At 48.5% G+C, this 521,727-nt stretch overlaps 10 protein-coding genes, 2 long non-coding RNA genes, 2 other non-coding genes and 8 pseudogenes across 64 annotated transcripts, besides 75 other annotated features; 10 read left to right on the forward strand and 12 right to left on the reverse strand.

The window, feature by feature from the left end:
* On the reverse strand, positions 10,500–11,624 carry ANP32BP1 (acidic nuclear phosphoprotein 32 family member B pseudogene 1; annotated as a pseudogene).
* Positions 18,856–19,012: a silencer, noted in NCBI's record as "fragment chr15:75622279-75622435 (GRCh37/hg19 assembly coordinates)". NCBI's record gives its function as "represses an EF-1alpha promoter that drives an FKBP-Casp9 reporter gene in an ReSE screen in K562 erythroleukemia cells {active_cell/tissue: K562}" and the evidence as "EXISTENCE:reporter gene assay evidence [ECO:0000049][PMID:32094911]".
* Positions 24,815–24,864: an enhancer, noted in NCBI's record as "active region_9847". NCBI's record gives its function as "activates an Ori minimal core promoter by ATAC-STARR-seq in GM12878 lymphoblastoid cells {active_cell/tissue: GM12878}" and the evidence as "EXISTENCE:reporter gene assay evidence [ECO:0000049][PMID:35858748]".
* COMMD4 (COMM domain containing 4) lies at positions 24,981–32,145 on the forward strand. 17 transcript variants are annotated; one of them, NR_104312.2, is made up of 9 exons: positions 24,981–25,010; positions 26,980–27,051; positions 27,273–27,338; positions 27,564–27,603; positions 27,903–28,022; positions 28,182–28,262; positions 28,620–28,796; positions 28,883–29,138; positions 29,747–32,145. NR_104312.2 is itself a non-coding variant. In XM_011521739.3 (8 exons), exons 1-8 carry the CDS (start codon positions 25,056–25,058, stop codon positions 28,921–28,923), a joined length of 690 nt encoding a protein of 229 aa, XP_011520041.1. In that variant the 5' UTR covers positions 24,981–25,055; the 3' UTR covers positions 28,924–29,191. The 17 variants fall into 17 exon arrangements, 15 of the variants coding, with proteins under 15 accessions (XP_011520041.1, XP_005254566.1, NP_001308773.1 ...); NR_104313.2 differs by lacking the exon at positions 29,747–32,145 and having other exon boundaries at positions 27,955–28,022; positions 28,883–29,191; XM_011521739.3 differs by lacking the exon at positions 29,747–32,145 and having other exon boundaries at positions 24,981–25,148; positions 28,883–29,191.
* Positions 25,205–25,374: an enhancer, noted in NCBI's record as "active region_9848". NCBI's record gives its function as "activates an Ori minimal core promoter by ATAC-STARR-seq in GM12878 lymphoblastoid cells {active_cell/tissue: GM12878}" and the evidence as "EXISTENCE:reporter gene assay evidence [ECO:0000049][PMID:35858748]".
* Positions 35,709–35,758: an enhancer, noted in NCBI's record as "active region_9849". NCBI's record gives its function as "activates an Ori minimal core promoter by ATAC-STARR-seq in GM12878 lymphoblastoid cells {active_cell/tissue: GM12878}" and the evidence as "EXISTENCE:reporter gene assay evidence [ECO:0000049][PMID:35858748]".
* NEIL1 (nei like DNA glycosylase 1) lies at positions 35,957–46,033 on the forward strand. 5 transcript variants are annotated; one of them, NM_001352520.2, is made up of 11 exons: positions 35,957–36,391; positions 37,802–37,934; positions 38,241–38,257; positions 41,029–41,148; positions 41,242–41,305; positions 41,520–41,619; positions 42,657–42,784; positions 43,168–43,195; positions 43,349–43,410; positions 43,571–43,736; positions 43,882–46,033. In NM_001352520.2, the coding sequence occupies exons 2-11, from the start codon at positions 37,824–37,826 to the stop codon at positions 43,950–43,952; spliced, it is 867 nt and encodes a 288-aa protein (NP_001339449.1). In that variant the 5' UTR covers positions 35,957–36,391; positions 37,802–37,823; the 3' UTR covers positions 43,953–46,033. The 5 variants fall into 5 exon arrangements, 4 of the variants coding, with proteins under 4 accessions (NP_001339449.1, NP_078884.2, NP_001339448.1 ...); NR_046311.2 differs by lacking the exon at positions 35,957–36,391 and adding exons at positions 36,753–36,917; positions 37,339–37,564 and having other exon boundaries at positions 37,802–38,257; NM_024608.4 differs by having other exon boundaries at positions 37,802–38,257.
* Positions 36,979–37,168: a silencer, noted in NCBI's record as "silent region_6666". NCBI's record gives its function as "represses an Ori minimal core promoter by ATAC-STARR-seq in GM12878 lymphoblastoid cells {active_cell/tissue: GM12878}" and the evidence as "EXISTENCE:reporter gene assay evidence [ECO:0000049][PMID:35858748]".
* Positions 38,711–38,760: an enhancer, noted in NCBI's record as "active region_9850". NCBI's record gives its function as "activates an Ori minimal core promoter by ATAC-STARR-seq in GM12878 lymphoblastoid cells {active_cell/tissue: GM12878}" and the evidence as "EXISTENCE:reporter gene assay evidence [ECO:0000049][PMID:35858748]".
* On the reverse strand, positions 42,529–42,603 carry MIR631 (microRNA 631). The gene has a single exon (NR_030360.1). It is a non-coding gene; the product is annotated as a microRNA 631 (primary transcript).
* On the reverse strand, positions 44,710–57,525 carry MAN2C1 (mannosidase alpha class 2C member 1). Of its 4 annotated transcripts, none has more exons than NM_001256495.2 (26): positions 57,401–57,525; positions 56,991–57,116; positions 56,429–56,552; positions 55,440–55,510; positions 53,406–53,583; positions 52,917–53,106; positions 51,560–51,666; positions 51,261–51,371; positions 50,773–50,865; positions 50,522–50,638; positions 50,204–50,299; positions 49,964–50,109; positions 49,483–49,606; positions 49,008–49,129; positions 48,821–48,906; positions 48,538–48,693; positions 48,246–48,343; positions 47,977–48,071; positions 47,622–47,726; positions 47,380–47,536; positions 47,119–47,262; positions 45,711–45,820; positions 45,524–45,603; positions 45,219–45,298; positions 45,028–45,137; positions 44,710–44,950 (listed from the first exon to the last, which is right to left on the reverse strand). In NM_001256495.2, exons 1-26 carry the CDS (start codon positions 57,499–57,501, stop codon positions 44,824–44,826), a joined length of 3,054 nt encoding a protein of 1,017 aa, NP_001243424.1. In that variant the 5' UTR covers positions 57,502–57,525; the 3' UTR covers positions 44,710–44,823. The 4 variants fall into 4 exon arrangements, with proteins under 4 accessions (NP_001243424.1, NP_006706.2, NP_001243423.1 ...); NM_006715.4 differs by having other exon boundaries at positions 45,219–45,367; NM_001256494.2 differs by having other exon boundaries at positions 45,219–45,367; positions 47,977–48,109; positions 48,246–48,356.
* Positions 45,046–45,340: an enhancer, noted in NCBI's record as "tiled region #1822; HepG2 Activating non-DNase unmatched - State 18:Pol2". NCBI's record gives its function as "activates a minimal TATA promoter and a strong SV40 promoter by Sharpr-MPRA in HepG2 cells {active_cell/tissue: HepG2}" and the evidence as "EXISTENCE:reporter gene assay evidence [ECO:0000049][PMID:27701403]".
* Positions 57,192–57,271: a silencer, noted in NCBI's record as "silent region_6667". NCBI's record gives its function as "represses an Ori minimal core promoter by ATAC-STARR-seq in GM12878 lymphoblastoid cells {active_cell/tissue: GM12878}" and the evidence as "EXISTENCE:reporter gene assay evidence [ECO:0000049][PMID:35858748]".
* Positions 57,298–57,830: an enhancer, noted in NCBI's record as "NANOG-H3K27ac-H3K4me1 hESC enhancer chr15:75660721-75661253 (GRCh37/hg19 assembly coordinates)". NCBI's record gives its function as "activates a minimal SCP1, AML or CMV promoter by ChIP-STARR-seq in primed H9 embryonic stem cells {active_cell/tissue: H9 hESC(primed)}" and the evidence as "EXISTENCE:reporter gene assay evidence [ECO:0000049][PMID:30033119]".
* Positions 57,402–57,721: an enhancer, noted in NCBI's record as "active region_9851". NCBI's record gives its function as "activates an Ori minimal core promoter by ATAC-STARR-seq in GM12878 lymphoblastoid cells {active_cell/tissue: GM12878}" and the evidence as "EXISTENCE:reporter gene assay evidence [ECO:0000049][PMID:35858748]".
* Positions 57,406–57,700: an enhancer, noted in NCBI's record as "tiled region #58; HepG2 Activating DNase unmatched - State 1:Tss, and K562 Activating DNase unmatched - State 1:Tss". NCBI's record gives its function as "activates a minimal TATA promoter and a strong SV40 promoter by Sharpr-MPRA in HepG2 and K562 cells {active_cell/tissue: HepG2 | K562}" and the evidence as "EXISTENCE:reporter gene assay evidence [ECO:0000049][PMID:27701403]".
* Positions 58,297–144,733, reverse strand: SIN3A (SIN3 transcription regulator family member A). Of its 13 annotated transcripts, XM_047432361.1 has the most exons (23): positions 140,341–140,608; positions 135,151–135,313; positions 125,264–125,361; positions 119,105–119,326; positions 111,565–111,741; positions 103,123–103,229; positions 101,681–101,963; positions 100,410–100,661; positions 99,052–99,204; positions 98,754–98,909; positions 95,973–96,062; positions 90,770–90,888; positions 89,648–89,858; positions 88,958–89,074; positions 85,176–85,414; positions 83,598–83,781; positions 81,160–81,733; positions 78,570–78,739; positions 73,182–73,355; positions 70,531–70,623; positions 69,547–69,641; positions 64,583–64,790; positions 58,297–61,127 (listed from the first exon to the last, which is right to left on the reverse strand). In XM_047432361.1, exons 4-23 carry the CDS (start codon positions 119,291–119,293, stop codon positions 60,897–60,899), a joined length of 3,822 nt encoding a protein of 1,273 aa, XP_047288317.1. In that variant the 5' UTR covers positions 119,294–119,326; positions 125,264–125,361; positions 135,151–135,313; positions 140,341–140,608; the 3' UTR covers positions 58,297–60,896. The 13 variants fall into 13 exon arrangements, with proteins under 13 accessions (XP_047288317.1, NP_001424391.1, XP_047288311.1 ...); NM_001437462.1 differs by lacking the exon at positions 135,151–135,313; XM_047432355.1 differs by lacking the exon at positions 125,264–125,361.
* RPL13P4 (ribosomal protein L13 pseudogene 4) lies at positions 77,154–77,794 on the forward strand (annotated as a pseudogene).
* Positions 129,921–130,070: a silencer, noted in NCBI's record as "silent region_6668". NCBI's record gives its function as "represses an Ori minimal core promoter by ATAC-STARR-seq in GM12878 lymphoblastoid cells {active_cell/tissue: GM12878}" and the evidence as "EXISTENCE:reporter gene assay evidence [ECO:0000049][PMID:35858748]".
* Positions 139,026–139,945: an enhancer, noted in NCBI's record as "H3K27ac hESC enhancer chr15:75742449-75743368 (GRCh37/hg19 assembly coordinates)". NCBI's record gives its function as "activates a minimal SCP1, AML or CMV promoter by ChIP-STARR-seq in primed H9 embryonic stem cells {active_cell/tissue: H9 hESC(primed)}" and the evidence as "EXISTENCE:reporter gene assay evidence [ECO:0000049][PMID:30033119]".
* Positions 139,026–140,252: a biological region, named in NCBI's record as "H3K27ac hESC enhancer GRCh37_chr15:75742449-75743368".
* Positions 139,373–139,502: an enhancer, noted in NCBI's record as "active region_9852". NCBI's record gives its function as "activates an Ori minimal core promoter by ATAC-STARR-seq in GM12878 lymphoblastoid cells {active_cell/tissue: GM12878}" and the evidence as "EXISTENCE:reporter gene assay evidence [ECO:0000049][PMID:35858748]".
* Positions 139,753–140,252: a silencer, noted in NCBI's record as "silent region_6669". NCBI's record gives its function as "represses an Ori minimal core promoter by ATAC-STARR-seq in GM12878 lymphoblastoid cells {active_cell/tissue: GM12878}" and the evidence as "EXISTENCE:reporter gene assay evidence [ECO:0000049][PMID:35858748]".
* Positions 140,473–140,572: a silencer, noted in NCBI's record as "silent region_6670". NCBI's record gives its function as "represses an Ori minimal core promoter by ATAC-STARR-seq in GM12878 lymphoblastoid cells {active_cell/tissue: GM12878}" and the evidence as "EXISTENCE:reporter gene assay evidence [ECO:0000049][PMID:35858748]".
* Positions 141,213–141,262: an enhancer, noted in NCBI's record as "active region_9853". NCBI's record gives its function as "activates an Ori minimal core promoter by ATAC-STARR-seq in GM12878 lymphoblastoid cells {active_cell/tissue: GM12878}" and the evidence as "EXISTENCE:reporter gene assay evidence [ECO:0000049][PMID:35858748]".
* Positions 141,492–142,023: an enhancer, noted in NCBI's record as "H3K27ac-H3K4me1 hESC enhancer chr15:75744915-75745446 (GRCh37/hg19 assembly coordinates)". NCBI's record gives its function as "activates a minimal SCP1, AML or CMV promoter by ChIP-STARR-seq in naive H9 embryonic stem cells {active_cell/tissue: H9 hESC(naive)}" and the evidence as "EXISTENCE:reporter gene assay evidence [ECO:0000049][PMID:30033119]".
* Positions 142,024–142,556: an enhancer, noted in NCBI's record as "H3K27ac-H3K4me1 hESC enhancer chr15:75745447-75745979 (GRCh37/hg19 assembly coordinates)". NCBI's record gives its function as "activates a minimal SCP1, AML or CMV promoter by ChIP-STARR-seq in naive H9 embryonic stem cells {active_cell/tissue: H9 hESC(naive)}" and the evidence as "EXISTENCE:reporter gene assay evidence [ECO:0000049][PMID:30033119]".
* Positions 142,053–142,142: an enhancer, noted in NCBI's record as "active region_9854". NCBI's record gives its function as "activates an Ori minimal core promoter by ATAC-STARR-seq in GM12878 lymphoblastoid cells {active_cell/tissue: GM12878}" and the evidence as "EXISTENCE:reporter gene assay evidence [ECO:0000049][PMID:35858748]".
* Positions 142,593–142,812: an enhancer, noted in NCBI's record as "active region_9855". NCBI's record gives its function as "activates an Ori minimal core promoter by ATAC-STARR-seq in GM12878 lymphoblastoid cells {active_cell/tissue: GM12878}" and the evidence as "EXISTENCE:reporter gene assay evidence [ECO:0000049][PMID:35858748]".
* Positions 143,103–143,202: an enhancer, noted in NCBI's record as "active region_9856". NCBI's record gives its function as "activates an Ori minimal core promoter by ATAC-STARR-seq in GM12878 lymphoblastoid cells {active_cell/tissue: GM12878}" and the evidence as "EXISTENCE:reporter gene assay evidence [ECO:0000049][PMID:35858748]".
* Positions 143,293–143,732: a silencer, noted in NCBI's record as "silent region_6671". NCBI's record gives its function as "represses an Ori minimal core promoter by ATAC-STARR-seq in GM12878 lymphoblastoid cells {active_cell/tissue: GM12878}" and the evidence as "EXISTENCE:reporter gene assay evidence [ECO:0000049][PMID:35858748]".
* Positions 143,893–143,962: an enhancer, noted in NCBI's record as "active region_9857". NCBI's record gives its function as "activates an Ori minimal core promoter by ATAC-STARR-seq in GM12878 lymphoblastoid cells {active_cell/tissue: GM12878}" and the evidence as "EXISTENCE:reporter gene assay evidence [ECO:0000049][PMID:35858748]".
* Positions 144,053–144,112: a silencer, noted in NCBI's record as "silent region_6672". NCBI's record gives its function as "represses an Ori minimal core promoter by ATAC-STARR-seq in GM12878 lymphoblastoid cells {active_cell/tissue: GM12878}" and the evidence as "EXISTENCE:reporter gene assay evidence [ECO:0000049][PMID:35858748]".
* Positions 144,843–145,032: an enhancer, noted in NCBI's record as "active region_9858". NCBI's record gives its function as "activates an Ori minimal core promoter by ATAC-STARR-seq in GM12878 lymphoblastoid cells {active_cell/tissue: GM12878}" and the evidence as "EXISTENCE:reporter gene assay evidence [ECO:0000049][PMID:35858748]".
* Positions 149,606–149,900: an enhancer, noted in NCBI's record as "tiled region #2587; HepG2 Activating DNase matched - State 5:Enh". NCBI's record gives its function as "activates a minimal TATA promoter and a strong SV40 promoter by Sharpr-MPRA in HepG2 cells {active_cell/tissue: HepG2}" and the evidence as "EXISTENCE:reporter gene assay evidence [ECO:0000049][PMID:27701403]".
* On the reverse strand, positions 152,169–268,233 carry PTPN9 (protein tyrosine phosphatase non-receptor type 9). Its single transcript, NM_002833.4, has 13 exons — positions 267,632–268,233; positions 216,036–216,179; positions 213,127–213,216; positions 212,039–212,163; positions 206,177–206,282; positions 197,835–197,945; positions 194,593–194,921; positions 179,126–179,219; positions 168,766–168,832; positions 162,607–162,685; positions 159,598–159,748; positions 158,710–158,917; positions 152,169–157,901 (listed from the first exon to the last, which is right to left on the reverse strand). Exons 1-13 carry the CDS (start codon positions 267,692–267,694, stop codon positions 157,687–157,689), a joined length of 1,782 nt encoding a protein of 593 aa, NP_002824.1. The 5' UTR covers positions 267,695–268,233; the 3' UTR covers positions 152,169–157,686.
* LOC105370902 (uncharacterized) lies at positions 159,680–191,957 on the forward strand. 3 transcript variants are annotated; one of them, XR_932482.2, is made up of 4 exons: positions 159,680–159,768; positions 162,746–162,909; positions 187,980–188,121; positions 191,921–191,957. It is a non-coding gene; the product is annotated as an uncharacterized LOC105370902 (long non-coding RNA). The 3 variants fall into 3 exon arrangements; XR_001751804.2 differs by lacking the exon at positions 191,921–191,957 and having other exon boundaries at positions 187,980–188,307; XR_932483.2 differs by lacking the exons at positions 187,980–188,121; positions 191,921–191,957 and adding an exon at positions 168,948–169,265.
* Positions 193,656–194,441: an enhancer, noted in NCBI's record as "NANOG-H3K27ac hESC enhancer chr15:75797079-75797864 (GRCh37/hg19 assembly coordinates)". NCBI's record gives its function as "activates a minimal SCP1, AML or CMV promoter by ChIP-STARR-seq in primed H9 embryonic stem cells {active_cell/tissue: H9 hESC(primed)}" and the evidence as "EXISTENCE:reporter gene assay evidence [ECO:0000049][PMID:30033119]".
* Positions 201,622–202,047, reverse strand: LOC107984720 (small nuclear ribonucleoprotein F-like; annotated as a pseudogene).
* Positions 267,441–267,840: a silencer, noted in NCBI's record as "silent region_6673". NCBI's record gives its function as "represses an Ori minimal core promoter by ATAC-STARR-seq in GM12878 lymphoblastoid cells {active_cell/tissue: GM12878}" and the evidence as "EXISTENCE:reporter gene assay evidence [ECO:0000049][PMID:35858748]".
* Positions 267,800–268,398: an enhancer, noted in NCBI's record as "H3K27ac hESC enhancer chr15:75871223-75871821 (GRCh37/hg19 assembly coordinates)". NCBI's record gives its function as "activates a minimal SCP1, AML or CMV promoter by ChIP-STARR-seq in primed H9 embryonic stem cells {active_cell/tissue: H9 hESC(primed)}" and the evidence as "EXISTENCE:reporter gene assay evidence [ECO:0000049][PMID:30033119]".
* Positions 267,800–268,590: a biological region, named in NCBI's record as "H3K27ac hESC enhancer GRCh37_chr15:75871223-75871821".
* Positions 268,101–268,590: a silencer, noted in NCBI's record as "silent region_6674". NCBI's record gives its function as "represses an Ori minimal core promoter by ATAC-STARR-seq in GM12878 lymphoblastoid cells {active_cell/tissue: GM12878}" and the evidence as "EXISTENCE:reporter gene assay evidence [ECO:0000049][PMID:35858748]".
* Positions 287,004–315,379, reverse strand: SNUPN (snurportin 1). Of its 3 annotated transcripts, none has more exons than NM_001042581.2 (9): positions 314,689–315,379; positions 309,812–309,974; positions 306,326–306,470; positions 298,808–298,912; positions 298,476–298,569; positions 296,134–296,231; positions 294,068–294,145; positions 290,056–290,136; positions 287,004–287,599 (listed from the first exon to the last, which is right to left on the reverse strand). In NM_001042581.2, the coding sequence occupies exons 2-9, from the start codon at positions 309,967–309,969 to the stop codon at positions 287,276–287,278; spliced, it is 1,083 nt and encodes a 360-aa protein (NP_001036046.1). In that variant the 5' UTR covers positions 309,970–309,974; positions 314,689–315,379; the 3' UTR covers positions 287,004–287,275. The 3 variants fall into 3 exon arrangements, with proteins under 3 accessions (NP_001036046.1, NP_001036053.1, NP_005692.1); NM_001042588.2 differs by having other exon boundaries at positions 315,157–315,223; NM_005701.4 differs by lacking the exon at positions 314,689–315,379 and adding an exon at positions 314,584–314,643.
* Positions 314,122–314,171: a silencer, noted in NCBI's record as "silent region_6675". NCBI's record gives its function as "represses an Ori minimal core promoter by ATAC-STARR-seq in GM12878 lymphoblastoid cells {active_cell/tissue: GM12878}" and the evidence as "EXISTENCE:reporter gene assay evidence [ECO:0000049][PMID:35858748]".
* Positions 314,822–315,011: an enhancer, noted in NCBI's record as "active region_9859". NCBI's record gives its function as "activates an Ori minimal core promoter by ATAC-STARR-seq in GM12878 lymphoblastoid cells {active_cell/tissue: GM12878}" and the evidence as "EXISTENCE:reporter gene assay evidence [ECO:0000049][PMID:35858748]".
* Positions 315,380–328,010: 12,631 nt separating the features above from the next.
* IMP3 (IMP U3 small nucleolar ribonucleoprotein 3) lies at positions 328,011–329,142 on the reverse strand. The gene has a single exon (NM_018285.4). The coding sequence runs from the start codon at positions 329,084–329,086 to the stop codon at positions 328,532–328,534; it is 555 nt and encodes a 184-aa protein (NP_060755.1). The 5' UTR covers positions 329,087–329,142; the 3' UTR covers positions 328,011–328,531.
* Positions 328,787–328,846: an enhancer, noted in NCBI's record as "active region_9860". NCBI's record gives its function as "activates an Ori minimal core promoter by ATAC-STARR-seq in GM12878 lymphoblastoid cells {active_cell/tissue: GM12878}" and the evidence as "EXISTENCE:reporter gene assay evidence [ECO:0000049][PMID:35858748]".
* Positions 329,137–329,296: a silencer, noted in NCBI's record as "silent region_6676". NCBI's record gives its function as "represses an Ori minimal core promoter by ATAC-STARR-seq in GM12878 lymphoblastoid cells {active_cell/tissue: GM12878}" and the evidence as "EXISTENCE:reporter gene assay evidence [ECO:0000049][PMID:35858748]".
* Positions 336,449–336,988: a silencer, noted in NCBI's record as "silent region_6677". NCBI's record gives its function as "represses an Ori minimal core promoter by ATAC-STARR-seq in GM12878 lymphoblastoid cells {active_cell/tissue: GM12878}" and the evidence as "EXISTENCE:reporter gene assay evidence [ECO:0000049][PMID:35858748]".
* Positions 336,449–337,305: a biological region, named in NCBI's record as "H3K27ac hESC enhancer GRCh37_chr15:75940037-75940728".
* Positions 336,614–337,305: an enhancer, noted in NCBI's record as "H3K27ac hESC enhancer chr15:75940037-75940728 (GRCh37/hg19 assembly coordinates)". NCBI's record gives its function as "activates a minimal SCP1, AML or CMV promoter by ChIP-STARR-seq in naive H9 embryonic stem cells {active_cell/tissue: H9 hESC(naive)}" and the evidence as "EXISTENCE:reporter gene assay evidence [ECO:0000049][PMID:30033119]".
* SNX33 (sorting nexin 33) lies at positions 336,830–351,219 on the forward strand. Of its 2 annotated transcripts, NM_001318146.1 has the most exons (3): positions 337,925–339,226; positions 339,449–339,491; positions 345,880–347,545. In NM_001318146.1, the coding sequence occupies exons 1-3, from the start codon at positions 338,021–338,023 to the stop codon at positions 346,131–346,133; spliced, it is 1,503 nt and encodes a 500-aa protein (NP_001305075.1). In that variant the 5' UTR covers positions 337,925–338,020; the 3' UTR covers positions 346,134–347,545. The 2 variants fall into 2 exon arrangements, with proteins under 2 accessions (NP_695003.1, NP_001305075.1); NM_153271.2 differs by having other exon boundaries at positions 336,830–339,491; positions 345,880–351,219.
* Positions 340,003–340,939: an enhancer, noted in NCBI's record as "H3K4me1 hESC enhancer chr15:75943426-75944362 (GRCh37/hg19 assembly coordinates)". NCBI's record gives its function as "activates a minimal SCP1, AML or CMV promoter by ChIP-STARR-seq in naive and primed H9 embryonic stem cells {active_cell/tissue: H9 hESC(naive and primed)}" and the evidence as "EXISTENCE:reporter gene assay evidence [ECO:0000049][PMID:30033119]".
* Positions 341,904–342,456: an enhancer, noted in NCBI's record as "H3K27ac-H3K4me1 hESC enhancer chr15:75945327-75945879 (GRCh37/hg19 assembly coordinates)". NCBI's record gives its function as "activates a minimal SCP1, AML or CMV promoter by ChIP-STARR-seq in primed H9 embryonic stem cells {active_cell/tissue: H9 hESC(primed)}" and the evidence as "EXISTENCE:reporter gene assay evidence [ECO:0000049][PMID:30033119]".
* Positions 342,457–343,008: an enhancer, noted in NCBI's record as "H3K27ac-H3K4me1 hESC enhancer chr15:75945880-75946431 (GRCh37/hg19 assembly coordinates)". NCBI's record gives its function as "activates a minimal SCP1, AML or CMV promoter by ChIP-STARR-seq in primed H9 embryonic stem cells {active_cell/tissue: H9 hESC(primed)}" and the evidence as "EXISTENCE:reporter gene assay evidence [ECO:0000049][PMID:30033119]".
* Positions 345,808–346,309: an enhancer, noted in NCBI's record as "H3K4me1 hESC enhancer chr15:75949231-75949732 (GRCh37/hg19 assembly coordinates)". NCBI's record gives its function as "activates a minimal SCP1, AML or CMV promoter by ChIP-STARR-seq in naive H9 embryonic stem cells {active_cell/tissue: H9 hESC(naive)}" and the evidence as "EXISTENCE:reporter gene assay evidence [ECO:0000049][PMID:30033119]".
* Positions 346,310–346,809: an enhancer, noted in NCBI's record as "H3K4me1 hESC enhancer chr15:75949733-75950232 (GRCh37/hg19 assembly coordinates)". NCBI's record gives its function as "activates a minimal SCP1, AML or CMV promoter by ChIP-STARR-seq in naive H9 embryonic stem cells {active_cell/tissue: H9 hESC(naive)}" and the evidence as "EXISTENCE:reporter gene assay evidence [ECO:0000049][PMID:30033119]".
* Positions 348,782–349,355: an enhancer, noted in NCBI's record as "H3K4me1 hESC enhancer chr15:75952205-75952778 (GRCh37/hg19 assembly coordinates)". NCBI's record gives its function as "activates a minimal SCP1, AML or CMV promoter by ChIP-STARR-seq in naive H9 embryonic stem cells {active_cell/tissue: H9 hESC(naive)}" and the evidence as "EXISTENCE:reporter gene assay evidence [ECO:0000049][PMID:30033119]".
* Positions 350,504–351,077: an enhancer, noted in NCBI's record as "H3K27ac hESC enhancer chr15:75953927-75954500 (GRCh37/hg19 assembly coordinates)". NCBI's record gives its function as "activates a minimal SCP1, AML or CMV promoter by ChIP-STARR-seq in naive H9 embryonic stem cells {active_cell/tissue: H9 hESC(naive)}" and the evidence as "EXISTENCE:reporter gene assay evidence [ECO:0000049][PMID:30033119]".
* Positions 363,236–364,023: an enhancer, noted in NCBI's record as "H3K4me1 hESC enhancer chr15:75966659-75967446 (GRCh37/hg19 assembly coordinates)". NCBI's record gives its function as "activates a minimal SCP1, AML or CMV promoter by ChIP-STARR-seq in naive H9 embryonic stem cells {active_cell/tissue: H9 hESC(naive)}" and the evidence as "EXISTENCE:reporter gene assay evidence [ECO:0000049][PMID:30033119]".
* On the reverse strand, positions 363,240–402,384 carry CSPG4 (chondroitin sulfate proteoglycan 4). Of its 2 annotated transcripts, none has more exons than XM_047432196.1 (10): positions 402,299–402,384; positions 381,988–382,151; positions 376,194–379,730; positions 374,137–374,619; positions 373,654–373,830; positions 371,761–371,959; positions 371,525–371,659; positions 371,211–371,377; positions 366,621–366,804; positions 363,240–366,302 (listed from the first exon to the last, which is right to left on the reverse strand). In XM_047432196.1, exons 3-10 carry the CDS (start codon positions 378,918–378,920, stop codon positions 364,468–364,470), a joined length of 5,907 nt encoding a protein of 1,968 aa, XP_047288152.1. In that variant the 5' UTR covers positions 378,921–379,730; positions 381,988–382,151; positions 402,299–402,384; the 3' UTR covers positions 363,240–364,467. The 2 variants fall into 2 exon arrangements, with proteins under 2 accessions (XP_047288152.1, NP_001888.2); NM_001897.5 differs by lacking the exon at positions 402,299–402,384 and adding an exon at positions 401,586–401,766.
* Positions 371,375–372,219: an enhancer, noted in NCBI's record as "H3K4me1 hESC enhancer chr15:75974798-75975642 (GRCh37/hg19 assembly coordinates)". NCBI's record gives its function as "activates a minimal SCP1, AML or CMV promoter by ChIP-STARR-seq in primed H9 embryonic stem cells {active_cell/tissue: H9 hESC(primed)}" and the evidence as "EXISTENCE:reporter gene assay evidence [ECO:0000049][PMID:30033119]".
* Positions 375,099–375,604: an enhancer, noted in NCBI's record as "H3K4me1 hESC enhancer chr15:75978522-75979027 (GRCh37/hg19 assembly coordinates)". NCBI's record gives its function as "activates a minimal SCP1, AML or CMV promoter by ChIP-STARR-seq in naive H9 embryonic stem cells {active_cell/tissue: H9 hESC(naive)}" and the evidence as "EXISTENCE:reporter gene assay evidence [ECO:0000049][PMID:30033119]".
* Positions 375,605–376,109: an enhancer, noted in NCBI's record as "H3K4me1 hESC enhancer chr15:75979028-75979532 (GRCh37/hg19 assembly coordinates)". NCBI's record gives its function as "activates a minimal SCP1, AML or CMV promoter by ChIP-STARR-seq in naive H9 embryonic stem cells {active_cell/tissue: H9 hESC(naive)}" and the evidence as "EXISTENCE:reporter gene assay evidence [ECO:0000049][PMID:30033119]".
* Positions 381,779–382,529: an enhancer, noted in NCBI's record as "H3K4me1 hESC enhancer chr15:75985202-75985952 (GRCh37/hg19 assembly coordinates)". NCBI's record gives its function as "activates a minimal SCP1, AML or CMV promoter by ChIP-STARR-seq in naive H9 embryonic stem cells {active_cell/tissue: H9 hESC(naive)}" and the evidence as "EXISTENCE:reporter gene assay evidence [ECO:0000049][PMID:30033119]".
* Positions 383,246–383,540: a silencer, noted in NCBI's record as "tiled region #4583; K562 Repressive DNase matched - State 5:Enh". NCBI's record gives its function as "represses a minimal TATA promoter and a strong SV40 promoter by Sharpr-MPRA in K562 cells {active_cell/tissue: K562}" and the evidence as "EXISTENCE:reporter gene assay evidence [ECO:0000049][PMID:27701403]".
* Positions 383,246–384,028: a biological region, named in NCBI's record as "Sharpr-MPRA regulatory region 4583".
* Positions 383,279–384,028: an enhancer, noted in NCBI's record as "H3K4me1 hESC enhancer chr15:75986702-75987451 (GRCh37/hg19 assembly coordinates)". NCBI's record gives its function as "activates a minimal SCP1, AML or CMV promoter by ChIP-STARR-seq in naive H9 embryonic stem cells {active_cell/tissue: H9 hESC(naive)}" and the evidence as "EXISTENCE:reporter gene assay evidence [ECO:0000049][PMID:30033119]".
* Positions 383,512–383,661: an enhancer, noted in NCBI's record as "active region_9861". NCBI's record gives its function as "activates an Ori minimal core promoter by ATAC-STARR-seq in GM12878 lymphoblastoid cells {active_cell/tissue: GM12878}" and the evidence as "EXISTENCE:reporter gene assay evidence [ECO:0000049][PMID:35858748]".
* Positions 384,262–384,351: an enhancer, noted in NCBI's record as "active region_9862". NCBI's record gives its function as "activates an Ori minimal core promoter by ATAC-STARR-seq in GM12878 lymphoblastoid cells {active_cell/tissue: GM12878}" and the evidence as "EXISTENCE:reporter gene assay evidence [ECO:0000049][PMID:35858748]".
* Positions 386,278–387,027: an enhancer, noted in NCBI's record as "H3K4me1 hESC enhancer chr15:75989701-75990450 (GRCh37/hg19 assembly coordinates)". NCBI's record gives its function as "activates a minimal SCP1, AML or CMV promoter by ChIP-STARR-seq in naive H9 embryonic stem cells {active_cell/tissue: H9 hESC(naive)}" and the evidence as "EXISTENCE:reporter gene assay evidence [ECO:0000049][PMID:30033119]".
* Positions 387,028–387,775: an enhancer, noted in NCBI's record as "H3K4me1 hESC enhancer chr15:75990451-75991198 (GRCh37/hg19 assembly coordinates)". NCBI's record gives its function as "activates a minimal SCP1, AML or CMV promoter by ChIP-STARR-seq in naive H9 embryonic stem cells {active_cell/tissue: H9 hESC(naive)}" and the evidence as "EXISTENCE:reporter gene assay evidence [ECO:0000049][PMID:30033119]".
* Positions 389,063–389,152: a silencer, noted in NCBI's record as "silent region_6678". NCBI's record gives its function as "represses an Ori minimal core promoter by ATAC-STARR-seq in GM12878 lymphoblastoid cells {active_cell/tissue: GM12878}" and the evidence as "EXISTENCE:reporter gene assay evidence [ECO:0000049][PMID:35858748]".
* Positions 389,283–389,332: a silencer, noted in NCBI's record as "silent region_6679". NCBI's record gives its function as "represses an Ori minimal core promoter by ATAC-STARR-seq in GM12878 lymphoblastoid cells {active_cell/tissue: GM12878}" and the evidence as "EXISTENCE:reporter gene assay evidence [ECO:0000049][PMID:35858748]".
* Positions 389,660–390,159: an enhancer, noted in NCBI's record as "H3K4me1 hESC enhancer chr15:75993083-75993582 (GRCh37/hg19 assembly coordinates)". NCBI's record gives its function as "activates a minimal SCP1, AML or CMV promoter by ChIP-STARR-seq in naive H9 embryonic stem cells {active_cell/tissue: H9 hESC(naive)}" and the evidence as "EXISTENCE:reporter gene assay evidence [ECO:0000049][PMID:30033119]".
* Positions 390,167–391,092: an enhancer, noted in NCBI's record as "H3K27ac-H3K4me1 hESC enhancer chr15:75993590-75994515 (GRCh37/hg19 assembly coordinates)". NCBI's record gives its function as "activates a minimal SCP1, AML or CMV promoter by ChIP-STARR-seq in naive H9 embryonic stem cells {active_cell/tissue: H9 hESC(naive)}" and the evidence as "EXISTENCE:reporter gene assay evidence [ECO:0000049][PMID:30033119]".
* On the forward strand, positions 412,959–416,606 carry CIMAP1C (ciliary microtubule associated protein 1C). Of its 2 annotated transcripts, none has more exons than XM_006720414.4 (4): positions 412,959–413,235; positions 414,026–414,187; positions 414,976–415,089; positions 415,977–416,606. In XM_006720414.4, the coding sequence occupies exons 1-4, from the start codon at positions 413,118–413,120 to the stop codon at positions 416,456–416,458; spliced, it is 876 nt and encodes a 291-aa protein (XP_006720477.1). In that variant the 5' UTR covers positions 412,959–413,117; the 3' UTR covers positions 416,459–416,606. The 2 variants fall into 2 exon arrangements, with proteins under 2 accessions (XP_006720477.1, NP_787077.1); NM_175881.5 differs by having other exon boundaries at positions 414,026–414,136.
* Positions 413,029–413,198: an enhancer, noted in NCBI's record as "active region_9863". NCBI's record gives its function as "activates an Ori minimal core promoter by ATAC-STARR-seq in GM12878 lymphoblastoid cells {active_cell/tissue: GM12878}" and the evidence as "EXISTENCE:reporter gene assay evidence [ECO:0000049][PMID:35858748]".
* Positions 416,238–416,738: an enhancer, noted in NCBI's record as "H3K4me1 hESC enhancer chr15:76019661-76020161 (GRCh37/hg19 assembly coordinates)". NCBI's record gives its function as "activates a minimal SCP1, AML or CMV promoter by ChIP-STARR-seq in naive H9 embryonic stem cells {active_cell/tissue: H9 hESC(naive)}" and the evidence as "EXISTENCE:reporter gene assay evidence [ECO:0000049][PMID:30033119]".
* DNM1P35 (dynamin 1 pseudogene 35) lies at positions 416,588–428,995 on the reverse strand (annotated as a pseudogene). Its single transcript, NR_024595.3, has 5 exons — positions 428,826–428,995; positions 427,854–428,093; positions 427,305–427,510; positions 420,885–421,070; positions 416,588–419,352 (listed from the first exon to the last, which is right to left on the reverse strand). The product of NR_024595.3 is annotated as a dynamin 1 pseudogene 35 (transcript).
* Positions 420,249–421,180: an enhancer, noted in NCBI's record as "H3K4me1 hESC enhancer chr15:76023672-76024603 (GRCh37/hg19 assembly coordinates)". NCBI's record gives its function as "activates a minimal SCP1, AML or CMV promoter by ChIP-STARR-seq in naive H9 embryonic stem cells {active_cell/tissue: H9 hESC(naive)}" and the evidence as "EXISTENCE:reporter gene assay evidence [ECO:0000049][PMID:30033119]".
* Positions 424,873–425,393: an enhancer, noted in NCBI's record as "H3K4me1 hESC enhancer chr15:76028296-76028816 (GRCh37/hg19 assembly coordinates)". NCBI's record gives its function as "activates a minimal SCP1, AML or CMV promoter by ChIP-STARR-seq in naive H9 embryonic stem cells {active_cell/tissue: H9 hESC(naive)}" and the evidence as "EXISTENCE:reporter gene assay evidence [ECO:0000049][PMID:30033119]".
* Positions 427,255–427,514: a silencer, noted in NCBI's record as "silent region_6680". NCBI's record gives its function as "represses an Ori minimal core promoter by ATAC-STARR-seq in GM12878 lymphoblastoid cells {active_cell/tissue: GM12878}" and the evidence as "EXISTENCE:reporter gene assay evidence [ECO:0000049][PMID:35858748]".
* Positions 427,545–427,884: a silencer, noted in NCBI's record as "silent region_6681". NCBI's record gives its function as "represses an Ori minimal core promoter by ATAC-STARR-seq in GM12878 lymphoblastoid cells {active_cell/tissue: GM12878}" and the evidence as "EXISTENCE:reporter gene assay evidence [ECO:0000049][PMID:35858748]".
* Positions 427,955–428,234: an enhancer, noted in NCBI's record as "active region_9864". NCBI's record gives its function as "activates an Ori minimal core promoter by ATAC-STARR-seq in GM12878 lymphoblastoid cells {active_cell/tissue: GM12878}" and the evidence as "EXISTENCE:reporter gene assay evidence [ECO:0000049][PMID:35858748]".
* PPIAP47 (peptidylprolyl isomerase A pseudogene 47) lies at positions 435,645–436,357 on the forward strand (annotated as a pseudogene).
* Positions 440,292–440,853: an enhancer, noted in NCBI's record as "H3K27ac-H3K4me1 hESC enhancer chr15:76043715-76044276 (GRCh37/hg19 assembly coordinates)". NCBI's record gives its function as "activates a minimal SCP1, AML or CMV promoter by ChIP-STARR-seq in primed H9 embryonic stem cells {active_cell/tissue: H9 hESC(primed)}" and the evidence as "EXISTENCE:reporter gene assay evidence [ECO:0000049][PMID:30033119]".
* On the forward strand, positions 447,460–452,239 carry LOC101929408 (uncharacterized). 7 transcript variants are annotated; one of them, XR_932484.3, is made up of 5 exons: positions 447,460–447,545; positions 450,941–451,047; positions 451,260–451,345; positions 451,573–451,667; positions 451,901–452,239. It is a non-coding gene; the product is annotated as an uncharacterized LOC101929408 (long non-coding RNA). The 7 variants fall into 7 exon arrangements; XR_932486.3 differs by having other exon boundaries at positions 451,593–451,667; XR_002957748.2 differs by having other exon boundaries at positions 447,460–447,531.
* MIR4313 (microRNA 4313) lies at positions 451,133–451,233 on the reverse strand. The gene has a single exon (NR_036198.1). It is a non-coding gene; the product is annotated as a microRNA 4313 (primary transcript).
* Positions 454,698–455,197: an enhancer, noted in NCBI's record as "H3K27ac hESC enhancer chr15:76058121-76058620 (GRCh37/hg19 assembly coordinates)". NCBI's record gives its function as "activates a minimal SCP1, AML or CMV promoter by ChIP-STARR-seq in naive H9 embryonic stem cells {active_cell/tissue: H9 hESC(naive)}" and the evidence as "EXISTENCE:reporter gene assay evidence [ECO:0000049][PMID:30033119]".
* GOLGA6EP (golgin A6 family member E, pseudogene) lies at positions 464,471–478,638 on the forward strand (annotated as a pseudogene). Its single transcript, XR_932489.3, has 18 exons — positions 464,471–464,595; positions 466,269–466,388; positions 468,311–468,391; positions 469,251–469,289; positions 469,554–469,604; positions 469,705–469,786; positions 469,883–469,989; positions 471,004–471,090; positions 471,198–471,305; positions 471,498–471,609; positions 471,738–472,267; positions 472,544–472,654; positions 473,917–473,986; positions 474,417–474,508; positions 475,069–475,171; positions 475,254–475,357; positions 475,447–475,600; positions 475,687–478,638. The product of XR_932489.3 is annotated as a golgin A6 family member E, pseudogene (transcript).
* On the forward strand, positions 474,052–474,272 carry RN7SL319P (RNA, 7SL, cytoplasmic 319, pseudogene; annotated as a pseudogene).
* Positions 480,435–481,601, reverse strand: DNM1P49 (dynamin 1 pseudogene 49; annotated as a pseudogene).
* Positions 481,015–481,515: an enhancer, noted in NCBI's record as "H3K4me1 hESC enhancer chr15:76084438-76084938 (GRCh37/hg19 assembly coordinates)". NCBI's record gives its function as "activates a minimal SCP1, AML or CMV promoter by ChIP-STARR-seq in naive H9 embryonic stem cells {active_cell/tissue: H9 hESC(naive)}" and the evidence as "EXISTENCE:reporter gene assay evidence [ECO:0000049][PMID:30033119]".
* Positions 481,516–482,016: an enhancer, noted in NCBI's record as "H3K4me1 hESC enhancer chr15:76084939-76085439 (GRCh37/hg19 assembly coordinates)". NCBI's record gives its function as "activates a minimal SCP1, AML or CMV promoter by ChIP-STARR-seq in naive H9 embryonic stem cells {active_cell/tissue: H9 hESC(naive)}" and the evidence as "EXISTENCE:reporter gene assay evidence [ECO:0000049][PMID:30033119]".
* Positions 512,826–513,120: an enhancer, noted in NCBI's record as "tiled region #8353; HepG2 Activating non-DNase unmatched - State 4:PromP". NCBI's record gives its function as "activates a minimal TATA promoter and a strong SV40 promoter by Sharpr-MPRA in HepG2 cells {active_cell/tissue: HepG2}" and the evidence as "EXISTENCE:reporter gene assay evidence [ECO:0000049][PMID:27701403]".

The following is a 521,727-nucleotide window of genomic DNA, read 5'->3' on the forward strand; positions in this document are numbered from 1 at the left end:
TAACCCAAGTCCCGCACTGAAATTGTTTCATCTCTTTCCTTTCTTCCCCTGGAGTTAATAATTGCTTCAGATTATTATCCCTCATTTGCTTTTTTTTTAACCAATTACCTACCTATTTTTTCAGATGCTCCAACCAATCTATCAAATGCCTAGTGATAATTATCCAAAAACTAAGATACACTGGATACTCTATCAGCCCCATTATTTTCCTGGAGGCTTCCCTCTCTCCCTTGCCCTCCATCCTTCTGCTCCAAACTGGACTCGACTCTCAGCCCATGGCACGGCTGGCATTCTGACATGTCTCTGCACCATCGTGTGAATTTTCTTGCTGCCTCTTCTGTGTGCACCTCCTGTTCCCTGATTTACTCTCTCATTGTGTTGCAGTACATCTTCCAGTGTCTTCCCGAGAAAGAGTGAATGGAAGCCAAACTTTCTGACCCTCACACATTTTAGAATGTCATTGTTCTACCCCAACTCCTGATTACTAGTTTGGCTGGATGTAATGCTCTAATTTAAGTGTAACTTCTCCTCACATTGGGAAACATTGCTCTATTATTTTCTAGTTCCCAGTGTTGTTGGGAAGAAGTCCGTGTCATGCAGAGTCTCGGCTCTTAACTTATGACCTGTCTTTTCTCTCTGGAAGATTTTAGGATTTTCTCTCTATCCTTAGTTTTCTGGAATTTCCTAATGATGTGCCTTGCTGTAGGTCTTTCTTCATTCACCGTGCTAGTCACCTGATAGACTCTTTTGAACTAGAAAATTATGTCCTTCTATTGCGGGAAGCCACCAGCAGGTTCATGTGAGCTGGGTAATCACATTCTTTTCTTCCAAGGACGGAGGTATCAAGGCCCTGGGAACCTTATAAGTGGATGGGGAGAAAGGGGGCCTGAGGTGAATCCAACAAAGCTGCAGCACCCACTGAGCTCATGTCCCAGGGCTAGGCTCTGCCTGAGGACAGGAGACATGGGTGAGACCCACTTCCTGCCCAGTCGCATGGTGGGGCTCAGGACACACATGGTCCAGGAGGCCCCCAGCCCCAGCTACATTGACATGCACCTACCTGTATGCAGCGATCAGTGAGCCACAGGACAACTTAGGGGAAGGGGCAGCTCCAGAGTGCAGGATAGGAGGGAAGTAAATAATCATGGGGTGGGGAGTGGCCTTGTGGGGAAGGGGCAAAGGCAGGGCCGTGTGTGTGTGGTGTATTGGGGGAAATGGGGAGAACATTTTGTCTGCCCCCTTTTCTGACCACTGCACCCCTTTTATCATGAATAGTTTTTCTTCCCATCATGGACTGAGTGTCTCTGTCTCCTCCAAATTCATATGTTGAAGCCCTAACCCTCTGCATGGCTGTATTTGGAGATGAGGCCTCTCAGGAAGTCATAAAGGTTAAATGAGGTCCTAAGGGTGGGGGCCCTGATTCAGTAGGATTAGTGTCCTTATAAGACGAGACACCAGAGAGTGCACTCACTCTCTCTCTGCACAAATACAAAGAAGAGGTCATGTGAGCACACAATATGGCAGCCACCTATGGGCCAAGAGAAGAGGCCTCAGAATGAAACCTACCTTGCTGGCACTTTGGTCTTGGATTTCCCAGCCTCCAGAACTGTGAGAAATAAATGTCTGTGGTTTAAGCCACCCAGTCTGTGGTATTTTGGCATGGCACCCTGAACTGACTAATACATCTCCCCACCCTACTTCAACCACATGACACTAGAGGGCTTGGCAGTTTTGGAGTCCCAGCTACTCAGCCAACCCAGACCAGACCAAGCAGAAACTTTCTTCTGGAATTTTCTGATTAGGAACTAATGGAGGGGAGCCCCATCCTTTCTTGGAGGCAAAGCCAGGAAGACGGAAGCCCCATGGTGCCAACAGCCTGACTCCAACCTTGTGGGGAAAGTTGCTCTGAGAACACAAAACTGATCTGCAGACTGAGGTGGAGACAGAGACAAGGAAAGGAGCCTGCAAATCCTAACAGCACTGGTGATTCTGAGTCCAGGTATTCCTGAGGCCCAACTGTTCCCTGCCCTGCCCGTGGCTAACTTACTGACCAAGGAGCTTCCCTTCTTGCCTAAGCCAACTCGAGTGAATTTTCTGTCACGCACATCCAAAGAGCCCTGGCTGCAATGGCAGGGCATGGCAGGGCTGGGCTGGCTGGAGCAGAGGACGGTGTGGGTGGAATCAGCAGTGACAGGCACACAGGAAGTGCAGGTATCGAGTGGCCTCCATGAGGTCTTCCTCCAGCCCCGACTGTGAGCAAGGCTGGGCTCATACGCTCAGTAGGTCAGAGTGAGGGATTTGGTCAGAGGTGCCATGCTCAGGGCCATCTTTCTATGAGCCAGACTCTATGTCATCAAAAGCTTTGCCATCAGAGATAGTTTTAGTCACATCTTGGGTTCACTTGATCAATTGCTGTTCTCCTGCTTTCAGGATCTCTACACTAGGCTGCCCCATGTGGGTGTTAGGAAGCCATAGGCATCCTGACTAAAAACCCAGACCACAAAAAGTGCTTCTACCAGCCTGCCCAGGGCTCCAGAGGGCAGGACCGATGGGTGGTGGGGTGGGCCACGCCTGGGCAGTCGTGACATGTACACCACTCTTGATCTGTCTTCTGGAACTTTTCACTCCTCCAGTTTGGGTCCCGGTGGGGCACACGTGGGAAAGACCATGAATACCCATGTCTCTGACTAGTTTCCCCATCAGAAGTGGACGTTGCACCAAGCACCCTCCTCCATTAAAACTGGACAGACTAAGGACCACTTTCCCAATGGATGGGTCTTCTTGGTCCATCTCATGCTCCCAACAGAGCTCCCTCCCTGGGATGGGAATGCGCCATGCCAGGAGAGCCCTCTTGACCCAGCCTCCAGCCAAAGCCAGTCCCCCTGCCAAGCAGGCCCTAGAGTTACACTGGAGGGGAACAGGCCTCACCTGGAAATTTCTTGCTGAAAATTGTCAGTTTCCCACACAAGTACAGCCTGGCAGTTTAATTCAAATTAAAACCAGAAGGAGACTGCTGCTTCAGTCTCGACTGCTTGAAAATTACGTTGTGTAGAGCTTTCATTTGCTGGAAATTGTGCAGCCAGACATTGTGCAGATTGACCCAGTAGCTACAGCAGTACACACATAGGGCGCCAAGCAAGGACAAGTGTGCACATGTGTGCACGCACACACACACAGCAGAAAATCTAGAAATAAACTATTTTAATGTCAGCTGTCATGGAAGTTTTGTGTCATTTCCCCAAAAAATACAAATTTTATTTTATGATTTAGTCTTGTTTTTATTTAGAATTACTTAAGGAAAAGGAAACGTGAGTGCAGTGGCTCATACCTGTAATCTCAGCACTTTGGGAGGCTGAGGCAGGAGGATCACTTGAGCCCGGGAGTTCAAGACCAGCCTGGGCAACATGGTGAAACCCGATCGCTATAAAAAATATGAAAATAAGCCAGATGTGGTAGCATGTATCTGTGGTCCCAGCTACCCAGGAGACTGAGGTGGGAGGATCCCTTGGGCCCAGGAGGCAGAGGTTGCAGTGAGCCGAGATCACATCACTGCAGTCTAGCCTGGGTGACAGAGTGAGATCCCATCTCAAAAAGAAAGAAAGAGAAAGAAAGAGAGAAAAAGACAGAGAAAGAGAAGAGAAAAGAAAAAGAAGAGGAAATAAGAGAAGAGAAAAGAAAGAGAAAAGAAAAGAAAAAGAAGAGAAGAGAAAAGAAATAAGAGAAAAGAAACAAGAGAAGAGAAAAGAGGAGAGAAAAGAGGGGAGGGAGGGGAGAGAAGAGGAGGGGAGAGGAGCAATAGGATCCTGATATCTGGTGTGGGGAAACTTAAATGGATACATCTGAGAATTCTGAACCTCCAGTTTCCACTAAATGCTCTGGTCTAAAAGAAGTAGCCCCCTTTCCCTGCTAAGAGAAGGGCAGCTGCCCCTTGCCGGGAGACTGGGCAAAGAGCCTCCAACAAGGCCTCACAGCAGGATGAGGTGTGTCGTCATTGCTGCCCCACATTGACACCAGGCTATGGTCATTCTTCATCATGGCCCAAGGTCACAAGCACAGTCTGCTCTGGGAGAATGATTTTTTTTTGCCAAAAATGCAGGAGCTGCCGAGTGTGTACTGGCAGAATCTAGGAGAGGAGGTGAAGAAGTGGACATAAGGGTGTTGGACCAGGAGGAGACTAAAGGCTGTATACACGAGAATACAGTGACCTGGGAGCACTCTCAGGATTTAATGCTTGGCAAAGACACCTGGGGCTCCAACACAGTGCTGGAGTGGCTCCTTGAAATGTGGACAGAACAGTTGCTGCAGTGAATTAGGTGGAGATTATAGAATTGCATTTGCAAAGCGTCAAAGAAGCCAGAAAGTACAGGGAGGTAGGAATGTTGGAATGGTTCATTATATGCCAGGAGATTCGGAATCCACCACTTGACTATGTGCCCTTGGAGGGCTCACAGGAACTCCCCTCTCTAGGCAAGCAAGGAAGGCACTAGTGAGAAGGGCACCTGAATCTTTGAGAGACTCAGTGGCACTATCCTTGGTAGGCCAGGATCGACAAGAGGAGATGCTGCCATGAGACCAGGCTTCGTGGTGTCAGTGGGAACGGTGGAAGGCGAGAACAGCGGATGCCAGGTGGTGGCCCTTCACCATCATCCACAAGGTGGATGTAATTAACTTAATTGGTAGGAAGGCTAGAGTGACAGCCAGGATGCCTTGACCTCCAGGGAGCTGTTGTATTGGCTACAAACTGATGGCATTCCAGGGGAGAGTTACATAGGCAGTTGACTAGGGTGGTTTTTTCTTTTGTTTTGTTTTTTGAGACAGGATCTTAATCTGTAGCCCAGTCTGGAGTGCAGTGGCACAATCATAGCTCTCTGCAGCCTCAACCTCCTGGGCTCAAGCGATCCTCCCACCTCAGCCTCCCAGGAAGCTGGGATTACAGGCATGCACCACCATGCCTGGCTATTTTTTTTTTTCTAATTTTTAGTGAAGATGAGGTCTTGCTATGTTGCCTAGACTGGTCTCAAACTCCTGAGCGCAAGCAATCCTCCTGCTGTGACCTCCCAAATTGTTGGGATTACACATGTGAGCCCTAGGACATTTCCTGATTTGTGTATTCAGGAAAAAACAAGATCTGGCACGCAGAAGGCTGCAACAAAAAATTGCAATTTCCTACCCAGTTTTCAGACTGAGACAATTGAGACCTATAGCTCATGGATTGTAGGGGAGGCTGGGTATTCTTGGAAAAAGATCCTGCAACAACACCACATGGTATTCATTAATTATTCTCCAAAGGGATCTGGGGTCATTGATGAAAGTAACTGTAGCTGATGAAAAGGGAATACCCAGACTGTTTGAGGGCCATTCATATAGGATTAGAGCTGACCATGCCACCATAAGATCCACAATGCCACCATGTCCCATCCCCAACAAGACTGAGGACATGTGAAGGCTAGGTAATAAATGGATCCCTGGATGAAGAGGCCACAGCCCCATCCGGTTGTCATTTCTCTGTCCCTAAATATGCAATTGATATGAGTATGCTTAGAAGCTAACAGAGCTCTCACTTTACTCCCTGACCTGTGGGTATGAGCCACTATAGTAGGAAGAACATGGGGGAAGTCTCTGCAATTCCCTCTTCCCACTTCCAGGAGCAATGCAGTATTCCAGGTGGAAACACAGAGATTTATCACCTCCCTCAACTGTGACCGCTGCCTTATAATGATAGTATTCTTACATTTCCCCACCTGTCCCTTGTGCCATTCTCATGATCATTTTACTTCCACATGTTATAAACACGACAATATGTTACTACTTTTGCCTCGGTCAATTATTTCTAGACATCACAAAAGGAGAAAATAGGATCTTTTCTATTTATCCATGTATTTATTATGTCAGTGGTCTTCATTCCTTTGTGTAGACTCAAATTTCTACCCAGTGTCATTTTTCTTCTGACCAAAGTACTGCTTTTAACACTTCTCAGAGTGCAGGCCTGCTGGTGATTATCCTGGCTTTTGTTTGTGTGAAAAAGTCTTTATTTTGTCTTCATTAAAATTTTTGAAATTTTTTTGTTGTTTTTTTTTTTTTGTTTTTGTTTGTTTGTTTTTGAGATGAGGCCTCACTATGTTGCCCAGGCTGGTCTCAAACTCCTGGCCTCAGGCAATCCTCCTGCCTCAACCTCTCAAAGTGCTGGGATGATTACAGGCGTGAGCCACCACCACACCTGGCCTCATTGACTTTTTAAAACTCATTTTAATCCCATATCTGCAGAGTTAATTTTTCATCTCTAGTAATTCTTTTTGTTTTATTTTGACACAAGGTCTCACTATGTGCCCAGGCTGGAGTGCAGTGGCACGAAAACAGCTCACTGCAACCTCGACCTCCTGGATTCAGGTGATCCTCCTGCCTCAGCCTCCTGAGTAGCTGGGACTACAGGTGCATGCCACCATGCCTGGCTAATTTTAAAATTATTTATAGAGATAGGTCTCCCTATGTTGCCCAGGCTGGTCTTGAACTCCTGGGCTCAAGCAATCCTTGTGTCTCAGCCTCCCAAAGTTCTGGGATTACAGGTGTGAGCCACCGCACCCAGCCTGTGTTTGTTTGTTTTTTTCCAATATATCTTCCATTTCTCTCTTCTCATAATGTTCAGATTTAGATTTTTCTAGCCTTCTTGAACATATGGAGCATATTTATATGTTTTTTAATGTCCTTATCTGCTAATTACATCATCTCTGTCATTTCTGGGCCTATTTCCATTGATTTATTTCTCTTCTGGTTATAGGCCATATTATGCCTGTTGTTTTTTTGTTTTGTTTTTTTGTTTTTTGTTTTGAGACAGCATCTTACTCTGTCACCCAGGCTGGAGTGCAGTGGTGTGATCTCACCTCACTGCAATCTCCATCTCATGGTTCAAGCAATTCTCATGTCTCAGCCTGCCAAGTAGCTGGGACTACAGTTGCGTACCAACATGCCTGGCTAATTTTTGTATTTTTAGTAGAGACAGGATTTAGCCATATTGGCCAGGCTGGCCTTGAACTCCTGGCCTCATGCAATCTGCCCACCTCGGCCTCCCAAAGTGCTGGGATTACAGGCATGAGCCACTGTGCCTGGCCATTGCCTGGCAATGTTTTATTGACTGGTAGACATTGTTTTTGTGTTGTGACTGCTGGATTTTGTTTTCCTTTAAATAGTGTGGGACTCTGTTCCAGCACTAGTTAAGTTACTTGAAATAAGTTGGATCTATCAAGGTTTACTTTCAAACTTTGTGAGGACAGTTTCAGAGAAGCCTTTACTCCAGTGCTCATTTAGCCCCACTATTAAGGCAATACTTTTCTAAAGCTTCTCTTCCATTTCCTAAGTATTATGAGGTGTTTTCATCCGCACTAGTGAGAATATGAATTCTCTCTAGCCTGTTGTGAGCTCTGGGGATTCTTCTGTCTGCTTTCTGGCAGTTCTTTCCCTGGGTACTTTCTTCTCACATACATCCATATCAGCCCTTTGCCAAAGGCTTGAGGGCATCTTCCATAGCTCTCCAGAGCTCACGCGCTCTCTTCTCCCACCTCCTCCCTGGTACTCTACCTCACAAATTCTACCGGCCTTGAAGACCTTCCCAAGCTCTGATCTCTGTCTCCTCAATCCACCAAGACCACTGGACTTTGGATTCCCCTCCCTGTGTTGGAGCCTGTAAGTGCTTCCGGCAGTAAACCGAGGACACTGTAGGGTTCACCTTCTTTTAGGGATCATAGTTCTGCTCGACCTGTTCTCTGATGTCTGAAAACTATCGTTTTATATATGTTGTTCCATTTTTCTAGTTGTTCAAGGTGGGAGGCAAATCTGGTCCCTGTTAGCAATCGTGGCCACATGTAGAGGTTGCAGGATGTTGTTTACGTCTGTATCTTTTTTTTTTTTTTTTGAGACAGGCTCTCACTCTGTCGCCCCAAGTGGTGCCCTCTTGCCTCACTGCCACCTTCACTTTGTGGCCTCAAGCGATCCTCCCACCCCAGCCTCCCAAGGTGCTGGGATTACAGGTGTGAGCCACTGCACCCGGCCTAAAATTGTATCTTTCTTATTATCAGTGAAGTTAAACATTTTTTCCTGTGTGTCAGCGGCATTTGGGTTTCTTTTTCTTTGAACTTTCATATTTTTTTTTCCATTTTTCTTAGAATTTTTGGTCTTTGTCTTCTCTACTTTTAGAATAGAATGAATATGATATTAATCATACTTCGAATTGTGACCATGATAGAGTACCTGTATTGATGATGGTCTCCCAGCATAAACAACTACAAAGCTGGACAAAGTACATGAAGAAATTGTCTTCAGGCATTGGGCAATAGGCAGTTCCATGTACAATCTGAGAGAAGGGAATCACATGAAGTGACTGCTACATTTTTCTGGTGGGGAAAGTTTCTAAACCCTCAATGACAGCACGAGGAAGCAGAGTCCAAGCCAAGAGGATCAGTCTTGTTTGGTGAAGGAAACAGAGACTGGTGCTCAGGGCTGCTAAAATGTGTGTGGCAGAGTATCAGAAAGGACGGAGTTGCAGAGGAGAAGCCCCAGAAATCTTACAGAGGTTGCTGCAGGTCCTTGGCCAAATCCCAAACAATGAGTGTGCAGATTGAGGCTCTGCAAGGCCCAGCACAGAACAGCCGATGGGGAGCTGAAAGCTAAACAGCGATTTCAGTCACAGACTGCTGGAGATACATCTGAATTCTGGCTCAGCCAGAGTCTCCACTCTTGGAATCTCAGATCTTGATGAATATTCCAGACATTCACAGAGGGCCTAGAAGGCCATGCCTTGGGATTAAGGAAGATTCCCTGGGAATAAGGGCAAAACTGAAAAACAGGTCACCCTAACAAAGCCTAAAATGTACCCTTGACACACATGATCAAGTTAACCCACGAGTAATTTAATTCCCTGCCAAAATAAAACTCAACACTAGAGTAGGATAACATAACCCACATCTCTACAATGAAGGTTCACAACGTCCAACAGCTCAAGAAATACTAGATGTGTGAAAAAAGTGAGAAAATATATCCTAAAATTAAGAGAAACCCAGTCAATATGAACAGACCCACTGTGCATGGTGGCTCACGCCTGTAATCCCAGCACTTTGGGAGGCCAAGGCAAGTAGATCACTTGAGCTCAAGACTTCGAGACCAGCCTGGGCAACATGGCATAACCCCATCTCTACTAAAAATTCAGAAACGAGTTGGGTATGGTGGTGTGCAGGGGCCCATAACCCCCAGGCTGTGGACTGTACCCGTAGGTAACCTGGTAGGAACCAGGCTGCGCAGCAGGAGGTGAGTGGTGGACAGCGAGCATTACTGCCTGAGCTCCACCCGCCGTCAGATCAGCAGGCATTAGATTCTCATAGAAGCGTGAACCCTAATGTGAACTGCACATGCGAGGGATCTAAGTTTCACACTCTTTATGAGAATCTAATGCCTGATGATCTGAAGTGGAACAGTTTCATACCATAACCACCACCCCCAACCCCGTCTGTGGAAAAATTGTCTTCCACGAAACCAGCCAGGACTGCTGGTGGCACGTGCCTGTGGTCCCAGCTACTTGGAAGGCTGAGGTGGAAGGATGGCTTGAGCCTGGGAGGTGGAGGTTGCAGTGAGTTGAGATCATGCCGCTGCACTCCAGCCTGGACAACAGAGTGAGAACTTATCTCAAAGAAACAACAACAAAAAAAGGGCCAGGCATGGTGGCTCACACTTGTACTCCCAGCACTTTGGGAGGCTGAGGCAGGCAGATCACCAGGAATTCAAGACCAGCCAGATGAGGTGGAGGTTGGAGTGAGCCGAGATGGTGCCATTGCACTCCAGCCTGGGCTACAAGAGCAAAATTCTATCACACACACACACAAAAAAAAAGAGAGAAAGCAGACCCATAAATGGCTCACACATTGGAATTAGCAGGCAAGAGCTTTAAAGTAACTACATACATACATTAAAGAATTTAGAGAAATATCAACACCTGTGAAGATGGTGAAAAAAAAATTTAGAGAAATAAGTTTTAGTATAAGTATGTCCTAAATATGCATGGTACATACTTACTAAAAAATAGTTTATTTTTTATCAGAAATCTAAATTCAACTGGGTGTTCTATATCTTATCTGGCATCTCTACCCCAAAGCCAAGCAGGAGAGAATCCACAGTCTTATCTTCCAGCAGGTGACCTAGCCTAGGACAGGGCCTGGCCAGGGGCAATTGTGAATTGGATGGATTAGAGATGCCAGTCATTCAGTGTGTCAAAGGTTTGCCAGACCTGCATACAATCAACATTATTATTATTATTGTTATTTTAATGTTAAGATTTTATTTACAAAGATTTTTGTTGTACAGAAAGTAAAAATGCTGTTACAGTCCCAGTGTAACTGGTAGCCACAGATGGTTGACTCACCAATCACAGCTATCTACGCTACAGCAAGAGTCTCACACAAAAACCTAACAACACTTACAATTTTGTTGGGGTGAAGTCCCTAAGCTCGATGGTAGATTGGTAGATTACCAAGAGGGACTACATGGAGGAAGACGGAATGTCACAGGAACTATTCTTTGGCTCTTTGGGTGGGTGGGTGTCCTGGGGTTTGTATCAGCTACCTTTTTTTTTTTTTTTTTAACAGCTACCAAATCCATGAGCAGTCCAACCGATACTAAACAGTTCTGTTTCTGCAGGTCATCTGGGGTCTTAATCATCTTCTCCTTCATCATCCGTTTCTCTCTTCCTCTTTTTACCTTTCCTGCCTTCTTCCTCCTCCTTCATCCTCATCCTCATCTTCATCTTCTTCAAGTCCAAATTCTTCTTCCTCCTCACTGACTTCATCTTCGTCATCTCCTTCTACATTTTCATCTTCTTCATCAAACTCCTCTTCTTCACCATCTTCATCCTCCTCGTCTTCTTCGTCTTCTTCTTCGCCCTCCTACTCTTCATCCACACCATCCACCTCAGCATCTGAGTCAGGTTCCTCCTGGTCCTCTTGGTCATAGCCATCCATGTAGGTAAGCTGGGGCAGGAGCTTGAAGACACTCTCAGTAGTCATTCATGTTAGTAACCTCACAGTTAAAGAGGTCCAGGCTTTTCAGACATTCTAACTTTTTCAAAGGTTCCAAGGTGCTGATATCTTTCAGTTTATTTCCACTTAAGTTTAGACGTGTGAGATTTGGAAGCTTTTCAGCTAACATGTCCAGACCTCCAAAGATTCTATTTTCACTGAGTTCAAGCTTTTTCAATTTAGGCAGCTTGGGAAGATTTGAAACTGAGATCAAGCCTACATTTATTAAACTAAGGAACTCTAAGTTCACAAATTCAGCTGTTAAGCCCTCAATTTTTCCATCATTTGATTTGCAATTGTCCAAGACAAGTTCTCGAACAGCTGACGGGGTCCAGTTCCTCAGCTCCAGGTGGATCCTCCTCTTCATGTCCATGTTCCCCTCTTCCCCCCTCTTCAAACTTAACTTTCCGCAGCGGGGGCGGATGGGGGAGAGGCATCCTGGCCTGCACAGCGAGGGCCGTCAGAAGGGTTTGTTCGCGGCAGAGGCCGGCGGCGCGGTCCTGGGTGGCGGGCGGCGTGGGGGCAGGCGAGCGGAGCCCCCGGAGCCAAGTTACTCACAGGAGCGTAGAGGACATTATTTTTATTTAATTTTTTTTTTTTTTTTTTTTTTTTTTTTTTTTTTTTGAGACGAGTCTTGCTCTGTCGCCCAGGCTGGAGTGCAGGGGCGCAATCTCGGCTCACTGCAAGCTCCGCCTCCCGGTTCACACCATTCTCCTGCCTCAGCCTCCCGAGTAGCTGGGACTACAGGCGCCCACCACCACGCCCGGCTAATTTTTGTACTTTTAGTAGAGATGGGGTTTCACAGTGTTAGCCAGGATGGTCTCGATCTCCTGACCACGTGATCCGCCCACCTTAGGCCTTCCAAAGTGCTGGGATTACAGGCGTGAGCCACCGTGCCCGGCCTTTTATTTAATATTTTTGTCTAAAGCAACTTTAAAAATTTAAACCTGTTATTTGGAAACATAGATTCAGAGGAAATTTCAAAGATGGTACAGAGAGGTTTCATGTACTCTTCACTCAGTTTCCTCCAAAGGTTCTATTTTGTATAAATGTAGAACAATATCTAACGATGTCATGTGTCTAGGTCTATACCATTTTATCACATATGTAGACTCCTTTAACCACCGCTACAATCAAGATACAGAACTGTTCCACTGAAGGGGTGGCCTGCCCCTTCACACCTGTGGGTATATCTCGTCAGATGGGATGAGAGACTGAGAAAAGAAATAAGACACAGAGACAAAGTATAGGGAAAGAACAGTGGGCCCAGGAGACCCGCGCTCAGCATACCGAGGACCTGCACCGGCACCGGTCTCTGAGTTCCCTCAGTATTTATTGATTACTATTTTTTCACTATCTCAGCAAGAGGAATGCAGTAGGGGAGCAGGGTGACAGTGGGGAGAAGGTCAGCAAGAAAACATGTGAGCAAAGGAATCTGTGTCACAAATAAGTTCAAGGAAAGACACTATGCCTGGATGTGCACGTTGGCCAGATTTATGCGTCTCTCCACCCAAACATCTCAGTGGAGTAAAGAATAACAAAGCAGCATTGCTACCAACATGTCTCGCCTCCCATCACAGGGCGGTTTTTCTCCTATCTCAGAATTGAACAAATCTACAATTGGGTTTTATACCAAAACATTCCATTCCCAGGGGCAGCAGGAGACAGAGGCCTTCCTCTTTTATTAATCCTCCTCAGCGCCGATCCTTCACGGGTGTCAGGCTGGGGGACAGTCAGCTCTTTCCCATCCCACAAGGCCATATTTCAGGCTATCACATGGGGAGAAACCTTGGACGATACCCGGCTTTCCGGGGCAGAGGTCCCTGAGGCTTTCCGCAGTGCATTGTGCCCCTGGTTTATCAAGACTAGAGAATGGCGATGACTTTTACCAAGCATACTGCTTATAAACATTTTGTTAACAAGGCACACCCTGCACAGCCCTAGATCCCTTAAACCTTGATTCCATACAACATATGTTTTTGTGAGCTCAAGGTTGGGGCAAAGTTACAGATTAACAGTATCTCAGGGCAAAGCAATTGTTCAGGGTACAGGTCAAAATGGAGTTTCTTATATCTTCCTTTTCTACATAGACACAATAACAGTCTGATCTCTCTTTTCTCTACATTCCATCACCATGAAAATCCCCCTCCTGCTATTCCTCTGCACTCATTCCTGGCTCTTCCCCTCCACTATTCCTACTCCTGGCAACCACTAATCTGCTTTCTGTCTTTATAATCTTGTCACTTCAAGAATATTACAAAATGCAAAAATTAGCTAGGCATGGTGGCACCAGCTTGTAGTTCCAGCTATGTGGGAGGCTGAGGCAGGAGAATCGCTTGAACCTGGGAGGTAGAGGCTACAGTGATCCTGCCGCTGAAGTCCAGCCTGAGAAACAGGGCGAGACTCTCTCAATGAATGAATGAATGAAGGCCTGGCACGGTGGCTCACACCTATAATCCCAGTGCTTTGGGAGGCCGAGGCAGGTGGAACCATTGAGGCCTGGAGTTTGAGACCAGTCTGGCTAACATGGCAAAACACTGTCTCTACTAAAAATACAAAAATTAGCCAGGCATGATGGTGAGAGCCTGTACTTCCAGCTACTTGGGAGACTGAGGCATGAGAATCGCTTGAACCTGGGAGGCGGAGGCTGCAGTGAGCCCAGATCGTGCCACTGCACTCCAGTCTGGGCCACAGAGTGAGACTTCATCTCAAAAACAAAATAAAACAAAACCAAACAAAGAAAAAAAGAACATTATATAAATGGAATCACACAGTATGTGGCCTTTTGAGACTGGCTTTTTTTTTTTTCTACTCAGCAAATGCCCTTTAAGATCCATCCAAGTTGTGCATGTTCCTTTATGTTTTTTTCTGTTTGAGATGGAGTCTCACTCTGTCACCCAGGTTGGAATGTGGTGGCGTGATCTCAGCTCACTGCAACCTCCGCCTCCTGGGTTCAAGCAATTCTCCTGCCTGAGCCTCCTGAGTAGCTGGGATTATAGGCACCCACCACCATGCCTGGCTTTTTTTTTTTTTTTTTTTGAGATGAAGTTTTGCTCCTGTTACCCAGTACAATGGTGCGATCTCGGCTCACTGCAACCTCTGCCTGCCGAGTTCTAGCAATTCTCCTGCCCCAGCCTCCTGAGCAGCTGGGATTACAGGTGCCTGCCACCACATCCAGCTAATTTTTTTTTGTATTTTTAGTAGAGACAGGGTTACACCATGTTGGCCAGGTTGGTCTTGAACTCCTGACCTTAGGCAATCCACCTGCCTCGGCCTCCCAAAGTGCTGAGTTTACAGGAGTGAGCCATTGTGCCTGGCCCCCTTTTTATTGTTGAATAGCATTTCATAGAATAGATGTAGCAGTTTGCTTAACCATTCACCTATTGGGGAGTATTTGGTTGTTTCCAGTTTGGGACTATTACAAATAAATCTGCCATGAACAATCATGTATGAGTTTTTGTGCAGACATCAGTTTTATTTTCTGGTACAAATGCCCAGAAGCAATTGCTAGGTCATATATTGAGGTATATGTTTAATTAAAGAAGCTGCCAAACTGTTTTCTAGAGTGTCTGTACCATTTTATATTCCCACCAGCGATGTATGAGAGAGTTAGTTTTGTCTGCATCCTCGCCGATATTTGATATTATCACTATGCTTGATTTGAGCTGTTCTAATAGATCTGTAGTGATATCTTACTGTGGTTTTAATTTGCATTTCCCCAGTGGTTAGTGTTGAAGATCTATTCCTGTGCTTTAAGTCAATTCATTTTTAAAACCTAAATAAATGTATTTAAAAAGGAAACTTTTGCTTTGGGAGGCCCAGGCAGGTGAATTGCTTGAGCCCAGGAGTTCGAGACAAGCCTGAGCAACATGGTGAAACTCCATCTTTACAAAAAATAAAAAGTATCCAGAGTGGTGGCATGCGCCTATGGTTTCAGCTACTCAAGAAGTGAGGCAGGAGGATTGCTTGAGCCTGGGAGGTCAAGGCTGCAGTGAGCCATGATTGCATCATTATACTCCAGCCTGGGTGAAAGAGCAAAATTCTGCCTTAAATAAATAAATTAATTAAAGGAAATTTGTGATTAGTGATTCTCAGAGTGTGGACCCTGGGCCAGCAACATCAGCATCACCATCACCTGAGAACTTGTTAGAAATGCAGATTCTCAGGCGCCGTCCCAGACCTCCTGAATCAGAACCTCTGAGGCGTGGGTTCAGCGACCTGTGGTTTAACACGCCCTCCCGGTGAGAATCGGTCTCATTCACTACAGATAGAAGGAAATGGTAAAAATCAATTCATCCGCATATCGCCTAAAATCCTCTTGTGGGCCCCAGGTTGGCACAGCACACTTTTGGGCAGGAGCCCCACTCACAGAGGCCGTGACAAGAATGCTCCTGCCCCTGGGGTTGTGCAGTGACAGCTCACACAGCTCCACGTGGCGGTTCTGAGTTTGGGAAGCGCTGATGTAGTCCTACTGCAGCCCTTCCTGCCCTTCACCGGACTGAGGAAATCCAGGCTCTGAGGAGGGCGAGACTTGCCCAAGGTCACCCAGCAACATGGTCAGTCTCCTTTCCCAGGGCCCTCACAATGCGTGGCCTGTTTAAAGCCTGCCTCTATTCACTGCTGAGTGAAAAATCCAGCTCCAAAACAGAATATGGGGAAGGATACTATCTTGTGCAGCTTATGTTTATAGCTGCAGATACATGGGAAAAAAAGTCTGAAAATACTGTTGAAGCAGTTATTTAGGGAGAGAAGTGGTTTGCTGGTTTTTTGTGTTTTTAGCTTTTCTGTATTTCTTAATTTTTATCACAATAATCATGTTTAGTTACATAATCAAAATGTATTAAATATAATATTAAAAATCAACATGAAGCCTGATCCAGCCACGGCCTATTGTTGGCAGATTCAGGAAGCCTTCCAGATAGAGCAGCCCCGTACCTGCCCCAGGTCACACCCTGGGCCTGGGCACATGCTAGGTCCTCTGTCTGGATACCCTCACCCCATGGTGGCCTCCACATCTGTACCCACCAGCACCTCCTGTGGGCAAGGCCCTTGCCTGCATCCAGCCCTGGGCACCCCCTAGACCAGAGGGCACCTCATGGTCTGAGAGTCTGCCTGTCTCTAAAGAGAGGAAAGCTCCTTGGGACACGTGTTCCACTTGACTATCACCCCTGGCCTGGTACAGAAAGGTGGACGGTGGGTATTTGGTGAATAAATGAATGATTGGAATGAATCCCCAGAATGGTGATTTCCAGAGGCCCTTCTCCAGCTGGCCCAGGTGGAACCATTTCCACTTTTCACAGGAAAGCCAGGTGTGAGGAGTGGGGCAGGTGTGTGTGAGGGGCCAGGTTTTCGAAGGCTGCATGGACATGGTGCTTTGGGGGGTCTGGGGGCGGCAGTGCTGCTGTGGGAGCCTCAGGGAGGGCTCATCCCTGGAATCCCCCAGGGTATCCTAGTGCCCCCAGCTGCTGTGCGGTGTGAGAATTCCTGGCTGGTGGGGACACACAGGGATTTGTTTGGATTGGCCACCTGGTCCAGCCCAAGGAGCTGCACCTCCAGCCCCTTGGGGAAAAACTCACTTTTGATGTGTGACAACAGCTGCAGGCAAGGGGAGGAAGAGGTGTGCTGGGCCTCAGCCTTAGAAGCCAGAAGCCAGTTCATGCCCCTACCTTGGTCTAGGTGGGAAAGGGATGCGGCCTCAGCTAGCTCTAGGGTCCTGGGTTATGGTCAGAACCCTCCCTTATGGACTCAGTGACTTGGGCTGACCCAGCCCCTCCCTGAGCCTCATCAGTGAAACCAGGGCTGGGCCAGGGCCCTCAACACCTCCCAGCTCCAACCTCTGGCTTTGTCCCAGGAGGGCAGGAGATGAGACAGAGGTGACCCGGGCTCTCCTGTTTACCTCAACCTCCTTGTGAAGCCTCCCTCTTTCTGCCTGTGAGGTGGGTGGGGCCGGAAGGAGGGACCACCTGTGGGCCTCTGACATCTCTGCCCAGGTGTGCCTGCAGAGCCTGGTCTATACCCGGTGCTCTGCTACACCCTACAGCCTGGCCATGACCTCCCTGCCTCCAGAGCAGCTCTGGCCCAGGGAAGAAGCTGGTCTCTGCATCGAATGATAGGTAGAAAATGGAAGTGGGGATGATAGCTCTGAAAAGGAGTCAAGGAAGAAGCTGGTCTCTGCATTGAATGATAGGTAGAAAATGGAAGTGGGGACGATAGCTCTGAAAAGGAGTCAAGGAGGAGGTGCCTTCCCAAGGACGTGGAGGATTTTTCCAGAATGGAACTTGACTGGTGCGGGCAAACATCAGGAGGTAGGAAGGGTGGCTCCCTCTGTGGGAGCCGGGGCCACTTGCCTGGGCCAAATGGTGCTAGGCTGTGGGTAGGGGTGGGCAGAGCTGGGGTTCCCAGAGCCTGGGGTCCCTGTCCTTGCAGAGGACTCGAATGCAAAACAAGTGTCCCCTGCCTTCTGGCTGGGGGACATCCTCTGCTTCCAAGCCCAGACATACACCAGCTGCTACAAGCCCCTGGGGCTCTTCAGAGGACCAATGGGCAGCCATACCCACGCTGGGCCAGCCTGCTGGACCCACCTGCACCCTGGTCAGAGCCCATGACTGAGGGGACTCTCTGGGGACAATGGGGGCAGTCTCATGCTGCCCTCTTACAGGTGGATCCATCCCTGGGATCTGGTGTTGGGCTGGGGTGGGCTGAGGCTGTTCTCTGCTGGGGTGCCTGGTGGACAGCAGGTGGAGCAAGTTCTCCTTGACTTTCCTGGACCCCAGGACACAGCTGAACACTGCACTTTACCCTGGATGCCTTCGGATTCTCAGGGGATCCTGGGAAGGAAGAGGGGGCTGCCCCTGCAGGGGGCCAGGGCTCTGGGCCATGCTTGCTCCCCCCAGTAGGCACCTTCTCTCCAGATCAACATCACCTGATTCCTGAAGGCCTGGGCTACTGACCAGAGCCCCAACTCCTTCACCAAGGCCTGTCTTACATCAGACCAGCTAGTATGAGTTTGGAGCCGAAGGGGGCAGAGAGAGAACGCAGGGCTCTGTAAGCGTTCTCGGCTCCCTGCTGCGGTAGGCCCAGTAGAAGGCCCCCTAGAAATCTGCAGCTGCTGTAAGTCACTGGGAGGAAGCTGCAGCAGACGTGTGTTTCCCAGCCTGGTAGATGCAGAGGGGTGTCCGGGCCCCCAGGTGGGAGGCCCAAATGAGGCCTTGGTTGTGGCAGTGCAGGAATTCTAGCCAGCTCTGGGGCCCTGGGCAAGTCATTTAACCTCTCAGAACCCTACTCCTGGTCACCATGGGGCTCTTGTGTGGATGTAAAGAACCCCCCTGGCCACTTATGTCCCATCAGTGGAAGCCTAGCATGGGTGGAGACCCCCGAGACTGAACTCAGTGGTGGGATCCAGCCTTCCCAGCTCTCCTAGATAGAGCCCAGAGCCAGCAGGGTGGGCTTCCTGGAGAAGCAGGTGCTCCTGTGGGCTGGAGAGCATGAGTAGGGGTCCCTTTGGAAAGGTGGAAGAGGCTGCGGTCAGTGGAGGCCATAATGAGGCAGAGCTTGGGCAGAAGGGGCATGATTGGGGGATCTGAGGCCCAACAGAGACTGGACTGAGGACACTATGGCCACCTACAGGACACTGTGCTACTCAGGCAGTGGAAACTTAGCTAGGGCTGGGCCCCCTGGTCCTGAGTGAGGCTTCACCAGTCTTGGAAACTGTGCCCAAGGTGGCTTCATGTAAGAGCGCATCTCAGCACTTTTTTTTTTTTTTTTTTTTCTGAGACAGGGTCTTGCTTTGTCATCTAGGCTGGAATGCAGTGGCAAGATCATAGCTTACTGCAGCCTCAGACTCCTGGGCTCAAGCGATCCTCCCACCTCAGCCTCACAAAGTGCTGGAATTATAGGCCTGAGGTATGCAGCTCGGTTTTAAATCTTAATAAATATCTCCTCCTGGTCTGCTTCCCTGGCTGACACACATGCTGGAATCTTGCGCCTAGACAGACATGTTTCTGGACTTGGTTCCATTTGTTCTGACGGCCTCCTCTCTCTCAATGACCGCACATTACAGTATGTGGCTATTCTTACACATTTCTGTATAGACTTGAGGGTTAGTATATTAACGTCAAAGTTCTACTGGTTTTTCAAGGCTGGATGGAATGTTTGGGTTAATTTAGTTGTGGGCATCTTGACAATATAGGCTTTCCCTCCGGGAACGGTGATTCTGGGACGCAGGTTTTGCACATTCTGGTTTATTGCTTGGCTCGCTGCCACAGAGGGATGGCACTGCTCCACACGCCATGCCCAAGAGATGTCCCACCTTATCTTTCTAAATCAAGCTGAATATTCTCAGTTGACAGGATATCATATCAGTGCTGCGGGGACTCACTTCCCCACAACCCGAGATGAAGTGAGGTGGAGACTATGGAGCAGATCCGTGCTGACTGCATTCACCCTTCCTGACCCGCACTGCTGCTGGCCGCGGCTGTGTCTGAGTCGACAGACAGCATTGATTTGGGGACGGGGTGGGGGGGCGGTGCTGGAGAGATGCCCCTCACCTCCCTTAGCTCCTCCTGTCCAGCCAGTGCTTGGCCACCAAGGCCCCTGACTTCCAGGCCCCAGTCACCACTAACAGGGTGCTGCATGGGAACAAAGTGTAGGCCCAGAGCCTGGAGTTCAGGTCACTCCTCCTTCCAGTCGAAGCCTCTATCCCTCCCAGGTGAGTCCACCCTCATTCCTCCATGGGCCAAATATCCTAAACAAAGGCCTGGACATGGGGTCTTTATCCAAGTGCCCAGAAAACACACACAGAAAGGCTCTGCAGGCCCCCGTGGCCTGTCAGAGGTAAGAGCCTGCCCATCAAAATGCACAGTCCAGGTTCTTGCAGGGAGGTGAGGAGGGGAGGAAGAAAAGGTCTATCTCATTCTTTCAGCAGGAACCTAAACTTGGGAAAGCCAGACGCAGTACATTTCTTAATGATCCTGATACTTTTATAACTGGTTACAGCGGGGTCACATGCACAACTGTTTTCCAACATCTTTCAACGGGACACATAACATCCTGCAGCTTATTTTTTTATTTTGTAAGGCCAGGGGCAGTGGCTCATGCCTGTAATCTCAACACTTTTGGAGGCTGAGGCAGGAAGTCTGCTTGAGGCCAGGAGTTCAGGACCAGCCCAGGCAACATAGCAAGACCCAGGATACAACAGAGAAAGACCCTGGCTCAAAAAATATCTTTTCCAAGTGCAGTGCCATGATCACAGCTCACCATAGCCTCCAACTCCTGGGCTCAAGCGATACTCCCACTTCAGCAGCTGGGACTATCAGAGCGCAGCACCATATCTGGCTGATGTTTTAATTTTTAGTAGAGATGCGGTCTCACTATGTTGCCCAGGCTGGTCTTGAACGCCTGGCCTCAAGAGATATTCCCAATGCGACCTCACAATGCACTGGGGTTGCAGGCATGAGCCACCATGCAGCCCCTGCAAAATCTAACTGTCCTTCAGGTGCTCCTTTTGGACCTCCTAGCTAGACTGCCATTGGCAAATGCCAGTTGATTATCCACCCACATGTATGTTAATGGATTTCCCATGTTTTATTTGTCTAGACCAGGCTTTCTCCACAGCAGCACTGTTGATGTTTAGGGCTGGACAGTTCTCTGTTCTGGAGCTGTTTGCGCCTCGCAGGATGTTTAGCAGCATCCCCAGCCTCCGCCTGCCACATGCCAGCAGCACTCCTCAGTGTGACAGCCAAAGTGATTTCAGATACTGTCAAATATCCCCAGGGCGGCAAAATCACCTCCAGTTGAGAACTGCTGACCTAAAACCCTCTGGAACAATGTTAGATCATGGTAATGATAGCGCATACTGCTCCTGACCTTAATGGGAATACCTCTAGCATCAAAGTATAGTAGTACCTGTATACTACTGTCTGGGCTGTTATTAGTACACTGTATTAGTCCATTCTCACTCCGCTATGAAGAAATACCCAAGACTGAGTAGTTTATAAAGAAAAGATGTTTAAGTTGACTCACAGTTCTGCATGGCTGGGGAGGCCTCAGGAAACTTACAATTATGGCAGAAGATACCTCTTCCCAGGGCAGCAGGAGAGAAGGAGAGCGAATCAAAGGAGAAAGCCTGTTATAAAACCATCAGATCTCGTGATAACTCATTCACCATCACGAGAACAGCATGGGAGAAACCGCCCCCATGATTCAATTATCTCCACCTGGTCCCACCCTTGACACGTGGGGATTATTGCAATTCAAGGTGAGATCTGGATGGGGACACACAGCCAAACCAGATTATATCCTTTATATTAGCATACTGTATCGAAGTATAATTTTCTTTCTTTTTTTTTCTTTGAGATAGAGTCTCGGTCTGGCTCTGGCTGGAGTGCAGTGGCACGACCTCAGCTAACTGCAACCTCCATCTCCTAGGTTCAAGCAATTCTTGTGCCTCAGCTTCCTAAGTAGCTGGAACTACAGGTGTGTGCACCCCCTAGCTAATTTTGATTTTTTTTTTTAGTAGAGACGGAGTTTCACCATGTTGGCCAGGCTGGTGTCAAACTTCTGGCCTCACGTGATCCCGCCACTTTGGCCTTCCGAAGTGCTGAGATTACAGGCATGAGCCACCGCACCCAGCCTGAAGAATAATTTTTACAATGTTAAAAGCATGACTTTCATACAAATAATGAAGGAATATGTATAAGATATTTTCTTTAATTCACAAGGGAGTTAGCAACATGGTGAAGCAAGTTCAAGGAGCTTTTTGAGAGACAGTGTCTGTAATGCTCCAGGAAGGGCATTCTGAAATGTATTCTGAGATAGAGACAAAACTTGTTAATATCCTATAGGGAGGTCAGGCATGGTGGCTCACACCTGTAATCCCAGCACTTTGGGAGGTCAAGGCAGGCGGATGACCTGAGGTCAGGAGTTCAAGACCAGCCTGGCCAACATGTTGAAACCCTGTCTCTACTAAAAATACAAAATTAGCCAGGTGCAGTGGTGGTCACCTGTAGTCCCAGCTACTCAGGAGGCTGAGGCAAGAGAATCGCTTGAACCCTGGAGGCGGAGGTTGTAGTGAGCTGAGATTGTGCCACTGCACTCCAGCCTGGGCGGCAGAATTAAATTCCGTCTCAAAAAAAAAAGGGGGGCCGAGCGCAGTGGCTCACGCCTGTAATCCCAGCACTTTGGGAGGCCGAGGCGGGCGGATCACGAGGTCAGGAGATTGAGACCATCCTGGCCAACACGGTGAAACCCCGTCTCTACTAAAAATATAAAAAAATTAGCCCGGCGTGGTGGCGGGCGCCTGTGGTCCCAGCTGCTCGGGAGGCTAAGGCAGGAGAATGGCGTGAACCCAGGAGGTGGAGGTTGCAGTGAGCCAAGATGGCGCCACTGCACTCCAGCCTGGGTGACAGAGCGAGACTCCATTTCAAAAAAAAAAAAGAAAATCATATTGGGAAATAAAACTGCCATCTTTGGGTGTTATCTTTTCCACTGGACAGAAACCCTAAGTTAACATATATACATATTCTCAAGAATATTCATAACATATTCTGTAGTATATTTCCCTACACTAGTGGTTTTCAAAGCATGGTCTCAAATGTCACCTGGGAATATAGACACGCAATGCTCAGGCCCCACCTCAGTCCTATTGAGTTAGAAACTCTGGTGTGAGGCCCAGCAGCCGGTTTCACAAGCCCTGCAGGTGATGATGATGCACTCTAATGTGTGAGAACCACGGCTCTAAATAGTCAAATCATCTTTTTTTTTTTTTTTTTTTTGAGACGGAGTCTCACACTGTTGCCCAAGCTGACTGAAATGCAGCGGTGCAATCTCGGCTCACTGCAGCCTCCACCTCCCGCGTTCAAGCGATTCTCATGCCTCAGCCTCCTGACTGGCTGGGATTACAGGCACCCACTACCACACCCTGCTAATTTTTTTTGTTTTTTTTCAGTAGAGACAGGTTTTGCCATGTTAGCCAGGCCACCGCTCTCGAACTCCTGACCTCAGGTGATCTGCCTGCCTCGGCCTCCCAAAGTGCTAGGATTACAGGCATGAGCCACCGTGCCCAGCCTTTATTTATTTATTTATTTATTTATTTATTTATTTTTATTTTATTTTATTTTTCTGAGATGGTCTCCTTCTGTTGCTCAGGATGGATGGAGTACAGTGGTGCCATCATGGTTCACTGCAGCCTCCACCTCCCAGGCTCAAGAGATCCTCTGACCTCAGCCTCTTAGGTAGCTGGGACAACACGTGTGCACCAGGACAAGCGGGTAATTTTTTGTAGAGACTGGGGTCTCCCTATGTTGCACAAGCTGGTCTAGAACTCCTGGGCTCAAGCGATCCACCGGCCTTGGCCTACCAAAGTGCTATGATTAAAGGTCTTAACATTCTTAAAAAATTTTTTTGACATGGTTTAGGATAGTCTAGTAACTTAACGTACTGTTGTTTTCAACAGGCTAGTGGTTATGATTTGTAAAAGAACTCTTCAGAAATGAGCTCAATTTTACCATGAATTGGGGACACTTTACATTTCTATTTTATAGTGCAGTTTAATTGTCATGGGCTCTGTCTTTTAAAAACCTGAAAGCCTGCAACAATAAAACCAGCTGCACCTGTTGCATGGGATAGGCATGGAATTGAGGAGAGAGCTCAAACTACAGTCAGCCCTCTGTATCCTGAGGTTCTGGATCCTTGGATTTAACCAACTGTGCATCGAAAATATTTGGAAAAAGTAAAACAATAAAAAAACACAGGTCGGGTGCAGTGGCGGGCGCCTGTAGTCCCAGCTACTCGGGAGGCTGAGGCAGGAGAATGGCGTGAACCCGGGTGGCAGAGCTGGCAGCGAGTGGAGATCGCGCCACTGCACTCCAGCCTGGGCAACAGAGCAAGACTCCGTCTCAAAAAAAAAAATTAAAAAACTTTATAACAGCTATTTACAAAGCATTTACGTTGTATTAGGTATTATAGTAATCTAGAGATGATTTAAAGTATACGGAAGGATGTGCACAGGTTATTTGCAAATACTATGCCATATTATATCAGGGACTTGAGTATCTGTGAATTTTGGTATCTCTGGGGTCCTGGAACCAACATCCTGAGGTTACCAAAGGACGACTGTATTCAATTTTGTCTCTGGTTATTAGTCTATTCTCAAATGTATTTTTCTTGTTGTTTTGTCTTTTTGTTTTTGCCTCTTCAAGTCAATGTCGGAAACTTAGTTGTTCTAGACTACCCATTAGCTCAGAGCTACCAGTAATCAGACTACCACTGCAACCTAAGCAACCGATTTTTCTTCCCCATCAGACTGGCAAAAATTAAGATAAGCATCTATTGATGTTGAAGCTGTAGGGAGTTTTCCTGAGCAAGTAATTATGACAGCCCTTTTTGCTAGGCACCTAGATGATTCATCAAAATGAAATAAAATACCCATGCACTTGAAGAAGTTATCTGGTTTATTTCCTTACCTGGGTGCTGGTTATGTGAGGTGTACAGTTGATGAAAACTTATTAAGCTTTATAATAGGTACAATTTTCTGTATGTGTAGTAGACGTCAATAGTTTTTAAAATGTCTTTTGCCACAGCCCGCAGCTGTGAATAATGCTATTCGCTTAACAGTGGAAAACGTGTCAATGACCTGAAACACCCTGGCTCCCGGGATCCTACCCCCTTAAGTTAAACAAATGAAATAACTTCCACTGTCTTTCCTAATGTCTTAATTCGGTCCTCAGTTAAACTGGCGGTTGGCGCCAGTTTTTTCCAGGGAAGGATTCTGGGAGACGGAGGAGGAGACGCCAGCATTTCGCCCCCTGCACCTCCAGCGGGCTGCGGTCCGCTCCCGGCCTCACTCGAGCAGGCCCCGCCCTCCCAGAGGCAGTTAGTCCAAGTCACGTGATCGTCGACTCAGCTGACCCTGCGGGACCGGAAAAAGAAATTCCCGGGCCCTGGCTTCTTGGCGCGATGGTGAGGCACTAGGGGCGAAGCGAGGCTTGGGCTGCTGGAGCGGGAATGAGGGGGCGCCAAGTGGCTCCGGAAACTGGGGGAGGTTGTACTGGCCTCTCCGCAAACACAGTGTGTGCGGGCGTGAGGGCTGTGAGTCTGGTAGGGAAAAGTCCACCACTCTCCCGCTCCCGAGACGGGGGCGGGGGTACGGGGCGGGTAAGACAGAGCAGGCCGGCCGGCTTAGAGTCCCGGTGCTTCCCTGGCGGAAGGAAGGGCCCCTGCCTCCCGGGGCAGGAACTAGGGCTTGTCTGGAGCTGGGAGTCCTTTCAGGTCTTCCCCATCCCCAAGAGGACCTCCCAAGGATACCCCCTTCCCCAGCCCTGCCGTGGGGCTTGTACAAGAAGGTGCTTAGAATCAGGCTCACTCTTCCACACTGTTAGGAAGCCCCTCCGCTCTTTCCAGAGCCAGAAAGTAGTAGTTTTGGGGTTGAGACTTATCCATCCATCCATCCAATCCATCCATCCGTACGTTCTAAGCGCCTGGTCTATACCATGAAGTGTGCTAGGCACTGGGAGGACTTGAGCTGCCAAGGGAAGGGGAAATCGGAGGCTTGAATTGGAGTCATAGCTAAGGCTCCAGGGGCAGAGACCTAACTGCGCCTTGTGTGTAGTGCTAAGGGGGCTTCCTAAGGATGCCATCAAACTTAAAGGCGGATGGATGGCAGGAGCTGGCTGGCTGAAGTACAGTTTGTGTACCAGGGGTAGGGAGGCAAGGGTGGGAGACGTGTGTCTTCAGACAGGGAACAGCATGTGCAGAGACTTCAGGTTAGAGAGAGTATGGCTCCCCAGGAATGGATGCATTTCCCATAGCTGGGAGAGTATCATCTGCAGGTTAGGGAAAGATGAGGCTGGACAAGTAGAGAACAAATCTTCCTGGCTCTTGGATCACCACAATCAAGATAATGAACGTATCCACTGGCCTCCATAATTTCCTTGTGTGAGGGGCTATTTTAAGAAGTATAATCAAGAAAGGCTGTTCTGGCTGGGTGCGGTGGCTCATGCCTGTAATCCTAGCACTTTGGGAGAGTGAAGAGGGTGGATCACCTGAGGTCAGGAGTTCGAGACCAGCATGGCCATGGCACTCCAGCCTGGGCAACAGAGGGAGACTCTGTCTTATTTTTTTATTTTTTAAAAAAAGAAGGGCTGGTCTGATGTGTCACTTAAAGGATAGCAAGCCACTGGCCAGGCGCCGTGGCTCACGCCTGTAATCCCAGCACTTTGGGAGGCTGAGGGGGACGGATCACTTGAGGTCAGGAGTTCAAGACCAGCCTGGCTAACATAGTGAAACTCTGTCTCTACTAAAAATACAAAATTAGCCGAGTGTGGTGGCACATGCCTGTAATCCCAGCTACTTGGGAGGCTGAGGCAGGAGAATCACTTGAACCTGGGAAGCGGAGGTTGCAGTGAGCCGAGGTCGCGCCATTGCACTCCAGCCTGGGGAACAAGAGTGAAACTGTCTCAAAAAAAAAAAAAAAAGGATAGCAAGCCACACAGAGAGTGCAGCAGGCATGGAGGCGGGAGCAAGGCTGGTGTGCCCCAGCAGCAGCAGGGAAGCTGGAGTGGCTGGAGTTGTGTGGGTATGGGGAAGAGGGGAGAGAGTTCACTCGTCTCTGTGAGGCCCAGGACTTTGTTTTATCCCATGCTGTACCCCCAGCACTTAGAGTGGGAGCTAGCACAGAGAAGGTGCTTAATTGATGTTTGCTGAGCAGATGAATGCCTGGAGTAGACCTCAGAGCAGGGTTTGGTGGCAGGGTGGGTCAGGGAGAGAGTTTACTCAACAGCCTGGTGATAGGGGAGAACAAGAGGCCAGAGGGTATCCATCTATGTCGGGGACCAGGGGTCCCTGGTGGGCAGCAGTGTGGGAGACACACGGATCCTGGCCACACCTCAGGCCTCCCTCCAGCCTGATTACCTGCCTCCCTCCCTTGCAGAGGTTCCGGTTCTGTGGTGATCTGGACTGTCCCGACTGGGTCCTGGCAGAAATCAGCACGCTGGCCAAGATGGTTGAGTGCACAGGGTCTAGTCTGGGTGGAGGAGGGGTGTTGGGGGTGGGGATTGTGGGTGTAGAGGATGGTGAGGTTTCTCTGGGGCTAGGGCCTCAGTGCTCTCAGCCTGTGCTACCATGCTTTGTGACCTTGATCAGTGGCTGGCCTGCTCTGAGCCAGTCCCCAGGAAGGAGGGGTGAGGTTTGCCAGCCTGGCTGATGTAAGGACTTCCCTTCCAGTCCTCTGTGAAGTTGCGGCTGCTCTGCAGCCAGGTACTAAAGGAGCTGCTGGGACAGGGGATTGATGTGAGTACAAGATCCAGCACCCCATTGTCCCATGACCTTATGACCACCACTGCCCTGAAACTCTGCACTAGGCCCAGGGAGACGGGTGAGCCAGCCTCTCAACCTCTCTGGGCACCTCCCTTCCTTCTTTCCAGCCTGTCTGTTCCTTATCGCAGGATCCAGGCTGGGGGTGAGGGGCTGGTGAGCAGGGGCCTGGCACCCCCTGAAGGTCTCCTTTCCCCATAGTATGAGAAGATCCTGAAGCTCACGGCTGACGCCAAGTTTGGTGAGTATCCCGCTGAGTCTATAGGCCCCAGGCAACCCTGGGAACTTGGCCTGGTGCCTGGTACAGAGGGGCCCCCCACCCCTCCCAGCAGCATCCTTAACTTACCTTCCCTAGTGGAGGAGCATGAGGGAAAGAAAGACCGACAGTCCCACCTTCCTGTCCTCTGCCAGCTCCTGGTGGAGCAGTAGCAGTGCCTGTGGCTCCAGGAGGCCTGGGGGCTTTGAGCTAAAGTTAATAGGGCAACAGGGAGGTGGCTGGACCCACAGTGACACCCCCTGCCCCACCCACGGGTCCCTCAGAGTCAGGCGATGTGAAGGCCACAGTGGCAGTGCTGAGTTTCATCCTCTCCAGTGCGGCCAAGCACAGTGTCGATGGCGAATCCTTGTCCAGTGAACTGCAGCAGCTGGGGCTGCCCAAAGGTACGGGTTGTGGGTGGGCAGCTGGGCAGCCTGTGGGCCAAGGGCTGCTAGAGAAGGGGACAGGCCCTGTGACCCTGAGGTGTACCTGCCCTGTCTGGGCCAGGAGCCCAAGCCAGGCCCCGACATGCTACCTCCAGAGCTACTCCATTCTACCCCCAGAGCACGCGGCCAGCCTGTGCCGCTGTTATGAGGAGAAGCAAAGCCCCTTGCAGAAGCACTTGCGGGTCTGCAGCCTACGCAGTAAGTATGAGGCCAGCCAGGGTCCGGGCTCATTCTAGAAGGTGCACGCAGCACACAAAGTGCATGGAGAGTCCAGGGAGACGACTTAACCACGGTCACATGGTTACTAGCAGCCGTAGAGCTGGGACCTGGCCCTGGGTCTCCTGACTCCCCACAAGGTTTCTTGTCACTGAGGTCTGCTGTGGGTGATCAGAACTGATTATCGGGCACCTGCCCTGTTCTGAGCCTGGGTCAGCAGGATGGGAGCTTCTTAGAGGCCACATAGCCTTGAATGGTTGAGAGCTGAGCCAGGGTGTCGGCTGAGGTCTACTTGGCTTGCCTGCTTTGATCCTGAGAGCCACCCACCCCATCTCACAGTGAATAGGTTGGCAGGTGTGGGCTGGCGGGTGGACTACACCCTGAGCTCCAGCCTGCTGCAATCCGTGGAAGAGCCCATGGTGCACCTGCGGCTGGAGGTGGCAGCTGCCCCAGGGACCCCAGCCCAGCCTGTTGCCATGTCCCTCTCAGCAGACAAGTTCCAGGTCCTCCTGGCAGGTGAGGCTCAGCTATTCCTCGACGGGTGAGAGGCTCTCCCAGATCCGCCTGACTGCCTCCCACCTGCCCACCTCTTCCCTCTGCAGAACTGAAGCAGGCCCAGACCCTGATGAGCTCCCTGGGCTGAGGAGAAGGGTGTTCCAGGCCTGTGTGGAGCCGCCCTGCCCGTATGGAGTCACGCCCTCTGAACTGCTCTTCGGGAGGCAGCCCTGGTTCTAGGATGCTGAGGCCCTGGCCCGGACTCTGGCCTCCCAGATCCCCAGCTGCCTCACTTCTCTCTTGAGAACTTGGCTCAGGGCTCCTGAGGACCTTTCCCAGCATTACCTTCCCTTCCCTTGAAAGGCAATTGTTGGCTGTTTTCATAAGCAGGAAAAATAAACAGAAGTATAAAGGAATGTGTGCAGGGGGTTCTGTTTGGGTTCAGATCAAGGGTTTTTGTGAGAGAAACACAAGTGACATACAGGCCTTCTTGGTCCATCACTCATTTTCTTTTCTCAATTGCTGATTGAGGGAGGTCATAGGTAAGGCCAACTGAGGACCAAAATGCATCTGCTTGTCTGGTGAGAAGAAAATCAGGGTTCTAGCTCCCAGATCTGGGATGCTCTTGGCTCTGCTGTCTTTGCCCCCTGGCCATGTCCTCAGGCTAGCAGCACGTTGGTGGCCCCAAAGCCAAATGCCCCTTGTACAGAAAGGAGATTGCCCTTGTTTCACTGCCATCTTCTATTTATTTATTTATTTATTTAGAGACGGAGTTTCGCTCCTCTTGCCCAGGTTTCACTGCCATCTTGTTATTTATTTATTTTGAGATGGTACAGTGGCGTGATCTTGGCTCACCACAACCTCTGCCTCCTGGGTTCAAGCAATTCTTCTGCCTCAGCTGCCCGAGTAGGTGGGATTACAGGCATGCCCCACTACTCCCGGCTAATTTTGTTTTTTTTTTTTTTTTTCAGTAGAGATGAGGTTTCTCCATGTTGGTCAGGCTGGTCTCGAACTCCTGACCTCAGGTGATCCACCCACCTTGCCCTCCCAAAGTGCTGGGATTACAGGCGTAAGCCACTGCGCCCAGCCACTGCCATCATCTTTAGGAAGAGAGAAGTGACCATGCCTGAACCAGTCATTGGCAAGAGGAACGGTGTTATGGACTGAATGTTCATGTTCCTCCAGAATTCATATGCTGAAGCCTCTGTCCACACATGCACACCAGATGAGGGCCATGTGCGCACACGAGGTGGCTGTCTACAAGGCCAGAAAGAGGGCTGTCAACAGGAACTGCGTCTGCTGGCACCTTGATCTTGAACTTCCCAGCCTCCAGAACTGTGAGAAAGAAATCTCTATGGTGTAAGCCACTAGTCTGTGGCATTGTTATAGCAGCTCGAGAAGACTAAGGCAGATGGGCTTCCAGGACTGGCCCAGACCAGCCAGGGCTCCTTGTAGAAAAGGCTGATGCCAGGGTTGGCACATGGAGGGTACAAGGAGGACTCGCCTGGAGTATCTTAAGGAACCTATCGAAGAATAATGGCTTGTTCCACTGGCCAAAGATGGGACAATTTGAACATCAAAAGAGATACTTACTGACTCCACTCCTGACTTCTGCTTCTGAAAAAATGAAGTAGGTGTTTTCCCTATTCCTCCCACTAAGTACAGTTAACAACCCTGGATGTTACATATAAAACAAACAAAAAGACTCCGAGCGATGGAGAGAAGGCACCCTAGCCTGGCTGGGATCCTCAGGACCTGAGGCTCCACAGAGAGAAATTCCTGGAATCTGGACCCCATGGCCCAGTCAGGTTACACAAAACTGATCATCACAGATCTGTAGAACTATACAAAAGTGCTAACATTCATGATTAGGGTCTCAGAAGGTAAGGAGGAAGAGAGTGGAATGGAAAAAGTATTCAAAAAAATAATCACTAAAGGCCAGGTGCAGTGGCCCATGCCTGTAATCCCAGCACTTTGGGAGGTGGGACAATTGCTTTAGACCTTGCAACTGGCCTGAGCAACACAGGGAGACTCAGTTTCTCCAAAAAAATAAAAAATTAGCCGATCATGGTGGTGCGTGCTTATAGTCTCAGCTACTCAGAAGGCTGAGGCAGGAGGATCAATCGCTTGAGCCCAGGGGTTTGAGGCTGCAGTGAGCTGTGATCATACCTCTGCACTCCAGCCTGGATAACAGAGCTGAGACCCTGTCTCAAAAAAAAAAAAAAAAAAAAAAAAAAAATGTATATATACACACATTGGAATATTTTTCAGCCCTTAAAAAGCAGAAGGTTCTGTCATTTGTGACTTGGATGAACCTAGACGACATGATGCTAAGTGAAATAAGCCAGGCACAGAGAGACAAATACCTCGTCACCTCACTTATGCCTGGAGTTGAAAAAAGGGCCTGGGGCAGTGGCTCACGCCTGTAATCCCAGCACTTTGGGAAGCCAAGGTGGGAGGATCACTTAAGCCCAGGAGTTCGAGACCAGGCTGGGCAACATGGCAAACCTGTCTCTACAAAAAGTAAAAAAATTAGCCGGGTGCAGTGGCACATGCCTGTGGTTCCAGCACTTGGGAGGTTGAGGTGGGAGGATTGCTTGAGCCAGGGCGGTCAAGGCTGCAGTGAACCATGATAGTGCCCCTGCACTCCAGCCTGGGTGACAGTGAGACCCTGTCTCAAAAAAAAAAAGTTAAATTCATAGAAGTCGACAGTAGAATGGTGGTTAGCAGAGGCTGGAGGAGAGAGAGGGTGGGTTGTGGGGAAAAGGGGAGACACCGGTCAAAAGGTACAAAGTTCCAGTTAGGAGGAGTACATTCTGGTGATTTATTGCCCAGCGTGGTGACCAGTTAATAATGATGTATACTTCAAAATAGCTAAAAGAGGGTTTTAAATGTTCTCATCACAAAGAAATAAATATTTGAGGTAATGGATATCCTAATTAGCCTGATTTGATCTTTTTTTGTGTTTTTTGTTTTCTTGAGACAGAGTCTCACTCTGTTGCCTAGGCTGGAGTGCAGTGGCGTGATCTTGGCTCACTGCAACCTCCGCCTCCCGAGTTCAAGTGATTCTCCTGCCTCAGCCTCTGTAGTAGCTGGGACTACAGGCATGCACCACCACCCCTGGCTAATTTTTTGTATTTTTTGTAGAGACTGGGTTTCACTATGTTGGCCAGGCTGGTTTTAAACTTCTGACCTCAGGTGATCCGTCTGCCTCGGCCTCCCACAGTGCTGGGATTACAGGCATGAGCCACCGTGCCCAGCCGATTTGATCATTCCACAATATATGCATGTAACAAAACATCACACTGTACTCCATAAATTTATACAATTATTATTTGTCAATTAAAAATAAAACTATAGATAAGTCAAACTGGTATTCTAAAAAATGCTCCACCAGCCACAGTTGGGCAAGAAGAAGCAAAAATGAAAACTGGGAATAAACAAAGTGATAAAAAAATCACAAGGAGACTATCCTTGGCAACATGGCAAAACCCCATCTCTACAAAAAAATACAAAAATTAGGTGTGGTGGTATGCACCATTGTCCCAGCTACTCAGGAGGCTGACGTTGGAGGATCACCTGAGCTCAGGAGTTCGAGGTTGCAGTGAACCATGATCATACCACTGCACTCCAGCCTTGAGTGACAGAGTGAGATCCTGTCTCAAAAAAAATAAAAAAGAGGTTATCCTGTCTTTTTAGTCAGGATAACCAAATAGCCCTGGTCAATGAGGTAAAGCTATACTTGACAGATGGATTCTATCAAATATATTAAGAATGACAATTAGAAAATCACTTTGAGGCTGGACACGGTGGCTCACGCCTGTAATCCCAATACTCTGGGAGGCCAAGGCAGGTGGATCGCTTGAGGTCAGGAGTTTGAGACTAGTCTTGGCAACGTGGTAAAACCCTGTCTCTACTAAAAATACAAAAAATTAGGCATGGTGGCCCCCACCTGTAATCCCAGCTACTGGGAGGTCGAGGCTGCAGTGAGCCGAGATTGCACCATCGTTCTCTAGCCTGGGCAACAGAGTGAGACCTGTCTCAAAAACAACAATAAAAACCTAAAACTTTATTTTCTTTTGAGACAGGATCTCAAAGCGAACTTTCGTATTTTTAGTAAAGACGGGGTTTCACCATGTTGGCCAGGCTGGTCTTGAACTCCTGGCCTCAAGTGATTCACTCCCCCCTCGGCCTCCCATAGTGTTGGGATTTCAGGCATCAGCCACTGCGCCTGGCCAAAAACCCAAAACTTTATATTCATTGAATAGCAACTACCCATTTCCTCCTTCCCGGCAGCTCCTGGCAACCACCATTCTACTTGCTGCTTCTGTGTGTTTAACTGTTTAGGTACCTGATATAAGTGGAACCATGAAGTATTTGTCTTTCTGGGGTTTTTTTGCTTGTTTGTTTTATGAGACAGAGTCTCGCTCTGTTGCCAGGCTGGAGTGCAGTGGCACGATCTCAGCTCACTGCAACCTCTGCCTCCTGGGTGCAAGCAATTCTCCTGCCTCAGCCTCCCAAGTAGCTGGGACTACAGGTGCCCGCCACCACACCTGGATAATTTTTGTATTTTTATTAGAGACGGGGTTTCACCATGTTGGCCAGGATGATCTCGATCTCCTGACCTCGTGATCCACCCGCCTTGGCCTCCCAAAGTGTCGGGATTATAAGCGTGAGCCACTGTGTCCAGCCTAAGTATTTGTCCTTCTGTGACCAACTTATTTAGTGCAATGTCTTCGAGGTTACCCATGTTGTTGCATGTGGCAGTATTTCCTTTTTTTAAAGGCTGAATAATATTCCATCATATACCACATTTTTTTTAGGGGGGCAGGGATGGGGATAAGGTTTCACTCTGTCATCCAGGCTAGAGTGCAGCAGCATGATCACAGTTCACTGTAGCCTCTGACTCCCAGGCTCAAGCAGTCCTCCAACCACAGCCTCTGGAGTAGCTGGGACTACAGATGCATACCACTATGCTAATTCTTTTCTTATATAGAGATGGAATCTCCCTATGTTGACCAGGCTGGTCTTGAACTCGTGGGCTCAAGCAGTCCTCCTGTCTTGGCCTCCCAAAGGGCTGAGATTACATGCATGAGCCACCATGCCCAGCCTATTATATATCACATTTTAAAAAATCCATGTATCGGTTGGTTGTTTCCACATCTTGGGAATAATGCTTCAATGTGTGTTATCTCTTCATTGGGGTGGCAGTTACATGACTATGTGTTTGTCAAATATTGCAGTCTGAAAGGGGTAAATTTTACTATATGTAAATTATACCTTTATTTAAACAAGAGAACAACAAAGAAATTACTCCATAGATTATTTGGTGTTCACAAGGTATGAACCATATGTTTTCTAATGCAGAGGTCTGGCTGCCACAGCCCCTGTCTTGATCAGTTTCAGCTCCCAATAAAGTGGGACAATGAGATATTGGGTGCCTCCTGATATGATGCAATTCAAAGTACAGAGCAGTGGCCAGGCGTAGTGGCTTATCCCTGTAATCCCAGCACTTTGGGAGGCCGAGGCAGGCAGATCACCTGAGGTCAGGAGTTTGAGACCAGCCTGGCCAACATGGTGAAACCCCGTCTCTACTAAAAATACAAAAATCAGCTGGGAGTGGTGGCATATGCCTGTAGTCTCAGCTACTCAGGAGGCTGAGGCAAGAGAATCACTTGAACCTGGGAGGCAGAGGTTGCAGTGAGCCAAGATCGTGCCACTGCACTCCAGTCTGGGTGACAGAGCAAGACTCCATCTCAAATAAAACAAAACAAAACAAAAAACAACGAAGTACAGAGCAGCACCTAGGAAGTATCCCTGAATATTTATATAATCAAGCCTTTAGATCTAATTCCCAGCATGCAGGATGAACCACAGATAGAGGACCAATCTCTGTGACAATATCAGTGACACCCTGAGGATACATTCAGACAAATTGAGAATGTGATGCAGCATCTATCTCAAACAACAACTGGCTGAGACTCTTCAGAAAGGTATCATGAAGATAAAAGAAGGGGATGAAGTGGGTGGGAGAGGGAAGGTGGTTTCATCTAGATTTAAAATTATTAAAAAGATATAATCCAGCCAGGCGCGGTGGCTCACGCCTGTAATCCCAACACTTTGGGACCCCGAGGTCGGGGGATGGCTTGAGCCCAGGAGTTTGAGGCTGGCCCAGGCAACATAGTGAGACCACATCCTTACAAAACATGAATTAGCCAGGCGTGGTGGTGTGTGCCTGTAGTCCCAGCTACTTGGGAGGCTGAGGCTGAGGATCACTTGAGCCCGGGAGGTCGGAGGCTGCAATGACCCATGATTGTAGCCTGGGGGACAGAGTGAGACCCTGTCTATATGTGTATATATATATATATTTGGGACAATTGGGGAAATCTGGATGTGGACTAGCTATTAGATGATATTAAGAAGTTACTGTTGGCTGGGCATGGTGGCTCACTTCTGTAATCCCAGCACTTTGGGAGGCCGAGGCGGGCAGATTACTTGAGGTCAGGAGTTCAAGACCAGCCTGGCCAACAAGGCGAAACCTCATCTCTACTAAAAATATGAAAATTAGCCAGGCATGTGGCACACGCCTGTAATCCCAGTTACTCGGGAGGCTGAGGCAGGAGAATCACTTGAACCCGGGAAGTGGAGGCTGCAGTGAGCCGAGATTTCACCACCGCACTCCAGCCTGGGTGACACAGTGAGACCCTGTCTCAAAAAAAGAAGTTACTGTTAACTAATTTCTAATAACTTAGATATTATTAGATATTGTCAACTAATATCAAGTTGTTAATTCTATTCATTTATTATGGCAGAAGTATTTTAAAGTAAATTAGACAAATCATGACATTTCATACCCAATACTTTAACATGCATCTCTAAAAACCAATTTCTTACAAAGCCACATAATTTTATTACGCCTAATAAGGAGACGTAGCAGGGTAGTGTGAAGGAGGGGAAATCGTGGCGATGGGTTAGGTATACACTTAGAATGAAGTGCAGACTCCACACGGAGGCCCTCCCGAGGCCCAACCGGACCTGACCTGGGTTTGCTTCTCTGTCTTCACCTGCCAGCACTAACCCGCAGCTATACTCCAGCCACACAGGACTTCTTTGAGTTCTTTCAGTGACCAATCTCTTTCTCGCCTCAGGGCCTTTGTACTGGCGGTTCCTTCCGCCGGACACGTCGGGTTTCCTCGTTTTTGCGGACTGGCGCTTTCTGATTTCAGAGACTCTCCGCAACAGAACCATCTCAAGTGGGTCTACCTCCTCGCCTTTTTTTGTTGTTGTTGTTGCTTGGCTGCGCTTCTGACAGGGCAGGCCGTGATGATGTTTGTTTATGAGTTAGGTCTGACTGTTCGTTGGTGCTTAAGATCCCCACCGGGTCCCTAGGGCCTGTGCGTACCGCGCACCTGTGCACGTCCTGCGCGCAGCTGCAGGCGACTCCGCTCTGGCTCGTCGCTGCTGTTTCCTGCTGGGGGTGCCGACCCTGTCCCACGCTAGCTGGGTGACTTCCCCCAACCGCAGAGACAGCGGCGACCCGGGGCCTCAGACCTGCCCCCGCATCTCGCCGGCGCCAGGCAGTGGGAAGTCAGGTTCTTCCGCCACCTCCCAGCCAGGTAACTGCCCCGAAGCCTGCCCCAAAGCCTGGAACCCCCCAAGCTCGGGGACCCCACCCCGAAGAATCGCGACCGCTTCCCTGAGGGACTACACCTCCCAGCGGCTCCCAGCGCGCTCCCGGGCACCGCCCGTTCTGGCGTTAACCCTTTAGTGGCTGCAGTGGCGACGAGCGGAACGGAGTGCGGGTTCCCGGGGAGGGGGCGTGCAGGATCGGGTTGTGGGGGGTGCGCTGTAGGGCTAAGGAGAAGATGAGCTTTGGGGGGCCCTGAGGAGGAGGGGAGTCAGGATTAACCGAGGACAGGGTCGCAGCGGGGGCATGGGGAGGACGGGCCCGAGAGCGCCGCTCCTCCCCAAAACTAGGATTTGGAGCCTCACGTTCTCCCGCAAAACGAGCCCTGTGGGTGCCAGGCCAGGGGCGGCTCCCAGGTGTGGAGGGGGCAAGGTACGGGCGTCTGCCGTCGCTAAGTGCCCCCTTCCACTTAAGGCACACCTTCGCCTCCGATTCCGAACCGCCCGGGGACAGAGGCAAGTGGCAAAGCAGGGAGGGCGGAGGTGAGGAGTCGATACCCCCCACCCCAGGGACCAGGCGCTGCCGCGGGCCCTTTCCCTCCCCCAGGCCCGGGGCAGGAGCTCGGGGAGCCCTTCCTGGTGCCCGCCGTCCTCCTGCGGAGCCATGGGGAGCGGCTCCAGCGCATGGCGGCAGCCCGCCCGCCTCGTCCTGGCCCCTGCCCTGACCCGGGGGCGGCCGCGGGGATGTCCGGTCCGTGGGGCAGGCCCGGTTCTCGCTGCGGCCAAGCGGCCGATTCGGCCGCTCCCGCCGCTCCCCCGCGCCAGGCCGAGCTTCGCTCTTTCCCTCGGTGGTGAGCGGCCAGATCCAGGCGGGTCCTAAGTGTGGGGGGAGGGGGGCGCAGGGAGGGGCGGCCACGCGATCCTAAGACCCTTTCAGATGGTGGGAGAGCCTGGAGAAAGAGACAGCGTGTGCGGAGGGGGTGCTCCCTCAGATGGGGGGTCAGGAAGTCTCCCTCAAGTGTCTGGGACAGAGGGACAGCAGGGGCCAAGGCGGAGATGAGATCCGTGAGTGAGGGGAGCCGGGAAGAAGTAAGGCTGCAGCCGCGGCCCCGCAAGGATTGGGACTTTCGTCTAAACGCGGTGGAAGCCCATGGAAGGAAGCGGTTAGCAGCAAGGCAGAGTCCTGCTCCCTCTGCAGCCCCAGCTCCCAGCGCCCTGGGCTTTCCAGGCACCTGTCCGGGTAGGGGATTGAGGGCCGTGGCCAGGCCCGCACTTTCCTGCCAGCCGCAGCTGGCCACATGCCCATCTGACCCTCCGAGTTCTCCTCTAAAAATGGGGCTGACAGCCGCTACCTCACAAAGTCCACACCGGGCTCAACCCGCTGCCTTCCTCCCCAACAGGACTCTGCCACCCTCCCTCAGGATGCCTGAGGGCCCCGAGCTGCACCTGGCCAGCCAGTTTGTGAATGAGGCCTGCAGGGCGCTGGTGTTCGGCGGCTGCGTGGAGAAGTCCTCTGTCAGCCGCAACCCTGAGGTGCCCTTTGAGAGCAGTGCCTACCGCATCTCAGCTTCAGCCCGCGGCAAGGAGCTGCGCCTGATACTGAGCCCTCTGCCTGGGGCCCAGCCCCAACAGGAGCCACTGGCCCTGGTCTTCCGCTTCGGCATGTCCGGCTCTTTTCAGCTGGTGCCCCGCGAGGAGCTGCCACGCCATGCCCACCTGCGCTTTTACACGGCCCCGCCTGGCCCCCGGCTCGCCCTATGTTTCGTGGACATCCGCCGGTTCGGCCGCTGGGACCTTGGGGGAAAGTGGCAGCCGGGCCGCGGGCCCTGTGTCTTGCAGGAGTACCAGCAGTTCAGGTAGGGCCAGCACCAGGTGTGATGAACATAGTCGCGGGCTCCACACCTGACTCTCTTAGTGCCTTCTTGGCCAACAAGGGGCGAGTCCCTGCCCCTTCTGGGCCTCAGTTCTCTCATCTGCAGATCAAGACAGTATACCTGTCCTGGGTCAGCTCCCTGAGCCAGTGGGCATGGAAACTCAAAACTAATTGGGGGCCGGGTGTGGTGGCTCAAGTCTGTAAATCCCAGCACTTTGGGAAGCCGAGGCGGGCAGATCACGAGGTCAGGAGTTCGAGACCAGCCTGGCCAGTATGGTGAAACCCTGTCTCTACTGAAAATACAAAAATTAGCCGGGCATGGTGGCACATGCCTGTAACCCCAGCTACTTGGGAGGCTGAGGCAGGAAAAGCGCTTGAGCCGGTGAGGCCGGGGTTGCAGTGAGCTGAGACAGCACCATTCCACTCCAGTCTGGGCAACAGAGCACGACTCTGTCTCAAAAAATAATGATAATAATAACTGATGGGGGAGGAGAGAGGAGAGCCAAGAGGAGGATGGGTAGGTACTGCCCTGAGGACATGTGGCCAGTTAGTGTCAGAGAAGCTGGGGCTCCCACCCACAATCCCACACCACCTCTCAGGGCTCCCAGGAGGCTAAGAAGGTGGAGGGGCTTTAATATGGTAAGTGAGGCTGAGCGGAATTGTTTCAAGGGGATGGGGAGGGGACTATCTCATGACATGGCTTCCGCCTTGGGCTTTGTGGTCTCCCACATCCGGCCTGCCCAGTATTCTGTGTCCTGTGGTCTCCTCTGCGCCACTTCCCTGCCTGCAGTAGGGTGTAACAGCCCCACCTGGGATGTGATGCAGGTCACCTCACATGGCACAGTGTTGGCCACTTCCTTTCCTCTGAAGAGGAAACGTGTATGAGTCTCTGCTTCATGCCAGGCCTTGTTCTAGGGGCTCGGGGTACAGCAGTGAACAAGATGAATGTGGTCCCTGCTCCCACAGAACTGATGTTCACATAGGATAGGGGAATGAGAAATGGACCCATGCCTTAGGAAAACCCAACAGGTGAAGGAGGTAGAGGATGACTTGGCCGAGGGTGGGGGTACATTAGCAATGGCCACTCTAGGGAGGTTTGAGCTGAGGCCTGACTGATGAGAAGGAGCCAGCCAGAGGAAGGCATTGGAACTGGCAAGAGTCACAAATGCAGAGGCCTGGAGTAGGGTTGGCAAGTTCTCCCTTTCTGGGGGATGCTGTGCGTCCGTTGACCCTTAGGAGACTTGGATACCTGTGGGATGGGTTGGAGATGTCTCTGGTGCCTTAGAAGAAAGTTGACTCCTGGCCTTCCCCTGTGTGAACTCCAAGCACATCCCCAGGGAAACATCTGTCTTTGGTCCTGGATTCCTCCCACCTCAGCCTTCCTGGGGAGTCACGCCACAAGTTAACTCTGCCAGCTGGCTCTGAAGTTTCTCTCAAACCACGAGCATTTGGGCTGTTTTCTTAGTCCCCCAGCTGGGGCGTGTGGCAATTGGCTTACCTCAGGGATCAGGGCACCTCCCAGGCTACCCTTGTACCTTCACCCCAGAACTCTGTCTTCTGACCCACTCATCACACCCATTAGTCAGTCTTGCCATGACCCTTTTCCGCAAAGAAACAAGATGCACATCCTCTTCACGGTGAGGAGGGGAGACCCATGACCCTTGGAGGTGGGGTGGGGGCTGCTAGGGCCCTCACTGGTACTCCACATATCTCCTGCACAGAGCCAGACAATGTCCAGGATCTTGAGAAGAATGGACCCTACCAATGGCAAACCCACATATGGTCTCTAACCCACCACAAATGCTATACAGGGAGCTCCAGACTGCAAACACACTTGAGGTCCTGTGGCCACACTGTTCTCATGTCCTGAGGAGTCTGAGGTGATAAACACACAACCTCATATACAACCTCATGTTGCTTTTTTTTTTTTTTTTTTTGAGACAGGGTCTCGCTCTGTTGCCTAGGCTAGAGTACAGTGGCGCCATCACAGCTCATTGCAGCCTTAACCTCCAGGGCTCAGGTGATTCTCTCACCTCAACCTCCTGATTAACTGGAACCACAGGAGTGCATCACTAAGCCCCTGGCTACTTCTTAAATTTTTGGTAGAGATGGGGTCTTCCTTGTTGCCCAGGCTGGTCTCCTGGGCTGAAGTGATCCTCCTGCTTCAGCTTCCCAGAATGCTGGGATTACAGGTGTGAGCCACCACACCAGCCTCAAGTTACTTTAGATCAGTATTTTTCACCTTTCACAATGAATTTATTTTTAATTTTGTTTTTATTTTTTGAGATGGAGTCTCGCTCTGTGGCCCAGGCTGGAGTGCAATGCTGCGATCTCAGCTCACTGCAACCTCCACCTCCCAGGTTCCAGAGATTCTGCTGCTTCAGGCCTCCCAAGTAGCTGGGATTACAGGCACCCACCATCATGCCTGGCTAATTTTGAATTTTTAGTAGAGACAGGGTTTCACCATGTTGGCCAGGCTGGTCTCGACCTCCTGACCTCAAGTGATCTGCCCGCCTCGGCCTCCCAAAGTGCTGAGATTACAGGCATGAGCCACTGCACCTGGCCGTCCTTTCACAATGAATTTAAATCCCTTGATGTTCCCATTTAACAGATAGGAAAACGGGGGCAGGGAGAAGAGGAACTGTAACTCCCAGTTTCCTTCCCCTTGCACCCAGAAACAGGTTCTCTGAGCCCCTCTCCCCATCCCATGGAGGGTGGGGATGGGTCTTACGCACCCAGACCGTGTTCCTCCAGGGAGAATGTGCTACGAAACCTAGCGGATAAGGCCTTTGACCGGCCCATCTGCGAGGCCCTCCTGGACCAGAGGTTCTTCAATGGCATTGGCAACTATCTGCGGGCAGAGATCCTGTACCGGTCAGCAAGCAGGCATGGGCATGGGGACTGCGGTGGGCCAGGTGTGCCCACATTCCCCACTGCCTAGCATGGCTTGCCTTGCCCCCACTACAGGCTGAAGATCCCCCCCTTTGAGAAGGCCCGCTCGGTCCTGGAGGCCCTGCAGCAGCACAGGCCGGTAAGCCCAGAGAGGGATGGAGCACACGTGCTGGCACACTGGTGTCCACATGGGCCGGCAAGGAGATGGGTGGGGTCAGGTGTCCCCAGCTTAGCTCAACAACAGGGGTGGGGAGGGGATGAACTGCCCAAAGTCTGACCAAGCTCAGAGAGAAGGTCAGCTGCCTTTACATGGCCCTGCTGACAGACAGGTCCTGCCCCTGCCCCTTCCTCAGAGCCCGGAGCTGACCCTGAGCCAGAAGATAAGGACCAAGCTGCAGAATCCAGACCTGCTGGAGCTATGTCACTCAGTGCCCAAGGAAGTGGTCCAGTTGGGTGAGGCCAAAGATGGCAGCAACCTCTGCTTCAGCAAATGATTGTGTAACCCTGGGGCACTTGTCCCTCTCTGGACCTGATTCACCGATTTGGAAGTTTGTAGCCCTAGCTGATACTCAATGGACTAGGCCTCCTCACTTGTCAATAGTGTTTCCAGGCTGGGCGCAGTGGCTCATGCCTGTAATCCCAGCACTTCGGGAGGCCGAGTGGGGTGGCTCACCTGAGGTCAGGAGTTCGAGACCATCCTGGCCAACATGGTGAAACCCCATCTCTACTAAAAATGCAAAAAATTAGCCAGGTGTGGTGGTGGGCACCTGTAATCTCAGCTACTCGGGAGGATGAGGCAGGAAAATCGCTTAAACCCAGGAGGTGGAGGTTGCAGTTGAGCTGAGATCGTGCCATTGCACTCCAGCCTGGGCAACAAGAGCAAAACTCCATCTCAAAAAAAAAAAAAACAAAAAAACAGTGTTTCCTCCAAGCTGCCCATGAGACAGGCAGGACAAGGATTCTTTTATATATTTATACACACACACACACACACACACACACGCACGTTTATATATATTTTTGGTAGAGATAGGATCTTGCCATGTTGCCTGGACTAGCCTCAAACTGGGCTCAAGTGATCCTCCCACATCTGCCTCTAAGTAGCTAGGACTACAGGCTCACACCACCACACCGGGCTAATTGTTAAAAATTTTTTTTGTAGAGACAGGGTCTCCCTATGTTGCCCAGGCTGGTATTGAACTCCTGGCCCCTAGGGATTCTCCCATCTAAGCTTCCCAAAGTGTCGGGATTACAGGTGTGGCCACTGCACAGGGCCAGGACAAGGATTCTTAATCCCACTCCAGGATGGGAAACCCATGGCCGAGTGGGAAGAAACCAGCTGAGGTCACATCACCAGAGGAGGGAGAGTGTGGCCCCTGACTCAGTCCATCAGCTTGTGTAGCTGAGGTCTGGGCCAGGTCTAACCAGGCTCCCCACTCCTCCCAACCTGAGCCTGCCCTCTGATCTCTGCCTGTTCCTCTGTCCCACAGGGGGCAAAGGCTACGGGTCAGAGAGCGGGGAGGAGGACTTTGCTGCCTTTCGAGCCTGGCTGCGCTGCTATGGCATGCCAGGCATGAGCTCCCTGCAGGACCGGCATGGCCGTACCATCTGGTTCCAGGTTGGGCCCTACTGTTCACACAGGCAGAGACCCCAGGAGGCTGATGGGTGGAAACGTGGGGTCACAATAACTGGGGTGGTGATGCTCAGGGTCTGTCTAGACCCTCCAAGGACCACACTGTTCCTGAGGGTCACACCCCTCCCCTCCCATGCGTCCCAGGGTTGCAGCTAGTGGAAGTAGCCCAAGGCAGGTAGCCCAAGTGAAAGTAGCCAAGGGCAGAGCAGCTTTGCTGATGTGGACTCTAACATGGGGGATGTCCTAGAGGCTTCCTAAGGGAGAAGCTACACTGATCTGGATGGGTGTGTGTGAGTCCTGCCTCTCCAAGGAATACCGCCCCTGTGCCAACCCAGGCTGATTCCTGAATTATCCCCATCCCATTTTAGGGGGATCCTGGACCGTTGGCACCCAAAGGTAAGCTACTCCTAATGTAATAGGCTAAGAGAGCAGAAAGGACTTCACGCCTGCAAGGGCTACAGCACCCTTCTCCACCCTATCCCCCTGCAACCCTGGGAGTCACCCCTGGGCAGGATAGGACCCTCCAACTCCAACACCAGTGTCCTGCAGGGCGCAAGTCCCGCAAAAAGAAATCCAAGGCCACACAGCTGAGTCCTGAGGACAGAGTGGAGGTATGGCTGCCTGCTCCCGCCTCCTCCCCTGCACTCTGCAGCCCTGGCTGCCCCTCCCAGGCAGCTGCCTTACCCTAAGAGGGCGGGGGGAGTGGTGGGCCCTAACCAACCTCTGAACTGCTTTCTGAGCCCCTCAGGGACCCGTGTCTCCTCCATCCAGGACGCTTTGCCTCCAAGCAAGGCCCCTTCCAGGACACGAAGGGCAAAGAGAGACCTTCCTAAGAGGACTGCAACCCAGCGGCCTGAGGGGACCAGCCTCCAGCAGGACCCAGAAGCTCCCACAGTGCCCAAGAAGGGGAGGAGGAAGGGGCGACAGGCAGCCTCTGGTGGGCTTTCCTCATCACTCCCAGAAACTGGCTCTACAGGAGAGGATGGGATGGTGGCCTAGGAGCGCGTGTACAAAGGTGGGAGAAAGGCTGCCATGGCAGCCCCTGGAGTCTTAGCTGACCATCTTGCCTGTTCTTCCCCCAGGCCACTGCAGACCCCGGAAGGTCAAGGCTGACATCCCATCCTTGGAACCAGAGGGGACCTCAGCCTCTTAGCAGGAGGCTCTCCTTGCTTGCACTCACCCTTTCTTATTGTCTTGCCCTGCATCTGGGGGTCTGAATTTTTGGGAGCAGGCAATATCTGAAGGTGCAAACAGGCCCTACGGCTGTTCCCTGCACAACTCTCATGGTTTTAATTGTACCCCATCTTCCACATCTTTAAAGCTCATGTGAAAAATGCTGCATTTTTAATAAACTGATACATTTGAACTTCTTGGCACCTCTTGGTCTGAGATGGCCAGGTAGGAAGGGCCTGCTGTCCGGTCCTGGTGACAGAAGGCCCAGCTCCTCACAAGGCAAACTGAGCCCCCATCCCAGTCCTCAAGGCTCTGACTCTATCAGAGGACAGTTTGCCTCTGCAAGGACAGCCCCTCAGAGGTGGTACAAAGACCCTGGCCCCAGGCAGCCCAGGAGCCAGAGCTCCTCCAGTCCAGATTCTCCAGGGTCCAGGGCTGCCCCCTCATCCTGGCAGGAGCCAGGCAAAACCCACCCTTCGGCCCCTCCCCAGCCCCAGGCCCAGGCCCTTTACCTGCTGGCACAGGGGAGGGGCTTCTCAACTCATGGTCTCTTCACTGGCTTTTGGTGGCTCGAGGTCCCCAGTCTCTCCTGTGGGGGCTGCAACCCAGACCCTGCACGCACAGGTACCTTAGGATCTTGCCCCTACCCACCAAATACCTGGGAAGCCATCCCACCCCAGACTTCCCACCCCCACCCCAAGCGTGAGGATGGGCCCTAAGGGGACTGAGCAGCAGGGTTCCCGATCCAAGGATTTATTCCACAAGAAAAGACTGATCCCTGCTTTAGGCTGGGGAAGCAGAAATTAGGAGTCCCCAGAGCCTTCTACAAACAAAACCCCAGCCCCAGGGACTCAGTGTGGCGGAGGCTGAAGCACGAGCAACAGGGACAGCACTTGGAAGGGAGAAAAGGTGAGCTTCAGGCGGTTGTCCCGAAGGGTCAAGTGGCCAGCAGGGTCTGGTCGCTCCAAGAGATCGCAGCTGGAGAACAGGAGGGGCCATGAAGGCTCTGCGAGGGCGAGACTCGACCCCCGCCCCAATCCCACACCGCCACTCACAGGATGGCCTCCTGAACCGGCAGCGACAAGTGCAGCCAGCAGTCCACGTGGCTGCCGTGGGCCTCATACAGCCTCAGGACCAGCGAGCGGCGCTGGGGGCTGCTCTCCGCCTGCAGAGGAACACGTCTGGTGGGAGGGGCCGAGGGCAGGCCCAGTTCGGAACCCCGTCCCCAGCACGTCCCACCCCTTGCCTGCTTGACGGTCTCCAATACGACCGCGGGTGAAGACACGGAAAACGCACTCCAGGAGGTGGCGGGCGCTGGGCTGGGGGCTGGCAGAGCCAACAGGGGGAAGTTTAGGCTGTAGGCAGCTTGGATAACGCCAGCATCCTGGAAAGAGCCTGGGGTACGACCAGGAAACAATGCTGGTGGAGAATGGGGGCTACCCTCCCCTGTCCCTAGAAGGGGCAGGAAGCCAGGTTGCTGGGGTTTGGGCTCAGGGAAGGGCAGAGAGGTGTCTAGGGCTGCAGGAAGGCCCCACCGTCCCCAGCACTCACCCTTGTGCGGCATCAGTGCATAGGTGAACTCGTGGCGCCCCGTGTCAGCAGTAGCGTCCGGGGCTTTAGGCGCCCGCAAGCTGGGGTGAGGAGGGCGCGTAGGGGCCACGCTGAAGCTGTTGGAGTTGTGGTCGGGAAGACCCATTTCTCCATGCCAGCTCCCAGGCCTGGTGGGTACCCCACTTACAGCGAGAGGCTGAGGATGCTGCCTCGCACTGACGCGCCATACTTGCAGTCGTTGAGCAGGGCCAGCCCAAAGCCGTGTTCTGACAGATCCATCCAGCGATGGGCCCACACCTGGAGGGCAGATCCAAGACCCACTTGGTGGCCCTGTGCCCCTCTTTGTGCTCCCAGACTCCAGAGCTCCTGTCACTAGGCCGAGCACAAGCTCTAGAACCACACAACTGAACTCCAGCTCCCACTGTACGGGGCCCTGGGCATGCCACCCAACCTGCCTAAGCCTCAGTTTCCTTATCTGTGAAACGGGAATAAATAATAGTACTCACCCCATCGAATGATCATGAGTATCAAATTAAATGTAAAACTTTGTTTTTTTCACACAGGATCTCAGTCTGTCACCCAGGCTGGAGTGCAGTGGCTTGATCTCGGCTCACTGCAACCTCCGCCCTCCAGGATTCAAGTGATTCTCCTGCCTCAGCCTCCCAAGTAGCTGGGATAACAGGACATGTGCCACCACGCCCGGCTTTTTTTTTTTTTTTGAGATGGAGTCTCACTCTGTTGCCAGGCTGGAGTGCAGTGGCACAATCTCAGCTCACTGCAACCTCCGCCTAAAGGGTTCAAGCGATTCTCCTGCCTCAGCCTCCCGAGTAGCTGGGATAACAGGACATGTGCCACCACGCCTGGCTAATTTTTCTGTATTTTTAGTAGAGATGGGGGTTCACCATGTTGTCTATGATGGTCTCGATCTCTTGACCTCGTGATCCGCCCACCTCGGCCTTCCAAAGTGCTGGGATTATAGGCCTGAGAACACTGCGCCTGGCCAATTTTTGTATTTTTTTTTTTTTTTTTTTTGAGACAGAGTCTCGCTCTGTCGCCCAGGCTGGAGTGCAGTGGCACGATCTTGGCTCACTGCAAGCTCTGCCTCCCAGATTCACGCCATTCTCCTGCCTCAGCCTCCCAAGTAGCTGGGACTACAGGCGCCCACCACCACACCCGGCTAAATTTTTGTATTTTTAGTAGAGACAGGGTTTCATCGTGTTAGCCAGGATGGTCTCGATCTCTTGACCTCGTGATCCACCCACCTCAGCCTCCCAAACTGCTGGGATTACAGGCGTGAGTCACCACGCCCGGCCCAATTTTTGTATTTTTAGTAGAGATGGCGTTTCACCATGTTGGCCAGGCTGGTCTTGAACTCCTGACCTCAGGTGATCCACCCACCTCGGCCTCCCAAAGTGCTGGAATTACAGGCGTGAGCCACTGTGCCTTGCCAATGTAAAGCATTTAGTGCAATGCCTGGCACACACGTTAGGAAGCAGCAAATGTTGATTATCCTCTTCCTCCCCAGCCTGTTCCACACAAGCAGTCTCCCCAGCCAGGGAGGAGTCCAAGGCCACTCCCACCCTGCCATGTCAGACCTCAAATCGAGCCCAGTCCCAAGAGGTATTGTAGTGGGTAGGTCGCTGCAGGTGCCCAAACTGGATCTCATAGGTGGCCTGGGAACTCCGCACGCGAGCAGGGAACTCCACCTTCAGGAACTTGTGGGCCTCATGCCAGTGTACCTGGGAGTGGGAAGGAGGGTGGGAGTCAGGGAAGGAAGAGACACACCAAGGCCTGGGGCTGGCCCCTCCTTACCAAGCACACTTGGGGAAAACAGCCACCCCCTACCCCCCGACTACCTCGGTGTGGAAGCGGACATAGGGGCAGCCAACGTCCAGCACAACCTCCTGGCTAAGCCGACTGTTGGGGCTGATCTGTAGCAAGAACCAGGCGCTGCCCCGCAGGCCGCCCTCGGTGCCCACTGCCAGGGTCCCTGCCTGGCCCAGCACAGGCTTCCTATGGGACAGGGGTGGACATACTGATCCAGAGCAGCCTGTGTTCCCACCACCTCCACCATCCCCACATGCTGCCCAGCCTATACCGTGTCTCCAGGTGGTAGTCCATGACGTCCCATGCATCCCAGTACAAGGGGACATCATCAAATAGCACAAACTGGTTCCCCACGGCGCCCTCAGCAATGGCCTCCCTGGAAGGACATGGGATTGGTGCTGTACAACCAACTGACCTCGCTGTCTCCAGCTGCTCTTGGTGGGGTAGGGTGGAGTGAGTAGACCCAGTGGACAGGGGACTACTGCCCAGCCTGCCCTGCTCCATGTGTGGGTTCCAGCCCAGAGCCACTGGTGGGCTGCTGTGGGCAGTGTTGTGGCAAGGGGAGAGAGGAAATGGCCTGGGGTCTACTTGCCAGGCACTGGGAAAGGGCAATGAGGATTTGGCACCTGCCAGAGGCCACCAGGACCAAGGACGTCAGGCGACCAGTTGGGTCCAGCTTCACTCGGATGATGCCATTGTCCAGAGTCACGGAGCCATCAGTCTTTGTGGGAGGAGGCCTTGAGGCTGAGTCTGTAGGGGCTTCCCACACCAAAAGTCTTCCCACCCCAACCCCAGCCCCGCCTCACCACTTGCTCCAGACAGGGGAGCTCAGGACCCTCAGTTGTAAGAAAGTATCCCAGCACAGTTCCTGCCCCCCAGGGCATGCAGGACTCACCTCTTGCACTACGAACACAGGCTGCTGGGGCAGCAGGGGCTGCAGTGAGGTGGGGGGAGGAACAGGAGCATAGCCCATGCTGGGCACTGTCACCAGGGCTGGGGGTGAGGCCTGGGCATCAGTGCAGCCTTCCTGACCTTTCAGGAAGCTTGCGCAGGTGGGGATGGGTTGGTGGAAGATGTGCTACTACTCTCCAGTCAGGGGCACCCAGATCCCTCGGGGTATCCCAGGCCTGATCTGTCTGGCCTCCATCCTTCCTGCTGCAGTAGCAACCCTTCCCCTCAGCTCGTACCTAGGCTGTGGGCCCCGCCCGGTTTGGGCAGGGCCATCACTTCGATCCGCTTCCAGGGCAGTGTGTTGACGATGAGGAGGCCCTCAGGACCTGGCTCCCCAGCACACAGGGCTGCGGCTGCAGCGCTGAGCAGTGTATTGCCATGGGAACGGATGTCTGAGGAAAGACTGGCTGGTCATAGGTGGGCAACAGGTCTGGAATGTGCCCATGGGTATCCCACAGGGGACACTCTGGGCTCAGCCCTGGGGTTGGAGAGAGCAGGCAGGACTATTGTGAGCCTAACCTTCATAATGGCACATGGCTTCCTCTGCCACCATCTGGATGCAGCTTCCAGTCACCACATCATGGAACTGGTTCAGAAGAAGGAGCCTGCAGGGGCCAAGGGCAGGGATGGGAAGGCTGGGAGGGGCAGGCACAGAGGTAACTGCAGTGAGCAGTCAGGTGGATGGCAGGGACAGAACTGGGCTGACCTCCAGAGGTGCTGCAGCTGGGCTGCTGGGTATAGGAACTGGGCACTGCGGGCCAGGGCCAGGCTACTGAGCAGCTCCACGTCGTGCAGGATCCGCTCACATTCCCGGTTCCCCTTCTTGATCTGAGCCCAGGATGGGAAGATTAGTCTGGAGCCTGCTTAGCTGTCCCAGGACACCTTCCAAAGCCCTCCCTTGCTCAGAATCCCTGAGGACTCACCAAGGGCCTCGTGGAGAAGGCCTCTGGCGGGTGACCTGCCTTAAATGCCTTCCCTCTTCTCCCCGCAGCCCAAACCCTTCTTTCTTCAGGGGTTTCTGCCTCCTTCAAGCTTTCTTGACCAACCCAGGTCTTGAACTTCTCTCCTCCAAACTTCTCTTCCCCTAGATCTGGCCTGGGCTCTGTCCCCTGCTGCCTTCTCTGACCCTCTGCAGATCAAGGGCACACCCTCCCTGCACAGCCCTGCAACCTCCCCCTGACCTGGGCATGGGTGGTGTATGTGCCATTGTGCAGCTCCAAGAAGAGCTCCCCAACCCACGTGCACAGCTGCTCTGAGTCACTCTCCAGTGCTGAGAAGAGCTGTCTTGGAGAAGATAGCTGCACCCTGAGGAGACCACAAGCCTAGGTCTCCCAGCCTTGGAGACCACATGGCTCACCCTTCTTCCACACCAAAGCAAAGGATCCAGCTCCTACAGAGAGGAGCCACTCCAGAAAGCTCCCCGTTCACAGATGGCCAGCCCTGGACGCCCTAGGAGAGCCTCTCTCTCTGATGGGCTGGAGCCCTTACCAGCTTCAGCTTCTCCCCCACCCACCCCCAGGGTGGAAGTTTGGAGGAACCCGTGGTCTAGGATTGGGACAGGACAAGGTCCAGAGGAGGGGTTGGGCCCAATGTCTGAGGGAAGGCAGGGCTCATGGCAAGGGCCCAGGGTGGGGCTAAAGGAGAGCCAAGGCCTGGCCTGACCTGGGCAGCCCATCCGTATTGCTCAGGCGCTTCAGGCGGTCCAGCATGGTCTGGGTGGGGCCACCACCCCCATCCCCAAAGCCAAAGAGGAAGGCACTGTGGTTGGCCCGCCCCTTGTCCCGGTTGTTGGCCACGGTCTTCAGCACCTAGACAGGTGAGGGCAGGCCAGCATGGATCAGCCTGGAACAAGCCAGCCCTCTCCAGCCTGCCCCTACCCCACCACCCTAGGTGACCCCTCACCTCCTCCACGCTGCCCTGCATCCCATAGGAGTCGCCAGGTGGGAAGTGGACCAGTACACGGGAGCCATCCAGGCCCTCCCAGAAAAATGTATGGTGCTACCAGCAGGGAAACAGAAGCAGGGCAGAGAGGCCAGAGTCAGGGCTGAGGCAGAGCCAGGCCTTCCAGACTTGGTCCTGCCCCTGCCTGCTATGTGACCCTGGCAGAGGCAGAGTGAGGGTTTGGTGGTCTGTCTAGGACCCCACAATAAGGGGGAGAGGCAAATGGGCCAGGCGGGACTGAGGCCCACTCTGACCCTGACCCCCCGGGGGCCTGCTTACTGGGAAGGAGTTCACCAAATTCCAGCTCAATTTCTGGGTGAGAAAGCGCCTGATGCCACAGCCGTGCATGATCTGGGGGAGCTGTGCTGAGTAGCCAAAGGTGTCCGGCAGCCAGAACTGTGGAGAAAGAGGATCCTGGAGTGCAGGAACCAGAGCTCCAGGCGGACTCACCCCAGCCTCAGCCCCTCAGCACTCCAAGTCGAGCGCCAGCCCCACTCGCCCACAGCCTGGTGTAGCAGCTCTCAGCCTACCTCAGAGCACATCTTCCCAAACTCCTGCAGAAAGAAGTTCTGGCCCTGCAAAAACTGCCTCACCATGGCCTCTCCACTGGGCAGGTTCCCATCCTGGCAGTGAAGGAAGTGGGAGGCAGCCCAGGTCAGCGCTGGACGGGGAGCAGGCAGGCGCTCAGGCCAACCCAATCCCTGCAGGAGAAGCCAGGGCTGCTCAAACATGGGAGTTACAGCCAGAACTCAGGAAGGGCCCCTGTCCTTCAGGCCTGACTGTCCATCTGCCTGAGGGGGTGCCCAGGACTAGGCCATGCAACTTGTCACAGCGCTGGAGGCTCTCCTCCCCCTTGAAGTCCCAGGCCTTGAGATCCCAGGGACTAATGAGCCAGCCCTGCCACACAGCGGGGATGAGTGGCCCGTGGAAACTCACCAGCAAAGCCGGGAGGGCGGGGCTACCTGAGGGAAGGCTGTTGTCATACAGTTCAAGGCTGAGGAGTGCCCAGTGCACTTACCATCTCCACCCAGGTGCCCCCCACAGGCACAAACTGCCCACGGCACGCAAACTCCTGGATGCGGGAGTACAGGCCAGGGTAGCGGCTCTTCACCCATTCCAGCTGCTGCGCCTGTGGGCAGGTTGAAGGGAGCTGGGACCAGAGTGACAAGGGCCCCACCCAGGACTGAGCATATGGGACTCAGTGTGTGGCTGAGGGTGAGGAGCAGCCCTGACCCCAGGCCTGGGAAGCCTTCAGGGCCTGTGGAGCTCCAGGGAGGGCCACGTGCTTCCCTCCTCCCTCACAGCTGTCCCTCTGACCTGGGAGCAGGCAAAGATGAACTCAGGGTTCCGCTCCATGAGCTGCAGGGCGGTCACCCAGCTCCGGGCACATTTCCTCACAGTCTCTTTGAAGGGCCAAAGCCAGGCTATACGGGGAGTGAGGTGGAGGACAGAGGGAGCAGCAAGGCTGACCAGGCCTGGGCTGGGACTCCAGAGGGTCACCTAGCCCCCCTCCCATCCCAGGCCCTTCACCCTGGAAAGCCCTGTGGTGTCCCTCCTAAGTGGTCACTTCACTTCACTCCAGCGAGGTGGGAGGAGGGGCTGGGGAAAGGAGGCGGCAGTGCTATGAGGCCAATTATACAGGTCAGGAAATGGAGGCTCCAGGCCCCAGAATAGCCTCAGTCCTCTTGGGGAATTAGACATCCCCTAGAGGATCCTACGAGAAGTAGCAGGGACTACCCTGCCCCTGCACAAACTTGATGTATACCTGGGAACAGAGGCATGGCTCCCAGGATGGAGCCAGCTGTCCTACCAGAGGTGCTACAGCCTCTCCTGACTCCCAGGCTGCAGTTCCTCCCTTACCAGCCCAGAACCTCTCACACCTTACCCTACATCTTGGCACAGCAGAGAAAGCCCTTGTTCTGTGATCCCAAAACTTCGGCTGCATCAGAATCAATACCTTCAGGAGCTTGTTAAAAATGTGGATTTCCCGTAAAACTCAGACACTGCAAACTTGTCCAGGAAGCCTCTCTGGAATCCCCCAACCCAGCTGGAGTAAGTACCTCTCCTGTGCTCTCCAGTGCCTCAGACTCCCCACCATTGTGACACCAACTCTGCCTGCTGAATCTGTCTCTGTAATCCTACCCTCAATATCTAGCATGGGCCCCATGAGGCATCAGATTTTGTTGAAAGAATAAATGAGGCTGGGCACGGTGGGTCATGCCTGTAATCCCAGCACTTTGGGAGGCCAAGGCAGGCGGATCACCTGAGGTCAGGAGTTTGAGACCAGCCTGGCCAACGTGGTGAAACCCCGTCTCTACTAAAAATACAAAAATTAACCAGGCATTGTGGTGGGTGCCTGTAATCCCAGCTACTAAGGAGGCTGAGGCAAGAGAATCGCCTGAACCCGGGAGGCAGAGGTTGCAGTGAGCCGAGATCACACCATTGCACTCCACCCTGGGTGACAAGAGTGAGACTCCGTCTCAAAAAAAAAAAAAGTGAATCCAAAGCAAGCAGAGCCCACAGTCCAGCCCCCCGGCCCCGTTTTACAGACGGGGAAAACGCAGGTCCAAGAGGAGCAAGAACTTGCTGAGCATCACACAGTGCTTCTAGGGCACATCCAGGTCTTCAAGGGCACTCCTGCTTCCCCAGCCAGCCCAACCAGCTGCTGTCCTACCTGTATCAATGTGGCAGTGCCCTGTGGCATGAATGGTGTGTTGGCTTTCACCCCCATGTTGGCCAAAGAACCTGGAGGCCAGGGCCTGGGCCACTGGGAAGGTCTCGGGCTGGGCAGGGTCACACACGTTCACCATCTGATTGGCTGTGTACAGGGCCTGGAAGCTGCGCTGGTTGTCCTTCCCGAGGCCCTGCAGCAGGGTTCTGCCCCTTAATCCCTTTTTCAAGCACAGCTTCCAGACCTAGGCTCCACTGATCTCAGGGCTCTCAGCAGAGCTCCCCTGACCCCCAACCCTTTTTCCCTGCTGGTCCCCCTGCTCAGCACCGTCTCCCTCCTCCCCTTCACATAGGAAAATTCTCTCAACCCTCAAGCAGGTGGAAACCCTCGTCCTACTCTGGATTCCCAGAGTCCCATTTATCTGACCCAAAGAACAACCTTCTTGGAGCAGGGCTCTAGAGGGTAGCAGGGGGTACAGGGGGTGTCAAGTACCTTGGCTATGCCCAGCAGCAGCTCCAGATCCACCAGGAGCATGTGGACATCCCGGTGGAACACAGCTAGCTCAGCCCGGCTCAGCTGGAACATCTTCTCAGGGTCAGGGGCTGCAATCATGCTTCCCTTCCCGGCCCCCAGGAGCCCATTGCAGGCTACTTCCACATAGAGAGTGAGGCTACAAAGATGGGGAGACAGCCTCAGGCTAAGGGACTGGCACAGTACTCCGGGGACTTGGGGAAGGGGCACCCAGGAGGCATCCAGCTGAGCCCAACCTGTCTGCTTCCAGGATCCACTACCCAGAGGATCCCACAGTGTGACAAGAGTGCATGTGGGAGGGTTGTGGTACAAACACCAGATGGATCCCATGTCTTGCTGTCAGAGAGAATAAGTAGCAAAGTTTGGAACCATGTAAAGTACGCTGCTGTTTAGTCTTATATTTCCAAAGTTGTCTTTGCAAAGCACTGCCTTGGTCTTGGAACCCTCTTTGCATATTAAAATCATGTTCGGATCTCCCAGGCTCAAACTTTTAGACCCAAGATCTAAAACCAACACGGCCAACATGGGCGGGCCATTCATTGGAGAACAGGCTGGGCTGTGGTGATGCCATACTTAGGCTTCAGAGAGCAAACACGACTTCCTTAGGGAGGCCTTCCTGACTCCACTTCGCTGCTAAGTCTAGAGCAAATTCCTCAGTGGAGTACCCAGGATTTCCTTCCAGAGCCCTCAGTTTTGTAATTATATGAGTGAATCTGTCTCCCTTTGTTGGCAAGGGCTATTTTATTCACCACCATACTCCCAGTGTCTGAAAGCATCTGAAACAGTGTCAATCTATATAAAATACATTCATAATGTCTAAGAAGTGTTTTTAATGGTGTCATAAAATGTCCATGTTATAACATGGAATGTAAGAAGTCAGGATACAATCTTAACTAGTAAAAACTATACCGGGATGAGCCGGGCACGGTGGCTCATTCCTGTAATCCCAGCACTTTGGGAGACTCAGGCAAGTGGATAGCCTGAGGTCAGCAGTTTGAGACCAGCCTGGCCAACAGAGTCAAACCCCGTCTCTACTAAAAATACAAAAAATTAGCTGGGCATGGTGGTGGGCACCTGTAATCTCAGCTAGTAGGGAGGCTGAGGCAGGAGAATTGCTTGAACCTGGGAGGCGGCGGTCGCAGTGAGCCGAGATCGTGCCATTGCACTCCAGCCTGGGTAACAAAAGCGAAACTCCGTCTCAAAAAAATCCAAAAAAACCCCCCCGAAAAAACAAAAAAAACTATGCCGGAAAGATACACCAAGAACATGAATACTGGGCCAGGTGCGGTGGCTCACGCCTGTAATTCCAGCATTTTGGGAAGCTGAGAGGGGCGGATAACCTGAGGTCAAGAATTTGAGAGTAGCCTGGCCAACACGGTGAAACCCTTTCTCTACCAAAAATAAAAAAAAAATAGCTGGACGTGGTGGCACACACCTGTAATCCCTGCTACTCGGGAAGCTGAGGCATGAGAATCGCTTGAACCTGGGAGGCAGAAGGTACAGTGAGCTGCGATCGTGCTACTGTACTCCAGCATCGGCGACAGAGGGAGACTTCGTCTCAAAAAAAAGAACATGAATGCTGAGATGTTAATAATGTTCATCTCTATTCTAGGGAGTGGAATAACGGTAGTTATTTACTTCTTTGTGCTTTCCTGTATTTACCACAGGCAAACATTGCTATTATTTTTGAGACAAGGTCTCACTCTGTTGCCCAGGCTGCAGTGCAGCGGTGTGATCATGGCTCACTGCAGCCTCATCCTCCTGGGCTCAGGTGATCCTCCCACTCAGCCTCCCAGGGTAGTGTGGGTCACTGCACCCAGCCCATTATTTTTATGGTTAGGAAAAAATCATGCTTTTAAAAGCAAACAATGAGATGTGAGGATGATTGTGCTAGAGCAGAGGCGGGCTTATGAGATCACTCTGGGCCTCAGCTCCTCCTTGCTCACTGGTACTCCCTCCCTGACAGCACTGGTCAACCAGGGCACAGGGACTCACCTTCGGGGGTCTCTTTCCCCCAGCCTGTCAGTCAGGACATAGCTGGTCTTCTCACCCTCTTTGGTTAAACCCTAGTAGGGAGGGGAGTGAGAGAGACAAGGCTTGAGGCTTTTGGACAGTTCAGGTAAAGTGTAAGCCATGGGGAGTCAGGCCCCTCCATCTGGTTCCCAGCTCTGGGTCCTCTCTCCCAAGCAGGGCCAAGATTGGCAAATCAGGGACCCTTGGCAGTAGATGCCCCAACTCCCATGGCAGCCAGCACCATGACCGTCAAATAGCCCCTGTTTACCAGTGGCAAACCCATGGTCTTATGGGAAGGGCCCTGGGAAGGGGTTAGGCAGCCTGAGTGTGGATTCTGGTGGCCTCTGCACCCCTAAATAAATACCGGGAAAGAAACTCCGTGAAGTCAGGGGCAGGTTTGCCTCATTCCCTGCTACACCCTAGTGCTTAAGGGTATGGCCCAGAATGGACACCAGGAGATATTTGCTGAGCCAGTGAAGGGAGGAAGGGATGGTCTCTGCCTTCTTGTAGCCAGGAAGAACAGTCTTAACCCCAGATTGAGAGTCAGTCCAATTTGAAATAGAAGCTGTGTGAACCTGAGTGAGTCAACTACACATCTGTTTCTTAATTTGTAAATGGGTATAAAGACCTACTAGATAGGAGTATAAGGACTAAACCTGATAAGGGTGGAGCATGAATAAGACACTTAACAGTGGTTATAGCTGGGGAATGGGATGGGTGATAAGGAGAGATCCATTACTTTATCTAGAACTGTTTGAAATGTTTTCCTATAAGTTTGTATTATACACAATAAAAACTAAGGACCAATTGCACAGATGCCCAAGTGGCAACTTCCCTAGTCCTGAAATCCTGATACCACCCTGTGGGCAGAGCAACTCAGCTGTGGCTTCTCCAGAGTCCACAGAAGAAGGGCTGTAGTCATTTCAGGGCTGAAATGTGGCCATACCTGGCCCTAGGACAGGGTTCCTCACCTGGACAGGTTCTCCATCACGCCACACCAGACCTTCTCCATCACTTTCCCAGCAAAGGTGAACTTCCTGGCCCACCCATGCCTCTGGGATGGTCAGCTCCACCCGGAACCAGCAGGTCCACCATCTGCAAGAGAGCTGTTGTGATAGGCCTAGAGGTAGAAGTCCTATCCTGATATCCTTCCTTGGATAAAGTGTCGGCAGGGGCTTGAAACTCTCCAAGCATCTGCAGTGTCACAAGGTACTCAGCTTTGAGTCACAAGAAAGGAGCAACAAGGTGAGAAGCAAGATGAGGGAAACAGGCAGAGGCGTCAAAGGTTCGTGATCCCTAGGGTGCCCTTCCTAAGGGATGTCCAGAGGCGGCCACGTGGGAATGAAAACCATCCCCTGAAGACCCAGGGACCAGAGAGCTGTTCCCAGCAGAGGGTGCTGCTCCCAGCAGAGGGTGCTGCTCGATCCCACGTAGTTGTCTACGGCAGAGGGCAGACAACGAAGGTGTGGCTGGGAGCTGGGTTGGGACTTCCCCTAGGCCTGTGGCCCCGCCCACCCGCTGGGCGTTACCTACGTGGGTCCGAAGCTGTCGCCGACCTGCGCGGGGCGGAAGTCCCGCTGGACTGCCTCCTGGTAGGGAAGTCTCTCCGGCGTCAGGAAGCTGGAGAGCACAGCCACAGGGCAGCTGGCCCCAAAAAGCCTGCGTGGGACGGGCCGGTGGGCACATGCTGGAGGCCGCCCCGTTTCCGCCTGGGGGCCAGCTGGCCGGTGGGGCCGCACTTTCCCTGGATCCTCCGCCAAGAGGGCTGCCTGGCCGCTCCGCGGCACAGTCCATTCCCTACCCCCTCCTCCCCGGCCCCTGCCCTGCCCGCGGCGGGCACTTTGTCCCGCGGCCCGGGTGGCTGCAGCTTAGGTTTCTCCCCGGAAGGAAAGCTTGAGGCGCACGGTTGCGGTCGGCCGGCTGCGGGGGACCAGGGGCCACACCTGCCGCGGAGGTTACAGTCGGTAAAGTAGAGCGGCGACACGAACTTCTCCACCCGCTCCAGCGTGGTGCGCCAGTGCTTCAAGGCCGGCGCAGCCGCCATCGCCGGGCTCTCGCTCCTCTTTCCGGAAGGCCCCTGGCGCTACCGTTCCGCTCCACGGCAGGAAACCAAAGGTTCCGGCGTCCAGAGGGCGCCTCCCAGTCCCGGGCAGCTTTTCTTGGAACACCGGCGGCTCTCGGAAGCCCAGCTGCTGTCTGAACTTTGAGCCGAGTTGGAAGCTAGAAACTGTTTTTGAGGCTCTCCTATGTTGTCCGAAATAGTGGGCCGCAGGGAAAATCTCAAAATAAAATGGGAAATTTGACGATTAGAACTCTCGAAAGTCTCAAGACAGAGACTTAGGCCATTCGGCAAGACAGGCGGGAGCCTCAGCTGCTGCAGACCCAGCCTCAGAAGCAGCAACCGGGAGACCTCTGGCTCTAGCTGTCGGTGAACACGGAAAGTGGTGTTTGCTTAACGTGGAGCCAGACTACCCGGAATAGGTGTTTTCATACCGGACGGAGATCAGGGTGTTAGTGAGCAGGGTGGTAGAGCTTTACGCCCAAGTTACTACGACTTACTCGATTACACGCTTTACTGAATGTATATTGCTAACTCTTGCACATCACCAGAAACTCTGGAGTTTGAGGTGGCAGAACAGTCATGGCATTGACGATCCCAATGGAAAAATGTATTTCACCATACAGGACTGTAGAGTCCCGGGAAGCCATAATACCAGAAACAGACCTCCAGTTTCATTCTCATCCCTAGTACTCCACTGACAGCTTTATTTTTTTTCTCCTGGGGTTGCCAAGAGTCTTTGTCTATAAAATCATTAGGAACAAAAAAAAATACACAAGATTAGCCCTGATATTTTAATGGAAATACTGACCAAGTTTACAACATTTCAAATGCAGATCACACGGAAAGGTGACTAAGTACAGAATAACAAATGTGATTTAAAACAAAGATAACCTGCTGCTGCATATAATACAGGTTGGGTTTAGAGCTTGGAGCTCAGATGTCAGACAGCAGGAGGAATAAAAATGCTACTTGTGAAAACCCAGGCTGTAGGTAAAACTTACTCTTTTGTTGGTTGCACTGGTGGGTTGGGACTTTCTCCTGAACTGGCCTTGAAATCCTATCCTGACCTGCAGGCAAGTGCTCTGGACAAAACACTGCAGGGGCAGCAACAGCTGGGGCTGACCCTGATCACACCCCACCAATTTCCCCTATGGTTCCAGGTCAACATGACCTTTCTTGAGGGAACACGGGGATAGGTGAATTATTTGAGAAAACCTCAAGATCTTTCCCCTAAATCAGTACACATGACCACCGCCAAGTCAGACACTGCCCCAGCTTTGCCCTAAAATCTCATCCCACAAAGCTCTTTTTGGCACCCTACACTTTGGCTCACAGTCTCTTCTCCCCAGTACAAAAAAAGCCTAAAATCAGGCCAGGGTGGCTCACACCTGTAATCTCAGCACTTTGCGAGGCCGAGGTGGGAGGACAGCTTGAGGCCAGGAGTTTGAGACCAACCTGGGCAGCATAGCAAGACCCTGTCTCTACAAAAAGTTAAAAAATTAGCTGGGCGTGGTGGCATGCAGCTACTCAGGAGGCCGAGGTGGGAGGACTGCTTGAGCCTGGGAGGTCAAGCCTGCAGTGAGCTATGATCGTGGCACTGCACTCCAGTGTGGGTCATAAAGCGAGACACTGTCTTTAAACAATAAAAGCCTAAAATCAGAGAGGTCTACCATGTGTTTTGAAAATCCAGGAGCCAAAAAATTTTGTTTTTCTTTTTGGTGGTGGTGGTGATTTTTAACTAAAAAGCAAACATAAAACACACAGAACATTGCTGGTTACAACTAAGACTTGCGTAATGGTTGCTGAAGAAAAATCCACCAGAGTACTGGGAGGGGCTCAGTTGGTCTTTGTTCAGAAAGTCCAGGTTAACCACATAGAAAAATCCTAATCATTCATGTTTAAATGTCTGCTAGTTTAAATTTATGTAATTAAAAAAATAGGTATCCCATTTCAAATTCTCTCCCTCCCAACTCCATTTATAAGGTATACCACATGCCTTATGCACACTTTTTTTTCAAACACTGGTTTGGTATTTAAGTTGCTCACCCCCATCCATCACCAATGTGAATAAGAAAAAATATATAGAAATACAAACTACATAGCTTGACAACTTACCCAAATATAAAATATTTTCAGATTATTTGAACAAGGGAAAAAAACACGTACTAAAAGACTTAAGTATTCTAAGATTTTGGAATATTTTGATTTGGGACAAGTAACAAGTATTTTAAGCAAAATCCTGTTTCTACCCTGGATAAGGAACTGAAGTCAAAATCCCTGCTTCACAGTATTTTCTGGTGAGGACAAGGGACGTGGGTTGAGAGTTTATTCCTTAAGTAAGAACCAAGCTTTATTTATTTACAAAAAAAAAAAAAAAAAAGTTGGGGGCAAAGGGGAAGACAAGTTTTACACAAAAGTACTACAATGGTAACTCCCTTTGGTAAAAAGTGTAATAAATGTCTTGTACATCTGTTCATAGGTACTAAATCTGAAGCCACAGTACTATGGTACACAAGAAGCTAGAGCAGTTATGCTAGCACATCAAAGCATATTTCTTTTAATAAAAAATTGACAGTATGTACATTATGTACAAAAAAACAAGTTAAAATTGTGTGTGTGTGTGCGTGTGTGTGTCAGAGAGTAAAGCTGGTGGATGGCACTAAGGTAGACTAGTAAAGAGGCAGATACAAAACAGTTCCACGGGAGCTAAAAAGGACAACTGATTTGAACTCGTTGAGGTTGAGAACCAGAGGAGAGAAAAGGGTAGGCAGCAAGGGAATCGTCAGGAATAAAATCCACAAGATGATCAATCCCAAAGCCAAACTGCAGGTCCCAGATAAAACCTAATGGGTGATCTTAGATGTGCTCGAGTGACCAGAAAAAAAAAATCAAATCCAGCTTTTTTTTCCTTTTGTGGGGAGGGGAGAGGAGCAGTGACCATGATAGTTCCAATCCATCTGAGTATTAAGTCCTTCTCCAGTCTGTTTTGTAAATGCATCTCCATCCAGTCAAAGTGTGAACAGCATCCGGTTCCCTCATTGAAAGTTAGGCCACAGGAGACTCCAGTCTTAGCTCTGCTGGTGTGTGCAAGCAAACTGCATGTCTTTGCTTGCATGGACTTCCTTCCCCTCCAGGGCAGGCTATACCCAAAACCCTTTGGGAAAAGTTCCAGCTTCAGCTTTGTAAGGTATTCATGTTCCTAACAGGTAGCCCACTTGGTGCCAGGCTGCACCAGCCACACACAGGTCAGGTGGCCATGTCCCAGAGAGGCCCAGTGAGGCTTGAAAGGCATCTTCCTTGTTTCTTCAGTGTGTGAGTGCATAGGCCCACACACACATCCCCACACACACCCCAAGTTATCTGCTCTGGCTTTGCAGTTAAGGGGCTTTGAATACTGTGCCGTATTTGACACGATACTTGTTAATGCTCACAAAATGCAGGGTCTCTGTATCACAGGTGGTGGTACAGGGCACCAGGCCCTCCAGCCCCTCACCCATGAGCCACTTGCTGGTCTCTGCTGCCATTTCACGGGGCACATGCTCCTTGGTCCATTTATCTACCCAGGCCTGGAATCTCTGATGTAGACGCTTGCTTACACGCTCATGGGACTGCAAAACAGAAAAAAAAAATTTTATTAAATGAAGCAGAACCAAAAAAGAGCCCTTCAAATACAAAGCCTAATTTTCTTCTAAAGGAGCAAAGGAAAGATGTGGGCTCAAGTCTTAGATACCACTGTTTTTTTCTTAAAAGAAAAAAAAAAGGATTCTCTGTTTAAAGAGAAGTTAAAGAGGTAAGAACATAGAACATGTGAGGGCATGAAAATCCATAAAGCCTCCAAAGAAATGCGAACACAGGCTCTGGGCTGAAAAAGCTCGCTGTTCTCAATTTTAGCATGCGTTAGTATAACCGAGGGAATGTGTTAAAAAATACACATTTCTGACCAGGTGCAGTGACTCATGCCTGTAATCCTAGTACTCTGGGAGGCTGAGGCAGGCAGTTCGCTTGAGCTCAGGAGTTTGAGACCAGCCTGGGCAACATGGCAAAACCCCATCTCTACAAAAATACAAATAATAACTGGGCGTGGTGGCACACACCTGTAGTCCCAGCTACTTGGTAGGCTGAAGTGGGAGGATCGCTTGAGCCAGGAGGTGGAGGCTGCAGTGAGCCAAGATCGCACCACCGCACCCCAGCCTAGATGACAGAGCCAAACCCTGTCTCCAAAAAAAAAAAAAAAAAAAACCCAAAACCCCCAAAACCCACATTTCCTTGGTTTACCAATGTGCATTTTAAACCAGCAATCCAGCTGATTCTAATGTATCCTGGGTAGGACCCAGTGAGCCATTGATCACTTCTATCAGCATGGAGATCCACCTCTAAGCCAGACAGTGCAAAGCAAAGGGCTTAAAACCACTCTCCCTCCACTGTGTTACCCCACCCTGGGAAGCAGAGTCCAGGCTTGGCAGATGTTCTGCAGGGGGTTCTGTTCCCACCAACACATTCAATAAAAATTTATTGGTGTCCACATGCAAGGATACTAGAAGAGATACAAAGACAAAACTGGTGTTGCCCAGTGTCCCAAATAATGTGAATCAGAGACAGGCAGACACACAACACATAGCAAAAAAAATGAGCCAGGTGTGGTGGTGCACGCCCGTAATCCCAGCTACTCGAGAGGCTGAGACAAGAGAATCTCTTGAACCCGGGAAGTGGAGGATGCAGTGAGCTGAAATCATGCCACTGCGCTTCCCTCAGTGCCATGAGAGAAGTAGAGCAGACTCTTGAACAACACAGCTTTGAACAGCGCAGGGCCACTGATAGGCAAGTTTTCTTCCACCTCTGCCAACCCTGAGACAGCAAAAACAACCCCTCCCTTCCTCCTCCCTCTTCAGCCTACTCAACAAGATGAGAATAAGGACCCTTTATGATGAGCCACAACCACTTAATGAAGAGTAAATGTATCTTCTCTTGCTTATGACTTAACATTTTCTTTTCTCTAACTTACTTTATTGTAAGAATATACAGTATAGGCTGGGCACAGTGGCTCACGCCTGTAATCCCAGCACTTTAGGAGGCTGAAATGGGTGGGTTGTTTGAACCCTTGAGTTTGAGACCAGCCCTGGGCAACGTAAGGAGACCCCGTGTCTATTTTCATTAAAAAAAAAAAAAAGAAAGAAAAAAAGAATGCAGTATATATAATACATACAACATACAAAATATGTTGTTTATCAGTAAGCCTTCCAGTCAGTAGTAGACTATCAGTAGTTCCATTTTGGGGGAGTCAAAAATTATACACAGATTTGACTGTGCAGGGGCCAGTGCCCCAAACCCCTTGTCGTTAAAGGGTTAATTATACATTAAACTGTCTGCTCAACATCTCCCATTTGAAAGTTTTGTAGTCCTTTCAAACTTAAAACAGCACTTCATCTGTCTCCCAAACCTCATAACCCTTTCCTATTAACAGGTGAGCCCCTAAAATCTCCACTTAAGCAAAACAAAACAAACCAAAAAACCCCAAAACTAATCAGGCACCATCCTTGATGTCCTTCTTTTGCTTACCCCCACATTTGATCCAACACCATCTCTTGTCAATTAAATATCTAAATAATATCTACATCTGGGCGTGGTGGCTCACGCCTGTAATCCCAGTACTTTGGGAGGCTGAGGAGGGTGGATCACTTGAGGTCAGGTTCGAGACCAGCCTGGCCAACATGGTGAAATCCCATCTCTACTAAAAATACAAAAAATCAGCCAGGCATGGTTTGAGACACAGCGAAACTCTGTCTCAAAAATAAATGCATAAAGTCTACAATGTAATTCTTGCAATTCCACTGCCACCCTAGTAGTACGGGTGGCCCCCACATCTCATTTGGACAAGGGCACCCTTTTGAGTGGTCTCTGCTCTTCCAACTTTATATATACCCATCTCCACTGTCCTCACAGAACTCCAAGCTATCTTTGTCAAATGTCCCAGTGCATCTCAAACAAATTACAAACCATGGCCTATCATTAGACAAAGTGATGTGGCCTCTGCCTACCCTTCTAACTTCATGCAACCTTGAGCCACAATGGTGTTTGTAATTTCTTGAATATGCCAAGTCCTTTCCTCCCAGCCTTGTACTAGCTCTTTTGTCTAGAAAACACCCATCCTCTACTCTTCACCAGGCTAATTCCTTGTCATTATTCAGGCCTCAAGCATCACCTCCTTTGAGAAGCCTCCTCCAGTGAAAGCAAGGCCTGTATGCTAGTTACCCTTGATCACTTCACCTGATTTGTTTCCCTGGTAGTGCATATCATCGCATTACTTCATCTGCTCTACTTCATGGCTGTAGTCCCAGGGCCTGGCATAACACCCTATACGCAGCTGCACCAGGAAGGTTTCACAATTGAGACAGAATGTAAAGACAGGTAGGATTCATACAAGCAAAAGATCAGATACTACTTGAGATGTAAATACTGGGAGTAAATTCACCAAAAAGGTGCCACCGGGTATTTACGTGCTCTTACAGGCTGAACTGTATTCTCCTTAAAATTCTTATGTTGGCCGGGCATGGTGGCTCACGCCTGTAATGCTAGCACTTTGAGAGGCTGTGTCAGGTGAGACTCTGTCTCAAACAAACAAACAAAAAATCATACATTGAAGTCCTAGCCCCCAGTACTTCCGAATGTGACCTCATCTGGAGGCAGACACACACACACAGGTAGGAACACCATATGAAGATGAAGGCAGGGATCTACAAGCCCAGGAATGCCAAAGATTGCCAGCAAAGAACCAGAAGCTAGGAGAGGCCTAGAAGAGATTGTCCCTCACAGTCCTCAAAAGGAACCAACACTGCTGACACTTGACTTTGGACTTCTAGTCTCCACAACTTTTGTCATTTAAGCCACAGTCTGTGGTACTTTGTCACAGCATCCTTAGCAACCAACATACGTACTTCCTCAGTTAAGTCTCAGCTCCAAGAACAGGTTTGCATAAACAAAGAAAAACAATCAGAAGACTCTGGGCCTCCCCTGGTCCTAGCTAGGGTGGGAGATGTGTACAGAAATTTCAGTTACTGGTTCTCACCTGATGAGCCCGGAGCAGGGCGGTCCTCCGATACATATAGTCCTCTGATTTGATCACATACACCATCTTGTAGGAATTCAGCTTGAATCTACACTCCAGCTTATCCAGACTATCCACATTCTCCATGGTCTTCTTGCTGTTTCCTTCCTTCCCTTCCTTTTCCTGCTGCTCTCGACCACGTTGACACTTCCGGATCCGCCGTAGATTCCTATTGCAGAAAAGCCCCGGAGGATGAGAGCTCGTCCAGATGCAGATTCCCGTGACTTCCCCAAAGTGAGTTTTCTTTATTATATGCTTGCATAGTACTCATCCCAATTTGTTAAATACATACACAAATGTTCAGTTGTTTCACTGCAAAAAAAATTTCAACTGCAAAGGTACACAGAATAAAAAGCAGAAATCTTCACCCATCCCCTACTTGACTTAGCAGATGTAGCCAGTTAAGAGTTTTAATGAGAAACTTCTAGGCCTCTGTCTGTAAATTTACACATGTAATTACCAGCTACAGTTCTGCTTTGGGATTTGTTTTTAAGACAAAATAGGATCATACTATATATTTTGTCCTCAACTTTTCACTTACTGTCATGAATATTTTTTCATTTCATGATAGATTTGTCTTATTCTCTTTAACTGCTGCAGAAAAATGTACCCCAATTTACCATTCCTTAACAGTTTCTTTCAACTGAGGTTCCTCATCTGAACCACATAACAAAAATTTATTTGAATGACTATTTTTAAAAATTCCCCCAGATGATATAAACTAGTGCCATTCTACATACACAAGAAAGAAGATAATTCACATGAATGGATGCCCTGAGGGGTGGTAGGCTTGCTAAATCTCAACATCCAGTGAAAAAAGTTATCAGCTAGACAATTATATTGTTTCTCATAACTTGCTATTAAAAACACTGCTTCAGGTTGGCCACTGTGGCTCATGCCTATAATCCCAGCACTTTGGGAGGCAGGTGGATTGCTTGAGCTCAGGAGTTTGAGACTAGCCTGGGCAACATGGCAAAAACCCCTTCTCTACAAAAAAAAAAAAAAAATTAGGCAGGTGTGGTGACGTGTGCCTAGAGTCTCAGCTACTTGGGAGGCTGAGGTGGGAAGATCGTTTGAGCCCAGAAGGCGGAGGTTGCAGAAAGCCAAGATCCCACCACTGTACTATAGCCTGGGACACAGAGCCAGACACTGTCTTAAAAAAAAAAAAAAAAAAAAAAAACCAACCAGCCCAAAATATTGCTTCAGTGAGAATCTTTGTATACAAGTATTTCTGTAGACAGCAGTTCTTTGTCCAAAGGGTCCCAGGACCCTTTCAGGAGATCTGTGAGATCAAAACTATTCTCATAATAATACTAAAACATTATTTCCCTTTTTTGCTGTGTTGACATCTGCACTGGCACCATTAAAGTAATGGTGAACAAAAATGCTGGTGGTGGCGCCAAACTGTATTTGCAATATCGAACAAATTGTTACCAAATTCCAATATCAATTTGTACATCACTGAGCTTTTCATACAGTTGTCAAACTCTGTTGGTTTATCTTGTACCATCAATGAATCCATTTTACTTCCATGATTTTGCACCTTCATGCGACTGCAATTCAAGTCTTTGAACTTCACACTGACCATACAATGACATTAAGTGAAAAAAGCCAGTTTCACTTAAGAATGTTTCTGATGGGCCAGTCACAGTGGCTCATGCTTGTAATCCCAGCACTCTGGGAGGCTGAGGCAGGCAGATCACTTGAGGTCAGGAGTTTGAGACTAGCCTGGCCAACATGGGGAGACCTCATCTCTAATAAAAGTACAAAAATTAGCCGGGAGTGGTGGCGCGCACCTGTAATCCCAGCTATTCGGGAGGGTGAGACAGGAGAATCACTTGAACCTGGCTGGTGGAGGCTGCAGTAAGCCAAGATCGCGCCACTGCACTCCAGCTTGGGCAACAGAGTGAGACTCTGCCTCAAAAAAAAAAAAAGAAAAAAAAAGTTTCTGATGAAGCAGTAACATTTTCTATTAAATCCCAACCCCTCAATTTACATCTTTTTAACATGCTGTGTGATAAAATGGGAACTACACATAAAGCACCTTTGTGTGCTAAAGTACAATGGTATTCTTATAGAAAAGCACTTGAGCAATTGCTTGAGTTGTAAGTGGATCATCATTTTTACCCGAAAGAACAACTGACTAAATATAGTCAATCTCAGCCAAGTATTTGGCAGATGTTTTCTCAAAAATGAACAAGGGAGCCTATCACTTCAAGGAAAACAATGTTGCCAATGGTAAGACTGGAATTTTCAAGCAAAACTATGAATTTTGGTGAACTGGTATCAGCCACCCTGAGCTTGACAGCTTCCCAATACTTAAAGATGTGTTTGATGACCTAGCGATAGCGATATTAAATCAATGTGATTTCTTTTGGAGACACTGTAAAATATATCAACATTTAGTAGGTGTGTATAACTTATTTTCCAAATAGCCAATTGCGTAAAGTTACAAAATCATAGAGGAAAAAAAGATTCATTCATGATACAAAATAAATCAATGGATTTTTACAACTGCATGAAAAGCCCACTGATGTATAAATTGATATTCCAACTAACCTTTAAGAAACTATCACTGGGGCCGGGTGCAGTGGCTCACACCCGTAATCACAGCACTTTGGGAGGCCGAGGTGGGAGGATCACCTGAGGTCAGGAGTTCAAGACCAGCCAGACCAACATGGAGAAATCCCATCTCTACTAAAAATACAGAATCAGCCGGGCGTGGTGGCACATGCCTGTAATCCCAGCTACTCGGGAGGCTGAGGCAGGAGAATCACTTAAACCTGGGAGGCAGGGGTTGCAGTGAGCTGAGATCACACCATTGCACTCCAGCCTGGGCAACAAGAGCGAAATTCCGTCTCAAAAAAGAAAAACAAAAACAAAAACTATCACTGGTAGTTTTGTTGTCATATCAAAGAATATCCAGTTATCTGAAGGATCTGAAAATATTCCTTTTTCCAGCTACACATTTGCGTGAGGCCAGATTTTCTTCACATATTTCAATCAAACAACATACATAATGCAACAGATTGAATATAGAAGCAGACATGAGAATCCAGCTGTTCTTCTGGTAAGCCAGACACTAAACAAATTTATAAAATATAAGCAATGCCACTCTATTCACTAATTTTTGTTTTGAATTAGCTTTTCATTAAAAAATATTATTTAAGAAAATATAATAGGGATATATATATATATATATATATTTTATTTTTGAGGCAGAGTCTCACTCGGTCACCCAGGCTGGAGTGCCGTGGTGCGATCTCCACTCACTGCAACCTCCGCCTTCCGGTTCAAGCAATTCTCCTGCCTCAGCCTCCCGAGTAGCTTGGACTACAGGCGCCTGCCACCATGCCCAGCTAATTTTCTGTATTTTTAGTAGAGACAGGGTTTCACTGTGTTAGCCAGGATGGTCTCGATCTCCTGATCTCGTGATCCACAGCCTCGGCCTCCCAAAGTGCTGGAGTTACAGGCGTGAGCCACTGCGCCCAGCCCAATATTGTTATTTTTCAAATGAATTAAAGATTGAAAACATTTCTTTGTTTTTATTTCTAACTTGGTAAATATTACTAGTATAATCCATATAAACAAAAGCTTTTTGGAGTACTCATGCTCTAAGAGTGTAAGGGGTCTCAAGGCCAATAAGATGAGCCCCTTAGCTGTCAGACAAATCATTAGAAACTGAAATTCTGGAGGGAAGATTCCATACACTTCAACTACCCTGCCACCAGAACGATTATATCAATTTCCTTTTCCTCACAGTACATAAATGTGCCTCCTTCCTCATATCATGGTGAGAGACACATGATGACAGGTTTATTGTAGTATGTTATTAGCATGGAGCCTGTTTTGTTGAGAGGAACCTGACACAGAGCAACTGCTCAAATGTGTTAAATGATTCAATGAATGGAGAACCCGGCAGGGCCCTTTTTGCTGGTATCTCTTTTCCCATGTTCTCATTAGGACTCAATAAGTCTAATAACACTGGGATGATACTTTCTTGGAAACCTAAGACATAAGATTTCAATTCAAAACTTTTAGGAAGGAAGAAAGCCATTCTACCCATTTTATACTTCTTAAACTGTTTTCATATACTTGGAGGATCAGTATCACAATCTGCCTATACACAGAGGGAACATTTTTAAAATTCTGTGCAGAAAAGAGTTAATGTAGCAGGCCTAAGATTGCTATTCTTTGAAAAGCCTGCTTATAAAAGTTGGCCCTTGGCTGGGGGCTGGGATCTTGGATTTTGGGCAATGTTCTACCATTCCTTAACTCATATAAGTGTCTCACTGTACCTAAACTATTTGTACAAACTCTATAGCTTATGCTGAAAATGTGCTTTCTTTCTGAGAGTTTGGGATTTTGGTACATGCTAGGCATACAGTGCCTAGATGACTACATCTCAATAAAAATCCTGGCACAGAGTCTCTAATGAGCTGCCCTGGTAGACAGCATTTTGCATGTGTTGTCACATTCATTGTTGGAAGAATTAAGAGTGTCCTGTGTGACTCCACTGGGAGAGGATTCTAGGAAGCTTGAGCCTGGCTTCCTCCAGCTTTGCCACAGGCACCTTTTCGCTTTGCTGATTCTGCTTTGCATCTTCTCGCTGTACTAAATCAGTCTGACTATATGCAGAGTCCTGTGAGTCCTCTTCCATCGAACCATGGAGACTCTGACACACATTCCCATCCAAAGTACGGAGGTTATTGTTGATTCTCTACAACTCTCACCTCCCAGATGCTTTGACACATGCTCCAGGTAAGCTCATGTTGTGACAGCCATATAAAACCTTGAATTAGCATCCCCAGCAGATAGAACAAATGAATAAAATATGTGAAGGCCAAGAACGTGAAAGTCATTTAACTCTCCATTCCTCAATCATGCACAGTATGGACTGCTGACAGATGACATGGCTCACTCACCTGGGGAGAAATACTGGTTTCTGTGCTAGATGTTCACGAAGCTCAGGCGAGGTAGTATCTGAATTCATGTATCGCTCCACGTAGTCTGACCAGCGCTAAGATGGCAAACACAAAATACAGGTGGAAGGAAATCACAAAAACAGCTCCTAATGCATTGGGCACTCTAGTAAATTCTATGATTACAATGCCCCGAATTCATAAATTTCAAGATCAAAAAAGTCCCTTTCTATAAAGACATGATTGTTAGTAGGTATTGGAACACGGATTAAAAATTCTGTTAGCCAGCAATACTGCTAAGTTTCTGAGGTGCTAAGGTTATGAGAAGTCATAAACAGGTAGAAGCTGGCTCACTGACAAGTTTCATTTCCCCACAGAGCATTTTGTTAAAGAACAAAATTTATAGTGGCAAATGTGTGAAAGTTTCCTTCACATTACAATCTAGATTTCTGACATCGCTTAAAAAAAAAAAAAAAAAAAAAGATCTGCCAACAAGCCAACATTCCCACCAAAACAAGTCATCCCACACGACCCCCCCCAACATCATACATATGGCCTGCATCTCCTGTGTACATTATCTGCCATAACCAACTATGATAATCACACCTGTCTATTCAGGGGTTGAAAACTCTGGACTTTATCAGTCCAATAAAAAGTAAACATGACACAAAGAATCAAGATGACATGAGAAAGACCTCATTTGTTGTTTTTTATACTTTAGGAAAAAACAGGAAAGCTGCCAACCATAAGACTTCCTTAGAGGAGATAGCTTTACTAAGTGCAAGATGAGGTTAACATCTATAACCAGGCAGCCCGTCTCTTCAGCTGAAGACATGGCTGGATTGACTTGTACTTTAAGCATCCAGGTCCTGACCCTTAAACAGGCCTGAGGTGCCTTGGCCTTTTGGCAGACAGGGTCACTGGACAGACTCTCAAGGCACGCCAGCTCTGCTTGGCACCTGGGGTCTGTGATGTACTTGCTCATACCTCTGCTTCCACAGGGTCATCCGAATTCTCCTCTTCTGTGTCCAGAAGCTCAATAGTCAGCTGGACCTGGCCTTGGCTCTGAATAAACATAAGCTGCAAATAAGAAACCTAAGCGTAAACAAAAGACCGTCTCTGTAGCTGTAATCTATCTTCTCAAGGAATGAGAGGTGCAGAGGCAATAAACTTAGTAAACTTTGCTCCAACTGAAGAGATGAGGAAGATACTAGATCTTGGGTGGCCAGTGATAAAGGCAAAAGTCTACACTTACTACAAGTAAAATGAAATATATTAAAGCAAAAGGTACTATTTCATGTTTCAAACTTCTAGAATTCGCTAAAATAATAATCAATGTCAGTAAGAATGTTTTACAAAACAAATATTTTGTCAGAAAGAAATATGGCACATGTAGCCAGAACCACAAAATGTCAATGCTCTGTCCATTGGTAATCCCACTTCTAGGACGTAATAGAGGAGGTAACTATCAGAATCACATGGAGAAGGTCAGAGCCTGGAAGGAAACCTGAGAATTTTTTATTTCAACCTTCTTCATTTTACACAGAGACAAAACTGAAATTCAGAAGAGTTCTGGTTTCTCAAGGCACACCACTAATCAATATACATGCAGAGCCAGAAGCTAGATCTAGCTCAGTGTTCTTTTAAAGCTTTAAAAATTGCTCTCTGCTAGTAAAGCTTACAACCTGACAATAACATAATATATACACACACAAATACAGTTATTTCCAAAATAGATTTCGGGGTGGGGGCAGACCCTGCATTTTCACAATTTATAATTTAAGAATTGCAAAATCTGTCTCCAGTATTCATAACAGGATGTCATTAACCAGTCCCCATAGTGGGTTGGACGTCTAGGATGTTTCCAACTATTTGCTTTTATAATTATCCATTATAATGGTGAAAAATTGGAAACAACCTAAATGTCCACCAATACAGGCATTAATTCTCTAAAAAGTGAATATCAAATAGCCATAAAAAAGACAATAAAGACCCAGAAGTGTTGTTAATTGAGCAAAAATACATTAAAGACCATTTCCGGTCAGATGCAGTGGCTCACACCTGTAATCCCAGCACTTTGGGAGGCTAAGGCGGGCAGATCACTTGAGGCCAGGAGTTTGAGACAAGCCTGCCCAACATGGTGAAACCACATCTCTACTAAAAATACAAAAATTAGACCGGGTGCAGTGGCTCATGCCTGTAATCCCAGCACTTTGGGAGGCCAAGGAGGGCAGATCACCTGAGCTCAGGAGTTCAAGACCAGCCTGACCAACATGGTGAAACCCTGTCTCTACTAAACACACACACCCACACAAGCTGGCCATGGTGGCACGTGTCTGTAATCCCAGCTACTCAGGAGGCCGAGGCAGGAGAACTGCTTGAACCCAGGAGGCGGAGGTTGCAGTGAGCTGAAATAGCACCACTGCACTCCAAGCCTGGACAACCTGGACAACCTGGACAACAAGAGTGAGCCTCCATCTCGGGAAAAAAAAAAAAATTAGCTGGACATAGTGGTACATGACTGTAATCCCAGCTACTAGGGTGGCTGACGTGTGAGAATCACTTGAACTCAGGAGGCAGAGGTTGCAGTGAACCAAGATTGCGCCACTGCACTCCAGCCTGGGCAACAGTGTGTGTCCCTGTCTTAAAAAAAAAAAAAAAAAAGTTAAAGACCATTTTGTCCAGTATAAACTCTTTCAAAATATATACTCAAGCATAGAGAAGTTTAGAATCATAGAGATGTCATCAATGATAATTTCAGGAAAGAATTCTAAGGTGACTTTTTTTGGTTATCTGCATTTTATTTTCATTTTTTTGGGACAGAGTCTTGCTCTGTCACCCAGGCTGGGGTGCAGTGACGCGATCAGGCCTCACTGCAGCCTCGACCTCCCAGGCTCAAGCAATCCTTTTTTTTTTTTTTTGAGACGGAGTCTCGCTCTGTCTCCCAGGCTGGAGTGCAGTGGCGCGATCTCAGCTTACTGCAAGCTCCGCCTCCCGGGTTCACGCCATTCTCCTGACTCAGCCTCCAGAGTAGCTGGGACTACAGACGCCCACCACTACGCCCGGCTAATTTTTTGTATTTTTAGTAGAGACGGGGGCAATCCTTCTACCTCATTCTCCTGAGTAGCTGAGACTACAGGTGCACGCTACCATGCCGGGCTAATTTTTGTATTCTTGTATTTCTTGCAGAGATGGGGTTTTGCCATGTTGCCCAAGCTGGTCTCAAGTGATCCGCCCACCTCGGCCTCCCAGTGTGCTGAGATTACAAGTGTGAGCCATGTGTGCTGGGCCTATGTTTTCTTTTCTATAATGATCATGACCATGGATTTCATGTACCAACATTTTTCTAACAATAATATTTACAAAGCATACTATGAAAAATGTTCAGAGAAAAAGAATACAAAATTGTAAAAATCATATATAACTAGTTTTTTTTTTTTCTTTAAAGGCAGGAAAGAAACAAAGTAGATTGTCCAGGAAGACAATTACTTCCACTTTGTAGTTCTCTGGTGAACTCATTAAAAGGTCCAGGAGTAGAATCACAGGTCAAAGTACCCCGGCTTTAACTTCTGGTTCAGAGAATCCTAACAACTGACATTGTCACCAGCAAGGTCTTCGACTACCTGACCAACTCTCACCTTAAAGCAATTCTCATCTGACATTAGCTGCTCAGCTTTCCGCTGATACGTTGACTCCAGGAGGCTCCTTGAGTTCTGTGTGTTCAGCTGGCCTCCGGTGGCCCCATTATTATTTTCTGCCAGGTAAAGGTCAGTCACCTGCACACAGATCTCATCACTCACGATATGCTGCAGCTGGAAGCAAACAAAGGCAAGCTTTTAGTGAACACAGAAAACATTTCTCCATTATACAGTCAACGTTCCTTTGATGTAGTCATTCAACTCCAAAAAGGTTTTTCTTTTTTTGGGGGGGTGGGGGGGTGCTGGCAATTTTAGAAAATTAATCACACAAACCACTGTATCATTTTCTTGGAGAATAATCAAGCCAGGATTTTCAACCATATCAGTGGTCCATGGTAAAACTTTCCTATCTATTTAAAATAAGAACCATAGAGAACTCAGGATAATCGTACTATTTAAAATTCTAAGCATCTTTAAATAATTTTCTATAGGTCATATCTTTATTGCATTTTAAAATCATTTACAATTGGCTCTCATACATATTCTTTCTCATTTGATCTTCACAACTGCCCTGGGAAGGCAAGCTAGACAGAGAGTTGGGGCCAGTTAGGAGACAAATTTACACAATGCATCAGAAAGGTGGCTCACGCCTGTAATCCCAGCACTTTGGGAGGCCGAGGTGGGCCAATCACCTGAGGTCAGGTGTTCAAAACCAGCCTGGCTAACATGGCGAAACCCCATCTCTACTAAAAATACACAAATAGCCGGGCGTGGTGGCAGGAGCCTGTAATCCCAGCTACTTGGGAGGCTGGGGCAGGAGAATCGCTTGAACCTGGGAGATGGAGGTTGCAGTGAGCCGAGACTGCACCACTGCAAAGCTCACCGTGAGCTGGGGTGAGGAAGGGAGCCTTGGAGAATCATGAATGCAGTATCTATGTCTATATTCCCAGGCCAACTACAAAGCCTGAAACTCATTAAGTATTTAAGAAATAGCTGCTGAATTATTGCCCAGGGGTGCTCAGCTGAAGAAGGAGGGTTGGGACTAAAAGTCAAGGTTCCTGACTCCTAGCCCAATACTTTTCCAAACACATCACCTATTTTTCTGTATCTGATAGAAAGTATAGGGCTTAAGTTGTACATAAAGTTAACTCACTTTCCATACAGGCCAATCATGATTGACTATCAGTAGCTTTTGTGACAATCTTAGGAAACTAATGACTAGAAAGTTGAACGTTTCAGAGTTCCCATTCTCATGTCATGCTATTTCTATTTTGAAATAAAAATCCTTCCAAATGAAACTTTATCATCAAAATGACAGAAGTGAAAAATAGATACAAGAAGAAAGCAAAACGTTAATTTCAATATTGATTTGTCTGTTTAAAAAACTTTAAGATGATCATAACCACCAAGCCATTCTATTTTTAGGAAGACACATTCTTTTTAAGTGTTAGGAACCATGATAACTATTTATTCTTAAGTCCTAAATGACCAGTATGTGTATTAGTAGATAACTGGACACAGTGAAAGGTCAGAACGGTGACTGAGTGTGGCAGAAAGGGCAGTATCTCCAGCAACTACAGATGGATAAATAAATCACAATGAGTCCAGATAAAGGATTCTGATACAACCATTAAAATAATGCTTATGAGTACCTGATATCATGAGGAAGATTAAGATACAGTGTTTTAGGAGAAAAAAGAAAAGGTGGAAAAAAACAGATGGAAAGCATGACTTCAATCATACATACAGATGCTTCCACTTTCTACTTTCTTTTTGAGACAGAGTCTCGCTCTGTCGCCCAGGCTGGAGTGCAGTGGCATCGTGATCTTGGCTCAGTGCAGCCTCAACTTCCTGGGCTCAAGCAACCCTCCCATACCTCAGCCTCTTAAGTAGCTGGGTCTACAGGCATGTGCCACCACGCCCAGCTAACTTTTTTGTATTTTCAGAAGAGACGGGGTTTTGCCATGTTGCCCAGTCTGATCTCAAACTTCTGAGCTCAAGTGATCCACCCGCCTTGGCCTCCCAAACTGCTGGGATTACAGGCGTGAGCCACCGCCTCTACTTTATACTTTCTTGTTGAAGTAGACTGTATTACTGATTCCCCACCCATACTCTCTTTTTGGATATCTGGCCCCTCCTCGAGTCTTCAGAAAAGACAGCACTACAAATCCAGAGACAGCTACGGAACTCCCACCCCCACTGCTAAGCAGATCAGATTCTCTATCTTGCTAATTGGAGATGACAGAGAGGGTGTTCAATAGATTTTTTGAGGAGGAGCATCTGTATGGAAAGGTCTAGTAACACTGGGACCAGGGGTACTGGGAGGGCAAGCCAAAGCCTCAGAGGCTGGAGGAGCCTGGAGCACATGCCGTATGTTCATCTGCAGAGCAAAGCACAAGCATGGAGCAGAAGTCCAGAGTGAAGGCATGCAGGAGAGAAAAATCACCTCCCAGCCCAATCCTTCCATGGTGTGGTCCTATTTTGAGTTCTGTACTTGGATGTCTGTGAGGTTGCCTATTGTATTCTTAATACAAATCCCTCTTAAGCCAGCCTACAATAGGTAAGATAAATGTAATGGCTTCACTTGGCTGGAATGCAGTGGTGCAATCACGGCTCACTGCAGCCTCAACTTCCTGGGTTCAGATGATCCTCCCACCTTAGCCTCCTGAGTAGCTGGGACTACAGGCATGTGCCACCATGCCCAGCTAATTTTTTGTATTTTTAATACAAATAGTGTTTCCCCATGTTGCCCAGGCTGGTCTCCAACTCCTGGACTCAATATATCTGCCCGCCTTGGACTCCCAAAGTGCTGGTATTAGAGGCATGAGCCACCATGACCAGCCTTGACTTTGAAATATATGTTGTACATTCAGTCAGCAGTGGAATCTGAGGGAACACCAAATATGAGGAGAATGAGAGAAGAGATACCTCCAGTTAAAGGAGTTGAGAAGCTTGAAAATGTTTTAAAAAGTCACTGTAGGCTGGGCACAGTGGCTCATGCCCGTAATCGCAGCGCTTTGGGAGGCTGAAGTAGGTGAATTGCTTGAGCCCATAAGTTTGAGGCCAGCCTGGACAACATGGCAAAACTCCATCTCTACAAAAAATACAATAAATTAGCCGGTGTGGTGGCCCCTTTGGTCCCAGCTACTTGGGAGGCTGAGGTAGGAGGTCAAGGCTACAGTGAGCTGATCACACCACTGCACTCCAGCCTGGGCAATAGAGTGAGACCCTGGGTTGGAAAAAAAAAAAAAAAAAAAGTCACTGTTTTGGGGTTTTCTGGATGAAACCTGTTTCCATTAAAAAAAAAAAAAAAAAGCGGGGGGTGGGTGGAGATAGTATTTATTACTGATTCAAAATCATAACCAGATACAGTAAATAATTGTAACTATTGTTTCGAAAACCAACCTCAGAATTATTAAAAGTTAGTTTTATTGGATTTTTTTTTTAAGCTGTGCTGGTGGTATGAAAGACTTCGTTCCTAGCTGAAGCAGCAGCAAGCCTGTAATCAGCAACATAAGCACAGGGTAACTGGAGTCTGTATTTTATATAAATTTCAGGGAAGTTAAGGAAGATTAGTCTGAAAAAGTATGACTATGGGTGACTATGTATCCATCTAATGATTTCTGCCAGTTACCATCCAGACCTCTTATGGGAAGGCCTAACAACTTCTTCAACTTATTGGAAACAACTATCTGACAACTTTCCCCCAGATGTTAAGGTTCATTTATATGAAGGGCTCTTCCTCAATCCTGTGTAGATACTGTGGGAGGAGTACAGAGGCATGCACCCTTCCAAAACCAAGGCAAAAGCATGGGTACTTTGCAAAGAATTCAATATTTTAGCCCAAGAGAACATTAAGCAACAAGCTCTTTCCTTCTACAGTGGCAGTGTGGATTCTAGAATTAGAAATTGCTTTTTACAAGTTTTCACTTAAGTACTTCACCGCCTTTCTGCTGAGCTATTCTATGGAAGAGGGCTGTAGGTAGCCACGGTACCCAGGTGGAACAGCATGATCCTAAAGCCCTACTTCCACAAGGAATCGCAGTGGCCCATGGCCACGTGGTTCAACCAGCCAGCCCAGAAGATCTGCAGATGCAAGCAAAAGTATACCACATTGACCTGCACCCTGCATCTGGACCCATCTGACCCATGGTAAGCTGCCCCACAGTGAGGTACCACACCAAAGTACAAGCTGGCAGGGGCTTCAGCTTAGAAGAGTTAAGGGTGACCAGCATCCACAAGAGGGTGGCATTAGTACACCATGTCCCTGTGGGCCAATGTTCAGCACCTGAAGGAGTTAAGACTCCAAGCTCAACCTCTTCTCCAGGAAGCTCTTAGCCCCCAAGAAGGGAGACAGTTCTGAAAAACTCAAATCAGCCACCCAGCTGACAGGACCAATAATGCCCATATAGTACGTCTATAAGAAGGAGAAAGCTGGAATCATCACTAAGAACTTTAAGGTATTTGCCAGTCTTCACACAGCCCACATCAATTTTCAGCTCTTTGGCATATGGGCAAAAAGGGCCAAGGGAGCCACAGAACAGGATGCTGAAAAGGAAAAATGAAGCCCTGCTGGGGACTTGCAGTCAATCAGCAGTAGAGCTGGGTCTCCAGAAAAAGAAAAAAGCAGTTAACCAACAATCTCTCTGGGAGTTCAGAACTCAAGTCCAAGAAGTAGAAATGTGACTATCTGTTACAAGCTATTTTTTATATCATTGTTGTAAAGAACAACATGTTTACAAGTTCCCAGGGTGCCACAGGAAGAACACACAAAACCAACCAGAAACCTAACTTAGAGGGAACCGCAGATGAGTGAGGTGGGCAGAGTATTATAAAAGATGTTATGTGAACCCTTTCTTATAAAAAGAATTTCAAATATTAAACAATGCAAGTACATAAGAGTTACCAACACCTTGACCAGGCGCAGTGGCTCGTGTCTATAATCCCAGCGCTTTAAGAGGCCAAGACAGGAGGATCACTTGAGACCAGAAGTTCAAGACCAGCCTGGGCAAAACAGTGACACCCTGTCTCTATTTAAGGAAAAAAAAAAAAAACTTACCAACACCTATGGAAGACGCAATGTTCCACACTGTGTGCTTACCCATGGCAGACAAGGTAAGAGATAGACAAGTTGTGCAGGAAGCTGGGGTCAGGACCACTGCACTCTACAGGTGGCCAGCAAGAAAGGATATGGGGTAGGCAGGCTCATACACTGCAACTTTGTTAACATGAGAAATCAGGCATCACATTAACCTCCCCTCCTCTCTTCAGAACCCTACGTTCATAAACACTGTTATATGAAAAAGTTGCCTTTCCTTTTCCTTGCGTGGCCCATCTCTAGGTAAGGATTTCTTCCCTTACTCACCCTAGCCTCCTCCATGCCCTCACCTGTCTGACAATGCTCTGGATCAGTTTGTCCATGGTAAAGGCAATGTAGGCATGAATGGTGAACATCTCTCTCAGTGAATCTTCATACTGTGATGAGTCTATGTTGCCATCCAGCAGGCTCCGCACCATGTCCAGGAAAGCTGGGTAATAATCTTCTACATCAACATCCACTGTGGGAGAGATGGGATTGGTGAGGCCTTACCTTGCTAAGAAAAGACTAGGGATAGAGTACAGGGCAAATCCCACAGCTGGCCTAAATGGCATTTGAAAGTATGAACACTAGGTATTCAAAATATACTCACTCATTCCAATGTAAACAGAGATGAATTCCGACAGGTGACTACAATCACCAGCACTATCAGAGTGACTCTGCAACTTTAACAGTGGCTTCTAATATTCTGACTACCATGCTAGAAAGATACTTCTTTATGGTACTGCTGGGCCACTTTCAGAGAGGAAAATATCCTAGGGAAGCCAGTCCTTCAAAGAGCTGTTGGCTCCCCTGCTGAGAGAGGAACCTACTCTCCCAGCCTGCACAAGAGCATTCCTCACATGGGTCACTTGCTCATAAAGCTATTTCAATGAAGCATAAAGTACAGATGAGGAAAGGCAGACACAGCCATACTCCAGCACTGGGAAACCTCTTGGGAACACAAAAATAGGAGTGCAAATTAAATCCTTTATGAATAATGAAGTAATCTGCATTTGTCAAAGTCCTTTTGTTTAAAAATGGATTCGCTACGTTGTATTTCACAAATTGCATTAAATCATCTGTAGTTGCTGCACATGAATCATTTCAATCACTAGCTAGAATAAATCTCATCAGTTGTTAAAGACATTTGGCAACTAGCAGAGGGCACAAGGAGTATTAAAGAGTGCTGCCTTTAGCTTACTAAAGACCCATTTATATAAAGTTCAAAAATAGACAAATCTAATCTCTAGTGTTAGAAATCAACAAAGTGGAAAAAGGACTGGTTATCAGAGTACTGGTTATGTTTCGTTTCTTGAACATAGGTACGTCTAGTCTGTAAAAATTCACTGAGCTGCACAATTCTGATTTGTATACTTTTCTATATATACATGCCGTACCTTATATGTATTTTTTTGTAGAGATGGGGTCTCACTTATTAACCAGGCTGGTCTCAAACTCCTGGCCTCAAGTGATCCTCCCACATCGGCCTCCCAAAGTGCTGGGATTACAGGTGTAAGCCACTGCACCCGGCCTATACATTGCACTTCAACAAAAAGTTGACTAAAATGAAAAAAGTTACAAAACGAACTATTTGTCACTGACTAATTGGTTACTTGCTAGTTGTGTTTGTGCTGGAGAAAAAAGGCTAGGAGCAAAACCAAGTTGTCTCCATTTATCTGAAGTCTGACGAATTCATTAAAAAACAGGCAAAACAGGACAAATACTGTTTAAAAGAGGCAACTGGCTTGAGTTTCATCACAGACTATCACATTCTTTAGCTCCATAGAATAGGTATAGGCTATAGACTCCAAAATATACCACTGCTATGAAAACTGCTTTTATGCCAGAATAAAGTTTTGAGTCCAAACCACAGATTTGTCCAAACAAGCTGTGGTAAGTGTGAGGGTTGGCATTATCAGACAAGACAACATTATGTAAGCCTCAAACCAGGTTAAGTCAGTGGCCAAGCCAGGAATAGGCCATTTAATTTCTAATTTCTACCCAAGTAGATGGAATCACCACAATGAGATCTAAAATTTATCTCTTTCGAGCTAGGACTAGTCTAGATAAAAGCTTTCAGAATTATTTTTCAGTGTCATTAGCTCCTCAACAGATAGAAAGCTAGGGCCATATCTGGGCTTCCTACATCAGCAACACATAAAAAAAAAAAAAAAGAAGAAGAAGATACACTCCTCAGGTTGGCTATTTCCTTAAGAGCCCAGAAGAAATGCTTCATGAAAAAGCTTTTGGCTCACAGCTCAAGTACCTAATTTATGACGTGAACTGGAAGCAGGCAGCACAAAATTACATAAAGCACATGACAGCGTCCTGAACCCTCACTTACTTTCCTTTTCCTGAGTTCTACATCTTTATCCCTGTCCTGCCTGTTCTCCATGTCTCATATCACCTTTTGAGTTCCAGTCTCCTTTCCATAAACTATTTCTACATATTAAGAATGAGCCATAAACCCCACTGGTTAAACAGAAGTCCTGCTCAAAAATATGAGAAAATTCTGTTTTAAGCACTAGGAATTTATGTTCTGTCATGGATTGAAATTGGCTGTGACAGTTTAGTCTCTATCTGTACTTTGAAACAGATGGCAGTAACCCAGAAATCTGCCATTTGAGAAATTAACTGTGATACCCCCTTCCCAGGTGCGTCCACAGTACCAACCACTGACCAAGTGTCCATGATCTAAGCCCTGCATAGGATACTTTGCACAAAGCAACACCACAAGCAACTAGAGCCTCCATTTTTCAGATAAACAGGTTCAGAGAGTTTAACTACACAGACTCTAATGCCTGTGCTCTATTAATAAAAGAAGCAGTCCCAAGTCTAGGTGGCTCTAAGGTCCTCAACCTCACACATCCTCTGTAAATCAGAGGTCTCGGCACTCACTAGGTTCTTTGAGACGTAGCTGAATGGCAGGGCTGTCACTCTTGTCTCGCTTTATGCCCAGCACTTCCCGTTCCCATTCTCTCTCTCGGTTTTCTTCTTCAATTTGCCGTTCGGCTTGGGAACAAATCCGTAGCAGCCTCAGGCAGAGAATCTGGTGCAGTCGCATAAAAATATACCAGTTGTTGTTGACATAGAAGAGGTTGTATACTTCATCCATTCCTCTTAATTTTTGAGCTGCTGTGTTACTAAACAGTAACTTGGACTTAGGGGGACTGCCCCCAACACCATTGTGCTTCTTAACTGCCCCTGTGGCTTCATCTACATCCATCTCTTCTTCTTCCTCTTCCTCCACATCTGAGAGATCACCTCTTTGGGCAAAGAGCAAATCTGGAATAAAATGATGCATGATTTGTTTTATCTTATATTTGTCCTCCTTCTGAATGCCTGTCTGCCTCTTCACATGGTGGATAATCAGAGCAGCAGCATCTTCCAGTATTTGTTTGTCTTCATACGCAAGTGAGAGGTGTGGGCCAACAGGTACACCAGCATTCTCCTCCGTAGCCTGCTCTTGCCTCTGATGGGACAGAGACACAAAAGTATTCTGTGAGATGTCTACAGCGACAACATGTCTACAAGACCACATCAGCCATACATCCCATTATCAACCACAGTGTCTATATTTTTCTAATCAAAAACTTAGGACCTGGGACTGGGAGCGGTGGCTCACGTCTATAATCCCAGCACTTTGGTAGGCCGAGGAGGGTGATCACTTGAGGTCAGGAGTTTGAGATCAGCCTGGCCAATATGGTGAAACCCCGCCTCTACTAAAAATAACAAAATTAGCTGAACATGGTGGTAGGTGCCTGTAATCCCAGCCCTTGGGATGCTAAGGCAAGAGAATCACTTGAACCCGTGAGGCAAAGGTTGCAGTGAGCCGAGATCGTACTACTGCACTCCAGCCTGGGCAACAGAGTGAGACTCTGTCTCAAAACAAAACTTAGGACCTGACTATAACAATAATTTTTGTCCCTCTTCCAGAAACAAATAGGTAATGACAGAGACGTGGTTTGATGTCAAAATACAGGTACCTTCTACACACTGATGACTTACAGGGAGAGTAGGACAGAATTGGAACCATCTTTCTTTCTTTTTTTTGGCAGGGTCTTGCTCTGTCACCCAGGCTGGAGTGCAGTGGAGCAATCTTGGCTCATTGTAACCTCCGTCTCCCGGGTTCAAGCCATTCTTATGCTTCAGCCTCCTGAGTAGCTGGGATTAAGAAGTGCACCACCATGCCAGGCTAATTTTGTATTTTTAGTAGAGATGAGGTTTCACCATGTCGGCCAGGCTGGTTTCGAACTTCTGGCCTCAAGTTATCTGTCCACCTCAGCCTCCCAAAGTGATGGGATTACAGGCGTGAGCCACTGTGCCCAGTGGGACTATCTTTCAAAATTCTGGATTAGTATCTATATAAAGGATATGATATGAGATCTGTGATTTACTTTACTTCTGGGGTGGGGGTATGGAGGGTGACAAAGTAACATCAGCAAAATATGGAGGATTAAGTTTATTTATTTTATTGATTTTGAGACGGAATCTTGCTCTGTCACCCAGACTGGAGTGCAGTGGCATGTTCTCAGCTCACTGCATCCTCCACCTCCCAGGTTCAAGCCATTCTCCCACCTCATTCTGCCGAGTAGCTGGGACTACAGGTGCACACCACCACGCCTGGCTAATTTTTGTATTTTTAGTAAAGACGGGGTTTCGTCATGTTGGCTGGGCTGGTCTCTAACTCCTGACCTCAGGTGATCTGCCCGCCTCAGCCTCCCAAAGTGCTGGGATTACAGGCATGAGCCACTGTGCCCGGCCTGATTAAGTTCACATAAGAGCTCATTTTACTATTTTTAAAGTTCAGGATCACCCCACTCCAGGAATTCCCAATTGCACTGCATTTATGTTTCTATCCATCTCCTAAAACTGAGCCCACGGAAACCAGGATTTATTGCTTATTCATCTCTGATCCTAGCTCCTAGTACTATTTATAGTCCTGGTAGGCATGCTGAATAAGCAAGGATTACAAAGAGTTTGGTGGTCAATGACAAATTTTGAAGCTGTAAGTAAGGAGAGATGGGACTATATGGATACAAGGTATTATTGTTTGAAGGAAACAGGTAGTCGGAGAAGTGGAAAATGGAGGCAGGAGGTATAAGTTGAAACCAGGACAGTAAACTAGGAAACTAGTCAAACAGCTTAGGTATAAAGGTATAGTTTAGATTTAAAATGGTAGAATGAGGAATAGAAAAGGCTATGACAGCTATCAAGCAAGAATCAACAGGTCTTAGAGAGTCTCACCTGCATTTAACAAAGGTAATTTCCAGAAATCAAAGCTGTGCTAAATATAGACTAGAGTCCTCTCACAGATGCAGAAACCCCCCGCTCACCTCATCATAGATACTCTCAATCTCATTGAGTAAGCTCTTAGACCTCAGGACCTTGGTGTCATTCTGTTTAAAGTTGATCCCCTGGTGGTCCAGAGACTTCAAGTAGTATTTCTCATTTTGTTCTCGCCATACTTTGTTAAAGCCTCTCTGAGCTTCTCGCCATTCTTCCTCTTTCATCTTCAACCTAGTGAAGCGGGAAGGGATGGAAACAACACATGGGAATTCAGAGGGTTTAGAAGAAAGAAATTTGCCAGGCTTACTTTAGTTAAAGAAAGGTGCAAAGCTATATTAGGTCTCTCAAAATTACTGGCAACTTGGGATGCTATCAAACCAGTCTTGAACTCTGTTTCATGAGGGAATTACTCATCCAAGACTTACTTTGAGGAAATGATTTATCTCAAAGTCAAATAATTTACCTAGAATGGTTACTTAAAAACAGCATTCCAGGGAATATCTTTCAGGTATAAGTATTCCTTGAAAAAAAGAGTTCTTGTTTCTTTGCTATAGGACTTTGCAAAACGTTCACAATGCTAATAGAAACACAGAAGTCCAAGACAAGAGAACTTGCACAGTTATGTTCCTCTGGATACAGTCAGGAAAGTTCTGATCAGAACTGATTCTAATAACCCAGAAGAGAACAGACTAAGACAAAAAAAAGCACTAAAACTGAAGAATAACCTGTATCTCAAAAGCCAGAAGTTAAATGCTACAGGCAAGAAGAAGAAACCATCAATCTGTGCCAGCTCTTGAGGGGAAGATGAGGGAGAAGAAACCATCAATCTGTGCCAGCTCTTGAGGGGAAGATGAGGGAGGACAAATCAAATCTGGGTATTTGTGAACTGTGCAGCAAATAAGAATTAATTTTTACCAGATGATACTGAGAGAGAACCAAGCTCCTAACAAAGGATTCACAGTGTGGTCAATAATGACATGGGGCTGGGTGTGGTGTGGCTTGTGCCTGTAATGCCAGCACTTTGGGGAGGCCAAGGCAGGAGGATTGCTTGAGCCCAGGAGTTAGAGGCCAGCCTGGGAAATATAGCAAGACCTCATCTCTATTAAAAAAAATAAAATAAAAATTAGCTGGGTGTGGTGGCACATTCCTGTAGTCCCAGCTATTCGGGAGGCTGAGGTGGGAGGATCACCTGAGCCTGGGAAGTTGAGGCTGCAGTGAGCTGTGTTCACACTACTGCACTCCAGCCTGGGTGAAAGAGTGAGATCTTGTCTCAAAACAAAACAAAACAAAAACAAACAAACCACAAAGATGTTAACAACAGTTAGTCCTGAGTGTGGCAGGAACATGGGTGGTAATTATCTTCTTTTCTTTTCTGTATTTTAAAATACTCCCCCAAACATACACACAGAGCCTTCCACCATGAACTTACAAGATTTGTTCTCTAATGTTGGTTACACAGGACCCCCAAAAGAAGTTCCATTCTGCACCTGAATTCCAACAACCAGGGTTGGGGAGAAAGAGAGGTCTCATGGGACAACCAGGTTGAAAATGAGAGCCTTATTTAATGAGACACTGAACCGGTAGTGAAGTACACTAAAGCACTAAGGGCACATTTGCTCATGTACCTTTTAAGGACAATTGGAACAGCAATGGAGGGATTCTTTCTCAGACCATCAATGATGTCAGCTGCTTTATCAGCATATATCCTCTGGAGTGCTTTTCTATGGATGACTTCTGATGTGCCCCCAAGGGTGTTGTCCAAGCGAAATTTGGCTTGTTCTTCAGCAGACAAGCGGGAAAGCTTCTTCTGTATTGCTTCCAGAACCCGGATTGTTGCCAGATTGGTCTCTAAAACTACATCAAGCTGAAGAGGAAGACAAAGAAGGGTATGCTCAGGACCCAAATCAAAATAGAATAGAGTAGTGTTTAGAAGAATAAGGTAGGGAGTCAAACTCCTTGGATTTGAATCCTGGTTCTGCCCTACTAGCTACATAAGACTGTTTCTTTATCAGCAAAATAGGGATAACAGCACCTATTACTCTCACAACCCTGTGTCTGGATTAAATGATACAATCCACATAAAGTATTTAGCACAATACCTGGCACATAAGAACCACAGGATGAAGTTGGATAAATGGTAGTTATTACCACCACCGTCGCTGCTGCCGCCACCACCACCGTGTGCTTTGCTTAGGACTACTGATTTTAGACCAGAGGAACCAAACAGGAGATGACTTTACTGAAACGTTTCCCTGAACTTTCCTGAATTGCTAAGATCCATTATGAACAAACAATAACAATCAAAACAATCCCAAAAGACCGCTTTGTCTTGAGAGTTTTTTGGTTTAACTTGAAATATTTAAATATATTCAAATACTTAAATATTCAATAGCCTTGTTCCACATCCAGTAATAATAAGAGCAGTGACTATCATAACTTAAGGAGTTCACTGTTGTAGCTGCGGGTAACCATTTAAATTCTTATTGGACTCCTGGCAACCTTTGAGTCTACTTTTTCCCTAGCTTAAAATAAGGTTCTCTAAATGAGAAACAGAAAATGAAGTAAATGAGCAGTCTCAACGGTCTACAACCAACTGTTTGCAGAAGTGTTCCCTAAGTTTTCTTGTTTTGGGAATGTGGTAGTCATTTGGTCAATATTTCTGGCCCCTCTTGCTCTCCAATTATGAACAAAAAATGGACTAAACTTCCTGGCTCCCTTATGATTGGATAGGGCCATGTAACTAGTTTTGACCAATGAGTTGTTATGAGATGAGTAGAAGTAATGTTTATTACTTCTAGGCTGCAGCATTTAAAGGTGTGAGATCATTCCAAGCTCTCTTTTCCTCCTAGTGACTAGCAACATTCATAATGGCAGCAATCCCTTGGCCTGAATCCCCAAGTAATTCTGATATGCCAAATCCCCTGCTAAACATCAATGTACATGTAGAATGATTAGAAATTAAACCCATTGGTTTTACAAGTCACTCAGATGTGGGAGTTGTCTGTACTGAGGCATTACTAACCTATCTTGATTGGTAACGCACATTCCTTCAAACTAGCTCATCCCACCAAATCTTAAACACATGCACACCCCACTTCTTTCATGTTTGCCCTTGTAGTCACAAATGGGAAATGAAGTTGCCTCTCATTTGGAGGCATACCAGCTGAGAGAGGATAGGAACACTCTGTCAAAAACAAATGCCAAGCTCTGCTAAACTCATCAGTTAACCTTACTAAACGTAAGTAACAAAGAAATGCCTTCTTTAGCTTGATAACACTCCCTATGGAAGTTAACATCTGTCTTGATTTAGCTTTCTGCAAATAGGTGCAACTCCTTATAAATGCTGGGGCAAAGATGGCCAACCACCTGCCAGTGGCCAGGCAGCATGTGGTTCTCAATTAAAAACACACCAGAAACTGCTGAACCAAGTGTGAGGCGGGAAAACTGGCAAAGAGCTAAAAGAGTACCAAAACAAACAAACAAACAAACAAAAACCAGCAAGATACCTATCCACACAAGTAAGCACAGCCAGTCAATTTAATGTAACAGATACACTAAATAGGATACGTATCATTTTACATCTTTAGACAAACCAGACTTCCCTTTTTAAAAATGATAATGTAAACCAGACATATAAACACACTGAGGATTGAGCCCACTTTCAGTAGTCCCTCTCCTGATATAGGTGGTATGGGGCCTTCTACCACCTCATTTATTCACTCCACTCTTCCCTTCCTAATTACTTCAAAATAAAGCTCCTGGGACAGGCGCAGTGGCTCACACTTGTAATCCCAGCACTTTGGAAGGCCAAGACGGGTGGGTCACTTGAGGTCAGGAGTTCAAGACCAGCCTGGTCAACATGGTGAAACCCATCTCCACTAAAAATACAAAAAAAATTAGCCGGGTGTAGCGGCATACACCTGTAGTCCCAGATACTTGGGAGGCTGAGGCAGGATAATGGCTTAAACTCGTGAGGCAGAGGTTGCAGTGAGCCGAGATCACACCACTGCACTCCAGCCTGGTTGACAGAGCAATACTCTGTCTTTAAAAAGAAAGGGGTCCCTAATTTAGCCTTCTTTCAAAAGGAGCCAATCAGGCCAGGTATGGTGGCTCATGTGTGTAATCCCAGCACTTTGGGAGGCCAGGGTGGGATGATCGCTTGGACCCAAGAGTTTGAGACCAGCCTGGGTAATGTAGTAAAACACTGTTTCTATAAAAAACAAAAAATTAGCCACAGGGGGTAGGAGGCAAGGGGAGGGAGAGCATTAGGACAAATACCTAATGCATGTGGGGCTTAAAACCTAGATGATGAGTTGATAGGTGCAGCAAACCACCAAAGCACATGTATATCTATGTAACAAACCTGCACGTTCTGCACATGTATCCCAGAATTTAAAGTTTAAAAAAAAAAAAAAAAAATTTACCCAGGCATGGTAGCACATGCCTGTAGTCCCAGCCACTCGGTGGCGGGTAGGGGTGGGGGTCTGAGGTGGGAGGATCACACTTGAGTCTGGAAGGTTGAGGCTGCAATGAACTGTGATTGTGCCACTGCACTGCAGCCTGGGCAATAGAATGAGACCCTGTCTCAAAAAAACAAAACAAAACAAAGCAATCAGCTGGGCGCAGTGGCTCACACCTGTAATCCTAGCACTTTGGGAGGCCGAGACGGGTGGATCACGAGGTCAGGAGATCGAGACCATCCTGGCTAACACGGTGAAACTCCGTCTCTAATAAAAATACAAAAAATTAGCCGGACGTGTTGGCGGGCGCCTGTAGTCCCAGCTACTCGGGAGGCTGAGGCAGGAGAATGGCATGAACCTGGGAGGCAGAGCTTGCAGTGAGCCGAGATTGCGCCACTGCACTCCAGCCTGGGAGACAGAGCGAGACTCCGTCTCAAAAAAACAAAACAAAACAAACAAACAAACAAACAAAAAACAACAAAGCAATCAATACCAGAAACATGAAAGAAAAATGCCAGTTCTCAGAGCTGGTTTGCTAACCATGGCAAGATACTTGCTAAGGGTAACAATACACACAGATCTTAAATAATTTAAAAACAGCTTCAAGAAAGTACTATAAACCTTAGGATACTGATTTTCTTCACCATGCAAAACATAATAATCTTAAAATGCCATGCAAAATCAAAAGAACTATTATTTAGTCATCAATGGACAATTTCAGTTAAAAGGGCTAAAGTGGCCTAGATAAGTCACATTTGCCATAAAGCATGTACTAATATATACATTTGACCAATGCATAAAGCATGGAAAGTACCACAACAAGCACTTACCATAGAAGAATGTGAGCCTTTGGCTCTTCCATCTTAATAACCCTCAGAGACAGGTACTGATAGTCTCACTGAGCATCTCCCATTTCCCCCAACTTCAAATGCCAAACAAGCTTGTACCTCAAAGCGTTCATCTTCACAACGATAAATATGTTCTTCATATTGAGTCTTCTTGGAACTCACAAAGGTAGAGTCCTCAGACCACGAAGGGAAGGAAACCCAGGTATCATTTAAAACCTTTGGGTAGAAGAAGAGAGACTGAAACAAAAGCCTAAAAAAGCTTTCTGGTGATTAAGCATTCTGAATGAAAAGACAAAACTCTAGCAGAGAAATAGGCAACTAATATTACTTCACAAATTTCACCTTTAGCAAGTTTACAAAAAGCTATTAGTAAGAAAAGGGTGCTGAATATAAGCGGAAATATAATTCCAGTGCTTTGGGAGGACGAAGCAGGAAGATCACCTGAGCCCAGGAGGAGTGACCCAATCTTTACAAAACTAAAAACTTTTATTTTTATATTTTTAGCTGGGTGTGAAGGCATGTGTAAGTCCCAGGTACTTGGGAGGATCATTTGAGCCCAGGAGGTTGAGGCACTATGAGCCGTGATCACATCACTGCACTACAGCCTGGGTGACAAAACGAAACCCTGTCTCAAAAACAAACAAAAAAGTAGAAAACATTTTCTTTTTAAAAAGGATTAAAAGGGTTCTTAATTTCATCATTCATATAAATTCTCAATCCTTGGTACCACCACTCCCTTCTGGAAAAAGCTGAGGACCCAGGGCTGATCTTTGCTAGGGAAGGCCTTACCTCTTTACAGAGAGGAGTCCGTCCTGTACACTTGGGCTGCTGGTAACTCTTTGGTAAGGCTCGATAGCTGGAGCCCAATCGTTTACAAGAAGCATAATCTATCTCCATAGCAATGCCCTCTGTGGCTCGCTCCTTTGGATAAGTTTCCAGATGTACAGACTCCTTATAGCCCAGAAAGTTTTTAAACCAATTAAACAACTCAGGGAATTTCCTGAAGAATCAAACCAAAAAGTGACAAGCAATTAGGGGCAGGATGCAGTTATCCTGAGGTATGACTACTACCATCTGGTTTTGGATCAGAAATCTGCTACCAGGGATGAATTATTTCCTGCCTAAGAAGAACTGCTTCTGAGCATTTGGTTTCCCCTTTTTCTAATAAAATACTCTCAGATCAGTTAAAGTGGTGATCAAAGAGTTGTACCGAAACCAGGCAAAATAACAAGCCATTCTTTTGATCAAGAATATTGCTTTAATGTTCACATAATTCTTAGGTTGTCAAATATAGTAAAGATTCCAGACTCGGTGTAGTGGCTCATGCCTGTAATCCCAGCACTTTGGGAGGCCGAGGCAGGTGGATTACCTGAGGTCAGGAGTTCTGGACCAGCCTGGCCAACATGGTAAAACACCGTCTCTACTAAAAAACATAACAAAAATTAGCCGGGCGTGTGGTGACAGGCACCTGTAATCCCAGCTACTTGGGGGGCCGAGGCAGGAGAATCACCTGAACCCAGGAGGCGGAGGTTGCAGTGAGCCAAGATCATGCCATCACACTCCAGCCTGGGGAACAAGAGTGAGACTTCATCTCAAAAAAAAAATAATAATAATAATTTTTAAAAAAATTCCAGAACTCTGGGAGAGATTTTTCTTGATAAACATCCAGCACTGGTTAGAAGATCAGGAGACCACTAGTCTTGGCCATTAGTCGATAAATACTTAATGCCCTCTCTATTTTCTCATCTCTAGAGCTGGACTAGAAGACTTCTCAGGACTCTTCTGGCACTAACATTTGAGTCAACTGATGTATCTCAAGTAAATTAACTTTGCCTATCATATACTCTCACAAATCAAACATTACCTGGTCTCCATATCATGCATCAGGGCTAAGCCCCTCACTTCACTTACCCCAGGAAAGGAGAGACTAGTTGCACAAGCTCAGCACGAGAGATCACCTCCTGGTTAAAAATAACAAGACAGCGTAGGAAATTTTCGTAGGCTTCTGCACTCCGAAGAGCCTTTCGGACCTTATGGAGACAACGGGAAGAAAAACAGTTTTTGTTTTTCTTAAAGTGGGGAACTGAAAAGGGCCTCGCTCTGTCGCCCAGGAGGAGGCGCAGTTGTGTAATCTCAGCTCACTGCAGCCTCCCATCCTCAGCCTCCCAAGTAGCTGGGACTACAGGTGTGAGCCACCATGCCTGGCTAATTTCTAAATTTTTTGCAGAGACGAGGTCATATATTGCCCAGCTGCCCTGCCATTAGTTTTTAAAAACTGGGGAAATTTGTGGCTGGGCGTGGTGGCTCATGCCTATAATCCCAGCACTTTGGGAGGCCAAGGTGGGTGGATCACTGGAGGCCAGGACTTCGAGCCCAGACTGGCCAACATGCTGAAACCCCGTCTCTACTAAAAATACAAAAATTAGCCAGGCATGGTGGCACACGCCTGTAATTCCAGCTACTTGGGTGGCTGAGTGAAACATAAGATTATCACTTGAACCCTGGAGGCAGACGTTGCAGTGAGCTGGGATAATGCCACTGTACTCCAGCCTGGGTGACAGAGCAAGACTCTGTCTCATAAGTAAAAAAATAAAATAAAAACGGGGAAATTTAAACTGATATTTGATGACACTAAGGAATCAACGTTAGTGTTTTTAGATGTGATAATGATTATGTTTGCAATAAGGAGTTTTTTTGTTTTGTTTTGTTTTTTAAACGCAGTCCAGCACTGTTGCCCAGGCTGAAGTGCAGTGGTGCGATCTCAGCTCACTGCAACCTCTGCCTCCTGGGTTCAAGCAATTCTCCTGCCTCAGCCTCCCAAGTAGGTGGGATTACAGGCATGTGCTACTACACCCGGATAATTTTTCTATTTTTAGTAGAGACGAGGTTTCACCGTATTGGCTAGGCTAGTCTCAAACTCCTGACCACAAGTGATCCACCCGCCTTGGCCTCCCAAAGTGCTGGGATTACAGGCGTTTGAGCCACTGTACCCAGCCACAAAAAGGAGTCATTTTTAAAAGAAACTTACTAAAATATGTATGGATGAAATAAGGTATCTGCGATTTGTCTCCAAATAAACTGGGATGGGTGGGAATATATATGAAACAAGTAACTGGCTAGAATTGGGAACCGCTAAAGCTGGATGGTAGGTACGTGAGGAATCATTTTACTATTCTGTTTATGTATGTTCAAAATTTTCCAGCTGGGCGCAGTGGCTCACGCCTGTAGTCCCAGCACTTTGGGAGGCCGAGGTGGGTGGATCACCTGAGATCGGGAGTTTGAGACCAGCCTGGCCAACATAGTGAAACCCCATTCTACTAAAGAAAAAAATACAAAAAAATTAGCTAGGCGTGGTGGTGGGCACCTGTAGTCCCAGTGACTCAGGAGGCTGAGGCAGGAGAATCGCTTGAACCCAGGAGGCAGAGGTTGCAGTGAGCCAAGATCACGCCACTGTACTCCAGCTTGGGCAATAAGAGCGAAACTCCGTCTCAAAAAAAAAATACCATAATAACAATTTAAAAACTGAGATCTCGGAGTATACCTTCTCATATGCTTGATTCTCCACACCATATCAGAGTTACTCAGGTTTTTGTTGCCTCTTTTTCTTTTTTTTTTTTGAGACCGAGTTTCACTATTGTTGTCCTGGCTGGAGTGCAATGGCGCGATCTCAGCTCACTGCAACCTCTGCCTCCCGGGTTCAAGCGATTCTCCTGCCTCGGCCTCCCGAGTAGCTGGGATTATAGGCACCTGCCACAACGCCCAGCTAATGTTTTTTTTGTATTTTTAGTAGAGACGGGGTTTCACCATGTTGGCCAGGCTGGTCTTGAACTCCTGACTTCAGGTGATCCACCCACCTCGGCCTCTCAAAGTGCTGGGATTACAGGCGTGAGCCACTGCGTCCGGCCTGTTGCCTCTCTTAACATGTTTACAGCAAGAATCTTTGCCAAGGCTGTTTTAAACTCTGGTAATCTGGAATAACGCTCTCTTAAGATAGTTCTGTCCTCTGATCTGGTCTTTTTTCTTCCTCTATTTACAATATTGAGCATCTTAATACCAAAAACCCAAAAATGATCAATGGCATAGACAAAGTAAAACTAGTCTAGCTAGATTACCAATCTGGAGTTTCAGTTCCAAAATAAGTATTTAGCACTGTGATCCTTTGGTGAAGACCACAGACTGCCACCAAACCAAGTGGCTTATCAGCAACCCCTGCTCCAGACTTCCGTATGCTTTTCTTAACTATTCATCAGTAGACACTATATAGAATCTAGACTTTTAAAGCTAAAGATAAAAGAACACTGTACCTTTTATACTGTATACCCTATTTACCTTTACTTTTTATTAGCTTTTAAACATACACAAAAGTAGACAGAAGTATAACGAACCTATGTACTCACCCCAACCTCAATGATCTATAGTAAATTTTGTTTCATCTATACTTACTTCTCCTACCACTGCATTTTAAAGCAAATTCCAGACATTTCATCTAGATATAGTATATATGTTTAAGAAAAAGTACTAAGAAAATGCCATTACAGGACTGGGTGCAGTGGCTCACGCTTGTAATCCCAACACTTTGGGAGGCCAAGGCAGGCGGATCACCTGAGGTCAGGAGTTCGAGACAGCCTGGCCAACATAGTGAAACCCTGTCTCTACTAAACATACAAAAATTAGCTGGGTGTGGTGGTGGGCGCCTGTAATCCCAGCTACTCGGGAGGCTGAGGCAGGAGGATTGCGTGAACCCGGGAGGTGGAGGTTACAGTGAGCCCAGATCACACCATTGTACCCCAGCCTCAGCAATGGAGTGAGACTGTCCCAGAAAAAAAATAAAAAAAAAACAAAAAAACAAAAACAAAAACAAAAAACCCATTACTCTTAGAAATTAACTTATTTTCAGAAGACTCCTTAAGGCAAGGCATGGTGGCTCACACCTGTAATCTCAACACTTTGGAAGGCAAATGCTGAGGCCGAAGGAGGAGGATTGCCTGAGCCCAGGAGTCTGAGACCAGCCAGGGCAAAACATTGAGACCCCCTCTCTCCAAAAAAATTTTAAAAATTAGCTGAGTGTGGTGGTCTGTACCTGCAAGTCCCAGCTACTCAGGAGGGTAAGAAGGATCACTTGAGCCCATCTCTTAAATAAAAAAGGCCAGGTGTGGTGGCTCACACCTGTAATCCCAGCACTTTGGGAGGCGAAGGAGGGCTGATCACCCGAGGTCAGGAGTTCAAGACCAGCCTGGCCAACACAGTGAAACCTCATCTCTACTAAAAATATAAACATTAGCCAGGCGTTGTGGCGGGGCCTGTAATCCTAGCTACTCAGGAGGCTGAGGCAGGAGAATCGCTTGAACCCAGGAGATGGAGGTTGCACTGAGCCAAGATCACACCACTTCACTCCAGCCTGGGCAACAAGAGCGAGACTCTGTCTAAAAAAAAAAAAAAACCCAAAAATGTAAAAAAGATTCCTTAATAGCATCTAATATTGAGTCCGTGTCAAGTTCAATTGTCTAATTAATGTCTTAAAAATTGGCTATTGGCCAGGTGTGGTGGCTCACACCTGTAATCCCAGCATTTTGGGAGGCTGAGGTGGATCACCTGAAGCCAGGAGTTCAAGACCAGCCTGGCCAACATGGTGAAACCCTGTCTCTACTAAAAATGAAAAAATTAGCTGGGCACGGTAGTAGGCGCCTGTAGTCCCAGCTGTTTGGGAGGCTAAGGCTGGAGAATCGCTTGAGCCAGGGAGGCGGAGGTTGCAGTGAGCCAAGATTGCGCCATTGCACTCCAAGCTGGGCAACAGAGTGAGGCTCTGTCTCAAAAATAAAAATAAAAATAAAAATAAATCAGCTTTTAAATTCAGAATCCAAAGTCTGCATGTCACATTTGGCTTATATATTTCTTAATTCTTAATTTATAATAGCTTCCCTTCCATACCCTTTTCTTGACATTTATTGGTTGTGATCTAGACTTCCACACTTGTCTAAGAGCACCAACCGCCCAAGCAGACTTTGGTAATGATTCACATCAGAGCTAAGGACTCAACACTCTTGCAGGACTCTCCTGCAAAAAGCTCACATAGGCACAGCAGACAGAAAGGGATCAGGAGATACTAATCACGGAGATGTTAAATCATCTGCCCTTCTGCAAAACCCAAGAGGCAGAAAATAGAGTCAATCACCACAGATCAATCCAGGTTGATTCCTACCAGTGAGAAGCCCAACAGGTGCCAGCTACCCTGATGAAAGTTTCCTGCTAATCATCAAGTTGACTCCGAGGAGCAAATCACACTTAAGTTTATGTGGCCAAACTAAGGCACCACACAACATCATTTATGCCAATAATCTCAACTCTCGTTGCTCATTAGAATCAGCTGGGTAGCTTTGAAAACATGCAAGTAAATTAGAATTCCCCTGAATGCTATGTATGTGTGTACTACAAATAACTATCACAGCAATAAGATTACAAGTCATCGGCCAGGCGCGGTGGCTCACGCCTGTAATCCCAGCACTTTGGGAGGCCGAGGCGGGCGGATCACGAGGTCAGGAGATCGAGACCATCCTGGCTAACACGGTGAAACCCCGTCTCTACTAAAAATACAAAAAATTAGCCGGGCGAGGTGGTGGGCGCCTGTAGTCCTAGCTACTCGGGAGGCTGAGGCAGGAGAATGGCGTGAACCCCAGGAGGCGGAGCCTGCAGTGAGCCGAGATTGCGCCACTGCACTCCAGCCTGGGCGACAGCGAGACTCCGTCTCAAAAAAAAAAAGATTACAAGTCATCTTAAATCCTCAAAAATTGGTACAGGCACTGGTACTGCCTGCCACACAGACCTGGATATCTACAATGGGAGCTCCAAACATCTTTCAAGAGAAACATAATACATTTTCTAAAAATCTGTCTTCTGCCCCAAACTGCTTCATAAAACCAAAGCAAACAATGCTACCATTTTTCTAGCTATGCTAATAGTACTAGCAGACTCAAAGGACTCACAACTGGGAAACTATGTTAAAAAACAGAAAGTCCTAATTAGCCTGACACCTTTAAAACGAAACCTTCCAGGGGGATAAGATGATTTTCTTTTGGCATTAACAGGCACTATCAAATCTAACTCATCCATTACTCACCTTATCAAAAAATAACGATTCTGTTCCACCACCATGTTTGCTGGCATCTGCCATAGAAGAATCCTTCAGATTGAGCAGTTTGGGTTTCTTCTGCAAAAGAAAGATACAAACATGTGAGATTCAACGAGTGGTTTTCTCTGAATTTTATTTTTGTCTGTATTCAATGGTTTCATCACTGAAACCACTGCTGATTAATAATTTGAAACAAATGAGAGAACTCTAACCAACTCACTCCATACCCTCTAAGATTTCAACTCATATTTTCTATTTCAGTTTGCCTATTAAGTTTCTTTCTACAACAGAGGTTCAAAGATCATTCTACCCCCAAAATATTTTCTCCAGAAATGATCATGACATTACTGTGACAAACTTTTAGAATATCCTTACTTTTTCTAGGGGCCCAAAGTAACTTCATGTAGAATCTAATGCCACTGTTTTGTTCTCCTACCAGCTGAGGGAGAAAAGGCTGTTTGTAAAAAGAGCTCACAAATTGACAGAAATCAATCTTTAACCCTGAATAATATTTCAATTAAAAATTTACTTAAAAAGCATAATTTGCTGGGCATGGTGACTCATGCCTGTAATCCCAGCACTTTGGGAGGCCAAGGTGGGCAGATCATGAGGTCAAGAGATTGAGACCATCCTGGCCAACATGGTGAAACCCCGTCTCTACTAAAAATACAAAAAAATTAGCTGGGCGTGGTAGTGTGCGCCTATGGTCCCAGCTACTCAGGAGGCTGAGACAGAAGAATCGCTTGAACCCAGGAGGTGGAGGCTGCAGTGAGCCGAGATCACGCCACTGCACTCCAGCCTGGGCAACAGAGTGAGACTCCATCTCAAAAAAAAAAAAAAAAAAAAAAAAAAAAAGGCACGCCAGCAATATCCACTCAGACTAATTTAATATTGTTCTTCTAAAGGGAACCAACAGGCCATGATATAATCCTGTCAGGCAAGAAGTTACTTTTAAAATCCACCACTTACTCTCTATGAAGAAATGCACAAACTTTGTGAGAAGTAGCACATTTACCTTGGCTATCTCAGAGTATACTTTCTTAAGAGCCGCAGCCTCTGCTTACACTGCCTATGGAGAAAGTAGGCGGAGAATTTTAAGCCCCCACTATATTCTTGCCACCTGTAGGTAATCAAGAGTGGGCGGACGTAAATCCAAGCATGGAGTGTATCTACTGAGCTGATTCTTGCTACCCATATAACTAATTCTCTTTATTGAAATGAAGAAATAGAAACCATTATTATGTTCAACTTGATTTCAAAAGATTTCAAAAGAAGAAACCATGACAAACACTAATGAAAAGGATACTTCAAAAGTGTCAGTAACACCTAGTACGTCAGACCTTGTAGTCAGTCAATCACTATTCATCAGCCACCTCTTACTATTAGAAATTCCCAAACTTTTGTCATTATTTAATTCTGCAGACATATCTGTCTCTTCTATATTACATACTGCTTTGAAATTCACTGAAGAATTAAACATTCAATACATACAACTAGCCCTCTCCCTATCATAGCTGTGTTACATCAAAGAAGGGAGCAAGCTAAGTTTTCTGCAGGCAGACCATCAGTGTTAACTATAACAAAAAACATCATGTAATGGATTACTAAGAGGAGTTTAAGACTTCCCTCTGCTACAGCCCAAAGGTCCTGCCTTGGAGATTAAGATGATACACATAAGATCTGGTAACCCAACAAAGAACTTTGAGCAGGACAGGGTTCTAGACCAGAGATCTCAAAAAACACATGCACTCTACTCACAAGAGGACCTCAGAGACCACTTATTTCTGAAATAATTCTCAAGCTCAAGAATGTTCTTTCTTAACACAAGGCAGATTTAAAGCATCAAAGAAGAAGGGGCCAGGCGCGGTGGCTCACGCCTGTAATTCCAGCACTTTGGGAGGCCGAGGTGGGTGGATCACCTGAGGTCAGGAGTTCAAGACCAGCCTGGCCAACATGGCGAAACCCCATCTCTACTAAAAATGCAAAAATTAGCTGGGCGTGGTGGCACACGCCTGTAGTCCCAGTTACTCAGGAGGCTGCGGCAGGATAATTGCTTGAACCCGGGAGGCAGAGGTTGTAGTGAGCTGAGATCACACCACTGCACTCCAGCCTGGGCGACAGAGCAAGACTCCATCTCAAAAAAAAAAGAAGGGAAAAAAATTTCAAGTATTGGAAATTCTTAGTAGCAACCAAAACATTAAAGAAATGACAGCTCATTGCAAAGGAGAGATAATAAAGAACTCAGAAAAGTACAGTAATCCAAGCAATCAATGTTATTCTAATACTCTTTTGCAAAGCCAGATAAACTCTGCACTGAGTTTCTGTGACACAATACTAACTTCCTCCAAATATCTAGGACCCAACCGTTAACACACTTAAGAACACATGACTGCCGGGCACAGGTAATCCCAGCACTTTGGGAGGCCGAGGCGGGCAGATCATGAGGTCAGGAGATCGAGACCATCCTGGCTAACACGGTGAAACCCCGTCTCCACTAAAAAAAAAAAAAAATCAGCCCGGTATGGTGGCATGCGCCTGTAGTCCCAGCTACTCGGGAGGGCGAGACAGGAGAATCGCTTGAACCCGGGAGGCAGAGGTTGCAGTGAGCCGAGATCGTGCCACTGCACTCCAGCTTGGGCGACAGAGCGAGACTCGGTCTCAAAAAAACAAAAAAAAACAACAACAACAAAACACATGACCACCTCTAGAGTACCTCTCCATTAGAAATACTTGTGAGTGTCAAAATGAGCAGCTGCTGCCCATTCTCACCTTAACTGGAGGGGTGGTTCCTGTAGGATGTCTGCGGATCTGGCAGCCATTCTGGCTGGGCCTCTGCGGCTTGTTGTTCAGTTGGGGCTTCTTGACAGTGCCTCCATGATCATTTCTCACAGAATCAACCTTCTCAGCAGTTGTTTTGCTTAAAAGCTGATTAAGACACATGAATGAGATTAATGCTCTTATCAAAGCAAACAAATATCATCTAGGAAAAGTCCCCTTCTGAGCACAGTTTTCCAACTCATCTAAGATAATAATAGTAAATAGTGTAATTCTTATTAAAAAAACATACCACGGAGCTGTTGGCATCTGGTAGGAATTGTCCAAACTCTGACAACAAATCTTCCTGGTTTTTAAAGAGACGAGCAACCTGGGCATACACCTCCTGCTCTGTCAATGCTGGAGTGTAGTTTCCTCCAGCTTCCTTGGCATTTCTCTGCTCTTTCTGAGGAATTGCAAATGAAAAGAGATCATTTGGGCTACTGTTTTGAGTCACTCATCTTTGCACGCTTTCTGGAATCACTGTTATCTATTTAGGCTGCATGTAAGAAGAAAGTCTATGTTCTTAGCACCCGTTCTGACCACAGACTTTCAAGTTGAGAAAAAAAAAAAGTTGAAGATGGTGGATGACAATTCCTTTCAAAACTAGGGTAGTAAATATTTTTGAGACGGAGTTTCACTCTTGTTGCTCAGGCTGGAGTGCACTTGTCTCGGCCTCCCAAAGTACTGGGATTACAGGCGTGAGACACCATGCCCGGCCTAGGGCAATAAATATTAATGCCCAGGGGACCACTACCAACTGACAAAACCTTAGAAATTTCTCCTCCTCCTACTGTACATTAACTAGACTATATAAATCACCATCTAACTGTCCCAGATAAAACTGAGTTTCATTTCATGGGACAGTGACTAACAATCCTGACTGAGGCCGGGCACGGTGGCTCATGCCTGCAATCCCAGCACTTTGGGAGGCCATGGCGGGTGGATCACCTGAGACCAGCCTGGCCAACATGTTGAAACCCCGTCTCTACTAAAAATACAAGAAATCACTTGAACCCGGGAGGTAGAGGCTGCAGTGAGCCGACACTGCACTATTGCACTCCAGCCTAGGCAAAAAGAGCAAAACTCTGTCTCAAAAAAAAAAAAAAAAATCCTGACTGAATGTTGCAGGGCAATCAAGTCAGGCAAATAAAACTGGCTTTATAGCATGGGGGCGGTGGCTCACGCCTGCAATCCCAGCACTTTGGGAGGCCAAGGTGGGCAGATCACAAGGTCAGGAGTTCGAGACCAGCCTAGCCAACATAGTGAAATCCCATTTCTACTAACAATACAAAAAATTAGCTGGGCGTGGTGGGCGGAGCCTGTAATCCCAGCTACTAGGGAGGCTAAGGCAGGAGTATCACTTGAGCCCGGGAGGCGGAGACTGCAGTGAGCTGAGATCGTGCCACTACACTCCAGCCTGGGTGACAGTGCAAGACTCCGTCTCGAAAAACAAACAAACAAACAAACTGGCTTTAAAAACATGCATGATAGTTTCTAACTGGTTAATTTCCAGTATGAATTAATGGACACAATAATGGTTACTTGTTATTGGACTAGATGCCCTAAGAGGGTGACCTGGTTAAGACAGGCTGAATGGGCACTCCTTACCTGATATGTGTGCAAAATCTCCAGGAATGCTTTGTAGATGTCTGGTTGGCCCTGAAATCTGTTCTTGATCTTATTAACATAGTTGATGGCATGATTAAACTCCACAGGTTGATTGTTCTGCAAGGATGGGGCCGTTCCCAACGAGATTGTCACTGGTGTGTGAGGCTGGACCGGCGGAGAACGTGGGGATGCATACGGTGGAAGTGGGGGAGTCTGCTGACTGGCCGGAGTATGTGCTTGCAGTTGGGAGGGCTAGAAAGAAAAGAAATCTTTATTCTCTTCAGATGCATAGATGAGTTGATACAAGGAAAGTTCAAACTAAAGAGAAACAAGGTGTCAACGTATATCCTTTATTTACTCACTCAGGCCAGGTCATTTTAGTCCAACACAAATCATACTGGGCAGCAGTGGGAGTTGTAGGCGGTTCAAACATGCTGATACAAATATTTCAGTCTCACATTTTCTAAATAAAACCTTAAAACTGGAGCCATCTCCAATTACAGGGAAGAATTTTTCATATGCAATGTTTTAGCTTAGTAGCTCAACAAGTACACATAGAAAAAATCTCATTCTACATAGCCTTTTGATGTCAACAACAAGACAACTGTTGCAGTAGCTCCACATAAAAAAGTCTTCTACGCCAACTCTGTCCTGTAGAACTGAGATGATGGAAATGTCCTTTATTTGCACTGTCTTATACATAGCCACCAGCCACATGAGGTTACTGAGCACTTGAAAGCTAGTGCAAATGAAAAACTGAATTTAATTTAAATAGTCCTATGTGGCTAGTGGCTACTGTGTCAGACAGTGTGGTTCTAGACCAAGAACACCCCATCTTCATCACCATCACTATCACTATTCATTAGATCTTCTACTTAGCTTGATATAATCTAGTTAGTGAAATAACTTTCATAAAATAACCATGTGGGCAGCAGCACAATTTGACCAGGATAAGACGATGGTTTCTATCTGTGCTGTCAACTACTACTACACAAAGTCACCACCTGTTGGGATGTTCATGGTTTTATAAGCAGAAACTGTAAAAAGAAAGACCTTGAAAGTTGTTGCTGTGTTGATTTAAATAGATACCTAAGTAAGTGATGTGTAAATGTGAACCATGTCATAGTGAAGTTTTCATACAGCATTTTTCTATGACGAAATCTTTGTAACTTTGTTTCTCAGTATCTAAGTCTTATATAAAGGGGAAACATCAAAGGAAGGTGCTCTCTAGGGATGCATTCATATTGATGCAATATTTTCCAAGTGCTCACCTTGCTGACTTTGGCAGGTGGGGGCTGAGGAGCTGGCTGGGCAGGAGCTGGGGCTGACTGGGCTGAAGGCTGGGAAGGATGTTGGGGTGGTGGTTGAGGCTGTGGCTGGATGCCATGGGTGGGAATCTGATGAACCTGGCCAGGAGTTGTCACATTCACCATGTCATTGGTTTGCACCTCAATTTTGTAGCCAGGGGGCAAGAAGGTGTTGAATCCCATTATCAGATCGGGGTGGCCTTTGAATAGCTGGGACACACGACTAATCACTCCTGGGGTGTCGATGCTGATAAAAAACAAAAAGAAAAGTGATAAACTGTAAGCTTAACAAACACCCTGTTAAGAAAAAATTTCATGTTTTTTTTTCTTTTGAGACGGAGTCTCACTCTGTTGCCCAGGCTGGACTGCAATGGTGCAATCTTGGGGTCTTGGCTCACTGCAACCTCCACCTCCCGAGTTCAAGTGATTCTCCTGCCTCAGCCTCCCAAGTAGCTGGGATTACAGGCATGCGCCACCATACCCGGCTAATTTTTGTATTTTTAGGACAGGTGGGGTTTCACCATGTTGGCCAGGCTGGTCTCGAACTCCTGACCTCAGGTGATCCGCCCACCTTGGCCTCCCAAAGTGCTGGGATTACAGGCATGAGCCACCTCACTCAAAATTTCACTTTCTACTAGGTTTTCTCTAAACAGGAAAACAGATCATCTACGCATTTTAAAATTAACACACGAACTCTGAAATTCCAAAGCCATTTAGTTTTAGACTCAAAGATACTTGGCCACAATTTGTTTTTTTTTTTTTTGAGACAGAGTCTCATTCTGTTGCCCAGGCTGGAGTGCAGTAGCACAATCTCGGCACACTGCAGCCTCCGCCTCCTGGGTTCAAGCAATTCTCCTGCCTCAGCCTCCCAAGTAGCTGGGATTACAGGCACCCGCCACCATGCCCGGCTAATTTTTGGAATGGTCAAAATTTTTAACAGAATATATGTTCATTGTAATAATTCTACCAAGCAGATACTCAGATGATATATATAAAGCTACATATCCCAAACAAGATTCACTCTTTGATATACCAGTATACATCATTTCAGCACACATCTACATTGTTCAGATGAGTTACACTCTTACAACAGTGAACCATGCCAGAATATAAGGGTATCTAAACCAATTCAGAAACCAAGTAGCCTAAATCACTACCAGTGCTACTTCCCTGATTGAGACAAAACACTGGAAAAAATTTAGTTAAGGAAAATTTACCAATAGGGATAAAAAAGTCTAGTGGCCATAATTTCCATCAATAAAGGTATGCATAAAATAAAGGCATGATTTTGAAAATTCAGCTGCAAAAAGGAGCATCCTTTATCTTCCAGTAAATAAACTATATCCTCTTCCTTCCAAAATCAATATGCCAGATACAAAGCTTGAGTACAATCACACATCTTTTACCTCTGAGATTTAAATTCCTTCATGATGTCAAGGAAATCATTGTAGACCTGAGGCTGACTACCAAACTGCAGCTTCACCTGGTCAAGATAAGATAGCGCATCCTCCACCTGAGGCAGGGATAAATATCAAGGTTATAAAAAGAAAGTAAGCTCATAATTACAAAAAAAAAACAAAAACAAATTATTTATGCCTAAGTATGCTTAATGCAGTAAATGAAGTAAAAATATATTAAATATATACTTAAAAGTTAGTATGGATACCAATAATAAACTCAAGCTTAAAATAATAATCAACTCATAAAATCTGTAGCCTTGCCTTGGAAAATTTTGAACAGAATGATCAGTGAAGAATAATTACAATGATATATCATTTATTAATTCATTTCACAAGTATCTACTAAACTGCAACATACCAGGCCCAATGTGAGTACCAAGGATTCAATGACAAATAATTTGTAGCCCCTCGTCTATAGACATTTGTTTGTATGTAGTCAGGAATCATAACACAGTGGGTAACCCGGTAATCACTCCATGCCTGGAGATGACATGGGAAGGACACGTCTTCTCCACCAAAAAAAGTGAGGCTTCCCCAGGAGGTAATGTATAAACTGAGACCTAAAGATGACTATAAGCTAGCAAAAGTGAAGACCAGTGAAGAAAATCAAAAGCGGCAGCACGGGTAAAATCCTAGACAGGATACGATATGGGATATTTAGAAATCTGAAAACAGTTTAGTTTGGCTGGAGGATCTGTAGTGAAGAGGAAGGAAAAGTAACAAAATGAGACAGAAAAAAAAGCAGGATCTAGATTCTGAAAGGATTTGTAAATCTTGTGAAAAAGCAATTTAGATTTTTATCATCTGCATTTTCGTGTACGCAATTTGACTGCAGTGTTGAGAAAAAATTGGCACAAGAGCAGAAAAGATTGAAAGGAGGTAGGAAGACCAGGTATGCTACAGGAATAACTGGACAACTCATGTGAAAACAGTGGCTTGAATTATAGTACTGGCCCAGAACAACAGAGAGAACTGCATAGATAAAAAAGCTTTTTGGGTAGTAGAAGTGACAGGATTGGGGAACTGACTGAATAGAGGAGCTAAGGGAGAGCCAGCATTCAAAAGTGATCCGCCACGGAGCACTGAGGAAGAACAGTCAAGAGTGACTCTCGGACCGATCAAAGCCCACATGCCACTGCATCCCGCACTCAGCGCTTACATCCTTCCACATCACCACCACACCCAAGAGAAAGCCTGAAGGGGATGCTAAAGGAGATAGAGCCAAGGTGAAGAACAACCCAGAGAAGATCCGCAAGGTTGTATGCTAAACCTGCTCCTCCAAAGCCAGAGCCCAACCCTAAAAAGGATGCAGGCTGGGCGCAGTGGCTGACACCTGCAATCCCAGCACTTTCAGAGGCAGAGGTGGGAGGATCATCTGAGGTCAGGAGTTCGAGACCAGCCTGACCAACACGGAGAAACCCATCTCTACTAAAAATACAAAAATTAGCCAGGCATGGTGGCGCATGTCTGTAATGCCAGCTACTCGGGAGGCTGAGGCAGGGGAATCACTTGAACCCAGGAGGCGGAGGTTGCGGTGAGTCGAGATCATGCCATTGCACACCAGCCTGGGCAACAAGAGTGAAACTCGGTCTCAGGAAAAAAAAAAAAAAAAAAAAAGTCCCCTGCAAAGGAGAGAGAGGAGGTACCCAAAGGGAAAAAGGAAAATGCTGACACTGGCAGGGAGGGGAATAACCTTGCAGGAAATGGAGATGCCAAAACAGACCAGGCACAGAAAGCTGAAGGTGCTAGAGATGCCAAGTGAAACATGTGCATTTTTGGTAACTGTGTACTTCTGGTGACTGTAAAGTTTGAACTATAAAGTTATGAAGTTTGTAAATTTTGAAATACCATTGTTTAAATCAAGCTTTATAAAAATGCAGAATTTTGTTTTGCTTTTTCTAAAGCAGTGTTGTTATCGCACACAGAACACTTCATTGTTGTTTTGGTGGGAAGGATCACAGGTCACTAATAGAATGTCTTTGAAGCTGGACTGACGTGGGGAAAACACCTTTCCCTTCTAGTTTTGAGAGACTTCCTCTTGGCTTATAGAAGAAATTCCCTGACTTTATTTACTTATTTATTTAGAGACAGAGTTTTGCTATTGTTGCCCAGGCTGGAGTGCAGTGGTGCGATCTTGGCTCACTGTAACCTCTGCCTCCGGGGTTCAAGCGATTCTCTTGCCTCAGCCTCCTGAGTAGCTGGGGTTACAGGCACCCGCCAGCATGCCTGGCTAATTTTTGTATTTTTAGTACAGACAGGATTTCACCACATTGGCCAGGCTGGTCTCAAACTCCTGACCACAAGTGATCTGCCAGCCTCAGCCTCCCAAAGTCCTGGGATTACAGGCGTGAGCCACCACACCCAGCCTAGATTCCCTGACTTTTAACACACATGGCCACCTTGGCACAAACACCTTGTGGGATGGAAAAACAAATTCATTTTTACATCCTGTTCTCCCTCCCCACCTTCACAGACCTAACTCCCTTTTACCCAGACACCTGTTGGGACCTAACCCCCAATAACTGGTTACCAATATGTCAGGCAGTCAAACTTTCCAGTGATGCCACTGAAATGGCAGCCCTCAAAAGAGCAGTGGTTGCTTTTTCTAGACTGTGGATCTTCAGATAAGTCCTGCCATTTTCATTTCACTTCCTGAAAGTCAGGGTTGGCTTGTGAAAAGTTGTTAAACAACATGCTAAATGTGAAGTGTCAACCTTCACTCTAAACTTTCCCTGTTCAGAGCATCAAATGAGACTTCACTGGGTTTTATAGTGGCTTTTTTTTTTTTGGTAGCTCATTGTTAAGGATTGTCCATGTTCTGCCTGAAATACCATGACTGTTTTTGGAAAGTATCTTTAAAGCTGGATACAGTTTGGCTGGGGGAGAAAAAAAACTGACCTATCACAAAGAAGAACAGGTTGGAAAGGCTAAGCTATGAGTCTGATTTAGGACAGAGACACCCAAAAGAAATCCCCACTAGGTGTTTCCTATTTACTCTGAGATACGTTAAGTTTTATTTTGGTAGTTTAACTGAAGCCTAAATATTTAAAATTATACAAAATATCAGGTTTAAGAAATTTCAGAAATAAACATTTGATGTGATTTAAGCCAGTCTTTTTCTTTTTTTTTTTTTTGAGATGGGAGTCTCATTTTGTCTCCCAGGCTAGAGTGCAATGGCGCAATCTCGGGTCACTGCAACTTCTGCCTCCTGGGTTCAAGTGATATCTCCTGCCTCAGCCTCCTGAGTAGCTGGGATTCCAGGCGCATGTCACCACATCCAACTAATTTTTTTGTATTTTTAGTAGAGATGGGATTTCACCATGTTGGCCAGGCTGGTCTTGAACTCCTGACCTCAACTGATCCGCCTGCCTCAGCCTCCCAATGTGCTGGGATTACAGATGTGAGCCACCACACCTGGCCAGGCATAGATAGTCTTTTGATTTGTTGCAAAATGGAACATTTACATTCAAGTCAATCATTAACTGGTGCTGTGGTCTGAAATGTGTCCCACAAAATTCTTACATCGAAACTTAATCACCGATATGATGATATTAAGAAGTGAGGCCTTCAGAAAGTGATTGTGGAGCCCTCATGAATGGGATTAGGGACCTTATAAAAGGGCTGGAGTGAACCAGTGTTAGTCCCTTCGGCCCTTCTCCCTTCCAGTGTAAGGACACACATTCAGGGACCATCTCGAAAAACAGAGTTCAGGCCCTCACCAGACACCAAACCAACTGGCACCTGGATTTTATTTTATTATTTATTTTATTTATTATTATTATTATTTTTTTAGATGAAGTCTTGCTCTTGTCTCCCAGGCTGGAGTGCAAAGGCACGATCTCAGCTCAATACAACCTCCGCCTCCCGGGTTCAAGCGATTCTCCTGCCTCAGCCTCTTGAGTAACTGGGATTATAGGCGCCTGCCACCACGCCCAGCTAATTTTTGTATTTTTAGTAGAGATGGGGTGTCACCATGTTGGCCAGGCTGGTCTCAATCTCCTGACCTCGTGATCCGCCCGCCTCGGCCTCCCAACGTGCTGGGATTACAGGCGTAAGCCACTGCGTCTGGCCTATTTATTTATTTTGAGACATGGTCTCACTCTGTCACCCAGGCTGGAGTGCAGTGGCACAAATTCGGCTCACTGCAACTTCCACCTCCTGAGTTCAAGCGATTCTCGTGCCTCAGCCTCCAGAGTAACTGGGATTACAGGTGCATGCCATCATGCCTGGCTCATTTTTTTGTATCTTCGGTAGTTTTACCATGTTGGCCAGGCTGGTCTTGAACTCCTGACTTCAAATGATCTGCCCTCCTCAGCCTCCCAAAGTGCTGGGATTATAGGCGTGAGCCACCGCACCCGGCCAGCACCTTGATTTTAGATTTCCCAGCCCCCAGAACTTCTCCAGAACTGTGAGAAATAAACTGCTATTATTTAGATTATACAGTCTCAGGTATTTTGTTATAGCAGCACTAATGGATTGAGACAAATGGCCGCTTTTTTGTTTTTGTTTTTTTTGAGACAGAGTCTCGCTCTATCGCCCAGGCTGGAGTGCAGTGGCGCTTTCCCGGCTCACCGCAAGCTCTGCCTCCCGGGTTCACGCCATTCTCCTGCCTCAGCCTCCCAAGTAGCTGGGACTACAGGCGCCCGCCACCACGGCCGGCTAATTTTTTTTTCTATTTTTAGTAGAGACGGGATTTCACTGTGTTAGCCAGGATGGTCTCGATCTCCTGACCTCGTGATCTGCCCGCCTCGGCCTCTTAAAGTGCTAGGATTACAGGCGTGAGCCACCGCACCCGGCCCCGAGACAAATGGCTGTTTAAGAGTTCTTCAGACTTCCATTACGGCCATGGTTAATCAGTGTTTCGGTGTTGCTAGAAATCAGATTGTATAGTTGGTCAATACCCACTTGTTTGATGGTTAGTTTTTCTATACAAATATCATGACAATTTCTGTTGAAATTCAATGGACTATTTTAATTCATATTCTGAACTTTCCATACTAAAATGTTTCATTAATGACCAACTTAAGTGAACACAAAATATATTAAGTTTGCAAAAGGAACCAAGACTTTGGAAGATATTTAAGAATAGCATGCATCATTACACAACAAAAGAACAGTTATCAATAAGACATGGTATGGTATAAGGTAACTACTGCAGAGACGGAAAAAGTACAGAAACCCAAAAGAAAGCAATTATGTGTGATATGTATATGTCTGAAACAAAAAGGTACTGAAAGTCACAGCAAACCAAGCAAACCACTGTTTAAAAATTAGTTATAGGCCAGGTGTGGTGGCTCATGCCTGTAATCCTAGTACTCTGGGAGGCCAAGGAGGGTGGATCCCTTGAGGCCAGGAGTTTGAGAGCAGCCTGGCTAACATGGAAAAACCCCGTCCTAGTAAAAAAAAAAAAAAATACAAAAATTAGGCTTGGTGGTGCATGCCTGTAATCCCAGCTATTTGGGAGACTGAGGCATAAGAATCACTTGAACCCAGGCAGGGGAGGGTGCAGTGAGTTGAGATGGCGCCACTGCACTACAGCCTGGGCAGCAGAGTGAGACTCTGTCTCAAAAAAACAAAAAAGTAAAATAAAAGTTATAGAATAATCCTATGCTTTAAAAACTCTGCATGACACTCACATAATAAATAAGACACCTACATGTAAAAATAGTGAGGAAATTCTCTCATCACCTAAAGCATAGTCCAACTCTTATATAAACTCTCTATAAATGCATGTATACAGTTCTAGGTAGCACAACTTAAAAAAAAAACTTGGATGTAGTTATTTAGAAGCTACAGATTTAAGGAAGCACTTGGGGAGACCCTTAGACTCTGCTGATAAAGTTTCTTAGCTCACTTCAACAGGGATTTACTATTAAGGCCCCGAATCTCCTGAAGTCTACAATCTTGTTGGGAGAGAAAAACACAAGCAACTGTAAAGATAACCTGCTAAATATGTACCAAATATCACTGCTGCTGACATTCAATAACTAAATAACACCAAACATGCCTCAAATCGTTCAAATCCCTTCTTGTCACCACCAATCTACCAAAGACAAAAAACAAAAAAAAAAGACAATGTTGAGGCTTGAAATAATGTGTAAGCATTCTCACTGAACATTTCTTTTTTTTTGTTTGTTTTTTCTGAGACGGAGTTTCACTCTTGTCGCCCAGACTCGAGTGCAGTGGTATGATCTTGGCTTACTGCAATCTCTGCCTCCTGGGTTCCAACGATTCTCCTGCCTCAGCCTCCTGAGTAGCTGGGATTATTACAGGCATGCGCCACCATGCCTGGCTCATTTTGTATTTTTAGTAGAGGCATGGTTTCATCACATTTGTCAGGCTGGTCTTGAACTCCTGACCTCAGGTGATCCACCCACCTCGGCCTCCCAAAGTGCTGGGATTACAGGTGTAAGCCACCATGCCCGGCCTACATTATTATAGAATATAAATGATTTATTGAAGTTGATTCAAATGCTTGTAATGCATTTTAAGACTGATCCAAAAATGACAGGCAATGTGGGAATACTGAGTTAAATTACATGGAGGTACAAGAAGCATTTTACCTCTCCTCATCAGAAAGGAAATTCAACAAGTTATTTTATGCAGGAATATAGTCAAGAGCTTGTGACTAAAAGAACACAACAAGAAATCCTAACTCTATCTATGACTCACTCTATAACCCCAAATCCAAAACCTTTCCTTGTTTCCTTGCCAGTTTCCATAAAGCAAACAAAACATAATCCATATACTTATACCAAAGAGTCCTGTGAGGAAGGTGGGTAAAAACTGGTGTTGTGCTTTGATAGGGTTGATTGAAAAAGGCTATAGAAATACATATGTTTTTGTTAGTTTAATAAGCAAGTTTATAAGCTATTTTGCAACATTAAAGTATAACTACTGAATATACAGTGTTAATACAGAATTAAATCACGCACAACCAAGTTTTAAAAAAAATATTTTCAGGACTTAGTAAAGTGCTAAGCCCGCAGCAATAATACATTTTGGTACACAGCCATCACTCTACAACAGACTGAAAATGTTTTAAAGGAAACATCAATATTCCTTATACACATTTTCCCAAAGACAGAATCCAGAGTGAAGCTTCAGGCCTAAAAAACCTGTACTCTCTTTAAAAGGCTATGCATTAGTCAATACTATGTAAGCCAATATAGAGAGTAAATTTTACAAAATTACTCTAAATCACATAGCTTTGCTGTACTTTATAATATTTATGTAGCATTTAATACTCTTAGGCCAATATTAAACAAGTTCCCAAGAATCCACACCAACGAGGGCAGGGATCAAGAAGAACTAAAGTAAGTATCAGGGAAAACAGAAGAAACAACTATTTGCTGCATATGGATATGTCCTTAGAGGGTTTATTTCTCATTCGTGCCTGCAAGCAACATAAGTAGGTTGCAATAACCAAATGAAGATTTAACATCTCTTCAGAGTTCCTCCATTTATTATTTCCTGAACTTAATTTTATATAAACGTAAAATTAGAAAAATTGAAACCTGAACACTTGCTGCAACAATCACATATTTTGAAAAGTAACATTCAAGTGGTCAGAGATACAAGGTTAGCTGGGAACACAAGCTTCACTTCTCCAGGGATGCCTCATGAATTTCAAAGCACTGAAAACGTACCACACATACTCAGCAGAAAATATGAAAACACTGATAATTCATTCACAGTTACAGTTTTCCCTGAACTTTATAAAGATTCCCCCCAAAAAGGAGCATGTGTTTTACTAAGAATGGACTTGATGATGTGAGTCAATTCAGCTATTCATAAACAGGAATAAAAAGATAAAGGTAATAAGAACATTACAGGCATGAGCTGGGCATAGTGGCTCGCACCTGTAATCCCAACACTTTCGAAGGCCAAGATGGGAGAATCACTTGAGGCCAGCAGTTTGAGACCAGCCTGGGGAACACAGTGAGACTCCCATCTCTGAAACTAAAAACTAAAAAAAAAAATTTTTAAGAATTTAAAAAGATTGAACTGTAAGATATATTACTGGGCCAATTTACTGTACTAACCTGTAGCCAATCATATATGTGCTCAATAGAGAGTTCAAAAGGAAGCAGCCAAAAAATGAATTTTAAGGTTTATTTTGTATTAAAATGGCCCCACAATCCTGATAACATTTGACCGACATGCATTCATACAGTCCACAAACATTTGAGTATATTCTTCTCTGGATCAGGCACTGATGCCAAGATAGGAAACATAAGCAAATTTCACAAAACAAAAACGGTAAAACTTGTGATTCGACAGCTAGTATCTCAGGTTAGAAGTTGTACCACCACAACCAACAAGCTGCAACCAGTATTTCCTGCTAAAGATAAATTTTTTGACCCAAGAAAAAGAGCTGAATACCACCTTCAGCCTCTGAAATTGCTGCTGTCCCTGCACTGGTGCAACTGGTGGGGCTGGATGAGCATGACTCTGGACCACCTGGCCTCCGTGGGGCTGCACCGCTGTTGGGTGATGATGGCTGCTATGAACTGCTGCTATAGCGGGCCCATGACTGCCGGAGCTCTGTGGCATGGCTGAAACCTGGGGTGAACAAAATACAGACAGGAAACTTCAAGGCTTGTACATTCTTCCCCAAATGAGTCTAAATAACTAACACAAATGCACAAAGATAATTAATTGGAAACCCAAATTTCTGCTGGGCGTGATGGCTCACACCTATCTCACCTACATAGGAAGATCGCCTGAACTCAGGAGTTCAAGGCTGCAGTGAGCTATGATCATGCCACTGCATTCCAGCTTGGGCCACAGAGTGAGACCACGTCTCTAAAAAGAGAAAAGAAAGCCTGGGCAACATAGTGACACCCATCTCCACAAAAAATAAAAACTTGGCCAGGCATGGCAACATGCACCTGTGGTCCCACCTACTCCAGAGGCTAAAGGAGGAGGATTGCTTGAGTCCAGGAGTTCAAGGCTGCAGTGAGCTGTGATCACACCACTGCTCTCTAGCCCAGGTGACAGAATGAGACCGTCTCTAAAAAAAAAGAAAGAAAAGAAAAAGAAAGAAACCCAAATTTTCCACAAAAGGAACTGGTTAAATAAATTACAGCCCACCAAAGTTATAACAAAATTATTTGTAGCTATTAAAAATTATATAGCCGGGCACGGTGGCTCATGCCTGTAATCCCAGCACTTTGAGAGGCCAATGCAGGCGGATCACGAGGTCAGGAGATCGAGACCATCCTGGCTAGCATGGTGAAACCCCGTCTCTACTAAAAATACAAAAAATTAACCAGGCGTGTTGGCGGGCACCTACAGTCCCAGCTACTCGGGAGGCTGAGGCAGGAGAATAGCGTGAACCCAGGAGGCGGAGCTTGCAGTGAGCCAAGATCGTGCCACTGCAATCCAGCCTGCACGACAAAGCAAGACTCCATCTCAAAAACAAACAAACAAAAAAATATATATATAGTTTAGCTGGGAACAGTGTCTCACACCTGTAACCAGCACTTTGGGAGGCCCAGGCAGACAGATCACTTGAGTTCAGGAGCTTGAGACCAGCCTGGCCAACATGGTAAGACCCTGTCTCTACTGAAAATACCAAAAAAAATAGCTGGACGTGGTAACACGCATCTGTAATCCCAGCTACTGAGAGGCTGAGGCACGGTAATCACTTGAACCTGGGAGGTGGAGGTTGCAGTGAGCTGAGATCATGCCACTGCATTCCAGCCTAGAAAACAGAGCAAGACTCTGTCTCCAAAAAGAAGAAAAAAAATTATATAGTTTATCTCAAACTGTCTGTGGTAAAGGATGAGTTTTTTTCTTAAAATTTCAATCCATCAGGGACCACAACTTTTATAAAAATCCAATAAAAATAAATTACTATGAAAGTGAAATAAAAAATACATAAACCCGCCGGGCGTGGTGGCTCATGCCTGTAATCCCAGCACTTTGGGAGGCCGAGGTGGGCGGATCACCTGAGGTTGGGAGTTCTCGAGACCAGCCTGACCAACATGGAGAAACCCCATCTCTACTGAAAATACAAAATTAGACAGGCATGGTGGCGCATGCCTGTAATCCCAGCTATTCGGGAGGCTGAGGCAGGAGAATTGCTTGAACCAGGGAGGTGGAAGTTGCGGGGAGCTGAGATCACGCCACTGCACTCCAGCCTAGGCAACAAGAGTGAAACTCCATCTCAAAAAACAAAACAACAAAAATACATAAACCCGTAATTTTTTTTCTTACCTTTTTATTGAGACAGGGTCCCGCTCTCTCACCCAGGCTGGAGTGCAGTGGTACAATCATGGCTCACTGCAGCCTTGACCTCCCCAGGCTCAGATGATCCTCCCACCCCAGCTTCCCGAGTAGCTGGGACTACAGGCATGTACCACCATGCCTGGTTAATTGTCGTACTTTTTGTAGAAACAGGGTTTCAACATGTTGCCCAGGCTGGTCTTGAACTCTTGGGTATGGAGTCCACCTGCCTTGGCCTCCCAAAGTGCTGGGGTTATAGACGTAAGCCACTGTGCCCAGCCTGTAACTTTCATTACTGGATTTTACAAATAAAAAATGATCATGTCCAATTGCTCTAATAGTTTCTAAACAATTTCTATACTTATGCCATTACAAACTAGTAACAAAGGATACAGATTAGCCATTTTTAAGCCACACTTCAACAATGATATATATGGATATATTTGAATCTGAAAAAAAAGTTCATAATCCACAAGTTGAACATATTCATGTACTGTATATAAACTTTTAAATAGTTTTTTAAAGCACATTACACTGGCTGACAAAGACCCTGTCTCAAAAAAATAATAAAAGCACATTACAAAGCAGTATGATAAAAAGATTTCAAACCTTAGACAACTAATATATAGCAAAATGTTGGCATTTAATCTTGTGGTTACAGAATTAAAGATGACTCTTACTTTGTTTCTTTTTGTTTTTGAAACACTCTCGCTCTATCGCCCAGGCTGGAGTGCAGTAGCACAATTTCGGCTCACTGCAACCTGTGCCTCCCAGGTTCAAGCGATTCTCCTGCCTTAGCCTCCTGAGTAGCTGGGATTACAGGTGCCTGCCACCATGCCCAGCTAATTTTTGTATTTTTAGTAGAGACAGGGTTTCACCCTGGTTAGACTGGTGTCGAACTCCTGACCTCAAATGATCCACCCGTCTTGGGCTCCCAAAGTGCTGGGATTACAGGTGTGAGCCACCGCGCCTGGCCTACTTGGCTTATTTTGCTTATCTTGATTTGCTACGAGCACTGTATCTAATGTAAAATAAATTTTTTCCCCCTAATTCTTGATGGTTTGGCCTCAAACAAATGTCTTTTCTATTCTTTTATCTCAGTCTTTCTCCTGTCCTCTTACAAGTTTGAGGAAATAAAAGCCAAAACTACTTTCCTTCTATATCTATTTCAAGAAATGCTACAAAATTTTTTTCAGAACTTTTTTCCTTTTTCAGAATTGTTGATCACCACAGAAGACAACAATCTGTCCAAATGCCCAAATGCCCCATCCCCAAAATAAGGAGACTAAATAACATGAAACTTTCTTTCTCTAAACAATGTTAAGTTTTATACCACAATTTAAGAGAGAATAAAACTTTTTTTCAAATCCTCACTTTTATAAAAATTATCCTGGAGGGAGATGAAGAAATGAGGGAGAGGGAGAAACCAAGCAACTATGCATAAATCCACAGAAACAAAACAAGGTGTATTAAGAGTAAAAAGAAACTATTTAGACAATTCTAAAAGCTCTAATGTACCTCAAAGATGGGCTAGTATTCTGAGCTTCTGTATTCCAACATGCATGTTTTTTACAGGGTTTACAGGCTTTCACTAGACTGACTTATACAAACACATTATAGTTTCCATTCGGAAGAAATTTAACTATCCCAAATGTAGAAAACAGTCATTAACCTGTTTAGATAATGAAAGTAATCACCCAAGGTAAACAAGCAACTTTTTTTTCTTCCAAGTCCTAAAAGATGCCATCTGTTGGCAGTCTTCTGACTGCTGCCCCAGCCCCACAGGAAGGGATTAGACAGCCTCAAGGGGACTCCTGAGGAAGAGTGACACCTAAGGAATCACCATTTCCTACTTCAGCTGCATTTCCTCTTCTTTATATTTTTATACTAAATTCCTAGAAATGGAATTGCCAGGTCAAAAACTAACAAAACCATCTGACACAAACTGCCAAATTGCTCTCAAAAAAGATTACGTCAGTTTATATTCCCATTACCAGCCGTACATTTTTAAGGTCACTAACAAATGAGGTTGAAGGCCTCCCCAGACCAGTTATATGCTGAAGTAGAAAGATATCCACTATATATTAAATGAAAAGAGCAAACAGCACAATAGTATGTAATGTATGATCCACATTGTACAAAAAGAAAAGCAGAAAGGGCGGACGAGGTGGCTCATGCCTGTAATCCTAGCAGTTTGGGAGGCCGAGTCGGGCAGATCACTTGAGTCCAAGAGTTCAAGACCAGCCTGGGAAACATGGTGAAACTCTGTCTCTATAGAAAAAATACAAAAATTAGCCAGGTGTGGTGGCATGCACCTGTAGTCCCAACTACTTGGGAGACTGAGGTGCTAGGATTGCTTGAGCCCAGGAGGTGAAGGGTGCAGTGAGCTGAGATCATGCCACAGCCTTCCAGCCTGGGCGAGAGTGTGACTCTGTCTCAAAAAAAAAAGTAAATTTAGATAGCTAGACAGGTTGATATAGATGAGCTTGTATATGCATATAAAACTGGATACCCAAGAAATTCACCAGTGGGAGAAAATCTGAGGTGTGACAGAAAAAAAGTCATTTTATATCCTTTTTTTAAAAAAAAATCAAAGTGTGGCAGGGTGCAGTGGCTCACACCTGTAATCCCAGCACTTTGGGAGGTCAAGGCAGGCAGATCACTTAAAACCAGGAGTTTAAGACCAGCCTGCCCAACATGGCAAAACCCTGTCTCTACTAAAAATACAAAAATTAGCCGGGCATGGTGGCTTGCGCCTGTAATCCCAGCGACTCAAGAGGCTGGGGCATGAGAATCACTTGAACCTGGAAGCCAGAGGTTGCAGTGAGCCAAGATCACGCCACTGCACTCCAGCTGGGGCGACAGAGCGAGACACCATCTCAAAAAAATAAAATAAGGCCGGGTGCAGTGGCTCACGCCTGTAATCCCAGCACTTTGGAAGGCAGACAGGCGGATCACCTGAGGTCAAGACCAGCCTGGCCAGCACAGCGAAACCCCATCTCCACTAAAAATACAAAAATTAGCTGGGCGTGGTGGTGCACGCCTGTAATCCCAGCTACTCGGGAGGCTGAGGCAAGAGAATCGCTTCAACCTAGAAGGCAGAGGCTGCACTGAGCCAAGACTGAACCATTGCACTCCAGCCTGGGCAACAGACAGAGAGTCTGTCTCAAAAATAAATAAATAAATAAATAAAATAGGCTAGGCGTGGTGGCTCACACCTGTAATCCCGGTACTTTGGAAGGCCAAGAGGGGCAGATCACCTGAGGTCAGGAGTTCGAGACCAGTCTGGCCCACATGGCGAAACCCCATCTCTACTAAAAACACAAAAAATTAGCCAGGCATGGCAGCAGGTGCACGTAATCCCAGCTACTCGGGAGGCTGAGGCAGGAGAATCACTTGAGCCCGGGAGGCAGAGGTTGCAGTGGGCCGAGATCGCACCACTGCACTCCAGCCTGGGTGATAAGAGCGAAACTCCATCTCAAAATAAATAAATAAATAAATAAATAAATGAATAAAATAAAAAATAAAAAAACCAAAGTGATACATTACTTTCATAATAAAAAAGGGCAAAAACCAAATTTCTTCACTTCTACAAAACAGAGTAACAGATGAATGATCAGTGTTGGTCAGGACATAGAACAGGAATATACAATGCTTGGGGGAACTTGCTAAAGATGCATATACCCTGTGACACAGCAATCCCTTTCATAGGTACTTGACAAACTCTTGTATGTCCTCAAACCTGCTGACTGGTTTCCAACAGGTTAAGGAGTTTGCACCACAATGTAAACCAACGATGGTAGACCCTTGAATAACACGGGTTTTTGTTTTGTTTTTAAGGAGACAGGGTCTTGCACTGTTGTCCAGTCTGAAGTACAGTTGCTTGATCACAGCTCACTGCAGCCTTGACTTCCTGGGCTTGAGCAATCCTCTCACCTCAGTCTCCCGGGTAGCTAGGACTACAGATGCACACCACTATGCCTGGCTAATTTTTTATTTATTTTTTCAAATTAATTAATTAATTCTTTCTTTTTGAGACAAGTTCACACTCTGTCACCCACGCTGGGTGCGGAAGCATATTCACTGGAGCCTCAACCTCCCAGGCTCAAATGATCCTCTCACCTCAGCCTCCCAAGTAGCTAGGAACACAAGTGTGCACCATTACGCCCTGCTAATCTTTATTTTTAGGAGAGACGGGGCTTGCTATGTTGCCCAGGCTGATCTCAAACTCCTGGGCTCAGGCAATCCTCATGCTTCCAACTTCGCCAACTGTTGGGATTATGGGTGCGAGCCACTGCACTCAGCAACAACACAAGTCCACTTATACATGGATTTTCTCCCACCTCTGCCAACCCTGAGATGGCCAGACTAACCCTTCATCTTCTTTCTCCCTCCTCCTCAGCCTCCTCAATGTGAAGACAAGGATGAAGACCTTTATGATGATCCACTTCCACTTAATAAATGGTAGATATATTTTCTCTTCCTTATGATTTTCTTAGTATTTTGTTTCTTCTAGATTATTTTAAGAATATAGTATATGACAAATATACAAAATACATGCTAATCAACCATTTATGTTATCGGTAAAGCTTCTGGACAATAGGCTATTTGTATTTAAGTTTTAGGGGAGTCAAAAATTATACATTGGCCAGACGCAGTGGCTCAGACTTGTAATCCCAGCTCTTTGGGAGGCTGGCTGGGGGAGGATAGCTTTGGGCCAAGAGTTTAGGACCAGCCTGAGCAACACAGCAACACCTCATCTCTACAAAAATCATAAAAATTAGCCAGGCATGGTGGTGTGCACCTGTAGTCCTAGCTACTAGGGAGGCTAGGGCACGGGAGGACTGCTTGAGCCCAAGAGTTTGAGGCTGCAGTGAGTCATGATCGCACCACTACACCCCAACAGGGGCCACAGAGCAAGACACTATCTCCTAAAAAAAGAAAAAGGAAAAAAGTTATACATGTATTTTTGACTGCATGGGGGGAAGTCAGTGCCTCAACCCCCACACTGTCCAAGAGTCAGCCATATTTCACTACAATGATGTTTAATTCAGCTGTCTTTTTTAAAAATAAATAGCAAAACTGTCTTAATAAGTGCGTTGATTTAAATTCTGGCACAAGCTTCTTATTTTGTCATGAATTGCCACTGAGTGCACTAAGACAATATCACAATGTTCACAGCAGCACCTTTGTAAAAGCAAAAACCTGGAAACAGCCCAATAGTCCAACAGTAGAATTGACAAATAAATTGAGTATATGCATGTAATTTACACTACAGTGAAAATGGTGGAATTACAGCGATCTATAAAAATATGGGGTTTTTAAAACAAAGTGAGTCAAAGAAGAAAATGTTTCCATTTATATAAAAGTTCAAAAATACCGAAACTAAACAATTATGTTAGTTTTTTTAAGTAAATAAAGTCAAGGGAATGATAAATACAAAGTTTAGATCAGTGGCTACCTCTGAAGGGAGGGAAAAGAAGGGAGCAGAGTGGGATACGCAGGGAACTTCAAAGGTCATGACAACATTCTTTTTTTAAAAACTTGTATGGTGAGTACACAGTTATTTTTTTTTTTACCTTACACATACTCAACAATTTTTAATATCTAACACAGTATTAAAAAAAGTTTTATAATTGCCTAAAACCACTATTTCTCTTCCCTCATTCTAGTCCCTTGGTTGGCTCCAGCTTACCTGGTAGCTGGGTGTTACAGAGTACTGAATTCCCGTAGCTGACTGCATGGTCTCAGACACTGCTTCATACACAGGAGGGGCAGGGGCAAGCACCCGGTGCTGGTGAGGAAAAGCCTCTGTGCTGCCAGGGATCCGACGCTGCTGGGCTGCATACACCGGTGACTCCTGGTCATCCAAACGCCGCTTCATTCTGTGCTCATGCTCAGGGATGCACTACAAAACCTGCAGAAACCAAAAGCAATAGCATGCAAGTCAATTCTCACTCCAGTATGATGTACGCCACTTAGGACCAGTCACCCAAGTTTAGTAAAAGCTTGACTCCCAGAACTGATCATCTATTTCATCTTAGTGATGAAGTTTAAGTGCATGTGGGCATACCACCCCCCAACACAGTGAACAAGTTATAACTGAAAAAGACAAATATTTAAATAACATAATTTTAATTAATTTGGTATTATGAAGTTGAAAAATACGCTCCAATTTAAAAATATAAACACAACCTTGTTTCCCTTTATTCTCTAGTTTTCTCCTCAAATGCTATCACTCCTAATATTAATTACATATCTACATGCTGCAAAAATATTCAAGTGCTTCTTCTTTTTTTTTTTGAGACGGAGTCTCACTCTGTTGCCCAGGCTGAGTGCAGTGGTGCCATCTCGGCTCACTGCAAGATCCACCTCCCGGGTTCACGCCATTCTCCTGCCTCAGCCTCCCGAGTAGCTGGGACTACAGGCACCCGCCACCACACCCGGCTACTTTTTTTGCATTCTTAGTAGAGACGGGGTTTCACCGAGTTACCCAGGATGGTCTCGATCTCCTGACCTTGTGATCCATCCGCCTCAGCCTCCCAAAGTGCTGGGATTACAGGCGTGAGCCACCGCGCCCGGCCTCAAGTGCTTCTTCTTAAATCCTCTCAAAACCTACTACTATAATTGTGGTCTAATTTAAAATTTGTTTCAACAATTATAATGGTATCATGGAAAGAATACCGTGCCAGGAATGGGAAGACAAAGATTCTAGACTTGCCAATTTAAGATGCTACGTAACTTCAACAAGTTCCTCATTCTATGTGAATTTCAGTTTCTCCAACTATAAAATAAGAAAAGTTGGAACAGATCACTCCTAAATTTTCTTCTGGTTTTAACAGTTATAAGAAGAGATTCTCTTAGCTTAATAATACCTCCGTGGGAGACAATTTCATTCCTGCAGGACACAGTAATCTACTTGGCCCAGTAATCTACTTGGGTCTTCAGAGCTTTTCCATATCAGTATCACTAACACAAGCATAACACACCATCAGTGAGAAAGAATGAATCAGCCATCCAAAGAAAAAAGGCCCCACCACTTTTCCAGTCCCAAAAAAATCTCTTAAATAAGATACCACTGCTATGGAAAGAAGATAAAATTTACAGTAATAGTGGGAGATTTGGCAAGCCACCCCCTCATCTGAAATACGGTTAAGTTAAAAAAAAAAAAAATCTTTACCTAATTCATAAGTCTACCCAAGATCTTTTCTTTATCCTCTGGGAGCACACAAGCCCTGAAGGGAAAGTAGTCTTTACAAGGACTCTCCATGGCTGTTTCACCTTTTCTTTGTCCTCACTATAGTCCTCAATCTGCCTGCCACTCTAATCCTTAGCTCTGAAATCCTGTCTCAGGTTTTTCTCACATTTCACATACCTAAGTGGGACCCTGACACAGCAGCACAACCCATTAATTTGCAAGCTGGCTACTTTTATCTATTTGTAAACTCAAGCCACAAATATGCTCTCTGTGGCCTATATAACTTCAGACTAAGTCTCTCAGCTTTGTGTGTGATAATATGTGGAACTCAGTTAAATGGAGTTGAGAACGTTTCTGACAGCTGCTGAGGACAAATAATTTAAAATGTCTTAGCTAGTTATGCTTTCCTATGTTTTTCTAGCATGAAATAGCATGTTTAGCTTAGTATTCAAAAACCTTTTAGACATATTAAGAGGTTGAGTATATAGATTTATGCATGTTATTTGCCACTAATCAACTACGAACACTAAACCTCAGCGTGTTTTGGGATGAGGAACTGAGTCTAATCACAGGTAGAGTAAAATGTCTTTTTAGCTATTTCTTATATACGTTCATGACTTTCAGTGGTTTGGTCTTGGGTTCTGTTGGTTTAAAACTGATGCTTAACTCATCGGAGATTAACCTCTGTAACCAAAAATGAAGTCAATACTTTATTGGCCGGATGCAGTGGCTCACACCTGTAATCCCAGCACTTTGGGAGGCTGAGGCAGGCAGATCACCTAAGGTCGGGAGTTTGGGACCAGCCTGGCCAACATGGTGAAACCCTGTCTCCAGTAAAAATACAAAAATTAGCCAGGTGTGATGGCGCACACCTGTAAAACCTGCTACTTGGGAGGCTGAGGCATGAGAATCGCTAGAATCCAGGAGGCAGAGGTTGCATGAGGGGAGGTCCCACCACTGCACTCCAGCCTGGGCAACAGACTGAGACTCTGTCTCAAAAAAAAAAAAAAAAAAAAATTATAGAAATGTTATGATAGGGCAGCACTGGGTTTAAAAAACAAAAACTTCATAGGCTGGTCACAGTGGCTCACACCCGTAATCCCAGCACTTTGGAAGGCCGAGGTGGGTGGATCACCTGAAGTCAGGAGTTCGAGACCAGCCAGGCCAACATGGTGAAACCCAGTCTCTACTAAAAATACAAAATTAGCTGGGCATGATGGCACGCATCTGTAATCCCAGCTACTTGGGACGCTGAGACGGGAGAATCGCTTGAACCTGGGAGGCGGAGGTTGCAGTGAGCAAATTCGCACCACTGCACCCCAGGCTGGGGGACAGCGCGACTGTCTCAAAAAATAACAACAACAAAAAAAAACTTTATAAATAATAAGCCAAAATCAGATGTGAAGAGCACGGCACGACTATAGAAAAAACACTAGAGTACCTTTTAAGAACTGGATTCTGTTGGATGGGAGAATGTTTGAGGGCAAAAAATAAAAACAAACAAAAAAGAACTGGATTCTACTCCAAACTCTATCTACCATGAAGCTTTCTAATTTTGGCCCTGTTTTCAAACAGGGGCAAAAGGAGGGGATCAGCCTACATTAGTGATTTCCAAATGCTGGTTTATGAACCAGTCTATAAGGAAAAAGAAGATTGTAGTGAGCTTTTCATACATTAAGTATTACAGTACTATGGTTTATTCTGATATCATACTCTATCTTTTGGCTGTTAAAATATCGTTTCTTTTATTAAGTGATTGGGATTTCATATGGTACTTAACTTCATCCACCTCCAGAGTTTGCTTTCCATACCACCTCTACAACACTACAGAGGCTGAACTTTCTCTGAACCATACTTTATTCCTTTAACAATTACCACTCATAGGCCGGGCGTGGTGGCTCACGAGATCAGGAGATCGAGACCATCCTGGCTAACATGGTGAAACCCCGTCTCTACTAAAAATACAAAAAATTAGCCAGGCGTAGTGGCGGGCACCTGTAGTCCTAGCTACTCGGGAGGCTGAGGCAGGAGAATGGCGTGGACCGGGAGGCAGAGCTTGCAGTGAGCCGAGATCATGCCACTGCACTCCAGCCTGGGCGACAGAGCAAGACTCCATCTCAAAAACAACAACAACAAACAAACAAACAAACAATTACCACTCAAAGTTCTATTCCTAACTCTCTCTCAAATAAATTGCTTCCGCTCTAATCATACCTCCTGGTTTCAGGCCCTGATCATCCTTCACAACAACCTTATAAGCAAGGTGTTCTCTAATTTATGAATGAGGAAACTGAAAAACAAAGATTAAGTAAACTGCCCAAGGTTGCACAGCTAGTAAGAGGCAAAGCTGTGATATAAATCCAGGAAATCTGTCTCCAGAGCCTGGCTCTTAACTACTTCACTACCTTACCTCTCACAGAAGAGAAGAAGTGAAGGAAGAATCCCTTTACTTATTTAAGGCACACATGCAGGGAGCAAGTTCAGCTTTTTTTAACCTTTCACACACTTAGCTAACTCATCCTTCTTCAGCCTAAACCTAATAAAGCAGAAATGCTTTAGTAGCATTCATTCATTAAAAGCAAATGTTCAGTGAGTAGATATGAAGTTGGTAGATGATTTCAGCCCTTGCCCTCTAAAACCATATATAGCCTCACTAGTAATAAAAAACGTGTAAAGTAGGCCGGGCGCGGTGGCTCATGCCTGTAATCCCAGCGCTTTGGGAGGCCGAGGCAGGCGGATCACTTGAGGTCAGGAGTTCAAGACCAGACCGGCCAACATGGTGAAACCCTCCCTCTACTAAAAATACAAAAATTAGCCGGGTGTGGTTGTGGGCGCCTGTAATCCCAGCTACTCAGGAGGCTGAGGCACGAGAATCACTTGAACCTGGGAGGTGGAGGTTGCAGTGAGCCGAAATCGCGCCACTGCACTCCAGCCTGGGCAATAGAGTGGAACTGTCTCAAAAAAAAAAAAAATAAAAGGTCAGGCGCCGTGGCTCACACTTGCAATCCTAACACTTTGGTTCGCCGAGGCGAGTGGATCACCTGACGTCGGGAGTTTGAGACCAGCCTGATCAACATGGAGAAACTCTGTCTCTACTAAAAACACAAAATTAGCCGGGCATGGTGGTGCATGCCTGTAATCCCAGCTACTCGAGAGGCTGAGGCAGGAAAATCGCTTGAACCTGGGAGGCAGAGGCTGCAGTGAGCCGAGATCGCGCCACTGCACTCCAGCCTGGGCAACAAGAGCAAAACTCCGCCTCAAGAAAAAAAAAAGTAATTTACTCCAAAGCAATTTAAAAAAAAAAAAGATGACAGTGTGGGTAAGGATACAGGGAAACACTGATGGAGGAGGCTTTAATTGGTACAGCCTATTTAGCTGGCAACTTGTAGGTATTTATTAAAATTTTAAATGTGCATACCCATCCCATGCATATTATGGAAAACTATGTAAGAATCAGATCAAAGTTTATCCACGAGTATAAGAAATGAACTCTAAAACATACTAGATTTTGGAATACTGAAACTATCAATTCCACTTTCAGGCCTGTATCCTACACATCTGCTGAGTATATTTATTGCAGCAAAATATGAAAATCTAAATATCTATCAGCTAAATAAATGTGATCATGCATATTATGGAAAACTATGTAGGAATCAGAAAGATCAGGGTTTATCCACAAGTACAAAGAATGAACTCTAAGACATATTAAGTGAAAACAGCAGGCTAGGCCGGATGCAGTGGCTTACGCTTATAATCCCAGCACTTTGGGAGGCCGAGGCGGGTGGATCACCTGAGTTTGGGAGTTCGAGACCAACCTGACCAACATGGAGAAACCCTGTCTCTACTAAAAACACAAATATTAGCTGGGCGTGGTGGCGCATGCCTGTAATCCCAGTTACTCAGGAGGCTGAGGCAGGAGAATCACTCGAACCCAGGAGGTAGAGGTTGAGGTGAGCCAAGATGGCGCCACTGCACTCCAGCCTGGGCAACAAGAGTGAAACTACGTCTCAAAAAAAAAAAAAAAAAGAAGAAGAAAACAGTAAGCTATAGAATACATACAGCATGATCTCATGTATGTATATATACACATACAAAATGTACTAAAGATTTGTACATTTCATTGTATGTAAAATTTGCATTGAAAGAAAAATGTGCCTGGGCACAGTGATTCATGCCTGTAATCCCAACACTTTGGGAAGCTGAGGCTCAAGGATGGCTTGAGCCCAGGAGCTGGAGACCAGCCTGGGCAACAATGGGATGACCCTGTCTCTACAAAATAAAGAAACAATTAGCTGGAAGTGGTGGCGCACAACTATGGTACTAGCTACTCCAGTGACTGAAGTGGAAGGATCTCTTGACCTCAGAAGTTGAGGCTGCAAGGTTGTAGTGAGCAGTGATAACGTCACTGCACTCCGGCCTGGGCAACAGAGTGAGACTCTGTCTCAAAAAAAAAACAAAAAAAACAAAAAAGAAAAAGACAAAGAAAAAACATGCTAGCCACGCACAATGGCTCACAAAGTGCCTGTAATCCCAGCACTTTGGGAGGCCGAGGCAGGCGGACCTCTTGAGCACAGGAGTTCAAGACCAGCCTGGGCAACATGGCGAGACTCCATCTCTACAAAAAATACAAAATTAGCCATGCATGGTGGCATGTACCTGTAATCCCAGCTATTTAGGAGGCTGACGTGGGAGGATCATGTGAGTCCAGGAGACAGAGGCTGAGGTGAGCTGAGATCTCGCTACTGCACTCGAGCCTGGACAAAAAAGAAAAATGCTATAAACAATATTAAACTCTAGATAATGATAAACATGCTCAAGTGCTTAGATGAAGTATACTAATGTCTGCAATTTATTTTGAAATACATCAAAAAATCAGATTCATTGATGGAGCGATGGATAGATGGACAGGCATATGTTAAACCTAGTAGTAGAAAAATGATAATGGTAAAATCTAGGTAGTGTGTATATGGGTGTTCATTATATTTACTAAAATTCTATCAACTTTGTTGTGTATTTGGAAATTTTCTTGATAAAGTCTTGGAAAAAAACATCCACAGGTTCTGAGGATTAGGAAAAAAAAAAACAGGAAGAAAAGCCAACAATACAAACCAGCTCTTGAGTGGAAAAAATAAGTACTATAAATTGGGAAAGGGATACAGACAGGTACACTTGGGAAGACTCTATAAAGGTAAATATTCAGCTACATCTTGAAAATTAGAGATGAATTAGAACACAGGGGTATAGAGCATGAAATTAAAATAGTAAGTTTAGACTTGCAGGCAATAGTTATTTACAATCTTTGCCAAGTCATTCATCCCACAAATAATTAGCAAGTGCTTAAGACATGCCTGGCCCTGTGCGGAGGGTTAGAAGTCCAGCACTGAGCCAGAGATTTCCTCCCCGACAACAGCCAAGTCTTCCATGTATGACTGCTATCAGCTGATGTCCTCCTCGCAACAATCCTGTCAGATAGGCAGTCCCAGAACCCTTTTTTTTTTTTTGCAATAGCATACCATTATGTCCACCAGGCTGGAGTGCAGCAGGGCTATCACGGCTCACCGCATCCCCAACCTCCTGGGCTCAAGTAATCCTCCCACCTCAGCCTCCCAAGTAGCTGGGACATAGGCAGCGCCACCATATCTAACTTTTGTATTTTTTGTAGAGACAGGGTCTCGATATGCTGCCCAGGCTGGTCTCCAACTCCTGGCCTCAAACAATCCTCCTGTCTTGGCCTCCCAAAGTGCTGAGATTATAGGCATGAGCCACTGCGCCCAGCCAGACCCCTCTTTTTTTGAGGGAAACTGATACTCAAATTAAATGACTTATTCAAGGTCACATACCTGACTAAAAGAGCAAGAGGTTAAATTCTTCCTCCTTGGAATATGAACAATCTAAAGTAGAAACATTGGACAAGACTGTAAAACCACGCTTGCAGAGGGGTACAGTGTAATTCTAGAATATAAAGAAAGCCAAACGATGGAACCACAAAGTCAGCCACAAAAGTACTGTCAAGTCCCGCTTCAGCCAACATGGTTGATCTCCATCTGTTTCAAATTTGGAGTTTATAGTACTATCAGAACTCTAGTCTAGGAAGACATTATAAAAAGAAAAAAAAAGCACTTTGACGTATAGAAACTATGGAGAGAAGACTAAATAATGGCAGCAGAACATTTAAAGGTCACCTGGTGGGCACAGTGGCTTGCACCTGTAATTCCAGCACTCTGGGTGACTGAGGAGGAAGGATCATTTGAGGCCAGGAGGTGGAGGTTAGATTAAGCAAGATTGCACCACTGCACTCCAGCCTGAGCGACAGAGGAAGATCCCAAATACACACACACAAAAAAAACACCTACAGGTCCTAAAAGTCACCTGGCCATGTGTTATAATAAAACTGGGCGCGGTGGTTCACACCTGTAATCCTAGCACTGTGGGAGGCTGAGGCAGGCGGATCACTTGAGGTCAGGAGTTCAAAACCAGCCTGGCCAACATGGCGAAACTCTGTCTTTACTAAAGCACGAAAAACAAATTAGCCGGGTGTGGTTGTGGGTGCCTGTAATCCCAGCTACTCAGGAAGCTGAGACACAAGAATCGCTTGAACCCAGGGTGCGGAGGGTGCAGTGAGCTGAGATCGCGCCACCGCATTCCAGCCTGGTTGACAGAACAAGGCTCTCCGTCTCAAAAAACAAAACAAACAAAAAAAAAACGGGTGGGATGCTGGGTGTAGCAGCTCACATTTGTAATCCTAGCACTTTGGGAGGCCGTGGTGGGAGGATTGCTTGAGGCCAGGAGTTTGAGATGAGCCTGGGCAACAAAGTGAGACACCGTCTCTACAAAAAAATTTTATTAAAAATTAGCTGGGCATGGTAGTGAGCACCTGTAGTCCTTGCTGCTTAGGAGGCTGAGGTGGGAGGATCATTTGAGCCTGGGAGGTTGAGGCTACAGTGAGCTGTGATTATGCCACTGCACTCCAGCATGGGTGATGGAATAAGACCCTGTCTCAAAAAAACAAAAGTCTATCCTGGTCAGTTTGTTTAAATGCATACTCTTAGAACAAAAAATAAAATAAATAAATGCATACTCTTTTTTGCTTATTTTTAAATGCATATTCTTGAAACAATGGAAAGTTTCTCTTCAAAAGCAAACTTCCATCGCAGTATTAAGTCAATGTAAACTTCAACCCAGTGCAATTTTGAGTAGTCTAATTCAAAATTTGTCCAAAAGTCCACCTCTGGTTTTAAATCTGCTAAGAAAGAATCTATTACAGAATGAAAGGCACTCTATTTAGATTTCATATATTGATTAGAATTATTGCTTGGAAAAATTAACAACCAGCTCTTCTCAAAAGACACCATTAGATCTAATATCCAAGCCTCCTTTGAACTCAGTTTTTATATTCTTCTAATGCAGTGGTCCTCAACTAGGGGAGATTCTGCCTCCCAAGGGCACATGTAGTAATGATGGAAGACATTTTTGGTTGTCACAACTCGGGAAGATGGAATGCTACTGATATCTCACAGATAGAGTAAAAGGATGTTGTCAAACATCCTACAATGCACACGACAGTCTCCTCACAACAAATTATTTGGCCCAAAATGTCAACAGTGTGTGAAGACTGAGAAACCTAAGTTTAATCATAACCCCAACTGTCACATATCTTTTTTTTTTTTTTGAGACAGAGTCTTGCTCTGTCACCCAGGCTGGAGCGCAGTGGCGTGATCTTGGCTCACTGCAAGCTCCGCCTCCCAGGTTCATGCCATTCTTCGGCCTCAGCCTCCCAAGTAACTGGGACTACAGGCGCCTGCCACCACGCCTGGCTAATTTTTTTTTTGTATTTTTTAGTAGAGATGGGGTTTCACTGTGTTAGCCAGGATGGTCTCGATCTCCTGACCTCGTGATCCGCCCACCTCAGCCTCCCAAAGTGCTGGGATTACAGGCGTGAGCCACCGCACCCGGCCATCAATGCTTCTTTTACGGCATATGATACACCTTTAACCCGCATTATACCATTACGCATTGGCCAGACACTCTGACCTAAAGTTTTTTAGAACTCTTATCTTTTTTTACGCCTGGTCTCCTTTCGTCCCTCTCTTAGGCTTGATCTGTAAAACTCTTCTGACTCAAAATTTTAGAGCTTTTCTGATACCATAATGCTCATTAAATCTGTAAAAATTAAAAATAACGCCAAGTGTGGTGGCTCACGCCTGTAATCTCAGCACTTTGGGAGGCTGAGGCGGGCGGATCACCTGAGGTCAGGAGTTCAAGACCAGCCTGGTCAACATGGTGAAACCCCGTCTCTACTAAAAACACAAAAATTAGCTGGGCGTGGTAGCGGGCGCCTGTAATCCCAGCAACTTTGGAGGCTGAGGCAGGAGAATTGCTTGAACCTGGGAGGCGGAGGTTGCAGTGAGCCAAGATCACGCCAATGCACTCCAGCCTGGGCAACAGAGCGAGACTCCCTCTCAAAAATAAATAAATAAATAAATAACTTTAAAAAAACCCCATATCGTTATTACTTACTATTTTAACAAGAATGTAAGTAGCAAATTTGTTTTTTTTTTTGAGACACAGTCTTACTTTGTCACCCAGGCTGGAGTGCAGTGGTGCAATCTCAACTCACTGCAACCTCTGCCTCCCAGGTTCAAGCAATTCCTGTGCCTCAGCCTCCCAAAGCAGCTGGAATTACAGGTGTGTGCCACTACACCTGGCTAATTTTTGTATTTTTAGTAGAAAAGGGGTTTTGCCATGTTGGCCAGGCTGTTCTCAAACTCCTGACCTCAAGTGATCTGCCCGCTTCAGCCACCCAAAGTGCTGGGATTACAGGTGTGAGCCACCATGCCCAGCCTTAAGTAGCAAATCTAAATTTTTATTCCGTACTTTCCTGGACACTGGGAGATATAAATATCCAAAATGTGCAACATCCTTTAAAATGCAACCAAGTACTCATCAAATGTCATGCATGAACTTGGAACACAGCCATTCTATAAATTTTTTGTTTCTTTTAAGAAACAAGGGGTCGGGCGCGGTGGCTCATGCCTGTAATCCCAGCACTTTGGAAGGCCAAGGCAGGCGGATTACGAGGTCAGGAGATCGAGACCATCCTGGCTAACAAGGTGAAGCCCCGTCTTTACCAAAAATACAAAAAATTAGCCAGGCGTGGTGGCAGGCGCCTGTAGTCCCAGCTGCTCGGGAGGCTGAGGCAGGAGAATGGCGTGAACCTGGAAGGCAGAGCTTGCAGTGAGCTGAGATCGCGCCACTGCACTCCAGCCTGGGTGACAGAGCGAAGACTCTGTCTCAAAAAAAAAAAAAAAAAAAAGAACAAGAAAAAGAAACAGGGTTGGCCAGGTGCAGTGGCTCACGCCTGTAATCTCAGTACTTTGGGAGGCCAAGTCGGGTAGATCACGTGAGGTGAGGAGCTCAAGACCAGCCTAGCCAACATGGTGAAACCCCATCTCTACTAAAAATACAAAAAAATTAGCCGGGCATGGTGGCGTGTGCCTATAATCCCAGCTACTCAGGAAGCTGAGTCAGTAGAATTGCTTGAACTTGGGAGGTGGAGGTTGACCGAGATCTCGCCACTACACTCCAGCGTGGGCAACAGAGCCAGACTCCGTCTCAAAAAAACAAAAAACAAAATAAAAAAAAAACAGGGTCTTGCTCTATTGCCCAGGCTAGAGTACAGTGGCATGATCATAGCTCATTACAGACTGCTGGGCTCAAACAATCCTCCCACCTCAGCTTCCTAAGTAGCTGGGACTACAGAGTGGCTAATAAGAAAAAAATTTTTTTTAGAGACAGGGTCTCCCTACATTGCACAGGCCGGTCTTGAACTCCTGGCCACAAGCGATCCTCCTGCCTCAGCCTCCCGAGTAGCTGGTGTATACCACTACACTTGGCTTCCACTCTGTAAACAGGTACACACCACCACGCTTGGCTTCCATTTTGTAAATTTTGATTCCAGGTTTCAGGTACAGCTCTAGTAAGGTTCTAGCTTATCACCTCTGGGTCTTTTTTTCCCTTTCTGCCCATCAAATGAAATACTTTGAAAACTCACTTCATAATTTTGTTGGAGAGAACAGTCATCTTCTTTGCTCCATAATCATAAGCATTCTCATTTTTAGACTAATAAATGTCAATCAGAATGAACAATCCAGGCTGAGCGTGTGGCTCTTGCCTCTAATCCCAGCACTCTCAGAGGCCGAGGCGGGTGGATCACGAGGTCAGGAGATTGAGACCATCCTGGCTAAAACGGTGAAACCCCATCTGTACCAAAACTACAAAAAATTAGCTGGGTGCAGTGGCACGCACCCGTAGTCCCAGCTACTCGGGAGGCTGAGGCAGGAGAATCGCTTGAACCCAGGAGGCAGAGGTTGCAGTGAGCAAAGACCATGCCACTGCACTCCAGCCTGGGTAACAAGAGTGAGACTCTGTCTCAAAAAAAAAAAAAAAAAAAAAAAAAAAAAAAAACTGATTTTTTTTTTCATTTTTACATAATTTTTCCTTCTAACCATCTTTATACATATACGTAACTTTGGCACCTGTCCACTTACAAACTGCATCAACTAAGTTTTGGTGTACAAATATCTTGAAAGATGAAAGAATACTATCATACATCTTTTTGGCAAAGTGCAGTGGTTTTGATTGTTTTTTTTTTTCATTTCTTAAAAATAGAAATGGGGTCTCACTATGTTGCCCAGGCTGGTCTCGAACGTCTGGGCTCAAGCGATCCTCCCACCTCAGCCTCCCAAGAAGGTGGGATTGCAGGCATATGCCACTGCACCCAGCCCAGTTCTGATTCTTATAAAAAGAAAATCACATTCTAGCTGGATGCCTATAGTGCCAGTTACTTGGGGGAACTGAAGCAGGAGAACAGCTTGAGCTCAGGAATTTAAATCCAGCCTGGGCAACATAGTGAGATAGATCCCATCTTTAAAAAAAAAAAAAAAAAAAAAAAAATTCACCGCTGGGCATGGTGGCTCACGACTGTAATCCCAGCACTTTGGGAGGCCAAGGCAGGTGGATCACCTGAGGTTGGGAGTTCAAGACCAGCCTGACCAACATGGAGAAACCCCATCTTTTACTAAAAATACAAAAAATTAGCCAGGCATGGTGGTACATGCCTGTAATCCCAGCTACTTGGGAGGCTAAGGCAGGAGAATCCCTTGAACCCAGGAGGCGGAGGTTGCGGTGAGCCGAGATTGTGCCATGGCACTCTAGCCTGGGCAATAAGAGCAAAACTCTGTCTCAAAAAAAAAAAAAAAAAAAAAATCACATTCTAAACTCATCTAGGGTACAGTCACATATGTATATGGGTGGAGACAGAATCTTGCTATGTTGCCCAGCCTGGTTTTGAAGTACTGGGCTCAAGTGATCCTCCCATCTCAGCCTCCCGAGATGCTAGGATTACAGGTGCACGCCACCATGCCTGGCTGAAGACTCTTATTTTACAACTTGGTTTATATAACTTTACCGTCATCCTAACAGTCTAGAGTACTACTGTCACACAGCATTCATCTACTAGTTCCTCTGAAATGTCTTCTGTAGTCAGTTTTCTTCTCTTTGCCATTATAGGAGGAAGATGAAAAACTATGGATTTTTAAATATGTCCAATGAAAGCTTAAAAGTTGAAAAATAGTATAAAAATTACCATGTACTCCTTCACCTAGATTCTCCAAATGTTAACATCTTACATAATGTTTAAGATGGTATCTCCCAACTTCTTTTATACTTTCTTGAAAGATGCTGTAGGCTGGGCATGCTGGCTCATGCCTGGAATCCCAGCACTTTGGGAGGCTAAGGTGGGTGGATTGTTTGAGCCCAGGAGTTCGAGACTAGCCTAGACAACATGGCGAAACGTTCTCTCTACAAAAAAAATACAAAAATTAGCCAGGTGTGGTGGCACATGCCTGTAGTCCCAGCTACTTGGAGGGCTGAGGTGAGATTGCTTGAGTCTGGGAGGCGAAGGTTGCAGTGAACTGAGATTGCGCCACTGCACTCCAGCCTGGGTGACAGAGTGAGACCCTGTATCCAAAAAGAAAAAAAAAGTTGCTGTAAGTTTTGGGAAAAGCAATAAGAAAACTGAAGGGCTGCGGTGCACACCTATAGTCCCAGCTACCGAGGATGCTTAGGAGGGATGATCACTTGAGCCCAGAAGTTTGAGGCTGCAGAGAGCTATGATCATACCACTGCCCTTCGGCCTGGGCAACAAAGCGAGGCCCCATCTCTAAAAACTGAAGTGTAAAACTAATGATTTATTTCACTACTGCATATCCTTTTAAGCAATTCTATAATTCTCCCTTTGTCATATTATTTTAGTCCTCTTTAGCATATTTGAGAATTGATGAGTAATGATGAAATAATTCCTAGGATGATGAAATACCAAAACATTTCAATATACAGGAAAAATAAGATCAGTAAAACTCCACAACATTGTTTCGATGTACAAGTGGTAATAGCTAAAATGAGTTTATTCCTTTGGAAAAAAAATAAATTTTCAGGCTGGGCATGGTGACTCATGCCTGTAATCGCAGCACTTCGAGAGATAAGAAGTTTGAGGCCAGCCTGGCCAATATGGTGAAACCCCATTTCTACTAAAAATACAAAAATTAGCTGGGTATGGTGGTACACACCTGTAATCCCAGCTACTCGGGAGGTTGAGGCAGGAGAACCAGTTGAACCCAGGAGGCGGAGGTTGCAGTGAGCCAAGATCGCGCTACTGCACTCCAGCCTGGGGATGGAACAAGACCGCATCTCAAAAATAAAATTAAAAATAAAAATAAATTTTCTCTTTGCTGTTTTGAAGACCTCCAATAAATAAAAGTCATGAAATATACATCTTTACAAGTAGTTAGTACTGCTTTAAAAAAAAAAAGCAAAACTCAAAAACTAAAATTGAGTCCAGACCAGGTGCAGTGGCTCAGGCCTGTAATCCCAGCACTTTGGGAGGCCGAGGTGGGCAGACTGCTTGAGCCCAGGAGTTTGAGACCAATCTGGGCAATACAGACTTCGGTGACACTGATGTTACCCAGACATTTCTTACTACTGTAGGTAGAAAATGAACAGAAATTTAGTTAAATTCAAAATGTATTAATAATTGTTATCAATGTTGATTTTCTGATTTGATCACTGTATTGTGGTTTTAAAAGATGCACTTGGGGAATCTAGGTGAAGATTATAGGGCTATTATTTGTATTATTTTTGCAACTCTCTTTGAAGTCTAAAATTATTTCCAAAGAAAAAGTTTTTTAAAAATTAAGTATTAGGCCAGGCATGGTGGCTAACACCTGTAATCTCAGCACTTTGGGTGTCTGAGGCAGGTGGATTGCTTGAGTCCAGGAAGACCAGCCTGAGCAACATGGTAAGACCCTATCTCTATTTAATATAAGAAATATAATCTTTCAAAATATCTATAAGGCCAGGTGCAGTGGCTCATGCCTGTAATCCCAGCACTTCGGGAGGCCAAGGCAGGTGGATTGCCTGAGGCCAGGAGTTCAAGACAAGGCTGGTCAACGTGGTAAAACCCTGTCTCTACTAAAAATACAAAAAATTAGCCAGGCATGGTGGTGGCGCCTGTGATCCCAGCTACTCAGGAGGCTGAGACAGGAGAACTGCTTGAACCTGGGAAGGGGAGATTGCAGTGAGCTGAGATCGCGCTACTGTACTCCAGCCTGGGCGACAGAGCGAGACACTGTCTCAAAAAAAAAAAAAAAAAAAAAAAAATTAGCCAGGCATGGTGGTGGGTGCCTGTAATCCCAGCTACTCGGGAGGCTAAGGCAGAAGAATCACTTGAACCCAGGAGGTGGAGGTTGCAGTGAGCTGAGATTGTGCCAAGCCGAGATTGCACCACTGCACTCCAGCCTGGGAGACAGAGCAAAACTCCGTCTCAAAATAAATAAATAAATAAATAAATAGCTGGGTGTAGTGGCGCATGCCTGTAATCCCAGCTGCTCGGGAGGCTGAGGCAGGAGAATCACTTGAAGCTGGGTGTGTGTATGTGTGTGTGTGCAATGAGCCGAGATAGTACCACTGCACTCTAGCCTGGGCAACACAGTGAGACCTTGTCTCAAAAAAAAGAAAAAAAAAAAAAAAAAAGAAAGAAAGAAAAGAAAATAGAGCATTACAAAGAATAGAACTTGAGATAGTTCTTGAAAGGACAGGTGGAAGTGTCACTCACATCTCACACTGCTTTTATCACATTAGCTCTTCTGCTCCCACACAAACATGGGCACATAACATCTTTAACCATCTATGTATCCTCTACCATGCTCAGCATACTGCTTTGTCTTGTCTGTGGTGGAAACCAAATCATTCATTCATGTATACATTCTCTAATATCTACTGAGCACATACTATGCACCAGGTGTTTTAGGAGCTGGAGATACAACGGTAAACAAAAATCTCTTCCCTCAAGAAGCTTATATTTTAGTGAAAGATGACACAATAGACAAAGTATAATATTTAGAATAGTAGGCAGTGACAGGTATCAAGAACAAAAGGCAAGGAAGAGTTTTTGAAATTGTAGATAAGAATGGTCAGATAATACCTACTGATAAGGTAACTTCTGAGTAAAGGAAGTGAGGGAGCTAGTCATGCAGAAATTAGTGGAGGAAGCCTTCTAGGCAGAGGGGACAGCAACCGCAAAGACCCTCATGTCTTTGTGAGGGCTCACATGTGCTTGACATGTTCCAAAACAGCATGAAGGCTGGGTAGCTGAAGAAAAACGAAAGAAGGACTAGTCAGAAATGTAGTCAGAGAGGTACTAGGATAAGGGTGGCAGGCAGAGGGTACATCAGATTTGTTCTTACAGGTGTTTTTTTATTTTTTGACACAGGGTCTCATTTTGTCGTCAAGGCTGGGGTGCAGTGGCACAGTCATGGCTCACTGCAGCCTCAAGCTCCTGAGCTCAAGCAATCCTCCTGCCTCAGCCTCTCAAGTAACTGGGACTACAGGCACGCGCCAGCATGCTTGGCTAATTTTTAATTTTTTTATAGAGACAGGGTCTTGTTATGATGCCCAAGCTGGTCTCAAACTCCTGGACTCAAACGATCCTCCCACTTGAGCTCCCAAAATGGTGAAATTACAGACATATCCTTTTTTTTTTCTTTTGAGACAGTCTCGCTCTGTCGCCCAGGCTAGAGTGCAGTGGCACGATCTTGGCTCACTGCAAGCTCCACCTCCCGGGTTCACACCATTCTCCTGCCTCAACCTCCCGAGTAGCTGGGACTACAGGTGCGTGTGCCACCATGCCCGGCTAACTCTTTTGTATTTTTTTTAGTGGAGACCATGTTAGCCAGGATGGTCTCAATCTCCTGACCTCGTGATCCGCCTGCCTCAGCCTCCCAAAGTGCTGGTATTACAGGCATGGGCCACCGCGCCCAGCTCATTACAGACATATCTAAATAAGGACTCAGGTTTAATACTCAGACTGAAATGGAAAGCCACTGGATGGTTTTAAGCAGAGAAGTGACACGGTATGACTTAGGTTTCAAAAGAATCACTTGGGTTGCTATGTTGAGAACACATTTAAGAGCCGCAGTAACAAAACAAGGAGAATAGAATCCAAGCTAGAGATGCACAGGCACTGACTAGGGCAGTGGAGATGCAGATCCTAAGTGGTCTAATTCTGGATAGTATTTTGAATATAAAGCAGTAAAATTTACTGATGGACCACATATGAAAAAGACACAGAAGAGTCAACAATGTCTCTTAGTTATCCAAGAGGAGACATCGAGTGGAGACCTTGAGTGGGCCACTAAACATATTAGTCTATGGTAGAGGGAGAGATCCCCGTTAGAGTCATCAGCATTGTTTGGATTTTAGAAAGGTAATATGGTACATATACTGTATCATCTCTCTCTCCCAGCTAGGGCTGAGTAGCTCCCCATAATCAAGCAGTCACATTTCTGCATCATGCAGGATAGCCCAGGTCAGGCTGTACCCCAAAACTAGTTGTGGAACTAGACTTACCAAAAAACAAAAACTCTTGCATTTCAGAACTGCAAATAAAGGATGTGGACCTGCATATCCTCCAATAGCCCATATGTCAGCAAGCCTAGCCCTGGAGGACACCAAGAAGACTCATGAAGGGTCCACTGTCATGCTGAGAAATATGGGTAACATACAAGCATACAAGACAAAAAGTGGGTAGGGAAAACAAAAGCAAAAGGGGCAAATAAGAAATACATCAGGTAGAAATTGCCACCCATGACCGGGCACGGTGACTCACGTCTTAATCCTAGCACTTTTGAGAGGCTGAGGCAGAAGGACCTCTTGAGCCCAGGAGTTCGAGACCAGCCTGGGCAACACAGCAGGACTTCACCTCTATAAAAATATAAAAAAAATTAGCCAGGTGCGTGGTGGCACACACCTGTAGTCCCAGCTACATGGGAGGCTAAGGTAGGAGGGTCGCTTAAGTCCAGAAGATCAACACTGCAGTGAGCTGTGATCATGCCACTGCACTCCAGCCTGGTGACAGAGCGAGACTTCGTCTAAAAAAAAAAAAAAAAAGACATGAGAAAAAAAGACATTATGCGGCCGGGTGCAGTGGATCATGCCTGTAATCCCAGTACTTTGGGAGGCTGAGGCGGGCGGATCACGAGGTCAGGAGTCTGCGACCAACCTGATCAACATGGTGAAACCCTGCCTCTACCAAAAGTACAAAACTTAGCCAGGCGTGTGGTGGCGCCCCAGCTTCTTCTTCGTGGAGGCTGAGGCAGGACAATCGCTAGAACCCGGGAGGCGGAAGTTGCAGTGAGCTGAGATTGCACCACTGCACTCCAGCCTGGGAGACAGAGCAGGACTCCATCTCAAAAAAAAAAAAAAGTCTAGTGCCTAACACAGTATCTGTGACACAGTAAGTGCTCAATAAATATCAGCTTTTATTTTTCAAGGGGCGAGGAAGGTGTATTTTGAAAAAGCATATACTATTTATTTTTTTAAAGGCCTACAGAAAGTAAAGCTTAACAAACTCTTGGCTGGTGGATTGCCCAGAAAAGAGAGAAAGCCATGAAAAGCACTATGCTAAACTACTGAATGCCAGGGATATAACCTCTTAATTCCAGTTAAAATTCCCAGGTACTAACATCTGCCATGCACAGCTCTCCAGTGTCTTGTCTGCTCCCACTGAAGATGTAAAAAGAATTATACTTCACCAGGAATCTTGTCAAATTACTACACACCTCCTTCCTTAAAAAAGAAAAAAAGTCTTTCTCTGTATGTAAATTATTAAAACCCTCTTAATTACGAAGTGCCAATCTTTCTAAGCTATTTATCTCTGAACAAAATTATAGTATATAAAATAATTATCTGGAGATTATGAAGCATTTATGAAAATGTTCCTAATACAGCAAAACCAGGTTCTTACTTGAATCCTTATAGACTCTTCTGTGTTCCCCAGTATACAGCACTGCAAATCATGGGAACTATATATGTAGCCCAAATTTTCCTCAATGGTCAATCGTTCTCCACTATCTCTCTCAGTTTATGGCATCAGAAAAAACCACCTGGATTTTTTGTCTCCCCACCAATTCTATTACAGCCATCATTTGCTAAACTAAAATGCTATTGCTTTTGCAACTTCCTTAGCAGAGAAGGTAGGACCCACCTACCCTTTTCACATAAATATAGCACAGGGTACCACTCAGGCCCTACTAACCAAAGCACAAATCTAGAATTTCACTTCAGATAATTAACCAGAGGCTCATTTAGACATTACTGCATAAATAAACATTGGTTCCATGTTTATTTTTCTCATGAAAAATGTGAAAAACATTGAAATAATTTCTCTCAATAGGAAAAGATAATGTATCAAGTGAAAGCAAAAACCTCATCTAATGTGGTTCTGCTATCTAAATCTGAAATGCCCTAAGGCAACTCTCCAATACAGGCTGGAGGGCAACGCTACAGAAGTCACATACAGAAGGCTACCCTGATCCACAATTCCACCCTCCTCTGAAATAAAAAGGGCAACAACACTGTACTATGTAGAGTATAAATAGAAAGTGGTCTAGATGGTCTAACATAAGTACATAAAATAAAAAAGAAAAGACTTTTCACCTATAGTTACCTAAATAGCAAATTCTTTAGGAAACCAAGTTTTTTTGGTTGTTTTTTGAGGCGGAGTTTTGCTCCTGTCGCCCAGGCTACAGTGCAATGGCACCATCTCGGCTCACTGCACCCTCGCCTCCCGGGTTCAAGTGATTCTCCTGCCTCAGCCTCCCCAGTAGCTGGGATTACAGGCGCTTGCCACCACGCCCAGCTTTTTTTTGTATTTTTAGTAGAAACAGGGTTTCGCCATGTAAGCCTGGCTGGTCTCGAACTCCTGACCTCAAGTGATCCACCTGCCTCGGCCTCCCAAAGTGCTAGGATTACAGGCATGAGCCACCGCGCCCGTCCAGGAAACTAAGTTTATATAGCAGAACCATGTGCACAATGAAAGCATTCAAAAATACAACTGTCAGAGATATCGGAGTATTTTATTCAAAGTCTGAGTTCTTAAAAAAAAAAAACAAACCCTACTTTATAAACAGACCAGTTTTGAGATTAAAATGTAAATCCAAACTTTCCTGTTATAAATCTCAGCCTTGTAAAGAGGAGGAGCTTCCACTGCCTTTTCAAGGCTAACTTCGTTTAAAGTCCTAACGCACCGAAACAGACGCCAAGTCTACTACCCACCACCCATTGGCTCAAAGGAAGCCCCGCCCCGTACAGCCACGGTAACTGAACATCAAGGGAACCCCAGGGAAGGTTTTCCCTCCGCCACATTTCTAGTCTCTGATGACTCCCTGCCCCTCCCCTACCATCACCACCGCGGATCTAGGGTTCCAGCACCAGCCACGCACGCTCCTACAAGAGGACCTTGGGCACTTCGCCCCAATAGTTACAACCAAGAGGGGAGTGGGGGTGACCATGCTCCCACTCTCCTGGCTGCACGGTGCCAGACACGCTGCATGGAGCAAAGCGGAGAAAGCAGCTCCGGCACAGGGCCCTTGTGCCCCCAGGCAGAAGGCATGACCCAGCCACAAGAGTAAGTCCTGACACCTCCACAGCTCCCAGTCGGCGGGTGCCCCTCCCTCCCCACGGAGACATAGGGCGGGGCAGATCTAGGCGCCGAGACTCCCAGCCAGACCCGACAGCGGGCTTTCCCTAGCACCTCCTCATTGCCAAGGAGGCGGAAACCCGGGGCCTGGGCGGGGTGCAGGGGGGGACGGCCAAGGGGAGTGGCATCACGGATCAGTACGGCCCCTCCGGCCAACCGGATCCCAAGAAGGCGGAGGAACTCAGACTTCACGCCCCCTCCCTGCCGCGCCCTGAATCTACACGCGGGAGACCCCCCCCTACCCCTCCCCGACCCCAGCAGGCCAGAGCGCGGCCGCCAGCCCGAGGCCCCGCCCACCCCAGGAGGAGGGGAGGGGGTGGTCGGCCGCAAACTGCACTCAGCGCGAAGCCGGCCCCGCCCCTTTCTCCACAATCGCACGCGCGCGCCGGCCCCGCCTCTGAGCGGCGGCGCGAGAGCCCGCCCCCCTCCGCGCGCACCGGGACTACGCTCTCCTCCCCCTCCCGCGCGGAGAGCTACCCCGCTCCGCCCCCCACCCCCCTCACACAACCACACACCTCCCGCCCGTCTGCTCTACGGGAAGCCGAGGAGGTCAGCCCCCCCCCCCCAAAATACACACCCTCGAGTCCGGCGTTACCCGCCACCAGGCTCCCGCCCGGCCCCCGGCCCAGCGTGCTCTCACCGCAAAGCTGCTTCGGCCGCTCGTCACTGCGTGTCCCTCTCAGCGTGAGCCGCGAGCTCAGCAGGGAGGCCCCGAGAACGGCGCGGGGCACAGGCCCGCCGAAGCGGACTGCCAGCTACCTCTCCACTAACGAAGCGGTCACAGGCTCCGGTGCCCAGACTGGGAAGGAGGGAGGGAGGGAGGGAGGGAAACTCCGAGGGGGGAAGGGGAGGGGGGAAGATGGAGAAACCGTCTCCGCCGCCTCTACCGCCGCGGCCGCTTCTCTGTTACCCGGGAAATCCCGCCCACTCCCCCGACCCCGCCCCGCAGAGGGAAGACTCAGCTTCGTTCCAATACAGGACGCAATACCCGCCCGTCAAAGACTCAGCCAACCACCGAGGCCTGTCTTATGATTTTCCCGCCCCTTCCCCCTCGACTGGTAGGGGAGGGGGAGCCGCTCTCCTTCTCCACGCCCCTATTGGCGGGGAGCTTCCCTAACTCAACCCCGCCTATTGGAGACGGACTGCTGAAGCCCACCCCCGAGCCCCAACACTATTGGAGGAAGCAGGGAAGCTCTTCCTGTCTCATTGGAGGACACCACATAACCCGCCCTGCAGCGTCTCAGCCACAGGCCTAACAAGTTGGCTCCCGCCTCCGCTGGTCATCGCATTGGAAGGCTACCCCTGGCTCTCCCACCGCCCCAGTAAGGTAAGTAACCGATGTGGGGTAAAATGTCTGTAAGTGAAACAGGCTCCGCCTACCGCACTGCCGGGCCAGGCCCCGCCCCAAGAGTCGGATTGGATATCTTGGCGCTGGTAGGACCCTCCATTGGCCAGGGCGCCCGTCTAGGAAGGAGCTAATTCCACCCTGCGCGAGGAGGCTGAACCTTAGCAGTCCTTTTGTGGAATGTTTACACTAGAGACTGAAGCTCGGAGTTCCAGGGCCCGAGATAGGAGGGGGAGCGGAGCTCATCAGCGGAGACTCCACATCCTAGGATTTGAAGGAAAGGCAGCCCACCATGGAGGACTCCCTCACAAAAAAAATGAGAGAATGAGAACTCATCCTTCCGTCCAGTTATCTTTACAGTTTACATTCTACACACTGCGTCCTTGTAAACACAAATATCCGGAGCAGCTGGCAACTCCTTTCAGCCAAGTAGAGTACAGAACTAAGGTCTGGAGACCTAGGCGGAGAAGTAAACTCCCTAGAGCTGAATATGCAGTCCTAAGAGGGCGGAGATAACCAAAAGAGAGGCGGGCTCTAACAGCCACCGCCCTGGCAAGCCTCCGGAAGGCGGAGCGTGAGGCACAAGGTACTCACGATCTCCCGGGTGGATCTGGAGGCATCCTCAGAACTGAGAAAGGAGAGGAAAACACCAAAACAGGCCACGGCATAAATTAACATTGGGGACATGCCACACTCAGAGAATGGATAAAATTTCCGTAGTTGGGGACATAAGATAACGGCTGTTCACCTTCTCCTTGGCCGGGAGTGTTAATAGCAGTTCCTGTGCCCTCTCTGTGTAGGTAACAGTGCCTCGAACACACAGTGAGACAAAGTGCTTTCAATTCCTAGTTTGCTTTTATTTATTCACCAAATAGGGCGTGGGCCTGACGCTGATCTTACTTTGGGGGGCGCTCTCTCAGCGCCAGGAGAGGTGACGGGATTACGTTGTTACCGCTCTCCCGAATAAGTAGAACCCTCCTCCCAGAGAGCTAAGACCCCAAGGGACACGCCCAGGGAACCCACGCCTAGGTCCAACACTGTCCTCCCTCTGCAATCCAGCGGAAACGGCCAGGAACGAGCTCTGGCAGCAGGTGGGCCTGACTCCAGCGATGGCTTCGAGCCGCGAAACCACAGCAGCGAATTGTGAACTCCAAGGGTAGCCGACAGGTGGGAGCAGCCTCGCCAGTAGCCAAGCCCTGCCCCAGGACAGAGCTCTAAAAATAAGTCAGACCAACGAAGCGACCCCAGGGCCAAACTGCTCGGAGGTTAGGAGGAAGCGGCACTCCAGCAGAACTGACCCACGGCTACTTTTAACTTTGCGCCGCCTTCCACCACTAGACTGAGTACCACAGGGCATTCCCACCATGGTATCAAGAACTACTCAGAACCCAAGCCAGCATTAGGCCGCCCACGACTTCCCGTGAACACAGGGTACCACCTGCGCTAAGATCTCGCCTAAGGGCCCCAGGCCAGGGCACTAGGTTGTCAGAGTCTCAGATACAGCCAACTAAGGACAGCCGCTGCCATGCCTAGGAAAGAACAGACACTTGCAGCGTCTGCAGAGTTCTCGAGCTTAAGCTCAGGGAAGTCAAGGGGCACGGAAATAGCCAAGCGACAGGGTTAGAACTTTAGTACTTGGCCCCGGCCCCGAAAGGCAGATCTCAAACCCAGCAGAACCTCCGGAGTTTCGCTCCCGAAATCCACTCCGCACTGTAATCCCCTGGCTTCACCCCGAAGGCTACTAGGTCTCGAGCCTCGGTGGAACCTTTGTGTGGCTTCTCGGCTCTCCCCGCCCCCCTCGCCAAGGGCGCCGAGCCTAGGACTTCCGGGCGGGAGGGCAGTTCGAAGGAGCTAGGCGGGCCTCACACATGTGCGGAGCGCGCTCAAGAGCGGAGGGAGGCGGGGAGCAAGGGTGGACTTCCCCTCCCAGCTCTCTCCGCCGGAGGAGGCCGGGCTACCCGCCCCACCAATCAGAGGCGGGGGCGGGACCTTGCGCCTCACGTCATCCGCAAGAACCGTCCCTCCTCCCTCCGCGAAAAAAAAATCCTAGCAACTTAAACTCCAGCCCGGCCTCCCGATAGGCGGAGCTCGGGAGAATGTCATCCAATCCACATCCAAGAAGGAGAAAAAAAGGGAGTCTCGCCTAGCCAGTGGAAGACAAGAGAAGGCGGGGCCTCCGGGAGAGCCGGAGGTGGGTGGGAGAGAGGAAAGGGGTCCGCCCCTCAGCTCCCCTGCAGGCGGGTTGCACAAGCCGCCGGCGGAGTAGATAGTAAACAGTCTGGGCCGAGGAGTGCAGGCAAGGGCCGCCCGGCGCTCGGTGGACTGGGCCCCTGCGCCGCCTCTCCCGGCGTCGCCCCGCCCGGCCGGGACGGTTCCCGCCGGCGCCCCGCCTACCCGCCCGCGGCCGCCATCCCGGCTGACAGGCGCGCCCCCCGCGCCCCTCCCCGCCCGCTGATGCATTTCCTTTTCCCGATTCCGAGCGTGGAGACTGTTTTCCCAGTTTCCGACCTTCACTGCCCCTTTCAGGCCACCCCCTCGTGGGCGCGCACACGCCCGCGCCCCCGCCCCCGCCCCATCCGCGCCGAGCGGTCCGCAGCAGCACCTCGCGGGAAGGGGGAGCCCGGCGGCGGCACGGTCGGGGGAGGGGAAGAGAGCAGCAGTCGCCGCCGCCGCCTTGGGGTGGGCGGGGAAGCAGGCAGCTCCATGTTTGCAAGGGGATCAGCCGGGGCCGCGGACGAAGCCGCCGAGTTTCTGGGGGTTTTCCGCACCACCGATGCGAGCTCCTTGCTGGGTCGCGGCCTGACGGGTTCCGGCACCGAATGCTGACTCGACCGCCACGGCCAGGGAGTTTGGAGACCCGGCAGCTCGCAGGGCTAGCGGCGAGGCGCAGGGGCTCTTTCCGGTGGCCTCTCCCGCCCCCGGCCGCCCCTCCCGCAAGTCCGGTGTTGCCCCCGCCCCCAGAGTCCATAACAACCGCGGGCCCACAGTGCCCGCGCCTCTCCGGAGCGCGCCCACCGCCCCCTCCAAGTTTGCGGGCAAAAACAAAACCCTCGGGGCGGCTGCCGCCCTTGTCCAGCGTGGGTAGCCAGGGAAGCCGCGGGCCCCGGCTCGCTCGCTAACTCCAGCTCTCGAGCAACTCCGAGCGCCGCGAGCTCAGTGGGCCCCGCCGACCATGCTCGAGCCGCCGCCCCCTGCCGAGCCCGCACGCCGCAGCTCCGGCCCGGTTCTAGTCGGTGTGCGGAATCCCCCTTTTCTTTCCAGTATTTTTCTTTTTAAAAAAACGGCACAACAGGAGTCGGGGGTCTCCTGCCCGCCCCTTCTCCAGTCCGCCGCCAAAACCTACCGAAACCGACTGCTCGGTGAGATAAACTAGGCTACACGGCCGGCGCAGGGACGACCCCAGGCCAGGCCCACCCCTCTCCCACGGCTCCGGCCAGGCTGGGAAACACACACACTGGCGAGCGGGCGGCGCCAAGAGCTCTCCTTCCTGGCCTGTCCCTCGCCTACCTCGGCCGCGGAACTCCGAGCCTCCCCTCAGCTCGGTCCCAGGGCCCGCAGGGCCCACACCACGTCGGGCCGGCCAGACCGAGCGGCCGGCGGACTAGCCCCCCAAACGCCTGAGATTGGGGGGACCAAATTAAAAGCAGCTGTTTAACATACCTTCCGAGCCAGGCGAGGAGTCCTGAATGGGGGGGAACGCCCCCCACGGGCTATTGGCTCCCCGGCGCTCACGTCAGTCACCCTGGGCCCGCCTCCGCCCTTCGCCCCGCCTCTTCCCCTTCATTGAACGCCCCCTCCTTCCAAAAAATATAAATTAATTAATTAAACTAAACGCGAGTGGGAGACGCATCCGTGGTAGAGGCCCATATAGCTCCCTCGCCGCCGACTCGAGTTTCTTGAGGTCCTCGGACTGGGGGGAGGCCGCCTGGGACTCGGAGATCCGCTGGGTGGACGCGGAGGACGAGCCAGCGGAGCTACCCGGCCCCAACTTCCTTCACACACACAACCCATTTGGAACTAGGTAGGAGAGAAGGGTAGGAGCACCCTAGTCACTGGCTGGAGTGGGCAGACTCCTGTGGCTGTGTGACCTAACCGTGTTCGGTCCGCTCTGTTAGGCGACTAAAAATGAGTGATGCAAACAGGAAGCCCTGCGTCCGCGGGCAACAGGCACTTGCCTGAGCACCTACTGTGGGTGAGGCAGACATTCATACGTACCTGCTGCTGGGTGCAATTACAGACTGGATGACATGCTTACTCTACCCCTCCAAGGGCTCCAGATTCAGCCGAGGAGATTCTACGTAAGGAACTAAGGCAAGGCAGGAATGTGTATGAAAATAGGAATGTGTATGTAAATAGGAGCTCAGAGAAGAGAGATTCCTTTTCGCTGAAGGAGAATTGGGAAAGGTTTCATGAAGGAGGTGGCATTCAAGTTGGGTCTTAAAGATTTCATCCAGCAAATTGGAGGGGCAGGTCATTTTCATCAAAGGACACAAAGGGGTGAATGCAAAAAAGGACCTTCATATGTGGCTGTAGTAATAAAAAAGGAGGGGTGGGGAGATGGAACAAACAGTTTAAGACTTTTAGTTGAGTAAAATTCTTGGACGTGCGCAGCAGAATGTGCAGGCAGCACGGTCACAAGGCCCACAGACCCAGAACTATAGTGTAAGATGTTTGGCACCCTGGCAGAAAGATGGGTTCTGACGATGCACTGAGAGAGAAGTGCCTATAGGCAGCAAGGGGAGGCCCAGAGGCTGTTGTAATACTGCGTTTGGAGACTGCAGAAGTGCCTCTTGTGGAAGGAATAGCTGGGGAAAGAGAAGGCTTCTTTTCTCTATCAAAGCCACCCAATCCGAAAGCTTTCCCCACCTTCAGCAGCCCTCAAGTCAAAGCTTTGACTCAGATCCTTCCTTGCCTCATTTGCTTTATTTATCATAACTTCTAACCAAAAGGAGTTTCTAGGGGACAGAAGCCACCCCACATGTCTGTATTCCAGAGAGCTGAGCCTAGAGCCAGAGCACACAATGTGAAACAAACAAAAAAACCTGTTTGTTGAGGCATTGAGGAAAGGAAGTTAATGTGGATAAGGTGGGGTGTGCAGAATGTGAAGGACCTTGGCATCCAATGGGCAGAATGAGGGCCTGCTGCCAGTTAGGAAATTATTGGGAAGTCTTTCCCAATAATTCAGGAGACACGAAAGGAGGATTGACCAGAACAGTGACAGTGGGTGAAAAGAATTTTATTTTTTTTTGAGACAAAGTCTCACTCTCTCACCCAGGCTGGAGTGCAATAGCATGGTCTCGGCTGACTGCAACCTCCGCCTCCCAGGTTCAAGCGATTCTCCCGCCTCAGCCTCCCGAGTAGCTGGGACTACAGGCTACAGGCGTGTGCCACCACACCCGGCTAATTTTTGTATTTTTAGTACAGATGGGGTTTCACTATGTTGGCCAGGTTGGTCTCCAACTCCTGACCTTGTGATCCACCCGCCTCTGCCTCCCAAAGTGCTGAGATTATAGGCGTGAGCCACCGCGCCCAGCCGGTGAGAAGAATATTGAAGGAGAGCCTGTATTTGAGAAAGACTCAAGGGGAGTAGGTGAGTGATTCAGTGTGGGTAGTAGAGGGAAAGAAGTAGCCTGTGGCCTGCTGTGTGAAGAGTTGATAGAGCTTGAGGCTACTAGTTAGGTAATCTGAGTTCTGCACTTAGCATGGTCAGCAACTGGTGTTATAGTCTTAGGCAAGTCTCTTCCTCCCTCTGAGCCTCAGTTTCCCTGTGAAATGGGGTTGGAAATTGGAATAGAAAGATAGACTCGGCTGGACGTGGTGGCTCACACCTGTAATCCCAGCACTTTGGGAGGCCAAGGTGGGCGGATCACAAGGTTAGGAGATCAAGACCATCCTGGCTAACACAGTGAAACCCTGTCTCTACTAAAAAATACAAAAAATTAGCCAGGCGTGGTGGTGGGCGCCTGTAGTCCCAGCTACTTGGGAGGCTGAGGCAGGAGAATAGCGTGAACTTGGGAGGCGGAGCTTGCAGTGAGCCAAGATCACGCCACTGCACTCCAGCCTGGGCGTCAGAGACAGACTCCGTCTCAAAAAAAAAAAAAAGAAAAAGAAAAAAGAAAAAAAGATAGACTCTAAGGACCTCACATAGGATCCAGGTGGGGGAAGCTTACCACTGAGGAGACAGGGTAGGTGGGAAGAACTACTGATTTTGGAAGGGCAGTGGGTCACCCCAACTGGAGTCTGGAGACTGGAAAATAGGCAGTAGCTCAGTCAATTGAATCACTGGGTGAAAAGTATGGAGAGGGAAAGGCCAGGAGATAAGGACTATGTGTTCAGCAGGAGGCCCACCCTGGCAGAGCCATGGAGTTTGAGGTTCATCCTCCCTAGGGTGAGGACCAAGTTTTTCTTCAGAACAGAGATCCCAGCTGGGCAACAGAGCAAGACCCTGTCTCTACAAAATATTTAAAAATTAGCTGTGCGTGGGCTGGGCGCTGTGGCTCGTGCCTGTAATCCCAAGACTTTGGGAGGCCAATCACCTGAGGTCAGGATCACCTGAAGGCGGATCACCTGAGGCCAGGAGTTCGAGACTAGCCTGGCCAACATGAAGAAACCCCATCTCTACTAAAAATACAAAAAAATTAGCAGGGCATGGTGGTGGGCACCTGTAATCCCAGCTACTCGGGAGGCTGAGGCAGGAGAATCACTTGAACCCAGGAGGTGGAGGTTGTAGTGAGCTGAGATTGCACCACTGCACTCCAGCCTGGGCGATAAGAGTGAAACTCCATCTCAAAAAAAAAAAATTAGCTGTGTGTGGTTGCATGTGCCTACAGTCCGAGCTACTCGGGAGGCTGAGGCAGGAGAATCGCTTGATCCTGGGAGGTGGAGGTTGCAGTGAACCGAGATCACATCACTGCACTCCAGCCTGGGTGACAAGAGCAAAACTTTGTCTCAAAAAAAAAAAAAAATTAGCTGTCCATGGTGGCAACATGCCTACAGTCCCAGCTAGTTGGGAGGCTGAGGCAGGAGAATTGTTTGAACCTGGGAGGCGGAGGTTGCAGTGAGCCTAGATCGCGCCACTTCACTCCAGCCTGGGCAGAAGAGTGAAACTCTTTGAGAGTTTTTTTTGAGACAGAGTCTCAAAAAGAACCCAGTCGGGTGCAGTGCCTCACACCTGTAATCCTAGTACTTTGGGAGGCCCAGGTGGTTGGATCACCTGAGGTCAGGAGTCCAAGACCAGCCTGGCTAACATGGCAAAACCCCGTCTCTACTAAAAATAGAAAAATTAGCTGGGCGTGGTAGTGGGCGCCTATAATCCCAGCTACTCAGGAGGCTGAGGCAGGAGAATCACTTGAACCCGGGAGGCAGAAGTTGCAATGAGCCGAGATCATGCCATCTCACTCCAGCCTGGGTGGGGAAGAGTGAAACTCCATCTCAAAGAAAAAAAAAAAAAAAAAGAACCAATCCCCTGATGGCTGGATCCCCATCTCAAATTCCTGCTCTATTTCTTAATTTCTTAAGGGGCTCTAGCTGAAGGCATAACAGATACTGTGTCAAAGTGAGATGAGGCAGATTGGTGGAGCAGAAAGAACTAGTCTGGAAGTTGAGTCCCCTGGTTCCCACTTAGTCCCTTCTTATCTGTGGATCAGCTTCCTCTCCTATATAAGAGGATAACATAGCAATCCTTGCCCTGTTATGAGGATCAAATGTGATGATAAAGTGTGCTTTATCACCTGGTAAGGTTCTGAGCTGCTGTGGAAGCCAAAGACCCAGCATTTGACAGTGATACTAGGCAGCACGTGTTGTGCTGTGGATGCAGTTACTCATGGAGGATTTGCAACTGCAACAGTTACCTCCACTCAGAGAACCAGGCTTTGCTGACACTGCCCATGGTCCTATGTGTGCCACCCTGGTGGAGACCTCCTCCTGAACACTTGGCAGACTGAGTTTCTTGAGGACAGACACTTCGATGCACCTCTGAGTCCCCAGAGCTCACTGCAGTCAGATACAGGGGGCCCTTTGGAAGGGGTCCAGTGATGGTTTCTCACTCAGTATGTTGACACCTGGACAGCACGGCAAGTCCCACATTCTTTGGGAAAGAGAACGCTTGATTTGGTGACATTGTCCCTCCAGCTGCCAGCTGCACTGAGGGATTACATCCATGCTACTCCCCTGACTACCCTATCAGTGAAGACAAAACTAAGTGGACTTTGTGAACCAACTGGTATAGGTAAAAATAATAATAATGATAATAATTAAAATAAAATTAAGTGGATTTGGGTAAGGGCCCTCCTAGGAGAAATCACACTGGTAGGTCAGGTTCTGATTCCTGGAGGCCCGTTTTATGTGAAAAGTCTCATAGACCAGCCTGGGCAACACAGTGAGACTGTCTCTACAAAAAATAAAAACAAATTTAGTTGGGCATGGTGGCATGTCCCTGTGGTCCCAGCTACTCAAGAGGCTGAGGCAGGAAGGTCACCTGAGCCTGGGAGGTTGAGACTGCTGTTAGCTGTAATCACACCGCTGCACTTGAGCCTGGGAGACAGAGCAAGACCCTGTCTCAAACAACAACAACAACAAATTCTTGTAGAGTTTGTGAGTTAGGGATTATTATCCTTAGTTATAGATGAGCAAACTGAGGCTAACAGCAGTAGAGTGACTTGCTCAAGTCAAATAGCTTAAGGGAAGTCTGGGTCCAAAGTCTAAGCTTTGCCTCCACTCCCACACGCTGTCTTTGTGCACTCCGGCCAGTGACCCAGGTTGGGGCCTGGAGAAAAACAGCCTGACTCCCCTGTTGCTCCACACTCCTCACCTCCCTAACTTAAAGATCAGTTTATCCTCAGACAATTCTAAATGATTTCTGGCCGTTTCCAGAAAATTATCCAGAAAAGCAACATTTGTCTGATGCACATACATACATACATACACAGAAGACCTAAACTCGCAACACATAAACTCAAATCTATCACACCTCCTGACACCCTCAATCTCACAGGTGTCTCACATACACCCTCTCTCTTTCACAAAAAGGACTCATTCAAAGTTCTTTAGGGCACTTATGGTAGGTGGTGACTGAGAGACATTTAGGGCCTGCACTTCAGTGACTCTGCCAAGGATATCAGTGCCAGCACCCTATCCACACAAGCTCTGAGGGCTAAGACTCTCAGTAATATCCAGGTAAGGAGGATATGAGGCTGGCTCCCCAGGGACCCACAACCCAAAGCATCTTCTAGGTTCAAGGCAAGATGATTTTGGCAAATCATTTATCTTTTCAGTTTCTTTATCTGTAATCTAAGAATCAGAATACCTACTTCGGTGGGAAGATGTGAGATTTAAAATTAAGTATGCCTGCCGGGCGTGGTGGCTCACGCCTGTAATCCCAACACTTTGGATCACGAAGTCAGATCAAGACTATCCTGGCTAACACAGTGAAACCCCGTCTCTACTAAAAATACAAAAAAATTAGCCGGGCATGGTGGCACGCGCCTGTAGTCCCAGCTACTTGGGAGGCTGAGGCAGGAGAATCACTTGAGCCGGGGAGCCGGAGGTTGCAGTGATCCGAGATCATGCCACTGCACTCCAGCCTGGGCGACAGAGACTCTGTCTCAAAAAAAAAAAAAAAAAATTAAGTATCCCTAGCATTCAGTCAAGAGTTCTCATATCTTTTTCCCCTCCTTTATCTCATCCCTACCTCCCTCTTCTCCTGGCCATTCAAATGCAAAGTCCGATTGAGCAATGAGCCCTGGAGCAGGCCTAGAGGGCCAAATAATCCCATGATGTGAAGAAACTCCATTTCTCTTGCAACCAGGTTTAGATGGTATATATTCCGTAATTTCTGATTTCTGGGTGGCCTTGGAGGCTCGGAATTTTTTTTTTTTCTTTGAGACGGAGTCTCGCTCTGTCATCCAGGCTGGAGTGCAGTGGCGCGATCTCAGCTCACTGCAAGCTCAGCTTCCCGGTTTCACGCCATTCTCCTGGGAGGCTCGGAATGTTTGAAGGAATTTTTATGACTGCTACTCACTGCCTTGAAATGTTTCCCCTGGCTGAGCATTAGTTTACCCTTCTGGGTCACTCAGCATGTTCCTCAGTTTACCTGGCTTTATGTTTTCAAAGTGTTTCCTTCTCTTTACCAGTTGTTTGGTGGCTTTTTTTTTTTTTTTTTTGAGACAGAGTTTCGCTCTTCTTGCCCAGGCTGGAGTGCAATGGCGCGATCTCCGCTCACCGAAACCTCCGTCTCCTGGGTTCAAGCGATTCTTCTGCCTCAACCTCCCCAGTAGCTAGGATTACAGGCTTGCGCCACCATACCCGGCTAATTTTGTATTTTTAGGAGAGATGGGGTTTCTCTGTGTTGGTCAGGCTGGTCTCAAACTCCCGACCTCAAGTGATCCACCCGCCTTGGCCTCCCAAGGTGCTGGGATTACAGGTGTGAGCCACTGCGCCTGGCCTGACGTTTTTTTTTTTTTTTTTAAAGCAACGAGTTCCTTTGTTACTGCTTTTTAAAAATAGAATAGCTTGCCATTTGAGAATTTATTATTTTTATTTATTTTTTTAGAGACGGGGTTTTGCCATGTTGCTCAGGTTGGTCTGAAACTCCTGGCCTCAAGTGATCCTCCCACCTTAGCCCCCCAAAGCACTGGGATTACAGGCCTGAGCCACTGCACCCAGCAAGGTCCTTTGTTCAAAGAAAATCTTATTCAGAAGCCTAATGTGTAAGAGATCAAGGTGGGCCTTGTTTTGGTTTAAGTGAGGACAGCCTGGGCACTGCAGTCTATTCCTTCACATCTCTCTCATGCAGCCTCCCTAACAGCCACATAGTCCCTTCGAAGACTTCTAATGAACCCACATTTCAGATCTTGTTCATTCGTCCCAGCCACTACCTACCTCTCAGCAGCCTGTGACAAAGCAGCCTGGCTTTGTGCTCAGTTACCTCTGCCTGTTCATTAGTATCCTTCAGCAGCTTTTCTTCCTCCGCCCATTACCTAAATGTTGGTGACATCCAAACGTATCTCCTCTCTTGCCTTCCTCATTCTCACTTCAAGGCTCATTGCTTCTGTCTAACTAAGTCCTAAACTGACATCTCCAGACCAGTATCTGCCCTGCACATCAGACTCCAGACTTCCACTGGATGCTGGCCACAGAAAATTTTTTATTAAAAATACATTTTTTCACAGAAGAAAATTCATTAAAAGTCAAGAAAGAGCCCCCAGATGAAATGGCTGACCTTTACTCAGGTGCACATCTGGCCAGTCTTGAGGCTTTAAGACAAACTACGCAGCAGCATTAGAGAAGTAGTAGATTATAATGTGCGGGGAGGGGAGACGGACGTGAGCCTGGAGTCTGAGAGGGGCACTGTACCGTTTTTTCCAACACCCCCAGCTAGGATTCTAGTGGAGTTAGCTATGTCCACCATGGCCTTAGCCTGAAAAATATGGGCATTTAAGACTTCAGCAGGCCACATTTAGCTCAAACAGGAGGATTTTATGACAGCCAAGGTAAAGAAGGGAGATTTAAACATTGTAACAGGTTTCAAGGTGCTAGATTTTTTTTCCCCCAAGAAAACATCTCCAAGTAAAAGTGATATATTTCTATTTGTGGAGAAGATCCTAGTCTTCTCTGTAGTCAATTATGAACAGTGCAGTCTAGAACACTTGATATTCACAAGTGTTGTGTAAAGGTAACTATAGGGCGGATACCTCCTAAGAGAAAAAGATGGTTCCCAGGCTGATGGGCATTTCCATTCCTGCCCTTGGTAGGCTCACAGTGGTTTGTGGGAGTAACCAAGGCCAGAGAGAAATCTAAGGACTAGGTTGGGAGCTATAGGACCCTTGGTCTGTTCATGCTTTGCCTCTGAGAAACCCTGTAGACCCCACATTAAGAAACAGGGAAACTTTAAAGGCCTATAGGCTGGTCTTGGAGATGACAGAGACCTGACCTGCTTTTCCTCCAATTGGAAGGCCAAGGGGGAAGAGAACTGAGGGAAGCTAGGGAAGTAGCAGCAGCTTGAAAGAAGAGACTCTGAAAACACACTAAAACTGGAGAGGCTGGGTGTGGTGGCCCATGCCTGTAATCCTCTCACTTTGGGAGGCCGAGGCAGGAGGATTGCTTGAGGCTGGAGTTCGAGACCAGCCTGGGCAACATAGTGAGATCCTGTCTCTAGAGAGAGAGAGAGAAAAAAAAAAAAAGCTGGGTTCCTGCTTGAGCCCAGTTGTTGAGACTGCAGTGAGCCATGATCATGCCACTCCCCTCTAACCTAGGCAACAGAGTGAGACTCTGTCTCTGAAAGTAAAAAAAATGAAAAGTGGGGAGTGCTAGTGGGAGCCAACTCAACCCAAGTAAAGGCCTAATAGCTCCTCTATGGGTGTTTGCACTGTCTAACAAAGAACTGGACCCTGACAGTCAGAGGACCCATGGTAGGATCATCTAGTGTAGCCCCTTCTTTTACAGAGGGAACCTAGGACTTGGGTTTGGTTCAGTGGTAAGACCTCAAAACCACAAAAGAGCTGGGTCACTCTAGAGAAGCTTTTCTACTTGGCCAATGCCTCTTGGCCCAATTCCCTCTAGGTCTCTGATTTATAAAAGTTTTTGTATGTGTGTCTGTCTGTCCCAAGAGACAGGAAGCATTCCTTTCAGGGAAGGAACCAAATTTCCCTAGGGCTATGATGCTAAATAGTCCATTCTCCCAAGAACAAGTCCTACTCTGTCATTTACCTGCATACTGTCACATGAAGACTGATAAGGGTGGGCCTCCGAGGCTGAGGATGCTGGGGCACCCTTCGTCTCAGGAGTCCCATCCTAGCCAATGAGGATGGGCAAGATGAAGGGAGCAATGGGAAAAAGGACACAGGGATTATCTCATGTTTGAAAAATTATATAGCATGGGAATGTTAGAGAAAGGTGAAACAAACAGCCATCAAATCAGAAGCAGAAGCCTGCTTTAGCTCAGTGTTTTCTTCTTTCCTGAACACTGTCTTTCTTTTTTATTTATTTATTTTTTTTGAGATGGAGTTTTACTCTTGTTGCCCAGGCTAGAGTGCAATGGCGCGATCTCGGCTCATTGCAACCTCTGCCTCCCAGATTCAAGTGATTCTCCCATTTCAGCCTCCCGAGTAGCTGGGATTACAAGCACATACCACCACACCCGGGTAATTTTTATATTTTTAGTAGAGATGGGGTTTCATCATATTGGTCAGGCTGGTCTCAAACTCCTGACCTCAGGTGATCTGCCCACCTCGGCCTTCCAAAGTACTGGGATTACAGGCATAAAGCCACTGCACTTGGACCCTGAGCATTTTCTCTTGCTTTGTTCACTAAGTCTCCTGTATGAGAACCCTGACTTGCCAAACAGATTCTGGGTTGCGTCTCTGCCTTCCCTTTCCTTTACCTCCTCCTTTAACACCTAACACAGGTAGGTTCACGCTGGTAAAAGCTACAAACAATGGCAGTGGGAGGAGTTCCTCTGAGTTTTACTGAAAATTTAGGAGACATCAATTTGTTAACTCTCTATAGGGTCAGAAACATGAACTAAATCTATGGTTCCCAAACCTGGATAATCCTGTCACTCACTAACAACCTACTGGATGGGCCCAGAAATCAGCATTTTATGGAGCTGAAGTGATAGATAACCTCACCAGTCTTCAGATATGCAATGAGGAACTCATGCATAACCTTAAATTCACAGGGCAGTCGGGTTACAGCCTCTTCAAATAAATGACAATTTAAAGTTACCTCCTCCAGGCCGTTTATCATTAATCCCATTTCTTACATGTTCCACCAAACCCCTGACCTCTCTGGTTTCTCAGATTTCCAAGAATCTCTGTTCACTTCTTATGTTTGTGCACTCCCAAGAGAATGGAGGCTCATCTGGAGAAGGAACTAGATTAATCTTCTGCTCTACACTTGAGCTCCTGATTATGGTAAGAAACTCGATAAAAATTTATTGGCAGATCAGAAGATGGATCCTTAGAGGAAGTCTAGTGTAAGAGGTGAAAGAAGATACTTTGGAGTCAGATGGTCTGGGATCCTGGCTGTAGCAAATTAACATTCCTGTCTCTCAATTTTTTTCTTCTGTCAATACCTACCTCAAAAGGTTGTTGAGGGTGAATGAGATGATACCTAGAAATTACTCTGAACAGTGCCTGGAATAGAGTGAGCATCCAGTAAATTGGCTGCTATGACTATTATTAAGAACACCCCAATATTTCCCAGCCACAACTGCCCCAACTGGGCAGGCCATCAACAGCCAACAGGTATGATATGGGGAGTGGTCTTCCATGTACAAAGCTTCTGGTTCCTTTCTTTCTAAGAGATAAATGCAAATGACTCAAGATCTTCTCACAAAGACCATGTACCCATAGATATGGAGTCTCCTGGGGAGAATGATAACCCCTTTGGTACGCTGCAGACATGAGGACCCTACATCAGGAGGTCCTAGCTAGGACAGTCAGTCACCAACCCTGTCACCCTTCGCGTCTACTACATGAAGCATGGGCACAAGAACAACAACCTGGAATTTAAGAACTTTTTTTACTCTGAAAGGAGAGCTAAACAAACCTCTGTTCTCCAAACACAAGATCTCCATCTTCCATGCAGTGAAGAGACCACAGGCTTTGTAAGCAGACCAACTTGAGCTCGTTTTAGAGCAAATCACTGTAACCCTCTGGACCTCACCTTCCTCATCTATATAGAAATGAGAAAGGGGTGCACAGGAGAAGGGAGAGAAGATAATATCTCACTGAATTGTTGTGAGGTTTGAATGAGGCAGGGTGGGGGAAAAGCACCTAGCATAGTGCTTAGCACATCTCAAGCACTGAACTGGTGCTGGTCCCTCTGTCCAGAGATAGGGCCATGGCCTACAGACAAGGTGAACTCATAGTGTCAGAACTCAAAGTCTCAGATACTGAAGGCTTGGGTCCCTCCCTGCCTCCCTCATCCCTCCCAGACCAGCTCCTGGACCCCCTCCCTCATGTCCCAGGCTGCTAAATTGATGAAGCTAAAAGGGTTTTGATCATGTCGGTATATTTATATGTAAATACAAAACTGTATCACTGTAAGATATTGAATATGAACATTACAATTATTTTCTGAATCAGACTCAGTCCATTGATATTAAATACAAAATGAAATGATTGTAAAAAATAATAATATACACATTCAAAGAGCTTATTACAGTATAAAATTATTGAGGTCTGATCAGCTGCCAACCTCATCTTCTGTCACAGGGGAAGGTTTAGGAGTTCCTGGGATTTTTTGGGAATGTGGAGTGCTGAGGACTCTTGATTTATCCCTAGCACATAAGGATGAGTGGGCTGGGAGCAGGCAGGGACAGGTTGGGTGGGTAGGGGACAAACAGTGATTGCAGGGGACCACCTCACTCAGCCAGGGGGTGAAGCTTTTTATTGACACAGAACCCACCCAGTTTGAGGGTCTAGCAGGCTAGCAGGCAGGAAGAGATGGGCATCTCGGTAGACAGGGCCAAGCTGCATAAAGGAACCATCCAGCAAAAGAAAAAGGGCCCCAGCTCATCCTCCCAGGGAGGTATTTTCTTAGTGGTTTTTTCTTTCTCATACCTGGGCTCCCCCTCCTTCCTTCTAAGATTCGTACCGATTGCATTTGGCTCTGGCTGCTCAGTGAGTTCATCTCTACCCTCCGCCTCCCATCCCTGGGATAGTGAAAGCAAAGAGAGAGTATGGAATCACAGTGGAGGTCTGTTCCCCAAATTGGCCAAGTAAATGTAGAAAAATCATCGGATAAGGGAAATCCATGCTGAGCTAACCCAGTGTCACCACAAACTAATACATTCTTGGCTCCAACAGGTGGCAACTGGAAGGAGATAAGTCATTACTTAAGGAAGGGGCCCTGTGGCAGGAACATGGAGGAGATGTGTGTGTGTCCTCTTCCACCACTCTGTAGCCTGACAAGAGGAGACATGATCACCAACCCAAGCTAGTCCAGGATAAATAGTAGGGTCCAAGAAGCAAGGAGTCCTGAACTGCAACACGGAGCCCCAGGAACTTCTGGAAAGGAGTATCGTGTGTATATGTATTTATAGAATACGATCATATTATCACATACAATATATATTATATACACACGTACATATGGACCCATACACATAAGTGCACACACACACACACACAGAATGACAGAAAGGACTGGAATACACGCCCTACTTATAAACGTGCTTGGCACTCAGGACGATCTCTAGAATATGTAACTTGGTCAAGCTCTCTGGGGAGAAAGGCAAATGCTCATCAAACCTCCCCATAAAATCCTAGGAAAGGGAAGGAGTGGGAGACAGGAGACCTCAGAAAAAGAATGGCGGGAGAAAGGAGGAGGGAGGTTCCTTCCCCACTTACCTCGGGGACCCTAGCAAAAATCAATAGCCACAATTTGGTTTTAATAAGGCACAGTTTGATAGCAGATGCTAGGAATTAAGAACACATTGCTACTGGCCCTTTCTAGTGGCAATTTCACCACATTTATCTAGCCAAAGGGAAAGGCTGCCTTGCGTGCACACGTGTGCTGGGAGACACAAGAAAGAAGTTGATCCATGGCTTCAGCGTAACTGATGGCAACCTATAGGCTCAGCGGTGTCCAGGGTAGTTTAAGGAAGGCTGGCCAACAGGTAGGAGGTTCGTAGGAGAGTTACTGACTCTCCACGGCCAGCAGGTTTTGGCCAGAGGATACCATGCCCTCCTTCTCTGCGAACTCCAGGATGGCCTTGTAGCAAAAATAGTACTGCTCAGGGGTCTGGATGCTGAAGGCCCTCTGGGTCCTCATGCGTGACACCGTCTGGAACACATTAAGGGTGCCAAGCTCCTCCAGCTGTGCCAGGCAGATGTCCAGTGAGCAGAAGGTACCTGAAGAAGGAAGGAAGTGATCACATCTGGTTTACCTCTCTTCTCTTCCTCCCTCTACCAAATAACCCAGGCAGAACTGAATGAATGACTTCACAGGCAAAGTGCCTCATGGCAGAAGGCCAGGTGGCCTTAGGCCTGAAAGGACTCAAGAAGGAGGTCACAGGGAGTGTTGGAGGCCAGAGAAATGAGAAGGCCTCTTATTTCTCAGGACATACACTTGGGGTAACAGGAAGTGGAAATGGGAAGGTGACACAGGGGAACTTCCTGCTTCAATCCCAGACAGACAGACTGACAGCACTCCCACACCTAATTTCCAGAGTCCACAAGTTTTTCAGAGGCCTAACAAAAACCTATTCTCAACTTTCTCCCAAAGGGACCTTTGAAATAGAAAGGCCAACATTTCCTACCATGTACATGCCCTTAAGGCAAAAGCTGCTAACTGGCTCCAGAATGGAGAACACAGCACAGGGTGGGGAGTCCCTCCAGGGAGGGCTGGATGGGAAGGAAGCAGCAGCCCAGCTGAGCTCTCTGGGATACCTGCAGTGACAGTTCTAACAGGTGACAGAGTCAGCGTTATGATGGGGTGTATAAAACATCAACCCCTAGAGGACTTGGCTTGTGAAATATATATTCTGGCCATCACTTGGTCCACCAAAAGGACATTAGATGAGGGATTTTTCACAGCAATTCACCACCAAGGGAGCAAGTGAGTTCCTTCTCCAATCACAGATGTGGGCTAAGAGCTTTGTTTTTCCTCGTCCACCCCTACTGCCCCTGCAGACACCAAGAGCTGCATTAGGTGCGTTACCTGTCCTGCCAATGCCTGCACTGCAATGGACCACAATGGGTGGCTCAGGGCACTGCCCTTTGGAGCGTGCTCCCATGTTGCTCACAGCCAGACTCTGCTGGTTTCTGACCACTCTCAAGAAGTCAATGAGGGAAGCTGCTGAGGAAGGGACACCATAGTCTGGCCAGCTCAAGAACTGGAAGTGGGTCACCTGGCGTTTCTGCCGTTCCTTAGATAAGAAAAGAAGTAAACGTTAACAAGGTTATTTCTGCCTGCCCCTAGCTACCTCTGGCTTTTCCAGATTCTCAACACCCTGGTTATCCCTACCACCAAGGCTCCTATCCACCACTGTCAACTTTTCCCATAATTGCTTCTTTACTACAAACCCAAAGGAAGGGTTGGTTAATTGGAAAAGGCAGAATTCCTATACTGTAAGATCCAGAATTTTTTTTGAGACAGGATCTCACTCTGTTGCCCAGGTTGGAGTGCAGTGGCACGATCAAACTTACTGCTGCCTTGACCTCACAGGCTTGTGCCACCATGCCCAGCTAATTTGTTCTATGTTTTGTAGAGACAGGATCTCACTGTGTTGCCTAGATTATCTTGAACTCCTGGGCTCAAGTGATCCTTCCACCTCTGCCTCCCAGAGTGCTGGGATTATAGGCCTAAGCCATTGCACCCAGCCCCAGATTTCTAAAATTATAAGCTTTACTCCTATTTAATGTTCCTATCGTGCTGCAGTAATATGGCTATATTGGCTGTGAGTTAAATATCCTCATCCTGTCCCTAGAAAAACAGAAGCAACTCATAACTTCCCTGGTATCCTACCTATTCCCTCTGGAGATTTTCATTACAGTAATTATTCTCCCCCTGTTTCAACAAGGTGAGAAAAAAGAAACCTGGATTTACCTCTGTGTTGTGAATTTCTAGCGTTGTTTTCTTATAATGATTCATGTTCTCCACGCCTAGATTGGTCACTGTGAGGAAGCCAAATCGGATCCGAGAGTCTTTTTCTAAAGGCCAGTACTGGCCACACTTTCTCCTGCCGCCTTCCTCAAAGCTGAAGACACACAGAGCAAGGTAAGCCTTCCATCGTTCCTCTCCACAGCAGTAACCTGGCTTCCCCAAAGACCTGATATACCCCCAGGCAGCAATATCATCTCTTGCATTGCTTCTAACTTACACCATTGATTCTCAGCAGAAAGGAAAGGAAACCTCTTCATTCTAAACAAATGTACTCACAGCTAAAGTTTCTGCATGTACTCATATAGCAGACAGTTACTGAGCACTTACTACAGCATTTGGTCTTTTTCCTAATACGCAATAGTACGTCTCACATATGTGGGATAAATACTGGGTGAACAGAGACAAAAACAGTATAGTAGCTGGGTATAGTGGTGCATGCCTGTAATCCCAGCTACTTGGGAGGTTTAGGCAGGAGAATCACCTAAGACCAGGAGTTTGAGACCAGCCTGGGTAACATCATGAGACTCCATCTCAAAAAAGAAAAAGAAAAAGAAAAAAAAAGAGTAGAGAAAATATGAAAATATGATAGGTCAGAGAGAACTCTCTGATAAACTGATAAACACACATCTACTGGTATGTTAGCAGGAGGTTTGTGTAAAAGCCTGAAGTCCCAGCCCAGGCAACATGGAAACCCTATCTCTACTAAAAATACAAAAATTAGTCAGGCATGGTGGTGGGTACCTGTAGTCCCAGCTACTTAGGAGGCTGAGGTAGGAGGATTGCTTGAATCCAGGAGGTTGAGACTGCAGTGAGCTGAGATGGCACCACTGCACTCCAGCCTGGATGACAAAGTGAGACTCTGTCTCAAAAAAGAAAAAAAAAAAAAAAAAAGGCCTAGGCCAGGCGCAGTGACTCATGCCTGTAATTCCAGCACTTTAGGAGGCCAAGGTGGCGGATCACCTGAGGTCAGGAGTTCGAGACTAGCCTGGCCAACACGGTGAAACCCCATCTCTACTAAAAATACAAAAATTAGCCAGGCATGGTGGTGGGCACCTGTAATCCCAGCTACTTGGGAGGCTGAGGCAGAATAGCTTCAACCTGGGAGGCGGAGGTTGCAGTGAGCTGAGATCGCACCACTTAAGGTTGCAGTGAGCTGAGATCGCACCACTTAACTCCAGCCTGCACAATAGAGTGAGACTCTTGTCTCAAAAAAAAAAGGCCTAAATCTACCTTGCCACCCTCCAGTGGCCCCAAAGTATTCCAAGGTAGAACTTCTCCCACTACCTCCTCTCCAAATAAGTGGTGGTTATAACAGTGCTAAGGAAGGGAATTTAACATTCACATTCATTTTTTTCCTTCCTCATCTGAAATAGGTTATTCCTTAAATTTGCCAGATTTGTAGACCAAAATTTCAAAAATATTCCTTTCATTAAAATCTTCCGGCCAGGCGCGGTGGCTCACGCCTGTAATCCCAGCACTTTGGGAGGCCGAGGCAGGCGGATCACGAGGTCAGGAGATCGAGCCCATCCTGGCTAACACGGTGAAACCCCTTCTCTACTAAAAATACAAAAAATTAGCCGGGCGAGGTGGCGGGCGCCTGAAGTCCCAGCTACTCGGGAGGCTGAGGCAGGAGAATGGCGTGAACCCCGGTGGGGGCAGAGCCTGTAGTGAGCTGAGATTGCGCCACTGCACTCCAGCCTGGGCGACAGTGAGACTCCGTCTCAAAAATAAAATAAAATAAAATAAAATAAAATAAAAATAAAATAAAATCTTCCTGGCCAGGCGCAGTGGCCCACGCTTGTAATCCCAGCACTTTGGGAGGCTGAGGCAACAGATCACGAGGTCAGGAGTTCAAGACCAGCCTGACCAACATGGTAAAACCCCATCTCTACTAAAAATCCAAAAATTAGCTGGGCATGGTGGCACGTTCCTATAATCTCAGCTACTCAGGAGAATCACTTGAACCCAGGAGGCAAGGGTTGCGGTGAACTGAGATCGAGCCATTGTACTCCCACCTGGGTGACAGAGCAAGACACCATCTCCAAAAAAAAAAAAAAAGATATTAGCCAGGCGTGGTGGCACATGCCCGTAATCCTAGCTATTCGGGAGGCTGAGGCAGGAGAATTGCTTGAACCTGGGAGACGGAAGTTACAGTGAGCCAAGATCGTGCCACACTGCACTCCAGCCTGGTGGCAGAGTGAGACTCCATCTCAGAAGAAAAAAAAAAAAAGTAGCAACAAATGGAGAGCAAAGGGAATCTGGTAATTCAGGAGTCAGGAAGGCAGCACCCCTCTGGAAATAGGGAACAGATAAAAGGAGAATTGTCCCATGTTTCCCAGAACTTCCTTTAGTGGATAAGGCCAGGACCTCAAAATAGGGTATAACTGGCACAGGGTTGCCAGAGCCAGGGATTAAAGCTTTAACAAGTTAGATCTATTCATCTCCACCATACCCGGGTTGTGGATTAGCTAAGAGATATCTCAAAATCTTTGCCCTGGCTTTCCTAATCCTCAATTTTTTTTTTTTTAATTGAGACAGAGTCTCGCTCTGTAGCCCAGGCTGGAGTGCAATGGCGTGATCTCAGCTCACTGCAACCTCTGCCTCCTGGGTTCAAGTGATTCTCCTGCCTCAGCCTCCCAAGTAGCTGGGATTACAGGCACGCACCACAATGCCCGGCTAATTTTTTGTATTTTTAATAGAGAAGGCACCATGCCCGGCTAATTTTTTGTATTTTTAATAGAGACGGGGTTTCACCAGGCTGGCCAGGCTAGTCTGGAACTCCTGACCTTGTGATCCGCCTGCCTTGGCCTCCCTAAGTGCTGGGATTACAGGCGTGAGCCACCGTGCCAGGCTGACCCTCATTATTTCTAAAAGCTAAACTTCCCTCTTTAATCACCCATGCCTAGGGACAGAGTGGAGGTGGAGACCTTTGGAAAAAAGGGATTAACTCACCGGGTGGTCATGACAATCACCAAGACTTTTTGCTCCCATACCATGAGCCAGAAATCACGATAGGTATTCTCCAAAGGACCTGAAATAAAAGGAGAAGACAAGAAACATGACTCTGGGAAACACTTTTTTTCTTTTGTAGGCGCTTCTGTTTTACTCCCCAATGGTAACTCCAAACCATAGATGGTTAGCTCCCTGCTCATCTTTCCACATCCCTGCTATTCAGTATAGTCCGTGGACCAATCACACCAGCATCGTATGGGAGAGTGTAAGAAACATGAATCTGCATGTCAACGAGATCCCCAGGTGAGTCGTAGGTAGGTTTGGGAAGCACTGCTACATACCCTCTCAGAGTCTTAATCATCAGAACTTCAGCCATCACATCCAGGCTGACAGTGTCAAACTGTAAGAATCTCTAGCTGTTTTCATCTCACCTAAGCTTCAGTTTTATAATCACAGATTGCTTACTAAACCATTAACCTTCTGTTTCCCATAATCTCAGATCCATTATGTCTGTAACTAAGTCTCCTCCTTCAAAATTAGCTTTATCTTGGCCGGGTGCAGTGGCTCATGCCTATAATCCCAGCACTTTGGGAGGCCATGGCAGGCAGGTTGCCTGAGCTCAAGAGTTTGAGATCAGCCTGGCAACATGGTAAAACCCCATCTCTATGAAAAATACAAAAATTAGCCAGGTGTGGTGGCACATGCCTGTAGTCTCAGGTACTTGGGAGGCTGAGGCACAAGAATTGCTTGACCCCGGGAGGTGGAGGTTGCAGTGAGCCAAGAGCGCACCACTGCACTCCAGCCTGGGCAACAGAACGAGACTCTGTCTCAAAAAAAAAAAAAATTAGCTTTATCTTGCAACTTTCTTATCTCTGTTAACAATACTAGCATTCTTAAATCATTCAGTCTTAAAAAGGTGAAGTCAACACTGACTTACCCATTTCCTTCATCTCCCAGAAGCAGTCAGTCACCAAATCCTAGAGATTTTTTACCTTTGAAATGTTTTTGGTTTTTATTCTTTTGCCCTCATCTTCTCCCCATCCTGTTCTTCCTGCTCGATTTCACTGACACAAAGACCACGTCATCTTCTAAGTTACTGTAACACCCTCTTAGTCTACTTTTTTGAATAGGCCTTTTTCCCTTCCAATCTACTCTGGGAAACCCCACCAGTTTAATCTTTCTTAAAAATTACTTCATCAGAACATAGACACACCATGCTCACTTTGGCCTCTATTCTTTCGCTCAAGCTGTCTCCGTCACCTCCAATGCTATTCATTTTCTACCCATTTTCAAGTGCCACCTCTTCCTTGAAGCTTTCTCTGACCACCGCATTCCTTGTGAAGCTTCTTCTCTTTTGCTTTTGATGGCACAGCTGGATCTATACAGGTTGACCATTTAATTTATATACTCTTCCATCCATTATTTTACTTTGTGGGAATTAATGATATCTCACTAAACATGGTCCTAAGGACAAAGGATTACAGGTGTGAGCCACTGCACCTGGCCAAATTCTCCTTTGCACAGGGCTGAGCACTCAGGGCTGAGCACTCAGCAATAACTTTGAAGATACTTGTGGGCTACCAACTCCACTTTGATCAAGACAGTAACCGGCCGGGCGCAGGGCTCACACCTGTAATCCCAACACTTTGGGAGGCCGAGGCAGGTGGATCACTTGAGGTCAGGAGTCCGAGACCAGCCTGGCCAACATGGTAAAACCCCGTCTCTACTAAAAATATGAAAATTAGCTGGGCACGATGGCAGGTGCCTGTAATCCCAGCTACTCGGGAGCCTGAGTTAGGAGAATTGTTTGAACCCAGGAGGCGGAGGTTGCATTAATTGCATTAAACCAAGATCGCACCATTGAACTCCGGCCTGGGCGACAGCAAGACTCCATCTCAAGAAAAAAAAAACGTAACAACTCAAGATAATTCCTTATACTTTCTGGGTGTTTCTTTCCTCTCTGCTTTCAGGAAAGCAGGGCAGTACTAATGGTTAATTTTGGTCTAGAAGTCTGCTGGTTCTACTACCCTTATTGCTAAGTCTTTTAGCAAGCACTAACATGATACTGGAATACCCTCTCTGCAGAAGTGGATGATGTCAAAAACGTGAGATCTTAGAAATACACTAAATATCCAATAAGAGAGGATTAATTAAATTATGACGTATCAGGTGGGGTGCAGTGGCGCACGCCTGTAATCCCAGCACTTTGGGAGGATGAGGCAGGCAGATCACTTGAGCCCAGAAGTTTGAGACCAACCTGGGCAACATTGCAAAACCCTGTCCCTACAAAAAATACAAAAACTAGCCAGGTGTAGTAGCACATGCCTGTAGTCCCAGCTACTCAGGAGACTGAGGTGAGAGGATCACCTGTGTGTGCCTGGAGAGGCCAAGGCTGCATTGAGCCATGATCGTGAACCATGATCATACCACTCTGTCACCCAGCCTAGGTGACAGAGTGAGACCCTGTCTCAAAAATAAATAAATAAATAATAGCATACCATAATTTATACAGTCTATAAAGTTGATGTTGTAAGAGCTGTATTTTTTGCTATGGAAAGGTATTCACAGATACCATTAAATGAAACAAGAGATAGTATAGAAAGAGCACATTTGGTTAAATTAAAAGTTTAGTTTTGTTTTTTTTGAGACCGAGTATCACTCTGTCGCCCAGGCTGGAGTGCAGTGGCGTGATCTCAGCTCACTGAAACCTCTGCCTGCCGCGTTCAAGCGATTCTCCTACCTCAGCCTCCTGAGTAGCTGGGATTACAGGCATGCACCACTACGCTCGGCTACTTTTTGTAGTTTTAGTAGAGAGGGGGTTTCATCATGTTGGCCAGGCTGGTTTCAAATACCTGACCTCAAGTGATCTGCCCGCCTTGGCCTCCCAAAGTGCTGGGATTACAGGCTTGAGCCACCGTGCCCGGCCTGGTTAAATATTTTGTATGCCTATATCTGCATGTATGCATAGATAAAGGTCTAGGAGGAGATGCTGTAAAATGTTAACATTATCTCTGGGTCCTAGGGTTATGAGGGATTATTTTTGTTTTCTAAATGTTCTACAATGGACATGCATTACCCTAGTATACACATCAAGAAGACAGTAAGGACACCTTTTCCACATCTCTGACCCTCAGCCTCATCCACATCCTACTCTCCTGCACCACAGCAACTCTCATATACTTCATTTTCCACATTCAGACCACTGGCAGAATTGGAGTACTGAGCAGTCAGAGCATATGGTAACTCAGTTACCAGACTGGGGCTGGGCAAACTTCTCACAGGCTCAAGAGAGATACTAAGAAGGGAAAGTTGTACTTCCCAGCTTAGACCCTTTAACAGTAAACTTCTCTCAAGAAATAAAGTCAGCAGTTTATACTGACATAGGTGAAACAATCCACAGACATGGCTTGTAAAAACTTCTGAACCAAACAAACATGGGTTCAAACCCTGGTTCTGCCACTTACTAGCTGCATGGTCCAAGGTCACGTAAACTTTTGGGTTTCAGTTTGCTCATCTATAAATTAATAAACCTCCCTTGCAGAGTCTCTATAATAATTAGATAGCATTTATGCATCTGATATATAATAGGTCTTCTCAATAGATGACATCATTAATAGAAATATAGGCCAGGCGTAGTGGCTGATGCTTGTAATCCCAGCACTTTGGGAGGCCGAGGTAGGCAGATCACTTCAGGCCGGGAGTTCGAGACCAGCCTAGGCAACATGGTGAAACCCTGTCTCTACCAAAAATACAAAAATTAGCCAGGCATGGTGGCAGGTGCCTGTAATCCCAGCTACTTGGGAGGCTGAGGCAGGAGACTCGCTTGAGCCCTGGAAGTGGAAGGTGCAGTGAGCCAAGATCATGTCACTGCACTCCAGCCTGGGCGACAGAGCGAAACTCCATCTCAAAACTTAATTAATTAATTAATTAAAAATAAAGAAGTTGCAGACATTATGATATTTTATTCCTAAATACTTGAGCACTTACTAGGAAAACAAGGACCTCCTCCTATAGAACATTACCATTATCACCTTAAGCATACATTAAACATGGATACAATGTTGGCTAAAAAAAATCTCCAATTGTCTCAATAGTTTGTCTTCAATAGATTTTTTTCTCCCAGTTGAGGATCTAATCAGATACTCTTTTTTTTTTTTTTTTTTTTTTTTTGAGACAGAGCCTTCCTCTGTCGCCCAGGCTGGAGTGCAATGGCGCAGTCGCAGTCCACTGCAACCTCTGCCTCCCAGGTTCAAGCAATTCTCCTGCCTCAGCCTCCCGAATAGTTGGGACTACAGGCACCCACCACCACACCTAGCTAATTTTTGTATTTTTAGTAGAGACGGTGTTTCACCATATTGGCCAGGCTGGTTTGGAACTCCTGACCTTGTGATCCGCCTGCCTCGGCCTCCCAAAGTGCTGGGATTACAGGCATGAACCACCACGCCTGGCCGATCCTCTTTTTTTTTTTCTTTTTGAGCGCAATCTCTGCTCGCTGCAACCTCCGCCTCCTGGGTTCAAGCGATTCTCCTGCCTCAGCCTCCCAAGTAGCTGGGATTACAGGCATGTGCCACCACGCCCGGCTAATTTTGTATGTTTAGTAGAAACGTGGTTTCTCCATGTTGGTCAGGCTGGTCTCGAACTTCCAACCTCAGTTTATCCACCTGCCTCGGCCTCCCAAAGTGCTGGGATTACAGGTGTGAGCCATTGTGACTGGCCCTTTAATTTATTTATTTTTGAGACAGGATCTTGCTGTGTCAGCCAGGCTGGAGTGCAGTGGCACGATCTCGGCTCAGAGCAACCTCTGCTTCCTGGGCTCAAGTGATACTCCCCCCTCAGCCTCCCAAAGTACTGGAGTTACAGGCGTGAGCCACTGTGCCTGGCCATGGTTCTCTTTAGTCTCCCTTTAATCTAGAACAGTTCTCTGCCTTTTTGTTTTTTATGGCATTAACTTTGGAGAGTCTGAGCCAGTTTTCTTATAGTATGTCCCACAATCTGGATTGTTTCCCATGACTAGATTCAGATTTTAAAACTGGCAATACACAATGCAGGTGATATTCATTTCTCAATGCATCATATCAGGAGGTGTACATAATGTCCCTTTGTCCTTTACTGGTGATACTAAGTTTGATCACTTGATTAAGGAGGTATCCACCGTATCTTGCTCTGCAGTGGTCAAAGGGCCTTACGCCCATCTGATGGTCTGTTGTCTTTCTGTATTATGATTTCCTCCTACCATCTTTGAAAGTGACATGATATTCTTGAGATGGAGAGGCCAGGTCAGGAAGAGTACTAGGATCATAGGAACATTTATAGAAACTCCACCTGAAATCCTCCTAGAGGCTGGGCATGGTGGCTCACGCCTGTAATCCCAACACTTTGGGAGGCCGAAGCGGGCAGATCACGAGGTCAGGAGTTCGAGACCAGCCTGTCCAACATGGTGAAACCCAGTCTCTACTAAAAATACAAAAATTAGCCGGGCGTGGTGGCACACACCTGTAGTCCCAGATACTCAGGAGGCTGAGGCAGGAGAATCACTTGAACCCGGGAGGTGGAGGTTGCAGTGAGTGGAGGTCGTACCACTGCACAATAGCCTGGGCGACACAGCAAGCCTCCATTTCAAAGGAGAAAAAAAAATGAGAAATCCTCCTAGAGCTCAGTATTCCACTGTCAGACTTATTAGCACATACTATCTATGTCAGAACATTTGCTGGAGTGCTCTGTGATGGTATAGGAACCAGCCTAGGCCTATTAGGACAGCAATACTCATTCCTAGATTGGACTCAATCTCTGGGAAGTCCACTGCTATTCTTGGCCTCTCACTAGACAGGAAGAGCATGAAGAGCTCACTGGCTGATGCATTCTGATGCCCTACACCCTTGCCAATACTAAGAAATAGCCCCAAAACTTGCAGGCAGTAGTGTTATGTGTTTAAATCTCCAGTTTATCTCTATGCGGTGAGTTTCCAGGCACACCTGGTACAGAAACCCCAAACTACTTATTTGCTTTTCTCAACCACCACCCATCTTTATAAAAGGCCAGGATCTAGTGGCCAAAACCTCCACTCAAGTTACCATTCGTTTAAAAATTATGCTATCATTTGGCACAAGGAATCATAAGTAGATGGCACAAAATCAACATGGGAGGGACGGACCAGCTTACCTTGTGTGCCAATGTAAGCATTCTTCTGCTTGTAGCCATCCATGAAACTGGCATTGATGTAATCTGTCTAATGATAAAAAGGAGACATCACTATAGCTACACAGAATACACCATTTGGGTCATAAAATGATGTACTCAGTAAGTAAAACCCAAGGTGTGAATATTCTCTTCTTGTTGAGCAGAAAATGAGGAGTGAAATGGCCAGCTCAAACCCTCACTTCAATAAATGGTGCTGGGACAAGTAGATATCTACATGCATAAAAATCAAGCTGACTCCTTCCTCACACTGTAAAACTGACTCAAAATGTATCACAGACCAAATGTAAGGGATTAAAACTATTAAAACTCTCAGAATAAAATATAAGAGTAAATCTTTGTGACCTTGGGTTAGGCAAAGCTTTCACAGATATGATACCAAAGGCGTAAGTGACAAAAGAAAAGAGATAAATTGGACTATATTAAAATTAAAAACTTATGCCAGGCGCGGTGGCTCACGCCTGTAATCCCAGCACTTTGGGAGGCCGAGGAGGGTGGATCACGAGGTCAGGAGATCGAGACCATCCTGGCTAACACGGCGAAACCCTGTCTCTACTAAAAATACAAAAAAGGTCTCTTCCGTGAGGAGCGCAGAGGAGGTCGCGGCGCCGGAGGCCCCAGAAGGCTCGAAGGCGCCGCGGGCTGGGGTCGGTGGCTTAGGGAGCCCGTCCGGCCATGGTGGCCGCGGGTGGTGGTTGGCGCGGCTGCGCTGCGGCCTGGGGCAGTGCGGAGCCGGGACAGTCGCGGCGCTGACGCCCGCGGGCCCCAGCTGCAGATATGAAGCGGAGCCGCTGCCGCGACCGACCGCAGCCACCGCCGCCCCACAGCCGGGAGGATGGAGTTCAGCGGGCAGCGGAGCTGTCTCAGTCTTTGCCGCCGCGCCGGCGAGCGCCGCCCGCGAGGCAGCGGCTGGAGGAGCGGACGGGCCCCGCGGGGCCCGAGGGCAAGGAGCAGCCGCCTGCCTTGGCCTCCCAAAGTGCCGAGATTGCAGCCTCTGCCCGGCTGCCACCCCGTCTGGGAAGTGAGGAGTGTCTCTGCCTGGCCGCCCATCGTCTGGGATGTGAGGAGCCCCTCTGCCTGGCTGCCCAGTCTGGAAAGTGAGGAGCGTCTCCGCCCGGCCGCCATCCCATCTAGGAAGTGAGGAGCGCCTCTTCCCAGCCGCCATCACATCTAGGAAGTGAGGAGCGTCTCTGCCCGGCCGCCCATCGTCTGAGATGTGGGGAGCGCCTCTGCCCCGCCGCCCCATCTGGGATGTGAGGAGCGCCTCTGCCCGGCCGAGACCCCCTCTGGGAGGTGAGGAGCGTCTCTGCCCGGCCGCCCCGTCTGAGAAGTGAGGAGACCCTCTGCCTGGCAACCACCCCGTCTGAGAAGTGAGGAGCCTCTCCGCCCGGCAGCCACCCCATCTGGGAAGTGAGGAGCGTCTCCGCCGGGCAGCCACCCCGTCCGGGAGGGAGGTGGGGGGGGGTCAGCCCCCGGCCCGGCCAGCCGCCCCATCCGGAGGAGGTGGGGGGTCAGCCCCCCCGCCCGGCCAGCCGTGCCATCCGGGAGGGAGGTGGGGGGGTCAGCCCCCCGCCTGGCCAGCCGTGCCGTCCGGGAGGAGGTGGGGGGGTCAGCCCCCCACCCGGCCAGCCGCCCCGTCCGGAGGTGAGGGGCGCCTCTGCCCGGCCGCCCCTACTGGAAGTGAGGAGCCCTCAGCCCGGCCAGCCACCCCGTCCGGAGGGAGGTGGGGAGGTCAGCCCCCGCCCGCCAGCCGCCCGTCCGGGAGGGAGGTGGGGGGTCGCCCCCCGCCCGGCCAGCCGCCCCGTCCGGGAGGGAGGTGGGGGGGGTCAGCCCCCCCGCCCAGCCAGCCGCCCTGTCCGGGAGGTGAGGGGTGCCTCTGCCCGGCCGCCCCTACTGGGAAGTGAGGAGCCCCTCTGCCCGGCCAGCCGCCCCGTCCGGGAGGGAGGTGGGGGGGGGTCAGCGCCCCTGCCTGGCCAGCCGCCCCTCCGGGAGGTGAGGGGGCGCCTCTGCCCGGCCGCCCCTACTGGGAAGTGAGGAGCCCCTCTGCCCGGCCACCACCCCGTCTGGGAGGTGTGCCCAACAGCTCATTGAGAACGGGCCAGGATGACAATGGCGGCTTTGTGGAATAGAAAGGGGGGAAAGGTGGGGAAAAGATTGAGAAATCGGATGGTTGCCGTGTCTGTGTAGAAAGAAGTAGACATGGGAGACTTTTCATTTTGTTCTGCACTAAGAAAAATTCCTCTGCCTTGGGATCCTGTTGATCTGTGACCTTACCCCCAACCCTGTGCTCTCTGAAACATGTGCTGTGTCCACTCAGGGTTAAATGGATTAAGGGCGGTGCAAGATGTGCTTTGTTAAACAGATGCTTGAAGGCAGCATGCTCCTTAAGAGTCATCACCAGGCCGGGCGCGGTGGCTCACGCCTGTAATCCCAGCACTTTGGGAGGCCGAGGCGGGCGGATGACGAGGTCAGGAGATCGAGACCATCCTGGCTAACACGGTGAAACCCCGTCTCTACTAAAAATACAAAAGATTAGCCGGGCGTGGTGGCGGGCGCCTGTAGTCCCAGCTACTCGGGAGGCTGAGGCAGGAGAATGGCGTGAACCCGGGAGGCGGAGCTTGCAGTGAGCCGAGATCGTGCCACTGCACTCCAGCCTGGGCGACAGAGCGAGACTCCGTCTCAAAAAAAAAAAAAAAAAAAAAAAAAAAGAGTCATCACCAATCCCTAATCTCAAGTAATCAGGGACACAAACACTGCGGAAGGCCGCAGGGTCCTCTGCCTAGGAAAACCAGAGACCTTTGTTCACTTGTTTATCTGCTGACCTTCCCTCCACTATTGTCCCATGACCCTGCCAAATCCCCCTCTGTGAGAAACACCCAAGAATTATCAATAAAAAAATAAATTAAAAAAAAATACAAAAAAATAGCTGGGCGTGGTGGCAGGCGCCTGTAGTCCCAGCTACACGGGAGGCTGAGGCAGGAGAATGGCATAAACCCGGGAGATGGAGCTTGCTGTGAGCTGAGATCGTGCCACTGCACTCCAGCCTGAGCGACAGAGCGAGACTCTGTCTCAAAAAAAAAAAAAATTCATTCATCATCAGCCATCATGGAAATGCAAATCCATACCACGAGATACTAATTTATACCCACTAGGATGGCTACAGATATCAAAGATAGATAATACTGTTGGCAAGGATGTGGAAAAACTGAAACCCTCATACATGTGTAAACCCTCCTTATACATGGCTAGTGGTAATGTAAAATGCTGCAGTTACTTTAGAAAACAGTCTGGTTGTTCCTGAAAAGATTAAACAGTTACCATATGACCCAGCAATTCCACTCCTTAGCAAAATAACATAGGTGCATACAAAAACTTATACATAAATATCCATAGCAGCATTATTCGTAATAGCCAAAAATGGAAACAACTCAAATGTCCTTCAACTGATAAATGAATAAAAGTGGTATATCCATACAATGGAATATTATTTGGCAGTAAAAAGCAGTGATGTGATGATACATGCTATGACATGGATGGACCTAGAAAACATTATGCTAAATGATAGAAGCCAGACACAAAAAGCTACATAGTCTAGGATTCTCTTTGTATGAGATCCCTAGAACAGGCAAATCTATGGAGATAGGAAATAAATCAGAGTGGGTTAGAGGGAAATAGGTAGCGACTGCCAAGGGTGTGAGGTTTCTTTGGGAAATGAAAAAAATGTTCTAAAGTTGTTTGTGGTGATGGTGGCACAACTCTGTGAATATACTAATAGCCATTGACTTATATACTTTAAATAGGTAAATTGTATGGTATGTGAACTGTTGGAGGCCGAAAGAATGAGGGTCATGATCAACTCAGTATACCACTGGAGGCTACATGAGCAAAAAGGAAACTGTTCTCATGAAAGCAGGATGTTGGCAAACTGACAAACTGCATCTGCCGCCCAGAAGGAATGCTGAGGGCAGTCACGACCCAGGCACAAGTGTTTCTTGTAGTTAGGCACATCTGAAGCCTGTTAGCAATAATGTGTACCTGTGATCAATTAAGCAGCTGACCAATCGTTACCTCCTCCTCCCTGCTCTTGGTACCCAATAAATACAAAGGGCTGTAGAAGCTCAGGGCTGCCTTTGCTCACTAGAAGCAGGGAGTTCTCTTCTTCCCCATGTTACCCTTCCTTTAGAATAGTTATTTTTGTCTTAAGTTTTCATTGCTATGTTTATCCCCCTTCATTCAGTCTCCTAATGACGGTCTCAAGTAATAACAATAGTAACTGCCCTAGTGACATCTCAAGCAGTAATTGTGGCAGTCTGCCAGAGTGAACTATATAACTCAATAGAAACTGTTATTTACAAGAAAAGGGTCCATCAAGACTTGCAACACTGTAGCACAGGACCAAATGAGAGGCAAGGCAAGCAAGTAGGAACACCTGGTCCATCCTGCCACACACAAAAGGCAAAATATGAATGGAGAAGAAATAAAGCTACATCTCATACTTAGGACCATCAACAGACGAGCCAAACACCTGGACTCCATTATTACCTGAATTAATGCAAAGCAACTTCCAGTCAAATTCAAAGGCATCTCAATGAACAGCTCCTGACTACCTCTCTTCCAGGGTATTCTCCCACCTCCTAATGTCCTCAGTCTTAATTACTTCAACATCATTTTTTATAAATACCTACTCAAAAGATCCTTTGATCCAGGCTGATAAAAGAGAAACATCAATCAGCTGCAGTTTTATGTTATAGTATAACTAGTTGGGAGTTGAATGGATAGAAGCAGTGGAATGGATAAGGGAAGGTGTGAAGGGTTACAGAAGGACAAAAGAAAAGTTTCAATAGCAAACTAGGGAAAACTCATAACCCACTGCATTACAGAGAGGTCAGACTGACTCTTTCCTCAACCTATCACTCGTTCTCCTGTGGGTCCTATCACTGGGTGGGCAGTCTGAACTGTCAGTATCCCATAGCTAACCTCCTAAGATATCTCCACCTCATGGTCAAACCCATGTTACTTGGATTTGTGTTCATTAGCCAGTCAGTCTACCAATTTATCACTCTACTATTTATTTAGTCAAGAGTTTCCTCCTTAGAAACTGTTTCTTTGACTAAATAAATAGTGGAGTGATAAACTCGGAGTTTTCCCTCCCATAGCAGCTAGTATTGACCTCATACGATTACTGTCCTACCCTGACTCAGACAACTTCACTGAGCTAATAGACCACCTGCAGCAGACCCAGCATGCTAAAAGCCTCACTCACTTCCAAACAGGCTTCTCAATCCAGGGTGCACCCAGTCAGCCAAAGCCCATCCTCTACTCAACCTGGCACATGCAAATGGTATACCCACTCGAGGACCAAGGGGAGAAGGTATGGAAAAGCACAAAAGATTTACCTAGTATATGCCAGTCAGCATTAGTAAGAACATAAGGAGGAACTAACTTCATGCTTTGAAAAGAATTGTCACTTCTTTTTTTTTTTTTTTTTTTTTTTTTGAGACGGAGTCTCGCTCTGTTGCCCAGGCCGGACTGCGGACTGCAGTGGCGCAATCTCGGCTCACTGCAAGCTCCGCTTCCCGGGTTCACGCCATTCTCCTGCCTCAGCCTCCCGAGTAGCTGGGACTACAGGCGCCCGCCACCGCGCCCGGCTAATTTTTTGTATTTTTTTAGTAGAGACGGGGTTTCACCTTGTTAGCCAGGATGGTCTTGATCTCCTGACCTCATGATCCACCCGCCTCGGCCTCCCAAAGTGCTGGGATTACAGGCGTGAGCCACCGCGCCCGGCCGAATTGTCACTTCTTTAAAGAAGACATTATTTCTTTATAACTAAGAATTACCAGCTTTAGCACTGGTCTCTGAGCTGATTTTTAATTCCCAGGGAATTAAATTTTTAATTTCAGCAACTTCGGAAGAATCACTGGATATTAAAACTGAAGGCCGGGCGCAGTGGCTCACGCCTGTAATCCCAGCACTTTGGGAGGCCAAGGCGGGCAGATCACGAGGTCAGGAGATCAAGACCATCCTGGCTAACAAGGTGAAACCCCATCTCTACTAAAAATACAAAAAATTAGCTGGGTGTGGTGGCGGGCGCCTGTAGTCCCAGCTACCTGGGAGGCTGAGGCAGGAGAATGGCACGAACCCGGGAGGTGGAGGTTGCAGTGAGCCGAGATCGCACCACTGCACTCCAGCCTGGGCGACAAAGCGAGACTCCAACTCAAAAAAAAAAAAAAAAACAAAACTGAAAATGACCCAGAGATAAAGTATACACTTGGGGGAAAATTGGAATAGCAGGAAGAACAAACCCGGAACACTATGTTGTGAGCCATTGCTATAGACTGATCATTTGTGTCCCCCATAACTTCAAATGTGTAATCCCAACCCCAGACCCTCAATGTAATGGTATTAGGAGATGGGGCCTTTAGACAGGTGATTAGGACCATGAGGACAGAGCTCTCACAAATGGGATTAGTGCCCTTATAAGACAGAAGAGTTCTGAAGTGCTCCCTCACCCCTTCCCCTTCTGCCATGTGAGGATGCAATGAGTAGACAGTGGTCTATGAACCAAGAAAGGGGCCCTCACCAGACCCCAAATCTGCCAGCACGTTGATCTTGGACTTCCCAGACTCCACAATAGTGAGAAATAAATTTCTGTTGTTTATAAGCCATCCTGCATGTGGTATTTTTGTTACAGCAGCCCAAACAGATTAAGGCAGCCATGTTCAACAGAAACTGGGACTAATAGCTTTAAAATTCCAGAAGCAAATCAAGTAAACAATTCACTAAAAAACCTGAATCCTCCAAATAACAAGGTATTGTATACTTGAAAATTGCGGACAGCATATTTTAAGTGTTTTCACCACAAAACAAGGTAAATATGTGAAGTAATGCATATGTGGTGTTTTTTTTTTTTTTTTTTTTGAGACGGAGTCTTTGCTCTGTTGCCCAGGCTGGAGTGCACTGGTGCGATCTCGGCTTACTGCAAGCTCCGCCTCCCAGGTTCATGCCATTCTCCTGCCTCGGCCTCCCGAGTAGCTGGGACTACAGGCGCCCACCACCACACCTGGCTAATTTTTTGTATTTTTTAGTAGAGACGGGGTTTCACCGTGTTAGCCAGGATGGTCTCGATCTCCTGACCTTGTGATCTGCCCGCCTCGGCCTCCCAAAGTGCTGGGATTACAGGTGTGAGCCACCGTGCCCGGCAAAGTAATGCATATATTAACTAGCTTGACTTAGTGTCTCTGCAATCCATACATATTTTAAAATATTATATTGTATACCATAAATATATACAATTTCTATCAATTAAAATTTAAAAACAACTAAATGTCAGAAAACAGAATGGAAAAATAGCCCCATAGGTGGAAATTCCATGAGAGTGTTAAGTCCCCAAAGCTAAGTAAATAATTTTTTTTTTTTTGCTTTCGGCCCGCAAAGTAAATAATGTCAAAAAAACTAAAAACTAAAATCAAAATAAAATAAAAAAAAAGCCTAAATACTCCATTTACTATAAAAATAAAGCCTCCGCTAATGTTTCAGTAAGGAGAGGGACTACAAATCAGACAATGATCTTCATATTAACCACAGGATGATTAGAAGAATCTCCCAGTACACTAAGATTCACTCATTCACAAATATGTCCTGAGTGTCTGATATGTGGCAGGCACTGTTCTAGGTACTGGAGACAGGGAAGTCAACAAAATGGATAAATACAGGTATCTCTGACTCCAGAGCCCCAACTCAACCACTGTACTCCACTCCTTCAGGGCATATACGATGATGATCTCAGCAGTACTGATGAATTTACCCTCCAGCCAGCCAGTCTCTTAGCTCAAATGCTCCTGCAGGAAAATCTTCTCCAAGGGTCCTGGATAGGACTGTGAATTCAGTTTATGTGCTTGAAACAACAGGGACAAGAGAGTTGGAAACCATGATCCTGGGGTCCCAACCCACATGTCATATATGCCCAAATACAAGGCAGTAAGTTTTCCAAAAATTATTCCCCAGAAAGAGAAGGGATATAACAAGTCCTTATAATGTGTGTCATGTTAAAGAGGTACTATTTAAATTACTTTACTGTGTGTCATGTTAAAGAGGCACTATTTAAATTACTTTACTTTGCCGGCGCAGTGGCTCATGCCTGTAATCCCAGCACTTTGGGAGGCTGAGGCAGGCGGATCACCCCAGGTCAGGAGTTCAAGACCAGCCTGACCAAAATGATGAAACCCCGTATCTACTAAAAATACAAAAATTAGCCGGGCATGGTGGCATGCACCTGTAATCCCAGCTACTCGGGAGGCTGAGAAAGGATAATTGCTTGAACCCAGGAGGTGGAGGTTGCAGTGAGCTGAGATTGCGCCATTGCACTCCAGCCTGGACAACAAGAGCGAAACTCTGTCTCAAAATAAATAAATAAATAAAAATAAAATAACTTTACTTTGAACAACCTCAGTCAATGCTGGGTTTTTTTTTTTTATGAGATCACCTAACAAAATTGGGTTTTTCGGAGATATCACCTAATAAAATTGGTATATCAGAAGGGAAAAAAAGGAAGATAATAATAATTTAGTCATTCATCTCAAAATTCTAAGGTTGGATGTTGCTGTAAACAAGTTATATTAAAAAGGAATTATGGCCAGGCACACCGGCTCATGCCTGTAATCCCAGCACTTTGGGAGGCCAAGGTGAGAGGATTGCTTGAGCCCAGGAAGAACTTAGGCAACACAGCGAGACCCTAGGTCTACAAAAATAAAATTAAAAAAAATCAGCCATGTGTAATGGCGTGTGCCTGTAGTCTCAGCTACTTGGGAGGCAGAGGTGGGAGGATCGCTTGAGCCCAGGAGTTCAAGGGTGCAGTGAGCTACGATCAAGTCACTGCACTCAAGCCTGGGTGACAGAGTGAGACCCTGTCTCAATTTTCTGTTTTTTAAGGATTTTACAAAGGAATAAGTGAATGAATCATATTATAGGGGATGCATAAGATGCAGGATGAATTAAAAAACCAACTTGTCCTGGCCGGGCCTAGTGGCTCATGCCTGTAATCCCAGCACTTTGGGAGGCCGAGACGGGCGGATCACGAGGTCAGGAGATCGAGACCATCCTGGCTAACATGGTGAAACCCCGTCTCTACTAAAAACACAAAATATTAGCCGGGCGTGGTGGTGGGCACCTGTAGTCCCAGCTACTCGGGAGGCTGAGGCAGGAGAATGGCGTGAACCTGGGAGGTGGAGCTTGCGGTGAGCCAATATTGCGCCACTGCACTCCAGCCTGGGGGACAGAGCAAGACTCCGTCTCAAAAAAAAAAAAAAAAAAAAAAAATTTGTCCTAATGTTACCCTAACAGATTTTCCTGGTTTAGGATAAAATTTCCAGTCACAATGCCACACACTTAAAAGTAAATAAAGATGTTGTACTCTGGAAAACCTTGTTAGACTGACTCAAAAATTGGCCTGTAATTCCAGCACTTAGGGAGGCTGAGGCAAGAGGATTGTTTGAGCACAAGAGTTCAAGACCAGACTAGGCAACATAGTGAGAACTTGTCTCTACAAAAGTATTTAAAAATTAGCCATGTATGTGGCACACACCTGTGGTCTCAGCTACTTGGGAGGCTGAGGTACAAGAATCACTTGAGCCCAGGAGGTCAAGGTTGCAGTGAGCTGTGATCACTGTACCTAGCCTGGGCAATAAAGCAAGACCTTGTCTTGAGGGAGAAAAAAAAAAGTGGCTCAAATGTGACAAAGACACTAAAGTTAAAGGTGTATGTAAAGTGTTTGAATAAAATGTTCATTAAATATCTCTGTTAATAGATTACATATGAGGCTTTTAACATGTAGATATAATCAAATTAATATATTAAATAATATAGTCATTTGACCATTTCATCTCTATCCCTAGACATTTATGTATACATAAGTTGTCCACAATTTCCTCAGATACAGATGGAGAAATCAGAGGTCACTTATAATCAAAGTTGCTTTGTATTGATGCATATATACTCACCAAAGGAATTGCACTATATGACCATGACTTTACAACTAAGGAGTAAAATGATAAATAATTTAACATCTATGAAGCACCTACAATACAACAGACCTTGCACTATCAGCATTCACATAAAGAATTTCATTTAATTTCCACTCAATACTGTGAGATGGGCATTTGAGGACTTGCCTATGGTCACAGACTAGTATGTAGCAAAATATAAACTCAAACCTAATCTCTCTGGCCTCGGAGTCTACTTTCATTCTACCGAAGTATTAGTAAGCTTCACTTTGGAAGAAGCTCTATTTCCCCCAGTGCACCTAAAAAGATTACATTTATCTGTCTACCTGAGTATGGCCACTTCGCTTTGTTAGCTTCACTCTAGTTTGGTCCAGGCAGGGTACATCCCCATAACGGTTTTTCTCTAGGTTTCCTGGAGACCTGAAGGAAACGAAACAAACAAGCAAGAATAAAGAAAAAGTGGGGACAGTATGTATGTACAAAATCTGACCATGCTAAAGGGGTGTCAATTACTCTTAGGGGTGGAGACATGGAAGCTTTTCAATTTCTAGCCCATACAGTTCCATATCATTTAACATTTTTTGTGGTAAGTACATACTACTTCTAAAAGTAAACATATCTCCATTCAAAAGAGAGAGGGAGACCAGGCATGGTGGCTCACACCTGTAGTCCCAGCACTTTGGGAGGCAGGAGGATTGCTTGAGGCCAGGAGTTCGTGAGCAGTCTGGGAAATGTAATGAGAGCTTATCTCTTTTTTTTTTGAGACGGAGTCTCGCTCTGTTGCCCAGGCTGGAGTGCAGTAGCGTGATCTCGACTCACTGCAAGCTCTACCTCCTGGGTTCACGCCATTCTCCTGCTTCAGCCTCCTGAGTAGCTGGGACTACAGGCTCCCGCCACCACGCCCAGCTAATTTTTTTGTATTTTTAGTAGAGACGGGGTTTCACCATGTTAGCCAGGATGGTCTCGATCTCCTGACCTCATGATCTGCCCGCCTCGGCCTCCCAAAGTGTTGGGATTACAGGCATGAGCCACTGCGCCCTGCCTAATGAGAGGTTATCTCTAGAGAGAAGTCAAAAAATTAGCCGGGCATCATGGCACACACCTGTACTCCTAGCTGCTCAGGAGTCTAAGGTGGGAGGACGGCTTCAGCCCAGGAAGTCAAGGCTGCAGTGCGCTATGACAGCGCCACTGCACACCAGCCTGGGTGACGGAGAGAAACCCTGACTTAAAAAAAAGAGAAGCTGGGTGTGGTGGCTCATGCCTGTAATCCCAGCACTTTGGGAGGCCAAGGCGGGTGGATCACCTGGGGTCAGGGGTTCAAGACCAGACTGGCCAAGATGATAAAACCCTGCCTTTACTAAAAATACAAAAATTAGCCAGGTGTGATGGCACACACCTGTAATCCCAGCTACTCAGGAGGCTGAGCCAGGAGAATCGCTTGAACCTGGGAGGTGGAGGATGCAGTGAGCCAACATCACACCACTGCACTCCAGCCTGAGTGACAAAGCAAGACTTTATCTCAAAAAAAAAAAAAAATAATTAAATTTAAAAACAGAGAGAAGGAGTGGGGATGGGAGTCCCAAATGGCCAAGGCAGAAATTGGTACTAAGAAGTGGGGTGCTTCTGTAACAAATAACTAAAAATGTGGAAGCAGCTTTGGACCTGGGTAATGGACAGAGCTGATAGAATTTGGAAGTACATGCAGAAAAAGCCTATGTTGCCATAAACAGGCATAAAAGGCAATTCTACTATGGGCTCAGAAAAAGAAGAGCTATAGAGAAAGCCTCAGTCTTCTTAGAGATTACCTAAGTGATACTGATCAGAAAACTGGTAGAAATATGGGTGGTAAAATCCATTTTGATGAGGTCTCAGACAGAGATGAGGAGCACATTAGTAAAAAGAGAGAGAGGGAGAGAAGGGGAGAGAAATGGGGTATACCACCAAAAAACTCCAGCTGCAGATAAAAATTTCTACTACTTATTTGTCAAAAGATGTTCAAACCAAATCTCTTCAATTCCAATTTCATTTTCTTTTTGGGACAGGGTCTCAAAGGTCTCCAGGGTCGCCCAGGCTGGAGTCCAGTGGCACAATCACAGCTCACTTGCAGCCTTAATCTCCCTGGGCTCAGTCCCAGATGCACACCACCACGCCCAGCTAATTTTTAAATTTTTTGTAGAGAAAGGGTTTTGCCACATTGCCCAGGCTGGTCTCAAACTCCTGGGCTCAAGCAATCCTCCCGCCTCAGCCTCCCAAAGTGCTGGGATTATAGGTGTGAGTCACCGAGCCTGACCTTAAATGCCAGTTTAACATGGTAGGTTGATAACACATATTGACTGCACTCCATTCATCCAGTAGCTTCACTAAAATGATGAAAAAGGAGTATTCACTACAAACCCAAAAAGTGACAGTGGAGACATCAGCACACAAAGAGTGTTCAACTCATTTTGACAGAGAAAAAGCAGATAGGAGGATTTTGGCTGACGTGGCCAGACACAGAAGCTAGGACCAAGGGAGGTACCTATAGAGAGACAAGATGGCACACCCTTAGAACTCCCTTACCATGGAAAGCAAGGTGAGGAACAGAGCTAAAAATGGGAATAAAATGAAAATCTGAATGTTATGTAGTGAAAATCCCTGACCCATTCTCATTGTCCTGACCTACACTCATATCCAAGTTTGGATCCCCTCAGCGGATCCAAAGGACAGGAGAACTCTTCACTGGATAAAGTAAACAGCATCAGGTGAAAGAATTCTGTCATTTGGAGAATACCCAACAAAAAGCTAGTTGTCTGATCATTATAATCTGAAGCTCATCCATGCAAAACGAGCTTCCATGCAGCTTGTTTTTGTTTTTGTTCATCACTGTCTGCTTTTGTAACCATGCAGCTTTTAAGGACCATAAATGTGAACTAAAAGCCAAGGATCTCAATGTAATTAAGGAAAGCCCTTACACAAAGACTTTAATACACAATTCAAATAACACAATTCAGGCTTGTCACGGTGGCTCATGCCTGTAATCCTAACTCTTTGGGAGGGCCAAGGTGGGAGGATCACTTGAGCTCAGGAGTTCAAGACCAGCCTGGGCAACATAGCAAGACCTTGTCTCTACTAAAAATTAAAAAAATTAGCTGGGCATGGAGGTACAAACCTGTAGTCCCGGCTATTCAGGAAGCTGAGGTAGGAGGATCACCTAAGCTTGGGAGACAGAAGCTGCAGTGAGCTATGATTGCATCCCTGCACTCCACCCTGGGTGACAAAGTGAGACCCTGTCTCAAAATCAAACAAAAAATAAACAAACAAAAAAACCCATAATTCAAACACATGGGGGCTACAGAAGTTTAAAAAAAAAGATAGTCAATAAGAGAAAAGTAACCTCTAAAAGGCTATCATTAATATCCTCAAAGAGAAAATAGATGATACAATTATACATAAAACAAGAAGAGAGTGCAATGAAAAAGGAACAGAGAAGAAAAGCTCTTGGAAATTAAAAATAATATCCAAAATAGGAATTTTAATAGACGAGATAAAAGAGAAAGTTGAGGAAATTTCCAGAATACAAAACAAAACAAAAAAAGTGATGAAAATATGAGAAAAACTGGCCAGGCACAGTAGCTCATGCCTGTTATCCCAGCACTTTGGGAGGCTGGGGTGGACGGATTACTTGAGGTCAGAAGTTTAAGACCAGCCTGGCCAACATGTTGAAACTCGTCTCTACTAAAAATACAAAAATCAGCAGGGCATGGTGGCACACGCTTTGTAGTCCCAGCTACTCGGGAGGCTGAGGCATGAGAATTGCTTGAACACGGGAAATGGAGGTTGCAGTGAGCTGAAATTGCGCCACTGTACTCCAGCCTGGGCAACAGAGCGAGACTCCGTCTCATTAAAAAAAAAAGAAAGAAAGAAAAAGAAAATATGAGAAAGATGAAGAAAGTTAAGAGAATCATTCTGGGACACAAGTCAGCAAACTATGCCCTGGCCACTTGTTTTTGTAAATGAAGTTTTACTGGAACACAGTCAAGCCCATTTATTTCTGTACTCACTAAGTATATATTGACAGTGTTGAGTCAGTAAACTATGCCCTGGCTACTTGTTTTTGTAAATAATGTTTTATTGGAACATAGTCAAGCTCATTTATTTCTGTACTCACTAAGTATATTTTGACAGCGTTGAGTACTTGTAACAAAGACTGTAAACCTCACAATACCGAAATATTTACTATCTTACCCTTTAAGAAAAAGTTTATCAATCCCATATATATATATATATATATATATAAAATCTATATATTTACATATAGAGAGAGAGCGCGAGCGAGAACTAACATAATACAAGGAAAGAAATCATTTAAAACACAGTGTAATAAGAAAAGCCCTAGAACTAAATAACAAACCTTCAGATTAAAAGAATCTATCAAGTAACCAATGTAATAAATTTTAAAAGAGGACCTACACTAAGGCACATCATTGTGAATCTTTTTTTTTGCAGGGGGTGGACAGAGTCTCGCTCTGTCCCCCAGACTGGAGTGCAGTGGCACAATCTTGGCTCACTGCAACCTCCGCCTCCCAGGTTCAAGGGATTCTTCTGCCTCAGCCTCCCGAGTAGCTGGGATTACAGGAGCCTGCCACCATACCTGGCTAATTTTTATATTTTTAGCAGAGACGGGGTTTCGCCATGTTGGCCAGGCTGGTCTTGAACTCCTCACCTCAGGTGATCTGCCCTCCTCAGCCTCCCAAAGTGCTGGGGTTACAGGCTTGAGCCACTGTGCCCAGCCTCTCTCAATCCTTTTAAATGATCTATTGTTTTTCTTTTTCCTTCCCTGGGCATTTTAAAGATAATTTCTTTTTCTGTTTAAGAAATTTAGACTGGGTGCAATGGCTCACTCCTGCAATCCCAGCACTTTGGGAGGCCAAGGAGGGCAGATCTCCTGAAGTCAGGAGTTTGAGACCAGCCTGGCCAACATGGTGAAACTCCGTTTCTACCACAAATACAAAAATTAGCCAGGCATGATGGCACACGCCTGTAGTCCCAGCTACTCAGGAGGCTGAGGCAGGAGAATCACTTGAACCCAGAAGGTGGAGGTTGCGGTGAGCTGAGATTGTGCCACTGCACTCCAGCCTGGGTGGCAGAGTGAGACCCCATCTTAAATAAATAAATAAATAATAAATAGATTGAGAAAGAATAAGATCAGACAATTCACAGACAGCATCACTAGTAATTGGAAAGGCATTGCCTTAAAAATTCTGAGATAAAGTTATTTCTAACCTAGAGTTCTATACTCCAGCAAAATAGAATAAAAGAAAGAAGATGGTCTACAATTAGGAAACAAGATCCAACAAAGGAAAGAGGGAAAACTGCAAGATAAAAACTGAGGAACAAGCCTAGAGAATAACCAACCACAGTTTAGACTAGAATGAAAGAAAAAGTTCTGAAAGTGAGGTCTCAGGAAAAAAAAAATAGATGCAATTGATTATCTGATACATTCAATCACTTGGAAACTAATGATAACACTGTAAAATAAATCTGATTGGGCATATAGAAAAATAATGAAGGGCCAAGCACGGTGGCTCACACCTACAATCCCAGCACTTTGGGAGGCCAAGGTGGGCAGATCACTTGAGGTCAGGAGTTCGAAACCAGCCTAGCCAACATAGTGAAACCATGTCTCTACTAAAAATAACAAAAAACATTAGCTGGGCAAGGTGGCAGGTGCCTATAATCCCAGCTACTCAGGAGGCTGAGATATGAGAATCGCTTGAACCCAGGGTGTGGAGGTTGCAGTGAGCCGAGATCGCGCCACTACACTCCAGCCTGGGCAACATCAAAACAACAACCACAACAACAAAACAAAACAACAACAACAACAATAAAAAACAAAAGAAAAAGAATGAGGAACATATACAGAAAACTAAAGGAAATGAAAAAATCTGGTAATTAACTCCAGAAGAAACAAAAAATTGAATTGATAAGATCATTAGGCCAGGTGTAGTGGCTCATTCCTGTAATCCCAGTATTTTGGGAGGCTGAGGCAGGTGGACTGCCTGAGCTCAGGAGTTTGGGACCAGCCTGGGCAACATGGCGAAACCCCATCTCTACCAAAAATACAAAAAATTAGCCAGACGTGGTGAAGCATGCCTGTGGTCCCAGCTACTCTGGAGGCTGAGGTGAGAGAATTGCTTGAGTTTGGGAAGCAGAGGTTGCAGTGAGCTGAGATAGAGCCACTGTACTCCAACCTGGGTGAGAGAGTGAGAGCCTGTCTCAAAAAAAAAAAAAAAGGCTGGACGTAGTGGTTCACACCTGTAATCCCAGCACTTTGGGAGGCCGAGGCAGGTGAATCACTTGAGGCCAGGATTTTGAGACCAGCCTGGCCAACATGGTGAAATCCCATCTGTTCTAAAAATTAAAAAAAAAAAAAAAATTGTTAATATATTTGATCATTTCATAGTAGCCCATGTAGCTCTCCAGTAAAAATAATTTACATAGTCATAATAATGTACAATGACGATTCAATTTAAGAATGTTACATATAATTATTGGAAGAGTAGTCAAAATGAAAGTGGAGACATAGTATAAGAGCTAAATGAGCACCTACAATAAAAGTCACTAAAAGTATTATTAACTTTTTTTTTTTTTTTTGAGACAGGGTCTCGCTCTGTATTCCAAGCTGGAGTCCAGTGGCACAATTTTGGCTCACTGCAGCCTCAACGTCCCAGGCTCAAGTGAGCTTCCCACCTCAGCCTCCCAAGTAGCTGGGATTACAAACACACGCCACCACACCAAGCTAATTTTTGTAATTTTTGTAGAGACAGGGTTTCCACCTGTCTCTACATGTTGCTCAGGCTGGTCTTGAAATCCTAGGCTCAAACGATCTACCCACCTCAGCCTCCCAAAGTGCTGGGATTACAGGCATGAGCCACTGTGCCTGGCATATTATAAGCATTTTAATTTAGAATTAGGGATGAAATACCAGGGGAAACAGCTACAAGAGTTGAATACATGATTATAGGTAATGGAACTGAGGGTAAAATAGGAATTTGCTATTTATTTTGTCATTGCTTGTCTTCTTTAGAACTGTTTGGTTTTGAAAAAAATTATTTGCATATATTAACTGAAAGCAAAGAAATTACAAAGGTCACACATATAAAATAATACTCTATATTGTTCATGAGTGCTTATGCATATATAACAGTATAAACAAAATCAACTAGAAAGAAATATCATATTCATACTAGTAGCTGCTTATGATGAGTGGGGAGAACTAAGGATGCGGATTAGAAGGAATTTCAACTTTATAATAAATTCTTTCTCTCATATAATAATTAAAAAGACAGCTGGGCACAGTGGCTCATGCCTAAAATCCTAGTGCTTTGGGAGGCTGAGGTGGGAGAATCACTTGAGCCCAGGAGTTTGAGACCAGCCTGGGCAACAGAGCAAGACTCCATCTCTACAAAAACTTCAAAAAAATTAGCAAGGTGTGGCACCCCATACTTCTTGTCCCAGCTACTAGGAAGGCTAAGGCAAGAAAATCACTTGAGCCCAGGAGGTTAAGGCTGCCATAAGCTATGACAGTGCCACTGCACCTGCACTCCAACCTATGCGACAGAGCAAGAACACATGTCTCTCTTAAAAAGAAAGAAAAAGGCCAGGTGTGGGGGCTCATGCCTGTAATTCCAGCACTTTAGGAGGCCAAGGTGGGTGGATCACCTGACGTGAGGAGCTCGAGACCACTCTGACCAACATGGCGAAACCCCGTCTCTATGAAAAATACAAAAAATTAGCTGGGCTTGGTAGCGGGCACCTGTAATCCCAGCTACTTGGGAGGCTAAGGCAGGAGAATCGCTTGAACCCAGGAGGCGGAGGTTGCAGTGAGCTGAAGTCACACCATTGCACTCCAGCCTGGGCAACAAGAGCAAAACTCTGTCTCAAAAAAAAAAAAAAAAAGATGAAGCAAATATAACAAAATATTAACAAGAGTCAGTGTTGATTCTGTGGTAGGAACATAGTTGTCTGTAAAATCTTAAAAAATTTCAGCCCAGCGCAGTGGCTCATGCCTGTAATCCCAGCACTTTGGGAGGCTGAGGCTGGCGGATCACCTGAGGTCAGGAGTTGGAGACCAGCCTAGTCAATATGGTGAAACCCCATCTTTACTAAAAATACAAAAAAAAAAATTAGCTGGGCGTGGTAGCAGGCACCTGTAATCCCAGCTACTTGGGAGACTGAGGCGGGAGATCACTTGAACCCATGAGGCGGAGGTTGCAGCGAGCTGAGATCACGCCACTGAACTCCAGCCTGGGCGACAGAGCGAGACCACATCTCAGAGAAATATATATATATATTTCTCCCTTCCTATACGAATATGCCTAGTGAATAAAACCAATCCTAAAAGATTACATACAGTATGTATGTAATTTTTTTACATTTTATGTAATGTTACTTGATATAACAACAATTTGGAAAGGACAAAATTAGAGAAATGGAGAATAGATTAGTGGTTGCAGGGGTTAGGAATGGGGAGGTGGTGGGAAGGAGGTATATGTTTACTATAGGGCAATGAGGCTGGGCACGGTGGCTCACACCTGTAATCCCAGCACTTTGGGAGGCCGAGGTGAGTGGATCACCTGAGGTCAGGAGTTTGAGATCAGCCTGGCCAACATGGTGAAACCCTGACTGTAGTAAAAATACAAAAATTCGTCAGGCATGGTGGTGCACGCCTGTAATCCCAGCTACTTGGGAGGCTGAGGCAGGAGAATCGCTTGAACCTGGGAGGCAGAGGTTACAGGGAGCTGAGATTGCACCACAGCACTCCAGCTTGGGTGACAGAGCAAGACTCTGTCTTAAAAAAATAAGTAAATAAAAATAAAAATATTGATCGCTTCTCAGTCTTTTGGCTAAGATCAAGTGTAAAATAAAAATAATGAAGGGCAACGAGGGGAGCCTTGTGGTGACAGAACTCTGTATCTTGATTATGGTGACAGATACACAAACCTACATGTGTGACAAAACTGCACAGAACTAAATACACAAAAATGAAGTAAAACTGGGGAAGTCTAAATCAGATTGGTGGATTGTATCTATATTAACATTCTGGCTGTGATATTACACTATAGTTTTGGAAGATGTTATCATGGGATAACTGTAGAAAGGGTACATGTAATCTGTCTCCATTATTTCTTACAACTGCAGGTGAATCTACAATTATAAGAAAAAGTAAAAAGAGAAAAGGGAAAGAAAGTCTCTTGGTCCAGGGGAATCCTGGGCAAGAGTGAATATACACTGATAGCCACTTCATAATCCAGAATTCCAAGGGAGACACAGTTTGTTCTTTGTAAGTAGCTCTACTGGGAGTTGGTGTAAGTCAGAGGCTTGGAGCTGATGAGGATTCTAGGTTCTAAATCATAAAGTGGGGAATCAGTCATTCAATAGGCAAGACTAGGAAGTCCTCTCATTAGATGAGAGATCTGTTCTCTGATTGTCAAATGGTAGCTGGTTTGGATGATGGCAACAAGACGATCTAAACCCACTTTTTTTTTTTTTTTTTTTTTTTTGAGACAGAGTCTTGCTCTATCGCCCAGGCTGGAGTGCGGTGGCATGATCTTGGCTCACAGCAACCTCCGCCTCCTGGGCTCAAGTGATTCTCCTGCCTCAGCCTCCCAAGTAGCTGGGACTACAGGTGCGTGCCACCACACCCAGCTAATTTTTGTATTATTAGAAGAGACGGGGTTTCACCATGTTGGCCAGGATGTTCTCAATCTCTTGACCTCGTGATCTGCCAGCCTCAACCTCCCAAAGTGCTGCGATTACAGGCGTGAGCCACCGCGCCCAGCCAAACCCACTTTTTTAATGGAGGAGGGGAGACTCCATAGTAGAAATGACATCTCAAGGGCCTCACAGCAGCTGGTAGTTGCAAAAGCACCGAGAGCAAGGTGAAGAATCCCCAGGATAAGTGTGCATCCTCTTAGATCAGCCTAGCATGCCTCCCTGCTCCAACATATTTCCTTGATTCAAGACTGCAAGGGAGGCTGGGCATAGTGGCTCATGCCTGTAATCCCAGCACTTTGCAGGGCTGAGGTGGGCAGATCACTTGAGGTCAGGAGTTCGAGATCAGCCTGGCCAACATGGCAAAACCCCATCTCTACTAAAAATACACAAATTAGGCCAGGCATGGTGGCTCACGCCTGTAATCCTAGCACTTTGGGAAGCCAAGGAGGACGAATCACCCGAGGTCAGGAGTTTGAGACCAGCCTGGCCAACACAGTGAAACCCCATCTCTACTAAAAATACAAAATTAACCGGGTGTGGTGGCACACGCCTGTAATCCCAGCTACTCAGGAGGCTGAGGCAGGAGAATTGCTTGAGCCGGGAGATGGAGGTTGCAGTGGGCTGAGATCGTGGCACTGCACTCTAGCCTGGCCGAGAGTGAGACTCTGTCTCAAAATAAATAAATAAATAAATAAACAAACATACATACACACACACACACACACACACACACATATATATACACACACAAATTAGTTGGGTGTGGTGGCACACACCTGTAATTCCATCTACTTGGGAGACTAAGGCACAGAATGGCTTGAACCCACAAGGCGGAGGTTGCAGTGGGCCGAAATCATACCATTGCACTCCAGCCTGGGTGATGGAGTGAGACTGTCTCAACAACAACAAAAAAGACTTTAAGGGAATAACTGTTCTGTTTGCAAAAGAGATTGGATATAAACAGGGAGTCTGGTAGTTGGGTATAGGTAGCACCCATAATTCCAGCACTTTGGAAGGCTGAGGCAGGAGGATCACTTGAGCCCAGGGGTTCAAGACCAGCCTGGGCAACATAGGGAGACTCTACAAAAAATTTAAAAAATTAGCCAGGCATGGTGGTGCATGTCTGTGGTCTCAGCTACTCAAGAGGCTGAGGCAGGAGGATCAATTGAGCATCAAGAGATGGAGGCTGCAGTGAGCCATGATCATGCCACTATGCGCCAGTCTGGGGGACAGAGCAAGACCCTGTCTCTAAAAAAAATAATAATAATAAAATAATAAATACAATAAGTAAAATGAAATAAAAATTAAATAAAAATAGGGGTCTGGAGCTGGTAGGGAAGAAACAGAGCTGTATGAGAGAAAAGAATAATTTCCCTTGTTGATATATGGTCTGTGTCCCCTTTTTCTCCTCTTATTTTCCTTTGCATTCTTGATCTGATTGACTTCTTTCTCAAGTGCCTCTTATCTCTTACTTTCCCTATCTCATTATTTTCCCCAACTCATTATTTTCCCTCTTTGCTTTGCTAAAAGACTCTATCCCTGCATCTTATTCAGAACACACTGACTACACTGGACAGGAGTTACAAGAGAGAAGAGGTACTCACAGAATCCTAGATTTCTAAAACATTTAAGCTACAAAGGTAGGTGAATATCAGAGTCCAGTAGTCACATATTATACAGAGGAAAACCAAAGTGCTGAGAAGGGAAATAACTTGTGTCACTCACAGAGGGAATTTTTGGTTAAGTTGGAATATGAGGCTGGGACCCACTAGGATGGCTTCCCTCATTTTCTTTCTTTTTTTTTTTTCCTCTTCTTTTCTTTCTTTCTTTTTTTTTTTTTTTCCTTAGACAAAGTCTTACTCTGTCACTTAGGCTGGAGCTCAGTGGCGTGATCATAACTCACTGTGGTCTTGACCTCCCGGGCTCAAGTGATCCTCCTGCATAGCTGGGACAACAGGAGTGTGCCACCATGCCTGGCTAATTTTTTCGTTTTTTATTTTTGTAGAGGTAGGGTCTTGCTATGCTGCTCAGGTTAGTCTCAAACTCCTGGGCACAAATGATCCTCCTATACCTTTACTCCCAAAGTGCTGGGATTATAGGCATGAGCCACTGCCCCCAGCCCTAGTTTCTGTAGTTTTCAACAGTCACAGCTCACTAGCTGGAGAGAAAGAGATTTCTGGGGCAGCCAATTAAAACATGGTAAGAGAAATGACAGCAACATGGTAAGAGAAATAATCTGACCAGGTGCGGTGGCTCACACCTGTAATCCCAACACTTTGGGAGGTTGAGGCAGGAGGATCACTTGAGCCTCGGAGTTTGAGACCAGCCTGGGCAACATGCCAAAACCCCATCTCTTCAAAAAATAAAAAATGAGCTGGACATAGTGGCACATACCTGTAGTCCCAGCTACTCAGGAGGCTGAAGTAGGAGGATCGCTTTAACCTAGGAATTTGAGGAAAAGAAAAGGATAAAAGAAAAGAAAAGGAGAAGAGAAGAAGAAAAGAAGAGAAGAGAAAAAAGAAAAAGAGGCCAGGTGCGGTAGATCATACCTGTAATCCCAGCACTTCGGGAGGCTGAGGCAGGCAGATCACCTGAGGTCAGGAGTTCAAGATCAACCTGGACAACATCGTGAAACCCTGTCTCTACTAAAAATACAAAAATTAGCCAGGCATGGTGGTGCGCGCCTATAATTCCAGCTACTTGGGAGGGTGAGGCAGGAAGAATCGCTTGAACCTGGGAGGCGGAGGTTGCAGTGAGCCGAGATCGTGCCATTGCACTCCAGCCTGGGTGACAGAACGAGACTCCATCTCAGAAAGAAAAAAAAAAGAGAGGGAGGGAGGAAGGAAGGAATTACAGGTGTGCGCCACCACACCCAGCTAATTTGTGTGTGGGTGTGTATATATATATGTATGTATGTATATATAGTTATCAACTAGTTACGAGCCAGAGTTATAAACTAGCGAGATGGTTTTGTGATAGGATTTGAGTAGAATGAAAATCTCAAGGGGTTAAAGTCCTATGAGGCAACTGTACTCTCTGACTGTGGATTATTTTAAGTGTACCACATACCCCTCCTCAAGAAGTAATGTTATACCATAAATGTTATGGGGAGAAACTGCCCAAATGAACAGACCAGCACTCACACTGAGTACTGGAATAGAGAGTAGCCTATTTTGAACCTACTTTTTTTAAAAAAAACTTGCATTTCAGAAAAATATCCAAAAATATGTCCAACAGGGTTATCCTGTTGGTACCAAAGACCTTCAGAAATTTCAGAGCATAGGATGTTAGCAAGAAGCACCCAATGGTGCCCAGGCTGGAGTGCAGTGGCGTGATCTCAGCTCACTACAACCTCCATCTCCCAGCCGCCTGCCTTGGCCTCCCAAAGTGCCGAGATTGCAGCCTCTGCCCGGCCACCACCCCGTCTGGGAAGTGAGGAGCGTCTCTGCCTGGCCGCCCATCGTCTGGGACGTGAGGAGCCCCTCTGCCTGGCTGCCCAGTCTGGAAAGTGAGGAGCGTCTCTGCCCGGCCGCCATCCCATCTAGGAAGTGAGGAGCGCCTCTTCCCGGCAGCCATCCCATCTGGGAAGTGAGGAGCATCTCTGCCCGGCCGCCCATCGTCTGAGATGTGGGGAGCGCCTCTGCCCCGCTGCCCCGTCTGGGATGTGAGGAGCTCCTCTGCCCGGTCGCGACCCCGTCTGGGAGGTGAGGAGCGTCTCTGCCCAGCCGCCCCGTCTGAGAAGTGAGGAGACCCTCCGCCCAGCATCCGCCCCATCTGAGAAGTGAGGAGCCCCTCCGCCCGGCAGCCGCCCCGTCTGAGAAGTGAGGAGTCCCTCTGCCCGGCAGCCACCCCGTCTGGGAAGTGAGGAGCGTCTCCGCCCGGCAGCCGCCCCGTCCGGGAGGGAGGTGGGGGGGTCAGCCCCCCGCCCGGCCAGCCGCTCCGTCCGGGAGGGAGGTGGGGGGGTCAGCCCCCCGCCCGGCCAGCCGCCCCGTCCGGGAGGTGAGGGGCGCCTCTGCCCAGCCGCCCCTACTGGGAAGTGAGGAGCCCCTCTGCCTGGCCAGCCACCCCGTCCGGGAGGGAGGTGGGGGAGTCAGCCCCCAACCCGGCCAGCCGCCCCATCCGGGAGGGAGGTGGGGGGGGGGTCAGCCCCCCGTCCGGGAGGGAGGTGGGGGGGTCAGCCCCCCGCCCGGCCAGCCGCCCCGTCCGGGAGGGAGGTGAGGGGGGGTCAGCCCTCCGCCCGGCCAGCCGCCCCGTCCGGGAGGGAGGTGGGGTCAGCCCCCCGCCCGGCCAGCCGCCCCGTCCGGGAGGTGAGGGGCGCCTCTGCCCAGCCGCCCCTACTGGGAAGTGAGGAGCCCCTCTGCCGGGCCAGCCGCCCCGTCCGGGAGGGAGGTGGGGGGCTCAGCCCCCCGCCCGGCCAGCCGACCCGTCCGGGAGGGAGGTGGGGGGATCAGCACCCCGCCCGGACAGCCGCCCCGTCCGGGAGGGAGGTGGGGAGGTCAGCCCCCCGCCCGGACAGCCGCCCCGTCCGGGAGGGAGGTGGGGGGGTCAGCCCCATGTCCGGGAGGGAGGTCGGGGGGGTCAGCCCCCCGCCCGGCCAGCCGCCCCGTCCGGGAGGGAGGTGAGGTCAGCCCCCTGCCCGGCCAGCCGCCCCGTCCGGGAGGTGAGGGGCGCCTCTGCCCAGCCGCCCCTACTGGGAAGTGAGGAGCCCCTCTGCCGGGCCAGCCACCCCGTCCGGGAGGGAGGTGGGGGGCTCAGCCCCCCGCCCGGCCAGCCGACCCGTCCGGGAGGGAGGTGGGGGGATCAGCCCCCCGCCCGGCCAGCCGCCCGGTCCGGGAGGGAGGTGGAGGGGTCAGCCCCACGTCCGGGAGGGAGGTGGGGGGGGTCAGCCCCCCGCCCAGCCAGCCGCCCCGTCCAGGAGGTGAGGGGCGCCTCTGCCCTGCCGCCCCTACTGGGAAGTGAGGAGCCCCTCTGCCCGGCCAGCCGCCCCGTCTGGGAGGGAGGTGGGGGGGTCAGCCCCCCGCCCGGCCAGCCGCCCTGTCCGGGAGGGAGGTGGGGGGGTCAGCCCCCCGCCCGGGAGGTGAGGGGCGCCTCTGCCCGGCCGCCCCTACTGGGAAGTGAGGAGCCCCTCTGCCCGGCCAGCCGCCCCGTCCGGGAGGGAGGTGGGGGGGTCAGCCCCCCGCCTGGCCAGCCGCCCCGTCCGGGAGGGAGGTGGGGGGGTCTGGCCAGCCACCCCGTCCGGGAGGTGAGGGGCACCTCTGCCCAGCCACCCCTACTAGGAAGTGAGGAGCCCCTCTGCCCAGCCACCACCTCGTCTGGGAGGTGTACCCAACAGCTCATTGAGAACGGGCCAGGATGACAATGGCGGTTTTGTGGAATAGAAAGGGGGGAAAGGTGGGGAAAAGATTGAGAAATCGGATGGTTGCCGTGTCTGTGTAGAAAGTAGACATGGGAGACTTTTCATTTTGTTCTGTACTAAGATAAATTCTTCTGCCTTGGGATCCTGTTGATCGGTGACCTTACCCCCAACCCTGTGCTCTCTGAAACATGTGCTGTGTCCACTCAGGGTTAAATGGATTAAGGGCGGTGCAAGATGTGCTTTGTTAAACAGATGCTTGAAGGCAGCATGCTCGTTAAGAATCATCACCACTCCCTAATCTCAAGTACCCAGGGACACAAACACTGCGGAAGGCCGCAGGGTCCTCTGCCTAGGAAAACCAGAGACCTTTGTTCACTTGTTTATCTGCCAACCTTCCCTCCACTATTGTCCTATGACCCTGCCAAATCCCCCTCTGCGAGAAACACCCAAGAATGATCAATAAAAAAAATAAAAATTTAAAAAAAAAAGAAAAAAAAAAAGAAGCACCAAAGCAGAAAGTACCTCTTTCTGCATGCGAGAAACCATCATTTATGTGAGAGTGATGTTCCCTAACATAAGGAAGGGTCTCTGCTAAGCAAGTGAGGGGTGGAAGGAGCTGTTGCCAGAGCCTACCAGAAGCATCCTGGTAACCAGCTGCTGGCCCAAACTTTTTCTACTTACATGGAACAGTGGAAAGTGCCAACAGGGTTCTCACGACGAATGTCTTCATATTCCTCATAGATTCCTTGCTTTTGCCTGGCATTAACATAGTCCACCAACTCTTGGATGGTCATAGCATGGGGACCTGGAACATGTACTGAGTCCCAGTCTAAGGCAGGAGGGAGGGAGAACAGGATGATCTCATCGAAGGGATCTGGGTGGCCGTTCACCTGGGGTAGGAACTGGAAATTCCAAGTGGCGAGATCAATTTTGACGTACCCACCCAGGTTTTCTGGAAGACACTCCCTGGGCAGATGCTGCGTGACCTCAGATGTCTTTAATATTTGAATCTGGAAGGTTAGAAAGAACCATGTGAGTATGTGGGAGGAGGGAAAGGCATATAGAGTGACAAAGAATAAATGTATTTATATCAGGTTTGGAGGATGGGATAAGATTTTCTTGAAATACAAGGTATACTTGTAAAAGTAGTAGACTACATTTCATCTGCCTGAGATTTAAGTCCTATGAATTTGCCAGATAAAAGTGTGAACTCCCAGAATGTATATAAAATTCACTCCTGGAATTAGGGACACTGTTATACATCTTCTGAAAGGACGATGTAGTGAACAAAAGCTTTATATTATTAACAAGGCTTCCCAGCATCGCTGCATGCTGGTACTCTTTTTTTGGCCACTAAGAATGCATAGGTAGTAGTTATTTTTGTCAACCCCATACTCAGACAACCAATTCTAAGGCCTGTTAGCTTGTATTTTACTCAGCTTGGTATAACTGTTCACAAAGATAGGATTCTATGAAAGCAAGACACCCAGAGGCAGGGTAGCCCAGGAAAAATGTGAGATAACACTTTTTTTTTGAGACAGGGTCTCACTTTTTCACCCAGCCTGGAGTGTAGTGGCGTGATGAAGGCTCACTGCAGCCTCAACCTCCTGGGCTCAAGTGATCCTTCCACCTCAGCCCCTCAAGTAGCTGGGAATACAGATGCACACAACCACGCCCAGCTAATTTTTTGTAGTAACCATAAAACTTAATTCTGCTCTCTGCTTGGACATAGCCATGCTGGAACTAATTAGCTTAACTGGTTCTCCTTAGGATCTCTGTGGAATGGGGATTCTCTTCCTCCTAAAAGCTCATCTCTTTTGCTGTCGCCTCTTCTTGGAATGCCTTCCTTTCCTCCTCTGCCTCTTCATGGACCAGCACAGCTCACCTCTTCTGTGAAGTCTTTCCTGACTGCCTGAGGCCATATGCTCCTCTGCGTTCCTGCAGAGCCAAAGTCCTCCTATGTGTATCTCTGTGTTCCCTATCAAGACCATGAGCTCCTTGAGGGTAGACTGTCTCACTTAATTTTTAATTATCAGGAACCAGTGCTTCGACTACAAAAAGTGCTTAATATATTTTGAGTTTATACATGCATGTATAATTCCTATAATTCAAGTGCAAGAACTTGCCTATGGATTCCTCTCAAAGAGTTACCTTAGAAAAGATCTCTCCAGCTGGCACGGTGGCTCATGCCTATAATCCCAGCACTTTGGGAGGCTGAGGCAGGTGGATCACCTGAGGTCAGGAGTTTGAGACCAGCCTGTCCAACATGGTGAAACCCCATCTCTACTAAAAAAATACAAGAATTAGCTGGGCATGTTGGCAGGAGCCTGTAATCCCAGCTACTTGGGAGGCTGAGGCAGGAGAATCACTTGAACCCGGGGGACGGAGGTTGCAGTGAGCCAAGATCATGCCATTGCACTCTAGCCTCAGCGACAACAGCAAAACTCTGTCGCAAAAAAAAAAAAAAAAAAAGAAAGAAAAGATCTCTCCTGGCTGGGCACGGTGGCTTATGCCTGTAATCCCAGCACTTTTGGGAGGCTGAGGTGGGTGGATCACGAGGTCAGAAGATCAAGACCATCCTGGCTAACACAGTGAAACTCCGTCTCTACTAAAAACACAAAAAATTAGCCGGGCGTGACAGCACACGCCTGTAGTCCCAGCTACTAGGGAGGCTGAGGCAGGAGAATGGTTTGAACCTGGGAGGCGGAGCTTGCAGTGAGCCGAGATCGCTTCACTGCACTCCAGCCTGGGAGACAGAGCGAGACTCCGTCTCAAAAAAGGTGGCTCACGCTTGTAATCCCAGCACTTTGGGAGGCTGAGGTGGGCGGATCATGAGGTCAGGAGTTCGAGACCAGCCTGGCCAATATGGTGAAACACCGTCTCTACTAAAAATACAAAAATTAGCTGGGTGTGGTAGCGTGCGCCTGTACTCCCAGCTACTCAGGAGGCTGAGGCAGAAGAATCGCTTGAACTCAGGAGGCGGGGCTGCAGTGAGCCAAGATCGTGCCACTGCACTCCAGCCTAGGCAACAGAGTGAGACACTCTCAAAAAAAAAAAAAAAAAAAAAAAAAGAAAAGCTCTCTCCTACTCTGCGTCATTAGGTCTCTAAGCAGCTTCCACAGAACCAAATGTTTTCACTTTCATGTCCTGTCTTTTAATTGCTGCAATCAGTAACTGAGACCATAAATCTTTTAATCATGGAACACGCAGGAGATTATAACAGAATTAAAGTTTCTGGTTTTATTGTGGCGGCGGGGTCTCACTGTGTTGCCTAGGCTGGTCTCAAACTCCTGGCCTCAAGCGATCTTCCCGCCTTGGCCTCGGACTCCCAAAGTGTTAGTATTATAAGCATGAGCCATTACACTTGGCCCAGAATTAAAGTAATTTTGAACGCTTTTGAAATTGGGAAGCAACAAGGTATTCTGAGAAAAAAAAATGCCAGGAATAAATGTAGAAAGAGACATAACGAAAAACTTTCCTCCACAACCCTGGTGGTCAAGGGATTGAATGATGTTTCCAGTTGAACAAATTCTAATGCCAGTTCAACTAATGCAGTTATATTACAAGCTGTTAAATATTAAAGGCCTATGCAGCACTAGGATAAATTTTGGAAGTAGCAGCTATCCCTAAGTTACCTCCAGGACACGTTCCTTCAGTACTATCTTATGCAAGGTGCTATAGAAAGTGAGAACCAGATAAACTGTGTTTAGTTTTGAACTTCAAGAAGCTCGTAGGACAGTAAGAGAGGCAGTCTGTATTGAACTGACTAATGCATCAGGTAGAGAATATAAGTGAATGCACTAACAGAAGCAGAACAGGCTCTAGAAGACACGCCAGGAGGATTTTTTGAAGGTAGAAAATTAATTGGCAGGAATTCACTGTATCTATTCACCTCCAGATAAAAAAGGGCAAGCTTGCCTTACCCTCTCCCGGACTTTGTCCTTCAGGAGGAGACTGATGATGGAATAGGGCACTCGGAACCATATGGGTGCCCCCACAATCAGCACCTTCTTCAAACGAGCTGGAAATGCTCCCTGTGGAGAAAACACATGAGGATTTAAGTGTAATGGAACCTGTGACTCTTCAAGCCCAAGTTTAGGTTTTCTGCTCTTCTCCCCATTCTTACCCAGCAGGGGGAGTCTACAGCCTAATTCAGGTTTGATCTCAGCAGCTAGAGGAAAAGTGGTTAAACAAACTGAAGAAATTAGAAGCTGATTTACCTTTAAAAATAACAATGTTAAGTTCTTGTCTACCGTAAGCTTTATGGATCAAAAACTATTCTGACTTCTCATCTCAACAGATATCCTACACATACCACACATCAGCATACATATATGCCTCTTAAAAAAGTTATGTTATTAAAACTTGAAGGAAAAATGAGATCATGAATAAACTGAACATTAAACATTTCTCGACCAGGTGCGGTGGCTCATGCCTATAATCCCAGCATTATGGGAGGCCGAGGTGGGTGGATCACCAGAGGTTGGGAGTTCAAGACCAGCCTGGCCAACATGGTAAAACCCATCACTACTAAAAATACAAAATTAGCCAGGCACGGTGGCAGACACCTGTAATCCCAACTACTCAGAAGGCTGAGGTAGGAGAATCACTTGAACCCAGGAAGCAGAGGCTGCAGTGAGTTGAGATCAAGCCATTGCACTTTACCCTGGGCAACAAGAGTGAAACTCTGTCTCAAAAAAAATAATATGGCTGGGCACAGTGGCTCACGCCTGTAATCCCAGCACTTCTGGAAGCTGAGGCGGGCAGATCACTTGATGTCAGGAGTTTGAGACCAGCCTGGCCAACATGGTGAAACCCCATCTCTACTAAAAATACAAAGATTAGCCGGGCATGGTGGCATGTGCCTGTAATCCCTGCTACTCGGGAGGCTAAGGCAGGAGAATCGCTTGAACCCAGGAAGTGGAGGTTGCAGTAAGCCAAGATCGCACCACTGCACTCCAGCCTGGGCGACAAGAGCGAAACTCCATCTCAAAATTTTAACAATAATAAATAAAAATTTAAAAATTTTAAAAATTTCTCTTTCATAACTTTTCATTCAGTCTGATGTATGCATAATCTTTTTTTAATCTATTCATTCATCTATGTATTTACCAATCAATAATCTAATGTGCACTATGGCAAATGAGATCTAAAAAAAGGAGATATCCTCATCCACACAAGATATAAAGATGAAAAAATCATTCATTCCTAATCCACAGTGCTTAGTTTTTTTGTTTGCTTGGCTGCTCTGTTTTTGTTTTGTATTGTTTTTGAGACAGGATCTTGCTGTTGCCCAGGCTGGAGTGCAGTGGCACAATCGCCACTCACTGAGTCCTGTACCTCCCAGGCTCAAATGATCCTCCCACCTCAGGCTCCCAAGTAACTGGGACTGCGCCACTACACTTGGCTAATTTTTGTATTTTTAGTAGAGACAGGGTTTCACCATGTTGGCCGGCTGGTTTCGAACTCCTGATCTCAAGTGATCCTCCTACCTTGGCATCCCAGAGTGCTGGGATTATAGGCATTGAGCCACTGCTCCTGGCGTGAAGTTCTTAATTTTCAAATGGTTAAATGTATTACTGTTTTCTTTTCTGGTTAGTGTGTTGTGTGTCTTAAATCCTTTTCTATTTTAATGTCAGAAAAAGTACTTTTTTTTTTTTTTACTGCTGTACCACCGATTCCACCAATGTGTATTAATTTTTCTAATTTGGTTTTTTATTGTAAAATATACACAACAAAATTGACCTTTTAAACCATTTTAAGTGTACAATTATTGGCGTTAAGTATGTTCACAATGCAGCCATCACCACTATTCATTTTCAGAACTATTTCATCATCACAAACAAAAACCCTGTACCCATTAAATAACATCTCCCTATTCCCTTCTCCCCCTAGTCCCTAGTAACCTTGGTTCTACTTTCTGTCTCTATGAATTTGCCTATTTTAGGTCCTCGTATTATTGGAATCCTACTATATTTGTCCTTTTTTGTCTTGTTTATCCTACTTAGCATAATGTTTTCAAGGTTAATCCATATTGTAGCATGTCTCAGAATTACATTGCTTTCTAAGGCTGAATAATATTTCCTCATAAATATACCACATTTTTCTTATCTATTAATCCGTTGATGGACATTTGGGTTGTTTCCACTTGTACACATTGGTTGTTTCCACTTGTCCAGATTTGAGGAGCTATTTTCCACATTGTTTCCACTTGTCCACATTTGAGGAGCTATTTTCTTTTAAAAATTTAAACTTTTGTTTTTGTCCTTTTTTTTTGAGACAAGTTCTCACTCTGTTGCCCAGGCTGGAGTACGATGGCACCATCATGGCTCACTGTAGCCTTGACCACCCAGGCTCAAGTGATCCTCCTACCTCAGCCTCGCAAGTAGCATGTGCCACCATGCCTGTCTAATTTTGTATTTTTGTAGAATAAAAATACAAATGGTTTCATCGTGTTGCCCAGGCTGGTTTCAAACTACTGGGTTCAAGCAATCTGCCTGCCTTGGCCTCCCAGTGTTGGGATTCCAGGTGTGAGCCTCCATGCCTGGCCTGTTTTTGCTATTTAAGACTTTAACCTATCTGAAGTTGATTTTTGAACATGGTATGAGATGTAGGAATCTGACATTTTTTTCTATATGGGTAGCTGTTTTGTTTTCCACCTTTACATATTAAAAAGTCCCGTCTTTCCCCAACTTAGACTTTCTATTTGTCAGTTTTAACAAAGTCACAATATCCTGGGGAATAAATATGACATAGGTAATTTAATTAACCATGTAACCATCATTCTGATTATTCAGTTTGTTTTCAGGCCTAAATAATCCTGATATGCTCATTTTATCTTTTCCTTTTAATTTTTTTTTTGAGACTCACTTTAATATTTTTTTTTTTTTTAGTCTCACTTGGTCACCCAAGCTGGAGTGTAGTGGCACGATATCTGCTCAAGGGTTCAACCAATTCTCCTGCTTCAGCCTCCCGAGTAGCTGGGATTACGGGCGTGTGCCATCACGCCTGGCTAACTTTTTTGTATTTTTAGCAGAGATGGGTTTTCACCATGTTGGCCAGGCTGGTCTCGAACTCCTGGCCTCAAGTGATCCGCCCATCTTGGCCTTTCAAAGTGCTGGGATTACAGGCATGAGCCACTGTACCCGGCCTCCTTTTAAATTATTTTAAGAAGCTGTTTCTAAGACTGGGATTATTTGGCTAAAGATTATGAATATTCTTTTTTTTTTTTTAAGACAGGGTTTTATCAACTGGGCTGGAATGCAATCATATGATCATAGCTCACTGCAGCCTCATATCCTGGGCTCAAGTGATCCTCCTGCCTCAGCCTCCTGGGTAGCTGGGATGATAGGCACACACCACCACATGCAGCTAAATTTTGTACAGTCAGGGTCTTGCTACGTGGCCTAGACTGGTCCTGAACTCCTGGCCTTAGGCAATTCTCCCACCTCAGCCTCCCAAAGGGCTGAGATTATAGATTTAAGTCACTGGAGCCAGCTTAAGGTATTATTTTTAATTATCTAAAATAAATGTGCAGTAAATACTCTTTTTATATTTTCCTGATTGTTTCCTTAGCATATAATCTCAGAAATACAACTGATCAAAGGGTATGTGCATTTTTAAGGATTTATAATGCCAGATGCCTTCCAAAAGGTGTTAACGACTTACTGAACTGACAGTATATGAGGGTGCTATACAGTCATTTATTTATTTGAAAAACAAACAAATCTTTATTGTCTAGAAATATATATTTTTAAAATCCCCCAGAAAAGACGCTATTCTCTCATTTCCCCATCCTCTTCCTCTTCCACACCTCTGAGACAAAGGACATTATTATACTTTAGTAAAACTTCATCCAGATGTCCAGACAATACCCCAACTATGTATTCTTCTGTATTTGCAAGCTACATGTTCTTATAGATACATCTGTAGATCTGGTTCATCTACAGATACCAGTTAGCCTTTGTAATCCATTCGCCACTTAAGTTTCACTGTCACTGGCTTTTCTGTTAATCCCTTGAGGAAAGGTTTGGGATTGAGGGGTAAATCCTTTATAACCACAGGAGAATGCTGCAGGCTATTCGCTGCTGACCAAGCTGCCACCCATCCCTGGTGACTGCAGCAGGTACCCCCAGACAGTCATGTAAATAGACTAGGCCCAGGTCTGCAGTTCTTTGCTCTGAAAAAAGAGACGTAATAGCTTCTACTTTTTATTTATCATTTTGTGGAAATAACAGGTGTTTTCCTAGAATGGTTTTTGATTTGCTGGTAAAAGGACCTTGGACATTTAGGTCCTGAAATAAATTGTTGCATCTTTGAAGGAAAAGATGAAAGTAGTTTATCACACTTCAGTGAAGAGGCCTTTGGAGAAGTTTGTTCTAGATGCTGTATATTCTCCATAGAGGAGTGCTGGGGTTTCTCCAAATCAGTAGAACTAAAGGGTAACTGAAGAGAACAGAGTGACATGTCAGATTGAGAATCAGTCTTTTGAGGCTGGGCGTGGTGGATCACACCTGTAATCCCAGGACTTTGAGAGGCCAAGGTGGATGGATCACTTGAGGTCAGGAGTTCGAGACCAGCCTGGCCAACATGGTGAAACCCCATTGCTACTAAAAATACAAAAATTAGCCGAGTGTGGTGATGAGCACCTGTAATCCCAGCTGCTTGGGAGGCTGAGGCAGGAGAATCACTTGAACCCGGGAGGCGGAGGCTGCAGTGAGCTGAGATCAGGCCATTGCGCTTCAGCCTGGGGGACAGAGAGAGACTCCATCTCAAAACAAACAAACAACAAAAAAGAATCAGTCTTTTGAAAGTGGCAAAAAGGGCTGGGCACGGTGGCTCACGTCTTTAATCCTAGCACTCTGGGAAGCCAAGGCTAGTGGATCACCTGAGGTCAGGAGTTAGAGTCTAGCCTGGCCAACATGGCAAAACCCCATCTCCACTAAAAATACAAAAATTAGCTAGGTGTGGTGACGAGCACCTGTAATCCCAACTACTTGGGAAATTAAGGCAGGAGAATCGCTTGAACCTGGGAGGCGGAGGTTGCAGTGAGCCGAGATAGCACCACTGCACTGCATCCTGGGCAAAAGAGTGAAACACTCTGTCTCAAAAAAAAAAAAAAAAAGAAAGAAAAGTGGCAAAAAGAATAGGCTAGAAGATACTAGCTACAATTCCTCTTTTTTTTTTTTTCTTTTGGATTTCTCAGGAATGATTTCTTCCTAGTTAGACCGCCAGTGTTGCATGGTAACCACACCCATGAAAAGGGCCGGAATATTGAAAAACTGCATGAAACTAAGCGCTGTGGGTCGGGCACAGTGGTTCACGCCTGTAATCCCAGCACTTTGGGAGGCCAAGGTGGCTGGATTGCTTGAGCTCAGGAGCTTGAGACCAGCCTAGGCACCATGGTGAAACTCCATCTCTACAAAAGATACAAAAATCAGTTGGGTGTGGTGGCACATGCCTGTAATTCTAGCTACTTGGGAGGTTGAGGCATGAGAACTGCTTGAACCCAGGAGGTGGAGGTTGCAGTGAGCCAAGATCGTGCCACTGCACTCAGCCTTGGCAACAGAGCAAGACCTGGTCTTAAAAAAAAGGAACTTCTGTTAGTCAAAGAGCTTCATAAAAAGTGAAAAAACAAGCTATAAATTAAGAGACAGTTTACTGTGCGCACACATTATATGTGTGTGTGTATATATGTATCTTCATGGATTAGAATAATATATTAAAAACTATTAATTTCTAAATGGACAAATCATAAATAGACATTTCACAGAAGAAGAAAAAATATATAGCTAACGAATATATGAAGATATAGTTAATTTCACTAATAAAAGAAACGCAAGCTATACCACAAGATACCATCTCATATCCATTTGATTGGGAAAAAAATTAAGAAGTCTGACATTAGTAAGTGCTGGAGAGGATGTAGATCAATGGAAATCTTCACACATGGCAAGGGGGTACGACTGCTTTGAAACACAGTTTGACATTGTCTTATAAAGTTAAATCTTCACAGACTTTAGGACCCAACAATCTACTCCTAAGTGTATACCCTAGAGCATGCATTCTCAATGGGGGAGATATCACCTCACCAAAGGGGTAAAATTAGTAGGAGAGCAGGGTGAGGTGAGCCAGAATAAAAAAAAGAAATCGGGCCAGGTGCAGTGGCTCACGCCTGTAATCCCAGCACTTTGGGAGGCTGAGGCGGGCAGTTCACAAGGTGAGGAGATCGAGACCATCTTGGCTAACATGGTGAAACCCCGTCTCTACTTAAAATACAAAAAAATTAGCCGGGCGTGGTGGTGGGCGCCGTAGTCCCAACTACTCTGGAGGCTGAGGCAGGAGAACGGCGTGAACCTGGGAGGCGGAGCTTGCAGTGAGCCGAGATCGTGCCACTGCACTCTAGCCTGGGCGACAGTGCGAGACTCCGTCTCAAAAAAAAAAAAAAAAAAAAGAAATCTTACACTTTTTATGTATACAGAGTACATAAAGAGGCCAGGCACAGTGGCCAACACCTATAATCCCAACACTTTGGGAGGCCAAGGAGGCGGTACTGCTTGAGCCCAGGAATTCAAGACCAGCCTGGGCAACATAGCGAGACTCTGTCTCTATTTAAAAAATAAGGCCAGGCGCAGTGGCTCACGCCTGTAATCCCAGCACTTTGGGAGGCCGAGGCGGGTGGATCACCCCAGGTCAGGAGTTTGAGACCAGCCTGGCCAACGTGGAGAAACCCCGTCTCTACCAAAAGTACAAAAATTGGCCGGGCGGGGTGGCAGGCGCCTATAATCCCAGCTATTCAGGAGGCTGAGGCAGGAGAATCATTTGAACCGGGAGGTGGAGGTTGCAGTGAGCCGACATCGCGCCACCGCACTCCAGCCTGGGCGACAAGAGCAAGACTCCATCTCAAAAAACATAAAAATAAAATAAAATAAAACAAAATAAAATAAAAAATAAATTTTAAAGAGTACATAGAGATATGCAGTATGTTTATGGTATTAAAATTTCATTAGAAGAGGAATTATTAGGGGAAAAAATATTTAAAAAGGCTCCTTAGTGAGGCAACAATGAAAAAAGGTTGAGAAACACTCCCCTAGAGACCCTCTTACACATATGCACCAGAAAACATGTTTAAGAATGTTCATAACAGCACCATTCATAACACAGGTTGGGTATTCCTTATCCAAAATGCTTGGGACTAGAAGTGTTTCAGATTTTGAATTTTTTTCAGATTTTAGAATATCTGCATATACATAATTAGATATCTTGGGGATGGGACCCAAGTCTAAGCAGGAAATTTATGTATGTTTCTTCTTTTTTTTTTTTTTTTTTGAGACGAAGTCTCACTGTGTCGCCCAGGCTGGAGTGCAGTGGCACGATCTTGGCTCACTGCAAGCTCCGCCTCCCGGATTCACACCATTCTCCTGCCTCAGCCTCCCAAGTAGCTGGGACTACAGGCGCCTGCCACCAGGCCCGGCTAATTTTTTTTTTTTTTTGTATTTTTAGTAGAGACAGGGTTTCACCATGTTAGCCAAGATGGTCTTGATCTCCTGACCTCGTGATCCGTCCGCCTCAGCCTCCCAAAGTGCTGAGATTACTGGTGTAAGCCACCATGCCTGGCCTAAATTTATGTATGTTTCATACACACCTTATACACATAAGTATGCCTCAGATTCCCAAAGTGCTGGGATTACAGGCGTGAGTCATGGCACCCAGCCCATCCCACTTTTATGACTCAGAATGTTCCTGTGCTTTTTTTTTTTTTTTTTTTTTTGAGACACAGTCTCGCTCTGTCGCCAGGCTGGAGTGCAGTGGCACAATCCCGGCTCACTGCAACCTCTGCCTCCCAGGTTCGAGCGATTCTCCTGCCTCAGCCTCCCGAGTACCTGGGACTATAGGCACGCGCCACCACACCCAGCTAATTTTTGTGTTTTTAGTAGAGACAGGGTTTCACCATGTTGGCCAGGATGGTCTTGATCTCTTGACCTCATGATCCACCCACCTCGGCCTCCCAAAGTGCTGGGATTACAGGCATGAGCCATGGCGCCTGGCCGTTCCTGTGCATTTTTTACCCGAATTCCTCCCATTTCACTTTTAAGATCATTTCTTGTTCTAAGGAAGCAGAGAGTAGTCATCATTTACAGATGACCTTTACATTGAACATAATGTCTGAAGTTTGCATCTTTCCTAAATCTTTTCCCAAAGAATTAAAAAAATATATATATCCCAAGCATTGAAGGAAACTTGAGAGGGCCCTCCATAGCCTTACCTTCAGCAGGTTTAGGACTTTCTTGCCAAGATCCAGCTCAAAGTTGGCATAATTAGAACCACACATGTCATAGATAAACACCAGTCCATTCCTCTGAGTTTCAAAGCTGTAAATCAACCATTGAACAAAAACATTTGTAAGTAAGCAGATGGATGAGGCAGGTTGAAAGCCTAATGCCAAAACAAAACCTGAGAGTATGAGACACATCTAGGATCAAAACAACTGCCTGACTGCACACTGGTCTTACAAAAAGATCTCTTATCTTTGGTATCTGCTATGTTTATTAAGGCAGATTTATCCAGATGTACCAAATGCCAAACTCGTAGGTTGAGAATGCTCTACAGCAACTAAGTTATCAAAATCTGAACTGTTTTCTCCCACCCCTCTGAATCTACCTACCCAAATCATATAACATATTCCGTACTCAACCCCAAAGTTTCCTCTTCCATGAAAGTTTCCCTGATAACTGTAATCAAACATGCTACCAATTGTTTTTTCCCTTAAAGCCCCATAAATCTTTCTGTGGATTTTTCTTGTGGCCTTAATAAACTCTGTATAGCCATCTGATTCTCTCCTAAAGGACAAGAACTTGTTGTTCCACTCATTACGCCCAACAATCCCTAGCACAGCCCTTAAAAATAAATGGTCACTGAATTGTAATTCAGTAGACTGGAAGCCCATCTCTAAGAAAATATTTCAGACCTGTGAAAAACTGTGTAGAACAAAACTGCCTCTAAGCTCATTGATAGTAAATTTGTCTCTTATGACCCCATGGAGGAAGAGAACAAACCCATAAATGGCCTTTGGAAAGCATTCCTAAAAAGTAGATTAAGGCTGACATAGTGGTTCATGACTGTAGTCTCAGTACTTTGGGAGGCTAAGGATGGTGGATAGCTTAAGCCCAGGAATTTGAGACCAGGCTGGGCAACATGACAATACCTCATCATGTAGTGACCTATAGTCTCAGCTACTTGGGAGGCTCAGGTGGGAGGGTCACTTGAGCCCAGGAGGTCGAGGCTACAGGGAGGTCATGCCACTGCACTCCAGCCTGGGAGACAGCGTGAGATCTTGTCTTAAGAAAAAGTAAGACTGGGCGCAGTGGCTCACGCCTGTAATCCTAGCACTTTGGGAGGCCAAGGCAGCTGGATCGCTTGAACCCAGGAGTTCAAGACCAGTCTGGGCAACATGGCAAGACCCTGACTCTATTTAAAAAAAAAAAAAAAAAGAGGGAAAAGAAAGAAAAAAAAGTAGATTAACAGGTATTAATAGTAAGCCATGGCTGGGTGTGGTGGCTCACACCTATAATCCCAGCACTTTGGGAGGCTGAAGCAGGTGGATCACCTGAGGTCAGCAGTTTGAGACCAGCCTGGCCAATATGGTGAAGCCCCATTTCTACTAAAAATACAAAATTAGCTGGGTATGGTGGCACATGCCTGTAATCCCAACTACTTGGGAGGCTGAGGCAGGAGAATTGCCTGAGCCCAAGAGGCAGAGGTTGCAGTGAATCGAGATTGCACCACTGCACTCCAGCCTGGGCAACAGAGCGAGACTCCATCTCAGGGGAAAAAAAAAAAAAAAAAAGTAAGCCTATTCCCAGACCAAACTGAGGAACATTTGAAGATACAGAAAGTATTCCTCAGTCCAATTTCCCAGATTTATAAAGATTTCTCAAAGATGTACTCTTCCACCAAGCCAGATCCGTACTTATATGTGATCTGCAGACCCAAATGGTCATTAGGATAAATTATTTGATTGGACTACTCACAGATGACAGCAAGAGTTTTCACATCTATTTAGAATTGAGAAAATGTTTGGCACAAAACTCATTCCTGAAATCAGGAGTCTCAAAGTTATTGTTTTTTGTTTTGAGACAGAGTTTCACTCTTGTCACCCAGGCTGGAGTGCAACGGCGGGATCTCGGCTCACTGCAACCTCCGCCGCCCGGGTTCAAGCAATTCTTCTGCCTCAGCCTCCCGAGTAGCTAGGACTACAGGTGCCCACCACCACACTTGGCTAATGTATTTTTAGTAGAGACGGGGTTTCGCCATGTTGGCCAGGCTGGTCTCGAACTCCTGACCTCAGGTGATCCACCCACGTCGGCCTCCCAAAGTGCTGGGATTACAGGCGTGAGCCACTATGCCCAGCCTCAAAGTTATTTTGTATCTTACTATTTTTGCACCAGCACCTCCTGGGAACCTCCATATCTTCATCCCTTTAACAAATTCCAAGGCAGAAGCACCCGCCCATGAGCTAACATTTCAAAAATGTCTAATTCTGAGGTACATGAAAGTTTCTCCAGCAGACTTAGTTTCAACTGGCACCTAATGTGTTACATTAGTGTTAAATCTTTACTCCTTTTTCTTATTTATTTCTTTACTTATTTTTTAATTTTTAGTAGAGATGGGGTTTCATTATGTTGCCCAGGCTGGTCTCAAACTCCTGACCTCAAGTGATCTGCCCCCCTCGGCCTCCCAAAGTGCTGGGATTACAGGTGTGAGTCACTGCGCCCTGCCCTTGACTCCTTTTTCACAACCCCAGAGAGACTATGATCCACAAAGGTCCAAGATGCTGTTAAAATGTGTGGCACAGGACAGGTCCAGTGACTCACACCTGTAATCTCAGCACTTTGGGAGACTGAGATGTGAAGACTGCTTGAGGCCAGAAGTTCGAGACCAGCCTGGTCAACAGAGTGAAACTCCGCCTCTACAAAAAAATTTTAAAATTGGACGGGTTTATTAGTACGTGCCTGTGGTCCCAGCTCCTTGGGAGACAGAGGCAGGAGGATCATTTGAGCCCAGGAGTTGAGGCTGCTGTGAGTTATGATGATGCAACTGCACTTCAGCCCGAGCAAAAGTGAGACCCTGTCTCTTAAATAAAAAGAAACAAAGAAAATGTGTGGCACAATTATTGAATAGGCTATCCAGATCTAGATACTTTCTATTTCTCCATGAGCTCCTCAAGGGTCAAATTCAAATTATGGGCTTTCCCCTCATGACTCCAGGTTGTGGCAGGGGACTAAAACAAAAACAAGTCAGTGAGGGGGCAAAGAGAATTTAAAAAAAAAGAAGCTTGGATGCATAATGAATGATCCAGGTTCTATATTCCCAGATCAAAGTGCTCATCCTGTGAAGGCACATAAAACATGAATGCAGTAAGATTTTCACACTTTAGGGTATAGAATAGATAGATAGATAGATAGATAGATAGATAGATAGATAGATAGATGTGTGTGTGTTTATATATGTGTGTATATATATACATATACTTTTTTTTTTTTGAGACAGAGTTCGCTTTTGTTGCCCAGGCTGAAGTGCAATAGTGCGATCTCTGCTCACTGCAACCTCCGCCCAAGTTCAAGTGATTCTCCTGCCTCAGCCTCTCGAGTAGCTAGGATTACAGGCACCCACCACCACGCCTGGCTAATTTTTTGTATTTTTACTAGAGACGGGGTTTCACCATGTTGGCCAGGCTGGTCTCAAACTCCCGACCTCAGGAGATCCACCCCCTTGGACTCCCAAAGTGCTGGGACTACACGCGTGAGCCACCAGAATATATATATTTTTAAGACAGCATTTTACTCTGTTGCCCATGCTGTAGTGCAGTGGCACAATCATGGCGCACTGTAGCCTCGACCTCCCAGGGCTCAGATGATCCTCCCAGGGCTCAGGTGATCCTCCCAGGGCTCAGGTGATCCTCCCAGTTCAGCCTTCCGTGAGTGTCTGGGACTACAGGCAAATACCACCATGCCTGGCTGCCTAATTTTTAAACTTTTTGTAGAGACGAGGCCTTGCTATGTTGCCCAGGCTGGTCTCGAACTTCTGGGCTCAAGCGATCCTCTCACCTGGCCTCCCAAAGTGTTGGGATTACAGGCATGAGCCACTGCACCCAGTTTAAGATTTACAATGGGCCGGGCACGGTGGCTCACGCCTGTAATCCCAACACTTTGGGAGGCTGAGGTGGGTGGATCACGAGCTCAGGTGATCGAGACCATCCTGGCTAACAAGGTGAAACCCCATCTCTACTAAAAATACAAAAAAAAAAAAAAAAAACGGGCGTGGTGGCAGGCGCCTGTAGTCCCAGCTACTCGGGAGGCTGAGGCAGGAGAATGGCACGAACCCGGGAGTCGGAGCTTGCAGCGAGCTGAGATAGCGCCACTGCACTCCAGCCTGGGGGACAGACCGAGACTCCGTCTCAAAGGAAAAAAAAAATAAAAAAAATATTTTTTTAATTCTTGAGCTACATGTTACAGAAAACACCAAGAAGTTTAAAATACAGTCCCTGACATTGGTTTTAAAAAAACGGAGAAGCCAGATGCAATGGCTTATGCTTGTAATCCCAGCATTTTGGGAGGCCGAGATGGGAGGATTGCTTAAGTCCAGGAGTTCAAGACTGCAGTGAGCTACAATCATGCTACTGCACTCCAGCCTGGGTGACAAACCAAGCCCTAGTCTCAAAAAACAAAAAAGAAAGAAACTGAGGATAGGAGATCCATGAGGGGCTACCAATGAAACAAGACTGTTACAGATCACTTTGAAGAAGACGGATGATGGATATGTGGATGTTCACGATACCATTCTCTCTCAACCTACAGAGATTCGGATGTTAAAAAGAAAGTTTCCTGCCCTCAAGAAGCGAGTGGATTCATCATGTTGCCCAGGGCTGGTCTCAAACTCCCGGGCTCAGACAATCTGCCCATCTCAGCCAACCAAAGTGCTAGGATTACAGGCATGAATCAATGCGCCTGGCCTCAATATAGCACTTCTAATCCGGAGGACCAGCCAAAGATGTCGAGAGCAGTAAGAAACTGTAAATTACAAGCACCAGGGAAAAAGGAATAGCAGAACAACAGCATGGGAGGACAGAAATAACTCTGCCCAAGAGTGAAGAAACCAGGATCTTAGAACCAGCTGGACTAACATATGATGACTGTAAAAAACTTCTTGGGGCTTGAGTTTAATTGTCAATTGAATTGTAACAATACCAATTACCTTAGCAGGAAGAGAGTGATGACCTGAGCTGGTTCTTTATGCTTATGCACCTCTTTTTATTAAGGATGGTTTTTGCTTAACTTTATACTTCTGGGCTTCTCCCTGAATGTTTTTTTGTTGTTGTTGTTTGTTTTGTGTGGGCTTTTTTGTGGGGTTTTTTTTGAGACAGGTCTTGCTGTGTCACCCAGGCTGGAATGCAGTGGCGTGATCATGGCTCACTACAGCTTCACCATTCTGGGCTCAAGTGATCCTCCCACCTCAGCAACCTCCCCCACCTCCCCCAAGAAGCTGGGACTAAAGGTGCACGCTACCACACCCAGCTAATTTTTTGTATTTTTTATCAGAGACAGGGTTTCACCATGTTGTCCAGGCTGGTCTCAACTCCTGGCTTCAAGCAATCCACCTGCTTCAGCCTCCCAAAGTGCTGGGATTACAGGTGTGAGCCACTGCACCCAGCCCTCCCCTGAATGTTGAGTCTCAAAATCCTCTGAACTAAACGGCATTATTCCTGTTATGCAGACAAAGAAACTGAGGCCTTAGAGGTTCTGATATGAGCAAAAAGAACCAGCACAGGTCATCTCCCCCTCATTCTTTTCCAATAAGTAGTTTTCCATACACTGAAGATTGCCGATAATTGACTTTCTCAGCTTCTGTTTTCCTGACATAGAGCCAAGGTGGTAAAGAGAACGCCCACCATCTTGATAGTGCCTGCAAACATGCCGAGTTCTAAAGGACATGGATTGTTTTCTATTCATAGCATTGCCCAGGGCACATCCTAGGAGAATGGCGAAGGCACTGCTGAATTTAATCAAGTAAAAAACTGTCACTTTCCTACCTGCATGTAGAATACCTAAAAAATAATCTCAATGCTTACCTATCCACAGCTCTGTCTAGCAAGTAAAACAGAGCCTGAAGTACCACATGTTGGACTGACTTGTGGGGATGATGCAACCTGGCAGTAAAGAGGGCAATGGAGGCTCCTGTTGGGTCCCGAACATTCTAAAGCAAATAAAACAAGAAACATTAAAAAAATCAAATAGAAAATCACAGCAATTACTAAGACTTATATACTGGATAAGGGTTTGATACATGTAGAAAACAGATGCTAACAATAATTCCCTGACTTCACCAATTGCTGTCCAAAGGGAAGAGTGTTAATATCATCCTTTGTCTGATTCTCCCAGGACTCCCTGGACCATATTTCTGTGGTAAGAAAAAAAAAACACATTCTCTTTGCTCTTCAACTACAGACAGATCAAAGGATGGCTGTGCACTGGCTTCCTAGCTAACTTCCCTGGCAGAATGGCAAAAGAAACAAGCAGCAGGAGAGAACCAGGGAACAGGACCATGATTTCCACCCTCTGCCTTAAAAGTGCCATTGTATGTTTACTTGAAAGGCTGAGGTCTCAACTAAGTGGAGAGCTTGCGTTAAATATGGAAGCATGGGTGTCTGACACATTGCATATCTCTCCCAAAGACCATGACTAACCTTAATGGACCAACTGAAGAAACTTTTCTAAGTCTACTGTACAACTGATTTTCCATAATTCAATTATTCAATTATCATTAGTAACTCTAATTACTAGAAACTATTAGTAATTCAATTGTTACTAAAATAATTTTATACCAAACTGCATGGCTGTTTCACATCTGCTCCTAACTGTGGAGACTCTCTAGATTCAGGATAAGGTATATAGGAACAAAGTCCAAACAGGGGGGGATGGAGGAGGGATAGCATTAAGAGATATACCTAATGCTAAATGACGAGTTAATGGGTGCAGCACACCAACAAGGCACATGTATACATATGTAACAAACCTGCACGTTGTGCACATGTACCCTAAAACTTAAAGTATAATAATAATAAAATTAAAAAAAAAAAAAAAAAAACAAAGTCCAAACAGGACACCAGTTAAAAAAGGAAGTAATAAGGCCCTACAAGATAGGTCCCTAAACACTCACTAAGATGGTGAATTTTCCACTGAGGATCTCAGAACGAAGAGGTTCCTCATGAGGTTTCAGCTTTACAATGCCTTCCTTCCTTCGAGTTTCCTAAAAAGGAAGCACAGCAAAATGTATTAATATGAAAATACTGTATATCCAGGACAGCACCATGTAACCACCAAATCTCAGAGATAAGGTGGTTATCAATGAATGAATGAATTATAAATTTCATAACTAAATAAATTTTGTAACTAATTTCATAACCAATTCTACTTCATTTAGTTGAATTAGAATTCAATTAAATGGGCCGGGCGCAGTGGCCCACGCCTGTAATCCCACCACTTTGAGAGGCCAAGGCGGGCAGGTCACCTGAGGTCAGGAGTTCGAGAGCAGCCTGGCCAACATGGTGAAACCTTGTCTCGGCTAAAAATACAAAAATTAGCCTGGCATGGTGGTGCGCGCCCATAATCCCAGCTACTCAGGAGGCTGAGGCAGGAGAATCGCTTGAACCCAGAAGGTGGAGGTTGCAGTAAGCCAAGACAGCACCACTGCACTCCAGCCTGGGTGACAAAATGAGACTCTGTCTCAAAAAAAAAAAAAAAAAAAAAAAAGAATTCAGCTAAATGAATAATGAAGTCAACTAAATGAATTATGAATTTCTTTGTAACCTGCCTCCAAGCCAGTCAAGCATTTTCGGAATTCCTGTCCAAAGCTACTTTATCAGCCCCTCAGGTAGGGTATTTTTCTCTGACTCAGTAAGAACCCTAACCCTGAAGAGTAACCAGTATGTTACATTCAGGTGCAGGATCAAGGTTCTTAAACACGCAGCAGCACTGACATGGTACCAGGACACTAAAATATGGACCTCAAAAATGTCTGGATGCCTACGTTCTCACATATTTTCTAGGTTTAGGCCTCTCCTATGTTTAAATAGGAGCCTTCTCTCCACCTGATATTGTCTCCAACAGCAGCTACCATGACTTCATTTTCCTCACCCTGATGGCCAGATTCTTTTTTTTTTTTTAATTGAGACCAAGTCTCACACTGTTGCTGAGGCTGGAGTGCAGTGGCATGATCTTGGCTCACTGCAACCTCCACGTCCAAGAGATTCTCTTGCCTCAGCCTCCTGAGTAGCTGGGATTACAGGCACGTGCCACCATGCCTGGCTAATTTTTGTGTTTTTAGTAGAGACGGGGTTTTGCCATGTTGCCCAGGCTGGTCTCCAACTCCTGGGCTGAAGCGATCCACCCGCCTCGGCCTCCCAAAGTGCTGGGATTACAGGCATGAGCCACCGCGCCCAGCCTCTTCAGTTCTCCTCTTAAATGACAAGGTTGACCACCTACACTTCCTTTTTCCGGAGACATTCTCTACCTTTATATACCGATAACAAAAAAATATTATCTTGGTTTGTCTTATTTCATCAACCGCTTGTTTTAAACCTCTTAGGCTGGGCACGGTGGCTCATGCCTGTAATCCCAGTACTTTGGGAGGCCGAGGTGCGTGGATCACTTGAGCTCAGGAGTTCGAGACCAGCCTGGGCAACATAGCAAAACCCCGTCTCTACTAAAAATACAAAAAATTAGCCAGGTATGGTGGTGCATGCCTGTGGTCCCAGCTACTCGGGAGGCTAAGGTGAGGTGGGAGGATCACTTGAGCTCAGGAGGCAGAGATCTGCAGTGAGCTGAGATCATGCCACTTCACTTCAGTCTGGGAGACACAGCAAGACTCTGTCTCAAAAAAAAAAGTGCTTCCACAGAATCCAGTGCTGCCTTATCATAACATTTCTACAACTCTTTGTTTATTTTCTCTTTCTTTTTTTTTTTTTTAAACAGTCTCACTCTGTTGCCCAGACTGGAATGCAATGGTGTGATCTCGGCTCACTGCAACCTCCACCTCCTTGGTTCAAGTGATTGTCCCTCCTCAGCCTCCCGAGTAGCTGGGAATACAGGTGCCACTACACCCAGCTAATTTTTGTAGTTTTAGTAGAGATGCGGTTTTGCCATTTTGTTCAGGCTGGTCTCAAACTCCTGACCTCAAGTGATCCACCTGCCTTGGCCTCCCAAAGTGCTGAGATTACAGGCATGAGCCACCGCACCCAGCCCTAGTCTCTCTTTCTAAATAGTAATCTCTGCACCTGGAACACAGTAAGTATAAAATAAGTATCTGTTGAGTAAATGAATGAATATTGAATGAGCTGGTCCACAAGACAGATGTAACCAAACTTCAGTTAAGCTAATCCTAGTGCTTGTTATCCCAATTTTTTTTTTTAGGGAGATTTTGTATTTCTTTAGAAGGATTCTGACCCCAAAGTAACATGCTGTATAGTGTTTTATCAAAGACACTACTAACTGAGAAAGCAAACAAGCACAAAACCAAAGTCTATGCCCCCTCAAAAAACAAAAATCAAAACAAAGTAAAATCCTGATGCCGCTACATTTGCATAAAGATACTTTAAGATAATGGACCTAGCTAATACACAGTTGCTCTTCTTTTCCAGTGTTAAAACTTCCCTTCCTGAACTGCCCACTAAGCTCATCATTCATCTGAATGGCAAGTTTCTAAAAGCCTTAGACAACCTGAAAACCAAGATTTTCATGTGGCCAGAGGCCAATGAAAAGAGCTAGGATTAAAACTCTAGGAAGGGTGAACCCCTATCCTGCCACCAGGATGCTGTCAGGCTACTTCCTCCGTCTCAATCATTAGATGTGGCATCCTGGTCTACGATCAAAACTTAGGTACAAAAGTAGTGCCTTCCAGTAGCTGCCTTGCCCAGCTTCAGCTCTCACAAGGGCTCCTGGATATGGATCCATTTTTTATGAAAGTGAGGAGGAACACTTAGAGAACCAATGTGTGTGTCGAGCATGACAGGGACAACAGCAACACTTAACCCAACTGCCACAGGTCTGGTCTACCCCTGAGCCACATACTCTGTAGGAGTGGAACAATTCTATGGCACGGAGCACATCAAACTTCCTTGCCATGAGGAACTTGACAGCCACATTCCAAGACAGCGGGGAAACATTGTACTGAACTGTCCACTTGTTAATCTCTTCGAGAAACTGCTTGGTAGCCTGTTTGACAAAGAAAGAAAGAATAATTAGTAAGAAGAGAGCATATTTATGGAGTCAAAAAACAAACAAGTGAAAACTATCATCCCTTCTCCAAGCAAGTCTGAACCCAGTTTGCTACAGGGAGCAGGGAAAGACAAACAAAAAGGTAGAAACAGGTCTGAAACCAGACATAGTTAAAATTTGTATAATTCAATGAGGCCAGAAGCCAGATCTAGGTTCAGAAAACAGGACTTAGTGCAGGTATGCATGAAAAAATGAGGGGGGAGAAGAGGGATCCTAAATGAGATGCAAATTACTAGTCCCAAAGCAAAAAATAAAAAAATTTAAAAATTTTGGGAGGCCACACTTTGGGAGGTAGAGGTGGGAGGATCACTTGAGGTCAGGAGTTCAAGACTAGCCTGACCAACATGGTGAAACTCCATCCATCTCTACTAAAAATACAAAACTAGCCGGATGTGGTGGCGCACGCCTGTAATGTCAGCTACTTGGGAGGCTGAGGTAGGAGAACTGCTTAAACCCAAGAGGCAGAGGTTGCAGTGAGCTGAGATCATGCCATTGCACTCCAGCCTGGGCAACAAGAGCGAAACTGTCTCAAAAAAAAAAAGAAAGAAAGAAAAAAAAAGAAAACAAAAAGAAAAGTGGCCAGGCCTTCCGAAGGATTATTGCCTAATGCAGTGTAGTATAGCAGTCTCAGCTGCTGCTTTGGTCCCACAAGCCAAATGGACACAGCAAAAGAATCAGAAAATGGTTTTGGCTTTGGAATTTGAGGCCAGTAAAATTATTAAGAAGAACTTAGCCAATCAAAAGAGCAGCTATTCTTTGTGCTAACTGACCCCACTGGACCTCTTCATGCTTTATATGGCAACCCCAAAACTGGATACTAGTACCCAGAGTCAATAACAGCCCCTCTGGATAGTGGTTTTGGAAAGGGGAGGAAAATTTTCATTTTTACTGTCTGACCCAGGCTGGCAAGATGCCTGCTTCCAGAACTGTTTCTATCTCTCAACTAATTCATGTTCTTTTATGCACTCTCATCCTATTTCTCCTTACATTATAACCAATTTCCTTTTTAGACAAACTACTTTTCTGTTTCTTCATTTTAGAATGATTTAAATTGGGATTTTTTTTTTTCTTTTTTTGAGACAGGGTCTCACTCTGTGACCCAGGCTGGAATGTAGTGGCACAATCTTGGCTCACTGCAGCTTCGACCACCTGGGCTCAAACAATCCTCCAGCCTCAGCCTCTCGAGTAGCTGGGACTATAGGCATGGCATATGTCATCACACCCAGTAATTTTTTTCTTTGTTATTTTTAGTAGAGACAAGGTCTCACTACATAGCCCAGGATTGGTCTCAAACTCCGGGGCTCAAGCGATCCTCTCATGATCCCTCTCAAAGTGCTGGGATTACAGGCATGAGCCACTGCCCTCAGCACATTTTTTTTTTTTTTTTTTTTGAGACAATATCTCACTCTGTCACCCAGCAGACTGCAGTGCAGTGGCACAATTACTGCTCATTGCAGCCTCAAACTCCTGGGCTCAAGGGATCCTCCTGTCCCCGCCTTCCGAGTAGCTGTGACTACAGGTGCACACCACCATGCCTGGATAATTTTTTTGATTTTTTGTAGAGACGAGGACTCCCTTTGTTGGCCAGGCTGGTCTTGAACTCCAGTGCTCAAGTGATCATTCCATCTCGCATTCCCAAAGAGCTGGGATTGCATCTGTGAGCTAAATTGGAATTTTTTTTTTAGATAGTCTCACTCTGTCACCCAGGCTGGAGTGCAGTGGTGCGATCTTGGCTCACTGCAACCTCTGCCTCCAGGGTTCAAGTGATTCTTCTGCCTCAGCCTCCCGAGTAGCTGGGACTACAGGGGCACACCACCACGCCTGGCTAATTTTTGTATTTTTAGTAGAGGCAAGGTTTCACCATATTGGCCAGGCTGGTCTCCAACTCCTGACCTCATGATCCGTCCGCCTCGGCCTCCCAAAGTGCTGGGATTACAGGTGTGAGCCACCGCACCCAGCCAGGAATAATTTTTTTGTAGGCATTCTACACTACTAAAAGCTTCATGCATGGCTATTCTGTCCCTTCCATCCAGAAACTTTTCTCAGCTGTTTGTCTGCAATATGACGAACCTGATGAGAATTCTGAATTTTAACCATACCTCTATTCCCAATCAACCCACAGTTATGACTTATTTATTCATATTTAATAAGCACCTGTTATTTGTTAAGCTAATACTTGCACTGAAAGGTATAACGAATAAAAAAATGAGGTTTGCTTCGAAAGGTATAAAACTAGCCTACCATGTGACCATGGACACGGTAATTCTGTCTTTGCTAATTTTTCAATTGAAAAATAAAGGGAGGACCGGGCACGGTGGCCCACAACTATAATCCCAGCACTTTGGGAAGCCAAGGCGGGTGGATCATTTGAGGTCAGGAGTTCGAGACCAGCCTGGCCAACATGGTGAAACCCTGTCACTATTAAAAATACAAAAATCAGCCAGGCATGGTGGTGCATGTCTGTAATCCCAGCTACTCAGGAGGCTAAGGCAGGAAAATTGCTTGAACCCAGGATGTGGAGGTTGCAGTGAGCCAAGATTGTGCCATTGCACTCCAGCCTGGGTGACAGAGCAAGACTCTGTTTCAAAGAAAAAAAAAATGGCTGGGCGTGTTGGCTTATGCCTGTAATCCCAGCACTTTGGGAGGCCGAGGGCAGATCACGAGGTCAGGAGCTCGAGACCAGCCTGGCCAATATGGTGAAACCCCGTCTCTACTAAAAATACAAAAATTAGCTGGGCATGGTGGCATGCGCCTGTGCTCCCGGCTAGTCAGGAGGCTGAGGCAGAAGAATCGCTTGAACCAGGAGGTGGGGTTGTAGTGAGCCAAGATCGCACCACTGCACTCCAGCCTGAGCGACAGAGAGAGACTCCATCTCAAAAAAAAAAAAAAAAAAAGAAAAGAAAGAAAGAAAGAAAGAAAAAGAAAGGGAGGGCTAGGCACGGTGGCTCATGCCTGTAATCCTAGCACTCCGGGAGGCCAAGGCAGGAAGATCACTTGAGGCCAATTCAAGATCAGCCTGGCCAACGTAGTGAGATCCTGTCTCTATAATAGATATATATATTACATTATATATATTACATATTATATTATTATATATTATATTATAATATATAATATATTATTATTATAATAAAATATATATTATAATAATAAAAATATATATTATAATATATTATATTATAATATATTATAATATAATTTATTATATAATATTATTATATTATAATATATTATATATTATTATATTATAATATACTATAATATATATTATTATATTATAATATACTATAATATATATTATTATATTATAATATACTATAATATATATTATTATATAATATACTATTATATATATTATTATATTATAATATATATAATATATATTATTATATAATATATATAATATATATTATTATATAATATATATAATATAATATATTATTATAATTATTATAATATAATATATAATAGAATATATTATAATATATCATAATATAATATAATATATATTATAATATATTATATATTATGATATATTATATATTACGATATATTATATATTATTATATATTATATTATATATTATAATATATATTTTTATTATTATAATGTATATTTTATATTATATATAATATATATAAGAAAAATAAAGAGAAAAAGCATAATAGCAATGACCTACTTCGGAGTCTTGGCAACAAGTCCTACCTTACAAATACAATTCAAATTGCTACACACTATTTAAACAACTGGCAAACTAAAATCCCAGGAGAGTCAGCAATACCTCATAACAGAGCATCTGATTCATCCCCCAATTTCTAGGAAAGGACAAAAGTACTTTATAAACCCCAGGAAAGTCTAAACGGCCTGAGGCTGCACCTGAGCTTTAGAGCCTTACGATTAAGGCAACATAGCTTACACCATTGGAGAAGGAAAGAACCAGCAAAACCAATCAGGCAAAGTGCATGAAAAGAGCCAAGAAATAAAGGCCATGAAGAAAAGCTTTCAGAAGATCATTCTGGCCTGGAACCAGCTGAAGCCACGCCAGAGAAATGAGTCCCAGAGAAGACAACAGGACAAACTTAGAATGCTCCTTCAGAAAATAGTTTGAATTGCCTCTGTGGAGTGAGTGGCCAGCATCAAAATGAGGAAAGATGGAAGGAAAAAGAAGTGAGCACAGAAAGATCCCAGAAATAAAACTCTAGCCAGTCAGTAAATTCCCCAGGAGACATGGTACCTGTTTTTGTTTTTTGTTTTTTCTGCTTTTTTTTTTTCTTTTGAGACAGAATCTCGCTCTGTCGCCCAGGCTGGAGTACAGTGGCGCAATCTTGGCTCCTGGCAAGCTCCACCTCCCGGGTTCACGCCATTCTCCTGCTTCAGGCTCCCGCCACCACACCCGGCTAATTTTTTTGTATTTTTAATAGAGACAGGGTTTCACCATGTTAGCTGGGATGGTCTCGATCTCCTCACCTCGTGATCCACCTGCCTCGGCCTCCCAAAGTGCTGGGATTACAGGCGTGAGCCACCACCCCCGGCCGAGACATGGTACCTGTTTTTTAATTAACCTATTATCCTTTAAATACAGTTCTCTAGTGGGCCTCTCTGATGTTGCTTATAGAATAAAACACCAGAATAATAGAACATATTTTTCCTGCTACTTAGCTGGGTATACAATTTCTAATAAAAAATAATCAACGGATAAATCAATGTATAAGTAGAAGTGGAAAATGTAAATGACCAAGAGGTGATATGAACTCATCACATATCCATCTGTTAAGATAAATTTTCATTTTTTGGCTGGGCACAGTGGCTCGCCCCTGTAAACCCAGCACTTTGGGAAGCCAAGGTGGGCAGATCATGAGGTCAGGGGTTCGAGACCAGCCTGGCCAACATAGTGAATGAAACCCTGTCTCTACTGAAAATACAAACAATTAACAGGGTGTGGTGGCAGGTGCCTGTAATCCCAGCTACGTGGGAGGCTGAGGCAGTAGAATCGCTTGAACCCAGGAGGCAGAGGTTGCAGTGATCCAAGATCGTGCCACTGCATTCCAGCCCAGGAGACAGTGCGAGACTCTGTCTCAAAAAAAAAAAAAGATAACTTTTCATTTTTCATAAATAAACCATGTCCTAATAAGAGAAAGGCATGCAGGTTTCACACACTTCCTTCAAAGTACATCTTGCCTTCCTTTTTATTAAGCTCAGTTCCTCCAAGGTCCTTAATGTTCTGTAGCTCCCAAGAGCTGTTGCCTTGAGCTGACCTCTGTCCCCCTGCTGGTCAGGATGTTATTCTTGGCTTTAAGCACAGGAACAATTCCTCCTGGTTTGGCCTGACCAGGCCTTGCATGTAGAGTCCAGTGTACTATAAACAGTGATGTGATATTTACAGATACAAATACACATGCGTAGCACCTGCTCTGTTCAGCCTCAGATTCACCCTCCTGCACACCCATCCCTCTGGTGGAAGAGATGAACCTCTAAAAGGAGTCAGAAAGAATGGCCTCATCTTCAACAACCTTCCTTTAGACAGTTAATCAGATTTCTCCCTCTGCTTACACATAGGTTTAACATGACCACTGAGTACAAAGTAATTTGTAGCTCTGCTGGTTACCAGAAAAACAAGTCCCAGCAACTTTAATCAGCAACACAGTCTTCAGAAGGGATAATTGAAATTCTCAAAATTAAAACTCAGTTTATTTCCTAGTGAAAGAAAGAATGAGCCAAAAGATGAGTCACAGCTTAGAAAATATTTTAACTCCAGGACAATGGTTTGAATCTATCTATGCTTATGAAACACAAGTTGTTAACACCTGGCAGCTAAGGAAGAGCTGGAGTTCAAACAGCTCTGGTCTTCCTTTGGGATAAGGTCTGAATTGATATATGGAGAAACTAACATTACCACTTACAACCCTCCTTAACCAGTTTTTCAGGTAAGGGTAAGATTTGTTTTGTTTTGCTTTTTTGAGACAGGTTGTTGCTTTGTCACCGAGGATGGAGTGGAGCAATCATGGCTCACTGCAGCCTCGACCTCCTGGGCTCAATTGATCCTCCTGCCTCAGCCTTTCCAAGTGGCTGAGACTACATGCACACGTCACCATGCCTGGCTAATTTTTGCATTTTTTAGTAGAGATGGGGTTTCACCATGTAGCCCAGGCTGATCTCGAACTCCTGGGCTCAAGAAATCCACCTGCCTCAGCCTCCCAAAGTGCTGGAATTACAGGCATGAGCCACCGTGCCTGGCCTCAAGGGTAAGATTTGTTCCTGCATAGTCAAAAAGCATACTATAATTATCTACTTCTCCCACAACCATGTTTAAATAAATAAAAACAAGTTTCTTGACTATGGCCATGAAGATAAAGATACTAGAGAACCTGCTATAAAACAGCTGAGAAAGCTGTCAATTAAGCAGGGTACACCCTGGACACAATTCATTAGTGTTGAAATAATGGTATCAGAGAGAATAAAACCAACAACATAGCCTCCATGTTACATCAAACTCCCAAGAGCAGCTATAATTTTGAGATGAGCTTTGGGCAAGGAACTAGCCACTCAAGAGGACAAGAATAATGTGCTGGCACTCTCAGTTCCACAGGTAGTACCTTAAATCCTATATCCCAAGACAACCTAGGAGAGTGAAGAGCCAGACCTGTAAGAAACCTGCTCTTGAAATAAACAAAAAACTTCTGTCTCCTGAAATATCAGTTACCTAGCAACAAAGGAGAAAGTTTAGTGTGGTTTTGGGGATTATAAAGAACCAATCCATCTTCTTATTCACTACTGTGTGTTATTTGGGCAAGTCATTTAACCTCTCTGAGCCACAATTTCCTCACCTTGAATGAGAAACGGATGGAAGAGCACCCACTACCATACCTAGCACTTGGTAGTCTCTGAATGGATGAATGTTCATTCTCTTTTTTCTTTACTCTGGTCATTTCACACTAAAACTTCTTTCAACAAAGATAGAATTTCTTAGAATCATATGACCTCTGTTGCTTCCCTTTAGTCTGTATCAATGCAATCTCTCTAATCCATTTTATACAAAACCATACATTTAAACTAGAAATATGTGTTCAGGCTGGGAGTGGTGGCTCACATCTGTAATCCCAGCACTTTGGAAGGCCAAGGTGGGAAGACTGCTTGAGCCCAGGAGTTAGAGACCAGCCTGGGCAACATGGTGAGACCCCATCTCTACAAAAAAATTTAAAAATTAGCCATGCATGGTGGCACATGCCTGTGGTCCCAGCTACTCGGGGGGCTGAGGTGGGAGGAGTGCTTGAGCCTAGGATGCCAAGGCTGCAGAGGGCCAAGATCATACCACTGCAGTCCAGCCTGGGTGACTGAGTGAGACTCTATCTCAAAAAAAAAAAAAAAAGGCCAGGTGCAATGGTTCACGCCTATAATCCCAGCACCTTGGGAGGCCGAGGCAGGTGGATCACCTGAGGTCAGAAGTTTGAGACCAGCCTGGCCAACAGGGTGAAACCTCGTCTCTACTAAGAAAACAAAAATTAACCAGGTGTGCTGGCTTGCGCCTGTAATCCCAGCTACTCAGGAGGCTGATGCGGGAGAATAGCTTGAACCCAGGAGGCAGAGGCTGCAGTAAGCCAAGATCATGTCATTGTACTCCAGCCTGGGTGACAAGAAAGAAAGAAAAACAAAAGAAATAAACATTCAACTGAAAACGATTTTTTTTTTTTTTGAGACAGAGTCTCACTCTGTTGCCCAGGCTGGAGTGCAGTGGCGTGATCTCGGCTCACTGCAAGCTCCGTCTCCTGGGTTCACGCCATTCTCCTGCCTCAGCCTCCTGAGTAGCTGGGACTACAGGCGGCCGCCACCATGCCTGGCTATTTTTTTGTATTTTTAGTAGAGACGGGGTTTCACTATGTTGGCCAGGATGGTCTCGATCCCTTGACCTCGTGATCCACCTGCCTCGGCCTCCCAAAGTGCTGGGATTACAGGCCTGAGCCACCGCGCCCGGCCTCAACTGAAAACACTTTTTAAAGGACCAATTATTCCTTATTCAAGGCTCTGTGGCTATAAAGAAAAAGCTGAGGCCAGAAGTATTTAGACTTCAGTTCCCATCTTTTTGTCCCTACTCTCAGACTTCTCTGGCAGCTCCAGAGATTAACAATGCCATCCTAGGCACAAGCTCCTTTTAACAGCGCAAACTATGGAGAGGTCTCAATACAATAAAGAAACAGGTGTTGATTACAGGTGTTGTGCAGAACAAACACCATGAAAAAATGCAGTCAGTCATCCTGCAATGAAGACCTAAATAAGGAAAGTGATTCAAGATAAGATGCAATGTCTGGCTTTTAACAAATTTGAAGATACTTCTGTATTTCAACAAATATGCCATTTCTCCATTATTTCAGTGATGGATGCATTAATGAACTACCTTCCTCTCATGACCTGTTTCCCCCCTCTCTCCTTCATTGTGATTACTGCCTTTTTATATCTATTGATCTCTTCAGCCCATATTAATCTGCTAGGTGAGACTCTGAGCAAAGACACACTGGTTTGCTATAAGGCAGCAAGAGGTTTGATGAATTTCCAAACTAAAACTACGATTTTTCCATAAGCACTTTGTTAATGTACCAAAAAAGGAAACAAATCCAGTCCCTTTAATATTTACTGGTTTATCTCAAATATTTTCCACTTCTCAGGAAAACATTGCCTTTTCTTAAAATGTGATTTTAAAAGAGATAATGCTTTCTTAAATAGGCTCTTACTGCATTTGGGAAAAGTTTTAAGTATATTTTCTGATTTTATCGTATTATAAAACAATGTAATAACAAAAATTTGCAAAAAGTAAAAGGCCAGTCATAATCTGTGCACACACACATTTAAAGAAAAACTTAAGGGAAGGGGAAAAGAAAGGATTAGTCAAACATTCACAACAAATATTTGCTGAGGGCCCATTCTGTGCTAATCAGTACAGTAGTTGTTGAGAAGACACAACATAGATCGCTTCTTGGCCTTTCGCTAAGATCAAGTGAGAAGACACAACATAGAGACATAAAGACCCTATTCCAAGCAGTTTACAATCATTTAACTATGGAGACAGATGTATAAATACATCTTTACCACATAATGTAATAAATTCTAGGAAGGTTCTATGAACAGAATGCTATGGGATTCAAACTCTCTCTATGGATATAAAAAAAATTTTTTTAGGAGTGCCTTGAAGGATGAGTAGGAATCTGTCAGGCAGAGAAAAGTATTCTAGTCAGAGAACAAAATGTTTCAAATCAGGGTCATGAAAGAACAGGGCTTATTGGGGATATCATATAGCTAGTGTGTCCAATGTGTATGAGGGAGAATGGTGGGAGATGTGTGAACAGGGGGGCTGAACCAGACTGGGAAGGCCCTTGTATGCTGTACTTCAAATTCCAGACATGATCCTATAAACATAAAAGATTCAATAGAGATCTTTAAGCAAAGGGATGAGATGATGAGTTTGGTTCCCCTCTCCCACCTCAAAAAAATAACTATAAGCAGTGGGGAAGTCAGACTGAAAGGAAAAAAAATCTAGCAACAGGGAGGTAAGTTCCCTGAAGACAGGGATCATATCTATTTTATTCACCTAGTTCCTAGCACTGTGCCTGGCACAAAGCACTTACTTAATAAATATCTATGATGAATGAATGAATTAATTATTGAAGTCTCAATATTATTAACATTTAGAGGGCAGACAGAAGATGAAGAACAAAGGAACTTTTACAATTTTCTTTTAGAAATACTAGTGATTGCAGGCCAGGCATGGTGGCTCACACCTGTAATCCCAGCACTTTGGGAGGCCAAGGCAGGCGGATCACCTGAGGTCAGGAATTCGAGACCAGCCTGACCAATATGGCAAAACTCCGTCTCTACTAAAAATACAAAACTTAGCTGGGCATGGTGGTGGGCGCCTGTAATCCCAACTACTCAGGAGGCTGAGGCAAGAGAATTGCTTGAATCCAGGAGGCTGAGGTTGCAGTGAGCCGAGATCATGCCATTGCACTCCAGCCTGGGTGACACAGTGAGACTCCGTCTCAAAAAAAAAAAAAAAAAAAAACTAGTGATTGCTGAAAATCAAATAAATGGTGATCTAAACAAAAACAAGAGGAATCGTCAAATATCTTCCCTAAAAAAAAAAAAAAAAAAAAAAAAAAAAGGCCAGGCTCGGTGGCTCACGCCTGTAATCCCAGCACTTTGGGAGGCTTAGGTGGGTGGACCATGAGGTTAAGAGATCAAGACCATCCTGGCCAACACGGTGAAACCCCCACCTCTATTAAAAATGCAAAAAACTTAGCTGGGCGTGGTGGTGCGCACCTGTAGTCCCAGCTACTCGGGAGGCTGAGGCAGGAGAATCACTTGAACTCAGGAGGCGGAGGTTGCAGTGAGCCGAGATGGTGCCACTGCACTCCAGCAGGGCAACAGAGGGAGACTCCATCTCAAAAAAAAAAAAAAAAAAAAAAAGGCCAGGCGTGGTGGCTCACACCTGTAATCCCAGCACTTTGGGAGGCCAAGGCAGGCGGATCACCTGAGGTCAGGCGTTCAAGACCAGCCTGGCCAACATAGTGAAACCCTGTCTCTTCTAAAAATACAAAAATTAGCTGTGTGTGGTGGTGCCTGCCTGTAATCCCAGCTACTCAGGAGGCTGAGGCAGGAGAATCACTTGAACCCAGGAGGCAGAGGTTGCAGTGAGCCAAGATTGTGCCACTGTACTCCAGCCTGGGAGAGAGAGCAAGACTTTGTCTCGAAACAAAACAAAACAAAACAAAACACACACACACACAAAGCTTCACAGTAAAGATAGCTCTCACATTACAGGCTTCTCCGAGGAATGTAAAGACTTGGTTTAACATCAGGAGATCTATCAAAGCAATTTTTATGTTAACAGGAAAGGAAAAAAAAGTATATAACCTTCTCAACAGATGCTGAAAATGCACTGCGTAAAATCCATCACACATAGGCCCCGTAATTTTTTTCTATTAAAGATGAGAAGGCCAGCAGGTACCTGCTATTACCACCACTATGTAACATTGCACTGAAGGTCATACCTAACAGAAGCCAAAAGATGCGTAACAACCTGATGCAAAAAGACAGGAATTTTAGGCCAGGTGTGGTGGCTCCAATCTATAATCCCAGCACTCTGGGAGGCCGAAGTGGGCAGACTGCTTGATCTCAGGAGTTCGTGACCAGCCTGAGGAACATGACAAAACCCCGTCTCTACAAAAAATACAAAAATTCGCCCAGCATGATGGCACACGCCTACAGTCCCACAAGTGGGAGGATCACTTAAGCCCGGGAGGCAGAGGCTGCAGTGAGCTGAAACTGTACCACTGCATGGCCCCCCAGCCTGGGTGACACAGCCAGACCCTGTCTCAAAAAAAAAAAGGAATGTTAAAGAAGAGAATAAAATTCAGAAACCACACAGTGTATATCTAAGTATACAGTATATGAAACAAGTAATATGACTATTAGTAAGCAAAAAGTATTATAGGAATTTAGATATGCACATAAATATTTGTAGGATACACAAAAAACTGGTAATAATGGTCACCTCTGGGGAGAGAAAATGAACTGGGGCTGGGTGTAATGCTTCACACCTGTAACCCCAACACTTTGTGAGGCTGAGGCAGGAGGATCACTTGAATCCAGTAGTTCCAGACCAGCCTAGGCAACAAAGCAAGACCCAGTCTCTATAAAAAAAATAAAAAAGAAAGAAAGAAAGAAAGAAAGAAAATGAACTGGGAAACAGCATTGGAAGATAACTATAAGCAACCTTTAAAAAATTTTTTTTTGGCCGGGCGTGGTGGCTCACGCCTGTAATCTCAGGTGTTTCACCATTTTGGCCAGGATGGTCTTGATCTCTCGACCTCATGATCCGCCCGCCTTGGCCTCCCAAAGTGCTGGGATTATAGGCGTGAGCCACTGTGCCCGGCCAGTGATTTATCTTTAGTAAACAAATTACATTTACTATCTTCTCTCTGAAGGAAGTTGGTATTTAGAAGATTTTTTTTTTTTTTTTGAGATGGAGTCTCGCACTGCCACCCAGGCTGGAGTGCAATCGCACAATCTTGGCTCACTGCAACCTCTGCCTCCCAAGTTCAAGTGATTCTCCTGCCTCAGCCTCCCAAGAAGCTGGGATTACAGGCGTACCTGCCTACTTTTTGTGTGTGTTTTTAGTAGAGACGGGGTTTCACTACGTTGGCCAGACTGGTCTCGAACTCCTGACCTCATGATCCGCCCGCCTCAGCCTCCCAAAGTGCTGGGATTACAGGCATGAGCCACCGCGCCCAGCCTAGTAGAGAAGATTTAATTGGAGGACCACGAAGGTAGAAATGTTCACCCATTTGAATATGTGAACTTTTTTATTGTTGTTTTTTGAGATAGAATCTCCCTCTGTCACCCAGGCTGGAGTGCAGCGGTGTGATCTCGGCTCACTGCAACCTTGGCCTCCCAGGTTCAAGTGATTCTTCTGCCTCAGCCTCCTGAGTAGCTGGGATTACAGGCGCGCACCACCACGCCAGGCTAACTTTGTATTTTTAGTGGAGACGGGGTTTCACCATGTTGGCCAGGCTGGTCTCGAACTCCTGGCCTCAAGTAATCCGCCTCAAGCAACTCCCCTGACCTCCCAAAGTGCTGCGATTATAGGCAAGAGCCGCCACGTCTGGCCTGAATGTGTGAACTTCTAAATTATATGTCACGTTTTATTTATTAGGAAGTGTGAAGTATAGAATTCCTTATGGCTAAGACCTATAAAGGTATCATTAAAAAATTTAAAGACATAAAATACCCCTCAGTTTCTCTGCCTTTTTGAAGGAAAGCATCAGAAATAAAAAACAAAAGTGAAACTGACTTTTACAAAAGTTTAGTCCATTGAGATAGAGCAAATAAATAGGCACAATGAAAGAAAAGGGAATAGAGTCAACTAAGTTTGAGTGCACTGTAAATACTTTTTTAAAAATAATGTGTGGCCGGGCATGTTGGCTCACGCCTGTAATCCTAGCACTTTGGGAAGACAAGGCAGGTGGATCTCAAGAGTTCGAGACCAGCCTGGCCAACATGGCAAAACTCTGTCTCTACTAAAAATACAAAAATTAGCCAGACGTGGTGGCACATGCCTGTAATCCCAGCCATTCAGGAGGCTGAAGCAGGAGAATCGCTTAAACCCAGGAGGTGGAGGTTGCAGTGAGCTGAGATCGCACCAGCCTGGGTGACAGAGCAAGACTCTGTCTCTAAAAAAAAAAAAAAAAAAAGAAAGAAAGAAAGAAAGAAAGAAAAATGTGAATCAGGTCTGATTGGAAGCACTACTTCTGCTGCCTTCCTGTTTGTACTTTTCAGTTGCTGCAAGAATGATCCAGGCGGCTGCTAGGTGAGGTGACACATAATTCCAGCATTTTGGGAGGCTGAGGTGGGAGGATTCCTTGAGACCAGCATGGATAACATAGTGAGATCCTGTCTCTATTTAAAACAAAAAAAGGATGATCCAGGTGGGACGAGATGACTCATGCCCGTAATCCAAGCACTTTGGGAAGCTGAGGTGGGAGGATCGCTTGAGCCCAGGAGTTTGAGACCAGCCTGGGCAACACAGGGAAACCTCGTCTCTAAAAAAAAAATTAAAAATTAGCCAGGTGTGGTGGTGCACACCTGTAGTCCCAGGTACTCAGGAGGCTGAGGTAGGAGGATCACTTGAGCCTAGGAGGTCCAGGCTGCAGTGAGCTGTGATCACACCACTGCACTTCAGCCTGGGTAACAGTGAAACCCTGTCTCAAAAAATAAAAAAATAAAAAATAAAAAAAAAGAGACAGGATCTTGCTCTTGCCCAGGCTTGAGTGCAGTGGCATGATCATAGCTCAGTGTAACCTTGAAGTCCTAGGCTCAAATGATTCTCCTGCCCCAGCCTCCCTAGTAGCTGGAACTACAGGTGTGTGCCACCACATCTGGCTACTTTTTTAATTTTTGTAGAGATAGGGTCTCACCAGCCGAGACTGGTGTCGCACTCCTGGCCTCCAGTGATCTTCCCCCATTAGCCTACTGAAGCGCTGGGATTACAGGCATGATCCACCACACCTGCCCTCATTTTATTATTATTATTATTAATTAATTAATTAATTTTTTGAGACAGAGTCTCGCTCTGTCGCCCAGGCTGGAGTGCAGTGGCATGATCTCGGCTCACTGCAAGCTCCGCCTCCCAGGTTCACACCATTCTCCTGCCTCAGCCTCCCCAGTAGCTGTAACTACAGGTGCGCGCCACCATGCCTGGCTAATTTTTTGTATTTTTAGTAGAGACGGGATTTCACCGTGTTAGCCAGGATGGTCTTGATCTCCTGACCTCCTGATCCGCCTGCCTCAGCCTCTCAAAGTGCTGGGATTACAGGCGTGAGCCACTGCACCTGGCCTTTATTATTTTTTGTTTTTGAGACGGAGTCTTACTCTGTCACCTAGGTTGGAGTGCAGTAGTGCGATCTCAGCTCACTGCAACCTCCACCTCCCAGGTTCAAGCAGTTCTCCTGCCTCAGCCTCCTGAGATTGAGACCATCCTGGAACATGGTGAAACCCCGTCTCTGCTAAAAATACAAAAATTAGCTGGGAGTGGTGGCGTGCACCTGTAGTCCCAGCTACTCAGAGGCTGAGGCAGAAGAATCGCCTGAACCTAGGAGGCAGAGGTTGCAGTGAGCCGAGATGGTGCCACTGCACTCCAGCCTGGTGACAGAGCAAGATGCCATCTCAAAAATAAAATAAAATAAAATAAAATAAAATATAAATCATTAATAGGTCTACTCCCAGCAATCTGGATAAATGTATATTGGGAACTCAGAACCAACTGCTTAAAACTACATGTGGCACAGAATCTTTCACAATGAGTTTACAAACATTTTCTTCCTTTAAAAGATAACCCATATTATCAGGTCTCTTTATTCTGATATCCACATGTTGCAAGATAGAAAGTCTTTCTTGTTCATCCGTTAAGGGACTATGTGCACTTCAAACTCAAAGCCCTACAAATCTCATCAGAAAGGGTAAGGCCAAATAACCATGAAGAAAGGCCTAACACCCATCTGCCTAATGAAACCAAATAGGATGGTTCTGAAACCATGGGACTCTTCCATCTACCACATCAAGCATTATGCAAGAACCCAAGAAGAAAAAAAGCTAACTGCTATTAAAGGATTAATATCCCACTGGGAACGGATCAACAGGAAACCAGGGTTGACCAAGTGAAGTTTCCCATCTGAGTCCAAAGCTTCAGGCAACACTGAGGGGCCAGAGTTAACTGAACTGTTAAACACGAAAAGCTCCTCAGTGTTAATGACTTCCTACCAGCAGAAGTGAAGGGCTAAGGTTTATCAGCACTCCACCAGCCAAGTGTGACAGCCCCAGATCAGGAATAGTTTGTCTCCAATACCTGATGAGCAGAAAATGTTCTATTCCTTTTCAAATGCTATTTCTGTCTCCTTTGGCTCATGGTTCCTTTGTACACATAAGACAGCATTAGTCACATATTAAAGAAGGCAATTCAATCCCTTCATTTTTTTTTTGGCTTTTTTTTTTTAATTATACTTTTAAGTTTTCGGGTACATGTGCACAATGTGCAGGTTTGTTACATATGTATACATGTGCCATGTTGATGTGCTGCACCCATTAACTCGTCATTTAGCATTAGGTATATCTCCTAATGCTATCCCTCCCCCCTCCCCCCACCCCACGACAGTCCCCGGTGTGTAATGTTCCCCTTCCTGTGTCCATGTGTTCTCACTGTTCAATTCCCACCTATGAGTGAGAACATGCAGTGTTTCGTTTTTTGTCCTTGCAATACTTTGCTGAGAATGATGTTTTCCAGTTTCATCCATGTCCCTACAAAGGACATGAACTCATCATTTTTTATGGCTGCCCTTCATTTTTCTAGAGCAAGATTTTGCCCCTCCCAGTTCACACAGACCAAAGAGCAAAGTCCTGCAAGAAATCACAGTAGTAGTAACCATGTGTGAAGCATTTAAGATATACCAGAGAAGGAACCATACTACATCATACTCAACACTGACAAGCTAGGTATTATTAACCGCATAAAGAAATCAAAGGCTCACAGAGCCGAAGCAAACTGTCCAAGGTTACTCAACCAATAAATGGCAGAGCTGAGGTTTTGAGCACTGAATCCAAGTCTTTTCAAATCCTTATAGTCTTTCCACTTCACTAAATGGGCATGAGACATACAAGACACATATCATTCATCTTATTGGGTAATATATATGTCATTTGTTTGTTGATCTATGCACAAAATTACTCTGGAAGAATAAATAAGAAACTGGTAGCATCAGCTGTCTCAGAGGAGAACTAGGTAGCTGGGAGACATGGTGAGAAGATTAATATTTTCCATATTCCTTTCTGTATCTTTTTAAGTTTAAATCGTATGACTATATTATCCACTCAAAAAAATAACAATAAAACATATTAGTTTTATATAGCCTTTAACTAAAATATACATAACAGGAATTTTTGAACATAATATTTTTGAAACTATGCCACCAAACAATAATAAGTTTGTTGGTAATCTTCATTTCAGGGCCAAAAAAATGAGTTAGGGAGCTCTACACAGGGGTAAAGGATGACAGCTGTTTCACGAACTGCTAGCCTTAGATGGGGATGCTTCAACGAGGAGTGTGCCACTCTCACTTTCCTGCTGGAGGCATTTGCCAATAGCATATTTACTAAACACAAGCTGGCATCTCTCCTCTCAGGTTTAAAAAACACTTGCCAGGCCAAAGTTATCAAAGAGGATGAAGAATTCCCAGAGACAACAGAGGAAATAGGTAAACAAGGAAAACAAGGAAGTAAACAATTCTAAATTGTCATAGGAGAAAATTCATGTTAGGAGGTTGAGAGGCAGAATATAACACAGAAGAGAAACGGAAAAAAACGAAACCTGCCGAGTAAACAAGCAGCTCCTGGCCAGGCGTGGGGGCTCACACCCATAATCCCAACACTTTGGAGGCCAAGGCAGGAGGATCGTTTGAGCCCAGGAATTTGAAACCAGCCTGGACAACACAGGGTTATCCAATCTCCACAACATATGAAAATAAATTAGCCGGGTGTGGCAGTGTACTGCTGTGGTCCTAGCAGGAGGCTGAAGGGGGAGGATCACTTGAGCCTGGGAGTCCAAGTCTACAGTGAGCTGTGATGATGCCACTGTGTTCCAGCCTGGGTGACAGAGCAGAACCTGTCTCAAAAAGCAAAACAACAACAAACAAACAAAACACACACACACAAAAACAAGAAGCTCCTCATCCACCAACAAGAGCAACATCATCTAGGTTCCCAGAGGGAGGTAACAGAGGTAGCTGGTCACACTCTCCACAAGAACCTGTAGACAGCTTGCCAACTGCCACTCATGCCGCTAAAGAGTGAGTGAACCACACAACCAGAAGAAACCTGTAAAGTCTTTCTGGGGGAAAAAAAAATTTAAAGAGCTTGGTAAACATAGAGAGTGGGAGGGGCCTTTGGTAACATTTTTTTTTTCTCTTCTTCCAACTGATAGCTTAGACTTTAGGAAAGAAAGGAGGAATGTGAATGGCTGTGAGGAAATTGAAGTTGGCTTTCCAGATCATGCTAAAACATTCTTACCCTTCCTCTACTCCCAAACCTGGCTTATTCCTATTTCTCCTTCAGGTCAGCCTAAATCCTACTTCATCCTATAAATTTCTACTGCTTTCCAGCCAAGCACTGACCAAACAGTATTATAAAGCATGTTATTGTCTATCTGCTCCCACTAAACTGTAAGCTTGGGAAGATGCAGGGGCCAAGGGTTCTGTGCCACAACTGCATACTCAACACCAAGCATAGTGACACCATTCTGATAAGTAAATGTGTCAATGGTGATGGGCTCTTGGCCTGCTAAAAGAGTGTGGTTCAGAGAGTAGGAAGAACACATTTGAACACTTGCCAATCTGATTATGGGAACTTAAAATTTAAAATACAGGAGAGGGCCGAGCATGGTGGTTCACACTTGTAATCCCAACACTATGGGAGGCTGAGATGAGTAGAATGCTTGACCCCAGGAGTTCAAGACCAGCCTGGGCAACATAGTGAGACCCCCCCATCTCTAGAAAAGATTTAAAATAAAGTAAAACAAAACAAAACAAAATAAAATAAAGTAAGAGGACAGCAAAAAATTCCTAAATAAAACTGGGAAAGAACATCAGGAAAATAACATGAGAAGAAAAGCAATGAAAGAGGTGACTATTAAATCACAGAAGAAACTATCTGGAAATTAGATATCTTAATTCCCTGCCAATATCTTAACGTCAGACATCTATAATAGGATATACAAAATAAAATAATTTAAAATAAATTTATGGCCAGGCGCGGTGGCTCATGCCTGTAATCCCAGCACTTTGGGAGGCGGAGGCAGGTGGAATCACTTGAGATCAGGAGTTCGACATCATGACAACAGCCTGGCCAACATGGCGAAACCCCGTCTCTACTAAAAATACAAAAATTAGCTGGGTGTGGTGGCGCACGCCTGTAGTCCCAGCTACTTGGGAAGCTGAGGCACGAGAATTGCTTGAGCCAGGGATGGGAGGATGCAGTGAGCCAAGATCACATCACTGCACTCCAGCCTGGGTGACAGAGCAAGATTCTGTCTGAAAAAATAGATTAAAGTAAATTTATGGATTTTGTAAAATAAGTAAGACATGGTCTCTACCCATAAAAATCTGAGTCTGGCAGAACTGTGAACACAATACACCAACTAATGGGCAAATGGAATTCAAATCTTTATTATTTTTACTTATTTATTTTTGTCTTTTACAAACAAAAGTAAGTAATTCAGATCTCAAGAGGGGAAGTGGAATGACAGCACATCCCAAAATGATATTCCCTGGAGAAATCCACAAACCACAGTAGAAAATTTCTGAATGAGGATAAAAGAGAGTAATGGACATGATACAGCTACTGGGAGACCCCTTCAAACTTCTCAATAACAGAAAATATAGATTGTTTTCTTGACTCAGATCCCAAAATTGTCAGGGTGATAATGGTGTATAGAAATAGGGAACTTCAGCCAGGCGCAGTGCCTCACGCCTGTAATCCCAGTACTTTGGGAGGCCGAGGCGGGCAGATCACGAGGTCAGGAGTTCAAGACCAGCCTGGCTAACATGGTGAAACCCCATCTCTACTAAAAGCATAAAAAATAAGCCAGGCATGGTGGCACATGCCTGTACTCCCAGCTACTCAGGAGGCTGAGGCAGGAGAATCGCTTCAACCTGGGAGGCAGAAGTTGCAGTGAGCCGAGATCATGCCACTGCACTCTAGCCTGGGCGACAGAGCAAGACTCTGTCTCAAAAAAAAAAAAGAAATAGAGAACTTCATTAACCTTGACATTTGCTGGATATCACATTTAACTTAAAAAGGGTGGGTGGGCACAGAAAGCCTGATAAATTCTTGTGGACAGTTTCATCCTAAAATGATAAGAGAACGACTACACTGGACATTATCCAGACTAAGGAGAAATACTAGATGAAAAATTGAAAGGGTTTCAAGAAGAAAGTAACCACATAATCCTTAACAGTGTGATAGCCAACAACTAAGTGTTGTCAACAGGAGGCAGTTAAGAATGCAAGTTCTAGACAGAGCACTAGTCACCCTACATTAAAGACCCAGTTCTGCCACAGCAGAACTCTCACTCAGGCAAGTCAAAAACCACCTGTGCCAGGCCAGGCACGGTGGCTCATGCCTGTAATCCCAGCACTTTGGGAGGCCTGGGTGGGTGGATCACCTGAGGTCAGGAGTTTGAAACCAGCTGGCCAAATGGTGAAACTTTGTCTCTACTAAAAATACAAAAACATTACCAGATGTGGTGGTGTGCACCTGTAGTCCTAGCTACTAGGGAGGCTGAGGCAGGAGAATCGCTTGAACACGGGAGGCAGAGGTTGCAGTGAGCTGAGATAGCACCACTGCACTTCAGCTTGGCCGACAGAGCAAGACTCTGTCTCAAAAAAAAAAAAAAAAAAAAAAGGCCAGGCACAGTGGCTCACACCGGTAATCCCAGCACTTTGGGAGGCCAAGGCAGGTGGATCATGAGGTCAAGAGTTCAAGACCACCCTGGCCAACATGGTGAAACCCCGTCTCTACTAAAAATACATAAATTAGCCAGGCGTGGTGGCAGACAAAACAAAACAAAAAACAAAACAAGACAAAAAAAACCTCTGTGCCATACATTTTCTCATCCAAAAAAGGAAACCTGCCTATGCTGTCTCGCATGATCAAATAACTGGCTATCCTTGAAGGCATTGTGTAAAACTTAACTACACTGCATTAAGTAACACCAGACCTTAACAATAGCTAATATTTACTGGATATAGGGTTCTTTTTTTTTTTTTTTGAGACGAAGCCTCGCTCTGTCACCCAGGCTGGAGTGCAGTGACTCAATCTTGGCTCACTGCAACCTCGGCCTCCTGGGTTCAAGCAATTCTCCTGCCTCAGCCTCCTGAGTAGCTGGGATTACAGGCATGCGCCACCACACCCGGCTAATTTTTGTATTTTTAGCAGAGATGGGGTTTCACCATATTAGCCAGGCTATTGTCGAACTCCTGATCTCAAGTGATCCACTTGCCTCAGCCTCCCAAAGTGCTGGGATTACAGGTGTAAGCCACCATGCCTGGCCCCTACTGGGTACAGAGTTCTAATCACAAGTCAGAGACTAAGATTTAGATAGATTATCAAATTCTCTCAATAGCCCTTAAAGATTGATACTATTATTATCCCTATATTACAGTTGAGAAAACAGATTTCGAACTGTTAGGTAACTTGTCCAAAGTCCCAGAACAAGAAAAGTGGTAGAGCCTGAATCAGAACACAGGTTTTCTGACTCTAGAGAATCCACATTATAACCACTGTATTACAGTGCTTTCAAAATGCAGATTTAACTAAATTAAAATATCATAATATAAACTTCTTCTTTTTTTTTTTTTGAGATGGAATCTCACTCTTGTCACCCAGGCTAGAGTGCAATGGGACGATCTCGGCTCACTGCAACCTCCACCTCCCAGGTTCAAGCTATTCTCCTGCCTCAGCCTCCCAAGTAGCTGGGATTACAGGCGCCCACCACCATGCCCAGCTAATTTTTGCACTTTTAATAGAGATAGGGTTTTGCCATGTTGGCCAGGTTGGTCTTGAACTCCTGATTTCGTGATCTGCTCACCTCAGCCTCCCAAAGTGCTGGGATTACAGGCATGAACCACCACGCCCAGACTAATATCATAATATGAACTTCTAAAGAGAAGACAGATGGTGGTATTGCTTTTTTGTTTTAATTTTTGTTTTTGTTTTTTCCTTTAGAGACAAGGGGAAATTTTTTTTTTTTTTTTTTTGAGACAGAGTCTTGCTCTGTCACCCAGGCTGGAGTGCAGGGGCGCGATCTTGGCTCACTGCAAGCTCTGCCACCAGGGTTCACGCCATTCTCCTGCCTCAGCCTCCCGAGTAGCTGGGACTACAGGCGCCCGCCACCACGCCCGGCTAATTTTTTGTATTTTTAATAGAGACGGGGTTTCACCGTGTTAGCCAGAATGGTCTCGATCTCCTGACCTTGTGATCCGCCCGCCTCAGCCTCCCAAAGTACTGGGATTATAGGCATGAGCCACCACACCCAGCCAAAAATTTCAAAAAAAGAAAAATAGAAACAGGGTCTCCCTCTGTAACCAAGGCTGGAGTGCAGTGGGGCAATCATAGTCCACTGTAATTTCAAACTCCTGGGCTCAAGCAATCCTCCCATCTCAGCCTCCCAAAGTGCTGGGATTAACAGGTGTGAGCCACCACACCCAGCCAGATGCTGGTGTTTTTTAAAGAAATCCTTAAAAGTGAGATAATATGAATTATGCAATTAATTATAAATTATTCCAATTTCATTTTTTTTTCTTTGAGACAAGGTCTCACTCTGTAACTCAGGCTGGATTACAGTGGTGAGGACATGGCTCACTGCAGTCTTGACCTCCCAGGTGCAAGTGATCCTCCTGCCTCAGCCTCCTGAGTAGTTGGGACTACAGGGGTGGACCACCACACTTGGCTAATTTCTGTATTTTTTGTAGAGACGAGGTTTCACCATGTTGCCCAAGCTGGTCTCTTAACTCCTCAGTTCAAGCGATCTGCCTACCTCAGCCTCCCAAAATGCTGGGATTACAGGTGTAAGCCACCACATCTGGCTAATTTCAAATTTAAAAAGGGAACAATCTGAAGAGACTAGCACAATCGAAAAGCATTCTTGAGTACAGATGTTAAAAGGCCACTCACAAACACGTACAAAAAACAGAAGGCATAGTTAAAAAAAAGAGTGGTGGCTCTAACCTAAAAGAAAAGTAACAGCCCATAATGAGGCAAGGCTTGTTAATAAAGCTAAGGATAACAAGAAGGGTTTTGTGAGAACTGTCTAGACCTTGGAAGGCTGGGGCGGAAGGATTGCTTGAGACCACGGGTTCAAAACCAGCCTAAGCAACATGGCAAGCCCTCGTCTCTACTAAAATTAAAAAATTAGCCAGGTGTGGTAAAGCATGCCTATAGTCCCAGCTACTCGGGAGGCTGAGGTGGGAGGATTGCTTAAGCATGGGAAGTTAAGGCTGCAGTGAGCCATGACTGCATCCCTGTACTCTTGCCTGAGTGACCGAGTAAGACCCTTGTCTACCCCCACCCCCACCAAAAAAAAAACTGTCTTGATAAACTCCTTTTTCCGTTTCTCTATCAAGTACAATGTTCAGTTTGAAGTGGGAAAAAATAAGCCCTGTAAATAGAGAGAAATGAATTTCAAAACAGCAGAGACCCTAACAATCTGACAATCCTGAGAACTCCAAGGCAGCCTGATAAACCCCTGTGGTAGTTTTTTTTTTTTTTTTGAGACAGAGTCTTGCTTCTTCACCCAGGCTGGAGTGCAATGGCGCTATCTCGGCTCACTGCAACCTCCACCTCCCGGATTCAAGCGATTCTCCTGCCTTAGCCTCCCGAGTAGCTGGGATTACAGGCACCCGCCACTACATCCAGCTGATTTTTGTACTTTCAGTAGAGACGGGGTTTCACCATGTTGGCCAGGCTAGTCTCGAACTCCTGACCTCAGGTGATCCACCTGCCTTGGCCTCCCAAAGTGCTGGGATTACAGGCGTGAGCCACCATGCCCAACCAGTGGGGTCAATTTTAAAGGACATAAAAAATAAAAAGATTGGCTGGGTGCAGTGGCTCACGCCTGTAATCCCAGCACTTTGGGAGGCCGAGGTGGACGGATCATTTGAGGTCAGGAGTTCCAGACCAGCCTGTCCAACATGGTGAAACCCCATCTTTACTAAAAACACAAAATTAGCTGGGTGTAGTGGCGCATGCCTGTAATCCCAACTATTAGGGAGGCAGAGGCAGGAGAATCGCTTGAACCCGGGAGAAGGTTGCAGTGAGCCAAGATCGCACCACTGCACTCCAACCTGGGCAAAAAGAGTGAAACTCCATCTTGGAAAATAAATAAATAATAAAAATAAAAAGTTTTTTTTTCTTTTTTGTTGAGCAGGGTCTCACTGTGTTGGCCAGGCTGCTCTTGAACTAGGCTCAAGCGATCTTCCTTCTTTGGCCACCCAAAGTGTTGGGATTACAGGCATGAGTCAATGTGCCTGGCCAAAAATTAAAAGATTTTAAAGGAAAAGCCTGGAAGGAGAGAGACAAACAGACCAATGTTTACTGAGTGCTTATAGTGTGCTGGGCCATGAGGCAAGTACTTTACATCCATGTTTTATTCAACCTTTCCAACAGGCCCATTTGTAGATATTAAGACTTTTAAAAAAATTTTTTTCAGACATGAAATCTCACTGTTGCCCAGGCTGAACTTGAATTCCTGAGATCAAGGGATCCTCCTGCCTCAGGCTCCAGTGTAGCTGGGACTACAGGCATGCACCAACCACCCTGCCGAGGGCTGTTAAGACATTTTAAATATGAGGAAATGAAGGCCCAGAGAAGTTAGGACTTCACCAAGTCACATTGCTTCCCATGATACAACCAAGATTGCAAAACCAAGTCTGACTCTAAAACCCACGCTCTTTTTCTTTTTGAAACGGAGTCTCGCTCTGTCACCCATACTGGAGTGCAGTGCCACAATCTCAGCTCACTGAAACCTCTGCCTCCCAGGTGGGTTCAAGTGATTCTCCTGCCTCTGCCTCCCAAATAGCTGGGACTACAGGCATGTGCCACAAAGCCCAGCTAATTTTTCTATTTTTAGTAAAGAGGGGGTTTCACTATGTTGGACAGGCTGGTCACCCCATGCATGCTCTTTCCATTAATTTACTCTGTATCTGTCTCTGGCCTAGTCCCATTGATGGCAATGAGCACATTACAGAGGCGTAGCATCCCAAACAAGGAGGCTTACTAGACCTCATCTGTAATATAGACAGTCCCCAATTTATGATGGTCTGACTTACAATTTTTTGACTTTAGCCAGGCATGGTGGCTCATACTTGTAATCTCAGCACTTTGAGAGGCTGAGGTGGGCAGATCACTTGAGGTCAGGAGTTTTGAGACCAGCCTGAACAACATGGTGAAACCCCGTCTCCACTAAAAATACAAAAATTAGCTGGGCATGGTGGTGCACGCCTGTAGTCCCAGTTACTTGGGAGGCTGAGGCAGAAGAATTGCTGGAAACTGCCTGGGAGGTGGAGGTTACAGTGAGCTGAGATTTCACCATTGCACTCCAGCCCGGGTGACAGAGTGAGACTCCATCTCAAAAAAAAAAAAGAAAAAAGAAAAAAGAAAAAAAAATTTGTTTTGACTTAACAATGGTACAAAAGTGATAAGCACTGCCGGGCACGGCGGCTCACGTCTGTAATTCCAGCACTTTGGGAGGCCGAGGTGGGTGGATCACCTGAGGTCGGGAGTTCGAGACCAGCCTGACCAACATAGAGAAACCCCATCTCTACTAAAAAAAAAAAAAGTAGAAAATTAACGGGGCATGGTGGCGCATGCCTGTATTCCCAGCTACTCGGGAGGCTGAGGCAGTAGAATCACTTGAACCCAGGAGGCGGAGGTTGCGGTGAGCCAAGATCACACCATTGTACTGTAGCCTGGGCAACAAGAGGGAAACTCCGTCTCAAAAAAACAAAACAAAACAAAACAAAAAAACAGTGATAAGCATTCAGTAGAAACTGTACTTTGAACACCCATACAACCATTTTGTTTTTCACTTTCAGTATTCAATAAATTACATGAGATACTCAATGCTTTATTATAAAATCACCTTTATGTTAAATGATCTTGCTTAATTCTAGGCTAATGTAAGTGCTCTGAGCATGTTTGCGGCTCAGATATGAGCTGAACATCATAGGATAAGCTATGCTCAGTAGGTTAGGTGTATTAAATGCATTTTCAACTTATGATATTTTCAACTTACGATGGGTCTATTGGGACATAACCCCACAGTAAGTCAAAAAGCACCTAGGCTGTCTTCAGTTCTGAGTGCTGAACTTTAAGAGAGTCACCGGCAAACTAGATATGGTCCCATAAAAGATTTAGATAAGGGCACTGGGTCATGCTGACCATACAGAAGGAGGGCCTTTAGCTAAGAGAACAAATATATGGTAAAAATAGAACACAAATCCAAAAGATCAAAACTGGATGGTGCAATGGGCTAGAATGGTACTAAAAAGCAACGGCCTTTAGAGTCAGACAGCCAAGGGTTTGTATTCCAGATTCTATCACTCACTGTTTAGAATCCAGGCAAGTTACTTAACTTCTCTGAACCTTAATTTCGACATTTATAAAACGGGGGTAATACTACACAAAATTGCAAGAGGGGAGAAAAGGTAATATTTGTAAAATTCTTGGGACATAAGACTCAACAAATGGTAGTGCACATTAAATCTAACAAAATGAAATTTAAGGATATGTGCAAGTAAATCAATTTTAGAAGCACCAGATGAAACTTAACAGGAGTACATAAGAAAAGAATTAAAGATCTTAGTAGACTTGAATCTGTGAATCAACAGCTTGCTAAGACTGCCAAAAATTATTGTGAATTTGGAGACCATTACAGAAGCACAGTGTCCAAAACAAGGAGTCCTATCAGACTTCATTCATGATACTGTCTTTAGTCCTGAGTGCTAAACTTTAAGAGGGTCACCGGCAAATTAGAATCAATCCAGGACAGATGAGAAAAGTTAGTAGCTCTGAAAACACAGTAACTTGCCTCTTCTTCCTGGCTCTATATTCCCTCCACTCCATCCAACCAAAGCTACCTGACAACTGCTTCTATCTCTATGCCCCAGTAACACATTCATGCTCATATATCCCCCCACAACATATTCACGTCCCTCAATTTTGCCCCAGTTCCAAAGCCCCAAATGGATCTGACAGAGTGACTTGTTCACTTCTAGTCCAAAAATCTAGGATGAGGCATGTGAGACTTGCTGCTAATCTGGCCCTGACCTGCAGATTATACTTGATGCTAATCTGCACCAAATCTAACTGGCCCCTGCATTCTTCCTGAGGCTGAGACCCAACCCTGTACCCTGGGTAACTGAATTAATCCTGAGTCTGAGTCACATACTCAAGAAAGTAGGACTCTTCCTGAATGTCTCCTTGACCCACAGCTCCATTACTCCCTTAAAGGGATGAAGCTGGTCAGAAGTATACAATTAGACAATGTCAGTCATCTCAGCCATTTCAAACCTGCTAGACCAATACTTTCTTTCTTTTTTTTTTTTTTTTTTGATTTTTTTTAAGACAGAATCTTGCTCTGTCACCCAGGCTGGAGTATTGCAGTGGCACAATCATGGGTCACTGCAGCCTCAACCTTACAGGCTCAAATGATCCTCCCACCTCAGCCTCCCAAGTAGCTGGGACTACAGGAGTATGCCACCATGCCCGGCTGAAAAAAGAAAAAAAAATTTTTTTTTTTGAAATAGAATTTCGCTCTTATTGCCCAGGCTGGAGTGCAATGGTGCAATCTTGGCTCACCACAACTTCTGCCTCCCGGGTTCAAGCGATTCTTCTGTCTCAGCCTCCCAAGTAGCTGGGATTACAGGCATGCACCACCACGCCCGGCTAATTTTGTATTTTTAGTAGAGACAGGGTTTCTCCATGTTGGTCAGGCTGGTCTCAAACTCCCGACCTCAGGTGATCCGCCCGCCTCAGCCTTCCCAAGTGCCAGAATTACAGGCGTGAGCCACCACGCCTGGCCTTTAAAATTTTTTTGTAGAGGCAGGGTCTCCCCATGTTGCCCAGGCTGGTCTCAAACTCCTGGACTCAAGTGATTTTCCCACCTCAGCCTCCTAAAGTGCTGGAATTACATGTTTGAGCCACCATGCCCGGCCTAGATCAATACTTTCAAATCCAAAAAGGCCCTCAGATAAACTCAGGAACAAACGTATATATTCTCACAAAATGGTACAAGTTGATCAGCTTATTGTACCTAAGAGACTATTTGCAAACCTACAAAGAATGAAGTCTTAAATAGCTGCCTGTAATCTGGATGTCCTCACTGCAGTGAGGCATCAGCTCCCCAGCAGAACCCAGACAGTAAAATCTGTTAACTCACATGTCCAGACTCTCAGGGCAACTAACACTGGAGTAACATGAGCTTCCCCCTATGGAATGGTCTTGTCAAAACTGGCAGGTTTTCCTGGCTGAATCAGAACAGCCTGGGTCTTGTTTCATTCAATACTCCCTTGGAAGCCAAGCATCTCTCTAGGGAATGCCATCTGCAGTGGACATCAGGTATCTCAATGCCCTCTTTGCAACCATGCAAATATCCTGGTTCCATTTCTATATCTCAAGAGACTCTGCTCTTTCTTCAGATGAGAAAAATCATGATAAATGCTAGTCTTTGAGAAGTCTGCCTTGCTGTTCCTCTTCCAGGGAACAGTTCAGTTCTAGTCCAGAACCAAATGATTCCTGGAGCTTTCATCCAGTTCAGACTGCTTCTATACCTAGTTCCAGAGCCAATTTATAAATTCAAGACTTCCCTTCCTCAACTGTACCTGAATGTCTAAATTCACTTCTAGATGTTTCCTTGATCAACAACAGCACCCTAGATATTCTCTGGATCACTGGTTGTCAGACTTTGAGTATGCATTTAGAGACGTTAAAATACATATTACTGGATCCCACCTCGGAGTTTCTGATTCAGCAGGCCTAGGGCAGGACTTGAAAATGTGCATTTTTGTTTTTTATTTACTTTTCATTTTATTATTATTATTATTATTATTTTTGAGACAGTCCTCGCTCTGTCACCCAGGCTGGAGTGCAGTGGTGTGATCTCAGTTCACTGCAACCTCCACTTCCCAGGTTCAAGCAATTCTTGGGCTTCAGCCTCCTGAGTAGCTGGGATTACAGGCGTGCACCACCATGCCCAGATAATTTATGTATTTTTTGTAGAGATGGGGTTTCGCCATATTGGCCAGGCTGGTCTCGAACTACTGGCCTCAAGTAATCCACCCACCTCGGCTTCCCAAAGTAGTGGGATTACAGTTATAAGCCACTGCGCCCGGCCAAAATTTTGCATTTTTAACAAGCTCCCAAGGGATGCTGATGGTGGTGGTCAGGGAAACACACTTTAAGAACCACTGCTCTAGCCAGGTGCAGTAGCCTACACCTATAATCCTAGCACTTTGGGAGGCTGAGGCAGGATGATCCCTTGAGCCCAGGAAATGGAGGTGGCAGTGAGCTATGACTGCACCACTTCATTCCAGCCTCGATGACAAACAAAGCGAGACCCCCGTCTCAAAAAAAAAAAAAAAAAAAAAAAGAGAGAGAGGCACTACTCTAGATCAACAATTTTTTTTTTCTGTCGCCCAGGCTGGAGTGCAGTGGCACAACCTCGGCTCAGTGCAACCTCCACCTCCCACGTTCAAGCAATTCTCTGCCTCAGCCTCCCGAGTAGCTGGGATTACAGGCGCCCACCACCACGCTTGGCTAATTTTTGTATTTTTAGTAGAGACGGGGTTTCACCATGTTGGCCAGGCTGGTCTCGAACTCCTGACCTCGTGATCCCCCCTGCCTCGGCCTCCCAAAGTGTTGGGATTACAGGTGTGAGCCACTGCACCGGCCTTTTTTTTAATTATTATTTTATTATTATTATTTTGAGACAGGGTCTCGCTCTGTCACCCAGGCTGGAGCGTAGTGGCACAATCTCGGCTCACTGCAACCTCCGCCTCCCAGGTTCAAGCAAGTCTCTGCCTCAGCCTTCTGAGTAGCTGGGATTACAGGCATGTGCCACCACACCTGGCTAGTTTTTGTATTTTTTTGTAGAGACAGAGTTTTGCCATATTGCCCAGGCTGGTCTCAAACTCCTGAGCTCAAGTGATCCACCTGCTTCAGTCTCCCAAAGTGCTGGGATTCAGGTGTGAGCCACCACACCTGGCCGCATTTTCTTTATTGTGGTAAAATATACCTAACAATATTTATCATTTTTACTATTCCTAAATATGCAATTCAGTTGCATTAAATAAATTCACATTGCTGTGTAACTAGCACCTTTCTATAACCCAAAATTGTTTTATCATACCCAGCAAAAACTCTGTACCCATTAAACAATAATTCCCCCTTCCCAACTTTCCACAGCCTCTGGTATTCTACTTTCTGTCCCTATGAATGTACCTATTGTAGGTACCTCAAACAAGTGGAATCACAACAGTTGTCCTCCTGTGTCTGGCTTATTTCATGAAGCCGAATGTTTCCAAGGTCCATCATGGTATATAGCATATATCAAGACTGCCTTCCTTTTAAGGCCGAGTAATATTCCATTATATGTATATACACCATTTTGTTTATTCTTCTGTTGATGGACACTTGGGTTGTTCCACCTTTGGCTATTGAGAATAGTGCTGCTGATCAGACGCAGTGGCTAATGCCTGTAATCCCAGCACTTTGGGAGGTTGAAGTGGGCAGATCACCTGAGGTCAGGAGTTCGAGACCAGCCTGGCCAACATGGTGAAACCCCGTCTCTACTAAAAATACAAAAATTAGCTGGGTGTGGTAGCGCATGCCTTTAGTCCCAGCTACTTGGGAGTCTGAGGCAAGAGAATCTCTTGAACCTGGGAGGCGGAGGTTGTAGAGGGCTGAGATCACACCATTGCACTCCAGCCTGGTCGACAGAATGGGACTCTGTCTCAAAAAAAAAAACACAAAAAAACAAAAAAGAGAATAGTGCTGCTATGACATGGGTGCACAAGTATCTCTTTGAGGCTCTGTTTCAATTCTTTTATATACTTAGGAGTGAAATTTCTGGGTAATATGGTAGTTCTACCTTTAATCTTTAGAGAAACTGCCAAAGTGTTTTCCACAGTGGCTGTACCATTTTATATTCCTAACAGCAATGCCAACACTTGTTTCCCATTTTGTTTTGTTTTACTTCTAACCATCCTGGTAGGTAGGGCTTAGCTATTATTATTATCACAAGTTTTGATATGGGCTTTTACCAATACTTGTAGCACTGTAAAGATAGCATGACAACATGAGAGGTTCTGACTATTTTCCAGCTTCAAATGGTTTAGCAGTTCCATTCAAAAGACAAGTTTTCACGATTGCTTCTAATTTTCTTGAAAAATCACCTCCAAGGCTAGCATTTACCTAGCTTCAGGTTGACTAAGAAAGAAAATGGGCTGGGCGCGGTGGCACACACCTGTAATCCTAGCACTTTGGGAGGCCAAGGTGGGTGGATCACCAGAGGTCAGGAGTTCAAGACCAGCCTGGCCAACATGCCAAAACCTCATCTGTACTAAAAATACAAAAATTGACCAGGCGCAGTCGCTCACACCTGTAATCCCAGCACTTTGGCAGGCCAAGGCAGGCGGATCACGAGGTCGAGAAATCAAGACCATCCTGGCCAACATGGTAAAACACTGTCTCTACTAAAAATACAAAAATTAGCTGGGCGTGGTTGCTTGCACCTGTAGTGCCAGCTACTCAGGAGCCTGAGGCAGGAGAACTGCTTGAACCCAGGAGGCGGAGGCTGCAGTGAGCCGAGATTGCGCCACTGCACTCCAGCCTGGCAACAGAGTGAGACTCCATCTCAAAAAAAAAAGAAAAAATAGAAATACAAAAATTAGCTGGGCGTGGTGGCACACGCCTGTAATCCCAGCTACTCGGAAGGCTGAGGCACGAGAACTGCTTGAACCTGGGAGGCGGAGGTTGCAGTGAGCCAAGACTGCACCACTGCACTCCAGCCTGGGTGACAAGAGTGAGACTCTCCCTCTCCCTCTCCCCCTCCCCCTCTCCCCACGGTCTCCCGATCCCTCTCTTGCCACGGTCTCCCTCTGACGCCGAGCCGAAGCTGGACTGTACTGCTGCCATCTCTGCTCACTGCAACCTCCCTGCCTGATTCTCCTGCCTCAGCCTGCCGAGTGCCTGCGACTGCAGGCGCGCGCCGCCACACCTGACTGGTTTTTGTATTTTTTTGGTGGAGACGGGGTTTCGCTGTGTTGGCCGGGCTGGTCTCCAGCTCCTAACCGCGAGTGATCTGCCAGCCTCGGCCTCCCAAGGTGCCGGGATTGCAGACGGAGTCTCGTTCACTCAGTGCTCAATGTTGCCCAGGCTGGAGTGCAGTGGCGTGATCTCGGCTCGCTACAACCTCCACCTCCCAGCCGCCTGCCTTGGCCTCCCAAAGTGCCGAGATTGCAGCCTCTGCCCGGCTGCCACCCCGTCTGGGAAGTGAGGAGCGTCTCTGCCTGGCCACCCATCGTCTGGGATGTGAGGATCCCCTCTGCCCGGCTGCCAGGTCTGGGAAGTGAGGAGCACCTCTTCCCGGCCGCCATCCCGTCTAGGAAGTGAGGAGCGTCTCTGCCCAGCCGCCCATCGTCTGAGATGTGGGGAGCGCCTCTGCCCCGCCGCCCCGTCTGGGATGTGAGGAGCGCCTCTGCCCGGCCGCCCCGTCTAAGTGAGGAGCCCCTCCGCCCGGCAGCCGCCCCGTCTAAGAAGTGAGGATCCCCTCTGCCCGGCCACCACCCCGTCTGGGAGGTGTACCCAACAGCTCATTGAGAACGGGCCATGACGACGATGGCGGTTTTGTCGAGTAGAAAAGGGGGAAATGTGGGGAAAAGATAGAGAAATCAGACTGTTGCTGTGTCTGTGTAGAAAGAAGTAGACATGGGAGACTCCATTTTGTTCTGTGCTGGGAGGAATTCTTCTGCCTTGGGATGCTGTTGATCTGTGACCTTGCCCCCAGCCCGATGCTCTCTGAAACATGTGCTGTGTCCACTCAGCGTTAGATGGATTAAGGGCGGTGCAAGATGTGCTTTGTTGAACAGATGCTTGAGGGCAGCATGCTTGTTAAGAGTCATCAACCACTCCCTAATCTCAAGTACCCAGGGACACAAACACTGCGGAAGGCCGCAGGGTCCTCTGCCTAGGAAAACCAGAGACCTTTGTTCACTTGTTTATCTGCTGACCTTCCCTCCACTATTGTCCTATGACCCTGCCAAATCCCCCTCTGCGAGAAACACCCAAGAATGGTCAACAAAAAAAAAAAAAAAAAGAAGAAAGAAAATATTTGGGGTGGCTGAAGAAAAGAAAAAAATGAATATTTTTTTCTTTTTAAAAACTTTCTCACTGGGCACGATGGCTCATGCTTGTAATCCCGGCACTTTGGGAGGCCAAGGTGGGCAGATCATTTGAGGTCAGGAGTTCAAGACCAGCCTGGCCAACATGGTGAAACCCCATCTCTACTAAAAATACAGAAATTAGCTGGGCATGGTGGCATGTGCCTGTAATCCCAGCTACTCAGGAGGCTGAGGCAGGAGAATTGCTTGAATCTGGGAGGCGGAGGTTGCAGTGAGCTGAGATAGTGCCACTGCACTCCAGCCTGGGCAACAGAGCAAGACTCCATCTCAAAAAAAAAAAAAAAAATTTATCTGATAACTTAATTCCATAATAACGTTGTTTTACCCATAAACAAAATGGCACACACTGGCATTCAGTTTCCGGAAATGTCTAATGGTTTCTCTAGAGCATTTAGAAATTAATCTAGAAAGGTTATTTTTGAAAACAAAAGTATGTGGAAAATCTTGTATATTTTAATCTTGCTGGCTACACCACTTCTAAGTCCCTAACCTAGCCAGAAATACCATTTTTTCTTCATTTTTGGGGTTTTCAAGGCATGGAAGAGCTAGAGCCTCCTTAGTGAGGCAAATGGTCATTCCCAAATAAAACTGTTTAATTGTCCTCATATATTACATTTAAGTCTTCAGGCCTTTCTCTCAGTAACTCTTTTCCTTCATGATTCCAAGAAAAAAATCAGGAAAATATAGAAAGTATAAAAGAGCAGTAAAAATAACTTCCTGGCTGGGTGCAGAGGCTCACACCTGTAATCCTAGCACTCTGGGAGGCCAAAAGAGGAGGATTGCTTGAGCCCAGGAGCACGAGACCAGCCTGGGCAACACAGTGAGACACCCATCTATATTTTGTTGCTGTTGTTGTTAATTACTTTAAAGCCAGGCGCGGTGGCTCACACCTGTAATCCCAGCACTTTGGGAGGCCAAGGCAGGTGGATCACAAGGTCAGGAGTTCAAGACCAGCCTGACCAACATGGTGAAACGCCGTCTCTACTAAAAATACAAAAAGTAGCCAGGCATGGTGGCTCGTGCCTGTAATCCCAGCTACTCAGGAGGCTGAGACAGGAGAATCGCTTGAACTCAGGAGTCTGAGGTTGCAGTGAGCTGAGATCACACCACTGCACTCCAGCCTGGGTGACAGAGTGAGAGTAAAAAAAAAAAATTACTTTAAAAAGCCAGGCATGGCGGCCCATGCCTGTAATCTCAGCACTTTGGAGGCCGAGGCAAGTGGATCACTTGAGGTCAGGAGTTCAAGACCAGCCTGACCAACATGGTGAAACCTTATCTATATTAAAAATACAAAATTAGCCCGGCACGGTGGCGCATGCCTGTAATCCCAGCTACTTGGGAGGCTGAGGCAGGAGAATCGCTTAAACCCAGGCGATGGAGGTTGCAGTAAGCTGAGATCACACCACTGTGCTCCAGCCTGGGCAACAAGAACAAAACTCCATCTCAAAAAAAAAAAATTACTTAAAAAAGAATTCCGTTTTTTGGAAAATTTTCTTCCTCAACTTTCTTACATTTGACCCAAGTTGAAAAAAAATCTAGCTTAAAAACAGAAAAGGAAAAAAAAAAATGGGCAAAACGAAAGTATCATGGAAAAACAATTTCAAAAGCTGTTGTCCCAGATATTGATAGGCAAGTATATGAAATATACTTTCCCATTATACTCACTGTGGTACTTGAGAGATTAAACTGTATATATATAAGACTGTGGCTCCAGCTGGAGTGCAGTGGCATGACCATGGTTCATTGCAACCTTAAACTCCTGGGCTCAAGTGATCTTCCCACATCAGCCAACAACAGATATGTGCCACCATGCCCGGCTAATTTATTTTTTATTTTATTTTTTATTACTTTTATTTGAGAAAGAGTTTCGCTTTTGTTGTCCAGGCTGGAGTGCAATGACACGATCTCGGCTCACCACAATCTCTGCCTCCTGGATTCAAGAGATTCTCCTGCCTCAGCCTCCCAAGTAGCTGGGATTACAGGCATGTGCCACCATGCCAGGCTAATTTTGTATGTTTAGTGAGATGGGGTTTCTCCATGTTGGTCAGGCTGGTCTCGAACTCCCAACCTCAGGTAATCCACCCACCTCAGCAGCCCAAAGTGCTGGCATTACAGGTGTGAGCCACCGCACCCAGCTAATTTATTATTATTATTATTACTTGTGTAGACATGGGGTCTTGCTGTGTTGCCCAGGTTGGTCTCAAACTCCTGGCCTCAGATGATCCTCTCGCCTTGGCTTCCCACAGTACTGGGATTACAGGCATGACCCACTGCGCCTGGCCAAGATGGATTTTCATAAAGGCAAAGAGCAGACCTTCTATTCTGAGAGCTACAGCCAGAGGCTTATATGAACTCCCCAACTTCATTAACCTCATTAAATCATATAATTTCTGTCATACGTAAATGTACATTAAACAGTGACATCTTGGAACAATAAATAACTGGGAACAATGTAGCCACACCTCTACAGGGAAACTTGTGAGTGGCTGAAACCAGGAATGTTGAACCCACAAATGTCCAGGGAGAGCTATCTCTGGGGTGTGTGTGTCATACACGAACATACATGGTTAAAGGCAGAGGAAGTGCACTGGAGACAGCAGTTAACCAGAAGAGTGAGTCTCAGCGCTTCTACTGAAAGCCTCTGAATATCATCCCTATATCTTAAAGACAATCATCCTAGGCCGGGCGCGGTGGCTCACGCCTGTAATCCCAACGCTTTGGGAGGCCGAGGCGGGTGGATCACGAGGTCAGGAGATCGAGACCATCCTGGCTAACACGGTGAAACCCCATCTCTACTAAAAAATACAAAAAATTAGCCGGGTGTGGTGGCGGGCGCCCGTAGTCCCAGCTACTCGGGAGGCTGAGGCAGGAGAATGGCGTGAACTGCACTCCAGCCTGGATGACAGAGCGAGACTCGTTTCAAAAAAAAAAAAAAAAAAAAAAAAAGACAATCATCCTAAGCAAAACAATACCTGCTTCGTAGGCTATGTGAAGAATAAACAATTTCAAAAAAGTTTCACTCATTCTTTAGCAAACATATTTTAGTTTGTTTTCTGTTTTTCTTTCCATCTTTTATTTTAGGTTCAGGGGGTACATGTGCAGGTTTATTACATAGGTAAATTGTGTGTCACAGGGTTTGGTGTACAGATTATTTTGTTACCCAGGTAATAAGCATAGTACACAATAGACAGCTTTTTGATCCTCGCCCTCCTCCCACTCTCCACACTCAAGTAGGCCCAGGTGTCTATTGTTCCCTTCTTTGTGTTCATGTGTACTTAATGTTTAGATTCCACTTATAAGTGATAATGTATGGCATTTTTTTTCTCTTTTCTTTTTGAGATGGAGTCTCACTCTGCTGCCCAGTCTAGAGTGCAGTGGTGTAATCTCGGCTCACTGCAACCTCTGCCTCCCGGGTTCAAGCAATTCTCCTGCCTCAGCCTCCCAAGTAGCTGGGATTACAGGCACCTGCCACCATGCCCAGCTAACTTTGGTATTTTTAGTAGAGAAAGGGTTTTGCATCTTAGCCAGGTTAGTCTCAAACTCTTGACCTCAAGGGATCCATCTGCCTCAGCCTCCCAAAGTGCTGGGATTACAGGCGTGAGCCCACACCCCTGGCTGGTATTTGGTTTTCTGTTCTTGCATTAGTTTGCTTAGCATAATGGTCTCCAACTCTATCCTTGCTGAGAAAGATATGATCTTTTTTATGGCTCGGTAGTATTCCATGGTTGGTGTATATGTACCACATTTTCTTTATGCAGTCAACTGCTGATGGGCACTAAGGTTGATTCTATGTGTCAGCAAACATATTTTGAACCCTCCAAAATATACTAAGAATTCAGAAGTTCGAGTCCCTGTCCTCATTGCACGTAACAAGTCCTCCTCCTTGACAGGTACTCTATAGTTTAATAACTGCCTTCAAAGAACTAGAAAGCAATTCCTCAAGGATAGAGAGCTCCAACCTTGCTATACAAGGACCTGGCACATACCAACAGATAATTCAAATATAGTTTGAATGAACAAACTATATTTCTGCTTATGATCTAAAAAAAATCCTCAGTTGACATTAACACGATAAAGAATTGATAAAAAATAACACTGTGTGGTGATTATCAGGGGAACAGAGACACTTCAGGGCAACACTCAGAAACATTTGGAGGTATACATGTACTGAAACATCACAATATGTATAATTATTATGTACATTATGTCTTTTTTTTTTTTTAATAGAGATAAGGTCTCACTTTGTCACCCAGGCTGGAGTGCAGCAGCAAAATCATAGCTTTGTAAACTTTGTAACCTCAAATTCCTGGGCTCAATCGATCCTCCTGCCTCAGCCTCCCAAAGTGTTGGAATTACAGGCTTAAGCTACCATGCCTGGCCAAAAACAATAATTTTAAAAAAGAGAAACACTTGAAGGGGAAAAATAAAAATGACACCACATTGGCCAGGTGCGGTGGCTCACGCCTGTAATCCCAGCACTTCTGGAGGCTGAGGCGGGTAGATCAGGAGGTCAGAAGATTGAGACCATCCTGGCTAACACAGTGAAACCCCGTCTCTACTAAAAATACAAAAAAAATTAGCCAGGCGTGGTAGCGGGCGCCTGTAGTCCCAGCTACTCGGGAGGCTGAGGCAGGAGAATGGCGTGAACCCGGGAGGCGGAGCTTGCAGTGAGCCAGAATCGCGCCACTGACTCCAGCCTGGCCGACAGAGTGAGACTACGTCTCAAAAAAAAAAAAAAAAATATGACACCACATTATCATGCCATGGCAAAGCTCAGTAGTGTTCTCTCATGTAAAATCCCTCCATCTGGAGTGCAGTGGCTCATGCCTGTATTCTAACACTTTGGGAGGGCAAGGTAGGAGGATCCCTTGAGGCAAGGAATTTGAGAACAGCCTGGGCAACACAACAAGACCCTCTCTCTATTAAAAATAAATACATAAAAATAAATTTTGGCTGGGCACGGTGGCTCACGACTGTAATCCCGGCACTTTGGGAGCCTGAGGCGGGCAGATCACGAGGTCAGGAGTTCGAGACCAGCCTGACCAACATGGTGAAACCCCGTCTCTACTAAAAATACAAAAATTAGCTGGCGTGGTGGCACGTGCCTGTAATCCCAGCTACTCAGGAGACTAAGGCAGGAGAACTGCTTGAACCCGGGAGGCAGAGGTTGCAGTGAGCCGAGATTCTACCACTGCACTCCAGCCTGGGCGACAGAAAAAGACTCCGTCTCAAAAAATATATAATAATAATAATAATAATAATAATAATAATAATAATAATTTTTTAAAAGCTAAATAAAATCCCTCCACCTCTGAAAACCCCTGCAAAGGGTGTGGAAATGGCTCATTTTACCCCTATGATGGTTATGCTATAAAACAATTGGTTTTAGACTAGAGCTTTTCAGTATGAGAAGTCAATTGCTGAAATCAGTATTTGGTGACACATATTTTCATAAACACTAAATGTGTTGAGCAAAGACCTATCTTTAACTTTAAAGTGAAAACTTCAAACTGTTCCTAACTACAAAATTTTTCAGAGATAAACCATGGTTTCTCAACTCTGGCACTACTGACATTTTGACCAGATAATTCTCTGCTGTAGGGAGCTGTCCTATGCATTAGAGGATGTTTAGCAGCATTCCTGACCTCTATCCACTAGATGCCAGTACCACCTCCCACAGTCATGACAACTAAAGAAATTTCTAGATATTGACAAATGTTCTGGGGGGAGGATCATACTGATAGGGAACCAGAGATAAACAATGGAATGATAATTTTCTTCATAAAGGCTGTTTAAATAAGATATGGAAGATAATACAAACTATCATTCTTTGCACTCATTTGCGAATCATTTTTAGGTCATCAGATGACCTTTTAATATTTTATCTGAAAAGCAGCAGCAGAAGCAGACCACCACCACCAGTGCACCTAAAGGTAATGTGTAACCTAGAAAGAAGAAATGAACCAATGAACCAATGGATGATGCAAAAAGTCTTAACAGTAAAAAATGAGCTAAGGTAGCCTCAGTACTCTGCTATGTATATTACTCATGCATGGTAACTGTTAGAATTCTTAGGCTATCTTGAAATCTTTTATTTCAATGCTACAAAGTCAGACTCTTCATTTTTCTTCCTATTCTTATCTGAAAAAGAAAAGTTTCCTGTATCACAGAGATCAAGAATACTTACCACTATTTATTGAGCATTTTGTAAATACAAGGGATTTTACTTAATTAAGCAGATCTCCAAAAAACTTAAGGAAATAAGACAAAACAGATTCAGGAACGTTAAATAAAACACCGAGAGCCACAAAGGAAGCTGAGGGATTCCTGAGATCTACCAAAGGGTCATCACCATCACATCCCAAAAGGCCTAGGTTTTACTTATAAATCTTCTAGTTTATAAAAAGGCCAGATTTGCAATAATATTAAAAACTGAGATCTCAGCATTTAATAGCATAATCTTAAACGTGTAAAGAACACATAGTACTTTTCAGAAAGTGTTATTTTTCATTATAAAAGAAACGTAAGTGGCGGGACACAGTGGCTCATGCCTGTAATCCTAGCACTTTGGGAGGCCGAGGTGGGCAGATGACCTGAGGTCAGGAGTTTGAGACCAGCTTGGCCAAAATGGCAAAACCCCATCTCTACTAAAAATTTAAAAATTAGCTGGGCATGGTGGCAGGCACCTGTAGTCCCAGCTACTTGGGAGGCTGAGACAGAATTGCTTGAAGCCAGGAGGCGGAGGTTGCAGTGAGCTGAGATCGCACCACTGCACTCCAGCCTGGGCGACAGAGTCTCACTCTGTCTCAAAAAAAAAAAAAGAAAGAAACATATGGGCTGGGCACAGTGGTTCATGCCTATAATCTTAGCATTTTGGGAGGCTGAAGCGGAAGGATAGCTTGAGCTCAGGAATTTCAGACCAGCCTGGGCAACATAGTGAGGTCCTATCTCTATTAATGAGAAAAAAAAATTAGCTGGATGTGATGACACGGGCCTGTGGTCCCAGCTACTCAGGAGGCTGAAGTGGGAGCATCGCTTGAGCCTGGGAGGTCAAGGCTGCAGTCAGCCATAACTGTGCCACCACATTCCAGCCTCGGCAACAGAAACATATGATCATTGTAGATCATCTAAATAGCCCATTTTTTTTCTTTTTTTTTTTTTTTCAGATGCAATCTCACTCTGTCGCCCAGGCTGGAGTGCAGTGGCGTGATCTCGGCTCACTGCAACCTCCACCTCTCATGTTCAAGTGATTCTCCTGCCTCAACCTCTGGAGTAGCTGCAATTACAGGCGTACACCACCATGCCTGGCTAATTTCTTTGTATTTTTAGTAGAGACGGGGTTTTGCCATGTTGGCCAGGCTGGTCTTGAACTCCTGACCTCAGGTGATCCGACTGCCTTGGCCTCCCAAAGTGCTGGGATTACAGGCGTGAGTCACCGCGCCCAGCCTTAAATAGCCCATTTTTTAAAAGATTGGTTGTAATAATGATGTATATAATGAATATCATCATATTATCATAATGACGTGTATCTGTAATAATGATTCACATCAAAACAAATGCAAAGGTAAAGATTAGCTAGGTGTTCAAGCAATGAACAAGTAACTAATGGATGAACATCCCCAAACACTTCAGTCCTAAAGTCACAGATGACTTTTTTAGAACCTGCCCAGAAATTACTGTAGAAATAAATTCTGGCTTCAGAATAATTCAATAAACTTACCTGTGCTACCTACACTGAAAAAAGTGACAAGTACTGTGCCGGTATGTTGTGGATGGATTTGGTATTTCAGAGGAAACTGGTACATACTACAGAAACGGCCTTTCCCAAAGGAAAAATGAAATGCTGCCAGGCGCGGTGGCTCACGCCTGTAATCCCAGCACTTTGGGAGGCCGAGGTGGGTGGATCACAAGGTCAGGAGATCAATACCGTCCTGACTAACACGGTGAAACCCTGTCTCTATTAAAAATACAAAAAATTAGCCGGGCGTGGTGGCAGGCGCCTGTAGTCCCAGCTACTCAGGAGACTGAGGCAAGAGAATGGCATTAACCCGGGAGGTGGAGCTTGCAGTGAGCCGAGATTGTGCCACTGCACTCCAGCCTGGGCGACACAGCGAGACTCCGTCTCAAAAAAAAAAAAAAAGAAAACAAAAACTGAAATGCTTATCTCAGAAGCATAAATTAAAGAGAAAAATCATCTCTAATCTACTGTTTCGGTCTTACCATTTTATAGTTTGGACCTAAGAGATCAGCAATCCTTAATAAATAAGGTTTCCCATGAGTTCTGGAGCTTCTCTGCCTCCTGTTCGCACCCTCCATGTCCATGTTTAACAACCTAATGCCAGCCAGGTGCAGTGGCTCATGGCTGTAATCCCAGCACTTTGGGAGGCCGAGGCTGGAGGATCACTTGAGCCTAGGAGTTTAAGACCAGCCTGGGCAACAGAACGAGACCCTGTCTCTACAACAAATAAAAAATAAAAAATCTAACTGGGCATGGTGGTGTGGTGGTGCACGCTTTTAGTCCCAGCTTCTTGGGAGGCTGAGGTAGGAGGATTCCTTGGGCCAGGGAGGTCAAGGCTTCAGCAAGCCATGATCATGCCACTGCACTCCAGTCTGGGTGACAGAGTGAGACCTTGTCTCAAAAAAAAAAAAAAAAACAAAACAAAAAAAAAACAACCTAATGCTGGATGGACACAGTGGCTCATGTCTGTAATCCTAGCACTTTGGGAGGCCGAGGCTGGAAGACTGCTTGAACACAAGAGTTCGGGACCAGCCTAGGCAAGAAAGCAATACCCCCATCTCTTTAGAAAAAAAAAAAAATGTGCCAGGCATGGTGGTACATGCTTGTAGTTCCAGCCACTATAGAGGCTGAGGAAGGAGGACCACTTGGGACCAGGAGTTTCAGGCTGCAGCGAGCTAGGATCAAGCCACTGCACTTCAGCCTGGGCAACAGAACAAGACCCTGTCTCTTACTAAAAAAATTTTAAAAAGTGAACCAAACGCTTAAGAAGCTAACTCGGTTAGGTTCCTAAGGGGCCTTTTCAAAATCAGATATAAAAGGGCTGATGCCAGGCCCTCCAGCACTGAGAAGTGTAGGCTAAACTACCTTTTCTAGGAACATCTTCCCTTATTCTAGAAGAATAGGAATAGAAAACAGTGGTTATTTTAGTGGTCAGGAAGAGCAACCAAGATCTCGCATGGAGGTGTGCTTAGGGGGAAAATGTTAAAATAATTGATTAGGAAAAAGAAAGTACGAGAATTGTCTGATATACCAAGGCAGGATGGTAGACAGAAGCAGTGAAATGGCTGATATTACACTAGAGGTTGTATCTGAACAAATAATCAGGGTTAGGTTCTATGACTTCTAATCTTGGCACTGCAATGGACCAGCCACACTGCCGTAAAATGGGGCTTAATATTTAGAAAATAAAGTTTAAGTACTCCAAAATTACTATGTCTTTTCCAAGACAATAAAGGCATAAAAGTCAGAAAATGAAACTAAAATATACTCACAATGAGTCTTAACTTTTACCTCTTTAAAACAGTTTAGCTCCTGGCCAGGCATGGTGGCTCACGCCTGTAATCCCAGCACTTTGAGAGGCCGAGGCGGGCTGATCACCTGAGGTCAGGAGTTCAAGAGCAGCCTGGCCAATAAGCTGAAACCCCATCTCTACAAAAAATACAAAAATTAGCTGGGCGTGGTGGCGGGCACCTGTAATCCCAGCTACTTGGGAGGCTGAGGCTGGAAAATCGCTTGAACCCAGGAGGCGGAGGTTGCAGTGAGCGGAGATAGTGACAAGAGTGAAACTCCATCTCAAAAAAAAAAAAAAAAAAACAGTTCAGCTCCTTTCTAAAGGAGGGTCTTTTCAATTCATTCATAAGTACTAGGTTGGGTTCCTTAGAGAAAACCTCCAGGCCACTTAATATTCACAAAACTAAAGTCCAAGACCCTTGTGCTCAGAATTTTTTTTTTGAGATGGATTCTCGCTTTGTCACCAGGCTGGAGGGCAGTGGCGCGATCTCAGCTCACAGCAACCCCTGCCTCCCGGTTCAAGCAATTCTCCTGCCTCAGCCTCCCGAGTAGCTGGGACTACAGGTGAGCGCCACCACTCCCAGCTAATTTTTGTATCTTTACTAGAGACGGGATTTCATCATGTTGGCCAGGATGGTCTTGATCTCTTGACCTTGTGATCCACCCGCCTCGGCCTCCCAAAGTGCTGGGATTACAGGCATGAGCCACACCACACCCAACCAGAAATTTTTAATACAGCAAAATTCTCACATCCAAATGAGGTTTTACCTAATTGTTACTTACAGTATCATAAACTATCAGCAATAATGAAAATAATAAGAGTTCTTCACCTTTCCTTCCTTCTTTGTCTCTGTAGAAGACCTCAATTTAACATCATAAATCATTTGGTCCTTGACGTATGGTAACTTCCAGGGAGACAGATGACATTTAGCACAGGACATGTAAGACTGTGGGAAAAGGGAAGTTCTTGGCCGCAAGAAATGGGACAAAACCCTTGCCTTTGGGAAAAATGCCAAAGATCTCTGAAGTCCACGCTAAAGCAGTTAAATTTTTAGCTTTAAAAGATTCCATTACAAAAATCCAAACCAGACTGGGCACAGTGGCTCATGCCTGTAATCCCAACACTTTGGGAGGCCGAGGCAGGAGGATTGCTTGAGCTTAGGAGTTCGTGACCAGCCTGGGCAACATGGTAAAACCCCCCTCTACAAAAAATATAACAAATTAGTCATGTGTGGTAGCATGCCTGTAGTCCCAGGAACCCGGGAGGCGAGGTGGAAGGATCACTTGATCCTGGGAGGCTGGGAGGTCGAGGCTGCAATGAGTTATGATCATGCCACTGCATTCCAGCCTGGGTGACAGAGTAAGATCCTGTCTCCAAAAAAAAAAGCAAAAACCACACCATACAATTAGAATAGGCTTTTAAAAACTACACTATAAAAATGCAAGATAATAATTTTCTGGAATTCATAAGAACCTGTACTAGGTGATGGTCCCCAGGGTGGATATGAATATTTTTTCCCCTTGTAATTGGCTTAAGCTAACATGGTTCTAAAATTTTTCGCTATTCAAAAACGATGAGGACGGGCACGGTAGCTCATGCCTGTAATCCCAGCACTCTGGGAGACCAAGGCAGGTTGATCACCTGAGGTCAGGAGTTTGAGACCAGCCTGGCCAACATGGCGAAACCCCGTCTCTACTAAAAATACAAAAATTAGCCAGGTATGGTGGCGGGCACCTGTAATCCCAGCTACTAGGGAGGCTGAGGCAGGAGAATTGCTTGAACCCGGGAGGCGGCGGTTGCAGTGAGCCGAGATCATGCCACTGCACTCTAGTCTAGGTGACAGAACAAGACTGTCTCAAAAAGAAAAAAACAAAAAACAATGATGAATATCATAATAATGGCTAACTTTTCTGACTACTTATTATATAAGCATTGGGCTAAGTGCTCTACATGCATCTCCTTATTAATCCTCACAACATTGTAAGGTCTAAATAACATAAACTTTAAGAATTTTCAAAAAAAGAAAAAACATAAAATTAAAATAAAAAAAGAAACAAAAATAATAATAATTTTCAGGCTGGGCGTGGTGGCTCACGCCTGTACTCCCAGCATTTTGGGAGGCCAAGGTGGGTAGACTGCTTGAGCCCTGGAGTTCAAGACCAGCCTGGGCAACATAGTGACACCTTATCTCTATTATTTAAAAAATGAAATAAAATAAATTGGTGGTGGCTCACGCTTGTAATCCCAGCACTTTGGGAGGCAGAGGCAGGTGGATCACGAGGTCAGGATATAGAGACCATCATGGCCAACATGGTGAAACCCCATCTCTACTAAAATATAAAAATTGGCCAGGCATGGTGGTGCATGCCAGCAGTCCCAGCTGCTTGGGAGGCTGAGGTAGGAGAATCGCTTGAACACAGGAGGTGGAGGTTGTGCCATTGTGCTCCAGCCTGGTGACAGAGCAAGACTCCGTCTCAAAAAACTAAATAAAAAATAAAAATAAAACTATTAACAGAAACATAAGTACTTTCGAAAACTACTCTATTATCCTATCAATCATCACTGGGATATCCATGCAAAACCAAAATACCCTGAACAGCTATAATTATACAGAATTTTAATCTAGTGAGAGTTCTAGTTAAGAGTCTTGGCAGGGTGAGATGGCTCACACCTGTAATCCCAGCACTTTGGGCTGCTGAGGCACGTGGATTACCTAAGGTCAAGAGTTCAAGACCAGCATGGGCAACATGGTGAAATCCCATCTCTACTAAAAATACAAAAATAAGCCAGGCGTGGTGGCAGGTGCCTGTAATCCCAGCTACTCGGGAGGCCAAGGCATGAGAATCGCTTGAACCCAGGAGGCAAAGGTTGCAGTGAGCTGAGATCGTGCCACTGCCCACAGCCTGGGCAACAAAGCAAGACTCCGTCTCAAAACACAATAACATAATGACAATGAAGATTAATACTTATATGTAGAAATTGTCCTTCACACTGCCAAACTGCCAGCCCATTAAGAAAGGCTTTTACGGCCAGGCATGGTGGCTCATGCCTGTAATCCGAGCACTTGGGGAGGCCAAGGCAGGCTGATCACTTGAGATCAGGAGTTGGAGACCAGACTAGCCAACATGGTGAAACCCCATCTCTACTAAAAAGAAAATACAAAAATTAGTCGGGTGTGATGGTGCATGCCTGTAGTCCCAGCTACTCGAGAGGCTGAGACAGGAGAATCGCTTGAACCCAGAAGGCGGAGGTTGCAGTGGGCTGAGACTGCGCTCCAGCCTGGGCGACAGAGCGAGACTCTGTCTCAAAAAAAAAGAAAAAAAGAAAGAAAGAAAAAGAAAGGCTTTCACAAGCCTTCTTGTGCAAAAGAACAAGAAGATATAAAGAAAATAAAATTTTATTGTAGTTGTGACCACACCTTGAAATGGAGAGTTGACAACTCTGTTTTAAGGAACAAATTTTTTTCCTATAGTAATTTCATCATAATTTCTTGCACAGAGTATACAGTATGTTTCCTCTGGCAATACACAGCTGAGTAAAGGTTTTCTGTATCTTTTCATCTGTACTTTTCAAACTATATTTTAAGAAGCATTAACAAAACCAAACACATATATCAATACCAAAACCCACAAAATTAGCTATTTTATACCCACTTAGGCACCTAAGTAAATTGGCTAATGGCTTCATGGGAAGTAATGTAGTGTAAAAGAGGAAACACTGGCAGTGAAGGCAGAAAACCTAGACCTGGGTGGAAATCATGGCTACATCACTTGTTAACTATGTGACCTTGGGCAATTTCCTTCTCTCAGTCTGAGTTTTCTTATTTGCAAAGTGAGGGTAGTAATTCCAATCTTGGGAGGGACGATTAATTGCATGTGAAATGCCCACCACAGAGCCTGACTGAAAGCAGGAGTTTAGAAAAGATACTGTTACGATTGTTATTCATATAAGCTCCTTAAAAGCAAAAACATCATATTTGTCCTCGTAGCCCAATTGTAGGCTTTATAATTATTGAGGAGCTGAAAAACAAGAAACACCAAAGTTACAAATGAGGATTTGTATCCGTTCAACACATGCCTAGACAGAAAATGAGACTAAGTAATCATGACTTTCAAAAACTATATCAATGCATACACAGCATATAAATCAAAGTATATATTGCCATTTGATGGGGAAAAAAATCAAAATATGTAATGTGCTTATTTTTAAGCCACTCTGAAAGAAGATGATGCTGCCTGTATACAAATCAAGAGTACAACTACTCTTCATTCATTCTGCAAGTATTTCCGTAAGTGCCAGTCATTATGTCAGTCATTATGCTAGGCAATGTGCATATGATGGGGAGCAAAAGCGAAAATAATCCCAACCCTCATAGAGCTTGCTTGCAGTCATGTAATCACACAAATAAGTGTTAACTTGTGATAAGTGATGTGAATGACAGGTAAATGGTGCTCTGAGAACCTATTAGGTTAGAATCTAATCTAACTGAAATCAAGGAAGGCCTTCCAAGGAGGTGAAACCTGAGAGCTGAAGGATGAAGAGGAGGTTAACAAAGGGGGGTGTTTCCAGATGGAGGAAAGCAGCTCCTGCAAAGACCCTGTAAGCAGGAGGAAACAAGGAAAGAAGGCAGGACTATAAGGCCAGTGTGCATGGAGCAGAGACAAGTGTGAGAACTAGCTAGGGCCTAGGCTGCTCAAGGGCCTAGATATATAGCCTACATTCAAAAGTTGCAATTTGATCTCAAGAGCAATGACAAGGCCTGTAATCCTAAGGCTTTGGGAGGCTGAGGCAGGAGGACGGCTTGAACCCAGGAGGTTGAGGCTGTAATGAGCCGTGATTACACCACTGGACTCCAGCCTGGGTGACAAAGTGAGATCCTGTCTCCACAAAAAAAAAAAAAAAAGGCAACCAGAAGCCACTAAAGAGTTTTATGAATGCTTCTTTGCGGGGCAGGCAGGCTGAGGGGAAGATGAAATCAGATTTTCAACAGGACTCTGGCTTCTGGATTCTGGAATATGGATGGACCAGGTGGGAAACAAAAGTCCTGTCAGGATAGGATAGTAGCTTCGAATAGGGTGATGGCAGTGATGGTGGAAGGAAGCCAATGAATTCAAGAGATATTCAGGAAAATCTAACACTGTATTGTACACAAGGGCAGAGGGACAGCAGTGTCCAAGACTTCTGGGTTTCTGATTCATATGACTGTACAGAAGGAGATACCACTCAGGAGGTATTCTGCTTCAGAAATATTTTTAAGGAGCCAGGCGCGGTGGCTCACGCCTGTAATCCCAGCACTTTGGGAGGCTGAGGTGGGTGAATTGCCTGAGGTCAGGAGTTCGAGACCAGCCTAGCTAATGTAGTGAAACCCCATCTCTACTAAAAATACAAAAACTTAGCTGGGTGTGGTGGCGGGCGCCTGTAATCCCAGCTACTAGGGTGGCTGAAGCAAGAGAATTGCTCGAACCCGGGAGGCAGAGGTTGCAATGAGCCAAGATCACGCCATTGCATTCCAGCCTGGGCAACAAGAGCAAAACTCTGTCTCAAAAAAAAAAAAAAAAAAAGAAAGAAAGAAAAGAAATATCTTTTTTTTTTTTTTTTTTTGAGACAGAGGAGACGGAGTCTCGCTCTGTCGGCGGGATCTCGGCTCACTGCAAGCTCCGCCTCCCGGGTTCACGCCATTCTCCTGCCTCAGCCTCCCGAGTAGCTGGGACTACAGGCGCCCGCCACGACGCCCGGCTAATTTTTTGTATTTTTAGTAGAGGCGGGGTTTCACTGTGTTAGCCAGGATGGTCTCGATCTCCTGACCTCATGATCCGCCCGCCTCTGCCTCCCAAAGTGCTGGGATTACAGGCGTGAGCCACCGCGCCCGGCCGAAAAGAAATATCTTTAAGGCTGTTCACACAGGCCAAAAAGGGCCTAACTGCACTACACTTTTGCATGAAAATGTGTAAACCGAATTTGATCCCCTACTTTAAATAAGGCTCTAAAAGATTTTTTGCTATTTACAGAAATCAAACTGACTCTCAAAAGTACAAGGATTTTCCTACACTGAAGAAATTTCAAAGATTCTGCCACAAGCTTCTAAATCAACTCCAAATAAATGTTAAATTGGTTTGAGCAATAGGGCAGCATTACGGAGTGAATGTGTCAGTTCCCATGAGGACCACTTTGATAAGGCTAACACTTATGTACTGCTGTTTAATTTTAATATTTTAAATAAATCTTAAGAGTACCCTTGGCTGGGCGCGGTGGTTCACGCCTGTAATCCCAGCACTTTGGGAGGCCAAGGCGGGTGGATCATGAGGTCAGGAGATCGAGACCATCCTGGCTAACATGGGGAAACCCCGTCTCTACTAAAAATATGAAAAATTAGCCAGGCGTGGTGGCGGGCGCCTGTAGTCCCAGCTACTCGGGAGGCTGAGACAGAAGAATGGCATGAACCCAGGAGGTGGAGCTTGCAGTGAGCCGAGATTGCGCCACTGCACTCCAGCCTGGGCAACAGAGCAAGACTCCATCTCAAAAAAAAAAAAAAAAAAAAAAAGAGTACTCTTGGCTGGGCACAGCGGCCCAGGCCTGTAATCCCAGCATTTTGGGAGGCCAAGGCGGGTGGATCACGAGGTCAAGAAATCGAGACCATCCTCCAACATGGTGAAACCCCGTCTCTAGTAAAAATACAAAACTTAGCTGGGCATGGTGGCACGCACGCCTGAAGTCACAGCTACTTGGGAGGCTGAGGCAGGAGAATCGCTTGAATCAGGGAGGCAGAGTTTGCAGTGAGCCGAGATCACAACGCTACACTTCAGCCTGGCAACAGAGCAAGACTCAGTTAAAAAACAAAAGGGTACTTCTGGCTGTGTGCAGTGGCTCACACCTGTGATCCCAACACTTTGGGAGGCCAAGGCGGGTGGATCACCTGAGGCCAGGAGTATGATGAGACTAGCCTGGCCAACACGGTGAAACCCCATCTCTACTAAAAATACAAAAATTAGCTGGGCATGGTGGGTACCTGTAATCCCAGATACTCAGGAGGCTGAGGCAGGAGAATCGCTTGAACCCGGCAGATGGAGGTTGCAGTGAGCCGAGATCACGCCATTGTACTCCAGTCTGGGCAACAAAACCCAAACTCCGGCCAGGCGCAGTAACTCACGACTGTAATCCCAGCACTTTTGGAGGACGAGGCGGGCAGATCATGAGGTCAGGAGTTCAAGACCAGCCTGGCCAACATGGTGAAACCCCGCGTCTACTAAAAATACAAAAATTAGCTGGGCATGGTGGCAGGCGCCTGTAATCCCAGCTGCTCGGGAGGCTGAGGCAGGAGAATCGTTTGAACCCTGGAGGCAGAGGTTGCAGTGAGCCAAGATCAGGCCACTGCACTCCAGCCTAGATGACAGGGCGAGGCTCTGTCTCAAAAAAACAAACAAACAAACAAAAAATCAAAACTCCATCTCAAAAAAAAAGAGAGTACTCTTATGTGATATTAAACTAAAATATGGTAACATTAGGCATTACCATAATTAGAACTATACTGCTTTTGTTTCAATATTTTGAAATGCTTGTAAAAAAATAATATTTTGTAGAAAAAAGAGATAAGATTTTAAAAACACACACACACACAATCTCTTGACTTTAATAAACATTTTGCCGTTTCCATCCTAGTCCTTGTTAATGCCCATCACATTCAATTCAGGGTAAAAGATAAGGTTTTTACTAGTTAAACACATCTGTATATATGTGTATGCACTATGTACAAAGTAAAGCCAATACCATGTCAATACTATCAATACTTTAATATTTACTTTTCCTGGTTTTAGTTTTCAAATTTGCAACGGATGCTATTTGCATAGAATACTGATGGCTTTAAGTCTTAAAAACAGAAATCTGACTGACCCAAGGAAAAGGATGAAAGAAAGAGATTTTGTCCCTTTAAAATCAGCCAACACATCCTATCTTAGTACTGAAGTACTTCCCAATTCTGGCAGAATGGGCTCCTTGGCCACCTGCTTGCACTAGGGTCTGACTAGCATTTTATTAACATCCAACTGCAGTTACCAGGACATTCATTACCACTGCTTGTACAAAGCAGAATTCTTTTTAAATTTTTTTCCCATACAGATTTCATCACCAGGTGTCAAAAGACAAAACCGTGGCCTGAGGCCAAATAGAAAAATGTCATCTCCACAAATAAGGAGAAAAGACAAGGACTTTAAAAAATCAGGTCAACAAGCCCATTAGCCAATAATAGTTTGTAAAACTGGACTGTCTTCACACTAGAGGCTGTGCTAGCAAATGTGGTCCTTGGAAACAAGAGCTGTAGAGCTTGAAATGGGTTGCCAGCATGGTTTGCCTTTTTCTTTTTTCATGTTTATTTTTATTTTTTTTATTTATAACATGGAATCAGACTATGACTATAATCGAGCATAGCTATGGCGGGGTATGGGCAGTGCCAAGGAAGAGACAGCGAAAAGCCCGTAGGGTTCCCAGTCTAAGCTAGCAGACCTTCCCATCTTCCTCAGGAGTGGTCCCTGTCTCCGCAGCTGGAATGTGCGGGAGGGAAAGTTACAAGGGCCCCCAAAATGAGACAGCAAACCACTTCCTTCTGAAAACTAAAGGTCATAGGCTTTTAAGGAACAATAGAGCTCAATGTAAGCTTCAGAAAGATGGAGACAGTCAGATGAGACGAGGGTAGGGAAGCGCGGGTGAGGAGATGCGCCCCGTCTGGGATAGCTGAATAGGGGGGTCAAGGCCAGGGACTTTAGGAACACGAGAAGGGCTGGATCTTCCATAACCTGCCCAAGTGGGCCTGAGAAACCTAAGAGGCTCCTCTGAAAATCTAGGGCATCTATGCATCCAATACTCTCAGCCCTCTCCTCGGGAAGGGAGATAATCCCCACAGGAAGCACCCCCCAAACTGGGGCTTTTCCTGCCCTTCAAAAGCCACAAACCCTCACGGAAAACATTTACAAGGGAGTGGAAGGGCCGGGGGCAAGCAGCGGTTCTGCAAATCTCGGGAAGAAGGCCCCTGGATCCAAGGAACTTTGCCCCTGGAATAGGGGGTGGGGTGCGGAGGGCACCGTCTGAGGCTGGTAAGCCTCGGCGAAAGAAGCGGCGGGAACGGGAGTAGGGTCCCGTGGGTCCCCCGACGAGGGGGTGGCGGCCTGGGGCGCGGTCGCCGGTGAGGGAGGCCCGCGAGCCGGGCACGGGAGCGGGGGGCTGCGGCCCCGTGGCTGCAAAGAGCCGGCACTCGGGAGGCAGAGGCCGGCGTAGGCCTCGGGGGCCCGGACACACCCAACGCGGCGGCCTCGGGCCCGCTTACCTGCTCCTCCTCCGGGGTCAGCTCCGGCGCCATGTCGGGCCGGGGCGCGGTCGCGGGCTCCATCCCCCCGCCACCGCCGCCGGGCGGACAAAACTCGCTCGCGAGCGCGGGAGCCCGGCGCGCTCGGCCTCCGCTTCCGCGTCCCCGCGCCTCAGCAGCCCGGGGCCGGCTCGCGCATAGTGTGGCCGGCAGGGCCCGGCGCCTGCAGCGGCCGCAAACGCCGCTTCTGCTTCCTTAAGAAAAATCTCTCCGAACTGCCGCTCTCTTCCGGGAGGAAATCCTTTTTTATATTATTCGCTCCGTTCCTCACACTCCCCCTTATCTCCTGGGGAAGAAAAAGTGCAGGCGAAGAGCTAACAGCCACTCGGGATTTAAAAGGAAATAGGAAATCAGGAACTTTTAGAGCCGGGAGCGAAGGGTCGGCGGAAATTTCCCGAAGGCCGCCGACCCCCTCGGCGCCCCGCTTCCTCGGCCGCGCTCCCGCTCCTCCACAGCGCCACAGAGCTCGGGGCCGCCCAGCCGGGCCGTCCTCGCGGACGCTGGCCCTGCGACCTGCGCGGCTGCCTCAGCCAGGCTCCTCGCGGGCGGCCGCAGCGAAAGGGAGGGAGTGGAGAGGGAGCGAGGGAAACGCGCCCCCCTCCTGACTCACGGCCAACGCTGCGGCCGCCCCGCGGCCGCCCGAGCCCCCCGCGGCTCCATTGAGAAACTGAGCGTCTCATTCACAAGCTGGCGGCGAGGAGGGCCCGGCGGAGCGAGGACGCAGTCCGGGAGGGGGAGACAGAGAGGAGCCCGGGCGGGGGAGGGGACCGGGAGGGGGAGGGGACCCGGGCGGGGAGGGGACCCTAGCTGGACGGAAGGCAACTCGACTGCGGGAGGGAGAAAAAGGAAGAAAAGAGTATTTCGTGAGGCTCAGATCCTCGGAGGAGGAGGAGAATACGTTCGTTTGCAAATTATCTGCTGACTGGCACCTCTCCTGGGGTTAACTTGCCGCTGCCACCTACGCGTGAGAAACCCACAATCCTCAACTATTTGTCGCTTGCAGCCTGAAAGACCCTGGAAAGGTTGCCTGCCAGGCCAGGATGCTTAGGTGGAAGGAATCGCACCTGCCTCCCTCTCTCTCCCTCCTTACTGGCTGCACCCTGTAATTCATCTCCAGTGTCGCTAATTTTAATCCCCCATAGAAACGACATCAGACTCCGAACATCATTCAGGAATGACGCGGCCTTTGCAGACCTTTGATTTTCACTAGGGCAAGTGCAGCAAAGGGTTCAGGATTAGGGGTACAGTCTTGGAGTCATTTGGGGAGGAATGGGGCATAGAGAAGGCAAGGCTGGGTCTGGTACGTTGTTGCATTATTCCAAGCCAAAGATAAATATTCCAAAGGGACCCAAAGTCCACAACTAGTTCCAAGGCTGAAGCCCTGGAGCCAGTCCTGAGGGACCCAAAGGAGGGGCCTTCAGACAACAGGAAGGTGCTGTGAGTTGTGATGCTCCTATGATTTTTTTTTTATTTTTTTTTTTGAGACGGAGTCTCTGTGTCGCCCAGGCTGGAGTGCAGTGGCGCGATCTCGGCTCACTGCAACCTCCACCTCCCGGGGTCAAGCGATTCTCCTGCCTCAGCCTCCTGGGTAGCTGGGATTACAGGTGCGAGCCACCACGCCCGGCTAATTTTTGTATTTTTAGTAGAGACGGGGTTTCACCATGTTGGTCAGGCTGGTCTCGAACTCCTGACCTTGTGATCCGCCCGCCTCGGTCTTCCAAAGTGCTGGGATTACAGGCAGGCGTGAGCCACCGCGCGCCTGGCTTTTTTGTTTTTCTTTTTTTGAGACGGAGTCTCACTCTGTCACCCAGGCTGGAGTGCAGTGGCGCGATCTCGGCTCACTGCAAGCTCCCCCTCCCAGGTTCACGCCATTCTCCTGCCTCAGGCTCCCAAGTAGCTGGGACTACAGGCACCCGCCACCGCGCCCGGCTAATTTTTATTTTTATTTTTTTTATTTTTTTGTATTTTTAGTAGAGACGGGCTTTCACCATGTTAGCCAGGATGGTCTCAATCTCCTGACCTCGTGATCCGCCCACCTCGGCCTCCCAAAGTTGTTGTTGTTGTTGTTGTTGTTTTAACACAGGGTCTCACTTTGTTGCCCAGGCTGGAGTGCAGTGGCGTGATCACAGCTCACTGCAGCTTCAAAGTCCTGGGCTCAAGCAATCCTCCCGCCTCAGCCTCCTGAGTAGGTGGGACTACAGGTGCACACCACTGCACCTGGCTAATTTTTTTTTTTTTTTTTTTGGTAGAGATAGGGGTCTTACTATGTTGCCCAGGCTGGTCTCAAACTCCTGGTAAACTGCCTTTGCAAAATTATAACTGATGATTTTATGACAGTGAAAGAAATCAGACCTAACTGACTCTATCTTGTTTCTAACCCTTAAGCTGTCCTTGTTCATTCCTGGGCATAGGCCGAACTAACTTTGGGAAGGAATTCAGTTCATGGTTTGACTCTGAAACAAAATTGATAATAGCCCTTTCCCGAAAAGACCCCCTTCTTCCCTGGGGTCCAGTCTGCCTTTGCAGGACTAACAGATTAAGCTACAAGATTAGAAATTACAATTTAGGGGTCATGCAGCCATGGGCTCCAAGAGTCTAAACCTCCCCAAACTGCTCCTGGGGATAACATCACTATTGTAAAACCTAAGATCAGTGCTTGAGATATTTTGCAGACCCTGCACCCAGTGCATCAGCTGATACCATCCAGACTGGTAATCTGGCCCAAATAGGTCTGCCATCCCAACCAGGAACAGAAGACAGCAAGAAAAACTCATTTCAACTCCCTATGATCCAATCTCAAACCTGACCAATCAGCACTCTCCACTTCCTAAGCCCCTACCCACCAAATTATCTTTAAAAACTCTGATCCCTTAATGCTCCAGGGAGACTGATTTCAGTAATAATAAAGCTCCAGGCCGGGCATGGTGACTCACGCCTGTAATCCCAGCACTTTGGGAGGCTGAGGCAGGCGGATCATGAGGTTAAGAGATCGAGACCATCCTGGCCAACATGGTGAAACCCCGTCTCTAGTAAAAATACAAAAATTAGCTGGGCATGGTGGCGCGTACCTGTCGTCCCAGCTACTCGGGAGTCTGAGGCAGGAGAAGCGCTTGAACCCGGGAGGTGGAGGTTGCAGTGAGCCAAGATCGCATCACTGCACTCCAGCCTGGCGAAACAGCGAGACGCTGAATCAAAATAATAATAATAATAATAATAATAAAACTCCACTCTCCTGCACAGACGGCTCTGTGTGAATTACTCTTTTGCCATTGCAATTCCCCTGTCTTGATATATCCGCTGTGTAAGCAGCAGGCAAGGTGATCCCATTGGGCAGTTACACTGGGCTCAGGCGATCTTCCTGCCTCAGCCTCCCAAAGTGCTGGGATTACAGGTGTGAGCCACCGTGCCCAGCCTTCTAGGATTTTTGTTTTTGTTTGAGATGGAGTTTCGCTCTTGTTGCCCAGGCTGGAGTGCAATGGCACGATCTCAGCTCACTGCAACCTCCACTTCCCAGGTTCAAGCAATTCTCCTGCCTCAGCCTCCCTAGTAGCTGGGATTACAGGTGTCTGCCACCATGCCTAGCTAATTTTTCGTATTTTTAGTAGAGATGGGGTTTCACTGTGTTGGCCAGGCTGGTCTCAAACTCCTGACCTCAGGCAATCCACCCGCCTCAGCCTGCCAAAGTGTTGGCATTACAGGCATGAGCCACCATGCCCGGCTCCTTCTAGGATTTTAAAAACAATCCCTGACCTCAACTAATTTCTGCATTAATGCAATAGGAACTTCAGGCTGCCCTTGGTAAGAATCAGAGACGATATCCTTGGTATTTGAATCTTTATCTCAGCTAGGATATTTTCTCCTTTGCATCAATACAGCTGACTGGAGGTTGACTTCATCACTCCTTTAGTTTCAGTATTGTAACCAGTCTGGAATACTTTTTTTTTTTTTTTTTTTTTTTTTTTTTTTTGAGTGGAGGTCTTGCTCTGTTTCCCAGGCTGGAGTGCAATGGCGTGATCTCGGCTCACTGTGACCTCCACCTCCTGGGTTCAAGCAATTCTCCTGCCTCAGCCTCCTGAGTAGGTGAGATTACAGGCGTCCACCAGCACACCCTGCTAATTTTTGTATTTTTAGTAGAGACAGGGTTTCACCATGTTAGCCAGGCTGGTCTCGAACTCCTGACCTCACGCAATCCGCCCACCTCAGCCTCCCAAAGTGCTGGTATTACAGGCGTGAACTACTGCATCCAGCCTGCTTTCTTTTTATTGAAGTGTAATATACAGAAAAAGTACAAATATAAGTGTACTGCTTGATGAATTTTTTTATTTTATTTTTTGAGACAGGGTCTCACTCTGTTGCCCAGGATAGAGTGCAACAGCACAATCCTGGCTCACTGCAACCTCTACTTCCTGGCTCAAGCGATCCTCCAGCCTCAGCCTCCCAAATAGCTGGGACTATAGGTGCGTGCCACCAGGCCTGGCCCATTTTTATATTTTTTGTAGAGATGGGGTTTTGCCACATTGCCCAGGCTGGTCTCAAACTCCTGAGCTCAAAGCAATCCACCCACCTCAGCGTCCCAAAGTGCTAGGATTACAGGCGTAAGCCACTGCACCCGGCCAGATGAATTTTCATAAACTGAACACACTCGTGTCTGTGCCCAATGCACAGATCAACAAATAGAATATTCTGAACTTGCCAAAGCCTCGCCTTTTGCCCATCCCCCACCCCACAGTCAGTTACTACTCTGCTGAAGGGTAACCACTATCTTGCCCGTTTTTTTTTTTTTTTTTTTTTTGAGACAGGGTCTCTCGCTGTGTCACCCAGGCTGGAGTGTAATGGCACGATCTGGGCTCACTGCCACCTCTGCCTCCCGGGTTCAAGTGATTCTCCTGCCTCAGCCTTCAGAGTAGCTGGGATTACAGGCATGCACTACCATGCCCATATAATTTTTGTGTTTTTTTTAGTAGAGACGGGTTTTCACCATGTTGGCCAGGCTGGTCTCGAATTCCTGACCTCAAGTGATCCACCCACCTTGGCCTCCCAAAGCTCTAGGATTATAGTTGTGAGCTATCACTCCCAGCCTCAGGCTTGAACTCCTGGGCTCAAGTGATCTGCCTGCCTCCCCCTTCCAAAGTGTTGGGCGTCAGCCACCGTGCCGGGCCAAGTATGCTTTTTCTCCCTAGGCAAGCAAATGGTTCTAGGACTAAACTGGAGTAAGAAACAGCAGGACCTGAGTAGTACAAACCATTGATTGGAGACAGGAGAGGATGGAGTCTCTCAACTCACTATTTACACTTCACATTTGTTTTGCCCACTGATCCTCAGGACACCAGGGGTCAGTGATTTATCCAAAGTCACACAACTAAATAATTAGTATTGAGCTAAAACTTGAACCCAGGCATTCTAACTCCTGATCTAGGAACTGGGTGAGGAGGAGAATTAATAAAGATATTTAACTGAGTGGGCTGAGAGAGAACTCAGCAGTGTTTTCAGAGGCACAGCTGTGTGTGTGGGCGTGTGGGTGTGTAAGGAAAGAGAGTTCTCCGGAACTGTTATCCATCACTGTTTTAACAGGACAATGTTTGGAAATTTCTGAGCACAAACGTGAATAACAAAACAAAGTGCAAGGCGGCTGGCTGGCCAGTTTGTTTTGAGAGGTAAATCCAGGAGACCCAGAGTAGAGAGGCAACTACCTGGCTTGCCTGTAACTGCAGGCTTGAACCAATGAACTCAAGTATGGTACTGTCATCCTGCCCAATCAAATCTTAAAGGCTGGGCTGGGCACCGGGGCTCACGCCTGTAATCCCAGCACTTTGGGAGGCCCAGGTGGGTGGATCACTTGAGGTCAGGAGTTCGAGACCACCCTGATCAACATGGTAAAACCCCGTCTCTGCTAAAAATACAAGAAATTAGCCAGACGAGATGTTGCATGCCTGTAATCCCAGCTACTCGGGAGGCTGAGGCAGAATTGCTTGAACCTGGGAGGCAGAGGTTGCAATGAGCCGAAATCGCACCATGGCACTCTAGCCTATAAAACGAGAGCAAAACTCTGTTGCAAAACAAACAAACAAAAATCTTAAAAGACTGCAGAATGGCTTGTAGTATCAAAAGATTGAAAACATTATGAGGCCGGGCACGGTGGCTCATGCCTGTAATCACAGCACTTTGGGAGGCTGAGGCAGGCGGATCACGAGGTAAGGAGAACAAGACCATCATGGCCAACATGGTGAAACCTTGTCTCTACTAAGATACAAAAATTAGCTGGGCATGGTTGTGCGCACCACTGTCCCAACCACTCGAGAGGCTGAGGCAGGAGAATCGCTTGAACCCGGGAGGCAGAGGTTGCAGTCAGCCGAGATCGCACCACCACTGCACTCCAGCCTGGTGACAGAGGGAGACTCTGTCTCAAAAAAAAAAAAAAAAAAAAAAGGCTGGGCGCGGTGGCTCACACCTGTAATCCCAGCACTTTGGGAGGCTAAGGTGGGCAGATCACGAGATCAAGAGATTGAGACCAACATGGTGAAACCCCGTCTCTACTAAAAATACAAAAATTAGCTGAGTGTGGTGGCACATGCCTATAGTCCCGCTACTCGGGAGGCTGAGGCAAGAGAATCACTTGAACCTGGGAGGTGGAGGTTGCAGTGAGCCGAGATCGCCCTACTGCACGCCAGCCTGGCAACAGAGTGAGACTCCATCCCAAACAAAGAAACATTATGGCCCATCAATAGAAGACTCAGTAAATAAATTACAGTACACACATACACTGAAATAATAGGTTGACATTTATTGTGTCCTTACATTTACCCCACACACTGTTCTAAATGACTTTCATTGATTTACTCTCACCATAATAGTATAAGAAAGGTGAAACTATGATCCTTATTTTACAAAAAGCATATATAGTAGATCCATTGATACAGCCTCCTTACTTTTTTTTTTTTTTGCTGAGATGGAGTCTTGCTGTGTTGCTCAGGCCGGAGTACAGTAGTGCGGTCTCAGCTTACTGCAACTTCCGCCTCCTGGGTTCAAGCAATTCTCTGCCTCAGACTCCCGAGTAGTTGGGATTACAGGCGCCTGCCACTACGCCCAGCTAATTTTTGTATTTTTAGTAGAGATGGGTTTTCACCATGTTGGCCAGACTGGTCGTGAACTCCTGACCTCGTCATCCATCCACCTCGGCCTCCCAAAGTGCTGGGACTACAGGCGTGAGCCACCACACCCAGCTGTTTTTCTTTTGTTTGAGATGGAGTCTCGCTCTGTTACCCAGGCTGGAGTGCAGTGGCACAATCTCGGCTCACTGCAACTTCCACTTCCCTGGCTCAGGTGATTCTTGTGCCTCAGCCTCTCAAGTAGCTGGGATTACAGGCGTGAACCACCGCGCCTGGCCCCTCCTTGCTTTTTATTTTTTTTGAGGCAGAGTGTCACTCTGTCACCTCAGCTGGAGTGCAATGGCACGATCTCAGCCCACTGCATCCTCTGCCCCCTCGTTTCAAGCAATTCTCCTGCCTCAGCCTCTCGAGTAGCTGGGATTACAGGTGTGCACCACCACATCTGGCTAATTTTTTTTATTATTATTATACTTTAAGTTCTAGGGTACATGTGCACAATGTGCAGGTTTGTTACATATGTATACATGTGTCATATTGGTGTGCTGCACCCATTAACTCGTCATTTACATTAGGTATATCTCCTAATGCTATCCCTCCCCATGACCAGCCCCGCTGTTTGATGTTCCCCACCCTGTGTCCAAGTGTTCTCATTGTTCAATTCCCACCTATGAGTGAGAACATTCGGTGTTTGGTTTCCTATCCTTGCGATAGTTTGCTGAGAATGATGGTTTCCAGCTTCATCCATGTCCCTACAAAGGACATGAACTCATCCTTTTTTATGGCTGCATAGTATTCCATGGTGTATATGTGCCACATTTTCTTAATCCAGTCTATCACTAATGGACATTTGGGTTGGTTCCAAGTCTTTGCTATTGTGAATAGTGCCGCAATAAACATATGTGTGCACGTGTCTTTATAGTAGCATGATTCATAATCCTTTGGGTATATACCCAGTAATGGGATCGCTGGGTCAAATCATATTTCTAGTTCTAGATCCTTGAGGAATTGCCACACTGTCTTCCACAATGGTTGAACTAGTTTATACTCCCACCAACAGTGTAAAAGAGTTCCTATTTCTCCACATCCTCTCCAGCATCTGTTGTTTCCTGACTTTTTAATGATCGCCATTCTAACTGGTGTGAGATGGTATCTCATTGTGGTTTTGATTTGCATTTCTCTGATGGCCAGTGGTGATGAGCATTTTTTCATGTGTCTGTTGGCTGCATAAATGTCTTCTTTTGAGAAGCGTCTGTTCATATCCTTCACCCACTTTTTGATGGGGTTGTTTGATTTTTTCTTGTAAATTTGTTTAAGTTCTTTGTAGATTCCGAATATTAGCCCTTTGTCAGATGGGTAGATTGCAAAAATTTTCTCCCATTCTGTAAGTTGCCTGTTCACTCTGATGGTAGTTTCTTTTGCTGTGCAGAAGTTCTTTAGTTTAATTAAATCCCATTTGTCTATTTTGGGCTTTTGTTGCCACTGCTTTTGGTGTTTTAGTCATGAAGTCCTTGCCCACGCCTATGTCCTGAATGGTATTGCCTAGGTTTTCTTCTAGGGTTTTTATGGTTTTAGGTCTAACATTTAAGTCTTTAATCCATCTTGAATTAATTTTTGTATAAGGTGTAAGGAAGGGATGCAGTTTCAGCTTTCTACATATATATCCGGCTAATTTTTGTATTTTTAGTAGAGACAGGCTTTCGCCATGTTGACCAGGCTGGTCTCGAACTCCTAACCTCAGGTGATCTGCCCGCCTTGGCCTCCCAAAGTGCTGGGATTACAGGCGTGAGCCACCGCGCCCGGCCCAAAACAGACGTTTTGTTTTGTTTTTCTGAGAGAGAGTCTCAATCTATCACCCGGGCTGGAGTGCAGTGATGCGATCTCAGCTCACTGCAACCTCCGCCTCCTGGGTTCAAGCAATTCTCATGCCTCAGCCTCCTGAGTAGCTGGGATTACAGGCGCCCACCACCATGCCCAGCTAATTTTTGTATTTTTAGTAGAGATGGGGTTTCACCATATTGTCCAGGCTGGTCTTGAACACCTGACCTCAGATGATACACCCACTTCAGCCTCTCCAAGTGCTGGGATTACATGCGTGAGCCACCACACCCAGCCCAGAACAGACATTTTATAAAATAAGACATTTAAATCTCAACAGGCATATAAAAAGATGCTTAACTTCACTGATCATCAGAGAAATGCAAATCGAAACTACAATGAGGCCAGGCATGGTGGCTCATGCCTTTAATCTCAGCACTTTGGGAGGCCGAGGCAGGTGGATCACTTGAGGTCAGGAGTTCAAGACCAGCCTGGCCAACATGGTGAAACCTCGTCTCTACTAAAAATACAAATATTAGCAGGGCACAGTGGTGCACACCTGTAATCCCAGCTACTCAGGAGGATGAAACAGGAGAATCGCTTGAACCCGGGAGGCGGATTGCGCCACTGCACTCCAGCCTGGGCAACAGAGTGAGACTCTATCTCAAAATAAATAAATAAATAAAATAAAATAAAATTACAATGAGATACCATCTCACCCCAGTTAAAATGGTTTTTATCCAAAAGACAGGCAATAACAAATGCTGGCAAGGATGTGGAGAATAGGGAACCCTCATACACTTTTGGTGGGAATATAAATTAGTACAACCACTATGGAGAACAATTTGGAGGTTCCTAAAGAAAACCTAAAAATATAGCCAGGTGAGGTGGCTCATGCCTGGAGGCTAAGGCAGGAAGATCACTTGAGTCCAAGATTCCAGGAGTTTGAGTCCAGGCTGGGCAACACAGTGAGACCTCATCTGTACAAAATATAAAGAAAATCAGCTAGGAGTAGTGATGCACACCTGTAGTCCCAGGTACTTGGGAGGCTGAGGTGTGAGGATCACTTGAGCCTGGGAAATAAAGGCTGCAGTGAACTGTGATTACACCACTGCACTCCAGCCTGGGCAAGAGAGTCAGACCTTGTTGAAAAGGGAGGAGAGGGGAGGGGAAGGGAAGGGAGGGAAGGTGTAGGGGAAAAGAGGGGTGAGGGGAGGAGGGGGGAAGGAAGGGGAGGGGAAGAAAAGGGGAAGGGAGGAAAAGGGGAGGGGAGGGAAGGAAAGGGGAGGGGAGGGGGGAGAGGAGGAAAAGGGGAGGGAGGAGGGGAAGGAAGGGGAGGGGAAGAGAGGGGAGTGGGAGGGGAGGGGAGAGGGAGGGGAGGAAAGAAAAGAAAAAGCCAAAAATAAAGCTACCAATCCCCCTCCTAGGTATATACCCCAAAGAAAGGAAATCAGTATGTTGAAGAGACATCTGCACTCCCATGTTTACTGCTGCACTATTCACAATAGCTAAAATTTGGAAGCAGCCTAAGTGTTCATCAACATATAAATGGATAAAGAAAATGTGGCACAGATACACAATGGAGAACTATTAAGTCATAAAAAAGAATGAGGCCGGGTACAGTGACTCACGCCTGTAATTTCAGCACTTTGGGAGGCCGAGGGGCAGATCACTTGAGGCCAGGGGTTGAAGACCAGCCTAGCCAACATGATGAATCCCTGTCTCTGTTTAAAAAAATACTAAAAATACAAAAATTAACCGGGTGTGGTGGCGCATACCTGTAATCCCAGCTACTTGGGAGGCTGAGGCATGAGAATCGCTTGAACCTGGGAGGCAGAGGTTGCAGTGAGCCAAGATTGTGCCACTGCACTCCAGACTGGGTGACAGAGTGAGACTCTGTCTCAAAAAAAAAAAAAAAAAAAAAGAGAGAGAGGGATCCTGTCATTTGCAACAACATGGATGGAACTGAAGGTCATTATGTTAAGTGAAATAAGCCAGGCACAGAAAGACAAACTTCCCATGTTCTCACTTATTTTGTAGGAGCTAAAAATTAAAATAATTGAACTCATGGAGATAAAGAGTAGAAGGATGGTAACCAGAGGATGGGAAGGGTAGTGGGGGGTGAGGGAGAAGTGGGGATGGTTAATGGGTACAGAAAAATAGAAAGAATGAATAAGAGCCAGGTGCAATGGCTCATGCCTATAATCCTTGCACTTTGGGAGGCCAAGGCAAGTGGATGGCTTGAGCTCAGGAATTTGAGACCAGCCTAGGCAACATGGCAAGACTCTGTCTCTACTAAAAATACAAAAAAGATCACTTGAGCCTGGGAGGCAGGGGTTGCAGTGAGCTGAGATCACGCCACTGCACTCCAGCCTGGGTGACAGAGTGAGACCCTGTCTCAAATTAGAAAAAAAAAAAAGAATGAGTAAGGTGTATTTGCTAGCACAACAGGGTGACTATAGTACAAAATAATTTAATTGTACATTTCAAAATAATTAAGAATATAATTGGATTGTTTGTAACACAAAGGATAAATGCCTGGGATGGATACCCCATTTACCTTGATGTGATTATTATGCGTTGCATGCCTGTATGAAAATATCTCATGTGACCCATAAATATATACATCTACTATGTGATGTACCCACAAAAAAGAAAAAGAGAAAGAAAAAAAATAGCATAAGTTTCAGGTCTCTGTCTAGAAAGCTTATCCTCCCCTCCCAGCACCTTCTTCACCAGACATATCTGATTCATCCTTAAGGTCTCAGCTCAAAAGTCACTTCCCCAGCAAGATCTTCCTTGATTACTCTCTAAACTGAACTGCACTTTCTGAGACTCATAGCACCCTTTTATTCGTCAGAGAGCTGATCACAATTTGTAATTATGCACTTGTTTCTACATTCATTGGCCTAGTGTTTGTGTGCCTTACTAGATTGTAAGCTTCAGGATGGCAGGAACCACATCTGTCCTGTTGGCCCCTGAACTCCCAGCACCTAGAACCTAGAACATAGTAGGCAATCCCTTGATAAATGTGTTGAATGACTGAATCAAGGAAGATGGCCACTTTATCTATGAGACATATCTTACCATTTTCCCCTCTCTTTTGTTGTATTTATTTGGGTTTAAGAATAGACATACTTCCAATGCTGGAGTTGGAATTTTATAACCTTCTCCACCAAACATTTTTATTTCTAAAATCCAAAGCTCCTCTCAAACATTGCTCCAAAATTTCTACTGCCTATAAAAGAGACTTGTGTTGTGCTATAAAGATGATATGAGGCTGGGCGTGGTGGCTCACGCCTGTAATCCCAGCACTTTGGGAGGCTGAGGCGGGTGGATCACGAGGTCAGGAGTTCGAGACCAGCCTGACCAATGTGGTGAAACCCCATCTCTACTAAAAATACAAAAATTAGCTGGGCGTGGTGGCGCGTGCCTGTAATCCCAGCTACTCAGGAGACTGAGGCAGGAGAATTGCTTGAACCCGGGAGGCGGAGGTTGTAGTGAGCCGAGATTGCACCATTGCAATCCAGCCTGGGCTACAGAGCAAGACTCCATCTCAAAAAAAAAAAAAAGATGATTTGGCTATAAAAGATTCACCCCACCCTGCCAAAAGAAAGAAAGGTGGGCACAGTGGTGCACGTCTGTAGCCCCAGACACTCAGGAGGCCGAGATGGGAGGATTGCTTGAGCCCAGGTGTTCAAGACCAGCCTGGGCAATGTAGTTGAGATCCCATCTCTAAAAAATATCTATCTGTATAGAGTGCAATGGTATAATTATAGCTAATTGCAGCTCTAACTCCTGGCCATAGGAGATCCTCCTACCTCAGCCTTCCAAGCAGCTAGGACTACAGGCACCTATCACCATGCCCAACTAATTTTTAAATTTTTTGTAGAGACAAGGTCTCGCTCTGTTGGCCAGGCTGGTCTGGAACTCCTGGCCTCAAGAAATCCTCCTGCCTTGGCCTCCCAAAGCACTGGGATTATAGGTGTGAACCACCATGCCCAGTCTCATTTCTTTATTAGAAAGGACAGCTAGGGTGATTGCCTTTCCCTTTTCCAATGTACAAAGTTAGTTTTTAAGCTATCCTTTTAATCACGTACACAGAACTAAATATAGTTCTTGTTCCTAAAAGTCTGCAGTATATCCAAGCACCTGTTAGCAGCTTGCCACACACCTCCATTTAGCTTTCTCAGCAAGGTCACTCCTCTGTGCAGCAGCAGAGAGGAGGGGCTCTCCTCCAGGGTGCATTCTCATTCCACCTTAGTATTTCTTCATTCACTCAACTAAAAGTTATTGACGTAACAAGTGCCAAGCATAATGCCAGGCACTGGGGACCTAAAGATGAGGAAGACCAGGTTCCTGACCTCATGGAACTTGCTAGCTAATAGAAGGAGTATGTAGTAAAGAACTTAACCTTGCAAAGAGTGTTCTGGCCTTTGCCCTTCGCTCCTGGGAGGTAACCTCTAAGCCCTTGGAATGTCTTGCCTGATAAAAGTATCTTTGTTTACCAGGAGGCAGACCTTAGGCCACACTGGACAGTCTAACAATGTGATTTAGGCAGAAGTCTTTGGGGCGTACCAGATAGTTTAGCAATGTGATGAGGGAGGAGGGAAGACTTTGGATCACACTTTATCAGGTAGACTTATGGAGGGGCTGGAGACTGAGGTCAGTCACATGGGCAGACAATCAGGTCCACATGACTGAGCCCCAATAAAAATTTTAGACATCATTCCAGCCAGACGCGGTGGCTCATGCCTGTAATCCCAGCACTTTGGGAGGCCAAGGTGGGCAGATCACCTGAGGTCAGGAGTTCAAGACCAGCCTGGCCAACATGGGGGAAACCCTGTCTCCACTTAAAATACAAAAATTAGCTGGACGTGGTGGCAGATGCCTGTAATTCCAGCTACTTGGGAGGCTGAGGCAGGAGAATCACTTGAACCCAGGAGGTGGAGGTTGCAGTGAGCCAAGATTGTGCCACTGCACTCCAGCCTGGGCCACAGAGCGAGACTCCATCTCAAAACAACAACAAAACAAAAAAAAACTTTGGACATCAAAGCTCAGGTGAGACTGCCTGATTGGCAATACTCTGTGAGTATTGTTACACATACTGGGAAAATTAACTCTGTCCATGATTCCACTGGGAGCTCTGCATTTGGAACTTTCCTGCTTTCTGCTCCGTGCATCTCTTCCCTTGGCCGACTTTACTCTGTTTCCTTTCACTGTGATTAAACTGTGATTGTGACCATAACAGCTTTTTTTTTTTTTTTTTTTGAGACGGAGTCTCGCTCTGTCACCCAGGCTGGAGTGCAGTGGCGCGATCTCGGCTCACTGCAACCTCTGCCTCCTGGGTTCACACCATTCTCCTGCCTCAGCCTCCCAAGTAGCTGAGACTACAGGCACCCGCCACCATGTCCAGCTAATTTTTTTTAATTTTTAGTAGAGACAGGGTTTCACCATATTGGCCAGCTGGTCTCGAACTCCTGACCTCATGATCCACCCGCCTCGTCCTCCCAAAGCACTGGGATTACAGGCATGAGCCACTGCGCCCAGCCCACATCTTGATATTTTTGAATGCTAGCTTGAAGGACCTATTTCAGAGTGCCCCTTACATTTTTTTTTTTTCTTTTTGAGACGGAGTCTTGCTATGTCGCCCAGGCTGGAGTGCAGTGGCCTGATCTCAGCTCACCGCAAGCTCTGCCTCCCAGGTTCACGCCATTCTCCTGCCTCAACCTCCCGAGTAGCTGGGACTACAGGCGCCCGCTACCACGCCTGGCCAATTTTTTGTATTTTTAGTAGAGATGGGTTTTCACCGTGTTAGCCAGGATGGTCTCGATCTCCTGACCTCGTGATCCGCCCGCCTCGGCCTCCCAGAGTGCTGGGATTACAGGCATAAGCCACCGCGCCTGGCCTCCACCTGGTCATATTTCTTTAGAGATTATCAAACTACCTCTTGCCACCTGTTTTAAAGATGGTTGTGTTGGCTGGGCATGGTGGCTCATGCCTGTAATCCCAGCACTTTGAGAGGCTAAGGTGGGCAGATCACTTGAGCTCAGGAGTTTGAGACCAGCCTGGGCAACACGGCGAAACCTTGTCTCTAAAAAAAAAATACGAAAATTAGCCAGGCGTGGTGGCTCATGCCTGTAATCCCAGCTACTTGAGAGGCTGAAGCAGGAGGATCACTGGGAGGTCAAGGCTGCAGTAAGCTATTATTGCACTACTGTACTCCAGCCTGAGCAACAGGGTGAGCCCCTGTCTCAAAAAAGGAAAAAAAAAAAAAGATGGTTGTGTTATAGGTTGCTATGACTGCATATTTGTTTTCTAGCCAGCCCTCTAAACAGCACCCAGTTTCTTTTTTTTGTTTGTTTCTTTTCTTTTCTTTTCTTTTTTTGAGACGGAGTTTCACTCTTATTTCCCAGGCATGGAGTGCAATGGCGCAGTCTCGGCTCACCACAACCTCTGCCTCCTGGGTTCAAGTGATTCTCCTGCCTTAGCCTCCCAAGTAGCTGGGATTATAGGCATGCACCACCACGCCCCACTAATTTTGTATTTTTAGTACAGACGGTCAGGCTGGTCTCTCCATGTTGGTCAGGCTGGTCTCGAACTCCCGACCTCAGGTGATCCACCTGCCTTGGGCTCCCAAAGTGCTGGGACTACAGGCGTGAGCCACTGCGCCCAGCACCCAGTTTCTTTTTATTGTAGAGTCATCTTCCCATGCAATATATTTGAGTGATGCTATAGTCTGGGATAATTGCCCTCCCTTAGTCAAGTGTCAGGCTCATAACTCAAGATGGGCCAATCACATTCTCCTCCCACCTCAGCTCCCAAGTAGCTGGGACTACAGCCAGCACGCCTGGCTATTTTTGTATTTTTTGTAGAGACGGGGTTTCGCCATGTAGCCCGGGCTGGTCTTGAACTCCTGGGCTCAAGTGATCCACCCATCTTGGCTTCCTAGAGTGTGGGATTACAGACGTGAGCCATCACACGGTCCCTAACTGATACTATTGCCATGGCCTACCTTGCTTGCCTTGGCAGGAGGGCCAGCTTGGCATGAGTTAGCAAAGAACCACTATTTGAGATCACCTATTTTATCTCAAGTACTGCTGGAACCCATGCACCTAGAAAAGACCAGGGTTTTCAACCAGTAGATCCAGAATAAGCAGTCTTATTGAATCAAAGGATATATCAGCCAAAATAATCAACAAGCACAACTTGATATTTTTTAATGGTAGCTTGAAGGACCTATCTCAGAGTGCCCCTTACATTTTTAACTAAGAAGCCAGTATTATCTATTGATCACTGAATAGCAGTGTGTCCCCTGGTCGTATTTCTCTCACTCTCTCTGTCTTTTTTTGTTGTTACAAAAACTGCCAGCTCTCACAGTGATTTTACCACACCTATGTATTTACAATCTTTTTTTTTTTTTATTTTTTATTTTTATTTTTTTTAGACTGAGTCTCACTCTGTCGCCCAGGCTGGAGTGCAATGGCGTGATCTCGGCTCACTGCAACCTCTGTCTCCTGGGTTCAAGCGATTCTCCTGCCTTAGCCTCCTGAGTAGCTGGGACTACAGGCGTGTGCCACCACACTCAGCTAATTTTTTGTATTTTTAGTAGAGACGGGGTTTCACCATGTTAACCAAGATGCTCTTGATCTCCTGACCTTGTGCTCCTCCCGCCTTGGTCTCCCAAAGTGCTGGGATTACAGGCGTGAGCCACCGCGCCCGGCCTACAGTCTGAGAAAAGTCATGCTGAGTTCCAGTGGCTGCACTGGAAGAGTTTGTGTCACCCTAATCCACTTGTGTTTGGCAGTGATTTATCCACATTTGCTATTTCTCCACTTGGTCATTTCTCATTAATGTCTAAACCTACTGAAACCTGACTTCTGTTCCTGCCACTTCAAGTCCTCTCAAAGGACTACTGGTCTCCTGTTTTCCAAATCTGAGGGACATTTCCCCAGCTTTTTCTTACCTGACTTCAGCTGCCATCTATGTGCTGATACCTCCAGACCTGTATCTATCTACTTGCCATTCATCTCCAGTCACCTTAATACTCAGCATGTCCCAAACTGAACTCAATACCTTTCCTCCTCAATCCCCCTCAACTGTGCTTTTCCTGGGATCCTTGTCCTTGTTAGTGGCACTCAGTCACCCATATTAGGAATCTAGGAATCATCACAATGATGATTCCATTTCTTATATTTCACAGCTAGTGAGTCACCATGTCCTTTAATTCCCACCTCTCTCTTCATTTCCTCTACAACCTTAATTCAGGCCTTCATCATCTCTCTCATAGGGTACTGCCAGATCCTCCTACCTAGTTTCCCTGCCACTAGTCTTTTCCCCTTTGAATCCATCCCTGCCATAGCAGAGTGATCCTTTCTAAAAATATAGGTTTGATCATGTTACTTCAAGGATGTACCATTGACTGCAAGATACATGTGAAGCTTCTCATCCTGCCATGCAAGTTCATTCATGACCTGACCTTAGTATATCTCTCCAGCCTCATAAATTACCTTGCCTCCTTTGCTGCCTACTTTTCAGTGATGCTGTTTTACAGTTCTGTGTATAAATGCATCTGTTTCATACTTTTCCCCTACACCATCCCCGCTCACTCTGACTTCATTCACCTGGTGGATATACCTATTCGTCTTTGAAGGACTCCATTCAAAAGACACCTGTTTGAACATTTTCCTCTGCAGGTAGAGTAGCCATTCTTTGTGCCCTCCCCATCCATACAGCCAGCTCTCACAGTGATTATAATATTTTATCACACTTATGTATTTACATATATATTTCCCAAACTCAGGGAATAGTCCACAGACTACCGTTACTTTGGATACCAGTTGCAAGTTTGGGGAACCCTAAGACTACCCTCTGGTTATATAATTCGCCACAAGGACTCACAGACCTCATTGAAAGCTGTTATAGTCTCTGGGCGCAGTGGCTCACCCCTGTAATCCCAGCTACTCAGGAGGGTGAGGCAGGAGAATCGTCTGAACTGGGGAGGCGGAGGTTGCAGTGAGCCGAGACTGTGCCACTGCACTCCAGCCTGGGCAACACAGCAAGACTCTATCCCAAAATAAAAAAAAAAAAATCAAGTTGTGATTGTTGATAATTTTGGCTGATATATCCTTTGATTCATGCAGCTGTCCCCAGAGTGTGTGTGCCTGTAGTGCCTGTGTGCGCCCTTTGGGGAAGTAGTCCTTCCAGACCTGATTATTTCTGAACAGAGTATGGCCAAGTCACTATTGACACTAGCATGCATAGCTTCTGAACTGATATGGTTGGCTGCTGATAGCACAGACTAGAGCACTCAGAAAATTATCAAACAGAGACTAAATGTTTAGGCACTTAAAACATGCTCCTTGGCAAGAGGAACACAATGTTCCTATTACAGAATTGACCTAAATTCAGGAAAGAGCTTATTGATGTAGGCAAATGCTTGAATCTGCAGCCAGCAGGATCATCAATGGATGAGGGTGGGAGCGGGGAGTCTTCCAATTTTACAAGGTCAGCTTGAGCAACTCTCTAAGAGCCGACACTAAGACTAGTTCCACTGGATGTACTGAAGTTGTATAATCAGGCTCCAAATAACTACTACCTCTGCCCAAATCTGTTCCCAGAACTAATCAACATGCAGGGACCACTGCATGTCAGACAAGAGCTGACCTGGATCCCTGTGAAAATCTGTCCACAGGACACTAGTGCTGCTGGAGGGAATGGTGAAGTACTTGTATCCATGACAGAGTCCTAGAAAGATGGGAAGCAATATGGGAGCTGACTGAAGCCACAGGAAGTGGGATCCATTTCCTGAATACAAAGCAGAAACTAATTAGTCAGTTTCCAACACAATCTTCCATTCTCACAGCTGCCAAAGACCTCCAGTTCACAAATCTCAAGAGACCTTGCCTGCTCAAAGTTCTTTCTTAGCTCCTTTCATCCATGACACAAAATCTAAAACCTGCTATCTCTCTCCAGCCTCTTCTCCCAAACTGTCCTGGTGGGCTTCTTTTCTCACAGGAGTGTGAGCTCCTCAAGGGCAGGGACTAAGTACTGTCCACCTCCATAACCCCTCTACTTGGCAGGGGCCTAGGACAAGCTTATCTCCTGGTAGGCACAAATGTTTGCTGAAGGAGTGAATGAACTACATTTGCATTTTATCTCTGGCAATGTCTAAACCAAAGAAAATCACACTTGTCTTCTCAGAAGAGGGAACATATTCAAATACCCAGAATTGCAGTTCCTGGTAAAACCTTTCGGCGGCAGCAGCAACTGGAAACTCAGCAGAATCTTTGAGTACTAAAAAGAGTGAAATGGGCCAAGACTTGAACAGCCATGGTTGAAGTAGCCCAGGGGACTGAGATGGGAAGGGGAGATTCATGGCTATCTAAAGCTTAAGAACCACAAACCAGTTCTTTCTTACAAATCACATATATTTACATTGTGGATCTGGGATACACTTATCACAGTAGGAGCTGCTCAAATCAATCTGAATGCTACGCAATCTGGGAACCTCCCCATAACTGTTTGAGCCAGCATTTCAGATTATAGATAAGCTGTTTCCAGCTGGACTGGGTTTGGAAAGTTCACTCTAAAGAATGAAGTCACCTGTTGTCACTGTCCTCCTCTCCAGGATTCCTTTTGGGGCCAGGTACCATCCTGTGGCTCCTTAAGGAGGCTTCTCTCTTTAATTCTCCATGAGGCATCCAGGGTGGTCTGGGCTATGGGAAGAACCCTTCAACTTGGGAGTAGACAGGTGCTCCAATTCATAGTGCCCATTCTCAGAGGCCTTGTGTGTGAGTTTCTCCTTCATGCCTTCCTTCTGGCTCTTCTTGTGCTCCATAATCTGCTGGAGCTGGTGCCCAGCATAGTCTGGCTTGGTGGTCAGCGGGCCAGCCGGCACAGCTACACCAAGGACATCTGACACCATGTAGGGGCGCAGCCAGCCCACCAAGGGAGTGCTTCCGGGGCTGTAGTGGGTCTGTTTGTGGTAGAAGAGAAGTCCATCTACCTATAAGACAAGGGGAAATTGAGGATCAAATGACTTCTGGGGCCACATGTTTCCAGGAGAGCCTATACACACAAGGGCAGCTCTTGTGGTCCGACTCCTTTTTCTGGGTCACTGACAGAGGAAAGAGTCCCAGCTTCTCACACATGCCGTTTCTCTAAATAAAGAAATGGCCTAGAAAACTAAATTTGAGAAAATAAAAACATTGGCTGGGCGTGGTGGCTCATGCTTATAATTCCAGCACTTTGGAGGCTGAGGCAGGCAGATTGCTTGAGCTCAGGAGTTTGAGACCAGCCTGGGCAACATGGTAAGACTCCATTTCTACTAAAAATTCAAAAAAATAGCCAGGCATGTGTGGCACATGCCTGTAATCCCAGCTACTCGGGTGTCTGAGACACGACAACCGCTTGAACCCAGTAGGCAGAGGATGCAGTGAGCTGAGACTGCACCACTGCACTCCAGCCTGGCGACAGAGTGAGACTCTGTCTCAAAAAAAGAAAAAAAAAAAGGAAAGGATAAACATAAATAGCACTTTCCTGTTTACAGAGTGCTTTCCTGCCCACTATTTTACTATCTTACCCATGACGGTGTCTGAGAGATGGGGCTGCTCATACTCAGGGAGTTCTGAGGACCTCCTTAAAACACACAGTGAGTAGGAAGCAGGACTTCAACTTGAACTCTGGTCTTCTGTCCCCAGATTCCACGGACTTTCCACCACTTAGGGGTCTGTGTTGTGGTGGATGAGCTCTGTGCATGGAATGAAAAGCAGAGGAACTGGACAGGCCCCTCCGGGGCAGCAGATTGCTGCACACAGTGGAAACAGGCTGTCCAGATGCCCTGCTTCCCTGGCTACTGTTGGTTGCCTAAACCTCCCCCTAAATTGTTTGTGAGCCATGTTCTGGGAAACAGTTTTTCTCAACGGGAAGACCTCCTACAGTCCCACATTTTATTTTCTATGATTCAGTGACTCATCTCTAAAAAGCATTTATTGTCACTGGGGCATAAGGGTTATAAATAAAGATGGTATTCTTACCACCTTCTTAATTGACTCCCAGAAATGCTGGCAACTCAGCCTTTGCCATTTCCTTATTTGGGAAGCTGTGATCCTTATATAAAATTACATCCAGTTCAAGCAAATGCTTGCAGTGACTGGGCAGATTTTTTTTTTTTTTTTTCTTTCTGAGATGGAGTTTCGCTCGTTGCCCAGGCTGCAGTGGAGTGCGGTGGTGCGATCTCAGCTCAGTGCAACCTCCGCCTCCCGGGTTCAAGAGATTCTCCTGCCTCAACTTCCCAAGTAGCTGGGACTACAGGCGTGTGCCACCATGCCTGGCTAATTTTTGTATTGTTAGTAGAGCCGGGGTTTCACCATGTTGGCGAGGCTGGTCTTGAACTCCTGACCTCAGGTGATCCAACTGCCTCGACCTCCCAAAGTGCTGGGATTACAGGTGTGAGCCACTGTGCCCGGCCAAGGCAGAATTTTTAAGGGAATGATGGGCAAAGGAAAATGTGCTTGTTGAGCCTAGAGAAGGTAGCTGCAGGTTCTGAGGCTGACAAGACTGTTGAGGACTGGGGAGCCTCTGGGGCTGTGAGGTTTGTTTTTTGTTTTTTTTTTTTGAGACAGAGTCTTGTGCTGTTGCCCAGGCTGGAGTGCAGTGGCTCAATCTCGGCTCACTGCAACCTCTGCCTCCCAAGTTCAAGTGATTCTCCTGCCTCAGCCTCCCGAGTAGCTGGGATTACAGGCATCTGCCAATACGCCCAGCTAATTTTTGTATTTTTAGTAGAAACGAGGTTTTGCCATGTTGGCCAGGCTGGTCTTGAACTCCTGACCTCAAGTGATCCACCGGCCTCGGCCTTCCCAAGTGCTGGGATTATAGGCGTGAGCCACCATGCCCAGCCGCTGTGAGACTTTCAGTGCTAAAACAGGGCGAGTCCTGAGCAAACTGGAATGAGGTGGTCACCTGACTCATGCTCCTGCTCAGCAAGTGCTGCTGTCCCCAAGGGCCATCTTCTTTGGTGAGGAAAGGATTAGGGATTTGGACATTTGTTGGAGTCATTCAGTCACAGAAGCACCTTCACTTTACAAGCAGCCACGACAGCCAAACCAGGGACCTGGGTCTCAGCTTGCAGTAGGAAGAGGCACACAAGAAGGATCTAGGCATGCAAGTCTTGCTCCTATCTGGGCCTCAGTTTCTCCGGACCTCAGTTTCTCCATCTGTAAGATGAGGGAGTTGGACGAGCTGTCCATTAAGGGCCCTTCCAGTGCCAGCATTCTGACTTATCCAGCATGGGTGGAGCTCAGGCTCTGAAGGGCAGCAAGTACATCCTTTCTCCAGAATCAGCTTTGTCCCATTCTGATGCTTTGACACAGCACAATCAAGGAATATTTTAAGACTTTGTGTAACTAAGTCTCTCTGCAGCCTATCATCATGTCAAGGCAATAAAGACAATGGTTTCGTTACCTCAAAAGGGAAATCCATAGATAGCACATCACACAGGCTTTCGGGAGTGCAAGGGAAGTTCTTTAGCCCCACAAATTTAAACTGAAATAGAAATTAGAACAAGGAATTAGTACGTTATAAATGATACTGGCCCAAGCAATTGAAAATCTCTGTCAGGCCAGGCATAGTGGCTCACACCTGTAATCCCAGCACTTTGGGAGGCAAAGTCAGGAGGATCACCTGAGGTCAAGAAATCAAGACAAGCCTGGCCAACATGGTGAAACCCCGTCTGTACTAAAAATACAAAAATTAGCCAGGCATAGTGGCATGTGCCTGTAGTCCAAGCTACTTGGGAGGTTGAGGGAGGAAAATAGCTTGAACCCAGGAAGGGGAGGTTGCAGTGAGCCATGATCATGCCACTGCACTCCAGACTGGGTGACAGAGCAAGACTCCCTCTCAAAAAAAGCAAAAAGAAAAGAAAATCTCTGTCAAAGAAGAAAAACTTGTAGTCCCAGCTACTTGGGAGGCTGCTGAGGTAGAAGGATCGCTTGAGCCTGAGGTCAAGGCTGCAGTAAGCTCAGATTGTGCCACTGCACCCCAGCCTGAGTGACAGAGCCAGACCCTGTCTCAAAAACCAAACCAAACCAAACTAAACCAAGCCAAAACAAAAAAACAAAGAAGAAAAGTTTTCAGTCTCATCCTTCTCTACTAATTCCCCTCTACTTACTCTCTTAACTACTAGGTCGTGGTTCCCAATCTTTCCTCCCCCTTTTTTTTAAGAGATGAGATCTCATTCTGTCACCCATGCTAGAGAGCAGTGGCACAATCACAGCTCACTGCATCCTCAAATTCCTGGGCTCAAGGGATTCTCCCACCTCAGTTTCCCAGTATGCTGGGATTATAGGCATGAGCCACTGTACCCAGCCCCAACCTTCTTTTATCCACAAGAATCATCTAGGGAGCTTTTAAAAATTACTGATACTCAGGAGGCTGAAGCAGGAAAATGACATGAACCCGGGAGGCGGAGCTTGCAGTGGGCCGAGATTGTGCCACTGCACTCCAACCTGGGTGACAGAGCGAGACTCCGTCTCTAAAAATAAAAAATAAATAAAAATAAATTACTGATGCTGGCCAGGTGTGGTGGCTCACGCCTGTAATCCCAGCACTTTGGGAGGCCGAGAAGGGCGGATCACGAGGTCAGGAGTTCGAGACCAGTCTGACCAATATGGCGAAACCCCGTCTCTACTAAAAATACAAAAATTAGCCAGGCATGGTGGTACATGCCAGTAGTCCCAGCTACTTGGGAGGCTGAGGCAGAAGAATCGCTTGAACCTGGGAGGCGGAGGTTGCAGTGAGCTGAGATTGTGCCACTGCACTCTAGCCTGAGCAACAGAGCAAGACTCGGTCTCAAAAAAAAAAAAAAAAATATTACTGATGCACAGGCCCTACTCTGAGATTCTGACTGAACTGGTCTGGGGTGGGATCCAGGTTTTTTGTTGTTTTTTTTGAGACAGAGTTGCGCTCTTTCACCCAGGCTGGAGTGCAGTGGCACAATCACAGCTCACTGCAGCCTCAACCTCTTGGGCTCAAGTGATCCTCCCACCTCAGCCTCTCAAGTAGCTGGAACTATAGGTGCACGCCACCATGCCTAATCTGTTTTTGTATTTTTTTGTAGAGATGGGGTTCTGCTGTGTTGCCCAGGCTGGTCTCAAACTCCTGGGCTCAAACAATCCACCTACCTCAGCCTCCCAAAGTGATGGGATTATAGGCACACATCACCATACCTGGCTAATTTTTTTGTTTGTATTTCTTTTGTAGAGATGGGGTTTTGCCATGTTGCCCAGGCTGCTCCGAACTACTGAGCTCAGGCAGTCCACCTGCCTTGGCCACCCAAAGTGCTGGGATTACAGATGTGAGTCACTGTGCCTGGCCCAGGTATTTTTTTTTTTTGAGACAAAGTCTCGCTCCCTCACCCAGGCTGGAGTGCAGTGGCACGATCTCGGCTAACTGCAAGCTCGGCCTCCTGGGTTCACAGCATTCTCCTGCTCAGCCTCTCAAGTAGCTGGGACTATAGGCGCCCACCACCACGACCGGCTAATTTTTTGTATTTTTAGTAGAGACGGGGTTTCACTGTGTTAGCCAGGATGGTCTCGATCTCCTGACCTCGTGATTCGCCTGTCTCGGCCTCCCAAAGTGCTGGGATTACAGGCGTGAGCTACCGCACTCGGCCTGGCCCAGGTATTTTTTTTAAAGCTCTTCACTGGGCCGGGTGCAGTGGATCACGCCTGTAATCCCAGCACTTTGGGAGGCTGAGGCAGGCAGATCACAAGGTCAGGAGATCGACACCATCCTTGCTAACACAGTGAAACCCCGTCTCTACTAAAAATACAAAAAATTAGCCGGTCGTGGTGGTGGGCGCCTATAGTCCCAGCTACTCAGGAGGCTGAGGCAGGAGAATGCTGTGAACCTGGGAGGCGGAGCTTGCAGTGAGCCGAGATCACGCCACTGCACTCCAGCCTGGGTGACGGAGCGAGACTCTGTCTCAAAAAAAAAAAAAAAAAAAAAGCTCTCCAGCTGATTTTAACATACAGTCAGGAGTGGGAACCACTGTATTGTACTAGGTTGAGTGGTTGTGTGTTATTCTCTTGGCCCCATGACAGCTACCACTAATAAAGGGCTAGTGAAATCCTTTTCACACCTGCAAGGATTTTTAGACTGAAGCAGCATAACTAAGTGATTAGAACTACAAACTCTAAAGTCAGATTGCTTGGGTTTGAATCCCATTCTGCCAATCATTTAACCTCCATATACTTTCATCTTCCCATCTGTAAAATGGGATAACAACAGCACATATCTACTTCGTAGGGTTACTGTGTGGATTCAGTGAGATAATATACATAGAGCACTTAAACCAGTGTCTTAGAGAGAGCAGTCTTCCCCTTCCTCAATGCATGTTCCTCCAGGACCTACATGATAATAACATCACTGAAAGTACTGATCATATTTATTCTCCTATAACTGGTTGTCCAATTCCCTTTAACTTTTTTTTTTTTTTTTTTTTTGTGACAGAGTCTCGCTCTGTTGCCCAGGCTGGAGTACAGTGGCACAATCTTGGCTCACTGCAACCTCCGCCTCCCAGGTTCAAGTGGTTCTCCTGCCTCAGCCTCCCAAGTAGCTGGGATTACAGGCGTGCACCACTACACTTGGCTAATTGTTTTTGTATTTAGTAGAGACAGGGTTTTGCCATGTTGGTCAGGCTGGTCTCGAATTCCTGACCTCAAATGATCCACCTGCCTCGGCCTCCCAAAGTGCTGGGATTACAGGCGTGAGCCACGGCGCCTGGCCCTTGGCTTTAACATTTTTTGTGAGCAATCCAAGCAAATGCCAATCTGCAGGGCTAATAAAATGCCCTGAAAATAGCTGTCACATATTTAAATCACTGATTATTATTGAGTGCCTACCATGAGTATTATGTTAGGAGGACTTGCATATTTATATAATTTGGTTCTTATAACAACCCTGTAAATTAGATGTTATTACCCTATTTTTCAGATGGAAAATCTAAGGGTAAGTGAGATTATTAACTTAACTTAGTAATAAATTTTTTTTAGTCTTTTTTTAGTTATTATTACTTCAATAGGTTTTTGGGGAAGAGGTAGTGTTTGGTTACATGAATAAGTTCTTTTGTGGTGATTTCTGAGATTTGGTGCACCCACCACCCAAGCAGCGTACACTGCACCCAATTATCCCTCATCCCCCTTACCCTTCCCCAGAGTTCCCAAAGTCCATTGTGTCATTCTTATGCCTTTATATCCTCATAGCTTAGCTCCCAATTATGAGTGAGAACATAGGATGTTAAATTAGTAATAATAAAAGCCAAAAATGGAATTCAGATCTACATGATTGATACTCTTCCCTTTATACCATGCTGCCTCAAAAAAGATCATTTCATACATAATGATTATATTTAGATAACAGACCAATCCACACTACTCCCCATAAGGAACTCAGTGATCCTAACACCAGGCCTTACAGGATTAAGCTTGGTTTTCTCTCCCAGTCCTTCTTCTTCTGGTAACTTTGAATGCATCCAGTAGAATCGGAAATCAGTCTGCCACAGAGAAGGGAAACAGAAAGATGAAATACTTTCCATTTCAAACTCTAATATAAACAAAAACACCCCATGCTATTTTTTTTTTTTTTTTTTTGAGATGGAGTGTTGCTCTGTCACCCAGGCTGGAGTGCAATGGTACAGTCTCGGCTCACTGTAACCTCCGCCTCCCAAGTTCAAGCGATTCTCCTGCCTCCCAAGTAGCTGGGACTACAGGCGCCCACTGCCACACCAGGCTAATTTTTGTATTTTTGGTAGAGACAGGGTTTCACCATGTTGGCCAGAGTGGTCTCCATCTCCTGACCTCTTGATCTCTCCACCTCGAGCCTCCCAAAGTGCTGGGATTACAGGTGTGAGCCACTGCGCCCACCGGGCCTCTTCATTCTTTTAAATTATTTTGCTTTTGGAAATTTAAAAAGATACATACAGTCTTTTGTTTACGTTATAAAAATATATTTGGTTTTAGTTACCAAATTTGTAGGTTGTGAATACATGTAATAAAATATCCTTCAGCAGAATTAAAGGAAAATATGTTCTAGATTGAATTTATGTTCTGAGTTGTAGGCTTGGTTCTACACGTGGGCAAGGTACTTAAGACCTGTGCTTCTTAGCATCTCAGCTTCCATATCTATATGTCAAGGACAGGCCAGGTGCAGTCGTTCATGCCCAGCACTTCGGTAGGCCAAAGTGGGTGGATCACTTGAGGTCAGGAGTTCAAGACAGCCTGGCCAACATGGTGAAACGCCGTCTCTACTAAAAATACAAAAATTAGCTGGGTGTGGTGGCAAGCGCCTGTAATCCCAGCTACTCAGAAGGCGGAGGCAGGAGAAGTGCTTGAACCCAGGATGCGGAGGTTGCAGTGAGCCCAGATCGCAGCACTGCACTCCAACCTGGGCAACAGAGCGAGACTCCGTCTCAAAGAAAAAAAAGGATGATAATAGTACTTACCTTACAATAAGGACGTGTTGTAAGGGATTTAATGAGCTAATGCAGAAAGTGCTTAGCAATGCACATCTTGATTGTTATTGTTTGAATGAGATGCACCTTAGAATTCTGAGTACCAATACCTAGTGTGTTTTGGAAACCTAGTATGCGGGAATGGCTTAGAAAGAAGCAGCCTATGGTGACAGCCTGCATGAAGATCACTGGAGGCCTGTTCACACATCAGCCTCAGGCCCATTTCTACAACGTTCTGATATGCCTGGTCTGGAGACTACACACCGAGAACCACTATGATAAACTAATTGACAGGGAGCAAAAGGAAGTACCAAAACCCCCAAACCCACCATTATACAACTGGGACAATGACGGGGAGAGTGTTCTTAACAGGGATGGAGGCCGGTGGGGCTCACTCAGCCTCACCTGATGACTGCTGCTGTTACCTGTTAAGAATCACCAATAGTAAAATGTTGGGGGTATGGTGAAACAGAAGGGGAGAATATTGGGGCCTCTCCTCCTTTGAAAAGTCTCCTCCTAGAGCTAACCTTTGAGATTTGAGGTTCTGGGTCATACCAAGGAGGCCCTGCCATTTTCAGGGTCAGGATGTGGTTGGTGAAGGAGTGGAGGTTGCAGGAGTCTAGTAGATGGTGACTTACATTCAATTCCACCTTCTCTTCCTGGGGCTGCTGCACAAGGTGGCATCCCCACCCCCTTGCCCCACAATCTTCACTGCCAGAAATCCTCCCATACTCTGGAGAGAGATAAGGGGGTGGGTGCAGCTGCTATCAAGTCCCAGCCTACACCCCTGCCATTTCTTTCTTTCTTCCTCTCAAGAACTGCATGTTTCTCTTAGTTCCTCCTATTTCTCTTTTAAAACTAAGCTAATTTAAACACACTCAAAGATGCAGGGAGCATTAGATAATGTTCTTGATATACCACATCCTGTGCACACCAAGAAGTTGGTCACATACCAAACCCACATGCTGAGCCGCTTTCCCAGGAGGAGAGGAGAAGACAGGAAGAGCCACGAGAGGAGGATCCATCCCTACCTGGCAATCATAAAAAGGGTGTCCCCGCCAGCACATCACATCCAGAACGTAGTAGGTCTGGTTTACCTCATTGTAAATGCAATCTAGAATGGTGTAGTCTGAGGACACAAAGCAGAAAGTCAGCACAGAGTTCTTCTTCCAACCAGGTTCCCTCCACCACAACCTAGGGAGCCCCATCCCAGAGGCTTGAGTCCAACAATCCTCAGTGCTTGCAGCAGTCACTGGCACTAAGGACTAAGGATTCACTGGGGAGAGAACCCTGCCTGGCTACCAGCTACAGCTTCATGGTGACTCAGGGTAAGACAGCACAAGACGCATCAAGGCAAACCTTAAGCAAAGTGAGAATTCTGAAGTTTTAGATAAACTGGCACATTTACTCACCTCAACGAGGTTTAAAAGCAAGTCATCTTCCATTTTAGTTTACAACTGCTTTTTGAGTTCCTATCATAGGCACTGTGTTATGTGGGGAATATTAACTATAAATATTCCCTGCCTTTAAGGAAGTTACCATTTGGTTAAGGGGATAAGATGATCACAGAAGAACTAAGAGCTAAATTACAGAGCTCATACTAAGAGCAACAGGAGTTCCCGAAAGAGAAGGCTGGAGCAGCAGGAAATGCTTCAAGGGAGAGATGCCATACAAATAGTCTTCTGGGACCAGCCGGGTTTAAACAACAGGGCAGAGGGGAGAAGAGAGGGCATTTCAGACCCAAGTACTGATGTGGCATGAGCAAAGCCCCAGAGGCAGAATGAACTGGGCACATGTGGGGAGATAAGTCAGCTGAACAGAAGGTGGGTATAAGGAGTAGGGGAAAGACATGGGATGGGTGGGACAAAGCCTGCATGTGAAAGGTACTAAACGCCAACAGAGAAGTCAGAGCAAGGCCAGGTGCAGTGGCTCACACCTATACTCCCAGCACTTTGGGAGGCCAAGGCAGGCAGATGGCTTTGAGCCCAGGAGTTTCAGACCAGCCTGGGCAACATGGCAAAACCCCATCTCTACCAAAAATACAAAAAATTAGCTGGGCATGGTGGCACACTCCTGTAGTCTCAGTTACTCAGGAAATTGAGGTGGGAGGATCACTTGAGCCTGAGAAATAAAGGCTGCAGTGAGCTGTGATCATGCCCTTGAACCCGAGCCTGGGCCACAGAGTGAGACCGTGTCAAAAAATAAAAAAGAGAAGTCTGGGCTCAGTACAGAGGACATGAGGAACCACCAAAGGAGCCTGAGCAGGTAGAGAAGAAAGCAAGCCCAGCTCTGCCAATTCCTTACTGAATAACTGTGGGTAAGTTATTTCTCCCCCACGACCTTAGTCTACTCAGCTAGGCCCAGTGGGGAGGAAGAACCTAAGGTTACAACAATGAGAAAGGAGAAAAGGGAGTTTGGCAGGGAAGCCCCAGCATCAGCTGGCTGTACCATTATGCTTAGTATTCTCTCAGAGACGTTTCCCCCCAAATCTGTATCTGTTGTCCCGTAATAGAAGTCCAAAGATATGTTGACCTTAATTCAGGAATTTACGGACCATCAGGCCTCATGGGGCTGCATTTATTCTGCAACTGGGGACGCTTGACCTTGAAGGGGAGGTCCTTGGTCCAGGGGCCAGGATGGTGTCTACATGCAGTTTCAAAGATAAGCTTTCAGGCCGGGTGCAGTGGCTTATGCCTGTAATCCCAGCAATTTGGGAGGCCAAGGTGGGTGGATCACTTTGAGGCCAGGAGTTCAAGACCAGCCTGGCCAAAATGGTGAAATCCAGTCTCTACTAAAAGTACAAAAATTAGCCGGGTGCAGCCTATAATCCCAGCTACTCAGGAGGCTGAGGCAGGAGAATCACTTGAACCCAGGAGGCGGAAGTTGCAGTGAGCCAATATGGTGCCACTGCACTCCAGCTTGGGTGACAAAGTGAGACTCTGTCTCAAAAAACAAAAAAAAAAAACAAAGATAAGCTATCAAAGTGGGTCTTTTTTTTTTTTTTTTTTTTTTTTTTGAGACGGAGTCTCGCTCTGTCGCCCAGGCCGGACTGCGGACTGCAGTGGTGCAATCTCGGCTCACTGCAAGCTCCGCTTCCTGGGTTCACGCCATTCTCCTGCCTCAGCCTCCCGAGTAGCTGGGACTACAGGTGCCCACCACCGCACCCGGCTAATTTTTTGTATTTTTAGTAGAGACGGGGTTTCACCTTGTTAGCCAGGATGGTCTCGATCTCCTGACCTCATGATCCACCCGCCTCGGCCTCCCAAAGTGCTGGGATTACAGGCGTGAGCCACCGCGCCCGGCCCAAAGTGGGTCTTTAAAGCAAATTACACTGTCTTTTACTGATCAATAAGTAGACACTCTATGTAGGTACCTTTTGCTGTTGAGTTTCGCCTGTTGCCTCCTGGCAGAAGTGAAGAAAACCTGTTGACACAGTAGCCACTCTTGGTGTAGGCACTGGTAGAACCCTGCATGGAGAGAAAGTTACCATTCTTATTAGACCTCAAGGTCTCCTCGCCCTCTTGCCTCCTCATTCTGCAGGAATGTTACTCGACCAAAGATGGCTCTCAACAAACCTTCCTGCAGGAAAGTGTTTCAAGCTCCACTCCAGGCACAGCTGTTGTGGCGTATGAGGAAAATGGAGCACAAAGAATCCCTCCCACTACAGACCAGGCCTACTGGCATAGGGGGCAGGCAGCTACTCACCCTGGAGGCCACGATAAGGGCTCTTTTTCCAACAGGGCACACGACCACAATCCATTCCTGCCCCAAATCTGAAGGAACGTCAATTAACCACTCAGAAAGCATCAACTGGAAATGCAAAAAATAGTGTTAAAGATCAGCAGGGGTGTGCTACTCGAAAGTCTGCAATGACAAGGCATTAATATCCTGTGTGTATATTAAAAACCTGAGTGAAAGAATGAGGGCAGAGAGCCGGGCACGGGGGCTCATGCTTGTAATCCCAGCACTTTGGGAGGCTGTGGCAGGTGGATCACCTGAGGTCAGGAGTTCAAGACCAGCCTGGCCAACATAGTGAAATCTCGTCTCTACTAAAAAATATAAAAAATTAGCTGGGTGTGGTGGCAGGCACCTGTAATCCCAGCTACTAGGAAGGCTGAGCCACGAGAATTGCTTGAACCTGGGAGGCAGAGGTTGCAGTGAGCCGAGATGGTGCCATTGCACTCCAGCCTGGGCACCAAGAGCGAAACTCTGTCTCAAAAAAAAAAAAAAAAAAGAATGAGGGCAGAAAAGGCTGACAGTGGCACCTCCACCCCATGTGCTCTAGGGAGTTGGCTGTGTCTCCTGCACAGCTGACAGGATGATGGGGGCCACTGACTATGAACTTTGGCTTCTCTCCTCCATCTCCACCTGCAACCACACCATGCTTACTGCCTCACCTCCCGGGTCAGGGTGATGAACCCTCTTCCTTTCCTTACTTTGTCCATCTGCTCCTATCATCATTACTATTATGTTTGCCACAACTCAGAGATGAATAAGATCCCTGACCTTGAGATGCTCTTAGACTAGACCAGCATTTCTCAAACCGATGCCCCAAATACTATACTACAGGATGTTAGGAAATCTGTCTTAAAAAACGAAACAACGCCAAACCAAACCAACAAAAACAGTGATGTGGTGAAATTAATTTGGGAAGACAAACTCTTCCACTCAGTCTCTTCCATCTGTAAAGACTTTGTCCCATGGGCTGGGCGAGGTGGCTCACGCCTGTAGTCCCAGCACTTTGGGAGACCAAGGCGGGCGGATCACGAGGTCAAGAGATTGAGACCATCCTGGCCAACATGGTGAAACCCCGTCTCTACCAAAAATACAAAAATTAGCTGGGCGTGTTGGCGGGCACCTATAATCCCAGCTACTCAGGAGGCTGAGGCAGGAAAATCGTTTGAACCCAGGAGGCGCAGGTTGCAATAAGCCAAGATCACGCCACTGCACTCCAGCCTGGTGACAGAGTGAGACTTCGTCTCAAAAAGAAAAAAAAAAAAAGACTTTGTCCCATCAATTAATCTCTCTCATTGAATCTTTCATTTCTCCTTCCCTTTAGGCACTCACTCCCAATCTTTTTTTTTTTGAGATGGAGTCTCGCTCTGTCGCCCAGGCTGGAGTGCAGTGGCGCTATCTCAGCTCACTGCAAGCTGCGCCTCCCGGGTTCACGCCATTCTCCTGCCTCAGCCTCCCGAGTAGCTGGGACTACAGTCACCCGCCACTGTGCCCAGCTAATTTTTTGTATTTTTAGTAGAGACGGGGTTTCACCGTGTTAGCCAGGATGGTCTCGATCTCCTGACCTCGTGATCCGCCCGCCTCGGCCCCCCAAAGTGCTGGGATTACAGGCATGAGCCACCACGCCCGGCTCACTTTAAAAAAAAACTTTTTGTGGCCAGGAACGGTGGCTCACGCCTATAATCCCAGCACTTTGAGAGGCTGTGGCGGGCAGATCATGAGGCCAAGAAATCGAGACCATCCTGGCCAACATGGTGACAAGCCGTCTCTACTAAAAATACAAAAATTAGCCAGGCGTGGTGGCATGCACCCGTAGTCCCAGCTACTCGGGAGGTTGAGGCGGGAGAATCACTTGAAGCTGGGAGATGGAGGTTGCAGTGAGCCGAGATAGCACCACTGCACTCCAGCCTGGCGACAGAGCGAGACCCCGTCTCAAAAAAAAACTTTTTGTCACTCAGCATTTCTGTTGAGCTACTCCACTTTCTCCTAGTTTAAAAACTACTTAATACTTCTTGATGCTGCCTTCTTGCTCAATCTGACAGCCACAGTCCAGATTTCCTACCCCACAGTCCTACTGAAGGCCCTCTGACCTCTTCTCATAACTCTTCCTTTTTTTCCTTTTTTTTTTTTTGAACTGGAGTCTTACTCTGTCACCCAAGCTGAAGTGCAGTGGCACAATCTCGGTTCACTGCAACCTCCACCTCCCGGGTTCAAGCGATCCTCCCATTTTAGCCTCCCTAGTAGCCGGGACTACAGGCACACGCCACTACGCCCGGCTCATTTTTGTATTTTTAGTAGAGACAGGGTTTCACCATTTTGGCCAGGCTGGTCTCGAACTCCTGACCTCAGGTGATCCACCCACCTCGGCCTCCCAAAGTGCTGGGATTACAGGTATGAGCCACTGTGCCTGGCCTCCCATACCTCTTTCTTATCCTCCCCACTCTACTCCTCGCCTTACGTAATGCTACCAGCCACATCTCCCTTCCTGACATCCGTTCCCTTGGCACCATGACATAGCACTACTCTGTTTTTCCCTCTAAACATTCCTCCACACACTCCCCCAAAATATGTAATCTTCAGGGGGCTGTTTTAGGTCCCCCTTTTCTCTTAGATGCTGTTCCCATTAGGGGTGGATCTCATCTATTTCTATAGCTTCACTTGTGCCTCCTAATGCTCCTTCATCTCCAGACTTCTTTCCTCCACACTCATCTATATTGCGAGATGTCTGCTTGGTATCTCTTTCTGTTTGTCTCCTCTGCACCGAAAACTCAGTATATCCAGAGTGGAATTAACTGCCTTCTGTTGCCTAAGTACTTCCCACCCCTGAAACACCTACCCTTCCCTTCTGCGTCTCATAACCTTGTTAATGGCATCACCACTCCGTTACTGAATCTTAGAGTTTAAGCATAATCTAGGCAAATTAGACTACATCAAAATTTAAAAATTCTGTGCTGCCAACAATATCACCAAGAAGACAAAAAGACAACCCACAGAATGAAAGAAAATATGTGCAAATCATGTATCTGATAAGAAACTTGTATCTAGAATATATTAAAAACTCTTATAATTCAATAATAAAAAGATAAATAACTCAATTAAAAAACAAGGAGGGCAGATCATGAGGTCAGGAGATCGAGACCATCCTGGCTAACACAGTGAAACCTCGTCTCTACTGAAAATACAAAAAAAATTAGCCGGGCGCGGTGGCGGGCACCTGTAGTCCCAGCTGTTCGGGAGGCTGAGGCAGGAGAATGGCGTGAACCCGGGAGGCGGAGCTTGTAGTGAGCCAAGATCGCGTCACTGCACTCCAGCCTGGGCGACAGAGCAAGACTCCATCTCAAAAAAAAAAAAAAAAAAAAAAAAGAGCAAAGGATTTGAATAGACATTTCTCCAAAGAAGATATACAAATGACCAATACGCACAAGAAAAGATGTTTAACATCAGGCCAGGTGCAGTGGCTCACACCTGTAATCCCAGCACTTTGGGAGGCCGAGGTGGGCGGATCACAAAATCAGGAGTTCGAGACCAGCCTGGTCAATACGCTGAAACCCCGTCTCTACTAAAAATACAAAAATTAGCCGGAAGTGGTGGCGGGTGCCTGTAGTCCCAGCTACTCGGGAGGCTAAGGCAGGAGAATCGCTTGAACCTGGGAGGCAGAGGTTGTAGTGAGCTAAGATCGTGCTATTGCACTCCAGCCTGGGCAAGAGAGGGAGACTCCAACTCAAAAAAAAAAAAAAAGAAAAGAAAAGAAAAGATGTTTAACATCATTAGTCACTAGGGAAATAGGGAAATACAAATCAAAACCACAAGAAACCACTTCACACCCACTAGGATGGCTATATTTAAAAGGATGGACAATAACAAGTGTTGGCAAAGCTGTGGAGAAATTGGAACACTTATATGTTGCTGGTGGGAATGTAAAGTAGTGGAGTCACTTTGGAGAACAGTCTAGCACTTCCTCAAAAGGTTAAACAGAGTTATCATATATAGACCCAGCAATTCCACTTCTAGGTATATACACAAGAGAAATGAAAACATATGCTCACACAAAAACTTGTAGTACAAGAATATTAATAATGGCATTATTTGGCTGGGTGCAGTGGCTCACACCTGTAATCCCAGCACATTGGGAGGCCAAGGCAGGTGGATCAGCTCAGGTCACAAGTTCGAGACCAGCCTGGCCAACATGGTGAAACTCCCGTCTCTACTAAAAATATAAAAATTAGCTGGGTGTGATGGCACACACCTGTAGTCCCAGCTACTAGGGAGGCTGAGGCAGGAAGATCACTTAAACTCAGGAGATGGAGGTTGCAGTAAGCCAAGAACATGCCACTGTACTCCAGCCTGGGTGAGAGAGTGAGACTTCATCTCGAAAAAAGTAAATAAATAAAATTAATTAAAAAACAAATAAAAATGGCATTATTCATAATAGCCAAAAAGTAGGAGCAACTCAAATAGCCATAAACTGAAGAATAAATAAACAAAATGTAGTCTATCCATACAGTGGAATATTATTTGGCAATAAAAAGGAGTGAAGTACTGATACATGGTACAATATGATGAACGTTGGAAACCTCATGCTAAGTAAAAGAAGCCAGTCACAAAAGTCCACATATTATATGATTCCCTTTCTATGAAATGTGCAAAATAGGAACAGAAAGTAGATTAATGATTAGGGGCTACAGGGAAGAATGGAGAGTGACACTAATTAGTATGGGGTTTCTTTTGGGGATAAGGAAAATGTTCTAGAATTAAATAGTCGTGATGGTTGCACAGTCTTGTGACTACACTAAAAAAAAAGAAACCATTAAACTATACAATAAAAATAGGCAAATTGTATGGTATGTGAATTATATCTCAATATAACTGTCTAAAAAATAGTAGTAGCAGCTAATACTTGTGGGGCACTTCCAGACTCTGGGCTAGGTATTTAAGGCATATTATTTCATTTAATCCTTCTACCAATCCTATGAGATAAGTACTATTACTATCCCCATTTTACAGATAAGAAACCAAAGACTTAGAGTGGCTAAAATACCTTGCTTAAGGTCAACACAGAGCCTAGCTTTGAGATCAGATCTGTGTGACCTCAAAGCTTACATCCTTTCCCACTTCTTATACTGCCTCTCATATCCAGTCCACTGCTAAGTTCTTCCATTCTATCTGGCAACATTTCTTTTTTATTTGTTTTATTTATTTTTTATTTTTTATAGAAATGGGATCTTCCTATGCTGTCCAGCTGGGATTACAGACACCCATCACACCTGGCTAATTTTTGTATTTTTAATAGATGGGGTTTCACCATGTTGGCCAGGCTGGTCTTGAACTCCTGGCCTTAGCCTCCCAAAGTGCTGGGATTACAGGCATGAGCCACTGTGCCCAGCCTCTGCACATATTTTTGAGGCCCTTTACATCTCTTCTGCCATACTCCTTCTCCCAACTCTATGCCACTCTACCCTAACTGGCCTGCAAACTGCTCCCGGGCACACCATATACTCCTTTCTGGCTTCTGGGCCTCGTGCTCAGCCTGTTTGTTCCCACTGCCTGGAATGCCCTAAAATGCACTGCACTTCTATCTATTAATGTCCTACTTACCCTTCAAGGCTGCCTCTTCCTTCATTAACCCTTCTCTGATTTCACACCCCCTCCTTCCTCCTTGGTTGGAAGGAATCTCATTTTTTTTTTTTTTTTTTTTTTTTTGAGACGGAGTCTCGCTCTGTCGCCCAGGCTGGAGTGCAGTGGTGTGATCTCGGCTCACTGCAAGCTCCGCCTCCCAGGTTCACACCATTCTCCTGCCTCAGCCTCCCAAGTAGCTGGGACTACAGGCGCCTGCCACCACCACGCCTGGCTAATTTTTTTTTTGTATTTTTAGTAGAGACGGGGTTTCACCATGTTAGCCAGGATGGTCTCGATCTCCTGACCTCGTGATCCACCCGCCTTGGCCTCCCAAAGTGCTGGGATTACAGGCGTGAGCCACTGCACCTGGCCAGCATCTCACTTTTTTATAGCACAAAACATCTTCTACACCTATTCTAGGAGCACAGGGGCTATTTCTGCTCCACATCTATCTTCCCATGTCATAGCCTAGTTTAACACAGAGCAGGTCTTTCAATAATGCTTACTGAACAAAATTGAATTGTACTTTGTCACAGAGGATGTTATCTGTACTGTATTTGGGGTAAAGAAAGGGGCTGTGGGAGTGCATCCAATAACCATATTCTATTGTGTTTTTTTTTTTCTTTAGAGATGGGGTCTCTCCGGGTGCAGTGGCTCACTCTTGTAATCCCAGCACTTTGGGAGGCCGAGGGGGGTGGATCACCTGAGGTCGGGAGTTCGAGACCAACCTGTCCACCATGGTGAAACCCTGTCTCTACTAAAAATACAAAAACTTAGCCGGGTGTGGTGGCAGGCATCTGTAATCCCAGCTACTCGGGAGGCTGAAACAGGAGAACTGCTTGAACCCGGGAGGCAGAGGTTGCAGTGAGCCACGATCGTACCACTGCACTCCAGCCTGGGCAACAAGAGCAAAACTCTGTCTCAAAAAAGAAAAAAAAAGAGATGGGGTCTCACTATGTTAGCCAGGTTGGTCTTGAACTCCTGGCTTCAAGTAATCCTCCCACCTTGGCCTCCCAAATTGCTGGGATTACAGGTATGAGCCACCACACTCAGGCCCAGGAACCATATTCTAAAGGCAGGGGAGAATTCTGAGATGACAAGATACTTGGGTTCTAGACACAAGTATATGATAGCAGGGTAGACCTCCATCCCAACTTGGACCCATACCCTGCTTTCTGAAATACCTGAGCTGCCTGGAACACAAGAACAGTCTCTCTCCATACCTCTTTCCCTATGGTACCACAGCCATGTTGGTTTCCTCTCTGGATCTAAAAGGGCACTGAGTCAGGTTTATTATAGTGATCTGCTGCTTCATGGCCTGAACCTCACCTTGGCCAGCTGGCTGGTCTGGGGTGGCTGGGCAGGCTCACTTTATTCAAGGGCAGCTGTACTTCCCACTTGCCACCACCTGAGTGTGAAATTTCAAGACTGGCCTCATAGTACACTGCCTGGGAAAGACTCTACCACCCAGGGAAGTGGAAGGAGTCAGTGGTAGGCTGGGCAGGCCCAATCCAGAACAGCTGTGCAGTGACAACTAAAAAAAATGACAAGGATATGGAGTGTGTTACTATATCAATAGCTCAGGGGCTTTCTGCAGTGGGCTGGCAGCCTTTGGTAACAGCACAGGCTAATAGTTCCCAAACCCCACTACCCACAGATTCCATCAGTGATTCCTAGTCAGTCCATAGCACAGTAAGCCATCTCTACTTATCATCCCATATGATCTACGTACACTGGCATGTTCTTTGCAGTTCCTATTCCTTTTTCCTGCCTCATTCTCCTCTCTTTATGACAGCATTTATTTCAGTGGGCTTTGACTGCATAGTAAAGGGAGTGAGATTAGCTGGGTCTCATCTTCTCTGGACCACTTACTTGATTAGCATAGTGTTTTGGTAACTTCTTGACAGTGTCAATGTCCATTTCTTCATCATCTTTCTTATTTTCTTCCTCACTCTCCATCCCTGTCCAGTCATCTTCAGCCAGTCTTCTGGCATGGTTCACATAATCCAGCCGCTTGCTGGAAGGAAAAAAAAGGCATAAGGACATATCTTTTCTTCTTTTTTTTTTTTTAGACAGGGTCTCGCTCTGTTGCCCAGGCTGGAATGGTGCAATCTCAGCTCACTGCAGCCTCAACCTCCTGGGCTCAAGTGATCTTCCCACCTCAGCTTCCACAGTAGGTGGGACTACAGGCACACACCACCACCCCTGGCTAATTTTTGTATTTTTTGTAGAGATGGGGTTTCACCATGTTGCCCAGGCTGGTCTCAAACTCCTGGCCTCAAGTGATCTGCCTGCCTCAGCCTCCCAAAGTGCTGGGATTATTAGGCATGAACCACCGCATCTGGCCAGGGCAGGTCTTTATGTCTTTTAGGAAGATGCCCTATAATGCGACACATTTAATTCAAAAGCTCCAAATTTGGGAGCAACTTGGGGATTCTGGTGGAAGTAAGAAATGATGGAATCTCCTTTGCAAGGCTAAAACAGTGACCGCCCCCTCAAAATCCTAAATAGCGAAACCCCCTCTGAATACACTCAGCCTTCCTCAGAGTTTCCTAAGAATGCAAAATAAAATATCTAAAGAAATTTCCAAGGTTCACTAGATGGAAAGGCTAGCTTCACCCCTACCCCATCCCACCCCAGATGAGAGCTGACACCTTCCTGCCTAGCAGACATCTCATCCAAAGACCCCAGGGGTGGAAGAGAAGAGCCACTGAGATGCAGTGAGAAGTCTAAAGCAAGGACAGCTTCTGGAGATTTCTGCCTTATACACCTTTTTTGTTTTTAAAGAGAACTTTTTTTTTTACGGACCGTAGGTGTATGCCACTGTGCCCAGCTTATACAGCTTTCTCAGAAGCCAGGCCTTTCTCCAGTTCCTGTCTAACTTTCAAAAAAGGTCACTTAGTTTACAATTTAATATATTTTATTTATTTGTTTCCCTTTATCGTTATCTTGTTTTAAAACAACACATGCTAGAAAGTTTGGGAAACTGAAAAGAAAAAAAAAGAATCTTTTGGAACCTAATTGTTTCAAAGTGATTTGGAAATACCACATAACCTCCCACATTTGATTTCTTCAATGCTAAGGCAGGAATTCAACCACTGAGGCAGTGAAACCAACACAGCTGGTTTCTCTTAAACACATACATGTTCATGCTCATTATAAAAAGGCACACACCAGAGAGAACATATGAAAGCACAATGGTCTTTTATCTCGAGAATAAAAGAGCTGGTATATTTGTACATGTGTGAAAGAAAGTCTGTCTGTGGTTATTTCCTGAACATTGTTTGTAATCACAAGAGAAGAAAACTGCCCAGATGCCCATCAGGAGGGACTGGCTTGATGGCATTATGAAGTATCCATTCCACGGAATACCTAGCACCACGAAAAAGGAATGATGTGGTACTTTATGAACTGATATAGAATTTCTCCCCCAAAACACCACTAAATAAATGTGCAGAACAGTATATAGTATACTGCTACTTGTGTTAAAAAAAAAAAAAAAAAAAAAAAAAAAAGCCAGGTGCAGTGGCTCCTGCCTGTAATCCCAGCCCTCTGGGAGGGTGAATTGGCCAGATCACTTGAGCTCAGGAGTTCAAGACCAGCTTGGGCAACATGGTGAAATTGTGTTTCTACCAAAAATAAAAAAATTAGCTGGGTGTGGTGGCCTGCACCAGTGGTCCCAGCTACTTGAGGGGCTGAGGTTGCAGTGAGCCAAGATCATGCCACAGTACTCAGCCTGGGAGATAGAGTCAAAAAAAAAAAAAGCTTTTGTACACATACTACCACACACACTTGCTCATATATGTATAGAATATCTTCGGAAGGGCCAGGCGTAGTGGCTGACGTCTGAAATCCCAGCACTTTGGGAGGTCAAGGTGGGAGGATCAGTTGAGCCTAGGAGTTCAAGATCAGCCTGAGCAATATAGGGAGACCCTGTTCCTACAAAATATAAAAAAATTAGCCAGGTGCTATGGAGTGTGCCTGTAGTCCCACCTACTTCAGAGGCTGAGGTGGGAGGATCACCTGAGCCTGAGAGGTTGAGGCTGCAGTGAGCCGGGATCTGCACACTCCAGCCCGAACAACACAGTGACACCCTGTCTAAAATATATATATATTTGGAAGGATACACCAGAAACTAATAATATAGGAGAGGAACTGGATAGCTAGGGGACAGAAATGGGAAGACCTCACCATATACTCTTCTATTTATTTTATTTATTTATTTATTTATTTGAGAGAGTCTAGCTGTGTTGCCCAGGCTGGAGTGCAATGGCGCGATTTCGGCTCACTGCAACCTCCACCTCCCGGGTTCAAGTGATTCTCCTGTCTCAGCCTCCCGAGTAGCTGGGACTACAGGCACGCACCACCATGTCGGGCTAATTTTTGTATTTTTAGTAGAGACAAGTTTTCGCCATGTTGGTCAGGCCAGTCTCGAACTCCTGACCTCAGGTGATCCACCCACCTCGGCCACCCAAAGTGCTGGGATTACAGGCGTCAGCCACCATGCCCGGCCTCTTATGTATATTTTAAATTTTCAACCATACAAATGTATTACCTATTCAAAGATAACTACATTTTTAAAAATGGGGAGAGGAATGATCTGGGAATGTATTCTGCAAGCCACCCAGAGCCACAGGGAACCATCTCTGCCAAACACAACCAGTGATGCAACACTGGGCAAAATGCAGACTGTATGGAAACTATGCAGCTGTTAGTAGTTTCTTCTGATCCCTAATTCCTTAATTTATGACCCAGAAGAGGCCCATGCTGCATTGAGAATACAAGGATCGGCCCTGCCTTCAGAGTAGCTCAGCCTCAAACACTCTTATCCTGCCCTCTTTCCCTGTTTGCACATCTTGGCACTTAGAATTAAGTATATGGAAGACATTTCCTCAGATTCCCTTAGGAATTATTTGTCTTGAACTCCCAAGAGTGCCACAGAAACATTTGGGCTGAAGGCAGATGGGAAGACCACACCAATACCAGCATTCAGAGTGCAGAAGCCAAACACAAGCATCCCAGGAAATGTGGGGAGTGAAAGTCTGGGCGTGGCTTTCGCAAGTTCCTAAACCACAGAGCTCAGTACAGCTGCCAGGAAAAAAAGAAAAACTTAACCAAATAATTGAGCTTTTGGTTTCAAACTTCGGTGTCTCCCTAATTCCTCATCTTCTCCTAAGCTCTGGGTATAAAAGAAACCTACCTCTGCCAGGATTTACCCCTCCCAACCTGTGGGCAAGAAGATCAGCCTACAAAGAGTCTACTTTGAAGGGAGAGTCTGTAGAGACAAGCCTAGAGCCTTCGGAATGGTTCATAGCTCCTAGCCCAGAGAAAGAAGACAAGGAGTTAAAGCTTCCTTACGATTTCTGCAGTTCCAGTAACCTCCGGCGGCGCTCACTCTGCTCCAAGGAACTGTACTTGGACTTGTACTGGGATAGGCGGGGGTGTGGGGCAGCTGTGCTGTTCAGATCTTGAGACACAGAAAAGCTACTAGCCAGGGCCTGACTCAACTCTTCCATCTTCCCTACAAAGGAAAACGTAAGAAAATGGTTCATTCATTTCATATCATCTCCTGTATACAGACAGTTATGCAGTTATGATATGATGGCCACATTCCTGAAAAAAAATTAACTTAATGCAAAATCACAAGTGTTTCCATGAGACAAAAGGAAGTTAAAGGGTAAATGAGTCATATATTAGCAATAACATTATTTTCCTACAGATATTTCCTTTTTTTTTTTTTTTTGAGACAGGGTCTCTCTCTATCACCCAGGTCGGAGTGTAGTGGTGCAATCACAGCTCACTGTTGCCTCAATCTACTGGACCCAAGCAATCCTCCCACCTCAGCTTCCCCAGTAACTGAGACTACAGGTATACACCACCACACCCAGCCAATTTTAAAATTTATTGGTACAGACGGGATCTCCCTATGTTGCCTAGGCTAGTCTTGAACTCTTGGGCTCAAGCAATCTTCCCTCCTCAGCCTCTCAAAGTGCTGGCATTATAGGTGTGAGCCACTGCGCCCGGCCTTTTCTGAGCAGTTCCTCTACAGTTTCCTGAATAGCCATCACTCATTAACCAATATAACTCTCCATGCAGTTTATTCAATTGGTTATTTAATTCTCAACTAAGTGCCAACTCATATTATGAAAATTTAATTCCAGAGGAAACACTGGTTCTAGGGTCCCTGGAGGAAGACAAAAGCAATCAAAAACCCCAAACTCGCCAGGCACGATGGCTCATGCCTGTAATCCCAGCACTTTGGGAGGCCGAGGTGGGTGGATCACAAGGTCAGGAGTTCGAAACCAGCCTGACCAACATGGTGAAACCCCGTCTCTACTAAAAATACAAAAACTAGCTGGATGTGGTGGCAGGCGCCTGTAATCCCAGCTACTCGGGAGGCTGAGGCAGAAGAATCGCTTGAACCTGGGAGGCGGAGGTTGCAGTGAGCCGAGATCGTGCCACTGCACTCCAGCCTGGGCGACACAGCAAGACTTCATCTCAAAAAACAAACAAACAAACAAACAAAAAAACAAACTCTAGCGACCTGGGATTACAGGTGGCTCATGCCTGTAATCCCAGCACTTTGGGAGGCCAAGGCAGGAGGATCACTTGAGGCCAGTAGTTCAAGACCAACCTGGACAATGTAGTGAGACTATGTCTCTACTTTTTAAATAAAAAAGTAAAAAATTATTTTAAATTATAATTTATTTTTTAAAAAATCTGATTGTTACTTCCTCATATTCTAGTTGTGTTTTGTTTTTGGGTGGGCAGAAAGAAGGTTTCAGGGCTACTTATGTGGGACTCACTTGGAAAAGAGCTAGGATGTGGAAGGCTGCTTAACAAGTAACGTCAATGCTCCAGTAGTGTGAAGAACTTCCATAAAGTACATTAGGGAAACAAGACAGGCATGGAGTAGATGTCATTTTGAAAACAGACTTCCCACTTTAGGTGGACCCTAAAGAATGGGAGTGGGGAGAAAGGTGAATTCACACTTCATTCAAGCGCCTGTGAGCCTTAGATTATAAGAAAACAGGAACATTTGGGAGAAATCTGACTTGCACTGCTGGGCTGGCCCAGCCCTTTGGTTCTAGTGTAAACCAGAGGGCACCTCCAGTGCTTAACCTCCATCCCAGGCCAGGTCCAGTGCTCTGAGCATCAAAATCAACAGGTTCATTCCAGAGCCTCTACAGTGAAAAATACAACTCCATAGGCCTCTACTTGGCCAGTGAGTTACTTTCCATTGCACAAGTGAAGTCAGATATTTTTCTTGATTTGAAACATTAGATTTTGTTTAATTTAAAAGGAACTTAAAAATCGTGGTTTGCCAGGTGCAGTTGTGCTTGCCTTTAGTCCCAGCTACTCTGGAGGCTGAGGCAGGAGGTATGCTTGAGCCCAGGAGTTCGAAGCCAGCCTGGGCAATATAGCAAGACCTTGTCTGTAAAAAGAAAAAAAAATTGTGGCTAAATACACATATCATGAAATTCATCATCTTAACCATTTGTAGGTGTACAGTTCTGTAAAGTTAAGTATGTTCAACACTGCTGTGCAGAACTCTCCAGAACTCCTTTTATCTTGAATAACTGAACCTCTGTAACCTTTAAACATAAAAGAAACTTTTTTTTTTTTGAGACAGAGTTTCACTCTTGTTGCCCAGGCTGGAGCACAATGGCACGATCTTGGCTCACCACAACCTCCGCCTCCCAGGTTCAAGTGATTCTCCTGCCTCAGCCTCCCGCGTAGCTGGGATTACAGGCGCCCGCCACCACGCCCGGCTAATTTTGTTTTTGTATTTTTTAGTAGAGACGGGGTTTCACCGTGTTAGCCAGGATGGTCTCGATCTCCCGACCTCCTGATCTGCCCACCTTGGCCTCCCAAAGTGCTGGGATTACAGGTGTGAGCCACCACGCCCGGCCTTTTTTTTTTTTTTGAGACAGGGTCTCACTTTGTCTCCCAGGCTGGACTACAGTGGTGTGATCTCGGCTCACTGCAGCCTCCACCTCCTGGGTTCAAGTAACTCTCCTGCCTCAGCCTCCTGAGTAGCTGGGATTATAGACATGCACCACCATGCTCGGCTAATTTTTGTATTTTTAGTAGAGAAGAGGTTTCATTATGTTGGCGTGGCTGGTCTGAAACTCCTGACCTGAAGTGATCTGCCTGCCTCAGCCTCCCAAAGTGCTGGAATTACAAGCATGAGCCACTGCACCCGGCTTGAGGTGTGCCTTAATATCTTTGCAATGCAACCAAGGGTTGCCATTCCTGAGTGACTGAGGCCTCATGATGAGTGCTTGGGATCCATATGGTATGTTATTCAAATCATCCATAATGGTATGTATGCTATTGTCTCTACTTTTCTGTACTTTTGTGTAAGTTTGAAAGCTTTCATGATAAAATTTTTTTTTTTTTTTTTTTTGAGACGGAGTCTCGCTCTGTCGCCCAGGCTGGAGTGCAGTGGCGGGATCTCGGCTCACTGCAAGCTCCGCCTCCCGGGTTCACGCCATTCTCCTGCCTCAGCCTCCCAAGTAGCTGGGACTACAGGCGCCCGCCACTACGCCCGGCTAATTTTTTGTATTTTCAGTAGAGACGGGGTTTCACCGTTTTAGCCGGGATGGTCTCGATCTCCTGACCTCGTGATCCGCCCGCCTCGGCCTCCCAAAGTGCTGGGATTACAGGCGTGAGCCACCGCGCCCGGCCGATAAAAATTTTTAAAAAGTCATTATGTTTTCAGTTCATCACCAAAGTAATGACCAAATCCAAAGCACCTTTATTAGGCCTATCATGCACTATCTTGGTGTGGGCTCCCGCTCTGCCAAGAACCACACAACCTTTGAAACTGATGTCCTGGGCCTGGCGCGGTGGCTCACGCCTGTAATCCCAGCACTTTGGGAGGTTGAAGCGGGCAGATCACCTGAGGTTAGGAGATCGAGACCATCCTGGCTAACACAGTGAAACCCCGTCTCTACTAAAAAAAAAAAAAAAAATACAAAAAAATTAGCCAGGCATGGTGACGGGCGCCTGTAGTCCCAGATGCTCGGGAGGCTGAGGCAGGAGAATGGCTTGAACCCGTAAGGCGGAGCTTGCAGTGAGTCGAGATCGTGCCACTGCACTCCAGCCTGGACTTCGTCTCAAAAAGAAAAAAAAAAGAAAAACTGATGTCCTGGATACTGGGGCGGTTCCTTTACCTTCCTTCAAGGCTGTTCTTGGCGGGTTCCTGCTGTTTCGTTTTGTTTTTTCTTTGTTGTTGTTGTTTTTTTTTTGAGACAGAGTTTCGCTCTTGTTGCCCAGGCTGGAGTGCAGTGGCATGATCTCGGCTCACTGCAACCTCCATCTCCCGGATTCAAGCGATTCTCCTGCCTCAGCCTCCCGAGTAGCTGGGATTACAGGCACGCGCCACAACGCCCGGCTAATTTTTTTTGTATTTTTAGTACAGATGGGGTTTCACCATGTTGGTCAGGCTGGTCTCAAACTCCTGACCTCAGGTGATCCGCCCACCTCGGCCTCCCAAAGTGCTGGGATTACAGGCGTGAGCCACTGCGCCCCGCCGGGCTCCTGCTGTTTCAACCCATTCCTTGGATGGTGCTGCCTCCAAGTGTTCGGACCTTAGCCCCAGGTGGTCTTAGCACCAGTAACCCCCGCTCCAACTCCCTAAAGTCCGACCCGCCCCAGGCCCCGCCCACGCTCCACCCTCCCTCCCTGTCTAGCCCCCTCCCCCATCCCCTTCCCCCTCCTTCGCGTCTCCCCATCCGGCGCCCCCGCCTCGCGTCCCCTGGGTCCGCATCCTGGCAGCCTCCGCGTTTCCCTACCCCTGCTACCGGGCTCCAGCCCCGGGGACGCTATCTGCTTCACTCGGCCGTGCGCGCCGCCACCGCCCCGCACTGCCTTTTTCTAGGCATGGGGTCATCTAGGCCATGCATGATTCGCCCCTGCCCCACAGAAGTCCCTGAGGGGTCCTGGCCGGACAGCACGGAATAGAAGAACGGAAACTCTCCCAAAAGGAGTCCCAGGCCTGGCTCTATCCCTCCAGATGACGTCCCAGGAGGCCAGAGTGCAGGGCCGGCCAGAGGGAGTCACAGTCCGGCACCGAGAGGCAACTCGGCAGCTGGCGGGGCCCGGGCTCGAACCCAGGGACTCACCCAAACCGAGGTGACCGTCGCACGCGCCGCCGCCACCGGGGCCGACGAATCACCTGCCCTGGGAAGCTAGGTCCGCCCTCCCCCCGCCCCCAGCTGCTGCCTCACCGCTGGGCCCACAGGCCTCGCGCCCTGAGTTTCCGGCTCCTCCCTCCTTTGCGAACGCTGGGAGTTCCGTTGCCTACAGGCCGTTATTTCCGCCTTCAACGGCTGGGGCATTTCCCATCGGCTAGGGAGGGGGTCTTCTTGCATTTGCTTTGCACTGTCCGGGACTCTTCCTGCTAGATGACTTGACCAGGCCGAGGCCTCCCTCCTGAACACAAGCTCTTCGGGGCTCCTTTCGCCAATGGGAGGAGGCTGATCTTGTGGCCGGGCATTCAACGCCCTGGGCCCTGCCGCCTCCCGCAGATCTTCCCGGGCCTTAGGGCTTCACCTGGAGTCCCCTTCCCCTCTTGGGCCCGTGCTCTTAAACGGGCAGTGCCAATTGCCTGGATTACTCCAACTAACCCCTCACACCCAAGTTTCAGACACAGACCTTCGCTCCCCCACTTGCCCTTAACAAAAGCAGATACATACCTCGATTACTGCCTGTTTGCTGCTTTTGCGAGCTTCTTTCCCACTCGGCTGCGGGCTGAGCAATGGTAGGGACCTGGCTTGATTCCTATTTAAGTAGCCAGAGTCCAGCACAAGGGATGGCGCTCAGTAGACCCTGCGTGAAGGAATGATTAAATTGGTGCAAAAGACTAGGGTAAGCGGCAGAGATTTAGGAGATTAAGTCCTGCCAGGGTGTAGCCTCTGCAGGGCGGGAAGGCTGAGATTACAATTTTAAAACTGAATATTTATTGAATGCTTACATTCAGCCAATCCCTGCTTCACACCCATCATCTCATTTAATTTTTTTCCTTTTTTTTCTTTTTTAAGCCAGTAGATATTAACTCTTAATCATGACATGAGGAAGTAGACACACTGAAGCTCAGAGAGGTTAAGTAATTTGGCCAAAGTAACACAGCTTTCAAGGAAAATGTTTGAATTTGCTGAAAGTTTGATGTATAGGGAAGTTGACTACCGATGTATGACAGAAGCAAAGTATCCACCTTTGGCACATTTTGCGTCCACGGAATGCTAAAATTTGGACTTGTGTATTTTATGCACATTACACCATACATTCAGACTAAAAAGAATAGGAAATTAGGCTGATGAAAGGCTATTACTAGACTGGTAAAAAGGGTTCTGGGGCCCTGGAAGGCCAATTTTTCTGGACGTGAGATTTTTTTTTATTTTTTTGAGATGGAGTCTCGCTCTGTCGCCCAGGCTCTGGAGTGCAGTGGCGCAATCTCCGCTCACTGCAAGCTCCGCCTCCCGGGTTCACGCCATTCTCCTGCCTCAGCCTACTGAGTAGCTGGGACTACAGGCGCCTGCCACCATGCCCGGCTAATTTTTTTGTATTTTTAGTAGAGACGGGGTTTCACTGTGTTAGCCAGGATGGTCTCGATCTCCTGACCTCATGATCTGCCCGCCTCGGCCTCCCAAAGTGCTGGGATTAAAGGCGTGAGCCACCGCACCCGGCCTGGACCTGAGATTTTATTTAGGTGGCTCTTTCAGTGGCCAGGCTGAGCAAAGCTGTCCACTAGGGTATTTATTTGGTGCATCCACAAATAAAAGCTCATGTCTGCCTGATTTATGAGACTGACAAAAAAGAGAAGTCCAGGGCCTGACTTCACTAGGGAATTTTGACACCCAGGATATTAGGTATTTTGTGTCCAAACAACCATCCCTTACAACCACGGAGGTCACATCTAATGGTCGGGCTGCATAGAAAAGAATAAAGACCTTAAACATTTTAGGAAAATAGACTGAGACTGAGAAAGAAGTTCCCAAATTCATGCCTGGAGGTCCAGGAGAAATGTTCTAGTTCCTCACTCACACCTAGCTGAATAACTTCCCATATCACTGAAAAAACAAAACAAAACCAGGTCAGGCACTGTGGCTCATGCCTGTAATCCCACCACTTTGAGAGGCCAAGGTGGAAGTAGCCCATGAGTTTGAGACCAGCCTGGGCAACATGACAAAAACCCATCTCCACAAAAAAAAAATTAGCTAGGTGTAGTGGTATGAGTCATGATCCCAACTACTTGGAAGGCTGAGGTGGGAGGATCACTTGAGCCCAGGAAGTCATGGCTGCAGTGAGCTGTGATCCTGCCACTGCACTCAGCCTGGAGACTCTGTCTCAAAACAAACAAAAACCAGAGCACCTGGCCCAGGGGTTCATTTAGAGCCAGTGGGTGTTTCAGAAGGGGCTACCTCTGGAATCTCAGCTTCAGAATGTTGGCCACATGCACACACTGTGCTTTATGTCTTTAAATCAATTAATTTAAGAAAAAAGCCTGACTACATTTATTTAAAAGGGCAACATTGGCCAGGTGTGGTGGCTCATGCCTGTAATCCTAGCACTTTGGGAGGCCAAGGCGGGCAGATCACAAGGTCAAGAGATCCAGACCATCCTGGCCAACATGGTGAAACCCCATCTCTACTAAAAATACAAAAATTATCTGGGCATGGTGGCGCATGCCTGTAGTCCCAGCTGCTCGGGAGGCTGAGGCAGGAGAATCACTTGAACCTGGGAGGCGGAGGTTGCAGTGAGCCGAGATCGCGCTACTGCACTCCAGCCTGGTGTCAGAGCAAGACTCTGTCTCAAAAAAAAAAAAAAAAAGGGCAACATCATAGCATTACCTTACATCAATCACTTCCCACTTTATTAGAAGGTATCTATAAAATAAATACATTGCTCATGCCTATAATCCTAGCACTTTGGGAGGCTGAGGCAGACAGATCACCTGAGGTCAGGAGTTCGAGACCAGCCTGACCAACATGGAGAAACCCTGTCTCTACTAAAAATACAAAATTAGCTGGGCATGGTGGTGCATGCCTGTAATCCCAGCTACTCGGGAGGCTGAGGCAAGAGAATTGCTTGAACCCAGGAAGCGGTGGTTGCAGTGAGCCGAGATCGCGCCATTGCACTCCAGCCTGGGCAACAAGAGCGAAACTCCATCTCAAAAATAAGTAAATAAATAAATACGTGAAAATAATGTTATAGGCTGGTGCAAAAGTAATTGCAGTTTTTGGCCGGGCGCAGTGACTCACGCCTGTAATCCCAGCACTTTGGGAGGCCGAGGCGGGCAAATCACCTGAGGTCGGGAGTTTGAGACCAGCCTGACCAACATGGAGAAACCCCGTCTCTACTAAAAATATAAAATTAGCCGGGCGTGGTGGCACATGCCTGTAATCTCAGGTACTCAGGAGGCTGAGGCAGGAGAATCGCTTGAACCCAGGAGGCAGAGGTTGTGGTGAGCCAAGATGGCGCCATTGCACTCTAGCCTGGGCAACAAGAGTGAAACTACTTCTCAAAAAAAAAAAAAAAGTAATTGCAGTTTTTGCCATTAAAATTAATGGCACCAACCTAATATAATCTTGCTAGATAGATATGGATGTCTGCAGAAAGCTGTAAGTCTGGGGACTTTGTAAAAATCAGAGATTAGCAAGTGTTGAAGTGATAAGGAGTCACACTAACAGAATTTTTCTTTGACGTAATCAGAAAAATTCAAAGAGGACAGAAGAGGGAAGAACCACTTTCTCACTCTATTATTCAATGTCATTAAAGTGGAATCTGTGTACCCCTTAAAATCTTCTGGTTGCCCATGGGCAGGAGAATCCTTACTTAGAAAAGAGAAGGTTGAGAGCAGGAAGGTGTCCAGCCCAGAGGGGAAATGGAGGGAGGTAAGATCACAGAGGCTGCTGGGACACAGGGGCAGGTAAGGGCCTCAGGCCACGGTGGGGAGTTTGGATTTTACCTCCACTGCTGAAGAGGGTTTATTTTTTTGGGGGGTGCGTGGGGGTTGTTTTTGTTTTTGAGACATATCTTGCTCTGTCGCCCAGGCCGGAGTGCAGTGGTGCGATCTCTGCTCACTCCAACCTCCGTCTCCCAGGTTCAAGCAATCCTGCCTCAGCCTCCCAAGTAGCTGGGATTACAGGCATGCGCCACCATGCCTGGCTAATTTTTATATTTTTAGTAGACACGGGGTTTCACCATGTTGGCCAGGCTGGTCTCGAATTCCTGACCTCAGGTGATCCGCCCACCTTGGCCTCCCAAAGTGCTGGGATTACAGGTGTGAGCCACCATGCCTGTCTGCAGATGAGGGTTTTTAAACAGTTATGAGATAGCAGATTCCAGCTTTAGTGAGCTCCCGCTGGCTACTTGGTAGACAACTGAATGTAGGCAACCAAGTGTGGAGGCGTGGAAGCCAGTGAGCAGACCTTGCATGAAAGTATGTCGGGGGATGTGATAGGATTAAGATATAATCTAAAAATAAAACCTGGACAGTTTGTTACTCTTTTTATTGAGATGGAGTCTTACTCTGTTGCTCAGGCTAGAGTGCAATGGTTTGATCACAACTCACTGCAGCCTCAATCACCTGGGCTCAAGTGATCCTTCCACCTCAGCCTCTCAAGTAGCTGGAACTACAGGTGCATGCCACCACACCCAGCTAATTTATTTATTTATCTTATTTATTTATTTATTTGAGATGGAGTTTCGCCCTTGTTGCCCAGGCTGGAGTGCAATGGTGCTATCTCGGCTCACCGCAACCTCCACCTCCCGGGTTCAAGCAATTCTCCTGCCGCCGGGCGCAGTGGCTCACGCCTGTAATCCCAGCACTTTGGGAGGCCGAGGCGAGTGGATCACAAGGTCAGGAGATCGAGACCATCCCGGCTAACACGGTGAAACCCCATCTCTACTAGAAATACAAAAAATTAGCTGGGCGTGGTGGCACGCGCCTGTAGTCCCAGCTACTCGGGAGGCTGAGGCAGGAGAATGGCGTGAACCTGGGAGGCGGAGCTTGCAGTGAGCCGAGATCGCACCACTGCACTCCAGCTTGGGCGACAGAGCGAGACGACTCTGTCTCAAAAAAAAAAAAAAGCAATTCTCCTGCCTTAGCCTCCCAAGTAGCTGGGATTACAGGCATGAGCCACCATGCCTGGCTAATTTTGTATTTTTCAGTAGAGACGGGATTTCTCCACATTGGTCAGGCTGGTCTTGAACTCCTGACCTCAGGTGATCCGCCTACCTCTGCCTCCCAAAGTGCTGGGATTACAGGCCTGAGCCACCACGCCTGGCCTAATTTATTTTTTTAGAGACGAGGTTTAGCTATATTGCCCAAGCTGGTTTTGAAAAACTGGGCTCAAGAGATCTTCCTGCCTTGGCTTCTCAAAGTGCTGGGATTACAGGTGTAAGCCACCATGCCTGGCCAGTTTATTACTCATAAAATAGGGGAAATTAGCACGAATTATACATGCGTCCTAGTCTAGTCCCCAGCCAAAACTTTCCCCCTGAGGTTTATTAGATCTGAGAGAAAATAGGAAAGGGAACAACTTCCTCCCTAAATCGATGTTGTTAAAGGCCAAGGCCATGCACCATCTAAGCCATTTTGAGGACCAGTGCTTCTCATTGGCCACCTGGAGACACCTTGTAGGACAGTAAAGAAGTCAGTTATGGGCCGGGTGCAGTGGCTCACGCCTGTAATCCCAGCACTTTGGGAGGCCGAGGCGGGGGAATCACGAGGTCAGGAGATTGAGACCATCCTGGCTAACACGGTGAAACACCGTCTCTACTAAAAAATATAAAAATTTAGCCGGGTATGGTGGCAGGCGCCTGTAGTCCCAGCTACTCGGGAGGCTGAGGCAGGAGAATGGCGTGAATCCGGGAGGCAGTGCTTGCAGTGAGCCAAGATTGTGCCACTGCACTCCAGCCTGGGCGACAGAGCGAGACTCAGTCTAAAAAAAAAAAAGTCAGTTATGGCTGGTCGCAGTGGCTCACACCTGTAATCCCAGCACTTTGGGAGGCCAAGGCAGGTGGATTACGAGGTCAGGAGTTTGAGACCAGCCTGGCCAATATGGTGAAACCCCGTCTCTACTAAAAATACAAAAATTAGCCAGGCATGGTGGCACGCACCTGTAATCGCAGGTACTGGGGAGGCTGGGGCAGAAGAATCGCTTGAACCCAGGAGGCAGAGTTTGCAGTGAGCCAAGATTATGCCCCTGCACTCCAGCCTGGGCAACAGAATGAGACTCCATCTCAAAAAAAAAAAAAAAAAAAAAGAAGCCAGTTATGCTAGGAGGGAGAAGCAGACGTGAAAGGGTGGCAAAGTCAGGCATCAAAGGGGGTCACAGGAGCCAGGGTACAGAAACTGCAGCCACAGGGGACCCTAAAGCTCCAGGGAGCCAAACCTCTTCCCTACTCCCACCCCACCCCAACCCACCCCCATCCCAAGGTCCCTGAGCCCCAGTCCTGGGTGAGAGAAATCATGAAAGTGGTTAAGGATTAAGGTCTTGGGCCCTGGAGCTAGATGGCCTAGATCCAAATCCAGACTCAGGTACCTGTTGGCACAGTGGCCTGGGTTTGTTATTTCACCTTCTGTGCTCAATTACCCTCTCTGTAAAATGTGGTTAACAACAGCACCTAGCTCATAAGGTTGTTATACAGTTTCATTGAGCTAATCTAGGTGAGGTGATTAGAATAGTACCTGGCACAGAGTAAGTCTTTAAAAGTGCTGTTTTGTTAGTCTTTAACTTGTTATAAAATAACCCCTCCATGACTGATTTACTTATATCTACAATAAATAAATTGACACCTACTTAGGTGAGCCCAAGAGAATCTCTTCTCTGCAGACAAAAGTGCTTGCCCAGACTTGAGGTGACATAGTTTGCCCAGGTTAGGTACAGGCAGAGGGTGACTGGGTGAGAATTTTAATCCAGACTTTCAGCCCTTACGGACTCCAAAATTCCTGACTTTTTTTTTTTTTTTTTTTAGACAGAGTTTTGCTCGTTGCCAAGGCTGGAGTGCAGTAGCATGATCTCAGCTCACTGCAACCTCTGCCTCCAGGGTTCAAGTGATTCTTTTGCCCTAGCCTCCTGAGTAGCTGTGATTACAGGCGCGCACCACCATGCCTGGCTAATTTTTTTTATTTTTAGTAGAAATGGGGTTTCACCATGTTGGCCAGGCTGGTCTTGAACTCCTGACCTCACGTGATCCATCTGCCTCGGCCTCCCAAAGTGCTGGGATTACAGGCGTGAGCCACCGGGCCTGGCTTTTTTTTTTTTTTTTTTTTGAGACAGGGTCTCACTCTGTCACCCAGGCTGGAGTGCGGTACTGTGATCTTGGCTCACTGTAACCTCCACCTCCCGGGCTCAAGCAATCCCCTGATCTCAGCCTCCCAAGTAGCTGAGACTACAGGTGCTTGCCCCCACACCCAGTTGATTTTTTTTTTTTTTTTAGAGACAGAGTCTTGCTCTGTTGCCCAGGCTGGAGTGCAGTGGCGCGATCTCGGCTCACTGCAACCTCCACCTCCCGGGTTCTAGCAATTCTCCTGCCTCAGGCTCCCAAGTAGCTGGGATTACAGGTGCACACCGTCACACCCGGCCAATTTTTTGTAGAGACAGGGTTTCACTGTGTTGCCCAGGCTGGTCTCGAACTCCTGAGCTCAGGCAATCCACCAGCCTCAGCCTCCCAAAGTGCTAGGATTACAGCACTTTGGGCGTTTACAGCACTTTCAGCCACCGCGCCAGGCCTGATTTTTATATTTTTAGTAGAGATGGGGTTTTGCCATGTTGACTAGGCTGGTCTTGAACTCTTGACTCAAGCAATCCACCCACCTTGGCTTCCCAAAGTGTTGGGATTATAGGCATAAACCTGGCCAAAACCCCTGATTTTTATCCCATGGACCCATGGAATGTTGCCTGCCCTGTATTTTTTTTTTTTTTTTGAGACAGGGTCTTGCTGTGTTCCCCAGGCTGGAGTGTAGTGGTGTGATCACAGCTCATAGCAGCTTCTACCTCTTAGGCTCAAGTGATCCTCCCACCTCAGCCTCCCTGAGTAGCTGGGACCATAGGTGAATGCCACCATGCCCAGCTACTTTTTTTTTTTTTTTTTTTTTCCTGTAAAGACAAGGTCTGGTTATGTTGCCCAGGCTGGTCTCAAACTCCTGGGCTCAATCCTCCCACCTCAGCTTCCCAAAGTGCTGGGATTACAGGCATAAACCACTGCACCTGGGCCCTGCCTCATATTTTAAGGGGTCTACTTTCACTCCTGAGTTTCAGCTCATGAGCTGAATGAATGAGTGATTTGGTTCATCTCTGCTGAGATTCTGCCCTTCCATGCAGGGAACCAGCCTGGCCCCAGGTAGGGGGGAAATGTCCTTTACAAACTGCCCAGGGGCTTCAAAGTTGGGACCCATTCTTGGATTTTTTTTGGTTTTTCTTTGAGATGAAGTTTCGCTCTTGTTGCCCAGGCTGGAGTGCAATGGCCTGATCTGGATTCACTGCAACCTCCACCTCCTGGGTTTGAGCGATTCTCCTGTCTCAGCCTCCTGAGTAGCTGGGATTATAGGGGCCTGCCACGACACCAGGCTAATTTTTTGTATGTTTAGTAGAGATAAGGTTTCTCCATGTTGTCCAGGCTGGTCTTGAACTCCTGACCTCAGGTGATCCACCCGCCTCGGCTTCCCAAAGTGCTGGGAATATAGACATGAGCCACCGCACCCGGCCTTTCTTGGATGTTAAAACCAAGGTTTGTCCTAAAGATTGCACAGCTTTCTGGAGCCAGGGCTGGGGATTGTTGGGGCAGTGAAGCACGTCTAAATTCTTCTCTACTTTGCAAGTGTTGACAGCACTCTTTTATATCCTTTTCTCTAAATCAGAAACAGAGCAGAAACTAGAGCCATCTCGTCCTGCCTCTTCCTATCATAGAAAGGAGATGGAGGGAGGCCTAGAGAGAGAAGGAGAAGCTTATGCCCCCAGTCCCGCAGCAAGTCAGAGGCGGACAAGACCCCTCTTCCCTGAAGCCCCTGCAGCCTCTCTGCCCCTCTGCTGCTGGAATAGGATGCAGCATCTGCATGATGTTTGCTCTGTGCCAAGCACTGGGCTAGGAACAAGGCCTGTGCTTTTCCAAGTGTGGTCCCCTGACTAGCAGCACCAAAATCACCTGGGAACCTGTTAGAAATGCAAATTCTCAGGCCCGCCCCAGACCTCCTGAATCAGAAACATGAAGGGGGCTGGGCGCGTTGGCTCACGCCTGTAGTCCTAACACTTTGGGAGGCCGAGGTGGGCGCATCACGGGGTCAGGAGATTGAGACCATCCTGGCTAACACGGTGAAACTCCGTCTCTACTAAAAATACAAAAAAGTAGCTGGGCGTGGTGGCGGGCGCCTGTAGTCCCAGCTACTCGGAAGGCTGAGGCAGGAGAATGGTGTGAACCCGGGAGGCGGAACTTGTAGTGAGCCAAGATCGCGCCACTGCACTCCAGCCTGGGCAACAGAGCAAGACTCCATCTCAAAAAAAAAAAAAAAAAAAAAAAAAAAAGAAACATGAATGGAGTGGAGACAGCATCTGTTTTCACAATCCTTCCCCAAGGTTCAAATGTGGCATGGTCAAGTTTGAGAACCACTGCTCCAAGCCATAGTAGGCTCAGTCCCGGTGTATCTGAGTGGCTAAAATTGTGGAACCTGGAGTCAGAGAGAACTAGGTGCAAACCTGCCTCCATTGCTAACTCTGTGACTCAGGTAAGCTATTGTCTTTGAGCTTTAGTTCTGTCAGTGATAAAATGGCCATAATAATAGTGCCCATAAGGTTGTTGTGAGGACTACATGAGACAGCACAAAGCCTGGGGCGTGGTAAGCACTGCTGGGGTAGCCATTATTAGCTAGCTGAGTGATTATTTTTTATTTTTTTGAGACAGTCTTGCTCTGTTGCCCAGGCTGGAGTGCAGTGGCACGATCTTGGCTCACTGCAACCTCTGCCTCCTGGGTTCAAGCAATTTTCCTGCCTCAGCCTCCCGAGCAGCTGGGATTACAAGCGTGCAGCACCACGCCCGTATTTTTAGTAGAGATGAGGTTTCACCATGTTGGCCAGGCTAGTCTCGAACTCCTGACCTCATGTGATCCACCTGCCTTGGTCTCCCAAAGTGCTGGGAATGCAGGCGTGAGCCACCGCGCCGACCTCCTCTCTACAATTTTTAATGTCAGTACTATTTTTTACCCCCACCTTTTCACATTAAAAAATGTGGTAAAATATACATAACATAGAATTTACCATTGTAGCCACTTTTAAGTGTTAATTCAGTGGTATTAATTACACTCGCAATGTAGTACAACAGTCACCACTATTGTACTATACCACATTGTACTACATTGTGAATGTGAAATGTGTTGTTCTACATTGTGAAAGTTTTTCCAAAACTTTTTTTTTCTTTTTGAGACTGGGTCTCACTCTGTTCTGTCACCCAGGCTGGAGCGTGATCATGGCTCACTGCACCCTCAACCTCCCTGGGCTCAGGTGACCCTCCCACCTCAGCCTCCCAAGTAGCTGGGACTACACGCACACATCACCACACCCAACTAATTTCTGTGGTTTTTTTTTTTTTTTTTTTTTCCACGCTGCCCAGGTCTTGAACTCCTGGGCTCAAGCAATCCACCTGCATCGGCCTCCCAAAGTGCTAGGATTACAAGAGTGAGCCACCACGCCCAGCCTTCAAAACATTATCATCACCCAAAACAGAAACTCTGTACCATTAAACAGTAATTCCACACCCCCCTCCAATATTACCACATTTTTATGATGAGGAAAACGGAGGCACAGAGAGGCTCGGTAAAACAATCAATGTTACACAGCTAGCTAAGCATAGGGGTCAGGACTCAGACTAGGCTATTTGGCTCCAGAGCTTGCTTTCTGAATCACTGTCTTACATTTTTTTTCTTTTCTTTTTTTTTTTTCAGACAGAGTCTCACTCTGTCCCCTAGGCTGGAGTGCAGTGGTGCGATCTTGGCTCACTGCAACCTCCGCCTCCTGGGTTCAAGAGATTCTTGTGCCTCAGCCTCCTGAGTAGCTGGGATTACAGGTGGCTACTACCATGCCCGCCTAATTTTTGTATTTTTAGTACAGACGGGGTTTCGCCACATGGGCCAGGCTGATCTCCAACTCCTGAACTCAGGTGATCTGCCCACCTCAGCCTCCCAAGGTGCTGGGATTACAGGCATGAGCCGCCATGCCTAGCAGATTTTTTTTCTTAAATCTAAAGCTTTTATTCTTGTTTATTTATTTATTTACTTATTTATTTACTCTGTCGCCCAGGCTGGAGTGCAGTGGCATGATCTCGGCTCACTGCAACCTCTGCCTCCCAGGTTCAAGCTATTCTTCTGCCTCAGCCTCAGCTTTGCAAACCTAGCCCAAGTAGCTGGGTTTACAAACATGTGCCATCACGCCCGACTAATTTTTATATTTTTGCTAGAGATGGGGTTTCACCATGTTGGACAGGCTGGTCTTGAACTCCTGGCCTCAAGTGATCTGCCCACCTCAGCCTCCCAGAGTGCTGGGATTACAGGCATGAGCCACCGCGCCTGGCCTGAATTTTGAGGTTTTTATCTGCTTGGGCCATGGGTGCAGGCTCCAATTACTCCAAAGGGGCTGATCTATCTGCCATGCCTTGTGGGGTCTGGTGGGAGCTGGAGGGCCACAGGGGTCCTGCCCTGTAGAGCCACTTTGTTTTTCCTCCATGAGATCCACAATCTTGGGAGCCCTGAGGATGTTCCTCCAAATGGGCAGACTATGCCCAGCCACCAGAGCTGGAGAGCAGGATTCTCTCTCCTTCCACTTATAAAGGGACAGCACTGAAACAAACATGGCCTCTGGAGTCACATGAGACTGGACTCGAAACCTAGCCTTGGACAGGTTGCTATTCCAATTGTTTCCCAAACTGAAGTTACAGATACCACCACCTACCTTGCAGAGTTGTTGGTAAGAGTAAATGGCAGCCTAGAACTAGCAGGGCCTAGATGAGAGTTAGTTCCCTTCCTAACTTGAATATCACCTTTTCCTTAATGCCTTCCCAGTTCAATGTTTGCTCCCTCCTCACACCTTTATACAGCATCCTGTGGAGACCGATCGAATTGCCTAGTGCTGCTGCTTTTCCCTGCTGGTTTGTAAATTCAAGTTCAGAGACTCTTTCTAAACTCTGACACACATCAAGGGCTGGGTGTGCTGACACTGACACAGTCCCAGTCCATTGCTTACTGGCTACGTAATCTTTGGTAATTTGACCCATCTCTGCCTCCATTTCCTCATCTGAAAAGTAGAGAATTGGATTCTCCACTTCATAGGATTGCTGGGAGGTTGAAATGGGCTAATATAGGTGGTGCACTTAAAAATGGAGCTGACATATAGTAGAAGTACTTGGTATTATATGATCCCATGATATAATAAGTCCCCTTCTCTAAATCATTTCTTCACCTAATGCTGCCTCACACCTGGGGAAGCGAACAAGGCACCACTAAAAGCCAATCCACTGATCTCGGCATCCTATTTATTCTCCTTTTAGAAGGCTTGGCCAGGCACGGTGGCTCACACCTGTAATCCCAGCACTTTGGGAGGCTGAGGCAGGATTGCTTGAACTTAGGAGTTTGAGATCAGCCTAGGTAACATGCCAAAACCCTGTGTCTACAAAAATTAAAAACTAGCCAGGGGTGGTGGTACATGCCTATAATCCCAGCTACTGGGGAGGCTGAGGTGGGAGGACTGCTTGAGCCCAGGAGATCGAGGCTGCAGTGAGCTGTGACAGCTCCACTGCACTCCAGCTTGGGCCTTGTGTGAAAAAAAAAACAAAAAGAAAAAAGAATAAAGAAATCTTGAGTAAAACTTGGTAGTCTCCCTTCTTATTCTCTATCACTGCTATCATCTAAATTTCCAGGAACCTCCTGGGCCACTTCTAACCGCTAGATGGCCAAGCTACAGAGTGATTATTTCCTTAGGCAAGCAAACATCCCAGCCCTCTAATACGGTATTTCCTGGGGCTGGAATATCAACAGGAAGTTATGTGAGGAAGAGCTCTGCCAAAACACTCATTCCAAGGAAGGGACTGGTAAAGTGACAAATTTGCCCAATCCTGTACAACATCCTGCATCCTCCACATGTGGCCCTGTTGCACATCTAATCCACAGGCAGGTCACTCGCTGCTGACTCTATTCTTCTCTGGGCTCCTGGGACGTATAAATATGACTCTATGTAAGAAAACCAGAGGCTGGGCGCAGTTTGCTCATGCCTGTAATCCCAGCACTTTGGGAGGCCGAGGCGGGCGGATCACGAGTTCAGGAGTTCCAGACCAGCCTGGCCAACATGGTGAAACCCTGACTCTACTAAAACCACAAAAATTAGCCGGGCGCGGTGGCGGGCGCCTATACTCCTAGCTACTCGGGAGGCTGAGGCAGGAAAATTGCTTGAACCCGGGAGGCGGAGGTTGCAGTGAGCCGAGATCGCGCCACTGCACTCCAGCCTGGGTGACAGAGCAAGACTCCGTCTCTAGAGAAAAAAAGAAAACCAGACAGATTAAAAAGTTGCACTTACAAAGCAGTTGGGGCATTTATTGACATTTAAACAAGGGAGGAGATCCTGAACACTAGTCTCGCTCAGTTTATAAAAACTTGAGGCCAAACTCTCCATCATCTGTACACAGCTTAACCACGGCCAGGAGCAAGAATTCGAGTTAAACGAATTGAACCAGTCCAACCACAAGACGATAAAGGGAAACAGGGCGTGGGGATTTCCAGTTTTTCCTTTTACATTACAAAGTTTCCAACACAAGAAGCCAACAATACCCCAGTGCTGCACCAAGTTACTTCCCACTGTTTCCCAAGGCACAGTCAATTAATAATCAGTAGTCCAAGTTCTAAGAACATTCCCTGGAAAACAAGGACGCACCTCCCGTGGCTCTATGCATGGCCTGCCACTGATGAATCAAATTCTTAAGAACCTACGACCGTCTGATACCCTTGAGGAGAGCACCCTCATAGAATCTCCAGCATCAGGCCTCAGTTTTCCCATCTGTAAAAGACAGCCATGCAAAGTGGGAGATCCGCTAGGCTTCCAGATCGAAGTCATCGCGCTCCTCATTGTACTCTAGCACGTGCCGCTTGATCTTGGACGAGTCCACCCAAGTGACAAAGTCCTCCATGCTGCGCGTGACAAGGAAGGCGGGGTCGGTAACCACGTCAGGGCCCACGCGTACGTGCCCTTGCTCCACAAAGGCCACGGCAGCCTGAAGGTGCTGCGCCATGCGCAGCTTGAGGAGCACGGTGGGGAGGCGGCGGCGGCAGAAGGACGAGGCCGTGACGAAGTCGCAGAGCTCCAGCGAACCGCGCGTGGGCACCAAGCCGAGAGCATACAGCTTGTCCAGCAGCGCGGCCGAAGCGCGCACGCGGAACTGGTCGCGTTCGGGCAGGTCGCGCAGGCGCCGCGCCAGCTCACGCACGGCACGGCTCAGCTGGTTGTAGCGCGTGTAGTCCTCCCGCCGCTGCAGCCGGTAACGCCGCAGCACGCGCAGCTCGTGCAGGTTGTGGTCGGTGACCTCCCAGTTCAGGAAGTCCACCTGCTTCAGCAGCTTCTGCTCGTGGAACTTAAGCTTCCGCACCATGATGGCGGCAGCCGCAGCCGCAGGACCCGAAGCTGAGAGCGCGTTCTGGCATCCGCGCGATTTCCGCCGCGGCGCCCCAAGACCTGGACGGCCTGGGACCCTGGGCCAATGAAAGAAAGACTTAAAGTCACGCCCTCACTTCCCATTGGCCAGGGTGGGACCACGCCTCTGCACTGGGATCTCGCGTTTCTTCTTTTCTTCGCGTTTGCGAGGGAGGGGGTAGAAGCACCGGAGGTGGGTGGTTGGGAGCGGGTCCCTAGGCGGTTCCGCGCGGTTTTTAGTAGCCAAGACTGTATCCCTTTCTGCGGCAATCATTTCCTCCTAGACTTCTGTCCTTTGGGGACTTTCAGAGTCTCCCCCGCAAGAGCTGAAGAGGCCATTTCTGGGGAAGAGGGGTGACTGCGGCTTGTTGATTGGGTTTACTGTGCTAACTTGCACTGGGCTCCTGCCATGCCTTGGGGGAGCTTGCCGGAGCCGGCTCTCCTGGGGCTGACCTGGTAGTCCCCGCCGCCCGCCAGCGTCAGGTCCTTCACCTGGCATGCAGAGCGATCTCTCATTGTCAAGTTGGGATAGGTGGCACCGAACCCATGAAATACTGATTGGCTGCTTCCTAGGCCCACAGAAAAGGGATCTATAAGGGAGTCGCCTGGAAATCTGTATTATTAACTAAAGTGTCAGATGATTCATAAAACCCAGCAAGTTTGAGAAACTTGGACTATAACTACAAGTCCAAACCCTTTAGTCTGTGCTCAAATGAATTATCCTGACATGAATTTCTGGCCACCAAGCATTGAGTTAACAAATTTAATGCTGTTTCCGCTAGTTGCATCTGTAAGTTACATCTGAGTATAGCGCTGCAGACCTAACCCCTTTTTGCCCGGGCATTTGACGCCACCTAGCTTCTCACTGATCATTTTTGTTTTGTATGCTTTTCATTGTCTTTTACAATACAATATTTGAGGGTTGGGCGCGGTGGCACATGCCTGTAATCCCAGCACTTTGGGAGGCTGAGGTGGGAGGATCATTTGAGGCCAGGAGTTCAAGACCAACCTAGGCAAAAAAAAAAAGAAAAAAGAAGCGAGATCCCACCTCTGTAAAAAATCTTAAAGAATTAGCCAAGCATGGTGGTGCGCACCTGTAGTCCTGACTACCTGGGAGGCTGAGGGGGAAGGATCATTTGAGCCCAGGACTTGTAGGCTGCATTGAGCTACAATGGTGCCACCGCACCCCAGCTTGCACAACAGAGCCAGACCCTGTCTCAAAAAGATATATATATATATATAAAATATTCGATATCTGGAAAATAATATAATATGTAAATTATAAAGTATAATAAATACTCATAAACTTAGCCAGTTTAAGAAAACATCACCAGGCTAGGCATGGTGGCTCATGCCTGTAATCCCAACACTGGGAGGCCAAGGTGGGAGGATCACTGGAAGCCAGGAGTTCAAGACCAGCCTGGGCAACATAGTAAGACTCAGTCCCTATGGACAAAAAAAAAAAAAAAAAATTAGCCAGGCATGGTGGCAGCACCTATAGTCCCAGCTACTGGTGAGGGTTTCGGGGTAAGAGGGGGGAGGATCCCTTGAAGCCGGAAGTTCAAGGATGCAGTGAGCCATGATCACACTACTGCACTCCAGCTTGGGCAACAGAACAACATCCTGTCTCTAAAACAAACAGAAAGCTAATACAGATTGTTTGCTTTTTTAATCTAATTGATTTTTTCTTTTTTTTTTTTTGGAGATCGAGTCTTGCTCTCTCGCCCAGGCTGGAGTGCAGTGGTGTGATCTTGGCTCACTGCAACCTCCGCCTCCTGGGTTCAAGCTATTCTCCTGCCTCAGCCTCCTGAGTAGCTGGGACTGCAGGCACCTGCCACCACACCTGGCTAATTTTTTGTATTTTTAGTAGAGACGAGGTTTCACCGTGTTAGCCAGGATGGTCTCCATCTCCTGACCTTGTGATCCACCCACTTTGGCCTCCCAAAGTGCTGGGATTACAGGCATGAGCCACTGCACCCAGCCCCAGAGTAGGTCTTATTGAGAAGGTGATATTTTATAGGGGTTAAGCCATGTGTGGATATCTAGGGGGAGAACATTTCAGGAAGAGGAAACAGTGGAAATGCCTTAAGGCAGGAATGTGCCTGGCATGTCAGAAGAGTAAGAAAGCTATCTTGGCTGGAGCAGAGTGGGCAAGGAGGAGAGGAAGAGGTTAAAGAGCTTGTAGTCCCTTGAAAAGACTTTGGCTTTTATGTTGAGAGGCATATACTTCGGGGTTTTGAGCAAAGGATTGACACTTATGTTTTTTGTTTGTTTTTGTTTTTGAGATAGGGTCTCACACTGTTGCCCAGGCTGGAGTGCAGTGGTACGACCAAGGCTCACTGCAGCCTCAACCTTCCAGCCTCAAGCAATCCTCTTGAGTAGCTAGGACTACAGGCACATGCCACCATGCCCAGCTAATTTTTATTTTTTATTTTATTATTATTATTATTTGAGACAGAGTCTTGCCCAGGCTGGAGTGCAATGGCACGATGTCAGCTCACTGCAACCTCCGCCTCTCAGGTTCAAGCAATTATCCCTGCCTCAGCCTCTCAAGTAGCTGGGATTACAGGCGCCTGCCACCACACCCAGCTAATTTTTGTATTTTTAGTAGAGACGGGGTTTTGCCATGTTGGCTAGGCTGGTCTCGAACTTCTGACCTCAGGTGATCCGCCCACCCTCGGCCTCCCAAAGTGCTGGGATTATAGACGTGAGCCACTGCACCTGGCTACTAATTTTTAAATTTTTTGTAGAGATGGGGTCTCACTATGTTGTCATGGCTGGTGTTGAACTCCTGGGCTCAAGCGATCCTGCTACCTCAGGCTCCCAAAGTGCTGGGATTACAAGCATAAGCCACCATGCCCGGCTCAGAAATTCAATTTTGGACATTTTTGGTTGGAGGCATCCATTAGACTTCTGAGGGGAGATGTCAAGGAGAAATAGATATATGAGTTAAGAGTTTTTTTAAAAAGGGCTGGAGATTTAAAAAATTGGGCATTACTAGAATGAGTGGTATTTGAAGTCATTCGGCTGGATGAGATCATCAAAGGAGTGCCTATGGATACAAAAGACAAGAGGACAACTCTACTGTGGTTACTCTAACGTTAAGAATTATTGGAGGCTTGCTGGGCGCTGTGGCTCATGCCTGTAATCCCAGCACTTTGGGAGGCTGAGGCAGGTGGATCATGAGGTCAGGAGATCGAGACCAGCCTGGTTAACACGGTGAAATCCCATCTCTACTAAAAATACAAAAAGTTAGCCAGGCGTGGTGGCGGGCGCCTGTAATCCCAGCTACTTGGGAGGCTGAGGCAGGAGAATTGCTTGAACCTGGGAGGCGGAGGTTGCAGTGAGCCGAGATCGCACCACTGTACTCCAGCCTGGGTGACAGAGCAAGACTGTCTCAAAAAAGAAAAAAAAAAAAGAATTATTGGAGAGAAGAGGATGAACCAGTGAGGTGGAAGAAATACCAGGAGAGTATGTTCTCTCCAATGCAAATGAAGAAAATGTATCCAGGAGGAAGGAGTGATCAACCAGGTCAAATGCTACCAAAAGGCTAAATAAGAGAAGGACTGAGAATAACCATTAGGGTCCAGCAACACCAAGGCTATTGATGACCTTGACAAGAATAGTTCAGTGGAGTGTGGGAGTAAAAGATTGGCCAGAGGGATTTAAAGAGAGAACAGGAGAAAAAAAATTGGACGCACTTAGTATAGACAGCTATTTCAAGGAATTTTGCTGCAAAGGTGAGCAGAGGAATGGGGCAATAGCTGGTGGGGAAAGTGGAGTCAAAAAAAATTTTGAGATGGAGTCTTGCTCTGTCGCTAGGCTGGAGCGCAGTGGCGGGTGCAATCTCGGCTCACTGCAACCTTTGCCTCCCAGGTTCAAGCGATTCTCCTGCCTCAGCCTCCTGAGTAGCTGGGACTACAGGCACACGCCACCATGCCTAGCTAATTTTTGTATTTTTAGTAGAGACGGGGTTTCACCATGTTGCCCAGGATGGTCTCGACCTCTTGACCTCGTGATCCGCCCACCTCAGCCTCCCAAAGTGCTGGGATTACAGGCAGTAGCCACCATGCCCGGCCTCAAAAAAAATCTTTTTTAACATGTGGGTTGATACTTCACTCAATAGCTGCAGCTTATTGGTTGCTTTCCCAGTCTATTCTACCTCCAAAAGCTCTCCCAGATTTTTGTCTCTCCAGCCTGTTACCCCTGCCCTATGTCAGGCCCTCATCATCTTTTGTCTGCATTCCTACAGTAATAGTCCAGTGTGTCCTGCAGGCTGCCACCAGCAGAGTCAGCCTGAAAACCACTGGGCACAGTTCTCCCTTGCTGTTTCCTTTCCTAAAGGATGGAAATTGGATGCCTGGATGAGGGATGGATGCTGTTTCCTGTGTATGAATCAGGGTCCCAGCAGGAAAGACAGAACACACCCCAGTGAGAATAACGTGAGAGGCTGGGGGTGGTGGCTCATGCTTGTAATCCCAGCACTTTGAGAGACCGAGGCAGAAGGATTGCTTGAGCCCAGGAGTTTGAGATCAGCCTGGGCAACATAGTGAAAAGCCCCCTATACAAAAATACAAAAGTTGGCTGGATGTGGTGGCGGGTGCCTGTAGTTCCAGCTACTTGGGAGGCTGAGGTGGGGAGGATCACCTGAGCCCAGGGAGGTTGAAGCTGCAGTGAGCTGTGATTGTGCCACTGTATTCCAGCCTGGGCAACAGAGTGAGACCCTGTCTCAAAAAAAAAAAAAAAAAAAACAGAAAAGAAAAAAAGAATAATGTGAGACTTGACTAAAGGGACTGTTTCCATAGGAATGGGCAGGGTATAGGGAGATCACAAGGGTTAGTGCAGTTTCCTGAGACTGCTAACATGGCCTGTTTCCCCTAGGACTGAAGAAGGTCCCTGGAGGGGAGGGAATGGGAAGATACAGGTTCTGGAAATCTCAGTGAGGCTGAGGAGTGAGTTCCTCCCAAGAACCTGGAAATAAGGGTGGCTCCTGAGAGTTACAAAAAAACCCGTCTAGAACACATGTGGGAGTAAATCCAAAATGGCTGGTCTGTAAATGTGTGACTGAGTGTTTGGGAACCAACTAAAGTCTGTCAAGGGTGGTGGCTGAGGACGCCTCGGGGAGGTTGGGCTGGAGGGGGACCCTATTGGGTGAACAGAAATCCCAATTGTATTAAGTAAACTAATAAAGGTAAAGCGTTTACTGTAGTGTCCATCACTCAGCAAGCACTAAGGAAGTAGATGCTTTTTTTTGCTTTTTTTTTTTTTTTGTGAGACAGCGTCTCGATCTGTCCCCCAGGCTGGAGTATAATGACATATACAATGGCACCATCTTGGCTCACTGCAGCCTCTCACTCCTGGCCACCTCACCTGGCTGATGCTATCTTTTTTTTTTTTTTTTTGAGATTGGAGTCTTGCTCTATCACCAGGCTAGAGTGCAGTGGCACAATCTCGGCTCACTGCAACCTCTGCCTCCTGGGTTCAAGCAATTCTTCTACCTCAGCCTCCTGAGTAGCTGGGATTACAGGCATGCGCCATCACGCCCAGCTAATTTTTTGTATTTTTAGTAGAGATGGGGTTTCGCCATGTTGGCCAAGCTGGTCTCGAACTCCTGAGCTCAAGTAATCCACCTGCCTTGGCCTCCCAAAGTGCTGGGATTACAGGTGTGAGCCACTGCACCCAGCCCTGATGCTATTGTTAAACTCAGTTTGGAGAAAGGCTATGTGGACAGAAGATAGATCACAGGGAAGGGGGGGGTCCTAAAAGCACGTGGGGAAAACGTATATTCTGTCTTAGAGATGCTAGGACGAACTGTCTTTAGAATGAAGGCTGCCCCATGACAGGAAGCAAGGTTTTAAGGTTACTTGACTGAGAGACTCCTCATACCCTTTCCCCTCTTGGGGGTTCCAGACTCACTGAGCTAACTTTCTGGTAACTGGGCTTCCCAAGGGGTAGCCCAAACTGCCTTGATCTATTGATGCAGAAATTCAGTTCTGCTTGACAGTTTTATTTCTCTGTGCAAATTGATACCTAGCCTTCTGGGGTTTGTACATAGGCCTTTATTCTGGTCAAATGCCAGACCTGCGAAGGGAGTCGGATCCACTCACTGAACCAGTGAAACTGGGTTTTGGAGCCAGAGGTCTGGGAACCATGTCCCTCAAAACAGCCAAAGGTATCCATCTTTAGCAGAACTACCTTGTACCAGTTAATCTGCAATAAGTGACTAGGGAGAGAATGAAGGGAAGATCTAGCTAGACAGGGTAGACAAGACTCCAGGGTATAGCCAGGAAAGGGAGTCCTCCTGAAGCCTTTGCCTCATCTTAGGCACTTCCTCCTTCAGGAAGCTTTCCTTGATCCTTGCTCTACCCAGGCTGGGGTAGGTACCCTCATGTGCACTTTTCATGGCACTAACTAGTCACACTGGGCAGGGAGCATTTGTCTACTTGTCACAACATATCTGAGCTTTTGGAAAATAAGGATAATGTCTTATTTGTCTTTGTAGCTCAGGGGCCTGGTGCAGAGTAGGTACTCAGTTAATGTTTCTTGAGTGCATGACTTGGCTGAATGAATGACTGAGACAGAATGGATTGATTAAAGACAAGAGAGGGTGGACTGTAAGCCCCCCAGGATAGAAACCCCGACTGCCTTGTGGTGTACTACTCCCCAGTGCCCAGCACAGTGCCTAGCAGAATCAATGCCCAAAGTGTTCCCGATATGCTGACCGAGGGTCAGATCCCACTTGCCTCTTCTCGAAGATTCTCTACCTGACCACTTCTCTCCTTGCTGCCGCTGGCTAGCACAGAACATCCAGTCCCCGCTGCTGTACTAAGCAACACGGAACCGGGTGGCACCTAGACTTGTTCCCTGTCGCTGCAGATGTAGAGTAGTGTCTTTCCCTCCTTCCAAGCTAGTCGCCCAGGGCAGGGTCGCCCTGTCTGGCTAGGGTGCTGCACCCGCAGCTCTCGGTATCTTAGGTCAGACGCCTGGAACGCGCAGGCCGTTTCTGTTCCTCCGGAAAACAATCTCTGAGCTGCGCCACGACCCGTCCCTGCGGAGCAGGAGTGGGGAATGGGAAGGTGGGAAGGCGAGTCCGCGACTCTGCTCCCCAACCCCAGCTGGCGCGGCGGCTTTCCACGCACCCCCCTCCCCCCACCCCGATCTCCCGATCCTGGCTCTGGCGCGGTGCTCCTTGCAGCCCCACGCTTTGCAAACTTTCGGAGTTTTACTCCATTTGCGTCACGGAAAAGGCAGGAGGATGACGGAGTCCAGGAAGCGAGGCAGCGGCAGCTGGCAAGCTCCCCCGCCGGGCGCTCCAACCACGGGGGCGTGAGGTGTCTCCCGGCGAGGGCGGACAGGCGGAGGGAGAGGAGGGGAGGTGGCGGTCCCAGGGACCAGCCCCGGAGGCTCTCGGGCCCCCTCGTTCCCGGGTCGTTTCCTCCCTCTCGCCTCCCGGACTGAGCGCCAGCGAGCGAGGGCGCTGGCCAGCTGGGAAGCCGCGCGGAGGAGTAGGCGGGGGCTCGGCTGCAGCGCCCCGGGCCCGCGGGAGGGCGGAGCTGGCCGTCCCTGCCCCGCCGGGACGCACGGAAGTGCAGCGGAGTTTGCCCGATTCTCCAGCCTGCTTCCCCCTCCCTCCTCCCTCTCCCCACCCCTCACCTCCCCTTTGGCGATCCCCTCCTTCCTCAGGACGCCACCTCCCGGAATCGCCTTTTTGTTTTGGAGCTGCCTTCTCGCTGGCGGAGCGGAGGGTCTGCGAGCGCCGGGGAAGGCAGGCTGGGGGCGCAGCCCGCCCCCCACTGGCCGGGCCCCGCAGGGCGGAGAGGAGGACGGACGGACAGACGGCTGGCCGCGCCATCTGCTCGCCGGAGCTCACTCTCCAAACTCCAAACTGTTGAGTGTGTGCGTGCACGCGAGGGTGGTGATCGGGGGTCGTAAGTCCCGGGTGAGGAACCGGTTTCTGCTGGGGTTACCTTTGGACGGGGTTCCTGGGATTCAGAGCAGGGTCAGCGTCAGGCTCAGAAACTGCTGAGGAATTAGGCAAACAAAAGAGACCACTCAGCGAGTGGCTAGAAGTCGCCCGACAGCCTCGTCGCGCCCCCTCCTTCCTCCGGGGTTGGGGCTGGCCACTTCTGGGGCGGGGAGAGGGCGCCCGAGCCGGCGGGGGCTCCGGCTGCGCAGCCGGGGTCGAAGAGTTGGCGGCCTGTTGTGTAAGCCTCAGTCCTTGTTTTCCCGGCCTGGCTCGTTGTGAAGCCGGACACATCCACCCTTGGACTCGATTCAGGCGGCTGCTGCTTTTCTCCTTGCCCCTCTTGGATTTTCCGGATTTTTGAAAACCCAGTGGCCCAGGAGCAAGAGGAGGAAGGAGGAAGGGGCAGATCTGCAGAGGAATGTGAGAGCCTCCCAAAGCGAGAGCCGCCAAAAGAATCTGGGAGCCAGAGGGACAGCCGAGCCCTGCCCGGGTTTCTGGAATGGTGGTTTCAGAGTGAGTCTCTTCTATTTTAGAACGTTGTTCCAGTGGAAAGTGTCGAATTTTTCCCCTCGCAGGGCAGATTTCTCCAGGTCACTTGACTTTTCTTCTGGGAGTAGGAGTTAGGAGAGATTCCCCTCTAACCCCCCAGAGGCTGCTAAGGGAGGAGGAGACTGTGGACATGAGCCCTCCCTGCTCACAAGCATATGCCCGGAGACCTGATAGGGCAGTTTCTGGGCCATGGACATTGCTTTGAAGAGGGGGAGACTGGACAGCATCTGTGGGTGCTGAGACCCCACCTTAGGACCTGAGAGATTGAACTGTGTAAGCGCCATTCAGCTGCGAGTGCATTCTTGGACTGCCTTGTGAGCATCCCCGGTCTGGGCAGGACCCTCTCCTTCCCATCTTTCTATACCACCCAGCCCAGCCATGGCACTGAAAGGCCGAGCCCTCTATGACTTTCACAGTGAGAACAAGGAGGAAATCAGCATCCAGCAGGATGAGGACCTGGTCATCTTTAGCGAGACCTCACTGGATGGCTGGCTGCAGGGCCAGAACAGCCGTGGGGAGACAGGGCTCTTTCCTGCCTCTTATGTGGAGATCGTCCGTTCTGGCATCAGCACCAACCATGCTGACTACTCCAGCAGCCCTGCAGGCTCTCCCGGAGCCCAGGTGAGCTTGTACAACAGCCCCAGTGTGGCCAGCCCAGCTAGGAGTGGTGGGGGCAGTGGCTTCCTCTCAAACCAGGGTAGCTTTGAGGAGGATGATGATGATGACTGGGATGACTGGGACGACGGATGCACAGTGGTGGAGGAGCCACGGGCTGGTGGGCTGGGCACCAACGGGCACCCTCCCCTCAACCTCTCCTACCCTGGTGCCTACCCCAGCCAGCACATGGCCTTCCGGCCCAAGCCACCACTGGAGCGGCAGGACAGCCTGGCATCTGCCAAGCGAGGCAGTGTGGTGGGCCGTAACCTCAACCGTTTCTCATGCTTTGTGCGTTCTGGAGTGGAGGCCTTCATCCTGGGTGATGTGCCCATGATGGCCAAGATCGCTGAGACATACTCCATTGAAATGGGCCCTCGTGGCCCCCAGTGGAAGGCCAATCCCCACCCATTTGCCTGCTCTGTGGAGGACCCCACAAAACAGACCAAATTCAAGGGCATCAAAAGCTACATCTCCTACAAGCTCACACCCACCCATGCTGCCTCACCCGTCTACCGGCGCTACAAACACTTTGACTGGCTCTATAACCGCCTGCTACACAAGTTCACTGTCATCTCGGTGCCCCACCTGCCTGAGAAGCAGGCCACTGGCCGCTTCGAGGAGGACTTCATCGAAAAGCGGAAGCGGAGACTCATCCTCTGGATGGACCACATGACCAGCCACCCTGTGCTCTCCCAGTACGAAGGCTTCCAGCATTTCCTCAGCTGCCTGGATGACAAGCAGTGGAAGATGGGCAAACGCCGGGCGGAGAAGGATGAGATGGTGGGTGCCAGCTTCCTGCTCACCTTCCAGATCCCCACCGAGCACCAGGACTTGCAGGACGTGGAAGATCGCGTGGACACTTTCAAGGCCTTCAGTAAGAAGATGGACGACAGCGTCCTGCAGCTCAGCACTGTGGCATCAGAGCTGGTGCGTAAACATGTGGGGGGCTTCCGCAAGGAATTCCAGAAGCTGGGCAGTGCCTTCCAGGCCATCAGTCATTCCTTCCAGATGGACCCCCCCTTTTGCTCTGAGGCCCTCAACAGTGCCATTTCTCACACGGGCCGTACCTATGAAGCCATCGGGGAGATGTTTGCTGAGCAGCCCAAGAATGACCTCTTCCAGATGCTGGACACACTGTCTCTCTACCAGGGCCTGCTCTCCAACTTCCCTGACATCATCCATCTACAAAAAGGTAAGGCCCAGTGCAGGCAGGAAACTCGTCCTGAGTCTGGCTCTCTGCTGGGCCCTGGGGAGATGGGGATGGCCTGGATAGAATGGAGCAACTTGTCTTTATTTCTCTGTCTCAATCATTCATTTAACAAATGTGTTGGGCTGGGCACGGTGGCTTACGCTTGTAATCTCAGCACTTTGGGAGGTTGAAGTAGGAGGATCACTTGGGCCCAGGAGGTTGAGACTACAGTGAGCCCGATTGTGCCACTGCACTCCAGCCTGGGTGACAGAGTGAGACCCTGTCTCTAAAACAAACAAACAAACAAACAAACAAACAAATGTGTTGAATATCAACTCTGTGTCTGTGGCAAATGTGCTTCTAGGTGCAGGGATATTGTTGTGCACAGGCCCGGTCTCTGTCCTCATGGAGCTTGATATTTACCTTCTTGTCAGTTCATTCATTTTCTCTGTTTGCATCTCGTTTACCCATCATGCATGGTGTCATGCTGGGTTCTGAGAACACATAGATGACCAGGCCCCAGGCCTTGCCCTTGAGGAGCCGGTAGGCCCTTGGGAGACACAGACCCAACCCAGATAACAAGAGCTCAGAGTGGGGGCCTGTCTTGTGCTCCTTGCAAGTTAACCTCCCCACCTTTGCAGCTTTGGAAGCTACTCTCACCACTGTGTATTCTCTTTATGAGCGTCTTGTCTGTGTGCAGGAAGATCCCTGTCCCCATTTTGCAGATGAAGGAGCTAGTGTCCACAGAAGAGTGGTTGCACAGCCTGTGGCCCGGCTGGGACTGTCCCTTCCTCCTGCCACCTCCCCAAGGACACGTCCATGTTGGCCACTTCCCAAGCCTAGCCATGTTTTCAGTTCTCATGACCCCCTCTGTGGGGGAGGGACAGGATGGGCCTCTGCCTGTTACTGCTGGGGCTGTCCATGAACTGCCGGGGAAATGACTCATCCTGGGTCACACAGGGGCACTCTGGCTGGGCCAGGGGTGCAGAATCAGGGGTCCAGGGCACTGTCCACATGGCCTATCCAACTCCTGCTTCCCAAGCCTGGCTTCTCTTCTTGCCTGAGGAGAGAGCCAGTGGCTGCCCCAGCAGGTGCCTGAGTCCTGGGCACAGCTGGGAGGGCAGATGTCAGGAGAGAGGTGTGATCCTCCCTGGGGCTGCTTGGTAACTCGTCTGCAGGGCGTGGAGCTGGCTCCCTGGCCCTTGGGCCCTGAGGTTAGACCTGGCTTGGTGGGGAGTTTGACTCTGGGTGGGGCCAGGGGGCAGACCTCTGCACTGAGCCTGGGGAACAGGAAACATGTCACCCACCACCACCAGGGAGGGCCTGGGGTAAGCTGGCCTTGCTTTCCTTTACCAAGAGGTTGACTTCTATAACTTCTCCAGCTCCCAGCCTCCTTTCTCCCCTTGCTATATCCTCTTCCTCTTCCTTTCTTTCTGTTTTTTTTTTTTTTTCTCTCATCTCTACCTTTCTTCCTCCTCCTCTGAACTCCAGGAAACACAAACCTGAGTGCTAGTCTTGGCTCTGCCCCTAGATTGCTGTGCGTCCCCGGGGAGTGCCTTTGCCCCTCTGGGCCTTAGTTTCCTGATCTGTAAAACAAGGGAATGGGGTCCCAGTGAGCCATCAGGCCTTCAAGGGAGTGGGTGGGAAGGGACTCCTGGGGAGGGTATGGCTCAGAAACAGAATGACACCTTAGCTCTGGCTCTGAGCACTGGGGCAGGAGTAGGGCAGGGGAGGTGGCCAGGCCTGCTGGGGGCCCACTGGGGCAGGTGTCTCCCTGAGCACAAGTGGGAAGGCTGGTTCAACCAGCTCCTTAGATGGCTTGTTCCTGTGCAGGCAGCAGGAGGGGGAATGCAATGATTAAACAGATGCTCCCATGCAGTGGCTGGGGACCCCCCACCCAGAGCAGAGCTGAGGACATTAGGGCAGCCCCACACCTAGGAAGGACACCAGGGCCTCCCAGGCTGGGGGGAAGCCAGACCAGCCTTTCTGACCCTGGGCAGAGAGACAGAGCTGAGATAGGCCATTTCTGAGTTTCTACTTGAGGTGTTTCTAAGAGTCAGAGGCCACTGTCCTCTGTGCTGGTGCATTTGACCTGAAACAGAGGCCAGCCCACTGCCTTCCCTCCCCGGGAGGACCCCTCCCAATGGGCCAAGCCCTCTCTGGCTTACTCTAAGTTCTGGGCTCTGCACTGCTCCTCCCAGGCCTGTGGTGTGGGGCAAGTTAGGGAGGGGGTACTGAGACAGAACTGGACAGGCTTTGGGGACCACAGCCCAATGGGAGTGATAAGGAGGGGGTCCTAATGCTGGCCTTAGGGGTGGAGCCCTTCTCAAAGAAAAGAGAAGAACAGTTGGGTCCTGGGCCCCCAGGATTCTGTCCAGCCTGTCTGGACATCTGAATGGGTGGTGAGTGTGTGGGAGGAAGGACAGTGGAGGCCTAGGTGGGAGTCAGGAGACCAGGATTTGGACAAACTTTGCATCTGACATGACTTTGGGAGAGATTTCTCCCCTCAGTCTCTAGGTGAGTAAAATGGGACCCGAGGGTCTTCATTTCCTTAGGAGGGCTCCATGTCATGTGAAACTTACATTAAACAAATTTGTATGCTTTTCAGAAAAATAATAAAATGAAATAAAATGGGACATAAACCCTGGCTGGAGCTGAGAGGAGCCTGGTCCTCCCACGGGCCTAGTCCCTGTAGCCCAATCCAGGGGTCTCCTAAGAGAAGGGTAACCATATAATTAACCAGGGCAGTTTGGGGCATAAAAGGGGGCCCTAGCAATAGTGATCCCGGGACAACAGGGGAAAGTAACTGTCCAGGGCAAGCTGGGACGTATGGACCCCCAACTTGACAGCCAGCAAGAGCGGGGCTGGTCCTAAGGCTCACGACAGGTCAGGAGGGCGATGTGGTCACTTCCGTTTTACAGACGAGGTGCAGCGATGCAGATGAGCCTCAGAGCAGGAGCTGGAGTCCAGTGTGTCTGGCTCCGCAGCCCAGGCTGTTTCCACTGTGCCCTCCCAGATGGGGGAGGGGATCCCCAGGGATGGAGAGCTGAGCCAGAAGGCGAAAGAGGAGGGAGGAAGGCTTGGGTGCTCCTTCACTGGTCCTGTGGGCTAGAGAGAGGCCCAGGACCACAGAGCTTCCATGGAGGGGCCATAGGGACAGCGTGGCCAAGGCAAAGTGGCGACTGTAGGGACAAGTTCTTGCCTGGGGGATGGGTGGGTTCAGCCTCTGGGTTCTGAGCCATCATCTAGCCTTCCCTCTACCGCTCATCCTGTAATCTCAGCACTTTGGGAGGCCGAAGTGGGCGGATCACAGGAGTTCGACACCAGCCTGGCTAACATAGTGAAACCCTGTCTCTACTAAAAATACAAAAAAATAGCCAGGCATGGTGGCAGGTGCCTGTAATCCCAGCTACTTGGAAGGCTGAGGCAGAAGAATTGCTTGAACCCAGCAGGCGGAGGTTGCAGTGAGCCGAGATCAAGCCACTGCACTCCAGCTTGGGCAGCAGAACAAGACTCCATCTCAAATTAAAAAAAAAAAAAAAAAAGAAAAGAAAAGCAGTTTTCAAGCCATAACATGTAGCATCTGGAGCTTCTATTGTATCTCAGGTGCGCTCCTTTGAACTGTGTACATATTAGTTCAGTTAAGCCTCAACTATACTATAGGGCAGGTACTATTATTATCCCATTTTACAGATGTGGAAACTCCTTAAAGCACTATACCGTGTGAGAGGTTGTCAACAGCATCACATCTAGTGCAACCTGTCCCACTGGGCAGTGGGGAGACCTGGAGCCCAGGCAAGAGCAGTGGCTTGCTGGAGAGGATACAGCTAGGACTAGGACTCAGACCTCCTGCTCCCTCCTGCCCCCAACCTGGGGTGGATGTTAACTGTCTCCAAGAGGCAGGGGCAAGATGGATTGAGGTGGGAGCTTAGGGAATATCCCTGGGACTTGCAGCTGGTGGGCTCCAACCCTCCTTTCTGCATTTTTGGGACCCAGCCTGTAAGAGGAGTGCTGAGGCAGGAGGTCCCCCTGGGTCCTCAGCTCTCAGGTTAAGTCTTAAGTAGAATGTCGGGGGGATGCTGGACAGGCCTGAGCCCTGACTCCCAGCCTGTGGGGTGGGGTGCATTAGCATTAGCTGGTCCTGGCCCCAGAGCTGAGTCACAGGGTGGAGGGGTAACGGAGAACAGGGTGGGGCCTCTGTTTCCCCCCGACCTCTGCAGCCTTTGCTCCCCATCCCTGGCCTCCTGCCTGTCTGTGGATACCTAACCATTGCAATGGGTTCATTCTTACTCTTTGGGCTCCTCATCAGCAAAAGAGGCCTTTCCTTCCTCTAAGGCCATGGACAGGAAAAGTCTATAGATGCACTTCCACTGTGCCAACTTTCTCGGCAGGTGGAATCCAGGCTAGTTCAGTATCTCCTCTTTAGCTAGGTTCCTTCTGCGGAAGTTTAACTCCAGTTTCTTCACCCTGCTGTTTTCTACCTTTCTTCTTACGGTTCTTCCTACTCCTTGGGACCTTCTTGAATCCCTGTGTCCAACGTCTGGGGGCCCCACACATATGCCTGAAGGACCTGGCATGGGCTCCCTGCAGCAGAAGTGGTGTCCGACCCCCAGCTGTGGAGGACCAGGCAGGAAAGAGGCTGGGAGTCCTGGGCAAGTTCCTGCCCCTCAGGGCCTTGGCCTCCTCTGTACAGTAGTAGGATGGAGGTGGAATCGAGGGTTGGACACCTGATCTTTTGGGCCTTTCTAGCTCTGAAGTCTCTTACTGGGTCCTATCCTGGGCCTTGGGGTGATCCCCCTTCTGCTGCCCAGGGCTGGGCTGTTGAGATGGTGCAGGAGGTGGTCCAGGGAAGGTGGCAGAAGGACTGAGTGGGCTGGGAGCTGGGGAATGCAGATTTCTTTTGGGCGCTGTGTGAGCAGCCCTGGAGACTCTCTGAACTTGAGTCTGTTTGCCTGAAATGCTACTATTAGCCGATTAGCCATGCACTTATCAACTAACATGGATGTTGCCCCTTCTAAAGGCATCCAGAGTTATTCCCAGCATGTAGAGCCCTGGGCCTGATATACAGTAAGTGCTCAATGAATGCATTTAGAATGCACTGGACAATTTGAGCCAGGGAGTGAAGAGAATATTATCTAGACAGCCCTCAAGAGCCCTCCTTAAAGGAGAAGTGGGAAAGCATGGGTATTGAGCATGCTATCTGTGTGTAGTGGGTGCGTTTGCAGTGCTCAGGGGTGTGCTGTCCTCTATGCCAACCCTTCCCTGCTCCTAATCTTCTTTGTATGGTGGATTCTCTGCAGCCCTCGGCGACTGAGTGCCAGGCACAGGCAAACTTCCTTCTCTTCCCAGCAACTGTCCCCACTGGCTTAAAGGCAGAATTCGTCAAGTCCCTTTTAATTCAGAACTGAAATTCATTCACCAGCTGCTTGTTCATTCATTCAGATTCTTCTAAATTGGGTCCTCTGCCCAGGTTCATCTCCACCCCCCATCTGTCACCTGGTTATTACACAACCTCCTCGAGTTCCCTGGGGGCTGGGATGAGGAGGGAACAGGGCGTGCATGTCTGGGAGATACACCAGGTGGCCTTTGAAGAGTTGTTTTAGAATCAGCAGTGTGATGGGGGTGGGGGTGGGGAGCCAGGGCACAGGTGACATGGGAGAGACATTCTGTCAGGGGAACTGGGAGAGGCTCCAGTGTAGAAGTGGCACCTGATCGGGGCCATGAATTATGAATAGGAATCCAGGGGGCAGAGGTAGGAAGGTAGGAAAGAGCCAGGTGAGTTTGACGAACATGGGGGTCAGTGTGGAATGCGTGCAGGGGCCAACTCCCAGAGGTGAGGGCCCCCCAGGCCAGGCAGATTGGTGTGGACCTTGATCTGTAGGTAGTGGAGAGCTAGGAAAGGTGCCCAGCTTGGGATACCTCTTTAGATGCTGCAGAGAACCTGTCAGAGGCTGGGGCGGAGGGCAGGGAGACGTGGCGGGGCTGTTGTAGCAGTCCAGTGAGGGACAGGGTTGAATCAGTTCAGCAGGCCTATATCAGGATCTGCTGTGGGCCAGGCCTTGTTCTGGGTACCAGAGACACAGAGAGGTTGAGGACAGGCTCTATCCTCATTGAATTCATAGTCCATCAAGCAGGGCTGTGACTGGTCACATGTGGGCTACTGGTGGCACTGCACATTTGGAGAGAAGATGATGTGCTTGGTTTAGGAGGTGCTGAGGGTGATGGCTTGGGTAACATCCTGGCAGAGACACCCAGGTGGCTGGAATGTGGGTCTGGGGCTCAGGAATGACGTCCGAGTTGAGCTGATGAGGGTGCTGTCTGCCCTCAAGGGTACAGGGAGCACATGGAGATCAGAGCCCTCACACGCTGTCCTCTGCTCTGCCTATGCCAGGCGCCTTCGCCAAGGTGAAGGAGAGCCAACGCATGAGTGACGAGGGCCGCATGGTGCAGGACGAGGCAGACGGCATTCGCAGGCGCTGCCGCGTGGTGGGTTTCGCCCTGCAGGCCGAGATGAACCACTTCCACCAGCGCCGTGAGCTCGACTTCAAGCACATGATGCAGAACTACTTGCGCCAGCAGATCCTCTTCTACCAGCGGGTGGGCCAGCAGCTGGAGAAGACCCTGCGCATGTATGACAACCTCTGACCGCGTGTGCCTGGGCCCCCTCCTTCCCCTGGGCCTGGTCACTGCAGTGTACCCCACTTTCCCGACCTCCCTATACCAGCAGTGACTGGGGGAGGGGTCAGCGGTGGGGGAGATAAGCGGCCTGTCCTGCCTCCTGGGAGAAGGAGCTTTCAAGGAGTCATGGGTGCCCCTGGGAAATTCCCCACTCCTTAGAAGTGGGGCACAGCAGGGGTGAGAATAGAGTCAGGAGCCCTCGAGGCCAAGGCCTGGGCTGCCGGTCAGTCAGTGAAGGTCAGGCCAGGGTCTCAGCCTCCCCTAGAGCCTATTTTGCTTGCTCACCTGGCCACTGCTGCCTTATCCATTCAGCAGACACCGAGGCCTGCTGCACCCTTGGGTCGGATGCTGGGCACCCAGGGCTGTGACATGCCTGCTCTTCAGGAGTCCTCAGTGAAGGTCGGGGTCAGACACAGACAGAGTCAATGCAGTATGACTGATGTTTAAGTGAGGGATTTCTGGAAGCTCATAGAAGGGACCACAGCATTCCACTGGTCAGGGAAGACTCCATAGAGTAGGCAACATTTGGGCAGTGTTTTGAAGAATGACAAGGGCCTGCCAGACAGTACATGGGGGAGAAGGACTTTCAGGGGAGAGGAACAGCATGGGCAAAGTTATGGAGGCATGCAAACATCTCCCTCTTCTCTCCCTTACTTTCCAAGCAAGTTAGGTACGCTTTCCATGGGGATTCTGGCCTGTGTGGTAGGAAGGGATCTCCCTTGCTCCCATGTTGCTGGCTGTCCGTACATCACCCTGTCCCCTGCAGGAGGGGGCTACAGGCCATCTCCCTCCTGTAGGCCTCTGACTCCCCTCCACTTTTGGGCCCTCAGCTTATCTCGGGCAGGGGACCATTGCAGCATCCTCCCCTCCTCGGACTCAAGGTGCTGAGGTATAAGCCCTGGGCCCCAGATCCCTGGTGACACCTTCCTGGAGAAGACTCTCAAAAGTGACTGTATATTTGAGTTCACCAGCAATAACTCCCCACACTCGAAGCAGGTCCAAACCCAGGATCTCAGGGTCCTTGGGCTCTGTGGCACTGTCTTCCCAAGATCCTTCCTGTTGCACAATGGGAAACCTAAGAGGAAAAAGACAGGGGCCTGCTTGCCCAGCCATGCGAGGGATTCCATGCCCACCTGCCCTCTGTCTGCCTCGCTGGAATGTGGGCCCCTGCTCCCCGTCAGGTTGTGCTGTCTCTGACCTATGTTTACATCCCCGAGGGGTTTCTGCCTCCTCCCCACCCAGGTCAGGGTGTGGTCCAGCAGCTTGCTGTGGGGTGCTGACATGTGTCACCACTGCCCCCCTTGCCCCCGGGGGGGTCATGGTCTCCTCCTGGATGCTGCTCCTTGAATCTTTTTTCTTGATAAACCTTTTACAATTAAGATAACACAAGCATGACTTTTTCTGTTTGGATCCCAGAAAGGCGGAGGGCAGGAGAAGGATAGAGCCCTAATTGCTCCTGAGAGCCATTGGATGAGATTCTGAGGTCGTGGTGGGCACAAATTTTCCACAGAACCTCAAAAGTTCAGGGGAGGGCTATGCTGGTGGAAGGTGCCAGCAGGCAGGAGGAGCTAGAGGCGGCTGTGGACCCCTGGGTGGATCCATCCCTCCCTAGAACGCACTCTTGTCTCTAAAACAGGTGGAGTGCTGCCCAGGGGACTGGCTGTACTGCCTTGTGATCTGGGGCTGAGGGTTGTATGAGGAAGGGACAGGACGCTGTGCCCTAGGACAATTAATAGATGGTGGCTCCTCTCCCCAAGGAGCCATGCCCTGGCCTTGCCCTTGAAAAGCCCTAGTCCAGGGGAGGGAAGTGGGGGACTCAGAAGCTGTGTCTCTTCCCCAAACCGTCCTGGGTACCCAGCCCTGCGGAGGCTCCCACATTGGAAACTGAAGAGGACGCTGGCTGTTGGGGGTGCCCTGATCAGGATGAGCGGACCTTGCTCTTGGATCTGTTCATCCACAGATGAGAGGAGGGTACTGGTTGAGACTTGGCTCTCCTTTGGAGGCAATGGGGACTTGGTGGAGGGAGGGCTTCCAGGGTCAAGGCCGTCAGGGAAGGTTGGCTAGACCAGGGACCAGGGAGCTTGTGCAGGAAGATGGAGAAGGGCCAGCAGGTGCGGTGGGGGAAGGGGCGGGCAGGACTCCCTGTTCAGGGCATAGCGTCCTCAGAGGAACTTCTGGAATGGGTCCCCCTGGCCCTTGGTCAACATTAGGTCAGATTTGGGACTTTCTGAGGAATTTTCCCCTCTCTCCACCCTGCCCCATTTTCTAACCCATCCGAGGAACTTCCCGCCCTTAACCTCTTCTCAGCTCTGCCATCCATGTAGCCATCTGCAGAAGGGGCTCTGAGCAGTGGGGGCTGGGCCAGGCCGAGGCAGGGCTGGTGGGAATGCTCCTCCTAACCCATGGTGCCTGGAAAGTCCCCTGCTCATGCTTCCTGCTCTGGGAACAGTGTTGTCCTCTGTGTGCCTTCCTTGAGAGGGGACCACCTCCCAGGCCTTCCATCCTCAGGGTGAGGCCATCAGTCTGATACTTTTCTCAGGAGGGACTTGGATCCAGGAGAAGCATCAGGAAGTGGAGTCTTGGGATAATGCCAGGCCTGCTCCTGGTATCCTGAGGTCTCTGGGCTGGGGCAGGTGTGTGTGTGGCAGGGAGGGAGGCTGTCCTGGCCCTCCTCTCTCTTTTCTTTCTGCCTCTATGGGGGTGGGGGTATTGGGGGAACTTGGGGCCGTTCTGGGGTAGCTAAGCCCCTTTCAGCAGGAGATTGGGGGACCAGTGTTGGGGGCATCCTGGTGATGGCCGATTCCTGCCTCGTCACATGCCAGGCAGATGTTCCCGACTCGGCTGGACCCAGCTGCCTCGTTTCCTCCCTTACTTTGCTCTGAGGGGGTGGAAAACAAGGCTTCTCTTTCTGCCCTGGACAGCTACCAGCACCCGGGGTAGGGGATCCCCTGGTCACCAGTCTTGGCCCAGTACAGGAAAAGGAATCCGCTTTGTGGCCACAGATGGGGGCTGGGGATGGAAGCAGACCTCAGATCCTGCATCTCTTCACCCGCTGGACACAGGAGGGCTATGAACCACTGTGCCGTGGCTGCACCACTGGCTGGAGCAGAGCCAGGCCTGGGAGAGGCAGGTGGCCCCATCGGCCCCTGCTCTGCACCACCCCTCCCAGATGACAGAGCCATATGTCTTCCACGTGTCTACACACTCACAGACTCACGAATGTAATCGCTCAGTCTCACAACAAGCACACGCAGTCACACACCTGCCCACAGGCACATACGCCACATAAGCATGCCTGTATGCTCACACAGTCATACTGCCACACGCTATTACACATTCACAGCCACAGCCACACATGCCTTGCCATCCATTCAAAGCACCAGTGGCTACTTTGTCAGACACAGCCACACCACAGTCCTATGCACATGGTCATAGCCTCACACAGTGACACATACTCGGGCACACACCGCCACAAAGCCATGCTTGCACAGAGCAAAGGTGTCATAAGCATCTCTGTGCCTGGACTGCACCTGCATGACCTCCCAGGGTCCCCACCTCATCAGAGATTAAGGAGAGCTTTGCTTGGAGACACCACCCCTGGAGGGGGTGTCTCCAAGGGGGAGTAGAGCCAGTCACAAGCACCACATACAGGCACACAGCCTGAGGTCTAGGGATGCAATTGGGATGACTGGATACCACCAAGTTCAGCTCCTTATTGAACAGATGGGCGCCTGAGGCCCAGGGAGCAGTGGTGGCTGGCCTTATCACCCAGCAGGGCAGGGGATACTCTGGGGCCAGAGCCTGGCTCTGGGCAGACTCTGTTTCCTGGCCCTGCCCTCCCCTGGGCCAATCCTCTGGGCCAGGCTGCCTCTGAAGGCCCCTGGCTGAACCGATCCAGCAGAGCTCCAGGCAGCTCCCTTCTCAAGCTAGAGCTGAGCTGCAGTGGCCACGGGAGCCGGAGCCAGGATGCGGTGGGCAGGGCCTAGGCCTGGGCGGGAGGAACATTCCTGCACCATCTCCTCCCCAAGCATGTGAGGACCCAGCCCGCCCTGCCCGCCTGCCCGCTGACTCAGGCCTCCAGGAGCCAAGCCTGCTCAGCTCCCCCACCCACCCTAACCTGCTTCCCCACTAGTTCGGCTCTGGTTCCCCTCTCCACTGGCTGGGGCAGGAGAAGACGGTGAGCCCTGGTAGGAAGACCATGGGGAAAAATCAAACCTCACCACCCCCCGACATAGCTCAGAAGGGCTGATTGTGAAACCCAGCTCTGTTCAACATAGTTGAACACAAACTTTTTTTTTCTTTTGGTTTGGTTTTGTTTTGTTGGTCAAACCCCAGTGCAGTGCAGTCTGTTTAAGAAGTAGTGTCGCATAGCTGTGGCCTGGATCTGCTCAGCAGCCCCAGTAGGCAGCATTTATTCCCTTTCGCAACAAAGAGACTGAGACTTGGCCAGAGGGAAGATGGGACCTGCCTAGGTTCACACAGGGAATCTCTGGCGGGGCTGGACTCAAACCCAGCTCCCTGCCATCACTCCTTAGAGTCACACTGATGAACTCATTTAGGGCCAAAGGAAGAAGGGGAGGCAGATTTCCCCTCTAGATGAGTGAAGGGATAGGAGGCTGGTGAACCCAACGGCTGAAATGTGAAGGGTGAGAGGGTAGGGTGAGTCCCCCCAGCCCTGAGGGATGAAGGGTCTGAAGATGGCACTGCACGGTGACAGCTGCAGTGACTCAGGAGCTCCGTTTACAAAGGAACATGAGTGAGGAACATAACTTAATTTTTTTTTATATCTGACCTGAATTTCTGTTTTCCTCCCCCATTCCCCACATGGTAGAAGTGTAATCTCACATCAATTTGGGGACCCTTTCTTTCCCCAGGGATGTGTAGAACTTTTGGGGATGGCACATTTGAAGACCTTAGGGAGCTTTGCATTTTAAAGGCTGAATCCCACACTCTATCATACATATTAATATTTACCTGCATTCCACATTAAAGGGTTCAGTTTATGACTTGTGTCCTGTCTTGTAGATACTTAATTAAACGGTATTAATTTTGATTTTGCCCCTTTCTGTTGGTGCTCTGCTCTCTTCCCTCCTCCCCGCCCTGCCCACCCAGCAGCACACATTGTTACGGGTTGCTTCTTGCAGAACTCCTGGACCTGGATGCTGCCATTGGGCCTGCGATGCCCGCCATGGTCCTGGTCAGCATTGGGCCCTCCGATCATCTTGCCCTGCCTCCTGCCTTTCCCCTGCATGCTCCCTTGATGCCCATCCTGAGTCTCTGTGTGTCTGGCTCTTCTCTGCTCTTGGGCACTCAGGGCTCCTTCCATTTGCCCTGTACTAAGGGGCTGATAGAGGTCCTTTCTGTGGCCTGTGGCCCCCTCTGGGGCCTGTGGTCATCATTCCACAGCTCCCACTTCGCAGTCAAGCACAGGGAGCTCTGGGGTGCCGCTTAGACACCCCATGCCACCCTGTTTCTTCTGGGATCTGGCTCCTTTCTTGGGGTTCTACCTGGGATGGGGGTATGAGTCCCACTGCTTCGGAATCTCCCAGCCTCTGGGGATTCTACTATCTCCCAGTGCAGGCAGCACTGTGATGGGCACTGGATGGTCGTTATTTTACAACCACCCCATGTGCAAGAGATTATTACTGTCATTTTACACACCAGGAAATGGGGTCCAGCGAGGGGGGTGCTGGAGTAGCCAAGGCTGGTGCGAAACAGTACCCAGGCCTGGGCTACCTGTGCTGAGAGGCAGATGGCCAGTGCCAGGGCCGGGTGTTACAGGCTGGCGGAAGCCTGGAGGCACCTGGAGCCTCTTCTGGGCTGACCCGCACCCCTTGCTGCCATTTGGCAGGAGTGCTCTGGGGTTGGAGCAAGGGAGTATGAGGCTCCTCCATATAGCCCTGCTGCCCCCAGATAGCAGCAGCCCCCACCCCAACCCCATTCCTTTCCCTCTACCGCCCAGAGGCAAGTGCAGATCCTGACCAGTGTGGCCTTGCTGTAGGGATGTTTCTTAACTGCTTCATGCTTCTGTTTCTCCACTGAGAGGGGAGTTCCAGATGGCTGTTAGGAGGGTGACGTGAGCAGAACACATCATCTGGGCAGTGCCTGCACAGCCAGCGCCACTGAGGAGCAGGTGGGGTCATCAGCCTGAGTAGAGCTGGAGCAGCCCTGGGGAGAGAGAGTGCTAAGAATATTGGTACCCCCACTTCATAGGTTGGAAAACTGACTGGGCAAGCCCTTTAAAGCCACACAGTGGGTAGATGGCAGAGCTGGGCCTGGAACCAGGCCCCCAACCACCCCCAGACCTTTAGCCTTGCCCCGTGTTGCCACACTGCCTCCGTGGGGAGCAGATTCCTTGGGGTCCTTGGCTGTCATTGTACTTGTCATCCAGGGCAGGAGGGGTCCGCTGGGCCACTAACAGTTACATATACCAACATATACAGGATAGCACAGCCCAAGGTTAAGAGCCCCAGTCTCATACCCAATGCCTCCCATAAACAGATTCACTGGGTGACCTCATGTAAGGTCATCATTCAGTCTCAGTTTCCTCCAGCATCACTCAAGCGATGGTTACCACGATTATACATGGCCACGAGTTCACGAGTGTGGATGCTGTCACTGCCTCAGGCCGGCTGCATCCTCAAAGCCACACAGGTCAGCCAGGTTGGGTGGGCCTGAGTGCACAAGAGCTACCATTTTTTCAGTCCTCTGTGCTGGTACCACGACTGTTTGGAAGGTAGGAACTCCTATTGTCAACATTTTCCAGCAGACGGTGGCTCAGAGGCATTGAGTCACTGCGAGATTGCGCACCTGCCCCATGGCAGGCCTGGGCTGAGGTCTGCCTGCACTTGGAGCCGTGCCCTTCCCACCGCACCAGGCTGCCTTTTGAAGGCTGGGGGGCTAGGCGTGGCGGGGGCCACTGTCCTGCTGCAGTGTGAACACAAGGGTGCTGGGAATCGAAGGGAATGGGGAGGGAGAGGGGCAGGTGGCCGTGAGGGGCAGGTGGTGGGTATTGGGTGGAGGTGGCTGTGTTCCTTCAAGTCAGTGGGTGAAAGGTCAGAGGGCTTGGCCCACAGAGAGTGCTGAGCAAATATTTGTGGAGAGATAATTTTCTGGAAGGCCCGAGGCTGGGGCATGGGGTCAGGTTCTGGCTGTGGAGGAGGGGGCTAGACAGGTGAGGCCATGGGCAGCGAGCTGGGGGCAGGAGCAGGACTCTGGTCTCTGAGAAGAACTCAGGAGCCTCCTTACTCCAGGAGACAATATGGGGGCAGTGAGAGCTGGCAGGAAAATGTCGAGACTCGGGGAAGGGGGCTTGTGAGTGCTGAGCCAAAAAGGGCTCTGGCCCTGGGGCTGGGCTGGGGTGTCAGGTGGGGCAGGCAGAGGTGGGGTGATGGAGTCTCTGCCTGCATCTGGTACCTGGAGTGTGTGGACCCACCTGTGTGGTTGCAGGTGCCTGTCAGTGTGTGCACCTGTACCTACCTGCGTGTATGTCCCTGTGGTGGCGCTGGCGCTTGGTATCTATAGTCATTCAGCCACACGAGCTTTTCCCTGTGTTTCTCAGCCTGGAAAAGACAATTCCTCTCCCCCTGAACCTCAGGCCCACCTTGGGCTCATGCCTGGCTCCTCTCTTTCTCTCATTCCACATCCCATCCACAAGCACAGCCTTGTTAGTCCATCAAATGAGACCCCAAATGTAATGCTCTCACCACCTGGGTCCAAACCACTAGGCTTACCTGGACTATTGCAGCAGCCTCCAAGCTGCCCTTCTGCTGCCTCTCCTGCTCCTTAATGGTCTAACAGGGGCCAGAGTGATCTTTTACAAAAACATGTGAATGTATATATATATATTTATACATATACACACACGTGCATATACACATATATAAAAATATGTATTTTTTTTTAGAGACAGGGTCTTGCTATATTGTCCAGTCTGGTCTCAAACTCCTGGCCTCAAGTGATTCTCCTGCCTCAGGTTCCTGCATAGCTGGGATTATAGGCATAAGCCACTGTGCACAGCTCAGAGTGAACTTTTAAAACCATATTCTTTTTTTTTTTTTAAAGACGATGTCTCACTGTGTTGCCCAGGCTGGAGTGCAATGGTTTGATCTTGGCTCACTGCAACCTCCGCCTCCTGGGTTCAAGCGATTCTTCTGCCTCAGCCTCCCGAGTAGCTGGGATTACAGGCATTCACCACCTTGCCTGGCTAATTTTTTTTTGTATTTTTAGTAGAGATGGGGTTTCACCATGTTGGCCAGGCTAGTTTTGAACTCCTGACCTCAAGTAATTCACCCGCCTCGGCCTCCCAAAGTGCTGGGATTACAGGTGTGAGTACCACACCCAGCCTTAAAACCATATTCTAAATCAAATCATGTCTCTCCCCTGCTTTCAACCTCAGGGCTTCCTGCCATACTTAGGAAAGTTTCCAAACTCCTAGCACAACCCACAAGGCTCCTTCCTGGTCTTGCGTCAGACCCCTCTGCACTTCGGTCATGGAACTCCAGACTCATTGGTCGGCTGGTTTCCTCTTCTGCGTTTGCTCAGACCTCAGGGCCTTTGCATTTGCTCTCTTCTCTGTCTTGCATGTTCTTCCTCCCAGATAAACATGTGGTTCTCACCTCAATTAATTCAGATCTCTACATAAATGTCACCTCCTTGGAGAAGGCTTCCCTGACCCTGAAATCTAATGAAACTTCCTCGTCCCTCTGTTTCCTTACCCTGCCTTATTTTTTCTTCATTTTACTTATTACCAGCTGCCAATTATAAATGTGTATGTATTTAGCTCTTATTTATTTATTTTTGTCACCCAGGCTGGAGTGCATTGGCGTGATCTCGGCTCACTGCAACCTCTGCCTCCTGGGCTCAAGCGATTCTCCTGCCTCAGTCTCCCAAGCAAATACAGGCCTGGCACGGAGGCTCATACCCACCACTTTGGGAGGCTGAAGTGGGCGGATCACCTGAGGTCAGGAGTTTGAGACCAGTCTAGCCAACATTACAAAACCCCATCTCTACTAAAAATACAAAAATTAGCTGAGCGTGGTGGTGCATACCTGTAATCCCACTTACTCAAGAGGCTGAGGCAGGAGAATCGCTTGAGCCTGGGAGGCGGAAGTTACAGTGAGCCAAGATTGCACAACTTCACTCCAGCCTGGGCAAAGGAGTGGGACTATGTCTCAGAAAAAAAGAAAAGTTTCAAACATACACAAAAGTAGAGAAACGAATATAACAGAACCCCACATGCCCACCTCTTGGCTCCAACAATTCTCAACACTGGGTCCCTATTTTACTCCCCCACACCCTTTGCCTTCCGGTGGACTCCAGCATCACACAGTCTCATGTGTGGATACTTCAGTTCAAAGGTTATATTTTAAATGTAGCTGTTTCTGGTCTGTCTCCCTCAGTAGAAAGCAGCTTTCTGGGGAGTTGGTGTCTGTCTGTCTTGCTCACTGCTGTATCTCCAGCTCCGGCACAGTGCCTGGCTCCCAGTAGGTGACTGAGGAGGTCTGCATGGCTGTGTCTGCAGGTCTCTGGGGAGGGCATGTGTGTAGGTGCTGGTTTGCACATGTCCACCACCGTGTCAGCGAGTGTCTGCACATGCCTTTATGCGCAGCTGCATGTGGCAGTCCTGTGGATACGTGTGCATGTGTACGTTGCCACAGCAGCTGATGGCTAAATGCGTGCCTACTCCCTGATGTCATTTCCCACACCCCTGGGGACCCAATGACTCGTTCTGGGAAGTATTTCCCTCTTTCTCAGCAAGGGATGGGGTGTGAAGGGGTGGAAGAGGGGTGTGCACCAGTCTGCTCAGCCCTCTGGAGGACCCAGAGAGCCCCTTCTTGACCTTCCTTACTAGCAGGGCGCCGTGCTGTCCCCACCAGTAGAGCAGGCAGCCTCTTTCTTCCCTGGCATTGAAACCCAGCCAGTTGGGCCGGCATCAGCTGGGTGGGGTGTGGAGTGTGTGTGTATGAGGCGTGGTGGTGGCCCATCCTGGCCAGCTCCAAAGGCTCCTAGGGTGACTGCTGTGTAATTGGGCAACTGAGGCCATTTAAGCTGGGGACAATTGGGTGTAGACATCTGGTCCAGTGCCCCAGCAGTGCCCCCTCTCCCCCCTGCAAGTTCTGCATCTTAAAGGGCTGGCCCTGGAAGGCGGGCAGTGGCGTAAGACCTCGCTCTCAGCCCAGCACCGGGTTCATTCCAGGGGCTCCTTGCTGTCGGGCCAGGAGCTCCACAGTGGCTTCTCAGCCTGCTCTCCAGGGCCCCTTCTTACCCTGGAGGCCAGGGTCCGCGTCCTCTGGCTCTGCATTGTCCTTCCCACCTCCCACCCTGCCTTAGGCTCAGCTCTCCTCCTTCTTCAGGGCCCAGCCCAGACAGCCCCTGTGTTCCAGGAGGGGCCTGCCCCTTCCACCTGGGCAGTCAGGTTCTTTGGGGCTCCTCCCTCTTGGATCCCTGAGGCCAAGACCTCCCCACCATGTAGGCCAGATGGTCCCCACTCACTCCACCCCCAACCTCAGGGAGAGCCTTCCGAATCAGTGAGGTGGGTGTGCAGCAAGGAAGGGCAGAGTGGCACTGCCAGCTGCTCCTACCCAGAACTGGATCCCTTGCTGCACACCTCACTTCACTCCCTGCCACAGCCCAGTGAAGAATGGCCCTGCGTCTCTCTTTGCCAGATGGGGAACACATGCATTCGGCCATCCAAAAGAAGGACTGAGCATTTGTTCGGCACCTACTATGTGTCGGGCACTGAGATAGCTGCCATAAATTATGATAATAACAATAACATCAGCTTCTACCATTTGTCAAGCACCTACAACATGCCAGACCCATATGCTGGGCCATTCAATAGGAGGAACCATCATAACACCAATAATAAGAATGGTCGGCCTGGCATGGTGGCTTTTGCCTGTGATCCCAGCACTTTGGAAAGCAGATGCGGGCATATCACTTGAGGTCAGGAGTTCGAGACCAGCCTGGCCAACATGGTGAAACCGTGCCTCTACTAAAAATACAAAAATTAGCCGGGCATGGTGGTATGCGCCTGTAGTCCCAGCTACTCGGGAGGCTGAGGCAGGAGAATCGCTTGAACCTGGGAAGCGGAGGTTGCAGTGAGCCGAGATCACGCCACTGCACTCCAGCCTGGGCGGCAGAGCGAGACTCCGTATTTTAAAAAAAAAAGCCGGTCACGGTGTCTCACGCCTGTAATCCCAGCCCTTTGGGAGGCCGAGGTGGGTGGATCACGAGGTCAGGAGATCGAGACCATCCTGGCTAACACGGCGAAAACCCGTCTCTACCAAAAAACAGAAAAAAAAATTAGCCAGGCGTGGTGGCGGACGCCTGAAGTCCCAGCTACTCGGGAGGCTGAGGCAGGAGAACGGCGTGAATCTCGGAGGCGGAGCTTGCAGCGAGCCGAGATCGTGCCACTGCACATCTGCCTGGGCGACAGAGTGAGACTCTGTCTCAAAACAAAACAAAACGAACAAAAAAAAAACAAAAAAACGAACAACAACAAAAAAAAGGCCAACATTTATTGAGCATTTACTGTGTGTGAGGGGCTGTTCTAAGAGCTTTGCCTTAACACTGACCCTTTGGAAAGAAACCTTGGTCAGTTATACTGTTTTGGTAGATCTTCATTCAGAGAGAGGGCAGAAGCTGGGCTGGGGCCCTCTGGCCAGACACATAGCATGAATGCTGGAAGGGACAGGAGGAGGGCTTCTAGGCAGAAAGCAGGCACTGAGCTCCCAGGCCTGGCTCAATACTCTCTCGAACCAGTGGTCCCTTCTTGAGTTAGAACAGGTGGGTGGACTTGTACAAGCTCACCAAGTGGACAGTCACTGCCTCTGCCCTCCTTCCTTCAGTTCATGTGTTCTGCCCCCAGACTCTGAGCTTCTCAGGGCAGATTAGGGAGCAGAGGTCCTGGGGCCTTGAACCTTCATGGAGTCCCTGGGCCTTGCCCCAGTTGCTTGTCCAGGTGCAGTACTCACAAGGCAACCTTTTAGCAGGGCTGACTCAGAAGGGGCCTTTCTACCTGAGTCACTGACTTCCAGGAGCGCTCAGGCTCTGCCAGCCTCGCCCACCTGCCCAGCAGCTCTTTAGGTCACCCCAGCACAGGCGCCACCTTCCCCAACAAGACTCAACAAGGCTCCCCTGCCGCAGTCTGGTTCTTGAAGGTCTCTGCCCTGGCCAGCATGTCTGGCATCCCTGGCCCATTGCCTGGCCCCGATGCCTCTCCAGGTGTTGGGCATCCCACTGCTGAGAGACATATCTTTGGCATCTGGAAGTGTTTCAAGCCTCTAGGAGGCCTAGCTCTGCCGGTGAATTGCTTTGTGACTATGGTTGAGTCACACCTCTTCTCTGGGCCCCCTGATTGAATGCACGGTCGTCTGGGTGGGGGAGAGGTGAGGGCATCCGTGGCTCTGCTCTGCCCCTTGCCCCCGAAGGTTGTGATCAAGTGAGCCCTGTGAGTGGTTAGCCCGGCTGGCACAGCGCCCCATGAGCCTGGATGTTCTCAGGAGGGCTGTTGGGCAGGGGGAGGCTGAGTGTAAGGGGGTTTGGGGTCATCTCCTCCTCCTGCCCCACTTAACTTTGCTTCTTTCTGTGGTGAGCCCCCACGTGTGATTTGGTGAACGTGTTCTGCCCATAGCGTTCTGAGATAGACCCTATAGGCAGAACACGTTCAGGCAGAATGACCTCAGGTGTCTGGGTGGGAGGGAGCCACGGGCGAGTCTGAAGGAGGTGTGCAGTGAGCTCTGAAGCATCTGGGAGGGAAAGATTAAATCCACCCGACAGAAACTCAGGGCCTGGGGTCAGGTCAGCCTGGGCCCTAGCAGAGATCTGGGGCCAGAGCAGCCATCGAGAGCCCAGCCAGCAACCCTGGGGGTGAGAGGAGCAGGGGAGCCAGAGTGGGAACCCAGGAGAGGTCTGGGTAGGATGGGTGGTCAGAGGCCTCTTGGCTTGAGGGCATGTCTGAGGGAAGGGGGTGCTGTGTTCTGGCAGTAGATGTTTGCTGGACATCTACTGTGTACCCAGCATGGGCACAGCAGTGGCTAGGCCAGGCTACACACTGCCTTAGTGGAGTGTATAGAATTGAACGATGCCTACTGCAGGGTGTGGGGGTCTGGGGCCTTCACCTGGGCTTTGGCTCAACAACCCAGGAGGGGAGTGGAGTTGGTGGGGGTCCCAAAGGCACTCCCAGCACCAGGATAGCCCACAGGCTGGGGGCCATAGACCAGCATTCCTTCTGTGGACAGGAGAGACAGTGGGGCACCTCTGCGGGACAGAGAGCTCTGGGTGTCCCATGCCCTCCTTCTGACCAGGCCTGGCTGGCAGTGTGACAGGTGGCTTCTTTCCCCTCTCCTGCTGGCTGCCCTGCTCCTCCATGGGGGAGGCCCTGTGCATGACACAGGCACTGACTGGTGACATTGGCCGGACACTTCCCTTCATCTCTTCCCCTGACAGGTGAGACCAGATGGGCAGGGAAGGGACAGGAAGGGAAGGAGCAGCCAGATTACAGAAGGTGGGGTGGTGGGGCTACTGTACTTCCCAGGGCCCCATCTTTGGGAGGTAAGGATGGGAGTAGGCTGTTTCCTGCAGAGCCTCCCCATTGGATCAGATCTGGCTGCTGGTCTTACCCTCCTCTGCTTCCCTCTCTTGTCCTCACTGGAGTCCCCTGGGGAAGGAACCCATGTCAGAACCCATCCCTCCAAACCTGCAGCGGATGTGGGGGTCTTTGCAAGAGTGAGAGCTGAAGTGGAATAGAAAACCCTGGGACAGGGCTCGAGGTCTGACCCCTCTTCCAGCTCAGCCACCAGCTCACTGTATGATCTTGGTCTGGGCCCTGCCTCTCCCATTTTAGTGTCCCCTAATTAAAGGGTGAGGGGAAGACTTCAGTCAGGACTTACACTGTGTCATGTGTCTTCTAATCACCAGGGACCTTGTTAAAACACAGTCTGATTCAGCTACTCTGGGGTAGGGCCTGAGAGTCTTCATTTCCAACAAGCTCCCAGGTAATGCCGGTGCTGCCAGTTCATGGACTCCACTTTGAGCAGCAAAGACTTAGGCAACTCATTGCATTTGAGTCTGCAAGACCCAGAGACTGTGTCTCTTGGGTCCTTTGCAATCTCACGAGGCATCAGAAGGAAGCCTTGGGATTAGCTCCAGGCTCTGGACTAACAGAGCACGGATCTCAGGTTGGCAGGCAGGGGAACTATCCTAGTCCCCTGCTGAGGCTGTGTTTGGGTAAAAAAGTCCTTCTTGGCAACTGGGCGATTTAATCCAGGGTTGCTTCTGTCTCTAGGGGCTCACAGGACATCTGGAACATGAAGGAACACAACACAACCCACCAATTATCTTGGTGGCCACAGAGGGCCCTCCAAGGAGCTGATGCCCTTTGTGAGGCTAGTAGCCATCAGTTAAATACTGTAATCCATTACACTGAGAATAGAAATGTAACCAGGATGTAGCTGAACATGCCCAGCTTTAGCTGCCATGTGGCTGGGCCTTCCATGGAAAGGACCAGCCTTCTCTAAGGAGAGGAGGAAGCAGACAGAGGCAGTGAGCCCTCCCACTCTGCGCTTCCCCTCACTGGCCTGCTCACACCGCTGGGTGAAGGCACATGTCAGGGTTAGGTAGTTATTCAATGGTATGCCTGCGGCTCTTCAGGAAGGGCTGATTGGATTCCTATCTACATCTTCCACTGCATTTTTGGCACAAAATGCTCTGGCTATTGCCTGACCAATCTTAGCGGTAACTCCACAGGGATGGCGTTACCTATGAGAGGCCCTAGGGTCGGAGTGGAGCTGTGTAGAGGAGCCCAGCGGGTCTGGTTCTCTACCTTGGTCCCAACTATTTACCAGGGCTTCCCGACATCTTACGGCCAGGAATGGGAGATCCAACCAGAGAGGTCTGGAGTTCTGCCCAGGAAGAACCTCCACCTCTTTGAGATCTGGAATCTTCAGGGCCTGGAGGAAGATGCCAGCAGCCCTGGCAGTTCTCATTGGTCAGGGGAGGTCGGTGTGGGGTGGCAGAAGCACTTCTCTGGCTTCCTATTGGGGGATGAGTGTGCAAGCTCAGTGGGCTCCCTGGCTGCCAGAGCAATCTGCTTAAAGGACTGGCTTCTAGGATGCAGGGAAGGGCTCAGAGGGAGCCCCTTCTCTAGCACCTGAGAGACTAAGCCACTTAGGGTGGTGGGCAGGGTTTCTAAGCTGGGGTCCTGGGGATCTGGGCCCCTCTGGCAACTCCTACCCTGTCCCCTTCCCCCACCAGTGGGCTCACTTTGCAATTCTGCTGATGTCAGCTTGAGTGCCTTAATGGGCAGAAAATCCTGACTCCTTTGCCCGACTAGGCTAGCTGGGACTGCAGGGGGCCCCAGGTAAGGAGCATATACTTCTGAAATTTGTGTGTGCCCCCGCGTATGCGTTTGTGTCTTAGGTAGGTAGGTATTTATCTCTGTGTTGTGTGTCTGAAGGTCATGCATGAGCCTGTGTTCATATACACAATGGCGTGCACAAAGGCACATTATGGATTTGTGTATGTTTGTTTGTGTGGAGAGGGTCAGGAGCTCCCAGACATTCCTGAACACTTGCACATGGGTTGGCTGTTATCTCCAGCGCCTGGGAGGAACTGGCTCCTTAAAGGAGGGGGATGGTGAGTTACTTTGTAAAGTGGAGACAAGCCCCTTAAGCCCTGGGGAAAGGGATTTACATAAACCAAGGTCCCACGTTTAGGTTGGGTTCTCAGCTCTGGTGTGCCCATGAAAGACCCTCTCCCAGGTCCTAGCAGAGCTGCTGGCACAGTGCCCTGGGTGCCAGCCCACTGTCCTGCATGGGCTCAGAGGAGCTGGAACGGTGTCAGCTGGTGCCAGCTCCCTGGGGGCAGGGCAGGCCGGGCCAGGCTATGTGAACAGAGTGTGTCCTCAGTCCTCTGGGGGAAATCGGAGACCAGGCCAGATCCTGCCTGCTGGGTCTCTCACCCTCTTCTCAGCTTACACTTCCAGGGAAACTGGTCACCCTGGGTAGAGACTTGCTCCAGATATCAGGGCCCTGAGGCTCCAGCCTGAGCTCCTGGGAGGGGATGTGGTGTAGAGACACCCTTGGCCAGGCCCCTGCCTCAGGCTGGCCTGGGGCGCCAGAGAGACCAGGCTTGTAGAAGGAACGGAGCAGGCTCACGCGGAGCCCTGTGCACGGTGAGCTCAGGGTGCAGAGGGATCTCTGGGGCCCTGGTCACCCTCCCTGGGGAGTCCTGCTTTTCAGTGTGGCAAGAAGCGCCTTGCTGTGTGACAGCCCTCTTCCCCTCCCTGACTCTTAGTCTCCCCTGGGTCCTCTGGGGGCCCTAACAGCAGGATGTACCTGGCCTCCTGCCCGAAGCCTCTCAGAGTGGAGGAGGACCTAGGAGGCTGGACACTGAGATGCGAGAGGCGTCATAGGAGGGGCGGTCCAGGGGCAGGGTGGGGAGGAGACTTCTCTTGCTCATTCCTGGTTCAAATGTTTCAGATGTTGGGATGCAGGGAAGAGGTGACTCTGGTCCCCAGATGCAGGTCAGCTGCCAGAGGCTGGCCAGGGCTTCCCACCCACTGACCCTGGCTGCACTCAGAGGCCTCTCACATTTCTCTTCCTCTCTTCAGTCTACTGTCAGGGCCAGGCATATCCCCTGGGACCCAGAATCTGTCTCCATTGCCCCCAACCCTGCGACACCCTCAAGAGAGGTCTAGAGGGTGGTGACTCAGTAACTCAGAGAGGGCCTTCTGGAGATGCCGCGGCCTCAGAACCCCTCTGTAACCCAATGCTGGCCTCTCAGGCCACGTGCGGGGATGCCTGGCTTTTCTGAATCCTTGCTGCTTCCTCTGGCTTTGAGAAGCAGCACACTTGGTCCTCCTGTTGGGAGGGTGGACACCAGCAGAAGCCTTCCTTGTAAAAGTTTCTAGGAGGCACCTGTGGTGGTTCTCCTCCCCCTCCCCCTTGGTACCATGTCCCAGCCTTGGGATCCCCAAGTCCCCCCACTCCCTTCACTTTGCTGCTGCAACCCCTTGAGAGGTGGCTGGGGAAGGACAGGGGTATGGAGGTCGAAACTCAGGCTAATAAATCTAGGGTGGGGAGCATTTATTTTAATTTTTGTCTTGCAGCTCTTTGTAGAGGACCTAGCCTTTCTCTACTGAACTGAAGGGGTTTGGTCCCATCACCCGAAGACTGGCCCACCTGCCCACACAGGTGGGGGCACAGGAGGTCTGGGAGGCCCCAGGAGGTGGAAGTTCAGAGGCCTGCCTGGCCCTGTCCATCCCACTGGCTGAGGCCAGGCCGGAGGGCCGACCCCAGGGGCCCTCTGTATGCAAGCCGACGCAGACAAGGGCCCAGTGCATAGTTAAGACACAAACACCACACAGCTGTCCAGAGCCTCCAAAGCACTGTTTATCCAGGCTCCATGGAACCAAGTGCCCCCAGCTGCCTGCCCTAGTCCTCAGGGGGGCACTGGCACCGCAGTGGCCTCGGCCTGAGACCCTCGATGAGCCCCAGCCTAACCTGCTCCAAAGCCACTGACACATGCATGTTTAGCCCTTGGCCCATCAAGATGGGGCCCTGGGAATGAACTGGCTGCAGACCCTCCTCCATCCCACACCCCCAGGGGCTCCATCAGTCCTGGCTAGCTCAGCACCATGTTAAATAGCTTCCTTGCAATCTCCCTTAAATAAACCCATCCCCAGAGCAACCTACCCACCCTGCACCCTGAATATATTATCCTATTGGCTTATGCCTTCTAGACTGGAGGCGCTCTCTCCTCTTGCCCTCTACTCCAGGGGATACCATCTCCCTAAAAAACCAGGGGAGGAAGTTTTTTTCTCAACTCTGGGGCAGAGACAAAGGGTGGCCTGGGTTGGAGTGGAAAAGCCAGGAATAGCTTCCTCTGTCCCTTCCCTCCCCAGGGTACTTCCTTCTCCTTGCCCTCTTAGCAGCCTGGGTCAGGCGCGACTTACCCAAGGTCACAGACCCAGGACCCAGAGTCATGACCCATGTAGGAGGTTACCCTGGTTTTGACAGCCCAAACCAGCTCCAGGGCAGGAGGACTGAACTTAAGCCTGCCTCCACCTTGGCCCCTGCAGTTCTCCAGGCTCGGAGTGAGCTGAGGGAGGTTCCAGCTCTTGACTCCACTCTGTCCCGGACCCCTGGGACTATCTCCCAGGACCCTCCACCCCTGGTGTCTCCAGGTCTCTCTTGCTCTGGGGATACTCAGACAGCACCAGGCATGGAAGCAATGGGGCCCGGGACATGGGCAAGCCTGTCCCTGGCCCGATCAGCATCTGGGCCCAGGCCAGGCCTCACACCCAGTACTGGCCATTCTTAAGGGCAGGGTTGGGTGTCCGGCAGAACTGCAGCAGCTCTGGGTCAGGCTGGCCTCCTGGAGGGGGCCCCTGGCCAGGCACAGCTGTGAGCGGGATGGCCTGGCCTGGCTCCACCTTGCGAAAGGTCTCGGTGTCACCAGCCAGGCCGTTGCGGGGCTTGGCAGTCAGGACCTGGACGTCATGCTTGCCCGTCTTGTTGCGTTTTCGGAGGTAGAAGAGCAGGGGCAGGATGAGCGCCAGGAGCAGAAGTACCAGGCACATGGGGATGATGACGCTGAACATGTTGGCCTCAAGGAAGCTCAGGAAGCCTCCCTTGGCCACAGCGGGCTCAGGGCTGGATGCCATGGGGCCTGGCTCGCCTGTGGGGGTGCTGCTCTCTGGCTTCCCTGCTTCCGTCCGGGCGGCCTCGGGGACACTGAGCAGGGCCACGCTGTAGGGCCGGGCAGCATTGTAAGGCTCAGTGGCAAAGTCCAGGGAGGCCACAGCAGGCGGGACGCCCTGTGCCCACAGCTCCAGAGTGAGACTGTCACCTGCGGGGCCGGGGGCCCTCCCCTCTGGCCTGCCCACCTCCAGCCCCAGCCTCCCGTCCTCAAGGTCCTGCTGAGTGAACTGCTCCACCAGCTGGCTGCCCCCGGGCTCCGTCCTGGCTCGGGGCACGCGGACCACGCGGCCATGCCGGGGTCCCTCCAGGAGGCGGAAGCGCGGCACACTGCCTGTGCGGTTGGCCAGCTCGCCAGCATCTAGGACGGTGGGGTCCAGGCGCAGGGTGGCACCCTGGGGCCATGGCCCACCTGCCCACACATGCAGCAGAGCCCTCACAGTGACGTTCACTACGGCTGATGCATTGACACCCCTAGCCAGTGCCAGGACTCTGAAGTGGTCATGAGAGGAGGAGAAGTTGGTGAAGGCAAAGACCACCTCGCCCTGGTCTATCTGGAATTGGCTGAAGGCCGAGGTGGGCCGCCCGCCCACCAGGAGATGCCCATACTGGGGTCCCTGGATGAGGCGGTATGCTGCCTCTGGCTCCTCCCGATCTGAAACCACCCGGAGCTGCTGCTGGCTCAGTGAGGAGCGCCCCAAAGCTTGGGGCACCTCCAGGGGTGCCCGCAGCTGCACCTCGATGGCGGATGGTAGGATGTCCACAGCCAGGGACATGGGCAGGGGTGGGCTGGCCCCATCAGACATGCTCAGCTGGAAGATGCCTGCCACGCTGCTCCCGTTGGCCACGAAGGCCAGCCGCCCTGAATCCACATCGGCTTGCGTGAAGCGGGTCACGGGCCCCAGGCCACCACCCACCAGGCTGAGGAAGCCGTTGTGGGGTGCCCGCTGGACCTCGTACTCAATCTCCCCAGGAGCTGAGTCTGGGTCCACCACACTCAGCTGGGCCCGGGAGATGGGGGCACGAGAGCCTCGGGTGAGCCGGAGTGGGACAGAGGCCTGTGGCTGAGGGGGCCGCTCATTTACATCCCTCACCGTGATGGCAAAGGCCTCTGAGGTTTGGGGTCCAGCCACGGAGGCCCCTGCTGGCCCCTGGAGGTGGGCACGAAAGTGGAAGCCATCCTGCTGGGTGCCCCCACCGCCGTGGGCATACACTAGCTGCCCTGCAGCCAGCTGGGACTGCAGGAAGTGGGGCTGCCCAGCATGGAGGGGCTCCTCGGACACCAACAGCTGGCCCCGGCTGGGGAACTGTGTGACCTGGAAGAGCACATCATGCTCTGAGCGCTGGGGTGATGGAACGCTGGCCAAGAGATTGGAGGCATCCAGAGCAGCCACGGTGATCCTGGCCCGCTGGCCCTCGGGGACCCAGAGACCTGGGGGTGGGACATAGGCTATGAGGGTCCAGCCCACTGAGGGGAGAGTGATGGACCCTCAGCTGGGGGTGCCTCAGGGCAAGGATGTGCCTCCCCCCAACCATCAAGCCAGGTCCTCCAGGGTGGGGCTCAGGGTTCCCAGGAGGATAAGGACTATGTCCCCGCTGTGATGTCAAAGCTTCCCCACTCACCCTCCCTGTGACTTCCCAGGTCCTGGGGGCTGAGACAGGAGCTGCTGACCCTGGCCTCGTGTCCCCTCCTCCTGGGCCTCTCCCATTGTCCCTCCCCACAATCTTGCCAGCTTATCATGCTGTTCACCTTTGTTCTTCCAGAGGTGGCTGGGGCGCTGGGGACAGGCAGCCTCAAAAGACACAGCCACAGCAAGGGTGGCGGCCACGTCCCGGGCAGGCGGCGAGGACAGCTGGAGCTCTAGGGTATCATGGGCCTCCCAAAAGGGCTCGGGGGGCATCTCATGCTCATACAGAATATTCCCAGCGTAGACCTAGGGGAGACACCATCGTGGGGTGAGAGGCAGGTCCAGCCTGTGTTGTCCAGACACTGAGCACTTTTGTCTCCTCAGGCCCCACTCTGGGCTCTCCTGGGTGTGCCCAGGTCTGTGCGTGTGACCCGCTGTCTCCCTCACTAACTCACTGGGTCACATCAGGCAATGCAGTGCAGAGCTGGGCTCTGGAGCCGGAGCCTGGGCTCAAACCCCAACTCTGCCACCCTGGGGAAATCGCCTAATTTCTCTGACCTCTGGGGAATGCAATGATCTGTCTGTGCTGCTCTCTAAAGCGAGTACTTCCTCTTGTGCACAGGATCCTATCCCCTCTTGCCTTCTGAAGACACCACTTCTACTGTCTCTTGGCTTTCTCCTATGGTGTCAGTTCCCCCCAGATGCATCATTCCCTTCATTATGCAACTATGCTATTCTTTTGTCTCACTTACATTAAAGCTATTTAATTAATTATTATTATTATTATTTTGAGACAGGGTCTTGCTCTGTTGCCCAGACTGGACTGCAGTGGCGTGATCATGGCTCACTGCAGCCTCGACCTCCAGGGCTCAAGCGATCCTCCCACCTCAGCTTCCCAAGTAGCGGGGACTGCAGGCACATGCCACCACACCCAGCTATTTTTTTTTATTGTTTGTTGAGACAGGGTCTCACTATGTTGCCCAGGCTGGTCTTGAACTTCTGGGCTCAAGCGGTCCACTTGCCTCGGCCTCCCAGAGTGCTAGGATTACAGGCAGGAGGCACTGCACCTGGCCAGAAAAAACTATTCTTGACTTCACATTTTCCACCAGCTTCACCCCTGCCCCTTTGCTTCTCTTTGCAGCAAAACTTCAAAAAGCATAGTCCACGCTCTCCCCCAGGCATTCTTGGGTCTCTCTACCCAGGATTTTGCTCCCCCATCGCCACATCTCCTTTTGCCAAGGGCACCAGAGGCCTCCGTGTTGTTGGATCCAGCGGTCGGCTCTCAGCCTCCTCTTAACTGCTCAGTGGCACTGGTGCCGCCAAGCAACCCTTCCTCCAAGAGAGCCACAGGCTCTGGGATACTTCACTCTGGGGTTCCTCCTACCTCACAGACTCTCCTGGCTGGTCCTCCTCTTCTCCCCAACATCTTATGGCCAGGTCTCCAGGCTCTTTTCTGTCTACAGGCACTCTCCATGAGTCCTTATTCAGTCTCCTGGCCTCAAATGCCAGCTGTGCTGAGACCCCCTTATTTGTAGCTCCAGCCTAGCCTGCTCTCCCCTGAACCCCAGACTCATGTTTCCAGCTACCTCTGCCGATATCTAATAGACACCTCAAACTCAACCTGCCCCGGCTGCACTCCCGATCGGCCCCCACCTCCTACAGTCATCCTGCTTCAGAGACTATAGCTCCGTTTTCAAGGGCTCAGGCCACACCCTTGGAACCACCCTTGCATCCTCTCTTTCCCTCAAACCACCGCATCTCTCACCTGGATTATCGTAACAGCTTCCTGTGTCCCAGCTGCAGTCCCCCGCCCATTACATTTTGTTCCTAACACAGCAGCCAGAGTGAGCCTTTTGAAAGGGAAGATTATGGGGCTCTTTGGCTCACATAGTGCAGTGTCTCCCCATCTGACCACTAAGGCCTGGCTGTGACCATATCACCCCTGCGACCTCAACTCCCCTCACCTCCACTCCAGACACACCTGCTGTTCTATGGTGCTGCCTGCAGTTCAACACCAAAGAATATTCTTCGCTCCAGGAAGAAAAACGGTTTTCTCCACCTCCAATCACAATGTGTTCTTTTGGCCTATCTTTTGCTCCCCACCCACCCTTTTTTTTGAGACGGAGTCTTGCTCTGTCGCCCAGGCTGGAATGCAGTGGCACGATCTTGGCTCACTGCAACCTCCACCTCCACCTCCCGGGTTCAAGCGATTCCCCTGCCTCAGCCTCCTGAGTAGCTGGGACTATAAATGCGTGCCACCACGCCCAGCTCATTTTTTGTATTTTAGTAGAGATGGGGTTTCACCATGTTAGCCAGGATAGTTTCGATCTCTTGACCTCGTGATCCACCCGCCTTGGCCTCCCAAAGTGCTGGGATTACAGCTGTGAGCCACCGCGCCCGGCCTTATTTTCCCCTTTTAGGAAACACTGGGAACTATTTTCTTCTCAGAGAAAAACAGGACTTGCCCAATAGTAACATGGAAACTTAACAGGGTCTTAACCTGTGAAGACTCTAGGAGCAGAACCCGGAGTAAGGGGGAGCAGGGGCCGGAGTAAGGGGAGCAGGGCCCCGTCTAAGATGGGGCAGGGCCTGGGCTAAGGGAGAGCAGGGCCGGGCTAAGGGGAGGCAGGGCCCAGTCTGAGGTGGGGGCAGGGCCTGGTCTAAGGGGAGCAGAGCCTGGGCTAAAGGGCAGCTGAGCCCAGTCTGAAGGAGAGCCGAGCTATCTGAATAGGGGCTAGCACCTGTTCTAAAGGAAGTGGCTGCTCCCCTGCTTTCGCTGTAAGAGGGAACACAGGCCTTTTAAGAAAATGGGAATCAAGTTTTTTGTTTAATTTCCCAAAGGTTATATGTTGACAATTAACTTCAAAGTATTAGCTGCTTTTTGTAGGCCAAATAAACACGTCTGTGGGCCAGATCTGGCCCAGGACTAGAGTTGCCAGTGGCAACTTCTGGCCCAGGCTGAATGGTGGGCAGGAAGGAAATGGAGCCCCCAGGAGTGGGAGTGGGAGCTGATGCCTGGGTACGGGAGCTCTGTGGGTGGGAGTGAGACAAAAAACAGGGTCTTGAGCTCTGGGGAGCAAGCAGTGTCCTCCAGTGAAGGAAATCCTGGACTCGCAGGCAGAAGTTTTGCCTCTTACTCGCCATGTGCTCTGAATAAAGTTACCTGCCCTCCACGAGCCTGTTTCCTTATCTGAAAAATGGGGACACCTGACCCCTTCCCTGCCCAGTTTAGTGTTGTGGGACAGGGCTGCTGTCAAGACAATACCCAGTCCTGCCCTCCTCCCAGAGTGGGCCAGGGTAGCCCACGTAGCCTCTTCCCTGCTTTCCTGGGTGGCACTGCCAGCCTGACCCCCTGGTGTCCATTCAGTCTAGTCCTTCATATTTCTGGGGCACGGGGAAGCTCTGAGTAACGTGGGACTATAAAGTGCAAGAGGGTTGCTGATGGCCTGGTCCCGTGCCCTCTCCATTCCTGGGCATTCTTGACAAAGGCTCCCAGCAACTGAGGGTACGCAGCAGCTGCAGACACCAGCCTGACAAATATCTCATTGTGGGGAGGGGGCCATAGCAGGAGTGGGGAGCCAGGGAAATACAGAACCTGGGACTGGGAGGTGTTGATGTGAGAAGCCCAAGAAACTTCATTCCACCTGTCAAAGCCACCTCCTTCCAGATGCCCAAATCTGAGCCACTTGCTGGGCAGGGACTTTGCCTTTGCACTTGCTGAATACCATCTGCACCTCTCAGGAGGGAGAGTGCCAGGCTCAGGAGTCCCTGCCGAGCTAGGAAAGGGGGCTGGGGTGGGCTCTGCCATTTTTTGAAGGCTGGCAGGGGGACCCCTCAGGAGGTACTTGGGGCAGTACCATATGCTGTGGCTCCTGAGTGAGAGTCAGCTCTGCGCCCCACAAGACCACTCCCTACCCAGAATTCACTGTCATCATGTGCTGGGTCCAGATGCCCATGCAGCCTCCTGGCGGGAGCATCACATGTGCCGCCTGCCTGGGATGGCCCATGGAAGAGTCTGCCCCGCTCTGCCCTGCTATGGAACAACTCCTGTTCTGTCTTCAGCGAGTGGTGTTCATTTAAGTGATGACTGGGCTGGCCCCCATGGCACAGTTATCACAGAGAGTCTGCTGCTACCCATGGCTGAGAGCTCTAATTCTTCCTGGTGGTCTCTGAAGCCACCAGGACGGATGAACAGCAGCTTCACCCTCTTGGCTGACTCAGCTGCCTTTCATCAGCTCATCTGCCCCTAGGATCCACTCTGCCTCTGGCTGGCACTTGACCTGAGCCCCAGGCTCACACCTCTGCCCACAGGCCCAGCCGCTGCTTCACGTCCAACTCCATCCCCCACCAAGCACTGCCCCTCATCAGCTACTGGGGTACCACTAGTGCCCCCACATGGTGCCCCCTCTCCAGACCCTCGGGTCCGGCTGTAGCTTCCTTCTGGAAGCTATACCCCAAGACCCCAGCCCTGCTCTAGGGCCCTGTATCCCCGACTTTCTGCATCCTTCTCCCTCCTTCTGGGAACATGAACTTGCCCTGCCAGCCTGGCGGCTCCTGGAGGACAGGACACTAGCGCCTGGACAATGGCAGGCCCGGGAACGTCTGCTGCCAGTGATGCTGGAGCTGGCATCCATGTCCACATGATGTCCATGGCACAGCGGCCACCTGAGGCTGGGGGCATCTGAGTGGTGGCTGCAAAGTTGGGCCCTTACCTCTGCCTGAGTGAAGTTCACCAGGGCCTCCCCTGTGCTGTCCTGCTGGGCGTGGAACAGCCGGCCTAGCTGGGGGCCCCGCACCACACGGTAGAGCAGGAGCTGGGGGTCAGTGCCTGCGCTGGAGCTGGCCCTGAGGGTCTGACTGCTGAGTGGCTGGACGGACCCTGCCAGAGGCAAAAGGGGATATCAGATTTTGACTGGGAGCCAGGTCCAGGCCTGTGTTTGCAAAGAGGCAGCGTGACCCTGGCATGCCACCCTCAGCTCCGCCCCAGCTCCTGGCACCCAGGAATGCCCATGATCAGCACACCCACCTGGGCAGACAGTCAGTGTCTGGCTGCCCTTCAGCGAGAGGAGCACTTGCTTCTGGGCCGTCACTCGGAAGAAGTGTCCGGGGGAAGTGTGCTCGCCGTCAGAGAGGCGGAAGCGGAAGCCTCCATCCAGGGTTCCTGGGGACAGGGGCATTGGGTCCAGCTGGCCCGAGCCGGCTCCCCATCTCAGGGCACCCCCGTGGGCAGCAGGAACCCGAGGCCCGGCCCTCAGCACCCACCTCTGTGTGAGAACAGCACGAGCCCGCCGTCCAGCTGGGCCTGCGTGAAGCTGCGCACCTCAGTGCCCGGCGCCCCCCGCAGCACTACCCGCCCGTTGCTGGGCTGCTCGATGGTGTAGACCAGATCCTCAGACCCAGAGTCGCCGTCCGTGCTCCTCAGAGCCTCCGCAGGGATGGGCGCAGTGGCCCCCTCCCACATCTGGGAACACAGGCCTGTGAAGGTTCTGCCTTGCCGCACTCACCCACCCCTTCCTCCCCGGCCCTGGGCTGCCACCAGGGCTCCAGTCCTGCTGCGGCTCAGCCCCTCGGGTGGCATCGAGGCTGGCGCCACTCTGGCTCCCCTGCACAAAGGGCCTCCCGCATTCACCTTCCCTGTCACCCCAGGGAAGGCCCCAGGGAAGGTCACCCTCCAGGCCCAGCCTCCCTGCTCTCCATCTGCCCTAGTCCTGTGTGTCCCTCAAGGCCAGCTTATGTCCCCTACCCAGGAAGGCCCCAGCTCTTACCCTCACCAAGTTCTCACTCCCAGAAACCCCCAGCGCTGACCAACAGTGCTCCCTAATCTGTCTCACTGGTGGGACAGGGGTCTCCTTTCAGAGCCTCCGTGTGTGCCTGGCCGGGGCCGGGCACAGGTGGGAATGGTGATTTTAGAAATGGGCCCTCCTTCCAGCTGAGGGAGGGGTGCGTGGCGCAGAGAGTGGGGGGCTGATGGTTGGCACTGTTCTGCAGCACAGAATCAGCGTGGGATGGGCCCAGGTGCTTCCAGAGCAGTTAGGGGCCCTCCTTATGTTGGGCAAAGGGGACCCCTTTTTCAGGCCTCCCACTTGCAAGCAGAGCAGGTGCCTGTTCCTGAGGTCCTGGTACCAGTCTTGCTGGGTCAATTACTTGCGGGCAGAGCTGCAGTGGGACTCACATGCCCGGAAAACAGAGCCTTCTGGCATTCCTGGGCTTCCTCCCCCGGCCCCAGGGAGCCCTCAGGCCCAGCCCTGGCAGGAGGGGCCATAATGTTGCGGGGCAGGACCCCAGCACTAGGCTTCTGGAGCAAACACAGGTAGATGGCACCACCTGGTGGCTGTGCTGCCACACAGCCGTCCTGGCCTGTGGTTCCAGAGCACTGTGTCCCACTCTTTGGCGGCTTCCGCACCACCAGGCCACCCGCTACGGGCACATCCTAGACCACCAAGGCCCCGCCCCCACCCCCGCCCCAGGCACCCCATGCCAGAGACAGCCCAAGTCAGCCCTTTATGGAAACTTCAGTGGCTCCTGCTGACCGGGGAGGATGCACCCCAGAAGCTGGGGTTCAAAGCCCTGCCATGTGGGCTTTGTAAAGCCATGCCCTTTCTGTTCCACCAGAACTACTTTTGCAACCATGGAGAAGTTCCATCCCACGTCTGGGCCTCAACTTCCACCTGCAGAGTGGGGCCCTTACCTCTGCCTGAGCGAAGTTCACCAGGGCCTTCCCTGCACTGTCCTGCTGGGCGTGGAACAGCCTTGTGCAGGAGTTTGGGGAGCCAAGCCATGGCCTTCACTTGCTGGGTGAAGGTGGGAAACTTAACAGCTTCCGCCCTGATGCCTGCCCTTAAGGGCTTGTAAGTGATTCTGTCAGATGTTCTGGTCCTTAGCCACAGAAGAAGGAACAGCAGAGCCACCCGTGGCCGCTCAGAAGTCTGCCTACCATACTTGCAAACATCCAATAAAAAAACTTCCCACCTGTGTTCTATTTCAGCACAATCTCACTTCTCTCCTTCCAACAACCCCGTGAGGCATGTGGCAGCGTCCCCATTTTGCAGAGGAGGAAACTGAGGATCAGAGCTGGGGGAGCTCTGAGCCGCGAAGTAGGGGACGCTGGCCTCTTTCTCGAAGCAGACATGGGGGTGTTCCCAGGGATGCTCTCACCTGCAGGCCTGTGTTTGTAGTGAGGATGGGGGGTTGGTCATTGACAGGCAGGACAGTGACAGTGAAGGCCACAGGATGGCTCTGGCGATCCATCTCGGAGGCATTAGCCATCAGGACAAAACTGTCTGTCAGTGTCTCGCTCCCGTCATGCACGTAGCGGATCAGCTGCTCTTCCACCTAGGGGCAGGCCCAGGGCTGGCAGTCAGGCCCCAGCAGCACCCTTCATGCCCTGCCTTTGGGTGCAGGAGGAGACTGACTCTTTTAGGGCTTCATTTTCCATTGGTAGAAAATGGGGACCATAAGTTCTGGCTCCGAGGAGTTGTGAGGAAGAAAAGATATATGGTATTTAAAGCATAGGTGCTTCTGAAATGTGACTCCCCGTCTCCTCTCTGTGTATAACCCCCAGACTGGGAGTCCCCAGGGCTCCCTCCACTCTGCCCCCAGAGCTGGGCTGCAGCCCCTGGGCCTCTCTCACAGCCATACCATTCTCCAGGAGAAGGCGCTGAGGGTCCTGGCTTGAGGTCCGTCCTCCTTCTGCAGGGCTCCATGCTGGGGTGGCTCCAGCACCTGCAGGCTGAGGCCCAGGAGAGTGGGGAAGTAGGGCCCGGAGACACGGAGCAGTGGAGGGGCCAGGGTGAGGCTGCCACCCTCAGGGACGCTGAAGTTTTGCGCCTCTAGTGGGATGGCAGCGGGCAGCACCTCCAGCTCCACAAGGACGCCCTCGAGGGGAGCACCCAGGCCTGAGGCCACATCCAGCGAGAAGGCATCGCTCCAGGCCTCAGGGCGGGAGTGCAGGTACAGGACCCTGCCTGTGTCCACTGCCTCCTGGGAGAAGCTCTGCACAGGGTCCAGGCTGGGTGGCTCATCTGCCAAGGCGCCACGCGACACCATCACCAGGTAGCCGGCACTCGGTGGGCTCTTCACTGAGAATACGATGTCTGCAGGTGGCACTGCCTCCTGGGCTGCCTGGTTAACAGAGGTCACAAGGACTCACAGGGGGCCACAGAGGGGGTCTCAGAGGGGTCCACTGTGGCCCTAAGAAGCCGGAACAGGCTTGATCTTGCCCCACTTATTCCTCTAGATACCACTGCTCATTTAGACACACAAACACACACGTGGGTTCACACACACAGCAGCCAGACATGCAGCTGGTCACATTTTTTGTTTTTTGAGACAGGGTCTCACTCTGTCACCCAGGCTGGAGTGCAGTGGTACAATCACAGTTCCTTGAAGCCTCAACTTCCCAGGCTCAAGGGATCCTCCTACCTCAGCCTCCCAAGTAGCTGGGACCACAGGCATGTGCCACCAGGCCCGGCTAATTTTTAAATTTTTTGTGTAGAGATGGGGTTTCACTGGGTTGCCCCGGCTGCTGGTCACATGTTAATGCCCACCCCACACACGGTTGCAGGGGGTCGGTCACACAGCTTGAGATGCACTCCCTCAGGGAGGTGCATAATCACATGTCCCCAGACTCAGTGACACAGACACACGAGTTCATCATATGCTGACGCAGTCACACATGTACACATGCGTGTGTGCACACACACACACACAGGCCCCCCTGCTCAGGATCCGTTCAGGCCTGTGGCTGGTTTGCAGGCAGCACCTCCCCAGCCCCTGCTATTACCACCCAGGACCATCAGAGGGCGCCCCGCCCCACCCCTCCTGGAGGCACAGCCGCCTTCAGCTCAGGCCCTACAGAGCTCACGCCCCAAAGGCCACACGGGCTCCCTCACCTGATGGGCCAGCCACAAGAGGCCAAACCACCCCCCAAACTCACATTCCTGTTCTATGCATTTGCCCGGAATGTTCCTTCTGCCTGGAATACCACTCCCCATTCTCTGCTCCTGATGGCCTGTGCTCTTCAGAGCCCGGCCCAAACGCTGCCTCCTCCCGCGAGGCCTTCCTGACTCCAGATCTGCTGGCTTGCTGTCGGCCCCAAGCTCCAGACATGCAGACCAGAAGGGTCTCCGAAATGAGCAGTGTAGGAGAGTAAGGCCAAGAGCGGGCAAGGACTGGCCTGAGGTCACAGGGCAAGTCAGTGAGCCTGCTGGAGGGCCCGTGGTTGCTCTGTGGGGTTCCTGGGTGGGCAGAAGCCACCCAGGTCTGGGCTCTGAGAAAAGAGTGGGGGACATGAGGGTCTGAGGAGTAGCGGCCTGTCTCCACGGTCAGCAATCCCCAAAGCTCAGGACCCGTGATGTCCTCCCAGGGAACTGACTGCAATGGAGATTCTCGGGCTCCACGTCAGAGATTCTGTAGGGCTGGGTGGGGTCCAGGAATCTGCATGCTCAGCCATGTCATACACATGAGTGGACACAACCTCTGGAGGCGCACACAACTCCCAGGAGGATGGGTGTATAGCAAGCTCCCCAGAAACTCCTGGGAGCACAACATATACGGGAGCACATCTGAGGCACGTGCACACATGTAACCTGGAGCCACCACAGCCACAGCCCAAGTCACGTGTGTTCCTGGCATGGAGGCTGGGAGAAGGCCCTCTACCTGGCCCACACCCCTGCTCACCACCTCCAACTCCTCACCTCCAGCTGGTCCCTTCTGATCTCAGCTGCCTCTCCCTGGAAGACGTAGATCTTCTTGTGCCGGACCAGCTTCAGTGGGGCCAGTGGGCCCTCTAGGGCAATGGTCACTTGTAGGGTGGCATCCGTGTGCACTGGCCCTGCTTCCACGGAGAAGGCCATGGTGTCGCGGGGGCTGAGGCTGCCATTGTGGCTATAGAGAACGGCCCCATCCAGCAGGTCCTGCTGGGAGAAGGCTGTGGCTGGCTGACCAGCCCGGACTAGCTGTCCCCAGCGAGGGCCAGCTGTGACGTGGTAGTGGACCTCATCCCCACTGCGGATGTCGAGGTTGGTGTCCAGGTGGAGCACGGCCGTGTCGATGGTGCCCTGGCCTCCTTGAGGGACCACAAGGCTGGAGCCGTTGGCCACACGGAGGTAGGGTTCCGAGGCCTGCACCTCCAGCAGCGCAGTGGCCTGGTGTTGCCCGTCGGACACCTGCAGCTGGATCCAGCCACGGTCAGCCCCTGAGTGCACGAACAGTACTCGCCTCTTCCTGAGGTCCTCCTGGGTGAAGCGGTAGATGGGCCGCGTGGGCTCATCTACGGCCACGATACTGCCAAAGAGGAGGTCCTTGCGGGTAAGCACCAGCTGGGCGTCAGCAAAGCCCGAGTCAGCATCGCTGAAGGCCACGTCGTCTGTAGTCAGCAGCCGCCGCCCACCCCGGGCCACATGGAAGATCCGGCTGATGGTCTGCACAGGGGCGTGGTCATTCACGGGCTGGATGGCCACTCGGAAGACACCCCGTACCTCCTCCCAGGCCATGTCACCACTGCTCTCGCCCTGGCGGGTAGCAACAAATGGGATATCATCTTCTGTGGTCTCGGAGTCATCATGCTGGTAGACCAGCCGGCCACGCAACAGGTCTTCATTGGTGAAGGATGTCACCATAGTGGTCTTGTCCTGTGTCCCACGCCAAGCCAACCTCCCATGGCGGGGCCGCTCCATGACCTCATAGAGGTAGCTGGCACTGTTGAGACTCTTGACAAAGAGGTGGTCAGCAGAGAGGACACCCTCACCACCCTCAGGCACCACGAGGAGGACATTGGTGAGGACAGGCGCATCTGGGTCACCACCAATGTGGATGGGGAAGGTATAGAGTGGGGAGAAATATGGTGGAGCTGTGACACGGAAACGGAAGGTGTCCTCGACTGCCTCTGAGGCACGTGCTGTGGCCCCATAGGTCACCCGGCCAGCCTGTATGTCATCCTGGGTGAAGCCCTGGCCATCTGACAGCCTTGTGCCCTGTAGTTGAAGGTTGCCTTTCCTGGGAGCCTGAACCACCTCATAATGGAAGGTTGGGGGGCTTGGGCCTGCCTCCTCCAGGGTGGCCTCCAGGTGGGCTGTGGTGAGGGTCTCCTGCTGGGTGTTCTGAGTGTGCAGTGGCTCCAGCCGCAGCATCCACACAGTGGCTCTCTGGATGGTCACTGGGAAGGACAGATTGCTCAGGATCTCCTGGCCCACCTGCACCTCCAGGGCCAGGTTCTCCACGGTGTCGTAAGCGTGGTGCTGTGGGTCAGTGCTCAGGTACCTCACGCGGCCCTGCTCCACATCCCGCTGGTGGAACGCCTGTGTGGCCCACCACTCAGCACCCTCCACCCCACCTGCCCCCTGCTTCTGCAGCTCCCCAAACTGCAGGGCCCCAGTGACGCGGAACAGCACGCTCACATCCTGCCCCACGGCATTGGTCTCCACCGACAGGTTGGCGGGCAAGATGGGCATGGCAGAGCCTTGGGCCAGTCGCAACCCTGTGCTGCGGTGGATCTGTATGGCCGGCCGGATGGCCACCACCTTCAGCGTGGCCGGGGGGCTGGCCTGCAGTCCATCGCTGACCCGGAACGTCAAGTCCTGTGCAGGACCACCGCGGTGGACATAGACTAGGCTGCCGGCCTCCAACTCCCGGCAGGAGAACTCGGTCGCCGGCTCCCCAGGCTGGTCTCGGCGCTCCACGGGGAGGCCAGAGGAGGTGCCAAGGACCTGGAAGGTGAGGCCCTCACAGGCAGAGTCCGGGTCATAGGCCTGGAAAACCTCAGGCCCCAGCGGCTTCTGCGTGTGTTCCAGGATCACCATGAGGCTGCCATGTGGGAAGATGATGTGGGGTGGGTCATTGACAGGGTTGACCTGGATGGGCAGGAGGTATGTTTGGCCCCTCCGAAGGCATGAGGGCATGGGCACCCGAGCCGTCACCGACACCTCCAGCACCAGCTGGTCGGAGGTGTCCTCAGAGCCATCGTGGATGAAGCGGGCCTTGCGGTTCACCACGTCCAGGAGGGTGAACATTTTTCGTGCCTGGGCTCCCGGGATGTCCAGCTCGAGCTCGCCATGGCGTGCCCCTCGGGTCACGCTGAACAGCACCTGGGATTTGCGCAGCTCAGCCTCCATCAGGTCCAGCGTGGGCTGCACATGCCTCCACTCAAGCCAGGCTGTGCCCCCCTCGGCCACCACCAGTGGGCTGATAGTCAGCAGCTGGGTGAAATTGGCAAAGACAGGAGGCAGCCCTGGCTCAGGCACGCATGGCTCAGGCAGCTCCATGGCTGGCCAAGCCTCAGGGGCCAGGGTGGAGAAAGCTTCATAATGTCCATAGGCATCGTCCTCATACTCCTCCTCCTCCAGCCTGCAGCCGGCTGCCATGTTGCGCGTCAGCAAAGCTTCCCGCAGCCCCCGCCTCTGGCCATTGACACTGAGGTCTTCCATGCAGCCCAGCAGGGAGGCATTGGTGGCCTCTGGTGTCAGGCCCAGGCGGTGTTCCTGGAGGTGACGAGAGGCCTCTGCATCCAGCCCCCCGAGAAGGAGACTGCCCCGTGGCTCCAGGTAGCTGAGGACTCCTCGGTTCGAAGTATGCGTAGGGTACTGGTCCACGGAGATTTCCAGCCGGTGAGCATTGATGTGGACACTGACCTCATGGGGCTGCCCATCGGCCACAGGCACACTGTTGTGGAGCAATACGGTACCCTGGCCCTTCTCCACCACGGCCCGCAGGTGGCCCTCAAATATGTCCACATAGATGAAGTCCCCACGCCGGCCCCCTGCCTGGAAGGCCAAGGGTGCCTGCCGGCTCTGTGTGGTGAGTGTAAACTCTAGGGTTCCTTCGTCCTGAGTGCCCCAGGCAGGGAAGGCAGCCAGAGAGTGGGGCCCAGAGAAGCCCAGGGCCACATCATCACTGGCAGAAAACTCTTCAGCACAGCCCTCATGCACATCGGGGGTCAGAGGCCGGAGGAGGCTGCGGCCATTGAGGGTGGCTGCATGGAGGCAACCCCTCAGGGGTCGGCTGGTTCCCCTCAGGTAGGGCAGGCCAAGGGTCCCAGTGCCCCCAACAAAGAGCCCATAGGGGACCTCTAGGGGGGCTCCTGGGACTGCTGAGGAGGCGTTCAGAAACCCATCGACTGACAACGTGGCCCAGCCCTCTACGACAGTCAGCACCACAGTGTGGGGGATGGAGTCACTCAGCAGCGTCTCTGCTGGAGTCTGCAGCCTCAGCTCCTCCTGGCCCAGAACAAGTCTGACCTGAAGAGAGATGGGGAGTGGGAGATAGTGGACAGCACTTTGGATCCATCATTTCCCTTATAAAAGCATAGAGCCGGGCGTGATTGCAGTGGTGGCTCATGCCTGTAATCCTAGCACTTTGGGAGGCCAAGGCAGGCGGATCACCTGAGGTTAGGAGTTTGAGACCAGCCTGGCCAACATGGAGAAACCCTGTCTCTACTAAAAACACAAAATTAGCTGGGCATGGTGGCGCATGCCTGTAATCCCAGCTACTTTGGAGGCTGTGGCAGGAGAATTGCTTGAACTCGGGAGGTGGAGGTTGCAGTGAGCTGAGATCATGCCATTGCACTCCAGCCTGGGCAGCAAGAGCGAAACTCTGTCTCAAAAAACAAACAAAAAAAAAGCATAGTGAGTTCCCCACACTTGGGGCCCCAGAGTGGAAAACCTAGGACAAGAGCCTCTGGTGCCACTCCTCTTGCCGTCCTGCCATCTCTTTATTCATCCTCCAAACACTCACCAAAGGAAACTCTGGGCCAGGGCTGGATGGGCTCTGGGGACCCTGATATGAATCAGATGTGGTCCTCGCCCACAAGGAACTGACATACAGCAAGATGCTCTCCTAGAAATCCAACCTGTGTTTTTAAATTCTTCCCCTCTTTCCTTGAGTGAGAGGTGCCAGAAATATTGTCTTGGAATCTGGATTTCAACTTTGGAATAATGGGTAACTGGGAATCCCTTGATCAGTCCCCTTCAACAGAGCAAAGTTTCTTGGGGTCATTGAAGGCAGCCAGGCTCACTGTTCAGGAATAGGCTAATTTTTAAATTAAAATTTAAATACTCTGTGTTCTGAAAAAAAGCTCCCTGACCTGGGGTGGAAGGAGATCTTGGGGAGAGATGAAGGACATAGTTCTGTCTCCATGACATTGACAGCAGAAATGGCTCTGGTACGGTGCTCCCAGATGGTAGAATGGGAGGTGGCAGAGTATGGTAACTGCAGAACCAGGGCACTAAGAACTATAATTTTGGAGTCCTGGTATGGAGCATCTCTGTAGGGGTGTGGCATCATTGTACCTACAGAACTGGACAGCCATCAGCACCAGCCTGCACCACGCTGGTGTTTAACAGTGAAAGCAGCAGACTGACCAAGCCCTAGTCCTCTCCCCATGGGGTGTGGAAGGAGATGGCTGCCCCAAATTTGTTTTTTTTTGAGACGGAGTTTGGTTCTTGTTGCCCAGGCTGAAGTGCAATGGTGCGGTCTCGGCTCACTGCAACCTCCTTCTCCTGGGTTCAAGTGATTCTCTTGCCTCAGCCTCCTGAGTAGCTGGGATTACAGGCATGTGTCACCATGCCCGGCTAATTTTTTTGTATTTTTATTAGAGACACGGTTTCACCATGTTGGCCAGGCTGGTCTCGAACTCCTGACCTCAGGTGATCCACCCGCCTCAGCCTCCCAAAGTGCTGGGATTACAGGCATGAGCCACCGCGTCCGGTTATTTTTTTCTTTTAAAAATAGAGATGGGGACTCATTGTGTGGCTTAGGCCAGACTTGAACTCCTAGGCTCGAGTGATCTTCTCACCTTGGCCTCCCAAAGTGGTGGGATTATAGGCATGAGCCACTGCACCCAGCCTGGCACAAATTCGGAATAAGACCCTGGGTTCTTAAACTCTTCATGGTTTAGGGGAAGACTCAAAAAAGCCACAAGACTCCTTGCTAACAAAGCTTGTGGTGTCTTGAAGGATGAAATGGAAAAATGAGGAAGCTGAGGCAGTACTGGTGCTGTTACTGTCGTGGACAGACCATGGTGCTGCAGAGAAATTGGTGCAGTGCCACCGGGATGCACAGGGGTCATGGGGGCTCAGGAGGGGGCCTAGCCCAGGAGGAGGGGATGCCCACACTGAGACTTCAAGGAGAGGCTGGAGTTAGGCATGTGCAGGGAACGGGAGAGGCGCACACCTGGCAGAAGGAGTGTGCATCAAGAGCCTGGCAGCAAGCGACTGTAAGATGGCCAGGAACTGAAAGCAGTTCAGGGCTGTCAGAGCACAAAGGGCCAGCGAGGGGTTGTGGCGGGAAACATGGTTGGAGGGAGCCAGTGGGCAGAGCCAGTTCATGAAGGATTTACCATTTCTGGGCTGCTGCTGCCCATCCCACAGTGGAGAACTTAAGACCCCAAGATAAAAGTGACTTACACAAGGTCACACAGCCAGCTGGGGTTCACTCAAAGCTAGAGAAGGAATCCCACCCCGAATCCCGCCCAGATCTCAGGGGGACGTCACTCACCTGCAGGCGTCCAGAGTAGAGCTGCAGCAGGAGGTGGTCAGCTGGGCCTGCTGCCAGGAGAAGGAGGGCTTCGGGCTGGGACGTGGAGAACTGCAGCTGCAGGTCTATGTCGGTCAGAGCCGTGGCCACAGGCACCTCCAGGTGGTTCTCACCGAAGAAGGAAGCTGTGTGAGAGAGGGAGCTGTGGTCAAGGCTCAGACTCTTGCCTGGAGGAGGCGAGGTGCCGCAAAGAGGGACGGGTGGGTTGCAGAAAGGGGTCCGTGCTGGCGCACCCTCATGGTTCTGCTGTATGGTGCTGCCTCTGAGCACTGCCCGGGTCCCAGCATCTTCTTGGTCCTGGCACCAGAAGGCACAGGCTCACCTTGTGTCCAGCCCAGATCTTGTATTTACAGGAGGTCAGACCCAGAAATTCCCAGCAACTCAGGTCTCCTCCTTGGAGGTTCCTGGAGCCAGAGGCCTCCGCCAGCTCTGACTCGCCTCCCCTGGGCCCCAGAGGAGTCTCCCTCGTGGGTCTGGCTCCTGGACCCAGCCCAAAGGGAACCGCAACTGGCCTGACCATCTGGCTTGGTGGTCACAGCCCCAAGGAATGGAGTTTCTGGAGAATCACCCCCAGTCCAGACTGATCCCTGCTCAGATTCCTTCTCCTAAGTGCCCTTGTGCTTGGGCTCCTGTGCAGCGCCTGCTGTGCCATGCCCCGCCTCCATGGGTTGGCTGAGGCCACGACTGGGATCTGGGGGTGGTGTCAGCATGGCCCACCTATCCCCGCTTCTCTCTCAGGCCATTCTTCCAGCTGCCATTGAGCGTCGGGGCAGGAGCTTATTGGCCTGAGTCTGCCAAGGAGCAAAGGCTCTGAGGCCAGATGGGGACCATGTGCAGTGTCAAACCAAAGTGGGCCCACACTTCCTCCATTACCCTTGCTATTGCTTCCTGCTGGAGAGCTATTCACAGTCCCCGATGAGCAGTCAGATCCGGCCCCATTGTTTCCACCGTGGCCAAGGAACCAGGGATGAGAACAGCTGAGTTCCTAACTTCCCCAGGCCACCACGCAGGCTGAGGCTGAAGACAGGGCTTGGGAGGGGCTGAGGGTCTGCTGGGCAGGCCAAAGAGGGCCTCCCCAGGCAGAAGGCCATGTCTGGGCTTGCCTGGGGTTAGTGGTTCCTATGCAGGGCCCGTTCTGTCCCATACTGGGACTCCTCCTCTTTTGAATTGCTGCTTCCTCCAGTCAGTTTCCCCAGATTAGCCTCCCTGACTTCCAACCCGCTGCCACAATTTCTGGTCCATGCCTTTTGTGGTGATAAGAGCCAAATATAACTTTGACTTTGCCTGCAGATGTCCAGGGCTGGGGGGTAGAGAAACACGGGTTAAAAACGGTGATTCATTCCTGTTGGGCTTCCCTCAAACCCGAGAGCGAGCACAGGCTGACGGCCTTGATAGGGATAATCCGGCACCAGCCCCATGTGCTGGTCCCTGGCCAGCCTGAGCCAGCTGCCATCCGCCTGAGTAAGCAGCTTCAGCCGTTGGAGGAGTCGGAGACTTGTACACCCTAAGGGCAGCCAGCCCCACTGGGAGGGATGTCCAAGAAAGATCCCGTAAGAACCCCTTGGGCTGAGTTAAATCCCCTCTAGTTATCTCCTCCTGCCAGCACTGCTGGCAATACCAGCACCTTGTCTGGGAAGCTACGGGAATCAAGGGAGCCCTGCAGACCATCTGCGCGGGGGCGGCCCAGCTGGTTCAGCAGAGCTTGGCGCCAGCAAGGGACAGACCAGGGAACTGCAGGTGGCGGCCACCTACCGGGGTGCCTTATCTGCAAAGACATTGATTCCTAAGAGCAAAACACAGCACACTAAAGTGAGGGAGGCCATAGCACAAGGGGTGGGGGCACATGGCCCTGCAGGATAGAGCCACCACCGTCACCTGCTGGAGCGGCTGACAGCAGCTGCCAGGAGTCTACTGTTGAATTTTCAGGAATTTTGAGAGCCAGGTGATACTGCCCACAGTGAGAACATTTATACCAGGAAAAGAGGCAAATACTGCAAATCAGGGTTCCCCCTCCCCAAGAAAGCCCATTGCTAAACATTTACCTATCCAGCACCCACAGAGAAGGGGGCACATGTCCCTGCCCCTACCCACCCTTGCACTAAAGGTATATGTAGACCCGCCAAGTCATGGTCAACATCAGGGCTCTGGGCCAGGCAGGAACTGAACTAGATGGTTGGCCCTAACCACTGAACCACCTGCCTGCAGCCCCCTCCCAGCAGAGGAGAGTAGAGCCTGTTTGGCCAGAGTGGGAGGGTGGCAGGAAGTAGAGGTACTTTCCAGAGCGCTGGGGTCTGAATGGGTCCATTGAGGGGCTGGGCCCTGCTGCTTCCTGTGGGGCTGAGCGGGAGGGGCTCACACAGGCTGTCTTGTGCTGCTGGAGCGCGTGGCCAGGCAGCCCCCCACCCCAACAGAGGCCTCTGAGGCCTTGCTGGCCAGGGCTCTGGAAACTCTGACAGCGCCACTCCCTCCACCTCCTGGTCTCCTTTTTTCTGCCCCTCTTACACTCTCTGAGGGGCTTCAGTTGCAAGAACTCAGAATCCCTGTCTTGGAGGTGGTGGGGGGGCAGTTGAAGAGGGGCTTCAAATGGAGAGGGTGTGCAGAATTAAGATGTAATAAGCTAGGAGTCAATCCAGAGGACTTCCTGGAGGAGGTCACGGTGGTGTACAGACACAGAGAGGGAGGAATAGGCAGTCTCAGAGGACAGCAGCAAGGCCGAGTGAGACTGGCAGGAAGTACACAGGTCCCCTTTGGGTGGGGCTAGGAGGGTTTCTGCTCCATCACCCGCTAAAGCCTCTGGCTAACTTGAAGGAAGAGAAGTAGAGGGAAAAGTAGAATGGGTCAAGCTAGGCTCGGCTGCGTGACTGGGGCGGGGGGATGGAGGAGGTTGTGGGGAGACATTGGCACAGGCTGGATCAGACCTGCCGTTGATTCTCCTGGGTCAAGAGGACCCATGATTCATCAAAACAGCAGACCAAACCTGTAGCAGCCCCATGGGCTGCCCTCTGAGCCAGGAGAAGGGGCCCACTTCAGGCCTCAGTGTCACCATTCTGTAAAATGGGCACAGTCCCTCCCACCCCTTCCCCCTCCTGACTGTGGGGATTAGTCCTGGGGGTCTCTCCCTGATCTAGGAGTTTGCTGTCCATATGGATGTGGGGAAGGTTAATGGCATGGGGTGCCTGGAGGTGCCAAGCCTTGGGCATGAGAGGAGCAGGATGCCCCACAGGTCTGGGGGCCCGTGGGAGGGGCAGGAAGAGTGCTGCGTGTATGGGTTTCTCTCTCTGGAAGGCGCGTCAGTGGGCGTCCAGGGCTGTATATTAATAGATGTGTATTTGTGTGTGCGCAAGCATGTGGGTGGCTGCTGGGGGTGTGCTTTGGGTTTGCGTAAGGCTGTGTGTTTGTGTGTGTGTGCGCGTGTGTGGGCCGGGAGCTGCCAGGACAGAGCAATGATTGTGCCCGGGCCTGTCCTGCCCTTCGGTGCCCGCCTGCCATTACTTGGCTGGGCCTGGCTCCATGAAAGGGGCTGTGTGTTCTTGGAGGGTTCCTGCCCCTCCTGCTCAGCGCCCATAGAGAGGTTTGCTAAAGGTGGGTACATCCTCAGGCTTCCCACCCTTCCTCCCCATAAACAGGGCACTGCTGTCTGGGCCTGAGGGTGGGGTGGCTCCATCCTTCTTCCTGAGATCTAGGCCTGGGGGCACAGAAAAAGCCTGTTTCCTTCCCTGCCAAGTCCCTTCTCAGGGGCTAGAGGAAACCTCGGTCAAGGTCCCCAGCAAGCCCCCTCTGTCAGGGCAAGGGCTGCGCTGGCATCTCCGGGCTCCCCGGAGGCACTACTAGGAGGAGTGTGGATGGGCCCCTGAGGCTTCCAGCCTGACACCCAGCCCTCTGTCTGACACCAGGCTCCGGGGACAAGGAGTCGCTGTGAGGGGAACATCTCTGCCCATCAGGCCCGCCTCCCCCGGCCAGGGCCCCACCTTCCCCAGCCAGGCCAGGGCCGGGTCTCAGGCACAGATGCCTCTTCCAGGCTGAGGGCTGCTGTGGGCTCTGTTCCTTCTGAGTCCTCAGAAGGCTGCCTGTGTCCCTGTATCTGCCCCATCTCTCCTTCGCCTCCGGCCATCCCTGCTGCCAGGCTCTGCCTCTGCTCCCCCTGGTCTCCCCCTAGCTCTTTGGCTCCCTCTTCCCTCTGCCCCATCCTGGCTGTCCCTGGGCACATCACCCTTTGCTCTAGGACAGTCTGGAGGGCCCCGGCCTGGGGCCCCACCCTCCATGGGTGCTGAGTCCCACAGCATCAGCATTCTCTGTAGCTCAAGCCTGCTGCAGGGCACTCAGCTTCCACCTTCCAGACAGACAAACTGAGGCTCCAGAGGAGAAGCGATTTGACGAAGAGAAGCAGAAAGAGATCCAGCAGGTCCCAGCACCACCCGTGTGAGCCCTACCCACCCAGGCACCCCCACTGTACCCCACTCTCTGGCAATGGATCCCTGTGTGCCCCACTCCCGCCATGTTCCTGGTTGCCTGGGGGCAGCCCCACAGCCAGGCTGCGTCATGGGAGCAGCAGCATTCCTGGGTGTCTGCTGCTGCCTGACTTTATAAGGGAGAAATTCTGGGAGCCCGGAGCTGCTGGCCCGTGGGGAGTGCCTGGGCCCGTAGTTGAGGGTGAGGGCAGGAGACCTGGACATCTGTATGTGGGGGAGGGACACCCAGTGCCACAGAGACAGAGCAGGAGGTGAGAGGTGGAATGCGTAATAGAGACCCATTCATTCATTCACTCAATCACAAATACAGCAATACAGTGATGGGAATGGAAGAAGACAGCTAACATGGGAGAAAGTTATTAAAACTGAGAAGGAGAAATCAAGATGCCCTCCTCCATAAAGACTGGATTCACATACAGACCAAGGCCTGAGGAAGGAGACGGAGGAGGAAAACTCGAGGGAGACAGAGAAGGCGGGATGTTGGCAGCAAGCCTGCTGCTGTGCACAGGAGTGAGGAGGGGATGCCCAGCCAGCCTGCTGGGGAGGGAGGGCCCTGCTCCAAGACGAAGCCAGACTTCTCCATCACCGCCCCTCGGGGTTTGGCACCACGGCGGGAGATCCTGGCTCCAGGTCTGGGCAGGCAGGGGTGAGGGAGTCTGAGGGGGCTGTGGGATGGGGTATTCTGGGAGGGCCAAGGCCGGGATGAAGGGCTCTCTGTCTCCCCTCATAGGTGTGTATGTGGTGGGGCGGGGGGTGGTCGTGGCCCACCTGGGGGCTGAATGCCGGCTCTGTGAGAGCATGGACGGGCCAGGTGTGCTTCCCCAGCAGCGGACCCTCCCTGAGGTCACCTGGCCCTCTAGACCTCAGGTCAGTTCCCCTCCCCTCCCCTTGCACCTCCAAGGGACTCCCCGATTTTACTTCCGCCACCAATCTACTTCCAACCAAGCAGGCAGGGCATGGGTGAGTGTGTGCAGGAATGTGGGTCAGTGTCACATGTACACACGTGTGTGGCGGCAAGGCAGGCGAGGAAGGGGTGCGCTGGGTCCCTGGTCTGGCCCCACTGTGGGCCCTGGATACCGAGACATAACTGGGGGTCCCCTCCCCAGCACATTGGTCTCCCTGGGCTCCTCAGGCAAGGGAGAAGCTGTCTGGTGTGCCTACTCAGGGGTGAGCCCCTCTCAAACCTCCTCCCAGCAGACTCCCCAAGGCTCAGCCACCCACACTGAGCTATCACCTTCACCCAACCCTGTTACTCTGAGGGTAACAAGGGGGTAGGTTACAGGGGAGACTTAAGGTCAGACTAAGGGGAGCGACCTGCCCAGTGATGACACTGGGGTCACCAGGGCCCAGGCCTAGAAGGCTCATCACTGGCCAGGGTGGGCTGCCTGGGAGACGCTCACACACCTGCAGACCCCTCAGGGCTCACTGCTCTTTAGCAACTCTTCCTGGCTGCTTCCAGACTGGGATTCCACCACCCAGGGCCATCCCCGCGGCCCAAGGACTGCCTGCTCCTCTCCTGTCCCGTGAGCTACCGAAATGCGGACAACAGTAGGTTAGTTCCAAATCCCATGGAGCTTACAACAGCAGCCATCATCTCAGGAGACACTGCTTTATCCCAGTGGGGTGCTGGAGTGCTAGGCACCTGCTCAGGTGACTGCCTCCACGTCTAAATGCTGCAGAGACCTCTGTCGGGGTCAGGGCAGCACCAAAAACTCTTGAGCCAAGAGACACACACTCAGGTCAGCTGACCTTCTGTTTAGTTGCCTTTCTGGTCCCTTGCAAGGCCAAGGGGGCCAGGGAGGAAAACAGTTTCCTCAGCTATTGGCTGGGCCCTGACCCTGGTCACTGGCCTCAGCTACCATCCTCTAACCAAGCGCTTTGAGTCACCCACGTAGAGGGGCATGTGCTGGGGAACATTTCCAGTTGAGGGAACCCGTCTGGAAGATGAGTGGAAGCAGGGGCAGGTGGGGTGGGAGAAGCTGAGCTTGGTCCACAGAGGCTGATAGGGGCTGCACCCTGGGCTCCCAGCCACATGTCCCAACCCTGGGGCCTTGTGGAGCACAGAGGAAGCAGGAGGGGAAATGAGAGGTTTTGAGGGAAGAAGCAGCCCAGAGTCCACCCAGGCGGGAGGGCTGGGCCGGGGGAGGAGGAAGCGGGGCCTCAATGGTGTCTTTGTGGAAGTCTTGCTGCTCCCCAGGCCTCAGGCGAGGAGGGTGGGGTGGCTGCGGTGGGGAGCGGTTCCAAGAGGCTTTTCCCTGCCTTATAATCTTCCCTCTTGGACAGGGAGATGGGTGGGTTTCCAGGCTCCATCCGTACCCTCCTTTCCCCCACTTTCCTGGCCCTAGAGGACCTGGGACCCTCACCTCAGTGGACCCAGGCTGGGGTAGGGTTTCTGGCAGGGAAGAGAAGAGTGAAGGACCCTCACTTGGCACTGGGCCTGCACAGCCCCCCAGCCCTAGCAGGGCTCCTGGGAGGCATCTCCCATGTTACAGGTGAGGAAACTGAGGCTCAGAGAGGGCAGTCCTCCGTGCTAGCCTGTGGAGCAGCGGCAGGGCTGGGACTTAAGCTCCTGTGGGTGTGGCTCCAGAGCTAGGGGCTGTGGGTGTCAGCAGGGCACATGCACCGTGTGTGCACCCAGAGAGGCGTGGTGGGTTTGCTTGCTGCCTGTGAATCGGAAGTGGAGCATCTGCCAATGGCCCCAGTGGGAGGAGGGTGTGAGAGCTGGACCCCAGCCTGGGGAACACACACTCTTTCCCTTCCTGTCCCCTGGGACTCTTCTGTCAGGGCCGGGTGGAGGGGGCAGCGAGGAGGGGGGGACAGCGAGGAGGGGAGGGAAGCATCTGCTCTCCTTGGGCGGTTTGGCAGCCCCTCCTCTGTGGCTCTGGGGCTGGCCGAATCGGGAGGGCCCTTCTGCAGGGGCTGGCGGGGGATGACTAGGTCCAGAAGCCAGTGATAAGTGCCAGCCCTGCCCACTGGTGACTTGGAGGTCTGGGAGGAGGGTGGAGAGACAGGGGTCTGGGTGGGAGCTGCCCCCAGGAGGCTGAGGGCCAGGCTCTCTCCTGGGCTGTGTCCAGGACCAGGCAGCCCATGGCTCATCTCTGAGTTCCCCTTGGCTCTGGCAGCAGAAACTGCTGAAGACAGGGCTGCTGGGGCGGCGTCTCGGGGCTTCCCCAGCCTGGCGGGCTGGGTCTGGAGATAGTGAGTGTGTGAGTTGGGATGGGGGAAGAACAGAGGAAATGGTGACTGTGGGTCTGGACGGCTGCCTGGACCTGAAATCTGGTGGCACAACTTGTGCACAGTAGCCTTGTGTGCCTCCTCCTCAGTTCCCCCATCTGAATACAGAGGGTGGGCTCACCCCACAGACAGAAGTCCATGTCCAGGGCAGAAGCCTGGGTCAGGGCTCACACCCCCAGCACACACACAGGGCTCAGAGCCATGTGCTTCCATGCTTTCCCTGGCCTCAGTGTCCCCATCTGTAAAAGGGGACCTGGATAGAGGGACTGACACACATCTGGCCTCTGACCAGCCCAGCAGACTGGCAAGAGGTGTGGCCACTACCGTGGGTACAGTAGAGCCACCTCTGGCCTAAATGGCCACAGGTCTAGCCAGACTGGAAGCTCTTGAGGACAGGACCAGGGCCCACATCTCCTTCCCAGGGCATCTGTGCAGCAAGAAGGCCATGGACCTGTGATGAGGGAGGTGATGTCAGCATCTAAGGGAACGAAAGGATCAAATGAGATGGCATTTGTCCCGTGTGAGGGTTTTTCTATCAGGCAGAGCTGTCCCACCACAGCAAGTCCCAGCACTGGTGGTGCTCCAGTGGGAGGGCGTTGCCGGGGGGTGCACCAGGAAACCTCAGTGTCCTTGCTAGTGAAGCTCTGGGCTACCCAGGCCCATCAGAGATCCCGAGACTGAGACCTCTCTTCCTGGGCAGGCCTGACTCCTCCTGGAATAGGTTCCTGCCTAGCACCCCCACCTGCCAACTGCCTGGAAGCCTGCAGCCTGTGGGCCCCCCCTGGAGCTGTGCCCACCGCCACCACACTCCCTCTGGCCCTCCTTTTCTCTCCCGGCCTCAGGCCCAGCCTCTGCTAATGCACCACGTCTCTCTCACTGGCACCAACTCTCCAGGGCTCCAGGCCCACTGCCAGTGTCCCTCAGATGTCCATGGCAGGAACACCCACAGGAACCCCCAAGCCCAACCCCACCCAAAGCAAGGAGGACTCAGTGTACTCTCCCCTACAGCTGGCTCGCCAGCCCCGTGAAGGCCCGACTGTCCACCTGTTGCTGAGTAGACATCTGAGGGTCGCACTGAACTCTCCTCCTCCTCCCTCCCCACAGCCACTGCTGATTAATACTCAGGTTCCATCCATCCAGTCCCCAAATTCTCCTTCAACTTCATCTTCCTCTCTTGCTCCCTGGTCCATCCATAAGGCGGCTGGCCACCGTCCTCGGTCTGGCTTAATCAATCTCCTGACTCCCTTTGCTAATAGCAGCCCCAGTTAACCCAAACTGAAAGCCACTCCCTCAGCCTCCCTTGCCTTTGGTGGCTCCCATTGCCCCAGGGTCAGGCCCCCACCCCCGGGTGGCACTGAAGGCCAGGGTGCCCTCAACTCTGCCTGCAGGGTCTCTTGCTCTCTTCCAAGGACACTCCACGCCTCCGTCTCACTAGACTCTGCACTGACTCCGTGCACACCTAGCAGGGCCGACCTGCTGCCTTCGCTCAGGCTGGGCCTGCTGCTGGGCCAGCTCTTCTCTCCTGTCCACCTGTGAAATGTCCTCATGCTCTTTCAGGAAAAAAGCCCAAAGCACCTTCTGTGTCCTTGGGGTGCAAAGACACTCGCTGCGGCCCAGGGGGCTGTGCTGTTGTCACCTCTCTCCATTTACACTGTGAGCCTTGGGGACAAGACTGACCTTGCTTGGGGACAGGACGTGGGAGGAAAGGAGGGAGGGGCCCACCAGGGCATGAGGGCCATGGGCCCAGTGGGAGGGGCTGCCTCTGGGAGCTCGCCCCAGCCCTCCCCACCTTGTCTTACCTCCAGTCTCCTTTCCAGGCCTCCTCTGCCCTCCAGAGCCCCAGGGCTCAGAGGCAGGGGACTGGACACTATGGCCTGGGAGGGCTCGAGGGACTGCCAGAGCCAGAGACTGCTTTTCTGGGCCTGTGGTGACAGAGTCTGGTGCTTGTTTTTAAAGAAAATAGAATCCGAGCCCCTATTTATAGCCGGAGGCCACAGCCACAGACAGAAGACGGATGGGGTTTGAGGCTTACAGGCCCCTGCTCTAGCATGGACTGGGAGGTGGGGCCATTCCCAGGCCCCCCTGCCCGCCTTTGTCAACCCCCAAGGAAGTGCCTGTGGGATCCTGACACTCCCTGGGACAGGATGTAGCCTGCACTTTGGGGCACGGGAGGACCTGGTGAGGGGAGCGGAACATTTCTCAGGATTGGTCCCTGGGGCCCAGAGTCCCTTGTGGGAATGGGAGGAGGTGAGGGTCTGTTATGTCTACTGAGAAGGCAGAGAGGGCCCTGGGGACGGGTGGGGTGCTGGCGGCAGGGAGCACTTCTGACTGCCGTGGAACCCGGTAAAGGAGAAGGGAAGGAGAACAGAGCAGGACTGGAGAGATGGGCAGACAGACAGAGAGACAGGGTAGGAAAGACAGACAGAAAGAGATGGAGGAACCACAGCCAGGGGTGGGAAAGGACAGAGAGATGGAGAGAGCGGGATGGGGGGATGGACTGAGAGATCGGGGGTGCTCTGCAGCCCGGGTGACCCTGCGCAGGGGCAGACAGAAGCCGTGAGGGGAGACTGAAGTGTGGCTTCCGTCCCATAGAGTCTTCATGGTGCTCCAGGCAGCGTGGTCAGAGTCCGGGTGGAGCCGGTGAGGAGGGAGGAAGCAGGCGTCTCTGTGGCCTCGCCCACCCCCAGCCTCCAGGGTCTAGGGGCTGGAGACCCTCCGTTCCCGGCAGTCTCCACGGGGAAGGCCCAGGCCTGTTGGAGGCAACGCAATGCGGTGGGGCAGAGCCCAGATTGACCTTGTCACCAAGATCCCCAAGGGCTGTCTTGGGCACGGCCGGGACCTTGAGGGACAGGTCTGGTCTCTGGCTTGTTATGGAGTGAGTTCCCTAGGCCTGGAGGGCTCACAAGCTAAGGCTATGGCCTGGACTCACACCTGCTGCCAGCCTCTACGCAGACCCCTCCCTTGGCTGCGCTTGTAGGGGCTGTGGGGTAACCGTAGCCTGGGGCATGTGTCATGGAGCCACAAGCAGTGACTCAGACAGTTAAAAAAGGAGCAGCTCTGAGTGGTGACTCAATTGGCTCTGGAGGGGCTGGGTGGGTCTGGCTGGTACAAGATGGGGTGGTCTGGGTTTATTTTTGGCAGGGCGGGGCTGGGGCCAGGGGGTGGAAGATGGGAGCCGGGGGTGGAGAGGAGCCGCTGCTCTCATCCCGGGGGGAGCCCCAGGGCTCCATGCCAACTTAGGAAAGTGGCTTTCCAATGCCAGGGAGTCCTGGCAGGCTGGGCTGCTTCTCAGCCCCATTCCAGGCCTAGCCTGCCTTGCTGCTTGGCCCAGGACAAGCAGCTGGCTCTCTCTAGATAGAGGCAGAGGCCCCTGTCCTGTTCCCAAGAGGCTCAAGCTCAGAATTTAGAGCTGACCTAGGAGACTGAAGATTCCACCCAGAGGCCCAGATAGGGCCAGGGGTCTCCCCAAGGCCACATAGCAGGGCCAGGTAGCCCAAGGGCTGTGGCACCATCAGCCAGCTGGCTCAGGCCTCTACAATATCTCGCTGGCCCCAGGGCTGTCCACGGTTGGAGGGACAGCCCCCGTCTGAGTACCCACCCCTGGAGGGGCTCAGCCAGGCTCCAGATGGGTGGCCAGAAGCACACGGGCCCCAGATGCCCAGAGATGGAACCTTGGCCAGGGGCAGCCACCTGGATTCCATTAAAACATGTGGGTGGGGGGCCTGGCCGGGCCCTGTCCAGGGGTCTGTGGAGAAGAGTCACCTCTACGTGGGTGAAGGCAGTGGGGGCCTGCACAATGGGATCTTGCCCTGAGGGCTCAGGCACAGGCCTGCCCTTGTCCGGGGTCCCTCCAGTGTCCCTGCCCCGAGCTGTGCACCCCACTCTGCAGTCACCTCAGTCACCTCCCCACACCTCCCCCTACTCTGAGCTCACATACACCCATACCACTGAGGGGTCCTAGCAGCCCAGAGCGGAGAGGGCTGTCCCCTCCCTCAGTCCGGATTTCTGCTCCTCGTGATGCAGCCACCACTGCTTATATCATGAGTGGTGGTAACAGCCCCATGGTGACTCTGGCAGGTGAGCTGTCCCACGTCCCTGGGCCCTGGCCTCCAGCCCCCACCTCCAGAGAGGGACTCGCGAGGGGTTGGTAGAGAGCAGGGAAAAGACAGGCTTCTAGGGTCCCCGTCCCATAAAAGGTCTTGGGGCCTGCTCATTCTCTTCTCCTCACTCACCTGCTCTGGGGACAGGGGGTTCCTGCTGTGCCCCGGCCCAGTGAGCCCCATCCTAGGGGCTGTTAGGCTTGGGAGAAACAGGCCCTGGGGAGGGCCAGGCAGGGGCTGTCCCCACTTCTTCTAGCACTGAGAGAGGGGTGTGGGCCTCAGCCCAGTTAGCCACAGAGATGCAGACCCCCACCCCCTCCCACCTTCTGAAGGGTCCTGGGCTGGCAGGCAGCCGCTGGCTGATACCCTCTCCAGAGCCCACCTCTCCTTTTCCATGTCACTTAGTCCCACACAGACTCACGGGGCCACCTCCTCTAGGCCTTTGCCTCGGAATCTTCCTTAAACACTCCTAAGCAGAAGTCCCCATGTTGCCGGGCCACTCCACCCTGGGAAGAAGATGCTAATAGCAGAGTGACTGCAGCTTCAGGAGCAGATGTCCACCGAGCATTGATTCCAGGCAAAGTGTCTTGCTTAATCCTTACAACACGTAAGAGGTTGGAATTATTTATCCCCATTTTAGAGAGGAGAAAACTGAGGCTCAGAAAGACAGAGTCACTTGCCCAAGGTCATGCATAGAGCGTCAGGGCTGGAATTCAACCTGAGCTCTCTAATGCCGTGTTTCACCACCATGTGCCTGGCCTCCTGCTTCCCTGTGTGGGTTCCCACAGCTCAGGACTCAGAGGAGGGAGAGATGGGGCCTGGGTCAGGGCTGAGGGGCAGGGGAGGGGCTCCCTCTCAGCTGCTCGCAGACTCCCAAAAAGGGTGATTTGCTCCTCCTTGACCAGGGTGGGAAGTAAAAGTGTGTGTGTGTATCTGTGTCTGTATGTGTCTGTGTGCATATGTGTGTGTCTGTGCCTGTGTGTATATGTCTGTGTGCGTGTGTGTGTGCGTATGTGTGTCTGTGTGCATGTGTCTGTGTCTGTATGTCTGTGTGTATCTATGTCTGTGTGTGCCTGTGTGCGTATGTCTGTGTCTCTGTGTGTGTGTGGCTAGGCCTCAGGCCTGCCTGGCTGGACTCTAGCTGCAGGAGAGCTGGTCTGGCCCCAGCAACTGTGCACAGGGAAGGGGCAGGGAGAAGCGGGTGTCGTGGGAATCAGTGTCCTGGTCCCACTGGTATTTATAGCTGCCCCTTCCTGAAATGTGGGTGGGGGAAGGGGCTGCTCTTAGGTGGGAACGGAAGTTCGTCTCCTCTCCCCAGCCCCCTCTGTCTCCCCAGAGAGTGGACTGGCCCAGGCCAGAGGGCCTGCCCTGGCGGGGGAACGAGGCACTGTGTCCTGATTTTGGGGGTTTTCCCTGGGGCTGCTGGCTCGGGGCAGGACACTCTCCTTGCCTACTGAGCAATACTGCGTGTGTGTGAGTGTGTATGTGTGAGTGTATGTATGTGTGTGTGAATGTGTATGTGTGTGTGTGAGTGTGTGTGTGCACACACACGCATGTGCACTTACTGGGTGTCAGGCTGAAGAAGGTCATGAACCGGGGACAGAGGCCAGGTGAGGGTAGGGGAAGAAAGGCCTGTAACCCCACAGAGATGGAGGGCAGGGCCCCAGGAGAGGGGCCATCCAGGTCATGGGTCTCAGAGCAATCTGTGGTTAGAACAGGCTCCTGGGGGTGGCGATACTGGAGCTGAGCCTTGGAGGATGGGGGAAAAGGGAAGGCCTGTTGCATGGAGCAGCTTGAGTAGAAGTGGAAAGGTGCCAGCGGTTGTGGATTATTATCTGATGGCCTAGTTCTATCTGATCAGCCAGTCCGTGGGACACAGGATCACCTTGACCAGGGAGGATGATATATTTGGGGAGAGAAGGACATAGCACAGCACAGTTGAGCATCCCTAATCTGAAAATTCAAAATCCAAATGCCCCTAAATCCAAAATTTTTTGAGTGCCAATAGGATACCACCAGTGGAAAATCTCACACATAAGAACTTTTTTTTTTTTTTTTTTTAGATGAACCCTCACTGACTCTGTCACCCAGGCTGGAGTGCAGTGACGCGATCTTAGCTCACTGCAACATCTGCCTCCCAGGTTCAAGCGATTCTCATGCCTCAGTATCCTGAGTAGCTGGGATTACAGGTGTCGCCAGCACGCCCAGCTAATTTTTGTATTTTTAGTAGAGACAGGGTTTCACCATGTTGGCCAGGCTGGTCTCGAACTCCTGAGCTCAGGTGACCTGCCTGCCTCAGCCTCCCAAAGTGCTGGGATTACAGGCGTGAGCCACCGCGCCTGGCCTCCACACATAAGAACTTAACATAAATTTCTCTCAGGCACAAAATTTCTTTAAAAAAATCTATAATGTTACCTTCAGCCTATGTGTATAAGGTGTATATGAAACATAAATCAATTTCATGTTTAGACTTGGGTCCCATCTTCAAAATATCTCACTATATATAACAAATATTCCAAAAGCCAAAAAATTCCAAAATCTGAAACACTTCAGGTCCCCAACATTTCAGATAAGGGACACTCAGCCAGTGTGGAGTGAGGGCCAGCAGGCAGTGGGCAGGAGTGGGAAGCTGGGGCAGGAGAGGCCACACAGCCCCAGGCCTGCTGTGAGGAAGCTGGGACCACCTTCTGCTCCCGGCCTCCAGGCTCCCAGACTTGGGGAAGGACATCTTCCAAGGGCCCTTAGTACCAATCTTCATGGAACCCAATCTATAAACAGGTTTGTGGAGTGGCTCTGCATGAATTGGGGTGGGGCAGGCGTCCCATATTCCCAAGCTCAGCTGCCTCCAGGCCGGCTCAGCTGGAGAGCCCTGGGGTGCGCTGGAGTGCAGTCAGAAAATCCCTGGTTGGCTCAGTGATCTCTACACCCCTCTGGGGGCCAGGCTGTGAGCCCTACAATGGGGGAGACCCCTGAGCAAAGCAGGTGGGATGTGTGCTCCCGGGGAGCTGCTGGTCCTGAGGGTGAAGCTACCCCCCAAACCAGGGCCAAAGAGTAGGGAGCCCTCCCCCTAATCTCCTGAGGACTCACTGTGTGACTCTGAACAAGCAGGCTCCTCTGTCTGAGCCCGGGTTTCCCCAGGATCCATGGGGGGCTGGTCTGGGGTCAGGGGTTTCTGCAGTAAGTTCCGGGAAGGGAGGCAGCGTCACTGACACACCTCAACCTTAGGCCGCAGGAGAGCCACACACTGAAGTGTTGAAGCAGGAGCGATGGCTGGAGGCCTGGCTAACGCATGCATGCCAGGGCTGGCAGAGCCAGCGGCCTCCTCCACAGGCTGGGAGCCGGCCTGGGTGTGGGAAGGAGCTGAGCGAGAGGCAGGAATGCTCAACAGGACAGGCACTGTCCCTGATGGGGCCCACCCCTGCCACCAGGCCACCTTGACAGCAGCCCTACAGCTATCACCCTACATCAGAGACAAAAGTGGCTTCATTGGCAACCCTAGCTTTGGGGGGAGAGGGTTTTTTGAAGGGGATTTGCTTAGGCTGTGAGAAAGTGGGGAGGGTTTGGAAAGGGAGAGAACGCTGGCTGGTGGGGGATGGGGAGACAGAACAAACATCTGGAGTCCTCAGCGAGCTGTCTGTCCCTGCAGACCTCTCTCTTTCCCCTGCTGGGGCCTGAGCCCACTGGTGGGTGGTTGTCCACCTGGCCTGATGTGGGGAAACTCGCTGCTGTTGGGGTGAGTGAGAACACCACGGCCTGTGTGCCCAAAGAGAGACCTGAGGCAGTCCCTGCTTTTCTCTGAGCCTCAGTTTCCTCATCTGTAAAATAGGACTGTTGGACAGGTATGGTGGTTCACACCTGTAATCCCAGCACTTTGGGAGTCCCAGGTGGGAGGCTTGCTTGAGCCCAGGAGTTCGAGACCAGCCTGGGCAACATAGTGAGACCTCGTCTCTACAAAAAATAATTACCCTGGTGTGGTGGCACATGCTTGAAGTCCCAGCTACTCAGGAGGCTGAGGTGGGGAGATCGCTTGAGCCTGGGAGGTTGAGGCTGCAGTGACTGTTTCCTGACCTGCAGGGCTGCTGTGGGGCTGCAGGACTAACAACATGGTTAGTGCACACTATGGGGTGTCCCTGAAGGTAAGAGCACAGCAATAAGACAGCTCTGTCCTCTCCTGTTTGGAGTTACGGACCCTCCTGAGAAGCGGAGAGAGCTAGGAACCCTTGCCCCACGGAGGAGCCAAGTACAAAATTGTTCATACAAATTCAGTTCATTCAAAAATTCCTCATACAAACTCAGTAGGAATGGTAATACAGTAAATCTGAAACCTGCCCTAAGCCTGCAGCTGGAGGAAGAGCCTTAACTCTGGAAGGCTCTATTGAACTGACATATGCTGGGGCGGAGGGCATGTTGGAGGCAAGAGGAGAGCTGGATGGGGCGGGAGTCAGGGGGAAAGGCAGTGAAGGAGCAGAGGGACCAGGGAGGGACCAGGCCTCAGTCCCATGCCCACAGGCCCCTTGTTCATTTGCCCCTGGCCTTGAATAGAAGACACACCTCAGGTGGCACCCCTGTCCCCATCCTGTGCTCACTTCCTTCCCCGCAAGTGCCACTGGCCCAGATCTTTAAGGTAGGGGACTTGGAGACAGAGGCAGTAGCCACCTCGTCCAGGTCTGTGAGAGTGGCCGTGTGCAAGTGTGTGTGCCCACATCTGTGTGCGCCAGTAAGTGCGGACGTCAAGGCTATTTCCAACTCCCCCTCCCCTGCCCGCCCCTCCTGGGCAGCACGCCCAGTTCCCAGACACAGCCTATACACTTCCTCTGAGAGCTCCACACGCACCCTACTCCCCTCCTGCCGTCATCGACAGCCGCCTGGCCCACCTGGCATGGCCCACCCCAGGCCCCCCAGGCGGGCAGCACTAAAAGGCCCTTCTTGTCCTGCCCGGGCGGGCAGGCGTAGGGAGGGAGGCTCCGTTACACTTGCTCTAGAACAGTTTTTCTCGAGTCCGGGTGGGCTGGGCCAAGGGCTCTGGCCCCTGGGCCCTGCCCTGCTCCGGAGGCCTGGGGTGGCACACAAGGTGCACACAAGGCTCAGTGCCTGTCCCGAGCACCATCGGTCCCCCCAAGCCATCCTCAGAGGCAGCAGGATCTACCCTGCTTCAATTTCTTGTACCTGGTGTCCCTGTGGCCCTGCTCACTAAGATACCCCCATCAGTTCTGAGTCCCCACCCAGGTAACACACAAGCCCTCCCTGCCAGGTACTCCCCAACCTGGGTCCCACTTCAACCCCTCACATTCTGCCTTTCAGTCAGTGATGCCAGGGAAGAGGTGTGGGAGCCACCACCCCTGCCTGCCCTGTGCTCACTGTGACCCCCCGACTAGAATGTCACCTCCTTCCTTCTCTGCCTGTCCTTCCAGTATCAGCTCAAATCCAATCTCCCCCAATGCTTGGCTCTCTGCTGGGGCCTCCCATACAGCTCAGAAGGAGCTGGACACCGCATCTGTCACCCACACTGTCTCAGTGGCCCAAGCCTAGGCCCCGACGCAGGCTGGGAGCACCCTCGAAGCAGGGCTGGGGGCTCTTCCTGGGCTGCTGGGGTTCTTGGTGGAACTCAGAGTACTTTTCTTCCTCTCTGGGGCCTCAGTTTCCCTCTCTATACAAGTGGAAGATTGGCCCAGATGGCCTCTAGGGTGCTGACTGCCAGGCCCCCTGACCTGGATGCCTCAAATGTTGATGAGTAGAGGGAGAGCCTCCCAGCACGCCTCATTCGGATACGGGAGGACGAGGGCCTTTGCAGCCAGGGGCATCCAGGAGGGGTGGGAGGGACGCCTTCCTCAGGCAGGGGCTGCCCCTACTGCAGAAATCAGGGCAGGCAGCTGGACCAGGAGTGGTGACAGAGATGGGTTGCTGGACGGGAGCTCTCACAGCCCCTCCTCATTTCCGAGTCCTCCTAAAGGCAGGGGATGGTGTAACTTTATAAAACCCCACAGCACCATGCTGCTCTCTTGCCCTAAAACCCTTGTGGCATCTCCTTTGCCAACAGGGCATAAGGCCGTGGGCTTCATTTTGCCATTTAAGGCTTCTGTGCCCCAGCCCAGTGGTTCTCCCTGGCCTGTGCTCGAAATACGCCTCCCAGCCAGGCTGCTGGCCTTCCTGTCTCAACACCCCTCTGCTTACGCCCACCTTGGTGCCTCTGAGTCAGCGCCCCTGCCTGGAGGACTGACTCCCTTCCCATCCACCAAGGCTTGGTTTGAGGCCCACCCTGTGTCCTGCCCCAGCTTGCCCCTGCTTTTCTCCCCTCTGTACTTTTCATCCAGATTTTTGCTGTTTGAGATTTAATTTGCCTTTCTGCCTCCTGAATGAGTCTCAGTTCAGCCTCTCAATTTCCCGTGCCCCTGCGAGCCTAGCACCATGCCTGCATGCTGTCAGGGCTAAGAAGGTATTTGAGAATGGCTCTCAGTTGAAGCCCAAGGAGGTGGGGGTACTGGAATCCCTCCTTGGCTGGAGGCTGGGGCCTGAATGAGCTGACCACCCTGGTCACCTTGGATGCTCCCTTCCCATCTCCCTGGCGGCCCAGCCCATCCCTCAGGCCCTGAGATCTTAGGGGATCTGGTCCCTGCAGGAACAGGGAGCCTGGAGATCCAGCCCTGATTCACCCCGCGGGGGTCCTCCCTTGACTCACTTCCCTTCTGGGAACCATGTGATGCCCTCTTTTAGAGCTGGCTTCTCCATCTGAAGGAGAGAAGGGTGTGGCCTGGGCCCTTGTGAAGGAGGCTCAGGCCCTGCCTTTGCTCCATGTTGCTCTTGGGAATGATCTCGAAGGTGTAGCTGAAGCACTGAATCACACGTGGGTAGTGATGATGGATGGGCCCTAAGGCCACAGTTCTTATGGCATAACTAGAGCTGCCTTCGCTGAAGGAAGAATGCTGTCATGTTGGGGTTTCTGGCATCGGGACAGAGAGGGGATATATCCCAGCACTTCTCGGAAAGCGAACTTCCATTCAGCCTCTGCTGGGTCAGGCATCAGTGCTGGGATGAGGAGGTGTGGCAGGGGGTGGTCCAGAGCTATCTGTAGGACAAGCCCCGCTGAGGGGCACCAGCTCTCCCTCTAGGAGGCTGAGAGTGGGTAGTGGGTGGGGGGTCCTGCCTGTCACCAACAGGAGGAGGGAGAGGAGAGAATGAAGAGGGGAGGTGGCAGATAGACGGATCTGCAAGGAAGCAAGGGGAGGAAAGAAGGGGCAGAGCTGGGGGGCAGCTGGAGGGGTGTGGGGGTGCTCCTCACAGGGGAGGGCAGGGTGGCTCATTCCTCGTTTCCCACCTTGTAGCACTCCCCATTCCTGGCCCAGGGCATCTGAAGCTGGAGGACCCACTTCTCACTGTCGCCGGGTCCCTTTGGACCCCAACATACTCACCCCAAACTTGCCTGGCAAACAAAGCTCGGCCAGCATTGGGGTGGCCCCACTGGTGTCTCAGACAATCCAAACGGGCAAAGCCACGCCCTAGGCAATCCATGCCTGGGGCGCCTGCTCCCGCCCCTAACTGGACAGCCTTGGCTAGCTAGAAACCCCATAACCTGAGATAGCGGGGTCCCGTGTCCGCCCCAGGATTGAACCCCTGGCGACCCCAGCTAGTGGTGGGAGAAGCGCAGCCTGCTTGACTCCCGATCTGGGGGCCACTTCTGGCTCCTCCTGTCCCTTTTCCCTCCCGGAGGAACCCCTCTAGTTCCGCCAGGCTGGGTCGGGGTCTCAGGCCCCTCACTCACCCGCGGATGCAAGTCTGGCCAACATAGTCAGGGTCAAAGCCAAGGCCAGGCCGGGGGCTGGAAGTGGGGGCCGCGGCCCGGACTGCATCCCGGCGGGCTGGGCGGCAGGACTTGCGAGGAGCCAGCGGAGTCCTGGGAGCTGGGAGCTGAGTGGAGCGAGCGCGGCTCTGCTCCTGGGCGCGGGCCGGCTCCGGGTGTCCGCGCACTTAACTCCGGGGGCGGGGCAGGCGCAGACCCGCGCGCCCGCTCGGGTTTCAGGCTTGGACTCCCCCACCTGCCCCCACCCTCAACCTTCTTAAAGGGCCCGTGCGGGGCTGTTCCTCTCTGGGGCAGGGGTGAGGGGGCCCTTGCAGCTGGGCCAGACCCCAGCCCCACCCTAAAGACTTAGAACAAAGTCATAGAGAGGCCCAGACACCCTGAACTCTGGCCCCAAGAGCCGAGCCCGGGAGACCCCCTCAGGGAGGAGGCATGAACTGTCCCAGCCCCTACTTCCCTCCTTTCTGCCTTTGCGGGAGTTCAGGAGACCCCTCCACAGGCACACTCCAGCCTTAGGAGGAAGGACAGACACCAGCCACCCTCACAGGCGGCTTTTGGGCTGCTTTGCCTCGGAGGTCCCCTAGGAACTTCTCCAGACTCCAGAGGCACCACCCGAGGTCCTGTGGGGCACTGCCCATGGCTGCAACAGTGACCTTCTCTGCCTGGAAGGGCCTCACCTCAGTCTCCCTGTCTGTAAGGGAGAGATGTCTGGATTTCCTCGCAGGGCAGAAGAATTCTCAGTCCCGCCATGACATTTGCCTCAAAATAACCTTGCAAGGTGGGTGAGGAGCATCCCCTCCCCCATTTCATGGAGGACGAAAGTGCAGCTCAAGCTGAAAGTGGCTCTTACAAGACTCCAGGTGGAAAGTAGGTCCCTGGCCGTTTGGTGCCAGAAGCCCAGGCCTCCTGACCCCTGAATCCGGGTGTTTCAACTTCCCGAGGCTGCCTCCTGGAAATCTGGCCCTGGATTTGGCTTCTACCTAACAGCTTCAGGCTGGGGCCCTTCTGCTGGCTCCCTTCCAGGCAGCAACATCAGCCTAGTCCCAAACAGGAGGAGAAAGGGCAATGTTACTTAGCTTCCGGTGCCTAGAGGATCTGCGTGTTCTCTGTCCAGTCCCAATGTTACCGGGCCTTGGTTTACTTCCTCCATTCAGGTCCCTCCATCTATCTGCTCCAGCCCATCTCCAGCCCAACCCCACCTTGCACCCTCTTCCCAGCTCTTCCCTTTGACCAGTAACAGCCCAGCACTTCATACTTTGCAACGAAACTGAGACCTGTTTTGCAGATGAAGAAACTGAGGCTGAGAGAGATTAAGGGACTGGAGCTAGTCTACATAGCTGCTGAGATGTGGGGCCAGGTCTTTGACCCTAAGTGCAGTGCTCAGGTGTGATGGTGCCTGGTCCATGTGGGGGTTATGAGTATTGGTCTTGAAACCAGAGAGACCTGGGTTCAAATCCCAGCTCCCTTACTTGGTTGTCAAACCTTGAACAAGTCCCCTCACCTCTCTGTGGCAGTTTCCTCATTTGTAAAATTGGGTTAATGAGGATTAAATGCTTTAATGTACCTCAAGTCCCTAGCCCAGGGCCTGGCATACGGTAGGTGCTCAATAAATGCTTATCCTTTCTCCTCCGTCTCTGTCATCCTGCACATTCCCTGTGATTCATGGTTTACATACAGCTTTACACATATCACCTCCCTTGTTGTAAAGCTTGAACTTTCTCCTCCAGAGGCTGCTGCATACAGTAGGTGTACAATAAATGCCTGCTGTAGTTGACTAAGAAACCAATTGCTGCTGTTCTGTAGGGATTTTGGCAAACCTAAGAGCTTCCATCCAGGTGCCCTAGGAGGCCTGGGATGGAGGCTGTGCTAGGCTGGCCTCAGTGGCGGTAAAGGCATTGATTCCACAATTTGTCCCTTGTTTTTTTTTTTTTTTTTTTTGAGACAGAGTCTCGCTCTGTTGCCCAGGCTGGAGTGTAATGGCGCGATCTCGGCTCACTGCAACCTCTGCCTCCCGGGTTCAAGCGATTCTCCTGCCTCAGCCTCCTGAGTAGCTGGGATTGCAGGTGTGCACCACCATGCCTGGCTAATTTTTGTATTTTTAGTAGAGATGGGGTTTCACCATGTTGACCAGGCTGGTCTTGAACTCCTGACCTCGTGATCTGCCCGCCTCAGCCTCCCAAAGTGCTGGGATTACAGGTGTGAGCCACCGCGCCCGGCTGTCCCTTGTTTTTCCTTCTCCTCAAGTCGGTAGGACACCTGGTCCTCATTAGGGGCTAATTACTGACAAGCTATGGGGCTGGGGGTGGGGGTGCTGCTTGGAAGACTGTGTTTGGAGGAAAAGAGCTTTCTTTTCAGGAATGAAAAAATAAGACAGAAGGCTTTTTGCTCTATGAATCAAAAATCTGGGTGAAGATCTCTGCTGGCCCCATCTCCCCCCCCCACCCCCTCCCCATCTTCCCTGCTCCCCACCTACACAGATGTCTGTGGAGCCTCCAGACAGGGTGCTCCCACCCACAGCTGAGATTCAAGTCTGGATTAGCTGGGAGCCTCCCCCTGCCTTGTTGCTAGCTGGGCAGAGAAACACAGGCCTGGAAAATAATGGCAACCAGCACAGCGGTAATAACCCGGCTGGCGCATCTCTGCTGGGGCTTCCCAGTTTACAAAAAACATTCACTTGGTCTCTTGACAACTTTGGGAAGCGTATGTGTTGGCCAACTGTGTCCCTGCTTCCAGATGAGGAAACTGAGGCTCTCAGTGGAAAAGGGATGCTGCGGCTCCAGCGCACACAGGCCTGGCCTTTGCTCAGCCGTAACCTAGGGCTGGAACTCCGGACCAATGCTGAGCAGCATCATGCCAGGCAGACTGGCAGAAAGTCGAGGTCCCTGTGTGCCTTTGGAACTGACCCCTGACCACCTCCCACTGTCTTGGAACAAAGGCTGCTGGACCAGCTGTGCCTGCTCCTCAACTGTCCCCTCTCCAGCTCCTCAGCAAGCTCACCCAAGGCCCTGAAGCCTCAGTGCTGAACAGAGCTGACCTGGGCCTCTCTGGCATCCTCAGGTCTGGCTCGGGCCTTCTTCCTTCTGCCCTCCAACCTTTCCCATGACTTTGCTTGGCCAGGCATCCTTGGTGGCCATCCCTGACTGCCCCTACCTCCCTGGCCACATCTCACCTTCCTCCAGCAAGCCCTCCTAGCCCTCCTTCGTGCTCGTCGACTTCTCTTTCAAAAGATTCCCTGGAATCCTGATCTCCGTAGCTCTCCTAGTTTCACCTGGGGCCTGCTTAGCTGGGTCAGGAGGTGTGCGTCCATGCCTCCCCAGCCAAGCATGGGACAGAGCACAGGGTGGGAGGGAGGAGGAAAGAAGGAGGCTTAGAACACACTTATAAGAAGGAAGAAGGATGTTCCCACCCAGGGGCAAAAGAAGATTCAAACTTCTCTGAAGCTACAGTGACCTGTGGTATGTGCTGCCTCCATTTCTCCAATTGTTCTTGGAGAACAAGACAACAGAGGGCCCAGTAATACTCACCTCCCTGCCAGCAGAGTTCACCCAACCATGCTGGCCAAGCACTGCTGGTCACTCCTACCTCTAGTGCTTCTTGGACTAAGAGTCCCCGCTCTGGGCAGTGGCTGTGGTTTGGCCCCACCCTTGGCCAGGGTGTTTTGCACCCTCGTTGCCTGGGCCCCACCCAAGAAGCCTGTGGCCAAAGCCAGCTTGCTGGGAAATGGTGTGTGCCTGTGCCCTAGATGGGGTGGTGCCTAAGCAGGGGTGTGCTCCTGCTGCCCAGGGCCCGCCCTCAGGGAATTGGCCCTCTGCCATGAAGGTCACAGAACCTAGGCCACTACTGTGCAAGAGGGCACGGGCTTTAGGCGCTGGCTCAGTGGCCCTGCAGTTTTCTGGCCAAGAGCTCCATGGCAGCGGGCCCTGGGCCTGGGCCTTTGACCTGGGGCCTCTGTTAGGAGTGGTCCTGATCCTGCTTCTGGCAGAGGCACACACAGGGCTCCTCCAAGTACAGGCAGCCAGGCTCAGGATGGGAGGGAGCAGCCAGTCCCAACAATTACACAGTTCGGGAGCTGAAAAGTTATGTTTGCCACTCTCAGGAGCCAGCTGTGGAAGGGAGGCCAGTGGAGGGCTTTGCCCTGGCCTCTGAGCCACACACAAGCCGTGCTGGGAGGACAAGGGCCGGGGGTGGTGAAGGACCCTCTTGGAGCCTTTGCTTTCCAGGAGCAGGCACTCGTCTTCCATATCACACTCACAAAGGCTGGTGGCTTCAGTGGCTGTGACCAGCTGGCCACAGCTGACTCCTCTGGGGTAGTGCTGTTTCTAAATATTAGTTCCTGCTGTTAACCCTTGCTGTGCGGCCCCAGTGGACAGCCGGCTGCCTGCAGACAGAGCCTCTTGGAAGTAGAGTGGACAGTCCCCACCTGGATGAAAAATTTGTGAGTATATTTGCTTGAGGGCTGGGTTGGGGCTCCCAGAAGGAGGGTGAGAAATACCTGCTTAGGGCTGGGAATGAGGCTTGCAGTAGATGTCAGGGGATGTGGGTCTGAGCTGGCCACTGGGCAGGGCAGTGGAAAGAATGTGGGGTCAGGAGCCAGGAGCCCGGTCCTGCCAAGCCTTTTTTTATGTGGCCCCAGACAAGTCACTTCGCCTTTCTGTACCCCTTTCCTCATCCGTAAAATGTACAGCCACCGAGGTGCTTGGATGATGGCCTCCAACAGAAGCGCCGGAGCTTTATAAACTCTGAAGTGCCTGGTGGTTATGATGATTTTTATGCCAGGGTCCTGCTGTCTGTGACTCCCCCGAGTCCCTTGGAGGAGAGGCAAGACTGACAACCAAGAGACAGCTGGAGCAAGCTGGCGGGGCTGCTGTTAGCCTGTGTGGAGCTTTAGTGGGGACACCACCCTATACAAGAATACCCAGCTTGGAGTTCAGCCCCTACTGGCCCCATTGGCTCTTGTCCTTGCACAGTGAAAAGCCTAGTGGTAGCCAGGCTCCAAGATGGCCCTCAGTGAGCCTCACCTTCTGGCATTCATGCCCTTGGGTAGCTCCCTCTCATGTTGAATACAGCCACCTTATGCAGCCAATAGGGTGTTGCAGAAATGATGAAGTGACGTCCAAGATGAGGTCAGAAAAGATATGGTAGCTTTTCCCTTGCTCTCTTCTGATTGCAGCCACCATGATCTGAGGATAATTAAGTAGACTGTGGAGGTGCCAATGTGGAGAGGAACTGAAGCCTCTTGCCAGCAGCCAGTATCAACTCACCACTCATGTGAATGAGCCATCTTGGAAGTGGATCTGCCAACCCTAATCAAATCTTAAGATTAATACAACCTCTACTTTTTTTTTTTTTTTTTTTTTTTAAGATGGAACCTAGCTTTGTTGCCCAGGCTGGAGTGCAGTGGTGTGATCTTGGTTCACTGCAACCTCTGCCTCCCGGATTCAAGTGATTCTCCTGCCTCACCCTCTCGAGTAGCTGGGATTACAGGCATGCACCACCATGTCCAGCTAATTTTTGTATTTTTAGTAGAGACGGGGTTTCACCATATTGGTCAGGGTGGTCTTGAACTACTAACCTCAAGTGATCCACCCGCCTTGGCCTCCCAAAGTGCTGGGATTACAGGCATGAGCCACCGTGCCTGACCTCTACTGACACCTTGACTGCCACCTCCTGAGAGACCTGGAGCCAAAACCACCCAGCAAAGTCACTTTTAAACTCCTGACCCACAGCAACTGTGTGCAACAGAAGGAAGTTGCTGTTTCAAGCAATTATATTTTGAAAGTAATTTGTTATGCAGCAAGAGATTACTGATAGAAGCCAGCACATCGTAGATGGCAGTCCAGTGAGTCAGACCTGGCACGTGCCTGGGGCTCAGAAAGCAGGACTCTGCTTCCATGAAAAGAAGTGACATTCCTTGATCAACAAATTCATTCATTCAACAAATATTTCTTAAGCACAGATCATATGTCAGGCACTATGCTGATGCTGAGGGCTGGGGACACAGGTGAATAAACAGGACCCTGGTTTTGGGGAACTGACAGGCTCCCCAAAGTGACTTGGCAATTGGTTGGATGTGGGAGTTGGGATAAGGGAGGTGTCCAGGACAAGCCTAGGTTTCTGGCTTGGGCACTTAGAAGGGTGGGTGGTGGTGTCATGGATTGAGATGGACAGGGACTGGGGGGTATCTCATAAGGAAATCTTGGGGCATGTTGATTTCAAGGTGCTTGTGAGAAACCCAGGTGACACTGTGCAGGCGGCTGTATATGTGAGCCTAATGCTCCTAAGAAGGTCTAGTCAGGGGAAGTTTTACTTCCGGATTGCTGGGGTATCGATAAGGGAATTAAAGCAACCAGAGGAGATGAGGCTGCCCGGGAGAGAGGAGCGCGGTGCAAAATGGGAGGAAGACCCAGCACTGAGCCCTGAGACACCAACGTCTCTTCCTTAAAATGTTTATTTTGACATAATTTCAGACTTAGATAAAAGTGGCAAGATGATTACAAATGTTTCCCACATACTCCACCTAGATTTCCCAAATGTTAATTGTTTACCACATTTTAAATTCTTTTCTCTCTCTCTCTCTTTTTTTTTTTTTAGATGGAGTCTCACTGTTTCCAGGCTGGAGTACAGTGGTGCATTCTCAGCTCACTGCAACCTCTGCCTCCCAGGTTCAAGCGATTCTCCTGCCTCAGCTTCCCGAGTAGCTGGGACCACAGGCACGTGCCACCAAGCCCAGCTAATTTTTTGTATTTTTTTTTTTTTTTTTTTTTTTTTTTGGAGATGGAGTGTTGCTCTGTCGCCCAGGCTTGAGTACAGTGCAGTGGCCCCATCTTGGCTCACTGCAAGCTCCGCCTCCTGGGTTCACGCCATTCTCTTGCCTCAGCCTCCCGAGTAGCTGGGACTACAGGCGCCCGCCACCACGCCCGGCTAATTTTTTTTTTTTTTTTGTATTTTTAGTAGAGACAGGGTTTCACCTTGTTAGCCAGGATGGTCTCGATCTCCTGACCTTGTGATCCGCCTGCCTTGGCCTCCCAAAGTGCTGGGATTACAGGCGTGAGCCACCGCACCTGGCCAATTTTTTGTATTTTTAGCAGAGATGGGGTTTTACTGTGTTAGCCAGGGTGGTCTCTATCTCCTGACCTCGTAATTTGCCCGCCTCGGCCTCCCAAAGTGCTGGGATTACAAGCATGAGCCACCACACCCGGCCATCTCTCTCTCTATTTTTCTGAACCATTTGAAAGTAAGTTGCAGACATAATGCTCCTTTATTCCTAAATATTTCAGTGAGTTTTTCCTCTTTTTTAATTTTTTTTTTAAAATGAGACAGGGTCTCGCTCTGCTGCCCAGGCTGGACTGCAGTGGTGCCATCAGAGCTCACCACACCATCAAACTTCTGGACTCAAGGGAGCTTCCTGCTTGAGTAGATGGGATTACAGGCACACACCACCGTGCCTGGCTATTTTTTTTTTTCTTTTTTGGTAGTGACAGGGTCCCACTGTGTTGTCCAGGCTGGTCTCGATCTCCTGGGCTCAAGCAGTATTTCCTAGAACAGGACCTTCTCTTTCATAACTGGAGTGCAATGATCAAAACCAGGAAATTAACATTGGTACAATACTTTGAACTAAGCCATAGACTTTTTTCTCCCCAGCTTTGCCAATTTTCCCAAAAATATCCTTTATAACAAAAGAAAACCTCGGCTTTCTTCTGAGTGTCTATTCATCTTGCATGGTTCTTCAGCGTTTCATTGTCTTCCATGATGTTGCCATTTTTGACAAGTACAGGCCAGTTCTTTTAGGTGAATTTTGGTTTGAGTTTGTCTGTTTTCCTCATGATTAAATTCAGGTTCTGTATTGTGGCAGGAATGCCTAGGAAGTGATGCCGTGCCCTTCTCACGCAGCCTATCAAAAGACACATAACTGGCTGGGCGTGGTGGCTTACACCTGCAATCCCAGCGCTTTGGGAGGCCAAGGAGGGCAGATTACTTGAGGTCAGGAGTTCGAGACCAGCCTGGCCAACATGGTGAAACCCTGCCTCTCCTAAAAATACAAAAATTAGCTGGGCATGGTAGCAGGCTCCCCTAATCCCAGTTATTCAGGAGGCTGAGGCAGGAGAATTGCTTGAACCCAGGAGGCAGAGGTCATAGTGAGCTGAGATCACGCCACTGCACTCTAGCCTGGGTGACAGAGCAAAAGACTCTGTCTCCCCCAAAAATCCCCCACAAAAAAACCAAACAAACAAAACCAAGAGGCACACATCTATTGTGCAATCATTGGGATGTTGACTCGTATCACTTGGTTGAGGTGATGCCTGCCAGGCCTCTCTTCTATAAAGTTACTGTTTCCCCTTTGCAATGAATAAGCATACGCCAACATTGAAAGGTCAGGTTGAGGAAGGAAGGAAGCCAGGAAGAAAGCCAGTGCAGGGGCAGCCGAGAGACAGAAGGAAAGAAGGAGGGCGTCCTGGAGCCAGCAGGAGGGGCAGCATGAGTGAGGCAGGGCTGGCATTTATTGCATTAGAGGATGAAGAGTGTCCCTTGGAAGCAGCTGCCACCTGCAGGTGGCGGGCGTCGAGTTAAGCCTCTTTCGGGTGGAGCAGTGGGCCTGGAGCCAACTCAGGCTGAGTCAAGTGTGAGAGGGAGGTGAGAATGGAGATGACTGGAAAACACCTCTGTGGGGAAGGTGGTCTGTGGGCTGGGCAGAGAGGGACAGGCAGTGACGGAGAAGCATGTGGGCTTGGGGGACAGTTTGAATAGATAGAGGGGACTTAGGATATCTAGAGTGTGACAGGAGGGAGCCAGATGAGAGGCGCAAGTCCAAGGAGAGGGGTGCAATCCACAGTGTCCCAGGCGGGACGTGGGAGCCGATGACAAAAGACATGGCGGTTCTGAGGCTGTGATGGGGGGTACTCGTCAGAGCCCAGCCTGATGGGGCAGGTGGATGGGGGGGCCGGAAGGATGGCCAGGCGAACAGAGGAGAGTGAGCCATGCAGGGGATGATCCCTGGGGGTGGGGGAGAGGGGGAGGGCAGGCTGCCCAGAGGTGGGGGTGGGTGGCAGGTGGCGAGGAGGGCAGGTCCAAGGTTCTGGCCATGAGACTGTCCTGACAGCTTTAGCTGCCTGATGCAGATGGACAACGCAGACCTGGGGGACGCAGTGCTGGGATGTTCCAGGAAAGGGGCTGGATGAGGAGGGTGGTGAAAGCTGGAGGGGCCTGAAGGATGACGCAGAAGTGCAGGGAGTGCAGGGTCAGCACTGGGGTCTCAGAGATGGGGGGCAGGGGATGGCCTCCCAGAGAGACTGGCTGTCAGTGCTGTGGGAGGTGGTGAGAAGCCCAGGATTGCAGTGGGGGACCGGCCTGTGAGGGAGTGGAGTGGAGGTGTTTGCACATGAGGAGGTCTGGGAACGGGGAGGCCAGGGCATTGGTGGTGGTCCCTGGGGAGGCCTGAGCTATCAGGGTCATGGCAGGAGTTGGGGTGGGGTGGAGGTGGCCTCGAGCCACGGCTGCTAGGTTTATGAGTAGGGACCCAGGGCAGCCCTGAGGAGCTGAAGGGGGACACACCTGGATGCCAGTGCCCCAGAGGAATGGGGCATTTGATGGGGAGGGCACAGTCTGGGGACCAAGGCAGCCAGAGACCCACGGCACTGTGGACTCTGAGGCATGAGGGATGTGAATGTCGGAGCAGCCAGCTTTGGACAGGGCCGAGGGCCACCTCCAGGGGTGAGCTGGGTCTCCATCAGAGCTGGAGGAAAGGAAGCATTTGGAACAAATTGGAGTGGCTTGTGACCTGCTGGGGTGCGGGGTGGCCTAGTTTCCTGAAGAGCTGTGCACCAGGATGATGGGGCAGAAGCAGTGAGGGAGGAAGGCAGGAGGCTCCCCGGGCCTGAAATACTTGGAGACTGCCCGCTCACCAGGAAGGTGGGGGTCCCAGCCCCAGATCCGGCCCCTCTCAGCACTGGGATACCATCAGGGCTCGCAGCTTCCTACAGGAAAAGCTGACGCGGATGGGGCTGAGGACATAGCATTGGCCCTGGCCTGAGGCCAGTGAGGCTGGGTCACCCCCCAGCCTGGCTCAGCCCTCCCTTACCCAGAAATCAGAGGTTTACTTGCCCCATGGGCATATGGGGGCACACAGGGTCTGCTGCTGGGGGGACTGGGCCCCTGTCCTCTGTTCTGAGGCCTGTGGTCCCTCAGGGGCTTCTGGACACCCTGCATGCCTGTCCTACCTGCTGCTCTGAGCCCTCGCTGTGCCTGCTGACTGGAATGCGTTCAGAGCATGGCTTGGTTTCTATTCAATCAGAGACTATGATCCAAGGAGAGCCCTGGGTTTTGTGTCCTGGTTCCATCTCTGCTATTTTGATGTAGTAGGAGACTTTGGGCAAGTCCTTGTTCCTTTCCGGGCCTCAGTTTTCTTAACTGTGTACTGGGGTGGTGACAGACACCCCTGTCTAAAGCCAGCAGTCATCTGGTTCCTGAGATGGACACCGCTGACCCGGTTCAGGTCAAATCCCTAGTCTGTTACGAACAGTGGAGGTGACAGGCCCCAGGCCCCCAAAAGCCTCCTGGGTTCTTAGGAATGAAGAGGTTCCCAGCATGTTTTCAGGCCTGGGGCTCATCCATCCGTCAGATGGGGCTGGCTGCCTTCCCTCCCCTTCTATGTGTCCTCTCATACCGCCCTCCAACTCCAACTGCTCCCCTGCCAAGGGAGTGCTCTTGGTCACAGGCACAGGAAGCAGCCCCTTGAAGGCTCAGCACCACCCCTCTGTCCTCCTTTATTTGCTTCCCACTCCTTTTTGTATCCATTGAGCTAGACATGGATCTCTAAAGATACCACACCCTGGGATAGGATTCTGGGGAGGAGCTATCAGACAGTCACACCTTAGTGATAATTGACTTGATATTTTGCCAGGGGAAAAATAGACTTGACAGAAGAGAGGGCATGTCCAGAGCCTGGGAGGTAGGTGGGAGAGGCAGGGGGTAGAGAGCCCCCAGGGGGCTGTGTGTGCTGCACAAACCCTTCACCCGTGACCCACCAACCCTTTCCATTCCTTTCCCCAACCTTAGGGCACCCACTGGGAGTGAAGCGCTAGCTGATACGTAACACCATCTCTCCATTTCCCTTCCCTGACCCAGGGTCCTGGGGACCCCCAGGCCACTTGGCCTGGTTGGTGATGGGGGACAGTGGGATAGTCAGGGTTCCATAACTAAGCTCCCAGCATAGAATTTCCACGCCGCAGTTCAGGCGCCATGGCAACCAGGGGAAATAAACACTACGAGTTTCACAGTCCAAGCTCTGCCGTGACGTCATCTCCAGCTCCAGCCTGCTGGGGCCTGTGCTGACTGTGCCCCAGACAGCCTTAGCTGCTCAAGCTGGAGAACTGTCTTCCTTCCCAGCTTCCTCCGTGTCTGGGGTGGGGGATGGGGGGGTCTCAGGCAGGGATACTCTAGCCCCTTGACTGCTGTTTAGACCCTGCTGTAGCTGCTGCTGCTCCCTGCCCAGCCCCAGCCATGAAACTGCCCAAGGGGACCAGGAGCTCTGTGTACTTTGCACAGCACCCAGAAAAGGAGCCATTGCCCTCAAGGCAGGAGGTCAAGCAGACCCCTGTCATCATGGCCAAGATCAAAGGTGAGAGCCATCCCCACCCTGGGCTTGGGCCCCCTCCCCTCTCTCCAGGACTCCTTCCAGCCTGCCTCCTGCAAAGCCCCTTCCAACTTCCTTGAAGCCTTACAGAAGACCTGAGCCTCCAAGCTGACCCTCACAGGCAGTGTTGGCTGCTGGGATTGTCCAAGTGGGTGGGGGAGGAGGGGAGCATGGGACTTGCAGTGAGGCCCGCTTTGGAAAAAGACTAGGAGCCTTTGTCCTAGCTTTAGCTTTCCTCACTTCCCTTCAATTTTACTCTCAAGGGACAGCAGACGCTAATTCTTACTATGTTGGTAATGACTGACTAGTGCTCTAAGTGGGAGTAGTTTAGTGCAGGGATTGAAGGTTTGGGTTCTACTGGATGATGGTCTTAGAATCTTCACACTACTAGTTTGTGATATGTGGGTAGATATTTCTAAGCCTCAATATTCTGTAAAATGGGAAAAACAAGAGCATTTACCTTACAGCATTGTTCAGAGGCTTAACGGAAATAATCCACGTCGGATGCCTAGTGGAGAACCTGGAGCAGAATAAGTTCTCAATTAACTGTAACTATTAGCTTCTTATTATGCATTGTCTGTCCAAGGGAAACTGCATTTTATCTGGAAATACTGCCTTCCCCCAAACGAAGCAGCTGGATGGATGCTGGGCTCGTGGCAGTGCGATAGCAGCAAGAACAAATACCCCCAATGTTCCCATGGTGCGCTGTACTGGGGCTTCCCCTGCCTCTGACCTGGTGGGCCCAGGCTGAGGGCTGTCCTGTCCATCCTTACAGGTCCGGGGCCCGCCAAGTACCTCCGGCCATCCTGCACGGGCTACATAGATCATGACATCTCCATGTTCAAGGCACCAGCTTATACCCTGCATAGCCGGCACTCAGAGAAGCGTGAGCGTTGCCACCCCAGTCATCCGGCTGGGGTTGGAGCTGTTGTTGGAGGTTGAGGGGAGAGACATGGAGCCATTCTCTGTAGCCACTGGGAATCTGAGACACTCAAGGGGCCCCCTGGGTCCAGAGGAAGCCAGCGGGGATTGAGGGTGGGGCAACTCCATGGGCATCCCCTAGCCGCCTCTCCCAAGGGAGCCTATAGGGGATCCTGGCCCTGTCCAGCTGGCACAGCAGAGTCTCCTTTTTCTGGCCTTTGGCTGGGGCCCTTCAGCTCCGGTCGCCATGCTCTGCTAGGGTCACTTGCCATTGTGGCCAGGCAGGAACAGCTAGGAGGCCAGTGGGGAAGTGGTGGCCCCCAGAGCTCCTCAGGTGGCCTAGAACCCACTGGAAGGGCAGAAGCAGAGGCCACAGATGACCTATGCTGCTGGGCAGGGTGTGGTGGCGTGCACCCGGGGGTCTGAGATCTGGGGTGCCTGTCAGGCCTTTCCCTGGGGAGAATACCCACCTCAGCAAGGTAAGCCCCTGGCCTGGCTGGGCCTTTGCTGAATGCCCACAGCAGCCACAGGGCTATTACTCCCCGTTGGCCCCAACCCCTGATTGGGTGGGTGGCTGCCCAAGCTGCTGGGCAGCTGTTATTTTACTGTTCCTCTGAGCAAGTTCTTGAAAATACCAGGTCATGTGTTAAAAGTCCCATTTTACAGATGAGGAAATCAAGGGTCCCCAAACACCCAGGAGCCACAGAATCTGAAGTGGGAGGGAGATCTTGCCTGGAGGCAGGCCAGGTGCTCAGTGGGGCAGCCTTTGGGGCTGACCAGGCCCTCTCCTTGGTTGCCCTGCAGGGATGGTGTGCCACAGCAGCCCTGGGCCTTGCTATCTCTTGGATCCCAAAATAACTCGGTTTGGAATGTCCAGCTGCCCGCAGGTCCCCATGGAGGAGCGCATCTCCAACCTGCGTAAGATGGGGTTATGGACAGATGTTGGGGGTTGGGAGGTTGGGGGGTGGGGTGCACCCTTAGGACCTGGGCAGGGGCAAAGGGTCAAGACTTCCTCCTTGGAAATGTCTGGATGCCGGTATCTCCCTGCAAGACACCGACATTGCAATGCTGACATCACCATGTCTTGAAGTCAATGTTATGACATGCAGCATGTCACCAGGTGACGTTATGATGACATGGAGCTCCTGTTGTGGATGCAATATTGTCATGCGAACGAGCTCACAGACTGTAGTGATCTCAGAATGTTTCTGTGTCGCTGTCAGAGGGACAATGTCTGGATGCTGACACTGTAGCAACTGGGGGTAATCCAAGGGGAATGTTATGATGACATTATGGTTTTTTACATGATGACCACTGTGTTGCCATCCTGATGTCAGGATGGCCTAAGTGACCATCTTATTTATTTATTATTTATTTATTTAGATCGAGTCTCGCTCTGTTGCCCAGGCTGGAGTGCAGTGGCGTGATCTCGGCTCACTGCAACCTCCACCTCCTGGGTTGGAGTGATTCTCCTGCCTCAGCCTTCTGAATAGCTGGGATTACAGGTGCACGCCACCACGCCCAGCTAATTTTTGTATTTTTAGTAGAGATGGGGTTTCACCATGTTGGTCAGGCTGGTCTCGAACTCCTGATCTTGTGATCTGCCTGCCTTAGCCTCCCAAAGTGCTGGGATTGCAGGTGTGAGCCACCGCGTCCGGCCTAAGTGACCATTTGGATGTCCCTGCCCTGCTGCTGAGGTGGTCAGCCTGAGGTCACAGTGGATAACCAGGACCATCAGTTGGCTAGCAGAGAATGAGGTCTGTTCCCTGCTCTGAGAGCCCTCCCTTCCCGCCACTCCCTTTCAGGCCTGAACCCCACCCTCGCATCCTGCCAGTACTACTTTGAGAAGATCCACCCACCGGGGGAACGCAGGGCTCCCCAGTACACGTTTGGCTACCGGCGCCCATACAGAGTGATGGACCTCAACCCGGCTCCCAACCAGTACCAGATGCCACTCTTGCTGGGGCCCAACACCCCTGTCAGCCGAGCTGCTCCCTGCTACAGTCTGGCCTCCAGGGACAAGAACTGGTTCTACAAGGAGGATGTGGCAGGAGGCCCTGGACCTACCACGTACGCCCGACCTGAGCCATCCATCTATCAGAACCGCAGCCCTACTTACAGCATGGCCAAGCGCTTCGCCTACCCTCTGGACCTCACGCCACGGCCTGGCCCCGGCTCCCACGAGGTCCAGCAGGTCACTGTGCACAAGCCCCACATCCCTGCTTTCACCATGGGCATCAAGCACTCACTCCACCTGTGCCCACTGGTCATCGACATTCGTGACTGAGGCCCCTCTTGGGGCACTCACTGCCCCTCATCCCCAGAAATTATTTTTCTACACCAAATTGAGCAATTTGACCAAGATTTCTAGTAGCAGAGCCGGTACCTGCTGAGTGTCCGGCACACAGAAGACATTAGAGATACATTTTCATGTATTTGTTTTTTCCTTTTCTGTTCACAGTTGCTTCCTGTGGGTCCTGCTCTGGGTGAGGGGCTGGGGACACTGGAAGGAATGATACAGTCCCTGTCCTTGAAGAGTTCCATTCTGGTTCACCAGGTGGGGAAGCCATGTGTCTGTCCTCCAAGGAGCCCCAGGCAGAGACTCGGGAGAGCTGCATTCCAGTCCTAACTGCCATTACAGGCTGTGTGGCCTTGTGCAGCTCCTGCCCCTCTCTGGGCTCAGGATTGCCCTTTAGACAGTGCACAGGGTAGGCTTGGAAGAGGTCTAGGTTCTCCCAAGTTCCAGAACTGTGGGACTGTGCTGACAGTGTGCAGTCCCCGAGACAGGGGCAGGGCAGGTCGGGGTGCAGGCAGAGGAGCGGAGTCCCTCTGGTTGGGAGTTGGGAGAGGAGTTTCCTCGGGGAGGGACCTAAGAGGACAAGAGGAGACTGCTGGGGAGGGCGAAGGTGGAGGTCAAGGTGAGAGCAAAGCATGCAGGTGCAGTGACAGGGAACTGGGGAGGCACAGAGCAGCAGGGGCCTGGGGTGCAGGGGGCGAGGCTGCTACCCGGGGCCACATTGTGGGCAGCCGGGAGGGGCCTCGGGCTTTGCCCTGAAGGTGTGAGGGCCGGAAGATGCTTTGGGAGAAGCTCGGACAGGATGGGCAGAGTGGGAGGCAGCTCCCAGCTGGGCAGACTGCAGGGAAGGTCAGCTTGTCACATGCTGTTTTTGGGGTCACTCACTATGTCCCCAACCTCAACAGCTTAGCCTGGCAGTGCCTGTCAGAGGAGCAGCCGTGAATTAGCCAGGAGGGGGCAGCGCTGTCTCAATCTTCAAGCCCAGGCCTGTGCCTACCCACCCTGGCTGGCACCCGCTCTGGCTTTGCTGCTGCTGGGCGGACAGGCGCCAGCTCCTGTTGGTCTTGAGGAGGTGAGGGTCTCTGGGGCTGGCATTTGTCCTTCCTCTGTTCTTGGCATCCAGAGCCCCAATTCACCTCTACTCCTGGACACAGGAACCTGGCAGTCCCAGGCCAGTGTGAGGCATGGAGGGGATGCGGCTGAGGTCAGCAAAGAGGCTGGGTGGGAGGGTGGGAGCCATGGAGGGAGTGGGAGGGAGGAGGGGGGTGAGAAAGCCCCCAGACCTAATGGCTCAGGCAGAGGCAGACTGTTCCGCAGAGCAGAGGGTGACAGGAAGAGAGCACCGCCTCAGAACCAGTGTCTAATGGTTCATCCTTATAAACCTGAACAATATCCAGGTTTTAATTTAAAGTGAAAATTGAGGCTGGGTGCAGTGGCCCAAGCCTGAAATCCCAGCATTTTGGGAGAGCAAGGCAAGCAGATCATTTGAGGTCAAGAGTTCAAGACCAGCCTGGACAACATGGCGAGACCCCGTGTCTACAAAATAAAATACAAAGATTAGCCAGGCATGGTAGCTGGCGCCTATAGACCCAGCTACTCAGGTGGCTGAGGTGGGGGGATCGCTTGAGCCCAGGAGGTCAAGGCTGCAGTGAGCTGTGATTGTGCCACTGCACTCCAGCTTGGGCGATACAGCAAGACCCTGTCTAAAAAAAAGAAAGAAAAGAAAAGAAAATTGAATTGAAGCCCTAACTTTGGTCAGAAAGGAACAGAGCATATAATATTCTTTGGAATATTTTTAAAAGCACACATACAACTAAATATTTAGAAAAGAGCCTGTGGTAAACCCCACTAGGGATGTCCTTGATTCTGGGCCCTGAGGTCTCCTCTCCATCCCACCCGCCCCCAGGCCCTGGGCTTTGCATCTGCCCATCCTCTCAACAAGGATGGCCTGGGCTGGCTCTTGGGAGGCTGTGGGAGCTCGGGGACCCGTCTGTCTTGTGGCAGATTAGAAAGATGTCATTTTGCCAACAGTGCCATTTATCATGGCAGCTGCAAAAATTAGTGATGCTTGGTGTGTAAGTGTTGGGTGGGGGTGGGAGCTGGCAGGTGACAGCAGCCAATGCTCCCCAGTGTTACCAGGTCAGGGAACTGCAGGCCAACCTCTGAATAGGGGCTTTCTGATTTAACACTTAGCCCAGGTGAAGGCCCTCTGTTGGAAAGATGAGGAAGCTGGCGCTCGGAGCCTGGAAATAACTTCGGCCACGTGATAATTTTTTTTTGTGACAGGATCTTGCTCCGTTGCCCAGGCTGGAGTGCAGTGGCACAATCTTGGTTCACTGCAGTAGCTGGGACTACAGGCACATGCCACCAAACCTGGTTAATTTTTAAATCTTTTTGTAGAGACGTGGTCTTGTTATGTTGCCTAGGCTGGTCTCGAACTCATGGCCTCAAGTGATCCTCCTGCTTGGGCCTCCCAAAGTGGGATTACAGGTTTGAGCCACCATGCCTAGCCCACATGACAAATTAATGGTCCATCTCTAAATAAAGGTCTAGGTTCTGTGTGTGACCAGGACCAGGGCTCATCTAGGGTGAAGTGCTTTACTTCTATTAGGAGTAAGTATTATTTTTGCCTTTATGGCTCAGTCTAGGACAGACCTTCAGCCTGGCCCCAGCTGCCACCAGACAGAGGCAGGATTGGGAGCTGGCCCTGGAGCTAGGACTCACTCTTGGGGTAGGTTTATGGTCCCAAGAGAAGGGGAGAAGGAGGATGGAGGGTTCAGAAGGAATATTGGGGGGGGGTGAAGATGTTCAGATGAGAGGTGGCCCCGCAATCAAAGGGATGCCGACTCCAGGGAAGATGAATGGGGCCTCCCTTGTGCCTCGGCCTGCAAAATGACAGGGTCATTTAGCTTGGGATTGACCTTTGGATGAAGCAGTCCCATCACTTGACATTGCCTTTCCTGTGGTAGTGCCCCCAGAGAGGTGACTTGCAGAAGGTCAGGCACGGCCTCCCAGGTCTGGCCGACTGCTGCGTGGCCCCTTCTGAACAACTCAGGGGGTTCTCGCTTGACCTTGCAGGAAGCCCTGGTTTGATCCTTGTAGGACTTGAATCTGTATCTTCAGGTCACTAGACTCCGGAGCCTGGCACTTGATCACACACAAAGCCCCCATCCGTGCATTCATTCATTCAACAAACATTTGCTAAGCTCCTGCCCTGTGCCAGGCTCTGGCTGGGTCCGGGGGTACGAAGACTTGGTCTTCACCTGGAGCCCTGGCCTCCAGGAGGTCTGAGGCTGTGTCCGTGAGAGGGTGGGAATTCACCCTCTCCCACCACGAGCAGATGTTGGAGGGTGGATGAGGCTCGGTGCCTGGCAGGAGACCCACCTGAGGTTCCTCTCTTCTCTCTAGGGGGCAAGACAGGCCTGGCTCCATGTTGGGTTACCTCAGCCAGGGCTTGGTGGTGACATCACAGTCCCACGAGCCTCTTGGACACTGGCTGGGGTGGGGGCTGGTCTGTTGTTCCACTGTTGCTGGAGGGAACCCCAAGGCCAATCACCACTCAGGTTCCCAGGACCTGGGGGGATGGTGGCCCTGGGCCAGGAGCAGAAGAGGGGCCCTGCCTGCAGGGACACATGGACACACCATCTGGAGGCACACAGGTAGGGGCTGTGCACACACACGTCCCTTACCGCACACACGTGGGGCAAGACACACACACAAATGCACAGACCCACACCTTACTCTACACACACACACCTGGTACCACCACTGCCTTCAAACACCCTGCCCCATCCCTCTCTCCCAGGCATCTCATCTCATGCACAGATACGTGCCCACCCAGGCTCACTGGCGCCCCTCACTGCCCTGGAGTAGTAAATCCACAAACCATGAGATGTCCCGACATGCAGAGAGAGGTGGGATGGGTGATGGGAGGGAGGTCAGGAGAGTCCCTGCATTCCCCCAGGAGAGGGGACCGCTGGCTGCTCTCAGCCCGCCAGCCTGGGACCTGGCCTCTGGGCGCTGTGCACGTGGTCGTGAGAGGGCACCCCCATGAAGACAAGCCAGGTCCCCACTCCTGCTCCCAGCACTCACAGACACCCACTCTCGGGGCTGCTCAGGTACGGGAGGACTAAACAGGAGCTCCTGCCACCCGGCTCCTTTCGGGGTGTGGTGGGGGGCTGGTGGGAGGACACATCCCCCTGAGTCCGTGGCCCTGCTCACTGGTGGAGAGTTGCCCGCCCTCCCGTTCCTTCTGCTCCCTCTTCCTCTCCACGCCCACATCCTCCCAGCTGGCCTTTCTCTCCCCCAGATCCTCTCCCATGACCAGGTTTCCTCTCTCTCTCTCTCTCTCTCTCTCGCTCCCTGTGTCCCTGTGACCTACTTATGCTCTAGAATAATGATCGACATTTTCAATTACCCCCAAAGTAACAGCCGTTCTTGGGGCCTGGCGGAGGACGGCTGCATGGGCGTGGGCACGGGCGCTGGTTTGAGTGTGGGGCCTGCGGGTGGTGGGGGTGGGGACGCCCATGGTCCCACTGTCCTTTGTTTGCTTTTTCTCATCCGGAGCCTTCAATTTTTCCTGGAAGATTGGAAGCACGTTTCCCTTCAGGGGAGGAAGGGAGATAAAACAGAGAAATAAAAACTGTCATCATTCTCTTGTAAACAGCGTAGAGCCAAGTGGGGGCTCGGCAGGAGAGAGCGACATGAGGGAGAGGCCAGGACAGAGAAAGGGGGCCGAGAGGGATGGGGTGGGGAGGTGAGCAGGAGCCCCCCCTCAAGGCCGGGTGGGTGGGTGTCCTGCAGGAAAGACTGATGGGAGGGGAATGAGGCGAGGTGAGGCTGATCCAGGGCTGGGGCCAGGTTGGGGGGTTGCGGTTTGAGGAGACACAGTGTCTGCTGAGTGCCAGGCAGGCCCTGGGAGGCAGGCGCTATTCTCCGAATCCCACCCTGCGCCAGGCTCTGGGGGTGCTGAGGTGAGTGACAGACATGTCTTTGCACTCTTGGGGCATAAACTCTATTGGAAACAAAGCGGTGGCTTCATGTGTTCAGCACTTATATCAATTGAGGCTCAGAGAGGGTGGGTGACCTGCCCGATGACACACAGCTGGAGGTGAGGAGACCAGGATCCCAGCCAGGTCCGTGTGACCGCAGTCTCCTTTCACACCACCTCCGCTGTGGGCACACTTGGCTCTTGCGTGACCTTGAGCAAGTCCTCACCTCTTGGCCATCAGTTTCCCCATCTGAAAAGCAGCCAGCATGCTGGCTCTCTGCAGGGCTGAGGGGAGCATCAGATGTCTGGATGTGAAGGACGCTCAGCTCTGGCTCTCTGGCGAGTTGGCGGGGGGACGGAGGAGCAAAGACCACCGGATGCTGGGAGAGGGACTGGCCGGCAGGGAAAGGAGGCCGGACCGCAGATTTACTCCCTGCTGCTGCCCAGTGGCAATAATTGGGTACTGCAGAGGGTGGGTCTGGAGGACCTTCTTCAGCTTGCAACAAGGCCAGAGCAGAAAGGTGCCTCTAGGGAGTGTTGTCTAGTCCTCCCGGCCCCATTTTGCTGATGCCCAGAGAAAGGAGGGACTCCTCCTCAGGTCATCCAGGGCAGAAGCTTGGGCTAGGCTTTCAGGGTAGGGTGCTTCCCTCCATCCCTGTGGCAATCAAGAAGCCCCCAGTCAGCTTCAGAGCAAGAGAAACAGAGTTCTACATCCTCTGCTTGATGCCACCACCTCCAGGGAGACTTCCAGGGTCTCCTCCAGTAGGAAGTGGCCTCACTCCTGCCCTGCAGTCCCACACTCAAACTCTCCTTGCTCCTCCTGCCCCACCCAACCATGACTGTCCTCCTGCCCGCAGCAAATCAGGCAGCGGGGCCCCTTGAGACACGAGAGATGGTGGAGAACCATTGTTACCACTCAGGGAGCATGTGCCAGGGGCCCACTCTGTCCTGCGGCTCTACCTGCATCCTCTCACTTGAACCTCGTAAGAACCTTGGTAAGTTGGGGTTATTTTGATCCCCATTTTTCAGGTGAGGGAACGGGCACAGAGAGTTTATGACCTTTACACACAGAGTGGTGGGGCATGGACTCAAACCCAGGTCTGTCTGTTCTCTGGAGAGGCACCTGCATTTGGAGGTGAAAACTACCCCTGTGGCCATATGACAGTCCACTGTGACCGGACACTGAAATGACCAGTCCAGGGGGCTTGTGGGCTGGGGTCTCAGCTTCACCACTGTGCTGCTGGGTGACTTTGGGCAAGGCCCATTCCTCTCTGGACCCTGGTTTCTCATCTGTGTACTGTGTATGTGCATGCATGCATGTGTGTGTATATATGCGTGCGTGCGTGCGTGTGTGTGTTCTGGGCTACCTCAGAGATCCATTCTGGCTTTGAGTGTGGTATATCCCATCTTGGGCTGGTCCCAAGGCTTGGGCCCTGGGATGGAAAGGTTTTAAAGGTCATGGGGAGGGGGTGCAGATGGCAGTGTGGGAGGCAGAGCTCTGGCTAAGAGCTGGGCCCCTTGGGTGCACCTCCTGCTTGCGTGTCACTGTGTAGGGCTGGGGATCAAGGGGAGGCATGGACTGTGAGGGCACGAGGGATCCGGCTCTGGGACAGGTATGGGGTTGGCCCTAGGGCCTGGATGTGTCTCCCTCCACTGCCTGCCACAGAGGGAGTTTGTCTTACAGGAAACAGCCTCATCCATCAGCGGCAATGGGGGGCTGACAGTGGCCACTCCCCACCAGCCCTGGCTGGAGGCAGACTCATAAATCCCATGCCAGGCTGGGCTGTAAATTCCTGTGATTCACATCTGGCCTCTTGGAGGACAGAGACATTTGGGGCTGTGGGGCTGGCTGTTCTCTCTTGGACAGGACAGGTGGGTACCCGGGAGAAGCCTCTTCACTGGCCCAGCAGTCTCAGATGGCCCCCCTGAGGAGATGCGATGCTGAGCCCCTGGATGCCTCAGGCCCAGCCCGAGCCATCTCTGCCCACGCCCAGGCCACCTCTGCCTGGGCCATTCCTGTGCTCTGGCCCGAATCACCCTGGAGGTCACGTGTGTGGACACACTCTGTGGCCTCAGAGATCTCATGGGGCCTGTGGCCCTGTGGGTGGAGGATTACTCAGGTGCTGGGGCAAGAGACTGAAGGCACAAACTGTTTCAATATAATAAAGAAAATAATTAGAATAAGAATAGTCATAATACAAATTAGATATAGAGATGATCATAGACAATTACCAATCATTACTATAAACATTATTAATCATTAGCTTTTAATTACTAATATAACCTAGGAATAACCTGCGGGTATAGGGTCAGGTGCTGAAGGGACATTGTGAGAAGTGATGTAGAAGGCAAGAGGTGAGCCCTGTCATGCCCGCATAAGGTCCGCTTGAGGGCTCCTTGGTCAAGTGGTAACGCCAGTGTCTGGGAAGGCACCCGTTACTTAGCAGACCGCGAAAGGGAGTCTCCCTTTCCTTGGAGGAGTCAGGGAACACTCTGCTCCACCAGCTTCTTGTGGGAGGCTGGATAGTATCCAGGCCTGCCCGCAGTCATCCGGAGGCCTAAACCCCTCCCTGTGGTGCTGTGCTTCAATGGTCACGCTCCTTGTCCACTTTCATGTTCCTCCTGTACTCCTGGTTCCTCTTTGAAGTTTGTAGTAGACAGTGGTAGAAGGAATAGTGAAAGTCTTAAAGTCTTTGATCTTTCTTATAAGTGCATAGAAGAAAACGCTGACGTATGCTGCCTTCTCTCTCCCTGCTTCGGCTACCTAAGAGGGAAGGGCCCCCTGTTCTGTGATCACGTGACTTGCTTCACCTTGTCAATCACTTAGAAGATTCACCCTCCTTACCCTGCCCCCTTGTCTTGCATGCAATAAATATCAGCGGGCGCAGCTGTTTGGGGCCACTACCGGTCTCCGCGTCTTGATGGTAGTGGTCCCCTGGGCCCAGCTGTTTTCCCTTTATCTCTTTGTCTTGTGTCTTTATTTATTACAATCTCTCGTCTCCGCACACGGGGAGAACACCCACTAAGTCCCGTAGGGCTGGACCCTACATGGCCTGGAGGGTTGGCTCCAAGAACCCCACAGTGAGGTCTCCTGCCAATCCGCATGGCATTCTGTCTTGGGGCTGTGAGGACACGGTGGGAGATCACGGCCCAGTCTGTGCATCTCTCATTCCAGGGAGGCCGGGGCCCCGAATCCACTGTCCCTTAGACAGGAAGGGGATAGGGACACTCAGACCAGGGCTGCAGCCATTTGTCGCCTTTCATCAGGACTTTTGCCACACTCAGATGCCACTGGAACTCTACTTAGCGTTTTTTAAAAATCAGCTTACTTTTAAAATTTAAGTGTGTGTTTTAGCCTCGTCTTTAGCCATATTTGTGAAATCAGGGTCTGATGTACTAGTCAAATACCATGCACATACACGCTCAGACACATACATATACACATATATGTGAAAATATACACATGAAATATATCCATGAAAGTAAACAAAGTTAAAATAGCAAATGCTCAGCTCCATGTACCATCTAACCCTGCTTTAGGTTTAGAGTGGCTCTAGTCTCCCCCCATTATGGGTGATTCCTCACTGGTGAAACAAAGCAGGTTCAGATGGCTCACAGAGCTGAGCATTTACCAGCCATTCTAGCCTTCCTCCATTTTACAGACAAGGAAACCAAGGTCCAGAGAGGTGTAGGGCCTGCCTGAGGTCACACAGCGCTGGGATTAGTGGCCAGCCTGCCTGACTCCCAGCTGAGTGATCCTTTTACGGAAGCACACTCCCTGTCTGTGGTGTGCAGGGCCCCTTCCTCCAGAAGCATATGTGGACTCACAGAGCCCTTTAGGAGACTGTGCCCTAACATGCCTCCTTCCCCGCCACCTCGCAGTGCCCAGCACCCTCACTGGCCGGCACGTGCAGCACAGATCTGGGTGTGCAGCCACTCAGCACACTGATCCACACACGTGGGCAGAGTCACAACACAGAAGCTCGCCTGCACACAGAGGCATTTGCACCAGCTCCCTGCACACTTGTGCCTGGTGTGTTCAGAGGACCACCTGTGCTGCTCATGGAGACAGGGCTTGCTCGCTAATGTCCAGCTGTCATTTCTCTACCTCAGGTCAGAGAGTCTGACCCACCTAAGAGCCTTCCATGGCTCCCTACGGCCTGCAGCATTGAGCCCCAAAAGTCAAACTCTTCGGACTTTGAAGGTTTTCCACCCTATGCCTCACCCTCCCCACAGAGCTCTTCCTCATTCCGTCTCTGTTCCCTGCTTTGGCCAGTGGCTGTCCTGGATGCGGCCCACACTACACCTCTGCCCACACTGCAGCTCTGTACCCAGATACCCTCCAGTTCCTCGCCACATAATTCTATCTCAGTCATGCCCCGGACTGCGTTGAAGCCAGGCTGCCTTGAAGCTCTCCTAGACTGCTCTTTTCCCCAAGGAAGGGTCATGATTTGCCAAATGTTTCGCATGTGTTAGCAAGACTGGAGTCGGAGCAGGCATCAAACCTTACATCCCATATGTCACACCTCACCACAGACCTGGATGCCAAATACCCTGAAGAGTCTGAACTCACATTGGCAGTTAGCAAAGTGCTCCTACAGCCACATCTGCAGTTAACACAGCATCCCTATGGCCACTGTCTCTCTTGATCCCCACGGCCACTCTGGGAGAAAGGCAGAGAGTCATCATTTGATAGAAAGGATGCTGAGGCTCTGGGAGGGAAAGGGACTTGCCTAAAGCCCCAGGGTGAAGCAGCGTCTCTGGACTCCCAGTCCAGTGCTCTTGCCCAGTGCTATGCTGCTTGCCTCTACCCATCTCCGTGGGTCATCAGCGCATCATAGGGCAAGCCCCAATCCCTGCCTCATTTTGGTTTATGGGCGCTGGACCCACAGCCCTACCCTACAGTCATTTGGAGACAAAAACAGATGCTATTGTTCTTCCTTAGAGAACGTGGCCAGTGGATCCGGCACACTGGGAATCAGAGTGAATGTCCTTGAAAGAGGCCATGGGTCAACAAGGCCAAGCCAGAGGATGCAGAACGCTTTTCCTTAGAAATCTTTGGGAGTGAAGCAGGCTTCAGACTCTCCCATCCCTGCCCCTGCAGCCACCCCTACCACATTGGTTTGGACCCAGTAGGTTGGGGCGGGGGCGGGGGCGGGGGCGGGGTGGGGGTGGAGGAAAAATCAGATTGCCCATGCCCCCCAGGCTCCTTCCCCAGCTGCTTCTGTCCTAGCCCAGGCCTGGTGCCATTCTTCCACTCACACTCGTGTGCAAACCCACACACACATCACACACCTTGATGCTCACAGTCACAGCCTGGCCTCTGCTCCTGTGGGCCAGTGGCCAGACACCCCCTGGGATGGCTCAAAGGAGTCAGGACTTGGAAGTGGGGACATCAGGGTAGCTGAAGGAAATCCACACACCCAGAACATCTCGGGGTTCAGACTCTCTGACCTGAGGTAGGCTCCCCAGGGGCTGGGAGAGGGGTTTGACGGAATGGAGGATGGAGGACAGCGGGAAGAAGAAACGAGGAGGAATGCAACGTGTGGGGCGGCCGCCAAGAGTGAAAATAGAGGGAAGCGCCATGCAAGTGCTGGAAAGAAGGGGGCAGGTGGGACGAGCCCCACAGCCCCCTCCACAAAAAGACCACTTCCGGGACTCAGTGCTCCTTTGGGGGCAGGCTCCGCCAGCTCTCCGCCACTCAGGGCTCCGGTCCCACGGTCGGAGTGCCCGGGACGGAGACGGCCAGTTCTGGCGGCCAGGTCCGACGCTCTAGAATCCAGCCCCATTTCCCTCCCGGCCACGCCCGTCCGGCGGCCTCTCCTGTCATATTCAGCCCCTACTCACCTGGGGACCCCGGGAGGGGCGCGAGGGCACCTGCAGGGGGAGGGCCTAAGGGGTCAGGGGAAGCCCCCGGTGTGGAGGGTACGACGGGCGCTTCCCCCAGGGTGGACGCAGCAGGCAGAGGCCCAGGAGCAGGGCTCCGCAACCCGGGCCGGGCTGGGGGCACGGCGGGGAGTCGGCACTGCGTCGTGGGGCTGGACTTGGGCGACCTGCGGGCGAAAGGGAGCCAGGAACAGAAAGAGGAGCGATGAGCGGCCCCGCCCACCCTAAGGCCCCGCCCCAGCCCAGTGCCAGCCACTCCCATGCATGCAAGCCCCTTCCTGAAGGCCCGAGGCGGTCACCGGAGCTTAAGCCCCGCCGCCAGCGGCGCCAACCTCCCAGATCCACCCCGCCCCGCAGCCCGCGCTCCACGGCAAGCCCCGCCCTCTCTAAGCTCCGCCTCTCGCTTCAAGTAGGCGCCACCCCGGGATGGGGGCGCGCCCTGCCTGGTCCGGCACTTCTTCCGCGGCCCAGGCTGGGGGGCTTTGGGGCCGTGGGGGCCGACCCTGGTACCTGCGTCCGACCGGGACGCTCTGCACCTGCAGCCAGGAGTCATCCACAGGACCCCGTGGGTGTGCTGACGATGGTCGTCTTGATGTCACCGATGATGCTGGGCGCCTCCCTCAGCACGTGGTGCATGCGCCGCATCTCGTTGCGCCCCTGTGCCTGCTCTGCCGACTCCCCCATCAGCGTGTTCTGTTCCCCACGCGAGTACAAGTTGGCCAGCAGCTCCGAGAAGATGAACTCCTTGGTCTGAGAGCGGGCAAAGAGGGAAGGAGACTGGGACCTGATTGATGCTTGTGCTGCCCTGGCCGCCATAGCTGCCCCGCCGGGCCCTGTTGGGACTGTGCGCTGGACTTGGAGCCGCGAGTATGGCTTTTCAGACGCGGCTTCTACACCGCTTAGACTCGAAGATCCGCCTCCCCACCGCCCTTTTCTCACTCAGATGAGGACACTGAGGTCCAGAGGAAAAGTCACCTGTCCAAGGTCACAGTTCTGGGAGGGGACTGAGGACCTATCATGCCACCAGGACACCTGTCTACTCAGTTTTTAATTTTTGGAGATAGGATCTCGCTTTGTCGCCAGGCTGGAGTACAGTGGGCGAGATCACTGCTCACTGAAGCCTCAACCTCCTGGGCTCAAAGTGATCCTCCAACGTCAGCCTGTGGAGCAGCTAGGACTACATGTACTTGCCACCACCAAGCCCAGCTATTTTTTAAAATTTTTGTGTTGAGATGAGGTCTCATTATGTTGCCCAGGCTGGTCTTGAACTCCTGGGCTCAAGCCGTCCTCCTACCTTGGCCTCCCAAAGTGCTGGGATTACAAGCATGAACCACTATAATCCCACATTATATTTCTATTGGACAACTCTGGTCTGGACTGTGCCTCCCTTCCTGAGGCTGGTCCCATAAGGCTGGTCTGCATCTCCCCTAGGCCAACATGGCCACCTGGGTCCCCTCTACCCCCATGAGGCGACGCATGCACGTTGTTGATCATGAGGTGGATGATGGTCTTGGGCATGAGGTCCTGCATGTTCTTGTTGACAATGGCCATGTACGAGTCCACCAGGTTCTGAATGGTCTCCACTTGCCACTCCAGCTGTGGTCCATGGAGAGCATGAAGCTGTCGGAGCCATTCCCCTCAGTCTTGCTGGCCTGTCATGAAGAACACAAGGGCATCAGGGTGGCCAGGCCATGTAGCCAGGCTCCAGGCATCCCCTGCAAGGGTACCTGGCACATTGATGCACAGAGAGAAGCAACTGGCCTAAACAGACACCCAGCTCTCCACATGCTCTAAAAGGTTTCAGGTCTCTGCCCATCCCTGTATCTCTTAGGACCCCAGACTCCCCTGATTCAGCCTCATCTTGGTTCTGACTCTACTGCCCAGAATTTGCCTCAATTTTCCAAACCAGAAATGAGAAAAAAACATCTGCAGATCCTTTGCTTAAAGACCTGGCCAGAGCTGGTGCCAGGCTGCAGACGCCTGGCAGGAAGCAAGAGAGGGTCACACTCACTTTCTTCTTGTCCTGGGAGGCCCACACACCAACACTGCCACCACTGCTGGCACCAGGGAGCACAGCCAAAGTAGACACACACAGAGAGGAAAAGGGGAGAGGTTGAGTGAACCTGGGACACTGCACCCCAACTCTAAGTCTCCTCTAGACATTGCCACAGTGAAATAGGGGAGAAAAGAGAAGGCAGTCACAGGAAACCACCATCATAGAAAGGGCATGCAAGAAATGCCATCTGTGGCAGAGACGGAGACACAAAACTGCCACTGGAGAAGGATGGGAGGACCAGAAGACTTAACTCTGATCTCACCCCAGAGTAGGTAGTGGGGAGGATTCCTGGTTATTTCTGAGCCAAACAAGGGCTCAGAAACATGGCATGACTTGGCATCACTGTGGATGGTGCCCCAGGGCCCCCCTAGTATCAGCAGCTTGACCCTCCTCTCCTTGCCCTGCCGCTCACCCCAACACACTCAAGGTACACACCAGCCCTCAGAAAGTAGGACTTCCAGCTGTTCACCTCCTCCTGTGTCTCATGAGCCAGCTCCAGCTGCCAATAATCCTTGTAGAGGCCAGGTGCGGTGGCTCACGCCTGTAATCCCAGCACTTTGGGAGGCCAAGGCAGGCGGATCATGAGGTCAGGAGATTGAGACCATCCTGGCTAACACGGTGAAACTCCGTCTCTACTAAAAATACAAAAAATTAGCCGGGCGTGGTGGCCGGCGCCTGTAGTCCCAGCTACTTGGGAGGCTGAGGCAGGAGAATGGTATGAACCTGGGAGGCGGAGGTTGCAGTGAGCCGAGATTGTGCCACTGCACTCCAGCCTGGGTGACAGAGCGAGACTCCATCTCAAAAAGAAAAAAAAATCCTTGTAGACATTCCTGCAAGACAGGGCAGGCAGTGAGGGCAGATGGGCAAAGCCACACCCTCCCTGGGGGTTAAGGGCATGCCTGGACTTTGGGGTCATCACATCTGAGTCAAGTCCTGGCTTGCTCATTTCCCAGCTGTGTGATTCTGGGCAAATCCCTTCCTTTCAGCCTCAGTTTCCTGATTGGGAAAATGGGTTAATAATAATTCCTGCCTTGTTATGGTTTGGCTGTGTCCCTATCCAAATCTCAACTTGAATTGTGTCTCTCAGAATTCCACTTATTGTGGGAGGGACCCAGGGAGAGGTAATTGAATCATGGGGGCTGGTCTTTCCTGTGCTATTCTCATGATAGTGAATAAGTCTTATGAGATCTGATGGGTTGCTTTTGCTTCTCTCATTTTCTCCTGCTGCTGCCAATGTAAGAAGTACCTTTCGCCTCCCACCATGATTCTGAGGCCTCCCCAGCCATGTGGAACTGTAAGTCCAATTAAACCTCTTTTTCTTCCCAGTCTTGGGTATGTTTTCATTGGAAGTGTGAAAATGGACTAATACAATAAATTGGTACCAGTAGAGTGGGGCATTGCTGAAAAGATACCTGAAAATGTGGAAGTAGCTTTGGAACTAGGTAACAGGCAAAGGTTGGAACAATTTGGAGGGCTCAGAAGAAGGCAGAAAAACGTGGGAAAGTTTGGAACTTCCTAGAGACTTGTTGAATGACTTTACCCCGAATGCTGATAGTGATACGGACAATAAGATCCAGGCTAAGGTGGTCTCAGATGGTGACAAGGAACTTGTTGGGAAGTGGAGCAAAGATGATTCTTGTTATGTTTTAGCAAAGAGACTGGTGGCATTTTGCCCCTGCCCTAGAGATTTGTGGAATTTTGAACTTGAGAGAGAAGATTTAGGGTAATCTGGCTGAAGAAATTTCTAAGTAGCAAAGCATTTAAGAGGTGACTTGGGTACTGTTGGCATTCAGTTTTATAAGGGAAGCAGGGCATAAGTTTGGAAAATTTGCAGCCCGACTATGCGATAGAAAAGAAAAACCCATTTTCTGGGGAGAAATTCAAGCCAGCTGCAGAAATTTGCATAAGTAGCAAGGAGCCTAATGTTAATCCCCAAGACCATGGGGAAAATGTCTCCAGGCTATGTCTCCAGACCTTCACAGCAGACCCTTCCATCACAGGCCCAGAGGCCCAGGAGGAAAAAGTGGTTTTGTGGGCCGGGGCCAGGGACCCTGTGCTGTGTGCAGCCTAGGGTTTTGGTGCCGTATGTCCCAGCCACTTAGCCGTGGCTGAAAGGGGCCAACGTACAGCTCAGGCTGTGGCTTCAGAGGGTGGAAGCCCCAAGCCTTGGCAGCTTCCATGTGGTGTTGAGTCTGTGAGTGCATAGAAGTTAAGAATTGAGGTTTGGGAACCTCCACCTAGATTTCAGGAGATGTATGGAAATGCCTGGATGCCCAGGCAAAAGTTTGCTGCCAGGGCCTTCATGGAGAACCTCTGCTAGGGCAGTGCAGAAGGGAAATGTGGGGTCAGAGCCCCCCCCACAGAGTCCCTCCTGGGGCACTGCCTAGTGGAGCTGTGAGAAGAGGACCACTATCCTCCAGACCCCAGAATGATAGATCCACTGACAGCTTGCACCATGTGCCTGGAAAAGCCACAGCACTCAATGCCAGCCTTTGAAAACAGCTGGGAGGGAGGCTGTACCCTGCAAAGCCCCAGGGGTGGAGCTGCCCAAGACCATGGGAACCCAATTCTTGCATCAATGTGACCTGGATGTGAGACAAAGGAGATAATTTTGGTGCTTTAAAATTTGACTGTCCCACTGGATTTTGGACTTGCATGGGCCTTGTAATCCCTTTGTTTTGGTCAGTTTCTCCCATTTGGAACAACTGTATTTACCCAATATCTGTACCCTCATTGTATCTAGGAAGTAACTAGTTTGTTTTTGATTTTTACAAGCTCATAGGCGAAAGAGACTTCCCTTGTCTCAGATGAGACTTTGGACTGTGGACTTTTTGGGTTAATGCTGAAATGAGTTAAGATTTTGGGGGACTGTTGGGAAGGCATGATTGGTTTTGAAATATGAGGACATGAGATTTGGAGGGGCCAGGGGTGGAATGATATGGTTTGGCTGTGTCCCCACCCAAATCTCAACTTGAATTGTATCTCCTAGAATTCCCACATGTTGTGGGAAGGACCCAGGAGGTGGTAACTGAATCATGGGAGCTGGTCTTTCCCGTGCTATTCTCATGATAGTGAACAAGTCTCATGAGATCTGATGAGTTTATTGAGGTTTCTGCTTTTGCTTCTATCTCATTTTCTCCTGCCACCACCATGTTAAGAAGTGCCTTCCGCCTCCCGCCATGATTCTGAGGCCTCCCCAGCCATATGGAGCTATAAGTCCAATTAAACCTCTTTTTCTCCCCAGTCTCAGGTATGTTTTTATGAGCAGTGTGAAAACGGACTAATACATGCCTCCTCAGGTCACTGTGAGGATTTAGTGAAACATTATCCTAAAAAAAATAAGTTAAAAGTCTTGCTTAAATATGACAAGCTTATAAAAATTAACAGAAGCATTATATTAGAATTTCTAAAGTCATTTCCATTGAAATCAAGAATAAGAAAAACATGCTGCTTTCCCCAATGTTAGTCAACATTATTTAAAATGTTTAGCTAATCAAACTGAAAAAAATAAAACAATTGGTATGTATATTATATAAAAAAGGTAAAATTGCATATTTTTGTATATAATAGAGAAGAGAAAATCTAATATTTTAATAAAATACAATAAATAATTTAATAAAATATCTCAAATCAAGATATATGGTACATAAAAATCATTAGCCTTTCTCAATATGAAGAATAACTAGTCATGGATATAAATTTATTTTTTAAATAACACATAAAAGCATTATATATTGCTTAGGAATATATATAAAACCATTATCTATTATTTAGAAATGCAAAAATACATTTAAGAAATGTTTAAATGTCTGGGAATTATACACACTGGCTTCTAGACACTAGTCATATATCTAGAAAGGGGGAAGATGAAAGAATGTCATCATATTCTATAAATATGTCAAAATGTTAAAATCTAGTAAGTATGAGAAGAGGGTACATGTTGCCTGTAATATTTTTTTTATATTTCTCTGTATATTTGAAATATTTAATAATACAATTTTAAATTTGAAATATCTTCTCTAAAGTCATGATAAGGATGGGCGGGGTGGCTCACGCCTGCAATCCCAGCACTTTGGGAGGCCGAGGTGGGTGGATCACCTTAGGTCAGAAGTTCGAGACCAGCTTGACCAATATGGTAAAACCTGTCTCTACTGAAACTACAAAAATTAGCCAGGTGTGGTGGCATGCACCTATAGTCCCAACTACTTGGGAGGCTGAGGCAGGAGAATTGCTTGAACTCGAGAGGCAGAGGTTGCAGTGAGTCGAGATTGTACCACTGCACTGCAGCCTGGGAGACAGAGCAAGACTCCATCTCAAAAAAAAAAAAAATTGGCTGGGCGCGGTGGCTCACGCCTGTAATCCCAGCACTTTGGGAGGCCTAGGCAGGTGGATCACAAGGTCAGGAGATCGAGACCATCCTGGCTAACATGGTGAAACTCCGTATCTAATAAAAATACAAAAAAATTAGCCAGGCATGGTGGCGGGCGCCTGTAGTCCTAGCTACTCGGGAGGCTGAGGCAGGAGAATGGCCATGAACCCGGGAGGTGCAGCTTGCAGTGAGCTGAGATCATGCCACTACACTCCAGCCTGGGTGACAGAGCGAGACTCCATCTCAAGAAAAATAAATAAATAAATAAAAATAAAAATCATGATTAAAAACAATAGGCTGGGCGCGATAGCTCACACCTGAAATCCTAGCACTTTGGGAGGCCAAGGCGGGCAGATTGCCTGAGCTCAGGAGTTTGAAACCAGCCTGGGCAACATGGTGAAACCCCATCTGTACTAAAATACAAACAAACAGACAAACAAAAAATGAAAACAACAACAATAATAATGGCTAAGAATGTTTGTATATGAAGTCATTTTTAAAGACAGAAAACAAGATCTAAGCAAGTGGAGAGACATGCCAGTACTCCAGAAAGGATAGTGTTAATGTTAATTCTTAGAAAAATTAATGTATAACTATGATGCAATTCCCATTAGAATCACAGTGAATTATGTCTTGGTCCATTGTGGCTGCTGTAACAAAATACTATAGACTGGATAGCTACTAAACAACATAAACTGACTTTTCCTAATTTTGAAGGCTGGGAAGTCCAAGATCAAGGCACAGGCAGGTCAGTGTCCAGTGAGAGCCCATTTCATTGTTTATTTACGGTGCCTTCTTGTTATGCCCTCAATGGGGGAAGGGACTAGGAAGCTCCCTTGGGCCTCTTTTATAAGAGGACTAATCCTGTTTATGGGAGCTCTGCCCTCACGACCTAGTTACCTCCCAAAAGCTCTACCTTTTAATACTGTCAACCTTGGGGGTTAGGGTTTCAACACAGGAATTTGGGGAGGGCACGAACATTCAAACCATAGCAAATCATTTTACAAAAACTACATGAAATGAATGTAAAGTTCAAATGAAAAAATAAATGAGTGTCCAAGAATAGGCAAGAAAACTATGAAAATAAAAAATAGAAACAGGGAGAATTGCCCTACCAAATATTAACCTACATTATAAAGTCACTATAATCAAAACAACATTAAAAGATGAATAAAAATGTATCTGTGGATCAGAAATTGATCCCAAAATCAATGTAAGTATATATAAGAACATAAAATATGGACAGGGTACTATTTCAATGCAGTGGGAAAAGGTTAATTTTTTAAATATAAACTGGCCATCAATCTAGAAGAAAACAAAACTAAATCCACTATCTCATGCCATTCACAAAAATAAGGTTCTGACAGTTTAGAAATTTAAATATAAGGAACAAAGAATATGAACATGCAATGCACAGGAGAGAAACATGTGTTTTATAATATTATGAAAATACACTCAGTGTCATTAAAACTCAGGAATAAGCAAGCTGAATAGTTTGTGGTTTTACCAATAACTTGGAATATGATGTAGCTTTAAAAAATATTGATCCAGAGTCTCACTTACTGAGACAGAGAGATGAAAAAAATCACACTGCTTAAGTGTGATTTTTTTTATCAATCATAAAACACACTATACATGAATATAGCAATTTTTATAGGTCTGTACAAGCATAAGGATGTGGACCAAGGTACATCAAGCTATTACCATTATTTATTTATGGTGTGAGGATGGAAGGGACTGGAAGAAAGTTATTAATGAATACTTATTATATATATGTATATATTTCACTTTTTAAAATAAGCAGACTTGCTGATATAATTTAAAAATAATAATTTTAAATATTTAGGCATATTGAGAAAAGAAAACCAAGGGAGGCTTTGCAGACACTGCCACCATCGGGAGCCCTGTACTATCAGCCATGGTTAACCCCACTGTGTTTTTTGACATCGCCGTCGATGGCGAGCCCTTGGGCCACGTCTCCTTCGAGCTGCTTGCAGACAAGTTTCCAAAGACAGCAGAAAACTTTCATGCTCTGAGCACTGGAGAGAAAGGATTTGGTAATAAGGGTTCTTGCTTTCACAGAATTATCAGAGTTTATGTGTCAGGGTGGTGACTTCACATGCCATAATGGCACTGGTGGCAAGTCCATCTATGGGGAGAAATTTGATGATGAGAACTTCATCCTAAAGCATACAGGTCCTGGCATCTTGTCCATGGCAAATGCTGGATCCAATATAAATGGTTCCCAGTTTTTCATCTGCACTGCCAAGACTGAGTGGTGGATGGCAAGCATGTGGTCTTTGGCAAGGTGAAAGAAGGCATGAATATTGTGGAGGCCACGGAGCGCTTTGAGTCCAGGAATGGCAAGACCAGGAAGAAGATCACCATTGCTGACTGTGGACAACTCTAATAAGGTTGACTTGTGTTTTATCTTAACCACCAGACCGTTCCTTCTGTAGCTCAGGACAGCACCCTCCACCCCACTTACTCGCAGTATCCTAGAATCTTTGTGCTCTCGCTGCAGTTCCCTTCCATGCCTAGCTGGACTGCAGAGTTGAGTTTATGATTATGAAATAAAAACTAAATAACCAAAAAAAAAAAAAAAGAAAAACAAGGGAAAAAATGAATTGGACTTATGAGGTATAATGGCTATTATCCTAGAGTGGTGGTAGAAGAAAGGAGAGGATGGAGAGAGATTAAATAAATTAGTTGTTTACTGAAACTTTTTTTTTTGAGATGGAGTCTCACTCTGTCACCCAGGTTGGAGTGCAGTGGTGTGATCTTGGCTCACTGCAAACTCCGCCTCCTGGGTTCAAGCCATTCTCCTGCCTCAGTCTCCTGAGTAGCTGGGACTATAGGCACCTGCCACCATGCCAAACTACTTTTATGTATTTGTATTTTTTTTTTTTTTTTTTGAGACAGAGTCTCGCTCTGTTACCCAGGCTGGAGTACAGTGGCGCGATCTCAGCTCACTGCAAGCTCCGCCTCCCGGGTTCACACCATTCTCCTGCCTCAGCCTCCCAAGTAGCTGGGACTACAGGCGCCCTCCACCACGCCTGGCTAATTTTTTTTGTATTTTTAGTAGAGACGGGGTTTCACCATGTTAGCCAGGATGGTCTCGATCTCCTGACCTCGTGATCTGCCCGCCTCGGCCTCCCAAAGTGCTGGGATTACAGGTGTGAGCCACCGCACCCAGCCACTTTTTTGTATTTTTAGTAGAGACAGGGTTTCACCATGTTGGCCAGGCTGGTCTTGAACTCCTGACCTCAGGTGATCCGCCCACCTCCGCCTCCCAAAGTGCTGGGATTACAGGCATGAGCCACTGCGCCCAGCCTGAAACTTGTCAAGCACAGGCAGAGTTCCTGGGGCCCAGAGGGATACACGAAATATAAGGCACAGACCTTACTCTCTATTGGCATTAAGTCTGATCGTGGATGAAATTAAAACACTTGAAACCATTTATATATAATGACGCAAGCCCCTCCAAAACTGTCAGGTCATAGAATGGATGTATCAGTTTGCTTTACCATTCACCTATTGGGGAGTATTTGGTTGTTTCCAGTTTGGGGCTATTACAAATAAATCTGCCATGAACAATCATGTATGAGTTTTTGTGCAGACATCAGTTTTATTTTCTGGTACAAATGCCCAGAAGCAATTGCTAGGTCATATATTGAGGTGTATGTTTAATTAAAGAAGCTGCCAAACTATTTTCTAGAGTGTCTGTATCATTTTATATTCCCACCAGCGATGTATGAGTTAGTTTTGTCTGCATCCTCGCCATTATTTGATACTATCACTATGCTTGATTTGAGCTGTTCTAATAGATCTGTAGTGATATCTTACTGTGGTTTTAATTTGCATTTCCCCAGTGGTTAGTGTTGAAGATCTATTCCTGTGCTTTAAGTCAATTCATTTTTAAAACCTAAATAAATGTATTTAAAAAGGAAACTTTTGCTTTAGGAGGCCAAGGCAGGTGAATTGCTCAAGCCGAGGAGTTCACGACCAGCCTGAGCAACATGGTGAAGCTCCATCTCTACAAAAAATACAAAAACATCCAGGCAAGGTAGCGTGCACCTATGGTTTCAGCTACTTGGGAAGTGAGGCAGGAGGATTGCTTGAGCCTGGGAGGTCGAGGCTGCCATGAGCCATGATTGCAGGATTGCACCATTATACTACAGCCTGGGTGTCACGGCAAAACCCTGCCTGAAATAAATGAATAAAAGGAAACTTGTGGTTAGTGGTTCTCAGAGTGTGGTCCCTGAGCCAGCAGCATCAGCATCACCATCAGCTGAGAACTTGTTAGAAATGCAGATTCTCAGGCGCCGTCCCAGACCTCCTGAATCAGAACCTCTGAGGCGTGGGTTCAGCGACCTGTGGTTTAACACGCCCTCCCGGTGAGAATCGGTCTCATTCACTACAGATAGAAGGAAATGGTAAAAATCAATTCATCCGCATATCGCCTAAAATCCTCCTGTGGGCCCCAGGTTGCCACAGCACACTTTTGGGCAGGAGCCCCACTCACAGAGGCCGTGACAAGAATGCTCCTGCCCCTGGGGTTGTGCAGTGACAGCTCACACAGCTCCACGTGGCGGTTCTGAGTTTGGGAAGCGCTGATGTAGTCCTACTGCAGCCCTTCCTGCCCTTCACCGGACTGAGGAAATCCAGGCTCTGAGGAGGGCGAGACTTGCCCAAGGTCACCCAGCAACATGGTCAGTCTCCTTTCCCAGGGCCCTCACAATGCGTGGCCTGTTTAAAGCCTGCCTCTATTCACTGCTGAGTGAAAAATCCAGCTCCAAAGTAGAATATGGGGAAGGATACTATCTTGTGCAGCTTATGTTTATAGCTGCAGATACATGGGAAAACAAGTCAGAAAATACTGTTGAAGCAGTTATTTGGGGAGAGAAGGGGTTTGCTGGTTTTTTGTGTTTTTAACTTTTCTATATCTCATAATTTTTATCACAATAATGTTTAGTTACATAATCAAAATGTATTAAATATAATATTAAAAATCGACATGAAGCCTGATCTAGCCACGGTCTATTGTTGGCAGAGTCAGGAAGCCTTCCAGATAGAGCAGGCCCTGCACCTGCCCCAGGTCACACCCTTACCCCATGGTGGCCTCCACATCCATACCCATGAGCATCTCCTGTGGGTGCGGCCCTCCCCTGCATCCAGCCCTGGGCACCCCCAGCCCAGAGGGCACCTCATGGTCTGAGAGTCCACCTGTCTGTCTCTAAAGAGAGGAAAGCTCCTTGGGACATGTGTTCTGCTTGACGCATCACCCCTGGCCTGGTACAGAAAGGTGGACAGTGGGTATTTGGTGAATAAATGAATGAATGATTAGAACAAGTCCCCAAAATGGTGATTTCCTGAGGCCCTTCTCCAGCTTGCCTAGGTGGAACCAGTTCCACTTTTCACAGGAAAGCCAGGTGTCAGGAGTGGGGCAGGTATGTGTGAATGGCCAGGTTCTCGAAGGCTGGATGGATACAGGGCTTATGGCAGGTCTGGGGTTGGCAGTGCTGCTGTGGGAGCCTGTAGGAGGGCTCGTCTTTGGAATCCCCCAGGGTATCCTGGTGCCCTCAGCTGCTGCATGGTGTGAGAAGGCCTGGCTTGTGGGGATGCACAGGGTCTTGTTTGGATTGGCCACCTGGTCCAGCCCAGGGAGCTATGCTTCCTGCCCCTCAGGGAAAACTCACTTTTGATGTGTAACAACAGCTGCAGGCAAGGGGAGGTAGAGGTGTGCTGGGCCTCGGCCTTAGAAGCCAGAAGCCAGTTCATGCCCCTACGTGGGAAAAGGATGATATACGTGGGAAAGGGATGGGGCCTTGGCTAGCTCTAGGGTCCTGGGTTATGGTCAGAACCATATGGACTTATATGAGTCACTTATGGACTCAGTGACTTGGGCTGACCCAGCCCCTCCCTGAACCTCATCAGTGAAACCAGGACGGGGCCAGGGCTCTCGACGCCTCCCAGCTCCAACCTCTGGCTTTCTCCCAGGAGGGCAGGAGATCAGACAGAGGTAACCTGGGCTCCCCTGTTTACGTCAACCTCCTTGTGAAGCCTCCCTCTTTCTGCCTGTGAGGTGGGTGGGGCCAGAAGGAGAGGCATTCACCTGTGGGTCTCTGACTTCTCTGCCCAGGTGTGCCTGGAGAGCCTGGTCTATACCCGGTGCTTTGCTACACCCCACAGCCTGGCCAAAGCCTCCCTGCCTCCAGAGCAGCCCTGGCCCTGGGAAGAAGCTGGTCTCTGCATTGAATGACAGGTAGAAAATTAAAGTGGGGATGATAGCTCTGGAAAGGAGTCAAGGAGGAGGTGCCTTCCCAAGGACACAGAGGGTTTTTCCAGAATGGAACTTGACTGGTGTGGGCAAACATCAGGAGGTGGGAAGGGTGGCTCCCTCTGCGGGAGCTGGGGCAACTTGCCTGGGCCAAATGGTGGTAGGTTGTGGGTAGGGCAGGCAGAGCTGGGGTGCTCAGAGCCTGGGTTCTCTGTCCTTGCAGAGGACTGGAATTCAAAACAAGTGTCCCCTGCCCTGTGGCTGGGGGACATCCTCTACTTCCAAGCCCAGACATACACCAGCTGCCACAAGCCCCTGAGGCTCTTTAGAGGACCAATGGACAGCCACACCCACAATGGGCCAGCCTGCTGGGCCACCTGCACCCTGGTCAGAGCCCATGACTGAGGGGACTCTCTGGGGACAATGGGGGCAGTCCCATGCTGCCCTCTTACAGGTGGATCAGTCCCTGGGATCTGGTGTTGGGCTAGGGTGGGCTGAGGCTGTTCTCTGCCAGGGTGCCTGGTGGACAGCAGGTAGAGCAACTTGTCCTTGGCTTTCCTGGACCCCAGGACACAGCTGAACACTGCACTTTACCCTGGATGCCTTCGGATTCTCAGGGGACCCTGGGAAGGAAGAGGGGGATGCCCCAGCAGGAGGCCAGGGCCCTGGGCTATGCTTGCTCCCCCCAGTCCCTCCAGCAGGCACCTCCTCTCCACATCAACATCACCTGATTCCTGAAGGCCTGGGCTACTGACAAGAGCCCCAAAACCCTCACCAAGGCCTGTTCTTGTATCAGAGCAACTAGTATGAGTTCAGAGCTGAAGGGGCCGGAGAGAAAACTCAGGGCTCTCTAAGAGTTCTCAGCTCCCTACTGTGGTGGGCCCCGTAGAAGTCCCCCCAGAAATCTGCAGCTGCTGTAAGTCACTGGGAGGAAGCTACAGCAGACATGTGTTTCCCAGCCTGGTAGATGCAGAGGGGTGTCCGGGCCCCGAGTGGGAGGCCCAAACACAGCCTTGGATATGGCAGTGCAGGATTCTAGACAGCTCTGGGGCCCTGGGCAAGTCATTTAGCCTCTCAGAACCCCATTCCTGGTCATCATGGGGCTCTTGTGTGGATGTAAAGAACCCCCCTGGCCACTTATGTCCCATCAGTGGAAGCCTAGCATGGGTGGAGACCCCCGAGACTGAACTCAGTGGTGGGATCCAGCCTGCCCAGCTCTCCTATATAGAGCCCAGAGCCAGGAGGATGGGCTTCCTGGAGAAGCAGGCACTCCTGTGGGCTGGAGAGCATGAGCAGGGGTCCCCTTGGGGAGGTGGAAGAGGCTGCGGTCAGTGAAGGCCATAATGAGGCAGAGCTTGGGCAAAAAAGGCATGATGATCAGGGGATCTGAAACCCAACAGAGACTGGACTGAGGACACTGTGGCCACCTCCTCCAGGTGTCGCTCAGGAGGTGGAAGCTGAGCTAGGGCTGGGCCCTTGTCCTGAGTAACGCCTCACCAGTCTTGGAAGGTATACCCAAGGTGGCTTAATGTAAGGGTGCATCTGCGCACTCTTTTTGAGATGGGGTCTTCCTCTGTCATTCAGGCTGCAATTCAGTGGCACAATCATAGCTCACTGCAGCCTCAAACTCCTGGGCTCAAGTGATCCTCCCACCTCAGCCTCACAAAGTATTATAATTATAGGCCTGAGCTATGGAGCCTGGTTTAAAATCTTAATAAATATCTCCTCCTGGTCTGCTTCCCTGGCTGACACACATGCTGGCATCTTGCGCCTAGACAGACATGTCTCTGGACTTGGTTCCATTTGTTCTGTCGGGCTCCTCTCTCTCAATGACCGCACATTACAGTATGTGGCTATTCTTACACATTTCTGTATAGAACTGAGGGTTAGTATATTAACGTCAAAGTTCTACTGGTTTTTCGAGGCTGGGTGGAAAGTTTGGGTTAATTTAGGAGTGGGCATCTTGACAATATAGGCTTTTCTTCCAGGAACGGTGATTCTGGGACGCAGGTTTTGCACATTCTGGTTTATTGCTTGACTCGCTGCCACAGAGGGATGTCACTGCTCCACACGCCATGCCCAAGAGATGTCCCACCTTATCTTTCTAAATCAAGCTGAATGTTTTCAGCTGACAGGATATCACGAGTGCTGCGGGGACTCACTCCCCTCAACCCGAGATGAAGTGAGGCGGAGACTATGGAGCAGATCCGTGCTGAGTGCATTTGCCCTTCCTGACCTGCACTGCTGCTGGCTGGGGCTGTGTCTGAGCTGTCAGAGGGCATTGATTTGGGGATGGGGTGGGGGGCAGTGCTGGAGAGATGCCCCTCACCTTCCTCAGCTCCTCCTGTCCAGCCGACACTTGGCCACCAAGGCCCCTGACTTCCAGGCCCCAGTCACCACTAACAGGGTGCTGCATGGGAACAAAGTGTAGGCCCAGAACCTGGAGTTCAGGTCACTCCTCCTTCCAGTCGAAGCCTCTGCCCCTCCCAGGTGATTCCAGCCTCGTTCCTCCATGGGCCAAATATCCTAAACAAAGGCCTGGACAGGGGGTCTTTATCTGACTGCCCAGAAAACACACGCAGAAAGGCTCTGCATGCCCTCTGTGGCCTGCCAGGGGTAAGAGCCTGCCCGTCAAAATGCACAGTCCTGGTTCTTGCAGGGAGTTGAGGAGCAGAAGAAGAAACAAAGGTCCATCTCATTCTTTCAGCAGGAACCTAAACTTGGGAAAGCCAGACGCAGTACATTTCTTAATCCTGATACTTTTATAACTGGTTATAGCTGGGTCACATGCACAACTGTTTTCCAACATCTTTCAACAGGCCACATAACATCCTGTAACTTCTTTTTTTAAAATTTTTATTTCATAAGGCCAGGGGCAGTGGCTCATGTAATCTCAACACTTTCGGAGGCCGAGGCAGGAAGACTGCTTGAGGCCAGGAGTTCGAGACCAGCCTGGGCAACACAGCAAGACCCCGTATGCAACAGAGAAAAACCCTGTCTCAAAATTTTTTTAGAGTACAGTGGCTTGATCACAGCTCACCGTAGCCTCCAGCTCCCGGGCTCAAGCGATACTCCCATCTCAGCAGCTGGGACTATCAGAGCACACCCCCACATCTGGCTGATTTTTAAATTTTTGGTAGAGATGCGGTCTCACTATGTTGCCCAGGCTGGTCTTGAACTCCTGGCCTCAAGAGATATTCCCAATGCGACCTCACAATGCACTGGGGTTACAGGCATGAGCCACCATGCAGCCCCTGCAAAATCTAACTGTTCTTCAGGTGCTCCTTTTGGACCTCCTAGCTAGACTGCCATTGGCAAATGCCAGTTGATTATCCACCCACATTTATGTTAATGGATTTCCCATGTTTTATTTGTCTAGACCAGGCTTTCTCCACAGCAGCACTGTTGATGTTTAGGGCTGGACAGTTCTCTGTTCTGGAGCTGTTTGCGCCTCGCAGGATGTTTAGCAGCATCCCCAGCCTCCGCCTGCCACATGCCAGCAGCACTCCTCAGTGTGACAGCCAAAGTGATTTCAGATACTGTCAAATATCCCCAGGGCGGCAAAATCACCTCCAGTTGAGAACTGCTGACCTAAAACCCTCTGGAACAATGTTAGATCATGGTAACGATAGCGCATACTGCTCCTGACCTTAATGGGAATACCTCTAGCATCAAAGTATAGTAGTACCTGTATACTACTGTCTGGGCTGTTATTAGTACACTGTATTAGTCCATTCTCATGCTGCTATGAAGAAATACCCAAGACTGGGTAATTTATAAAGAAAAGAGGTTTAAATTGACTCACAGTTCTGCATGGCCGGGGAGGCCTCAGGAAACTTACAATTATGGCAGAAGACACCTCTTGCCAGGGCAGCAGGAGAGAGAAGGAGAGCCGAGCAAAGGGGAAAGCCTGCTATAAAACCATCAGATCTCGTGAGAACTCACTCACTATCACGAGAACAGCGCAGGAGAAACCACCCCCATGATTCAATTATCTCCACCTGGTCCCACCCTTGACATGTGGGGATTATTGCAATTCAAGGTGAGATTTGGATGGGGACACAGAGCTAAACCATATTATATCCTTTATATTAGCATACTGTATCAAAGTATACTTTTCTTTCTTTCTTTTTTTTTTAAATTTGAGACAGAGTCTCGGTCTGGCTCTGGCTGGAGTGCAGTGGCACGATCTCAGCTCATGGCAACTTCTGCCTCCCGGGTTCAAGCAATTCTTGTGCCTCAGCCTCCCAATTAGCTGGAACTACAGGTGTGTGCCACCACACCCAGCTAATTTTGATTTTTTTTGAGTATACATGGGGTTCGACATGTTGGCCAGGCTGGTGTCAAACTCCTGGCCTCAAGTGATACCACCACTTTGGCCTCCCAAAGTGCTGGGATTCCAGGCGTGAGCCACTGCACCCAGCCTGAAGTATAATTTTCACAATGCGAAAAGCTTGACTTTCATACAGATAATGAAGGAATATGTATAAGATATTTTAATTTACAAGGGAGTCAGCAACATGGTGAAGCTAGTTAGAGGAGCATTTTGAGAGACAGTGTCTATAGTGTTCCAGGAAGTGCATTCTGAAATGCATTCTGAGATAGAGACAAAACTTGTTAATATCCTGTAGGGAGGCCAGGCATGATAGCTCATGCCTGTAATCGCAGCACTTTGGGAGGCCGAGGTGGGTGGATCACCTGAGGTCAGGAGTTCAAGACCAGCCTGGCCAACATGGTGAAACCCTGTCTCTACTAAAAATACAAAAATTAGCCAGGCACAGTGGTGGGTGCTTATAGTCCCAGCTACTTGGGAGGCTGAGGCAGGAGAATCACTTGAACCTGGGAGGTAGAGGCTGCAGTGAGCTGACTCAAAAAAAAAATTGTATTGGGAAATAAAACTGTCATCCTTGGGAATTATCTTTTCCACTGCACAGAAATCTGTAAGTTAACATATATACATATTCTCCAGTATATTCATAACATATTCTCTAGTATATTTCCCTATATTTGTGGTTTTCAAAGCATAGTCTCAAATTGGAAGTATCAGCGTCACCTGGGAACATAGACATGCAATGCTCAGGCCCCACCTCAGTCCTATTGAGTTAGAAACTCTGGTGTGGGGCCCAGCAGCCCGTTTCACAAGCCCTGCAGGGGATTATGATGCACTCTAATGTATGAGAACCACGGCTCTAAATAGTCAAATCATCTTTAATTGTAAAACAAGTATCTGTGAAATAATGCTCCAGTATGACATTAAAATGCTCCAGCACGCCACCCACTTTATTTCTGAATTTAAATACTTTGTCTGTCTGATGTTAAATTTGCTGTTTTTTTCAAATACTCTTAAGACAGTTTTTCATCGGTTCTTAATTTTCTCTTTTTAAATAAAAAATGGTTTTCCAAATCTATCCATTTTTCTCTTCTTTAACCTATTGATAGGATGAAATAAAAGTTGAACCATTCTTACGTCTTTTTTTTTTTTTTTTGAGATGGAGTCTCACCCTGTTGCTCAAGCTGACTGAAATGCAGCGGTGCAATCTCAGCTCACTGCAGCCTCCACCTCCCGGGTTCAAGCGATTCTCGTGCCTCAGCCTCTCGAGTAGCTGGGATTACAGGCACCCACCACCATGCCCAGCTATTTTTTTTTTTTAAGTAGAGACGGGTTTTGCCATATTGGCCAGGCTGGTCTCCAACTCCTGACCTCAGGTGATCTGCCTGCCTTGGCCTCCCAAAGTGCTAGGATTACAGGCGTGAGCCACCGCACCCAGCCTTTTTTTTTTTTTTTTCTGTTTTCCTTTTTTTTTTTTTTTTTGAGATGGTCTCATTCTGTTGCTCAGGCTGGATGGAGTACAGAGGTACCATCATGGCTCACTGCAGCCTCCACATCCCATGCTCAAGAGATCCTCCCACCTCAGCCTCTTAGGTAGCTGGGACGACACTTGTGCACCAGCAGAAGCAGCTAATTTTTTGTAGAGACTGGGGTCTCCCTATGTTGCCCAAGCTGGTCTAGAACTCCTGGGCTCAAGTGATCCACTGGCCTTGGTCCCCCAAAGTGCTATGATTAAAGGTCTTATGTTCTTAAAATTTTTCTTTGACATGGTATAGGATAGTCTAGTAACTTAACATACTGTTGTTTTCAACAGGCTAGTGCTTATGATTTGTAAAAGAACTCTTCAGAAATGAGTTCAATTTTACCATGAATTGGGACATTTTCCATTTCTTTCTATTCCATAGAGCAGTTTACTTGTCATGAGCTCTGTCTTTTGAAAACCTGAAAGCCTGCAATAAAACCAGCTGCACCTGGTGCATGGGATAGGCATGGAATTGAGGAGAGAGCTCAAACTACGGTCAGCCCTCTGTATCCTCGGGTTCTGGATCCTTGGATTTGACCAACTGTGCATCAAAAATATTTGGAAAAAGTAAAATAAAAAAACAAATTTAAAAATACTTCATACAGCTATTTACAAAGCATTTACGTTGTATTAAGTATTATAGTAATCTAGAGGTGATTTAAAGTCTACGGAAGGATGTGCATAGGTTATATGCAAATACTATGCCATATTATATCAGAGCATCTGTGAATTTTGGTATCTCTGGGGTCCTGGAACCAATATCCTGAGGTTTCTAAGGGACAACTGTATTCAATTTCTTCTCTGGTTATTAGTCTATTCTCTAATGTATTTTTGTTGTTGTTTTGTCTTTTTGTTTTTGCCTCTTCAAGTCAATGTCGGAAACTTAGTTGTTTTAGACAACCCATTAGCTCAGAGCTACCAGTAAGCAGACTACCACTGCAATCTAAGCAACGGATTTTTTCCCCCATCAGACTGGCAAAAAATAAGCATCTATTGATGTTGAAATTGTAGGGAGTTTTCCTGAGCATGTTAATTATGACAGCCCTTTTTGCTAGGCACCTACACAATTCATCAAAATGAAATAAAACACCCATGCACTTGAAGAAGTTATCTGGTTATTTCCTTATCTGGGTGCTGGTTATGTGAGGTCTACAGTTAATGAACACTTATTAAGCTTTATATTTCTAATAGGTACAATTTTCTGCATGTGTAGTAGATTTCAATAGTTTTTAAAATGTCTTTTGCCGCAGCCCGCAGCTGTGTATAATGCTATTCGCTTAACAGTGGAAAACATGGCAATGACCTGAATCCCCCTGGCTCCCGGGATCCTACCCCCTTAAGTTAAACAAATGAAATAACTTCCACTGTCTTTCCTAATGTCTTAATTCGGTCCTCAGTTAAACTGGCGGTGGGCGCTGCTTTTTTTCCAGGGAAGGATTCTGGAAGACATAGGAGGAGACGCCAGCATTTCGCCCTCCAGCACCTCCTGCGGGCTGTGGTCCGCTTCCGGCCTCACTCGAGCAGACCCCGCCCTCCCAGAGGCCGTTTGTCCAAGTCACGTGATCGTCGAATCTGTTGACCTGGCGCCACCGGAAAAAGAAATTCCCGGGCCCTGGCTTCTTGGCCTGATGGTGAGGCACCAGAGGTGAAGCGAGGCATGGGCTGCTGGAGCGGGAATGAGGGGGCGACAGTGGCTCCGGAAACGGGGGGAGGGTGTCTTCACTGGCCTCTCCGCAAACACAGTGTGTGCGGGTGTGAGGGCTGCAGGTCTGGTAGAGAAGAGTCCACCGCCATCCCGCTCCTGAGACGGGGGCAGGAGTGGGGGGCAGGAGTGGGGGGGCGGGTAAGACAGAGCAGGCCGGCCGGCTTGTGGAGGGCGAGGCAGGCAGATCCCTTGAGCTCAGGAGTTTGAGACCAGACTGGGCAACATGGCAAAACCCCATCTCTACTAAAAATACAAAAAATTAGCTGGGCATGGTGGCACATGCCTGTAGTCCCAGGTAGTTAGGAGGCTAGGGTGGGAGCACTGCTTGAGCCCAGGAAGTAGAGGCTGCAGTGAGCCGAGATCATGATGTCACTGCACTCCAGCCTGGGCAACAGAGTGGGACCCTGTCTCAAAAAATAAAAATAAAGTGGAAGCATCAGTATGCATGATTGAAGTCATGCTTTCCATCTATTTTTTTCCACCTTCCCTTTTTTCTGTCTAAAACATTGTATCTTAAGCTTTTGCCTATGTTATCAAGTACTCATAAGCATTATTTGAATGGTTGTATCATAATCCATTATCTGGACTCATTGTCATTTATCCATCTGCAGTTGCTGGAGATACTGCCCTTTCTGCCACACTCAGTCACCCTTCTGACCTTGCACTGTGTCCAGTTATCTACTAATACCCATACTGGTCATTTAGGACTTAAGAATAGTTATCATAGTTTTTAACATTCCAAAAAGAATGTGTCTTCCTAAAAATAGAATGGCTTGGTGGTTATACTTTTAAAGCAAAATAGACAAAGCCATGTTGAAATTAATGTTTTATTTTCTTCTTGTATCTATTTTCACTTCTCTTGTCATTTTGATGGATAAAGTTTCATTTGGAAGGATTTTTATTTCAAAACAGAAATAGCATATGACATGAGAAGGGGAACTCTGAAAGGTTCAACTTCCTAGTTTACTAAGTTTGTCACAAAAGCTACTGATAGTCAATCATGATTGGCCTGTATTGAAAGTGAGTTAACATTATGTACAACTTAAGCACTATACTTTCTATCCGATACAGAAAAATAGGTGGTGTGTTTGGAAAAGTATTGGGCTAGGAGTCAGGAAGCTTGATTGTTAGTCTCAACCCTGCTTCTTGAGCTGAGCACCCCTAGGCAATAATTCAGCAGCTATTTCTTAAATACCTAAATGAATTTCAGGCTTTGTGGTTGGGCTGGGAATATAGACATAGATACTGCATTCATGATTCTCCAAGCCTCCCTTCTTCACCCCGGCTCACAGTGAGCTTTCTTATGCATTGTGTAAATTTGTCTCCTAACAGGCCCCAACTCTGTCTCCAACCTCCTTCCCAGGGCAGTTGTGAGGATCAGATGAGGGAGAATATGTGTGAAAGCAAATTGTAAATTATTTTAAAATGCAATAAAAATATGATCCATGGAAAATTATTTAAAGATCCTTATTAAAATTATTAAAGATCCTTAGAATTTTAAATAAACAGTACATTAGGCCGGGCATTGTGGCTTAGGAGAGCGCTGGGTCAAATCAGTCCCCTCCAGCTACGCATTGCCTGGAGCTGCTCTCCAAGGACCCCTCAGCCACAGAAGGCGCTGGTCCTCCTACAGTGCTGCCCCACCCCCACCACCACAGCCTCCTGGGGGTGCAGTCAGGGGTGCCCTCCTTCAGGCTCTGCCCCTGCACCCACTCCTACACAACTACTCTCCCTGCCGGCAGCCCCAGAGACCAGATTGGTTTGGGCCTCTGCCTCCGCAGGCCCGAACCACCATCTCTTCTGCTCCCCAGAAAGCCAGCTCCCAGCACACAGGCAGCGTTCCCTCTTCATTCCTCAACACAGAGGGCCCCTCACAACCCTCTCAGCAGATGGTAGAGCTCCCCACGCATCCTCTTAAAGAGGCTTCACCGTTGATGGCCACAAGCCCCACCATGACCTCCTCCCAGGGAGTGAATTTTCTTACATGTCTCCCACCAGAGCAGGGACAAAATAAAACATAAAAGCAGCAGCTGTTAAATTATCAGCAACATTTCCTACTAGGATCAACTCACGGAGTGGGCAGTGTATTCCATTAGGTGGATCAGTGCAGGGGTTAGCAAGCGTTTTCTGTAAAGGGCCGGATGGGAACTCTTTAAGGCTCTGCAGGCCACTGGGTCTCTGTCACCACCTACTCAAACCCTCCCCTGTAGCAAGAAAGCAGCCCTAGCAACATGTCAACAGATAAGCGTGGCCACATTCCCAGAAACCTTTCTTTATGGACATGGAAGTTTGCATCTCACGTAATTCTCATGTGTCACAAGATACGACTCTACTTTCCATGTTTTCAACCATTTAAACATGTAAAAGCCATTCTTAGCGCGTGGGCCACACAAAAGCAGGCAGCAAGAAATTTGGCCTTTACACCAACAGCAGCTGACCCCTGGATGGAGCATTAGAGCTTGGGTGTGTGTCCCACTCCAGGGCTTCCAGGAGAGGGGATGCAGGCCGATGCCACCTCCACCCCTGTCGCTCTAGGGGAGAAGGCAGAGCTGGTGCTGTATGAAGTTTGGCTGCAGATCCTGGGCCAGCCCTACACCAAGGCCTTGGAGGACAAAACCAGCCTTGAGTTCTGGGCACTTCAGGGGCAACCGACAAGATGGGTGAAGTGGCGGGATGAAGTGGGGGGGCGGGGAAGAAGCCTCGGGAAGATGGGGGATGACTGGACAAGACTTTGGTAGAGCTGTGACCCTCTTCATCCTCTCCTGACCCCCCAGCTGACCCTCGTCCTCAGATCTCTGCAGAACTTTGACCAGTGGTGGTGGAGGAATTCCGGTGGGTCCAGGGTGGCCCTGGGTGACCCAGGGCTCAGACCTGGGTTCTGGGGTTGAAGGCAGGAGGCTGGAAGAGATGACCTCCCTTAGGCCCCCCAGGCTGCCCAGCCCCCTGAAGTGGGATGATCCTCCCACCAGGCTGGACCCACTGACCGTCAGAGTGGGTGCCACCTTCTTCAGGGCGGCATCAGCCCAGGCTCTCGTGTGGGTCTGCACACCCTGGGGGAGGCAGAGGGCCTCTTGGTAGACACGGTCATCTCAGACCTCGGTCAGTACCTCCTTCCCTCTGCAGGCCCCCTCCCTCTGTCCATCTGCCTCCTCCCTTGGGCTTGCTGCCTCTACATGCCCTGATCTGAAACCTGCCTCCCCTCCTCATGGAGCCCTCCAAGATGCTCCTAGCCCCAGCTCTCTGGTCCCGCAGCAACTTCTGGTGCCAGATTCTGCCTTCTCAGAAGTCTGGGAGGCAGGGCCCCACCTGGCCATAGCCTTCTTGGTCTGCTCTAGGCACTGCTAGCCTTGAAGCCTCCAGCCTGCTGGATGCCTCCATCCCCGGCTATGCTGTGGCTCTCCTCATTCTAGGCCTCCTGCTCGTCACATTCACCCTTGTCCTGGTGAGTGTCTGGCTGGGCCCAGGCTCCTTCCTGAGGGGCAGGCTGAGCCTTTGATGCCTTGAGCCTTGAGCCAAGCTGAGGAGTGAGCAGGCCCCTTTACACCCCTGATTCCCCCACCCAAGCCCAGCATCTCCTCATCCTCCAGCTGGGGCTGCAGGGTTTGGGGCCAGGGGGCTGGGCCTGATCCCAGTGTCCCCACCCTTCTTGTCAAGGTGCTAAAGTGGAGGGCCTCCCATGGGGTGTTCAGCCTGGGTGTGTAGAAGCACACAGTGTGGTACAGAGGACCCTCTCCAGACAGGTAAGTGGAGGGCGGTTCTCCCTGACCCCACCCCAATTGTTTGTTCTGGGTGGGGTCCACCGCGCCCCCTGCCAAGGCCTTCTGCAAACACTCCCCAGGGGCTGTTGTGGGCAGCACCTGGGTGGTGCAGTTGGTGTGCCAGAAAAGCTCCCCAGTACTGGGCAGTGGCCCAGGCAGTCAAGCAGACTCCCTCAAGCAGGCCCCACCTACCCCTCGCCTGTTCCCAGCTGCCTCCCACCAACCCTAGAAATGATGCTGGGAGCTGACAGAAACTGAACTTAGGAGCACAGGAGGCCAGGAGACCTGGGACAGAGAACAGGAGGTATGGGGAGGGAATCTTCCTTCCCCCACTTCCCACTGCATGAGGGCCAGACAGTGGCACCTCCAGGTCCTGGAAGGACATGTGTGGACCCAACTCAGTTGGCCCTTTGTCTTATGGCCTTTCTTCTCCCTCCCCCGGGGCCAGGTGGATGTGGGAGGAGACGAACCACCATCCTGGGTGCACTCAGACTCATTCCCCACTCCTGGCCTTCACTCCCTTTCCTCTACACACAGGTGACCCCTCATGCTGCTGCTCCCTCTGCTGAAACCCAAACTGCAAACCTCTCCTCTCCCTGCCTTCACCTTGCCCCACGGCTTCCACAGACAGTGCCTCAACCCCGAGGAATGAATCCGAAGTTCCAACACCACTGACTTTCCCAGGAACTCAGAGCCAGAGAGGGCCAAGGACCAGCTCGAGGACACACAGCCAGGGCTTCTTCCCTCCGAAACCCCCAAGGACTGGACTTGCAGGGCTGGGACAGAGGTGGGGTGGGGGAAAGCAATGCCTTGTCAACCCACGTGGGGAGCCCCACTCCCATCCCCAAGGTGCATAAAGTTGAGGAACACCCCTGCTCCCACGTCCATGCTCATTCAGGGCCCTGCTCCAAGTGCTTGGCACTCACACCAGCCTCCTGCCCTCCACAGGTATTGGTCTCGTTTACAGATGGGGAAATGGTGGCCAAGAGCCTCCCCCAGCACATATAGCTAGACCACACAGAGGACTTAGGCACAGCTGGGGGGTCCGCAGTCTCTGCTGCCTCACCTGCCACCAAAGTGTGGTCCTGCTGCCAGGTGGCAGGAAGGGGACAGAAGCCCGCCCCAAAGAGGGCTGGGGCAGGGGCACCCTTACGCCTGCCTGGTCTGGCCCAGTAGGGCTGGAGAGACTGTCAGTCCTAAGAGAAACACTGGCCTTTTGGGAGTATGGAAAAGTCAGGAAGCAATCCAAAGTTGGTATTTAAAATATTGATTTCTAGATATTTAGATGGTCATCTGGTGTGAGGAGCTGGGAGGGCCCCAGGGTAGAGTCCACAAGAGGAGGAAGATTGAAAAGGGGTCAGAGTGGAAATGGGAGCTGCTGAGGGCAAGGCCCAACCCCCTCCTTGACCCCCCAAAGCCAGCCACAGAGCCAGTCAGCCTCAGGCCAGAGGGTGTGAGCAACGGGGACCCTGGCTGCTCTACAGTGGATCAGAGCCACTGGGTGTGGGGAGTCTTCCAGGGCAGGTGTGGGGCCGCCGGGGCAAGGCAAGCTCCCAGGGCAGAGACTGAGGCCACCCCCTGCAGCCCCACTGCAGGGGGGAACACCGGGATAGGCAAGGGTCTTAACCCAGAAAGCCCCAGCAGCTCCCGGGCCCATCAGGACACCATTGAGGCTTGGCGGTGGTGGAACCCAGGAATGGTCTTTGAACCCATGACCTGGAAGGGGGAGCCAAGGATAGTCCTGGCCTGAAGGCTCCTCTACCTGCAGGCAGTGTGGAGGCCCAGCGAGGGGACCCCAGGAACCCAGACCATGAGCTTACGTGGCCAAAGACAGCAGCCAGCACCAAGACATCAAAGAGGGCGGGTAGAAAGATCATCACATAGGGGTTGACTGCAGCCGGCACCAGGTTCCTCTGTACTTCTGGAACACACAGGCCTCTCCTTCCTATCCCTGAAGCGCCCATGCCCCCACCCCGGCACCCCGAAAACCAGCCTAACATATGCATTTGTCCTGGGTCAGCCCCACTGTCCAAGCAACTGCAATTTCTGACTAGAGAGCCAGGGCAGGGCAGGGTGTAGGAGGGGTCCCTGGAAGATGCCCCCAGAATGCCCTGATGCCTAAAACATTCCCCGTTGGGCCTTCTCAGGGAGGGAGGGTTAAGACAGCCTTGTTCTCTCCAGCTACCTCCATCACCACTGGAGCCCTTACAGGCGTCAGGGGAGAGAATTGGCTCAATGGAGCCAGGAACAGCATGGACACAGCCCTGGGGCTGAGGCTAAGTGGGCTCTGGGAGACCGTCACTCTCTCTTCAAGCTTTGGTCTCCTGGCCCTCTACAAGCCAGGCTGTTTCAGGCTTTGCGTTAGGCCTTGCACAGAGACAGAGTTGAAACACAGCTGGTGGACACAGTGGGCTTTAGGGAGGGGGCACGTACCTGGGGGTGGGGGCTGGGTAACAGGGAACGGAGGCCCTGGGGCTAGCATGGCCTGTCTGGAGGTGGCACAATGGGACCTGCACCACCTGAGGACAGAGGGTCCACCTGGAAGACTGGACCAGCCAGATGGCCACCAAGCTGGATGGCCACCGTCAGAGCCTGCAGGACAGCAGAGGGGGCTGGGAAGGGACAGAGGACAGCTGAGGGGCAGGGAATGTGGGTTCCTCCATACAGACACATGAGTCTTCCCTAAGTGGGTCTTCCCCATGGGGGTGAGGGGGCATTCAAGACACACCTCCAGCCCACCTCAAACCATCTCAGGAGGCCACCACCAACTCACACAGGCCAGTTGCATTGTCACAGTGACCCCAGAACAGCACAGCCCTGTCCTTCAGATGAATAAACAGAGGGAGAGACGCATGTCACAGCCAGGAGCTGGGACTCAGACCCAGGTCCAGCTGCAGTGCTTTCTCGATGGCTCTGCCTGCACCTCCTCCAGGACTTAGTTCCTGCTAACAAGTGAGCACTTGAGTACAAGTGAAATAGGTGCTATTATCCCTGTCCAGCTGTCTGGCTGCTGGGGAAAGGGAAGCAAGGCACAGGTGACTTGCCCAAGGCCAAAGTGACAGGGCTGGTTCAACCCCATCTGTCTCAGCCAGCACATCCCCATGGCAGAGGCTTTACTGTGATCCAAACCTGGAAGGTGGAACTCCTTCCAATGTCCCACCCAGGGCACAGAGTATGCAGCCCCATGTTTGGGGAAGTGACCGGGTGGGGAGGTGACAGTGTGGGAAACAATCCAGCTAGGCCAAGGCCTCATGGAGCCCAGGGTTCCCTAGGACCAGGAGAGCTCTGGAGCCCACCCCGACACCCATTGGAAACCTGGAATCCGCACCTGCAGGAGATCAGGAGAGGGGTTTGGCCTCCGATGCACCTGCAGCAAGGTGAGACAGGCACAGGTGGGCGCCCTGCTTCCAACCAGCGTCAGGAGAGCAGGAAGCAGATCTCCTGCCTGACCTTCCTCTCCTGCCTCCCCCAAGCAGAGGAGAAGGGGCAGCCGCCCATCAGGCCATTGCCCAGATTGAAGCCACTGAAGCTAGGTCCCAACAGGTGAGTGTGACCCCTGACTATCCCAGGCCCGGCCCAATGCAGTCCTGTCTCTGGTGAGGACCTGGTAGACAGGAGATGTGACATCCCCAAGTGGCTCTATAAACCTCTTATTGAGGATAATCAAGGAAATGGGCAAGACCATCACGCTCAGCAAAGAACCTGGCAGGCACGAGGGGGACCAGGGGCAGGCAAAAGTCAGTTTGGGCCCAGGCCTGGCCCCTGGAAGGATGGTGGATGAGGGGCCAGCCACGGTGAAGGGGAATGGATGGCCACGGGCTGGGTGGTCAGGACTGTCAGCTCCTGCAGCCCCTGCGGAATGTCTGCCCAGGCCTGGCTCTGCGCTCAGCCTTCTGCCTGGAGCCACAGGTGCCTGGACACCAGCCTCAAGTAGGGATGGTGGTAGGAAAGGCACTTGTGGCCACACGTGGGCACCTAAGCATGGGACAGAGGGGTATTATGCCCCAAAGAGACTATAGAGGCCAAGAACTTAAGCAGGTCTGACACCATCAATAAACCCCCTTGTCCTGGGTCACATCAATTAAGTCAGCGCCTACCCTGACCCTGAAGCTGCAGCTCAGTCTGGTTGAGACTCACAAAGAGATGTTAGTGCTGGGCAGGGGGCCTGGCCCAGCCTGCGATGTCCAGCAAAGCTGTGGGCTGGACAAGAATCTCTGAAGATTAGTCCAGGACAAGGACAGCTGTGTCTGGGCAGGGAGTGGGGGCAATGCTCAGGGGGCAGGAGGCCTGAGGACCTTTAACTAGGTAGGATGCCAGGTCAGGACGTGCAGAAGGGAAGGTGGCATGACAGCATCCTGCCCGAGGCCAGGCTATAAACCTCGGGGCTGCCCTGTCTAGCCTAAACCATGCTGCCACCCAGATGCCATCCTTCAAATGTGAGGCTGGGCTGGGAGAGCCCCCAGACCCCTTATCCCTCCCGCCCCAAGCTGGTTCCCATCCCTCACCAGAAGGAAAGTGAACTCTTCTATGGGGCACATCCTGCCAGGTTCTCTATCACCTGGGGGAAGGGGTTGGGGGGAGGGGGAGCTGCAGCTGGGTGAGAAAGAGCCCAGGTCCACTCTGTCCCTACCTGACAGGTGACCTCGGGCAAGCTGCTTTCTTTGCCTGGGGCCAAGGAGAGTCACAGGGGAAGGGCCAGGTTAAGAGGGCTCCACCCTGGAGCCCAGAGCTACCCACAGAGAAAACCGCCCATCCTCTTGATTCTGCTCCCAGCTCATGCTGCTGGGATAACATCCCCCCCATCAGAGAGGCCGTGGGAGGCAGAGGCTGACCTTTGCTCCTTCAGGCACCTCAGCAGGTTTGGGTCCACCTTCATCATGATCAGGGAGTGGGTCCCTGGGATCACAAAGGTGAGGGGCAGCTTCTTGGGCTCCAGGTGCTCCAAGGTACACCCTGCAGGGCACCAGAGCTAGAAGGGCATTGGGGAGGCTGGGTGCAGTGGCTCATGCCTGTAATCTCAGCACTTTGAAAGGCTGATGTGGGTGGATCATGAGGTCAGGAGATTGAGACCATCCTGGCTAACATGGTGAAACCCCATCTCTACTAAAACTACAAAAAATAGCTGGGCGTGGTGGCACTTGCCTGTAGTCCCAGCTACTCGGGAGGCTGAGGCAGGAGAATCACTTGAACCTGGGAGGCAGAGGTTGAACAGGGCTAGGACCTGAGCTCTGCCTGGCCATGGTGACTCTGAGCCAAGTAACCCTACATTAGTCTCAGTCTGTCACTGTGTCTCATAGGGGATGTCAGCATTACCTTTGGAGTCAAAGTAGGTAAGCCAGGGTAACCAGAGTTCCCTGCAGGGACCAAGACCAAAGGATGCAGGGGTCAGGCCTGTCCCAGAAGGTCAGGCTGAACAAGAGGCTGTGTCAAGCTGGGGCAGCTGAGGTCCTGCCCTTCAGGTTATAGGCATCTGGGTCCTGGTCTAGACCCTCATATGCCATCCAGAGACCCAACCCTAGGGACAATTCCTCCCAAGCTGGTAGAAAGAGTAGATCATTGTACTCACCGCACCAAAAGCTCTGAAATGATAGGGCCTGTGGGTGGGGAGAAAGACTCTTCAGGAAAATGTTCTCAGGGGCAGGGAAGGTTTGAGCTGGATCTTAGGGCAGCCAGAGAGGTAGGTGACAGGCCCCCTCACAAAGCCTGTCAGATAATGCAGGAGGGACACAGGTGTAGTGGTGGGAATGTTCTGGAAGACAGCAGGAAGCCTCCCACTCACTGATGGGGCTGAGTGAGGTCAGGTCCACACACCAGGAGAAGCTGGAATCCGCACACCGGTGCACTTTGTTTTTTGTTTTAGAGACAGGGTCTTACTCTGTTGCCCAGGCTGGAGTGTAGTGGCACAATCATAGCTCATCACAGCCTGGACCTCCTGGGTTCATGAAATCTTCCCACCTCAGCCTCCTGAGGAGCTGGGACTACAAGTGCATGCCACCGTGCCTAATTTTATTTTTTGTGGAGACAGTATCTGGCTATGTTGCCCAGGCTGGTCTCAAGTGATCTTTCCACCTCAGCCTCTAAAAACACTGAGATTACAGGGACAAGCCAGTGCTCCTGGTCATGCTAGTGCATTTTGGCTGCCATGGTGCACAGGAGGTATGAGCTGGGGGGTAGAATCTGCTCCTGGACCTCTACCCAGGCCTGCACCCAGACTGACTCCTGGGCTGCAGGGAGCAGGTGTGGAGAGAATGCAGTGAGCAGAGCGGGCTAGCCAGTGATGGAGACCCAGGCTGGGACTAGGAGAGATAGGGCTGCAACCCTCGGCCTAGTGGCCCTGCCCAACCCACTGGGGCCAAGATGACTTCCTAGGAGCCAGGCATGGAGGCCAGCATGCACCTGAACTGAGGACAGAAGATTCTGATGAGAGGGAGGGGGAGGCCTCTGACATAGTTTGGATACTTGTCCCATCCACATTTCGTGTTGAAATGTGATCCCCAATGCTGGAGGTGGGGCCTATAGTGTGAGGTGTTTGGGTCATGGTGGGGGATCCCTCATGAATGGCTTAGTGCCCTCCCCATGGTAATGAGTGAGTTTTCTTATTTTTTTTCTTTTATTTATTTATTTATTTATTTATTTTTGAGACAGAGTCTTGCTCACAGCCCAGGCTGGAGTGCAGTGGCACGATCTCAGCTCACTGCAACCTCCACCTCCTGGGTTCAAGTGATTCAATGAGTGAGTTTTCTATTAGTTCACAGGAGAACAGGTTGTTTAAAAGAGCTGATGCTTCTTCTCTCTTGCTTCTTCTCTCACCATGCGACACGTCTGCTCCCTCTTTGCCTCCCGCCAGGAGTAAAAACTTCCTGAGGCTTCACCAGAAGCCTAGCAGATGCTTGTACAGCCTGCAGAACTGTGAGGCAAATAAACCTCTTTTATAAATTACCCAGTCTCAGGGCCAGGAGCAGTGGCTCATGTCTGTAATCCCAGCATTTTGGGAGGCTGAGGCGGGTGAATCACTTGAGGTCAGGAGTTCAAGACCAGCCTGGCCAACCTGGTGAACCCTGCCTCTACTAAAAATGCAAAATTAGCCAGGCATGGTGGTGCATGCCTGTAATCCAAGCTACTTGGGAGGCTGAGGCATGAAAATTGCTTGAATTGGGAGGCAGAGGTTGCAGTGAGCCGAGATCACGCCATTGCACTCTAGCCTGGGCCACAAGAGCGAAGCTCCATCTCAAAACCCTGTCTCTACTAAAGATACAACAAATTAGCCAAGCCTGGTGGTGCATGGCTATAATTCCAGCTACTCGGCAGGCTGAGGCAGGAGAATAGCCTGAACCCAGGAGGCGGAGGTTGCAGTGACCTGAGATCATGCCAGTGTACTCCAGCCTGGGCGACAGAGCTAGACTTCGTCTCAAAAATAAATAAATAAATAACCCAGTCTCAGGTATTCCTCTAGAGCAACACAAAATGGGCTAATACAGCCTCCACGCTTGGTGCCCACTGGACCTGACACTCAGGGAAGGGCTGGTCTTGACTCTGCCATTAACAGCCAGACTATGACAGAGTTGTTCCCCTGCTCTGCCTCAGTTTGTCCTCTCTCAGCTAAGCAGAGCAGGGATAATTGCTTCTCATGTGGGCCCCAGGACAAAACAAAGCCCTGAGTCCCACAGGAAGGTAGATGGGTTATGTCCAAGGGAAGACAGACCTGAGGCAGTATTTTATGTTCCCGAGGTGGCAGAGGTACATGGAGAAGATGCTTCCTTTGTGGGCCAGGGAGAAGGGAAGATAAGCAGAGAGGTGCCAGACACCTGCCTCACCCCTACCTCCCCCACCCCATGCCAGGCCCATTCCCACTTAGCCCCCAACTCAGGCAGCACCATTCTACTTATGGTCAGCATGACTTCCCAGCCAAGCTGATGAAAGCTGACAGCTTGGATTCATCAGGGACAGCATGTAGTATAGGTGATGTGCAGGACGGAAGTGGAGAGGGGACATGGGAGCCACGGTGTCAGGTCTGGGGCTGCCAACATGGTACCTGCCTTGGCTGTAAAAAAAAAAAAAAGTCACTGTTTTGGGGTTTTCTGGATGAAACCTCTGATTCCATTTTTTAAAAAAGGGTCGAGACAGTATGTATTATTGATTCAAAGTCATAACCAGATGCTTAGAGTAAATCATTGCATCTATTGTTTCAAAAACCAACCTCAGGATTATTAAAAGTTAGTTTTATTGGATTTTTCTTTAGCTGTGCTTATTCACTCAGGTGAGACTCACTCAGGTCTGTCATTTCCAAGCCCATGTTTTACTACTTTGTAACCCTATTTGGAAGGAAAACTGCAGCTAAGATTATGACCCATCCTGCCATGAAAAGTTTCACACATATACACCACATATACCCCCCACCACAGTATGATGACACAGCAACCCAACCTCGGGCAAATGGTACCACTGCCAGCAAATGCATGTTTTCTTTATTTCTTCAAAATGTTTTTTCTTTATTTCTTCTAATAGCAGCAAATGCATTTAACATTTTATTGAGATTCTCAACAGCTGTCATTTGGTTTGTATAGCAAATTGTTTACAAAGTAACCTTTTTCCATTTTTGATATTTTAATGAAAATTATGTTCTTCAGTTTTAAAGCCCCATCCCTCTCCCAAAGAAAGGTTAATAACTAACTACCAAGTAATGATTATTTAGGAAAAGAAGAAAAGCAAAACCAGCTTGTAAACACTTCTGGAATGTGGGTAAGGGGCCAAAGTCAAGCCCTTCTGGGCCCAGTGCAGGTGCTAGGCTTGCCTCGGGACACCATCAGCACTTCCCCATCCACAACATCCTCAACAGCTGGGAGCCATGTGTGGACCCAGGGGGCTTCCTGTTCCACAAGCTCCCCTCTCTTTTTCCTCTCCACGCTTGCTGTTGGGCCTCCCTTCCAAATCTGCCTAACAAAGGCAGCAGGATCTTTAATACTGTTCAGCTTTGTCAATGGAGACAGGATACTCTAGAAAGTTGAGAGATCCCTGGTCCAGTCTGGGGGAGGAAAAAATATACAGTGTAGCATAGATGGTTTTACTTGTCCATTCAGACACATGCTCATACTTATTAGATGGATGTATCAGATGCTTCAAAAGTCCTGATGTGTAGTAGCACAAAAGCTGCTTGTAAAAAAAGAAGTTGCAAAATGATAAAAATTTCTGCAGCAGTTCAGGCTCCTGATGACAAAGCTGGTTCTGATAAGTAGTTCTTTTGACATGCACAGCAGCTTTCACTGTAAGTCCTGTGTTCCAGCGGTTTCATTTAGACCATAGGAAGTTGAAAGTAAAGTTTAAATGTTCTCTGCTGACAAAATGTGGTATATATCCATCAATGGACTTCTACTCAGTAATGAAAGGAACAAACTACCAAAACCTGTTATATGTCATGGACCAACCTCAAAAACATTAGCTAAGTAAAAAAGCCAGACACTTATTGTATAATTCCATTGATTTGAAATGTCCAAAAAAGGCAAGTTGATAGAGACGGAAATGGTCTGATTTACCTCAAGAGGTAGGGATTCAAGCTCTCTAGAGTACATGTGATACATACATGAGAAAAAATAAGGAAAAGAAAATAAATTTATATGTAAATAAATGAAAATAATACTTCTCCCTGATTATAAAGAAAATCACTTTCTTTTTGTAATAATTTGGAAGACAAAATATGAAGAAAAGTCTTAAATTTTGCCACTCAAAACATTCTGGTTTGTTGCTTTTTGTATTTTTTATGCATATGAACATTTTAAAAAGTAGAATTGTAATATATAGTCTTTTGTCACTGTGTTTTGGGCATATTTCTATGGCAGTAAATATATCCTTGGCATCATCCTCTTTAAAAGCCCGATGTATATTAAGTTAATCATTGCCACCCCAGAAGTAAATTTTCTTATACAAATATAGTTTAATGGACGCAAGCAAGCATTTTTGGGCTGAATTCATAGAAGTAGAATTTCTGGAGGAAAATAACATAAAGCAGTTTTAAGATTTTTAATAGAAATTTTCAAATTATCCTGCAGAAAAATTGGTTCAGTTTATACTCCCAACAGGGGCAGAGCTCCAGTGTCCCCTTCCATTTGTCCTCTTTGCTGGTATTTAAGCAGAAAATCTCATTGTTTTCATTACATTTATTTGGTTTCTAGTGCTTTTGAACCTTTTTTTTTTTTTTTTTTTTTTTGAGATGGACTCTTGCTCTATAGCCCAGGCTGGAGTGTAACAGTGTGATCTTGGCTCACTGCAACCTCCACCTCCTGGGTTCTGGGTTCAAGAGATTCTCCTGCCTCAGCTTCCCGAGTAGCTGGGATTACAGGTGCCCACCACCATGCCTGGCTAATTTTTGTATTTTTTAGTAGAGACGGGGTTTCACCATGTTGATCAGGCCAGTCTTGAACTCCTGACCTCAGGTGATCCACCCACCTCGGCCTCCTAAAGTGCTGAGATTACAGGCGTGAGCCACTGTACCTGGCCTTGAATCTTTTTTATATGCTTATTGGCCATTTTTATTCTTGTGGGAAATGTCTGTTTCTCCATTGCCTGTTTTCTGGCCAACCTCCAAAGTCACATTTCACTTTTATCCTGTTGATTGAAAGCATTTTAACTTAGTGATTTTTTAACATAACCAGGAGCAGGACAGACTGTAATTATCTAGATCTTGCTCTGTCACCCAGGCTGGAGTGCAGTGGCATGATCATAGCTACTGCAGTCTCATACTCCTGAGCTGAAGCAATTTTCCTACCTCACCCTCCCAAGTAGCTAGGACTACAGGTGTGTGCCACCATGCCCAGCTAATTTTTTAAATTTTTTTATAGAGATGTGAATTCGCTATGCTACCCAGGCTGTTCTTGAACTTCTGACTTCAAGTAATCCTCCCACCTTGGCTTGTCAAAGTGCTGGAATTACAGGTGTGAACTACTGCTCCCAGCCAAGAGCTCATTTTGTTTGCTAGTGGTGTTCTTGGTATCTTTTTATATTTGAGGCTTTGGTGCTAGTGCTGAAGTATTACACTCACCATCCGAGGTTTAAAGGACTTTTGCGGTAATATTGAACAGATGGAACTGTTAAGTTCTGCATCTTTGCAGGCATACAAAATGTGCCTACCAGGACTCTGCTTTATAGCCATTGATAGCAAGAAGTAATACAGTAAAACTTTGCCTTACTAGAGGCTTTGAAAGAATGGAGTATTCTGATTTAATTCTATTAACTTGGAAGTATGAAGGTAAAAAGAATTCAAAACTTACATTTCCTGTTGAATGCAATTTGAAAATATAGCCAATGATTCCACTTTTCTTCTCTAGTAAGTTTGGACATTCTGATCTACTTGCTGTTTTATTATAGAACTGCTAGTGTGCCTGAGACTTACATTGTGAAGACACTTTTTAAAAAACTTGAGCGGTAAGAGGGTGTAAATGGTATTGTGTGAGATCAGGCTGGATGAGAACTGACACTTGTAAACATACTTTTTAGGCTGAATCTCTGATTGCCATTTGTTTTCTTATTTAACTCATAAAAATAAAACACATTGGATGGAGGGTGGGAGTAGGAAGGAGATTTATGTCTTTTAATTGCATGTCATTGTTTCATATCAAGACAGAACATATGGTATCCTTGGCTTTGGACCTACAGAGGAAACACATTTTTCTACCTGCCGTATGCCAGAGGTTCTTGAACACCTGGAGGGATGACTGCAGCACAGATTGCCGAGCCCTACTCCAGAGTTTCTGATTCACCAGGTCTGGGGTGGGGCCTGAGAATTTGCACTTATAAAAGGTTCTCAGGTTCTGCTGGTGCTGCCAGTCCAGAGACTACATTTTTGAGAACCACTCTTGTCTACTAACTGTAAATTGTAGAACTCTAGAACAAAGCTTAGTTTGGTGTAGGAAAAGACGCTCACAGGTTATGGAGCAAATCATGAAAGATTCAACCCTTGATCCCAGCCTAGTGTGGAATTCAGGTAACAATCAATACACAGTGACATAACACAATTCTTGGTTTTCATGATTGCAAGTCATAGCCAAGTATCAAGTGAGAAATTCAGTTTCATTTGCAAGGCTTAGAGAGGCCAGGTGATTCTAGAAAAATAGGCCTTGTATTTACTTTAAACCAGTAAAGAACTTTGAGTGCTTATTAAATGGCAAGCTTTGTGTTTTTATTTATTTTTTTACTATTTTATTTTTTTTGAAATGGAGTTTCACTCTGTCGCCCAGGCTGGAGTGCAGTGGCATGACCTTGGCTCACTGCAAACTCCACCTCCCGGGTTCAAGTGATTCTCCTGCCCCAGCGCTGGGATTACAGGTACCCACCACCATACCTGGCTAGTTTTTGTATTTCGAGTAGAGACAGGGTTTCACCATGTTGGCCAGGCTGGTCTTGAACTCCTGACCTAAGGTGATCCACCCACCTACGCCTCCCAAAGTGCTGGGACTACAGGTGTGAGCCACCACATCCAGCCCAAAAGCTTTGTGTTTTTAAAGATATTAGACATGTTTCTTGTTTTTTAAAAAATCTTAACAATGTAGGAGAATAAGAGAAATGTTTTTCCAAAAAAGAGAAATCATGGTGATCATTTTACCTTATTGGAATGTTGGATAATATAGTCCGCTTCATTATTCATCAAACATGCTATGGATTTTCCATTTTTATAGGATTTATGTCTCAATTGAGGTAATACTGGTAATTCTTATACTCCATCTGAAGATGAAAAATGTAGGCCACAATCATAGACCATGCATAGGAGCTGGATAATGAAGACAGCTCTGGAGGAACATGTAGACACACACACACTGACACACATATATATAAAGTATAAATACATATTTTTTAAAGTTTATTTTTAAAGTTTTAAAGCAAAAGCCGGCCCCTCCCCTCTCCCAGAGTAGGCAGGCCCCACCCCTCTCCCCAAGTGGGTGGGGACAGCATTTGCATAGGCAGCTTTCCCTGTGATGCCACAGGTTCCTCGGGACAAACTGCTGCCTGGCCATGCCTCCTTTCCCTTTCATCTTTCTCATTGACCAATGGGCTTGGAGCATTAAGGCCACACCCCTATTCTGTGTTCTAGTGGGGCCCTGGTTACGCCTCCTCTGGCTCAGTCACACAGGTGCCTGATACGTGACTGGAGGTGTTCGCTGATGTGGCCCCAACCCTGCCTTCCTCCCCACCCCACGATGTTAGAAGAAACTCAACAGAGTAAATTGGCAGCAGCCAAGAAAAAGGTAAAACACACGAGTTCATGGCCCCCCAACCCAGCCAGAGATCCCTCCAATGACAAGACCACTGCTAGAGTCCATACCACTCCTGAGGCATACCGGGCTGGGCCCCCCCAATTTGGGGCCTCTGGACTCCCCCCACCAAAGTCTTGTCAGTCAGCCCTGCCCCTTCAAGCAAGCAGCCCAGCCCCTGCCCTCACCAACCACCCCAGGGTGACTTTGGGTGGGTGACTCCTAGTGCTCCCTGCTCCACACTCTGCCCTCATGTCCTGCCACCCCAAGCCTGACCTCCCTGGGTTCTTTGGGCTCATCTCTCCAAGGACCTGGGTCCCCAGCCCCAGCCCCTCCCGTCACCAGTCATCCCTGGGTGACTTTGGGCTGGTGATTCCTGGGGTTCCCTGCTGCAGACTCTGCTCTCCCCTCCTGCTGACCCAAGCCCAACATCCCTGGGCTATTTGGACTGGAGTCTCCAAGGACCTGGGTCCCAGCCCTAAGTCCCCCTCCCCCATCGTGGATCGGTGACTCAGCCATCACACTGATGAGGTTTCCCCCACCCCCAGGAGGAGTGGAATGTAGTGATGTCACAGTCCCCCTAGGAACTGTCATTACTGCTGCAAGACCAGCCTTTGATCTTATGACCCAATCCCCTAAGCATTCTCCCCCCATTTCTGGTTCCTCTGGTTGCAGCACAAATTTCCAGCTGGAAGGGGAATGGGGACTATGGGACCTAAGAGCAAGAGGTTTCAGGCTGCTTTATTCCCTTCACATAGACGTTGACAGTGTGAAAAGCCTACACTTCCCCCGTGAGCTCAAAATGTTGACAGTATCTCTGGGTGACAATGGAAAATGGGTTTGGTTTTGTTTTCTCCCAGGCTTCTACTCTCCAGAGAGACTTCAACATTTTTTTCTGAGTTCTCCACCTCATATTCTAATTCTCCATGGTTCTGGGACCAGACTGCCCTTCAGTCAGTGGTCTCTGAAGTGAGATTAGCTCATCTTCTATGGAATAGATCTTGGAAAACTAAACTTGACAGCTTGAATCTTCCTCATATCATCTCAACTTGGGGTACATTGAGTGCCACAGGATAAATGCGGGAGATCTTTCTGAAGCATCAGTTTCCCTTGATTCTCTTGAGACAGAAAAAACATTAATATACTTAGGGATGACCCTCACATAGGTTTCTAAGAGTATACCAGACTTTTCTCTGAAATGAGATGGGTTGTACTCTTTCTGATAAATTCCCAGATTTAACAAAAAAGCTGCCTTCTGCCATGAGGACACATAGATATAAAAGTTTGAGAGGTACTGGTGCACTTCTTCACACTAACAGACATGTGAGGATGTATGACTCTAAACCACAGAGTGTGCAGTTCCTGCCTACTTAATGTTTACTTTTCTACTTCTGCCTCTGGTTTTGGTCCCTGGCAGCTGCTGATTCATGGCAAAACCCCAGAGCTTGGAGTCAGAAGACTGAGTTTAAGTTCCATTATTGCCCCCTCCTTTTTTAGCCATAATATCAATCTCTCTCAGTCACTAAGTGATTGTGACAACACATTGTACAGTTGTTAGTGGCATTAAATCAGATGGTGTATAAGAGTATTTTGCAAAAACTGTAAAGGAGGCTGTGGCTGTAGGGACTGGTAGTTCTCATGTGTATTACTGTTCTTCTTTCCCACAGCTAAAAGAATATCAGCAGAGGAACAGCCCTGGTGTTCCAGCAGGAGTGAAGATGAAAAAGAAAAACACTGGCAGTAGCCCTGAGACAGCCACTTTTGGTGGTTGCCACTCACCTGGGGCTGTGAGTCTTGGCTGGCCAGGCTCCTGGGGACAGGGGGCCCAAGGGGCAGTAGAGGGTAATTGTTGAGATTGCTGGGTACTGGTTAAGAATTCTGGGTTTGAATCCTGCTTCTCCATCTTCTAGGGATCTGATTTACAGCAAATTGCTTGAGCTCTTTGGGCCTGTCTTTTCACATCTGTACAATAGGGGTAGTATTGTTTGACTTCCATTTGTAAAGTTTAAATGAGATTCCTTATTGCTGTTTTTATGTTAATCCCTAGTACATGGTCTGCTGTAAAGACCAAGGATACCCAGGAAATGGTCATTGCTCTTTGATTTTCCTGATCCCCATTCTCAAGGGGAAGCTGGGCCAATGAGTACAGCCACTTGCCATCAGGCTGTCCCCTATAGGAGTCACTGAAGGGGCCTGGTGTGGTGAGGAGAGTCCCGGGTACTAGGAGTAAGAGAAGATCTAAGTTGCCACCAGCTTGCTGGGTGACCACAGAAAAATTGCTTCTTCCCCTGGGCCTCAGTTTCCTCCTCTGTAAGATGATACTGGATAAGATCAGTGCCTTTCAAACTTGTTTTTTAGCTGGAGCCCCCTTAGTTCCAGTGAACCCTTACTCAGAAGTCTGGTTTTTTTAATGGAGGTGGAGGTCTGGAGCTCTACCAGATTCATCACCCACGTCCTGGGCCTGAGGAGAGGGGTTCAGTGAGCATATGAAGAGCTGCATTGGTCAGGTGACTCCACTCTGTGACTGCATTGTTCAGGAGACTTTTCCATCTATTTGTTCCTGCCCTGGCAAGGCAGCAGGTGGCCATTTCAAAGAGTGGGACAGGCCAAGGTTTTAATCTCCTCTGCTCTTCTTCAGCATTTCATTTTCCTGAACCCACATCCTCCTCCTACCCTGACTTTCTTGCTTCTCTCTAAGACACTTCTGTCTTTCTCCCCCTGCCCTTGTTTTTTCCTTTTCACCTCCTGTAGATTCAGGACATTCTGAAGGTGCTGGTGTCCAATCTTAACCATTCCAATGGGGTAGCACTCCCCCATTGGATAAGTGGAAGGTGAGGCAGTGCCAAGACCCTTCTCTGGCTTGCTGTCTCCGGCTATGCATGGCCCTGAGGCTTCTGTGGTTTGGGGGATACCTTTCCTCTGCCTTGTTTTATGTTGCTGCCATTGACCTTCAGCCTGTTTATGTCTGCTTCTTCACCTGCTTGATTGATTGGGTTTTTTCCTTCCCTGCATCTTTTATCATCTTAGAAATGGTGAGATATACCTTAAAGTTTAAAAGTAATTTGGGAATAATGTACAGAGCAGGCATATGGGCTTTGGAGCCTTTTTTTTTTTTTTTTTTTTTTTTGAGACAGGGTCTCACTCTCTCACCCAGACTGGAGTGCAGTGGTGCAATCTCGGCTCACTACAACCTCTGACTCCTGGATTCAAGCAATTCTCTTGCCTTAGCCTCCTGAGTAGCTGGGATTACAGGCACTTGCCACCACGCCTGGCTAATCTTTGTATTTTTAGTAGAGATGGGGTTTCACCATGTTGGCCAGGCTGGTCTTGAACTTCTGACCTCAAGTGATCCACCCACCTCAGCCTCCCAAAGTGCTGGGATTACGTGCATGAGCCACCATGCCTGGCTCATTGCTGTTTTTATACTTTCTCTATATCCATAACTGTTTCCCATGTAAGTTTTTGTTTTTTTGAATTTCTCATTTTTATTACTTCTGCATCATCTGTTACCCTGAAGGATCTGGAGGTAAGAGGCCCTGGGCCAAGGTGCAGTGACCCTGCAGGCCAGCCCTCCAACCTCCTTTCACAGCAGGGGCTAGGTGCCCCTCTGCCAGCTGAGACAGCCCACACACACCCCAGCCCTAATGATTGTTCTCTCCACCTCTCCCCACAATCCTCCTCCAACTCCTCCTCTCTGCATGCGCCTCAGAGTCGGTACCAAGAACTGGAATTAGCCCTGGACTCAAGCTCCGCAATAATCAATCAACTCAATGAAAACATAGAATCATTGGTAAGAGTCCAGTAGGGTCCCCTGAGTCCATGCTTCTATTCCTGGGCTTTAGTTTCCCCTTGGGGTCCTGAAGAAAGGGGCTGGGGGGCCCTGGTGCCAAGGGCAAATGGGGAGCTGGAGCACCCAGGCCTCACCTGGAGGGACCCCAGAGCAAGGAGCATGCAGCATGGCTCTTCTGTTGCTGCCCTCTTTGCCAACTCTCTCTTCTCTAGATATCCCTGCTCCAGTCCTTGCCACACTCGCCCTGGGGTTGTCGTCTCTCAGGGAAGTACTAGCCTGACTGGTTGTCAGGGAACCTGCGTTTCTACCCTGAGTCAGTCCCTAATTTGCTCTTTGAGTTTGGACAAGCCACCTGTCCTCCTTGGGCTCGTGTTTCCGGAGAAGGTAGAGCATCAAAGGTCTCTATTAGCTCTGAGAATCTGAGATTTAAAGGCCTCCAGAATGGAAACCTCAGGGTCAATGGCTCCTGTCTGTCCTTTTCCATCCTATATCTGCTGTGAAGAAGCATACCTGGCCCATACGTGCTCAGTAAATGTTTGTTGAATGAAGGCACCTTTCTAAATCACAAACTGGCAGAAGAGTGGGCATTTCTCAGACTCCATCTCTAGAGGTTTATGTTACTGTCCTTTCAAGAGAATCCAGATTCAGACTTTGAGTTCTGTGGCTGTGGGTGAAAACCAACAAAGACCCACATCCTCTGTCCTTGGGAGCTTGAGGAGAGTTGACCAGTTCGTGTTGCCACTGGGTCTGAGAATGTTGCCTTTAAAATCCATTGCTGGCCCCTGCCTACCGCTTCCTGGTCTGGGAAATAGAGTTGAGGGGGCCACTCTCAGTCACCTGAATTTGACTCTCCCCACAGAAACAACAGAAGAAACAAGTGGAACATCAGCTGGAAGAAGTAACGTGATTTTTTGTTTGCTCACAACGTGACTGCTGGGTTTGGGGGGCACTCAGATGCAGAGGCGCCAGTCTCATCTTGCCCTCTCCCAGCCTGGGGAAGAAGGCTCACCCCTCAGATTCCACCCCATCCCCACAGGGTCCCTGATAACCTGGTCCCATGGGTGGGCCTGTCCTGGGGCATTGGTGGCATTCTGGGAGCATGTCTCTTGCTGTGCCATCTCGGCCTCCCCCTAGTAAGAGCTCTGTCTTCCTCTTCCTATAGGAAAAGAAAACCAACAGTGAAATACACAAAGCACAGATGGAGCAGTTAGAGGTGAGTGGAGGGTGGGGAGCTTTCTCCTGTCCTCTGGAGAATATTTCTTTCCTTCTCTTTCAGCATTTGCTTGGCTTTTCTCCCAAACATTCAATTCCAGGCAATCGACATCCTCACATTGGAAAAGGCAGACTTGAAGACCACCCTTTACCATACTAAACGTGCTGCCCGACACTTCGAAGGTGGGAACCTGGGCACCCCATCATCCTTCAACCTGTCACTTTGACAGGTCTTTAGGGGGAGTCCTTTGGGCCCCATCTCAACCTCTCTCATTACAGAAGAGTCCAAGGATCTGGCTGGCCGCCTGCAATACTCCTTACAGCGTATTCAAGAATTGGAGCGGGCTCTCTCTGCTGTGTCTACACAGCAGCAGGAAGAGGACAGGGTGAGTCCAACCAGCAGCCCCATCCCCTGGCAGCCTGGCTTCCCAGATTGAGGAGTGAGCCTAAAGGTCCCTTCTGCAGGACGGAGTGTCCTGCCCAGAAGGCAGCATGGTCATTTCTCGCTACTTTTGTGTATGGCTGTTAGAGGCAGCTGCTGTGGGTGAGTTGGGGGGCACTGTGGAGAGTGAGCACTGGATGCAGAGCTCAGAGGCCAAGTGCTTGCCCTGCCCTTTCCTGGCTGTGGCCTTGGCCAAGTCCTAGGTGGGGTATTGGGTACTTATACTGTGAAGGTACAGAAGAGTACCTTTAGTATGTTACCATTTCTGTAGAGAGAAGAAAGGGGTGTGTGTGTGTGTGTGTGTGTGTGCGTGTACTATGATGATATACAAAAACATGTCTGCAAGGGTTCATAAAAAACTCAGGAGAGAGTAACAGGGTGGCTGGGAGACTCTTCCCTTCTGTATCTTCTGAGTTTTGGACTATGCGAATGTATCATCCTTTCAAAAAGTGAACAAAAGATTAATTTCCCCCTCCTATCTGTGTCCCCACCCCCAGCAAGAAAAATGGGCTTAGAGAATAGGATAGACCTGGGTGTTCAAATCCCAGCTCTGTCTAAGTGATCTTAGGCAAGCACTTAACCTTGAACACTCGATGTTTTTCATCTACACAATAGAGGTAATCCTAGTAACTGTGTCATATGGTGGTTGTGAGGATTAAATGGGATTGCTAGCATGGAACCTGGTGAAGCACTCCATAACGGTTCAAACAGTGGTAGTAATAACAGTAATAACAATAGCAATATTATCTGATCTCTCTGGGCCTCTGTTAGCCAGCTGTAAATTCGATCTCTTTCCCTGTCCCTTCCAACTTTACTGAGTTCTTTTAAAAATTGGGCCATGGGCTTGGAAATGCCTTGATCTTTACTAACCGAGTTGTATATTGAGCCTAGCCCTAGCCCTTTTAAGGGGCACTGCCCGGGATCCCCAGATCAAAACTTCTCACTCTTCACCCTCCAGTCCTCGAGCTGCAGAGAAGCGGTCCTCCAGTGGCGGTTACAGCAGACCATAAAGGAGCAGGCACTGCTGAACGCACACGTGACACAGGTGATGCTTTGCAGAGGGAGGGATGTGGAAGGAAGATGACCCCAGGTGGCCAGGAGCAGGTGAGGACCAGTGACAGCCCTTCCTAACTTGTGTGCCCATTCTTGCAGGTGACAGAGTCACTTAAACAAGTCCAGCTAGAGAGAGATGAATATGCTCAACATATAAAAGAAGAGAGGGCCCGGTGGCAGGAGAGGATGTGGAAAATGTCGGTGGGGGTGAGGTCTGACCCTTCAGCCCCCACTTTAGATAGGTCACTGGATCTTTCTGGGCATCTGTAAAATGGGAATAGTACAGCCAGAGGTGGTCATGGGTCTCGGCTTTGTGGAGGTGGGGACACAGAGGGAGATGGTAGCCTGTCCAGCCACCAGCCCCTCTCTCCAGGGCCCTTTCCCATGTGCTTTGGGCAGGCTCGCACATTGAAGAAGGAGAAGAAGCGTGTCATACATCAGATACAGGAGCTGGAGAGGAGCTTGTCCAAACTCTCTATGTGAAAGTGGCTTGGAAATTGGCTACCGTCGGGTGGGAGGAATCGTTAGCAGTGAGGCCAAGTTTGGGAAGCCTGAGAGGAGCTGTGCATCAAGAGGAGGGTTTTTTTTGGAGGGGGGGTGGGGAATCCAGAGGCCCTTATTGTCTGCTTTGTTTCTCAGCTGAGCCCCCATCCCCGGCACCCCCAGCAGTGACCTCTGTGGTGGAGCAGCTACAAGATGAGGCCAAACACCTGAGGAAGGAGGTGGAGAGTTTGGAGGGAAAGCTCCAATCCAAGGTGGAAAACAACCAGGCCTTGAGTCTCCTGAGCAAGGAACAAAAGTAGAGGCTCCAGGAGCAGGACGAGAGGCTCCGAGAGCAGGAGGAGTGGAGGGTGCGGGAGCAGGAGAGACTGTGTGAGCAAAATGAGAGGCTTCGGGAGCAGCAGAAGACGCTACGGGAGCAGGGTGAGAGGCTGCGAAAGCAGGAGCAGAGGCTATGCAAGCAGGAGGAGAGGCTGCGAAAGGAGGAGGAGAGGCTGCGAAAGCAGGAAAAGAGGCTGTGGGACCAGGAGGAGAGGCTGTGGGACCAGGAGGAGAGGCTGTGGGAGAAGGAGGAGAGGCTACAAAAGCAGGAGGAGAGGCTCATGCTCTCCCAGAACCACAAGCTCGACAAGCAGCTGGCCGAGCCACAGTGCAGCTTCGAGGATCTGGTGGGTTGCCCCACCTGGGGAGCCTGCCCTCATCCCTATCTATCCAGGCCTTTGTTTCCCCACCTGTAAAATGGGGCAGTGTAGCTCTCACATGAAATGGTACTTCTAAAGGCACCTGTGAGCCAGAGCTCATCAGGCCTTGCTCTGATGGCTGTGGGGGAGAAGGGATGATTTTTCTAACCTGCCTCCACCCTTCCTGGTGACATGGGAGGCAGACACCAAGTTCTGGTGTCTCCAGCTGCAGTGGATGGCCACTGATTGCTTCTCTCTGTCCAGAATAACGAGAACAAGAGCGCACTGCAGTTGGAGCAGCAAGTAAAGGAGCTGCAGGAGAGGCTGGGCGAGAAGGAGACAGTAACCTCTGCCCCATCCAAGAAGGGCTGGGAGGTGGGCACCAGCCTCTGGGGAGGGGAGGTGCCAGGCCAAAGGCAGCTCCAGCTGGGGGGCAGCTGACCCCAGCACCCTCCAGGGCAGCCCTATGACTGTTTCTTGCTTCCTGCCCTCTGACTTTTAGAGGTGGGTAGCCCTGGGCTCCTCCCAGGTCTCAAAATCATCATCCCAGCTAGAGGCATGGATTCCCCCAGTCATAGGGGAAGAGACAGTGGTATAAGAGGCTCCTTATGCCAGGCATGGTGGCTCATGCCTGTAATCCCAGCACTTTGGGAGGCTGAGGCAGGAGAATCACTTGAGGTCAGGAGTTTGAGACCAGCCTGGCCAACATGGTGAAACCTCATTTCTACTAAAATTACAACAACAATGAAAAATGGTGATGTATGCCTGTAATCCCAGATATGAGAATCACTTGAGCCTGGGAGGTGGCGGTTGCAGTGAGCTGAGATTGCACCACTGCACTCCAGCCTGGGCCACAGAGTGACACTCTGTCTCAAAACAAAACAAAACAAAAAAGCCTCCTTGGATTCAAACTGGATTCTGGCCTCGGTTCCACTGGTGACCATTCAACTACTTTTCATCTCTAGGTCTCTGTTTCTTTAACTTCAAAAGGAAGTTAGCATTTTCCTTGCAGAGGTGCTGAGGATTGAATGAGAGAATACATGGAAAGCATTAGGCATGTAGCACACTTAGCAGATGGTGGTTGGCTCCCTCTGCTTTTCCACCAGTCTGTGGCCTACAGTTTAAATGGGGGGGAAAAGGACATGAGATTTGAGGCTAGGGAAGGAGGTATGGGGTTCTAGGCAAGGGAGGAAGTCTCTTAAGCCTGGAGCAAGGGGCCAGGGGCCTGGGCAGGTGACAGAGCCCCACAGGCCCTCTCTACCCTATTAATGGGCCCAGAATCTGGAAGCCAGCCACCACGTGCCCTCATGCCCAGGGCCTTCCTGCAGGTGAAGCTGAAGAGCCAAGAGTCTCAGAGTCTGCAGCAGCAGCGAGACTAGTACCTGGGACACCTGCAGCAGTACGTAACCACCTATCAGCAGCTGACCTCTGAGAAGGAGGCGCTGCACAGGCAGTTACTGCTGCAGACCCAGCTCATGGACCAGCTGTAGCAGCAGGAAGCTTGGGGCAAAGCGGTGGCTGAGATGGCCCACCAAAAGTTGCAGGAGACCTAGGGGAGGGTGTTGCTGAGGACAGGGCCCCGAGGGGGATGACCTGGCAACCTCTGTGCCTTCTCACTCTGTTTTCCATCCCCTTAGGAACCAGCTGCCAGCCACCAGAACCAACAGCTAGAGACCCAGCTAAGCCTCGTGGCTCTCCCTGGAGAAGGTACAGGAGACCACTCAGAGGAAGAGGAGAGAGCCCCAGGAGGAAGGGGGGACTGTTAGCAGCATAGGATTGAGGGGTTGGAAGAGATCTTTAGAACAGCTGGTCGTTATGCCAACCGGGTGTCCGCACTAAGTTCAGCATCAATATGGTGACCTCCTAGGAGCAGGGGGCCATCAGGTTGCCTAAGGATGAGTGAACTGGCCAGATCAGAAAGGGAGCAGGTCAGAACTCCTGCACTGACCAGTAATGGGACTGTGCCTGGGCAATATAGCAAGATCTTGTTCTTAAAAGGAAAAATAAAGGACAGCAGCTCATTCCCCTCTGGGGAGAGGCTGGCTCAGGGTTACACATTGAGGGTGGGGACAGAGGTAGGCCCAGAGTACCTCCCTTGTTGGGTTGTCTGAGGATCCCTCTGGCCACCTCCCCACAGGAGATGGAGGACAACATCTGGACAGTGAGGAGGAGGAGGCGCCTCGGCCCACGCCAAACATCCCAGAGGACCTGGAGAGCCGGGAGGCCACGGTGAGCCTGACTTTCCCTGCCCCGCTTTGCCACCTTCCTCTGTGGTCCCTCCCAGACCCCCTTATGCTCTTGGTTTCCCACCTTCTGATTTCTCTGGCCCCTCACCCCTTCCGGGAGCCAGTGATCAGACACCATTTCACCTGTGACCAACAGGTGCGCTCTCTGAGGCCCCAAGGGAAGGGGCTGTGCTCCACCTCCCTGCCTCATTTGTTCTGTGTATGCCCCTACAAGAATACTCACCTCTTGCCTTCAAGTGGCATTTTTCAACTCTGCTGGAGCCAGTTCCCAGGAGGAGCAGGCACGGCTATGTGGGCAGTGGAAGGTGCGAAGGCTGTGCCACCTGCACCTGGCTCATCTGGTGGCCTTGGCCTGGAAGGAGCCAGAGGCAGAGGCCCCAGCCCCAGGGACTGGGGGTGACTTTGTGTGTGGGGAGAGCTACCAGGCCCTCAAGGAGGCTATGGAGAAGGTGAAGGTGAGTGAGTCCTGGCAAGGGCCAAGAAAAGTAGGGGCAGGGCAGGACAGGTCACTCCCGAGATGTGACCCCATTATTTTGGCTCCAGAGCGGCTTTATGGACCTCCCGAAGGAGAAGGTGGGCAGGAAGGAGCAGGTGGAAAAACTAGAGCTTGGATTCATCCAGCTCTCTGGAGCGACAGACGGCATGAGTGAGCGGGAGGCCAGGGCACGGCAGGGGGAGCTGCAGGGCTGTCGGAGGGACCCCAGCGTCTGAGCCGTGTCCTCTCACAGGAGAGTACATCACTGAATATGAGAGCCAGGGGGCAGTGCCAAACACGCGGCACCAGGAGAAGGAAGACATCATCAGGCTGGCCCAGAAGGAGGAGGAGATGAAGGTAGGGCGTGCAACATCTCTGCAGGGGTAGGGGTGGGCGTGGGCACTGGAGCCGGCTCCGGTGTGGCGGCTGAGCACCCCTCCCTTCAGGTGAAGCTGCTGGAGCTGCAGGAGCTGGTGTTGCCCCTTGTGGGCGACCACGAGGGGCATGGCAAATTCCTCACCGCTGCCCAGAACCCTGCCGATGAGCCCGCTCCAGGGGCCCCAGCCCCCCAGGAACTTGGGGCTGCCGATGAGCAGGGTGGTGAGTAGAGCCCTCAGGCGGGGTGGGCAGGCAGGAGCAGGGGAGGCTGGCGCTGCCCTCAGACCCCCGCCTCCCTCTCTCTGAAGATTTTTATGAAGTGAGCCTGGACGATAGCGAGGAGCCTGCACCGGGAGCGGCCGGGGAGGGTTCTCCCCATGACAACCCCACTGCACAGCAGATCGTGCAGCTGCCTCCTGTAATGCAGGACACCCAGGAGCACCCAGGCTTGCCCGGCAACCCCTGTGTGTCATTCTTTTACCAGGCAGCCGAGAACAGGGAGATAAACATCATCATCTAAGAGCTGGTCAAGAAATTAAAAAAAAAAAAAACAAAAAGTTATGGGGTTCATCTCCTACACAATTCATTTACTCCATTTGAATGTTAGAGCCACTCATGTTTATTTGTGTTTCTAATTTACAGTTTAAATTTATTTGTAAAAAGTTAAGGGAGAGTGGGTCTTTCCCTGATGTTCACTCTGGCATCCTTTAGCATTTTTGTTTTTAATTTGATAATTGTAGGTCATTAGCACGCATATCGAGTTTGCCCTTATGTGGTGGGAGTTCAAACACACAAAGACCTACTATTTGCGCAAAACTATTCTTGCTGGTTTGGAACAGGCTGCCATGCTTTTTTAATGTTATTGCAGCACGTATATTCATTACAGAATTCAGATAAAATGTGCTTATGTTCTGCTATTATGTTTGATCGAATCCTAACCACAGTGAGCTCTTCATTAGCTCAATATGTGGTTTGCCCTCAAGTGCGCACCGTTTATTACTTTGTAATATGCCACTGTGAGTACTGACATTTAGAGTTGTTTAAAGGCCGAGAACTGGAAACAGCATTTCCCCTATTTTCTGTGTATTGGGGATGAGAGTAATAACATTTTGGGGAGCTTTTAAAATCTCACAGAAGAGGAAAGTGGCCTGCTCTGGCAGGTGTGTGCAGGATACAGTGTGTTTCATTTGTTCTGGTGCCAAGAATGAGCGCTGTACTGTGGTGGCTTCCTTAGGATTTGTGTGTGCTCTGGGCTCATGAAGATATTGTATCATGAGCTGCAGCAGTTGTACCCTTTCTCGATAACCTAAAAAGGGATTATTTCTGAGGAATGAAAGGCTCCCATCATTGACTGTGGATGTGGAAAACCTTTTCTAGCTTAGAGCATTTATATCTACAATACATTTTAAAGTCAGAGTTCATGTTACCTGTTTTAATCACATGAGTATATGTCCCAGTACACCAAAAGGCACTGCTTGGCATTCTTCTTAATGTATTTAGTGAGGATCATAAGAAATCCTTTAAGAGTTTAAATGTCCCTGGAACAGGCATACGGGCTCTAGTCAAGAATGAATTCGAGTGAAGGAAAGCTGTGTGACACTTGGCCTTCCTCTATGTTCATGGAGCTTCTTTGAGGCTAGAAGATTGATTTTATCATCTAGACCTCTCTGGCTAATACCTATTCTTCAGCCACGTTGGTTTCTCTGACATAGGAATTTACTTCTTTCCCTTGACTGGAAAACACTTTAAAAATAATAAAAACCATTATTATAAACCAATATATGTGAGAGTACTTAGTTGAAACAAAAAGGAGTTTTAGTAGACAGTATTATACTACACATGAAAATCAACGTGAAGTTTATGCAACTTAAAATGTTTACAAGCTGCCGTGCAATCTAATGTTTGTGAATGTCCAAGTATTATGAGGAAAAGTGTCTATACAATTATAGAGTTATATTTCCTCACAGGGTTCTTTACAAAGAGTGAAATATGTTTTTATACCTCTCGGTTTCAGTTAGAGGCATATTTTGTGCCATATTTATGTTAATGTGCCTATACATGATGAATGAATTATTTCAGTCATACATTGCCTAAATCATAACTTTAAGATGCTTGGGAAAGAATCAACAGCTAAAATTTCATGAAGTTCTAAAGTCTGTGTTCCAAAATACGTCACATTATTAGGATGCAGGGAGAGATGCATGTGTGCTCCCTGGGGTGGGCATTTCTAGTGATTAGACCATCTCCATTTTTAGCATTTGGCATCTTCATTGATACTTTTATACATACGACATTAATAGGAGAGCAATAATAAGATTTTACAGATGAAATAACAGATTTGCCTGCAGTCACTGAAAGAGTGCAAATATTGGGTTATTGTGACTTCAACTGACTCTTCCAAATTGTTTGAATTTATCAATGTATTAGATAAACCCAGTTTCAGAATGATAAGGAAAAACTGTTAGACCAAATAATGTGGCTAATTAACAGTGGTACAATTTCTAGCCTGAGGGTTTAAAATGGACTTAAGGTCCTGTTCTTGCCTCCTATTTTGTGAACTTGCCGCTTTTGCATTATTTGAGTTCACTTGAAAGACAGTTACTTTAAGTCCATTTTAAACCCTCGGGCTAGAAATCATACTACTGTTAATTAGCCAACTTATTTGGTCTAACAGTTTTTCTTTATAATTCTGAAACTGGGTTTACCTAATACATTTATAAATTATTTCAAAGGTATTTTTATAGTTCAGATCACTTCACTTTTACCCTGATAAATATAAATGACTAGGAATGACCTTCAGATAGCCTTTAGCACCTGTAACCAATCTGACAATAATGTGTTCATCAGGTACCTATGGATTAAATCACACACTGGCATATTTAAGCTGAATGTCAGTCTGGAAAATGAATGTACTATATTAACTGAAATACCACTCTTTGTGTAGGTATTCTGTCATATATTTAAGAAAAATTAAATAGCATGTAAATCGTATGACAATAACCTAAGTCTTTCTTCAAAGTGCATGCGTTCCTTTGCAATACCTCATTCAGCCAAGTATTTGTTCTCTTCCTCATTCAGTATAAGGCAGCTTTCAATTTGCTTAGAAGGCAATATTGGAAGGTTAGAGTTTATCAGAAACATAGAATTTTAAAGTGTGAGTTCAACTGAATAAATTAGAATTTCTGTAGAAGTGAAGAATTAAAATACCTATTTAAATATTGCAATATATAATAATTTTTAAAGTATTTGATTAAACCTGATAGGTTTTTCCAGAAATGAAAAAAAATCAGTTCTAAAACCAAAGCTGATATTTAGAAAATCTGAAAATGTAAATCAGCCCTATCCATAATATAGTTTCTCTAAAACTTTATCTTAAAGAGTCGTTTTAAAAGAATATAACTATTTAAAAATGTAACTGCTATCTTAATGTTTTGAAATAAGTTAAAACATTTTAAAATATGAATACTGTAGTTTAAAAGAAACCGGGGGAAGGAAAAGTAGAGAAAGAAATTCCAATTCCAATGCAAAGCTTTATTTGCCAAGTTTTCTTAGAATGACTTTTACCAATTTATGAATTCTTGTAAACAGAATGTATAATGGAAATACTGAAACACTGTTGCCTAAAGTGGCATAATTGACTGCTACTGTGATGCTACTGTAATGTAATAAATTATTAAATTGTTGCAAAGTGCTGTTTTTGCCTTAAAATTTTGTGTGTCTTGAAAACTATGGTGTTAAAAGTATTGAAACTGTGCAAATGCTGGGCACGCTTGGCATGAGATAATCGGTTTTTATTTTTACAAAATTGTAACTATGCAAGTGTGTTTATTTAAAGAACACAAACCAAAGTTATGGGATAAAAAATGTTGTGGAATGAAAAAGTTACGGGACAAAAAATGTTGTGGAAAATTTGTGGCAAAAAAAAGTTGTGCAAAAAGGTAGAATAAAGTTTTATGAAAAGTTTTAAAAAAGTATTATGAAAAAGAAGTTATAGGATTAAAAAATAAGTCATGGGATAAAAATAAAAGCGGGCCCTTGTCAGCATAAGCCTGGAGAAGTGGGGCTGGAGTCTCTGCCCCCACCATGTCCCTACCACCCCTTCCCAGTCACCCATTTACCATTAGGGTAGCAAGACAACACCCCTGTCTAATGGGGGGCAGACAAACAGACCCTTTGCCACCTGACCAGGGCTGAGTCCTTACATTTCTGGATGGCAACGTTTGTTACTTAAGAGCTAGAGGCTGGTGGAGTTGGTTTGTTTGGAGGAGGCCTGATGATCTCCCTACTCTCACCAAAGCAACTTTTCCCTCAGGGCGGCTCCCATCTTCTTATTCAGAGAGGCAGCTGAGGCGGGACAGTGGGGCTAACTGTAGAGCAGGCAAGGGCTCAGGCTGCTGGGGTGGACCCCCTTCCGCAGTGTACATATAATGTCTGTGTAACATTTTGTATATGCTTGGGGGTAGGGTCACCCCCTGTATCATACCTAGCGGAGGTTGGAGCTGGCATATGGGGAGGAGGTTCTAATCATTATTTGGGGCTGGGAAACTTACTTATTGATAGCATAGGACAGAGGAAGGAGGCGGGGATGGGGTCCTGGCTGCCTTGGTGATGTGACTCCTGCCTGGCCTGTGAGGTGTGTTGTGGGATGACCATGTGTATGGGACTGTCAAGATTTTATCCTAGATCACTACTGGATTGCCAACAGATAGAGGAGGTGGGACCCTGACTATCACCCCTGCTCTGCAGTGGATTTGGCTCTCGGCACTCCCAGACTGGGAGCTGGATACCCTGACCTGGCAGCATGACTCAGACTGCACGACAGATACGGCGTGCCCAGGATGACGTTCCTAGGCCTCTGGCAGACTCAGATTCCAGCCCCACACACAATGCCCTCCAAGTTCCAGCCCCTACACCATGAACCACGAGCTCTCTGCCCTCTCTGACAGCTCCAGAGAGCACCCACGTCTGCCACCTTGGGCATGGAGCCTGTTCCAAGATCCCACAGGCTCAGCCATGGAGGCTGGGGCGCTTTGGGGCCATGGGGGCCAGCCCTGGTACCTGCGTCGGGCTGGGACGCTCTGCACTTACAGCCAGGAGTCATCCATGGGCCCCCGTGGGCATGCTGACCATGGTTGTTTTGATGTCGCCGATGATGTTGGGCGCCTCCCTCAGCACATGGTGCATGCACAGCGTCTCGTTGCACCATTTTGCCTGCTCCGTGGAATCCTCCATCAGCATGTTCTCGTCTCCACATGAGTACAGTTTGGCCAGCAGCTCTGAGAAGATGAACTCCTTGGTCTGAGAATGGGCAAAGAAGGAAGGAGGTTGGGACCTGATGCCTGTGTCACCCTGGCCACCCCACCAGGCCCTGCTGGGACTGTGGAATGGACTTGGAGCCCCAAGCATGGCTTTTCAGACGTGGCTTCTACACCACTTAGACTCAAAGACCCACCTATCCACCGCCTTTTTTTCACTCAGATGGGGACACTGAGGTCCAGAGGAAAAGTCAAGTCACCAGTCCAGGGTCACAGATCTGGGAGGGGACCCAGGACCTATCATGCCACCAGGACACCTGTCTACTCAGTTTTTAATTTTTGGAGATAGGATCTCTCTCTGTCGCTAGGCTGGAGTACAGTGGGCAAGATCACTGCTCACGGCAGCCTCAACCTCTTGGGCTCAAAGTCATCCTCCAAGGCTAGCCTGTTGAGTAGCTAGGACTACAGGCACGTGCCACCACCAGGCCCAGCTATTTTAAAATTTTTTTTGTAGAGACCAGGTCTCACTATGTTGCCCAGGCTGGTCTCAAACTCCTGGGCTCAAGCGATCCTTCCGCCTTGGCCTCCCAAAGTGCTGGGATTATAGGCATGGGCCACTGTGCCCAGTCCCACGTTATAGTTCTATGGGACAGCTCTGGTCTGGACCGTGACCCTCTCCCTGCACCTGGTCCCACAGGGCTGGTTGTCATCTCTGCCAGGCCAACACAGCCACCTGTGTCCCCAGTGCTACAGGAGCCCCTGCCCCCATGAGGTGGTGCATGCATGTTGTTGATCATGAGGTGCATGGTGGTCTTGGGCGTGAGACCAACCATGAGGTCCCACACGGTCTTGTTGACAATGGCCACATAGGAGTCCACCAGGCTCTGAGTGGTCTCCATTTGCCACACCAGCTGTGGGTCCATGGAGTGCATGAAGCTGTCGGAGCCATTCTCCTCGGCCTTGCTGGCCTGCCATGGAGAACACAAAGGCATCACGGTGGCCAGGACATGCAGCCAGGCTCCAGGATCTCAGCCCTTCCAAGGGTACCTGGAACATTGAGGCACAGGGAGAAGCAACTGGCCAGAACACACACCCAGATCCCCACATGCTCTAGAGGGTTTCAGGTCTCTGCCTCTCAGGACCCCAGATGCCCCTGATCAAGCCTCATCTTAGTTCTGACTCTAGTACCCAGAATTTGCCTCCATTTCCCAATCCAGAAATTGGAAAAGAACATCTCCAGGTCCCTCGCTTGAAGACATGGCCAGAGCTGGTGCCAGGCTACAGATGCCTGGCAGGAGGAGAGAAGGGCATACTCACTTTCCCCTTGTCCTGGGAGGCCCACACACCAACATTGCCACCACCGCTGCCACCTGGGAGCACAGCCAAAGTAGACACACACAGGAAAAGGGGAAGGGTTGAGTGAAGCTGGGACACTGCACCCCAAATTTAACGTGTTGATGAATTCAATTTGCTAATATTTTGTGGAGGATTTTTGCATCAATATTCATTAGTGATATTGGCCTGTAGTTCTCTGTTTTGGATGTATCTTTGGTTTTGGTTTCAGGGTAATACTAGCCTTGTGGAATGAGTCTGAAATAGTTGGGTAAGGTCTCTATTTTTTGAATAGCTTGGGTAAGGTTGGCATGAGTTCTTTAAATGTTTGGTAGAATTCAGCAATGAAGCACCAAGTCCCAGGCTTTTCTTTACTGGGAGACTTTTTATTACTGCTTTGATCTCATTATTTCTTATTGGTCTGTTCAGGTTTTGGATTTCATCACGGTTCAATCTTGGCAGGCTGGATGTGTCTACAAATTTATCCATTTTTAGTAAGTTTTCCTATTTCTTTGCATACAGTTGTTTATTATTATTATTATTATTATTATTATTATTATTATTATTTTTGAGATAGAGTCTTGCTCTATCTCGGCTGGCATGTGGTGCCATGATCTCAGCTCACTGCAACCTCCGCCTCCTGGGTTCAAGCGATTCTTCTGCCTCAGCCTCCCAAGTAGCTGGGATTACAGGTTGTGCAACCACACCCAGCTAATTTTTTTGTATTTTTAGTAGAGACGGGTTTCACCATGTTGGTCAGGCTGGTCTCAAACTCCTGACCTCGTGATTCACCTACCTCAGCCTCCCAAAGTGCTGGGATTACAGGCGTGAGCCACCACACCCGGCCTTGCATGCAGTTGCTTTTTAATAGCCACTAGTGATCCTGTGAATTTTTGCGTTATCAGTTGTAATGTTTTCCTTTTTCATCTTTGATTTTATTCACTTGAGTCTTCTTTTTTTCTTAGTCTTAGGCTTAAAGTTTGTCAATGTTGTTTATCTTTTCCAAAAACCAACTTTTTATTTCATTGATGCTTTTTATTGTTTTCTTCATTTTAATTCCATTTATTTCTGCTCTGATCTTTATTATTTCTTTTCTTCTACTAATTTTGGGTTTGGTTTGCTCTTGCTTTTCTATTTCTTTAAGATGTATTGTTAGGTTGTTTATTTGATGCTTTTCTGCTTTTTAAAAGTAGGTGTTTATAGCCATAAAGTTCCCTCTTAGTATTGCTTTTGTCGAATCTCATAGGTTTTGGCATGTTGTGTTTCCATTATCATTTAAGAAATGTTTCAATTTCCTTCTTAATTTCTTCATTGACCCACTGGTCATTCCAGAGCATATTATTTAATCTCCATGTGTTTGTGTAGTTTCCAACATTTCTCTTGTTACTAACTTCCAGTTTTATTCCATTGTGATCAGAGAAGATGTTTGATATTATTTCATTTTTTTCCTAATATTTTAAGACGTATTGTGTGATTTAAGATATGGTCTATCCTTGAGAATGATCCATGTGCTGAGGAAAAAAATGTGTATTCTGTAGCCCAAGGGAGAAGACACCCACCCTCACTCTGCTGCAACAGCACTCTTCTCAGGGATGGGGCAGTGGAGTGCTGTTGTTACACAAGGGGCTCTCTGTCGGGGAGGGAACAGAAGTCTGTTCTGTAGTGTTTGCCATTTTCGGTGGTGCAAATATTCCATGGCTGATTTCAAGCTGCCACCATCTTCTCAGCCTGGGCTTGTTTGTCCCACCCTTGAGAAGGCTTTCCAGGTATTTGAAAGGATGCGGGTGTTGTGATCTAAACTGTATCTTTATTAGGGGACACTCCAAGCCCAGTTATGCTATGGTTCTTGCAGACTCATAGAGGAACTACCTTGGTGGTCCCGGATAAGATCTGGAAGAATTTTCTGAGCTACCAGGCATTAGAGACTCTTATTCTCTACCTGTAATTTCTTTCTAAAAAACAGTCTCTGACTCTGTCTCTCTGTCTCTGTCTCTCTCTCTGCGGCCCCCCCCCATCTCTCTCTCTCTTTCTCTCTCTCTCTCTGCTGAGCCACTTGGAGCTGGGGGTGAGCTGACACAAAATCCCTATGGCCACCACCACTGGGACTGCACTGGGTCAGACCTAAAGCCAGCAAAGCACTGGGTCTCACTCAGGGCCCACTGTCAACACTACCTGGCTATTGCCTATGTTCACTCGAGGCCCTGGGGCTCTACTGTCAGCAGGTGTCAAAGCCAGCCAGGCTTGTGTCTTTCCCTTCAGGGCAACAAGTTCCCTTAGGCCCTAGCATGTCCAGAGATGCTGTCTGGGAGCCAGGGACTGCAGCCAAAAACCTTAGAAATTTACCTGGTGCTTTATTCTAAGGCGGCTGAGCAGACACCGAAACCATGAGACAAAGTCCTTCCCACTCTGTCTTTCCCCTTCCACAGGCAGAGGAGCCTCACCCTGTGGCCACCACCACAGGCGCACACGGAGTGCTGCCAGGCTACTGTCGATGTTCTCTTAGGGCCCAAGGGCTCTGAAGGCACTTGTGGTGAATGCTTCCAGGCCTGGGACTCACCCTTCAGGGCAGTGGGCTCCCCTCTGGCCTAGGACGGGCCCAGAAATGCTGTCTAATAGCCAAGGCCTAAAATCAGTGACCACAAGAGCCCATTTGGTGCTCTACCCCATTGTGGCCAGGCAGGTACGTAAGCTGCAAAACAAAGTCCCTTTTACCTTTCCCTCTGCTTTTCTCAAGCAGAAGAAGTCTCTCACCACAGCCACCATAGCTGGGAATGTGCTGGGTCTCACCTGAAGCCAGCACGTCGCAGAGCCTTACTCCAGGCCCATAGCACACTGCCTGGGTATCACTGTTGTTGGCTATTCAGGGCCCAAGGTTCTTGAGTCAGCAGGTGATGAATCCTGCCAGGATTGGGTTGTTTCCTTTAGGGCAGAAGATTCCCTTCTAGCCCAGGGTGTATCTAGAAAGGTAATTCAGGAGCTAGGTCCTGGAATGGGGGCCTCTCAATTCTGACTGGTGCTCTGTCCTACTGTGGCTGAGTTGCTATCCAAGATGTAAGACAAAGTCCTCTTTGCTTTTCCCCCTTCTCTCCTCGAGCAAAAGGAAGAAGTCACTTTAGTTGTTGCAAGCTGCGTTGCCTGGGGTTGGGGGAGCGGTGGTGCAAACACTCCCTTGGCTGTCCTGGCTGGTGTCTCTCTAGGTCGTGTGCCCCCTGAGTCCACTGGCTCTGAGCCCAGCATGGCATTAGGATGTGCCTAGGAGTTGAAGTCCTGATGGACTAGACTGCCTTTCAAGTTTATTTAGGGCCCCAGGGCATAACAGCCTGCCATGCCAAGGCTTGTCAAAACCCAAGCCTCAAGCCTTCTAACTACTGGGATGGGTGAACCCCTCTGGGTAGGGCTGGTCTAAATGCTTCCTCCATGGGCAGGTGTCACGTGAGTTCCACCTGGTTTTGCTTTCTGCTGTGACAGGACAGCAATGAGTTCAAGGCAAAGTCCCACAGTTGCTGTATTCTCCCTCCCCCAGGTGCACAGATTCTCAGCACCACAGTGACCACTGCTGGGGGAGGGGGAGGGGTGATATTGGTGTTTCAAGGCTGTCTCTCCCACCCTCTTCAATGCCTCTTTCAGCAACATGAAGTTAAACCCAGGTACTGTGAGTCCTCGCCTGATTTTTGGTTCTTATGATGATGGTTTTCTGGTGAAGACAGTCGTTAAATTTGATTTTCCTGCAGGGGGAATGATTGGTAGAGACTATTATTCAGCCATCTTGCTCTGCCCCTCCTCCCTCACTTCACTTTAATTACCTCCTAATAGCCCTATTTTTAAATACAATCATATAGTGGGTTAGGGCTCCAGTGTATGAATTTTGAGGAGACACAATTCAGTCTATAGCATTTGGACTTGGGAAGAGGGAGGAAAAGAACACGCACAGGAAAGTCACAGTGTAAGCAACAGTATGGAGGTGGGGAAGTTCAGCTCATGGATAGGAAAAATTGATCCAATTAGGCAGGGCCCACAGGGAGATATGGTGCGGTGGTGAGAGGTGGCCACATCAGAAAGAACCTTGAATGCCAGGCTGAGATGGGAGGCATTTCCTGTTGTGTAGAAGGTACCATGAGGTGATGGGTAGGGTAACATGATGAAAGGACATTTGGGAGGATGGATCTGGCATCAGTGATGGGTAGGGGTGAGGAGTGAACAAATCTGGAGGCCAGGAAACTGGACACATGGCCCAGAGTTCAGGCCCAGAGTTAGGCTGTTCAAAGGCAGTTTCCACACTGAGTTCCCATGTGGATCCAAGCATGCAGGGGGAGATGATTTGGAAAAGCAAAAGCATTCTCTTCCCATTACCACACAGTTTCCCAGCTGAGCTCATCACCAGAGTCCTACAAATCAGACAGTCAAACTACCCCAAACTCTGTCCCTAGAAGCTGTGACCCAGAGGGAGCCCTTGTCCAGCTGTAGCCCAGGGACACCGCAGCCTGAGCAGGACTGCACCTGTTCCCCCCCAGGAGCCTCATCTCTGTCTGGCCTGGCTTTGGCTTCCAATGCCCTCAGCTTTGGCTTCAGAATCTGTTGGGTCAGATTCATGAGAGCTCTGGCCTTCTTCGGTTTAGGGATTTTTAAATAGTTTTTTCAAGCAGGCAGTAGATGAGCTCTGCTTGCTTACCTCTAAGAATTGGCTAGAACTCACAGAAGGCTGTTATACTCATAGTTACAGCTTGATTACATGGAAAGGATACAGATTAAAATCAGGGAAGAAAGGTATAGGGCTGAGTCCAGGAGGGCACCAGGCATGGAGTGTCCATTATCCCTTCCCCATGCAATCAGAGTGCATTACCCTCCCGGCTTTGCTATGTGCCAATACACATGAAGTATTCCCAGCCAATGAGGCTCCCTCAAGCCTCAGTGTTCTGGGTTTTTACTGGAACTTCATCACAGAGGCATGCTTGATTGTCCATGTGGCTGCGCTCAGTTTCCAGTCTCCAGTACTTCCAGGAGTGACCTAAAGCCCAGACTCTAAATCACATAGTTGCTTTTTTGCCCTGGCTAGTCCCTACCCTAAATCTTATTATTAGGCTGTCCATCATGAGCCAAGATCCCCAGGCAAAGATATTCCTATCAGGTATTACATGTTGACAGTTACCTCCCAGGAGTCTAGGACAAAGGCCAGATCTCTTTTTGGTCAAGGTTAATTTTTTTTCCTTATTTTTTAAAACTATACGACATGCCATCATTCTATTATTCAATCTTTCTATTTTATCTTCAAAATAACCCTAATTGGTGGGTAAGGATGTTTATTATTATAAACGAGATCTCGAAAGAAAAGACACTTGGGCAAAGTTGCACAGTCTATCTTTGACTCATGGTGCAATACTCTTTCCACTCTCTGAGAACACTGAGTCCTGTGAAGAAGGTGAAAGGAAGGTGTGTGCGTGTGTGTGCACGTCTGTGTTGGTGTGTGTAAATGTATATCTAATAAGTGTGTATAGATATGTGTATGTCTCTGTATTTGTGTTTGTGTATACATGTGGATGTCTGGGTGTCTATATGCATGTTTGTGTGTGTGTACACATGCTCATGGGGAAGGTTAAAGAGAAAATTGGCCCGGTGCGGTGGCTCATGCCTGTAATCCCAGCACTTTGGAAGGCTAAGGCGAGCAGATTGCCTGAAGTCAGGAGTTCGAGACCATTCTGGCCAACATGGTGAAACTCCATCTCTACTAAAAATGCAAAAAAATTATCTGGACGTGGTGGCATGCACCTGTAAACCCAGCTACTCAGGATTGCTTGAACCAGGGAGGTGAAGGTTGCAGTGAGACGAGATCGCACCACTGTACTCCAGCCTGGGCAACAGAGTGAGATTCCATCTCAAAAAGGAGAGAGAGAGAGTCAGCAGTGTGCAGTGATGCACATCTGTAATGCCAGCTACACAGGAGGTGGACGGAGGAGGATCACTTGAGCCCGGGAGTTTGAGAGAGAGAGAGAAAATTTCAATAATCTTGCAGTTAGAAGGAAAAACCTGGGGCTGAGCACAAAGAGACATAAAGCACAGCATAAAGAGGCAGAGAAATGTCTAATGAAAAGTGACAAAGAATTAATTAGTTCTTATATAAAGAAATATAGGACTTTAGCAGCAGGATAAAACTGGAATATAATTTCTTCTAGAATCCTGATAATCTTTGTGAGAAAACTGTTGGTCATATATGTTAATTGCCAAAACTTGCAGGACCCTATGCAATAGAACTAGCAAATAAAACCATCTTTCTGAAACTCACTATGCTACAAGCAGCATTCAACTCTTTCTCAACCAAGATTTCACTAACCTATCTCCAGCTTCCAGATGGTGAGGGAAAGTGTGATGAGATTTTATGATAAATTGTGCCTGTCTCTGAGTCCATCTCCTTCTATTGAAGAGAAGGAAAATGAGGTGAGCACATTACAGCCCTGCTGACAAAAGTCACAAGATAAGCAAATAATTATTACTTAAAACCAGGGAGTCCTATAATTTATTCATGAATGCCACACATTCTATATTAGATCTTCCATTTCAATTTACTTGTATTATTTGAAGCTAATTTATAAGATTCAAATTATTCAGAAAATGCTCCCACGTAAATAGAAGAAAACACTTTAACCAGAGGAAGTATCATGCTACACAATATGGTGTGGTGGTGAAGGGTGCAGGCTCTAAAACCAGAAAACACAGGTTCAAGTCCTGGCCTTACCACCTTGGGAAAGTTACATGGTCTCTCTGTGCCTCCATTTCCCCATCTAAAATGTGGGGATGACAATAATAGTGTCTATTTCACAGAGCAGTTTTGAGGAAAATAATATATGTAAAGCACTGTGAACAGCAGTTAGTGCTATGTAAGTGTTTGCTCTAGTTATTTTAACATTTCAGATGATAAATATCTACCCTGTTATTCAGATGACAAGCGTCCCTAAGCTGATAACATGATGAAGAGCTTTTGGGTTTCTTAATTTCCATCAGTTTTGTGAGGGAAAAAATACCACATGAAGAAGAGCAACTGAAGCAGGCGTGAGGAGGAAACTTGGCTTAAGATTGGGGGGCTTGGGGTTATTAGGCTTTCATCTTCTAAAATGTCCTAAGCTCCATTGATAAGAAGACACTTAGTATCAATCCAGCTAAAAAGGAACAATAGACCCCACAAGACACTGAGTTAGAGACAAAAATAGCAGGGTAATAAATGAAATATGGAAAACTACACAACCAGAAAAATAAACAGCTACCAGTACCCAAAACGTGGTTAAATCTCACAGGATTATATTGAATGAAAGAAGCCAGCCACAAACGTGCACATACTGAATGGTCCCATTTATATGAAGCTAAAGAACAGGCGAAACTAATCCATGGTTGCAGAGGTCAGGATCCTGGTTAACTTTGAGGGGACAGCAACTGAGAAGGGGCAAGAGGGAGCCCTCTGTGCTGATGGGAACATTCTGTATCTTGAACTGAGTGGCGGTCACATAAGTGTGCACATATGTAAATAGTAAGGAGTTGTAGCTTAAGGTATAGGCACCTCGCTGAATGTAAGATACTGTCTTAGTCCATGTGTGCTGCTGTAACAAAATATTTGAGACTGGGTAATGTGTAAAGAACAAAAATGTATTTCTCACAGTTCTGGTGGGTGGGAAGTCCAAGATCAAAGCGCCAGCAGGTTTGTAGTCTAGTGAGGGCTGCTCTCTGCTTCCAAGATGGCACCTTAAATGCTGAGACCTCCAGAGGTGAGGAATGCTGTGTCCCAGCATGGTGGAAAGAACAGAAAAGCAAAAGAAGAAAACCGAGCTGGGTAGCTCCCTCAAGCCCTTTCATAAGGTCACTAATCCCATTCACGAGGGGGCTCCTCCTTACAGCTTAGTCATCTCCTAAAGACTCCACCTCTTAATACTATCACATTGGGGTTTAAGTTCCAACATGAATTTTGGAGGAGACACAATCATTCCAACCATAGCAAATATACTTTACTAAGAAAGAAAAAAACATAGTCTCTAAATATGATATTTTAAGAGTTTATATATTTAAAGCTCAATTTTCTGCTTGCTTACATACATATTTGTGACCATGAGTGTCATTCTTGGCTGAGAAACATTTCAGTAAATTTTAAAAAGTCTCACATTATCTATTAATATCTTATTCAGATAAGATCAAATTTCTAACCTACATTTTAGGTTGAGACAGAAACCCAGTCATTTGTTGCAATGTGAGAATGACAGAGAGATAGTAACTAGCAGAATCCAACTATAAAACTAAATTTAAGGGCACAATTCTCTACTAATCACTCCCCCAGACAAATCATTACTTGGATAGCAATGAATCAACTAAAAATGGAAGTGAGAAAAGTTCGAGTCCTTTTTGCGATGGATGGATGCTTATGAGACTATTAAGTGAAGGGGGTTCGGAAATAAGGGGATAAATGGCATACTAATTTGAGGTTGAATGGAGTAATGAGATGACCTTGGAAATATAAGAATCCTGCTTAATGGGGCTTGTCTACTTGCAATTCGATAAACTAATATACGTAAATTCAAGGAGATAAAGGACATGAGCACTCAGCACAAAATTACAGGAATAGATTTAGCAAAGAGGAACCAAAGTTGAGATAAGGGCCACTGTTCCAGGTCTGACATCTTTAATTCTTGAGTCATGGGGATGGTAAACCAGAGAACAGAGTCTTCCGACTGGAAGCTAAAACCAGCCTTTGGGGTGGGTTCAGAGAGCCTGTTCAGACTCAAGATGCGAAAACAGATGTTGCATGGTCGAAAACATCCCGAGTGCAAGGGCATTTTCAAAGACAGCGGTGCTCAGGGAAAAAGAATACTGTGTGTTTAAAAAGAAAAAAAATTAAAAGAAAGAATGGAAACAAGGAGGAAAAAGTGACCGGAGTGTAGGGTGACCATACGTTCTGGTTTGCAAGGTACAGCTAATGTTATGTCTGCTGTCCTGGTACAATTATTATAGTGCCCCCTTTCACTCTCCGAAGTGTCTTGATTTGGATGATAAAGCATATGATCACCCTATTAAAGAGAGGAAATTAGCCAGAAGACCTTTGTGTCGATTTTAAACGGTGTGGACTGATCCGCAGTCGCGCTCTTGCCGCTGCCCAGCTGAGCAGCGTGCACCACCTCTGCGTCGCCCTACCCCGCCCTGCCTGGGTCTCCAGGAAGGTTGGAGCGGAACCCGCGCTGCTCTGGTGCCACCTGCAGGTTATATGGGGGAACTGCTTCTCTCCACCCCACTACCCACCACCCCACATCCCCACCGCCACCTTGGACAGCCTTGGACTTGGCCAAAAGACATTAAGAGCACGCGAAGCCCTGGCTGGGGAGTGGGCTGGACCCTGCAGTGAAGCCCGCGTTACAGAATCAGACGGTCCCGGCTTAAGCCAACAAAGCCAAGCTCCTCTACTTCCTACCCACTCCTGGTCTTTCTCATTTTGTAGACAGGAAACTGAAGCCTAATTCAGATTTTTCATTGGTAGGATTGTGAAGCATACAGCGGGAGCCTCCCAGGTGCCATTCCCCACATCTCTGTCTTTCCGCTAACACTTTAGGGTAGTGGGGAGCTTAAGCTTACTAAGTTCCTACTGTGTACTGGCCAGAGTGGGCACTTTTATCTCCAGCCTCGCAATTGATGGGAAATAGGTGATTATACAACTAGGAGACAGGATCAGAGTGGGCTAGCGATGTGCTCACAGTCTCTCAGCTGAAACTGGAACCCAGGGGTCTTTGATTCTAAAGCTAGTGCTCTTTTTGGGTCTCCAGCTTGAGTAATAGTTGTAAAATACAAAGAGCACCATGAAAATCTAATATCAATCCATATAAGACTGTATTGCAAACAGAAACATAGAGTGTCTTCGTGGGAGTGATGGGGAGGGGGGAGATTACCTCAATTCTATGTAACCTGGAAACTCTCCGAGGAAAATGAATGAAGCATGACCAAGTGCAATTTGTCTGATAAAATCTGTCAGAACGTGGGGCCTTGTGTGTCCTGGGTAGTGAAGATGAGAAATCATGGTGCTGGACATTTGCTAAGGTGTTCCTTATGAAATCACTCAGGGCCTCAGTGCCTCCACTCTCTCCATGACCCCAGGCAGTTTCCCCATCTGTCTTCATCCTACTGCCTGGCACACTATCCATCAAACTGTTTTTAGAGTTATGTCTCGATAAAATAAAAATCATGGTGGGAGTCATTTACACCCTAGTGAGAGTCATCTAAGATTCCCTTATCTTTTCAGACCTTTTAGCTGAAGTTGGTTATGAGAGAGGATGGGGAGGGGGAAAAGGGTTGGGGCAAGCACTTGGAGCTTGCACTGTTTCTTGCCGGTGCCCTGGCACAGTGTGAATATGTCCATCTAAATGGAGAGCTCTATGCATGTTCCTCTCTACTCCCTTTGTCACTAATACCAGTTCCCAAGGCAGAGCCCCAGGAGGGCTGGACTGAAGGACCTGGAGGTAATAGCAAACGCTTGGCTTTGGGTTTCAGGTCAAGCTCTGCCAGTGACTTGCTGTGTAAGAGGAGACAAGTCAGTTCACCTCTCTACACTTCAGTGACCTCATCTGTAAAAGACTGGTCTGGACTAGATTAATGATTTTCTTATTTATTTTATTATTATTATTATTTTTGAGATGGAGACTTGCTCTGTCGCCCAGGCTGGAGTGGAGTGCAGTGGTACAATCTCGGCTCACGGCAACCTCTGCCTCCCAGGTTCAAGAGATTCTCCTGTCTCACCCTCCCAAGTAGCTGGAACTACAGGTGCCTGCCACCACACCCGGCTAATTTTTGTATTTTTAGTAGAGATGTGGTTTCACCATATTAGTCAGGCTGGTCTTGAACTCCTGACCTCAGGTGATCCACCTGCATCAGCCTCCCAAAGTGCTGGGATTACAGGTGTGAGCCACTGTGCCCAGCCTAATGATTTTCTTTAGGTTTTGCAATTGTTTTTTGTTTTAACATTATACTCAATTCTTCCTCCAGCATTATTAAGGTATAATTGATAAATAAAAATTGTATATAGTTACAGTATTCAATGTGGTGTTTTGATATATGCATACATTATAAAATTATTAAATCAAGTTAATTAACATTTCCATCACCTCACAACTTATTATTATTATTATTATTGTGGTAAGAACATTTAAGATGTATTTGCTTAGAATAGTGTTTACTAGCAGTGAGGAAAGTTAAGCGGGAGAGAGTAGCCAAAGGCTGGCTAACAGGTTAACAGATACAAGAGTACATGGCTGGGCCGGGCGCGGTGGCTCATGCCTGTAATCCCAGCACTTTGGGAGGCCAAGGCGGACCACCTGAGGGCAGGAGTTCGAGACCAGCCTGGCCAACACGGTGAAACCCCGTCTCTATGAAAAATACAAAAATTAGCTGGGCATGGTGGCTCATGCCTGTAATCCCAGGTACTTGAGAGGCTGAGGCATGAAAACAGGAGGCAGAGGTTGCAGTGAGCCAAGATCATGCCACTTCACTCCACCACCCTGGGAGATAGAGTGAGACTCTGTCAAAAAAAAAAAAAAGTACATGGCTGAGTTTGGTGGCTCATGCCTATCATCCCAGCACTTTGGGAGGCTGAGGTGGGAGGATCACTTGAACCCAGGAGTTTGAGAGCAGCCTGGGGAACATAGGGAGATTCCCATCTCTGCAAAAAATTTAAAAATTCGCCATGCACTTTTAGCTACTCCGGAGGGCTACAGAGGTCAAGGCTGCAGTGAGCTGTGATTGCACCACTGCACTCCAGCCTAGGGGACAGAGTGAGACCCTGTCCGAAAAAAAAAAAAAGAATACAGCTAGATAGGAGGAATAGTTCTAGTTTCTTTAGCACTATAGGGTGACTATAATTTATGACAATTTATTATATATTTTCAAATAGCTAGAAGAGTGGATTTTGAATGGTCCCAGAACAAAGAAATGATAAATATTTGAGGTGGTGGAGACGCTAATACCCTGATTTGATCATTATACATTACATACATATATAAAAATATTATACTGTACCCCATAAACAAGTACAATTATTATGTATCAAATAAAAATAATAATAAAAGCAAAAAATCTACTCTCTCAGCAATTTTAAAGTATACATTATTATTAACTATAGTCATCATGCTGTACAACAGATCTCCAGAATTTATAAGATTCTATTTAATTCCATTCAAAGTACTACATACATAGAGTTAAGAACAAAATGGTATCTGGAGCAAGAAATCCTCGGTAAAACAAAAAAAGAAGAAAAAAAGAACAAAATGGTAATAAAAGGCTTATATCAAAAAGCATTTCCTCTGCCCTTTCCTTTCTTGCATTGAGTCCTAAATCCCAGAGGCCATCACTTTAAACTCATTTTGCTATTTCCTCTGGTATTTATCATCATATTTCTAAATAATGTTTATGTTGCTATTTCTTGATTTGTTTTCTTCAGTATCTGTCTACCTCCTGGCATAGCTCAGTATAGGGCTTACCTCCCTTATGAGGTCTTAACAATTTCCTTGCTTCCAATCTACCAGTCTGATTGGATCATAGTCTTATGAAATCCAAAGCATTTCCATTATTGTAGGTATCTAAATATTGTTCCCTAACCCAACTCCTGCACTGAAATTGTCTAATTTCTTTCCTTTTTTTCCCTCAGAGTTAATAATTGCTTTGTATTTTTTTCCTTCATTTGCTTATATGTTTTTGTACCTATTACCTACCTTTTTTTTTTTTTTGAGACAGAGTCTCACTCTGTCATCCAGGCTGGAGTACAGTGGCACAATCTCAGCTCACTGCAACCTCCAAGTCCTGGATGCAAGCAATTCTCCTGCCTCAGCTTCCTAAGTAGCTGGGACTACAGGCGCATACCACCACGCCTGGCTAACTTTTGTATTTTTTAGTAGAGACGGAGTTTCACCATATTGGCCAGGCTGGTCTCAAACTCCTGACCTCTTGATCTGCCCACCTCAGCCTCCCAAAGTGCTGGGATTACAAGTGTGAGTCACCGCTTCTGGCCCACCTACTATTTTATTTTCAGATGCTCCAACTGATTTATCAAATGCCTAGTGATAATGATCCAAAAACTAAGAAACACCAGATACTGTATCAGACCTGTTATTTTCCTGGAGGCTTCCCTTTCTCCCTTGCCCTCCATCCTTCTGCTCCAATCTGGACTCAGCTCTCAGCCCATGGCACATCTGGCATCCTGGCATGTCTCTGCACCATCGTGTGAATTTCCTCCTGCCTCTTCTGTTGCATCTCCTGTTCCTTGGCCCCAGATCTTCTTTTTTCCTGGTTTACTCTCTCACTGTGTTGCAGCACATTTTCCAGTGGCTTCCTGAGAAAGAGTGAATGGAAGCCAAGCTTTCTGACCCTCACACATTTTAGAATGTCATTGTTCTACCCCAACTCCTGATTACTAGTTTGGCTGGATGTAATGCTCTAATTTAAATGTAACTTCTCCTCACATTGGGAAATATTGCTCTATTATTTTCTAGTTCCCAGTGTTGTTGGGAATAAGTCCGTGTCATGCGGAGTCTTGGCTCTTTACATGTGACCTGTCTTTTCTCTCTGGAAGATTTTAGGGTTTTCTCTCTATCCTTAGTTTTCTGGAATTTCCCAATGCTGTGCCTTGCTGTAGGTCTTTCTTCATTCACTGTGCTAGTCACCTGGTAGACTCTTTTGAACTAGAAAATTATTTCCTTCTATTGTGGGAAGCCACCAGCAGGTTCGTGTGAGCTGGTTAATCACATTCTTTTCTTCCAAGGACGGAGGTATCAAGGCCCTGGGAACCTTATAAGTGGATGTGGGGAAAGGGGGCCTGAGGTGAATCCAACAAAGCTGCAGCACCCACTGAGCTCATGTCCCAGGGCTAGGCTCTGCCTGAGGACAGGAGACATGGGTGAGACCCACTTCCTGCCCAGTCCCATGGTGGGGCTCAGGACACACATGGTCCAGGAGGCCCCCAGCCCCAGCTACATTGACATGCACCTACCTGTATGCAGCGATCAGTGAGCCACAGGACAACTTAGGGGAAGGGGCAGCTCCAGAGTGCAGGATAGGAGGGAAGTAAATAATCATGGGGTGGGGAGTGGCCTTGTGGGGAAGGGGCAAAGGCAGGGCTGTGTGTGTGTGTGTGTGTGTGTGTGTGTGTGTGTGTTGTGTATTGGAGGAAATGGGGAGAGCATCTGTAGTTTTGTCTGCCCCCTTTTTTGGCCACTGCACCCCTTTCTTCGTGAATAGTTTTTCTTCTCTTCATGGACTGAGTGTCTCTGTCTCCTCCAAATTCATATGTTGAAGCCCTAACCCTCTGTATGGCTGCATTTGGAGATGAGGCCTCTCAGGAAATCATTAAGGTTAAATGAGGTCCTAAGGGTGGGGCCCTGATTCAGTAGGATTAGTGTCCTTATAAGACGAGACACCAGAGAGTGCACTCACTGTCTCTCTGCACAAATACAAAGAAGAGGTCACATGAGCACACAATATGGCAGCCACCTATGGGCCAAGAGAAGAGGCCTCAGAATGAAACCTACCTTGCTGGCACTTTGATCTTGGATTTCCCAGCCTCCAGAACTGTGAGAAATAAATGTCTGTGGTTTAAGCCACCCAGTCTGTGGTATTTTGGCATGGTACACTGAATTGACTAATACATCTCCCTGCCCTACTTCAACCACATGACACTAGAGGGGTCGGCAGTTTTAGAGTCCCAGCTACTCAGCCAACCCAGACCAGACCAAGCAGAAACTTTCTTCTGGAATTTTCTGAATAGGAACTAATAGAGGGGAGCCCCATCCTTTCCTCGGGGGCAAAGCCAGTAAGACAGAAGCCTCATGCTGCCAACAGCCTGACTCTAACCTCGTGGGGAGAGTTGCTCTGAGAGCACAAAACTGATCTGCAGACTGAGGTGGAGACAGAGACAAGGGAAGGAGCCTGCAAATCCTAACAGCGCTGGTGATTCTGAGTCCAGGTATTCCTGAGGCCCAGCTGTTCCCTGTCCTGCCCATGGCTAACTTACTGACCAATGAGCTTCCCTTCTTGCCTAAGCCAGTGAATTTTCTGTCACTCACATCCAAAGAGCCCGGACTGTAATGGCAGGGTATGGCAGGGCTGAGCTGGCTGGGGCAGAGGACGGTGTGGGTGGAATCAGCAGTGACAGGCACACAGGAAGTGCAGGTATCGAGTGGCCTCCATGAGGTCTCCCTCCAGCCCCGACTGTGAGCAAGGCTGGGCTCATACGCTCAGTAGGTCAGAGTGAGGGATTTGGTCAGAGGTGCCATGCTCAGGGCCATCTTTCTATGGGCCAGACTCTTCGTCATCAAAGGTTTTGCCATCAGAGACAGTTTTAGTCCTATCTTGGGTTCACTTGATCAATTGCTGTTCTCCTGCTTTCAGGATCTTTACACTAGGCTGCCCTACCTGGGGGTTAGGAAGCCATAGGCATCCTGGTCATAAGTCTGGACCCCAAAAAGGGCTTCTGCCAGCCTGCTAAGGGTTCCAGAGGGCAGGACTGAGGGGTGGTGGGAGGAGCCCAGCCTGGACGGCCGAGATATATATAGTGCTCTTGATTCATCTCTTGGAACTTTTCACCCATCAAGTTTAGGCTCCCAGTGGGGCACACATGGGAAAGACAATGCCCATGTCTTCAACTAGTTTCCCCATCAGAAGTGGTCATTGCACCAAGCACCCTCCTCCATTAAAACCGGACAGGCCAAGGGCCGCTTTCCTAATGGATGAGTCTTCTTGGTCTGTCTCATGTTCCCAACAGAGCTCCCTCCATGGGATGGGAAGGTGCCATCCCAGGGCCGCCGTTTTGACCCAGCCTCCAGCCAAAGCTGGTCCCCCTGCCAAGCAGGCCCTAGAGTTACACTGGAGAGTGACAAGCCTCATCTGAAGATTTCTTGCTGAAAATTGTCAGTTTCCTGCACAAGTACATCCTGGCAGTTTACACATTTATGCTTAGCGTTCCATTACTGGAACGCTAAGCTTGTGGAGTTATTTATATCCTACTGCTCAGTGTCATCGCCAAGGTCTGATTTTTCACAGAAAAACATTTGCAACCTCTGACATAATGAGTTAATTCAAATTAAACCCAGAAGGAGACTGCTGCTTCAGTCTCAACTGCTTGGAAATTGTGCTATGTAGAGCTTTCGTTTACTGAAAATTGTGCCTTCAGACTCTGTGCAGATTAACCTACTACATAGAGCAAGTACACACATAGGGCACCAACCAAGGACAAGTGTGTACCTGTGTGCACACACAAATAGAAAATCCAAAAATAAATATTTTAATTTCAGCTATCATGGAAGTTTTGTGTCATTTCTCCAAAAATGCCCATGTCAAATTTTATTTTATAATTTAGTCTTGTTTTTATTTAGAATTACTTAAGAAAAAGGGGAGCTGAGTGTGGTGGCTTATGCCTGTAATCCCAGCACTTTGGGAGGCTGAGGCAGAGGATTGCTTGAGCCCAAGAGTTTAAGATCATCCTGGGCAACTTGGTGAAACCCCATCTCTACAAAAAATACAAAAATTAGCCAGATGTGGTGGTATGTGCCTATGGTCCCAGCTGTGCAGGAGACTGAGGTGGGAGATTCATCTGAGTCTGGTAAGTTGACGCTGCAGTGAGCTGTGATCGCATCTTTGCACTCCAGCCTGATGACAGAGAGAAACTGTCTCAAAAAAAAAAAAAAAAAAAAAAAGGAAAAGGAAGAAAGAAAGGCAAAGAAAGAAAGAAAATGAAAGAAGAAAGAAAGAACGAATGAATGAAAGAAAGAAAGAAAGAAAAGAAAGAGAGGAGCTCTGCACAATAATTTTGCAGTGTCTTGGGTCTCTAAAGATCTTAATTAGGACCTAAACTCAGATTAGGCTGGGATCCTGGGCAGTGTGGCCCCAAATACAGTTATGGGAGGCCCTTCCAAGATAAGTCTAGACTGAGATAGAGTAGGTCTCAGGAGAGGGGCTGATATGCCCATGGTTCTCAACCTGGCTGCACCTGGAGAGCTTGGCATCACCTGGAGAGCTTGAAAACATTCTGATGCCCAAGCCCCACCCTAGAGATTCTGAGCTAATTGGTGGGGGATGGCCTGGGCACCAGGAATTTTCACAGCTCACCTGATGATGGCACTGTGCAGCCAGGGTAGAGAAATACTGACCTTTGCTTTCTCCACGTTGTGTCTGCCTTGGTTTTCCCATATTCCCCCAGGCTCCAGGATCTGAATGAACTACAGGAATTGAGAATTAGCCCTCCCACCCAGCCACTTTCTTCCCCTGCTGGGGAATCTTTGAGCCTTCATTTTGGCTATAGGCCTCGATATAACTCATCGGCCCAGGGATCGGGGCAGGAGTGGGGCTCCTGGCAGAGAGCAGAGTGTGGGCTTTGTAGTTACACAGACTTGCATTCAAGTCCCAGCTCTGTGATGTCAGAAGAAGATCTGATCCATAGTTGGTTACCCTGCGAAGTGGAGAAAGTGTCCGCCTAACCGGCAAGATCTCTTTGAGACTGAAATGAGAGAAAGCTGGGGCAACAAGTGAGTTCCTTCCGCGCCATTTCTGTGAGCTGGCCCTGTAGCTTCTCCTTGGTCCTTTGAGTTCTCAGCTTTAGCTCTCTTACTCCTGCTCCTTCTCCTCACTCTCTCTCTTTTCCACCCTGGATAAGTGCCCTGCTTCTCCCCACAGGTTAACCACCCTCCCCCGTACCCAGTGGGTGATGAAAGTCTTCCCTGGTTGTGCCAGCATCTCCCTGATACTTCCTTTCTCTCCTGCATTCAACCATGATGAAGCCCAGCACAGTCTCCCTCTCTTGTGCCCCATTTCCACCACAAGGTCACTGTCAGCTCTTACACAGACATCCCCAGTAGCTTCCACTTTGGCCTCTTCCAACCAGCCATTCTGGTATTGCAGCCATATTCATCTTTAAAAGCCCAATATTATTAAGTCACTCTCTTGCTAAATTCTGCAATGGCTTTGACTCACCCTTGGCCTGCAGGATCTGGCCCCTGCCTGCCTCTGCAGCCACCTTTTGCTTCATTCTTTCTCTCTTACTCCCTCTATCACCTCAGATCCCTGAGGGTTCCCTCCCTCCTACCTCAGGACCTTTGCACATGCTGTTCTCTCTGCCAGAAACACTTCTCTTTGACAGTGAATGCCTTCTCAAATATCCCTTATTTGGGGTGTTGACTACCCACCCCATCAGATTAGGTCCCTCACTATATGCTCTTATATCTCTTTATACTTTTTCAATTAAATAAATTTTGATCACGTGATTTATGGCCATCTCCCCTACTAGACTGTAAGCTCCATAACATCAAGGACCAGGCCAGTTTTTGTTCATCGTTGTAACCCAAATGCTTAGCACTGTGCCTGGCACAAACTAGGGGCCATTTGGACCAAGTGTCTAGGTTGTGTAGACTTGCAGCCCCTGTGGAAGTGTGTGGATAAACATGAGAAACAGGATGACTGCCTCCCCAGCATGGCTTGAGTGTTTCCTGGATGTGTCCAGGCGGGTATCACATGCTGGGTGGCATCAGAGGAGTGCCCTGTTTTCCTTTTATAAGAGAAGGAAAGGTTAGAGACTATGAACAGTCAGCTGTGGGATCATACAGTGTCTGCCCTGCTCCACTTGGCTCAAGGCCTCTGGGGAATGGGGATATGGGACAGGGACATGGCGCATGGTGCAAGTGGTTGTGGCAGCGAGCCTTATGGAGGAACAGCAGTGAGTCAGTCCCTTCTTGGCATGGGACGCTGCCTCTGCAGGCATAGGAGGCCATATTCCCCACTCTCACACCCAGTCAGTTGGGTGCTTCTAACTTGAGCTGTGGCATTTGGCATGTAAAAAATGCATTCCTGGTTTTCCAGCTTGGATCTCATGGTAAGCAGGGGTGTGAGGTCTGAGGAGGATGAGTGTTTCAGTGGAGATGTCTGGATAACTTTTAGGATAAGTATATCCCAAACATTGCATGGGATATACTCATACAAAAAAACTATTTGCTGTTTATCTGATATTGTAGGTTAACTGCATATCCTATAGTTTTCTTTGCTCAATCTGGTGCCCCTAAGCTTGGGGCTTCCTCACTTCACCGTGGTGCTGTTGTGCCCTTCCTTCATTATACCACACTAGGCTCTTGGGGTACACAGAGGAGTGAGACAGGACCCTTCCCTCAGGGAACTCACAGTCTAACATAAGAGATAAGAATTTGAACAGAGATCGCCAAAGCAATGCAAACTCTATTTCTGAGAATTTGGGGACCCTTGTTGGAATAGAACAGCTTTAGAATTCAGAAGAGATCAGAAATCATGGAACAGAATAGGAAGTCCAGAAACAAACCTGAAGGTTTTTCTTTTCTTTTTTTTGGAGATGGAGTCTCACTCTATTACTCAGGCTGGAGTGCAGTGGTGTGATCTTGGCTCACTGCAACCTCTGCTGCCTGGGTTCAAGCAATTCTCCTGTCTCAGCCTCCTGAGTAGCTGGGATTACAGGTGCCTGCCACTACGCCCAGCTAATTTTTATATTTTTAGTAGAGATGAGGTTTCACCATCTTGGCCAGGCTGGTCTTGAACTCCTGACCTCATGATCCACCCACCTCGGCCTCCCAAAGTGCTAGGATTACAGACATGAGCCAGCACGCCTGGCCACAAACCTGAATTTTTATAAGAATATATTGTTTTAGCGTGTGATAAAGGTGGCATTAAGACCTCTTGAGCAAAGAAGAATTATTCAATAAGTTTTGTTAGAGCAATTAATTAACTACCTGGAAAAAAATTAAGTTAGAATCATTACTACTTTAAACCTCATGCCAGAAATGAATTCCAGTTGTTGTAAAGATGTTAACAAATAAAACTGTAAACATACTAACTAGGAGAAAACATAAAAAAAGAATATTTACATGATCTTGGGGATTATGAAGGACTTTCTAAGCATGATGCTCAGTACTGTACAGAAGGTATAAAGAAAAATTGTTCTATTCATTGCAAATTTGTTCTATTCTTGCAAAATTGTTCTATTCATTGCAAATTTGTTTTTCTCAATAATTTCTTCTGTCTTTTCATTTGTTTTTCTGGTGTTTTGTAACATACAGAAGTTTTCATTTTTACATAATGAAGTATGTCAGTGTGAGTATTCCAACTACATAAAAGTACTCATCAACAAACAGGAAAAAGACAAACACAGTAATAGAAAAAATGAATCAAGGAAATATACCAGCAATTCAGAAAAGAAGAAATACAAATGTCCAATGAACATATAAAATAATATTCAATTTCACTAGTAATAATAAAAAAGAAAAAGCAAACCCAGCATTAGTGAATGTATTAGTCCATTCTCATATTGCTATAAAGAAATATCTGAGAGTGGGGAATTTCTAAAGAAAATAGGTTTAACTGGTTCACGGTTCCATAGGCTGTACAGGAAGCATGATGCTGGCATCTGCTCAGCTTCTGGGAAGGCCTCAGGAAACGTACAATCATGGTGGAAGGCGAAGGGGGAGCGAGGCCTCTCACATGGTGGGAGCAGGAGCAAGAGAGAGTGAGGGGGCAGGTGCCACACTTTTAAATGACTGGATCTCATGAGAACTCACTTACTATCATGAGAACAGTACCAAGGGATGTGCTAAACCATTTATGGGAAATCTGCCCGTGTCACGCAATTACTTCCCAGCAGGCCCCATCTCCAAAATTAGGGATTAGAATTCAGCATGAGATTTAGTGGGAACAGAGATCCAAACCATATGAGTGAGGGTCTGGAAAAATGAGCCTTTCATAATTGCTGTCCAAAGGTAAATTGGAGCAATTTTTCTAGATGGCAATTTGTCAATATATATTGAACATCTTAAATCTGACCGGTAGCTTCTAGTATTTTACTACAAGGAAATAAAGTTGCATATCAGCTATGACTTAACTGGAAATACAATGTAGCTGATTATATTTTAAAAGCTGAAAACTATACAGATGTCTGCAAATAAGGTATTAGTTGAATGCATCAAGCACCATTCCCATTGTGAAACCCCATATGCAGGAGATCCCAGGCTTGAAGCCATAGAGGATTCCTCCCCTTGCTGGGCTTAGGGCCTCCCCCAGTTTCTGATATCCCTCATATTTGTAATAAGGCATAAACAATGTACCTTAGCTTGAAAACAAAACAAAACAGTACACCTTTGCATTAGATCATTCTTGCATTGCTATAAAGAAATACCTGAGGCTGGGTAATTTACAAAGAAAAGAGGTTTAATTGGCTCCCGGTTCTGCAGGCTGTACTAGAAGCATGGCACTGGCTTCTGCTTCTGAAGAAGCCTCAGGGAGCTTACAATCATGGCAGAAGGCAAAGGGGGAGCAGGCATGTCACAGGGAGTGAGTGGGAGCAAGACAGAGGGGATGTGCCACACACTTTTAAACAACCAGGTTTCAGAGAACTCATTCACTCATCACCAAGGGGATGGCACTAAGCCACTGATGAGGGATCCAGCCCCATGATCCAAACACCTCCCACCAGCCACACCACCAGCACTGGGGATTACATCTCAACATGGACTGCTGGGGACACAGATGCAAACCATATCAACCTTATAAAAATAAGCATTTATTTCATTTTAAACAGTAAATGCAAAGTTTTCTTTTCTGGAAGATGTAGGGCAGTGAGCTAGAAGTAATACCTTACAATAGAATAGTTCTATAAAAATAGCTACTACCAAGTGGCTTCAGAACATTTTATTCTCCTAAAGAGATTAAATATCCCCTACAAAAAATAAAAAAGTCCTTACATCCACCCCTAAACTCATTGCTTACACAGAGTTTCCTTGGAAGTGTCAAGATAAAATATACTTCTACCTAACTTTGAGATTCTTCAACATCCATGTGGGAGTGGCAGGACTCTGTGTGGCCTGAGGGTGGCCTTAAGTGTGTGTCAGAGAGGAAGGGCCAGGCCCTGGGGAGTAACCTGGGGTCAAATGGCACAGCCAACTTCTAATGAGGCCACCTTAGCCAAGTTACTGTTTTTGAGCCTACGTGTTCTCACCCATGAAATGGGTTTAGTCACCCAGATTTGTTGAAATGATTAAAAGAGAAAATACCTGCAAGGCAACAGCACCATGCTAACACAGAGCTGGCTCGTCAGTTCCAGCTCCGGTCTGTCCTCTCTCACCCTCCGATTGCGAGGCCTCTTGCTGTCGTTTCGCCACCAGCAGCGGTGTGTTCCCTGGGGATGCTGCCTTCAGTTGCAAGTTTCTTTGCACTGTTTGGTATGTCCCTTTCCCAGGCACCTGAGCAAGGGCCACTGGTTATGATATAGGCACTGAGGAAGAAACTTGAATCAAGGGCAGAGCTCTGAGTTTGAGCTTTGAGTCCCCAGGTGTGACCTATGGCCAGTCTCTGTCTGATCTGTGCCCCTCTTTCTCATGTCCAAAATGAGAAGACTGAACCAGTTGTCTCCAATGTCTTTCCTAGGCTTTAAGATGAGGTATGTACCTCTCACTTGGAGGAGGGGCTGGCAAAACCACTTGAATTTTAATTTGAATTGAGGCATCTTGGCAGAGGTTGTAAAATGTCCACATGGTTCAAGGAAAATGATGCCTTGCCTGTACCTGGTGCCCCTTTCAGAGGTTAAAGACCTTTCCATTATTTTGTGGCACTAAAGATCCTGAGCTGCTGCCTGCCTTTCTCCAGCTCTGTAAAAGCATCTTAATTAAGGCCAATTTCAGAAGGCACCAAATGGTCATCAGTTTTGTTTCCACAGCTATTTCACATGGATCAAGACCAGCTTACCTGCTCTTGCAATTTGGTCTCCATCTCATTTGTCCAACAATTTGGAGTTTGTAGGTTTTCTTAGAGGAAGAATGCTCTGGTCATTTGTGTATGGGTGTGGAGTGGCAGGTTTTGGAGGGGGAATCATTTCAGGCAATGAAGTGGAACCTGCTCCATGTCAACAAGGCAACCATGGAGGGGAGCTCGGTGACCAGCACACAGTGAGTTACAGCCATCCCAAAGCTGGCAGTGCTGTGGTGCACTTGCAAAGGGCTTTGTTTGGGGAGCTGCCAGAGGAGCTTCCCAGAAGATAAGGAGGATGCTTTCTCCTCCATGGAAGCCCTCACCACCAGCAGCAGTAGCAGCTAAAAGGACAGAGAGGGAGAGACAGGCCTGCAATCCCAGAAAGAAAAATGTCCATGAATAAGGTTGCACACTGGGAGCTGGATTCAGCAGAGGCTGGGATTCCTGTGATGACTGGAGTGTCTGGTTTATGTCAATGGAAGGGATGACTCAAAAGTAATGAGAGAGGCACTGGACTGGAGCTCAGAAGACCCGAATGAGTTTTGTCTCTTGTGTGACCTTGGATAAGTCACTTCCTTACTGTTTCTCCATTTGTACAAGCAGACAGTTGTACTAGATCAAGAAATGCCAAATAGGTTTCATCTCATGGGCTTGGATCAAGTGGCTTCTTGGAAAGCTATGTAGGAAAGGATTCTGAGGTAGATGAGGTTTGTAGGGGAAATATGCTATCGATTAGCAATGTCTGCCATGGGCACAGGTTTGGGGACTAGTGGCAAATGTTCCAAGAATTTGCTATCTTTAGACAAGATGATCTCTACAGTTACTTTCAGTTCTAAAATATATTTCATGACCCTGTGAGATAAACAGACCTGAGCAAAACCTTGTTAAACCAACAGCTGACAACAAATTGGGGTCACAATAAGTCAATTATCACATTTATGATCAATTAATTTTATTAAAAAATTAGAAATGTTGAGTGTCCAACTTGCAACCAAATTGTCACTTAGATTATTTAATAACTTAGTATTTTGTTGAATTTTTAAAAAATGTAACTTTCTGTAAGGAACAAGCTTCCCTTTGTTTGTTTCTGCTGGGTGCCAGAAGTGTGACTAAAATTCCCAGATGGGGATCTTCCTGGTTCAGCCTTCTCTCTTCTATCTGCAGTAATTTAAAGAAGGGTTCTTTAAGTCAGGACTTTATGAAAGTGACAAAACGAAGTTGTTAGGGGAGATGTTGACATCCTGTCAATTTTAAAACAGTTTATAATTTCCTACAGAGGATTTTGAGGTTGAATGTTTTTCCCTTCAGGTGTAGATAATTGGATTGATCTAATCCCAGGTTCATAACACATTCTCATCACTGGTAAAATGCAGGAGTATTTTAATATGTTTATTTGTTTTTAAAAATGTAATAAGCACTATTTTTAAAGGGAACACACTATGCAAAATTAAAGTTAGGACATTGACAACTTACAGCCGGCAACACAGCACTTCTCCATGTTCCCGACTCCCTATCACTTCCCCCTCCACAGGGAACCATTTCCTGAATCTCGTGTTCCTAGTTCCCTTAAGAGTTACTTTTTTCTTTTCAAAATTGTGGTAAAATACACAAGACATGAAATTTCAGTGTGCAGTTCAGTACTAAGTATATTCACACTACTGTGACTAGTCTCCAAGAACTCTTTTCATCTTATGAAACTGAAACTCTACACCCATTTATAACTCCGTTTTCCTCTCCTTCCAAGATGCTGGCAACCGCCATTTTACTTTCTATTTCTGAGTCTGACTACTCTAAATACCTCCTACAAGTGGAATCATATAGTATTTCTCTTTTTGTGCCTGGCTTATTTCACTTAGCATAATGTCTTCAATCCATGCTGTAGCATGTGTCAGAATCTCCTTCTTTTTAAATATCATTAAATAGTATTAAATTATTAAATATTATTAAATTAATACTATTAAATATATTATTTAATATATATTGAATATAATTTAATATTCCATTGTATGTGTATACCACATTTTATTTATCCATTCATCTATCTATGGACACTTGGGTTGCTTTTGCAACCCAATAGCCAAAAGGTTGCAATAGACTTTTGGTGATTGTGAATAATGCTGCTATTAAATGTGTGTACGGATGTCTCTCTTCCCCTAGAGTTCTTTTTCATACAGTTTTTTATTTTATCCTTATATAATCCTAAAGTATATGTATACATTTCTTAAAATTTTTCCTTTTTGCTTATTATTATTATTTTAAGAGACAGAATCTCCTGTTGCCCAGGCTGGAGTACAATGGCGCAATCTCAACTCACTGTAACCTCAAATGCCTGGATTCAAGAGATCCTCCCACCTCAGCCTCCCAAGTAGCTGGGACTACAAGCCTGCACCACCACACCTGGCTAATTTTTCTAGTTTTTATAGAGACACGGTTTTGCTATGTTGCCCAGGCTGGCCTTGAACTGCTGGCCTCAAGCAATCCTCCTGCCTTGGCCTCCCAAAGTGCTGGGATTACAGGTGTGAGCCACTATGCCTCGCCTATACACATATTTTCCTTTCAGTTGTTTTTCAAGTTATATAAAGCATGCTGTAGGCATCCTTATGGGATTTTTTTTTTTTTTTTTTGCTGAATATTATATTGTTAAGATTCATCCTCATTGTTGTTTATAGCTGCTGTTCATTCTTTTTGACTGCTTGTGACAACACCAGAAGATAGAGATCCTGAGATCTTTTAAGAACTGCTGCTGGGAATGTACACTGATCTGACCACTTTGGAAAACAGTTCGGCTCCATCTCATAAGGTTGAATATTCACACTCCTCCCAGCCCAGGAATTCTACTCTACATCCAAGAGAAATTCTTGCCTATATAAAACAGGGGGCATGTACAAGGAATGTTCCTAATAGTTCTGTTCAAAATAGCAAAAACCTATTGCCCATCAATAGTGGGTGACTAAATTGTGCTTTTTATTCCTTTCGATTTCCTGTAGTCTTATCATGCAAGTGGCTTTCCTTGTCTCATTCCTGATTTTAGGGGAAGGCATTCAGTCTTTCATCATTAAGCATGATGTTATCTGTGGGGTTTTCATAGTGTTTTTTTAATCACGTTGAGAAAGTTCCATTCTAGTCCTAATTTGTTGAATATTTTTATCATGAAAAGATTTGAGTATTTTTATCATGAAAACATTTAATCAAATGCTTTTCCTGCATTTGTTGAGATGATCTTGTGTTGTTTGTCTTTTATTTTTATTTATTTATTTATTTTTTGAGACAGAGTCTTGCTCTGTCACCCAGGCTGGAGTGCAGTGGTGCAATCTTGGCTCACTGCAACCTCTGCCTCCCAGGTTCAAGCAATTCTCTTGCCTCAGGCTCCTGAGTAGCTGGGATTACAGGCGTGTGCCACCACACCTGGCTAATTTTTGTATTTTTAGTAGAGACAGGGTTTCACCATGTTGGCAAGGCTGATCTCGAACTCCTGATCTCAGGTGATCTGCCCACCTAGGCCTCCCAAAGCACTGGGATTACAGGTGTGAGCTACCGCGCCTGACCCTTTTATTTTATTAATATAGTGTATCACAGTAGCTTATTTTTGCATGTTAAACAAACTTTACATTTCTGGGATAAATGCTGTGTAATCCTTTTAATATGTTGCTGGATTTGTTTTGCTAGGATTTTGTTGCAGATGTTTGTGTCTATATTTAGGGGAGATACTGGTCTGTAGTTTTCTTTCCTTATAATGTTTAGTCTAGTTTTGGTATCAGGGTAGTAGAGGTCTCATAGCATGAGTTGGAAATTGTACTCTCCTCTTTTTTTTGGAAGACTTTGTGAAGAATTGGTGTTACTTCTTTAAATATTTGGTAGAATTCAGCAGTGAAGCTATCTGGGCCTGGGCTTTTCTTTGAGGGGAGTTTTTTTGATTAGTTATTCAATCTCTTTACTTGTTACAGGTCTACTCACATTTTTTATTTATTCTTGAGTCTGTAATGATGACCCTTCCTTTCATTTCTGGTTTTAGTAATTTGAATCTTCCCTCTTTTTTTCTTGGTCAGTATAGCTAAAGGTTTGTCAAAGAACTTTGTTGATCTTGTTGAAGAGACAACTTTTGATTTCATTGATTTTTCTCTATTGTTTTTATATTTTCTGTTTTATTACTTTATTCTCTAAACTTTATTATTTCAATGCCTTCTTTTATAGATGAAAAAACTCTGGCTCTAAGAGGTAAAGAGAGTTGCTCTAGGAAATTAACTAATAAAACAATTTATCTTTCCCTTTAAAAGTAAGTCTTAAGCTTTGGAGTATAAAATTGCAATCAATTGGTACAGCCCAAAACAAGACTAATGGGAACAAGGGGCTCCAGTGAGACGATGCCCTGGGTCCCTGGAGGTACAGGTCCGAACCTGTAGGAAATAGCCATCATATAGGTTAGTCTTTTCAAATGCTTCTGTCACTGGGCCGAGTCCAAAGGATACCCTCTCCTGAAATATTATAAAGTTTACTGGGGCACTAGATCAAGAAATGCCAAATAGGTTTCATCTCATGTGCTTGGATCAAGTGGCTGCTTGGAAAGCTATGTTAGAAAGGATTCTGAGATAGATGAGGCTTGTAGGGGAAATATGCTGCTATCGATTAGCAATGTCTGCCATGGGCATAGGTTTGGGGACTAGTGGCAAATGTTCCAAGAATTTGCTGTCTCTGGACAAGATTTTGAACCTGTTGTTTAACAAGGTTTTGCTCAGGTTTGTTTATCTCACAGGGTCACAAAATATATTTTAGAACTGAAAGTAACTGTAGAAAGCATTTACCATGCACCTGATCATGTACTAGTGTACTAATTGCATGCATTATTTCATTTATTTATTTATTAATATTTGAGTTAGGGTCTCTCTCTGCTGCTCAGGCTGAAGTGCAGTGGCATGATTATGGCTCACTGCAGCCTTGACTGCCTGGGCTCAAGTGGTCTCACCTCAGGCTCCTGAGTAGCTGGAACTACAGGCATAAGCCACCAAGCCCAGCTAATTTTTTAAGAAACATTTTTGTAGAGATGAGGTCTGGCTATGTTGCCCAGGCTAGTCTTGAACTCCTGGCTTCAAGTGATCTTCCTGCCTCACCCTTGTTAGTTCATTTAATCCTCACCATCACCCTATAAGAGTGCCTGGGGGTAGGTGCTCCACACAGTAGCAATGTAGCAACCTCCACTCATAGGTGACAATGAGACTCAGTGTAGTCAAGCAGCTTCTCAAAGGCCACACAGCTGGAGGGTGGCTGAGCCAGGATGAAGACCTAGGACTCTAAAGCTGGTGCTCCAGTAAATAAGAAGAGTCTCTGAGGGTTCAGGAGAGCTTCCTCCCAATAAATCTTTCTCCAAAGGTTCTAAAAACAATGACAGATCCATCTTTCATAAAGAAAACAAAACTAGCAGCCACTTCATTTTAGAGGGGGTGGGGTGGGGTAAAAGTTAGCTAAGCTCCAGGACATCCCATTTTAATCCTACATATTTGTAAGGCAACATGTGGCACAGCACCCCAAACCTAAAGAACCCTGCACAGCTGTCTCTGTGGGGCATGGCATGTCCATGGATGTAAAGATTTTCCAATGTGTGCATATGGGCCAGTGGCATCACCCTCAGTCACAGGTTAAAGGGCAGCTAGGCCTGGCCTGCTAGGCACCATTGTGAGAATCTGCTGAGCTTTCCAACTAGTTTATCTGTTGTTTGCAGTCAAAGATGCCCTGAAGAGAAGGGGGTGTGGGTGGGAAGAATTCTGATTTGAGGTCCTCTGATCTGGGTATGATCTCCTTCTCGTCTCAGGAATCAGGGGACTCCATCTCTAAACACAGGCTCAAGCCATGTCCCCCAGCTCCCTCTTTCAACCAGGTGCCACCCCCTGCTTCTCTTCCATAGACAGCCTCGAGCTGCCGGCAGTCCCTTAGGATCTGTGGCCTTAGGCCTAGCTTAATTTTTTCCTCTCCAAAGAGCCATCTGTAGGGCCAGAGACTGGCAAAGCCTAACTTATTACTGGACGCCACTTCCTTTGCCTGACTTTCAGTGATTCCTACCTTACTCTGGGGTTTTATGTTTCTCGTCTCAACACTGTCATTTCTCATTCCTCCACAAGTTGAATTGCTCACTCCAGCCAACTGAAGCATGCTCTTCTTGACACAGATAGCTCTAGGCATATGGTTGGTGAAAAAAAAAAAAAAAAGCAGTATGTCAATTTAATTGATCAACAAAAGTGATGGCTCCACTGCAAAGTAAAGTTGATACTGCCTCGGCCTCTGAGTTCAAGAGCCTTCTAGACAAAGGGCTCTGAGCTGAAACATGAGCATGCACACACATGCATCTCTGTTGGTCTGATGAGGTAATTTGGATACTTGGTTGTTATCCTTGAGCATTTTCCTGCCTCATTAATGCACATGTAGCCAGCACAATAGTAATCGTAGCTAATAATGGCTAAAGCTGAGGACTTTCCTGAGCCAGGCAGTGTGCTTTAAAGTTTTCACATAGACTATCATTGAATAATTTCTATTTTTCAGATCAAGAAACTGAGGCTTACTATCACCTTTGGGATTAAGAAAAAAAAAGGGAAGGAAGGAAGGAAAAAAGAAAGAAAGAAAAAGAAAAAGAAAGAAAGAAAGAGAAAGAAAGAAAAAAACAAAAAACAAAAAAACCTGAGGCCTAAAGCTGTCAAGTATTTCACAGCCAGCAAGTGGCTAAGTCAGAACTTGAACCCAGGCAGTCTAGCCCTGGGATCCTGTGCCCTTACCCATTATCCAGTGTTTGGTACACAGAACTAATGGGTACATATTTTCAACTATAGTTTAATGGGTGACATGTTTTTCACTTTATTTTAAGTGGGTGAATTTCAATTTGGGGGTATTCCACTTACACAATCTATTGAGCTGGATATTAATTGAGAACAAATAGAAACTAATGAACTCTGAAAAACATAAAACATGAGCAACATGACTTCACTGCGAAAGACAAATCAGCACATAGCCTTCTTGTGAATGTATTTTGCTGACAGTCCACGAGCTAATAATCAGCCTGAACTCAGCAGTGTTCTGTTCCCTTAGGAGACACACACACACACACGCACACACACACACACACACACACACACCAAGTTGGTGGCTGTGCCACCTACAATAACTCAGTAACTATCCTGGATTAATAGATGACAAGGCACTTCATAAGCAACATGGATCAATTGGAAAAGCAAACGTCTGGATTCAGAGACCAAGAATGAAATAATGTAGTTAACAATTGCCAAAATGTCCAGAAGCAGAGAAAATGCAAAGACAGCAAACTTGTATCAGGTGGTACAAAAAGACAAAAGGGGAGCCACTGGGAGAAGTAAGCTTGCTTCAGGCAGGTGTCCTATCGGGTTAGTGACCTGAGCAGGGCCAGAGAGTCAGGCTGGGACTGGGGTCTAGGTCTCCTGCCTCTTGCCTCCTTGCCAGTATAGCATAAGCCAAGATGCAAAATGGAAATGAGGAAAATACATTCAGCACAGATGACAGGTTTGGGCGTCTTAGGACAAATAAGGCATTGAGGAATAGCTGATTTGGAAGAGGGTAGTTGCCATGGTTTTCATGCCCACTGGACTCTCCATAGAGGAAACAGTGAGGAAGCCGATGTAGGCTTTATCTCCCACCCCTGTGCTCAGTCTCCTTACGCTGGCTTGCTCTTCCACCCCAGAATGGGGTTAAGAGCACAGATGCTGGAGCTGGACTGCCTAGATTCAAATCCTGGCTCTTTTTACTGCTGGTGGTGTGAACTGGGGCTATTCCCCAACCTCTCTGTGACTCAGTTTCTCCATCTGTAAAGTGGGAATGATAACAGTATCTATTTGGGGGCATCACTGGAAATATTAAATGAATTAACACATATTAAGAGCTTAGGACAGTGTATGGCAGCACACTGAATAAGCCCTCTCTAAGACTTAGCTATCACTACAATCATCTCTGTTCCTTCCTGAATCTAAACTTTGTTGCTTCTTGCTGTTTTTCCTCTGGCTTTTTGAATCAAAACTTTTTTACTCAAAACCTTCTCAATCATTCCTTCGGTAGCTTGAGATTTCTACCTGATTTATTTCAGGATAAAGTCAAGCTCTTGGCCTGAGGATAAGATGTCTCATGATCTGAGCAAGCCCAGCTGTCCTGCCTTACCTGCTTGCATTCTCTGTTCACGTCATTTGGCTTCCGTGCCTGCATGGGCTGTCACCTTTACCCCCACTCTCCGCTGGCCTGTCTCCTGGCCTATTGTTCTTCCCACATTCCTCAGTTCAGACGTCACATTCCCGAGGAAGCCATTTTATCCCCTTCCACCCCTGACCCTGAACACCCAGGCTGCATTAGATGTGCCCTGGGTTAGATACGTATTCCCATAGCACCCCAGTTTTCCTTCTATCCTGGCACTGATTACACTGCCTCTAATTGTCTATCTGCCTATGACTCTATAAAATAACCTGCACCTTGGGACACGAACTGTGGCTTTTATTTTGATCCCTATGCCCTCCCAGATATCCCTTCTCCTGTCCTCCATCCTGCCCTCTGTCCTGGAGGTTGACCTGTAAGGACTGCATCTATAGGGTTCCTAGGCCCTCTGGCTTCTGATTGGTTTGGGCCAGTGGGAGAAAGCCCCAGTGGGAGACTGGAGGAGGGGAGGGCAGTCAGGGCATTTGTTCCTGAGGCTCCCTCCCTAGGGGATGGCTGTAGACTAGCAGCATCCCTCACTGAAGTTCACAGGAGCATGCCTTAGACTATCTGGGGTTAAGAGCTGGTTTGTTTTATATTACTTACAATGAAGTGCACCATAGTGCTTTTACGAAATGCAGTGAAACATGAATTATTAAAATATTATTAGAAAAATTAAAAAGCAATAACTTGCAAGATATAAAACTAGATTTCTATTCCTACATTTAAAGTCATAAAGTTGTATTAAAAAATAGATAATCAGGAAAAATCTAACATAGGGGAAAAAAGAATTACAAAAAAACTACATATGTTGCTCATTGAAAGTCTGCATATAGGTGATTAACATAGAGAATTGCTGCTACGTGGCTAAGTTCTTATAGGTTAATAATCATATCTAAATAAAAAATGATGATAATATAGTAATTGCCCACATTAAAGGCCTACAATACTCTCAAAGAGCAATACATATATCAATACATTAAGTTTTCGATGTGACAAAGAAATTGCTTTTTAATTTATCTGATCTAGGTTGGATTGACAACATTGATACCCACATAGTAAGAAGTATATACAAATGATTTCAACATTGAAAAAAATTACACTTATAGTAGAAAAGTCAGTTTTAAAAAGTATGTTTTTAAAACTGGCATAGAAGAGATTTGAAGCAATTTCAGCAGGCTCAGGCTATTCATTTTTTATCTCTATAAAAATGAGGTGGGCTGGGTGCAATGGCTCACGCCTGTAATCCCTGCCCTTTGGGAGGCTGAGGCGGGTGGATCACCTGAGGTCAGGAGTTCGAGACCAGCCTGACCAACATGGTGAAACCCCGTCTCTACTAAAAAATACAAAATATCTGGGCATGATGGTGGGCGCCTGTAATCCCAGCTACTCGGGAGGCTGAGGCAGGAGAATCACTTGAACCCGGGAGGTGGAGGTTGCTGTGAGCCAAGATTGCACCATTGCACTCCAGCCTGGGTAACAGAGCAAGACTCCATCTAAAAAAAAAAAAATTAGGCAAGTAATGCTATGTTTTCAAAATTTATCTCCAATCCTTTATTAGAAGCCAGCATGATTAACTTATTCTATCAAGTGATACTTCTGGATCCATTCATTTCCTATGTGTGAATCTCCTTTTGATGAAAAATAAATTGAAAATGTTCTATCAGATTTGTAAGATGTTTGTTGTTAACTTTTAACATATGTGCAATATCAGAATTACCACCAACTTCGCTAACTGTTAAGAAATGAAATGCACTATCCCAATTTGTAAAAATTCTGTTCTTCTAAGCTTGTATTTCTTCCTTGCATGAAAGTATTAACATCATTAAAATACTCAAGATGTCAAACAAGAAAACAGATCTGGCTGTCTAATTTACAGCCTGAAAAAGTTGGGGCTACACTGGTCTTCTGTCTTGCAGAAGCACAGCTTCACTCTATCCTTCAAATCTTCTTGACAGAACTTTTCCCTTAAGTAACCATCATATGTCAGCATATAATTACAATTGTTTATGATCAGCATTCCATATTATTACAGAGTAAAGAAAACAATCTCAAACTGAACACATTAGCAAGCCTTTATAGAATTAACACTTTTTACTGTGTCACCTAGCACACTGAAAGCTTAGCTGACCTTCATTCATTCATTCATTTGTTGTTATGGGAGGTGGGACAGGGAACCTGACTTCTCAAGAAGGAAAGCAGTGTATTTACTTGCATTCTGGTGCAAGCTTTTTTTTTTCTTTTTTTGTGAGACAGGGTCTCACTGTGTCGTCCACTGCAGCCTCGACCTCCTGGGCTCAGGTGGTCCTCTCACCTCAGCCTCCCTAGTAGCTTGGACCACAGGTACACGCCACCATGCCTGGCTGATTTTTGTATTTTGTAGCAACAGGGTCTTGCCATGTTGCCCAGGCTGGTCTTCAAACTCCTGGGCTCAAGCGATTTGCCCACCTCAGCCTCCCAGCCTCCAAAGTGTTGGGATTACAGGCATGAGCTACTGCGCCCAGCCCTGGTGCAAGCTTCTCAATCTGAGTAAGTATCCCAGAATGTTTCCCTGTCATTTAAGCTGCTTTACCTGGACACATTCCTACACAAAGCCTAAACTCCAAACTACATTTTCTGACGCTAATCACACACTTTGATGTTACGGCAATGTTGAATTGTTATGAAAATTTCTAAACATCTCCTTTCAATTGCCGTACATATCTTATCATAGACTGTCAACAGTGTGCAGAGACCTGCAAGACCTGCACAGGTGTGCAAATTGCACTCTGAGCAACATTGCTCTCCGTCATTCTCTTATTCCAACTGATTTCAGTAATCACTCCCTCCCCTCGAGTCTTCAAGCCTAGGGATGATAAGAGCTTGGTTGCTACCAGCTCTCACTACACTATTCCCCCAACAGCTTCGCCTTTATAAATTGTTATTTTGTTCATAAATCTCCTCCTTGAATTATCCTAATCTGCCTTCTGAATTTCTCTTGGGAAATGTTTTCTGATATAGCCTCCTAACATAGTACCCTGTCCGGCACAGACAAGACGAACAATCCGTGTTTACTGAATAAATGACCTGACATTATTTTGGAGAAATAAGATAACATTTTTCAGGAGGTGAAAATAAGGAGAGGACCCAAGGCATGATATGAACCCGTGCTTCTTCCTTACATGGTCATTATCCCTTCCAGATTTGGAGGCCTAGGCCAGAGCAACCAATAGCTCACATAACACCTTTGTGCAAATTAGAAAAAGGCCTGGCCTGTGGAAGGACACAGTCCCCAAAACACATGGCTTGAAAAAATACAGTGTGGGCTGGCTCTCAGCTCCCCAGACCAGGTACTCTCTGCTTGAATAATGCACACAATCTTACGCAGCTAGTCTGCCCTAGGCTGAGCAAACTGGCAAGTCATTCCACCTTAGAAAAGTGACCAATTAAGTATAATTCTCTGAAGAAGCTCATTACAGCTCAGATTTTGTGGGAATGTGATATTTTTGTCTGCAGGGTGATCTTTTTGACACTTTTCCTCCTTACCTTCCTGAATGTGAGAAGAGAGTCCTTGCTGGCATCATTCGAATAGGTAGTATTGTTATCCAATGGGGCCACAGGATTTCTGGGGGCAAATGCTTTTTGCAGTTCTTCTAAATATAATTGTGCTGTCTTGAAGAAGACCTTTAAGACCCCGAACTGCATGGTCTGTGACTAAGAGTAGCCCAGGGGAGCGTGCTGGGGGTGGCAGGTATTAGGACCTAGCTCTTTCTGGCTGGAGCTGGCACCACTTGCATAGGAGGTACACTGATCCCTGGGGTGAGTTGGGGAGTGGGGATGGGAGAGTTCAAGGGAGCAGGGTGAGGAAACTAAACGACTTGTCAGTGCCTTGTGATTCAGACCTTCCTGTTGTAGAGAAGTGATTTTGTTTGACATGGATTCCCAGAATGCCTGACACACCCACATGCAAGCGAGCCCCAACCCATCCCAGGGCCCATGGTGAGTGAGTGAACTGAGGATTCATGACAGCTTCTGCCCTCAGCACCATTCCCTGCTCCTATCTGAACAGGCTTTTCCCCAATAGAAGCATCACAAGAGCATATGAGGATGGGAAACATTCCAGAGACTTGCATTAAATTGACCCTATAATTCTCAAGCCTGAGAGGGGAAGCTATCTGTCTTTTCTGGAAGCTTGACACACCTTAACTTCTCTCATTTCTTGTTTTTATTTATTTGTTTATTTATATTTTAGACGGAGTTTCACTCTTGTCACCTAGGTTGGTGTGCAATGGTGCAATCTTGGTTCACTGCAACCTCCGTCTCCCTGGTTCAAGCAATTCCCCTGCTTCAGCCTCCCAGGTAACTGGGATTACAGGCATACGCCACCATGCCCAGCTAATTTTGTATTTTTAGTAGAGATGGGGTTTCACCATGTTGGTCAGGCTGGTCTTAAACTCCTGACCTCAAGTGATCCACCTACCTCAGCCTCCCAAAGTGCTGGGATTATAGGCGTGAACCACCGCGCCTGGCCAACTTCTTTCATTTCTTAATCTCCCAAACACATCGGTCAACTGTAAGTTTGATAGTAATGACAGGGATATCTACTTCGTAATCAAACCAAAAGTGGTGAGATGGGGAGGATGTGGGAAAGGCGAATCAGAGAGCCTGGGGAAAGGTATTGCTCTCCCTTCCAGAACTGGAGTCAACATACAAACACCTTTTCATGCGGTCACTGGGTCATCACTAAAAGTAACACTCATTGCATTTTGGAAACTGAAGAAATCTCAGAGACCATTATTCCTTTGTTTTAAAGACTAGGACCCTGAAGCGTAATGAAATGTATTACGGCTGAAGATTACCCAGGAAATGAAACCAGGGTTAGAACCCAGGTCTGTGGCTGCTACTCCAATGTGACTTCTACCATGCTATGCTGCCTCTCAAAGTAATTATCTTTTCTCACTCATTCGTTCATTCACCAAATATTTGTTGGGCACTGTTACGTGCCTGGCACTGTGAGGTATGCTAGCTAGATAGTAGAAGTGAACAAGACCAACATTGTCCTCACGGGGCTTAAATGTAATGAGAAGACACATTAAACAAATTATGCAAATAAACAATTACAAAGATGATGAATGCCAAGAAGAATTAGACGGCACTATTAGAGCTTATAAAAACATGCCTTACCTAGCCCAAGTGGCAATGATGGTGGTGAGATCCAGGAAGGCTTCTCTGAGGAAATGACATTTAAGCTGAGACTTGAAGGATGAGTAGAAGATAGTGAGGTGAAGGGTCTGGGAGATGGGAAGTGAAATTGAGGTAGAGGGAAGGAGATGTATTATGGCAAAAACTGTCATTACTTTTGCACCAGCCTAATACAAAGGCAGGAAAGAGATAAAGCTTTCAAATAACTGAAAATAAACCTGTGGCCTAGTGTATAAATGGTCTGGGGGATACAATGGGTTGGGAAGCAGAGTCAGACCATTCAGAGCCTGGCAAGCTGTGGTCAGGATTCTGGACTTTATCCTGAGAGTGGAGGGAAACCACTGGAGGGTTTTTAAATATGGAAGTGTTATGACCAGATTTTTCTTTTTCTTTTTTTTTTTTGAGATTGAGTTTTGCTCTTGTTGCCCAGGCTGCAGTGCAATGGCGCGATTTCAGCTTACTGCAAACTCCTCCTCCCAGGTACAAGCAATTCTCCTGCCTCAGCCTCCCAAGTAGCTGGGATTACATCTATATGGCATCACACCTGGCTAATTTCGTATTTTTAATAGGGATGGGATTTCGCCATGTTGACCAGGCTGGTCTTGAACTCCTGACCTCAGGTGATCCACCTGCCTCGGCCTCCCAAAGCACTAGGATTACAGGCATGAGCCACCGCACCTGGCTGACCAGATTTTAAAAAGATCACTGAGAAGATTTCACTAGTGGGAGCAAAAGTGAATGCAGGCAGTGACTTAGGGGGCTCCTCCAACATCTCAGGTAAGAGAGGATGGTGGCTTGGACCAGAGCAGGGCTAGTGGAGATGGGGAGAAATGAAGACATCCACAAGCATTTAGAAGGAACTTGGTACTCAGTGAATGTGAGAAATGAGCAAGAGAGGAGGGACCAAGAGTAACCATCAGTGTTGGCATAAGACGGGGGAAATGGGGGTGCATTCCTGGAGCTAGGGAATACTGCAGGAGTCAAAGCCTCAAAAAGAGACCAAGATTGGACATGTTAAGATTGAGGGACCTGGGAGACAAAGAGGAGAAGATCAGAGAAGGCAGTTGGATGTGTAGGACTTACAGTGCAGAAAAGAGATCTGCTTTAGAAATAGAAATGTAGGAGTCAGGTTGGCCAGGCGTGGTGGCTCACACCTGTAATCCCAGCACTTTGGGAGGCCAAGGTGGGTGGATCACCTGAGGTCAGGAGTTTGAGACCAGACTGGCCAACATGGCAAAACCCCGTCTCTACTAAAAATATAAAAATTAGCCAGGTGTGTTGGTGGGTGCCTGTAGTCCCAGCTACTCGGGGGGCTGAGGCAGGATAATTGCTTGAACTGGGGAGGTGGAGGTTTCAGTGAGCCAAGATCGTGCCACTTCAGTCCAGCCTGGGTGAAAGAGTGAAACTCCATCTCAAAAAAAAAACCAAAAAAAAAATTTAGGGGTCAGGTCACCGAGATGGTGACCAAAGCCATGGGAATGGAGAAATCCATTTAGGGAGAGAGGCTAGGCCCACAAGAAAAGAGATAAATCAAGAAAATAAGCATATTTATTTCAGTGAGCAAAATAATGTACACCTAAAAGCATATGACGTCTCTACTTTTCAGATCTGTGTTGGTTACTATGCTATTGCTTCTCAGTTTTTAACCCACCCTTCTATTCTTGGCTTGGGTTGGCATTTCTTCTTTGCTTACAGGGAAGTAAGGGGTGCTTGAAGGAGACTGAAAGGCTGGAGAAAGGAGAAGGATTTATTCTTTTACCGTTTTTGCCCCTGTTCCCGTCAGCATCACCCTAGCAGCGAGGCTTCATTTTGTTGGTGGCAGTCGATTCCAGGAGCTCGAGCAACTCCCTTTGCAGTATTTGCACAAATGTTATATGCCTCCTCGGCAGAAACAGCCTTGCTGCCCCCACATACCTATATCTTCACCACCAGGCCTTCCTAAAGATCATTTTCCCTGAGCCTGGTATCCTTTTCCAGGAATATAGAGAAAACCTGGCCAAATGCCTGCATCCTACCTACAAGGGAGTATGGAGATGTGAGTTCTGACTTCTGCATTGAGGAGGTGGGATTCCTCATTTGGGAACTGAGGACTGCATAAAACTCTTGGCACAAACACTCCATTCAAACCCCTGCACTACGGGACTTGACCAAACTTTAACATGGCTTCTGGCAGCCTAAGTCAGTGTCCCTGGGACAATCTAGCCCCTTTTTGGGTTTTTGTCTGGAAAAGCTCAGAGCTGTCAAAAATTTTTACTATTTGTTTTAGCCAACACCTGAGTTAGGCCCCTACCTTTCTTAGTACAGCATTTACTAAAAATGGCCTACAATTGTGAATGCTTTCTCTTTCTCTTTGAGGTATAGATGTATTATATCTCCTACAACTTGGGAGTGTTTCTTTCAAGGACCCAAAAGCCATTCCTTTGAAATGTAATAAGCAAGAAGGACTGGACCTCTGTCTTCCAGTCACTGTGGGAGGCTAGATTCCTAACTCTGATAATTGGCAGCTAGCAGGCACAGCTGGCCTAATCTCACTCACACTGACCAACCCTTTGTCATTTCTCACTTTAGTCCCTGTTCACATCCCCCTCCTACGGCCTCATTCTTTCTTTAAAGTACCCATGCACCTCTGCACAAATTGGAATGGAGCTCCACTCTTTCCCCTTCTGTCAGTAGTTACTGAGTAAAACCTGTTTTTACCACTTTAATGAGTGGTTTTGTTTACCTTTGTCAGAACATTCCCCAACATAAAGAGATGATTTAAAGCCTGATTGACAGCCACGAATATGGCAAATATCAATAACAGGGGTTTAACTGTTCTTTAGGTTTTTTTTTTTTTTACTTGCTTATCTCTTTCCAGGAAGGGCACAAGGAGTCCTGCTAAAAGACATAATCCAATAAGAGTAATAAAATAAGGCTAAAAAGGAAAAATAGTCCTGAGAGAAAGGGAGTGTGTTGGTTAGGGTACAAGCTAAGGTGATATAACAAAGAGACAGCAAAATGTAGTGTTTAAACTAGAAAGGAGTTAATTTTTCTCTTACATAACAGTCAGGAAATACATTCAAGACCTGGAAAGGTGACTGCTTCACCAACATGTGATTTCCATCACTGAGTCCAGGATGGCTCTCTGGTCTCAGCTAGTCACCAGAAGGAAGCAGGAAGTGGTCGGGGGCGTAGGAGAGTGCATGTCCCAGCCTTTTAAAGAGAAGACTTGGAAGTGGTGTGCATCCTTTCCAGGCACACCTTATTGTCCGTATCTTAGCTACTTGGTCATACTTATGGGCTAGGGAAGTTAGAAAAGGTAGTTTCTGGTTAGGTAGCTCCATGTCCACTGAAAACTCTTACTATGGAAGGGTACAATGGTTGGGGTTGGGGAGAATAACTGAGAGACCATGAATATCCAAAACTAAGAGTCAAAGAGATGACTGCCAATATTTGCAGACTTCTATCATGGGGGTGTGTTTGGACACACACAATGCAAACTGGAAATGCCAAAGGGTGAATGCCCCTGGAAGCAGCCCATCACCAATAACGAATGGGGAGTTGGGAAATAAACACATCAGCTTTCTCCTCCAAGATTGGGATAACTGACAGTCTATAACAGCCCCAGAGGTCCTTGGAGGGACTGAGCTACAGTGGCCTACA

Source organism: Homo sapiens, chromosome 15 (genome assembly GCF_000001405.40).
Source record: "Homo sapiens chromosome 15, GRCh38.p14 Primary Assembly".
Lineage (NCBI taxonomy): Eukaryota > Metazoa > Chordata > Mammalia > Primates > Hominidae > Homo > Homo sapiens.

What these genes read in the sequence shown, in the direction of transcription:
- COMMD4 (XM_011521739.3), top strand. Translation starts at nt 25,056, where the DNA reads ATGAGGGGGCGCCAAGTGGCTCCGGAAACTGGGGGAGGTTGTACTGGC. An exon ending in GCGTGAGGGCTGTGAGTCTG is followed by an intron (nt 25,149 to 26,979) that starts GTAGGGAAAAGT and finishes CCTCCCTTGCAG; the next exon opens with AGGTTCCGGTTCTGTGGTGA. An exon ending in TCAGCACGCTGGCCAAGATG is followed by an intron (nt 27,052 to 27,272) that starts GTTGAGTGCACA and finishes CTTCCCTTCCAG; the next exon opens with TCCTCTGTGAAGTTGCGGCT.
- NEIL1 (NM_001256552.1), top strand. Translation starts at nt 36,709, where the DNA reads ATGGGGAGGACGGGCCCGAGAGCGCCGCTCCTCCCCAAAACTAGGATT. An exon ending in CGGGCAGAGATCCTGTACCG is followed by an intron (nt 41,149 to 41,241) that starts GTCAGCAAGCAG and finishes CCCCCACTACAG; the next exon opens with GCTGAAGATCCCCCCCTTTG. An exon ending in GCCGTACCATCTGGTTCCAG is followed by an intron (nt 42,785 to 43,167) that starts GTTGGGCCCTAC and finishes ATCCCATTTTAG; the next exon opens with GGGGATCCTGGACCGTTGGC.
- MAN2C1 (NM_001256494.2), bottom strand. Translation starts at nt 57,501, where the DNA reads ATGGCGGCTGCGCCGGCCTTGAAGCACTGGCGCACCACGCTGGAGCGG. An exon ending in TGCTGCTGGGCATAGCCAAG is followed by an intron (nt 53,107 to 53,405) that starts GTACTTGACACC and finishes ACCCTGCTGCAG; the next exon opens with GGCCTCGGGAAGGACAACCA. An exon ending in TCATCTTTGCCTGCTCCCAG is followed by an intron (nt 51,372 to 51,559) that starts GTCAGAGGGACA and finishes ACCTGCCCACAG; the next exon opens with GCGCAGCAGCTGGAATGGGT.
- SIN3A (NM_001437463.1), bottom strand. Translation starts at nt 119,293, where the DNA reads ATGAAGCGGCGTTTGGATGACCAGGAGTCACCGGTGTATGCAGCCCAG. An exon ending in GAACCACCCCTCCAGTTAAG is followed by an intron (nt 96,063 to 98,753) that starts GTGAGAATGGGC and finishes TTTCTTTTGCAG; the next exon opens with AAGAAACCCAAACTGCTCAA. An exon ending in CTAGTCTCTCCTTTCCTGGG is followed by an intron (nt 89,859 to 90,769) that starts GTAAGTGAAGTG and finishes TTGATTCTTCAG; the next exon opens with GAAATTCCCTGAGTTGTTTA.
- PTPN9 (NM_002833.4), bottom strand. Translation starts at nt 267,694, where the DNA reads ATGGAGCCCGCGACCGCGCCCCGGCCCGACATGGCGCCGGAGCTGACC. An exon ending in GGCACTTTCCACTGTTCCAT is followed by an intron (nt 179,220 to 194,592) that starts GTAAGTAGAAAA and finishes CGTTTCCTTCAG; the next exon opens with GTCTCCAGGAAACCTAGAGA. An exon ending in AGCGAAGTGGCCATACTCAG is followed by an intron (nt 168,833 to 179,125) that starts GTAGACAGATAA and finishes TTTTATCATTAG; the next exon opens with ACAGATTACATCAATGCCAG.
- SNUPN (NM_001042581.2), bottom strand. Translation starts at nt 309,969, where the DNA reads ATGGAAGAGTTGAGTCAGGCCCTGGCTAGTAGCTTTTCTGTGTCTCAA. An exon ending in TTACTGGAACTGCAGAAATC is followed by an intron (nt 306,471 to 309,811) that starts GTAAGGAAGCTT and finishes TTTTCCTTCCAG; the next exon opens with CAAGCGGCTGGATTATGTGA. An exon ending in AGAAAACCAAGCTTAATCCT is followed by an intron (nt 290,137 to 294,067) that starts GTAAGGCCTGGT and finishes TTTCTATTTCAG; the next exon opens with TTTAAATTTGTGGGGCTAAA.
- IMP3 (NM_018285.4), bottom strand. Translation starts at nt 329,086, where the DNA reads ATGGTGCGGAAGCTTAAGTTCCACGAGCAGAAGCTGCTGAAGCAGGTG.
- SNX33 (NM_153271.2), top strand. Translation starts at nt 338,021, where the DNA reads ATGGCACTGAAAGGCCGAGCCCTCTATGACTTTCACAGTGAGAACAAG. An exon ending in CATCATCCATCTACAAAAAG is followed by an intron (nt 339,492 to 345,879) that starts GTAAGGCCCAGT and finishes TGCCTATGCCAG; the next exon opens with GCGCCTTCGCCAAGGTGAAG.
- CSPG4 (NM_001897.5), bottom strand. Translation starts at nt 401,673, where the DNA reads ATGCAGTCCGGGCCGCGGCCCCCACTTCCAGCCCCCGGCCTGGCCTTG. An exon ending in TCTACTCTGGACGCCTGCAG is followed by an intron (nt 379,731 to 381,987) that starts GTGAGTGACGTC and finishes ATCTCTCTTCAG; the next exon opens with GTCAGACTTGTTCTGGGCCA. An exon ending in TCAGAAGGGACCAGCTGGAG is followed by an intron (nt 374,620 to 376,193) that starts GTGAGGAGTTGG and finishes TCTGTTAACCAG; the next exon opens with GCAGCCCAGGAGGCAGTGCC.
- CIMAP1C (XM_006720414.4), top strand. Translation starts at nt 413,118, where the DNA reads ATGAAACTGCCCAAGGGGACCAGGAGCTCTGTGTACTTTGCACAGCAC. An exon ending in GGTTGGAGCTGTTGTTGGAG is followed by an intron (nt 414,188 to 414,975) that starts GTTGAGGGGAGA and finishes GTTGCCCTGCAG; the next exon opens with GGATGGTGTGCCACAGCAGC. An exon ending in GGAGCGCATCTCCAACCTGC is followed by an intron (nt 415,090 to 415,976) that starts GTAAGATGGGGT and finishes ACTCCCTTTCAG; the next exon opens with GCCTGAACCCCACCCTCGCA.